Source organism: Manis javanica, chromosome 11 (genome assembly GCF_040802235.1).
Source record: "Manis javanica isolate MJ-LG chromosome 11, MJ_LKY, whole genome shotgun sequence".
Classification (NCBI taxonomy): domain Eukaryota; kingdom Metazoa; phylum Chordata; class Mammalia; order Pholidota; family Manidae; genus Manis; species Manis javanica.
This window is the reverse complement of record NC_133166.1, coordinates 54,639,186-55,104,929: the sequence shown is the minus strand read 5'-3', so window position 1 is coordinate 55,104,929 and position 465,744 is coordinate 54,639,186. Positions and strand designations below refer to the sequence as shown.

The 465,744-nt window shown below is 41.3% G+C and overlaps 4 protein-coding genes, 1 long non-coding RNA gene and 1 other non-coding gene across 30 annotated transcripts; 4 read left to right on the top strand and 2 right to left on the bottom strand.

Annotated features, from left to right (window-relative positions):
• Window positions 1-14,424: 14,424 nt before the first annotated feature.
• SLC1A2 (solute carrier family 1 member 2) lies at window positions 14,425-152,170 on the top strand. Of its 7 annotated transcripts, XM_073216402.1 has the most exons (12): window positions 96,152-96,322; window positions 96,695-96,831; window positions 98,691-98,843; window positions 100,683-100,933; window positions 105,688-105,856; window positions 110,152-110,278; window positions 117,970-118,203; window positions 122,941-123,135; window positions 126,626-126,760; window positions 138,799-139,030; window positions 142,132-142,202; window positions 142,923-152,170. In XM_073216402.1, the coding sequence occupies exons 1-11, from the start codon at window positions 96,240-96,242 to the stop codon at window positions 142,165-142,167; spliced, it is 1,752 nt and encodes a 583-aa protein (XP_073072503.1). In that variant the 5' UTR covers window positions 96,152-96,239; the 3' UTR covers window positions 142,168-142,202; window positions 142,923-152,170. The 7 variants fall into 7 exon arrangements, with proteins under 7 accessions (XP_017527619.2, XP_073072504.1, XP_017527620.2 ...); XM_017672130.3 differs by lacking the exons at window positions 96,152-96,322; window positions 142,132-142,202 and adding an exon at window positions 14,425-14,606; XM_073216403.1 differs by lacking the exons at window positions 96,152-96,322; window positions 142,132-142,202 and adding an exon at window positions 30,102-30,123.
• Window positions 83,982-84,172, top strand: LOC118972770 (U2 spliceosomal RNA). Its single transcript, XR_005061851.2, has one exon. It is a non-coding gene; the product is annotated as a U2 spliceosomal RNA (small nuclear RNA).
• A 22,392-nt stretch (window positions 152,171-174,562) lies between the features above and the next one.
• On the bottom strand, window positions 174,563-256,160 carry CD44 (CD44 molecule (IN blood group)). Of its 14 annotated transcripts, none has more exons than XM_017678456.3 (18): window positions 255,742-256,160; window positions 221,800-221,965; window positions 218,140-218,273; window positions 212,212-212,280; window positions 211,257-211,490; window positions 205,018-205,146; window positions 203,651-203,776; window positions 201,050-201,163; window positions 200,477-200,593; window positions 197,661-197,789; window positions 196,069-196,197; window positions 193,065-193,166; window positions 191,182-191,271; window positions 190,133-190,339; window positions 187,542-187,607; window positions 183,741-183,812; window positions 181,481-181,559; window positions 174,563-175,501 (listed from the first exon to the last, which is right to left on the bottom strand). In XM_017678456.3, exons 1-18 carry the CDS (start codon window positions 255,806-255,808, stop codon window positions 175,297-175,299), a joined length of 2,235 nt encoding a protein of 744 aa, XP_017533945.3. In that variant the 5' UTR covers window positions 255,809-256,160; the 3' UTR covers window positions 174,563-175,296. The 14 variants fall into 14 exon arrangements, with proteins under 14 accessions (XP_017533945.3, XP_017533944.3, XP_017533943.3 ...); XM_017678455.3 differs by having other exon boundaries at window positions 205,018-205,149; window positions 255,742-256,159; XM_017678454.3 differs by having other exon boundaries at window positions 191,173-191,271; window positions 255,742-256,156.
• A 23,189-nt stretch (window positions 256,161-279,349) lies between these two features.
• Window positions 279,350-296,928, top strand: LOC118972582 (uncharacterized). The gene is made up of 3 exons (XR_012122423.1): window positions 279,350-279,474; window positions 293,911-294,035; window positions 296,083-296,928. It is a non-coding gene; the product is annotated as an uncharacterized lncRNA (long non-coding RNA).
• Window positions 296,929-363,204: 66,276 nt separating this feature from the next.
• Window positions 363,205-445,365, bottom strand: PDHX (pyruvate dehydrogenase complex component X). Of its 4 annotated transcripts, XM_073216391.1 has the most exons (12): window positions 445,148-445,281; window positions 436,189-436,334; window positions 432,531-432,611; window positions 413,951-414,051; window positions 407,198-407,397; window positions 404,599-404,697; window positions 397,470-397,641; window positions 395,664-395,811; window positions 381,795-381,853; window positions 376,425-376,583; window positions 372,192-372,256; window positions 365,996-369,592 (listed from the first exon to the last, which is right to left on the bottom strand). In XM_073216391.1, the coding sequence occupies exons 3-12, from the start codon at window positions 432,589-432,591 to the stop codon at window positions 369,334-369,336; spliced, it is 1,323 nt and encodes a 440-aa protein (XP_073072492.1). In that variant the 5' UTR covers window positions 432,592-432,611; window positions 436,189-436,334; window positions 445,148-445,281; the 3' UTR covers window positions 365,996-369,333. The 4 variants fall into 4 exon arrangements, with proteins under 4 accessions (XP_073072491.1, XP_073072492.1, XP_036875781.2 ...); XM_073216390.1 differs by lacking the exons at window positions 365,996-369,592; window positions 436,189-436,334 and adding an exon at window positions 363,205-363,256 and having other exon boundaries at window positions 445,148-445,364; XM_037019886.2 differs by lacking the exon at window positions 436,189-436,334 and having other exon boundaries at window positions 445,148-445,360.
• Window positions 445,366-445,453: 88 nt separating this feature from the next.
• Window positions 445,454-464,249, top strand: APIP (APAF1 interacting protein). Of its 3 annotated transcripts, none has more exons than XM_017657555.3 (7): window positions 445,454-445,670; window positions 453,371-453,471; window positions 457,573-457,621; window positions 458,694-458,811; window positions 460,265-460,337; window positions 463,154-463,321; window positions 463,929-464,249. In XM_017657555.3, exons 1-7 carry the CDS (start codon window positions 445,614-445,616, stop codon window positions 464,026-464,028), a joined length of 666 nt encoding a protein of 221 aa, XP_017513044.1. In that variant the 5' UTR covers window positions 445,454-445,613; the 3' UTR covers window positions 464,029-464,249. The 3 variants fall into 3 exon arrangements, with proteins under 3 accessions (XP_017513044.1, XP_017513043.1, XP_036875787.1); XM_017657554.3 differs by having other exon boundaries at window positions 445,458-445,670; window positions 460,202-460,337; XM_037019892.2 differs by lacking the exon at window positions 445,454-445,670 and adding an exon at window positions 445,688-445,912 and having other exon boundaries at window positions 460,202-460,337.
• Window positions 464,250-465,744: the final 1,495 nt, after the last annotated feature.

Below are 465,744 nucleotides of genomic sequence, written 5' to 3'. Positions count from 1 at the left end.
GGCATTTTGCTGACATTGACAGTGGGTGCTAGGATCTGTGACTACTGTTGTCTCGCTGCTTCCCGGGGGCCACCAGCTCTCCCTGCTGACTTGGCTCCTCCTCAGCTCTGGCACTCCTGGGCTGTGGGGTGGACTCCTCATTGATCCTGGTTTGGGTCGCTCTGTCTCATTCTACTGTGACAGCCTTCTCTGGCAGCCACCCAGCCAAAGTCTCAGCGACCAACGCTTTCTCCCTTAGGGGCTTGTGGGAACTTCTTGGTCTTTTCCATACTTCGTGAGGGCCAAGAGCCAGGGTGGGTACAGGGCACCCTCAGAGACACTCGGCCCTACAGACTGAGACAGAAACTTTACCCTTTCTCAGCCTATCCAAGAGGACTTTGAGCTCAAGGACTTTAGCCCCAAAAGAAGAGGTCAGGACACATTTGTCTCCCAGCCTGCCTCCCCAGCTCCGTCTTTGCATAATTCCCTGAGCCAGAAGAGAGTTCCTGGTACTTTCATTGTTTGTCAGGCTTTCTTGGGGCTTTCCATAAGTCACACCCTCATCCTTCACCCACCTCCTGTGTCCACATGGCCTGACCTAAGAGCAGTGTATTAGTTATCAAGCTCTGAGTAACAGATATCTAATGCTTAGTGGGTTCAAACAAGAAATGTTGATTTTTTTCCCAGTTTCAGAGGGTCGGGAATTGGGGAGTTGAGGTTGCCATGAGGCTGATTACTGGTTAACTGGATTTGACAGGTATTGATCAGGTTGCTTAAAGGCCTTTTTCTTTCTTCTTTAAGACTAGAAGGCTCAGATCTGGAGAGGTGTAATGGAAGTATGATCAAGATCTAAATTCAAATTCTTGTCTTTCAACTTACTTTCTGAGTGGTCCAGACCAAGTCACCTAACCTCTCTTTCATCAACAGTTAGGTTGGCATAATAAAATCTGTCTTTTTTGGTAGCTGTGACAGCTAAGCTAAGTAAGAGATTGTAGCACATGGCATATATTTGGTGTTTATATTTCCTGGCAGGGGCAGGGCTGTCCAGCTGGGCACAGCTTCATAAAGCCTCCACCTCTGTAGGCACATCTCACATGGTGTCCATGCACATTCTTTTCACTCTCTAACTTTATCCTGACCCCTCATCTGGACCACAATGTTCCCTACTGTCTTGACATCCTCTTACTACTTAGTGCCATTTTCCATCCTTGTGTCCTCAGGCTTCATTCACATTTATGCCATCTCAGCTAAGACTTTCATCCCCTCAGAAGCTGATTTGGGCTCCAAATCCTAGTGACAGCACCTCAGGTTGTTAATAGCCCATGGTCATTTGGCAGCCAGCTACCTCCCACCACCCCAGATTTTCCTACCCTGCTCTGCTCTTGTGGGCTGCAAGCACTCAGACACACTAACCTGAAATGCAGGACAGGACAGGAGCCGAGTCAGACCAGAGCTTTTCCCTCGGGCATATCTGATGCTGTAGGAGTATCATTCATCTCCCTTCGTGACATGGCCCTTGCATGCTATGACGTTACTCCAAGGATAGGTGCTCTCCTCTTAGCTGGAAATCTGGAGTGCTTATCAGTCAGGGTTTTTTCAGAGAATCAGAACTTCTAAGAGTCATAAAGAATAAGGGATATGAATGGTCACATACAATTGTGGGCAGTAGTGAAGTCTGTGGAAGGCTGTTGCCTTTGTGTTTGGTGTTGGACCAGAAATCAACTGGGCTAGCAGATGGGAAGGACATTCACTGAAGCTGAAAGAGGATTTCTAGCAGGTTGTTGGAGGAGCTGTGGGCCTAGGTACCGTCTTATCCAAGCGAGGTGAGCTGTTAGATCAGGGACATTGTGTTTGAACTTCCACAGAGCCTGAGGCACTCTACCAATTTTTAGTGCATGAGGAGAGCTGTTGCTTCATTTTCCTTTCCGAGTCTCATGAAAGTTTCTTTTGTGCCCACTTTAACTTGGAACCACAAAAGGAAGGGAATTCTGCAAACATAGTTCCAGCTTCCCCTAAGTTGACATGGTTAAAAACCACCACAACTCATGGAATATTAATGCTGGAAGAGTGTTTGTCAACTGAGGACATATGTGGGGGAGAGTCAGAGAAGGCTCCTGCTTCATCCATAGTAGTTTGTTTCAAATTTCTTTTGTAGTGGTTGTTTTGTTTTTACACACATGTAGCCCCCAACCCTCAGCAAGGCTGTGGAGCCTAGGAGCTGGCCTGACACTCACAGGTAGGCTGTGGCATCCCCCTGTTGAAGATCAATAATTTCACAGAATGCCAATATCATTTGAGGTCATTCTATGACTGTGTGGATCAAGACACAAACAAAACCACTTTATATCTTGCCTATGAACAAACAAAAGCAAGATCCCTATGCAAACCACAAAAATACCAAATATCCCCCTCTCCTGGTTAATAAATGACTGATGCTTTTTTTACCAATTACTGTTTTAGTCTCAATCTGTTCTTCCTTCTGGACAAGACTTATTAAGATAGCCAATTACCCCACTTACTGATAGCATTCAATCCAGAAAATGCGCCACTTCCTTGAAACCTTTTACCAAATCACCTAATGGAAGCCCAAACCCTATAATGAGTTCCTTCCAATACTCTCAATAAGATACTTCACAGTTCCTGATGATATGCACTCTCATTTCCAGGAGCAATAAATCCAACTTGTTCAACTCTATGTGTGTTTCTGGTGGTACATACTTACAGGTATATAGGTAAAAGTCTTGGCTATCATAGAGATTTTACTTAAATTTTGTGTACTCTATGATAACATTTATATGATACATAAAATTTAAAGTGTATAATTTAGGTAAGACTTGTACTTTTTCTTAGGAGTGGCTGGATTTACACAGCAAGAGGACTTTCAAAAATAACTGGGTAGCCATGTCACCCTGTATTCTCTTAGGTAAACTCCAACAGGAATTGAGATGAAAGGGCAATCCAAGCAGGCCAAAATTATCATTGACTGTCACTCACAGGTAATTAGAACTTCACTTGAGTCTTTGGAGTGGTGGATGGTGGGGGAGAAGGATGTTGTAAGTACAGAAAGAACTTGGGAAGTCCATAAGATGAAGCATGGATGGGGCTGGCTTGGAGAAGGGCTAGTCATTTCTCAACATGAACCTTTATTACAATGGCGGATCCAGTTGGCCAGCCAAGGCAAGGCCAAAGTGAGGCCAATTGGTGGTGTGTCTCAAATGCCAGGTTTAATAACTTGGCTTCTTATTGCCATTTACAAATATCAAGCTCACTTTGATATCTCTAGGAAAGTGAAAGGATAGAAATGGAATTCTAGAAAGGCCCATCAGGCTAGCTGTGCTAGACAGAGGCATGGTTCAAAGACCCAGCCTGAGCTTAAATTCTAGCTCTATCATTTACATGCCGTGACCTTAAGTATGACATTCAATGTCTACCCCACAGTTGTCTCTTCTATATGGGCGTGAAAGATATGAAGATTCAGTGAGATAATGCAGACGTAAGTTAAGCACATAGCACAGTGTGTGAGCCAGTTGTACTCTGACTATTGGCCACTGTTATGGTGGTTGTTTTGCTGTTCTTCATCTGGAGATGGAGAAACCAGTTACGACAGACCCCATGCAGGGTAGAGAGAGGAGAACTCTTAGAATGCTGTTCAGGTCTAAGCATATGGAAATATATTTGGCAATCTATGGAGTGGGGTTAATAACAGGAAAGGATGAGCAGAAATAAATGGGGCCATGGGTGAGAAGAACCTGGAAGGATGAGAGTGAGGAACAGTGGGATGGTATGAAGTGGGAGACGTCTAGGTAAATTTCTGAGACAATGGTCCAGGGCTCACAGTGATTTTTTAAAAATGCACTTCCATCTTCATGTGTGTATGTGTGTGTGTGTGTGGCAGTGGGGAGTGGGAGTACAGGCTGGAAGTATTAAAAGGGACCAGCTGGCGAGTAGGAAATTTGCAGCTATTTCATCCCTCCTTTCTAGCATAATCCCAGTTGTTTCCTGGAATTATGCATATGAATCTTATTTGAATATGAATTTTTCAATACTCTTTTGAAATAAGTCTTGACAATACATTGGAATTTAAGAACTTCAATGCTGTCAAATTCATTACCCACTCAAAATTTAATGGACCTCCCACATTACGTATAAGAGAATATTAATTGATATCAGAATATTAGTCAATAAAATCTCTTCCATCCTGAATTCAATCAAGAATTGTGTGTTCATTACTTTTTCTACCTGACTGCCATTCATTCACCAACAAAAATTTATAGAGTGTGTACAATGTGCCAAGGGCTGAAATATGAAAGGTGGACAAAATGAGCTAGATGTTTACCCTCAGTCACATCATCCCAGAAATGAGAAATCATGATAAGTATTAGGAAGGAAAATACAGCATGCTGTAAGATTGCATAACAGGGTAACTGCTTTAATCTGGTGGAGATGGAGTAAAAGGTTTGCCTACCTGAGGAAGTGATGGCTGAGCTGAGTTGACTACTAGATGGAGGGTGGGGGTGGAGCAGAGCACTCCAGACAGAGAGAAGATCATGTGTAAAAGATGAGAAGGGAGGCTCCTGGCATATCTGAGCAACTTCCAGAAACCAGTAAAGCTGTAGAGGACATCACAAGGAGGAGGGTGCCGATGTGAGGCTAGAAACAGAATCCCATGGTGCATGGCCACCTGTGGAGCTGGGAGAACTAAGTGAGAGGATCCTGGCAGGACCACACTGCATAGAGAAAACTCCATGGATCCCAACGTGAGCACTAGGAATTATTAGCGAGGTCATCAGCTCATCAGGCAGAGCCTTGGTCTTTGACTTCGGGTTTTCTGCTCTGCTTTTAACCTGGACATACAGACCTTGAGTCTCACTGCACTGATGCAGCTGCAAATTGTTCTAATAGAGAATTCTCATCAATGGAGATGAGCTGAGTTAAAAGAAAGCTGACAGCCAGTGCAGGGTGCAGAGCCATGAGGCGCTTACATCCTTACTTCTGCCTGCCTTATGTTTGGGCCTTTAGGATCCTGCGAACATTTTGAGTGAAATCGTTTGGATCCCTAGGGCTTGGGGAAGTTTATCTTTTGAAGGCTGTTGGAAAGATGAGAACATTTTGGAGTGGTTTGGTAGCAATTTGTGGTCTCTTTCTGCTTTTCTTGGCAGCAGGACTTGCTTTGCCTGGCAGGGCTCTGCCTGGATACGCTGTTGAGGCCCAGCATTTTAAGAAGACCATTTCAATGGCTGAGATTTTTGGGCTCCCTTCACATTTGTATTCCAATTCACTGAGTGTTCATCCAGAGGTTTGTGGACTAGGTCTGATGGAGAGCTTTGTCAACAAAGAAGTCAGTAGATAAAATCAGGGGATAGCTTTCTCAGGTGATGAATAATGTTAGAAATGGGATTCTCAGAGGGAAAGAACAGTACTGTGTTCCTGAACTTACAGTTTCTAGGAAAAGCTAATTCCAACCAGAAGAGAGAGAATGATAGTAATCCTCATTTAAAAAAGGGGAACAGGGTGTTACACATAAAACAGTATCTAGGTGCTAATAAATGAAGATTCCAAGTGAATTGGAATCCTTCTGATTTACTTTTGTTGTGCAAAGGCATATGTTTTGCCAATGGTTTCAGCCCCAGGCAAATTTGCTATGGATTCAATGTGACCAAAGAAATTGACAGCAAAACATTCTTTGGGGTGGAAGGATTTATTACCCGGCTTGTTCTCCCAGCAGTAGGTCGAGCACTAGCATCTCTGCCTCCACCCAGAGCACTGGGCCGAACTCCCTATATAGCATAATAGCAGCTTATTGCCTAAAGGTGTGGAAGCGGTAGCCTAGCAACAGGCCAGTTACATCATCAGGTGGCTTAAGGTCAGTGAGGATCCTGGCCATAGGAACCCCAACTTCCCCACAGCATAATTCATCCTCTGATATAAAAAAATCTCGGAATCTATAATCTCAATTTAGAACTGAATTACCTGGTTTCTATCTTCCTCATGCTCTTAAAAAGGAAAATAACTTTATAAGAAAATGACTTCTGGGATTTGATACAAAGCCCCTCTTGGGATTACCAAGTAATTTTGTAAAGAAGAGAATAGAGAATATAGAACAAGAATCACATCTTTGGATTTTCTGAGGTCATAAGAACCTGGCTTGGATCCCTGATTCAGTCCTTAGCCAAATCATTTAGTGTTTAACCACAGTGAGCTGGTGTCAAGCAGAGAAATCCCCCTGAAGATAAAAATTTTCTCTCTATCCTTTGGCCCATCATAAAGCTGTCACTACTGAATACTGTAATGTCCCAGCAGAACAAAGGGAAGAGGAAGATGCATAACTGGCATTCTTTGCCATGATTAGAAGAAACTGGGGGTAGAAATTAAAACATTAGCAATCACTCTCAAAAAGTATTCCACTTTATACAGGACCAAGTTACTAAAAAAAGAGACAGTCTAATTCAAATTCTTTATGGTTTTTATAGTAGGCATTAAGAATCTGTGTCAATCCAGACATTTAGCCTCAGGCCATCTCATATTAGAAGATGCTGACATATAGGAATGATACACCCAGAACTTGCAATTTATCTTTTTCCATTGTCTCCTTTCCCTTTTATCCATGCTAAGTAAATGGAATGGAGTCACACTCTTGCCATTAGAATTCATCAGGCAATAAGTGTAGCTAACAAATGTTTCATTCTTCCTGGGCTCTCTACTTAATGAGGCCGTTTCTGCCTGAAGAATGGATTATATTTAGACCAAGTTCTCTGTCTGAATTGAGATTTCTGTGAACTAACATCTCTTTCTCATCAGCGTAAAAAGGGAGGTAAAAATAGAACTCCCTTACTTCTCTCTCACTCATGTGTGTTAACAAGAATGAATGAACTGAATGTGTGTCTCAAGGCTCCACATACTTGTGAGATGGATGATTCCCTTTATTCTCCATTCTGTGACTGCAATCAGCAACACCGAGCTACAGGTAGGTCCAACTGTGGCTGTATTTATTCCTGGACCCAAACAGTGCCACCACCATCACTTTCAAATGGTGAGAGCAGTGGCAGCCAGGGGCCTGACATGATAAAGGTGACAATAGTGATGGCTGTGTGCCAGGAATGGTGCCAAGGGCATAATGCGACACGGCCTCATTTAATTCTCATCCGAGCCCAGTGGATGGGGTCATTGCTACCCCCATTGGTGCCCAGAGGGTTAAGTGACTTACTCAAGGTCATTCAAAGTGGGAAGAGGGAAGATGAACTCTACCTGAAACTCACTGCTCCAAACAGAGCTGAGATGCACAGTTCCCAGGTGAGCCTGTTCTGAGGACCATGTGACATTTCCTACTGTGACCACCTTAGCATTCTTAACACAGTGATGTGGGGTTGCCCCTGTGAAAATTCTACCCCCATTAGCTACCACTCTAACAGCCCTTCTCTTTCTAAAACACTTTCATTTTCAATTTAGTTTCAGGCTTCTCCAGTTTCTCTCTTAGATGGTCTTGGCTTTGGGGCCAACGCTACGGAGAATAGCACCCTTTCTCTAAAACAGGAACATTGTGCAATAATTTTCATTCATATTTTTTATTCATCCTAAAAATAGCTCACATTTCTGAAAAACTAGCATACTCATATTAATGGTATGAATGAAAAGACCTCCCATATTTCTTCTGCTTTATTTATTTTTTAAAAACCCTAAGGTGTCTAGTTTTGTAGTCTTAAAGATTGGGCCAAAGTTTTAAAAGACAGATCTAGACACAGAGCTTGTGATTCCTTGGACATTTAACGTGTTTGCTCTATGTGCCAGATCCTGTGATACCCACTTTACAGATGTAATTTTTGCAGCTACATAATGGTTTCCATTTTACAGATGGGGGAGTTTAGTTTCAAAGGGAGTTAGTGGCCCACTCAATGCCATGTGTTGGAATATGAACCCAGGCCTGCTTGGCTCCAAAGCCCAGACATGCTTTACCAGAGCAGCAGCATGGAAACCCGAAAGGACAAATTTATTCAGTGGATGGTTCTAACTTTGCAAAGCACTGCATGTGTGAATGTCTCACTTAATGAGCTGATGGTGCGTGGTTTTCTCATTCCTAAATCCTGGAGAGCAGTAGTAATCCTTAAGAGGAAGGTAGATGAAATGGTTACTGCATTCAGGGGGAAAATGTTAAACTCATATTTCTCAGACATTACCAAACGGCAGTCCCTCTTGGAGGGGGCAGCCTTTGGGTCACTTGGCTGTTATTTCTCTCTTTAGGTCACTTTCTTCTGATAAACTTTGAACATTGAAACATTTCTCCTCTGTTGTCATCATGAAGGGGAATGAGTTTATTAACAGCCTTTTATGGGAAAACAGTGGAGCACTTTTTTTTTCTCTTTTTTATATTAGGAGTTTCCCCACCCTTCCCTACATGGAGATGTAATAACCAATCTCAAGCGATCTGAAGGAGAACCAGGACAGGGAATGCATTCCTTAGAAAAGCACAAGAAGAGAAGAGGAGGGTCTTTATCCCTTCTTTGGTCTAATAAGCTCCTATAATGATTGGAAAAGAACCTTGCAAGTTGTAGAATTTAGGACTGAAACCTTTGAGGTCATTTGGTAACTTCTTCCATGGTATAAATACACCCTCTTCTAATCTGTAGCAAATGGCTTGACAGAGTCGTCTTCTCCGCTGGAATATCCTCCAGGTGGAGAAGTCCCTACATATCATGAGGGCAATTTGTTCCAATAATGATGACATTATTATTACTAAAAGTTGCATAGATGAGAGGTTAAAAGCAAGGATCTGCAGGAAGACTGTGCTCCAACCCCAGCTTCACCCCTCCTTTATCTGGTGGCCCTGCAGACCCATTCTCCACCTTTCTCCAGACTGCTGTGCTCCCCAGGAAGGCTGAACTGAAGAGACCATATGTAATTGTATCAGTGTGCTCCCTTGTCTTCAGCTTCCAGCTTTGGTGGATAGGTGCCCCAGAGGAGAGAACAGGAGGAAAAGGGTGCAGTTATTTATTCCTAGGTCCCATTCCAGCAAGTGGCTGTGGCAACAAGGTCTCAGTTCCCATCAGGTGGTCCTCTCCACACAGCACACCACTCTAGGTTCCAGTAACTTCCCTTCAGGATTAGGGCTCCTACTGTTCCTGGCCCAGATGTGCACTATCCCTTAGAATTTCAGCACGCCCTTCCCATTTCCTTCTAAATGTTCCCTTTATTAAACTGTGCACAATTTACTTAATTGGAATATGCTCTCTTTTTCTAGCTGGGACCTTCAGTGGTACAACGTATCTAGGTACTTTGGGCAAATTCTTAATCTCTCTTGGCCTCAGTTTTCTCCTCTGTAAAATGGGGGTAGGTCGTGATGTCAAATAAGGTTATACATATTAAGGTACTTTGGACATGCAGTTAGGACTCAGTAAGTAGGGTAATAGTATGACCACCATGAAGTCCCAGTGGAAACACTACCTTAATCCAACTGTGGCAAATCACTTCTCGTAGCTTGGGTTACACTTGAAGTAAATAATCAATGAGGTTAAAGAAAGAAATCCCCTACAGTAAAAATTAACTTTGGCAGTCCCTTAAGTCACCTATCAGTGTATAGTATAGTAAAACTTTTTGTATTCAATCCTACAGAGTAGGTGTTATTCACACTGAGCTTGAGAACCCATGAGCTAGACTTAAGAAAGGTAGAGCTCTATGAAAACATCAGAGTCCCCACCCCTTCTGCTTTTGCCATGACATAGAGTCCCTAGAGGAGACAGAGAGATGCTAGAAAATTTAGGTGTTCCTGCTAGTTTGTAGGATTACTTGTTCTTCCCTCCTCTCAAGGCCTTATCAACTTAGTGCTGGCTAGGAGACTTGCAGTTTGTTGCGAGGATAAAAAGAAGTTAATGAGGTCATATTTCAGGCGGCTTTAGGTAAATTAAATTGTATGCCCACTGCTGTTGCCACATGTCTAGGATGACCCTTTGTTGAGCACTCGTGACATGCCAGGCTCAGCACTAAGCATTCCCCACATTTACCATTTAATCTCACAACAGCTCTGAGGTGGGTATTACTACAATCTGGGGTTTTTAGATGAGGAAGCTGAGAACCTAATGTGCCACAGAGTCTAATACATGCCAGGTCAGTCTGCCTGACACAGAGCTGAATTTTGATCCAGCACGGAGGCAGTGCAGTATAGTGGCTTATCCTCAGCATTCCATGTGGGCACAACCACAGATGAGAGCCCTAGGCTTTTATAGCTGCTCACAGTGGTTGTCCAGAAGAACACTTGTCTGCCTGGATACATTTTTTTAATTTTCTGTCTTTGAAGAGAGGGGGTTAGACTTGTATCATGTCTTCCTTGGTTTTGTTTTTCTAAGGGCTAAACACACAAATGTACTCCAGCTTCTTCTGGGGGTCCTGTTTTGGGACCCTATGCCATCTTGTTGAACCACCTCTAGTCTAGTGATTCCTGATGCTGGCTCTTTGGTAGAATCAATCACCTGGGGAAGTTTAAAAAAATACTGACATTGGGGCCCCACCCTAGACCAAAGAAACCAGTCTATGGCAGGTGACACAAGCATTGTTTTCTAAAAAACTCTCTCAGTATGGCCTATGGGCAGCCAGTGCTGAAAAGCCCTGCCCCAGTTTGCTTAAAAATTGAACTGGTGGGACCATTGGTAGGGGGCCTCCAGTATAAGGAAAGAGAATCAGTTCTTTTCAGCTAATGATTATTATCCGAAATTACCTGTGGCATATTCCATGTGATTTGATAGGCCTCCTCTTTAAGGGAAGCTGAATGCAATGTCTCTCAAGTCTAGGACAGGATGTCAGGGTTCCCAAACATGGTTACTTCTAGAGATAATAGCAAAATGGAACCACTATGCCCACACAATCCGACTGTGCTTGATGATTCACCCGAGTTCTCTCAGGTTCTGAATACTAAAAACATAATTGAGTGGTTTTCCAAAGTTTTTATTTTTATTGAGATATGTGACATTTAACATTGTGTAAGTTTAAGGTGTATAATGTGTTGATGTGATACATTTATATTTATATAAATATATTGATTTTGCAAAATTATATTTATATTGCAAAATGATGGCCACCACAGTGTTAACATCTTTATAATGTCACATAATTATCATATCTTATTTGTGGTAGGAACAATTAATACTATTCTCTGAGCAACTTTGAAATTTATAATACAGTATTATTTATAATCACTATGCTCTTCATTAGACCTCCAGGACTTATTTACCTACTGGCTGCAAGTTTGTACCCTTAAATAACATCATCCCAATTCCTCCATCCCCCCAGCTCCTGGTAACCAGTATTTAACTCTGTTTTGATGAGTTCAGAGTTTTTTAGATTACATATAAAAATGATTACCCTTACTTACTGAGTCCTAACTGCATGTCCAAAGTATCTTAATATGTATAACCTTATTTGACATCACGACCTACCCCCATTTTACAGAGGAGAAAACTGAGGCCAAGAGAGATTAAGAATTTGCCCAAAGTACCTAGATACGTTGTACCACTGAAGGTCCCAGCTAGAAAAAGAGAGCATATTCCAATTAAGTAAATTGTGCACAGTTTAATAAAGGGAACATTTAGAAGGAAATGGGAAGGGCATGCTGAAATTCTAAGGGATAGTGCACATCTGGGCCAGGAATAGTAGGGGCCCTAATCCTGTTTTTATGATTCCATATAAAAATGATATATACAATATGTGTCTCTCTAACTTACTGCATTTCGCACAATGTCGTACCAGTATTTTTTAATTCGATAGTTTTAAAAGTGAAAATAACCCTAACCCTTTTCTTTTCCCTTTTACTTACTCTGTTTCTGTACCACCAAGTACCTTGCCCTTGGCAGTGAATGCTAATGAATGGTGAGGCTCAACCCTCCCTGCCTGTGTGCAGATAGTGAAGGACTATGATGGAGGAGTTCATCCATGCTCATCCTAAAGGGGGCTGGGGTAGTGCTGACAGGATCATTAATATCTAGGCTGGGAGAAATTCCCACGGCTTTGTTCTCCTGCTGCCACCTCAGCAAAAAAAGGGAAGTTAAAACCCCTAAATTGTAAAGAGAAAATGAGACTGTAAAGGTTCCGAATGCACCTGACAACTTCAGATGCAGAGTTACACATCCACTCTTGGTGGGGCTAAAGCGAAGGGAATGGCAAACATGACACTAAGGTGCAAGAGGGTAGTTTTTCATCTATATAATTCTTTTTAAATATGTGTATGAGATTGCTCTAAATACAGATTAATACATTCATTTAATAACTATTTTAAAAACAAAATGCAAAATTAGAGGAGTTGTGAAGGGTCCTGGGATGATAAAGATATAGATCTGGTTAATCTAGTGGGGCAGACAGGAAGGAGAGAGGGGTGAAGGGGCGAGACAGTGAAGGCATGGGTGGGGAAAATGTTTGCACTCAGGTTTGGGAAGGGAAGTTAATGGAGGAGGTGAGCACTTCTGTCTAGAACTTTTGTTTAGTTTTTCTTTCTTTCTTTCTCTTGTTCTTATTAATTCTCTCATCTACCTATTCGTTCTTGGATACTGTGTTCAAGAAACTATCCTTCAAGGATCCTTAGATTAACTGAATAATTTTTTAGGGTTTACTGAGTGCCAGACTCCAGTTTAGGAGCTTTGCATATCTTTTGCATTTCATTTAGTTATCTTAGCACCTCGAGGATGGTGATATTACTCCTATTTTGCTGATGGGATGAAGAAAAGCTGAGGAATTTGTCCCCAGATTACTCCACCGTAAGAACTCAAACTCTCGGATACCAGCGACTGGCATTTAACCAGTGAGCCCCGCTGGGACTGCGGCTTCCCTGGCACGGTCCTGGGATGAGCGCCTCAAGTTTGCACGTGGCCAGCCGCCTTCCGGAGTCAGACCGGGGTCAGCACTGCCGCGGGAACGAAGACTGGGAAGGCAGTGAGGGGCCGATACTGCCAGAGCCGTGGGGGTCCGAGACCCCGTCTGCGGGAGCCGGGCAGTTCCCATGTGGCAAGCTCACATCGTTGACATCTCCAGAGAATGTTTACAATTCGCAAATCTCTCTCCCACGCTCTCAAAACGAACCTGTTAAATTCTCGCAGCTGCCCTGCCAGGGGTTATTTTTGATTCCATTTTCCAGAAGAGGAAAGTGAGTCTTTCCCTCCCCGGCGGTCAAAGCCACCGGCAGGTGGTGGGTGTGTAGGTGTCTGCTGTGTCCCAAAGATAATAAATCTGCACAGATCTGGTCATTATTGTGCAAAGCTGGCGGGGTGCCTCGGACCCTCTCTTGCCCGAGCCCATCTGTCTCTGTGCGCCCCCTCGGGGCTCAGAAACCCAAGGCCAGCGGAGCTGAGAGGGTGGAGACGCGTTCCCAGCCACCAGCCTCGGCGGGCTCTTCTCGCCCTGTCAGCCAGCGCCCAGTGGCCGACTTCCCTCGGCTTAAAAAAAAAAAATCTACGGCCTTTCCAGCACTCCGCCTGCCGCCCCCAGGGAGCTGCATTAATATTAATCCCGATGAATAATTGAAAGCCAGGGATTTATTTGGGCCGCGGCGAGGGAGGGAGGCAGCTGGGCTGTAGTTCGGCCGCGCGTTTCGGCCGCTTGGGTTCAGCTGGGCCGGGTACCCGAGACGTGGGAGGGTGGGGCGACTGTGCAGCCTGTGAGGGAGAGCTTGGGGGTGAGTGTGAGCAGGAGCCAGTGTGCCAAGGGTGAGGAGGAGCGCCCGGGCCGCTCTAGGAAGGCGGGGACAGAGGGGCATCCCAGGTCTCCGCGTCGTGGCCTGCGCATCGCCAGGCGCGGGGTGACTCGGGGCCACGCCGGCCCGAGGGGAAACAAAAGCGACTCTTCAGATCTTGGGCTCCTGCCACTGGCTGCCCAGTCTTTCCCGGGAGACCAGCGGGGCCTCTTTTCTTATTTGGCTAATTTATGGCAGGAGGGTAGGGGGAGGGAGAGCAGAGGAGGGACCGCGTCTGGAGATGGGGGGCGAGGGGGCGGCAGTTAAAGGAGTCTCCCCAGGCGGCGGCGCGGTGATGTCAGCTCTCGACGAAAATAGAGAGGGATCGCCTGCAAATCCCCAGCTCCGGCGGGACTAAATCTTGCAATCCCTCCCCGGCCGGCGCCGAGCCAGGGCGCAGCGGCCTCCACCGCCTCCCCCGGCGCGCACCCACCCGCACACGCGCGCACGCACGCACACACTGCCCTGCACACACACTCACCGTCCTCGCCTGCCACCATCCTCCGTGCCCGAGCACCGCCGCTCGCCGCGCCTGCGGGCCCCGCAGCCAGCACAGGTGGTAACGGAGGCACGTGGTCCCCGCGCGCCCTCCCGCAGCCCCGGGGGCGGCGCTCTCTCCAGGAAGCCACGCTCCGAGCGCCGCGAACGCTTAGCCAAGCGCCACCGAGGCCGGCGGAGGGGGGCGCGGGACTCGAGTGGTGGAGAGCGAGTCGCGGATTAGCGTCCGCCGGAGCCTCCCGCGCGGGTTGAGGCGCTAAAGGGCTTAACCAGGAGGAGGGTAGAAGGGCGTGGAGAGGCTCCCCCATAAATACCGCGCTCGGCCACCCTCTCGCGCTCACCCCGGCGCCTGCTCACTCTCGCACACCGCTGCCGGATTGTGCCGAAGAGGAGGGGGCGTTCCCCAGACCATGGCGTCCACAGAAGGGTGAGGCTTTTCTCGGTACCCTCGGGGGAGCAGGGGCCGCGCGCGGGGTGGTGGCCCCCTAACCGAGATGCGGACAGACGTGGGCGCCAGGCCTCGGAGACGGTGGCTGAGGGAAGGCTTGGCTGGGAGTGGGATGGTGGAGAGGACATTGATTTTCTTTCGCGAAGCTACTTGCTTAACCCTTTGAAGATTCGAGAGACAGATGACTTTTAATTAAAAAGGTACGGTGGAGGTGTGGCAAAGAGCGTGACCAGAAAAACCTCTGGCGGTGACTTTTGGGATTTAAAAACATTACGGGATTGGGCATGGTGTGAGCTGTAGAGCTTCTCCGGGGAAGCAGCGCTTCGCGCCCGGCGCAGGCTGGAAAGTAGGAAACCGCTGGGAATGAATGAGCCCGGGGCGGGGCGAGGACCAGCGCGCGCGGCCTGGAGTGTCACATTTACAAAGTCGCCCGATAGATGCCCAGCCTGCTAGGATACTCCTTGTCCTTGGATGGCGGAATCTCCCTGGCCAGCTCTTATGGAAGAGGGGAAGAGATTTGGGTGCTTCCCGAGAAGAGGGGGGAAAATAAGTGAATTTGGGGAGGGACAGGAATCCCCAGACTCCAGCGGGGGGAAGAGCTGGCTTCTCCATTCTGCCCATGGCCCTGGAGTTCTTTCCTACCTTGCGAGGCAGCAGCTGAATGGAGAATGCTTCCAGTGATAAATGCCAGCTGCCTTTAGCAAGAGGGAGATGGGGCTACAAGGGGCAAAAGGATCCCTTGAATACTCACATCTCCATAGAAGGGTCCAGAACAGTCAAGGACCCTGAAGCGCTATCTCCCAGGAAACTTCTCTGGCTTTGTTAAGCCTGAGTAGGAATAAAAGGACTGGTTGGGGAATTTAGCTCTTTGGTTAATTCACAAGATCACTTTAGCCACTTGCAAGAGATCACTGGATCCATGACATGTGCAAAGCCAGTATCACCAGCTCCTCTGGACATAGGTGGAGAGTCCTTGGTGCTGGCACTTTGCATAGTTTCTCTCTAATAAATTTTATCAATGCTACAGGCGTTCTGAGGGAATGGATCTTCAAGTAAGAGTGAGAGCTGGTTCCAAAGTCAGAGCTCTAGATTTCAGCCTCTAACGAAGGGAAGATATTTCTGTGTCCGGGAGAAGGAACTCATCCCTTTTCTGTCCTTTGGAGTCCTTCCAAAGGGTTCTGGCATCTTATTTAGCATGAGATTTCTTCTTTCTTTTTGTCATAACAGTTAAGCAGTGTGTACCTTTTCGATTATTATTTCTCCATAAAGATGCTCCAGAAAGACAAGAGTGTATAAGGAGTGTGCATTGAAAAAAAAAAACAGAGCTCTAGAGTTAAATATTAAGAGCCCATATGGCTCAACCTCATTGCCTTCCTCTGTTTAATTGAACAGTCTTTCATATTAGAAAAGATATAAAGGCATTTCTGGCTGCCTTCAGGCTCTTCTATAGACTTTCCCCTGCTTGTAAAGGCTGGGTTGGAAAACATCTGGGAGAGAGATGGGTGATGGCCGTCTTTCAAATTCTGCATTCAACTCTCTCCTTATTTTGATAGCCAGATAGTGAAGGGAGAGGTTAAGGCAACAACAAATGTCCCTGAATTAGTGTGTTTATCTCCCCTTTGTCCTAAATGAGAGCTGTCAAATGATTTGACATTAAATACAGAGAAGTGATTTCCAGTGTTTTGAAAGACTCACATTCAGTTAACACCCTACTTGTGCATTGTGCATAGTGAAGAAAAGACTGGCCAAAGGAACTTGTATTTTGGAGATGAAAGAATTGAAAAACATTGAAAGTCTGGGAAACACAGACAAAAAAAATCTATGACCCTTTATCATGTAAGAGCAGTAACTGGTGAGTGGGTGGTATTCTCAGGAACCTGCTTTTCCCTCTCTTCTTTTCTTCCACCTTTTCTAGCAGATGCATTTGCTGAGTACTTGTTGGGTAGACCTCACAAACTAGGCACTATGGGGGGGATACAAAGACACACAGCCTGATAGCTGGCTTTTAAAGGGCCAGCTCCAGTCTGAGACTTTGATTAGTAAATTGTTCCTGTGGCTTGGTGAGATCCTCTTGCCTCTTCTGTTATCTTTAGTTAATGTGCCTTATAAAGGGAAGTTCACTAAGAATCCCCAGGCGGGTCCCCTTTGTTAGCCTTTGCCTTCTAACAATGTTAGAACTGTTTCCTTGAAACATACATTGCTGAGAAAGAAGCAAAAATGGCAATACAGTTATATGCTTCTGATATATGTTTTTTCAATGCAACTCTTATTCAGAATATTTGGAGAATGGCATAGTATGGTAAACAGACCATTCTGGTCACCATGTATTTGGTAATATAGTTACAGTCAACTACATATTTGATTGTGAATTAGAAGCAATAGTGTTGATTTATTAATGTCCATAAGATTAATTACCAATTAATAGCTACTAGAGACATCTTATGTTAGTTCAGCACACCACTTTTGTGTACATCACTACATTTAATTTTTCCAGTAACTGTGAAGTAGGCATTCCAATAAAAATGGACTTTAAGAATAAAATTACATAGAATGTAGTATCTTTCCAGGAAGATTCCAGAACTTGGCAGAATTTTCGGGTTGTCATCTGGAAATGTTAGTTATCACTGAGGGATGTACTAGGCATATCTCGGTGCAGAAGATTACTGACTTTCTCTCAAACCTTTGTAATACACACCTTGCAATATTAGGAATATTCTGTAGGAATATTCTTATTGTCAGCCTCTGCAGTTGGTCTTTGCCTTTGAAAAGCATACTCCAATGCAGTCTGGTTATTTGAGGCTTCTGATTATTTGGAACTGGGATTATTAGCTTTTGGTTTCCATTAGAAGTCAACAGTGGACTGTTTGGTAGTTCCCAGGCCCTTAGAGGTATTTTCTTGCAAAGCAATGTCTAATTTGATAGTTGAACATTGTTTTATCTGGGTCTCCAGATATGGTTAGAATTATGGTTTTAGGTTCCTGACCCAAATTGGAAAGAGATTAGAAGTAGCTGGTGGCGACAAGCTGATGTCCATTATGGACTGAATTATATTGGAGTTCCCAGAAGCTGTAGAGGTGGGCATTTTAAAAATACATTCTGTGGTCAGGAGATGGCTAGGTCACCACGTATGTCCAGGACCCAAGGCAATCAGTTCCTGGGAGCCAAGGGGTCAGGGCAAAGCTGGCCACAAGGGCTTGGGTTAGAGAGTAAGTAAAACAGAAAACTGCTGGCAGCAGAAAAACCCCGGCAAGGAAGACCTCTGGATTCATTACATTGTTCCAAGCAAACAAAAGCAAAACATACTGATTGCCTTTTCCCTCTTCCCCTTGGGAATAAGGTTGAGGACAACTGGGGGAAGAGCCCATGGAGTGGACTTACTGGGAAGTAAGTGGAGGACATAGGGCTTGAGGTCCAGAGAGGTTTGCATATTGCATGCCTCAGGCTTTGCTGCAATTTTCATTTCTCATTTCTCATTTTCAGGAATATAAAATTCAGCCTCCTTGAGTAAAATAGGTGTTAGTGGAACTATGAAAAAGCCATTTCATGTTCACTATGACAGCCTCTCGTGCGTGATTGAAAGCTTAATTTTCAAGAAAAAAATTTTAAATCCAATGAAACTTGTGAAGTGGAAAAGCCAGAATGTTAAAAACCAAAAGACGGTCCATCCATCAGTATCAATGGCCACTTCTTTTCCTCTTTTATGCAACATGATTAGGTGCTGTCTCCTTTAGCTTCAGATTTAAAGAACTGTCAGACAAGGGAAAGTCCTTTGTCTTGTAAGAGATGGTGCTTCAGCTGTAGAAACAAGCAATATATAACAGCTAAGTGTGAAATTTCTGGGTCAGTGTGCCATGAATCCTACAGATTCAGGATTGCAAAGCTTTTCCATAGTTTGAAGCTCAACACCGGTTGATTTCATTGAAAGTCTCCCCTCCTCACACCGCTCCATGGCTGTGTCACACAATGCCCACATGTCTGGTTTTCCCTCTTTAAAGGAAAAGTAAATTGTTTTCCATACTGATTTTCTCCCCCATGGGACTGGCTTGCCTCTTGGAACGAACTGAATCTATTCAATTTCAATCGCCTGCAGTAATAATTTTAATCAAATAAGATAAGACCCTGATAATTTAAAATCTTCCAGCCATAATAGGCAGAAGAGTCATTCTCAAGATCAAATTTCAGTTTTGTTTGCATTTTAAGAACCTGTCCTGGAAGTCTGAAAAATCCAACAAATGCCATACCGCCTTGCTTGCATTCTTCTCTTCCATGCCCTTAACGCTTGTTGGGGGCAAGCAGGATGCTTCATAGCAAGAGTTTTAGAATCCAGATCACAGCAAATCTCTTTATTTACCTTGATTCATGTGCTTGCTCTCTTCTCTCTCTACCCATCTCTCACCCCTCAATGCACCAAACGTCAAGTCCTTGGAATGAATTAATTAAAGGAGTGTTTTAAAATATCTCATGGCTCCATTTCCATGTGCTCTATCATTGATTGGAGGCAGATGGGCTGCATATTTTTCAGTAGAATAGTAAGGACTAGCGTCTTGTTAGAAATCTGTTTGGCTTCCAACGGTGGCAGGAAAGACAATGGGCCATAGCATTAAAGAAGAATGAGAAAAAGGTAGATCTTTAAGCTTTTAAAAGAATAACTCATAGTCTTAGTGCTTTTTTTTTAGATAACATTTTTCAACTGTGTTGATATTTATTTATGTACCTTTCATTGATGTATTTGTTTCATTTCTCACTTAGATGAGCAGATATGATGGCTGTCTGCTGAATTGCCGTCTGGTGTTTCCGGCAGTCTCAGCAGCTGCTCTGGATTATAGATTCATTGAGTGAGGACTGTCCTATAAAAATGGAATGAAGGGAATGAACTCAAATTTGGCTGCTGGACTTAGTCTGTGTCAACCCCGGCTCTCTCTAGGACTGATGATGGTACATGTTAAAGACTTTGAATGAAGTCCCTGTGGACAATGAGGGAGATACTTCCTACTCTACACACATCCCTGTTGCTTCTAACCAGGCTTCATTTAAATCGTGAGAGTACTTTTTTTCTGTTACATATGGTCGGTGTGCCATCTGTTACTCGCCCTTTGTAATGTGGCACAGGACCTTCCATCGTGTACTCCTGTTATCCTGGGTTCCCAGCCACTATGGTCTCAGGATCACAGAGCTGGCAGCACAGTTAAAAGTGGGTCTGAAGCTGGTCTGCCTCCCAAGATCTGCTCTTCCTACAGCACTAGATGTGAGGTTGTTGGGTGCTTGTTGCTAGGATGTAGCCAAAGATGTATATGTTTTGGCTCACACAGGATTTTGAAAACTTTTCAATTATTTGCTTATACTTAAAAATATTTCACTTAAAAAAAAAAGATCCTGATTCTGGCTTCTCTCAAACACTGGAAAATCTGATGACAAAGACCCTGCCTGGTCTTGGTACCATTTATTAAGTGATTATAGCCCTACATAGTTGTAAGCACTATATATGTATTTATTTAATCTCCACAACAATGCACAGGGACTATTATTATCCCCATTTTATGGGTATGGAAACCAAGGCAAAGAAAGACTGAGTAACTTGCCCAAGATTTCACAGCAAGTGAGTGGTAAAGTCAGACTTTAAACCCTGGAGACTTGGCTCCGGAACCCGCGGCCTTAACTGCTGTACACACTGCTTAGTCCCACAGGATGGGGGCAAGCTGAGGCTGACGAGTGACTGTTCCCGGAGAAAAGGCATGTGCCTTCCAGACTGGGCACAGCCTTTTCTGAGACCACTCTCTCATGGTACCTGCTTGACCCCTTGCCTTCCTAAGGCAGCACTGAGCGAATGAGAGCTTGGGTTCCATCCTCTGCCACTGCCTGGTGTGTGCATTGGAAGAATTCTTCAACATCTCATTTCTATGTCATGAAAGGTAATTCCAGCTCCTTTTTATTTTTAACCCCTTAGCCACGACCTTTGCGTTTTTTCTTTTACCTTTGCTCTGAGTTGTTCTTAAGGAAGAGTTCTTTTGTAATTACTGGTTGTCAGGATGCTGATAGCATTGTCTCACCCAGATGTGCTGTGAGAGCCCTGGGCATGGCAGCATGCATCCCATCCTTTGGAATATTAAGCCTCAGGCTTGCACTTTTTAGTGGCAAATGTGGCTGAACATTTAGCAGGCCCTGGAATTTATCCTTCTTATGTGATTTTCAAGTATGGTTGTATAGGGTTGTGACTTAACTTACCTTAAACCAGCCATCTGCCCTGGCCCTTTAATGAGTGGGGCTAATGTTGGTAGTGGTTTTTTCTTTTTGCAACATACACAGACAAGGATGACTAAGGAGATCTTTTAAATTGAGAAAGAAATCCTTCACAGGTCCATATTGCTGTGCATTTTTAAGAGTGGCACAGTTTGTTGACCACTCGATAGGTGGCAGGAAATGTCAGTGCTTTGTCCAGACTGGTGGTTTGACTCCCTTTGGAAGCCCCTGGGTCCTCAGGGAATCCCAATTCCCACAGCATTCCATTCTCTTATGATCAAAAAAAATGTCTCTGCCAAATATATCATTTGGTATTTATATGACAATTGTCATATATCAACTGTGTTCATAAATATCACCATAAGCAAATATAAATAGGATCATTCATTTGAACTTATTCCAAGTCTGCATGACTATACATATATGATTTCATTAAATCCTTGGAAAACTGCTATGGAATATTTTTTTCTTGATTAAGAGGCCAGTTTATTAATTTACAAAACTACAGTAAAATTTTTAATTCTACACATTCTTTCCCTTAGTTATTTCTTTTTTTGTTTTGTTTTGTTTGTTTACATACAGAATTTAAAACATTCTATGAAATATCTCCAACATGCTTGCTGAGAGGGAACCTTCATTTCCCTGGACATATGGTTCCATGGAGAGGGACTTCAGCCTCTCTCCTTGTCACCTGGAATAGTTGTTTTAATTTTTTAAATTTTGGTATCATTAATATACACTTACATGAGCAACATTGTGGTTACTAGATTCCCCCCATTATCAGCTCCCCACCACATACCCCATTACAGTCACTGTCCATCAGCGTAGTAAGATGCTATAGAATCACTACTTGTCTTCTCTGTGCTCTACTGCCTTCCCTGTGCCCCCCTCCAACATTATGTGTGCTAATCGTAATGCCCCTTTTTTCCCTTCTCTCTCCCTTCCCACTCATCCTCCCCAGTCCCTTTCCCTTTGGTAACTGTTAGTCCATTCTTGGGTTCTGTGAATCTGCTGCTGTTTTGTTCCTTCAGTTTTTTCTTTGTTCTTATACTCCACAGATGGGTGAAATCATTTGATACTTGTCTTTCTCCACCTGGCTTATTTCACTGAGCATAATACCCTCTAGCTCCATCCATGTTGTCACAAAAAAAATGGTAGGATTTGTTTTCTTCTTATGGCTGAATAATATTCCATTGTGTATATGTACCACATCTTCTTTATCCATTCATCTACTGATGAATACTTAGGTTGTTTCCATTTCTTGGCTATTGTAAATAGTGCTGTGCTAAACATAGGGTTGCATATGTCTTTTGCCAACTGGGCTGCTGCATTCTTAGGGTAAATTCCTAGAAGTGGAATTCCTGGGTCAAATGGTATTTCTGTTTTTAGTTTTTTGAGGAACCTCCATACTACTTTCCACAATGGTTGAATTAATTTACATTCCCACCAGCAGTGTAGGAGGGTTCCCCTTTCTCCACATCCTTGCCAACATTTCATTTGTTGTTGTTTGTCTTTTGGATGGTGGCCATCCTAACTGGTGTGAGGTATATCTCATTTTGGTTTTAATTTTCATTTCTCTGATAATTAGCAATATGGAGCATCTTTTCATGTGGCTGTTGGCCATCTGAATTTCTTCTTTGGAGAAGTGTCTGTTCAGATCCTCTGCCCATTTTTTAATTGGATTATTTGCTTTTTGTTTGTTGAGGTGCATGAGTTCTTTGTATATTTTGGATGTCAACCTCTTATCGGATCTGTCATTTATGAATATATTCTCCCATACTGTAGGATGCCCTTTTGTTCTACTGATGGTGTCCTTTGCTGTACAGAAGCTTTTTAGTTTGATATAGTCCCACTTGTTCATTTTTGCTTTTGTTTCCCTTACCTGTGGAGATGTATTCATGAAGAAGTTGTTCATGTTTATATATTCAAGAGAGTTTTGCCTATGTTTTCTTCTTAGAGTTTTATGGTTTCATGACTTACATTCAGGCCTTTGATCCATTTAGAGTTTACTTTTGTGTATGGAGTTAGACAGTAATCCAGTTTCATTCTCTTACATGTAGCTGTCCAGTTTTGCCAGCACCAGCTGTTGAAGAGGCTGTCATTTCCCCATTGTATATCCATGGCTCCTTTATTTTATATTAATGACCATATATGCTTGGGGTAATGTCTGGACTCACTATTCTGTTCCACTGGTCTGTGGGCCTGTTCTTGTGCCAGTACCAAATTATCTTGATTACTGTGGCTTTGTAGTAGAGTTTGAAGTTGGGAAGAGAGATCCCCCCTGCTCTATTTTCCTTCTCAGGATTGCTTTGGCTATTTGGGGTCTTTTGTGGCTCCATATGAATTTTAGAACTATCTGTTCCAGTTCATTGAAGAATGCTGTCATATTTTCGCTATGGAATATTATGCTTATTTTACAGATAGAGAAACTGAAGCTTTGAGAAATTTTGATTTTATGCTGTTATTGCATATCTTGTAATTTTTTGTTTTGTAATCTAATTTTACTGTGTTTCACACTATCCACATTTTGCAACTAATTAACATTTTCTTAAAATTTCAGAAGCCTTCCCTTTGTTTTTTTGTTTATTTTTACTCTAGTAGGTATCTCTAATCATTTTGATCAAAGGAAGCAAAGTAGTCAAGTGTCCTTGCAAAAAGAGATGATACAGAACGTAGGAGGCAATGTACAACAAGAAGGAGAAAAAGCATTACAGAAAGAAGTTAAATTATCTGTAAACGGATATGTGACATTCAAAAGAAAATGTCACCATAAAAAAAAATGGGAATAAGTTTAGGCAACTGAGAAAAATGGTCAGACTCCCAGCTTATAGACATTAAAGAGGAGAATCTTAAGTAGAAGCAGCAGTTGCAGTGCATGAAGGGAGATAAAGAAAAAGAAAACAGATTAACTGGGGGAAGCATTCTTCTCTATTAGGTATCAGACAAAGCCAACTGTGCAGACCAAATAGTATTTTGTTTTTATCTCAGTCTTTACTTAAAAGGACAGTTGTGATCTGATAACTAGCTTTGTTAGGAAAGTGGATGGAAGTCAACATGAACAAAGCACAATTAGATAAACTTGTCTAGGAGTGAAATGGATGGATATCAGTGGACAGAGCATTCATCTCAGACATTCTCAAGGGAGTTATGGTCCCAGGTGATGTTCAGCTATTATTTTCTTATATTTAGAAGCACCATATGGTCTAGAAAAAGTGTCAAAAATAATATTGGAGTAATTACTAAAAATATAATAGAGAGTAATGAAATTATAGACTCCCTAGTGTTTTTCTGGGAGTTAATCATCCATCAGCAGACATTAGTTAAAACCATCATAGAACAGAAGTGCAGAAGAGGTTATTGATTTTTTTATCATGCCTAACTGCTGCCATTTTAAATAGAGATCATTTGTAGGAGTTTACCTACTAGTCTGAGAATGTTGAAATTTTGATTCTTTTCAAGGCACTTATACCTTGGGCTGGAGACATTGTTGCTGGTTTGTCCTGAGATGGAGACTTGTGTGCATTGTTTATTAAAGGGGATCCCTCAACAGAAATCCCTGTGGAAGAGAGAGGGAAGCTAGGGTGGGCATAAGGAGACATAGAAAAAGTCACAACAAAGGGCTTAGCCCATCTCACAGGAATTTCTGGTCCTGAATTAGGGAAACAGATCTGGCCTTTCTACTACTGCATCAACCAGTTACTGGATGGAGGGTTAGGGGAGATACGTTAGTAAGTGTTCTCACATATCAACACTCCCAGCAGCTGGGGGAATAAATCCTCAGTCCTTAAGAGAGGCCTGTGGGGGCCTGGCTGGTATACCACAGCACCCATTATTGACTCCAAATTCAAATGTTTGAGAGATAATAACATAATGGATAGAGCAGTCTTCAATCTGAATATCCAGGCCTTCACAAAGCTGTAATCCGTAATACAATGCTATGCCTTAAAAAGAATGTGTGGATGGGGAAGAGCAGTGGGGCAGGGGTGTGGATTCTTGTGGGCAAGGATGGGGAGAATTAGCAGGTATCCCCTCCTTCGTTTTTAGGTCTGACTCACACAGCCCCCAAAGGCAGACAACAGAAGTGCTTCTCTTCATGCCAGTCCTTCCATGGGTATCTGTTTTAATGGGAGGATGATTATCTGAAATTGCTGCCTAAGGAAGGAAAACAGCTCCAGTTAGTGGAAAGGGTCAGAAAGAGCAATAGATACATGTGTTGGGAGCTAGAGTATTGCTATTATTGGTATTTTCCATGTGGTCAGAGCTGTTTGGATACTCCTATTTGTGTTATTTCCCATGGAGCTCTCACCTTGGGAGAGGTGGGCAGTGAACTGGCCAACCCCTCTTCTGCGTTGCTCTGTTGACTCAAGAACTCATGCACTCTGTCAACCTCCAGCCAAAGGGTCTCCTATGTTGACATATCTCTGCTCTATTCCCTCAGTAAATGTTATGTTCAGAGATGAAAGAACACTTTTGTACATAATCCAAGGTCTTGTAGATTATACCTCTGGGGGTACTCCCCGTTTTTTTCTCTGCTTTCTGAGATCAGGATGTTGATTATCTATGTGTTTTTTTATTAGTACAACTTATTTCAGATGGCTTGATTTTAGGGCATAGAAGGTAAACAAGCCAACATTTAAAATTTCCTTTCCTTCCATGATTTTAAGGTTTTCAGATCTATTATTTACTTGACAGATAGAGATTGTGAATGTTTCCAGTGTTTGGGTAAAGACAACACTGATTGTATTCAATCTACATTTAGAAAATACATTTTGTACATAGACTATAACTATCAGCCAAATAAAGGGGCATGCAGGATTCACTATCTGCTGCCAAAGGAATTATTTTAGCAAAAACGTTCAACTTTTTGTCCTCTGGATCACTGGCTTTTTTCCCAAAATGAAAGCAAACAGATGACCCACTCTCCCTCCCCACCCTGCCACAGGTGGATTACTGAAAAATAAAATTAAACAAAACGACCCAAACTTCAAATATTACAGAATGGCATCAAGTAAAGAAGTAAAAGGGTATCCTACCTCAATCCTTTTCTCTAGAAATGCTCATTTTTTTGGTCTGTCCTTTGACACACTTTCCTATGTCCATTAAGCATCCTGTTCTTAATATGCAAATTGTATCATCTTATACAGACTATTCTACAATCTGCTTTTCACTTAATACCTCTAGGTATGTATGCATGTGTTATGTATATATCTGATAATAGTCCACTGTATGGTCATACAATCACTGATTTAACTAGCCTCTGATTGGGAGACATTTAGGTTATCTCCAAGTCCTTGTTATAATAATGTTGGGTGGACTATGAATGGTGTAAGGGTGAAACAGGTCCTAAGACCAGTTATGATTCAGGTGACAGCAATGATTCAGGCGGGAGGTAATGGCCCAGATTAGGACATAGGAATGCATATGTATTACCAGATTCCAGGGATATTTAGAAGGACTCAAGTGACCAAGCACATGTGGCAGGTGAGTAGGAGGGAGGCATCAAGCTATCTCTAGGATTTCTGGCGTGAGCAAATGGAGGTGGGGTAAAGTGCAAAAAAGGAATTCAGAGAAATGGCAGGTTTAAAGGAGAATATAATGAATTTGATTCATCATACTGAGTTAGTTTTTGTTGGGACACCAGGTGAAGGTACTGACTGAGCAGCTGGATGCATAGGCATGGGTTGTGGTGCCACAGGCTATGGAGAGGAGAAGTTGAATAATACGAGTGCTGGAAAGTGGCCACTGGATCTATCAATTTCAAGGCCATCACTGACATGTGCCAGAGCAGGGTCAGCGAAGTGGTAGCTACTGCTGCTCTTTTGGGGTGAGTTGAGAATGGGTGGAGAGTGGTCTGGACAAAGAGGATGGGTCTTAAGGTGGGCACAAACAACCATAGGTGTTGGAGGAACTGAAAATCAGGAGGCTGTGAAGCTTCTAGTAGAGCGGTGACTGTTGTATGGGCCAGTGTGACGGCTGTGGCAAAGGAGAGAAGAGGCCAGACTTAAGGTACATTTTGGAACTAACACTGAAGTGAATGTAATTTTTTTTTCAATAGTGACAATCAAAAGGAAGGTGGGAATAGGAAAGTAGATACAGAGGAGATTGCATTTTGTTTTATTTGTTTTAATTTTAGTGATATGAGCATGGTCATAAAGGGAAGGTTTGACTAGTGATGGGTGGTCTTGGGTACCCTTTGTGGAAGAAGTGATGCTGCAAAGAAGCAGAACCTGAGGGTAACCCATTGCTTGCTTTGGAAGTTCCTCCGGGGAAGGCAGAGCAGCTCTGGGAGTACTTGGCCTAAGCTTCCTGCCATCCTCCCATTGGATCCCTGTGTAGGGAAGGATAATTCAAAACGGATGGGGAGGAAAAGGTGACTGCCTAGACTGCCAAACCTCACAGTCCACCCTGGTGGTGCATAGAGTGATAGACAGAGCAGCCAGCGGGCACTGGATGGATTTTATAGTGATTGTTATTATCATTATTATTATTATTATTCGTAAAATTCACCTTCCAGAAGCCTTTCTAAGTCTCCCTAGCTGGACTTCTCTTTCTCTCTCCAACCCTTCATTTGTGAAACTGCATGGCTTGTAAACCTTCCTTGGACTCATTCTTGATTCCTGTTCTTTCAGCCATTCTTTCTCCTTGTATCAGTCCTTGGATAACTCCCAAAGGTATATTTCTAGCTCAGACCTTTTCTCCAAGCTCCAGATTTATACCTTCAATATTTGGCATATTCCTTTGGGCAGTCATCTCTAGATTACTGTTGTTACAATGAACTCTTGATACAATCCATCTAGATATCCAAAGCCAGAAATTTAGGTATTGCCCCTGATTTTTCCTCCTTCATCAGCCCCAACCTACAAGCTTTCTCAGTTTTAGTTCTAAAATGTACCTTAAGTCTGGCCTCTTCTCTCCTTTGCCATGGCCGTCACACTGGCCCAGACAACAGTTATCGTTCTACTAGAAGCTTCACAGCCTCCTGATTTTTGGTTCCTCCAACACCCTATGGTTGTGCCCACCTTAAGACCCATCCCCTTTGTCCAGAACACTTCCTGTCACCCACCTACCACCATCTTCAGTTGCCTGGCAGCCTCTTATCCTGGAACACCCTTTCATTTTCAGCTTAAATGTCATTTCCCAGAGAGGTCTTCTCATCACTTCACGGAAAACAGATTTCCCTATCATAGTCTTGCCTCATTCCCTGATTTGCTTCTGTCATGGCATCAGTTACAATTTTTAAATATTTTATTGATTTATCCTCCTGTTGGTATTTACCTCCCTCACTGGGATATAAGCACTCTGAGTGCTGGTTCACCCTTGCATCCCCCTAGACTCTGACGCTGGATACTTAGTAAGCATTTATGGATTGAATACTCACACACTTCAGCCTGGAGATGTAGGAAAGGCTTCTCAGAAGAGGTGACAGTTGATCTGGGTCTCTTCCAGCAAGTTTGTCCGCATTACATTTTGTTCAGACCTTCATTATAACAGTGTGCTAAGTAATTTCTTGTCTCTCTGCTCACAATCCTGGTATCTCTGAGGATCAGGACCATACTAGTTTCTCTGTGCCCCAACCTATTATCACAATGCATGGTAATGTAATTGAATTGTCTGCCTTGGGAGCGAGAGAGGCAAAGGCATAGAGAGGACAGAAGCAAATGGTTTTAAGGGGGCAACAGGGCCAAAGTTGAGAAAACATGTCCTTTGGCTCACTGGGACATGTTGTCTTTTTAAGTTCTGGTGGTCAGTTGAACTTCCCTGCCCAGCAGGCAATGACCAGACTTTTGACTGCTAAGGGTTGATAGGGTTCTGGGAGGTTACAAGAATAATTAGTTGGGCAGAAGCTAAAAATGTATTTGTCATAGTCAGTCATGTTCCCATCTTGCTGAGAAAGATCATGGACTCCTGTAACTGCTGTTGTTTTGAAATCCAATGAAGTTTATCAGATGAGACGTTTTGAGCTTCTTCCCTCAACCTGCCCCCATTTTTCCCGAGACAGCCTGCCTGTTCTCAGAATGATGTCTTTTTATTCCTTTTCCTTGTTCCTTGTGAAGAAAAACAAGGAGAAGCGAGCATTATTTGATATTCAAATACAAAGAAGAATTTAAGTTAAAGATGATGTTTAACTTGCATCAGTGAATAAAATCCAGGGCTCAACAATTCAACTGCTTGTAAAACTAATTTAGAAAAAGAAAAGTTACCAGAAGCTAACAACACTGTTGTTTAATTGATACTTTTTAACTTTTACAGAGATTCTGAATGTATTTAATCATTCCCAATAGAATTCTCTTGTTTGGCTTCCTATTGGGTGGGATCAGAAGAAAGAGTCATGGGTCTAGAAATAAAGTCTTGTGTTTGGTACATGTGTTTTCTGGTAACCTAAATAAAAATGTTCAGTATTTGTCTATTTCCTGATATGGAGTGCTTTTCTGGAGTTTTCTGGCGGCAGGGCATGTTGAGGGGTATTTGTTGTATCGTAGTGGGAAAAGAGAATAAAGACTTGGCCCAGTATCTTCTTTCTTGACTCTGGGTGAGAATTCTGTGTTTGGATGAAGGGCCAGTTTGTGGAACCCCCTTCCTGAGCCTTATGAGAAAGTCTTCAACTGAAACTACCCTCATCATCCTTATGACAAATGCTGGATTCTTCCTAGATTCAGAGCCAGTGCATTCCAACTGCTGTTCTGGAGCTGAAAGTAGAATCAAAAGAGAGGTGTGGTGTTTTCTCGTTCCCTCTGACATCGAAGTCGTTGTTAGCTGTGAGAGCTGAGCATGCTCAGATCGTGTTTTCACCTTACTGCTTTCTCTCACCCTCTGAAGACTCAATGGGCTTCCAGAAAAGTAAACTCCAGATCTGCACACGCAAACCACACATAATGTTTCAGCATTAGAAAGACCAAACCAGTTTGTCCAGAAGGGGGCACCGGGTCAGTTTCTTGCTGCTCTGCAGCAAAAGCAAGAAGCCAGATTGCCTCTGTCCCAGGCCAGTCACAGCTGTTGCCTTGGTTTTTAAGAGGGGAAGCCTTACTGCTTTGATTATTTACATTCCAAGTGATCTGCAGTTGTTAAATCAACTAGGGGACCAGAGCGCACTGGAGCCCAGGGAGCACCTGGGACCGCGGCACTGGGATTGAGAGTGAGTTGACAGCAGTCACCATTTACCACTCGGCTCCCGGCTCCCTGTCCTCGTTCTCATCCTCCTGGATTCTTCTTGAGAGGCATCAGCAGAGTTCAAACAAGATTTGCTGGTTCCAGAGCTCGGGTATGTCCCACCTGGTTTTGTCTGGTTATTGACAGACTTTGGAAAGTGAAGGGGCAGCCATGGGGAAGAAGAGAGGCCTTCAAAAAGGGAGAAAAAAGACCCTGGAGGGATTGAAAAGTACACGTTGAAAGGGTTGGAAAGGCTCCAGAATAAGCAACACGAGAGTGGAAAGATGAAAACAGGTATTTCTCTTTTTAAAATGACTAACCAGCCACCCAGAAGTCTATTTAGCTGGTGTTCCAACCCAATTCAGAGCAGACAACAAAATTAAAATTAGATGTGAAAATGCTGTACTTTTGTTACCAGGCACACCTCCTTAGGAGTCAGAGACTTATCCATGTGTCCATGTTTGTCCAAAGAGGACTTCCCTCTTCGCCTCTGAGCTGAGCTTCTGAGGCCAGCCAGCAAGATGAAGATGCTCCCATGTTTTCAAGGAGCCAGAAAATCACACTCCATCCAGCTGTGATTCTAGTGTCTCGTTAGGAGCATTTTATTTATTATTTTTGTTTTAATGATTGTGGCTCTTAATCCCCTTTGCCTATCTCACCCATTCCCCTATCCTCTCCCCTTCTTCATAATAAAGGGCCTTGCGTTTTCCTTTTGTGCTGGGCTCCACAGATTACGTGGCCAGTCCTACAGGGAAACCAGGCATACGCAGGCCGGTATGAAATACTATTAACAGTGATGAAGTGGATAACCTTCAGAATATCTGATCTCTTAAAGTGTACTAGAATATTCCAATAGTGAGATATTTTGCATAAAACAGCTTCTCAGAGCCAGTGTTGCACAGTGGTTAAAGGTGTGTTTTATACTCAGAAAGACCCAAGCAAAATTTCCTAGTCCACCCCTTAACAGCAGTATAACTTCAGGGAAGTTAATTAGCCTCTCTGAGACTCAGTTTATTCATCTGTTAAATAGGGACAAAATCACCCACCTGATAGTGTTTTGGAAGTATGAAGGCAGGACGTGTGTAAGGCAGAGGGCATAGTACCTAAAATATAGAGGACACCCTGTAAAGGTGACTGTCATTCTTCCTGGAATAGCATTACTGTGTTACTTTCAGCCTGCTAACTTAGGTTAAGTTACCCATCAGTCTTCTGATTTTGCAAATTAAGTTGCTAACACTTGGGTACCTACCCACAGGTCTGTTTGCTAACTCTTTCTCATAGAGCCACAAGTGATAAGATTAGAAAGTAGGTCCTGGACTTCTTTGATCTTATGAGTGGTATATTTGTACTAGCAAAGGTTTGTATGGAGATTTTTCTCTTAATGTACTTTTAATTCTTGAGCTATTTTTACTCACAACACCTCTGACTCAAAATGGTGGTTTTTTCCCACCACGTCTCCAACTCACTGATGCCAGCTGGGTATCTGTCTTGCCAGTGGGTTTCAGCCCCAGGCAAGTTTACTATGGATTCAGTGTGACCAAAGACATGACAGTAGAATGTTCTTGGGGTGAAAAGGTTATATCCAACTTTATTTCCACAATGGCAGGTCAATCACTAAAATCCCGTCCACTCAGAGCGAGTGTGTGTGCAGCAGGCCGGTCTCTGCCTCGGGGCCTCTCTACCCCCGCAGCCATCTCAGTCTCTGTCCTCGGTGCTGCCACCACTCCAGTCTCCTCTCTGCTCTCCTGCAGCCCTGCAGCAGTGCTACCGTGTCACCCAGAGCACTGGGTGAAGCTCTTTGTATAGAGTCAATAGCAACGTACTGCCCACACCTGTGTAGTGAGCTAGCCAACCAGAGCCAGGTGAGAATCCTGGCCACAGGAACCTTCACTTTATCCACAGTGTCCTATACAATTCAGTTCAATTCTGACACTGTCTACCTGGAGTTAGTATCAGACTCCGTAAGTTAAGGGCTCAGTCCCATGAGACTGTCCCACTTCAGATACCAGTTGGGAGCCTAGGTTGTACTTCTGACAGGCTGTAAATTCAGAGGATCTCCACAATCCCTCCTCAGGTTTGATAATTCACTAGAATGAAACCGAGAACTCAGGGAAGCAATTTATTGATGTTTCCCAGTTTGTTATAAAAGATGTAATTCAGGAACTGTCAAGTGGAAGAAATGCATAGAACAGGGTATGGGGGAGGCAGCATGGTGTCCTCACTGGGTGCAATGCCATCCTAGCACCTTAATGTGTTCCCTAGCCAGGAGCTTCAGAAGCTCCTGAAGCCATTGTTTAGGGGTTTTTGTGAGGTTTCATTACTTAGGCATGATTGAGGAAATCACTGGCTGTTGGTTATTAACTGAAACTCCAGCTCCTCCCCTTCCCAGAAGTCGAAGGATAGTGTTGAACATTCCAAGCCTCTAATAATAATGCCTAGATCTTTCTGGTGACAGCCCCCATCCTGAAGCTACAAGGGATGGAAACCCCAGCCACCAGCCTCATTAGCCTACAAAAGATACTCTTATCACCCTGCGGAGTCCTATGGTTTTGGGAGCTGGTACCTTCCAAGATCCAGGGACAAAGACCAAATATTTATTTTTTATCATGTCGCTATCTTATAATATCATGGTCTCACCAAGCAAGAAATGTCCTGCTCCCTATCCACCCATCTGTTTTGAAATTGTCTGAAGATAAGGCAGATAGAACAGATTGTTTCAGGAGGTGTTGGCAGAGAGACAGGGGATTGAAGAGGTACTCAGACCTGGGTCAGAAGGCCACCAGGCAGGGGTGTGGTGGAGGGCAGGTTAGCCTTGGAAGGGGGGGGTGGGCAGGTGATGTTGTTTTTCTCTAACATAGAAGGTCTGCGATTTCCTTCCTCTGTGAAGTTACCCTCATCAACTCCATCAATTGGTGGCTCAAGATTTCCAACACCTTCAACCACCTGAAAGCATCTCTGTGGGTGTTGGATTGGTAATCCCACTGTAGGTGGCCAAAAACATGAATCAACATTATAATTTTACCAGGAGCTGTTATATGGGATAAAAGGAACCTGTGTGTGCTATAGAAAAGAATGCTGTACTTCCAAATAAAACCTAAAAAATTATATGCAGTGGGGTACTTAACATTTTCTGTATGATTATTTTGAAGGAAAATTGAGTAGTTCCTTCAGGGTGAAGGGGTCTACATGGGGAGAATGGTGATTAAGGGAGCAGGGGGAAAAGGAGAGGGGAGTACTAAGGATATGGCTAAAGGTCAGCGTGGTTGGGTTTGCTCTTTCCCGGATGGCAGGAAGAGATTGTGGCTGAAATTTTTATTTTGTAAGTAATTTGTTGGCCAATGCAAATAAACTCTCCTGAATGAAGTTCCTCCTCCAGTGAGGTGTGACCCAGCCAAGCACAGGTTCTGCAAGGCTAGTGTGATGCTCTTTGTGCCCTTCAGGAGGCTCTGAATGGGGTCTCTCTAAAATGCAAGGTGCTCTCTCCTCATCTTATGCATTCCACAGCCCCATGGAGCTGTAGGAAGCTAAGCCTTCTGTGGCTTAGGGTAGGACTTGGCCTTTATTAAGCTCTCTTAAGATTTGGTAACTCACATCACCTCTCTGAGAGAGGCAGGCAATGTTTTGTATTACCTGACAAACTGAGGACACCGGATCTACTTGAGCAGGCTTTACTTAATGCAGCGGGAGTTGCTGTAGGCTTCACATCCTTTGAACTACTCACCATGGGTAGCACTTAAAATTCGGGCTGTATTTCCTTGGCCAAACTCAGACCATATTTTTGTTCCATTCCCTTTGAAAGAGAGTGGTTAGTGCATGTGAAATTGCATTGGAAATGAATGCCGAATAGGCTTCTATGTCATGTTAAGGATAATAAGGTGTTTCCAATTGTTGCCATGTACTCAATGTTCCAGAACATTTGGCCCCACCCCCTCATCATCCTGAGGCACATAGTCCCATAGTCAAAACAAGTGGAGAGACCTGGGTTTTGATCCTTGCCCCACCACTGGCTTCTGGACCGGGAATCTAGGCATCACATCATATAATATGCTCTGAGAGTTTTGCAAATTGGGAGAAAGAAGAAAATGAGTTACCTCCTCCTAATGTCAAAGACTGTGGCTCAGGCATGTGCTGAGCTTTCCATCGTCTGGCCCAGTGTGTGAACTTCAGAAAACATGTTCACCTTTAGGCTTTACCTGTGTTCTTCTCTTCACCTTGTGCCTCCACTTCCAGGATTCTGGCTATTCTGGGGTCCCTGATCCTGTTTTTGTCCCGTGACATGATGCTACTTCCTCTGCAGTTGGTGGAGAGAGGTGGGGAAAGCCAAATTTCCCTTAGCTTCCTTGCACCTTAATGCTTTGGTGCCTTTCACATACAAGGGTGTGTGAGTACTGAGACTTTATCAAAGATATGAGAATAACAGGAGGGAAAAATGACTTAAAAGAGACCAGTGTAAAAATGACTATTCTCAGTCCTTAAGAAAAAAATCATGACTTTTGACAGGAAGTCTCCTGAGAGATTTATTCTGGGTGGTGGCTTGAGGTCTGAACTCAGAGGACCTCCCCTTTCAGCCCCCTGGGCACGCTGCATGCCCTTTTGGAACCCCCACTCCTGCCCACAGGGAACTGGGTGCTGCCCTTGGAGCTCCTCTGCCCTCCCTGCTCCAGGATAGCTCAGAAGTATTTACCGGGTGTTCGTGAACTGGGCAGTAATCCCCGTGGGGGAAGGCACTCTCTCTGACCCCTGTGAGAGCTCACCTCCTCCTCGGTCTCTGCAGTCCCCTGAGCAACATAGCCCTGGCCCAGGCTTACCACACCGGGCTCCTGGGCTCCCAGGACGACAGTGGTCCTGGGGGCAGTGTCTGCTCCATACCTGCTGAAGAGAGAATTGTTTTTCTCAAAGGCAAAGTCTCCTGCAGCTGTGTCCTCTGCGCACCACAGAGGGCAGCTTGAGCTTTATTACACATCATCCTCTCCTGTCCTGCAGCTTCTGTATCACGCCCAGAGGCTTACCCATGCAGCAGAAATGGGACGCAGTACTGAGCCTCTCCAAGCCCTGGGGACGTTTGGCTCCCATCACTCCCACCAACTAGATCAGAATCCACAGGTGTGAATTTTCCTGGCATTCCATCCCATTCTTTGCTGGTGGGATGGTGGCCTTCCAGCAGGTAAAGAGGAATTGAAGGTGAGGCAGTGGCATGAACTCTCCAGGGAGGAGAGGGGATCTGACCACTTGGCTCGTTCTGACTTTTTCTGCCCAGTCAGTCATTTTCTATAGACCAAGTTCATGCTCCTTTGACTGAAGTTAAGCAATTTTTATTTTTCATCAGGCGAGTTAAATTAGCTATTTGTACAAAGTGGCCTTTGACTCCAGCAGGCCCAGGCTGCCTGGTCTGCACAGCCGCCAGCCAAGGGCATGCCCACCATGGAGGTGCAGAGCCATGTGGCACTTGAGCAGCAGGTGAGGGTTTGGAGACCCCACTGATGTTCCTCTGGGCCTTCCACACCTGGCTGAGGGCGTATTTGAGGACAAAGTGTGGATCTCAGGCCTTCAGTGTAGTATCATGAATAAACCAGAAGACCTCTGCAGTCCGTAGAATGGAAGGATCATGTTCTAGGGTCCTTCTACAAGACAGACTTTACCTTTCCAAACAATTTAGACCCAGGTGTCATAATAGGTAGATAGTCAGACAGGAGCAGGGAAGCGGGAGGAGGACTTTTGGGCAGTGTGCACCTTCGGCTACGAACGTGCTTACATTCTACAAATTCCGTGTAAGCTGTTCTTGTGGGATGTGGAGAGAGAATATAGATAACACACTAGCCCAAACCAGCTAGTTCCAAAGTGGAGGAGAAATTGACCTAAACTTCACCTCCAAAGGCATTATCATATTAAAAATCACACCTCTCCATTATTAGCATAGCAAAAATCACACCTCCCCAGCCATGACAGTTCCCATGGGAACCAGAGTAAAAAAATCCTTTGGCTCAGAAGTGAGTGTGGAGCAAGCCCAGAACTCCAGGAAGACTCCACCTGTTGTTCCCTGTGAAACCTAATCTCACTCAGTGAATATACATCTCCCTTCATAGAAGAAAGGCTCCCTATTGTTCTAGGCGCAACCCTCTCTCGGTCTGCCTGGGCCCCAATCTCCAGGCACGCACTGTCTCCTTTCTTTTCAACTCTGAATCTCCAAATAAACTCTTAATGGTTCTGTGTCCATTCTCAAATTCTTTCTCACAAGGAGACCACAGACTTGTCTCCCGTAACACTGGGGTCAAGGTTGGGATCTGTTCAGACGCTGGGGCAGGAGTTGGTGATAGAAAGGGAGGAAGCTTGCAAATTGTGATGAGAGGAAGAGCTTGATTGAAAGAAGTCTTCTTTCACGAGTGGACTGGAGAGTGCTCGGCCATGGTTGCAAAAGCGTCTCAAGGGCCGTGGGACCACCTCTAGCTATTCCCAGGGGAATAAAGCCACATGGGAGGAAGAGGAAACTGTGAAAGAAACACAGGATGAAAGGGAGTCTCTATTCTCTCCCATCTTTTAAACCCAGAGCATTTTAGGGAAACAAACCTTTATAATGGCTTTTTAATATCCATTAGCCATTTTAAGATGCATGTTTTATTCATTAAATGTTTTCATTTGGTTAATTTTGGCTCACAAATCACTAAAGGGAATATTCAAAGCTCAGAGGAAACGTGGTTGGTAACTTTTTAAAAAAATGTAAAACATCCTTTACATTTTGTTTAAATGCCTCTTTCTGTGATCAAATCCTAAATTGATTAAAGGCTTAGCAATGAACACCAATTTTTGAATTATTTTTGCCATTTCTGCTCAGAACAGTAAGGCAGCAGAAAAAATGTAAGGGTAGGCTGCAGATACAGTGGGTCACTTGCAGCCATCAGACTTTGAAGTGACCAGGGAAAGGACTCCTGTATTAATTAGCTGTTGGGTAGAGGCAAGATTAGGGGCTGGGCTGGCCTCTGTCTCCAATGGGGCAGCTTTAGAAATCAGGGGTGTCCCATGGAGTTTCATACAGATCCCCAGCTTAAGTTGCAGTAACATGTGGTACAATTCATTGAGTTAACAGATGCCTGTAAAGTGGCTGGCTCCCTGCCAGGTGTTAAAGATGGCTTTCTGCTAGTCACTTGGATATAGCCACCGTCTGGCAGCCCCGTGGGAGCACAGCAGCTCGGGGCCCTGGAGGTAACATGTCTTAGTCTTCTGCTAACTACTGTCCTCAAGTCCTGACAAAAACCTTAGTATGGGACACGTGGCACCAAGAAAGAACTTGAGATGCTTGAATCTAAGACCAACTAGCTACTGGTTCCTTCAGGTTCCTCTTCTAGCCCTACTATAAAGTACAGATAATAGCATCTACCTTGTAGGGCTGTAGTGAAAGTCGTCTGTGGTTTGCATAGTGCTGGAACAAATAGATGCACAAAAATGAATGTGGCTCTTTTAAAATATGTTATCATTCAAGTACAGTTGTGCTTATATCCCTTTGACCACCTAAGACTGAGCCTTTTGAGTTCTAGAAAATCTTCAAGCTGTATTAATGGTACACTTACGCCTCCTCCTCCAAGCACACATGTGCACCTCACTGCTACCAAGTGTTCCAGAAAAGGAGATCCTGAGAATGCCAAGCCTGGCCAGAGGCTGTGAGGGACTCAGGGCATCCCCCTGACAGGCGGCTTTTCCAAGCCCCTCCACCAACTGAGAAAAGTCTGGGAGCCTTTAATGTAGGCTGTTGAGAGTTTGGCCTTGGGAGCTCAAGATCTCTAACATGTCTGGCCTAGCAAGCAGAAACAGTAGGAATAACAAACTCAGTAATCATAAATACTCTTTGGCTCTGGGAATTCCTAACCTTTAGAATGGGATTGCCCAGCCGGAGCCCTGACCCAAAGCAGAGGTGGCAGCTTCCTCCGCCCACTGCTGAGGACTTCACCACCCTGGACGCAGGGAGGCGCTGCAGCCCCACTTTTCCTGAAGCACGGAGGGAGGCCGGCCCCGGGTTTCCTGACTGCTTCTTGAAAGATCCCAGATTTCCTTAGTATTTGCATGACTTCACATTCTCTTTGCCTTCCTATGTGGCGATCAATGCACGGTTGGCAGTGACCTATAACAACAAAACGGAAAATTTGCTTCTGTAACTTCTTAAAGCTTAAAGCATTTACAAGCAATACATTATCATTGTAACAAAAATTTAGAACTATCCATCAGCAGAAAAGGATTCCACACACCCCTTGACAAGTTTTCAGCACACTCATGCACTTATGCGCAAAGAAACAGGACCCTTCTAAGTGATTTTTATTTGTTCACCAAAATAGGGGATCACTCTGTAAACTGTTTTCTTATTTGCTTTCTCACTTAGGCTTCCCAGAAACTTTTTCAGTCTTTCCCTCACAATTTTTTTTTTCAAAGTGACTTTGTTTAGATATCTGGGACCATCAAGTCTGAGGTTTAAAGCCCTAAGACATTAGAATCGAAAATGAAAAACAAGGTGTCTTAATGAAAATTCCTAATTGAAGTGAAGAAAGGCTTAAAATGATGATAACATTTTGCTTATTTCAAGAGTGGGGTCTGAGCAGTATTTATTTGCATTGCGGATCGAAGGCAGGCCACTTTTCCTGAAAGAGCAGTTACAATCATTAAATGCCCTGAGGAGAGACCTTCCCCAAACCTGTCCCCATTTCCTTCGGCACTGGTTGGCAGTCCGACGGTCTGTTTGGTTCTCCCAGCTACAGAGATGGGATTTAACGCCACATCTCCCTAGGAAGGGGTTGTTTGGAGGGGGGCAGTCAATGCACTCTAGGTAGAGAGATAACCCAGGCCTCGTTGTCAGACTGGCATGGGTTCAAATCTCAGCTCTGTTACTTGCTGCCCAGCTGAGTGACCTTGGGCCAATTACTTAATTGTTCAGAGCTTCATTTCTAAAATGTGGCATTAAACTTCTCTTGCAGGGCTGTCATCGGTATAAGGTCAAGTTTGTATATATGAGATATATATTTGTATATATCATATATATAAAAACTGGCACAGTGATTGGTAAGAGTTCTGTTAGAAGTTAGTGAAATTTTTTCTGCAAAGGGCCAGATAGCAAATACTTTAGGCTTCGTGGACTGTACACCTCTGTCAGAACTACTCAGTATGTAAATGAAGGAGTGTGGATGTGTTCCAATAAAAGTTTATTTACAAAAACAGATGGCAGGATGGATTTGACCCATAGCTTATTGACCCTGCTCTAGTTGAGTGCTGTCCAATAGAAATATAATGTGAGCCACATATGTAATATATTTTTGCCTAGCCAGAGGAAAAAGTAAAGAGAAACAGATGAAATCAGTTGTAGTGATACACTTTGTTTACTTCCATTTGTCCAAACTACTATTGCTTCCACATGTAATCAATATGAAAAATAATTAATGAGGTACTTTTATTTTTGGTATTATTTTTAAAAACCTGCTGTGTATTTATTTTAAACTTATGGCGCCTCTCGTTTCATACTAGTCTCAGTTAAGGTGCTCGATAACTGTATTGGACAGCACAGTGCTGCTTCTCAGGTTTCAGGTCTTAACCAGTGGGTCAAGAAATCAATTTATTAGAAAAAGCCAAATTTAAAAAATGAAATAGAAGAGGATGAAAACTATCAGAATATATTGCATACAGAAAGGATTTGAGTTGTTTCCTACAGTTTTGTGTATACATTTGTGTGTTGTGCATGCTTGAGTGAGGGTATTTGCATGTAAGTGTGTGCTGGGTCATGATGAGAAATGTAAGATAGATATATTTCTTCCTGTGGGTTGTTGTCAAACATGTTTGAAATTCAGTATTTCATATATGAAATTCAAGGGTTTTTTGTTTGTTTTTATAAATCAGGTTAACTGTGCTGTTTATCTTCTTCCTGACTCAGGCTGTGTCAGCTATCTGTTGATCAAATGAATGAATGTCGAAAACCAGCCAAACCAGTTACTAAATGTCATGCTGACCATTTAAAAAGTACAGATCAAAATTCCAAGCTTTAAATTTTGAATACTGAGTTTCAAAAAATCCTCACGTTACAGATAGCCATCTGAAACCCAGAGAGGTAAGATGCTTGATCCAGACCCCAGACCTTAGCAGCGGTTTGGGGTGAGAATGAGGAAATCCAGGAAATCGCACTGGAGAACAGCTTCCTCACCTGCTGGGACTCCATCTGTACAGGTGAACAGTAACCTGGGTCAGTTCACCCAATGATTTAAATGTCCTAAGTCATTTTTGCTTGGAACTTCTGAATATATGAAACAAAAGTTAAGGAGATATTGCTTTAAACTTTTCATTCTCTCCTTGCTTCTTCCATTGATTCTTCCACAGAGTTTCCTGAGCACCCAAAAGCAGGTGGGGATTCAGGCTCTGTGCTCAAACAGCTGACAACCCAGAGGGTGGGTTATCTTCCTGTGAAAGTATGTCTAAGCTTATTTGGAGTGAAGTGGAGAAGAGCTTGTTGTTGTGTCTGGCTTGAAATTCCATGAAAGATGAAAATAGGAAATTGATCAAACTCACTTTTTTTCTTTTCTTCTTCTTAGCTATGTGGTGAAAGACACTTTAAATAACTTCTACAGAAAAAAAATATTTAAGGTCCATTTTACTGGAATAAATTCTAGATGAATCTCACTCCCTAATTAGATTCAGTTTTCTTCTTTTCCACCAAGATTAGTGTGTAGAAAGAACATAGGCTTTGCATTCAGGCTGACTTGGGTACAAATCCTGCCTGCACCACTTGTCAACTGTGAGATGTAGCCATGGTCTCCAAGACTCAGCTAGCTTCCTCACTTGTGAAATAGGGGTAATAATTTTGGTCTCATATGGTCATAGTAAAGATTAGTTGGGGGAATATATGTTAAGAGAATGGAAAGTTTAAGTGTGGAAAAATGCTTTCATATATACATTTTTCCTATGACTGAGTTTTCATAATAATATAGTGAATTGAGTATGGAAGAAATGTTTTTTTCACTTCCTCCTCCTTCCAGTAGGGTGCAGTGTGAAGCCGAGAAATGCGTTCTGTTTCCCTTGTCCTGATATTTAATGACTTACTGCATATTTAAGATATCTTTTCTTCACCCCTTCACATCTCACTCTCACATATATGCAATTTATGTCAGGAATTCAACATTCATGAAATAAGGGACACAGTTTTTGGACACTTTTTTAAAAAAACAAATAAGGACTTTGAGTTGTTGTGAAAGCTGAACACTCTTCTATCAGTTATGCAGAAGTGAATTATTAATAAATTTTGTCCAGGAAATTGTCAGTAAACACACCCATTGTCCTCAAGAGAAAGGTAATATGGCTCTGGTAGCAAGAGCGGTCAGAGTACTGGGAAAGCCGGATGTGCTGGTCTGTTCATCCCGTGCATGAGGAAGCCAGCCATTTGCATGGGATCCTCTTCAGTAGCCAAAGACCCTATGTTCCCAGCATTCTGGGTTACCTGGGTGCCTCTCTGAGCCACTTTTCCAGAAGCAGGATATTTAAGCTGGCACTTTTTTTCATTCCCAGAAATATTTGACCCACTACTACTCAGATCATCCTTCCCACAAATTAATATGGCCATCTACAGTGATGGCTTGACTAGGAACAAATTCATGTACCAATTTTACAAGATAAATGGGAAGCCTCTAGAAGATGAGAATATCAGAAAGTGTGTATTTGTGACTCATTGAGGTGTACATGGCTGCCCTCATTTTTATTTAAAAATACGAAGCACTGTATGTTAGCCATGGATAAGCTTCTCAGACAGGGTAATTTTTTTTTTTTTTTTTGGAGAGTATATCTATCTTTTTTTTTTTTTTTTTTGAGAGGGCATCTCTCATATTTATTGATCAAATGGTTGTTAACAACAATAAAATTCAGTATAGGGGGGTCAACGCTCAATGTACAATCATTAATCCATCTCAAGCCTAATTCTCGTCAGTCTCCAATCTTCTGAAGCATAATGAACAAGTTCTTACATGGTGAACAGTACAAGGGCAGTCATCACACAAACTTTCGGTTTTTATCACGCATTATGACCTATAAACAATCAGGTCAAATATGAATATTCGTTTGATTTTTGTACTTGATTTATATGTTGATCCCACATTTCTCCCTTTATTATTATTATTATTTTTATTTTTAATAAAATGCTGAAGTGGTAGGTAGATGCAAGATAAAGGTAGAAAACATAGTTTAGTGCTGTAAGAAGGCAAATGTAGATGATCAGATGATCAGGTGTGTGCCTATGGACTAAGTATTAATCCAGGCTAGACAAGGGCAGCAAGACATCCACGGATGCAGAAGATTTCTCTCAAAGCAGGGGGGATGAGGTTCTGAGCCTCACCTCTGTTGATCCCCAAATTCTCACCTGATGGCCCCCCTGCGACTGTGCCTGTCAGACAGGGTAATTTTAAGGCAATTAATTTAACTTTTCTGAGCCTCAGTTTCCACATATATAAAATGGGTTTAATAATAAAACCAAATCTTTTAGGGGTAGTTGTGCAGATAAATGCATTGAAAGTGTATGGCAAAGCTACTGGCATACAGTAAGCCCTTAATGAATTACTGTTATTAAAATGGTTGATCCCTCGGCTATGTATCAGTATTTTTCTCATCTTCAAATCTCCTAAAATCTGTTATGATATTCAACATACAACTTTTTAAAGCTGATTTTATTTTCATTTTCAACAATAAAAAGTTATTTTTTTCTGCTTTCTTTCAAAAGAAAAGGCTTAAAGTTGCTATCCAAGTAATAACATTCTGATGTCTTTTCTTCAGTGTTGAGTTTTGGTTTACACTAATACCCCTGAATTTCATTGAATGCTATCTGAGGGTATCATGTCTGAAACTATCTAGACGTATTCTTTTCTGATATAGTAGGAGAGTGAGGGATAAGAGAAGATCAGATGGGCCTAAGAATTTAGGTATTCCATGGAAGAGCAAAAACTACTGGTGTGAAAGAAATTGAGCCAAGAGCATGGGTAAGACTAGAGAAAAAGTATTTAAAGACTGGTTTTACTCCTTGCTTCTCTCTACTTTCCAAATTCTCCTAATTCTGATGAGACAAATTGCTATAAGGTCAGGATTTTTAGAAGAGTGTATAAATTTGTTTAGAAATGCTAAGGAAAATCCAGGGAACTAGAGAGAAATGAAAGTAAACTCTATGTCTTTAAAGGAACACACACTGGGGAAAGATCAAGTCAGGAAAGCAGATGAGCTGGCCTGACTTGTTTTGGAATGGGTGTTCTGAGATAACTTCCAGGGCTCAGTGTATCTTTAATGTATTCCAGAAAGATCATTTTACTGCCAATCATGTATCTCTGCATGGTTTTTGGTCTGAGAAGAATGGGAGGTATAGCACTCAGAATCCTGTAGGCTTTCAAATTGAACAGACTAGCTGTGTGACATTGGAGAAATTGCCTAACTTCTCTGAGCCTCAGTTTGCTCATATGAGAAAAGGGACATATTTTCCTTGCAAGGCTGTGAAGAGGATGACATAAGAAACAATCTGGTATGCTTGTCATGTCATAGGCTCTCAACAGCTGATATTCCTTTTCTGTGTATTGAAAAAGCTAACCATTTCCTTAATTCATGAAGAGAAGGGCAAGGATGGTTTGAGCTGAGAAATTTACTGGCTGTTCTAAGTTATAACTTAGGAGCGAGAGGGAAAGCTTTTAATTTTGGATATATCTATTTTACCCTCTTATTAGTTCACTCTGAGGCCCACATATAGTATGATCTTGTCAGTCATTCAGCATGTGGGTAAATTTTCATTATCATATTTCTTTAGTTTATCCTTGTACAAACAACATATTTCTGGGAAATTCAAGCACCTCTCTCAGATTTGTGCCATGCTTAGGCAGGGGTTACCTCCTGGGTACACAGCAGTGTGGGGAAGCCACATTCCTCTGAGACTCTGTAACTGTGGGCTTTCTGGCCTTGGCACATCACCTTCACCTCTCTAGGCCTTTTTTTTTTTCATATGTAAAATATGATGTTGATGACTGGGTTTCCAAAATCCTTTTACATCCCCCAAATTCTGTGGTTCACGTTCTCAGTTCTTTGTGTAATTGTCCAATTGCATAAGCTGCTAAGTAGCCAAACTTATGCAATGGTATTTTCCTCACCCAAAGTTAGTGAATCTTCTCAACATTCAGAAGTGGGGACACTGATAATGTACTAACAAGGCAAGTATGGATAGGTGACTCAGCAAGTGAGTAAGCTTCAGCAGTTAATCCATGCTCTCTGATCCCCTGGGCCTGTAGCTGACACTTCTAAGACTCATTTAGAATTCTTGGATCCAACATGGACTTGTCATTTTGAATTATGGCCATATGCTGTGCAGGTGGTATCTGGGTTGGTCTTGTTTATTCAAGAAGGAAGAAGGTCATGTTCAATTATCTGTACATTACTTTTCTAAAACTCACGGGATTCTAAGGATGAGATCAGAATTCAGAAAAACTAGGAACAAGCCTTATGGATGAGAACAGTCATCTTCCATACTCCATATGGGATCTGAGGTCATCCAGAGTTTGCCAAATGAATGTTTTTATATATTTTCAGTTAAAATATTTATACTATTACAATATCATTTCAAAAAAATGATTCCTGGCTCCAACTGATCAATCATCCATCCACAGGTCCAAATTGCATTTGATAAGAGAGCTTCTATTATCATTTGTTTCTTGCTCTTGGATTCCACAGGTATCTATACCTACCTAACTATATTACATTCTCCCCTTTTGTTTTGTCTAAGGACATTTCTCTTTGAAGCAATCCAAAAAGTCATGACTAGGACAGTGGAAGGAGTTGGCAGGTCATCGCTAAACTTTACTGGGTTGTGCAATACAGTTTCTCAACTGCCCCCTCTATTCTGTTAACTGTCATTGCTCCAAACATGGCACTGGAACAATTGCTGTCCCTTCAGCATGAAGAGGCTCCATGGACTGGGTCTGCAAGGGACGTGTCATATAATACAGGTCATGAGTGAGATGGCATCAGGTGGCGCCTCCTCATAATGTTAGCACTGCCCTCTAGAATTCAGCTGGGAAAACTGTACTGCACCGAGACTGTCACCGTCAAGAGACTCATTAAACAGCCATAAATGAAGCACCCACTGTAGATCCAGCCCTATGGTAGGTCCTGGAAATAGAGATGAATATGGTAGGGTGCTTACTCTTGAGTGGTGTATACTGTAATGATAGCAACCATGTATCCAGAACATCCTCTATGCCAGGCATTGTTTTAAATAGTTTATATATGTTAGCTCATGTGATCTTCCAAACAACTCCAGCAGCTAAGGACTGTTATTATCATCCCTGTTTTCTAGACAGGGAAACTGAGGTGCAGAGAAGTTGGGTGACTCGCTCAGTTACATAGTGAGTGAGTAGCAGAGCCTGAAACCAAACCTAGGCAGTTGACTCCAGAATCTGGGCTCCCTCCCTGACATGTTCTGCTTGTCCTTCCCTGTTCTCTGATAACCACCGTAATATCTTCATCTCCATAATCCTTGCAGCCTTTTGCTTAAGGCTTTTTTTTTTTGTAACAACCTTTAGAAAAATAATGTTGCTCAACACAAAACAAATAGCAAAATATCTTTCAACCAAAAAAAGGCACAAGGCAAATGAAACAAAACAAAAGCTTCAATTACCCAAATCCCAGTACTGTTATCATTTTAGTTTATGCTCTTTAAATCTGTTTGTTATTTTTGTAAAATATACATTTTAAAGTCTGCATTTTTCATTGAAGTTTATGTCAGGCTTTCCCAATCACCATATTCTTCAACATAACTAATGACATAATTTGTTTGCATTTTTAAAAATTATTTTTATCCATACAATTAACTAATCCCTTCTTTTTGGACATTTAGGTTACTTCTAACATTTAACTGCCATGAACCACACTGTCATGCGTGTCTTTGTATATACATTTTTTTTCATATATGTTTAATATTTTCCTTAGGTGGTTGTAGGCTTTTAACTTTTGTGGTGTTTAGGTGAGGAAAGCAGAATCAGACTTCAGAATCAGGTTCAAAAGAACCGTTTTAGGTCTTGTCATTCCTGGAGAGCTGGAAAGAGTGATAACTAAGTGTCTGGAGTCATGGTCTGAATCAGTCACCTACTTTTTAGGAGAAATGTTGAAACTTCTGATTTGTTCCTTTTGGAAATATAGGGGAGCTTCTCCCTGAAAAATGGACTCAAGATTCTACCAAGGGTTAGCTAAACCAAGATCTAGCAGATCTGGCTGCCCCTTCTCACTCCTTAAAGAGTCAGCCAGTGGGACCATGGAGAGGCAAACACAAGAGGATCAGGAAGTCACAAAACAGGTTTAACAGGAATTCTGTGGCAGTGGGAAGGTAGAGGGACTGACAAAGCCAGCAGGGAAAACACCATGTGAGATAGATGACGAGTGACAGTCTGCCAAGCAGTGGGTGATTCTGTAGAAAGGGTGCCATCCATAGTGGTTGAACACAGGCTTTGTAGCTACATGGAGTTGAGTTTGAGTCCCGTCTTCTTACTTGCTGTGTGATCTCACACACATTCTTTCTGAGCCTCAGGATCTTCATCTGTAAAATGGGCATATTACAGTAACTGCTTCAAAAAAGTCGTTGTGAGAATTTAACCAGATTGTGTAAGTGACAGTATAATGGCTGTTTGCCGGCTGCTTTGGGCAGGACAATATATGATTACTGCTTCATCAGCACTAGCCCGGCCCGGCAAGGGAACATGCGGTAAGAGGTCAGGGCTCACACATTGCTGTGGAACACGAAAACCATAGGGGAAGTGCTGCTTTTCTGGGAAGGCATCAAATGAAAGGGTGCAGGGTGACATCTATGAGAAATACATGGTACAGTTTGTTTTGCTAAGTACAAGGTAGGATCAGCTTGGAATTGCTTGTCTGCTTTGTGAGGTAAATGAGGGCAGTTTGTGGGCTTTTGCTGGGGGGCTGTATCCTCTGCAAGAGGGTATCCTGAGTGGGTAGGCTTATGGCTTGTCCTTCTCCATTCCTCTGGTGTTTTGAAAAATTTACATTTAGAGATAGCCCTGCATGTAGGTGCTTTTGGGTGCTCTTGGTAGAACCCCAACTCGAAGGAAAGAAGGGGGGCAGTCTATTGGCTAAGGCCACTGGGATGTCTAGGGATTCAGCCAGAGTAGGCCCAAGGGCCCAGATGCTTTCCCAGAGACCCTGTTTCCCTCTGTTTGGCTGGGCTTTCCCAGCCGTCTTCATTTCAGGCAATGATGGCTTCTGGCAGCTCAAGGCTTACAGCACCCTCACAGTTAGTGATCTGACAATTACAAGTGTTTCTTTTCTGCGGCTTCAGGGAAAGGCCCAGGGAAGGATCTCATCAGCTGGACTTCAGTCACTTCCGAACCCAGTCAGCCCAGCAGGAAAGGGTTCTCTGGCTGGCCAGGTCTGGATCACTGCGTTCACTGCTGTGGAGCAGGTGGAAAGGCGGGCTCCCCAAAGAGATACTGGGAAGACAAAAAGAAAGGAAAAGGAGAGGAGAGGGGAGGGGAGGGGAGGAGAGGAGAGGAGAGGAGAGGAGAGGAGAGGAAGGAAGGAAATATGGCTACTGCAAACCCATAAACATCTCAGAAGCAGGTGACTCAGCCCCGAGTCCGGTAATTAAGTAAGCCACACTTAAAGGATGGTTTTCTTCTCTTTCCACCTCCACCCCATCTATGTGCTATTTTTAAGTCAAGTGTTGCTTTCTATCACCTGAAACTTCAGCAGTTGCTGTGAATCCTGCTTCTTTAAGCTCAGGGTGTCATTAGTAGCATAACAGCCACTCTGTGCAGCTTAACTTCTCCCTAAAGAGTCTAAAAATACCCAGAGGCCCTCAAAACAAGCAGTGAGCTCTACGTGCGCAGGCGCTGGACGACCCGGCTCTCTAAACTGGTGTAGTACTGTCGCGATACAGAGAGCCATTGGCTCACACAGCTCTATTCTGTTTTTTATTTTTATTTTTGGCCCACCTATACCACTGCTTATGCAGAGGAGAAAAAAAAGGGGGGTTTTGATGGAACAGAATTGACTGGAAGAAAGGGAAAGAAACAAACACTCAACTTGCTCACACTGTCATTTTGCAGCCTGCCGTAGACCTGAACTAAGATGTGTCAAGAGATCAAGGCAGTCCAGGGAGCAGCAGAGAGTAGCTGGGATTTAAAATAAAACTCTTTAACAAGGGATCACCTAGAGTAACTCTCACCTATGTATCCATGAAGAGGCCCAAGGACCATATTCGGAGAAGGTTAGTGCTCACAGATGACCAGGGCCACAGCCTGGCTTATTTTTTGAAGGCAAAGCAAAAACCGCTTCCCTTCCTGTGGAATTCTGTGGAGTCAAAACATCCAGGGAACTGAGGTTCTCTAATTTTTAGGAATTCTGTGGAGTCAAAACATCCAGGGAACTGAGGTTCTCTAATTTTTATGGAGGCGTGTGTTCCATTTTATGGCACTGAGTTGCTAAGGGTGTTGGTATCACATGTCCTTAATCGACAGTGTGGGAACCTGCCTGTCTGGTTGTCTTATCAAACCAGTGAGCACTTGGTTTTTTGAAACCTGGCCAACAGATTAAATGATAAGATCAGGTGGGTTATGAAAAGATGTAATTCACTACAGATCTGACCTTTAGAGCTTGCCTGGAAGAATCAAATGTCCCCTTAACAAGATAATGAACCTGAGCACAGTATAAACATGCAAGTAAAGGCTTTTGCTGTTGGTGCTTAATTGCCCTCTCTTAGATGTCACCGGTGATGATCACAGGGAGGAGAGAACAACACACCTCTTACCCAACTCTGTGGATTCCTGGTCTACGTCAAACATTTGTTTTAGCTGTTGGGAATTGCCACGTGATTAATAGATTGCCCAGAAGTTGTTTTCAGAGCAACATTTGAGTTGGTCTCATCCAAACTTTCATCTGGTGTATGGCAGGATTCTGGGATTTAAATTAAAAAGTTAAGACTTGTAGCATAAGCACGAGTAAGTTCTTGGGACAGAATGTTCTTAGCATTGTTTCCATCCATACGTGAGTGGAGGAAGTTTATGTACTCTGGACATATGCTTCTCATTGGAAAATGCGATCAAATGTCTCTCTCTAGGCTGGTTCTCATGGAAAGTCCTTGGCATCTTCTCAAGCCTTAAGTAAAGGCTTTTAAACTCCCAAATTGCTAGGTGGTCTCTCCCTAGTAAGATGTCAGAGGCAGGGGTGCCTTGCTGTTTGTGGGTGGGAGTTTGCTCACCCAGGATGTCAAGTTAGCTTTCTTAAGAAAAAACAACCTGCATTACTTATTTCAATTGAATTGACTAAATGTAGTGAAGGATTTGAATAGCCTCCTGGATCTGGGCAGCCTAATAACAATATTAGTAACAATAATAGCAGCAGCAAAAGCTAACACATCTGTAGCACTACCTGCATGCCAGACACTGTTGTGTGTGTCACAGGTTTTAATGCATATAATCCACAGGCGATGGGATTTCAGATTTATCATTCCATCTTCTTCTTCTCCTTCCAGAGCTAAAATTAACCAAATTACCCTTTCCAAGATGGCCAGATAATTGCCAACTTTTCACTGCATCTGTACAGACTTGACTTTTAATAGTTTAATTGAAGAGAACCAAGGGTTATATGTTTATTTGGACACAATCTTTTCTTTTACATTCTTGTTGGTTTTGTGAGCAGTAAGTTCGAAGCACACCATTTACCAATCCAACTGAAACATTCAGTTACAGGCAAGGAGCTATTTTTGCTCTTCTGGCCCTTCTCAGTTCCAACACATTTTGGAAGAGTTCTTATGCTGAGCAGTTAAATTTCATGAAAAAGAAGGGCATTGGTCTTTATAGAGTTGCTCATAAAGACACAAATTGCTGATGTGAATAGAAAGGGTGAGCTCTTCAGAGATGAAGATTTTAAAAAATCAGCCCAGGTTTGTGACAATTTTAAATTGCTTCAGATCAGCCAGCATTAAGATTCTTTTTAGGCCTTTTCTCTGCCTTTGGTGGAAGATGTATAATATGCAGCTGTTAGCTGCTCTGAGATTGCTCCCTTCCCAGAAGGCAGGGTCCCTGAGTTTATCATTACCCAAACAAGGCTTCAGAATAATCAGTCCCTGAAGCGATGCTATGTGAAGGCATAGGGTAACTTTTACTTGAGCCTGGGTAACTTTAGGATCTGGGGATTCTGTCCTTTCCTACATTTGCATATTGCTTTTCCTTTCAGAATGTGGAATCCTAAACTGTCATTTTGCTTTTGGGCTGGGAGGCAATGGTATTGCTGATTATATTTCCAAGTGTGAAACCAATGGACTGGGTTTGGATTTAGGGGAGCTTTTCTGGTTCAGTGTGGCTCTGTGGTTCTGGTGGAAGTCACTAAAGGAACTTTAAGTGCCATGCTAGTTCCATTTACCATGTGTAAGTAAGTATTCTCTTCTAGAAATGCCTGTTTAGTGAAATGGACTATGAATCTGCATTTCTTAAAGAGAAATCCACATGGAAATGAAGGAGAGGGGTGTTTGAAATTTTCTATTGGTCATGGTATCTAAAATAGTTGATATAAGCCCAAAACAAATGAAAATAGGTAAAACAAACCAACAAAACAAACAAAAACGATTCTAGTTGTTTAGGAGCTGCATTATCTGGATTTGATCAACAGGATGGGCAGCATCAGCTGGGAATGGCAAAGTCTGCGTGAGTGTTCCTACTCAGGCTTGTCTCTGAGGGCTGCATTTCCGGGGTTGTTGAGAGGAGGCTCATTTGTTCCTACTTGCTTGATGGGTTTTTTTCCTTAACGTTGTGAGCCTTCCTTGGAAATAGGATGAAGGGGGAGAGCATGGGCTTTGGCTATTAGGAAGATCTTCAATTCTGGTGCAGCCACTTTGTTGTCTGGTTTCTTAACCTTTCAGAGACTCAGTTGCTTCATTTGAATATGGAGTTGACAGTCACTTGCTTTTTGTAATGATCAGATGGAATGATGGATGTAGAACATCTGGTATGTAGTGTGAGCTCTGTGACGTCCACCTTGTTCACTCTGCATCCTGCTGTCTGAGCTGAGGACCAACCAGAGGATGACTTGATAGCCATAGCCCAATTTTGGTTGAGAAAAGGAAGTCAACAAAGAAAGAAATGTCTATGGCCTCTCAAGACACACAGTTTTCACACTATATTCCAATGCTACTGCTAACTTGCTGTGTACCTTTGGGAAGTTTTTTAACCTCTCTGATTTTCAATTTCTTGATCTATGAAATAGGAATGATAATAATGGTTCCTTCTTCCCAGGGCTGTAGAGAGTTAATTAAAGGAGTTAATGCAAGCAGAACGTTTACCTCAGTGCCCTGCACAGAGTTAGTGGGACCCACGCCCCTGTTTCTCCTTTACCCCTCTGGCTGCTAGCTTCCTAACCCTCATGAAGACACAGTCTCCTGGGCTTGCCCACTTCTCCATGGGTACCACACCTGCTGCATTTCTAGAAGCTCACCCTACCTACAAAGTGGCCCTTCAACCTCCAAGTGATCCAGGCTTTTCTTGGGCAGCAGCCAGCAGTGTGGGGGGGTTGACTAGATCTGTGGAATAGCGGCACTGAGGATGTGAGTCAAAGAGGGACAGATGACAGATTCACATCTTGAGGTGTGTATCAGTAATCTGTTCTTCTGAGAAGATCCAGGTTTCTAAATCTCAGCACTGCCAGCTTTTCTGTTGTTGTTACGCACAATTTAAAACAGATTTAATGTGAAAACAAGATGAGTGCTTATTCATATAGATGGAAGTGATGTAATTTGATTATAATTACAAAAATAAACACATTATTTACCCACTGAGAATGTCGGTGGTTTTGATGCTTTTGTCACTTGCATGTTTCTCAGTTTTTCAGTATTTCAATACTGAGGTAAAGATATTTAGATAATTTTAAAGGAAGAACTGCAAAAATTATACAAGAGTTCCCGTGCACCCATCACTCAGCTTCCTGGAACAGTAGTATCATATGTAACTATGAACCATTGATTGCAACTGTTAACCTTACTCCAGGCTGTTAACACAGATCCATTTGGATTTCCCTCGTGTTTCCACTAAGGTCCTCTTTCAGTTCTGGGGTCTGATCCAATCCAGGATCCCACATGGCACTGAGCTGTCCTGGCTCCTTCCCTCTATGGAAGTTTCTCAATCTTCCCTTGGGTTTCATGACCTTTACTTTTGAAGTAACAATTATTTTGTGGGATGCCTCTCAGTTTGGCATAATCTGATATTTTTTTCTCCATTTCTAGCTTTTTAGTTGGTTCCTCTCCATTCACTTTATTGCCCAGGCCAGGGATCTAGTGACAAACGGATGTTTCAGGGCCTAATAAGTTATCTCTTCATTTCTGAGGCTGGCCTGGCTGAACGTTATAGATCCTCAAGCTTAAGATGCTAAGAGTGTGGTCTCAGGAGGCACAGAGCCTGAGTTTTGTTCCTGGCTCTGTGATTTACCTTCTGTGTGACCTTGTGAACATTACTTGACCTCTCTGTGCTTTAATGTCTTTGTCTACAAAATGGGGATAATATATACAGACTCTTAAGGTTGTGGTGAAGATGAAGTGAGTTAAGCCACAAAGCATCTTGAAGAGTGCCCTGCTCTGGTGATTGCTCAGTATGTTGTAGTGGTTACCATTGCTGCACCCTCTGCAACCCTCCCCCATGAAGCTCAGGCCTAGTGATAGCCTGGTGTCTCGTCTTAGAAATGACATTTGCAAGTTCAGGCTTGGTTTCTGACCTGGCTTTTGGGCCTGGTCCTCTTGTCCCCTTAGAAAACCTATTGCAACCGGAGGATTGAATGTTGGCTGCCAGGACCACATGGAAGTTCAGTCTCCAGGCTCCCCTTCTCTGCTCTGTGTTTCCATTCTTTTTGGTCTGCATTCTTTTGCGCCTCTGACCTTGGCCCCCTTCTTCCTCTGAATTGATGAAAGGCAGCGTGGCATTATGGTTACACACTCAACTCCAGAAATCCTGGCTGGGTTTGATTCCCAGCCCCCATTACTTCAGATTCTTAGATCCCTGTGCCTTCATTTCTTTGTCTCTAAAAGGGGGTAATAATAGTCATAATTATGATAAATTGGTTGAGGCTTTATTCTCTGTAAGATACCACTTTAAATGTTACCTCTATTGTTTTATTTAATCCTCATCACAACTGTGTAACTACTAACATGCTCCCATTTTACAGATAAGGAAACTGGGAAACAGAGAGTTTCAGGAACTTGCTCAAGATCACAGAGCTAACTAAGATACAGAGGAGTCAGAATTCAAACCCTAGTTTTGTAGCCCATGTTCTTATTCATGATGTTCTTTGCCATGGGGTCTCAGAGGGTTTCTGTGAAGGTTAAATCAGATCATCTGTATAAAGCACTTAGCAAAGTGCCTGACTTGGAGTTAATGTTCAGTAAACTTTAGCTGCTATTAATCTCATGATCTGATTTCTGTTTCCTCTGGCTCATGGTGTACTGATTCTGGGATGCAGCTTCTAGGGTTTGTCAATCATTGACCCGGCATTTTGTACCTTGGGCTACGGACACCTTGCCCAGTTCCCAGACTAGTATACCTCTGCCCATGCTGCATTACCCTACAACCCCCAGACAGCAGAGGGGGTCACCCACAGCTCTTCACTTTGATACAGCGCAGCCACAGCCCTCTGTGTCTGAGCTCCTCCATTTCTGGTGTCTTCACTCCTTTTCTCTTTAATGGCACCCTGCACCTCTGACCTTTGGTTCTGCTTCTCTGGCCCTTGCTTTTGGTTTCTTTCCTGCACCTGCAGCCTGGCCTCCTGCCTGCCCAGAACTAGCTGCTCCCTGTCCCCATGCTTGGTCCCTGGGATCTGTTGTGTGGGAGTCTGGGGCAGGTTCTCGTGACCGGCGTCCCTGTTGGGTCTGCCCAACTCATGAAGGGGCTCAACCCTGTTATGGAAACAGCAGCTTGGCCGTGGGCCCTGAGGCCTGAGAGCAGGTGTGCAGGGAGAAGGGAGTGCAAAAGGTCAGCTGAGGAGGGACAAGGAGCAGGAAGCAGCCAGCATTTTGTTCCTTGGTCCCAGAAAGCCCTTTTCCTCCCTCTGTGACTGGAGGTCCCTGGTGTTCCCCCAGGCTTTGTTCCAGTCACCATCTCAGAGACGAGCCTTCTCCATGCCCCAGACACAGCTCAGGAGCTGCTTTGGTGGGTCCTGGGCAGCACTGAGGCCGGAATTTCTAACCGTGCTCTAAGTCTGGGAGGCACTGGGGCCGAGCCGGATGGATGGTGTATGTACTTGGGAGATACTAAAAAAGTAGAGAAGTTTATCATCTAGCTCAGGGGGATTAAACGTGGGCCCCATGCCTGGGCTCAGAACCACTGAGGCAGGGGAGATGGGATTCACACACGTGCTGAGATCATGAGTGGCCAGTAACGGGGCAGGCGGCAGCTGGGGGTGTGAGCTGTTGGTGGGTCCTGTATGAAGCAATGAGATTCTAGGTTCAGCTGGAAGTGGATGAAAGCTTCATCCACTTCTAAGAGAAAAGGCAGAGGGAGCAGGCGTGGCTGCCTAGCAGGATGGATGACCAGGGGACAGCCTTGTCATTACTCTTGACCAGGCACACTTCCTTCTCTTCCCTTTCCATTCCTTCTCCGCTTCCTCTCCAAGCTGCCTCTTTGCTCACCCCTCTCCCCTCCTGCACGATGCCCACCCCTGGGAGCTGCAGACAGTGGTAAAGGCACCAAGGGCTGAGGGATAACCAGATTGTGCCCCAGACCCTCAGACTCCTCCACAAACTTCCAAGAGGATTAGGGGCTTTGTAGCTCTCAGGCTGCTGCTGTTTTGTTTTGTTTTTGTTTTTTCATATTAAGATACATTTTAAACCTGTAGCCCAGTCATGGGAGATTCAAGATCAGATAGAATAGTGCTTCTTAAATTTTGATGTGTTTAAGGATCATGTAAAGGTTCTGTTAGAAATACATTTTCTCATTCCATAGATCAGAGTGGAATCTGAGACTGCCTTTTTGTCTCCCAGATGATGGCTGTGTGAGTACCCTTTCATTAACAAGAAGTCAAGCACATTCATTCAGCTAGTTGCATTTCTGACTGTTCAGTAAAGAATGAAAACTATAAAAGTGATGCCTTGACCATCATTGCAAATGTTGTCTTCTCCTGAAGACATTAAAGGAGGTCATAGAGTTTTCCTTTGCTAAGATTCTGAGGTATCATTGGCATATTCCCTCACCTATGTTACTAAGGAAAATTCCCTCACCTGGTGATACTAAGGTCACAGGGTCAAATTCAGCTTCAGGGGCCCAGTCAGCTTTACTTTGCTCTACAGATGTAGACTCTAGCTCAGCAGCCATTGGCCACCAAAATCATATGAGGACCAGCAAGGAAGTGAGACCAATCCACTGGTAACAGAGAGGTGATATTCTGAGGGCCCCGCTGGACCACAGCAGATACATGTTCAGGTCAACAGGGAGGGAGCAAATATGAATTATGGCCGAGTTAGTGCCATATCCAGGTGGTGAGGGGAGGCCATAAACAGGAGGCAAATGAAAATAAGGAAGCAAGGAAATGGGATGTGTATTGGAAGTGTCCGTGTTAAGCCGGGGGTGGTAAATTGCTCAGGATGATAAAGCAAGGGACTCCCCACTGAGGGTAGCCACCAGGCTTACAGGTGCAGGACCAGAGTCAACTCGTTCCATCACCTCAAAAGAGCTCAAAACTCACCCTGCTGAAGGGAGAGGGCAGTGCCACTGCTTTGGGTTCTCTGCATCCTCACTGATTTATTGAACAGGAAGGGAAGAGTTTCACATATTCCATGTTCCAGCTCATCCTTTTCTTGGCCTGGGAGGTGATGGAAGTTCTAGCTAGTCACCTATTTTCTGGGACTGGAGACTCTGCCCTGGGTACTCTTCCTGCCTGTGCATTTCTCCCCTAAGCCATCTGCTGCTAGTGAGGCAGCCACTGAGCTGGAGCAGAAAGAGATCCCACCTTTCTCTCCATTGCACTAATTCTCCTGCTGAGCATCTCTTTGCTCTTTGCTCTACGTGGGAGAGTCCCTCTACCTCTCCCTAAACCACAGAAATACCTTGTAACACGTTTCATTCTTTGGGCTTCTCTTCCACCCCATAAATCCCATCCATCAGGCTGCTGAGTGTCAGGAATCCAGTGTGCTTCTCTCTTGGCTGGTGGGGCATAGGTATCCCCAAGCCAGCATTATCCTTGTTCACTTGAAAGCTGAAGTAACTCAGGCAGTCATTTCAAAAGAAAGTCTTGACTTGTTTCTTAAGTATAGCCTGGCATGAACTACAGGTGGACCACCGTCACAGGTGAGTAGGAAGAGGCAGTGGGCTGTTCTGTGCCCATCCCTCCCTCATCACCTGCCCTAGCACAGTGTGAAGAGCATGAGCTCTGGAATCATGCAGACTGAGACTCAGGTCTTAGAGCTATTACTTCCTTGACCTTGAGCAAGGTCAAACCTCAATTTTCTCATCTAAAAAACAGGACTAGTACCATAGTATTTCCACATAAGGTATTGTGCAGAGGGAATCAGATGCTCTCTGTTAAGCTCTGTGCCCAGCCCACGGTTTCAGTGCAAGAGTAAGAGTTAGCAGTTACATGGCTGACACTACCTATGGGACAGCCTGCTTGAAGCTACCATGCACCTTCCTCCCCCATGCTTTTGCCCAAGCCTCTTCCCTCTGCCTGAAGTGTCCTCTTTCTGCCCCTGACCCAGGTTTATGTGTAGGTTAAAATCTTACCATTGCTGATTTCCTCAAGCAGATGCGTTCACTACCTTATTTTTGGTGGATTGGTCCTTACTTCACTGGCTAGGGATACTTGCCATATTCTGATCTTCATTAGCATTAATTGTGTGTATGAGTTTCTGCCACACCATCCTACACCAGCCCCTGCCTCACCACACACCTCCCACCATCAACTATGATCATCAGCTCTCAGAAGACGGACGCTAGTCCTGTATGGGCCTGGATGGGTAGCTGATGGGGACAGTGTGGTTCATACTCAGTAAATGTCAAGGGCAGAGGGAAGGGAGACTGCAACCATGTCTCAATCTGTTAATAGGGGAAAAGGAGAGAAATGAGCCATTTGTAAATTGGATGAGACAGTCTTTACCTTGAGATTTGGGACCTGAATTTAGCTGGTTCTGAAGGCTGCTAGATAAAGGAGGGGATGGAGAAGGTGAAGCTTGTTTTTGTCTTCCTTGAACCATGCAAGCTGAGTACCAGGGATGGAACTTAGATTTCAGGGTCAGATTCTGTGTCAGAAATGGGAGGCTCTGGCTGGGGGAAGGGATTTCCCAAGACCACCTAGCTGCAGTGGGACTAATGCTTTTATCCATTTTCAGGCCAAGATCTTCATCTTTGGGCTCTTTTCACCCAACAGGTCTGAAGTGGCCTGTGGTAAACCACAGACAGCTCTGGTTCAGTCTGCCAGCTTAGGTGCTCACTGGTTCCCAGCACTGTGCAAGGCACCCGTGACTTACAGGAAAACTGCGCAGAGGGAGAGAAGTGAACCTCAGCTGCAAGGACCTGACAAGGCTGTGCTCTATGGCTTTGCCCTTCAACAAGTATCGTTTCGGAGGAAGGTAGCCCAGGTCTTCTGTAATAGAGTCAGTAAGAATGGTCCCTGTAGGACTAATAAGCCCTGTATTAGTCAGCTTTCACCAGGTTATGCTTCAGTAACAACAACCCCCAAGTCCCCATGGCTTACAACCATGAAAGCATGTTCTTTGTTTCTGTTACATGTTGGTTGCAGACCAGTTGCAGGTGTCCTCCATGTTTCCTTCATGTGGAACTCAGGCTGGAGGAGCAGCCCTCTTAGGTCACCTTATAGCAGAGGGAAAAACAGCAATGACAGAGCCACGTGCAAGTTCTTGATGCTTCTGCTGGGAAATGACATAAGTTACTTCTACTCTGTGTCAGTTTGGGTCCCTAGAAGCAGATTCCAGAACAAGGATTCCAGCACAAGTTTATTTGGGAGTTTCAGGAAATACCAGTAGGGAGAGGGAAAGTGGAAGAGGCCAAGAGAGAGAAGGTTATTAAGCGCACTACCATTGTAGACAGTTTGTCATGGGGAAATCTCAGAGACCTGACAAATCAGATGCTCAGCATTATCCTTTCAAGGAACAAGGGAGATGGTATATTTACACATATAGTCATTGGCTGAGGGCTACTCCTGGGGGGTTTCAATTGCCCAGCACTTCTGGGGGCAGAGTAGCCTTCCAGCTTTTGAGAAAGCCCTCCGGCAAAGCGATTCAAACTCGGACAGTTGGAAGTTGGCTGGTGTGCGCTAGAGGGAGAAGGTGAATAAGAGCGGTGGTGCAGCAAGAGCATCCACGACAAGCTCTCATTCCACTGGCCAAAGCCAGACGCCAGGCACATCTTGTCTTCAGGGATGGGGCAGTATAATCCTCCCACAGAGGTGCCACAAATAACTGGGGGCCAAAATACAATTTGCTGTAGACCCTGAGCCCTGTATAAAGTGCAGTAAACCCTTAAGTCAGCCATGTGGGTGATGCTTGATTGGAGCTACCAGGTAGGTGTCTGGACCTCGGCATCATTGACATTCAAGGCTGGCTAATTCTTTGCTAAGGGGGTGGCTGTCCCTGTGCACTGCGGGGTGCTTAGCAGCATCTCTGGCCTCTACCCACAAGATGCCAGTAGCATCTCCCCACCTCCAGCTGAGACAACCTGAAATGTCTGTAGATGTTGCCAGCTGTCCCTTAGGGAGCAAACTATTGCCCCTATGGAGAACCACTGATGCATATCATACATGTATTGCTGATTCCCAAAGAACTGAAATAAACTAGGTGCCTGGATGAGTTGCTCATAGCTTTATGGAGGATCCTGTGTTGCAACATTTGAAACATGTCAAGGAAACAGACATAGTTCAGGAGGGAGGAACATCAGTTCTGTTGAGAGGTGGGGATGGTCAGGGAAGGCTGTACAGGAGCAGAGATAATTGAATAATGTTTCAAGGATGAAGAGATGAGGAGGAGTTTTTCAGATGAGGGATCGCCACATGTTGAATATAACCCCTGATGATTGTGGAGACTCAGGAATGCTATAACAGCTGATGTTGGAAATGACCTCAGAGCTTTCTCACACTCAGAAAGGCCAGATTGCAGGACTGAAGTTAGATCAGTTTTACCCTGAGCTCAGTCATGTGTGAGGAATATGGCCAAGGGCTTTGGGGCTCATAGAGGAGGTACAAAAATGGCATGGAGACCGCCCACTCTCACAGGGACTAGAAATGCCTCTGCTTTATTATTCGGTTGAGAGAGAAGGCCAGTTGTTTCTGGGGTCTCCATCAGTATCTCATTTCCTGTCCCAGCCTCTTTGAAATTTATAGCATAGTATTGAGAGAAAAAAAAAAAACTGGATGTGTTTTCATCCCTGAACCTCTCTGCCTCATCTTCCTCACCTGTTAAACAGGGACCCTCAGGTTTTCTTTCCTGCCAGCTTCATAGTCTTGCTCTTGCCAGACCGTAAGGTTGCATAACATTGGCTGTGAGTTTACATGGATGTGGGTTTCAGCCCTGCTCTGCCATCCACGAGGTGTGGACTTCTCTGACTCTCTGTTTTCTTGTCTATGAAACAAGTGTAATAGCCACTTTTATGGGTGGTCTTAAGGACTAAATCATGCTATGCCTATAAGCTCTCAGCCCTGTGGCTGGCACATAGTAAGAGGAATAAATGACAGTTAATCATTACCATAAATATCATAAACTGGATTGAATTTGCATAGTGATAACTAACTTGTATCGAATGCATGTTATGCTCTGGGCACCATCCTAAGGATATGTGCATATTAAGCTATGAGTAAGGTAGGTACTGTGATCAGATCCATTTTACCTATCAAGAAACTAAGGCAGAGTAGTATGTGCACTTAGTGGGTGGAGCTCAAATGCCAGCAGACTGTCCAAGCAGGGCGCCACTTGGGTGGATTGTTTAGCACTTAATGTTACCCTATAAATTTTTGAAAAGAAAATCAAGGGCTTACTTACAGAGTTACTCACACCAAATTATTTACAGCCAGTGTAGCAACTCTTGGGTACATTTTCTCACTATTAGCTGAAGGTCCTTTAATACACTTATAGAATATTAATAAGAAGATGGGTGAGCAGAGATTTATTTTTAACCACAGGACCTGAACTGGCTTCTCAGTGTGAGTCTGCTTGGGTAAATGATGGATCACCCAGAACTGACCCCTTCCAGAAATGTCTGTGGGAACAACACGAAGGGAAACTTTCAGTTGCTTCACTCTTACCAAGCCCCCACCCACGTCCCACCCCAGGCTCCTGAGAAAATGCTGAGCGTGTGTTTGGCAGCCTCTTGGACACCAGTGCCAGGACAGTGGGGACTTTGTCTTCTGTCTTTTTGTGTCAAGGACACATATGGTGTTCTTGGTTTTAGAGCAGAAGCTGTTCCAAGAACTGAACTGCTTTCACTCTGGCCTCCGCTTGTGGGGTGTGGCAAGGAGAAACATGCAGGTGCTCCCATTCCAGCTTCTGAGGGTGCCCTCTTTCCATCTGTGTCCCTGTCATTTGCTAAGCTCTCATCTTTGATGGCTTCTCTTTGCAAGAATAGAAAATATTACTCATTGAGGGTGTGGACATGGCCTGCCACGCGCAGCAATGTGTCCAGGGCCCTTCGTAGCGGCTCCAACAAGGAGGAATCAGTGAATGGTCAGGTGTGGACACTCCTGTCCCAACACCACCTGCCTAGTGCCCAGGCTATGGTGGATGGGAGTTTCTCCCATCTTTGGCTCAGACCCTGGTTCTAGTCCTTGCAAGTCACATGTCCTGGGGCAAACTGCTTTCCTTCTCTATGCCTCATCAGGAAGGTGGAGATAATCAGAATTCCATGCAGAGGGTTCCTGAAAGAGTTCAGCTTCAAGTGCCTGGCTCATGAGCATGCTGTTAGTTCTGTTTGTCATTTTGAGATAGAGCCAGATCTGTTGGAGATGTCCTAGGGGGACCTGGCAGCCTAGAATTCCCTTATCTTGGAGGGATCTTGAGGCACCCTCTGGTTCTCTATCCCAATGGTTTTGAAACCCCCTGATGATTCCCTCTTTTATAAATGACAAAAACCTTTGGCAGCCCAGGAAAGGAGGCTTCTGTAGCAGCTTTGCTCTATTAGCTATGTTCCAGGTTCTGGCTGGGCCCCTTTCCTTGCTGCCAGGCAGTAGTAGCCTGCTGTCTGCCTCCTACTCAGACATCCATGGGTCTGGAGCAGCCAACCCCAGAACATTCTGGGGCAGAATGTGATTACTGCTCAGACTGTGCCTGACTAATTGATTAGCTGGTTGTTTTCTCTACATGACACCCAAAAGATGGTTTTACTCTCCATGCCTCACTTGTGCCCACCCCTGCCTCCTCTACTTCCCATCATTTCAGATATATTCCTGTCTCATGCCACCCCATTTCTAAAGAGACACCAAACCCCTCCAGGGGCAGGGAGGGTAGTGTAGTGGCCATAAGCATGGGCTCAGGAGTCCAAATTGAGGGTTTGAATCCCAGCTCTCCTGTTGAGTTACTGTGTGACCTTGACCCAGGTACCTAACCTCTCTGTGCCTTCTCATGTTCTATAAATGGAACTAGTAGTAGTGCCAACCTCGTAAGGTTTTGAAAGACTTAAACAAGTCAAACACGTGTAAAGCACTTAGAATGGGCCTGGCACATAGTAAGTCCTCAGTACAAGTTAGCTAGCATCACTATTCTAAGTTGGTATATGTTACCAAAGGGGAAGGTAGATGTGGCAACTAGAAGAGCTTGAATGTAGTCAAGCTGCGAAGGAGATCTTGGGTCTGAAAATCCAGTTTGCTGTGGATTTGCCATGGATCCTAGTGGCAACTCTCAGTAGCAAAATTGCTCAAAGTATATGTGGAACAAACAATGATGATAATAATAATAGTTACATGTGTTGCATGCTATGGTCTAGGTACTTAAATATTGATTGATTTAACTTTCACAATAATCCAGTGAGATATTCTTATTATCATCCCTCTTTGTGAATGATGTATTTGAGGTTCAGAGTTGTTAAGTTATCTGTCCAATATCACACAGCTCCTGAGTGGGGAAAGTAGGATTGAAATCTTAGGTGGCACACCAAAATATGTCCACTGCATACTGGGCACTTATCTATGACTGTAATTAGGAACCAAATAAAATACAATCCTTTCCCAGATGCAATAGCTCCTGGGAAAATTTCAGATTGGGGTTGAAATGGCTCACAGTAGGTCCAGCTTGTGAAAAAGCTGCAAATATGGTGAGGGGTGTGTCTAGTGGATCAAGACTTTGGGATGCAGGGATCCTCCAAAGGGCCTATTGGGGTGGGGAAGGGGGAGCGCTACATCAGGTCACCTGCAGAACATCTTGAGTCTTGGGGTGGCTGATGACCCAGACACCTTGCTGGCCCCTTCCCTTCTGCTGCTGAGGTTCATTCTCTGTATTAAACTTTGGTCAGATTAATAATTCAAGGCAGCCTGAATCCTACTCATCTTCTGATCAGAAGCCTTTTATTATTCCTCCCGACCTCAAAAATAAGTCCAACTAGGTAGCATAGGTTTAGGGCCCTCTTGGTCTTTATATGGCAGACCACTGCCTCTCAGAGTGTACTTGGATCACTAAATCTATAATATGTCTGTAGTTCTTATGTAAGAAAAATAAAACCAACTGAAAGTAGAACTTATTCTGTGTTCCAATAACCTTGGGTATGGCTTGGTTGAACACATTTCTTTCCTGCTGAATGTCTCAGAGCCTTTAACACACTGATACACATTGTGAACCTCAAGGGTGAGCAACTCTTCCAATCTTATTTGGCTACTTAACCTTAATATCCAGGAACATTTTGGGTGTGTTTCAAGGGACACATTTTGAGAACTGGTGCTATTATCCCTGGAAGCCATTGAAGGTGACAGTGGGACTAGTGTTCAAATCTGTTTCAAGAAAATAAGCTTACCTTTCATTTTACATTTAATTAAATAAGATTTTACATATAATTAAATTGAGAGACCTCTGTGAAAACACACAGAGGTTCTCTCAACAAAATCCACATATATAGTAAGCTATAGAACATTTAGAATTTAAGCAGAGAGGAAAGGTTGGAAGCCTAGGACATCTCCTGACCTTAAAAGGGGAGGGTCTCTTTCATTTACATTGGGAATTAGAAGTTAAATTGTTAATACTTTGATGACTCTGGGTGAAAAGTCAGAGTTCAGGCTGCCAGGGATGAAACTGGTTAATGATCACGGGTGTGTAAGAATGGTGAGAGAGGAATGAAGGTAAATGCCCGGGGAGGATCGTCTTCTGACAGAGTGGCTCCAGGCACACAGCCGTCTGCTGGCAAAACCTGGTGGAAATCTGCAACACCTGGGAAGGAAACAGCCACGGTTCTTGCTTCAGGAGAGGAATGGGACATCAAATGGCCTAAGATGAGGTCTTTAATTCCCATAATTACACAATGCTCAAACAAACACTTCGGGACCTTGAGTTCTCCAGCCAAATGACAACAGTCAATAGGACAGCTTGTTATGACTTCTCTGACATCAGAACACTGGCTAGGTAAACTTTAAAACACCTGACAGATTTTCCTCCAAGGGACACAGGACCGTAATGGAAGACAAGACTCATCCCAGCCTTCCGTGACCAGCCGCTCCTGCAAACGGAGGAGGGTCAGGTCAGAAATTTAGGGTGGGGTGGGGATGGGCTGTGAGGGGTGCTGAGAAGGAAGAATCACTTTATATTTCCTTTATATTTCTGGAGAAAGAGGAGAAATGAAAAGGTGGAACAATAGGTTATTCTAAAACACTCATTGGAGCCTATTTTGGTATTTGGCAGAAACGAAACAAAACAAAACAAAACAAAACAAAAAACCTTGGATTGCCCAGGGGATGGGGTGATGTGAGCTTCTTCCTGTGAACCAAGTCTTCCCCTAGCAACATGAAGGCTCAGAGAAAGAAGGAGGGAAAATTGGGAAGTATAATCTGTTTACCAGAAAAACAGATGGCACTGAAACATCTCCAGATGGTGAATAAATGTGTGGGGTGGGTTTCTGCACCCCAGTGCTTAACGATGAACCAGGCACGTGGTATGGTTCTCAATGAATATGTGTTGAATGAATCAATGAATGAATAAATGGTATTCCTATCTTTCCATATAGAATTTCCACCCTTGAAATAACTGCTTAAGCCACACATCAGTGAGATTGTTTGATGATGGTTGGAAAAGCCATGCCTTGTAACAAAATCATCATCTGTAATTGCACCTTGAAGAACTTAAGCACCCAGGAAAATGAGCCATCCTCCTTAATGAGTATGTCTTCTGCATTCAACCCAGACTCCTTCGAGAGGTTCTAATGTTAGTGTCTTCAGCAATCACTGCTGAAGACTTTGGTCCAGATAAAAATCCATGAATCCCAGCTCGGTCATTGTGTGATAACTGTATTTCTGCTTGTATATGAATGACTTCATTAAGACTGTATTGTCAGCCAGTAAATTCTGTTGCAAAAGCTCCTGTGTCCAAAGATTCTAAAACTAAAGTGTTGGTGATGGTGTAGTGGCAAAGCTGGCAGGCTTGGTTTTCATGCTGGGAAGATATTTGCTGACATTGCTCAATACATAGATATTGTGTCCAGTGTGCTACTTTGGGACCCTGTCAAGCATTTCTTTTCCTTCTTGTAGCATTTGAGTGTAGGTGTTATAAAGACCACCTGCTCCTCTTGCTATTTATCCCCTTCAAATTACTCCTTTCTCCCCTCCAGAAGTGGAAGGAAAATGGCTGGTGTTCATTCAGTCCTTCCATATGTATTTAATTGAGTGTTCACTGTGTTTTTGGCACAGTTTTAGGGTTTTACCAGAATTGCGACAATATTCAAATATTCTGTCCTTTTTCAGGTTATTTGTTTTCAGAAGCCCAAAGAGATGGTAGAAAAACAATACGTCAAATGAAGCAGAAACTGCTGGTAGCAATAATTCAGGAAATCAGAAAGAATAGACCAACTATGGAACAGCTGGGTTTTGAGTGAGGGCTTTCTGTATGTGGTCAGCACTGTAGATAATGCAAAGTTGTAAAAAATTTAATGATCTTCCTTTTTTTACAATAATATAAACGACACTCTGTTCACATTTTGGCACATTTCTCCTCACTGTTTAAAGGTAATTCCTTAAAGTTTATTTGTTTATAGTTTCATTTTTTAAAAGAGGCTATTAATGTTATGATTATAAAATTTTTATATGCTTATTGCAGAGAATTGTTACAGTATTTTAAAGTGTAAACAAGGGAGAGAAGTCACCTGCAATTCCGTGAGCCAGAGGTAATCACTATGAAATGTATCTCCTTCTGGTCATAAGATATGACAATACATATTTGAGATCATGTTACATATCTTTTGTTCTTTTATCTGCTTTTAAGGCTGCCAACCTCCTGTTTTTAAGAAAAGGAATTTAAGCAATTTTACTATAAATTCTTATTCTAAATTCTCTTCTAATGCCCACTCTTACATTGTACAGGCCACATATAGGACCTTCTTTAAGCCCAGCTTCGTAAACTTGCCATATGGGAATATGGATAAGAAACTGTATCTTTTAATAACTGTTTTATACTATACTATCTCTGGGCATCATTTGCTTAACCTTTTTGCAATCACTGAGCTGGGTTGTTTCCAATTTCCTTGTTTTATACATAGTGCTACATATGACCATCTCTGTCTGAACTGAATTCATTTTTCTTGGAGATTGTTCCATGCCCCATATTCCCAAAATGGGGTTATCCAGGTCCATGAATATAAACAGATTTGTAATACTTGTTGCCTATTTCCAGAATTACTACATCTAATTAATACCACCACTCAAGTCCACCCTTGTTGGTGATGTTTGCTAAGAATTATTGAAAGGAACTTTCATCATCTGAGATGGGAATCAATCATTTGTGTTCTAGCTCTGTGTTAGAGACTCAGATTTGTTCATGAGCAAAAGGTTATTGAAATTCTTATTGTGCTCTTAGCTGGTGATTTAACATGAAGGAAAAAAAGGGCCCAATCCTGCCCTGATAGATATTGTGCAGGATAGTGGGGGACAGTGAACATTAGCCCATCACACAGCCAAGAGGGGAGTTAACTGTGATCTGTTAGGTCAGGGAGGCTTCCTGGAAGAAGCATGTTTGAGCCAAGATGAGCAGGATGAGCAGGAGTATTTTAGGTGAGGGAGAAGTGGGGGCATGGCTTCTGTGCATCTGTGTGCATGGCGGGAGTAGCGGAAACCTTAATGGTAAAGAGACAAGTGAACGAGAGGGTCGGTGCAGCTTCATGTGCTTCTATCAGAAGGTCCTCAACAGCTGCTTTTCCTCAATTCTAAAGCACCCTTGGTGGTAAGCTGCACAAACAAGGCCAAAATAGTTTTCAAGTAAAAAGAGAAACACCATAGAATATGGTTGAATAGAATATGAATCCCAATTTCAGAAAGTCTAAAATTATACAAAAAACAAATCTTAGAACCAAGGAAATAAAGTATCAAATTTTAAGTATCAGTCTGGAAATTTCACACATCTTCCAGCTTGGTATAGGATGGTTTAAATGAAATCAACTGGAAGCCCCATCTCAACATTCAGAGGGCCACTGAGCATCTCCCTCCATTTCCAGGGATTCCTAGAAGGTTGCATTTCTCCAAGGCACCTCCCACTCAGTCATATTCTTGCTCTCTACTCTATCACCTCCCGGGCAGGCTGCTTTCCACCCTGCTTCACCTCCCTGGAAAGAGTTTGACCCCCCCATTCTGCAGAGTTCCATAGTGGCAATGCTGCAAATGCAGAAAACATTACTGAAGGTCTGAGCAGGGAGGGAACAGGGTGGCTTGCCCTGCAGAACAAAATAGCAAATGGATTATGATGCAACTTTTGGCATTTCTGTTCTTAGGGAAAGTAAGTACAGTCAAGTGGTTAAGAGCAAAGTTTCTGAAGTCAGGCTGAGATTTTCAAAACCTACCTCTGCCACTTACTTTGTCACTTTGGGCAGATAACTACTTTTGGTGCCTCAGTTTCTTCACCTGTCAAATGGGAATAAGAGTAGTACCTACTTCATAGGATGTTGAAGGTTTAAAGTACTTGGAAGGATGCCTTATAGTTAAGTGCTTTGTAAATGGTAACTATCATTGCTATCAACATTATTATTATTGTTCTTATAATTTAAGGCCCCTTGGCCACTCCTACCCAAGCTTCATGGGCCATCATTTCATTGTATGGCCTCCCCACTCGGTTAATAGAATCCCTTGGTCCCTGCACAACCTCTTCCTTTTTCCTCCCTGGATCACTCACTCATCCCAATCCCCTGACTTCCCATTTATTTCTCCTGCAGTGCAGTTTAGCCACGGCATTAGCTCACTTCCAACCATCTCACCTAATCTGCTTGGTGAAATGTGCCCATTAAGGTCCTTTAGAATAAAAGAACTGCTCTCTCCACTCAGGCTATGTGGCGCACTCCAAGACATTTTTCATTTCTAGCTGTGCATGATAGTATTAGGAAGAAAGACTGTGCCATTCCTTTAGAAAAGCAAGCTGCCACCTGGCTGGTTCCTCAGGAGGCAGCATTGACGTGGCTTGTAGAAAGACAGGCTTGGCACCAGGACAGGATGAAAATGCCTCCTCTCTGTGACCTCTGAGGCTCAGCCAAGGCAGGAGTGGATAAAGAGCTGACCTGTCCTGCCTGCCAGCCAAAAATAGGCTGACTGCGTCACAGAGCTTTCAGTAACTAAACCTTCCCTCTGCAGAAGGCTCTGGCTTGGACTGGAAAGGGGCCTTGGACGGGTTAAGGTAATTCCCTCCCAACAGACATTCTTCCTTTAGCATCAGTGACAGCCTTGAAAACCAACTAGTGTTAGATGGAAGTGTAAATTCATAACCAGGGCACAATGTGTAAGCGGCAAGGTGAGGGAGCATGTGCCGATGAGGTTACCTACAGATGAAGGAGTTCTTTGTCTTTGCTCTGAATAAGGTACCTTTTCTGGGGCCTAATCAGCTTATTTTTGTACATTTTAATTTTTTATTATAAAAGTTAATTCCTGTTGGTCATAGGAAGTTTGAACATAAAGGGAAGAAATCAATAAGGAAAAAAACCACCCATTATCCTACCGTTACAAACAACCACTGGGAACCTCTTGTACCATCTTTTTTTTTTTTCCATCTTGATGCAATGTACAATTTTTATAAAATTTCTATCATGTGCAGTTTTCTGTTGCATTTTAAAGATAATACACACAAAGTACTCACAAGAATAGTGTATCTCATGAGGTCATTAAATATTACCAGACTGTTTTTAGCTCATTAACCTCCTTGTGGCCAGGGTTGAATGGGGTGGAATGGCTGGCATACATGTCCATGTTGGTAGGACAAGGCACTGGTCTGGAGCATTGTTCAGACAGACTCCACAGTCCTAGAAGGAACTGATCTCCCATCTTGTGAGAACAGGGATGTGCTGGTCACTCAGAGAGGTAGAGAAGGAATGGGAAGCTACCCCAGCTTTCCTGGAGAAAGTGTTACACAGTGAGTAGACCATGAGCTCCTAAGGAGTGTTTCTGACTTGTATTCTGTGTCTCCCTCTAACCAGTTGCCTGACTTTGATTACCTGACTACCTAGCCCTCTAAAGTTCAATTTTCCCATCTAAAAAGTGGAACTAATGATAACATGTCTTTCATTGGGTTGTTGGAGGATGGTACCTGACTCAGAGTAAGTACTCACTAAATGTTAGTGATAATTCGTATGTTATGATGAATCTCTCAAATGAGGCCTGGGTTGACTGATTCCATTGCGTAAGGGGAGTGGGTAGATGGGTTCACTCTAAAGTGAAAATAGACAATCTCTAAAAGGAAATACAAATGTTGGTGGGCTTTAGAGTATGCTCCCAGAGAGGTGCTTGATTCAAGGTTTAGGGTGGTCCAAAGAATGGACTCTTTAGACTCCTTCTATTACATTTCCCAGGCCCTAAGTTGAGGATAATTCCATGCCTGCTGGGAGGTCACACACCCCAAGCTCTGGGTCCAGACCAGAGAGAGACTCCAACCCCAGCCAAGCCTGACAGGGCAGCCGAGAGGATTAGAATAAATCATCAAAAGGTCTGTGGCTTTGGCCAGGCTTTTTTAGAATTCTAAAACACAAACTGGGATAAAATCTTATGTTGGCGTACATTTGTGGAAGGATGTCCAGGCACCTGGGGTTCAGGCCTAGCTCAAGTGAGGAGCTGGCAGGCAGCTGAGGTGGTTTGAGTGCCAGCTCTGTACCAGCTCCAGGACCTTAGGCTGGTCTCATGCCCTCAGTCTCTCTTTACCTCCTCTCTTAATCTGGGGTAGACATTTGTACTGTGCCTAGCACTGTGCTGGGCTCCCTGCCAATGCTCAATGACTGTCGATACTATCTTCCACCCACACCTCCTGTAAGATAAAACAACACAGAAGGAGAGAGTCTCTTGGTTTCTTCATCTGTAAATAAGCACCTAGAATAAGAAGAGGTTATGAGAGCTCAAGGTTTGCTCAGCCTCTAGGGTCTGGGAGATGTCCTTTTATCATTTGATTCAGTCTGTATTTCCTAAAAATTAGTAGTGAGCCTCCAGTATTTCCTGGAACATCTTGGCACTAAAGTGTTGAGTATCTACCAGTGCCAGGTGTTGTACAGAGCCCTTCATATGTTGGATCCCATTCAGGGCTTTCATTTCATAGAGGAGAAAATCTGATGTTCAGAGATATTAAGAAACTCACCCCAAGTTGTGTAGCTGGTAAGTGATAGGACTGGGCCTTGTACCCAGGTCTCTCTGGCTCTAGAGCCCAAGTTTGTAACCATCCCATCTCTAACTATATGGGACTTCCGCTCCCTACTGCAAAAGACTAGATTGGCCTTTTCAGCTACTCTATTGTAAACCCCCCCGAGGCCAAGGACTGTGTGTTACCTCCTCTATCCCCTTCCAGGCATGCAGCAAATAGGAACCTGTGGGTGAATATCCTGGAAATCTAAGCATCTGGGTCAGGCTTCCTTAAAAGTGCAAATGTTTTGGGAGGAGTAAGCACAGTAGATACTTTTCTTCACTACTGCAGAGACTAGGACCCTCTCAGGTCCCTGAGTAGCTGTGTGGAGCAAAGGGCACTAAAAATATAAAAGGGAAAGGCCTTTCTCCCTCTTTATTTTCCCACAAAGGGAAGGGAGGAAGAGGAACTGAGATGAGGGTGATAGCTCACAGATTCCATAAGAAAAAAGCCTTATGAATGTTTGATTTCCAGACCGTTGGCATTTGTGGACAAGGTTTGGTGGTCTGCCAGCCACATAAAGAATCCAAATTTCTAAGTACTCATGGAAAATTGCCACTTAATGTATAATTTTCTTGTATTTCTTGTTCCAGGGAGCCTATTAGCCTTTGATTCCCTTTGCATCTTTGATTCCTTCCTAATTCTTCCTGTTAATGTGGCCTTGGTTTTTAATCTTTATCTTCAACTGCATAGTCCACACCTTGACTCAGGCCCCATACCTGGGATGCTGAGGCTCCTGCAAGACCCTCCAGTCCTTCCTTGCTCCCGCTGCCCCCACACTCACCTCCCATATGTGTTCCAAGCCTTTGCCTTTCCCTTCCTGCCACCAAGCTTTGTTCCCCATTTCCTCTGACTGGTATTTCTTCTCCCCCTCTCTCTCCCTGTAGAAAGCATACCTACTGTTTTTCAAACTCAGCACACACCCTTGTCCTGTGACTCTGTCCCCAGCTCCTCATCGGTCTCTTTGTCTTCATGCCCCTCTGTAGCGCTAGTGTGTGTCTGCGCTGGTTCCTTTGGCCCTTGCCAGGAGCTTCCTCTTCTCCCCTTTTCGGGCGTTCTTTACCTCTTGGCCTACAGCTTCTCGCCTGTGTGCCTTCCTGCCCACCTGCTTGGGAGTTCTCCAGATACAATGTTTCTCTCTTATTTACTGAGTATCCACTACATGAAGACATGCTGCTGAGAGTTGAGGGGCAGCAAAGGGGAAGATCAGGTTTGTTCATCAATAAACACTAGAGGGGAAACCCTAAAAAATGAGTGTCCATTGGTCAAACCCAATTCTAGATGGTTCTTCCACCAACTCCAGGGGAGGCCACACCAGGGATGCCTCTGTTTTTTCAACTGTATCTCTTTTTATAGAGCAGATGCCCCAAAATGACTGGGCAGCCTGGGTTGACAGGTCTGCCCCTGGTAAGACTACTTACCAATTCCAGAATTCATTAGCTGTGTTAGTAACAATGCCTCCTGAAGGGCAAGGCCTGGCGGCTGTCTGTGGGCTGGGTACTTTCTCTGAACAAGAACTGCCTAAGCTCAACCCAGGTGGGCACAGTCCTGGCCTCAGACAAGGTCAGAATGGAAAACTGGCTTCAGATGGAGAGGCCCTTTCTACTGCTCCTGCCTTCCTAAAGCTCACAGTGCCCAACTTCTCTGTCTTCGTTTTCTTAGGAACAAATGAGTTTGATCACTCCCTTAATAAACATTTGCTGAGTATGGTGATTTCTATTTCCCCAGTGTCAACCTGACACATGGCCTGACACAAAGATAAATATGACAACCTTTGCACTAAGTGAGCCCCTTTCTGCAGGAAACAATGAATGAAAATGATTGAAGGCAAAGATGACAAATAGGGACACATGTGTGGTCACCCCTCAATTTTGTGTCCATTGGCAGATATTACTAAATAGTCACAGAACTCATTCACTTTGAGTCTGGATTTAACTTCAGAATCCTTCTCAACTCATTGCTCCATGCAGCTGCCACTACTGGATTGGACTTTGCCCGTGGAATGAAATCAGCTTGTAATCCATTCCTCTCTTTAAGTGGTCTAAAGGCCCCTGAGATGGAGGGAAGGAGGCTCACAAGAGCTAGTGTCTCACATTACAATGTCCGGGGCAAACTAGAAAACCCTTAACAGAATTACTGAAAAGTAACACCGCCATGGGGAGGACCCTTAACTTTGCTCTTTGTGACACCTTCATGCCTCTCCTGCTCTCATGGCTCCTTTCTGCTTGAGTTTCTGAGGATTCCTCTTCCTCCTCTTTTTGCACAGAAGTAGCTATTTTGCAGAATTCTAACTCTCATCCTTCTTAAGGTATTTTTCATGCCTGTTCTCTCAGCTGAAGAGCTAATTGAAGTAGCTGTCTCTCAAATTGTTATCTTCAGATAAGTGCTTTTCCCAAGTCTGAAGTCCTTCCTTTGGCACAGAGCGCCTGTAGGATCTGAGCCCACGTGTCTTCCGCAGTCCTCTGTGGTTCCTACTCCTTGCCTGCAGAGCTTCTCCTGCCAGCCTGTGGTCATCTTCTAGCCTGGGGCCAGGTCCTGCGGAGTGCACCACGGGGAGGCCTGGCCCCTGCCTCAGCACGTCCCCTGCCCCTCGTCTCTGCTTTGTCAGGTCTTACCCAGCCTCTGAGTCTCAGCTGAACTGTTGCTTCACCTGAAAAGTCATTTCTGACTTCTTTATGATTTCAGAAGAGAACACGTGCCATGGGCTGCTTCACTATCTTATGTTTTTAGTCACTGAACAGCTATTAAACACCTCCTGTGAGTCCCCAGTGGATGTGACATAAACCTGCCTTCAGGGAGTCCAGTTCTGTTGTTGCTCATGTTTATATCACATGTCTCTGCCCTTAGACCAAACAAACCCCCATATGGTCAAGGGCTGCGTCCCAGCCACTGTATTCCCACAGTTCGCTGCCTGTAATTGATGCTCCTGAGTGGGCTGGGAAGTGGCTTCTTTCCCTGTCTGGTTAACAGTTGACTGTGGTGAGCATGTGGTCCTCAGGGGAGCTCACAAAGGAGTGGAAAGCTGGCAGAAAGAATATCCACAGAGGCTCAGCAGGGAGGATGGCCCTGCTCTAAGCTAGAACCCAGAGCAGCAGGAGCTGGGTGGAAATGGATGCCTCAAATGGACAGCAGTCATCGTGAAAATGCGTTAACAACATGGGTCTGGGTTTGAAGTCCAGCTCCTCTGCCTAATAACCATGAGACCTGAGTAAGTGACTTAGTTTCCCTGTGCCTTGAATTTCTCATCTGAAAAATGGATCTTAAAATTATGTTACCCCTATTGTGAGGTTGTGAGGTTTAAATGAGTAAAAGAGTTTAAATGAGTGTAAAGCACTTAAAACATTACTTGGTCCAACATCAACTCAGACTTTTCTGGCAACGAGATTCACTGGTGATTTTAACGTTTTAAAAATAGCTCCCTGTAAGCAAAGTGCATGTTATTTATAGAATCTGAAAAGCAAAGCATACAATAAAATTCTTTCTTCTTTTTTTTTTTTTGAGACAAGGAAGGAGTTTGGTGGGTAGGGGGACCATAGTTACCCTCGCATGCCCTGCCCCTGCCTCCTGTGTGTGTTTCTTGGTGCGTTGGTGTGAGATCAACATCATACCCTCCCCTTTGCCTGTCCTGGTTGGTCTCTCAGAGTCCCAACAGTCTCAGAGCGGAGGCTCCAGCCTTCCTGGATGGTGTCATGACTGGTGCCCCAAGAGTCTTGCACAGCGACCAGGGAATGAAATCACCCAGTGGTTCCTCCGTAGAGGAGATGGGATCACCTGGCTGTGCGGTCGCTGGAGAGGCTGGGTTACTGAGGACTGGGCAGAGAGCACCAAGAGCAGGAAGGTGGTCTGCCTCCCGAGGGGAGAAGGGAGAGAGGGCAAGACTGCATCTGCAAATGCAGGAGCAAAGTCCATATGCTTTATGGAGTGTTTTATGGTCCAGCAGTAATTGGACCCCTGGTATTTAACAAGAATCATTAGGTGTGATGGTCTTAACACTGACAGTCCTGTGGGGACCTGAGAGAAACTGGCACGGAAACAGAAGTAAGCGTCATGAATGGGTTGCTTGGTTTTACCACACTACTTTAATTGGCCTATTTATTGCCTTTTAAAATTACTACTATTAATCTTTTACTCTTAGGGCATTCAAAACTCAGTTTAAAGACGAACCAAAAATAATTGTCAGATACCGCTTTCTGTCGGAAACAGCCGCTAAGCCTTAATTGAATTGTTCAATTTTCTTACTATCTGTGGTGGCTGAAAGTGCCTCTAGGTCACTTCCACTCGGGGTGCAGTGGGATCCCATCCGATCAGGGTGCTCAGGTCTCAAGATAGCCTTCCCCAGACAGAGAGGGGCAGGGAGCAGGTCCCAGGACCCTCGGGCTCTTCATTGTCCCAGGGTAATTTCTCCTTCCCTCAAACTCAGGGAGGGTTCCTCATTCCTTTGGAAATTCAGAACCAGCAGATTGTCTGAAAACAGGATGTGGCCTCCTCTTTGTCTCTCCTCTATCCCACGAGTGGTGGCAGGCAGAACTCAGCCTTTTAGAGGCATGGGCTATGTTTGAAGCAATAATCTTCAGTGGAGTAGAACAGAGGTTCTTAACCAGGGGCCATGGATAAAGGGCTTCAGGAGTCTGAAGCTGAAAGGAAAGTGTTTCTGTGTGTGCACTTTCAAGGGGGAGTCCTTTAATCCTGTCAGGCATGTACTCAGACTCTTGCCTCTGTGCCTGTGAGGAGGAGATCCTCCTTGCTATTGCTAGAATTCACCAGCTTGCTCTTGCTTCCCAGTCTTAGCATTTGCTCTTCCATCTCTCAGAATACTTTTCCCCAAGATCTCACAGGGTCACTGTTACTTTCTTCAAGTCACTGATTAAAAGTCATCCTCTTGACTACTTTATATACAATAGAACCCTATCACTCTCTCTCCCACTTGTCATTGCATTGCTTCATACAGTACTTATGACCTTATGATATTAATTACTTATTTTCTCCCTCCTTTAGTATGTAAGCCACTATTGTATCTGTAAGCCATAGCTTTATCTGTAGCATGGAGAACAGTACCATGTCTAGAGTAGATGCTCAGTAACTATCTACTGAATGGATGAATGAATGAAAAAATAACTTTCATTATATTTGGATATCAGATGTAAAAAAATATATTTTAATGATAGGACACAAGGGGTTGAGTTCTCAGTGGAGCCACTTCTCAGCCATGTACCTTTGGTCCCAAACATTTCATCAGCTGTGAAATGATCACATGGGCCCTAAATTAGATGTTTAAACAGAAGCTTTCTAGGGATTTCCTAGTGTTGGTCCATCTATCATTAATTTTATCAATCTTTTGAATGCACCACATCTGTGTGTGTGTGCAAAAATTGAAGGGATCAGATCCTGTTGCTCATATATTATGATTAATTGTTATTATCTTGGTGCACAGATTATGGGGTATCCCCATATGAAGATGGAGTGTGGACACTACTAACATGTCCACAAGGCTTTGGTGACTTATCTGAGGCCTCATGATTGTGTCAGCACAGGGCAGTGATGGAAGTCCCATTTGCAAACTGCACTACCACCCTGAAATCATTATTATTACATTCTAGAGAAGATGTCCTGGGGTTGAATGTAAGTGACCAGGACCAGCTTAGGGCTAGCATTTTCTGATTAATGAACTTCTGTGTGAAAGGGTTGTAACTGCCTCTGTTTCTGATTAAGAAAAAGCAGAATTAAGACTTGGAAAAGAGATCCTTCATTTTCCTATAATTTTAAGGGAGAGAATAAAAACTACCTCACTCTTCTGGAAGGTAGGTTTCTTTGGAGAGAAATTAGCCCTGGACAGGTTATTTGCTTTGTTTCTTGAGCGTAAATCTCAGAACCATTTTGGACAGGTTGTCTTTTGTCACTCCCTGCGTCAGGTGAGCCTTAAAGCAAATTGAGCACACAGACTGCTTTACCTCCCTGGCAACCTCCTTTCCAAATGACATCTTTTGAGCCTTGTCTTTTAAAAAGCTAATGATGTTTTCCTCCATTAAAAAGAATACTGCCCTCTTGCAAATATTTTAGGTGACTGACTCACAGCTTCTCAAAAGAAACATTAATTATACAGCATGATGCATGAACACAGCATTATTTTAAAAGTCAAAACCTAATTTAAAAAAAAAAACGTACACAAACATAAAGAACTCCCTGACACACCGCCTCTAAAACCCTCTTCCATTCCAGGAAGTAACCCCTGCCAACTGTCTTTTGCTCATCCTTCCAGAATTTCTCTCCTTGCATTATAATCATACATGAACATACATAATTTTTAGATATCTATATGTTGGACATTTTTCTGTCTGTTCATATAGAGGTTTACATCATTCTTTTTGACAAGGACATAATCTTTCACTGCATCAAAATGTACCAGAATTTATTCAGCCTTCCCTTTTATTGATGGAATTTAGGTTACATTTCAGTTTTTACTATTACAAACAATTCTGCAAAGACTACACATCTTTGTGTATGCACATGTTTCTGTAGGACAGAGTAAGAAAAATATTTGGAGGGTCAAAGATCATTGCATACTTTGAATTTTGATAGAAACTATCAAATCCACCCTCCCTCCACCCCTGCCTTATCAATCTAGGCTTCCATGTTAAATTTTCCATGTCCTTGCTAATCACAGATGTTATAACCTTTCTAAAAGTTTTGTCAATTTGATGTGCAAAAATTGTCTTAATTTCCTTTGCCCTGATTTCTAAGGTGTTTGAGAATCTTTTTGTATGTTACTTGTGATGTTCCATATGTTGGTGGGTTTTTGACATGGTTTCAAACATTTTCACTAATAAGACTTTCAGAAATGCCTCTCTTCCAGGGCTGATATGCAGCTGGTAGTTAAAATACTGAAATAGTTTCATACTTGTTGGTCAAATGTCCTGTCCTGAGTCTCAATTCCCTAGCTTCCCCCCACCCACCTGGCCCCTTACCCTGACTTCCCTGGGAGGAAATAATTAAACCTTCAAGACCCTGCTGTATTATAGTCCCTGCCTCTGTTCAGATTGCTTGGCCCCATGGTGTACCACTGACAAAATATTGTGGTGGTCCCTTCCCCCTCCCAACTAAATGTACTCAATGTGTGTATGATGACATTTAGCAGTTTCTGGCCTCAGACAACCATGGTAACATACTGCTGGTTTGCTTCTTGAACTGGTCCCTGCTCTGGCTGCCAGTTTCCCAGGATTATGCTTGCATAATTTCCTTTTGACCTTAGCCTGCACATCACAATCCAAGAGGGCATGTTGGGAGAATAAGATGATTCTTATGTAACGTGTTCGTAAGAGTCCAGAGATCTGAGTCTCACTGGAGTGTCTGCAGAGTCTTCAAAGAAGTCTGAGAGTTCATTTTGACAGACGTTGATGTTGTCTTTTTGAAATTGAACTGAATACTTTAAAAAGCATTTCCTTATTTCTGAAATAGCCGAGAGGTAGTGGGGAAGAAGAAGGGACAGTATGGTTATTATGTGGCTGGCACATAGCAGATATTATTGCATCTAATTTAATCTTCTCTGCAACCCTCTTTCCTTGTCTGGATAAGGAAACTGAGGCTTTTAGGGATGAAACTGAGCTGCTGAGGACTGTACAGCTTGAGAGTGATAGCCCTGGGCTCTAAGGCCAGACCCAGGTCCTTCCTCTGGAATGTTCCTGTGTGTGTATGTGTCTGGGGTGGGCAGCATGGAGGGATTCACAGACATGCTGGACAGTTCTGGTTCATGTCCTATTCTCTTGAAGTCTTAAGCTGTGTCCACTGGCTGCAGTAAACTTGATAGGGTGTCCAGACCCTTTCGAGAACTTCGAGGGCCTTGGAGGCCCAGCTGAGGCCAGCTGTTTGATCTCTGTACCAGGGAAACACTGTCCTGGCCCTGGCTCTGCCCCGATGGGCTGGAGGCTTTGTGGCTGGATCTTCAGACTCCTAATGCCACCCTTTCTCCTTTACTGCTGAGCAGACCCAAAAGCAAAGGTCCCATATAATATGTCTGCCTGGCATGAGCTGAGTCCCATTGGTTCTTCTCTGCTCAGGGAGGTGACCTGTGAGCAGTGCCCATGTCAGGGTGAATGCCTGCAATGGCCGATAGAACAAAGCCTCCAAGAAAAACACTTAGCCAGGAAGCCCGAGGAAATGGGGCTCTGGTCATTTAGCTTTTAGGGACATTGGGAAGATAAAACCAAGAGGGGTTTATGTTAAATATATTTTTCTTAATTCCCTCTTATTTTTAATCCTTACATTGAAAAAAGTAAAACACACACATGGCAAAACATTCAAACTGTGCTAAGAGAATGTAATGATCATTGAAGCTCCCTTTTGCCTGAGATGCCCACGTACTCATTCTTCTCCTCAGAGGCCACCGCTGTTAACAGTGTCCTGTGAGCTTCCCCAAAATAATAGTTTTAGTCTTTGTATGTACAATCAAAAGTCTATATGTTTTTGTCTCTGTTTATCTATCTATCTATCTATCTATCTATCTATCTATCTATCTATCTATCTATCTATCATCTATCTATCTATCTATCTATCTATCTATCTATCTATCTATCTATCTATCTATCTATCTATCTATCTGTCTGTCTATCTATCCAATCATCCATCCATCCATCCTTCCCTTCTAACTTATACTTAACTCTTGTGGGTGAAAATCATTTGAAATCCTCTAATTCATTATCTTATCTTAGTTTGGTGTGTTGGGACCAGTACCCCCCACAAGACACAGAGGGGCTCGTGTGTCCCCCAGGCTGCCTGTCTGTGGTCCAGTCCCCATTATGAAGTCCTCCAGCTGCTGAAGGTATAGATTTGAGCCACACACCAATCAAAGCACTCCCAGAGAGATTGCGTTTCCACACACTGCATTTTAGTTCTCCTGGAGTCTGTCCTTCTCTTCAAAGCAGAATATAAGATGCTATAGGAAAGAAAAATAATTTTCCCTCTACCCTTCTAGGTTCTTGGTTAAGATAACCCTATAATAAAAAAGATCAATAGGAGAAAAGCAAATTTAACTACATATGGACATAGAGCCCCTCAAAGCCTGCCAGGCAATTGAGACTTACATCCATCCTGAACTAAGGAAAGGGATAGGGTCTGGGACAGACAAAGGTAACTCACAGGCAGATGCTAAGAGCAAATGTCTGATAGATAAATGTTTACCCTGCCATGCAGATAAGGCTCTCAGATTAAAAAAAGTTATCTCTGGTAAAGCTCTCTTCCTGGTACAGGCTCCCTTTCTAAATTCTTTTAGGCAGGTAAGGGAAGGTAAGAAGCTCTGCTGATTCCTAATTGCCTTCAGCTCATATCAAAGAGGCATATTTTGGGGAGGCACGTGCTGTTTCCCTCCAATGCCATATGGAATGGATAGTTCCAGTTAGATGAGATTTCATGCAAGGGCTGCCCTGTCTCACCCCTCGCTGCAGAAGGGCCCTGACCTGCATTATGCTCCCTGTATCCGGACTGCCTGTTCCACATGTTTGCTGGATAGCTGGGTGCGCCAGCAGAAGGAGGTCAGGGTTCTTCCAGCATTGTTTTTCTCATTTAATTTTGGTAAGAATGAAGGCCTGAGAAATGGCTATGACACCACCTTTTTATTATAACTGCCTCCAAATTACTGAGAAGCCAGTGCTCTGTCGGGCCTTGTCAATGGGGTAGTCACAAGCAGAAAACAGGGGGATCCCCAAACAACCACCCTCCAGAGAACAGAGATGTGGTTTGGAAGGTTCTCTATTCAAAGACAGAAAAATAACCTGTTGGTTCTATCCCTATCTTAACCAGAACTTCTGGGGAGCTTAGACACTGGTTTTCTCGTCTTGTAGATCGCAGTGTAGACCTGGGTCCTGGCCTCTGCCACTCGCTAGCTGTGTAATTTTGGGCAGGTAAATCTTAGTGGGGAAAATAATTATGTCTACTTCAAAGGATTGTTTTGTTTTAGTTGCAAGTGATAGAAGCCTACCTTATTGTGCTTTAAATTAACAAGAGAATGTATTGGCTTGTGGCAACTCTGAAATTGCATTCTAGTAGCTCAGAAAGGTAAGTAAAGAGTTTCTCTGTTACTATTTCCAGCAAAGAGTCTTAGGACTAAATCTCACATTCTTACCCCTGAATCTTTGCGGTCATAGAGATGAAATATCCTGATTTGCCAGGCCTGAGATGGGCAGTGGGTCAGCTCCACCCAAACCACAGGGTCAGAAATGGGGGAGGAGAGGTGCCTTCGGGAAAGTCAAGAGGTTAGAACCAAAGAATAGTAAGTAGATACTAGGTAGGCAAGTGCAGCAGATTGGTAGTGTAGGGGCTAAATGAGAGAGGTCAGCAAGTGTTTTCTATTAAGGGTCAAATAATAAATATTTTAGGGTTTCTGCTGCTACTCAACTCTGCCCTTGTAGTACAAAAGCAAGGATAGATAATACATAAACAATGGGCCTGGCTGTGTTCTAATAAAACTTTATTTACAAAAACAGGCAGTGGGCTGGATTTGGTCCATGCATGTAGTTTGCTGACCCCTGTTCTAAAGACAGAAGCACATGAAGAGTGTAGAATCTTCTCCCACCAACTCCAGAGACCTCATCAAAGTACTTAACAAATGCTAGCTATTATTATTTAGCTGTAAGAAAAGAGTAACAATAATGCCCTGATGAAAATATAATAACACTAATTAGATGATGAGATATAATGAAATATGAGTGATATGTCAACAATGTATTCCAGAATTGCTTTACACTGTTAGTGGAGTTTCCACTCTGTATACTCATAGAGCTAGAAAGCACTGTAGAGGTATCCAGTTCAAATACCTTGTTTTACAGGTGAATCTGAGGCTTAGATAGGAGATGGTACATCACAAGTTTGCATCGCGAACTGTGGCAGTTTGGGAGTTTGAAGCTCTTTCCTCTAGCCCTTCTGCAGCTTTGAAGGGGACTCCACCCAATAGATACGTGTAGTACATTTGAGCATTAGGGGGAGTCAGATCATAAAGATCCACTGATTTTTGGATTCAAACAAGGTAATGTGGTGACTTAGTATTGGTAAAATTCTTGGCATGTTCTTGAGCTAGTGGAAAGATTGGATTCTGGACCAGCATGTGTTGTATGACTCATGAGAAGTCCCTGGTGCTGGGATGACTCAGATGTCTGTTTTACGTGAAGATTACCAAACACCTCTTGCTACGTTTGAAAGCAAAGAATAAAATGAATAGTTATTCATTGCCTTACTTACTACCCTCTTTGTCACTATTTCCATTGGCTTAACTTGCTGGCAGCCATCTAAACAGTGAGTCTTTAATTTGGTTGCATGCTGTTGAAAGATTTCCTCTCAAATCTCCCTTCACCAACAACAGAGAGAGGCTTGTCTAAGTGGAACAGAAACCATTGGCCAAATTCTTTATGACTGGTAACCGCCCCCCGAGTTTGATTAACCAACAACCCTGCAGTGATTCCCTAACTGGATGTTTAGAACCATAGCTCTATAGTATTTTTTTGCCCAAATTTAACCATCATTACTTGCAGTCATTTATAGAAATCAATGATAATAAACATTTTCATCAATCAAAAACAAGCCATAAAACCCTCTGGTCACAACTACAACAGAGATCTCAGTAAGCAGAGTGGAACAGTGGGATTTGGTTTACCATTTTTTAAGCCAAAGGTCAGCAAATTTTCCTGTATAGGGTCAAAGAGTAAATATTTTAGGCTTTGTGGGCCACAAGACAGGCTGTGATTTGCCAACTCCTGCTCTAAACTCTAGTCAGTTCTAAAGAGCAGACCACAGGTTGGAGTATTTGAATTGGCTGCCCAGTTATCCGAATGTAGTCTTCAAAAACTCAGGCTTTGGAGTTGGACAGATGCAGGTTTAGCTCTGTGGTTCTGCTGCTTAGAGGTGATTTTAGGCATGTTAGTTCCCTCAGTTTCCTTGTCTATAAAATAGAGACAATAGTCCCCTTTATAGACTTGTAGAACAAGCAAAAGAAGTCACTTAGCACTTCTTGAACAAGATAGATTATACTACTGTTACTGGTGACCACACCCAGTGGGTAAATGGAACTATTCAACAGAATACAGTTAAAGAATTGACCTCTCTGGTCACCTTCAAAAGGAACTAGGTAGGGAGCGCCAGGAAACCTTTCTTCACCTTCTTCTTCTGGGGAGCAAGTCTGACACTGGACTGGATTAGCTTTGCACTGTTTCTCAGAGCCTAGTGCTAACTCATGACAGACCAACCTCCTTTCTCTGAAGAATGAAGCCTCACATCATTCAGAGGAAAATCTCAAATTAAAAATCCTTTGCTGAACCCTTCAGCCATAGGGCTAAACCAGATGGTCTGCTTCGGGTCAGGACCATCAGAACAAGTGTGAGGAGAGACCACAGGCCACCGGAACCCTGGACCTCTGTGACTTAGTTCCTGGTGACTTAGTTGCCATTTTGCAACTCCTGCTGCTCTGGCCACAGTTGGAAATGATTTGGCCTGAAGCCACCTATGTGGTCAACCTGCTGAGGGAATGCAGCTTTCAAAGACTAAGTGTTACAGGTTTTAATGTTATAGGTTACAAATTTTATAATTCTGAAGAATTATGGGCTACAAGGTTGGGGTGGGGTGGGTTGTTGAGACTAGAGAATGAGAAGTTTATTTCAGAATGACTGAATAAAATAAACAACACAAAATAGCAGCCCTTCTGCACACGCACACACATGCTACCTGGGACGATTCAAGGTCAGATCTATGATGCAGTTACTAAAAGAACATCGAAGGATATTGTTCTCATTGTAAAATTCCCAGGTTCTGGCAGGCACCGTATTGTAGTGAAAAGGGATTGGATTCTCTATAGAGACACACCAGGGTGTGATCCCCACCTCTGCCTTGTCCTAGCTATTTGAGGCAAATAACTTAATTTTGCTTCCTCAGCTGTAAAATGACTAAAAATCACTTCTCACATTGTACGAAACATCTGTCTTAAGAGATGCTTTAAATAATTGCTGTCCAGCCTGACTCTGTGGGCTGGAGTCCAAATTACCAAATCTGCACACCCAGCCCTGACTGTAGACTTTGTAAAACAAAGGCTGATGTCACTCTCAGTTTAGCACATTCTGAGCCATTACTTTAGAGAGTTCTAATCCTGGGGCTGGGGCATTGATAACAAGGAGACCTGCTGAGAAGATCAATGAAAACCCTCTTCCATCCTCTGTACTCTGCAGGCCAGTCATGGATCACTCCTCCTGCACACTCAGCCTGCTCTCAGTGAAGGTGAGATTGCAGGTCCCTTGCTCTTATTCTTTCACACTTGTCCCCTGGGAAACTTGCTCGAAGTTGCAAATTATGACATCTTGAGTAACAACAACGTGATTCACTGTTAAACCACACTGTACTTACATTGCAGCCTGGGAAATAAATATTCGTTTCTTTTGGGAGGGATTTTGTTTAATTACACAGGGAAAACTTGCATCTATACAAGGACAAAACTAAATGGCACAGGGGCTGCTAATCCAGCTGGAGCCAGGCAGGTATATAAGGAAATTAGTAGATTAACACTCAACACCTCTTAACACTTCTTTTAGAAAAACAGCAGTACAAGTGATGCCGGGGTTCTTGTTCATAGAGCCAATAATGAACTTTGCAAACACTTAATGTAGGAGAGCAATATAGACGCTTTTATTTAGAGATAAAGTGAGAAGACAGGGCTCTTGGCTCATGCCAGGAGGGGACAAGAGAGTCTGTAATGATGCGTTGTCTAGGGGTTTTATAGGCAGTTAAGGATTTTTGGGAACGTGAAAAAAGGCTTAGGGGTGTGGACTTGTTAAGTTGTCCCTGAATATTTAGAACTAACTTAACATAAGGAATTTCCTGCTCTGATTTCTCCCTGGGATACCGGCGTCTTGGTCTGGGAGCATGTCAAACTGACTGCCTGCCCAGCCCCCAAGGTGGGCTGAGTTATTGTCTGTTTGCTAAAGAGTAAGTTAAGAATCTTCTTAAACTTCCTGGGTGTTAAAATGCAATCTTATCTTTAAGGTGGAATCCTTTCTGCCTTTTACTATGTTGTTTGCAGCTGGGTCTGCATGCTAAATTAGTTGCCCAGTTTGCAAAATCACCTCATCAGATCTGAAGGAGGAAAGACAGCACATAGGCCTGGGCCTTTTAGCATGCTAAAGTGAATCTTACACAGATTACAGATGATTAGCATAATAAAAACATGTGCTATTGCTGCTTGGCCTTTTGGCTAAGATCAAGTGTAGTATCTTTTCTTATCAGTTCAGTATCTGATACATCCTCTATCTGAGGACAATATATTAAATGGATTTTTGGAGCAGGGAGATGGAATAGGAGCTTGCTCCATCCACTCCATGCATCGACCTGGTATTGCAGTACGCCCGGGAATGGTACACCCCCTCCAGGGGGAAATAAAGAAAAAAAAACAAAACATGTGCTATTCTTTTTCATCTGGGTAATATTAACTGGTATTACTGAAGAATGACTCTAGAGCTACAGTTTTGGTAGGGGGTTTCCTTGCATGTAGTTACATTGCTCTGACTGTAAATATCCTGCCTTGCTTTTTCCGGAGGCCCTCACCCTACTCTGACTACACCCATGGTCCCTGTCTCACAAGCATGATGCTGAGTGGTATTTCACAGTTGGCCTTGGTGTCAGAGAGGCCATAGGGATTGATAGGGACTCTGGCAGACAGGAAGACCCATGTCTGTCTAAAGGACAATCACTTCTCAGTTCTAGCTGATTATTGCCACTCAGGAATCTAGGTGCCAGGATATCTATATTTTCTAGTACTTTAAGAGAAGGGGGAAACCTGGATATTGATGTGAAATATGCCAGCTTTTAAATGTTGTTAATTGATTCAAATTTAAAAACAACAATGACAAGAATCCCATGTTACCCTTGAGTTTATAAAACTAAAAGGGAGAATTATTGGAGAAAAAATTGAAGTTGAGGTGGAAAAATGGTCCTATGGACTAATACTTCAAAAATTGTATATAGCATTTATTGCAACACTCTCCAAGTGGGAAAGCTTGTCTGTTTCATTCGTGCTTTATCATGTTCCTTGGACTCTACTTACCAAGGCAGAAAAGTGGACAAACTCCTTTAGTACTTTTTAGTAACAAGGTAGAAACAAAGGTCATTGATATTTACTTCAGAAAGTTTAAAATGATTAACAACTTACTGGAATTTATCATTGCAAGTTAAAAGAGGCTTTCGAATTAATTTCCTACCCATTTTCATTAACATTGTTAAAGTTATTGCTTAAAAAGAACAGGAATCCTTACCTAAGGGAATAAAACAGATTCTGTGTTTCTCTTCATTATTTTTGGTGTAACAGTAGGAAAAGGTCCTATATTCTTAACAGCAAAGAAAGAGACTTCATGTGAACACTTGATAAGCTGTGCAGCATGGGGAATGGAACCCACTAGAAGGAGAATACTTGAGGAACAAGAGCTGGACTGCTGTTGGACAATCCATCAGGCTGTGTTTTTGCCCAGTGGAGTAAGGAAGCTGAGAGTGAGAAGTGAAGTAAGAGAGAGTGCAAGACACTTTGGGGAGCGTGAAGAGGAGGAACAAAGGTGCTTACGCTGAAATTGTATTATGTGTTTGCTGAGCGGATCACGATATGAAACCTGTTTCCCTTCTCCCCAAACTGTATAATCATGATTTCTCCATAGGGATTGTGGGGTTGGATCTGGTCTCAAGTAAGTAACAAAGGGCTGAGTGTGAGCTGAATGTGGCCTCTGGGTAGGCGGGGAGGGGATGGGTAGAGAAAGGAGGCAAGACCGCCCTTGGCAGAAGAGTCTGTCACTTCTGTGTTGTCGCAAAGCTCTAGGATGGACTGGAGTCCAGGAAACTCATTTCAAGCAACACTGTAGATCTTATCCAACCCCTATTATGACATTTTGTCCTTATGCTTAATTCAATTTACTGATTTTTACTGAACATCTTTAGGTGCCTGGCATCCCACATGCCATTATATAGTGGATTTAAGCAAAGATAGGACATGATCCTTGGTTTGATGTCATGATTTAGGAGCCAACCAGGTAAGTCACTGGCTTAGGAAGAAACCACCCTCAGAAATAAATGAAAGATTTTACAAGTTGAGCAAGATTGAGCCTTTCTTCCCAGGCCCCTGGGATGAAGTGCCTTCATCTCAGTTGCCACAGAGGGAAGTGGTGATGATGGTCCAACGGCCAATGTACTGGACTGCTTCCTTCCTGGGGTGTTGAGAAGTGCTCCTGAATGACTTGCTGGAGGAAGGGAGGAAGGCTGGTGCCGAAGAATTCTGCTTCCGTCCCAGTGAGGGAGGCTAAGCACACTGCCTCTCTGGATGGAGCTATTGCAGACGAGGTGTGGGGTGTGAGGGGAAATGTCTCCTAGCCACTTTGCCTCTCAAGCTTACTATAGACACCAAATAAGATAATGTAGAGAACCCTTAGCCTAGGGTCTGGTACTCATTAATTTTCTATTGTTGCTGTAACCAAACTACCACAAATTGAGTATTTTAAAACAACACAAATTTATCTTCTTGTAATTCTGGAGGTCTCAAATGGGTCTGAAATGGGTCTCAGTAGGCCGAAACCAAAGTGTCAGCAGGGCTGCATTCCTTTCTGGAGGCTCTGATGAAGACTGCCAGCTTCTGGACGCACCCCTACATTCCCGGCTCATGGCCCTTTGTCCTCCAAGCCAGCAATGCTGGGCTGAGTCTCTCCTGTGGCCATCTCTGTAGTTCTCTCTTCTCCTGCTACCCTCTTCCACTTGCAAGGACCTTTGGGGTTGCACTGGGGCTGCCTGGATAATTCAGGATGAATTCTCCTTATCAAGGTTAATTAGTAACCTTAATTGTACTTGCAACTTTAATTCCCATTTGCCAGGTAACTGATATAGTCATGGGTTCTGGGGATTAGGACATGGGCATTTTGGGGGAGGACCAAAGCTGATCAATGGTCCCCACTTTTTACCAGTACCCTCTGGTCACTTCTTTCTCAAGTGTGAAGTTACCCCCAGCTCTGTTCTTCCAGTGCGGGGTGGAAGCCTTGGCTCTGGTAGATGCCAGTGTGCTGGGGGATGAAGCTGGGAAAGCCTGCTGTTGACTGGCTTTGCAGGGCAGGGATGGGGTTGGACCCCACCTGGAGGGTTGTGTGCAGTCTCGGTGGTGTGTTGTATGGGGACATGAGAGGGGCTTGAGGAAAAGAAAGCACTGAGCAAAGAGAGAGCTGCCTACATATGCCTGGAAGGCTGGTGGGTGGAGAGGGAGTTACGTCATGTACTGTAAGCATTATGTTACGGTTAAGAGCATGAGCCTTGCTCAGGTAGACCTGTGTTCCATTCCAGCTCAGCCCTGTACCAGCAACTGGGCCATGACCTCACCTCTGGGACTTTCAGATTTTTCATCTGTAATGAAGGAATAATAATAGCATCTACCTTATGACAGTGCTGCAAGAAGTACATGAGATAATGTATACAAAGCCCCTAGTACATTGCCTGATGGTTACTATTTCTGTAACTATTAAATGGCTGTTAAATTATTCTCATTATTATTAAAGTTCTACAGGATAGGAAATAACCAGTGGGTAGAAGCTATGGGTAAACAGATTTAGGGTGACCATAAAGGAAGAGCTTTATAATAGCTAAAGCTGTCCAGGGCAAGATGGTGAGATGTGTAAGGTAATGAGCCCCCCTCACTGCAGCGGTTCAGGCGTGGACTAGAATCAGTGGGAGTGCTGACTGCAACACAGTCACCTGGGTGCTTTCAAAAATGTCCAGAGGTCTAGGACCCACCCAGTTGTGCTGAATGGAGATATTTGGACTGGAAAATCTGTGTTTTTTTTAAATAGACCTCACTTTTTACAGCAGTCTCAGATTCACAACAAAATTGAAAAGTACGGAGACTTCCTATTATTCCCTGTCACACATGAGCTCTCCCACTATCAACATCCTACACCACAGTGGACATTTTTTTTACAATTGAAGAAACTGTATTGAACATCACAATCACCCAAAGTCACAGTTCACATCAGGGGTCACTCTTGGGGTTGTTCGCTCTGTGGGTTTGGACAGATGAATGACATTCACCACTATTAAAGTATCATACAGAGCATTTTTGGTGCTCTAAAAATGCTCTGTACTTGCCTATGCACCACACCCTCCCCCAAACCCTGCCAACCACTGATCTTTTTACTGCCTCTGTAGTTTTTTGCCTTTTCCAGAATGTCATGTAATTCAAGTCATACAATATGTACCCACCCTTTCCGATTATGTTCTTTCACTTGGTTGTATGCATTTAAGTTTCATCCACATCTTTTCATGACTTGGTAAGTCATTTCTTTTTAGCTGTGAATAATATTCCTTTGTCTAGATGTACCACAGTTAGTTACCCATTCACCTACTGGGAGACATCTTGGTTACTTCTAAGTTTCGGCAATTTCATAATTTTGTATTTACCAAGCTGCTTGGTAAACATCCTTGCACAGGTTTTTGTGTGGATGTATGTTTTGGAGATCTGCATTTTTAACAAGTGATCCAGAGACAGATTTGGGGCCTCTGGACAAGATAATCATTTGTCCTGAGGTTGAGAGGGGGCTAGAAACCTCTTCAGTCATGAAATTTTAGGATTCTGTGAGGACTGTGTATAGTTCTTACTTCAGGCTCTGTGCGGACTAGACGTTAGCCTTGATCTCTCTGCACTTTTCTCCCCTAAGGCAAAAATACTCTTTTGACTAATTGCTCAGTGTCAATACCTATTGCTAGCACAAAATCACCTGATATAAAGAACAATTTTTCTAGTGCTAGAGAGAAAGTGGGCTGACCTATTCTTCCAAGTTTAGGACTACCTAGCTTCAGGACTCTCCTACCAGCTAGCTACCTGTGACCTTGGGAAAATAATTTAACCATTCAATTCCTCAGTTTCCCTTTCAGTATAATAATACCATTTACCTCAAGAAGTTATTGTGAGAATTAAATGAGTTCCTATAAACACTTAGAAAAATGCTGGTACGAACTAAACTTTGCATAAATGTTACCGGCTATAATTACTGTCAGCATCATTGTTATGCTTATTATTACCAATTACCAGACATTTGAGTCCCTTGGAGGTGGGACATCCTTCCTGGTGAAGAAAGGGAGTTGAAGGGAACCCTGGTGGTAATCTCCATCAACATGTAACGGCTGGGTGACCCCTGTGGCTATGGGGGCCTGGGGGGAGGAGTCAGATAAGTGGATGCCGATTCCCCAATGGTACCGCTGAGGCTGGGGACCAGGAGCATGCGCTGCCTAACGCTGGCAACACGGCGATGGCTTCCCAGAGCTCACTTTGCCCTTTCCCTCCCCTGGCAGAACGGTTCTCTGTTTCCCTCCCCCAGGTACTAGGATTGGCTGTCTCATAGGTCACTGGTGCCTTGGTGGAGACGGACGCTTTAATGTGTCTGTCACACTGCAAATGCCCCTAGAAAGCATGTACCCAGAGAGCCCTGGACTCAAAGTCAGAGGACATCTCAGGTTTGATTCTGGCTGCTGTGAGCACTGGGGTCGCCGTTCCTGGGGCAGGGCAGCTGTGTCAAAGCCGCCATCGCCATCACAGAAGGGCCAGCCCTGCGAGATAGAGGCTCATCTGCTCCTTCCTGCCACCTACTGATTTTCCTACTGCAGGTGTTCCCCTCTTTTGCTCTCATTTCTCTTCTCTTCTCCATGTTTCTGAGCTGTCAGAAAACCACTCCCTAGTGTCACACAGAACCTGTGAATAGAACATGGTTCTTACCTTGTCACCCATTCATTCATTCAATATACAAACACTGAGCATCTGCTGTACATTAGGAACCATGCTGGGTGTGGGGGAAACAGAGTCCAGTAAGACAAGGCTTTGCTCTCAAAGAGTTTATATTCTTGTGGGAAAACAGACAAGTAAACAGTGATGATAACTGTCCTGAGAGAGGTCAGCACAGGCAAGCTGCAGGAGGAGCATCTAAAAAGCAAACTTGGAGTCAAGAAAGGCTTCCCAAGCAGAGTCACACTTGAACTGAATTTTGAAGAAGAAATAGAAATTAGTCTCAGAAGGCTGGGGTGGAGAGCAAGGTGGGGAGAACGTTTTAGCCAGCAGACATAGTTCATTTCAAGGCAAACTGAAACTGGGGCCAAGTTCCTTATAGTTCAAAATCCAGAAGGTCTGCTACATGAATCTCCCCCAGTTTATTGGAGTTGTGAGAAGTTTTCGAATGTGTTTTCCTGTTTTTTCCCTAACTAGAGGTGGGAAGTTTTAGTGGTCATTTTGTACCATTTTAGGCATTTAGGTCAAAGAAAGTAAGCTAAAATTGAGTATGAATTATAGGTTAAATACCTTATTGGCACTTTCATAATTGTTATCTCACTGAAGCTCTATAATGACCCAGGGGGTTGGGAGGTTAAATGCCTTGTCTCAGCCTCAGCTGGAAAGGGGAGATTTTAGCCAAGAATCTGATGACCATGTAATTGCGTTTCACCAAGTTGCCTTTGGCGCTGCTAATTAGTGGCTGGGGTTTTAACTTCTGTTTCTAGGCAAAATGAATGCTATTTTTCTTCATCCCTTCAGAATTCCATCTGTATGACTTCTTCCTTGCCTCTGTGGGAGGACACCTCACACCCAAAGGTCCTACCTGGCTCCGTATTTGCCATTCATGCCATTAGCCAGTTTGGGCCTGTTGGCTGGGGAGGTGATATGCGGGCCGCCTCTGCAATCCACAGGAGTTGACTGTGAATGGTCTAGGTCATCTCTCAATGATTTAGCAATGAATTTGGCAGTTGGTTACTCTGCCAGTTCATCTGTTTGACTCAGTTCTCGTGGCATTGACCTGCTCACCTTAAAACCTAGACTGAGAGTTGTCAGTCTAGTTGGGGAGTTAAGAAGATGCCTATATCCAAATTGTGTACCAAATTTGAACCCTAACTTGGCATAGGTAGCACTAGAAAAACATGCTTTTGTAGCAGAGATAGGAAAGATAAAAATGGAGGGAAAGACATAAACGAATGATTACTGTTGTTATTGTTGGTTTGTCTTTGTCTCTAAGTCACCGATCTGCCTTTTCCTGTGGCGGTTGTGACACACAGGTTGGGCTCACCCCTCGTGGTTGTTGACATGATTCACTTCTCGCTAAACGCTAAACTTATTCAGTCCTGGGTACCTAGAATGGAGGCTACTGAGGTCTCTTAATATCCTCCCCTTGGGGAATCAGAGAATCACAGAATTTTAGAATGTTAAATAATTTCTAATCCAACCCTTTTATTTTAAAGATTCAGATCCTTGGCACTGTAAAAAATAAAAATCAGCCAAAATGACACTTAAGCCCCATTGTATTTTACATTAAGAGCATGTTTGGCCATTCCGTAGTACTTCATCTTTCTTTCTGTTGAGTATGGTTAAGTAATTTTATATCCTTTTCATCCCTATAATATTTCTGACACACCCAGTTAGCAGCACCCCTGGAATGAGAACATAGACCTCCTAACCTCCAGTCTCATTTTATCCACGAGGTCCAATCCATCCTGATTTGGGAAAATTGTAAACTGTGCTCTTTAGCCAGGCTCTTGGATGTTCAGGAAGAAACTATAGAAAAGATGAGTCACTTGTGAAGTCTGGAGTAGTTCATGGGCAGAGCCTTTCTAGAAAGTATTTTTGTGATCTAAGAAATGGACACAGTGCCCAAAAATGAACAGAAGAAGGGACTGAAGGAGATATGGAGGTTGTGAACCTCTAGGTTTCGTTCACAGGATCTCTGAAGACACAGAGGCTGTTAGAGAGAAATTCTTGGTCAATGAACATCCTTGACCACACAGCCAAGCCAGTCTTGCAGGATCTAGCAAGGGTGGAAGGACTGGGTGTTGTAAATGCCCAGCTGTCTTAGAGTTCCAGTCCCTTTCAGAGCAAAGGGTGGTGTTCTTAAGTGAGCCGGGGAAATTCCAGATGTGGGCCGTTGCAGCTGTTATCACCACTTCGTGGTGCTCAGCCCTCCGAGCTGCCACCACTGGTATTTTCAGCATTCTTTTCCAAACACACCAACCACCTCAGGAGAAAGTCCCTTCAGCAAACATTATTTTTGTATTTGAGGGTCTGACCTAGTTTCTCCTATTAGGGCAATTTCTGGACCTTGTGTCCCAAGGTCCTTGGACTTGGTCAGCAGAAGGCTGCACGGGTAATGCTTGTTGCAAACCTCACATTCTCTAGGCAGAAACACACCAATTGCTTTTAGGTTCCCTGGAGAATGTTCTATTGCCACCTCATTGAACCCGTGAAAGAGGAAAAAAGAACTGGGTGCCAGGTAAGGTGACACTGAAGTGTGCAGGCAGGAAATCTGAATCCAGCACCAGCCACATCTAATGAGCCTATTATTAGAGGCTCTTGGCAGAGCGAGGAAGATCAAATGCCAATGAAAAGCAGGTTCCGAGAACAGTTTAAAACTTAGCTGCAGCCCCATTACATGTTCCCTTTTGAGTCACAGAGGAGGTTTTGCACAATAAAAAGGATCTTGCCTTTTTAACAAGACTTGTGGATTTGCGTGAAAAAGAACAGGGCAGCAACCTCAAAATTAATAGTGTTTTAAATAGCTCAGTGGAGAAGTTAAAGCTGGAGGAAATGATGGGCTCATTGTTAAACTTTTAAATGATCCAAACAGCTGTCTTGCCATAGGGCCTCACTTTGGTGGGCAATGGAGAGAGATCTGGCAGAGGTGGCTGACAGAAACTTCCAGTTATTAAGGAATTACATTGCTAAATCCTCCATCAAGAAGGCACTCTAGTGGAAGTAGAGGTGGTCAACAGTGTGGAAGGGCACCAGGCTTGATGGATTTGGTATTACCATGCCATGCCTGGGCTTTCAAATTCCTTACTGCTGAGTTCCATCTGCACAGCCACAGGTTGTAGGAAGGGGGTATTAACAAGGGGAGAAGTGTGCACACTTGAAATCACTTACTGTGATTGTCCAGGGGACTTGCCCAGACCAGGTCTTGCCCTTTCTGTTCATTACCAGGGAAGTGAATCTACAAGCTGTTGTGACCTCAGGCCTTCCTCCTGTGTCCGGCTCAACTCTCCCTGGTATCTGTTTCTCTTGCTGGGAACTAGGGCAGTCGTTGAAATGCTGTCATATTCGTGGTGGGAACAGGGCAGAGCATAACTGACTTGACATTCATTCGAATCAGTGCCTGTGCTAAAACCCAACAAGTGGACATCAGGAGTTGCATCTGGTGGGAGCTTCAAGCTCTAGTTTGCACATACAGATTTCCAAACTGTGAAATTGTGTCTCCTCCATTTATTGCTAAGCTCTAGACAAATTGCACAGTTAATTTAGGAGACCCCTTGTTCCCTCCAGATTTCTGTTCAAATGACCCCTTATCACAGAAGCCTTCCCTGCCACCTGAGGCAAAATAGCACACCTCCTTCCCACATGTCACCTTCCTCTTAGCGATATATTCTTCCTCTGTGAGATATATTTGTCTATTTATTTGTTCTCCATGCTATGATGTTCATTCCATGTGAACAAGGGCTTTATCTGTTTTCTTTGCAGTGGCATCTTCAGCACCTAGAATAGTGTGGGGCCTCTAATATGTGCCCAGCAGAAATTTGTAGAATAAAAACAAAGATGATATGAGCCTTGTTGAGGTAGAGTGCTGCCAGTCTGTCCACAGAAGGGCCTCATTCCCAGGAGAAAGCAAGGTGCCCTTTGTAGCTCCTTTCTAGTTCTTAAGTTTTCTTTGAGCAAACATTTACAAAGCATGTGGCACCAGGTATTAAGGATCCCAGTCTGCTCTCCCAGAGTTTATAGATTGATGGAGGATGGAGACATGTAAATTAATTCCATTCTGTAAGATACAACTCTGGAATCAGCCCCATCTGGGAGACTTTTTTGAACACCGTTCTTCCTCAAAGCTAGGCTGGGTGCCACTCTTACCATTTCCCTCCCTCCTGTGCAGAGCTTTCTCATGGCCCATATGGAAAACAGACAGATACTGTGTGACATGCTTCCTGTTTCCCCTAAAGAGCTCCTTAAGAGCAAGAATTACACCTTGATTACCACTGAGTGTAGTGTCTCACATGTGGAGCACTCAGTAAATTCAAGTTATCCTTATTGTTGCCTCTGTTACTATGCACATTCAGTAACCTGCGTTTATATAGCTGTGTATGTGTCTAATCTCATTGAAAAAACCATGTCTGTTCTTCTGAAGATATATAAGGCTTAGAAGCAGCCTCATGTATAATTATATAATATTATAGATGCTGTATTCTATAATATTACCCATTTCAGGCCTTCTCTGTGTTCTGGTGATGCAGAGATCAATCAGACCAGTATAGAATCTTTATGAAGAGTTCTTAGGGGACCCCCTGTGTCCCCAGATACAAGATGTCCCCTCATATACTTTAAAAATTATTTTCTATATGCAGATGTCTGGAACGCCTATGAGCCTGAAACATTTGTTTAATTCTAAGAGGGCTGGAGAAGTCACAGGAATTCTCTCAATAAATACTTGTGGGTTCATGTGTTCTGATGCTGCCTCTTTGATGTGGCTGTTTTGATTCAGGGCTTCAGAGACATTCTGTCATGACCTAAAAAGCAGACCATTAAACATGCAGCAATATTTTTGCAACTAAGAAGCATGTGCAACAGGCCTCCAACCACATTACCAGGTTGGGTGTGTACGTTAACCTAATATTTGTGGGTTTTCACTTTGGCATCACTGTTTTGATGCACAATACTGTCATTACATCAAGGATCTTGCCAGAATGTTTGGTTTAAATACTTGTTAGTCTCACTTAAACACCAATCATGTGTCCAATTCTAACTGCTGTGGTAGGAGGGATTTAAATGAAGCAGAAGGCAGGGGATTACAGTTTCAAGGGGATCACAGAATAAGGCCAAGGGATGGCTAATGAATACATTCACCATTTCAGGATACCTAGACCTCCATTCTTTTTGGCCATTTCCTGCTTTAGAGCTTCAGGTTACTGGAGAAATGTTTAAAATTATAAAAAGGTCCCAATGTGAAAATAAAAATATGGCCTATCTATGTTAAAAAGATTTTTTGGACCATTTCCCCTGCCATGTTGTAAAAAGAATTTTTCTGTCTTCCTCATTTGGTGATGGGAGAAAGTGGCATTTATTGCTCACTGACCTGAAAGGCCCTTGTCTTCTTGCTGTGAAGGGTCATACCCTATGCTCCTTTTCAGACAGTATGAGTGACCATTAGTATGCACAAATGTCAAATAGTTGGTGGTTGCCCCAAAACTAACTAGATGAGTAGAAAATTAGACCATTCAGGTGAGACTAAGAAACTTACATTTTGACAGATTTGACATATTTAATAAAAAAATATTTAAAGTATTTTTAATATTTTCATTTGGGTATTCCACCAGACCATTTAAAATTTGTTACTTGCAATGTTACTTCCAGTTTTAAAACATTTTAGTAACAAGTATGTTAGGCAGCCTGTTGTGAAAAAGTACAGAGCTGTGTTTGGGCCCCTGGTTTTAAATCTGAGACTCTGGAAGTTAAGCTTGGTGTCTGTTGGAATGCTGGAGCTGGTGGTGGGGGTGGGGGGACCCTTGAGATAAATGTTATCCTTGTCTTGAACTTGGCAAGTGTCGTGTGTCTCTGTGTTCTCTGGGGAAAGGAACCAGGTGCCATGTCAAGCCTCTAGTGTACATTACACTGTTTAATTTCTGCAAGGTAGGTATCAAGCCCTTCTTACTACACACCAGGTGGTAAGTGATGGAGTCATGATTTGAATCCCAGGTTCTCTGGGTCCAAAACCAACTCTATTTCTATGATAACCAGTGATTCCAAACCTCTGATCTGCAGAATGGTGTTGGTCCAGAGGAAGGTTTCTCCAGGCTGTGGAGAGACTATCTGGGTAAGGCTAACACCCCCCTATCTTGGAAGGCAATGTCATTTATTTAGAGACTGTGACCTGACTTGCTAGGTTTTAAAAATCAAATACCCAGATTTTTTTTTCAAATCATATAGTGACGATTGTAAATGGCAGCTAACAAAAAGGTGTCCTAAGTTATCAAAGTAAAAAATTGGCTTCCCTATGTAAATCCCCAAGCTTAAACTTGGAATCTTTTTGGCCTGGGAAATAACAAAGCTTTAAAAAGAGGTAATGTTCTCATTACCCCGTCAAGTGTTTCATTGGCACACTCAGCACGGCTTGGGTTCACGTGAGGTTTATCTGGGAAAGGGCTGGGCTGCATCCGTGGAGGGAGGCGATCGCAGGATTGTGAAAGCCGTACTGCTTTGACGCTGAATACATGACCCGGGCAGCTAAAGAGTCCTGATAATGCAAGTGACCTTTAAAAACCACAATGGATTGATGTTTTAAAAACTAGACAAACCATCTTTTCCAAAAGAGAGGTAAAACTTGGACTACGAGCATGTACTGCTTTTCAGTGACCAGGATGAGGAAGACTGGAGCTCACAGACATTTTAATTTAGCATGATGTAGGCCATGACTCTTCTGACCGTAGATTATTCAAAAGTCACCTTTTTGCTGTTGACAGAAGAATACAAGAGCTCGGGTGTTAGAACCAGGCATGTCTGGGTTTGGCTCTCCCTTTCTTTCATCCTTGTGACCCTGGGCAAGTTACCTTCTGTAAAATGGGCAGGGACACTGGCTGAGATAACAGATGGGTAACTTGAAGAACCTCACCACTGCCTGTGGTGCACTGTTCTTTACAGTGGTGATCCAAGATAATGGGGCAAACAGCCCCCGGCCTGCTGGTGGTGCGTGTGTCCTTGTTTCCTGCTTAGCGGTGAGCTGGGCTAAGGGTACCCTGAGGTGCTCTGGTCTTTATTTTCCTTCCTAGGGTCCCAGATTCCCAACTGTGCCTGTTTTGCCTCTGACTACTTGAGCCCCTCAAATTGTACAGCAGGCTCTAACCTCTGCCTTCACTTCTGTTTTAGTGCCAACATGCCCAAGCAGGTGGAAGTGCGGATGCACGACAGCCACCTCAGCTCTGAGGAGCCGAAGCCACGGCATCTGGGGCTGCGCCTGTGTGACAAGCTGGGGAAGAACCTGCTGCTCACGCTGACTGTGTTTGGTAGGTGACCAGCGCCACCCCATCTGGACCCCTTCTCTGGGTCCCTCCTGGCTCTGCGGGGAAGCCAGTTTGGCTGGCCAGCCCTCCCACTGGCAAGGAAGCCCACACTCTGCCCTCAGGCCTCCGCTGCCCAGGCATGCTGCCTCTGTGGTATAGTTTTTGCCCACCCGGCCCTAGCCATGTGTTTTCTCCCTTGGGATTTCACTGGTTCTCAAATTTCCATGTGCCTGTGGATTTCTCATGAGTGTGTGAGCATGCAGATTCCCAGGCCCTACTCGCAGGGACTTAGCTTTGGGCCAGCTGGAATGAGGCTCTGGAATTTGCATCTTACCAACCCTTTCTGGTGATTCCCAAGCAGATGGTCTGTGAACCACATTTAAAGAAATACTTGCACCAAGAGAAAGGCAACAGTTGCTGAAAACCCCACAAGGCTCCCAAGGTCTAACCTTCCCTAAGCACCTCATTAACTCAGGTTGCTTTAGCACATTAGCTGATGAGGTCAGGGTGGCCGAGGCTTGTCCCAAAGCCTTGATCTGCTCCGGCTCCACCCGGAAAGTCTTACTCCCTTGCTCAAGCCACAGCCAGGCGATGGTTGCCCTTTTGTGTGACTGTTAATACAACTTTGGTCTTAGGCTTCCACCCAGGGTTTAATGAAAGTGGGGCAAATTGTAGAACCTTATAATGACAACCACACCATTCCTTTCTTGGTCACTCCCTGTCCTTCAGCTGTCACTTAGGCTACACACAGAATCTACCCACCCTCTGCCCCCAGCCCCACCCACTGCTACGCCCACACCCTCCATTCCATAGCTGCTTCTTCCAGTCAGTCCTCTTGGATGTCAGGGGACCAGGGTCAGAGCGGGGGGCTTACCATAGCTCAGCTCTCTAGCTCGCTTAATGAAAGACAGCACAGGTGTGGTGGGGTTTCCCAAGGGTCACCCTCCATGTAAGCAAACTTCTTTCATCCTAGGTCTTGAAGAGGTATGTTTTCACCTGTTGGAGGAAGTAAAGCAGATCAGGCTTTAGGCCACATTACTCTGCTCGCCTCCCTGGAGCCAACACCACAACCCATATGCCCAAGAGCCCACTCCCCTCTTACAGCCAGTGGTGCTGTGACCTGATTTGTGGTTTCTGCGAGGATTGTTTATGTTGGCCCCTGTTTGGAGAGATCCGGAGTTTGTCTTGCGGAATCCCCGAGCATGCGAAGTGAAAGGCTCCTGCCAGCATCTCTGCTCAAATTGTTTCCTCCCAAAGGGTATATTTTTTAGAGACCTTCCTTGATGTTCTGTAAGATCAGCAAGTCTAAAGCGTATCAAAGAGGACATGGAAATCAAGGACAAAACTTCCAAAGAGTGAGCCATGGGGAAATTATCAGAAGCTAAAGAAGCTAGAAGAAAAACGGAAGCTCATACCAGCTCAATCATCAACTGTTCCCTTTATTTGGTAACCAGTTGAAAAGAGAGTAAATACTGTAAACACCAGGCCAGTTGCTAGGCCTGGGCTGGAAGGAGAAACAATCTGGCTCTTTGGCTTATTTCTATGGATCTTCTCTGACTCTACAAATGGGCGATACCCTCAAATACGCAGGAGTCAAGTTGCCATGTCATACTTGCTGTAAAGCCTGATAAGGCTCCCCTTGATTCTTCCAGTAGTGCCTTTTAGGAGTTGGAAGTACAAAATATTTTCTCACAAGTAATTAAAACCAACTTCACTTATATCTTGGTAATTGTGTTGCATGTTATTCATCTTCTGATAATGGAGAAGTATAAAAAATGGTCAGTATCACTGAAATAAGTCTTTAGAGCTATGTGTTTGACCAGGGCGAAAAATAAATTCAGATTTCTCCCCCTTCCTTATAGGCGTCATCCTGGGGGCAGTATGTGGAGGGCTTCTTCGCTTGGCATCTCCTATCCACCCCGATGTGGTTATGTTAATAGCCTTCCCAGGGGATATACTCATGAGGATGCTAAAAATGCTAATTCTTCCTCTAATCATCTCCAGTTTAATCACAGGTAAGACCACCTCTCTGGTGTCTGGTCGAAGGGAGTCATACTCCTGCTCTGGCTTTTGGATTAACAATAGAATCTCAATTTGGTTGAATGAAAGAATGTGATTGTATCATTTCACTTCAGAGCCTTCCTTTTCCCATCTCTAAAATGAGGATAATCAATCCTAAAATAAGTTTGCCATCTATTGTTCAGTCCATCTGTCTGTCTAGCAACAAAAGATGAAAAGGAAATAGCTGTATGTTAAAAGTGATGCTATCTGTGGTGATGTTCATTTTTGATACATGCTTTTCTCATTTTCTAAATTGTATTTTGTTCAGAAACCGATAAATAAAGGTAATAAATAGAAAAGAAAATGTCCCTCTTTATTATTGGGTGTGGAGGGAAGTGGGTATTGAAAATAAATTGAAAAACTAGATATGAAACCCTTTGAGTTTTTCAGAAAAAAGGTACTCTTCAAAAACATGCACTTGTTTTTGCCTGAAAGAATTGTTTCATTTGAAAGAAATTTTTTTTCCCTTTTATGGGCTTATACCGGTACTTTTTTCCTTAACAAATAATATTGCTTGAACAGCGATGTTTAGTATATTTTAGACTAAGCTCTGAGTTAAGGTGAGAAGCTTGGCTTTGGTTTATATTTGAATGCCAATAAGCAGGGTCACTTTGAGGATGGTGTTCCTCTGGACTGTCCACGTCATGAAGGAGGTGAGGCTCTGGTGACTTCTAGAGATTCAGATGCTAGACCAGATTATTCCACAGTCTCATACCTGGTGGACCACTGAGCCCAGTGAGGAGAGGGGCTGGGACTTGGTGTCAGGAAGGTCTCCTTCAGTCCTAGGTTGAGTGAAACTGTACTTTAACCTTAAAATGCTCCTTTCAAACCAGAGAAAATGTTCTCCTTGCTGGTCTAACATATTGTACATTGGTCAGCTTGGTAAGGAAACTAGCTTCTGCTGACTGGAATCAGACTTTAAGTTGTAAGAAGTAGGTCATATATAGGTCAGCCAAATTCAGAAAAGATAGCATCAGTGACATCCTCCCTACAGCAAAAAGAGACTGATCCCCAGAAAGGAGGGCAATGTCTCTGTTTAGTAAAAGCAGGAAATGAAACCAGGAAGTAGAAAAACTGAAGAAAGAACTGGGAAAAAACCCAGTGAAGGCTGGAGTTTTTGTGACTTGCTTGGAATTTCCTCTAACAATTACAGAACCTCAAGCAGTGTAGACGAAGCACCCACCTTTGCCTTCTCTGATCTCTGTGCTCCCAAAGCCCTCCATGAGGTGGGGACGTGTGCTCCATCGTGCTTCACTTTGGAGGATTGAGAGGACCGTGAGACATCTCTCTGCTAGGCTTTCGATTTTAATGGCCAGGAATGCATTTGAAAAGTGTTTTGAATAAGTAGGACTTTTTTACATACCAAATTTTAATTTTCTCTACTGAGAATATTAAAAAATAATAACAATAATAAGTAAAACCTAGCATGTATCAGCACTGCCATTCCATTAAGAATGGATATCTTAACACCGAATAAATGGGAAGGACACAATTTCAGAATTAAAAATTGAATATATTCCACTTTAATTCACTATATCAGACTAACAAGAGCAGTCACTGGCCAGATTATTAACTCTGAACTAGAGATTGCCAATTTCCCCCAGTTCTCTAGACACTTAGAAACATCCTTTAAAAACAGCATTGTAACTGTAGGATAGACCAGATATTCAGTAGAAGGAGGTTAAATTAACCATTAGTTCTTCTGAGTGATATGAAGCCAAGTTGTAAGTATGCAGAGATGGGTGATTAACAGAAACATAGAGTTAATTCTTCTGGATTTCTTTTCAATCCAGGGTTGTCAGGCCTGGATGCTAAAGCCAGTGGGCGCTTAGGCACCAGGGCCATGGTGTATTACATGTCCACGACCATCATTGCCGCCGTGCTGGGGGTCATCCTGGTCTTGGCTATCCACCCAGGGAACCCCAAACTCAAGAAGCAGCTGGGGCCTGGGAAGAAGAATGATGAAGTGTCCAGCCTGGATGCCTTCCTGGACCTTGTTCGAAATCTCTTCCCTGAAAACCTTGTCCAAGCCTGTTTTCAACAGGTAACTCCAAATTCTGATGTTCTCACCTCTCCAGCTTTGTAAATTATCAAGATAACTGAGAGACTGTTTCAACAAACCAGCTCTGGGAAACAATTTTCTCACTGTTGAATTATCGCCATTCTCAGGTTTTGTGTGAGGTGATTTGGGACAGAATTTTGGGATTGAAGTTGTGTTGTTGTTTATTTGAACCTTCCTTTTATCCAGCCCTTTCAGTATCTCTGCTCTGGGACCCTTCTCCTTTTTTGATGTTAGCTCTTCCTTGCTGTTTGATTCCCATCTCTGCATCACCCAGGGGCACAGTTTTTTCACCCTCACCCATGCCCCTCAAGAGCACCCAGTGGTTCTCAATCTTGGCAGCATAGCAAAACCACATGTTGTATGTTTAAAAAATACATATGCCCTACAGAATCAGAATCTCCAGTGTGGGTCCAGTAATTGGGTATTTTCACATTGTGGAAGTAATGCACAAGGATTACAAAAAGTTTAAATAGTATAGATGCACGTAAAGTAAAAGTCAAGTCCCATTTCTCTTCCCTAGAGCTCCTTGTGTTGAGAATTTTGTTTCCTTCCATATTCATATTAGGTATGCATGCATAATCTTTAAAAATTCAACCCAAGTAGTACTGCATTACACATACTGTGTTTTGTATCTTGCTTTTTCACTTAAAAGTTTTAGGTACCCTCCTCTTTCTCTCTCTCTTTTTTTTTTCATAATTGCAGAATATTTCTAAAGGATAGATTCTTAGAAGTTAAACTGTTCTGCCAAAGGGTTTTATATTTTCAGTTTGCTGGGAGTTAGAAAAATGGCCCTACAAAAGTTTGTAACAATGTGTATTCTTATCAATTGCTTACAGGCATATCTACTTTTTAAAACTTGTGATTTTTAAAAATAGATCATTCTGCTGGTTAGAACCAATCAGATAGCTGCCTAGGCCCCACTTCCCAGCCTGCTGTCTAGCCTGAGGCCAGTTTAGGTTATAATACACCTCAGTTCCCCTTAGTCCAGATACAAATAAATTAGAAGCAAGGAAGCTCCTTCAGCCATTTCCAGGGACTCACAGAAGAATGAACTTAGGTTGCATAGTGGAAAAGTCTGCATTCCCAGCAGCCCCCCAAATGCAGTTGCCAACCACTGCTGAGCCCAGATTACTCTGCGCTGGATGTGTTCTCTGATTTTCAAGGCCACTCCTGGCACGTGTAGCATGGAGCTGCACAAGAGGAAACCATTCCAGCAGGGGAAGTTGGGTGGGGAGTGCACAGAAACAGTCTGGGGAGGGCTTCTTACTGGCGCTCCCTCTGTAGCATGTGCTTGCCCCTCAGCTGCCTGCTTAGAAAGATGAAACTGCTTGCTTTGGGGTGGGGCGATAGACACAGTTGGGTGCCAAGTCTATTCTTAGCATTTTGGAAAGTGCTCTCTGAAACTCCAGCTGCTGGAAGCTGGGCTGGTAGAAGAATGGGGTGGGGGTAGCGTGAGAGGGATGGTGGAGGGACAGAATTGGGTCTCTTACCTGTGCCTGGTCACAATCATGCTCCATGCAAGGAGACCCCTTCATCTCAGTCTGTAAGGCAGGACTGAGAGGCAAGCAGACACTTGGAGCTATTGTGCTGGTCTTGGGCTGAGTTTTGTGGTGTCAGCAATACTCACACTTGGAGACCTGTTTGGTTGATGAGGGCACTCTGTGACACTAGAATAGAGCCCTAAGCCACTGCCTGCCCCACCTTCCTCCCTGGGTCTACCCCTCCACTGGCAAAATTCACTAGAGAATGAGCCCTTAGTCCCCAAGCCAAGCCCAGGGTCACTGTCCCTTTGGGTTAGGACAATCAGAGGAAAAATTAGGTAGAAACTTTTATTTACCTCATGGGGAAAGAGGTGCAGTTTTCTTAAGCCAGACTTCAGGCAGCCCAGAGGAGAGGGATCTTAAACTAGGTGCAATCCCATGGGCTTAGAAGGGCCTTGATGGAGGCTCAAAGAAAGGAACTCCTGCAGGGTGACATCACATTACCAGAGAGGACGGGTGCCGGAGGGGTGCCTTCTGTGCCCTGAGTACAGCTGAAAATGATTTTAAGTAGCCTTTCTCGGGTGGAGGGACCTTCCTGATCAGTTAGAGATGTAAAGAGGGTGGTACGCTGTCCCCAGAGTGAAGGCTGCCTTATGCAAGATGACAGGACAGTGTCTTTGAGAGCAGTGAGGTTACTGCTTATTGCTTAGGGCTGACTCTGAACTAAGGTGAGGTTTCCAAGAGAGCAACAGGCTGCAGGTATGGCCAGTTTAGGTTCAATCAAGCTCAGTGACAGGGACCTCATGGGGTCTTTTCTTCCTCAGGACTTGGTAATCTGTGTTTGCTCATTCATCTGCTACTCGTGAGTAGTTCCTGGGTGCTAGATTCTCTGCCGGGCACAGGATGCCACAAGGAATGAGACAGTGGGGGTCCCTGCCCAGTAGAGCTTATTCACATTCAGTGGGTGGGAGGAAATAGACCAGAACAAACAAAAAGTCAGGTAAACATGCAAGATATTTAAAAATTAAGTAAGTGTCCTCAGATGGCCGGAGGCAGGATGATGGGCTGGGCAGGAACTGGGGGACATGTCTGAGATGAGACAATAAAGGACCAGAATGGGCCAGGCTGAGGAGAACTGGGACAAGAGCCTGCTAAGTAGAGGCACAGGCTTGCAGAGGTTGGAAATTTGCTATGATCAGAGAACACAAGGGAGGCCTATGTGTGGAAAGTAGAGTGAGTGGAGATAGTAAATCTCAGCTCAGGCCCAATCTGATAGGCCAGGGTCAGACTTAAGTTCTTATTCTAAGACAGTTTAAGGCAGGGAGATGACTAGTTTTCCAGTTTTAGAAAATCATCTGGTACCTTTGGATACAGACAAAGCTCTGGGTAGCTACACTTATTTGGGGATTGCACATAGACAAGAAGAGATGTAGCAGGGTCAGTGACAGGTGTTTGCAGGTTTTAAGGTGAGAAACAATGGTGTTTGGACTCAGGTAGACTGGAGCTGGCACACAGATAGGGTTGTCCAACCCAAACAGGCTTGAATGAGGTCTCACATGAGAACCAGGTCTGTATTTCAGTATCCCTATCTCTTCACTTCCAACTTAAGCCACTGGCCTTTGCTATTTAGAAGCTGGATTCTGGAGTCAAACAACTCATTTTCAGTCCTGCTTCAGCACTAACCAGCTATTTTCCCTCAAGTTAGTTACTTAGGCCTGTGAGCCTTGAGACATAATAAATAATAGGTGTCAAACATGGAGCACCTGGCCACTACCGTGATCCTGGAAGCCACCATTTGTTTAGGTCCATGACCATTACTCCTTTGAACTCAAGCCTTGGCTTCTTTAGCATTCCCAGGGCAGGTATGTAGTTGGCTTCTGCCCAACCCTCCTTTTTTCCTGGGAACATGACTCTGTTGCTCACAGAAGCTTCTCTTCTGATCACTCCTACATTCTCTCTTCATGCTAAAATTGCCCAGACCACAGGGCCCATAAGCTCCCTGTTTCTCTCCTCTCTGCCTGGGCTTCCTCCCTCCCTGAAAAAGCATTCATGGCTAGGCTAGAACAGAGAGCACCCTGCATTCCCGTCTCCCCCGTGTCAGATAGCTGGGCAGCTCAGCATTGCTTATGCATGGGCCCAGCTATGGTAGGATTCAATCCATATCATTTATCAAGCGTCTCAGGTGTGCAAAGAGCTCAGTGATGGCCAGGCTATCTGAGCTGAAGTTGCAGCTCTGCCAATAACTCTACAAAGTCTGACAAGTCACTTGACTTTTCCATGCTTCCTCTTCCATATCTATTCAGGCTTCAGCCATCTGTTGCTTACTGTGTACCAGCCTGACATTCTAGGACTTTGCCTGAGTTCTATTTCAGTACCCTTGGAGGTAGTGTTTCTCTGGGCTCTGATGTGAGTTTTCACAGCATTGTGTATGCAGTGCGCCTGGCACCTTTAAAATTAGGATGGCTGCCACAGGTGTTGAGGAATCGAGGAACAGCGTGAGAGGTTCTTGGTAGGACATTTTCACAGAGATGCTTGAGGAACATAGAGCAAGGGTTGGTACCACTGCTCAGGCGGAGTGGGTGTCTTCCCACCTTACATTTGGATCTGAAATGTCAGCCAATCTGCCCTGGCAGCTACTGGCGGCTGGCACATTTGGTGCCCAGATGGAAATTCCCAACAGAACCCGGCTCTAGAAGGAGGCCAAATGATGGTCTGTGAAGACTCTTTCCAATAGGAACCAGGAAGGAAGGAGCAAAAAGCTGAATCATGAGGTGCTGATTTGACCCTGCCAAGACCCTCACTCTCCTATTCTTGACCAGATCCTGGGCCCATCACAAGGGCCAGAAAGGTCATCCGACTGGGTCTCACAATTACGGAGAGCACCTATGTTGGATGTTAGATATTATCTATGAGGTGTAGGGCCACAATCACGGGAATGAAAGAAGTAGGTATCCATCCCCCAACTTGAAGCTTGTGTCCATTACTGGATTGCACTGTTTATGCCACATTACAAATGAATGTTTTAAATCCTGTAATTATTGTGTGATGAAGACAGTGGTTTCCCACTGTGTTTGTGGCAAAAACCATCACTTTGTTAAAGATAAACAAAATATTTCCCTATTTTCATTACCTTGTTTTGGCATTTCTTAATTATTTTTAACATACTTGGAACTTTAAATACATAAGTGGCAAGGATTTTGGTCAATGTCTATATTAAACCTTTTCTTTTTATGTTTTTTCCCCTCACTTCATTAGATTCAAACTGTAACGAAGAAAGTCCTGGTGGAACCTCAGTCAGACGAGGAGGGCAATGCCACCAATGTTGTCATGTCCCTGTTGAACGAGACTGTGACAGAGGCACCTGAGGAAACGAACGTGGTTATCAAGAAAGGCCTGGAGTTCAAAGATGGCATGAATGTCTTAGGTAGGCAACCTGGGAGAGCCGCCTTTGCCTCCTCACAATGGTCAGCCTTTCCTGCATCTCAGCCCCTTGGCATCCCTCACTCCTTTCTCAGGAAAGCAATCACTCTGCTGTCCTCTAGGTGGAGCAGGAGGCTCTCTCTGGGGATTGACTGAGGGCCACTGAGACTCACTAAGGAAGCTGAGGGATTAAGGCAGAGGGAGATGGGCAAGACTGTGAGGGGATATGGCAACTAGAGGTTGATTATGGGAAAAGAGAGGGGACTCACATTCACTGAGCACATTCCCTGACTTTCCGTGCAGTGTTGGCAAGTCATGTTCTCTGACTGTTTTTCATCAAGTACCACATCCAATTCTTTCATTTTTTTAAGCATTTTTCTTTTTGAGCTGCCCTTGTGTGCCAGTGCTGTGTGAGACACGGAGGACGGCCCATCCTGACTCTTAGAGTCTGTAAACAAACGCTGCGCTATCGGGAGTGTAAAGTGTTGGCACTGGGGATTCTCTTGTTTAACTTTCTGGGATTCCAGTGAGACCTTTCCCCTGTCCTGGAGCCTTCTTAACATGCCATCCCAGGGGTTCTTTGGCTCTGCAGTTGGACAGATTGGGTCTGGACCCCATATGGACCATTCACTGGTTATCTGGGCATGGGCAGATTGCTCTGCTTCTCAAGCTTCATTTGTAAAGTGGGGATGGGACTGGCATTTCTCTTGTAGATAATTATGAGGATTAAAGGAGATTATACATGTAGAACACAACAGAGCATGCCATGTGTTTTATTCATGTGAGTTATTCCTGTTATTATTGGTGGGTGGGAATTTGAGGAGCTCAATCAGAAAACTCCCCTCACAGAGGATAGAGACTCCTGTCATGTGAGTGTTTGCTCAGGTGCGTCCCTGTTTACCCCCTGGGTCCACTCCCACTATAATCCCAATCTACTATTAGAATAGTATCCCCTAAAGAGGAGAGAGAAGTCATCACCTGGGAGAAATGGAGGATATGGGAGGAAGAAGTAGGTTGGTCCATGTAGCAAGATTTATGTGAGAGCTGTTCTGCAATGGATGAGCTCAGTGGTCCCCCCCCCACTTTGCCATCTAGGAGATCAAATGCACTTGTCTCTTTAGTAGGGCTGTCAGATAACATACAAGATGTCAGGTAGATGTGGATTTCAGATAAACAACGCCAAATGTTTTAGTGTAAGCATGTCCCAAATATTTCATGGAACATACTTATGCTAAAAATATTTACTCACTGTTTATCTGAAGTTCAAATTTTAACTGCTTGTATGTTTGTTTTAAATGTGATAACCTTACTTCTAACTCATCCTGAACAGCTGAGAGAAAGAGGTAGAGGGGGAGGATGGCCCTGCCACTGAAAGGGGAAGCTTCAGTGAGGGACCTTTTCTGTTTGTCCTGGCAGGAAGCAGGTGGGTAAGTGAGAAGGACGGAGGAGACAAGCTGACTGTGTTGGAAGGCAATGAAAGATCCGCAAACATTGTGGACCGTTAGTGTGAGGTGAGAGGAGGAAGGAGAGAGAAAGGGGAAGGGCTCCTCTGAGGAGGGTTTGCAAACTCGGCATCCACCCCTTCTATTCCACTGCCTAGATACCTGTGACCCTTCCAGGACCTTCCCAACTCTTCTTGGTTCCCCAAACCCTGTGGTCAAAGTGCACCCACAATCTTCTACACACTCTGAAGGAGGGTGAGGCCATGAGTAGTGGGGCCAAAGCTTTGGGGTGAATCGTTCAGATTTTCATGGTCATATCCAGAATCTCAGTGGATTCAGGGAAGTCACATGGCCTTTGGCTGCAAAAGGGAGTTTCAACACAACTCACCACTCTTTCAACTTCAGCAACCAAGTCTAAGAGGGCTTTGTTCAAATGAAACACCCTGTTACAATGAAAGAGTTCCAAGAGGCAGTGTTTACAGCAATTCCAAGTGAGGACTGAAGCTCTGGAAAGATGAGGGAAGTTAGATTGTTGAGAAGCTTCCCATTTACAAATCATGGCTGAAATAAGGTTCTTTCCATGGTCTTCCAGGGGCAGAGATGATGGCTTTTTTTTGTTTTTTAGTTTAGTTTTTCTTTTGGCTTTGGAAAGTCCCAAGAACCAAGCTTTGCAATGAATGAAGATAAAACCTGGATCTGGTCTACATCTTTAGGAGTTCATTTCTCTCCTCAAAAACTCCAGACCACTTCTAGGCTCCACTTAACCCCAACTGCTTAAATAAACTCCTGGGAGAGCTTGCTGCTTTAAATAGGTCTCTCATGGACTCATAAAGATGGCCAGTTTCTGCTGATCCTGTGAAGAGAGCTTTTTCATCCTAGTTCTTGGAGACCTTGAGACCTTGTGTGTTTTCTCCATTTTCTCTTGAAATATCCAAGTGGAATTACCAAGCAAATCTAGTTGTTCTCAGCCAGAATGTTTACAGATTAGTTCTCACCACACACCTAGCAAGCTCCTCTTCATGGGCTTGGGAATAGCCTGAATCTAATCTCATACAATATGGCAAGACTAGATGACTCTCTCTTGGTCACTGTAACTGACCCTAAGCCTTTGTCTTTATGGCCAATAACTCACTTGAAACTCATTTGTCAGTCTTACTGGCCAAGCTGAAATGGGAAAATATTAAATACCAAGGATTAACAATCCCAAATTCAAGTGCTGAATTCTTTTTGCTGAAGAGAGAGAACACAGCCGAGGGTAGTTGAACACTCTGGACTGATATGTGCTTGGCATGGAGAGGTGAGTGATTTTGGCGACTAGGGAAAAGTTAAACCCAGAAGCCAGAGAGAAAGAATTCTGCTTTAAGAGAATAAAATTACAAAGCTATAATTTACCTGCAGGCATAACTGGACACAATAGGAAACTGGATGTCGTAGGGAGGGACTGAAAATTAGGCCTGCCAAACTGGGACAGGGTGTGTGTGGGGAAGAGGAGGGAGGGAGAGAGGATGGGCCATACTATATAGTTCAGAGAAAAAGTAAGATGGGCAAGCAGTGTCCTATTATGAAAGGGTTATCAACATTGATTTATAGTCCATGCAACTGGAGCCTTAAGATTGGTAAGAATGGGACAGGAGTGGGGTCATGTGGTATCTGGCTATCAGAAATCCAGACAGCCCCCAGGGAGTAGTGGTGATGTCTGTTGGCCATGTAGTGACCCCCAGTCCCCGTGTGGGTCTGGGTGAGACTCCAGGCCTGGGAATGACACAGTGAGAGGGAGGGTGGAATGGAGTGGTGGGGGAGAGAATCTTCTAGGGAGAGAATAGCTCTCTAGACCTGGCTTTTCTATGAAGAACTAAAGTATAGGACAGGTTCCCAGGACAGATACTCAGGCACAGGAATGAGGCAAAAGTCAACGCAGAAATAAGACTCAAGGTTGCATGTTGGAGATGGTCCAGGATCTGCAGTTTGGTTCTTACGTTAATAGCTCGGGGCAGAACTCCTCAAATCCTTCTGGCCTGGGGTTAGGGTTGACCCATGAGGCTAGGGTAGGACTGTATTTAGATGTAAGTGAAGCGATGCAAGTGAAGGGAGAAGAGGACTGAGGGACTAGAGAGTAACAGTCTATGCTCCTCTGCCTTTATGATCCTGAAAAAAACAGTAAGAAAGGAAGCAGTCTACCTGTTTTGACTATGAAAAGAATTATAATGAATTAATAAATAACAGGTTAAACCCAAGCAAACTTAGTCAATTGGAGTTTCCCAAGTGTTTTGGATTTCTCATTGCTTTCCATTTGATTCTTTGACATTCTTCCTCCTTCTCACATTAAGCATGCAGGAAGAGAAAAAATAATTTTATGGTTAGGATTTTCCTAGAGTGAAACATACCAGTCATGCACTAATTTGGGATAACACCAAACTAGTACCAACATAACCCCGGCAGAACTTTATTGGCTAATTGGTTTCTGCGCATCTACTGTTGGCTCCAAAGTTTGCTTGATAATCCCCAAGTCCCAGCAAGCCTGCCTTCGTTTATCTCTGTACTAATGGAGTCTGATTACAAAGGATTTCATAAGTGAGGAGGAGAGAGAAGAGAGAACTTTTTAGTTTGGAACAAAAATGAATTCATTTTCTTCAAGGAACTGTCCTACAGTTCAACTTGCTCTTGTGGAACATGTTAAGGAAAGCCATATTTTCTAGGGAAAAGGGATTTTCAGTGTGAAGTACAGTGCTATTATCTTCTAATGCCTAACTCACAGAGTAACATGTGGAGAGAATGTGGCTCCTGTGTTGGGAGTGGTAAAGAACCAGAAGAAACACATACTTGATAACTTGTCCTGTGTGATGTGATTCGCCAACAGGTCTGATAGGGTTTTTCATCGCCTTTGGCATCGCCATGGGGAAGATGGGAGAGCAGGCCAAGCTGATGGTGGAGTTCTTCAACATTTTGAATGAGATCGTAATGAAGTTAGTGATCATGATCATGTGGTAAGTGGGCTTGTTCTTACCTCAGTGTGGTGGGGGTATGAGACGGTTTTGGGGTTCCCAGGGAACAATGGATCCCCAGCAGGAAAGAGTGGGTAGGCATGGACCAAGCCAAAGGGCTCTACAGAAAGACTTTAAGAATAGAATGAAAATTTCTTTTTTGGAGCTTTCTTCCTCTAGAAAATGGGTCAGAAAACTATGGCCTGTGGCCTAATCCTGCCTGCTCTTGTTTTGTAAGGCCTGTGAGTTAAGAATGGGTTTTCTGTTTTCACTTTGTTGAAGAAAAATCAATGGAGTAATAATATTCCACAGCACATGAACATTAGATGCAATTCACATTCTGTGCCCATAAATAAATTTTAATGAAACAGCCACACCCACTTGTTCACACATTATCTAGGGTTGTTTTTGTGCTAAATGGAAGAGCTGAGTAGTTCTGCTCAATACTCTGTAAGCAGCAAAGCCTAAAGCATTTACTATTTTGTCCTTTACATAAAAAGTTGGCCGATCCCTGCCCTGGAAGAAAAAAAAAAACAACAAAAAAGAGAGACCAATGGGAAAAACCAATCAGTAATACTGAAGCTGTGCAGTACCTGGAACCACTGAGATGAGCCTAAGGTACCAGGGATGTCATGGCATGGCGTGACCCAGGGTGTGTGGAAGAGCAGCTACATAAGCAGTGCATCTTAGAGTGGGGTTGCTCGTGCCTCACATGGGAGGAAAACAGGCAGCTCTCAGGCCACGCAAACGAAAGTGAAATCACAAAGGATACACTAGACCTAGAACTGTATGTGCACTTGGAAATCTGATTCGATCCTCCAGTTTTACAGCAGAGAAAACTGGTCCAGAGACACTACATCTTGATACTTAAGTATCGTCATAATCATTATAACAATAAAAGCTACCATGTATTGATTTCATCTGCCAAGAACCACAATGGGCCCTTAATATCTATCATATGTAATCCCAACAACTCTGTAAAGATAGTATTATTATTCCCATTTTACAGAAATGGCAACTTGAGGTGCATTTACATTGAGGTGAATTAACTTACCTAAGATTATATAGCTGGGTAAAGGAAGAGCTTGAGTTTGTACTGATTTCAAAATCTTTCATGTGTAGATGGTGGGGATGGAGCAGGGGAGGTTTGTTTCTTTGAATCATCTAAGTGATATTATCTCCATTTCATGTCATGGGTGTTTATGTCAGTGGCTCTGAAATCTGGGTAGCCCAGCACAGCATGAGTGTCCACTCCTTCATCAAGAGAGTTGTGCCACCATCAGTCACTGGAAACTTGCAGTGCCCTGTATCAATTAGACAGAAAGGTTTTTATATGCATCTGTTTTAAACCCCTATGATGGTCCTGTTTGCCTGCCTAGAAAAAAATAAAACCATTATCAGACTACACCACATCTATTTGCCACAGGAATTCTGGATTTCAAATTCTCTCTGCATGCTCCAGTCCTACCCACCTTCTTCCCCAATCCTCTGATCCTTTTCTACTTCCATATGGTGCCTTCCACTGAAATTCTATCTTCCTTCTCTTCTTCCTTTCCTTGGCCCCTACTTCCACCTTAGAAGAGCAAAACCTGTTTTTGACTTATTTTTTACCTCAAAAGAACCAAACACAGTGATGTAGTAAATTCTTACTAAAAGTTCAGAAATGAGTGGCGTAGCTGAAGACCCCAGGGTCTCAGATCCCAATAATATTCCTCATGACTTCATGAACCATATTTAATAGACTTGGCTTGCTCAGATCATTGATATATTGTGCTTTTAAACATGGAAAGGATGCTGGTAAAATAGTGTTCTTTCTGATTACTGTACTGGTTGTTCAACCTTGTAGGTGATGTTAGATTTCTTCATATTTCTTTTGTGTGAAGATTTAAAGTCACACAATATAATACCATAAAAATATTTTAGAAACTTAGATCTGTTCCAAGCATGCTGAGAATTTAATAAATGATAAAACAACAGCAGAATAGGCCTGTAGCTATTAAACATTAGGATTTGCCCTTGTTTCCTAGAATTTCTAGCAGAGTCATCAACCTTGCTTTAAAAACCAGTTTGTATTTCTGTATTATGATACCAATGATGTGGTCAATTTCTGAGAGTTCCTTCCTTTATCCATACCAGTATTATTTCCACTGAGTCCTTGAAGGAAAGGGAATCTTCAAGGCAATCAGATGAGTCATGGGATAAAGTGTAGCCTCCCTTCTCCCCAGGGATGGAGGGTGGTGTGGTTCAAGAAGTTTCTAATTCATTGAAGCCAAAACCCCTAAAGACTTAGCATCCTATTTCAGGAGATGAGGAGCATTTGTAAGTCAGGAATAAGACGTGTGGAATGATTTCTGACAGCTGTTCAGTTACCTCATCTAGGCAAACAGTCAGGAGGGTGTTATAGGACATGAGATGCCAATTTACACGTTTCTTTCATTCTTGAGCTGCCATGTCAGCATTTGATAACGGTGTGCGTGAGACGGTTCTGGGTAAAACAGTCAACTACTCTGACCCCATTAAAGCTTAAATAATCAGTTTTTTTCCTAGGCTTTTTCATGTGTTAGTAAGCATAGTAATAAAAGGAAAATATAACATAGGGAAGATTACTATTATTCTAATAATTATTAAATTATAACAGTTAAAAAATTCTTGTTATATGCTCAGTACTGTTTCAGTTACTGTACTGTACCTATTTATTCTTGAGGACATTATTATTATTATGATAGTCATTATTAAATCATAACTCAGATTTATCAGATTCCTGCTATACGCTAAATACTATTCCAGTTACTTTATAAGCATTAACTCATTTATTTTTCACAATAATGCCAGCAAAAATAGGTACTTTTGTTAGCCCCATTGTGCAGATAAGAAAACTAAATACGGAGGTTAACTTGCCCAGTGTTGTACAGGAAATGGTACCTAACTCAACTTCTGTCTGACTTTAGACTGGTTTGGAACCAGGATCTTCCTAGAACTAGCTGTGTGAATTTAGACAAGTTAGACACACTCTAAATCCCACAGCCTAATCTGAAAAATCAACTGATCATAGATAGAATCTATATTACGCTATGAGAATTAAGTGAAATTGTGACCAACAGTCATGGAGCATTTCCTATGAGCTGGGACCTGTGTAAACACTTTATGTGAATTAGTATTAGTATTATTGTAATTTTGTTATTAACATTACTATCATAGAGTCAATCCATATCCTTTGCTTCTCTGTGTTTATCAATTCTTTAAGAAGCCTGCAAGGCTCTCTGATTCATCAAAAAAATAGAAAGAAAGAAAAACCCTGTATTTTGGTGTAATTTTCATATCCTTATTTTTCCAAAGTTCTTTAAAATATGTTTTTCATAATTTGAAAACCTTAAACAGAAAGTGAAACTTTTCATAATCTCACCAGCATAAAAACATAAAGTGAGAAGTGAAATCTCTGTCCATTCTTTCAATTCTCCCTCCTCGTTAACACACAACCACCATCTTCCATCCATCCGTCATCCATCCATCCATTCTTTTGCTTCATAAATAGTTTTTGAGCACCTCTTCTATGCCAATAACAGTTTTAGACACTGGTGATATAATGGTGAATAAGACAGAGGAAGATTCCTGCCCTTATGGGGCTTGCATTCTATTGAAAGGAGAGAGGGAAAAAAAGGAAGCAATAAGGATCCAGACAGTAATCAGTGCAACAAAGTCAATAACAGGGTAGTGGGATAGAGAGTGATGGAGGGATGGAAGTAGGGTGTGAACCCCATCAGGAGGGGCCAGAGTGGGCTAGGAAAGTGACTTTTGGTGAACACCTGAAGAATAAGAGGGGGAAAGCTATGTGAAGAACCGAGAGGAGAATTTTCCAGGAAGAGGGGCCAGCAAGTGAAAGGTTTTGAGGGTCAGAATGAAGGTCTGGGAGTGTCTGGAGTGTGGTTGGTTGGTGAGAGACAGGTGGAAGATGGTGAACTTTGAGACGTGGACAGGAGGCAGATTCCACAGGGCTCTGTCAGCCACCATGATGAGTTGGGGTTTTATTTACTTATAAAAGGAAGGATATGGAGGGTTACAAGCCTGGAGAGTCTATGAACTTTTTCCTTCTATCCTGATGAAAAGCCCTAATTCACATACGGTAACTCTCAGCTGTAGTCACTCCTTGGATAGCCAGAGCATCTCTCCCTAAGTGGGTTGAGAAAAAAAGATTTGTGTTACTTCCTGAGCCTTAGTACAGATAGGACCTTTTAGGTAAGTCTTGAATGTATGTTTAACTCTTAATTGACAGACACTTCCAATTATGAGTTCTTGGAATCCATTCCAAAACTGGCAGACTAGTGTTGCTATTGGAAACATATGGGTCAGAACCAAAGTGGCTTTATGGCAAGACTAAGAAATTTCCTCCACTGACCTCCACTCCAAATTTCTGGCCCACCATCTGTACTGTGCCTGAAAGTCCCAAATTAATTACTTCAGTGGATTAAGATCAAAAGCCCTGCATAAATTGGAGCTAAAGTAAATGGTTTTCAAAGGCTAACCAATTAATATCTGCATTTCATCAGTTTCAGATCAGATTTTATTCCTTGAAACACTGGCTCCAAACACACCAGAATTACTTGGGGAACTTGTTTAAAATACAAATGCCCCTAGCTCCAGGAAATTCTAGCTCAGTAGGTATGTGGTGGACCCAGGGAATCCATGTTATTACAGGCAGGTGGTTCTGAAGCAGGTGTCTATCAGTGCACAGAGACACTGACTGAATTCTGGGTATGTTAAGTGCTGTGTACAAGTTTGTGTTTGTAAAGGAGAGAGCAGCCCTAGGAGGTGCCTTCTGTGGGAAACTTAGGGTGACAAGAACTGAGGTACAGCCTGGGCAGAGGCAAGAGCTGATGATGCAACAGTAAGAAAAAGACTTGACAAGCCAGTCCTGGATGAATCAGCAGCTTTGAGAACCATGCCTGGAGCTGAGGCTACAACCAGTCTGTAAGAGCAGCACGGAAGCCATTCCCTCCCCTAGTTCTATAGTCATGTCCTTCTAATTTAGAAACTGGTCCAACAGTAACTGGGCATCATTTGGCTTCACAATGCTTACTGGAGCCCTCAGCCTCTTTATGCTCTTAGGTTTATGGTTTTGATTATTTCTTTCATCTTAGAAATTTCGAATGGTGACCTTGGGCCTTGGGCATCTGCCCTTTATTTTTCATGGAGTGTCATTTTCAGTAAGATAATTCATTAATATGGAAACCAGAAACTCAGAAGCTAGAGGTTACACTATTTGTTTTGAAAACTAGTGCAAAGAAATAATGGCCCTAAAAGACATCATAGAATAAAGGCTCTTTCCTCATTCTGTTAATGTTAACCTAGTTCCAGAGACCAAGGTGTTTGGGTTAACCTGGACCTCTGTCATATTTTTTTTACCCTAATGCTCTACCTTCTGGCCTTTGAATAACACTTTCCGTTTATACTGGGAAGTCAAGTTTCTCCCAGAGAGCTGAGTGCCCCGGAGATAACCTGCTAGCTCTCTCTAACATTTAGCTCTGGCTCAAATGGGTGCTCCGGAGGAACTCCATAGCTGGTCTTGCTTGGCAAAGGTCCTAGAAAACATTTTCTCTCCATTCTACAGATTGCTTGTACCATGAAAATAGGAAATTAAATAGCACCCAAAGCAGCTCATATTTATCTTTTTCTGGACATCTCTAAAGGATGATTGGAGCTTGGGAAAGAATTAATTTCTTGGTTTATGGTGATAAATTCTTGTTAGCTTTATTGGATAGTGCATTTTGCTCAGTTATTTACAATACCAGGGAATAAAAAGCTGGCTCCTGAGACTAGCCAGGTGGTCTATGAGATGTGACTTTGGGCACACTAGGAGAATGTAAAATGGCAGGAAAGCCAACAGTTTAACAACATGACCTCCTAATACCTGCAGAGGAAATCCTCAAACATCACAGCCTTCACCCCAGGAAAGGAGAAGTGGAGATGATAGATGCTCATCATGAAGAGAGCAGCTGTGCTAATGTCTCAATTAATTGCTATCAGTTACAAACCTGCTCTTTCAGGAGGAGGTTCCACTTGAGAAAATATTTTGCTCATGAGAGCATCCACCATGGGGTGGCAGTAGCCTGTGAGATGTCTCAGAAAGTCTCATTAACTCAGGTTTGCCTCATTCAGCAAGGGTGGTGATGGGCCATGCACGTATGTGTAAAAATGGAACATTCACGGGATGACTTACTTTGTCAGGAGTCAGAGAACTAATGGGGCTAACAGGCATGGGGAAGGGATTTTTGACAGTGAGTACATATGCATGTTCTAACCAAGACCACATAGCCAGTAAGTAGCTGGAAAGTTCTATGTCTTAGGTAATTGTGTAAATGACTCTCATGTACTTACTCCTCACTGATTTTCTTTATCCAGGAAAGGGCTTGCTCCTGGCACAATTACAAAAAAGTACCAAATCCATCTGAGGTGTCCTGTTCTCTTTCCTGACTCCCATACCTGGCTGGCTCACATCATTTTCCCCACAGTCTCTCAGATATGTTCATAATTCTCAATAAGGTGTCAACCTTCCCACAGACATTTTCATTTCAGTCAGAAAGTATCACAGGCTGAACAAGTTCATGCTCCAACAACACCAGATCGGGCCATAAAAAGAGGATGTTGCCAAATATGCAAAAAAATACACTGAGAGAGGATATGTGGATCTTGCTCAAAAGTGAAGGCGAGGGCAAGGGTAAATTGTTTCCAAGCTCTCTATAAAACAGTAATACTGTAGAAACAGAAAATAAGTTTATATAGGATAAACTGGTATATGGTACACTGTCTGCTTGTCTACAAAGAGCTACGATTGCTCATTAAAAGGAAGTGGGCTGGCTTGGTAGGGGAAAGAATCCCAGTCATGGAGTCCACAGATCTGAGAGTGTTCTCCTCCTACTTCCTGCTTTAGTGGTCTTGAGCTGGTTATTTAACCATTCCAAACTTCAATTTCCTCATTTGCCAAACAGGAATAATGATACCTTGGTTTTAGGTTGTGGTAAGAATTAAGTGAGGCAATGTGTGTGGGGCTCTCACTGTACTGCTTGAAACATGAGAAATATCCAACATTATTGTTAGAGTAAATATAGGAAGAAATACTTTCTGACTTAGAAGTCATAAAACAACATTTCTCTAAGTGTTCTCTTTGGCTCAGACAGTTTTCTTATTTTGGCAGGACTCCGCTCTCTCATTTTAATGTATTTCCTATCTTCCAATTTACAAACACCAGTTTATAGCTTGGTGAAACTGATGAACTTTCAGAAGTTCAAAATGTATTCCCAATTTTAAAGGAAGGAACTGTGGAACAGAGAAATCAAACAAGGTTCTCAATTTCATAGCCTGTGTGTCTCTCAACCTTTAGCTTGGTGCATCCCTAACGGGTGGTAGAGCTCGTCTGTGCTCTGCCTAACAATCACTTGAGCAATAAAGTTTGCCTTTGGATTTCCCATCAGAGCAGAAGACACCAAATCCATAGAACAGATTTCAGAGAATGCAGTGAGTCTGAAGTAAAACATAGCATCTGTTGAATTTCATGGTCCTCTTTTAGCAAAACTTTTGTGCAGAAATGTAAAGGGTTTTTCCTCAGGGTATGGTACAGAGGAGGGCCCAGCGAGTTTAAGTTCTGAATCCCAAAAAGTCCTCTTCAATGCCTTTTCTTTTTTTTCTTTTATGTTTTGCAGGTACTCTCCCCTGGGTATTGCCTGCCTAATTTGTGGAAAGATCATTGCCATCAAGGACTTAGAAGTGGTTGCTAGGCAACTGGGGATGTACATGATCACGGTGATTGTGGGCCTCATCATCCATGGGGGCATCTTTCTCCCCTTGATTTACTTTCTAGTGACCAGGAAAAACCCTTTCTCCTTTTTTGCTGGCATTTTCCAAGCATGGATCACTGCCCTGGGTACCGCTTCCAGGTAGAGAATACAAGAAAACACCTTCCTTTCTCTCTGCTCACTCCCTTACCCTCTTTGTCACTTCATCTTTTCAAAACCCTCCCATCACAAAGGTCAATGAGAACACTTTTCACATATTAAAATATTTTTGAAAAAGATGCAAACTTCAAATTTTTGGCTTCTTCTAGGAACTTTTGAGCTTTCTGATGAACATTTTTGCTGATTTGCAACTGTGTTGGCAATATGATCTCATATGAAATTACCCAGATGAATGCCATGTATAGCATTAGTTTAGTTTTAAATATTTTCCAAAGAGATTTGACAGGATGTTATTCTGTTTAAGAAATTCCCCCATGTGTGATTTGAAAAATGCTATCACAAAATACCACTCATTGGTATAATTTTTCAAAAGTAGGATGAGCTTTTGAACAGTAAATGGTTTATTAGGTGAGATATTACAAACAAACCAGAAGTCTCTGACCTTTGTGTGAACCTCTGTCCTATTGGTTTTGAGAAAATCAAGCAGGCATTGATTTGACTGGACCTTGACTGAGAGTCAGGTACTTCTTCATTACCCAGCTCCGGTTCCTAGTTGTTCAGAGGCCAGTGAGGACTCCAGAGATATGCAGGGAAAAAAGAAATTTTGGGATATTATCATGGACTGAATTTAGCAAAAACAAACAAATACATAAGCAATGTATGGCAATTTAGAATTTCAATGACTGGAAGAGTTTTCTCCTCTCAGCTGGCAAGTTATTTGCATTTCTGTGCCTATATTCTTGGGTCACCAAAAGACTGAAGTCATAAAGGAGGTGGCAGGGAGGCAAGTGGACTCTGTAACCCACCGCTCAGCATTGTCCCTGGAGCCACAGGTCGTCAGGACCTTGTTGTAGAGTCTCTGCCCTGCAGGGCCAGATCTGAGGCTACTGAACAGACAGTCAGGATTTCCTCATGTGACCTAACAGGCCAATAGTGGCAACCAACCTAAAAGCCAAATTACATGTCCATCCGGCAAGTGATTGGGAACTTGGTACTATAGAATGTGGGGTTTTGAAAATAAACTGAACCTACTGCCAGGTTCCGAAGATGAAGGGAAATGCTTCACAATTTCCTTGTTTCCTTCTTGTTTCTAGAAATTTCCTATGGTTAAGTATCTCTAACCAGGGAGACCATCTGTCTTTGGAGAAAAAAGTAACTTTTTTATACAAACATAAAAACAATTATGTTTAGTTTCATTTTTGTTTTCTGGCTATGAGCTTATTGTGGTATTTGCTTAGTGTGAAAAAGGGACAGTGAATAAAATATTTTGAGGAAGAAAATAAACCAGTTATTCTATCACCCAGGGATAATTGGTAGTGACCTTTTAGTTAATCTGCACAATTATATACCTTTCCAATTCTTACTTTGTATAGTTATTGTAAACTGCTATTTTTTACTGGTCAACATATCATGAAAGTTATATCTATCAATATAGACCTACTATTTTTTAATTGCATAATAATACACTGTATGTACTATAATACAACCCACTTTCACCCCTTGATGTGCATTTAAGGCATGCCTGTTAAACAAGCCTCTGACAAGTATCCTTGTAAATATATCTTTGTAAGGTGGTCTGATCATCTCCTCAGGATGAGTTTCTAGAGTAGCATTTCTGAGTCCAGTAAGCACACTGACAGTTTTAAAACAAATCACCAGATTGCTGTTCAGAAAGCACTTTCATTTATGTCACCCCTAGCTGGGTGTGAGAGTGTGCCTCTCCCCACCTGCTCACCAGCACTGGGTGTTATCACTCCTTTCATGCTTTCTGATCTTTTTGGTGAAAGGTGATCTCATTTAATTTGCATTTCTTTGAGTACTAGCAAAAGGAAACATCTTTGTGTTCTTATTGACCTCCCTTCTCTGCCCGGTCCTATGAATTGTTTGTGATCTTTATTTCCTGTTGGGATATTCATCCTTTCTTAATTTTTTTTCAACTCTCTGCATGTATAAAAATATAAACTATGTGTCACATATTGCCATTAATGTCCCCCCTTACCTGACTGTCTTAAAAATTTGCAGTGCTTTTTGCCAGTAGAAAATTTTAATTTGTATGTTGTTGTTGAAGCTGTCAATATTTTCCTTTAGTATTTAAAATTTCTGCTTTGTTTAGGAACATCTCCACCGAAGATTATAAAATATTACTTTATGTTTTCTTCCAATACCTTTATGAATTTGTTGTTTATGCTAGTTCAAAAGTATTATTATTATCTTTTCTTTGAATTACTGGACAGTTATTCCAGTACTTTTATAAAACAAGGTAAATCTTAAAAGCATATGGATGGCCCAAATTCATACTTACATCAGACAAATGCCTGGGTTATCTGGCCAAAGCCACAAAGATTAGATCCATTTTTCCTTCTTACTTTGTAGTTCATTTGAAAAAAAAAATGTGGTTTTAATCTTCAGTTAAAATGTGGCTTTGCCTGGATGTGGAGTTTCTTTTTTTAAACAAACAAACAAACAAACAAACAAACAAACAAACATAAACTTTAAAAAAGTTAATGTGGCAGGAATCATGTACTAAGAATTAACTTTGCCGTTATGACCAGAGGGGAAAAGGCACAAAGCCCCCGTACCAGCTAAATATCCTTCCCACCTACCTGGACCTTGGACTGAATGGGGATTTGCTGGGGGCTCAGCTCCGTTTTCTCAAACAGCCGAGAGACTGGTGTCCAGGAGGACAGATGGGGTGGGGGAAGAGGCTGGAACACAGCCCTCTGCATCCCTCTGACTTCAGTGCATGTTGTTCGAACTAATCTGGAAAAAAAAGAGAGAGAAGAATCTCAAGTGTCTAATAGTTAGTTACTATCAGCGACATTTGAAGACTGTCATACGGCCATTGAGAGGTCAAAAAACAAAACAGAACAAAAAAACCCAAAACCGATGTCAGAATGTCAGAAGGACAGGAAAGAGTTAAAATTCTGAGGTCCCAGTTTGGGTTGGTTGGGTTTATATGGATTTTTAAGGTACGAAGCCTGTCCAGTAAAGAAACAGAGTATTTTCATGCCTTGCCAATTATTTCCTCCAATTGATTTAATTGTCTAAAGATCCTTGATGGCATTTTGGGAAAATGAATGCAATAATAAAAATTATTGTATTCCAGTCTTCTCAAAAGTGTCCTCAGTTTCATACCTTTAAGAATCTCAGCTGCCAACCATGGTTGAGTAGCCATTCAGACTGGTCATGGTGCCCTGGCAACCCTTCAAAGGTCCTAGGAAAGGGTGGGATGGGGAGGCATGCAGCAGAGATGATTAAAGGGACACTAACTTGTCATTAAAACTGTTGGAGCAGTAAGCTGGTATAATGGTATTCAGATCCTAACTTTTCTCCCTGGGTCTATGAGGTTTTAGTAATGAGAAGTCTCCAAACATTGATTTCTTCTCCCTACCTAAGACCAAGGAGGAGGCATGAGACAGACCCCTGACCTGAAATCACAAAGAATGTTCTGGTAAGATGACTCTGGCTTCTCTAAGGTTATTATTAGGAGCTTGTCAGTCAATGGCTTGATAAGATGCAAATTTAGGTGACCCTAATTTTAGAGATTCTGCTTCATTGGTTCGGAGTAGGTACTAGAATCTGCATTTCGTTTAGTTTCTCTAAAGTTGACAGTGCTCTCCCACCTTGTGAGAAACCAAGACTTCTGCAAGGGTCTGTGTCAAGCTTGACTGGAGCCCTAATTCCAACTAGGAGGAGGCTGTAAAGGCAAGAGAGAAAAATGTGCTGTCTGCAGTTCACTTTGCGAAGGTTTTAATAGAAACAAATGAAACAAAAAATGAACAGAAGAAAGGAAACAACAAAAAATGGATCACAAATCCCTCTCGTGGTATTTTGAGTGCTCTGTATTGCTTCAGGTTCTTAAACTTTGAAGCAAATCCACCTACCTTCCCACACCTCTATCCACATGGAAATAATATTCTGACCTTCAGCAACCCTTATCCTTGCAGGTCTCCTATTTTAGAGGACACATGAATGTGTCAGGCTGAGTCATGTGGTCATGAATTTCTATCCCACGCCTGGGAGGAGTAGAGATGAAGTCACTCTGTGTTGGGTCTTTGATGAGTTACAGGGCCCATGCTTTTCTGCCCTATGTTGTTAGAGAGAGACTGATTGTATAATTGGCCAATGACCATTTATTAGGGAGTTGGACTGTTCGTGAGGGTCCCCAGTGAATTGCTAGAAGCTCAGTTTCAGACTAAATGGTGTTGAACATGTCCAGCCTTCTCAAAATCAACAGACCTACTTCAGACAGTTCCCAGGGGTAGGATGCAATGTATGTAGTCATTTAGTTGGAAACAGTGTGAAGTTATGGTCATTCAGAAATTCCTCATTCCGTTTCACTGTTGACAGTTGATTCTTTTTCTGACACTTTCTCGTTTTCTTGCAGCCCAATTAATTTGGGCAATCAGATGGTCTTAAAATTTAATCCAAGATGGAAACAGTGATCAAAGGAAAAAGAACTTGAAGCTCTGAGTAGATCTCAAAGCTGAGAACCAGTAAAAATATTTTGCTGCCAATTAGCATCTTAATAAGACTGAATCTGAATCTCCAAATTACTTGTGTTCCATTTGGCCCCAGATACTGCTTTTTCCCATGTCACATGGCTTGGCTGGAACAAAAGAATAAAGACTTGGTGGTAGTATTATGGTTTGTGCTCTGACCTGTTTCTCGAACAATGGACATAATTCGTGTCTTTTTCTTTCTCTTTTTATCCCTCAGTGCCGGAACTTTGCCTGTCACCTTTCGTTGCCTGGAAGAAAATCTGGGAATTGATAAGCGTGTGACCAGATTTGTCCTCCCAGTCGGTGCAACCATCAACATGGATGGGACGGCCCTTTACGAAGCGGTGGCCGCCATCTTTATTGCCCAAATGAACGGTGTTGTCCTGGATGGAGGCCAGATTGTGACTGTGAGGTGAGTGACGCGGGCGGGGTGAAGCACAGAAGCAACCTTCACCCTCTCCCCAGCCATGCTAACGCCATTTAACAAGGGCCACTTGAATTTCAGTTCTCCTGGCAGAAGAATGATGAAGGAAATAACAGAGATGAGGAATTATTGGCAGTCTCCAAGGGAAAATATTGTGACAGGAAAGAAGCAGGATCATACTAATGCTTTCAATTTGTATTGCGCATGTGAAATTCCTTCAGAAATTTGATATTATTCTATTTTTAATAATCCTGTGATGTCTGTCACATGGCAGTTATTTCTATGCCCATTTAATAGATGTGGAAGCGCAGGCTTTAAGGGACTTGGTAGTGTGTCAATTCAGAAAGAATACTTTCTCAGGAGTCCATTAAAAACCCATTGCTTCTCCAATAAACTTAAGAGATCACACCTATGTGATTTATCTAACCCTCATAACCACTCTTTGAGGTATGTACATGTTTTAGCCCATTTAGTCTGCTATAACAAAATATCATAGACTGGGTGGCTCAAACAACAGGCATTTATTTCTCACATAGTCCTGGAGGCTGGGAAGTCCAAGATCAAGGTGCCAGCAGATTCAGCTCCTGGTGAATGTCCTCTTCCTGGCTGTATGAGGCCGCCTTCTTGCTGTTTGCTGGCATGGCCTCTTCCTGGGGCATGGGCAGAGCGAGCTATCATAGTCTCCTCTTGTAAGGGCACTAATCCCATCATAAAGGCTCCACTAATTACTTCCTGAAGGGCCCAGCTGACCATCATATTGGAGATCAGGGCTTCAACAAATGGGTTTTGGTGGGGCACAACTCAGCTCATAGCAGTACTATAGCCAAACTTCAGTTTCCTCATCTATATAATGGGGACAATATTCTAGGGGCTTGAGAGCATTGTGCCTGATACATAGTCACCTCTCAATAAATGATAGCTACTAGTATTATTGCTGTTATTGATGTTCAATAAAATATAATACTTTACAGAATATCAAAGGTAAAAATGACAGTAATGTAGTGAGTGCCATGATGTTACTCAGTGGAAAACATGTTTCAGGCGAGAGCATCAAGCCTTCTGATCATGTCCTACAGACTGCATGTGTGGCTGCCAACATCCCTTGTTTAAAGACTCAAAGACAGACAGGGCTCCTTAATGCAGCCTCTTCTTTTGAAGCCAAGCAAAGGTGACTTCTGGTCCCTGAATTCTTGGTCTTGGTGGCAACCACACTTCCCACCCAGTTCACACCATTAGGTGAGAACTTAGAGATGGAAGAATGGACCAGTGACCAAGGGGTTGGGACTCAGTAATTCATAGTTTTCATGGGGCAGGATCAAGGGACATCAGGAGCCACCATGGTATTATAATTGAGCAGACAAGTGTTCAAATCCCAGTGGACCATGTTCAAGCTGTGCCACTCTAAGTTTCTGGATCTTTCCAACCCATGTTTCCCCATGTGAGAAGCAGCTACTACCATATGTACCTTGCAGGGTTGCTGTGAGCTTCTGCTGTGGTAATATGTGTGTAGTACCTTGTACAGCATCTAAGAACCAGCCCTAGAGAAGTGTGCCAGGGAGTGAAAGGACAGGAAGAACAAAAGGACAGGGGTATTGCTGGACTTCTAACTATACAGACCCTTTGTCCAGGGGAGGGTGAGGCTGTTACAGGGATGGAGTAACAGAGGGGGAACTAACTGCCAGAAAGAATTCTTTTTATAGGAGTTGTCTCTCACACAACCAAAAGGTAAACTAGACAATGTGGCCACAGTGCAAAGGGATGTGTAGAAATGACTCAATAGAATCGATTGAGTTTATAAGTAAAACAGCCTAGGCCAAGATCATTGGAACCTGGGAAGTTCCCCTTTCCTGGTGTTCTATTTGTGTCAGGAAATGGCTCTTGGGGCATTAGGGAAGTTTTCATTGCAAAGCAGCCTCACCCTGTCCAGATTTCCTGATAAGACTGACAATTCACACGTATTGGAGGGTTGCAATGTGCCCAGGTTCTTCTTGGTGCCTTTTATTTATTAGCTCCCGATGACCTCATGAGCAAAAAACTATCAATAACTCCTTCTTTATAGATAAAGAAATCAAAGCACAAAGAGGTTAAGTAAGTTTCCCAGAGTCATGTGGTTAATGAGTGGCAGAGCTGGGATTTGGATCCAGGTTGTTCACTCCAGAACCTTCACTGACACGTACTACACATTACTGCCTCCTATGACCCAGGTGGGCCCAAGGGAAATGGAGTTGTCCAAGCCCTCACACCAGTTACACATTGATGGGGCAGGGCAGGAGTACAGCTGGGTTCTGTAGATCCTGCCTAGAGGAGGTGTCTGTCCGGTGACAGGCCCAAATCTGCAAGGATGGTGGTGTGAAAAAGCGCAAAACACAAAGCCTCCTGGGGCCTTTCTTTCCTCAGATGTGAGATTAGGGAACTCCAGGCCCCTCCCTGAAAGACCCAGAAGTCTGCGCTTGGGCACACTGACAGTCTGGGCTTGGTTAGACCAGTTTGGGAGCCTGATTCGTAGTTTGGAGCTGGAGGACCTACTCTAGAAACACTAGGATTGTATAAATGCAAAGAAAGCACCCATCTTTTCTTTTCAGCACCCACAAAAGCAAGTTGGGAATCAGTACTTTCAGAAGCATCCCTGCACTTATAAAGGACAGCTTTTATAAATGATATGGAGAAAAAAAGAGAAAAAGTCACGGCCTTTTGCTGGACCACAGAGACCAGAATGGCTAAGTGCTTGAGAGCATTGTGCCTGATATGAACTGCCCACCAAACCTGGTGTCTAAAACTCCTTCCAGGGACAACTTCACAGTGGTGCTGCGTTTGCCCTGGGTGTTGCTTGAAAGCAAATGATGAGATGCTTCAGAAAGAAAGCTTCCCATCATTTCATTAGTGTTTCTTGGCCCCCTCTTTCTGAATAATCCATTTTCCAGCCCATGGTGAAATGTCCAGGCATCTGAAGCTTAATGCCATTTAGAATCTGTTGATTTGTTCCCTCACTGTCCACTCATTTGGGTCTGGATATTTGCTATTCTGAGTTCTCATGTTAACATTGGCAATGGCCTCCTCAGATTCTTACCACATAGTCCAAAAGCCTCTGGTGCTCACAGAGATGTAAAGGCGTAATCAGAAATGAATGCAGTGGTGTTCCTGTGGGAAGACTCAGGGTGATTTGTTTTTCTTCTTTAATATTTTCTTGCCTGCTTTCAGAGCCATGCTTACCTTATTTGAGCCCTGTGATATATTAGGCTAACTGGATGTCATGATAAGGAGAAGGCTCCAATCCATGAGTTCATAAGCTTACAGCATAGTTGAGTGGAATCAAACAGACCCTAATTCCTGGGTCTAGTACTCCAGATTTCTCTATTCCTTAGGAAGGAGAGGGATTTTATGACTGCTGGGAAGATTAGAGCTTAAAGTTGCCAGCCAGGGATGGTTTTTGCTAAGGCCTCTTTCTCTTCCTGTGACCTGGCCTCCTTTGTTCTCACAGCCTCACGGCCACGCTGGCGAGCGTAGGCGCAGCCAGTATCCCCAGTGCCGGCCTAGTCACCATGCTCCTCATTCTGACGGCTGTGGGCCTGCCAACGGAGGACATCAGTCTGCTGGTGGCTGTGGACTGGCTGCTGTAAGTGCTTGTGGGAGGGGTTCTGCTTGGGATGTGAGGACTGCCTCCTAGGGGTGTACAAGGAGCAAGGTTACACCCAAGATCAAAGCCAGTCACCAGGGCAACTCCCTCCCTTTCTCCCTTCCCTCTTCCCTCTAATAATCACTGAATGCCTTCTTGGGAACCAAACAAGAAAAGGAATTCTTGAGGGCCTCACAGTCTAGTGGCAATCAGATAAACCATAATTTGAAGTTAAGAGCACAGCAATAAGAAACCAACTACTAATGCATGCAAGAGAGCTCAGTACATTATGCTGAGTAAACGAAACACAAATATATGATTCCATTTATATGAAGCGCTAGGAAAGACAATATAATTTCTAGTAATAGAAAGAGATCAGTGGTTGCCTAGCCCAGCAGTAGGGGCCTGAAGATGAACTGGGTAGGGGCACGAGAATCTTTAGGAATGATAGACATGTTCCATATGCACAGGTGTCCACATTTGTCAAACTCATCAAACCATGCCTTTAAAATGGGTATATTTGATCATACATAAATTACACTTCAGTAAAGTAGGTTACAAAATAGCACATACCCCAAAGGACAGTGATGAAAAGAGGCATCCGTTCCCGGTCTAGGACAGAAGGGCAGAGAGGAGGAATCAGGAAACCCTGCAAATGGCACCTAAATCTGAGTGCTCACTAAGGTATCAGCCACTACAGCAAGCAATCTATGTCTTCCTCTTACAACAACCCTGAAAGTTTGGTTATTACTTGCATTTTATAGTTGAAGAAACTGAGGTTTAGGAAGGTAAAGAGACTTGAGGATCAACAGAAATTTGATTCTAGGTCTAGGTTTTGGGGAGCACCACCTTCTTAATCATGGCCATGTTCCACTTCAAAGGCAGTGATTGCTGAGCTGCACTGTCACTCATAGGTGGACATTACCCAGGTATATGTAAGCAAAGGGGGAAATAGAGCATTCCAATCAAGTCTGAGGCCAGCCACAGTGTGGGGCGACAGTGTGGGAACCCACAAGTGGGTTCGTATTTTTGGGGCACAAACCATGAGTCAGGGAGTGGCAAAAGGTTGGGCTAGATGGACACCCTCCAGGCCATGAAGAGGAGCTTGAAATTGACTGTACAAACAGCCCAGTTAGTGCTCCCAGTGAAGGCATTTTCCTAATGTAGGGCACTGTTAGAACACCACCCATTCACAAAGGTGGACAAGTCCTCTTTCGCATGGTTGGAATCTATCCCTGATAAGGGCGCATCTGGCCTCTGATATTCTGTGGGATGTAGGCTGATGTTTCCTGTTAGTCTTGGACCCAGATGACAGGGGCTGGAGGATGCCGTTGGCTTCAGTGTCAGAGATGCAGAGTGACAAATGCTGTTGCAGAGGCCCAAGGCCAACATTTTTCTCATTACATTTTTTATTGAAAAATAGTTGACATACAATATTATATTAGTTTTACTTGTACAAGATGGTGACTTGACAGTTACATACATTATGAAATGCTCACCACAATAACTGTAGTTACCATCTGACACCATGCAAAGTTATTACAATATTACTGACTATGTAGTACTTTTCAACCCTGTGGCTCATTTATTTTGTAACTGGAAATTGCCACAATAACTGTAGTTACCATCTGACACCATGCAAAGTTATTACAATATTACTGACTATATTGCCTATGTAGTACTTTTCAACCCTGTGGCTCATTTATTTTGTAACTGGAAATTGCCATATGGAGGGAGTGGGGGTTGAGTTAAATAGGTGAAGTGGATGAAGAAGCCCATACATTCTTTAAACCATTCTATATACCAGTGGCAATTTCTCTGACATTTATTAGCAGAGCATTGAAGAGCCAGAAGCCCCATGTAATGGACTTGCGTTCCTCCCATGCTGAGGCAGCAGTTCTTCCCCCACATTCACCCTTCCACAGAGCGTGAGTGGCTGAAGGGAAGAGCCTGTGGAGAGGCCTGAAGGAAGCCTGGCCTCTTCCTGAAACTTGCCTATTAAGGTTTACATTAGAAATGAGAGGTGGCTCCCTGACATAATCTGTTTGACTCAGAAGGGCTTCCAGAAAGGTCCTGGATCTTCCTGACTGATTCTTTCATGACCAGGGAAACGCTCTGGAAAAGTCTTTCATGGGAAGGTGAAGAGCAGATGAAATAATCTCTTATCCATCTGCTAATCTCAGCTGGTGGTAGTGGGGTCCTCTGAGCTATCTGGGTTGTTCTCTGTGCCCTATGAGCACACAGTAGGATCTCAATAAATGCATGCTAAAGTTAACCACAGAATTGCTGGGTGATGACCAGGGGATTTTCCATACAAGAAGACAGAGGAATCTGCCCAAAGTCCACCTGCTTCTCCTGTGACTTCTGCTTACTGCGTCCTCTGCCTCTTTGCCCCGTGAGCATCCAGACCTATGTTGCCACTGAGCATCCCTTGCCTGCTGTGACTACCTTGCCTAGCCTCTTCTTGGGCTTCTTTCTAAGGCCTGAAATCCACCATTAGAGATTCACCTAAAAATAATTATTGTAGAATCTGCCTCTCCCCATTACAATGCAAATGCGTTTGACTAGGAAAAAATGCATGAATGTTATCTGGAATGATGAAACAAGCTGACATTTGGTGGGTATCACAGTGTTCTTTACACCTGTTAATAGTGAATCTCTAAAGAGCCCTATAGTGTTTCACAGATGAGGAAACCAGGAATCAGAAGGGTCAAGTCTCTTGCCCAGGGCAGAGCAGAGCTTGTGTGGCCCGATCAGAGCCCTTCCTCTCAGCCTACACACCTTCTTAGTTAGTTCCAAGCCATCTACCAGTGGGGAGGAGGAGCAGGGAGGTCCAGAATCAGACAGGTTAGGGAAGACAGGCCTATTAGGGTTATTGTAGTTCTACATACTAACCAGAGAATTTTTTGTTTGACCTCTTTCCCCCCCCCCTTTCAGGATTAAAACAAAATAAAAGAAAAATGGAGACAAATGGTCTTCCATGAAGGTCTCAGCCACTCTTAGGATTCAAGCCTCCTGCCTCAGGAGGTCAGCCATTACGGGCTTTGGCCTCTTGGCAGTCATTTGCTCTCAGACCTGTGGGATGAGAGTCATTCTATGAAACATCCAAGATCCTGCCTAGTTCTGACCTAAATGCCAGTGAATGGAATAGGAGGGCTGGGTCCTCTCCCGTCACCCCACAGGCGCTCACATGCTCATACTTGCACGGAGAGCAGGGTGTCCTAACTCCGGGGCTGAACTGTGCTGGCAGAAGGGAGTTGGCTGAACAACAACAAAAAACATGATGATACATTTAGATTAACCATATTGATGAAAGTGTGTATGAGAAAACTCAATCCCAGGCTGGCGCTAGAAAAAAAGGAGCAAATGAGGTGCTCTTCTCTAGTTCTGGGGTTGGGTCTCAGATGGGGGAGCTGTGTGACCAAGGGAAGAGAGGCAAAGAGGCAGGAGCCCTGGGTCTGAGCTCTGCACTCACTGTCTGTACGATCTGGGCAAGTCACTTACGCCCTGGACATCAGTGCGTCGTGTTTACAGTGGGGATAATAATTTGTCAGTTTGAAAGCAGAGTTGAGACCCAGTGCCCTTGAGTGCCCTCCTAGTTTTGAGACTTAGACTAGGATTCTGCTGGTGATGGATGTTTGTGTATAAATAAGCATGAACACTCCTTTTAAAAAGAGAAGAAAAGGGTAGGGTAGGGGATCCTGGGAAATGTGCATAGGGGTCTGTAGCTAGGTCAGGTCTGCTTTGAATTACTAATGGTGCCACATTCTTTCTCACCAGCAAGAGGAGTTCTGGAAACTCACTCTTGGTCGTGCGCTCTGTAGCTGTTGGGTGCCCATTAATGTGTGAGTGGGGTGGGAGAGGAGCTGAGGTGTGGTGCAGGGGAAGGCTGGGCGTGCCCTCGTAATGTAGTCTGTGGAGGAAAAGCAGAGAAAAAGAAAAGGGGGGAGATTTTTTCCCTCTCCCAGCCAGGTTTGTAAGCTTTCATAACTCTAGCAATTTTTCAATTTCAAACCAAACAAAGCCTGCAGTGACATTTAATGTGCCCTAGTGCTTGCCAGCCACTGGAGACCAGCCAGCCTCATTACTGTCTGCCAAGCTCTGGATGCTTTTCAACAGGCAGGCTGAGCTGCTCTGCAAATGTCATGGCAAAAACCAAGATTCAGAGCCCTGATGGGCAGGGCTGGTAAGACCAGAACCTTTCCAGGGTCGAAGAAGCCCTTTGTGTCAGGAATCCCTGGCAGACGTTCTGAAGACAACTTGCTGACACCCCTCTCCCTCTGAGGAGGCAGGATGGAGTGAGAACTGGGAGCCAGTATCAGGGAGAGGTGATTAATAGCTGGGTCTGGCCACAGGTGGAAAGAGGAAAGCCAAAATAAAATAAAACCCAAGGGGCTCTTTGACCCATTTATCACAAAAGGTTCCTGGTGAGATAATTTCTGGGAACCTACTTACTAGTTGGGAGATAGATGGCCCTTATAAGGAAGACCTTGGAGTGCCTCTACCCTGCAGGGCGGTCTCTGAAGGTTCCCCCACTTGCACCCCTGTCTGGAGAGAATAGGGCAAGGATTCTCAGACTTGAGTGAACTCCAAAATCTCCTGGAGATTCAGGAGGTCTGGGGTGGGGACTGAGGATTGACTTCTAACCAGGTCCCAGGTGATAACAATGCCACCCAGGGACCTCACTTCCAGATAGAATGGACAGGGATAGGGAAGGGGGAGCAGGAGATGCTGTCTGTGGGCATATGACCACCTCTACTCTTTTTTGAGCACCAGTTGATAGTTTATGCATCCATTCAATGAAAATAGATAGAAAGGACTCAGGATTCTAATTAGTGAGTACTCCTTAATTGCTAGACATTGTCCTAACACTGTGCATGAACTTGTTTAAAAGTTGCAGTCAATTATAACCAGCTAACAGTACTATCCCCGTTTTATAGTTGAGGAAACTCAGGCTCAGAGAGAAGTAACTTGGATCCTAAATTCGTGGATATGAAGTGACTCACCTGGGATTCAAACCGAGACTATTTGGCTCATCTTTGGGGGTTCCATGCCCTACAGTCTGGATTCTCATTCCCTTATTAAGACATATGCATGCATATACACACACAAAAATGATTTAACCCCTACTCAGTGTCTGGTGGAAAAGAAAACCTATTCCTACATCCACTATACTTCTAAAGATTCTAGGGACTTATGTTTAAGTCCTTTGCTTTGACGTCCCACTTCCACTGAATTCTTTTCTACATCTTTCCTTATCTCCAGTCTTTGTCAACCTCAGCAAGGAATGTGACCCTTTTCTACTAAGTCCTTCCCTCTCCTGCCAGAATGTCCAAGTCAAGGCACTGTAATTGCAGCTCAGTGTGGGCGAGGCTATAGTTCTGCAAACCAAAATCATTTTTTAATGTATTGCAAAGGAAATATGTGCTCATGGCAAAACATGGGGTGGGGCAAAGCTCAGGAGAATTGTAAGATGAAAAAGAGAAAACCTCTCTTCTCCTACAAGTTAATCTTGTCTTGTTTCTCTGAAGTAATTACTGTTAATAAGTTCAGGGAGCACAGAAAACAATTTAATATTAGGCATCCAGTTTCTTTAAAAAAAAAAAAAAAGATCCTTTCGTGTTTTCCAGCTCGGGCGTCTCTCCCTGCACTGTTCCTCCTTCAGTCCCTCTGCTTTCCTCCCTGGCCGGGTCTCCTTGCCTTTCATCTCTATATTCCCCCTGCTGTCAGGACTCCTTTCCTGTTTTCATACACAAGGAAATTTGGGCTCTCTGGGTCTCCCTTCTCCTCCTCCTAGATCTTGTCTTGTGTCCTAACTTTTCAACATTATGACATCCAACCAGATGTTTGCTAAACAAAAGACAGTTCTTTCTAGAGTTAATCTGCCTTCTAAAACCAACACTCCATTCACACACATGCTCACCCTCTTCCCTGCCCTGCCTGTGCCATAAGCAAATGAAACAGGGTATCAGCCCTCAAAGAGCTGTTAAAAACAAAATTCAACCAAGTAAATTTGCAGATCTGATTGGGTTTATTAAGGGATTCATGAATCAGGCAGCATCCCTTCTAGAAAGTAGTGAGAAGGTTTTTATAAGCAGGAGTATGGGGCAAGAAGTTATTAACAAGAGAAAGAAAGGATTTGTTTTAGGCCTGGTCACCTACCCTAAAGGTGAATCCCAGGGGGTCTTGTCATACAGATGACCTCATCTTTGTTTTGCAGGGTGGAAAGAGTGCTGACCAGAAAATTCATGGCAGACCTCATTGCTGGGCAAGGTTCAGAGGGCAGTTAGGTTAGCCATTGAGCGAGGTTTGGTGACTTGCTCTAGCACAAGTGACTCTATTTTGGGCTTGTGGCTTTTTTTTCAACAGAATTTGTAGTCTCGTAATTGGGACAGATGTGGTCAAAAAATCCCAACAGAGTGTGCAAGATGCAAAAAGAGGACTGTATTCAGACTTGGTGGAGGAATAGGAGAGGAAGAGATTTTCCTCCTTCTTCTTTGGCTAATGATGAGCAGTTAGCACTAGGCACTGAGTTTGTGTGCAGTTTGCCAAAGGACCTTCAGGGGACGGCCACCCAGTACGGTTGCAGTTACAGTCTTCTCAACACACCTGGAGGAGGGCGCTGCTTTCCACATTTTACATAGAAAGCAGAGCAGGAACAGCTAAGTAACTCACCCTGCTGGAGCCAGTTGCAGTCCAGGCTCTAACCCAAAATTTGCACTCTTAACCATTGCTTTGGTGGGCCCTCCTTCCCTTCCCAACCTAGTGTGGTTTTACCCACTGGATGCCCAGAACAATGCCAGCCTTCTGAGGCCTGAGGCCTCAGGGGACCCCTCTGCCACACTGTGCATCCTGCATTCTGAGAAACACACATGATGGTTTAGTTCTATGAATGTTAAGTTGAATCGTATGAAATTGCTACTATTTGACCTTTCAGAACTTACAGAAATGGCAGTTTCCTGTGGTTCTCCCCAATGCAAGGAATCAGATGAAGTCGGGGTGACCCTGAAGCCTTGGCACTGTTCCACTGTGAGAATTAAGGCTTTCAGACAATCCCACCATCTTCCTGTCAGACACTTTAGACAAGAGAGAGAAAAGAGAGTGAACACCTTGGCAGCTGCTTTCCTTTCAGGGAACCAGACCTGGTGCCTCAGTGTGAACCAGCCCCTCTCTCATTTTTGGTTCCTGGTGGCCCCCACATGTATGCCATCTGTAGAGAATCTCATTCAATTAAAGATTCTGCTTTGTTCCCTATTGTTGCTTTCTCACAGTCCTGACACATGTCCAGTCCCAATGATAGCACGAGGCACTCTGAAATTCTTTTTAACAAGTAGCCTAAAAGTTCTTGAAGTCAGCAGGGTTTCTAGAACGAATGGTCAGGGTTGGTTGTGAGAGAAAATGAAAGTATTTGCTTATGGAGAAATTTTCCATGTGTGAACCACAAACTCCCATATCCTGCTTTTGGCCAGAGTTGGACTTTCCCAGAGTTGGTTAGACATTCCCCTGGTGGCCTCAAAAGCAAACCAAAAAGTCTTCTATCTTTTGTCTCCCTCCATCTACCATTCCCTCTCCTCACCTACTCAGTCAATTTTCTTGAATAAGTTTAAATGTAATGTCTCCACTTCCTCCCTTCTCATTCAGTTTTCTACCTATGTTAAGCTAGCTTCCATCTCTACCTCTGTACTGAAACTATCCTTGCAAGGTCAATAATTGCCTGTGTTGCTAAAACCAAGAGAAACTTCTTTTCCTTACCATATCTTACCTCTAGGTAGTGATTGGCATTGTCCACCATACCCTTATTTTTGAATGCTTCCCCCAAACACTTCTAGTTTCCTTCTACCTTTGCCGACTCTTCTTCCATTGTCCATTATTAAATGTCGGTGGCCCTCAGGGTTCTAGACTGGATGGAGTGCTCTTCGTACTCCACCTTCTCTCCAAGGATGAGCTAGACACACCTGGGGCATCTGCCCATGGCTCTCTAGGTGTTGACTCCTAATTTACTACCTGCAGTTCAGATGTCTTTTCTGATCTTTAGTCCGTATTGCCAACCACTCATGGGACTTCTTCCCTTTGCTGGGTCTTAGCCCTCACACTCAGTATGTTCAAGCTGACACCACAGTTGCTTCTACCCCAACCAGGTGTGTCCCGTCCATATGGTAGCATATGGCCACCCAGAGCAGAAACCTGAGAGGAATCCTCGACTCTTTTCTCTTTTTTTCTCTATAACCAACCAATCCTCAAGTCCTGTAATTCTGTCTCCTAAATCCATCTTTCTCCATATCACCACATCTTCACTAAGTGGACTTTAAGTCTTCCAGCCTTGTCCTTCTTAAGTCTGTTCTTCCTAATGGAAGAGGTGTGATCTTTCTCTTCAGTAGCTCCTCATTACACTTGGAATAAAGTCCTAACTCCCAAATGTGGCTGATGAGGCCATATGGGATTTGGGTAGTTCTTACTTTCTGCCCCCCACTGGACTCATTAGCTATCCTGGATGCTCCTGAGTATTCCTTCCTTCTAGATTTCATACATATTATTTTTCTCTTCTCTTAGCTCATTGACTCACTTATCTTTAGGATCCAACTTGAGACACTTCTATTCAAGCCTTTCCAGGGGCCAAGTGTGGACAAAATGTCCTACCTACAAAGCTCCATAGCACCCCCACTTATTCCTATTTGAACATTTATCTCACTCGACTGGGGGACACAGACCAGTAGACAGAGTGTAGGTCCTTGGGGAGAAGGGAACACAGGAAAGGCCTTTCTTTTTGTTCTTTGCTGCCTGGACACCTGGCATAGTGCCCAACACATACTGGGTGCTCAATACACATCCGTTGATTAAATAAATAGACTAACAAAGAACTCAGCAAGGATTATTAGAGTCTGGGCTCTTCTTGTTTCACTTAGCCATTTTCATGTTCATGTGCTCTGCAATCTTTAATGAGTACTTAAGGCATACTGAATATTTCCCCATTTCATTTACCCTCACATCCTCCTGTGAAGTTGGGGTAACCCCATTCCATATTTCATGCTCAGGTGAGAAGTAATTTGCTTGAAGTATCAGAGTCACAACTCTTGGGTTAGTGTTCTAGCCCTAAGTTGAGGCCCCTTCCTCCTTGATTTTGGTATCAAATATCAGTAGACTTTCATTCTATCCAAGTCTGTCTTCCATTCCGGTCCTGATGGCTACTTCCTTTGGCCAGAGTTCCTTTTTGAATTCAAGGAGATCTGAGAGTATGGAAGAGATATGAGCATGAACAAATCTGGGAAAAGCTCACTCAAAAATCCTATTCCAAAAACTTGGTTCCATGGCTGCTCAGGAGAGTAGAGATTTAGTGTCAAACAAAGAAAGTCAAATGTTGAGGAAACAGAAGTTTATAAATTTGTATCACCCATTTGAGGACTTTTCAAACTGAAAAAGTCATTAACCTTTGAACATAGTATTTTGTGCTTTTGCCCCCATGGTGGATTATGAGAGATGGTAATCCCCAAAAGGGGGAAGAACCAGTATATAATGAGTATCAATTATGGGTCAGGAATTGGTTTTATCTTCTCTAAATCCTAATCGGTATTTTGGCTGCATAAGAAAAATTCTGGTTGAGGAAGTCACCCAGATCACACAGTTAGTAAGTGGCTGAACTCAGTTCAAAATCAGAGCTGATTTTGCATCATGTGTCAAGACAGTGGGTTCTGGAGTCACACTGCCTGTGTTCAGTTTGGATCTGTGACTTCACTAGAATGTTTGACTTTGGGAAGTCACATGATCTCTCTGAGCCTATGGCTTCATCTCTTAAATGTGGATAATAGTACTTACTATAGAGTTGTGGGGAGGATTAAATAAAGGAATATCTACAAAGTATATACCTACACATATTAGCTGTGATATAAATGCTAGCTACCATCATTATCATCATCATCATCACCACCACCACCACCTTTGGCCCCTCTACTTGCCAGTAAGGCAGATTCTTCTGGGCCATGAGGTAAATGGGTGCTCAGAGCATTCCTCTTGAAGACTTTGCCACTCTTTGAAATTTAATAATTGGTCAGGGGTATTGGGTGCATGACTCAGAACACATACCAGGAGGGACCAAAAGTAGTGTTGAGAAGTAACAAAGTAGACCGCAAATGTATGATGGACAAATAACTCAGCTGGCTAGTTGGGAGTGCTGCCGTAGGAACTGTCCTATAAATAGGGTTAAATATTTTCAGGTGGAGGTATTGTAACTAGGCATGTTTGGATGTACTATCTAGGAGCTGCCAAAAATACATGTGAATTGACTTGATATGATTAATACTAATGTTAAAAGTACACATCATGTAATAATTAATGTTTTGTGAGTTCTTACTAAATGTCTGGAACTATGCTAAACACTGTTATCCTATTTAGTCCTCACAATGGCCTTTATATAATAGACATTTTTATTACTTCCATTTTATAGATGATGCAACTAAGGCCTACAAATGTTAAGTATGATCAGGATTCTCTAACAGATAAGGGGAAGAACTGGCATTTGAACCCAAGTTAGGCTACCTCCAAAGTCCATGCTTTTTCTTAACTGTGATTCCTTCTTATACCCTTACTTTGGGGTTTCTTAGCAACCTCTACTTCAAGTGCCTGATTTTGTGGATGACCTTAAGACCCAGTGTTCATTGATGTACAGACTCTATCATCCTGAAGCAGATTCTCCAAAGTAGAAGGGCACAGAAGAACATGCTCAGATGGAGAGATGCCCCTGAGAGTTGAAGTCAGGCTCTGATCTTTATTTTTTCATGGGCAACATCTTCCTGCTTGAAACCAGGGTAGCTGGCTTACAAGCTTCTTGCAAGGGAGCCAAGCCAGACTCTTCCTAGTGCAGCTTCATTATTATTATTCTCTAATGAGAAACAGATTTGATCATAGCAACTAGAATTTATTTTGGGTCTTTGTTCCAAGAGCCAATTAAGGTTTCCATTTTGCCTTGAACTAATTCTAGTATCCTTATATATTTGTAATAGAAGGCTGGAGTGTTCTGGATTAAGCTATCTCAGCAGTATCTTTACCTAAATACCTTCGTGTGTGGGGGTGTGTGTGCGTGTGTGTGTGATTTTCTAGCATCCTTCTCTATAAGACTTTTGGTATCTTGTAAACATGGTCAACTGGACTCTCCACACTGATTGGAACTTATGGATGAGAGATGATAACTTACTCCTAAGAACTTAATTAGTTTTCCTGGTGATGACCTTCTAAGAGGAAGCATGCTCAAGCATCCCATTTTTTCAAATCAGAACTTGAGAAGCAAGATTTGAGGAAAGCTTTTTCTTAACATTTCCTGGTTCAAGAGGCATTCTGGAAAATCTAATTTTTTTAGGTTAACAGAGAGGGCAAGGCAAAGTATTTGGTTTTTCCAGGATACGTAGTCACTACACAAATTGGTCAGGGAGAAAATTGTGTGGGGTTTCCCACCTAACACCTGTGTCTGTGTATTTGTGTGTTTTGGGGGTTGGAGGAGACTGGAGTGCAGGGGAAAAGACAGTGTTAATCTTGAGCCTTATAAAAAGATGAGTTTTCTATTAATGGGAGAATTCACAGGTGGTTACTCTTTCCTGTAGAATTAATCAATAAAATAAGTGGAGGTAAGCTGGGATCTTCAAAGAACAGTTTAAATGAAGAGGAATTGCTGGCTACATTTGGGAGTATCTGGAGCCTGGGTACTAATTCTGAGATCCAGACTCATTATTTCCCCCTAATTCTTCCTTCCCTTCTCTTTTTTCTTTGCTATTGTTTATTGTGTGCTTATCATTCATCAGACGTTATGCTAAGCAATTTACATACATTGCCTCATTTAATTTTCACACAAGCTTATAGAAGTTTGATTGTTATCTCCAATTGACAAATAAGGAAATCAAAGCCCATAAAGATTAAGTAACTTGCCCCAGAGCAGGCAGAGGGAAAGGTTGAGCTAGAACTCAGCCTCATATCTCTCTGGTTCTAGACCTTGACTGCTCAATCACCATGCCATATTGCTTCCTCACTAAATGTTTTCTGTTCTTTGTCCCCAGGGACAGGATGAGAACATCAGTCAATGTTGTGGGTGACTCTTTTGGGGCTGGGATTGTCTATCACCTCTCCAAGTCTGAGCTGGATACCATTGACTCCCAGCACCGAGTGCATGAAGATATTGAAATGACCAAGACTCAGTCCATTTATGATGACATGAAGAACCATAGGGAAAGCAACTCTAACCAGTGTGTCTATGCTGCCCACAACTCTGTCATAGTAGATGAGTGCAAGGTACCTTTCCCGTTAATGGATATTGAGACCTGTATATAACAGTGCATGCTTGATTTCTTAACACAAACACAAAAGCTCTGCATGTATTATCGTCACATTTATTTTTCTAAAGAGTCATGTAACCCAAGCTTCTGTGAGTCCCAGATCATCTAACTCCATGTCTAACATGGTGGGAAATCAACAGGTCTAACCATTAAAGAGCCAATCAGTTGCTTGTTTTGTCCATGTGATGTAAAAGAATCACAAATTTTGTCGGCTTTCTTGAGTATTTTGCCCAAGACTTTGTGGTTTCTAGGACTTTGCCGGCTTTCAGATATTCTATTCTTCAGGTGAAACAGCAAGAGAAATCACCCAGAATCATTTGATTTACATGGTACAAGTATTCCGTACTGCTGTATATCACATATTGGTCAAAATGTGCCCACCTAATTTTGCACAGCTGTCTTTCTCTTAATTATTTTTGTGAGAAGGTGAGTTTTTACCTGCAGTCTCTTTGCTTCAAGAATGGGGAAGCAATTTCAAGTAAAGGATAACTATACTTCAGGACAATTACACATAGAGGTTTTTAAAAAATCACTACATTTCACACACTGCCTGGCAGCACCATCTTTCCTGAAGCATGGATGCTCTGGACTCTTCCAAGCTGCTGGGTGCTAAGCCTTTAAGCGTGATGGGCTCTGTCTAGCCTTCACTGTAACTAATCTGACATTGTCCAAGACAGAGTGAAGCAAACTTGGAGAAACCCTGGCAAGTGAGCAGTCAGTTCCTGAGGTTTGGTTACTAAAATGATTCTAGGCAGCCTTTTTGGTTCCTGTTGACTAGGTCTTATTTAATAGTTCATTTGTTCCTTTATTACTTTTGTGACATTCCAAATACCATGGCTTCTGCCAGGCAACTAAGGATAACACAGGAGCAATTCTCTTCCTGAACTGTAAAATAGGTCTGGAAGTCTAATGGACCAGCCACAGTCTTTGGCTCCTCCCCTCCATGTGAGGTACACACATGGGTGAAACAATCTCTGATACAAATTAAGGACGGACCCCACCCATCAAGAGATAATTACATAAATTAGTTAACTCAGGGAAAACGATCAAATTACTAGAAAATCAGATGTACCTAAAGGGTATACTCCATTCTCCTGGAAAGTTAGTGTTTCCTACATCTACATGAATATGCTAGATTCCCCATCAAAATATTTGTTTTGGTCAAGAAGGGTCAACATTCCTGTGGAAAGACTTTATACTTTATTACATTTAAGAAGTATTTACTGTGTGCCTTGTGGGGTTTAGCTGAGCACCCATCTCCTTCCTATGACCTCCTATACCAAGGGTTTATTGAGTTCCCATTATCTGCAAATCCTGAATAGGCAAAGGACAGCAATGTGAGTGTCCAGTTTTGTAGTGGAGATAAGGCTTGATCCCAAATCACATCCATATAAGGAAAAATAGTAGTATAAAACAAAATGAAATCACCACATATATTTTTAAATTTTCAGTGACATATAGTAGTTACCTGCCTCTGGTGTGGCCCTTTTAGATATTCTCAAGAGGCTTCTTTACAATACTGTTAAATCTTAACATATTTGAAGAAGACACATAGGCATGGAAACATCTTTAGATTTCAAACTTCATGGATTTTTTTTTTCTCTTAAAGGACATCGAGCACATCAGGAGAAATCTGCTACATTTTTTAAACAAAACAGTTCAAGCTCCAAAGGCAAATGTTTGTGAACTGCCTTATCACTTGGATATAAGCCCATGAGGAGAGTAGAGTCACTGTGTCCCCATTTATCACTGCTAGTCCTAGCACCTAAAGCAGTACCCAGCATGCAGTACAAGCTCTAAATATTTGTTATATGTATCTTTTAGCATGTTGACCCGATGCTTTGTTTTGGATAACCTTTTTTGCTGGACAGTTCCAAAGAGATAGTGGCTCAGTCTCTTTCTATAAGCAATGCCTAGCCAACCACCTGCAAACTCATTAGTGGATTAGATGGTGAAATGGCGAAACTGAGCAGGTCATGGAGATGATGAAATGGCCATATTGGTTTAATAACTCTTCTGGCTGTTTGCATTTTTTAGTGAGGTGATTGAGTTTAGTAGGCTGAAGGTTAGTTGGTCCTCACCGTTTGCTAGGTGAGGCAAGTGACTCTTTTCACTCTTGACCAATTAACTAAGTCGACAATGATGTGTACAGGCGGCAGCCAGAACTATGGAGACAAATTTGTGCACTTTCCCTGAATATCTGAGTCATATTTATTCATGACTTTCAACTTCCTTTGAGTCCATTCTCAGTCTCACTGTTTAAAATTAAGATGCGTGACATCAGTGCTTATGGCCAGTCCCTTCCTGTGCATTTCCATTTCCCAGGTGGTTGGAGCAGAGAGGAGTGGAGTGGGTTGGGGAGTAGAGTCCTGGCTTCCTTTAACCCAGACAGAAAAGAAAATGCCAAAAAGTTGCTGGCCCTGCTACTTTTGAAACACAGGCCTGGGTATTTAAACAAGAACAGCAGTAGTAACAAAAACACCACCCCTGATCACTGCCTCATGTTACAAAGGCATTACACCATGGTTTAGGATTTTGCACAGTGATTGATCTGGTTTATCACTGAAATCCAAAGAGGCACATCACAGTCAGAGTGAACAGGCAGCTTTCTTCAGGCACACAGTTTGTTCCTGGCGGTCCTTCCTGACAGATCACTGAAGGGGAAACAAATTTGCTTCAGCTCTGGTCAAAACTTTAATGGCTTCAAGCATTTTTACGTCACATTGGTCTCTTGATTTTCAAATTCTTGCCTTGTAATAGTACTTTGAAGTTATGTAATAGCTTTTAGGTTTTATTTAGAAAAACTGCATGTGGGATGGTCTTTGCCTATTGCATGGTCTTCCTGAAACAATGTGGGAGCCCAGTGGGATTGGAGGAATGAAGAGTTTTTATTTTCACCTGCTTGGTTCTTGAAGGACACTCAATTTTTTGTCCCTAGCATGTTGTGTGTGTTCATAATGCATGCGTTTCACTTCCACTTGGGTAAGAAGGTCAGATTTCTTTCAAACATTGCTGCGTTTGTCATGTCTCCATATCCTAATGCTTCCATAAATCCAGTCTCTCCATTATGTGGAATATCAGTCGTGGGTTTAAGTTTGCACATGACCTTGAGGACAGACAGATGGAAGGTAAGCTAGGAAAACTATGTAGAAGTGGAGGGGGAAGCCTCCCATTCTGTGTAAGGGTTCAGTTCACTTAGCGCCAGGGATAGCCCCAAGCATAATATAGACAGTCTGGTGATTATGTATTTGATTATTAAATGTATGCATTGAAATAACTTAGATAGATATGTCAGTGATCTCAGGCACTTAATCTCCCCTTTTCCTTTTAACTTTTAAAGCCTGGATAGTTTATTTGGCATCCAGAACATCCTGATTTCTGATTTTAAAATTGGACATGAATAAAGTCCACCTGGCCTCACTGCAACTGAACCTTTCACATGCATGAGTAGAACTAGCTGCCTACTTCTGGATTTCCTTTCTGTGTGGTTGTGTGGAGTAGCACAAGGCACTATTTTTTAAGGACTGCATTATTGTGTGATGGGTCTATGGATAGTTAAATGCCCTCACAACTCTAAAAACATAGTAGAGGTTATTCCCCAAATTGCAAAGTATGTCTAAGTAGTCCCTCAATACCTCCCCAAGGCAAATAATGTATTTTTTTAATGTTCACAAATTAGTGTTGAAAACCAAGACTGGCTCAGAATCAATTTGGAAGGAACAACATTTAAAACTAGTATTTAAGTCATATAGTATTCCTGGATCTGGTGCTTACTCCTCCACATAACCCATGGGGTGGTTTTCTGGTTCACGGCCTGTAAGCTGGATGTTGATGATAATTATTTTCAGGTAACTCTGGCAGCCAATGGAAAGTCAGCTGACTGCAGTGTTGAGGACGAACCTTGGAAACGTGAAAAATAAGGATCTGACTCTCAGCAAATTCTTGAATAAAGCCCCCAGCATATCTTATGGTAAAAGAGGATATAAGCAAGCTTTCTTTAAAAAGGAAAAAATAATACATATATTTCTATATTTATCTAATCTGTTAGCTGAGGCTTAGAGGATCTGTTGTAAGCCAGTGATAGGCACAGTGCTCTGTTTTTGCCAAATAATGCTTTGTAACCATTTATTTTCTCACTTGTATTATTGTTTGAATGGATGCTGTTGGAGGAACCAGCTTGAATCGAAGACACCTTCTTGCCAGCTTCCCTTTTCTTTCAAAGTGCAGAACCGTGAATGCTCTTTTCCCAGAGGACAGGAACAATGCAGTGTGGTACACTCCAGGGCCTCGGCATGATGAGCAGACGTGCAGTGTGTTAGGCCTTCAAGTGTTCTCCACGCTTTGCCTTGTTATGCACAAGAGATTCTGTTAGAAGCCTCTAGAAGTAATTATCTTTAGATGTCTTATAGAGTTTGCCCATGTGTTGATTAAAAGCAAGTACCTGTCTTAGGGAACTTAGACAATTTGTGTTCTGTCTACTCCATAAGCTCAGTGTTTCCAAGAGAGTTGCACTGGGAGCCATACTCTTAAAGGTCACTGATTATGGAAGCCACTGAGTGTCTGCTCTACCCAATCTAGATGGAGGAAAAATTATTGAAGTTGCAAAGTGTGTTTCATAATTTGCTCTAAATGTGATAATGGATTAAGATGTAATTTGCGTATACCCACTGTATATACTGACAATAGTCAGGAAGCACAGTCAACATAAATTTTAACCAGATTCAAATACAAAGTCTTTTATGTTTGGTTTGTATCCACCCAACATAGTGAAACCAACAGAGATTATTTGATCTATGCTTCACTTTATTTGTTTCACCCATAAAATTCTTGTTTAGGTTTCTAGTGAAAAAGACAATTTTAATCCCCAAATTATTTCAATCATATTCTCATCAAACTAGAAAACCTAATCATTACATTCTCCTAATATGTGGAGAACAGTTGTGTTGGCTGTGCCTCTTTGAATATCATCTCTTGATATAAACAAAACATTGTCATTTATCTAACATGTAGAAAGCTTTTCGTTATATTATATCAAAGCACATAAAGGCAGCTACAGGACACAGTTGGAAGCAGAGCCAATCTTCCTCCCCAGTCTTCTCTGTGGAACGGAACAGAAAACAAAGTGCAAAACCCTATAAAGGTGGAAAACCCTATAAAGGTAAAATCAGGGCAGCCATGAGCCATGACGCGGGAACAAGGATGGCTCTACACAACATCACAGATGGAGTCTTTTCAAGGCTATGAAAGTCTAAGGGAATAAATACTGGAACCGGCGTAGCACAGTGCCATGTATGTTGCAGGCACCCAACGGATCCTGAATTTTTCAACAAGCTAAATTTTTCATATGTCTCTACTAACATTTTCTCTTGAATAACCCACAGCATTTTCCTAGGATTGCTGGCTTTGGGAATTTGCTGAGGATTTGAACATGAATCATTGAGAAATAAGCATATTTGACCCTAAGGAGTATGCAGAATCTTGGCCCGCGGCGTGGGAGTACAGTGGTCATCTGAGGCCAACTGATGGAGGCTGAGATATTCATGAATAGTCATTGGGTCCAAATTCTCTAGAGAGAGGGTGTTTATGGACATCACATACACTTTATTACCTACTCCTGATGACTTTTTGCTTTCAATCAGATACCTTTGGAACATACAAGAGACATGAGGTTTTGACTGTTTTTCTTTTAAACCCTAGATATTTTGTATAAGGATTACTATTGAGCAGTATTAAGCAAACTTTTGCTTTTTAAAAATGTCATTGGTCTTCATTTTCATCAGATAGATAATTAACAGGATGGCCGAGGATGTGCTGGAATGTAATAGTGGAAAATGCATCCTTTATAGCAGACGTTGTGGGTCAAGGGGCAAGTTTCCAGATTTAGCTGTGAAACTGTTAAGGATTATCTTTAAGTGGTGCTCCCAAGAGCTTTTTTTTCATGAGGAGAAGGATCTAGGCAAGGCGTATAGGAGCTTGTGGGTTTTGCTGTTTAAATCCAGTTTAGCATGTGTGCACACTAACATGTTTCTCCAAGGACTGGTCTCAGAATTGTCTTCCCAAGACTCTGCCTAAATGTCTTCCTGGCTTGCTTTGACTTTGCTTTTTCTTTGTTATCCAGTTAGCCTATAAACATACCAGGGGACAAAGTGTTCGTAAGAAACAAGGTGCACAGCTTAACAAAGCAGGTTTTTCTGGTTTGAGACTGGATGCAAGAAGTTTCAGGAGAATATACTCAGGAAATCACATTTTTCTGAAATTCAACAAGTCATATTAAAAATAAACAATTTCTCAAATTCAGGATTAACCCAAAAATCCAGGATGTATGTAGAGCTGGCATATGATTGTGTCCTCTGTTTCTTTTAGGCCTCATTTATGCTTCTCATGCCATGCCCATTGGGGTTTTTCTCGCCCAGAATATGTGCCATAAACAGAACAAATAGATGCTGAGTATACTTCTAACAACCTTTTTCTAAGTAGGGTATGTATAACCTGTCAGTTATATGCATAGATTTATATTGGTAGATCCAAGACAGATATGAATGCTTATAAAATCTCATTAATATTTGATGATCCATAAATGTCACATTTATATACAGACACAGCAGGCCGGATACACTACTGCATCATGTAAAGTCTGTAAGTCAGGGCTTTGGCAAGACCATTTTGTAGCCTCATTCACTTTTTTTAAGAATCAGAATCATTTCAAGAGAAAACCAACCAAGTAGACTTTAATCCTTCCCTTTCTCATTTCTGTCCTTGGAAACCCTGGAATCATCATTTGATTACCTACTGTAATCCAATTACTCAAATCCTATCAGTGAGAAAAAGGTTCATCTCCCAAAGCAAGGCTTTGCCTTAGATCTTTGAGGACATGCCCCCCATGCAGTGAGCATCAGTGAAGCAAGGCAACCATCTAGATCACACAGATCCTCAATATAGGACTTCTGGTGCTGAGATCTGAAGCAAGTAGATGTCAGATTTAATTCTCTACTTCCTACTGGGTGTGGAAACACAGTCTTATTGCTTACAGAAGTTACCATGTTCCTTAAGAGACAAATACTTCAACTACTGATCAGCCGACAGAGAGTGCCAAAATGCCTACCTCCTGGACTTAGATCTGTGGACGCTGAGAAAGGCTCAGGGGAAATTCAGTTTATGGGGGGATGTACTCCTGGTAGATAATCTCAGGAATCCCAATGACATGTTGAACAGAGGGTCTCAGGTCATTTCCACTTGTGCATTGAGATGTGTGTCATTTGCAAGTATGTCTAGTCAAGAAGCCCTGTGGAGTTGGGTAACTCATCTACTGCACCCCTAAAAGGAAACCCAATCCTGCCGTGGTTTTGCAAATACCACTGCTTGCAATAGCAAAAGTTATGGTATCATATTTCACTTTTGTTAGAATCAAGGTTTTTTTTTCTGTACTATGTTTTCCCATGAAATACAGCAGTAAATAGGTATGCATGCGCTCAGTGAGAATTCTCCATAGTTTGGACTGTTGATGAACAAGTCTCAGCAGCCCTTGCCTGGTCTGATGACTAAAAGTGCTCAGCAGTCACACCCAGTGGCTTTCCCACTCTGCTGCTCTTTCCCTCTTGGGGCCATAAAGTTGTCTGGGTTGCTGGTTTTGTTTTGCTTATTCTTAACTGAATTCATTCCAAAACAAGGAAAAGGACCAAATGGGATTTTTCAGTTATTATAACACTTGCTCTTTGGATAAGAATATTAGAGATTGGGAACCTCAAAAGATTAAGTTTAAGCAAAGGGCCTGAAGGAATTCTGAAGAGAGAGTCAGACATCTGGTTGTTGGAGAAGATTAACGGCCTCAGTATCCGTGGTGATTCTGGCTACAATCTAGAAGGGCCGCTGAGGGCCAACCCAGACAGGTTGCGCTCTAGGCAGATTGTTCTCCTTGGGTGAAGTGAAGTCAGAACTGCTCATGCAACAGTTGCTTCTGATTTTCCCCAAAGGAAAACCCAGCTTCATATTCTTCCCCTCCTTTCTTCTTATGCCACTTATCATTGTTGCTGCTTAAAAGAAAATTTAGTAACCATATGAGTTAGGACAAGGGTTGGTCTTAGAATAGATGGCAGGGAATTGTAATTGAATAGTATTTCATTTCATAGTGTAACAGAGCTAATTCAGGTAATGACGTATAAATGATGAGAACTAACACAATTGGATAAAGGAAACATTTGACTTAGACCCTGCCAATTTTTACCTGAATAACTTATTCAAGTCATTTTATGCCAAGCCTTATTCCTTTCCATATGCAAAATGAGGGGATTGGATTAAAAATCCCCTTCCAGCCCCAAGAATCCATTATATGATCTCTGCTTAATTTCTTCTTTGATAAGATGCTTACTAATACAAATTATTATCTTACCTATATCTTCAGTCAGAGGGGCCCACAGTAATCAATAATCAATTTGCATTTTTCTCATCCCCTTTGGGGAAAGTCAAATGCAAGCCTCTCTCCACTTGGTATTTTACAACAGGCTTGGAAGATAGCCATGTTAATCCACAGTTTGGTGTTTTGGAATAAAAACAGACATCCTATTATAAAACTGCCCTTTCCCTAACTCACTGTCCTAGTAGAAGTAGCGATTCAACTCAAGAGAAAAATGCTACCAGAGTCACCAGGAGGGTCTGGATAAGTCCCCAACCCCCCTCAAGGTTTTGCATCACCCCTGCTATAGCAACAGAGCTCACTCTGAATACCCACAACACGGTGTTACCCACACAGTCCTTACTGCCGACCCAGTGTGGGGATTTGGGAGCTTTTGGCAAATAAACTTGAACATTCTTATGAAATATACAGCAAGACTTACACAATAGCAGCAACTGTCTGTAAATACCTTCCCTCTCTGCCTGTAAACAGACATCCATGCATGCATGAACCTGGGCCAAGTCCTTTCTCTGGAGAGAGATGCAGGGATACTTGATTACATTCATTTACACACATTGTTCTAGGTTTGCATCACACCACAGGTAGAGAAGCTCTGTCTTATAAGAATGGAGTTGTGCTGGCTATCACTGCCCTCTTCAATGCCTGAGGAGTATTTAGGATGGGTAAAACGCATGGTCCATCTGCAGTGGGCACCCTACCAACCCATGGCCTTTGAGCAACTTCTTGCACTTTCTGGTATGGCTGCAATGGGCCACCACTTACATCCTTGTCCTTTGCCTCTGCTAAATATGGAGTAGGCTGGTATTTTTTGCATAGTGACAACTTTATTGCCAGAGAAGACTTCAGGTCTAGATTTGGGAGAGCAAGATAGAAACCCAGGACTAATAGGATTGCGTTAGTTTTTTTTTTTTTTTTAATTTTTAGTGCAGAAGAACTGATGCAAGAGCAGCAGGAAAAAGACTAATTCTCAAATGACCCATATAAGAACCTACAGAAAAGTAAGAGAAGCCTCCAAGTTCTTATTTTGTTCATTCTAAATAATATCCTGAATAACTACTGATGAGATTTTTCTATGTCCAGCCTTACTTCACCTCCCTACCTTCAGACCAAGTATTCATTTTTGTATTTAAAAAAGTCCTTCAGATTTAAAAAAGCCCTTTCTTGCTGAAAATACACCCTGCTACAGGAGCAGACCCCGCTGCTTTGCAGAGTCAGCATTGGACCTAGAGCATGCATAGCGACAGGGCTCCGGTAGCTGTGGAGACATCCTCAGTCCCTGGGTACCTGTTAGAACATAAGAGCCAACTGTTAGTCTTGTCATCACCCCCCCGTGGAGATGGGGATGATGCAGTCAGAATCTTGCTCCTTCTGGGGCTCTGTTTCTTTTCATGGCAACCATTAGCATTCCTGGAAACGGTCTACTACCTTTGGTAGGAGAGAAATGCACACACTAGCCAAGGAAGTTGGTGTAGCACATCTCTGAGGTTTCTCCCCTGTAAAGCGAATTCTTGGAGATGTATGATTAGAAAGCTGGCACTCAGGTTGCATAATACTTCAGGAGAGTAATTTTCCTTACTAGGAAGTCAACCTTTGGCATACAGATCTTTCCATAAATCACCTTAACTCTCCCTCTCCCTCTCTCCCCTGGGAAACCTCAGCATTACATCTCCACATTGCACAAAACAGATCAGATTATCTGGTCACTATAGAGATTTGTATATAGAAAACTACTTTTGTGAGGATTTTTGTATATTGTTTTTCTATTTGTTTTCTATGGCTTGAGGGAAGAGCTGGCAAACTGTGAATCTAATCTGATATTGCTGCCAGCAGATATATTTTGTTTTCCTGGTAAGAATCTGTGTTACCAGGGACAAATATTGCCCTCTGATCAGTATTGCACCCCAAATTCATAAATTCCTCCAGTCTAATCTTACATTCTCTTTAAAACAAATCTCTAGGCTTCTTTGCTATTATTTATAAACATGAGAAAATGTATTTATAGTCCTGAATATTACATGTTTAATGTTGATTTAAACTTTAATAATGTTATAGGTTTGTATCTATTCTTCATAAATCTTTAAGAACTCAGTGCAGACTGAATCAATCTATTTAGTATCTGTAATTTTGCAGACAGATATTTTCTTATGGTATTTTCTATATAACCACATATGTAGAATTGTAACTGATTAGAGCACAAGAAGTTTCTACAGCAGTTTAGAGCTATCAATTATTTCCTGAACATAAAGCCACATTTGAAAAATTTAAGAATCCTGTCCTCCATGATGCAATGAAAAAAAGACCATAAAGAATAAGGAATCACTTAAATCCCTTAGCTTGTTAGGATGTGCATTTAAACAATTAGTCTTTTTAACTTGAGGAACGGTGCTGATTCTCTATTTTTGACACTAGGCCTTGTTTTTCCAGTTAAGCATTCTCAATTTGCATTTAGCAAAAAGAAGGAAAATATAGTGATAGTAGTGGTATCACTTCTCTATCAGAACCTCCCATGCCTTCCTAATGATTTTTGTGAAAATTGGCTTAGGAGAACTTTGAATAGCAGAGATTGAGGGTGAGTGCTAGGAAACAAATCAGAATGGATTTGTTCCAGCTCCTTCTTGCCAATTGGTAGTAGATTATCACATTGTTATGTGAATTGAGCACATATTTTTAAGAAAAAGTAGTACTACTACCAGCTATGAAGCAATACTCTGTCACTGGGACTGGCAGTGGGGACTTAAAGTCACACTGAAATTGTTTAGACCCAGCCCAGGTAGATTCTGTCCTCAGGTGAATAACAATCTATGTAGTTTCCCCAGAAGGCAAACCAATAGCCACAGCAAAGACAAGAGGGTCTTCCTTCCACCAAACCTTTCTGATATGGTTGTACGGCTAGTATTTTTGCCATGTTTTTTTAAAAAATAATTGCATAGAAAATATACTGGTATGTATTTGAACCTGCTTCTCATTAAGCAAACATTAGATATGCGCTCAACTGGCAATGACTGTATTTGTGATTTTCAAGTACAGATAGCTGTCAAAGCATGAAGTTCTTGTGTGTACACAGTAACACTTGGTTCACGCATGAAGAACAGTGCCTATGCACTTTGTGTAGCTATAATGTAGGTATCTATGTGTAATTTCAGTGAAATGTTGTATAGATGTGTTGTAATTTAATTTAAGTGTTATTTTTGGCTATTCATCTAAATGCAGTAGACATGTTGATTGGTGTTTTGGAAACCCTTCTTTTCCATCTTAGATACCTGGTAGTGAATCATTTATCCTCTTTCTTAATGTGATTTGGGAATGTATATCAGTGGAAAACCTACATTGTACTGATGATTGTTTAAAAGTCTGTGTGTGCCCAACATCTTTGTAAATATGCAATTCAGAGCAAGAGAGGGTTGGATGTATGTCATCATGAAAGGCCATCTGACATCTGTGTAATTCATGGTGAATGCAACTGTGGAACTTTCAATTATTTAGGCTTAGGTATGTTTAGAATGAGGACATTTTTCTGCAATCTTCCTTTGTTTTGGTGGATTGGACTCAGAGAAACAAAAGGTTAGTCTGCTTCTGTGCATGTCAGCATCATGACCTTTTTGCCAAGTACATGATACTCAAGACTTAAAGGTTCTAAAGAGCCTTGTCTTCTTTCATTTCTAGAGTCAAGGTACAGGAAAGATATTCATTGACTAACTTCCATGCAGGCAAAACCTCACAGAAGCACAGTTTTGATAGTAAATTGCACATTTGTCTGTACAGATAGAGTATTAGAAGCACAGGAAGGATCAGTGTACAGCTTTGGGGTTACAGAAAGGCAACTGATGAAGCATATCTCATATATGTGAAGGGAATGTGGCCTCTACCTAATAAGCTCTGTGTGCATGTTTTGAGTGATTGAAGATGAGATTAACTAATGCAATTATACACTTGCCTCCTTAAACACACATTCTGTCTAATTATCACTAAGTGGGACACTGTGGGGTCTATAGTTCCTATAACCCCTTTCTCCTCTGCAAGGACAGAGAAGAATGGCCATGTGCATTTGGGAAAGCTGAGTAGCTACTCTCTTTTCACATGAGAAGTGAAACCTAAGAGATCCTGTGAGAGCACAAAGCCATTCATTTTCAGTGGCTTCTCCAATTGTTGGAGTGAGGGGATATATATGGTGGGCAGGCACATTTTCCCTTGAAGATGTGCCTTCTTCAATGCCTGTCAAATTCAGGGTGGAACTTCCTGAAAAAAACCTAGCCTTTGGGTAGGATTCTCTTTGAAGATTCTTGTGTGTCCAGAATGAAAGATAAGCATAATTGCTTCCCTCACATTCACAATCCCCACTGGTCTAAAGTCATGTAGCATAGAGCATCTATAGCACATAGTGTTTAAAGACAAATGAAATGAAAGAAAGATAAAAACTTCAATGAATTTTGTGGTTGTTTCTTATATATGGTACTAGGAAATGCCTTTTTGGCAAAGCATATTTTGAGTAGTTGAGGTCTTCCCCCCCTCCCTCCACCATTAGCTTTATAAGCTTTCTTATATTGTGAACTAATTACTGTAACATTTCATGCATAAAATAACTGGATATTCTTTATATACTGGAAATAATCTGTGAATCCAATATTTCACTAAGTGTTTTAACATTTTTGTATATATCTCTCATCAATAAATGTGGATTCCAATTTCTCTTGGTTGTTGCTTCTCCTTCAATTCCCATTTTAGAGTAGTGTTGTTTACATAGTTAAAATCTTTAGTGTTCCTTTTGGAAAAATTTGTGAATTGAAAACTACTGTGTCCAAATGAATATTTTCTAGGAAGCTTAGATATATGGTAGAGTCACATCTTAGGATCTAAAGTTAGTGAGTTGGACAAAAATAGTATATGATCAAAATTATACTTTTGATTTATACTAGTATGGGCTATCCCCCAAATCTTGGGGGCTTAAAACAACCAAGGGCATCTCTTACTTCTGTGACATGTCCATCACAAGTCGACTGGAGGGGCTCTGCTCCCTGTCTTCCTCATAAAGGGAGTCGGAGAGAGAGTTCATCTTCACACTTTTGCAGTTGCCAAGTGCAGAAAAATGGGACACAGCAAATCTTACACTAACTCTTAAAGCTTCCTCCAAATTGTTACGTATCTCACTTCTGCACATATTTCAATGGCCAGAGCAAGCCACATGGCTCTACCTACTTCAAGGGGGCAAGACGTGCAGCTTTACCAGATGCCCAGAAAGAAAATGGGAAATAGTTGGTCAATAGCTCTAATGACTATCAGGCCATAAAAATTCTTTAAATCATTCATAAAGGATAATGTACATAGTCCTTCAATAAATTTTTCTCTAGCATTGGAAAAATCATTGCTATGGAAGTAAGTGGAAATCATTTAACAGTCATGTGATAGAAATAAAGTTCATATCTTCAAAAGTAGAATCACACAGAAAAACAAGATTCCCCCACATATATATTAAGGTACATATACAGGAATGGAGACCCACTCAGAGAAGAGCAGGTTCTCTTTTCAGACCCCAGGGTGTATACATATTGAGTAGAATGGCTTGGGTTTGTTGAATTTTTCTCTCTTTCTTTTTTATGGGGGGAAAGAAGGCAAATATTTTATTTTAATTAAGTAAAATACATGGATGTAGCATATCACAGTTTTCACCAAAGTCATCAATTTATTTAAATTGTTGGTGAAAAATGGGCACTTCATTTGAAAAAACAGTTTGACTTCTTGGAGTCAAGTCTACATCCCATCTATATTCAAAATGTTACTAAAATGTTATTTACAGAAAATAGGCTCAGCAGTAAATTTTTGAGCCATCATTTTAAGATGGTGAAAAGGATTTCCATAGATCAAAGATAGCAAAGAGCCACAAACCACTATTCTCAATTAACATTTTAATATGGATACAGTTTGGTCAATATCAATCACTCCTTCAAGAGGACACAGCCAGAGAGAAACTTGACTTTGCTTGCTCAGGGTTTGATTCCCATACTCTGATTTCTTACTCTTTCCTCTGGAACAGAGGTGTTTAATCCATCCATCACCACCATGAAGGTCAGTTAAATGTTGCTTTTACTTATCACTGCCGAGAAGGAGGAGGAGGAGGATGAGAGAGGGGAGGAGGGAGGAGGAGGGGGAACAATAATAATTTGGGGGATGAAAATGGAAAGAGGAATTGTCGACTAGGAGTTATGAGACGGGAATTCTGATTTCCCTACTGTCACCAAACAGTTGTTTAAACGTGGCCAAGTCCCTTTGCAATTGGGAAGTCATTTCAGCATATGTGAAATTAAGGGTTTGGTTTAGATAATTTCTAAACTTTTGAACTCTGAAATTTGAGTTCTATCAGCCAAGTCAGTCATCATGACTACAGATGGTTTTATTTTTTTAGTCTTAGTATTTTATACACATGAAAGAATATATGTAACCTGTATCTAAGCTATAAAGCCAAGTGATACAGAAGTGCACAACCCATTCCCCAGTGCAAGAATGAGAGCATCACCAATGATTTCCCTTGACCTTCTTGCTCCTTCCTTATCCCATTCACCTGTTTTACTGCCTAGAGAAAACCATTACAAGGGAACGTTTTTGTTTATCATCCCCTTTCTTTTAAAAAATAGTTTTACCTGACATGTATGCCTGCTGAAACAAGCTTTGCTAATTTTGAGCTTTAGGAAAAGGGCATCACACTGCATGTTGTCTTTTTGAACATGTCTCTTTTCTACTTCACATTGTCTCAGTTCGTTCATATTGTTACAGTAGTTGTGGTTTTATTCATTTTCACTGCTGTGTAATAATATATAGAATGTGAGCTATGCCACACTTGGACCATTCATTTTCCTGGCAATGGACATTTGCCTCATTTTCAGTTGTTTTTCTGTACCAAACGGTATAATCCATAGACTGCTGACTAGTGTCCATCTCTCTAGTGGGATTAATGAGACAGGCATAAAATAAAAAAATGAAAACAGAGCATTTTTAGGAGGGGAATTTAAGGTTAAAGCTGAAGCTCTTTCCTCAGGCTTCCATGGTACGGCCTTTGAGCCCAGCTCTGATGGTAGCTAGTCAGGCCCACTGAGACTTTGATCTCTTTTTTGGGCAGTAATGTGCTAGGCCCAGCAAGCTCCACCCGGCTTCAGCTGGCTGTTGCTGTGATGCCAACAGCTGCTTGACAGACAAGTTACAGAAAGTCACAATTCTCTCCAAGGACCACTAGTGGCCCATTTAGCAACCCACCCCTTGCCCCACAAGGGAGGATTGTAGAACCGCAAAGTGCAGTGTCTTTGAAAAGGATGAGCTGTGTGGCTGCCTCCTGAGGTGCTGAACCATCTGGCCACTCCTTCCAGGCAGTGACAGAAACAGGAAGCCTGGATCTGTTCTTTAAAGAACTTTGGGTGACAGAAAGTTCAGTCACCTCCCAGGAAGCTTTCATGAGGGGCACTCCCCACTTGTCGCCTCTCAGCCCAGACAGGAAGGCATGGGTGCAGATTCCCACACGTCTGACATGGTCCGTGCAAGGAGAGGAGATTGTGGAGTCCCTGGCAAACATGCACATGTTTTTAGCCTAAAACATTTTTTCCTGGTGGTTTCATAATTCAGTGAATTCATCCTTCCACTGAAGCAGTGAGAGACCATATTTAACCTGAGGTTATTGTAAGAAAAAGCGAGCCTCAGAGTCAAGCTTAAATTCAGAAGTGTTAGTTGGGTCCAGGCTGTTTATTCAAAAAGAGAATATAGCCATATATTCTGACACGTATGCCTGCTGACCTCGTATAAAGAGAATAAAGCCATCCAATGTAAATACTGTTCTTACTTTCAAATATTTAAAAGCAATACCTTTAAATCTATGAATTCCATAAGGCAAACAAATAAAACATTATTTTGTACTCCCCTCTCTTTACCAGAACAGAATGAATATGCAAAAGCCTAAGATCTATTTTTGTCCCTGATTTTAGGTAATCAGATTCCAGCCTTCCAAGTATTGTCTGGAAAAATCTAGTGACCTCCAGTTAGGGGAAAAAAAAGACAAATATAGAGCTGCAGTCATCTGTAGTACACTCCTTTCGTTGCATGACCTGGCTGGCCTGGAATTCTCCAACGGCTTCTGTGACTTCTCAGATATTTTCCAGGTTCTGGATAGCATACTGCTCATGAGGGGTGGTGGGTGGGGGGGGATGGAAATTCCAAATTGCCTTCATCTGAGTGAAAAGTTCAACTGAAACACAAGGTCTCTTCTCTAGTTGTTTGCCCTCCCAATCCCCAACTTTCCTCTCTTGATGAAGAGGAAAGAGATTGTTCCAGATTGTACAGCCAGAGAGGACCTCAGAGGGCGAATATCTGAAGTTTAGCCATGCCTTTTTGCAGATAAGGAAATGGATACCCCAATTTCAATAAATTAGAGGTAAAACAGTGACAAACCAAGGTTAAATCCTGGTTCTGTGCTTTTCCTGCTATGGGCTGTTGGGTTATTTATGTAGCTTCACTTCCCTCATCCAGGGGGATAATCATGCCTGTGCTGTAGGGGATCTGATGAGAGAACATCCATAAAATAGCATAGTACTTGGCAGACAGTAAGGGTTAAACCAGTGGTAGCTGTCATCATTATCACTGTCATCGTCATCACCACTATTATGATGCTGAGCGTTATTGATCACAACATCTTAGTGACTAACCTGGAAGAGGTCATGCTTCCTCTTTTCCAGTTTGGCACCTTTTCCAACAATATCACATGGACACCATCTTATAACCCAGAGCTCAGCTGGCCTTCCACACATCTGAGCTTTGTTGACAGACCATTGCCTCTCCTGACCCAGCCTGGGGTAATCCTTCCTTCCCTCCTAGAGACAGTCCATGGACATCATGAACCTGTGCTCTCTGATGTTCCAAATGCCCCTCTATATTTTCTTCCATTACTCGCCAAGGCTCTGGTTCCTGACAGTGAAGGAAAGCACTGGATTTCTCCAGAGAGAAGAAGTGAGTCTCAACCTGGCCAAAGTGGCCTCTCAGCAGGATGGGAGCCTGAGCTGGCTCTTCCAGTGGGAACCAGGGCATTCAGAAATGAAGCAATTCCTTTGTCTGCTGGAGAAGACCCACAGGGAGTCCCCAGCCCTCAGTGTTGCATGAAACAATAAAGATGAATGTCATAGGAGAGGCCATTGCCGTGGAACGTGCCGAACCCACAGGACCCTCCAGCAGTCCCCTGGTGGAGTCTGTTCTGGGTGACTTCCCTTCCCAACATCTCTTTCTCCTTTGTAACGTCTTCTTTCAAAAATAACATTTGCTTCCTCCCTCAACAGTTTCACGAACCCAATTTGTGAAAGACTTTTTGAAGCTTTTTGTTTTGGGGTGTCATCCATTGCCGTGCCAGAATCATCTCAAAATGGTGGGGCTCTACAGTTTTCAGCAGCTTCAGGGCATGGCCAAAGTCTTAGAAGCCTGCTATTTATGATTAATAGTAGCTGTTGACCCAGGTGGGATCCCACAAGCAGAACCTAAGGCAGGATTCCAGTTCACACGAGTTTTTTGAGGGAATACTTTTCAGAAAACCCTATAAGGACACGAGGAAAGCAGGATAGGGAAGAGGAGGAGCTAAGCATGAAGAGAGTCTCAGGGAAAGTCTAACTCTGAGTTGTTCCCTTGAGGAAAGGCGATTCGTTTTTGAGCATGGGTACCAGCCAGTCACTGGCTGTGGGCTGCTTACAAGAGGGATGGCACAGCCTCCCAGGTGAGGTAGCGCCCATTTTCCAAGAGCCATTCTCTAGAGAAAGGGGCAGCTCTGAGTTGTTAGTGGTTGACACGGCCGTGAGGGGATGGGTACGCCAACCTGAGGAGGACATCTGGGCGAAATAGCAGCAGCAGCTACTAAAGCCTTCATCCCACATGGGCCTACCGCAGGGCAGGCTTTTGTGTGCATTGAGTTGTTTAGTTCTCATAATTCTGTGAGGTAGGTGCTATCACCCTCCTTGTTTCACAGATCTTGAAATTGAGATTCAAGAACATACACAGTTGAGACAAAGCACACCTGGAGGTCCTTCTAGTTTCAATGCCTCTGACTATCCTGGCCCTGTTTTCCCAAACAACCCAGCAGAGATTATTGTCATGTTAACAATTTTTTTTATGGTGTGTGAACCTCTGTGCTGAGTATAGTGCTCTTTGGAGTCTCATCTTGAAGCCCACTTATGCATGAGACTTCAGGGTGTTCAAAGAGGATCGGTTATGCTTCTCATCCCGTAAGGTTCTCATCCCCTATGCAGCTGCCCCCTGGAGTCATGAAACCCATGTTTGGTAAAGAGGGGATCTTGAAGGATACCTGGAGGCCCAGGTACACCTGTAATAGCTGGCCCAGCTCATCAGACCAGATAATTCTCTTCCCTAAAGCACTGGCTAAGTCAACAGGACAATGAGAGTCATCTTGAGTGTCAACTCAGATCAATTGTGAGGGAGATTCTCTGGCACTATTTGTACTCACTAGGAAAGACAACTGATTGTCAATGACCAGAAAGAAAGAGGGAAGGGGGAATGATTCAAATTTGTCTCCTATCTTCCATCCTTAATTGTATCAGTGAGGATGAGTTGTACTGCAGTGGCCTCAACAAGAAAAGTTTATTATTGACTCACGACATGGTTCTACCACAGGTCATTCTGCTCATTGTAGCTACTTAGAAACAACTAGATAAGATAATAACTAGATGAGAAACCAGCTAATTATCTTGAACAGGTCTGTTGCCATGCCAGAGGGAAAAAGAGGTCTAGAAAGGTCCTCATTCCCGCTTCCCTCTTCCTCTCTGGTCATTGACAATCAGTGGTCTTTCCTAGTGAGTACAAATAGTGCCTAAGAATCTTACTCACAATTGATCAGAGTTGGCACTCAAGATGACCCTCATTGTCCTGTTGACTTAGCCAGTGCTTTAGGGAAGAGAATTATCTGAGGAGCAGCCAAATGTCACCTCAGCTCACAACTCATGGGCCAGAACTGCACAATGCATGGCCCACCCAGCTTCAAGTAAGAATGAAATGCAACCCAGCCATGTTCTCAGAATGGAGGAGATCCAGAAATGTTTGTTAAACAGTGTTAATAAAGTATCCCAGTCCAACACTGATGGACAGTGACTACAATGGGGTATGGAGGGGAACTCGATAATATGGGTGCATGTAGTAACCAAATTGTGTTTTCATGTAAAACCTTCATAAGAGTGTATATCAATAACACCTAATAAAAAAAAAAGATCCCAGTCCACTTCTCTGATCATCTAGTATTTGGTACATTCTGTTTCCCAAATGCAAAATGTACTTACCTCTTCCCCAAGGGAGACCACTTGAGGGTCTCATCCAGTCATGGCATCAAACTCAAAGTTCAGGATCTCAAGATGATGCATGGAAATTCCTACATATGGCTAAGTGTGGTTTTTGTTGATCCAGAAATCAACAAATAGGAAATACAGGTTTTCTGTGGCTTCTTCCCTCCTCTCCAGCCTTCCACCCATGCCCACATGAACATGCTCCAATGGCGGAATAAGGACAGTTTAGTCACCATAAATACTCCCATCTGGAAAGGGGACAAATGGAAAGACTTACAAGTCACGGAGCCATAACATGTTAGAAATCCTGGTAGACTGTAATTATAGGTCCCCTCTGCTATGGATAAAGGAAATCTCTTGATCAGATCCTGGTCTGGCTACCTGGGAGGACTTCCTTGGCCCCCATAGCCCTTAATTCCACCTCCTAGGAAGCCTTTTCCATTATACTCCCTTGCAGCATATAAAAAGAGCATTTGGTAATAATCTCTTCTGTAACAATATCCTCTGCTTTCTGTTCCTAGAAAGAGTTCAGGGCTCCCTTTAAGTTTTGATTAGTTGCAGTTTTCTAGTTGAGGCCCTTGGTTTCTTTGGCATCATAACTCTGAGCATCTGTTTAGCTTTTATCTGTGTGACTTTAATCAGTTTCATATGACAGTTGCCACACCCACAGTACCTTGAGCCCCTCAGACCTAAAGCAGAGAACCAAGTCCTCAGATTTATTTTTCCCTGTGCCATTTTCTTTTTAATGAAAGAATATGCTGGATGCCACATTAGTTTCTGCAGAGATTTAACAGTAGATTGATGACCATGTAATTAATTGCTTTTGCTTCTGAGGCTAAGTTGACTTTTAGTGTATAAAACAGCTCTCTATTTTACCTGTTATTGTTTGGGGTTGAGAAGTGGTTGCCTCTTTCAGTCTGCAAGTGTTCACATTTCTAGAATCTCTCTTTCCCTCTGGCAGGTAATGAAAATATTTGAGATGATGACTACATTAGTCAAGGTCTCTGAATAACTCTGATGACAGAGCCTGTCTGGGTCTTGTGATGGGCGTATAATATGAGTGAGCAATAAACATTTGTTATTTTGGGTTATAGGGAATTTGCAGTTGTTTGTACTGCAAACCACCACCTGATATGTTAGGCAAATTTATCTCTTGCACTGGGGTTTCAGCTTAGACAGTTCCTCTCTGTTGTAACCTCATTTGAAAGCAAAATTAAACACTCCTTAGGAGCCAGTAACTATCCAGTGACACCTGTGGAAATGATACATGTTTAACTGTCCTGAAGAAAGTGGAACTCAATCACCACAGAAGGCTTCCAAAGGCAGAGTAGAGAAAAATCCAGCACAGATCAGGGTAGCCTTGGCTGATATGTGAGTTGTTTTGCTAAGACTGATGCTAGAGGGTTTTGGAATCACAAAAAAATTATTTTGTTCTGCACCAATTTCTAAATTAGAAGTGAGATTTTTTTTTCAAACAGCTGCATTATTGGAAGATAAGGTAATGAATTGGTTGATAAAAAATGACCAAAACCTAATATCATACCTTCATTTCTGTGGGCCTCTCAGGGTGTGGGTCTCTAGCTATCCTCTAAAGAGATGGAATTCAGGAAGATGGACTTTGTTCTTTCTCCAGCTGGATTCTCCAGATGAAGAATAGGTCCTGTTGCCTGGTGAGCACATAGAGAGAGCTATTGCTCCACATTTACTGATCATATATCAGGTGCCAGACAGTGGTCTATGTATATCTTTATCTATACCCTCACAACAACTCTATGGAGTAGGTACCTTTATTAACCCCATCTCACAGATGAAGAAACTGAGGCCCAAATATGTTAAGTACGATGTGCTCAGGCAGAGTGTCTACTCCGTAAGTAATAATCAGGAAGGACAACAGACTTTCCTCTAATTTTCTCTTGGATATTTGCAGGCTGGGTGGCAGATAAATGTTGCAAGGATGCACCACAGCTTCTGTACACCTGGTGTCACAGCTACCACATTCCTATAACTGCATCTCTGTTCATGTCTCACTTGCCTGTATGTCACTTGCTCAAGATTCAAAGTCTCGGGCAGGAGGGTCCTTTTGGCCAAGATTGTCTAGCTCAAGCTTAAGTCATGCTTTTGTGTTCCCGGCTGACACTTTCTGTCCACTTGGTGCCTCAAGACATAGGCATCTCCAGGGTTCTGCTGGACCTCTTAGAGATACTTGCTCTGCCCCACTTTGAGTTCTAACTTGCTACCAGCTAAACCACTAACCCCACTACTGTTTAGTTTCTGTCTTTTAAAATCTCTTTTTCTGCTAAAATGTCTTCTTCCCTTCTTTTTGTATTTGAGGGTCTATATTCTTCTAATACATTTATTATCATTTGAGGAATTTTTATGAAGGAAAATACACAAATGAGTATATTGGTTGACTTTAACCAGAGGCCTAAGATGGAATACCCATTCTCAAATGGGAGTAATAGTGCATGGTGTACCCCTTCCCAGCTGGTTGTGCCAGGCCAATATTTAGCGCCTGCCATACATCCCTTGCCTATGCACACCACTGCATAAGAAACTCTTATATAGACCATTGCTCTGCTAGCTAGTTAGGTCCACTTTGCTGTCTTGGTGACATTCGGTTAACTGTTTAGCAGCTGGCCCGGGTAATATATTCTCAGCTTAATTTCAGTTATGACTTGGATTAGAAGCAACCAGGCATCATAGTCCCCATTCAAATACCCTGGAAAAACCTCCAAAATGGAACCAGTGAATTAGGTTCCTTTTTTTCCTGCCACATAAGATGTGTCTTTTGTTATGTATTACCTGTGTATTCATTCAACATAAATGATTGAACACTTACTATGTGCCAGGCAATATTCTAGGTACAGAGGACATTGAAGGGAACATGAAGTTTACTATGAAGGTTATACATCCAGCTATAGAGTATTTGAAAGCCTTACACAATTGTAAGAATGGAGTGGGAGAGGCAGGCCAGGCACTGTGGACCTGATCAAACATCCTTATCCCGAAACCCCACAAGCTGGTGAGTGAGTACATACATGTGTGTATTTGTGTGTGTGTGTGTGTGTGTGTGTGTGTCTTCCTGGAGGGGACAATGTGAGATGCACCTTTATAAGATTTACCCTTCATCTTTTAATTTCCGTCCTTCATCCCTCCTCCATTAGCCCCATCTATCTCTGCTGTCCCCTTAGCCCTCCTTTTCTCCTGGTACCCACCTGCCCTTCCCACAGAAATACTCAAACCTCTGCCCATTGCAGCTCTTTCTACATCCCTCAGCTTTTCCAGATTTCCATGCTGGATATCAATTACTTCTCCATTCCTTCAAGTTACCATGGCTCCCAGAGAATGGCTGGCTCTCTCTCTCTGTGTCCTCAGGATTCCCCACTGGTGAGTTCTTTTCTCTGGGAAATGAAGGCTAGAAAGAAAACTTGGCGAGAGAGTGCCGCACCGGGTGATAGCTGGGTTTCCCCTGGATTACCTAAAATCAAACATATCTTTTCCCCTTTGGATTGATTTCTTCCAGAAACCCCCTGTCCTGGCCTAAATAACAAATATGATTTTCTTTTCACTCATCTTGACACTCCTAGCAGAATCAATACCCTGGACTTAATGTGCTAAGAGAGCATTCACACATACCTTACCTCTGAGGTAATTTATCAGACACCTTATCATTATTGGTCAATAAAGAATATTTTATCCAAATCATGATTCCCTAAAACCTGGAGGTAGGAGGAAATCTCAGTTCAACCAGTCTCACGAATGTTATTTGAAATTTAATTCATTTGTGTAACTTGCTAATAAACTTAGAGGATACCTTTTGGAACAGAAAACATTTCCAGCATAAAACTTACAGGAATAAAGAATTTTCCAGAAAAAAGATGTTAATATTTGTCTATTTACCTTTGTCAAGAAATGCAGTGGACCATTAATTTTGTATTTTTAATGTTAAATTCTTTTTAAGGAAAAATAAAAGACAGTAAATAAGCCAGTCTTTTCTGTGAGTAGCCCTAGATTATTTTATCACACCCATTTGGCCAAAAGAACAATTCTAAACCAAAACTGAGAGCCAACATTTGGTACCGAAGTGAATTTTTCCCCGAACACCAGAAGACAAGTAATGTGTGTTTTGTTTAGAACCAACTACTAGGCATAAACTGTTTTAGAGTTCCAGATGATTGTGAAACTCCCTTAATCGCTAGTCAATGCTGACGCCAGCCCTCATTAGGAGCTGTAATGAAAACCATTCCTGTTAAAAGGATCAGTATGTTCAGACAGAAGCAATATGGTGCAGGGGTTAAGAGAGAAGGTCCTGGCTCTAGGCTGTTCACGTTGGCATCCTGACTCTGCCACTTATTAGCTGAGTGACTATCCTCCCTGTGCCTTAGTTTCCCCATCTGTAAAATGAAGACAATAATGTATGTTATCTCACATGGTTGTTTGGAAACTTACTTCAATTTTCTAACTTCAGCACACACGTATGTAGTGCTCTGTGCCAGGCACTGTTCTAAGGCCTCTAAGATACTAATTTGTTTACTTCCGATAGGTCTCTAAACTATGCTTGATGATCCATTTAACTACAGAGAGGATAAATAACTTAACTGAGTTATTATATACAGCATGTTTGAAACTGGCACACCCAGTCAGTTTCAGTCATCATCGACAGAGACCTTTTATCACATGCGTCATAGATACATCCCTCTCAGGGTAGGTGCTCTGCTGCGATTGTCTGTGTCCCTCAGAGATGTGCAGCTCCATCCACAGCACGTGTCCAGAATATAGGAGGCATTCAGAATTATGATTAAGTGGCAACTAATTAAGATTTCCTCCTCCTCATCTTTGAATCCTTTTCAAAACACAAGATACTGATTAAAAAGAAAATGTGGACCATCAGTTGTACCCTGACCCTTTGTCTCACTGTAGGGCAACCTAGTTCCATTCCCACGCCACACAAACCCTTCAGTGCCACGACACCCACCTTCACCTTCTCTCTGGTTTTGAGGGTTTTAGTTCTGAAATCGAGCACAGGACTCAATTTCCACATGAACCAGGGGGATGTGCTGAAGCTTCCACCAGGGGTCGCACTAAACAGGCCAACAAAATGGTTGAAATTACAGGGAAGATATCCTGAAAGGACACGGACCTAGATGGGAAAAATTCCCATTGATCTCATCCTTGGCTTGCCAGGGAAACGAACACATAGGACTTTCCTCAGTTAGTTTTTGCATAAGGCTCTCAATTTTTCCAGAGGAGAAAGTGATCTAAAATGGGGGATGAGGGAGTCTGCCTGCTGAGGAGGTCTCTCAGCCCAGGACGCCCAGCGCTACTGGCGACCCTGCACCGCAGCCCAGACCTTGTGCTTCTGGAGGTGCTGTGTGTCCGGACCCAGTGGGAGTGGCTTCAGAGGGCGGAAGAGAAGAGATGCCCAGCGTGGACGGTCCAATCTGCCCTGGAAGGACAGCCAGCACACTTCACTGGGAACCAGCGGGGAAGATACTACCCCTAATGAGGCTCTTTGGGGATTATTTTATACCTATCATGATTTCTGTATCTGCTATATGCATCAAAGGTCCTTAACACATAAGTACTAACTTTATTTCTTTCATAACAGGTTGTCAAGTCTTGCTCTTCTTTACATTCCTCCAACTCTACTTTTATCTTTCTGACAGCTTTTCCAGGCATTTCTTTCTTCATTTCTTAATGAGATTCAAATAATCCCAGAAAGGGTATCCTGCCCTCCTGTAACCTTTCCTGGAGTTTGAACTGCCCTAAGCCCTGAGTGCTGAAAACCTGTCTCTCCCCTGCTGCATGGATGGGTTCCCACGGTGTGTGGCTGGGATCTCCGGAGCCAGGCCCCGGGAATTCCAGCCCCACCTCCTCTCCCTCCCCATCTAGGAGCTCTCCTGAAGCTTGGCTCTGGCAGGGTCTTTGTGTAGTAAGATGTTTGTAATAATAAGCCTGCATGTCCCACCCTTCCTCACAAGAGAGGAGGGGGAACCTCTTTTCCTTTCTGATGGCTAATAGTGAAATCTCAGGCTGGGAAGATTTTTTAGGACCCCAAGTCTTGAAAAGTTTAGGAGGGGCTCAGAAATTCTTGGAATACCTCTGACTTCCCCTGCATCATGGTTCATATTCTGTCTAGGTTCCTCTGTGTATTCTCACAAGATAAACATTGAAGGTGGATGGATGGAAGGAAGAAGCCTATGTGTATCTACTATATTCCAGGCAGTTTACATATATTACCTCATTTAATCCCCCAGCAGTCTTTCTGGTAGTGATTACTAGTCCTGTTCTACAGATGAGGAAACTGAGGCACAGAGCTGTCCAATAACTTCTGTAAGGTCATCTAGGGAGTAAGTGGTAAGGTTGGATTTGAACTAAGTCTTCTTATAAGGACCACCGTTTTCTAACTAAACTTCAGCTGCCTTCCCTGAGATTTTGTCACTCCTCTTTCAGGAGTGAAGAAAGAGGAAGTGGTTTGGACAAGACTTCTGGAAAGCAGTAGTCATCACATGATGAGGCAAGCAGTCTGGAAGCCTGTGGGAGTGATATTGGGGAGGCGGGTTATGGGGAGCCCTAACGGAAAAACTACTGGTGTTGAGCACCAGATGTCAACACAGGGAAGGAGTGGGGCTGGAGGCCAGGTGGTGGTTATTGGGAAAGAAGGATGGCTCAGCCTGACTTCCTGCTCCCCTGACCCCTTTACCTGGGCATCATGACAAAAATCGTATTTTATACACGGCCTGCTCCTTCCCTTTCCAGTAAACACAGAATCTGAGGTTGTTTACGGTGTCCTAAATTAATTCTGTCACCAATGTGGCCTAAATGGTGAGAGTATCTTCACTTACTCATCTCCAAACTCTTCCTGCGGTTTCTGGAATCCTCCTTTGACCCCAGCAGCACAGAGAGAGTGAGGACATGCTGACCTGGTTTGCAGCATTTGGAGATGATTCCTTGACTTTGACAAATTCAGATTCACCAGACTTCTACCGACAGGCCACAAAGCATGTTAAGTCAGACTTTGGACAGAGCTAAGCTCCATTGCAGGTTCCACCACTTTCTACTTGTGTGACTTGGAGACCAGAAGTAACTTCTCTGTGCTGTAAGTGCCTCCCCTGTTAAAAACAAGACTGCTCCTTCATGGCTTGCAGGTAAGACTGAGTGATAAAACCATGTAACCACACATGCTCAGTCAGTGGTGACTTTTGAAGCTCCTGTGGGTCTTGGCTTCTGTCATGTGTGGGAAATCCAAATCCTGCCCTCCAGAGGTTCACAGTCTCCTGGAAGAAGCAGGCCCATGGGCCAGTTAATGAAAAGCAGAAGAAAGTCTGCCTCAGTGACATGCAGACAAGGTAAAGAGGTGGCTCTGAGAGGAGAAATGCGCTCAGCCTGGGAAGGAGTGAAGTGAGACAACCTCCTGTAGGTCATGGTCAAAGCCATGGGTGGAGCCCAAACTGGTTACTCAGCAGCCACAGCTTGAATAGCCCAGATAGCATCAAGGGATGCCAGCTAATCTGCTTTCTGGGCTCCTTGCTCTTTAAAAAGCAAAAAACCTTTCTGTTAAAAATCAAAGGGCTTCCCTCACAAGGAGCCTTGGATTCTGAAATATACTGGTTCCAGATACCCTAATAGCTTAAAAGCTGGTTAGAGTTCTGGAAACTGGAGGAGATGGTGAAGGGAGGAATTAAGTACATACTGTCATGTGAGAGAGAAATGAATATTCTGGTAGGCTTTAACATTTTTAATGACTTGATATATTCCAGACACTTATTACCTCATTTAATCCTCACATGACCCTATGAAGTTTTTATTGTCCTTCTTTTACAGATGAGAAAACTAAGATTCAGAGTACTGGAGATGTTTTGTGAGCAGGATTGCACAATAAAATGGTAGAGTCAGCATTAAAACCCAGGTTTGTCTCATTCCAAAGCTCATACCTTTTCTATTGTACCAGGTAATCTCAGGAACATATCTTTAAACACAGGATCCTGTGCCTTCCTTTCCAATAAATATGACATTCATGACATTGTTTATGGTTTCCTAAATTATTGTTATTGCCAACATGGCCAAAATGGTGTGTATATCTTAAGCATAAATATGAGAGGTGCCCTTGAACACAGCAATCTTTCAAGACATCTGTCAGAGGTTGATTGCACAAACGGCCCTGATCATTGGCTTCCTTGTAGCCACACTTTGCAATGAGACTTTGCCGCTCCTCCCATTAAGAAGTAGGACTGATTCCCATCCCTTAATTGGAGTTGTTCTTATGACTAGTTTGGCCAATAGTATATGGTGGAGGGATATAGTGCAGTTCTGGGCCTGGGCCTCAAGAAGATTTGTGGGCATCCACTGTTACTTGGATCCTAGTCAGGCCTGAATTAGGCAGCTGGGGGCCTGTGAAGGACACAAAGAAAGAGACTCCAGTCTCCCTAACCATCCCAGATGAAGATATTGTAGATCTAGCTGCCCTGTTTGTCAGCAACAGACACATGCGTGAGTCCAGTCATGCTCCTATGAGCCCTGTGCAGATCTGCAGAAACACCCAGTCAAATGGGTGAAGTCATGCAAATTAATGTTTATTGTTTTTAGCTACTAATTTTGAAGTAGTTTTTAATACATCAATAGTTAACCGATATGATCAAAAAGTAATTTTCTTTTTAGTTAGAGGTCAGTGAAGCCAAGACATTTATTATTTCATGTATTAGTCAGTAATCCAGTTTGGAGTGATGGTCCCCTGCATCTGCCATACAGCTGTCCTGGGGTCTGCCTTTACCATCATCTTAGGAATTCCCTTTACTTTGCTTTCTTAATCTCATGCCTTGCTCTTTCTTAGTAACTCCTTTGTTTTGATGGAGTACATCCTTTGGGAGTTGTGTGAGAATGGATGAATAGTTTTGGAGGCACTGAGCATTTGAAACATCTTCATTCTACCTTTCATTTCTAGAATTTCCCTAATAGTTTGTTTTTTGTGTTTTATTTTTAAGAGGGCATCTCTCATATTTATTGATCAAATGGTTGTTAACAACAATAAAATTCTTTATAGGGGAGTCAATGCTCAATGCACAATCACTAATCCACCCCAAGCCTAATTCTCATCAGTCTCCAATCTTCTGAAGCATAACGAACAAGTTCTTACATGGTGAACAAATTCTTACATAGTGAATAAGTTCTTACATGGTGAACAGTACAAGGGCAGTCATCACAGAAACTTTTGGTTTTGATCACACATTATGAACTATAAACAATCAGGTCAAATATGAATATTCATTTGATTTTTATACTTGATTTATATGTGGATCCCACATTTCTCCCTTTATTATCATTATTATTTTTATTTTTAATTAAATGCTGAAGTGGTAGGTAGATGCAAGATAAAGGTAGAAAACATAGTTTAGTGTTGTAAGAGAGCAAATGTAGATGATCAGGTGTGTGCCTGTAGACTATGTCTTAATCCAAGATAGACAAGGGCAATAAAACATCCACGGATGCAGAAGATTTCTCTCAAAACAGGGGGGTGAGGTTCTAAGCCTCACCACTGTTGATCCCCAATTTCTCACCTGATGGCCCCCCTGCGACTGTGCCTGTCTTAGATCGTTCCTCCCTTGAGGAATCTTACCTGTCTCTGGCTAACCAGTCATCTTCCGGGGCCATACAGGAAGATGTAAAGTTGGTAAGTGAGAGAGAAGCCATATTGTTTGAAAAGGTTAGCTTTTTATTTCTTTGCAGATTTATGTCCTGTGGCTTCTTTGCCCAGCATTTGTCTTGAGGTATCTTTACCACTTGGAGGAATTATGATACTCGGTAAATTCGATATGAGGCACGAATTCTATTTAAGGGTTGTAATTAGGAAGGAAGAAGAAAAGCTATAGAGGTAGCAGACAGCAGAAAACATGGGAGGATTGATTATTTCTTTGACATATCTTCTTGTAGAGTAACTTAAGCATGTCTAGGTTTCAAACTACTAATTAAATTGCGCACACACATTAACATAATAGGAATACAGTTACATAACCAAAGCAGATCTATAATTACCAGCCATCTCCAGTGAAGCCAAGAAAACCAGTTAGGCACCCTAGGCATTTGTGAAAATTTGTCTATGATATGATGGATATTGTCCAACTCTACTTGAACAGTCTGAGAGAAATCAGACAAATTAAAACAACCCATTCCTGGGAACTGTTCACATCCCATATGTTTTTTTAACAGTAGATAGTCTGTAGTTGTAAGATTTTGGAGCGCTACAACTTGCACTTCTCCTAATTCTTGGCTGAGTTCCAACAGTATAGATCCAGTCAAATTTGTTGTTTTACTGAAAGCACAGGCCAGCTTAGATATCTCCTTCTTCATTCCAATGACAAGTTCAGGAACTGGTGGGATGGATGCAGCTACAACTGCAGCATCGCCTGGATCTTTGTTGAGGTTTTTTGATGATCATATTCTGGTATGAGTCTTCCAGAGAGTGCTGATGTTGGAAGTTCTTCTTCATATCGTATCTTAGTTCATTTCTTGGGTAGCCAAATTAGGCTTTGATCCTCTGTAAAAACACAACCAGACCCTTTGCCCACACTTTGATATGCCCTTTATACCATTGTGTAGAACTCATTGGAGGTCACCACACAGGAACTGCTTTTTTTTTTAAGAGAAAGGAATATTATCAGAAAAGTGTACCTCCATAGCCGATCATCTGACACCCTTTAAGTGATCAAAATTAAGGATATTTAAAGCATGCATTAATCACAGTTATGCAAAATTACAGTTAATTTTATCCTATCAAGGAGTAATCCCCCTTTTCTTTCTTTCTTTTTCTTTTTATCTTTAATCTACACTTACATGAAGAATATTATGTTTACTAGGCTCTCCCCTATACCAGGTCCCCCCTATAAACCACTTTACAGTCACTGTCCATCAGCATAGCAAAATGTTGTAGAATCCCTACTTGTCTTCTCTGTGTTGTACAGCCCTCTCCTTTCGCCCTCCCCCCTATGCATGCTAATCTTAATACCCCCTTTCTTCTCCCCCCCCTTATCCCTCCCTACCCACCCATCCTCCCCAGTCCCTTTCCTTTTGGTACCTGTTAGTCCATTTTTGGGTTCTGTAATTCTGCTGCTGTTTTGTTCCTTCAGTTTTTCCTTTGTTCTTATACTCCACAGATGAGTGAAATCATTTGGTATTTCTCTTTCTCCACTAGGCTTATTTCACTGAGCATAATACCCTCCAGCTCCATGCTGCAAATGGTAGGATTTGCCCTCCTCTTATGGCTGAGTAGTATTCCATTGTGTATATGTACCACATCTTCTTTATCCATTCATCTACTGATGGACATTCAGGTTGCTTCCAATTCTTGGCTATTGTAAATAGTACTGCAATAAACATAGGGGTGCATCTGTCTTTTCTCAAACTTGATTGCTGCGTTCTTAGGGTAAATTCCTAGGAGTGGAATTCCTGGGTCAAATGGTAAATCTGTTTTGAGCATTTTGATGAACCTCCATACTGCTTTCCACAATGGTTGAACTAATTTACATTCCCACCAGCAGTGTAGGAGGGTTCCCTTTTCTCCACAGCCTCGCCAACATTTGTTGTTGTTTGTCTTTTGGATGGCAGCCAACCTTACTGGTGTGAGATGATATATCATTGCAGTTTTAATTTGCATTTCTCTGATGATTAGCGATGTGGAGCAGCATCTTTTCATGTGTCTGTTGGCCATCTGTATTTCTTTTTAAGAGAACTGTCTGTTCAGTTCCTCTGCCCATTTTTTAATTGGATTATTTGTTTTTTGTTTGTTGAGGCATGTGAGCTCTTTATATATTTTGGACGTCAAGCCTTTGTCGGATCTGTCATTTACAAATATACTCTCCCATACTGTAGGGTTCCTTTTTGTTCTATTGATGGTGTCTTTTGCTGTACAGAAGCTTTTCAGCTTAATATAGTTCCACTTGTTCATTTTTGCTGTTGTTTTCCTTGCCCAGGGAGATATGTTCAAGAAGAGGTCACTCATGTTTATGTCTAAAAGGTTTTTGCCTATGTTTTTTTCTAAGAGTTTAATGGTTTCATGACTTACATTCAGGTCTTTGATCCATTTTGAATTTACTTTTGTGTATGGGGTTAGACAATGGTCCAGTTTCATTCTCCTACATGTAGCTGTCCAGTTTTGCCAGCACCATCTGTTGAAGAGACTGTCATTTCACCATTGTATGTCCATGGCTCCTTTATCAAATATTAATTGACCATATATGTTTGGGTTAATGTCTGGAGTCTCTAATCTGTTCCACTGGTCTGTGGCTCTGTTCTTGTGCCAGTACCAAATTGTCTTGATTACTATGGCTTTGTAGTAGAGCTTGAAGTTGGGGAGTCCCTAATAGTTTTTAAGACACTGTTTCATGGTCCTCCATGTGGCTGTTGAGAAGTCTGTTTCTATTTTGTTCTTAATCCTCTATATAATCAATTTTTCCTCTTTAGATGCCTATAGAATAATCTTTTTGCTCCAATTTTTATGAATGTTTAAGATGATGTGCTTTAGTGTGGTTCTGTTTTCATTTATTGTGCTAAACACATGGTCACTCTCTAGAATATTAAGTCTAGATATTCATGTACTTCAATTCTGGAAATTTTCTTAACATTTCTTGGATAAAGTTTTTCATCTTCATTTTCTCTTTTTTCTTTTTCAACTTTTATTATTGGCATCTAAGATCTTCTAGAATGGTGCTCTACTTTCCTTCTCTGTTTCCATTGCTTTGTCTTTGCTCTATTTCTAGGATATTTGTTCAACTTTATTTTCCAAACCTTCTTTTGTGTTTAAATTTTACAGAGCTCCTTTTTTTCTTTTAGGTGTTCTCTTAGTGTTCCTTTTTACCCTATCACTGTATTCTTGTTTCATAGACACACTATTTCCTCTTATCTTACTGAGGTTATTACTGATCTTGTTCTTTTTTTTGTTAGGTTTTCTTCTCTGATATCATCTCTTGCTTCACATGTGTGTCAGTGAGCCACAGAAAACTGACTAAGAGCCCAGTGTGACTGGCGGGGTTGGAGATGTGATCTTCATTGTAGATTGCTTTGCTGGGCCATTTCCTCATGGGATTAATATGTCAGTATGTTTTGGATTTTCTCTCAGGCTTATCAGATTTCCCAGAAAAACTCATCTTCTACCTGGAGAATACATGATGGTGGCTGGCACTCTGGAAGCCAAGTTAAAGGAGAGAGCTAAGGAGTCTCAACATTTCTAATGTATATGGCTTCACTTTCCAGTACAGTATTTCTAATGTCAACTCTGCATGCCTTCTTGCCCCTCAGATAGATACTATCTATTCAGGCCTCATTAGAAAATAAACTTCTAGCCACTTTCTGGGATTGGGAAAGAACAGTCACTCGGCCACTGGAGCTGGAAAGGAGGTCTGGGGTTCCGATTGCCTCTTAGATAGGCTGTGATCCTATCCTTTTGGTTTGAGCCTTGCTCTCTCCACCACATCCAGATGTAGCTAATGCTGCCAATTCCTGAAACTTTGTGGGGGGGTTTTGCTACACAAATCTAGTGGCTTCTTATTGCTTTTCCCACTGATGGCTTAGGATTCAACTTTCCCAAATTTGCTTAGTTGGTTACCAATGAACCATCACTTTTCAGCTTCAAATTTTTGTTGCTCTTGTCTTTTCTACCATTCTCTTTGACTCATTGGTTTTTTACCTTTTTGGAATATTTCTTATATTTTTTAGAGGTTTCATGAGGGAATGGAAGTAATTATGTCCAGTCTTCTCTCTTTACCTGGAAGTCCAAGAGTAGTTACTGGCTTTTAAGAACTAATATTTTATGGTATCTCATTGACTTTGAAACATGTGGACCACACGCTTGCTATAGAATATTCAACTTTCTCCAATAGAAGAATCCCAAGGAATAGAAATCTATGTACTTTTTCCTTTTAGAAAAAAATAAGTGTAAAGCTTCAGCAACCTCATGTACTTTTAAGTTTGTGCCTCTCAATTGCACAGATGACCAGATAATCCCAGCTCTGCCCCTCCCAAACCCCCACAACCCCACCCATAAACAAAAGACTCCTGAGTCCATTTCCTTTAGCCTTTTAATAGTAGTCTTTTAATATTTTCCAGTAAATGCTTTCAACTGTGCAATATACATTTCATGCTTTCCTCTTTATTAGTGGTCCATCAATAAATATACAAAAAATCAGAGGAAGGGTGTGCTGTGAAAAACTGAACTATCAATGCTCATAGTACATGCATGAACAAGGAGCTATTCTTTGAAAACTCAAGGCAGCTGATTGACAGTCATTCCTATGACATAAAGATGAATGGGCCACATTAAGCTTATTCTTAAGTATCTTAAGTATATTTTACTTTTCTAAAGAAGTGAAAGGTTTCCTTCCTCCTACTCCCCTATCTCAGTCTATCTGTTGGGAATTTCTAAAAGGAGTAGAAAACCACCCGGTGCTTTGAGACTTGTATTTCTATCCTTGGCCCCAAAGAGAATCTGAAGGACAGGTAGAGCCTGGTGTAGCTCTCCTGAACCTGACCCCAGCATGGCTTGTCGCATTCAGAAAGAGACTGAGCGAGCCTGTGTGAGTCTGCAGCAGACCCCGGAAAGCTCTTGGAACACAGGGAGCATTTGGACACTAGTGGCAGTAACCACAGAGTGGCCAGATGTCCATTTCCTTTCAGTAAAAAGAAAGCCAGATGCCTGAATATGGAACTAGCCAATGATGTTCACAGAAGAGAAAGGAAGCTTTCAAAAGCTATGATGGAGAGGGGGTTTTAAAGGTGGATAGGGGAGAGCAGAGGTAGGGAATGCATACAGAAAGCAGGCATCTCTCCTTCAAATATATCCTTGCAAACCACCTCGTTGTATAAGCCCAACCCTGCTTTACAACATGGGAGATTTTTTTTCCTTCTTTTTTCTTGATGGGGACGGGGGATCTGAGAAACACTGCCAGTTAAGCATATTAGCTTAGGCAACCGATGACTTTTTATAGGTGTCTAAGGAAGGAAGTCCCATTTTATAGGAGCCATTATTTTATAGATTCAATTTCTTCATTACAAGTGGCCTTTGGAAGTTCCAGGACCAAAGGGACCAATAAGAACTACAAAGGACTTGCCAGGGCAGAGATAAAGCCACTAATTCTCTTGTCTGACCATAAACCTGCTTATCTAATGATAAGATTCCAATGGTGGGAAGTCCTGTAGCCTTCTAGGGGCTTTCCCAGGTACTTAACTTACCTGTGTAGCAGCTGCACTAGAGACAGACAACCAGCTTGTTAAAGTATCAACAAATACAGCCATAAAAATATTCAAGCAAGATCTCCATTGCTCCCTCCCCACCATTTCCCCAACCTGTGGCAATCATTTGGCTACTGCCTAAGCTTTCTTTCATTTCCACTGGCTTCTCCCTTTATTACAAGAAGTCAAAAGGCACTTCTGTACTGTTTTGGGGCATCACTAATAGAGTCAGCATCTATGAAAGGGGAGGCCACAAATAGTAGGTCATGCAAATACTATGTGACTTTTCATAGCCTCTCAGAGATGAGAACAGGTGACTGTAAGAACTAAAGGCAGCTGAGGCTCCTCCTCCTCTCCTCCCCAACTCTGGTTCTAGGACAGGACAGAAAGCCTTTGGAGACTTGGAAATAAAATACATTATCTTCCCTTGATCTCTGAGAGTTGAATGCCCTGATTGGGGGTTTAGTGGCTCTGAGATGAAGACTTTCAAGGAGGACCTTCTCACATCTTCCTGATGAGCTGTTGGGACTCAGAAACTGAAGGAACACAGCACCAAGAGTTAAGGTGGAAGAAGTACAGGTATTTATTATGAACCAGCTTAAACCCTCTTATGCCTCTGACAAAGTAACCAAAAAAAAAAAAATCATACTGATCAAAGGACCTCCAGGGTTTAATATTTCAAAAAAAAACACAGATAAATAGCTTACTACAGATAAATAGCTTCACCCTTTGGGTATTTCCCAGAAGCATGTGAAAAATTTCCATGGGGTCTGTAGAAGGCGATGTGTAACCAGTATGCCCTGATTCCCTAACCCACTGGAAAGAAATGCCCAGGGATTAGGCTGGGCTGGAAGAGGAGGGGCAATATGGACCCATTCAGATTTCTTGGCTGGGACCAATCCCTCCCAGCCCAGGGGATGTCCTCAGCAGATGGCTATTAGCTGGGAGGTGGAGTGGAGGAAAGGCTGGGGATCAGGAAGATGTATTTGTGGCTTTTGTTAGAAGTTATCCATAGCACACCTCAGCAGGTGAGAGGCTCCTAGGTGGGAACTGGAACAGCCAAATTCTTGCCAAGTATGAATTGGGCCCTCATTTCAGAAAGCAATTCTGTTTTTATAAATTGGAACTGACTTTAAAAAACAAAACACAAAAAACAAAAAGGAGTAGAAAATTTTATGCTAAAAAAGATCCCCAATGAAACAATCAGTAGCACATTGCATCTGCGAAGTGTCCCAGCTCCCTGTAAGGTTGTGTCTCCGATTGTTGTTTCTTTCCAAGGCCGTGGTGCAGGTGTTACACCCCAATCTTCATGTCTACATTCTGCAGGTTCCGTGTCTCATCAGCTGTCATAAACTGGTCTGGGGTCTCTGACGATTCCTTGTTCACCAAATGCACCATCTCCTGAGACTTGCTGGCATCTCCATTGAGTCCGCTTGGCTTTCTCTCTTCCACGGCTCCATTGCCATTGTTGATCACCAGCTTTTTCTTCTGCCCACACCTAATAATTTAGAAGATCATATGAGAAAGGGGTGCAATGACTCCAACTTCATTATTGTAGTCACCACCATCAGTACCACTACGCTTTTGGATGGTCTTAGTATGTTTCATCTTGCTGACTCTTAACAACTGGCACGTCTCAGAGTGAGGCCCCTTGAACCAGCAGGGAAAGCCTCAGTCAGCAAAATGTAGATTCTCATCCCCATGCCAGCCATACTGAGGCAGAACACTATAGAAGGCGGGCCAGGATCTGTGGTTTAAGATGCCCTCAGGGGTTTCTGATGCACGATTGAGGTGGAGAATTAATGGTCAGAACTTTGGGAAGTCAGCGCTGTATCATCCCCCCATTACAGGTAACCCTGGGACTCAGAAAATTCAGTATCTTGCCCCACGTTACTTGACAAGTAATAAAAGAGTCAGGATTCAAACCCTGGTGTGTCTGACTCCCAAGTTCTGGTTCTCCTCCCACCGCACTACACAGTGGAAGTATCTGCCTCTTTTAAGCACTTCAGCAGTTTCTGCAGACTTAGATGAGTTGCAGACATGGTGACGCAAACCATTCTGATTTGTGTATTCAAGATAGACTCATTACTTCCTCTTCCACTCAACACCCATTGGCCTCATCAGGGTTCTTACTGCATGTACCGAGAATAATAAAATATTTTTACAGAAACATAAGGCCCTATTGACTTTTCCCTAACACGGGCTAACTTCCATATAACCCTGGATATAGGAGGTTTAACCATATGAGGCAAATTGTTCACTGTTAGTCTAAGGTTTCTTAGAAAATTATTTAAGATTCCAATGCAGAAGGTCTTCTGTGGAAGGGTGTGACCTTGATCTTGTCCCTGGGTCACAGCACTGCCTCACCCCCCAGCCTGATGTAATGCTCTCTCTTTCCTATAACATGGCCACTGCTACACACTGGAAGTCAGATTATGCTTGATGTGAGCAAAGTCTCAGAGCCTTACAGCTACAAGTGGGGTGAAAAGAGGGGAAATGGGCTACCATTTACTGGCTACCTCCTGAAGGCCAGGCACTTTACATATGATTTTATGTTGTCCTCACAATAACCCCACAAAGCAGCTATTATTCCCATTAGCAGTGGAAACTGAGGTTGAGGAAGGCTTAATAACTAGCTTGAGGTCACATAGCTAGTAAAATGGACAGAGTCAATGCTCACATCTAGGCCCTATGATCTAGGCTGGGCTCTGCCCAGCTCTATTCATGCTGCCAACCATCTGAAGATTTGGAAACAGTATGAACTCGGAATTGTTCACTTTGCCGCTGGATATTTGGAGTGGTAGAGACAAAGCCTCTATTATTCATGATTCTGGGCCCTTCCTTCTAGTACTGCCAAAGCCATAAACTTTAATCTCTTATTTGGTGAAATGGAAAGCATACCTCCTCAACAGGAGGTAGATCCTGTCTCTTCTGGCAGCATGCTTGATGAGGGGTGGAGGGAAAGGTGCTTGAACCATCCAAGGGGCTAGCAATCCAAGTGGCTAGCAATATGGGTGCAGCTCACAGAGACAAGAGCAGGGGCTTAGAAGGCCTGGTTTTGAGACCTTACTGCTGTGTGACCCTGGGCAACTCACTTAATCTCTCTGAGCCTCAGTTTTCTTGCTATAACACCAAGTTGTTAAGAGGACCAATCTCATAGGATTGTGGCAAGGCCTTGAAATAGAGCCTGGCACTGGATACATGACCCTATCTTGGCTATTATCTGTCGTTCCCCCTATGCAGGGTGAGGAAGCCAAGGCTTTGGATAAGCCCAGAATAGATTCTGGAATGCAGCAAATGTTCAAAACGTGCTGGTTGTAATTGCTAATATAACAAGAGCCACATGAAATGGGTTTTGCTTGCTGCTTCTGGCTGCCTCCACCTACTTGTTATGTTTATTATGAAGATGACTGAACAGGCTGAAGATGGAATGCTGCTCATATTCTTTCAAATTCTCAGCTGTTGGCTCAGGCATTCTTTGGAGGAAAAGTGTCTTATTAAGTAATTCCCATCGGCCTACCTAATGAGTGACTGAGGAACTGAATGAAATATTGTGGAAAGTGATCTATAGTCATAAAAAATGTTTGTGCATGTGATCTATAATCATAAAAAATGTTTGTGCATTGGGGGAGGAGAGGACTCATGTTTTTAGCCTAAATGAAGCTGGCTTTACCAGTGAGTAACATTCCACCTGTACGGTTTAGGAATATTGCGCTTGTGTTTTACCCTGCACCCATTTCCCTTTGGGTTTTATATGTCTTTGTAACCTGTCTGAGTTCTTTCAAGAAGGCAGGATGATTCTCATAAATAACTCAGTCCAATATTTGGTGCTTCAGGCATTTTCTAAGCACTTTTAAAAGACACGTTCTAAGTTTTTCATTCTTCTTAGTTATTGGAATTTCAAAAGGAATATTAGAGCTGAAGGGACTTCAGAGGTCATCCAGCCCAACCTCTTCCTTTTCTAAACTGGAGACAGGGTCCAAGAAGTCAAGGATATTGTCTGAAACTACACCACGAGTCATGGTAGTAACTACATAGAACCTGCAACTTGTATTTCTGGCTCTGAAGGTCAGAGATCTGTCTCCAACTGCATCTGGCCTGTATCTCTTTCCCCCTTAAATATCAACACTAGCTAAGTGTACAGTGACAACAATGTGGAAAAAACTAGACTGGAGCTTCACCAGGAGAGGGTGAGCAGGCTGGCTAGGGTTTAGAAGTGAGGTAATGTAACATTTAGGTGTGGAGGAATTTATGTTGAAAGACTTAGAGGGGCAACTTAACAGCTGATCTTATATTTTTTCTACCTGACGATCTTTATGGATACTTACAGATTTACTCAGTAATGTGTTAAGCTGTGCCATTCAATATGGTAGGCACATGTGGCTATTTAAATTTAAACCGATCAAGTGAAGTTAAAATTTCACTCCTTAAATCAAACTAGCCTTGTTTCGGGTGCTCAGTAGCTATAAGTGGTTAGCGGTTGTATTGTAGCCAGTACAGATGTGGACATTTCCATCATTGCCAAAAGTTTGGTTGGACAACTTTGTTCTAGAGAGAGGGCAGAACAAGGTGGCGTGAGCACAGATTACAGTGAGCTAGGCTGCAGCTTAAGGGAAGCAAGACATTTCTAAGCCATGGAGCTTTGGGGAGGTGGGCCTACCAAGCAGAGTGGATGACTACTGCCCACTGGGGTTTACAGGAAACATGATTATTTCCGAGAGAGTAAAAGCTGGTGGTGGCCTTTTCCACATGATGGGTGTAGAAACATGTTTTAATCATTCTTGTTTTGTGAAACCTTCTCTGGTAAGGTCCTCACATTTTTTTTTCTTTTTCATACAAATCAGATCAATTATTTAAAGGAAAGGCATCTAACTTCTCTGGGGCCTCATCCAGTATCTACCAACTCAACTGACTCCTAAAATAATCATTTGCTCTTAAAGATAGTGAATAAGCTGCAATTTCCATCAGAAAACTGCAATTCAGCCTGAGATGAAGAACAGCAAGGAAAGATGTTGTGGGTTGATAAGAGGGAGGGGAAAGCTAAAGTAATAATAGGACCCCTACACCAGGGTCTGTGACATGATGCAACTCATTGATCCCTTTGTCATGGAAGCCTGTGGTCAACTTTTGAACATCGACTTCAGTGACTGTTTTTCCACTTGTATCTTTTAACTGTAATTCATATAATAGTGCCTGGCACAGAGAATGTTCTCAATAAATATTAGCAGACTCAAATCCAATGAGCCAATGTTGCCAATAAACCTCAAGGGTCTTTTAGGGTTGGAATGGTCTCCTCTTCATTTCCAATCCTCTCTTCCTTTTCTCCGCTGCTGACAGTCACGGGAGCTGCTCCAAAGAGTTTTGCTGAATAAAGGAATGCCCATTGTAGGTCCCTGTTTTCAACCAAACTTTGTTTGATGAAAACAGGATTCTGGATCTTTCCAAAATGTAATGCTCAAAGCAGAAAGGCACCAGCCTCTGGAGAGGATTAGAAATGGGCTGGCAACTTTAGAAATGCAGCATCCATGAAAGGGCCTGTGCAGCCATTAACCATCCTTTAGCTGTGTGGCAAATCTGTTTTTGATTATTGAATCAGGAGGTAGTAATTTACGGCATCCAAACAGCTACTTTCTCAGTGAGATCCTCACTGTGCCAGATCCCACGTGTCCCTGTTTGCCTGTTGCTAGGGTGACTGCTGGTCTTGAGATGAGGGAGAAGGCAGCAAGGGGCCCGCTCTGCTGCTGACATGATGGGGCGTGACGTGCGAGTTAACTGTACAGATTCCAGCTGCTCTCAGGGACAGCTGAGATGCTTCTCGGAGGTCTCCCCGACGCTGGCAGTGTCTGGGGCCAACGTTTCCATGGGGACATATGCAAGGCTTATGACTGTGCATGTGAGCAGAAGTGGTACATTCTAGGGCTTGGAACAAAAGGACTGATTTCCCAATAGGAAACACATATTTAATTGAGCAAAAGTAAACTAAGCGAAAACGAGGAGGCTGAGGGGAAGCATAAAGGCTCTTTGTAGGGGCTCCCTGACATGGTTTTATTTACATTCAACTAAACAAAATGTCTTTCCATTTGGTCATAGGAGCCTTCTGGGAGGTCTTTCAGATTTCTTTTCCTAGTCTATCTTCCTTATACAATTAGCTATCATGAAATTATCAGTAATTTTTTTAAAAATTATGCCCTCAAAGGTACAGATAGCAACATGGCTCTTTGACCTTAATGTAACACTTTCATTAACTTGCACCAGTGTAAAACAGCATTATTTGATTCCCTCAGATAATTAGAGAGACTGCATGGGTTGCACATGGCAATGGAATGAGCTATTTGTTGCTTTCCAAAAGCCAATAAGAAGTTTCTCCAGGTCTTCTCATAAAGGGATGGGTACTTTCTGGCCTGTTAGGTGATCTAGAGATACAATAAAAGTGGTCCTATTCGGAAATAAGATTCTTTTACTTTGCAAGAAGAGATCTCAAGGGACATTTACAAAGGGTTTAATGTTCCTCTGCATATGCTCAGAGAAAAATAAGGCATCTTTAAAGTGTCTTGAACAGGAAATTTAGACTTAAACTTCTAGCATACCCCTATCAAATTTCATTTCCTGCATTGCTAAGAATTACTATTTTCCTTCACTTCACTTTAGTAGCTGTTTCTAGAGCCTACCTGATTACAGATCAATTAGGTATATGTATTCTTAAATAACTTCTAAAATGATAGCCTTTGGTTGTGGTAGGGAGAGAGAGAAATCTATGAAGATATGGAAACAGCCCACATGCTAGTTCTAGGGAAGTTAACTATCTTTATTGAGACTTTCCTAAGGAAAGTTGTTCATCATTTCATAGACCTCACTGTCAGGGAGCTGAATCCTTAAAACTGCAGTTTCCAGAGTATAGAAAATAGTGTCATTATAAGAAACAAACAACAAACAAAGGCACAAGCACAATGCCTACTTTAGGTAAGGGTTCTAGAAGATTCCATAGGCCTAGGCTAAATGGGATGACCAATCTCTTGAGTCTTTATATAATGTTTATGTGCATTGTGAATGCATTTAATAAATATTTGTTTAATGAATCTATGAATGAGTATATACTTTTATGCTTTCCTGTTGAGATATTTATAACTTTCACCAGATAGAGTCCTCACGGGTTTAACACCAAAAAAAATTAAGAACCACAATAGAGTCAACCACTATTTAAAAGTGATAGTCCAAATAATCAGTGGTTCCTTTCTCTAAGGAATGTGCCTGAACAGGGCTGTTTAAACTATACCATGCACAGGAATCCCTGTTCTTGTCAAAACACAGACTCTGATATAAGGTGGTCTGGGTAGGGCTTGAGACTCTGTGTTTCTAATAAGCTGCCAGGATGCTGAGGCTGCTGGTTCCAGGGACCATCCTCTGAGTAGTAAGGACTTGGAGCGCAAGCTTAAATGATGCCCTTTCAAATTTGAAGGCCCAAGGCACATCTCCTTACCTTCTTCGACTATTGACAGCGATGCAAACTGCAAGAATCAAAGCCAGAGCCAGGAGGGAGGCCAAGATGATCAGCCATTCTGGTGTGAGTAAACCAAAAGACACCCATGAGCTTGGGAAATGCACTTTATAAAGACAAAACACACTTTATAAGTTGACATGGCCGAAAGAACCACAGTCAGCACTACTGGTGAGTCTGACAGAATGGCCCCACCAGTACGCAGGTAAGACTGGAAGATGATTTTGCTCCAGGTGTTTGTCCTACAGGCCTCTTATCATCAGCCAGGATTTTCAAGTCCCTCCAAGAGAAACAAATTTTTAAAAAAGCATAGAATGACATGTTGAAACTTGTAGGTGCCTTTGGTACAATATTATTAAAGAGACTAAAGGAAATGTATATGTCTTTTGAAAAAAACATTCCTTTCCTAAATAAGAGCATCTTCTATTTGGTTAAGAAACAAAACTGGAGACCACAGACTAGTGAGTGGGGAAAAGGACACTATTGTAGAGGGCTATACTTAAGCACATTCACTGGGAGGGTCATTTGGCAAAACCTTCAAAATGTTCATGCTTTTAGTCCAGCAATTATACTTACAAGATGTCAAAAAGCCTTCAAAATGTTCATGCTTTTGGTCCAGCAATTATACTTATAAGAATTTATAGGACCTCAGAATTAGCTATGAAGATGTTCGTTACTGTGCTATTTATAATAGTAAAAGTTAGAAACAACCTAATGTTCAACAGTAAGGGATTGGTTAAATAAATAAAAGTATATCCATTGTATTATATACTATGATACAGAGGAAGAATGTTTAATGACATTGGAAAGCTGTAGCCAAGCAGTTGGGCATAGTAGTTTGGTAAACAGCATGTATGCTATAAATTACATTGAAAAATGATGGGAAGGACATATACGAAAATGATAACCATGGCATTCCAAATGGTGAGGGAGATAATAACTGGTTTACATGTTTGTCCTTTCATTGAACTGTATTTTCTGAAATGTCTTAAATAATTGTATATCACTTGTGGTGTCATGTACTAAAATGTTATATACATGTTTTAAAGTCAAGATTTAATGGGATAAAAATATGGCTTGACAACTTGAATAAATTCTATTCCCAAATGGATTGTGTATCTGTGCAATAAACTCAAGCTTGAAAAATAAGAAACACGGGGAGTCATTCACTGTCCATTTCTCTTGGGGTGTCTTGGTTTTCCTCTGATTTCCTGCTCAGTATTACCTTTGCCTGACCTCCACCTGGTTAGGTGAGTTTGGAGAGGGTGGTGGAGTTCCAAGGCCAGGAGGCCAACAGAAAGGTGCCATTGCTGTTCTTTCCCTTGGTCTTTAGCCTTGAGATACCTCATGTTCCCTCTCATAAGAGCTGGGAAGAATCTTGCTGCCTGATTGCAGAAAATGGCCCCTTCCAGGCCCTCCTCCCTGTAGCCCACTCCCTCTCTCCACATGCTATGCCTTCAGCTGTGCTCTCAAGGGGGTAGGTGCACCCTCCGTTCTTCCCTTTCCCCAAGGTGGGGATCAGTTTGGAGACCTCTGAAAAGGGGAGACTTAAAAGGATAATTTACAATCCTAGGAAAAGCCTTCCTTTTGTGTAATCCCCTTGTACAAATGCTCAGTTGTGAGCCCATGTCAAATAAAGAATTGGCCTCAAATGCCTGAAACTTGATGCTCAGGAGAGCCAAGTGGCCCAGCCCTCTCACTGCACTTGTAACACATTCTGAAACTTTCTTCTGTCTGGATCAGTGAAGATCATTGCTTAAGAAAACAGTGTGGGGACCAAAAGAATGTTTTCACTGTACCCAACACACACATGGCCTTTCTATCTGCTCACTGTCCGCAATGTGAGAGGCAAGTTATATGCTCCACCCTGACCCCAGTAATAAAGGGAAGACTAGACGGGGATAGGAAGGACCTGGCTATGATGTGGAGTCCCCTGGTGATCATTCCCTTGGGAAGGAAGCTTTAGTAACTATCATGGCACTTCTCTGGGACAGGCCAGGGTTGGTCTGAATATGAGCTCATTCAGTGTATGGGACCCAGGAAACAAAGCATATTGCATCCTTTCCTACTACCACTGAGAGTTTGCTGTGCTCTCATTCATCTTTTAACTTGCAAAGAGGAGCCGTCAGGTTCAACCATGAGACATTTAGGAGAATGGGCTTCAAACCAGTCTCTCCCTTTCTGAGACATTCAGAGAGACCTGCTTTTAGCAACGTTTTTGGCTCCACAGCTCCAAACTTACCTGGAATTTGAGGTTTCCTTATAGGACCTGAGGTTGTGTTTGCCCCACCATCTTGACTTCCACTTGAGTGTCCTAAGGAGAAAACAATACCTCTTAATCAAAGTTCGGAACACATAAGCACAAGTGCCTTACAGAACAGCACACAGGGCCAACCTCCATGCTCTACATCACTGTGAAGCCACTTATAGATTCAAGCCACAGGTATTACATGAAAGATATCTCCCCAGAAAGGCTCAGTTTGATTAAGACTAAGATTTGGCAGTATTATTTTTCATCAAGAACATGAGAATTCTCTCCAGCAATCCTGTGCAGTGGTTAAGACCTTGGGCACTAGGGCAGGACACCCCTGGATTCAAGTATTCTTGCTAGCAACATCTGCTGGGTCAAGTTACCCTCTCCAAGTGTCAGTTTTCTTATTTGTAAAATGGGAATAATAATAAAATCCATTTCATCATAAGTTTGCCAACGTCTAAACAAGTACCCAGGAATGGTAACTGTAGTCATTGTATTTTATTTTTCATTTAGGACCTTGTTAATCCAAGTGTGGCCCCTGGACCAGCAGCACAGGCATCACATCATGAGAGTTTGCTAGGAATACAGAATCTCAGGCCTCACCCCAAACCTACTGAGTCAGAATCTTCATTTCTAACAAGATCCCTAGGTGACTGATATGCTCCAGAAAAAGCAAATCTAACATATCCAGGGTCTTCATAGACACAAACATAAATATTCAAAAACAAAGGTTTGGTGGGGGTGGGGGCAATGGACGTTTCTATGAAAAATCACCATACTTGAGTCCCTGCTAACATAGTCCTGAAACACCTCTTTAGAAGAATTAACATGTTTTTAGGAGAATGAACATTTTCTCCTGCTATAAAACAAACCAGGGGAAAAAACAAAAAACCTCAAACAGGAAGGAAGCAATGCAAGACAAAGGGTCCGCAGCCAGAATAGGAGCCCATCAGAAGGAGGGAGGCACTTGTATCAAAAGAGACTTCTAACGCGTCTTGTGAAGAGACTTATTCAAATGATAGCTTTGTTTGCTTTTTTTTTGTTTTTTACTCTTCCTTCACTGCTTCAAAACAAAATTTGAAAACAGCCCCCTAAAATGAGCTTCTTTTCTCTACCAACTGGGAACCCACTGCCGAATCCTAAAGGCCTCCAAGAAAAGAAAAAACAAGAAAACAAAACTCAGGACAGTCTGTTTGGCTCACCAATGGATGAAGATGCCTGGGCTTCCAATGAAAAGCTTTCCTCAGAATGCAAGACTTTCGACTGTGCACAGAGGATACTGAAATCTTGATCATGGTGGTTTATTTTGCATAGGATGGCTCCTGTTTATGCACCTTGATGTTTTTATTTAACTCAAAATGGAACAAAACAAATTCTAACCAGACGTCTGGCCATTTCAGGATACTTTGTGCCATTTTGACAGTGGCCTTTTACTTCACAAACTTCAGAAGATGTCCAAGGTGCTTTTTCTAACTGCCTCCCAAGAGTCCTTGGTCACTGGCAGGTTTTCATCGGCACAAGTCATGGGATATTGGCCATCTAACTGGAGCTCTTTGGTCTTGAAAACCATCTAATTAGCGGTACAGCGACTCTTGCTGGTCTTTCTCTGACTCACAGTAGCCTTTGATATTTGAAAGGGAGACCATTAATGGAACATAATCTCTTTATTTTGATTTTCAAAAAAAGCTGCCCCAGTGAGGAAAGATCTGGGTGTGTGTAGGAGATGAAACCTCTTGTTTGAACAATAGACACCTGCACAGGTGTCAAACAAAAGAGACCACTCCCGCCCACTTGATTCTCACTTCAAGCAAAAGCCGAGGATGGACTAGCCACAGCAAGCCTCGCCCTGAGCCCTAGAGGTCTGCAAAAGCAGCCAGGGCAGAGCTGGTGGGGAATGCAAGTTCTGCAAAGAGAGACACCTGACGCTGCACCTGGGAAATCAGATCCAATCTGAGATGTGTACTCAGAGGTAATTCAACTGGCTTCAACTGAGAGAAAAACAGTCTAGGACAGTGCTTTTCAGATTTTAATGCACAGCAAACCACCAATGAGGGAAGATGGTGGGGTTGGGGGTGGCATGGGGAAGTTGGTGTGGTTAAAATGCAAATCTTGATTCAGCAGGCCTGGGATGGCTGGATTTCTGCATTTCCGACCAGTTCCTAGGTAATATTTCTGCAGCTGGTGCAAGGAGTAGGGAGGGTCTCTTGATTTTAGAGAGCATGGAAAGATTCTGTGTGTGTGTGTACAATAAGACAGAGAGTTAGTAATATGTTCCTCTCATTTCCAAAATACTTTCATGTTCCTGATACTTCTTCACAAGAACTCTAGGAAGTAACCAAGGCAGGTGTTCCAATCACCTTTCTACTAATAATTGAGGTTGGGAAAGGCTAAATACCACACCCAAGATCCCTGGAGAACTTGGGATCTCTGTCTTTATTTTAGAAGCATTTCTAATGAGCCTCAATATCCCTGTACTCTCATAGAAAAGGCTGTCACTGAAACCATTATGTAAATGTCCATTTTCATGTTTGTTTTAAGTGTGTGAGCCTTTAAGCCTGTAGCTTAAGCCTAGCCCCAACTTCAGCATGGATGGGAGGACCACAGTTCATAGGGACTACCTGGTTTGCATGGGGTCACCTGGACTGACGATGCTCAGGAGACCATGGGAAGACAGCACTGGCAGAACCTTTCAGCAGCCCCAGTGTTAGAGGTCACAGGTAAACCTGACCCATGTCAAACTTTTGCTGCCTGGAGTAATACTTCCAGGAGTGTGATCTGAGTCACGACAAACAGGAATCCATTTAGTAATGCATGCTCGGCAGTAACTGTGGTCGTTACGGAATGCCTCCTCCAGACTGTGCTTATGAGAGGCAATATGAGGCCCCTGGACTTGCAACCTGGTTCTACCACTCAACTCACTAGTCATGTCAACTCAGCCAAGTGACTTACTCTCTCTGAGCCTTCATTTCCTCATCTGCAATATGGGGACAATAATAGTAATTATATAGGTCTCTGGGCTTATAAGACAATTAAGTAAACATTATATGAACCATCTGAAATCACTGATATTTGACTGTTGACCTACAGAAATGGCAGTTTCATACAGTTCAACCTAATGTAAGGTGCTTAGAACAATGCCACTAGCACACAGTAGGTAAGCAGTAGCTGTTAAACCATGTACTGAGGTTTATGCTAAATGCTTTTCATTTATTCTCTTATTTAGTCTTTAAAACAATGCCCTGCCACAATTATTATTATCCTAATTTTACTGGTTAAGAAACTGAGTCTCAGATTCTTTAAGCAACATCCCCAGTTAGTATGTGGAGGAGCTGAGATCAAACCCAAGCCATTCTTATTCCAAAACCCATGTTCTTAAGCACTCAGGTGTAGTGCAATGTTAAATGGAAACCCTGCTTTAGTTCTTCCTGCTCCTTTCAGATGGAAGACATTTCTCCAAAGCAGTGGTTCCCAAAGGGTAGCCTCTGTCCCTTAACCATCAAATTGAACAGTCAAATATCAATGATTTCAGATGGTTCAGCTGTCCCTGAGCAGTATCAGCATCACCAGGGAACTGAGTAGAGAGACACATGCTCGGGCTCCACCCCAGACCTACTAAGTCAGAAACTAAGGACGGCATCCAGCAACGTGATTTAATAAGCCATCGCTGTGATGATGATGTACGCTAATAACATTTGAGAACCACTTTTCTAGAGGCACTGACACATACTGCATCAATAAACAGCAGGTTCAACGATGATAACAGTAAATGACAAAGCAGCTCAAACTCACCAGCTGATTCCGATCCATGAGTGGTGTGGGACCTCCCACTGTGGTCTGGGGATGAGTCTTGGTCTTCTGTAAGAAGCAACCAGGAAAGGTTCAGTACTGTGTGTTCCAGTTACAGCGCCATCTGCATTTCCTCATGTTTGTACTTTCATTCAACCTATCACAAAGTTTAGTCTTTTAAAGGTAACCTTGAGTGGGTCCATGGTATTAATTACTGTCCATTGCTAATCCACTGGGTAAGTGGCCTAGAGCTTTAATCAAAATTAAGGAAACTGGGACAGTACAGACCCTCAAAGATTACCATGTGAAGTGTGGTTTTGGTAGAAATCCAATAACCATAACACTCTACAAAAATACTGTGAGGTCCCTGAAGGTCTGAGGTTGGGACTTGATACTGTATTTTGGAATAAAAAGTGTCTACTTTGGATTATGACAGATGTGGGAATTTTGACACATTGGGAATTATGACAAATTAGGAATGGGTCTATTCTGTGGCTTAGGGCAGGCCATTTAAAGAGATTCCTCTGAGGCAGGAAATAGGAAAAGGTTTTGGTGTGCAATAAAAGATCTTGTGGGTTAAATTATATAAATATTCAAAGAGAAAAGTCAACTGCCTACTTAGAAAGTCTGTAAAGTTGTGAAAAAGAAATGGGGAGATGATAACTAACATGAATAATGTGTTTCTGATTATTAGGATACATTTCAAAAAATATTTTTCAGACATTAAATCTGTATTTTCAACCAAGAGTTAATACAATCCCATCTTCTCAAACATCCATCATCAGAAGGCTTTAGATAGAGATAAATTCATGAATTGCTAAATTCTGGATCCACAAGTCAGATCTTGGATTAGAATGTAGAAACTCCTCTTCTCCCTCCTCCCCACACATTTTCCAGCACTATGCTAGAATCTTAAAAGACAAACAACAGCAACAAAAAAAACAGGACAACAGTTTCATAAAATGGTTAGAGTCACCCATTAGGCAGGTACCTGTAAGGAATATACAGTAGTCTGAGCATCGCCATTTCTTTGATTAGAGAAGGTGGAGGTGTGTGACCTGTAATCCCTTATGTAATTGTACAGAGATGACAGACGGCTTTGTTCCTTGGCTGACGGTTAGAGTAACTGAAAACAGCATCTGCTGAAATGCTAGAACCAATATCCCCAGTACCACCACCATCACCACCACCACTGGCATCACCACCACCACCACCACCACCATTCCAAAGGTTTCAATTCTTAACATTAAGCATAAAGACAGAGAAAAATACAAGGAAGAAGGGAGGCTTATCTCAGTGTTTTGGAAGAAAACCAAGGATGACAGTCGGATCACTAACAAATCATTTAATCCACGGAGAACCATGGAAAATCTCTCTATCACTGAGGAATGTAGAAGAAAGCAAGCATATGTGAATATCAGTTTTGTAGAAGGCATTTTATTTACTAATGAATGGTCTTTAGTAAGATATTGTAACTTAAAATTGCCATTTAAAATGTAAATTCATTAGACTGCATCGCAGGTCCTATTTTGCCAAGAGAAACTAGGCAGTGCTCCAAGATTAATTTCTCCAGGAGAACATTGACAATGCTACTTAGAGCACAGACCACGCTGAATGAAGAGCCAAAGGGTGTAAGTAGCTTTGTCTTGAAAACACTGTTTTCCGCCATGAGGTGGGCAACCCAGAGGAAAGAGGCCAAGCATGAGGCATTCCGTGTTCTGTAGCCCACCGTCAGTCAAAGCATCATAGCTGTCATTGGTTTTATATATATGTACAATCACTAATCTTTAATCTGCCTTAGTGACTGAGTGGTAAAAAGCATTTGAATAACTGGCACCAGGAGAAGAGAATTCGATTTAGTTTCTTAGCCAGAGTGGGTATTTACCAGTTCCCTTTTCTTTAATGCTAGTTTCTTAATGCAAATTGAGAAGCAAAGAAAAACAGAAGTAGGGAGGACTGTTTGAGAAAATAAGTTTCATTCTCATCCGAGGTCCATGTCCAGTGTAACTGAATATCTCCAGTCATCCTTTGCCATTACAAGGGAAATTCATTACAAGTGGATTATTCATTAACAATAGATTAAATCATAAAGTTTTAAGTGTGCCTAAGTAGAAGAGGTATATCCAGGAGCCCTTCACCAGAAGTAAAATTCACCAGTCCACCACCAATAAAAGATAATGATTTCAGATCATCAGAACAAAGATATTAAGATATGGAAATTAGTCACATGTTAGGGAAAACCTTACTAAACAGATAATATAAATTAGTGGAATGAAATGAAATTGTTATTATTTATTTGACCTGTAATAATATCAATTTCATATGGTTCAACTGAATATATCACAAAATCAGGAAGAAGACAAAGAAATTCTACCGTAACAACCAAGTCACAAAAATAAATGGTAACCGCACTGGCAAATGAAAGCATAATTTGTCTAGCCCAAATCTAAGTTGACTTGCACTAGAATGATGACTCTGATGAAAGCCATTCCCATATCACAAGTCAGTCTAATCACAGGAAATGTTCCCTGTAATATGAAAATATGTATTGTTTCCACAGAGAAAGCAAACCAGATAACAAGTGGCTAGGTTACCTGAGAAGGAACGGTCAAGATTAACATTGGAATCCCCAACAACAGTAACTTCAGTAACTCGGGGGGACCCAGTCAAAGATGGGTTCACTAGGATGAGGGTGCTGAGCTCCTTTGTGTCTGGGGATTGAGAAGTATAACCTTCCACTGAAGCAGTTGAATCTTCAGGAAGATTTCCACCTCTTCTTCCACCTCTGCCATGATTCCTATCTGTGTGGAGGTGGGATCAAGGGTAAACCCACATTTATAAGACCACTACCCATCATGTGCTTACCTTCAGAGCATGCAATTGCTGCAAAAGCTTCCCACTTGTTATTCATGAACATGGAGCAAAAGAATGCAGTTACACTATTGAACAGAATCAATATTTTGCAATTGACACCCCTGGACATCACTCAACAGAATGGATTTTCGTGATACTAATACCCAAAAGACGCATTTGGGCTATTAAAGTTAGGTGTATGCTATGACAACTGTGACCTTGAAGTGAACTCAGGTACTAGATAATCTTGAGTTTTCACTCAATTGGACCCATCTTTAATGAAGTGGAGGAAACACAGCATTGAATTGAAAGGCAAAATTATGCTGCCTGCAATTGCAAGAGCAAATGCAAGTTTTCAGAGACCTGGGGTTTGGATTATTCTTTCCTTTGCCAGAAGGAAAGTCATAGCACCATGGATTTATGGTCCAGAGGATCAATGGAAAAATATTATTAATATAAGGAAAAGAGAGTGATATAATTTAAACCTGTGTGCCAATTATAAGTCATGTGTAAGTGATCTGTTATCTTTAAACCAAGCACTAACACTAGAGTTTAAGAAACCCAGCCTTTAAGATTAAGAAATTGAGTTTGCACTTAATGTACAACAGCTTCTAAGAGGACTACAAAGCAGAAAAATCAGAGAACCATCACCAACTGCACCTTCAGATCAGAAGTAATTGGATAATGACAGCCGACTGATGTACTTCCACCAAAGACACTTCAAAAACACCCAAAATTTATTGATTTTTTTAATCAATAGCTGAAGCCAACTAGGCTTTACCATCCTCACGGCTAGATGCTGAAGTGGAAGTCACTGCATAGTCTTTATCTTCTGCCAAGCCGCCATGTGATGTAGAGAAGATCTGAGTATCACTCTGCTCTGTTTCAATGAGGGATGAATCCAGCATTAATTTGGAGCTTCCTTTGAAACAAATGAAAGAATCCTCTTTTCTGCAGATAGGGAAGATCTAGCGATAGCAGCACCAGATGGGTAGACTGAGGAATACTGAGGTTGATTCATGTCATTCTCCTCTGGTGGAAATGTACAACAGAATTCTGTTTCATCACCAATCAGCCTCTACGACAACCCATCTTCAGTACAATTAACAAAAGTAAAGCCCCAAGGTGAAGCCTGAGCCAAACTTTGTTCAGCTAGGAGCACCCTGGCCCTATATACACCCCAATTGTAACAGTGCTACCAGTCACTCAGGAACACCAGAGAACATAGAGACAGCAAACAAGGAATCCCAGTGTTCCTAGCAATAATCAAGAACATTTAGCTGTGGGGCAAAAAGTATAACTGTAGGGAAGTAGATACCATGATAGCAGGCAGCATACTTGTAACCATAAAAGAAAGAGAAGCTCATACAGAATAAGCTGCTCAAGTAACTCAGATCAAATTTATACAAGGATAACTAAGTCCCTTCTAAAGCATATTCAATTAAAGTTACTGACTTAATCTTTTAGTAGGTTTTTGATCCCATCTGTGGATGAGGATTCTCATCACTGCACTGAAATGTCAGGAAATGCTTGCCTGGGCAAACACAGGGCCCTCACTGACGTGTATCAATTTGAGGCTGAACCATTGCCTATATTTGAAATCACTTTGACTGTTTTGAGTTGATTTCTCTGGTGTTCTTCTAAGAGAGGTACTGACCTCTGAGTTACAGGTGCAAGCACTTCATAAGCACATCCATAAGCCATGTCCACCACCAAGTAAACATTAGAACCGGGAGAGAGATATGCACTATATCCCAACCCAACATCGAACAAAAGTCAACAGGGACATGAAGTGGAAATACAAGACCCTCCATTTGCCAGAGACACATTCTTAGGCTTATCTGCATCTCCTTTGATGTTTAACACTATGCTATTTACATTCTTGATGGTCAACCCATGTTTGCGGATACTTTCCTTTGCCTAAAAGTGATCACCCTAAAAGGACTCTGCCCATTATGTGTAGTGAGCAATGAAATGAGGCCCTCTCAGCTCTGGATTTCTTTCATATTCTGTCAAGAAATTATGAATGACTTTAAGCTGATCTCTAAGACAGCCCTATACATAGAGTGGAAATCAAGGCTGCTAGAAAGTTAGCATTACTTCTACCAAATGTTCAGTGACAGGAAGAGATATTAGCAAATGTTCCTCTTTTGTTCCTGGGCCTTTCCACCTCTGTCAGCTGTCAGCAACATGCCTTGTCCCTCTTCTGTGGGCTGATGTGGGGTGTTCTCTATGATACTTTTGTCCCAAAATATCTTTTCACAACCATTAAAGCAGCCCTATCTCTCCTTTATCTTGGCTGGAGGAAAGATGGGAATCAAAGGAGACAGTTAGTTAAAACAGAAAAACCACTGTTGTAGTGTGGCCTTGGGTTTCACTAACATGACCACTTAGGGAAGGAAAATCAAGTTGAGTGGAGTTCCATATCCCTTTTTTTTTACTTACTTAACATAAAGTCATTGAATCTGGAAAACACCAAGAATGAACACAAAATCAGATGTAAAGAGCCCCACCAAGAAAATATTAGACAATAAAGACAGCTCCTGCACCCTGGGCTGAGCTGAGCCACACCGACTGTGCCATTCCACCACCAAGCTGTGCCTTGGGGCCAGCGTGAGCAAGAGCTGAAGCAGGAATACAGGCCAACAAAGGGACCGAGAGTCGTATCCTTACGAGTTGTCATCGAAAGAGGTCCTGTCCTGTCCAAGTCTTCTACCAAATCTGTGTTTGGATCTGCAGAAGACTGAGGTGTTGTACTATGACTGGGGTCTATATCTGAAGAAATTAAACCAGTGTTATTGCTCAATTTCTTAAACCACGACCAAGGGTGGTTTAAGGTCTATACCCAAACTATTTTTTATATTCAAACCCGGATAAGAGGAAAGAAAACACATATTGATACATGTCTCCAGAACTGGTATAGATTATTGTTTCTTCAAAAGAGTATCACGAGAAATAACTGGCTTTCATTCAAGGGCTCAGTTGTATGAAAGGCACTTTTTTTTTTTTGCTTAGAATGGAGGGATTCAAAATGAGCACATATATGATAGGCCTCCTAAGCATTGCAGAGAGACAGAAACACAATCCAAGTGTCACTTGTCCCATCCATGCACATTTCCTTTTTTACAGACACATAAGATCTGGTGCATAGAGAATAGACAAGGTGCACTGGTTTGGGCACCATTTGGCCACAGCCTCTTACTTGGCAAAAGAACTTATTTTATAGATCTCTTCCCTCATTTGGCTCTCTTTGGCTTTACTAAGTCAACATGCAAATAAAACATAAAATCATCGTTTAAAACTACCTAAACAGAAGGTATGGGGAATATTTAGGGGCAAGATACAAGAAGCAGTGGTGTCAGGGAATCATTATTCCTGTAAACTTAGCTAAGTATGTGGTGTCTTTGGGATTTAACATGTACCGTGTTGAGTGGTACAGACATTTCACTGAAATGTTCATAAATGTAATTTCTAATAATTACCACAAATCAATGCTGTGGAAATAAGTTCTGAGTGAAAAAAAGTCAAACAATCTATAACCACCATCACTATTGCTGGTTTTCCCATTCAAAGTCCACCCACACTGCTGCCTCTGGAGAGATTTAAGCAGTTCCAGATAACTCCAGCAGGAAACGCTGGAATACTGGGCACAGCTACACTGCAGACCTTACATACAAAAAGAAAAGAGAATCAAGATCTTTGTAAGGTAACAAATGGCCGACCCTATTGTCCCAGGTTTCAAAAAAGAGGAAAGGCAGGCTAACCCAAATCAAAACCCCAACTGGGTATTCCCCTAGAAAAAGTCCTGTTTATGGTCTCTAGGAATTCTTGCTCATTTTCCATTTTAGAAGTAGCATCGTTCAAGAGCCACCATGCCATACTACACTTGAAACCAACAGTTTTGTCTTTGATGTGTTTATCAATTTAATGGAATCTCTTTCTGTTCATTATTAAGAAGAGTTAATATTGATTCTGAAGTTCTTTTACTGGCTTGGTTTTTCACCATGTATATCATCAGAGCTGCCAGCAGCCATGTTTGTAAACATGTGTGCTGGGTCTACATGCTACACATTAGCCACTCAACATAATGGCAACCACCTAGCCATTCAGACTCATCTTCCTGTGTGGCAGATGGATTCACACTGTCTGGCAAATCCATTCCTTGGCTCTCCTCCCTTTATGCCTCTCCTTACATGAGTCTCCTTCCTAAGAAAAACTTTCCCTGACTTCCCTTTTCTGACTACCCAGGTTTTTTAACCCAATTTTCAAAAACTAAATCCAATCCACCTTTCTCTGCTGCTCTCTGGAAGGTCCTGTGAATTTCTTCTGTGTTTCTTATTGGCAGCATTCATTTGGCATCTATTACTTACTGTTTTGTATTGTTAGGTATATTTTGACGCCAGATGTTTTATTCTCATAGCTAACTTTTAAGTTATTTAACATCACAGATCATGAATTGTACATTGTGACTCCATAATGCATTGCACATTAGCAGGTATTTCATACGATTGTAGTTTAAGGGATTTCTGATCATTAACATTTGGGGGTGATAATCGTTCAGGTGTTCTAAGGAAATGAAATTCATTTTGGAGATAACATTGTTCAATTTGATACCAAGAGACATCGTCATTGTGCTCTTGGAACTCATTTCAGTGAGTTTTGTGTTGCGCATACCCTTGGCAATTTAGATCTAACTAATACATTCAATGCTATGACTGAAAATTCACATCTGTCTGTTGGCTCATTTGGCTTGTCTTTCTTTTTGGAATGTTACATTTCTGTGATCAGCACATCTTGTCAACAAACAAACAAACTTGAGTAACTCTATTCATGGGCATAGTAAGGAACATAGATTCTTCAACTTAGTAAAGAGTGAGAAAACGGGGCACCACCTGCTGCCAACTCATGCAGACTCTCTCAGGAAAGCTGTCATCTGTTCTGATAAAGAAACAATTTCTTTTAAATATAAAAATTGGTCAGATAAAATCATAATCTTCCATTCTTATAGAACTAGTATCTTCTTCACTCTCTCATTTAATTGTGTTTTTTTAAAATTGCTTATAGGTGAATAAGAATGGTATTTAAGAAAACAGGGATTCCATCCTATGTAAAAGTTGTCTTTCCCTAAATTTTTAATATTTATTAAGGGCTAAGAGTGGTCTAAACCTTAAGCACAGGGTTTTATCTCTAAATGTAGTAAGAGTAAATAATAAAGTTTTCTGAGCTTCTTAGTTACTTCTTTGGAATGAGAACTCATGTTTTTGGCCTCTAAGATTTGGCTACCATAGACAAGTTATATCCTCTGGAATGTTACATTTCTGTGATCTACAATGGTCTACAATGGAAATGGAGTTAATCAGTTCATTCTTTTAAAAACCCTGAACTTAGAAATAAAAAGAAAATAAATCACTGTTCCTTCTTCAGAGAAAACAACTTCCATTCCCACCATTTTAGAACTAATTCTTTAACACTCCTGCCAAATTCTTCCCTCTCATCCCACAGGGTTTCATATTCAGATGAATGTGCTTATCATTCCTACCAGGAAAATTAATTTTTGCAAAAATTTCAAATTCTTTAGGAAAGTAGACTGATCTAAAACTAAGGGCATATTTCTAAGAAAATAGTTATTTGATGGCTTTCAAAATCATAATATATAAAAGAGTTCAGGGGTTATTACCCATCCATCTTTCTGTTTGATGACCGTGTCCCATTGGATGTGAGATTGGGTCGAAGAAGTAAGTCCAGGAACTGTCGTCTTGATGCTGTGTTGTCATTCTTTGATTTGGATGGCTGTCATGGGCTGAGGCTGTTGTGAGCATGCAGTTCAAGCAATTGTCAAAGTGTTAGTTGACACTTGGCAAGGGATACAGTGATATTTTTAAAAAGAGTTGACTCTCTAGACAAGACAATGAAACCGTCTTAAACCGTCTTCCTTGTATAGAGGGCCAGGAAGTCGCATAGATACAGAATGTTTTAGCAGGTATGGGTTCATTAATGCTCATTGTCTCAGCAATCAGGACACAAAAGCATTAATGCCTCCTTCAGTAGATAGAGGATGAGTTATAGACATCAAGGGAAGATGAAGAAGTAGTTCTTGACCCGTGCCATGTTGCCACCAACCCCTGAAGGAGGAACTGTCCACACACACATCATTCTGAGACAACCACAACCCAGTGAAATGCACATTAGGTTGGTAGTGATTTAAAGAAGGAACCAGATAACAACTTCCCATGAGATAAATGTGAAAGTAAATGCCATTCATGTCAAAAGCATGAATGGAATCCATTAGAAGCATTACCTTCTAACAATGGGATTTATGGCATAACTGACATATAAGAATGTAGCACATGCTTTTGCTTCATTCTGAGCCAATGGAAAAGTATAGATAGAAAAGGTTAATAGTAGACCCTTAGCAATAACCGCACCACATAGCCAGTCACTGAATTCATCGCTTTGCCAGGTATGCATTCAGAAGTTGCCACACACTGGAAGGACATTATGCATTATAGTCTATATTGCAAAGGGAGACATGGAATATTCCTCACTGATACCCAAGTGAGAATATGGAATTCACATTCTCTTATAAGGCAGGATGCCTTATATATATATCTGTCACACAGACATAAGAATCATGCATAGGAGCTTGCAGAGCCAAGTTATCAGGCATCACAGAGATGATGTCGAGTCTAATTTCCACAACTGCACAATTTAAGAATAGAGAAGGTGTGTTTTTTGTATTCCTAAGAAAACATTGTACATTCAAGGACAAATCTGCAAACAGACCTGACAAAAAGGGCTAAATGACATTAGACAGGTATTTTTCTCAAAATGGCAGGATCCATTTCTTCAAACATTGGGGTTCTGACCAAATGCTTTCTAACGAACCCACTGTTTCATAGAACCATGTTGTAAAGCTTGGATTCACATCACAGAGTGCTGCATTCCCATGTCATTCTGAACATGTGAAGTATTTTAAGATCAGAGTCTAGGCTACAGTCTCACTAGGGTCTGCCCAAAACTAGTTCTGAAGGTGACCAACGCAAGGGCGTATTCTCTGTGTGTCCTTCATGTGCTCATATGCATTCCTGTTTGGGTGATTTGTTATAAGCATTTAAGGGTTGGGTCTGTGTTGAACACATCATCATTTATTAAGGAACTTTGACATCTCGGGACAATTCCTTCAAGGTCTTTTTGTTCAGTGTCCTCAGTGCTCAATATTTAACCCAAAAGAAGTTTCCACCCACTTTTGCCTGTTAAACCATCCATTACCAGCTGTCCCTGCTGTTGAATGAGAGTCGTCTTCTGGCATTTGGGGATATTCCCCAGGCCATCCATTCTCAAACCACTGCTCTTTCTCGGTGGCTGTTTCTTCTGTTGCACTACTAGGGGTTGCCTGAGCTGTGAGAAGAAATGTCAGTTGTGAGCCATTATTGTTTGATTTCTTTACCAACACACATCTTCTACTTTAAGGGCTATACACTTGAAAGGGAATATAAGAAAGAAAGGCACCAAGGAGAGAGGTCATTGATATTCTGAAAGGGATGTAAGAAAACAAAGAGCCCAGTCTTTTTTGGATGGGAAAACTGGGACCGAAAGAGGTTTTGATGTGTTCAAAATCCCATAGCCAGATTAATACAGTTAGGACTAGACCACAGTCTAAGAATTCCCAGTATTATTCTTATACTGAGACTATGGATTCATATATCCTGTCTGAGAGATCTGTTTGTTCAAAGAATGGACTTGCTCCAGTGATTTTAGGGAGAGAAATATGTGACAATTGAAGCCAATTAGGAGGTCTTCTCTGATTGTAGTCATGTAGCCCGTAATCACACACACTGGAAATGAAGCACCCATGGATTTGCCTACTATGAAAGATGTTGGGAATGACTTTGATGCTGTTCCACTGACACATTATGAGTTTATGTCAATGTGGCACCTAAAGTTGCCAAAATAACTTTTTCACAAAACTAACTCAGTAGAAGAAAACTATTCCTGCCAGTGTTTGGCATTATATAAATAATAGGAATGTGTGACAGGCTTAGCAGTTCAACCACTCAGTGTTGTAATTGTCCAGTTGTAAAAGAAACAAATGAGTGGGATAAAATTGTATCAGGTGCCTTTGGGAAAAATCAGAAAGCCACTGAAATTTTCATCTCTAGCAACTAAGAGTAAATTCTTAACTCATCAAGCAAATGAGAGCTTGCAAACTTGCCAAGCCAAAGGGTATTTTGCAACTTGTAAAACTGATTGTATGTCATTATTTTAGAAAATGATACCTGTAGTTTAGTAATAGCAAAGACATTTAAAAACTAAAACTTATTGTCCTTGCTTTACCCTGGCAGTGGCCAAAATGTTCCTGGGGTTAACTGGTTATCCAGAGGGAGGAAACCCTCAAATCTCAAGTTTTACCTCCCACTGACTAAAACACTACCACCTGACACATAATGAAGCTAGAAAAACCACCTAGTGTAATTACAAAATAAGAAAAATTAATGCAGACAGAGGCTGCCTATTCAGAAATTTTTTAAAAGATAAATAAAAATAGAAATGCATGTATACCATACACTACTCTGTACTCTTTCTATATCTGTTTATAAGCACAATAATCCTTTAAACACCCAGAAACTCCCTGTTATTTTCAACAGATGAGCTAACAGAGTATATGATTTCCATTGTAAAATATGAAGATTGACTCTTTTCTAGCAGTTTTCATGCTCTTTTGGTTAAGCCCAGAGTTCACTAACCAGAATCTCTATGCTTTGCAAGTACTGATAAGAGACTGGCTGCGGCAGCTCCTGCTTTCCCTGTTAGGGGCTGTTACATCAGTTTCCAACTGTCCACCAGTGATGATCCCATCTTTCATATTAGGCAAATTCATGGGTGCTTCATTTTCAGTGTGTGTGATAATGGGCTATGTGACTCCCCTCAGTAATGATGCTTATTAATTCTGAGCTTCTTGGATAGTTTTCTGACTTTTAAGTACAAACTGTCTTCAGTAATTCTAAGATACACTGTGAGAATCACACTCTGAAGAGACTTTTGCTTTTTTATTTCCTTCTTCTATGAGAAGACTCTTTTGTTAGCTCATAATAGTCATGCATATATCAAATTTAGGACAATGCCCAGGACTTGACCTGGCTGATGTCCAAAATATTTCTTTTCTTGTCTGCAGACATCTCTCAAAACATGGCTTCCCAAGCCCCTTTAGATTCTTTCTTTGTCTCCTAAGTGGCTGTTTCTTACACTACTTTTGCTTTAGGAGTGCCCAAAGTTCTGCAAATGATGGTTGAACCATAGTTTTAAAAATGCTACAAGATGTTATCCTAAACTAAAGCTTCTTTTATTCCAAATATGATAGTCATCTCCCTGAGAGACAGATGAATGAAGAGGAGTATATACTTCTTACTTTTTTGATCCTGTCTTCATAATCCAGTCGTGAGACTTGAGATCATTTTAGAAAACCTGAGATGTTTGCATGTAAGTAGAAATAGCAGCAACAAAACCTTCCTAAATTTACGCTGGGCTTAAAAACAGGAAGAACAGCCACAGAATTCAAATGCATGTCATCTGGACTATTGGCATTCCTCCAGAGTACAAAGGATGCTTATCTACAATGCGGTGTGGAACAGAATGTGAAAAAGAAAATGGCTGCATCAAGGATCTTCATAGCAAGTAAGGATTCCAAAGATCATTGAACTTGTCAAGCTTTCCTTCCAGACCCCACTGCCAAGCACCAAAAGAACACACTTTTCATAATATGTTAATACATCATATACCATGAACATACAAATCACCCAAATGGAACCTCTAGGAATCTTTGATTAAAAAACCATACTTCAGATCTTTTTAAAACATTTTAACTTTTTAAAAACATTTTGGCCTCTTGTGCACCCTAACAAGTTAGCCTTTTTCTTCCAATTTCTCAAGATTGTGTGCAGATATGGCAATTTTTCATGCTCTGGGGATAAAGAAATTACAATGCGGAAATAGAAGATGTGCCAATGTCTAAAATAAGCCCTCCGTATTCTTTAGAATGACCTCACTAACCCATCTAAGCCAGAACTGCTGACTGCCATCCTTCTTACTTGTGCTTGCAGAAGGCTGGGTCTCCTCTTCCTCATGATGCTCATGGTGAATGAGAGGAGAGTGTGGGTCCTGGGTCCAGTTTTCTCCATAATCACTGGTGCCACTTCTGTCCACATCTGCCGTGATGATGGTTATATATACTGTGACTTTTTAGCAACCAACCTTTGATGGTTCTGTTCTTCCATTAAAGTACATGCTATTTAATGTTTCAATGCCTAAGCAGTACCTTTGAGCATCTTCTCTCGCTACTTTTGAGTGACTTCACTAACCTCTCCCAAGAGAAAACCAACAGGCATGGAACTGCTTAATAAGTACCTGTTATTCCACTATAACCACTTTGTCAAGGAAAGCACCATACATATTCATTTTTATAATGAAGTAACAGAAAATATCTTGTGCCCAAATGGTATGATTGATAAATGACTCCTAAATCGAACTAAAGATCCTCATGGAAGTTCCCTAGGAATTTGTAATGAGACATTACCTAAACTTCCCACTGTGTCCCAATGATTGAACTTTGCAACATCATAGACTTTGAAGACAAAAATCTTTAAGTATGCATAACCCATTACCAGTCATCCTTGTGGTTGTCTGAGGTAATACTTCTGGACTCGAATGGCCTGTGCTCCACTGCATCCAATCCTGGTTCTGTTTTGGGTGGTTAAAAACCCGTGATGTAGTTGAAACTGTGATAATGATGATTGAAGTAATTAGGAAAAAGTTATTTCTTGAGCCTTCACCACTTGTTTGCAAATTTCTCCCTTCTTTAGTCTATACAGTGAATCATCTATACCCGGTTCTATAGATGGTTCAGTGGAAATGGAGGGAAAGCAGAGAGGGCCTTCAGCTTGATTCAGCCACACTGTGAAGCACCTCAGTGTTCTTGGCATTCTGTCATAGGAAATGCTGGGGTCAGAACATGAGATCTTCTGGACAAAGGAGCCAAAGAAGATGCAGCAGAAGGAAGAACAGCTTTGAAAACACCAGCCCTCCACCAAGGAGAACCACAGATGTCAGAGCTTTGCGCATCCATGCAGTCTGTGACGGCCCTCTGCACCTGACAACCCCAATCATTTGCATCCCCGCCAAGTGTGCTACATGTAGATCCTCAGCCTAAGAGGATACCTGAAAGTTATATCATGATGACCACTTTATTTCGTTAGTCGTTTTGGTAGGAAAAGAAACACCATGAACAGTCAGAGTTTTCCAATGGATGATCGATTCTAAGAAAGAGAGTATCTACCTTTAACAGCCATATGATTTAGCTATACATTTCCAAGTGTTTATCAAGCACCTATGGCATTCTCTTCAGATAAAAAGCATTTCATGAGCAAGCCATTCATAGCCAATGAAAGAGAAACAAGATGCATACATTTTGTAGAGAAACACCACAGGTAACCAACCACCATCACAGCAGCTCCCCGAAAAATAAAAAAGAGGCATCTATCCCCAGCCCTGATACAGTCACCCCAAATGATAGGGCTAGGATAGGAGATGCACCCAACAGAAGGATCATGACAACATCAAGATCAGTAACTTTTGAGAAAAGATTATTTGCAAATCCATCCCAATGCTTTCAAACTTTATTTTGGTACCCAAGTAATGCAAAACTCCTTTCAGAACTGTAATACTATCAGCTCTATTTCACAAGAAAATCAGCTTTAGAATCCTTAAGTACATTCTCAATAAGCATGAAAAAATGTCAGTTATCATATACCTACAGAAGAAAGGAGGCATCCTGCTGAAATTGGAAAATATGCCACGGAGATGAAAAATACCACAGAAGTGTTCCCCTGGAGCTTGATCACGCATTTTATTTTCAGGTTGATCTGTTTGTATTGCCACCCAGGACAGTTTAGCTTCATAAGTGTTAAGACCATATTTGTACTGTTCATCACACATCAAGGATCAGGTCTACATCCTGAACCCAGGAGACAGTGTTAATAGTAAAGCTCCAGTGTTTGGGGTTCTCTGGTTTTCTTCTGAAATTACTAAAAAGAGTTTCCTTGTTCCACAGACTAAGCTCTGCAGAGGGGTCCAGGCTAAGGAATACAGCACTTCAAAGCTTCAGTATAAAGCATCTAGTTCATCTTGAGTATTTGTTGTATCAGTGCCATATACTCAGATGTCTTTAAGGCCTAAGTGATTTTTGGACCCTACTATTTGGGAATGCTACTCTCAGGTGTCAGTAGGACAGACAGAACTTCAGTGACCTGAGAGAGCTCGTGTAGCACCCCAAAGGAACACCTTCTCTGAGCAAAAGCAGAGCTGTGATAGATCCAGGTTCAGGACTGTCCTCTCTATGCAGCAGTATCTTAGATTATTACAGGTACATAGAGGAACCTCAGTCATTCTGGCAGAATATTTTTGCATGCCTTTTTAAAAAGGATATTTTTAACTCAATTTCCATTTATAATTGTCATAAATTTGGAAACCATTATACAGTGGTTTCACTATTTATTTTTCATAATTAGCATTGTTTTGTTAAAACTCAGCTAACATTTGCCCTTCTTTTCCATAGACATTTCTATTATATTGGTGCCCAGTTCATTTGTTAGGGCTCTGGATTAGTGCTCTTGACCTCAACCAGATTTTGATTAAAACAACTCCTGAGTTCTGGTTCCCATCTTTTAAACCTTTCTAGCACCTTGTAAGTCTCCAATTTAAGATCATCTGTACCTTTTAATACCCTCGCATTCACATTCTCCCAGTCCATTGCTTCAATAGACCATGAGCTCCTCGAAGGCAAGAGCTCTGGCTTTTCTCATCTTTCTGTTCCTAGCACCTGGCCCAGCATGTACACAATGAGTATTTGTTGTAATATTTTACTAAGCCATTCTCTGAGAAAGCTCAGTAAGTCAAAGAGAATCTGTAGCACAGAATGCATAAATAAACATAACAAAAAGAATATGAGGCATTAGGAATTTTATAAAAAATATTTTTCCCCTTTAACTCCTTTCAGAACTATAATACTATCCAAATATGTTCTGGCTTCCATTTATAAAAAATCTATTTTTTCCTTCATAATCTCATCAAGGTATAATGAAAGTGTGATCATAGGCTTATGCTCATTTTTCATATTAACTATTTCCCAAGACAGATATTTTCAGGCATCACTCAGATTAATTGGTAAGCCTTGCATAAATGGTTCTACCGTAATTGATTATTCTTACTGGTGCTGGAGATAAAATCTTCATCATCATCAATGCCTGATCCAGAATAACTGGGGTGTTTGTCTCTTTCATCTTCATTTTCTTCAGTTGGCTCCCAGCCTGCTGAGATGATATTTGAATCCGTACCTGTTGTGGTGACTTGTGTTAGTGGCTGAGCTGGATGCCAAATAACCCATTTGACAAAGGAAGAAAATAAGGCACAGAATATATAACAGAATTCCCAAGACTGTAAGAAGGAACTGAGACATTTGACTTGTATACCCCGAATTCTTATAGCCTGGTCTCTGACGCTAATATATACATCTAAAAACAACTGGCTCTGGTCTTTACAACTGAATATTCTCTTTAAGGAAGTTAAAAGAATAAATACAGACATAACCCCACCAAAAAAGAAAAAGAAAAAGAAAAAACAGGCCAATAAACACTCCCCTATGCTTTCAGATGCATTTATTATTAACTTATTAAGCATATGCCACTAAAACTAGGATGTGAAGCTAGGATGGAAAGGTTTCATCTGTGCCTATTTGCTTTGTCAAGCCACTATCAGAAAACCCTAGTTCTTCTCTTTCTAAATCACTTCTAAAATCCTATAGCTGTATTCACAATTTGCTAATTTGCTTTTGATCTTCTCTAGTATCAGATCACTGTAGCTCTGATGTGAATGAAATCTACATTGCAGTTCCCAACAGTACTTTAGCATACAGCAAAAAAAAAAGTCAGTTAACAAAGAAATCATGTCTGACATTTACTGGTTTATCAAAAGGGTTGGCTAAAGTGGACTGTAGCCAAGATTTTGAGAAATTCTTACTCTTGGATGCAATCATAGGAAAGGAGATGGATACCCTCCACCTCTTTTTCAGTGGTTATTGGAGAAGATGTCTCTCTGATGAAAAGGGTTTCCTACATTTTGAGATTCATGTTATCTTTTGGAATGGCCATTCTTTGCATACTATTAGTGCCCACCCCACGAATAATTCCACTGATGGAGATTTTCTATAATTTGTTGGCTTTAGCTATGCTATTTTATTTTCTCATGAAAAATGAAGAACTTTTTATGATATAGGGTTATTTTAGGATATCTTTCAGAGTTAAAATTTTGTTCAGTCATCAAGAAAGACCTGGCCCTTTTCACAGTTCCCTAATTAGCCTCTTACTGGGTTATATTAATTCCAAAGTACAAGGAAGAAATCTGCTTATTAGAACTATAAATCAAATATATATTTCTGAGCTCATGAGCCTTCTAAAGTCATCAAAAAGATTTGTGAAGCCAGAATGGACTTTTAGACTTTGACACTATCTCTGAGGTCAATGAGAATTATTGAAGATTGCCAAGAAAGCATACAAATGAGATAATAAGAACTCATTACCAGCCATTACTGTTGTTGTGTGAGGATGATTCTTGGGCTCTGATGGTTGAAACCACCATGAAAACCAGTCCTGGGCTCCTTGCCTCTTGGTTGTTGTTTTGGGACTTGTACCGCTAGTGCTCAGCAGAGCTGCTGCAACCATAATCGGATTGATTGTTGAAAGGTTAATTATCAGGTCCTAACAAATAGCACTGTATATGCTCTTACTCTTTTACTACCCAAGAAAGTCATCTATACTTGATATAGATGGCAGAGAGAAAGGGAAAAAGCACAGAAGTTCCAATTCTTTCAGAGGCCCAAACTGGAATTCATAGAATGTCAGAGATGGAAGGAACTTAAATATCATCCGGTTCATGCTGCTTATCTTAAAGATGAAAAACTGTGCTGGGTAGACCTTGACTTTACTGAAGTCAAAAAGGCTAAACAATAGAGAGATCTCAAGGAGGACCTGAGAAGCTGTCTTTGAATTTTGAAAGGCTATAATGTATAAGAGGCATTCAATTTTTGTCCATGCTCCCAAAAGCCAATCAGGACCTGTGATGAGAATTTCAGGGAGATGAATATTTTCCCAAATGTTGGATTTGAAAAGATAATAATCTGAGCTATCCAACAATGAGCTTGTTCATACAGTATTATGTTCTCCACCATCAGAAAGATCACTTAGCAGGAAAATTGCATAGAGATTAAATGATTAGAAGTGTTCATTGAACTAAGCCATTTAAGATGCTCTCCAAATCTGGGAGTCTACGATTCTAAAAACCAGCTCTTCAGAGCCATAGCCTTTCATCTTCTACACATTCTATCTTGGCTAATCAATATCATTCTCCAAGAATTTAGGGTATGATATTTCTGCCAGCAATCCCAGACATACAACCCCAGCATCCCAGACACATGGAAGAACAACATATGAGGCAGAAGATTGAAGGAGATGCCTTTCCACTTTTCTTCACTCAGTGTCCAGATTCTCTGGCAACTTTGCCCATGGTCACATTTTATATCAACACCATATTTTGGGAAGCAGACAGCATGTGCTGAGTCCCAGTATTTGAAAATAGGATGATCAATAATGAAAGACAGAGATGAAGTGACCCAGTGACCTCATTCCTAAGACCAGAAGTGGAAGTCCTGATTCAAAAACTTCCAAAGACTGCCATTTCTGTAACCATAATGTGCATCAGAAAAATATTAGATAACTGTAGATGAAAAACAGCAAAATTTCCAGCTGAGGCAGAAACCATCATTAAATTCCCAAATACAAAAGGAAGGTGAGTTTGATTTCTTTTTTTTTCAGCTCTCAAGAAAACCCAGAAATGACCCAACATGCAGCACTGATGAGAAGAGATTTTCTTCACAATGTTTGTCCTACGAAGATAAACATTGTCATTTAAAAATAGAATATTCTTTATTCTTTAATCTTTCTCCCCCCTTTCTCTCCAGCATTATCTTAATCACTAGGATCTGCAATCATAGCATAATGTTATAAGTATATATACACTTAACAAATGTTGATGACCATTTTTATTACTTTATTTTTGCAGAAAGAATACCTAATTATTTTGAAATATGGCCATATCCTCCACCAACTTAAGTTAATAAGTGAAGATACACTCATAATATCCCATTGTTATAGACTTGGAATCTTTTCTCACAAAAGCTTTCAAGTCAAAAACTTTATAGAGATTTAGATTTAATAGTCAAACATCCAGGGAGCTTGTTAGAGGCTTAGAGGCTGATATAAAGCAACAGGGCACTTCTTGCACTTTACAGTTAAAGTTTTAGATGTCCAACAAATGTCCAGGGCCTAAACTTGCCATCCATAAATCATATTTCCCTCTATTATTATTGATTATGATAATTATATCAGTATAAAATAGGAGCATTCATTGTCTAATAGACTTCTTCCAAGAGGACATTTTCTGAAGGAATCTCCTAATCAAAGCCTTTGAAAGAAAAATAATTCTAATGCTATATGCACACTGCCAAAGGAAAAACAAGTAGGATGTTTAGGGGTATCCAGTAATATCCCAGGCCGCTCTGATAAATGAAACGGTACCAGACCCTATTCTCAGTAAGGATGGTGACGGAGCATCAGTAGGAAACTCTGGCATAGTAATGGATGTCCTTCTGCTTAATACTGAAAGGCTGGGCATCAGGACAATGGAGAAGCAAAAGTCAGAACAGTTTACCTGTTGTCGCTGTTGTCTGATCCTGAGTCTTAGGCTGTGAATTACCAAACCAGGACCATATCCAGTTATTTTTCTCCTGAGCTGCTGCATGGCTGTTTGAGTGCACAGTTGAAGTGACTGGATCAATTATGAAAATATCATTTAGTAAGATCTTTCTACAAAGCCTTTACTCTCAGCTCTGTATCTAATGTCTGTATCTATTATAGAGCGAAGATAAGAAAAGAAAGCTTGAGGCCTAGTTTTATCTTCCAGGTTCCTGAAATCTCTTAAAATCTTAGGGCAACATCAGAGATGCAAATTCTTTATGGGTATCAATTCAGTGGTACCCATTCTTCAAATTGTAACCCTTGAATACAGGCTCGAAGATTGATCAAGTAGGAACTTAATAACCTGTGATGGAAAAGAGATTTTATGACTGAGTGACCCAGCCATGAACTGAAGGTCTTTGATGCACATTTCATAAAGTTGTTTTCATTCATGTATTTTTAGAGTAGCTTTAGAGGTGCTTGCTTGTATCTTTTGGGTCTGCCATCATTTTACCAAGGTAGTTTGTGATGACAACTGGCATTTCAAAGCTCCACCCATACTCATTAACTTTAAGTCAAGTCTTATATTTGAGTAGGAACTTTGCAAAGGGCGTGTGTTCAAACTGTTGAAATTAGATAAAGTTTTCTCAAGTATCCGTCTATCACTCTCTATCATTCTTAATTCTAATTCAGAATATATTTCTAGGAAAGAAACAAAAGTATCCAAATCAGAGAAATTCTGGATGTTATTCAAATTAAAGAAAAGGTAATCAGTAATAATTTTGCAATTTGCAATTTCCCATTTGACTCTCAAGTTCCAATGTTCCCTTGTAGAAGAAGAATGGCAAAGATCATTAGGATAAACATCTAAAGAAGTTGAGATTTTTAAAAACCATTTTGAGTCATATACCCCCTTGAATGTCTGATATAAATTATGGCTTTGTCCTCAAAAAGATGATCCTACACATACACATTCTCAAAATTCTGCAGGTTATTCCAAGTTTCTCTTGAATACATTATAGAAAATCACTGAACCTACTAGAAGTCCATGAACTCCAGATGAAAATTTTTGACTCTATATACACCAAAAGTCAACAACCTGCACAATATGTTCCATACAAAAAAGGACATATTTGCACATAACAGAGAGTAGAGAGTAGAGAAATGGGAGCCAATTTCACTAGTGACACCTTCAGATAAACCTGAGCATCTGCCTGAAAATCTGCAGATGCCCCATTTTTACTTCACAAACTTTAAAGATGCCAAACTGCTGCCACTCTCACCCTATAGTCCACAAGGAAGAGACCCAACAGAAAGCACACATACAAGAGCAAGTTAGGAACAGGCATTAGTTCTGCCTTCCTGAAAGGAGTTGTACGAGATTTGGGAAAAACCGAAAAAGTTACTGCTTAGCCAGCCAGCAGTTTCCAATTTTTCCCCACTCAAGAAAGCCATGCCAGACTGTATGTGTGTACGTATACATACATATACATACATACATATATATATATATATGTTTCTTTGACACCCAGAAGATAAAGAAATAGAGAATTCTAAGGCAGCAATCTACTTCCTGGATTAGTTTAGGTTGCTGGATTCCAAAGAATTCTGGATTACCAATAGAAAAGAGGCAGATAACATGCCTCTGTAAAGGTTCTTCCAAAAATAACATTTATAACAAAAAGCCTGCTGGGAGTCAAAACCTACCCAGATGGTTGTTCTTACTGGCTTTCCCTATTGCCACCCACTGAGGACCTCGAGGAAGGAATGAGCCAGCCAAACCAAAGACAGCGCTTCTTTATACTCAGCTGGGCCTCCTCTTGACCTCCGCCCTCCTGTATGCATTAGGGAGGATTTGCAATCACTCCCTCTCACTATGTCCCAGGTCTCAGTCCAACAGTTATGAGGTTTGGAGAATCTCCTCACAGGGGCTTAGGAAATGTGGGCCATTTAGGAATTTATCATTGCTAATTTTCTCTAGTATGCCATATGCTATGTTCAAGCTTCCACCTGATTGTTTTCTTCAACACCTTTCTTTGCATGGACTGATTTACACAGAGTTGCCTTTGGCCTCAATGGATCCTAGAGCTCTTCATTCACTCTCAAGTTAGCTCTGGACTCGAGTCTTTCCCTTCCTAATTTACTAAAAGAAACTTAGCTAAGTGCTCTGAAAGGAGGAAAGCACAATTCCTTTCTCAGCCCAAATCGTGAGCTATGTTTTCATTAAGACTTAAAGCAAAAATATTCTTGATTTCTGAACAGTGTATAGGCTCCATGAAGGTAATTAGAGCAACATCAACTTCAAATATTGGTTAAATGAATGACTAGTTTCCTAATCCTTACCTCTCTTCAGTATTACTTTCTAATGGTGCTTACCCCTGGGTCCCAAACCTTAGAATACACTTGGTACATAGTAGGTCCTCCTAATGCACTTGCTGACTAACTCACTCAGGCAGGAAAGATTCAGTCCTTAAAAGATGTGCCATGAATATTCACAAAATGTCTTCTTGACTGTTTTAAAGCACATGTGAAATATTATTTTATATAGGCTATTACTGGCTTGAATGTTAACTTTACCTAGTTCCCACAAGATAGCTTTGGTCATGGTTTTGTTCTTTGGTGGAAAATTTTGGTACTCTATGGAAGACCTGATCTGTTTCTTGCTGAGACCACTAATACTTGTTTGTCAACATTTAACAAAATTGCACACCCTGATGGCAAGCCCCTTCTATGGGGCTACTTCACAAAGGCAGGAACTCGAAAAGCAGCAAACAGCTGGGAGCACTGCCTGCCTGGTTTACAGAAGCTTCTCTCAAGGGCTGTCCACAGGGTCATAGACCATGAAGTGACAGTCTCCAGAGAGCCACTCATCTGGGAAAGCATATCTGCCTTTTGAAAAGCTTCTAAGAATCTGCAGAGACTGACGAGAACCCCAGTCTATGGGTACCACCCCCTCAGAAAGCAAACAGAAATTTAAAATACTATTGAGCAAGTAACCTCCCATTAAATCGTAGTGTTCTGGAGGTTACCCTGGCTCCTGAGTGACGAGGGTAGACAAGGGCTCTGTCTTGAGCATTCACAAGACAGTAAATTCTGGCCACACTCCTTGGAGATCAGAGTCCCATCCCTCAAGAGCCACAGCCAGGAAAAGAGAAAATCCACACCATACTAGGAAAGTTACTTAGGAGGCAGATGCCCTATTTGAGTTTGAATAATCCTCTGCAGCAGGAATGCGGTGGATCTGGAAACCTGTTTTAAAACAAACCATAGGGAAAAAAGCAAAGAGGGAAGTGAAGGGGAAGACAAGAGGGAGATGTAAACACTCCAATGTCAGCAAGGCACAAGAAATTTAAACGATGTTTACATACTTCCCTCCTGCAGGCCGAAAGTAGTGAATTACCCACATGTCCATGCAAGAATTAAGAGCCTTCCCCTACAGGCTGAGGTATAAAACTCTTAAGCAGATTTAATTTGATAAGATAACCCCTTCCAATATGCTTCCTCAGACCAAACACAAAGGAATTGTTTAGGAAATATTGGGTGATGAATAAGACTGAATATTATACAATCAATAATATGAGTGTAAATCAGGTTACAACATAAAAATATAAAGTTCAGCTGAAAAAAGCAGCTGGATGAAATAGTCTGCATACCTGATGATCCGAACTTGATGAAAACATAAGAACAAGAGGGAAACGTGCAAAAATGAAAAGAGCTTCTCTAGCAGGCTGCAATTGTCATCATGGCCCCAGGACAAAGAGGACACAGGAAGTTCTAAAAAACTTCCAGTATGGCACTTCTTATCACAAAGTAAGAAAAACAGGTGTAGGTGGGGGGAAAAAAACTGTAGGCAGTAGCTGTCAGTGCACACAGGACACTAACAACTACAACAGCCACCTCCCCAGAGGATGTCACCAAATCCCAGAGACAATGGACAACCGACACATGAGTGCCTACCGCTCGGAAGATCAGAGGTGTGTTTGCAAAAGAAGGGCTACTGGGCAGCACAGTGACCCATTCTCCTTACTGGTCGTGTAGGTGTTCTCTGGGTGGCTGGACACGGAGGGGCTGTCTTGGTCGCGGGTCGGGTGTGCAGTTGGAAGGAGGGTGTGGAAGATGCTGTAACCTCCTGATGTGCTTCTCTCGCCAGGGGACCCACTGCTCACGTCATCATCAGTAGGGTTGCTAGGGTTGATGTCCTCAGGGTTTGTTCTGTATTCACCCTTCTTGGTGTAGCGGGTGCCATCCCGGTTAACGATAGCTGGGAGAGAGAGAAGGCATGTTCAGAACGTGACAGCTGAGTAAGGTCCTGAGCATAGGAAATACACATTTTCTGAGTATGGGAAAGATTGTGGTTTATCATTTAAGGGTGACTTCAAAGCTATTTTTCCTTTTTATTGAGCAAAACAACCCCTAATTAAACACATATAGGAAGTTTATACCCTTTGTAATTACCTTTCAATATTCCAGCTATATCAAACAGAAAATCTGGGGGGCTGCAATGTCTCTAATCCTAATGCTTATTAATTCTCCTTTATGGGAGAGAACCTAGCTCAGACTCAGGCTTTAGAAGCTAGAGTTTAAGAACATCATTTAATTTTTCCTACGTTTAACTTATTTTTAAGGTTACTTTCTACTTATGACTAGGGATGTTTGTTTTCCATTTGTAGTTATTTTTTTCCCAAATAAATGTATTCTAAAGAGAAACAAATGGGTTAATAAAATGGAAAATGTAAAGTGATACTGCTGTGTACATAGAGATGAAAAAAAAAATGTGAAAGTAGTTTTCGAATGACTGAAGTTTGAGGAACAGTGTATTAGGGTAAACCAGAGAGCAGTTTCAAGCCATCACAGGAAAAGGGGACGAGACAGTGAATCGTAGCCAGTGTCCCCAGCCTTAGGGAAATGACTGTGATTCTATTCAAACATAAAACAAAGTTCAAGAATGAGGAAACTCAACCAAGTTTAGAAGAGGCACCTACTTATGGTAACTGGTCCTTCCCAGGCATTGGGCAGGTCTGTGACTGATGTGCAATCTTCTTCAGGTGGAGCTATAGGGTAGAAAAGAAAAAAAGGCATGAGAACTCTACAAAATATGAGCAAAACTGATGTTCATTTCATTAGTTAAGATGGAGTTTTATTATAATTTACCCTGAATAATTTTCTTTTCCTCAAACTTGTTTAAGTCTCCTCAGAATGTCTCTGACCTTCGTGATGCATTTTTTTTATTTGTGTTTAGCTTCATACATTATTTGGAAGCTTAAGTGTTTCCCTTCCCACCCCAATGAATTCATTCATTAACAAAGATACATGTTCTATATCAATCATTGTGGAACGCTGGGGTACATGGCAAATGACATAGTCCTTCTCTGAGGAAGCATGCATTAGAATTTATTTTTGTAGTTTGTTACTATAAAAGCAACATGGGAACATTTAAAAAAATTTTAAACAATTTTAACTTAAATTTAAAAATTTAAGTTTTTGTTTATTTAAAAACTATAAAGAAATGTATGAACTATAATGAGAAAAATCATGTGTAATCCCAATAAACCACAGAAATGATGGAAAACTGGGGCAGACAAATACAATCAAGTGTTTATCAACATGAACAGCATGAACATCTGAAGATTATAACAATCAAAGAATTTACTTGATAGAAACATTTAGGAACAAACTAATCTCTAGTCTTTTTATTAATGCATTAATATCTTTATTAATTTAACTAATCTCCTTAAGCACCTACTGTATAGACTGCCTCTCCACATGTTGTTTCTGAGGTTGTCTACCTTTGGGCTAGATGCCCAGAATATTTCCTGAGGCAGTGTTTGGTGTGTCTCACCATGGGCCCCTCTAGCTTCTTTTCATTTCTCCTCCATTTATCTTCTACTTTTCCTCTTTCTTTGGGAATAAAGATTTCTGACTGCAGTGTGGGCCGCCCACCAACATTACTAGTAGCCCTTGGCAAATAGGTACTTAAAGTTCCACCCTGCATGCCACCCACTGTGTCCTAAAAAGAGGCTGCACAATGCTTTAATCAACTGTTGCATTCATGCCTAAATGCTGTGTTCAGTAGCTAGACTTTGTGCTGAGCTCTAAAACCCCAGAAAGCTTTAAATCAGCTTTGTTGTTACAGTAAGGCTCGATCCATTTGTTCATTATAGCTTTTATACTGTGTGTGTGTGTGTGTGTGTGTGTGTGTGTGTGTGCACGTGTGTGCATGCTTTAATATACAACGACAACCTCTTTGATAGGTTGGTTTCTCCCAGAGTTGCTTCTTGACAAAAAGGAAGGAAGAAAGGGATAGATGGATGGGTGGTTGGGTGGATGGTTAAAGGGAGGCAGACAAGCAAGCTGCTATCACTAGGAAGGCTGTTATCACAAGTATTTTAAGTGTCCTGCCATAAATCACTGAGTACTCACAACATCAAAAAAAATGGGGTTTGGTTGCTTCCCAGTTCCTAGGAGCATCTTTTTCTACAAAGGGAATGCCTTTTACCTGCCTATTTCTTTGGCCTCAGAATGAAACTAACTGGCAGCTTTATACATTCCACTGGAAAAAAGATTTTAGGAAAAGTCATTCTTGCAAGGTCTGATTTAAAAAAGTTTTCAGAAGAGGAACTCTTCAGATTGTCAGGGCCCTGGTAAGGCCATTCCTCACCATCTGATCGAAACCAGCCCCTCACCACCCCCAACACCCATCATCAGAACATGTCATCTGCTTTCATTTCTTCTTCAGGCTTACTGCTATCTAAAATTATCTGGTTCATTTTACTTGAGGGCTGCTCACAGTACATCTCCCAATTCCTTTCCATGGCTGTTCACTCACCTCCATAGAAATATGTAAGCTCTACAAGATGAGTAGTAACCTTATCTGTCTGGGCCAGAACATTTATGTGTGATGGGGACAGAAAGGCACTCAATAAGTATTTGTCGAATGCATGAAAAAGGGGGGAAAAAGTACCAATATAATTTCCCTAGGTTCCATTCTTCTAGTAAACATAGTTACGATGTTAACCCCCAAAGAAGTCTGCAGATATAAACAGATGAGGAAACATTTAGGCAACCCTGAAAGGCAACACCATAGGAATAATTAAAGAAAGTTTCAGATACATCAGTCCATTTATTCATTTTAAGCATTTACCCAACATACATGACAGATCACATAATAAAAAAGGAGCAAAAAGATGAACATGTTCCTGTCCCCACTTTAAGGAATTCATAAAGTCATGGGGGGCAATAATAATTAATATTTCTCTAGATTTTTATAGTTTTCAAAAAATTTTCCCAATGATTCCCTAACTGGAAAATCAGGGCAAATATAGCCAACCTGGGAAATCCTGAAGAGTGTCCCCTGTTTTGGGAACACCACTGAAAACTGGCCTAACCTGTGAAATGCCTCTGAATTGTTATGTTGCACAGACCCAGAAATGGGCCTTGGATTATGAGCTCTTAATGGCAGGGATGGAACAACCTTCTGAAATTCAAACACAACTGCAGGTAACAGTAATGCACTGGGGACTTCCAGGAGTTAAGTTGTTACAGAATGGGGCATGATGTTAAAGACACTAAGACAGTTTTGTAAATGATTAGGGCATTTGTTTGAATGGAGTTCCCCCCCACCCTGCCTCCCACTTCATGCTCCAGTTCATTTCACCATTTATAAAGAACATGAAATCTGGCAAGCATACTAAGATGGATGGTGACCCAAATGTGCAATTAATATGATCAAGCTCCCATGCCAGGTAGCGGGACCTCATTAGGCAGCCTTTCATATTGCTTATCAGCACTGAATTGCTGGGAGAATCAGCCCTGGGAGGTTTTCCTGAACCCAAGGGCTTGTTGGAAAGACTGAGGTGGGCTTCCTGGTGGGCTGCTCCTCAGAAATCTTGCCTCTGCCACATCACAACAGCCAAGAGAAATGTTATTTATTGAAGCCAGCCAACCACTCAGTGACAAAAAGACACCTTCCTCAATGCCTGATACAATCTAGGTATCCAATGTATTTGTTGAATAGGTGAGTGAATGAATAAACAAATGAATGTAGACTCTTCCCCTCAGCTCTTCCTTCAAAAGAGCATAGGGCATTTTACTGAAAGCAAACTTAAAAAATGAACTAATTCAAGTCATTTCTCTGCGTTGGTGACACAGAAGTCACCAGGCTCAAGCTGAGCCTTACCACTGAGAGAGGAGGCAATAAAAATCACAAAGCTTTTTCAGGGTCTGCCTTATTTTCCTTTTGCAAACCATAGGCCATGTTTTACAAAAGTGCTATTGAAATTACAAGCACCCAGAAGCTATCTGCTGAGATGGAGCTGGCTTCAGTCCTTGTAGCCCCTTGTGAGGGGTCATATCACGGGGTCCTGACCACCTCCTTGCATGTCTTGGGCTGTCGGATTCAAGGATCTTTCCAATGAGCTCTTGCACAGAGCAGAAGGTTATCAAGATCTGTATCTCACTTAACACCCCCATCTTCTAAACCAAGACAGTCAGAATTTATTTATCCTTAGATAAACATTCTCCAGCTCCTTTATTTTTTCTTGTTGCTTCAACAAGATTAACTCCCAAGACAAAAATTACAGCCTCTATACTTTCTCACCAAACTCTGCCCAGCACTGTACTGAATGTATATAGTTAATCAATAAATAATCTTTTTTTAAACTTAAAGAAAAACTTATAAAAGTAGCCTATCCACATTGTGCCAATTTGGATAAGAGAAAAGGAAACATACCCCTTTCAAGCTTTACTACTTTAATACAGCTGTTTTGGTATGTAATACACTCCCAGGACTTCTCCAACTTTTCAACTGAACTAACCTCCCCTGCTCCTCCAAAAAAAGTCAGTCAGTACTGTTCACGCCCTTCTTTCAGGATAGGCCCAACATTATAGGCAAAAATGAGGGCAGGGGAAAGTTTCAGTAGTAACTTGCTAAATGGCTTCAATTCTAGGCAATAAAAGTTTTTCAAGTTAAGGTTCTTTCCAAAAAGTGATACCAACTTGTGAAACAGTGAGACAGTGTGAATACACAACAACATAATTTATTGCATACACTCACCTGACAAGACTCAGTGGGAGAAGCAAAATGCAATACCCAGAGACTGGCGAGAGGAAGCCTTTCCCACAGACCCAACCTGTCCATCTAATGCTCAAAGTCTTCCCAAAGTCTTCTGACCTGCGGCACTAAGATAAACTAGCTGGACTACATGGTACTCTGTGTCCATTTCCTACTTATTTGCATGTGGTCCTTCTCATTATCATGCTATCAGAATGGACAGTCTGGGTACGGGTATGGACCATGTCCTGTTTAGCCTTGTTGGACTCTCCTCCTTTAGGTCATACTCCATTTGTCTTCTTTGTTCATACAACAGGGAAGAAAAAAACACTCTACAGTTTTCTCCTCCTTCTTTGAAGTGTCCCTCCAGAGGTTTAGTGAGCTTTATATATTTGACACTGTGACTTCACATGCTCCATTTCAACTAATCAGCCTTTCTCTTTCTCCTATGCTTTCTCCTATTTTCTCTTTCTCCTAAACTCTCGATTTCCTTTCTTGAATGTCCACTCTGTTCCCTACTCCTAAAACAACAAGCGGGCAGAGTAGCCTAGCACCACTGATGTAACCTCCCAATTTCTTTGGTGCTCCTACATTAGTTTAAAAATCCATGCAAATTTTATATTCTAATATCATATACGATATCTGTTTGTTTCATAAAAACAATGCCTGAAGTCATCATCTAATAATACCTGTGTTTTTCTCATACAGATAATGTTAAGTCACTTTCTAACTAACAACTCCTTCTCATCTTTAAGGAAAACTGACATTCCAGGAAAACTTGTCAAGATTACCTTGTGGCTTCAATCTTCCCTTCACACAATCTCAAACCTTTAGAGGGAACAGAAGGCCCAGTTTGAAAAGTAAATAATCAATCAACATTTGCTTGCTGGGATTCAAAGATTTGATATTTATAATTTTGACCATTTTCAAAAGACCAAATGATGCATAGGATTCTTGAATTTTTCTGGGGTCTGAATTAGACTTGTAAGCATGAGTTTTTAGGCTAAGCGGTTGGGCACAACTCCCTTAGGCAGAGAGGGGACCTGGCCAGCAGGTCAGTAGGCACATCTTAACTTGGCTTTCTTATTTTCTACCTCTGGAGCTCTAAATTGTTGAGAAAAGACACTCAAGGTCAAAGGCCTACTATGTATCCTCCCAGCCTTCTCTCCAGTCTACCCCAATATATAATAAACACCTCTAAGTTAAACCATTTGGTTGAGCCCCAGTACTATCATGTCTCTCCCCTATTCAAAACCCTGCAATGACTTCCCATCATACTGTGAATAAAATGCAAACTCTGCCACAGCCTACAAGGTCCTGCGTGATCTGGCCCCTACTGACCTCTCTAACTTCACTCCTTGGCATTTGCCCCTCTATTCACTGGGCTTTATCACCCTGGCATTGCTGCTGTCCTTAGAATGGGCCACGAGGCTCCGGCAGGCCTGGCTTTGCTCTGGCTGTCCCCTCTACCCGTGACTTTTCTGCCTCACTGCAATCATGGCTCTCCTGAATGGCCTCTCCAGAGGAGGCACTTTCCCTGACCACCTTCTCAGACAAAGGCATCCCTAGTATTCTTAAGCCTCTTGCTTTACTCTCTTTTTTATAGGTCTTGTCACCCTCTGACTTCTTAGATGCTATTTAATATTTGTTTGTTTATTGTTGGCCTCCCCAACTTAGCAGGTAAGCACCCTCATTGCAGGAATCTTGTCTCTGCTGAACAGCTATTCAGTGAGTATCAGTTATGTGAATGGGAGCTGCATGAATGCCCACTTAAGCCAAGAATGAATTACTATCAGCCTCGCTGCCAAAGTTTGCGTCACCAAGCAACCCGAAACACAAAGACAATCCACTTGGAACCAACCTGAAGCATTGAAGCAATAGGTGTCATAGTGGGAGGTGTTGGATGTGAGGATGTACACCCCTGTGTTGTTTGCTGCACAGATGGAGTTGGGGTGGATCCGGGGGATCACCACATGTCCTTCTATGAAGCCATACCTGCAAAAGAAAAATCAGAGGTTATACACATATGAGGGATTTCACATCAAATGACACCTCATACAGTGAATGCTTCATTCAATCCACCCCTAGGTATGCTAGAGTTTTCAATAACTGAGCTTGTGAAATCCAATAACAACAGCAGAGGGAGAGTGAAAAGGATCAGCAAAACTGATAGAGACAAAGCAATTTTATTTAGAGCTCTTGAAGGGCAAGTTTTAAAAAATAGACCCATGAAAGAGAGAGAATTAGTTTCAAATAAAACACGTGGGCAGCAGTGTCAAGTCAGTTTGAACAAGCAAAGGAAAGCCTGAGCCACGGAAGAGAAGAGAATGCCCACTTTACGATGTGAAATCCACTCTCCATTAACTTCGTATTTTCCAGAAAATACAATGAATGACCAGCTCCTACAAGATAGGACTAGAGAGCTCTTCATTTCCATCCACAAATGTCAAACCTGCCTTACTTCCCATCCCCTACTCTTCTATCCTGGCCTGTCTTTTTCCTGCAAACTTTCTTACTCCAGACTCCATTACTTTAAACATGAAGCCTTGCTCATATGCCAGATGCACAGCACATTTTGCCTCATGACCATCCTAGGCATCATTTCATTGCCAGTGGAAGTAAATTGACTGTCATTGAAATGGGGGAACAGTGATTAAGTCATTAGATAGATAGCAATGCCTCGTGTGGGTCAGGCATGTCCCAGAGGCAGCAGCCAGAGAAGTCCTTAAGCCCCTCTGCCCCACCAGGGTGTTTCTGGATGCATGTTGGAGCCTCGGAAGCCCTTTCAAATACAACATACAGCACCCAGCCCCTTCTATCTGCACCATGGTAACTAAAGCACTCACTCACTGCACAATTTCTCCTAATATAAAATCCCTCCAAAAATGAGAGGGGGGCTGAGAAAATAACATTTGCAAGGAAAGGTGGTGACAGGGATAAGGCAGAGCGGGAAAGCCAAATCTAGCAAGTTTTTGAAACTGCATCGTTAGCTAAACGCACAGCATAGATCCTTCTCATCTTTCCTGCCAAAGGGAAACTCTACACAGTGCATCGCCCTGCAAAGCCCACGGAAAAGGCTGTGAGCTTGACATTTCTAAGCACATAGAACTCATTAGGCTTATGTTGCAATTGTAGACCACATGACTAATTCCTCTTCTGAAAAGACAGACTGGTTTTTCCAAAAACTTCTTAGCTTGGTGGGGGGAGGGGACACAATTAAATGTTAATAAGTTTCCATCTATCCCAGAATTGCTACTAATCAGGGTGGGGCAGACAAAAGAGAGGAGCTGTAAGGTTTTCTCGCAGTCTTCTTGCAGTCTGTGAGACTGTCATCCGTCCCATTGCCGGTACCTGATTCATAGCTACCTGAGTGAAATTATGGAAATGAGTTTTGCAACACTTATTCCCAGCCATGGGTGGAACGATAGATTTCTCTGGCACAGTTTCCTTTTCTTTCTCCCTTCCTTTTTAAAATAAGTATACGTTTTGGTGAGCCTGTTCCCCACCCCACCCCATCACATTTGGCAAGTCTATGTAACATGGATGTTCTCAAATCTACATTCCGTTTTAAAGTTATTCCTGAGTTTTTGCCACGTCATGCCGACTGCCAGTTTTATGTGTCGCACTGGTGAGTTGCGATAATGAAATTTACATGTGTGTATACTGTGGGGGCAGGTTGCTGTTCACAGGGAAGTAAGAATACTCAGCCAACGGTGTGGTGTGGCATACCTCCATCTCCCTTTGCTCTCAGTCCTTCAGGAGGGTTTGGTCATTAAAATCTTGCCAGGGGCTCAGACCAGAATCCTGACTCCCCTCCTTTTCAAGGGCTGTGTGGCCCCTGTAAAGCCACGGAACTTCTCTAAACCTCAGTCGGTTTATCCATAAAGTGGAGCAATAATGACCAACCATGGTGTAGTCTGAGGATCAGGTGAGTGGACATGGGCAAGTGGGCAGGAGGGCGCCCAGCACCCACGTGCTCGAAGGCAGGCCAGTGGGAATAGTAAGAACATTTCTTGCTTTCTGCATATAGGAACATTTCTCTATTTTGTAAATATGCCTTGTCCGTATTTTACAATCAAAATTCATTTTACTAAATCCATTTTCTTAGGCTACTGGCCTAGTCAGGGCCGTATTTAAATAATTAGTCTTGGGAGTAGAATAAATGGATCTACTAATTGGTCCTCCTTCATGGCAGCCTCCTGCTCAGGTTCAGTAGCTGTCTCCCTTTCTCCGCCCCCTTTGCGTTCCCCCAGACCTAGCTCTGACCACACGCATGTCTCTGTACATCTATCTGCTCTTTGTCTTGGAGCTAGTGCTGCTCCAAGCGTACTCTCTGCAACAGTGGAATATCCTGTAATCTATGTTGTCCAATACAGCAGTCACTAGCCATTTGTGGTCAACTGAGCACTTGAATCAGCTAGTGCCTCTGGAGAACCAAAGTTTTAATTTGATTTAAGAGTTAACTGCCACTTTATTAAGGGTAACCTGTGGCTAGTGTCTACCATACTAGACAGTGCAATTTCAGAATAAAGATTTCCCTGTCCTTTTCAGCAAGACTCTCAGCTACCACTCATAATGGGACTGCATTACTCTGTAACCAAAGACAGGGGATAAATATTTTCAACTTAAATTTAACGGTTTCCATAAGCAGTTCTGCAGCTTGACTTTTAAAAAGCAGTGTGTGTACACTGAAGAGAAAAGGGAACAAGGCCGCTTAATGACATTGCACTGCAAAAACAGACGGGGTAGCTGTAGGCGAGCGTGGAGACCACAGAGCAGTTGCTCAGACTGCCCAGAGCTCTTCTAGTGAAAACGAACCCAACCAAAACACCGCACCATGGTCATCCGCACTGCTCACTCTTAATATGCACCATTGACCACAGGGCCGTCAGAATTCAGAAAAACAAGGCCTCCGTTTGCTGTGATTGTCTGGAGCAGAATGGCGTGCAGGGGACTCAGGCAGCATTGTGATGGGTCCTTCCGCAGTCTCTCCAACTGCATCCTAATCACTGTAATAACATATCTGCATAAGTTTCAGGGCCTTTTGTTTTTTATTTATCCTCTCAAACCAGAGCAACACAGAAGAGAAACAAGAAGAGAAAGCTGTTTGCAAAACCTGCTTTGAGCCAAGTGTGCAGGGCCAAGACTCCACCAGGTACACATTTATTTTAAACACTTGTACTTGGTTTCTGCTTCCTTGTTATTCTGACAATGATCTTGCATGCTTCTTCAAAGCTGGGAGAGTAGCTGTTGCAGCACTTTAGGCAAGAGGATTCCAACTATTGACCCTTAATGGCCTCCTCTGGGCAATCCCACTATGATTCACAAAGGTGTCTCTAGTGGGCCTTCAATTCCAGCCATCACGCAGGTTCCAGATTGACTTGGCAAATTAATAGGTGGGGCCAACCCTTCAGGCCATCATTCGATGTTCAGCTGTCAGGGAGGAGCCCACCCAGTTGGAAGCCCCGCCCCCTGGCCCCAGGCCTCCAGCTTTTGCAACAGGCAGGTGCTGGTCTCCTACCTGCAGGTTTCAAACCCGATGCTCAGAGCCTTCTCCATTTGGGCCATGGTGGGCAGGGTGCTGTTGAAAGCTTTGCAGAGGTCAGCAGCCTCTGTGCGTGAGATGCTGTACCGATCATTTTTCTCCACGTGGTATATACCTGCGTATCGGCAGGTTATATTCAAGTCTGTGGGATGAAACAGAGGCGTTAGATTCTTTGGCATAAATAATTTGGGAAGTGTAAGAAGTTCACTTTAGGATAGATTCATTAAAAATTCATATTAAAAAATAAAACCCTCTCTACTGGCCAGAGCCTTCGACATTCACTCCAGCGTCCCAAAGCACCATTACATTAGGCTGGAAGGCTGACGTAAGACAGTAAAGTTGCAGCACGCTTAGATTCTCTCCATTGATTTCTCCACAACAAAGTTTTAAAACATCATGTGATTTATTCTGATTATTAAAGCAATACAAACTTGGGGAAAAGGGACAAAATTCAGGTAAGTAACAAAGGAAAAGCAGGCCCACCGCTAAAAAAGCTACTGAACATTTTAGACATTTTGTTATCTCTTCTTCAGTGTTTCTGAATATGTGTGTGAATGTGAAAATACATGTATGCTTGCATAGTTATATATATGATACATAGACACATAGAACATGTATATATATATATATATATATACTTGCATTGTAAAAATAGTACTAAATATACAGTTTTAGATTTGGGAGTCTTTTTTCCCCACTTGATCTGATATTATGAGCATTTTCCCACAATCGTCTGGTGTCGGTCCCTCCAATGGCTTCAGACTGCACTCAGAATAAATTTCCTTATCATGACTGATAAGACCTACAGGATCTGGCTCCTATCTCCCTGTTTAACCTTTAAGTAGCTCACTCTGCTCTAGCATAAAGCTCTCCTTCAGTTCCTTTGGACATTCTGGGCCCTTACCCACCTTAGAACATTTATATCTGTTTGGAATGTTCTGTCTTCAGACCATCATATTTTTGTTTATCAACTCCAGATCACCTTGTGCTAGAGTCCTTCCTGGGATACTCTTACCCAAATACAGTGTCCCCCTCACCCCACTCTACTCTTGGGTCTTCACAGCAACTTGTTCATTTATCTCTGCATTTAGTTATTGTCCATCTGCCCTTTTTGTGATGAAATCTCCAAAATGCAAACGTCTCTAACTTGTTTACAGCTGTTTCTCTAATACTCACAAGAATGGCTGATAAAGAGTAGATGCTCAACAAATATTTGTGAAATGAATGAATGTCTCATTGCAATTTCCTCAAAAACATACTTTTAACATATTGACAGATCCAAGACCTTTTGTCTGCTCCCAAGGATTAGTGGCATTCAAAATGAAGCTAACTATCAAGTGGATCAAGAAGGATTTAACCCAAGGACTTCTGTGAGTTTTGCCATCATTAATCTGAAAATTAGGAGCTGAAAAACCATTTGGTTCTCTCGGATCCTGTGTAACAATCTCAAAAGACTTTAATTGGAAACTCATTATTTTTCCAGAACTCTATTTTCCCCATTTGCACGTGAGTAGATGTCAATACCAAAAAGTTAGGTAAAATCTCCTGAAGTGTGTGATTCCTCCTGAGCACCCTCTGAGCCCCCAAAGCAGTCCTTCTCTAAGGAAGCTTACTGGCCTGTCCTCTGGGCTGACCACACTGCAGCCCACGTGCCAGGCTGGTCACCACTGTGTTAGTTATGAGGCAGGTCTATATTCAGACAGAACGGGCTTTAACTCAGACTTTCTCACTTGAGCAGGTCTGGAGGTAGTCAGGCAGATTTTGCTTATCAACAAGAAAACTCGGGCTCGGAGTCATGAGCAGCTCAAGGAAGTGAGAATCTCTGTCCAGAGCCTGTAGTTGCCTTCCTGAATCCCAGTTGTGGTTCTACATTTCTCAGCTGACAGCTGGGGGAGGGGAGGCCTGTACTGCAGTGTTCCTGCACCTTTGGGGTTCTGTATTGTATCACCTTCCAAGAACTCTGAGAGGTGAGATTTATGTATGTATGTGCATATTATTTACAGACAAGGAAACTGAATCTCTGAAAAATGAAATGACTTTTCAAAGTCACCCAGCTATTAAATGACAAAGCTGGAAATCCATCTCAGGTCTGTTTAATGCCAAAACCTATGCTCCAAACCACTTTGCCCTGTGCCTTACTATCCTTTCACGTCATTAAAACAAGTCTTTGCTCTATCGGGGAGAGGTGCACCTAAACAATTGTTCCCTAATGGCAAGGACAGGGTCAGTAATACTGAGATATACAGGCAGCAACTGCTTTCTTCTTCCTGAGGAGGCAGCAGCTTCCAACTACTAGCAAACACTGTCTGACAAATGCAAAATGAAATAAGAGGAGTGTTGAACTTATGTATTATCTTTCTTGACTTTGAAATTAATAAAAAAAGAAACAGAAGTAGAACTTTGAAAATACATAAGCCAATTATCAATTGGGCTTCTTTTCTTTGTTTTGCTAGCATGTAGCTGCTTTTAGAAAGCATCAGAGCTAGGTGAGATGGAGAAAATGTGCTTTTGTGCAATTAAACTCCCGTTGGGTTTAATGGAGTCCTTCTCAGGCCACTCACACAACACTTGGCTGATGAGACAAGGGAGCACAGAGAGGGAAGCACACAGGGTCCTTTTGAAATACTGTTTGTTTTTGCTGACATTTTCAGCTTCGGCCTCGGTTGGCCAATCTTAGCAGAGGGAAAACTGTCACACTGGGTGACAGCCCTTCCGGGAGCTCCCCTTGTCTCACATGCAAAGGGAAACAGAGCCTCCCAATCAGCTTCTGGGAGGTGAGGCTGAGAGGGGACTTGAGCAGATGCCAGAGAGGCGAGCTGCCTGTCACCGCTGGGCCAGGTGGCTGCTGTCACTCCTAGATTAAAAATAAAGTCTGAATGAAGCATGGACAGTAGTTGGGAGCTGAATGGCAGTTTCTGTCTTATTAAAATTAGTTCCACTTTGCCACCTGGCACAGAATATGCAAATGCAAAAGGAACTGATTCAGACTGAGACTTTTGAGTAAAATCCCTTAAGTCCATACTGCAGCAGCCACATCATTTTATAGACAATTCACACATGCGTTGTGTGAGTTTGTGTATACGTGTGCATGCAGGTAGTAAATGCGTGACTGTGTGTGCTGTGGTTTGCCAAAACAGGAAGAAACAGATAAACTGAACATCCGCCTTATTAGATTTCATGGCTTAAACAGAGCCTGACATATGGTAGTATCAGCAAAGTGCTGTTGAATGAATGAACATATTTTATGCAAAGTGAGAATTTCATTTATCTTAATCTCATGACTAAGGTCCAACTCCCAACCCTGATAGAATTCACCACCTAAAGATTGCAAAGATGGTGCGAAAATCTTCATTTCAGGCCAACTATCTGCATGAGTGTTCACAGTTCTTGAAAGGGAATAAAACTTCAGAGCTGTGTATCCGTTAAGTCTTGATAATTTATCAAGACTTTTCAACAGGCTTCCTTAACACTTACGCAAACTCAGAGTATGACTCCAAGGGATACAAATAATACCAACAGCAATAGCAACAGCTAATACATACTGTGTACTTATTATGTATATGCTGGTCACCATTCTAAGCAAGTACTAATTCATTTTATCCTTAAAGCGACTGTATGAGATAGGATATATTACTATTGCCAGTTTTCAGATAGGGAAACTGAGGTACACAGAGAGGAAGAAACATGCTTGGTTCACAGAGCTAGTAATAATGGGGCCAGGATTCAAATCCAGCCAGGCTGACACCATAAGTCCACAGGCTTAACCACTAGGTTACTACTACTAACCCCAATTTCAGTGACTTCTTAACACATCTCATCTTCCCCAAAGGATAGATGAACATTCCCAAGGCTTAGGGAAAGTTTAGAGAAAGGTTGAGGCATGAGAAGCCATGGGCCACAGATCTCTGGAAGGGAGGGCACCAGGGTCTGTGGCCATGGCATTTGCCACACTGCAGTCCCTTGCTGAGAAGATATCCAGATGTCAGTATGTCTCTCCTGAGAAACAGAGACCTCCACGATTCAGGATCTGCTGTGAATCAAAAGGCTAATATTAGATAGCCAATTGAATCTCTCAAGCAAACCTTTTCAACTGAAAATAAATCAAGAGTGTTTTCCATTGAGCCCTCTAGTCTCCAATAAATCTCCTGTATCATGTAATAAATGAACTGTCTCACGTCCCTCTCTCTCAGAGACCCAATGGGCAACATTAACTGAAGCCACTTGCATTCAGGGAGGAGTCTCTCAGGGAGAAATGCCAGCTGGGCCCTTAGGGTGCTCCCTACTGTAGGGCTGTCAGGAGGACAATGGGGTCATGGGGCCCTGCACCAAAGGATCTCTTTGCCCACACAGGAAGAGGCCTTCCATGACCTGTCAGGAAGACTAGAGAAAGGAGCTCTCCAAGAGAGTATCCTTAGTGTCCACCCACTCTCTGGCACCAGGTTCAAATGAGGGTTGGTAGTTCAGCTTGATTTGGACCCTCCCAAAGCTGAGTTCAAATCCTGACATTGTCACTTGCTCCAGGTTATACAGCTAGTGAGTTCCTCAGCCTCTCTGCCAGTCTTCTCCTTGGAGGGTGACAATACCAACCTGTCAGGGTTTGTGGGAATATTAAATGAGCTGAGGTACATAAAAAACTTGATACAGAGTTTGGCACTGAAGTAGAGCCAATAGGTGTTGCATACTTGTTTGGTGGCTTATATACTTCAGCTAATGTAATTCTCACAAAAATGCTATGAAGTAGGCATTATTACCAAACCCATTTTAGAGACAAGGAAACTGAGGCACAAGGTAACTTGGCCAAAATCATCCAAGTGGGAGACTCGGGGCTCCAACCACTGTGCTATGCTTCCAGTTATGCTGAGTTCTGGGTACATTCATTCTTATGTGGATAAACCATAGCTGACTCATAACACTATTAACCTTACCTGTATTTTCCACTAAGCCTCAGATCAAGGAAAATAGAGCTCTTTAATAAAATCAGCCCAGAACGTTTCAAAACCTTCTCTAGGTTGTAGGGCCTGAGAAGAATAGCTTCTTGGTTTGCCTCAGTCATTTCCCAAGTGGTAGAAATCACAACATCCTGCTGAGAGTAGAGCACTGTGTAATTTTTACCCAATGCGCCATTATCTACATGTTTCCAGACTTTCCTGAGAGGTCAATTTGGGGGTGGGGGGTTGGGGATGGTCACACAACTTGACTAGAGATGGAGCTGAGTGACAGGTGGTTTTCAACTTGGAATCCACAAGTCTTCAGGGGACTCTGTAAACCTGTGACATTGTATGCAAAACTATGTGTGTGCATGCATGCTTGTGTGTGTGTGTAGGTGTCTAGGTGTTTTGATGGGGACAAGCAACCCCTGGTTTCACTAGTTTCTCAAAGAAGTATGACATGAACAGGAAAAGAATTATAAGAAATTACTATTTCCAAGGTCTCTCCAGTAATTAGGAATTCCAGGATTCTGGAATTTTGGAACTTCCCTGTGGGCCTCATGACAGCAGCCACTGTATCTCAGGACAGTACTGCACAGAGGAGGCACATGCTGAACAAATGAATGAGGAAATGAAGGTGTGAATGAATGAGCAAATATTCTCTTTCTCTCCCCCAGAAGCAAACTTGTGGGTGCAAAAATTTTACCTCTCAAGTCTATTCCCCCCATCAGGTCTAAAGATCTACCAGCTGAGCCTATTGAGAATTCCCTATTGGACACTTCAAATGTCTTTAACATGAAGCATTTGCTTCTGAGAACTTCTGCCATTTTCCCTGAAAGCATAGGTTTCAGAGACCAGCTTTCCATTTTCTAACTGGCTTTGTCTGTCTGAACTTGGGAGCTGCCATCTCAGCAGTGGGCATGGCCTTTTCACATCCCAAAACTGAGCCATTTCTGAAGTCAGATGTCCTGAGAGAGGATGCCAGACATAGTGTGACCCACGTGAAGACCATCAGAAGACAATCTACAATCACATGGAGTCCACAGACTCTAAGTTCTCCCAACCAGACCTATCCAGATGGTCCAAAATGAATTAATTTAATTTCTACCATGAGACACCCAGATATGCCTGGTCCCTATATGTCATCTCCTCAGGAGGCATAAGGCAGAATTAGATTTTCTCTACTGATTTGGTTCCAGAATTGGCTATGTGTCTGGGGAAGTTGCTTTTTCTTGAAGATGGGACTCAGGTCAGTTCCTATGACTCAATAGCTTGTGTAGTTCCCACAGCCAAGGTAACAACAACTGTGAGCTCATGGTCACCCAGAGCCTACTCTGGGCCATATGAGGGTTTCAACACTTTCCACCTAAGAATTCATTTAACTCTCACAACAATCCTATGGGATAGGCATTATTATGATCCCCATTTTTCTGCAGGAGGTAACTGATTTGTTGAGTAATCTGACCTGTGACTAGGGAATAGGTTTCAGGCTGGGAAGTCCGACTGATCATGTTTCACTATTAAATTGCACCTTGTGTTTGGGACAGATGCTAAAAACCACAAGAAACCCACTTATTCTCCCTGTGGCGTTTCAAGTGCGAAGAGGTGAGCGTTAGAAAAAGCTCTGGGGGGATAAAAAAAAGCTCTGGAGAGAGGAATTTGAGCTTACTGAATATTATTTTAAGATCAGAGGCCCCTTGATTCTGAATCGTAAAGCTTGAAAGGGCAAGACCCTTTGCTCAAGAACATGGTGAGACCTCAGTGGAAAACCCTCACTAGTGGAACTTCCACCTCCTGAAGGTTCTGAGGTTCACTGGCTTTCCCCAGCAGAAGACTATTCCCTCTCTCTGATTCTACCAGTGCTCGTCCCAAGGTCCCCTTGGAAATTTAAAATCCAACCCCAGGGGAGCCTAAGGCCTCCTCTGCCCTTGATAGTTTGAGGGCTCTGGCGGAGGCCAGGCAGGGCAAAAAAAGAGAGAACCTACCTCAGGACTCAGGGGCTGAGGACAGCAGACCACAAGCTGTCCTTGTGACATTTTGAGATGTCTACTGCCCAACCAGAAAGTCTCAACAAACCACACTAAGACAGCAGGCCAGTGGAGCATGGCACTGCAGGATGAGCACATCTGACTCCATGAAGCACCTGCAAGTCAATCACACACAAGCTTCTAGGGCAGTAGCAGCCAAGAGTACTGGTGAGCTTGCCACAGTTTTTATTTTTATAGTGTTCATCATGAAATAGCCAGGATTCTGTTTTTATCTTCTGATTTGCTGAGCTCATGTCTGAAGAAGATTGTGCAACTCACAAGCCTAACTGAATTGATTGTGATCAGAGGTAGGGAGAGAAAAAGCCAATTTTTTTTAAGCATTATTGCTAATTGGATCATCTGTTTTTAAAGCCAGAAGGACAACAGAAAGCTTCTAACCAAATTCTCTTGAGATACAACAGAAGACAAACAAGAAATCCAGAATGTTCCCCCAGGCAGTTATGAGAAGAGCAAGACCTCAGGGGTCCATAATTGTTAAGATTCCTGACTCCTAGTCCAGGGCTTTCAGTACTGAACTGCTTTTGTAAGAGGCCTGAGCAAGCTGTTCCCAATAAAGCCACAATCCACTGTTTAATGGGACATGAAGAAGTTAGGCTATTCTTCATTTCTTTGATTGTTTGATGTCTTCGAAGCCCACAAGTTTCCATCTGGGAGTCCTCCTAGCTAATACAGCCCCTGCTGCCATCCAGGCCTGCCAGTTCCGAGGGCTGGCAGCCTTTCTGCTGCCCCACATCACTTGCCCCCACCCCCTGACGCCCATGTGATGGGTGCCTGGTGAAAGGGCCCATTGTTCAGCATCTACTTCTGAATGAGGCCAGAATCACACTCAGTGGCCAAATCGCCTTTGGCTGCCCAGTGCAGACCATGAATCTTGAGTGACTCAGTCTCTCCCGGAATTGCCCAGAGGCGGTGAGGATTTAGTGAGCAGAGGAAACAGTCATATACCATCATACCCAGAGAAGTTCCTCCAGAGTGGGTGCTGGCTGCCTTCAACTGAGCTATTTGTTTCTTGCAACTTAGAAAGGAAATGTGCCCCAAGTCTTGGTGCCTGGCTATACCCACTGACCTCTCGGCCTCTTGTCTGTGGAGCATGGAACCTATCACGAAACCTGAACCAACAGAAGCCCATCACAGCCACACTGTCAGAGTCCGAAGGGTCCTCTCAGCCACAGCCCTGACCTTTCAGTCAAAGCCTCCAAAAGGCCAACCCAAAGAAGCTCTTGGGTTTTTTTCACAGAGTCTCAGGGAAGACCCCACCCCCAACTCCCAGTGGGGCGATGGGAACTAGCAGAGGGGAGACGATGAGGAGAGCCTGTTCAGGCCCCACTCCTGACCCTGGATCCAACAGGATCTTTCTGGCCAGGAGAGTGTGTCCCAGAGCTGTCACCTCAGTACACAATTCTTTAATGTCAAGTGGTCTTTAGTGAGTGAGTCTCTGGGAAGCTGGCTAAGGGAGAGAGACCATAGTGTAAACACCTGCATGCTGCCATGGCGACCAGAAAATGCCCAGCTCTGTCCTTGCTACCTTTGTTTGCTTCTTTTTTGGAGCTTCTTGGTTTAGCAGATTGACTAGCACAAACCCAGGATGTGGTAAACAAAATGAAACAGCATCTCAGAGGGCCCACAAGGGGTTTTTCCTACTGCAAGTAGGAAAAAAAAAAAGGTGTCCTACTTTGTTTTGCAACTAGATATTTTTTCTAGGGTACTTAAAATTACAGCTACCTCACCTCATCTGTGTATAGCTTTCGCTCAGCTGTGCCACCACACTTGGAGGAGAACTGGCTGACTTTAGTTTGAGGGAAATATTTCATGACAGAGGCTGAGACTGTCACTCCTAAGTAGTAGCTTAGCTGCACTTTGGAATGGTTAGTGGGCCACTGACATGCCCCTTCCAGGAGGAAGGTCAACTGGCTCCAGCCTAAATCCTGTTTCTTATAAGCTATGTGACCTTGAATAACTCACTCCACCTCCCAGTTTGTACCTAGCCTATGAAATAAGGGATGAAATAACAAGTTAGAAAAGGCTTGGAGCTTGTGGGACAGAAGGAGGAGGAGGATCTACACACCTGGGGTAGTATTAAAATCTCAGAAAGCTATGCAAAAATCCATCAGTTAAGATGAATTTGGACTCCAAGTCCTGCAGAACAGATGGATCAAAGTCCAAGCAAACTGCAGTCATCTTGCAGCAGAGGAAGTGTCCTTCTATAGTTACGAAGCACTTCCACATTCAAAAGCAGCACTGGGAGGCCCATCAGGTGGACACCACAGACCCATTTTACAGATAAGGAATGAGAGATGCGGAGACTTAAAGTCCGAGAGAGTTTGAACAAAACCCAGACCTCAGTTCAGATTTTCAAGGTCTTCTGACTGTCCCCATTACCTGTGGTGCTGTCCACTCTGTCGTGGGTTGTAATCAGGCAAAGGGGGGAAGCGGCAGCACTCAGAGAGAAGAGTGATGGTTTTCAAAGGTTTCCAGGCTTTCCTCCCCCACCCCCGCCCCCTGGTGGCTTAGGCAGAACCACAATATTTAGGATGGATAAAAACCAAAGCTGCCGCAGCAGGCGCTGGAGTGAAAGTAGAGCAGCAAACCCCAAGCCCTAAATCCGCCAGCTACTCATTCTTGCCCAGCCCCCACCCCACCTCACCAAAGGTCATTTCACCTTCCACAATGCTCTAGGCAGCTCAGGGGAACCCTCTGGAGACCACTGGCATACAGGCCAAGCATCGCAATGATAATCACCTCTTAGCAAGGCCTCAGATGTGCCAGGAGCTCCACAGCATTTGGAGCCCTAAGAGGGTTAGTCACTCCACGTGATAGCTATGGAAACAGAGGGTCAGAGCATTAAGTAATTAGCACAGGCACAGGGCTCTGCAGCTCAAAGGCTGCAGCCCAAATGAAATGCAATTGTGTAAAAATGCTTTACAACTGACAGAAGCCTAGGATAATTATTTTTGAATTTTGTACCCTCAGTGTCAAGAATAAAAACACACCATAATGCAAAGTTCTCTAAAAGATTGCCCCTCGTTCACCCAGTAGAGAGGAGGTAGCAAAGTCTGAACTTCCAATCCTATTCTTAGGGACTGAGATTGGGGAACAGTGGACTTGGCAGGAAGTACAGAATCAGAAACTCAGGGGAGATGTCCTACAAGATGGAATCATCCAGATGGAGGGAAGCAAAGTTCACCACCAATTTCCTCAGGGCCAGCATGACCAGAGTCCAGGACATCTCCATCTTTGATTCCATTTCCTCTTGCCTTTCTCTTTCAGCATCTTCTGAAGTAATAAGGAAAAGATTTTAGAATTTATGGAGCTGCCATTCTGTGTTGGACATTAGTCTAGGTGCTATAACAGATGTTACACTATGTGATCCACAGAATAGTATTAAGAGGTCAAATTATCATCCCCATTTTGCAGAGCAAAGAAGCAAGGTTCAGAGTACATCTGACTTGACATTCCACTGTAAGACTGGCAGAGCCAGGAGTCAAACCCTGGGATGATACCTGGTCTCTGCCATGAGTTAGCCAGACGGTTTCCCAAAGCCACAGCTCTCTGCTTGCGGCATGAGGATTCTCACCCTGGGAGCTGAATACAAGTGCACTGAGCCATGCACAGCTCCTACAGATCCCACTGCAGAGCCTCCACCTAGTTCCCCAGCAAAGAGAACACTAACACAGCACCTGATGTAGACAGGGGTCAGCGCTAGCTGTCTAACACTAATTATCTCATTGAAGCCCCACAATAAGCACCTGAGACGTGTTATTAATGGCATCAAACCTTATTACAAGTAAAGAATTTGAGGTTTAGAAAGCTTAAGAAAACTGTCTAAAATGTACCTTTAGAAAGTCAGCTTGACCCCTTCTCTCTTAGCTGCTACACACAAATGCCTTACTCCTTGCTTAACTTGAAAAAGATTCCAAGTGAACTGTAGATATGCCTCTTAGTTTGAGCATCACTGGGTTCATGTTTGCTAGTGCCATGCAAATAGAGCTGGTAGATGGGAGCTGGTCACTACTGTCTCCTCCAAGGAGTAACTAACAGGCCAAATGAGATGGGGAAAATTTCACAGAAAAATCACTCCTGCACTGGGACTTAGGAAGCCTGTGTTCTAAACAGGGCTTACCATTTCAGAACCACAGTCAGAGGAAAAGCTTGATGAGTGGATTGGTTTTCTGCCTCACTGTGACAGTAGGTCACTACCTCTGCTCTTCCCATGATGGATGGCATCTGGATCAGACACGCCTTATGCTGATAGCTTTTAACCTCTTTCCTCCTCAGCACTTCAATTCATAGGAGGTACTATGCTAGTCATACTTGGATGGGCACCAGGTGCCTTGCAATACTCAGTAGACTCTTCCTCTATCACTCAAAAAAATCATATCCAGGGATAGTGGATTAAAGGTAGTGGTGTGAGAGAGTGTATATCAATGATACCTTAATAAAAAAAGTCATATCCAAATGCAAGTGAGTGAGCATGTAAGTTTTTCTAGGAACTGAGTTTGCTGTAGTTTATAAGAAAAGAAAGTCATTCATTGGCTTTTAGTTGCCAGTAGCCCTGTACTTAAATGCACATACAATCAATCCTGATCTACAAGTGGGTTGAGACAGAAAAAGAATCATGTGTTTAGGTTACCCCTTTCCTCTTCAGGTATATCAGCAATGAAATGATGGAGCTGTAAAAGTATTTATTTGCAAGTATTGCCAAGTGACTAAGGAGAGTTACAGATTTCCACTGAATCTGAATTCAGAGGGCTCAGAAATCATTGGGACACATTTTAATAACTCAATTTCTCTTTTCTCATTCTCTGTGTGTATGTAAAGTGCTAAGGTAAAGAGGGGTGTGTGTGTGTGTGTGTGTGTACACATGCACATGCAAAAGGCAGGGTCTCCTTCCCAGTCCAAGACTATTCATTCTTTGGATGCTCTTAAGAGTAACACAGACATTTCAAAGCAGAAGCCCTACAAAGAGAGAGGTTGGATTGTGGGGATATTTTTAAATATCTGGGCCAAAAGATTCCAGAATCAGTAACGTTCCAATTGCCCCGTGAGCTAAGAGCTTATAATTCACACCTCTTCCTGAGCTTTCAGTCCGTGAAATCTCAGCTGTAACAACAGATGCCAGTCTCAGATGCCAGGCTCCAGAGAACTCATTTCTGACAAGCTTTCAAATCCGACTCGAGCCACAGGGTTTGGACCCAAATCTTTACCATTTCATATTCAGCTGGAGTGGGCCAAACACAACTCTTCCCCTTCATAAGGGACACAGCCCAAGCAAAGATCCAGGAGGCTGGGAAATGGAGGCAGTTACAAATGACCCTTCTGTGAGTTTGCCAAAGACAATAAGGCCTTGATTTTCTTTAAAGTAAATGGTCATTGAACATGGCAAGAGGTTACACCTGGTGAAGGCCTAAACTCCTCTCACAGCAGACACTGGAGAGGTGCTCTAGAACAGGGTGAGGACAACCGAGCCTCTTCTGATGAAGTCTGTGCCCCCACATCACCATTAGTCCCCCAGAGCCCAGTGCAAGGAGTCAATTCAAACCTCTAGACGACACAAGTGTTGTGTACCAGATATGACCCTGGGTGCTGGGGAGGCATATAAGGTGCCTGCTATCAGAGAGCTTACCTTCTAGTGTGGGATGACAGATAGTATATAGGTAAATAATTAAAGCATTAAATAAAGCAGTTTCAAGGACTGACAGTGCTACACAGAAAATAAGAGGGAATTCGGCAATACAGAAGGACAGAGGGCTGCTCTGTCGGGCTATCTATGTGGTCTGACACTCACTCTTCTATAAAATTATAGATGTATTTCACATATTTATTATGGGGCTTCTGATAGATCAGATAACCAGCAAAAGGAAATGCCCTCCCCATCATACACAGATCCAATCAGATTTGGAATTCATCTTTGCCATCTAAGGTCCATATAGAGGTGTCTCCCAAATTGTTATTAGCCCCACTAGGGCATGGCATAAGGTATCTATTCAAAGTACTTTCTAAAAGATACAAGTGTTATGCACCAGATATGATATATCTCCCCTGGGTGCTGGGGACACATACAAGGTCCCTGCCTCCTTTCAGAGGGCAAAAGCTGTGACCACTGAATGACCTGGTTCATGGGATAAGAGTTCCATTTGGGTTCCATTTGGGTCATGAGCTGGGTACCAAGTTGGTGAAAGCGGGGTACATCTGCCCCTTCTGGGTCTTAGTCTGAACTTCAAGGGGGCAAACTGAGCAGTATAACAGAGGATCCCATCAGGGTGCAGCCATGAGATGTCCACTCACAGGCCCTCTTCAGGCTTATAAGAATCTCCTGGCTCCCTGGCATCTTCAGCATCCCTTATTTTACAGTTACTGGTAACTAGTGACTGGTGTGATTTATCCTGTGGTATTGTAAGATGGCACAGTGGCCATGCACACAGACTTTCATATCAGGCTCGTATGGAATGTTAAGCACCCAGGTTTTCTTAACCTTGAAGACTCAGTTTCTTCATTAGTAAAGTCAAGGCGATTTCTGCCTCATGGAGTGTTTTAAAGGATTAAATGAGGCAGTGTAGCCAAAACACTTATCAAAATACATGACGCCTAGTAAAGTGCCTTGTATTCAATAAACATTAACCAGTCATCTCAAAGACCAAAGTGTATTTAAGGCAGCTTAAATATAAAGTGCCTCTAACTCTGACTCAATTCTTGATTAACTGGTCAGCCAGTCACTGTATCCTTGGTAACAGCTACTTAAGACCTCCAGTTAATTAGGAGCTGGAAGCCTAATTATCCAGATAAATAAATAGATAGACAGATAGAAATACAGATAGATAGATAGAGTCCATCTATAAAACACCCATCCTAGGAAGGAGCCCGCCTCGAGTGGTACTAGTCCACACACAGTGGGTTCTGCTGGGACCATGCCTAACTCATCTCTATACCCCCAGTGTGTGATATATATAGTATGGTGCCCAAGATAAGTTTATTTGGTTTAGTAGGAGCAACTTCAGGTTAAGAGTCGAGCAACCTGGGGTTTAGTGATGGACTTCTTACTGAGAAGCTCTCAGTCCTTGGAGAAGTCACTTTACCTCCCTAGGCCTCAATCTGTTGCCAGAAAGAAGCTGGATTTGATGATCTCTAGGTCCCCGGCCAGCCCAACCCTCTGCCTCCAGAAGTTCAGATTTCTCTCTTGCTCTCCAAACACTGCACGAGCCTGAAGGGCTCCCTCTTGCCTGCAGGATTGTGGTGCTTCACTCCGGAATCAAAGCTGCAGTGGCGTGATGAATGTGTCAGCCAGGGGGACTGGCCAGCAAAAAGGAACAACAGACAAAACAAGAGAGTGTTACCAGCATCCTGCTCTCAGATTACACCAAATAAGCACCTTCCAACACACAGAGACTAGCAAGTGCCCCCTCAAAGATGGAGGGAAAGAATGGTTTCAATTAAGAGAAACACGGCAGAATTAACTGATTTCCTTAGAGAGACTCCTCCTAAGTTATTACAAACAGCCCTAGTGCTCCCTGCAGTGGATTTTGGCATCACAGGCCAAATCAAACCATTCTTCAGTTATGAGACAATCTTCAGGCGAGGTGCTGCCCAGCAGCCCCCACCTGCACAATTGTGAATCAGGCGGCCGCTGTGACAAGTGGGAAGAGGGAAGCTCCCCCCACCTCCTTTCCTGAAGATAACTCTCAGCAGTTCTAACTTGTTTCAAGGTCTTTGATTTTCCAGGAGCCAGCAGAATCCAGATTCATAGGAAAAGAAGATGTCTTGAATTTTCAAAGCCTCTAGTTCTGGAGATGGAGGGATGACATGAACCCCAGAAAGCTGAATGGGAGCTCCTGGTGCACTAGTAAAGGGAGAAGAGAGCTCTGAAGTGAATTCCAGCCCCAGCGTGTAAGAGCTGAGCCATCTTAGGCAAGTTACTTCACTGCAGTTTCTCAGCCTGTACAATGAATGGCTCTGCTGAAATTCAGTCATTCACTTATTCAGTGGATGTTTGCTGTGTGCATACCTCAAAAAGAAGTTTATGAGAGTTGGATAATAAATATATGTTAAGCAGCAACACCAAGTTTGGGTCATAAGAGGTGCTTAGTAAATCTCAGTCTTTTCCCTCTTCCCACTGGACAATAACACCTTGGACATCTGGCTGCAGCTCTCCCTGATGCCATGCAAACCCTGGGCTCTAATTTACAATCATTTCACACCATGAAGAACCGTTTGTGCTTTTCTAATCTTCCATTTCAGCTCAAACAACTCCGCAGCCACACACACTCTCATGAAATTAAAAGCAAAGTGAGAACCCAACACAAGTGTAAACACTCTTATTAAAAGGTGCAACAGCCTTAGTCACCCCTGAGGTGTGGCCGGGAGTGGCCAGGTCTTCCTTTCTTTAGAGAAGAGCAGAACTAAGCAGTTAAAGGCAATTAAAGGTATTTTTGGAGATGAGAGAATTGAACACCCCCATCATTGATGAGTGGGCACTTCATGCCCTTAGAAGCTGGTCCCCCATCCACAAGCAGGGAGTTCCAAGCTTGGGCTTCTGAGGAGCAAGTGGGCACCAGGAAACTCCCAAACTTCCAGACTGAGAAGGAAGCTACTGCATTAAACTGCCCCTAAGGGCCCTTGCCTACTCCGAGGCCTGGGAACAGCACAGTAAAGAAACACTTTTCCCCTGAGAAGGAGGAAAACACCATGTCCTCCTCCGGCCTAACCATGACTGCCAGGATGGAAGGCAAGAAGAGGCTGATCCTGCTGAGACAAGCAGCCTAGGAGACTGACTGTCATTGTGCAAGTAATGACAGGACCTGGAGTGCTCTTCCCCATTCACTTTCCCCAGCCGCTGCAGTACCGAGGCTCCCAGAACATCCCATCCTGCTTGAGCAGCTCGGCCGCGCTCGTTCCAGTAAGCAACACGTGGGTGTCAGCCCTCTGCTGTGCCCTCCTCACCAAGTTAAGTGAGATTTCATTGGCTAATGTTTTACCTAGAAATGAACTGAAAATCTTTCAAAAGCAGCTGGAAGCATTTCTCAAGGACAGCAGGAGTGAAGTTAGGGCTGAATGGGGAAGGTCCCAGGTCTCATAAACACAGTGCTCTCAATGATTCCTGATGAATGCCAACCAGGGGTATAGTCCTTACACATCCCTGCAAGTAGGTTTTACTACTTTTTAAGGATGAGAAAATTGAGGCTAAGAGATGTTTTAGTAAGTTGCGTAAAGCCACATAACTGATGAGAGGTACTTGAACCCAGGTCTAACTCTAGGACCCACACTGCTTCCTGAGAGCCAGACTACCAGACTCAAGGCCCTTTGTGCAGCCCTTACAGCCTGTGCTTGGCCCAGAGACTGAACCACGTGGACTGGAGTAAACATTCTCAAATCTAGCCTTTAGAAGCAGTTAGGAAACCTGGCTCTGAGAGAGACAATTTTCTACTGGCCTATTTGAAATGAGGCCTCTTTCTGAATGTCTTCCAGGGGGCCTGGGAAGCTCATTTGGAAAAGAAATCAAATGATTTCTTCCAAAGTTTTTAACAAATGCAGAATTCAAAAATGGCTGTTGACTTTAGTTTCCCTACTAATATAACGAACAGGAAGCTCAGATGGATGATAGGGTACCTTCCCTGTACCTGGGAAACAGTCCCTGAGCAAGCCTGGCAATTAGCTGCTGATGTGTATTTGAAGGAAGGAGTGCAGCCCCAAACATGTCCCAGAAGGGAGCCGCCCAGAGCCCCTCCCTCTGTCCCCAGCAAGAAGAGTCCCGACTCTCCAAAGCTTGCTCTCCAAACCTTGCCCCATCTTTCCTACCCCTAAACAGAAGATATTTCCTGCTTGTCTTTCACATCCATCCTGAGTAGCCAGACATCGCACAGATGCAGCTTCTCTTCAAGTGCCCTTTCCGGAAACCATGGAAGAAACCGTTTCTTAAATGATGCCAGCCAAGGAAGGGGGTGGGAATTGGGGTGGTGCACAGCCCTAAAAAGGAAGAAGAATGAAAGAAGATGTGGCCTGCAGGTGACTGTCCTTTGCTTTTTGAACACTTGTCTCTTATTCCAATAGGAAGATGACAGATAGATGACAGACAGATACATACATACACACAAATATCCATCCAACCATATGCAGACAGATAGCTAGAAAAGTTCGTTGTTAGAATTGAATTTGGAGATCACAAGCTGAATCCACTATGATAAGCCACAATCCCACCAAACAATCCCAACACTGAAGCAATCACAAGCCAAGCCTTCAGAAAAGAGGACCCCAATCCCAACTTCATTCATTCAGTGAGGTTTCATTCAGTGGCCCCCATGTGCTGGGCACCATGATGGACAGTGGGACCGGGACACTGAACAATGTAAACAAGGTCACTATAACAGTGGAGGTTATGATCCAGGGGAGAAGACAGACATTAAACAAGTCAACAACACAGCACAGTAAATGGCGTAACAGAAGTATGAGGTGCTGAGTGCTTAGTCTAAAGAGAAGCCCTTCCTCCCCTAGGCCTCTGCTATCCCCCAGGGATGCCTTCCTGAGGAAATACCATTTCAGCTGAGAACTGAAGGACTGACTGGGAATTAGCAGGCCAGCCTAATGCTGCAAGCCTCGTGGTCAGGAAATTTACCCTCAAAATAAACCATAAATCATTTTGGTTTAATAGACTCCATTTCCTCTAGCTTGCTTACCATTAGATAGCAAAAGGAACAGCCCCTCCCTGTGTAAGAAATCATCGTATCCTTGAGTCTACATTAACTACCCCCTGGGCTTCTTTCCCTGGATGCAGTCATCATAAATCCTTTAAAGATATTTAGGTGAAAAAAGGAGTGGAAAGCAAATAAACAACATCAAAAAAATCCTGACAATTTCCCCCATGCTGTTATACTCATGAGCCAACTGCATGGAGGCAGGGGACTGGCCCAGAAAACCCTCCTGTTCATCTTTGTGCTTATTAAAATGTTAGCTGTTGGACCCTTGAACTTCAGACTCAAAGCAACTCGAACTCAAAGCAGGAAGGAGTTTTCCTGCTTATGAAAAAGCAATTATTAATATAAAATTCAATGGTCAATTCCAGAATCCTTGAACATAAGTCAGATCTAATAGTTCCAACACTGTGATGACATGGACATCAGCTCTTGGGGCTGGAAAACTAGGGTTCAAATCCTGATCTGCACTAATTATCTCTATGACCTTGGGAATGTCGTTAAACTTCTCTCCTATAGAGGGGGATAATAATGCCAACCATGAAGTTAATGTGAGTGGTGGATTAGATACTGGAGCTAAAAACAACTCACACACATATACATTGGGAGTACAGCTACAGAAAAAGGAAGCCAGCTGCCTCCCTGGGGGGTCATCATCTCATAATTTACAGGATGAGATGCTCATCCAAGGTCATACTAACTCTTTTTAGATGGATCACTGCAGATTAGTGGTCCTCATGCATGACGCAGCTCCAGCAGTGCTGAGATGGGTTGCAGTAATGAGTTTCTAATAATGAAGGGCTCAAGTGTGAAAAGATTGACTATTTCTTATAAATTATAACAGATTTAAGGTCATTTCCTGATATGCTTTTCCTGGGGAGAGAAAAGGATAAAGTTATACCTACTATGATTGAGTATAAGCCACAGACCATCTAAGCCTCCAACCGTAGTGTGTCTCCCACATGAACTCTATCCATTAGGTGTATTTTCTCAGGACAAGGCTGAGGGTGTGGCCTAGGAACACAAGAGCTTAGTTTTGGCCTTTTTTCTTTAGCCTATATATATATATAGTCACCAACCACAGTTCTACCAGAAGAGCAGATGCCCTTTGGGACCTTACTTATTGTAACAGGCACTGTTACCCATGCAACAAAGTTCTCTAGTTGAACCCTGAATTCATTCACAATCCCTAACTTGTGCTTCAGGGGTGATGAGACCCCAGGTTGCAGCTCTAGTGGGTGAGTCATGACTGTTCAAGTCAAGCACAAGGGTCAGAGTTCCTCCTAGCCAGTGACTCATTTGGTGTGGGCATTCTCCGGGATGTGGTCCTATTCTTCCAATGAGAAGTAAAGGCGATCCAATGAAGAACTGCTAGAAAAGACATTCCTCTATTTTTTAGAAGAGATGCTGGTGAATAAGCATTCTCTTTTTTGCTTCCCAATACACATTTTTTTTTCAAAGGCTGCCTAGAACTGTGGGAGTCAGTTTGGGACCATGAAAGCATGAAAGGGCCTAAACTGTAGGAAGAGGCTGGGAGTGGCAGAGTGGGAGGTAAAGGAAAACTGGGTCTTTGGTAACATCACTGAGCTCCTAGAATCATCCTAGCTCCATACTTCTTGTCATTTTATGACAGCTGATTGTTCTGTTACTTACAGAGATACTCAGCAGGCATTCACTGATATGGGCATACCAAGAAATGTGGGATGGGTAACAATTACACAGGGGACATGTTACAGTTTGATGCACAGCTTGGTTTAGCTTATGTTCAGTCATGAGAGCTGTAACTCCATCCCTGTCTCTTCTACCCAGGAAAGCACACCTGAGTAAAAGGAAAAGGATATGATCCTCACTGGGGGGAAAACCTTGAATCTCTTCTTGTTTACAAGACCCAGCTGTTTATAACTGACTATTTGGATTAGCTGGTACCTATATTCTACCAACTGCTAAATAGTATTATTACCTGTGCTTTCATCTGAAAGCCTCTAAAGTGACGTTTTCTTTTATTGCCACATCTGTCTCACTCTCCTGATAGTTCACTCTGATTATCTCCAAGCAGCTATGAGCAAGGAACAAATGAGAGATAGAGGAGATAGGCCCTTGTAGCCAAATGATTAGACATCAATATCCTAGGGTTCCTGCCTGTTCCTCCTGCCTGGACCCAGTACATGCACCTGCATGACCACTGGAAGTCATCCTGCAAAACACCCCTGCACACCCCCCAGTCAGACCCTGGGCCCAGCTCCAGCCACCAAAGTGCTCAAAACAAGACCAAGAAACTTCCAGTGAAATGGATGTGACTGGATCCAGAACAAAGGCTTAATGCTCGAAATTCTTAAGTAAACTATGAATTCTTGCCCATGCCTTAAAATAACTCCTATTTCATCTGACACATTTTATTTTCCAGAGTTTGGGTTTCTTTGTTCCCCCAACATGTACTTACAAAAGTCTGAGTCAGCTTGGAGGTTTCCATGGTTCTCTTCCCATCACTGTCTATCACAGGCAGACATGATAAGCCCAGATGCTTTAAGAATTTTGAGGAGTAGAGCTTTATTTTTTTGCTCTCTTCTTCAGATGACCCAAGGGTTAAAACAGGGGCTGCCTTATCTAGAGTTGTTATGAGGAGCATTGACCCCACCACCACCGGGCTGTTCCTTGGTCCTGAGAGCCAAGAAGTTCAACAAGTAGGGCTTCTAAGGAGCTACGGGCATCCTGCAAGCATAGTTACTGCTATGCATCCTGTGGGTCTTAAGAGGCCTTTCTATGATGCTCTAGATCAGATGAGGTCTCCCTGCTACATGTTCTCAAAGACCCAGTGCTTCTCCTTTATAACATTTACCACAAGTATAATTCAATAAGGGCACAATTATTTGTTTACTCTCTCTCTTATTAAATAGACTATCAGTTCCATGAGGATAGAACTAAGCCTCTCTTGTTTAAAGTTGTATCCCTAGTGCAGGCAGAGCACTGGGCACATATTGGTGTTCAATGAATATGTACCAAGTGCACAAATGAATCATTTGAAAGTTACTGATTGTTGACTCAGCTCACAGAATTGCTCTGAGAGGCTTGGAAAAGCCAGGCCAGGTTGTGCTGGGCCTTCTGGTTCCCAAATGCTCATTAAGTCAAAAGCATCAAGAGATGAATACCAAATATGGATGTATAAGGTACTGCACAGGAAATCAGGTCCAAGTACAGTGAAGGCTCCAGTGGAGTGTAAACACCTACACTATATCCCATTGTGCCACAAAGACCCAGGACCCTTTTACCTTCTTTTTGTCACTCTAAGACTTCTTTCCTTGGTTAGCCATTGTCTTCTTGTTTAGTGCCCTTTCCTCTATCATCTCAAAGGATGAAATGGCAAGGGCACTGGACTGAGGCAGAAGACCAGGGTTTTGACTCTAACAAGTTGCATGACCTTGGGCACATCACTTGGCAATCTTTGAGATGTCCTTCTCTTATCTCTCCAATGAAATAAGTAGGCTACCTAATTTCTAGCACACCTTCCCATTCCAACATGCCATCATCTTTGGATTTTTGTCACCAGCCCATGATAATATCTCACTTAGGGTCCTTTCTCCCTTTCTCCTCTTCTCCCTCTTTGGATACATACTTTGGTGTTTCTGTAAGGGCCCAGCTCAGCCGGCACCTTCTAAGCCCTAACAAAGCATCTGAAAACCTTCCCACCCCTGCCTCCAGCACTTCTACTGATGTACTCCAGCAAGGGCCTTTTGACTTAACTTGGCAGGGCACTCCAGTCCCTTGCCAGCTTGACTGCATCTGTATGCCTCAGGAAACGGCACAACCAAGAAGTCTGAGGACATACCAGGTCTTCCTAGATAAGCACTGCCCAGGAGGGGATGGCAGCTCAGAGGAGATGGGTGAGCATTCCAAAGAATACAATTTCAATGATCAGTGTCAACCAGCAACAGGAGACAGAGATAAAGGTGAAAATTACTTCAGGTAATAATAGAACCTTGTAATTCTACATCATGTGCTTCTTCCTACCAGCAAAAAACACTTTCACACCAGCAGGCAAAGGTGGAGAGGTCTAGGAGAGGCAGAGAGATAACTATCCCCAGGTAGTTTACACAGTGTATTGAAGCATTAGTCAGATAAAGCCAGTAGCCCAAGGTCACACAATTAGGCTTTGACTTGGTGGGAATTAGAGCAGAGTGTCCTAATCTCACCCAGGGGCTATTGCTAGTAGACTCTCCATGGAGCCTGTTGTTTATACCTTGGTTCCACCTTATCTTACCTGCCCAGGTAGTGAGCTTTCTTTTTCTGTTGGGGATGAGTAGTGGGAAACTTGAGTGTCCCAGAGTGTGGGCTGACCACCTGAGTTCAGAATGCAGCCTTCTTGACTTGGATGCTACAAGCAGAACTCAGCCAGGGCTACACTATAGAATGCTACTCTTGTTTGCATTTGGGAGGCACAGAAGACTCCCCCAAAGGCAGCTGAGAATGCAGAGGCTCCAGGGCTGATAAAAGTTTTAATTAATGTGTGCATACAACCCTTTCATCTTCAGAGGCTTTACTCACATTAGCTAGTTATTCCTCCTATCACCACCATGGGTGAGGCATCACTTTTGTCTTCTCAGTTTGCCAATGGAGAAGCTGATGTGGAGAAGGGGCCCTTTGCCAGGAAGTCTGGCCCTGGTTAAAAACAGAGCAGATTCCTGGCTCCCAGCATCTAACTTCACTTGGGGTGATGAGAAAACAGAGTATGAATGAATCATAAGAGATGGCTCAAGAGAATAAACTCCTCTGGGTAAAAGACTACATTTATACTATTCTGGAAGGAAGTGGAGTCTATGGTATAGTTAACTGGCTAGACTCAAGTGGCTAAACTCCCAGAATTACACACAACTGTCAGAAACAAACTCGAAAAGCCAGCTGCTCTATTGTGGTGAGACATTGTCATCAAATCCTCCATTCTGTGCTGTGGCAGACATCACTAATGGATCACCTCACTAATGGATCTAGCTAAATGAGGGTTTGACTTCTTAGCACAGTCCTCCAGGCAGTCTTCAGTAATCACTGGGAAATGGTACATGGACTGGGATCTATTTGCTAGTGTTGTTGTAGGGCTTGTTTGCGATTCTCTTAAATTCCACTCTCCAACTCAGGCAAAGTTGCCAAAATTTTATCTCAACCTATATTGGAACTAGCCTGTGCCTGAACTCTGTCTAGCACTGTCTGAGGAGGGTGTCATAAAAACTTCTCTAGGGCAAAAATTGGATCTTGTAATCAGTGTGCTGCTACTTGATTGCCTGGAATTTGTCCAACCTCATCCCTCACCATTCATCAGCATAGCCTCTCTTATTCAGGGAGCCTGAGCCCTCTCCTGACCCCAATCAAGCCATACTTATTTCCTCCACTTGAAGTTTTCAACTCAAGTTTTACTTCTCTCTTTATTCTCAAGCTTTACTTACTTGCTCTCTTCTTTCCTCTCTTTTTCCATCTTATTCCCCACACTCATATCATACTCTAATTCTACTCCTTCTGTGAAGCCTTCCTGGTTTTTTTTTACACAATTGCCACTCCTGGAGATACATGCTTTTCCCAATCTTCTGGCACCTGATGATATATAATCTTGGATAATTCTTTCACCTGTTTAACTTTTATCCCACCAAACTGCAAGCTTTCTGAGAACAGAAACTAGATCTTCTACTTCCCTTGCTTCTTTCCACAGTAGTAACCACACAATACTTTTTTAGTGAATTGAATTGGTGAGTTTATCAACATTTTACACCTGGTGCAACAGGGGCAACCAGTAAGAAAAGAATCTTGCCCACAGTCATCCTGTGATGGAGGAAGAGAAATGCTAAACCTCTGCTGGCTATATGTGGTTTCCACTTCTAGGATGCTCTATCTATAGGACTGGTTGGAGATACAGTTGACAGACTATATTCAGTAAAAATCGAGGGCATTGCATATGACAGAACTGCCATCTGGTATTTTATATCAACTTTTGGTCATCATATTCCCGAAGGATATGAAATGGCACACCCAGGATGGGCTGTGATCTGAGTAAGGGCTTTTGGTGCCTGATAGAAGGTCAGAACCCTGACAGGGCATTTGCTCCCTGACCCACTTGGGCAAACTCCTAAGTAGTGCAATCTTTATGACTTCCTTTCTTTTTATTTTTTGAGAAAGAAGACCTTCTCTGGTTTCATGAAAAAGATGGAAATATCTTAGGAGAGTCTTGAAGGTTCTTAGTGGAAGCAGCAACTCACCATCTCAAAGGTCTGCCTTGCCCAGTGCCTTGGTAAATAAATAAATACAGATACACATACATATATGTGTGTATTATATATATTCATTTATTTTGCATTATTTTCTTTAGCCTAGTTGCTTTCCACAGGGTACTAGACCTCACCCTCTAAGCACTGCTTTGGCTGAATATTTTGGTCCATTTTGCACCAACATGTTGCAGTGTATCCTGAGGAAAGCTGAGAATTCCAAGATGCCCAACAGAGCTTTGGGAGCGAAGGACACACTCTTTTGTCTTCAGTGACTGGCTTTTCTGGCCACTTGAAGCAATATTTCCTAAAGTACAGTTCACAGTAGAGGGCACTGCATTCAGATCCTGCAGGTAATTCCAGGACCAGCTTCCTGTAGTTTTAATTGTGTGGCTGAGACATGTTGCTAACTTCTCTGGCCCAAGCTTCTTTATCTGCCCACACCCAAGTGGTTGAGAATATCAAGAGGAGTCCTCTGAGCAAATCACCTTGTCCCTAGGAGTCATTTTTGCCCATCAGAGTTTACAGTGTAACTGAATCCATATGTTTGTTGTGGGTGTGGATTAATAATTAACTTCTGACATTTAATACAAACCAGGCATCCCTTGCTCTTTCATTTTTTTTCTTTTGGCATTAGATTATTGTTGTGTTATTCTTTCCATTAAGTTTCATGAGGCTTTGGTGTTTGTGGGCCCACAGAATGTTGGATTTGTGGGCTTGGAACTTGAGGTCTGGAAAGGTTCTACAGACCAAATAGAATCCAACCCTCTTATTTTAGACATGGAAAACTGCTGAAATGTTTTGTTCAGCATCATGAAGTGAATCAATAATAAAGGGGAACTAAAATATAATAGTCATGTCTGTTCTTGAGGCACTTTCTATGTGCTAGACACTCAGCTCTAGACACCATGTGCCAAACATTGTTCTAGACACTTGCCACATGCAAGGGCCCAAGCTCACACTGCCTTTAGTGGCAGAGAAGAGAATCAACCTGAGATCTGTCTTGTTTCACAGCCCTAACTCCTTCCACACAGCCCTTCTCCAAAGCCAAACCTCCTCATTCCCATTACACCACATTAAACACATGGTTTGGCACAGGTGGCCTTTGGTATAAAAGGTTTTAAACCACTAAAAGAAACAACTCCCCCTTTTTTACTTTTTACATAGTGACCGGAAGCCAACACCTTTTCTCTGGATGTCATGAGAACATGGTTTTGAGACTTAGGGTTTCAGGGGTTTCATACATGAATCGGATTTGGAAGGAAATGTCTGAGGCATAGAGGCACACGGACCTATAAGAAATCAAGATTCTTTTTCTATTGGACAAAACCTGATGAGCTCTAATCTTTCCCTGGGTTGGCTGGCACATAAAACTTCAGGAAAAAGGCACTTCAATTAGAAAGAATGCAGAGAAAAGCAATTTAAAGGTTTCTAATGACCAGAAAGAAAATAAAAAGATGAAGAAGAATTAGCCAGAACCTATAAAAATCACCAAAGGTAAATCATAAAGATGTCTTTGCTAGCTAAATCTAGAACTTCCATTCATTCAGTCAACCATCCACTATTTATTGAGCATCTACTATATTGGTGACTTACAGCAGGGAGCTATAGAGATACAAAAATACACATATTGTATATAATGTATTTATGAGTACATAGAGCATGAGCTTTTCCCCTTGGGCAAGAAAGTACAAAGGGTTGCTGCCCGGACCCATGGCTGGCATGTGAGTTCTTCCAGAAGGCCCTGCAGAACAGCTCAAGTGCAAAGACAAGCACTGAAACTGAAATAGATGCAGATTCTATTATGAATCTCTGCCCCAGACCAAAGGCTTAGGTCCCTTCCTACAGACTGAGTCAGATGTCCCCAAGGGGCTTTGCCTCCTCCCTTCCTGGGTGGCTTGTTTCTCGGTCAGGGCACCCAGAGGAAATGCTCCCACCTCCTCCATCTCCCCATGCAAAGGTCACCTGCTGAGCCAAACAGAAACTGGGCCATCTGGTTTGCACCAGAGCTGGGAAGAAGGGCTGCAACCCACTTCTGGCCCGTTGCTCAATTTCTTACTCCCAGGGTGATTCCTGACAGTCTCCCAGAGTTTCCCTCCTTCCCTCACCAGTTCTAACTGGTAGGGAGAAGGCCCAGGTACCAAGCTCCGTTAAGCCGAGGGCAAACATTCTGCTGCTGTGTGATTGGCTCCTTCTCCAGCATTGTCCAATCATGAGCTAAAGTCCTAGATGGCCAAGAAATACCAATCAGCAAGCTCCATCTTTCAACGATGACAATTAACGAAGAGATAAAGAACAAACATCTCAATTCACCATCCCTTTCAATCCTACCCCTTCTCCAACTTCACCCCAGATAGAAGAAAACAGAACTTCTATCAAGGAATTGCAGTAAATGAACCACTTTAAATATGAAGGGAGAGAAGTTTCTGTTATAACTTCTTTCTCCTTTTGATTTGTGATTCCAGGCCCTTCACTGGCATCATTATAAAAAGGGAAGGCAAACTAGTCCTGTTGATGTTCTGACCCTACACAAACCTCATTTTCAAAGGGAGTTTATGGAAACACTAGAGTACTACCAGGTACCTTCATTCAAGTTTCTGGGGTACCCTGACATCTTGATATCTAAGAGAAGAACAGTAATTCAGTGACTGAGAGCAGGAACCTAGCAGCCAGACCACCTGGGTTTGAAACCCAGCTCCATCATTTAACAGGTCTGTGGCCTCAGGCAAGCTACTTAAATTCTCTATGCCTCAATTTTCTCATGTGTTAAAGATGGCTAAGAATAGCACTTCTTCATATGGTTGGTATATGGATTAAAAAGTTAGTGTCTATGAAACAATTAGAATGGTGCTGGCAGGTGGTTGGCCCTTTATAAATAGGTCAGCTATTCTAACAGTGGTGATGGTATCTCAAACACTGCAGCTAGCTACAAAGAAACAAGTGCAGAAGGTATGAGGGCTCTAACTCTCAAGAAAGGTGGTGGGAAAGAGAGATGTGTTTTTAGGTGCTACCAAAGGAGACTTGCAACACCATAGCAAATGCTCAGTTACTGGTCTGTGGGGATGACCTCTCTCCCCACTCCTAGGAATTTTGCAATTAACCTTTACTGTGTTCTTGGGCTGAGAAGGGAGTGAGACCTAGGGTTTGGGGGGTTTTATACATGAATCAGATTTGGAAGGAAATGTCTGAGGCATAGAGGCACACAGACCTATAAGAAACCAAGATTCTTTCTCTACTGGAAAAAACCTGATGAGCTCTAATCTTTCCCTGGGTTGGCTGGTGCATAAAACTTCAGGACAAGGACAAGATTTTGGGGGCTGAGATTTGCAAATCATCTCCTTAGGAACTCAGCCCCTCCCACCCTCCTGGATCCGTCTGCCCACACTTGCACTTGGGAGGACATTTGCCTCAGGAGGTCACACCCAGGTAGGCAGTGGACCCCAAACTCGGAGACATCTGGCTTCATGAGGTTATTCCCCACAACACCTGTCCCCTCATTCTGTGTTTGATGCCCTGTCTCCAAGTCTCACTGAGCAGATGGCCCGTGGGTAGGCAGGACCTGCACCAGTTTGTGGGCAACTTTAAACTTGGCAAGCTCTTTGGAGAGGAGGCACAGTTTGCTGTGGCCAGTGTGGCTTCCCATCAGATGTCAGGCTTCCTGGAGACTTGCCCCTGAAGTAGCTGCAGGAGACCCATGGGGAAGGCAAGAATCTTCTACAGAGCACTTCTGCTTCTCTCCCAGCTGCCACCACCTTCCGGAAGCAGGCATGAGGGCGTTCAAAGGTGTCCCAGAGTCCAGCCTTGGATCAGCATCTCCCGAAACAACCAGACCTCCAGCAGGCTGTGCTGGGGGTATTTTATTTTGAGGCTTAAATATGGAGGCTGGTGTCCTCATCCTGCCTAGGTCTCACTCCCTTCTCGGCCCAAGAATACAGTAAGCCTGTCCTTAAGCAGACGTCCCCAGCCACAGCAAGCAGCCACCAAAGCCACAACAGAAGAGTGGCCTTGCTGCTTGGGAAGACCAAATATGAGCCCTGTGGTGGGCAGCTGGCCAGCCAAGGGTCCCTCTCAGCCCCATACTGATCAAGATAGCCATCACCACTGTTATCACATACACAGAAACGTATTGGCCCCTTAGGCGCATTGTCCAGCATGCTTCCATATATATATATGGATTAGCCATTTCTATACTCTAGACATTCATTTCAGTTTGCAGTTACTGGTAACAACTATGGGCTAGGACTGGGATCTGGGAACACAAAAATGAATGCAGTAAGATCTGATGTCCGAGGACTGCCACAGCATTGCAGAAGACAGATAAGAGAAGATATGTCAGGTTTGGGGTTTTCCCCCTTTGAGGAGTGTGAGCGTCATTAGCACCACTTGGCCTCAAAAGATAAAAAGGCCCCCATGCATGATTTTACTGCACAGCTTTTAGGCTAATTGGGGATTATGGGGACCACATACCACACTGTCAGAGATGAGGGTCCCTGGAATGACAACCATCCTATTATGCCAGAGATTCTCAACTGGTGGTGATGTGACCCCCACCTGCACTACCAATTCAGCAATGTCTGGAGGCATTTTGGGTTGTCAGAACTGGGAGGGGGAGTGCACTACCACAATCTAGTATGTGGAAGCCGGAGATGCACAGTCAGCCATTATCTAGGAAACCCTGTGCTATATATACTGTGAGCCACACAGGGGCAAGGACTGTGCCTTCTGACAATGAGCTCTTCAGTACCTAACTACCTGGGGCACTGAGTAGATGGTGCTTAAGTGTTTGTTAAATATATTGCCTAGTTAATTAACTTATCCCAAAGTGGGTAAATTCATAGCAGAGTAACAGAAATAGGCACAACCCTTACTCACTCATTCCTTCTTCTTCATATATTCAAATTCTATCCTGTCCACATTACCACCTGCTATGCCTCACTGATTCCTCCAGCTCTCCTTGTTGTGCCTAAGCTTGGCAATGCTGTTAGCCTCATAGTTTAAAATGGCCAGGCTGTCCATCAGTTGCATTGTATTATGCATGTAGAACCAGGAGATTCTTTGATGTAAGTCCTAAATCTACACATTTAATTTCCCTGTAGTACCCAGCACTGCGTGTATGGGGCCACAGAAGATAACCAGCCAGCAATACCCACATTATGTGTAGATACATGTGTTCAGATGCATATAATATGCTTACAAGCTCATCTGCAATGTGTATATGTCCACATTTAGCAAGCAAAAATAAAATATAAAGCTGGAGCTTTCCTTGGTACTTCATATACTGGGGCACCCAAGAAATGGAGAGCAAAGGCATATTAAATATTTCTCTCCAAAGCATACATTTTCTGAACCAAGTATCAAGTTGATCAGGTCCTCTTCTGATCTAGGAGTTGGTTGTAAAGATGTGAATTCATTTATGCAAAAAGCCTTGCAAAGTTTTGGACTTCTAATCACACAAAGCCATCCACTTATTTGTAGAAAAATATATAAATATTTAGTCAAAATATATAGTACATGTCAACTGGTAGAATATTTGAATATTTGAAATCCGGACTCTCCTGGAAAATCTGGAATGCTCATCACTGTCTTCCTGCCAAGCCAAACCCCATAACCACAAACTTTAGAAAACACTCCTTCCTGACACTGGCAATTGAGGCTGGCTTCCCACACCCTAGTTAGACAGTTTGGAGGAGTACACTCTTCAGGAAAAATTTCAACTTGCTAAGTGAGTGAAAAGCAGCATTTAAATTTAAGGTAAGAGGCACAGCTTACCCTGATAATTCTAAAGGACACTTGTGTGCTTCCCATTCAAGCACACAAAAGACACAAAGGAAATTGAGTCATCAGCTTCTCACTGTGCAAACCCCCAGAATTTCTCTCTGAGGCAGAAAAGATCCCCTTTGAGAACTGCGCTTGCATGGTAGAGTGAGCCACCTGCTTCAGCTCATTCTTTCACAAGAGCCACTTCCTTTCAGGCTCTGGGTGGAGTTGGCTGAAATGGAGGTACTGGGGAGACATAACTGCCCGTATCTCATGCCCAGCTCCAGCCCCAGTCAGCACAGACCGCTGGAGGCTCAGCCTACCTCTCACCACCACCACTTTCTGCCAGCGGACCCCAGTCCAGAAACATGTGACACCGCAGGCTGATCTGAAATCTCACTCGAGTGGCCACGTATCACCAGGAGCTCCACATTAGCTTTCAGTTCAAGATCCTTGGCTTGTGTAGGGCACCACGTCAGCCCACTGCCCCAGTCCTCAGGACTTACCCTCAGTGTGGCACACACAACCTGCTAAAGGCTGAAGCTTTCTGATGAGCGTGGAACAAGGGGGCTCTCTGGGCCAGTGCATCTCAAATGCTTGCAGGGTCAGCGTGAGAGCCCCTGCAGGGCCTCTTTCTTAACTTTCAGGCATAGGGCATTGCCTTAACTTGTCTCAGACAAGGAACAGCCTCTCCCTTTTTTCCAAATCTGCAAATGCAAGTATGTCTAGAAGGGCGGCTGGACTCTGATAAGGGAATTGACTTATTTTAGTAACAACTAGTTTGGCATCTCTTGACAGCTGTGACCAAGCCTGGGTAGAGTCGGGCCGGGTTAGGGCAAAGAAGGGCAGCCAAGAGCCCACAGCCTGCCAGAGGGAGAGAGAGAGCCATTCATACCAGGCTTTACATTAGCTGGCCAGATGGGCCGAGAGGGCAGGAGGGCAGGAGAACCACACACAATCTCCAAGGTCCTCCAGAAGCAAAGTAATGAATCAAAAGAGCATAGGCACTGAAGTCTAACCTTGTGTGTTGGGTTGGGGGGCAGGTGCTGGGCAAATGAGGGCTCTAACTCCACCACTTACTAACTCTATGTTCTTGGGCAAGTCAGGTCATCTCCCTGAGTCTCCATTTCTTTGTCTAGAAAATGGAGTGAAGAGAATGCTAAACATACCAGGCTATTGTGAAGCTCATGTAACAGCCTATCCTAACCCCCTGGCTGAATGTCTAGCATGGAGTTGCTGCTCAGTAAATGGTATTTCCTGGGGAGCTGGACCTCCACTTTGCACAGGAGCACACGGTGCAGTAGCAGAGTATCAGGCTTGTATAACCTGGATGCTCCTGCCTGAGGGATCCAGCGACACTCCAGGCCCTGGAAGGTCCACCCAGAACAGAAACTCTTCCTGAAGCAGGAACTTTGCTTTGTGGCAAGAAATATATGTCATCATTCTTATATTAAACTCAAACTGGGTGTATTGCAGAATAAAAAAGACAAATTCTGATGTGTTGAAGATAGCGTTTAAGCAGTGAGACAACTGTCCTTTCACCAGTGGGCACACCCTCCCCGCCCACTGCAGGGGTAGAGGAGGGGCTTGTTACAGTCCCTGATGGGAGAAGTACTTCGGAGACCCAGTGTATGGAAAGGGTCCAGCTGAACACACTGTCCGAGGGAAGGAAAGTTATTTCTCCCCCTTTTGCAGGTCTCTTTCCTCCTTGGGAAAATGAAGGGCTTTTTCTAAGTCATCTGTGGATTCCCCATGTCTGAGTCTATAACGGTGAGTCAAGAAATATTTCTTGAATGAATGGAAGGGGATCTGTCATGAACTAAGAATTTCATGCTGCCCAGCATCCCCTCCTGTGCGGGGGTAATTTGGAAGAAAGTGAACCCCTTCCTTTCTGGCTGTCAGCCTCAAACACACCTACTTGGCACCATGTCTGTAGGAAGTAAGATGTCCAATGGGTATCTGGGAAATAACTGAATTAATTGATACTAACCTCAGCAGTGATGGAGTTTTGCTTCCTTGTTTTTCAGCCAGAGAAACACAGCCAAAGCTCTAACTCCCAGCAAGAGGGGTCTCTAATGCTCAGAGGGAGCAGAACGGTGCATGTCACCTCCAAGACCCAGAGCTCTAAGACACACCCCTCTTGCTCAACACTAGGGGCACAATGCCCTAGCAATGTCCTCTCTTCCACAGAGGAAAGGAGGAGGAGATGGGTGCACAGGGGGACCCATCCCACCCAACCCCTTACCAGGGCTGCCTTCTTCCATTCATGACATCTAGTCCAAGGTGTCTGTTCTCCCATTTAGAGTTTTGGGGGCCAATGTTGCTTAACTACATTTAGCTATTTCCCTACTTTTTTGCTCTCCCATATGAAAACTGGGCCCTTTCTTGCTCTCTAAACCCTTGCCCCTTTCCAGAGCTTCCTCACTGTCTTCCCGAGCCCGGGCTGAAGAAACAACAGCAGCTTTCTTCCCCCATATTCTTTCATCTTGCCTGCTCTGCCTGCCCAGCCCAAGCCTACAGTTAAGTCCTATCTCTTTTCCAAGTCTCAGTTCCTTCCAAACAACTTTACAAGCACAGGAAAGCCAGGGCCCAGCAGTCATTGCTACTGGCACTTTTTGTGTTTCCTCCAAATGACGCTATTCAAAGGGACCACGGAAATGCAAAGCAGGCTGAGCCTGCTGGTCCAGAGAGAACCTCAAGGGTCTAGACAGTGATAAATGTTTGGGAATGGGGCCCTTTAGAAGAATCAGGCAGGCAGGCTTAAAGGAGTCAGGAGTCAGAATCCTCAGAAAAAGAGCAGAAGATATCACCGGAAGGAAGGTAACAATACAAATAAACAGAGAAGCTGGCTCTGCCCCTCTTCTCCCAGGCAGGCCCAGGGCTCTCCCTGCACTCAAGCTTCCTGCATCTCTCCCATCCCAAGTATTTCTGCCTTTCAAGGGCTCGCTGGGGCCCTGGTTCCCTTTGGAAGCCTTCTCTAGGTCTTCTGCTCCACCATAGCCCTCCTTCCCTGAAATCCTTTCCAAGTTTGTCCATGCTTTATATACAGCCTAGCATAAGCACAGGCTAATGGGCCTGGTTTCACATGAGCCCCAGTCTTTCTGGCTGTGTCAATATTGGCAAGTCACTTAACCTCTCTGAGCTATAGTTTGTTTCTCCTGTAAAGCAGGGCTAGTAACAGGATACTTCTCACTGGGCAATCAAGAAGGTAAAATGGAATAACACATGAAAGAATTAAGCACAGTGCCTGGCACAGCCAAAATGTGCACAAAATGGTGACTGGTACTATCATTCCTATTATTATCATTATTTCCATTTCAGGAATCGAAATCCTAGATCCTCATTTATCCTCAGTAAAAAGCACCCTGGTGGGACAGTGTCTTTTACTTTCTCACCAGATACCTCGCGAGGAGCCACCTGCTCCACAGCCACCAAGAAGCACAGACCCTATTTGGGTGGGATGTTGGCAGCCCCAGCTTCCAAGGTCCCTAATGTGACCAAGGTACCCAGACTCCCCTCCCTGCTCTGAGGTCGCCAGGCAGGGAATACGAGCCACATTACTGTCTGGATTTCCCCTAACTGATTGGCAGAAACAGGAGGTTGCAAGGATTGAGCAGCTGGCCCAGTCATTGCCTCTCCTACTCACACTCCCTGCCCTAGGCTGGTACCTCCAGGAGACCCACAGCCTCACCACCGAGCCGGTTCAAGTTCCTACAAGTGCTGACATAGACAGTGACTGGAGCCAACTGTAAGAGCTTTGGAACCCAGGCGCCGTGGGGAGCCACGGAAACCCGGGACCCCTTTCTGGAAAGGTCCTTGTCACCAAACCCTCACACACGTAACCGTGCCCACCTCTCTGGCCACCTCCCGAACAGCCCTGCCCCTGCTTAGCTCTGCCCTCCCCTTCCCAGCCACAGCCCAGCGGCGCTTCCAGCAGCCTTGGGCACAGGAGCCTGTTCGGCCAGACACCGGCCGCGCGCATCCAGGTAGTACCATACCTTTCTGCCTAGTGCTCCCTGGCTCTAGCGACCTCACCCAAAACTGCGCGTCGGTAGCCTGCCCAGCAAACTTTCTTCTCTTTTCTTTTCAACAAAACCCACCAGCCCCCTCTCCCAACAGCTTAGCGCAAATCCTAGCCCTGCTCTCCCTAACCAACTCCCAGCCGCTGGCTGCCCACTTGACTTCGGTGCCCAGGGCCAACTCAGCCTGCGCGGCTGCTGGGTCTCCCCTGGGTACTCCTGCCACTCCCTCCCGCGGCACTCACCGATCTGCGCCAGGCTCAGCTGCACGAGGCAGAGTCCCCAGGCTGCGCGCCACCAAGACTTGTCCATGGTGTCGGAGCGAACCGAGAGAACAAGCGAGTGGAGCTGGAGGGTCCCGGCGCTGGGGGCCGGCAGAGGACGGGGCAAGGAGGCTGGCCTGAACCTGCCAGCGGCTGGGGTCCGGCTGGGCAATGAGGGCGCCTCGGAAGTTGGGTGCAGTTTTTATTCGAGGGCTGAAAGAGTGACCTAAGAGGGAGGGAGGGAGCGAGCAAAGGACACACCCAAGCGAGGGGGCTGTGACTAAGCTGCCGGCAGAGGTTTAAAGACATACCAGCCCGCCTTTGTGCCGGCCCTTCCACCCCCGCCGCGCTCTTTATCGATATGGCAACTCCTGGCCACCTGCGCGGGCGTAGGCACCGGGACCCGCCGGCTTTCTTCTCCGGCCCCTCATCCCGCCGGCCCGGAGTGCGGCTAAGGGCGGAAGGGAGATGGCAGTCCTGATTCCTTGCCCCACTGGGTTCAGCCTCTGGCCACTCCTCTCTGCTGTTGCTCTTTGAATCTGTCTGGGGAATGATTCCAGACTCACAGGCAGCTGGATATTCCGGGAGAGGAGCTAGAATAGTGGGAGGTCTTGCCCTGGGAAGGGGTGGGGGCGGGCGGGGGAGCTTCTAATCCCCCCCCAAAAGAGGAAGCGCTCATTGTTCTTCCCTTGAACTAGAAGCGAAGTCCACTTGCTCAGGTGGCGTTTCACTCACCAGGACTGCTCAGAGGAAGCTTAGGATGGCCAGTTATGAGGCTGGTATTTGGTTCCACTAACCAATGTGTCATCCTCCTGTCCCAGCCTGGCACCTGGATCCATCCACCCATTCATCCATCAACACACCCACACTCACTCATCCTTCCATCGACCCATTCATTTATCCACATCTTTCTTTAGCTCCAGGGCTCACACATCTATCCACCATCCTGCCCATCCGTTTTGCGCTCACATCCATCCTTCCGTCCATCCATTTTTCCAACTACACATCCTTTACATCCTTTCATCTATCCATCCATCCAAACACACATTCTTTCAACCACTCTCCCAAACAACTTCTCATCCATTTTTCCATACATCCTTTTTTACATAAAAAGTTCTTCATAAACCCATATCCATCTGTACATTATTCTCTTCTCCATCCATCCACCCGCATCTATCTGTTCATAATGTATTTATCCACGGCCCACCCCTCCATCATCGACATATTCATTCATCACTTCATCTTCTCATCCACCTATACATCCATCCATTCTTTCTTACTCCCAATTTATACTGCTATCTATATAAATATTAATCTATTTCCTGCATCTAACCTACTTAGTATATCCCTAAAGGGGAAGAGAGTGTCATATGATCCAGGGAAGGCATTTTGAGTTTGAAAAACAACACTTGCATTATCATTTCATCTCTACCTATAATACACAGTGATTTAATATTTGAAAATCAATCGCAGTATTTATTATTAGTGTGGATTCCTGCAAGTAAATCTGAATGGACTTCTTGCCTGGTAAGATACACAGAGAATGATAGTGGCTACCAGTGTCTGTGGCAGAACCCTGATGGAGCGATGCCAGAATTTCTGAGGGAGAGTAATTCCTTTTTTAGTTTATTATTTATTGAAAGAAGTTGAAAAATTGAGAGGAAGTGCCCCTGCCTATCATTCAGTGAACATGTACAAGTAAGTGCTCAAGGGGTTCAAGATAAAGAGGACCTGCGCCATCTTCAGGGTCTCTCACTTTGGCAGGGAATCAAACTCACAAGCAGGCTGCTACCACACAATATGAAGCATGCTGCAAAATATGTGTGTGCAGAGTGCTATTGATCCTAGAGAAGAGAATTGCACCCTTGCCTGGGGAACAACAGGGGGCTTCACAGTGGAGATGATATTTTAGCCAGGTTTTGAAGGGAGAGGAGGAATTCTTCAGAAGAAAGTACAGAGACAAGAGACTCACAGGCAGTGCTTACAGTGATCAATAGCAAGGATTCTGGAGCCAGAAAGCCCTGGGTCACACTTTGCCCTGGCTCTTACTACTGTGTGACCTTACTGGTTAGCCTTTCTGTGCCTGAATTTCCTCAAGCCTAAAATGGGGTCAAAACAATATCTATCTCATAGAACCGGTGAGGATTAAACGACAAAAGTCCTGCACACAGTAAGCACTATCTAAGTGTTCGCTATTGTTACTAAAAGCAAAACTGTGAGTGAGCATGGAAATGTAAAAGCGCACGGCTGGTTCAGGCAATGGAGAGCAGTTTGGGATGACTTGAACATTTGATCAGATGAAAAAGTCAGGAGGGAGACAGCAAGCCATGAGGCTAAAGAGGTAGTCAGAAGCCATGTCTAAACTACACCAGGAAGTTTGAACTTGATCCCTAGGAAACAGGGAGGCAATGTAAGTTTTAATATTGTTGTTGTCATTGTTACTATTATTATTGTGCTAAAATACACACGACACGAAATTTACCATTTTAACCATTTGGTATTGTTTAGTACATTTGCAAAATTATACAGCCATCACCACTGTCTTAATCAATTGGGACTGCTATAACAGAATCTCATAGACTGGGTGTCTTAAACAACAGAAATGTATTTCTCACAGATCAGAAGGCTGGGAAGTCTGAGATCAGGGTGCCAACATGGTCTGGGTCTGGTAATCCCACTCTTTCTGGTTTGCAGATGGCTGTCTTTTCCTATCCTCACATGAAGGAGAGACAGAGAGAGATTAAGAGTGTGATGGGGTGTGGGAGACAAGCTCTCTTGTGTGTCTCTTCTTGAAAAGGCACTAATCCCATTCATAAGGGCTCCACCCTCATGACCTAATTACTTCCCAAAGCCCCACCACCTAATATTCTCACACTGAGGGTTAGGATGTCCACGTAACAAATATTTTTGGAGAGGTATGGTGGGGGAAAACAAATATTCAGCCAATAGCAACCACTGTCTAGTTCAAGTAAGTTTTTGAGTTGGGAAGAGCCCGTTTGACTATAGGCTGCTCCTCCTGTACCCTCAGGGAGATTACTGGGGCCTGAAAAAATCACTGGACCTGTTCCCCAAACATTCAGCAACTGGCATTACATGACTCAAGGTCTGGCCTCCTGAAATGGAGACTGTCTCTGAGCTGCACCTGAAGAGCAGGCACCTTGAAAAATGCTTCCAGTAGGAACAGAGTTATCCCTGTTGCAGTCTGTGACCAAGAGGGCACTTCCCTGGAACAACAGGGGTGGGGACAAACTGGCTCCTGGGGAGATCTTCAGGTTTTAGCCAGCTGGGAAACCAGCCCTGGTGATTTCCATGGAAAGAGCATGGGACAAGAAGCAGTCCTGGTGTCTCAAGTTACCTCCAGGGCTTTCAATTTCCTTTCTCTGGAGAAGGGGAATGAAGTGGGATGGGTTTGTCTTAGTGTGTTTCATGGAACTTGGAGATTCCTTGGAGACCCTTCAGAAATAGACACAGAGGTCAAAGCAAAAGCCAAAGCTTGGGCTGTGCCTCCCCCACCCGCTCCCCATCCCAACCACAGCAGTTCCATGCCCATCAAATTTAAACACTGGACTATTTGTGAGATTTCATTTTGACAAAGGACTTTACTTTTAAAAAACATACAAAAACCACTAGACTATGTCATCTTGAACCCTGTTCCCTTCTGCATTTGTGCAGTAAACAATCAGCAAGTGAAGAAATGGGTGGGAAAGTGCTTTGCAAACTGTAGAGGGGCATGCAAATTCTCAGGGTTGTAATTAGGATTATTCTCCCAGGAGGAAATATTTTGCCTGCCTGCTTCCCGATAGTTTGGTGAGGGACTGAGATTGTTTGCCCCTACGCCACGAGTGACTCATTTCAAGCTGACCTGGTGACTTACTGAGTCAGGGCCAACCTTTGGGAATTCCTGGATCACCTTTCTGAGCTAACCCTCTCATCTTCTTTCTACTCCAGATACCCCCACTCACAGACTGGTATCATGAAGACCTTCCTATGCTCTTCTTTGAGCCTTTATAAAGATTAAATTCTTAACGTTATTAATTTTGAATATCGTGTCTTGCACCAGATACCTTTCTAAGCAAAACCAGGATGTGGGAAACTGGAAAAAAGAACATTTGAATTGATCTGGGATAACATGAGATCAGACTGTTTGGAAAGAATCCAGGATGCACTCAGCAGCCTTCAACAGAGAAAGCCCATGTCTGAGCAATGGCTCTCCCCCTTATCAGCTGGGTGACTTTACTCAGGCCACTTAACCTCTGGGAGTTTCGGTTATCCTGTCCCCAAAATGAAGTTAATAGTTTACTATGAATATTAAGGGAAAGAAGGCATCAAGACTCTTCACTGGGGTGCCTGCCTCATGGTGGAACCCTCTGACCCACCACCTCTAAGCTACTTAAGGACAGGGACATGTATGTACTATGTTCAGTAAATAAGCATTACATAAATGCATGAATGACCACTGTTCTTTTTCTTCCTGACACTTTATAGGGAGACTTCAGATAAGTCATATGAGCCAATAGGTGGAAGCACTTAGACAATCTGACACTTTTTAAACAAATGCAAGCAGCAGTGTCATATCTGGATGGCCATAGAAGACCCAGTGGAGTCAGAACATGGTTCACTCTGGCAAATATTTCTAAAATATTGGGGCCTTCTGGCTTCTAACGAGGGGTAAATCTTGTTTTTCTTAAGCAAAGGGAAGTCAAATCTAAACCAAATGTGAGCAGGAGTGTCTGGAGCAGGGCAGGTGACTTGGGACTGAATCATGGGGTTTGAGGATTATAAACAAGCAGGCCACCAGGCTCTTTTAAAGGGATAACATTCGATTCCTTCAATGGGCTGCTTTCCAGAGAAGGAGAAATCTGGCAAGATAAAGAAAAAGTGCCATCCAGTTCAACTTTAACTAAAAAAAAAAATCCATTCTTAGTTCATCCTTACAGTGACAATTCTACACATGCAAATGAGGAAGGGTAAAAATGCTCTCATGAAATAATTATTAGTAAAGTCTCAATTAACTGGTAATTTGGGAAGCAATCTTCATGGTAAATGAATGATGTTGAATGACTGATTTGTCTCGAGCTAACCAAGTGTGGTTACTGAGTTGAGCCTTTAGGATTACTGAAGCTTTCAAATTATGACAAATACAGTAGTTAGTATGGCTACTGTACCCTGGAAAAGTCTATGGTACAGGGTATCTCTAGAGTCTAGATATGTCCATGTCAGCTGCAAAATGCTTTTACACAGACCTTTAGAAGTTAAAATAATATGCCATTAGGACCAAATCCCACCATTGGGTGGTAATTCATTTAGAAATGTGAATTTCTGAAGATGAAATTAGAATGGTGTGTCATTTTATCTAGCATACTAATTGTGAGGAAGACACAAGTTGATATTGTGTGCACTCTTATTTAAAAGAAATGTAATTGTATTCCTTTAAAGTACATGTAGTAACAAAAATATTTACTCCTCTCCACTTCGTGCAAATTGTTAGACAAACATCTATTGGAAAGCTTATGGGATCTGCATGTTTAAGCATGATTTGTGTTGGTCACATCCATGGTTGAAGTATAAATGGTAATTTATTCCTTTGACTTGTCTGAAAATTGTTCTCTTCATTCATTCATTATACAACTACTATGTGCTGAGCAAAATTTAAATATTCTTGGTTCCGGCATAACTAATCATCAACACTCCATCACTGCTGCTATCACCACCAGTACCACCACCATCACCACCATCACCACCACCACCATCATCACCGCTACCACCATCAAACCACCATCACCACCTTTACCACCACCACCACCATCACCACCACCATCACCACCACCACCATCACCACTACCATCACCACTACCATCATTATCACCACCACCACCATCACAGCCACCACCACCACTACCATCACCACCACCACCATCACAACCACCAGCACCATCAGCACCACCATCACCAACACCACCACTACCACCACCATCACCACCACCACCATCACTACCATCATCATCACCACCACCATCACCATCACCACCACCACTTCCATCACTGCAACCACCATTACTGTCAACTTTGCAGCTAACCACCAGAACTTAGCACATGCCACACCTAATTATCCCAACAACTCTGTGAGCAATCCTTATGCTATTTTACAGATAAAGACACCAAGGCTTAGGAAGGTTAGGTGATTTTTCCAAAGTTCATATTCGTTTTATTTAAAGGAAATCTTTCTTGCCATTAAGATATGTAGGGATAAAACATTTTGATGCCTTCCTGATTCCTGATCTAGCAAAGGTGCTAAGTCAATGGAGTCTGAATTAATTAGCTTTCATTGAGTTTTATTCCAGCCAGTTTCTTTTAAGAAGGAAGATCTCCTTTGGAAGCTTTTGCCAGAGTTGGGGAGGTGGAGAAGAGGTTGCTAAGGTACAGAATGGAGAATATTGATTCTTACAGGTCCCTGAAAAGTTAGACTCATAGAATAAGAGGATAAGGATAAAACAACTTTAAATGCATGGACTCAGATCTTAGTTACTTATGAGAAAATTTTAGATTTGCATGACTTTCCTTTCTTATAGTAAAATTGTAAGATAGTTGTATGTCCTACATAGAAATGAACACCATTTTTTGTTTATGGCACTTAAGAGTTTACTTAGTGTCAGTACTCTTCATAAGAGACTTTCTGGTTTGCTGGCCCAACCCACAAGTTATAGTTCCTTCTCTGAATATTGCATCCAGATGCTCAAAGGCATACCCCAGCAGCCATAATTTTACTACCTCCCATGTCCATGGCTGATTGGACCCAGTGCTAGATACCTGATGCAAGTTGTTATTCCAGAATTTTGGGATTATAGTGAGGCTGAACTCATAAGCACAAAATTGGAAGCTGTGGGGGAGCCATATACTTCCATGTCAATAGAGAAGCAGAAGAAAGGAGAATGCTCAGAGAGAAGTAGAAAAACCTCAAGTTCTGACACTTTGCAGTTTCCTTGCTCTATTTCATTCTTGACACCTGATTGCATCCTTGCTTATGACTTCTGTGAGGTACCCTAGTGTCCTTATTATAAACCCTTTCATTTTCCTGTGTTAGCTTAAACTAGTTTCTGTTACAACCAAAAAGACTAGATGAATATAAGAGGGCATATAAAGAGACTCAAATGACAGGGATGTGCCTACTACTGGGTCTTGAACTCAGGAGTCTGACTATAAATCCCAGGTCTTCTGATTTCTAAGTTCCATTTTCTTCTTATTATCTGACCTCACCTATGACCTCTCCCTCTTATCATCCAATTATACGCCAAGAATGCAATTGTTTCTCCTTCATTGTTATAGAAACTAGACGTCTCTGATGACTTGCCTACAGTTACATGACAATCCAAATGAGCAGCAGGTCTTCTGAGCCTTGTCTTCTCAAACCTTCTCCAGAAAGCCCTTTCTTCCTAAACATGCCTCACAGACTATTTCAAAGGCAAAGTCTTTCAGCTGGCAAGTGGTAACAGCTGCTTCTCTTCAAAACACCCAAAGGATAAAAAACTTCTGGGCTTCAATGTACAAGAACAAGGCTCCAGCCAAGTCTGGATAGGATTTAGTGTTAACTCCTGCAGAAAAAGGTAAAGCTACTGAACTTGGATGTGAGGCCAGGCCAAAGCCCATTTTGTTGCTGGATACTGTTTCTCAGGCACAGCTGACTGCTGCTTTAGGAGGCATTGCAGGATGAGAAAGAGACTTGAACTTAATTGGGAGAGGATATAGTGACGGAGAGACATCATAGAGTGTATAAGAGGTGGAGGAAGGACCAAGGGCAAGTATGTGAATCTACCATGATGGGAAGGGAAATAAAACTCTTTTAACCATCAATCAGAATTTAATGGACACCTACTGTATATATTACATGGACTAAGCACTGAGAAAAAGCCAAAGATGAACTGGACCTGCCTCAAAAGATCATGATCTAGATCAGGGCTGGCAGATCAGTTGCCTTCATTAGTTCTGGAAATATTTAGTAAGCATCTCAATGCACAAGGTACTATTCTAAGGTACTTCAAAAAAACAAAGGAAATAGATAAACTAAAGTTTAACTGTCATTGAGGAGGTGGGTAGAGGGTGCACAATAACTTTGAGAAGGTGAGTCTGTGTGAAGAGTTAACAGTTAAGCCAAACTTGCAAAAATATGAGAGAAATGCTTTCAAAAAAGAAGTCACAGCAAATGTAAAGGCTTGAGATGAGAATATTCTTAATGTGTTTGAAGAACATAAAAGGCCAGTGTGGCTGGAGCAGAGTGAATGAGAAAGGAAGTGGTAGGAATTGGGATTGTAGAGGAGGGTCAGTTCTGGCTCTTGTATGGAGTTTCAGACTACAGTAAACAGTTCTGGATTTTATGATGATTACAGTGGAATGATTTTGGTGGGTTTCCTTTATTTTCCAGTTCTAATCAACTGGTAGGGGCTGCTTAGATCTCTTTGATAACAAAGATTCTGAGGCCTTACAGCTCAATGAATAAGAGTTCAGTGATGGGTTAATAGTATATATCACAGATACAGGATGGGACAATGGTAACACTAATGATCAATATTGGCCATCACTGATCAGGATGGAATATGAATTTGGATTGATCAGGATAGTCCAGATTATGCTGTAGTAATAACATCACTAAAATCTCAATGGCTTAACACAATCATCTGAGTGACCTCTTGCCATGCAAAGCCTGCTGGGTCCAGGCAATTCTTCAAGGCAGCTGCCTTCCATGCAATAGCTGAGTGACTGTGGGCTTTTGAGTTTATGGCAAAAACTCAAAAACCATTTTAACACAGTTTCTGTATCAGAGAAAGAGAACAGTACAGGACCTCATACCAGTGATTAAGTGCTTTGGCTCAGAAATAATACATGTCATTTCTGCTCACAACCCATTGGCTAAAACCAGTTGGATGACTCCATCTAACTGCAAGGGGGCTAAGAGAGGGTAATTCTCCCATGTGCCTAAAGGTAGAGGGGAATCTAATATAAGTAAGCAGTAAAAATCTAGCACATATGTCAAGTTTAAAGGAAGTCCAAGTAACTCTCCCAAGGTAGTTTTCAGTGAGCTGAATGAGGAGTAGGGCATAATAAAGGAGTTCCAAAAGTAGTGAGAGCTACTGGTGTAGTTCAGAATAGCTCTACAGAGAAGGGATGCCTGAGCAAGATCTTGAGGGATAGTTCTGTTATAAGGCCACCCTCTAGCTCAGTCCTCTCTACCCCATGCCCATTAAACCCTTCCCTTTCTCTGGTCCAAGCCCATCCACTAGTCTTCTTATTTGGCTCTTTAAACTTACAAATTTTGATGTACTATCACATGATGCTGAAGAGCATTATTTATTTGCTGTGTAACCTTGGGCAATTTACTCAGCTTCTCAGAGCTTAAGTTCCTTGTTTAATGCTTTATGTAATTACTGTGAAAATTAAAATACCCAATGTAATAATGTACCTATTTAGCTTAGGGTTGGCAATAGAGCAGAGTCTAAAAAATTGTTGTTACTTTTTTTTTAAAGAAAGTCTTTATTGTTTTATTAACAAAAAGTACCGAGAAAAGTAGTTTCCGCGTTGGTTCACTAAATCAATGACACTGTCATACATATGAAATCTGTTCATTCTTATGTACTATTCTTAGCATGCCAGATTCCATTCTCATGCTGTTTGCCTCATGTCACCAAATCATGGCTGCAGATCTAGGCATTAAGTCCTCACATGACAATGTGCAAAGCTGAAGCAAGGAGGTAGGCGGGGAGAAAAGGTTATTTATCATACGGTTCTCCCCTTTACCCAGAAAGTTATTCTCAGAAGCTCATCATCTGCCAGCCAACCTCCTCATGGCTCAAGTTCCAAGTATTCATCCAGACGTAGTGCTGTTATTGGCATTTACCCTTCCTTTAATTTCCTCCTCTGTTGGCCTTATAGCCACCCAGCCCATCTTTCATCTTGCCTTTCAGATGAATGTCTCTTCCTGTATTTTGTGGTCTAATATGAGCTACTAACAAATTAATTCAACAATATATAATGGCTCAAACACACTTTGGGTCATCTAGCACTCATAAGTGCTTCTGTGTAGATAAGATGATGGCGAAGGATGATTCAAGCTGACAGACGCCCTGCAATTCTCAACACGAGATTTCCAAATTCGCTGGGTCACTCCCATTCAGTTGGAAGGAGAAAGAGTACGGAGGAGCACTGTTTGTGAGGTTTTTGTGAGCCAGGCCTGGTATGGGATCATCATTTCCATTTCCATCTCATTGGCTAGAAACCCAGCCCTAGCCACACCTAACTACCAAGAAATGTAGTCAGGCTCTGAGTCCAGGGGAAAGAGGAGAAAGTGAAGTTTAATAAGCTGTTGTCTGTACCACACTTTTCTCCACACCTGCTTCCTGCTCTGTGTCCTTTTCCCACATTCCTTCTCCTGATGTAGAGTTCCTCAAGTAGATGTCCTAGTCTAGAACTGTTTCTTCACTTTTCCTCCAGGGTTATTCTACCTACGATGCCACAGTGATGAAAAGGGAGACACTCAGCTAACCCTCACTCACTGAGCATGCTTTCACCTTCCAAGAGTCCCTGTTCACTTTCCTTCTTTGTCCTCCACTTGAATACTGGTTAAGTCCAATTGCAGACATCCAGAGAAGGTTTTGGGCAAAAAGAAAGAGAACAGAGTGCCAGCATGGGTTTGATTCCAAGATCAGCCATCTGGGACCTTGGACACAGTTTACAGGAAAGGAAATCGTCCTTGTAGTCCCAGACTATAAACCTGTGCCTTTCTTGGCCAACTCACTGGGACCTTGTGGGACTAGTTTGAATCCTATTTATAAATGCTTGAGACTATTTCCTGAAATACTAATTTCCAGGGATATTAATAGAAGAGTGCTCCTCCATGAAATTCTTGCATAGACAAATATGTTTGGAAAATATTAGATTAAATAGAGGTTAACGGGTGTCTTTATGGCAGAGCTTTGCCTTATTTTTTCACACACCAACTGTTTGTTGTCTGCTAGTGCCAGGCACCGCTCAGCACAGTGGGTCAGGGGCAAGCACACTCATGTAGTCCCTACTCTTCAGTGGCATATACTTCAGTGATAATCTATGCTGAAGGTTTCCAAGGGAAATACAGTATGCAGCTTTTCCCAAAATCATTCAACCAGAGACATTCCCCCCTCACTTATTTAGAAATTTCTCAAAAAGTTAGTACTAAACAAAATGTTTAAATTCCTGTAATAGAGTATGAAAAATATTAATACTGAGCAAATAAACAGGGTATTACTTTCAACACATTGTTACAAATCTCAATAGACTACAGTTTCTGTGTATAGAAAAAGACTGAAAAATATGGTGTGGGATTACTGGTGATTTTTTTCCAAATAAGTAAATGAAGATTTAATGGAAGGTTACATATGGCATAAAAAGAAGATGGAAACCTTTTTGAAAGAAACTTTTAATTATGGAAAATTTCAGTCATAAATATGTAGAGAGATAGTGAGGAAAGGTAATAAATTCCCATATACCTATCACCCAGCTTCAACAATTACCAACTCATGACCTATTTTACCTAATTGTACCTCTTCCTTCCTCTCTATTAGATTATTTTTAAACAAATCCCAGACACTCTATCTTTTTACCTATAAATATTACAATATGTATCTCTAAAAGATAAGGGCTCTTTAAAATAGCATAATCACAATACTATTACATTACTGGCGATTCAAATTTTCTCCACTAGAGGTTTGTATATATATTGTAAAATATATCTATTACTTTTAAATCAAACAATAATCTTATTTTAAAAACATACTAAGATGCAGTAAGCATACTTGGTGTATCCAGGTGTGTGGGCGCTCACAGAGACACACCCTCCCTGAGTGGCTCTGACGTCATCTCTAGGGTAACGGCCTGGTCCTGAGGGCAATCTCCACCACTGGCTCAGTGGACCCGTTCAGCCTGTGGTAGAACTGGAAGGGAGGTCCCACCCACCCTTTTTCACCCCATTCCTGTGGGAAGTGGGGCCGAGCGGGATCTGGCACAGTCTTACAGGTTCTGTGAGTGGCCTGGTCAGGTGGCCATTGAAAAGTGATGTGAGACATGGTGACAGAACCTGGGCAGCAGGAGGCAGGGCCACCATGTGACATCCTTTAGAGATGGTCCTATCGGCCCCTCTTCTGCCAGCCAGCGGGTGCCCCAAGATCTACCCTCTGAACTTTTAAAGCCTCACCAGCCACTTTAGCCTCTGGGTCAGTGAGGTTAGAAGATCATTCCTTACCAGCAGCAAGTTTGCCTGGGGAGTGGTGGGTAGGGAAGAGGGCCTGGGGATCCAATCACTTGGGAAGGGGCAGAGGGAAAGCCCAGGAGAGGGTGCACCTAACGTATTGGCTTTGCCCTGGTGGTAGCTAACTGGGCCTCAGAAGCGAGCACTGTTCCCTTTCCCAGTCCAGGTGGGACTGTGCCAACGACTGACTGGGGGGCACTGTTCCAGGCATGGCTGGCCCTAGTCCACGGATGGAAAATCTTCTTTATTCTGTCCCAGCCTTGTGGGGCAGAGGGAACCCCAGGACAGGGGCATCATGTACCACCACAGACAAACCAACCAACAACGGCCCTCCCCTTGCTTCACCTTGTGGAGAAACAGCCCCGTGCCCCGCAAGCAGCGCCTTAGCACTGTACCGTGATGCCCCGACACTGCTGGGTGGATGTCTGCTGACTGCAGAGCAATGATGGAAATTCTATCAGCTTCTCACCCCCATTCTTTCTATCTTCTTTTAACTTCTGTTTCCTCTTGACTTGTCTCCCTTTCACTTTTCTCCTGCCCTCCTCACATCCTTGTTGCCTACCTCTCCCCACTTTCCCTTCATTCCCATCTTTTGGCTCACTTCTCCTCCCATCAGCCACATAGATGCTCTTTCTTAGAACCTCACTCTCACCCCTGGACCTTGGTCTGCCCGTCTGCCACCTTCTCAGGCAGGGTTTGCCCCTTTCCCTTTCCCCACCCACAGTGTCAGCCCCTAGCAGCCTGATTCAGCTCTTCACAGGTTTCATTTTCATCACATGCAATCTGGAACTCAGCCTCTGAGCAGAAGGACGGGCCTGGGGTACAGCCCTCAGGACATCCCCACTCCACACCTTTCCCTCCCCTCAGGAAGCAGTGACAGGCTACCCTGGTCCTTTGCCGGAAGGGAAGGCAGAATGATGGGGAGTTAGCCCACTGGATGGGCGGGGAGGGCACAGGAAATGCTTTGCTGTCTTGGTAGTTACAGAGACCCATGTCTATGCAGACAGAAATGAGGGACAGCCGAAGGATCATTGATATTATTGGGCAGGCACCGAGAGAAGGGCTTCTTCAGGTCATCTCACTGGATTAAGTGGAGGAAAATGCCTATTGACACTTAAAAATAAAGGATCTGAGGATCAGAGGTTACATAGCAATGAAATCAGCAATGGAAACTGGTCTCAAATCAAATCCCTTGTTCATTCCCCTGCAATGAGGGTCACTACGGATGGAAGAAACAGGCTAACCAGAATGCATTTCTCTGTCTTAACCATCCGAGAAAGTCTCTTAACCTCTGACAACTCAGTGTTTGTTTCTCTCTTTCCTGCCCTTTACTCTTTTGCATTTAGTTTCCTCTAGAAAAGTTTATGATATATATCCATCTTCCTCTCCTCCCCTGCCCGGCCCCATGTGCTTCTCTGCCCACATCTTGTGATGTCACCAGCACCATGAGCAAGTTCCATAAATTGACCCCGTTACATGGAGCTTCAGGAGTCAAGCTGTCAGAGTCAGGGCCAAAGCTTCTCTCCTCTGGGGGATGCTTATAGGAACCTGCACTCCCAACATCAGTCTACTTCAAGTTAAAAGGAGACCTGGGATAGGGAGAGGAGGAGAACTGGCTTCAGCCTTCTCAAGGTCAGGCTTATATGTGCAGACAGGACAGAGGCAGAGCTGCATCAAGCTTCCCCAGAAATGCCCAGTGACCCTTCTCCCCACCAATGAACTAACTGGTGCTTACTCCCATGATTCTGCCTACAGCATCCCATGCAGTTCTGCTCTGTTTCTATCGACAAGGCAGTGCCTCTGCAATGTTGGAAACACTTTGAATAACCATGAAAAAAATTCACCTAGGTCCCACATGTTGACAAATTATTTGTGGTTTTGCATAGTTCCTTTCAGTTTTTGATCACATGTGAGGAGGGTTTTTTTAACTATTGTCATCATGGTGTACATACCATTTTCTCCTCTGCTTTGTTTCCCTAGCATTTATTCTATAGTGTTCATTTTTCAACATAAATTCCAGAATTATTATTTTAAAACTATGCCTAGTGTTCCATTAGTTGGATGCAGCATAATGTATTAACGTATTTTCCTGCTGATATACATTTAAGTTGTTTCCCCCTGGTCACAATTCTATAAAACATTCTAACAGAAATTTTTATGCATGCAGTTTTTTGCTTCTATTGAATGATTTCCACAGAAAATTTATCAGGAATGAGAAGGGTCATGAACAGTTGCATTGTAATATGGAGTTAATGTGAAGAGTAGCATCCCTGTGACCAGGTTAAAAACTCAGGTTTGGCATGACCTTGGGCACACTACACATACCTAATCTTCTGATGCCTCAATTTCCTCAAATATTTACAAGGCTACCATAATACTCAACCCATAGGGTTGTGGTGAGGATGGATAAAATAACATATAACATAGATTCCATATATCTTAACGATTACTAGATCTAGTACATCTATTAATACTATGCTGCTAGGATGACTAGTGATACTATTTTTCTGTTCCTTTACACTACTAAGCTGACTCAACACCATGAGGCTGAAACCCCAAGTGTTTTCTCAAGGCAAACTTAACCCAGTTTGCAATAATCCAACCAGTCAAATGATTTCAGATCTCACTTCACTCATACCCCTCAGCTGTGCCACGTGCCCCCTTCCTAAACCAACTACCTGGTCCTGAGTCTGAACTGTCAGTCAAATCTCAGTCTTGATTTGATTTCTTTTAGAGCCTCTGTGGGACCCTGGCCCTATTGGTTTTGGAAACCATACTCCAGACCACATCAGCATAGGAAAACACCCTCTCCCCCATTCTGCAGGTACTATAAGTAAATAGGAGGAGCAGCCTATACAGGAACATTAGATTAGTAGATGTAACATGACGGTTTGTCTTAAATATTTAGTGATTTTGATTTTGGGTTTCGGGTTAAGGTGTAGGAGTCAAATGAATAATGTCTTTTACCTTCCTTCCTGAGTTCAGCATCAAATAGGAAATATATTCAGGAGTTAGATAGCTAGAGGTCAAGATATTGGCTGTATTACTAGGAAAAGCCTAAGAAAAGAATATGGCTTAAATATGTAACCACAGGGAACTTTCTAATGGTTCCCCTTGAAATGAACTTACAGCAGTGAAAAAAGCCCTCAGACTTTCCCCACTTACCACAGAATGGATGGTAACCCCAAATGGACCCTTGCTGCATGCAGGCATATTTGGAAGAGAGAGAAAGGGGAAGAGCCGACTAGAGAATGTTCAGTTTTTCTCCAAACTCAACGGTCAGTCAAAAGGAAACAAAGGATGATCAGAGAAGCCAGAATTATTAGCTGCCTTTCCTTAACATGAAAATATCAGGAACTACAGGTTTCTTTTTGGATCCATTATTTGAGTCCATGCTGACCCGCTGGACATGACAACAGTTCAGTCTCACCACTTGGACCTTTACTGCTGCCTCATAGCTATGGTGAGACCTACTCTCTCCTTCCTTCTTTCCTGTTCTCTCTCATCCCCAAGCCCCCTGGAACAGTGCTGGCCTACAGCTGGAATCCCCAGGATGGGGATGCAGGCTCTGACTTTTACAGCTATGGAGTCATATTATCATGCTGTGTTCCTGTCAGTTTATAATTCCATCCATCATATACCAGGACTATGTCAGCAGCAAAAACAAACAAGCAAGCAAACAAAAATAAAAACAAAAAAACCCTAGACAAAAATCTCAATGCAGACTGGCCCGAGCAATAAGAAAATATATTATTTCACGTCACAACAACGGAAAATCCTAATGTGGTACAATGACTCAGTAGCACTGAGCCCAGATTCTTTCTATCTTTCTACTCTGTCAACTGCTCCTTGGCTTCATCCTAAGACTCTTCCTGCTTGTGGTACTAAAATAGTTTGCAATTCCAGGCATCTCATCCAGGAACCAACTCATTCAGAAAAGCAAAGAGATGATATTTCTGTTTTACCTTTTTTTAAATGAGGAAATCTTTCCTAAGTTACCTTTCCTCACACTGTATTGGGCACCAATAAACCAATCTCTAAGCAAGAGTGTGGAACCACCTTTATTGTTTTAAAGCTATTCATAGAGCTATGACTAGAGAGGGTGGATACCCTAACAAAACCAGGGCTCTGATAAAAGGAAAAGGGAAGAGCGGATGTTGGGTAGGCAGCCAGTTAAGTCTGTTGTGCATTACTAGGCATTTGCTTTAGTGGTTACTGTTTTAAAGAACTGTCTCCTTCATTTCTGTGTTCTCATTTCTGAATCTCAGTTTCCTCATCTGCCTTCTGTACTTTGCAAGGCTGCTCTGATGATAAGTGAGATAATGTGGGGGAACTACAAAATACTATGTAAGCCTTGCATCTGATGAGCATGGTGATCAGAACCTGAGCTTTCCCTGCAACTGTGGAGGTTAACTCATTCCAGACTTGAGCAACTGTTTGCGAAGTCAGGGTCATCCTTGTAAGACTGGAAAGTGGAAACATCTCATCATTGAGATAAGAGTTCCTCTTTGACCTCCAAATACAATGAAAAAAAAATTAAAAAAAATAAAAGCAGATTACAGCAAAACACATGAAATGACGCTCAATGTCACTAATGTCATGAAGGAAATGCAAATCAAAATCACAGTGAGGTATCACCTCACACCCATCAGAATGGCTACTATATAACAAGGGCTGGCAAGGATTTGGACACATTGCAACCCTAGTTCACTGTTGGTGGGAAGGTAAAATGATGCAGCTATTCTAGAAACAATATAGTGGTTCCTCAAAAAATTAAAAATAAAATTACCATATGACCTAGTAATTCCATTTCTGGGTATATAAATAAAAGAATTTAAAACAGGATCTTGAAGAGATATTTGCACAATTATGTTCAATGTTCAAAGCAGCATTATTCATAACAGCCAAAATGTGGAAGCAACCCGCATGTCTATTGATGGATGAACGGATAAGCAAAATGTAAATATGTTCAATGGTACATTATTCTGCCTTGAAAAGAAAGGAAAGCTGACACCTGCTACAACATGGATGAACCTTGAGGACATTATTTATTCTCAGTGAATTAGCCAGTCACAAAATGACAAGTACTGGATGAATCCACTTATGTGAGGTACTGAGACTAGTCAAATTTATAGAAACAAAATAAATAGCAATTGTCAGGGGCTGGAGGGAGGGAAAAATGGAGAATTGTTGCTTAGTGGGTAAAGAATTCAAGTTTTGCAAGATGGAAAAGTTCTGGAGATTGGTTGCACAATGTGCATATACGTAATGCCATTGACCTGTACACTTAGAACTGTTCAAGATTGTGAAATTTGTGTTATGTGCTTTTTACCACAATGAAAATTTTTTTAAAAATTAAAGATTGATAATATGCAGTGTGGTACAGTACATACAGTCTTCTCCCCACATCAACGGTGGCTCCCAGGAAAAGAGCTGCTATAGTTATTCCTATCAGGTATAAATGATTGTTAAGGGATGACGCCAGTGAGATGGGAAAGGAGAGTGTCAGTGGAAGAAACATTCCCAAAAGGACTGACAGAATGACTGTGGATGGGGAAAGAAAACTTAAAAATACTTCTGAAGTTGTAAATTTGGATGACTTGAACATGTAATGCTTAAACTTAAACATAAATAGAAATGTGGTCATTTAGGAGAGTCAGTGAGGTGACTTTGAATCCATAAGTCAGATGCATTACTAATAATATTGATACTGATAATAAACTGATGTCAATAAAGAAATAATAATAGTTAATAAAAAATTAGCATAGATTGAGCAGTTAATATATGTCAGGTACATAGTAGATACTTAGTAAATATTTGTTGCTCTGATATAAGTGTGTAATCATTTCCTCCTATAATTATCCCCATTTTGCAAAGGAGGAAACGGGCACAGAATGGCAAAAGTAAACAATGCAGTCAAATAACTGGTAAGTGGATAAGGAGGAATCAAACCCAGTAATCATTGTAACAATAGCTAACATTTACTTACACCTACTATGTGACAGGACTTTATATATATTCTCTTTAATCCTAAGAGTCAAAGCATAGAATGGATAATATTATCCCTGTTTTCTAGATGAGGAACCTCAGATGCAGAAAAATAAGAAACTTGTTACAGCTAGTAAATGGCAGAGGTGGTATTCAAATTACAGTAGGCATAGCTCTAAAACATGCAGTTTTTACATAATACCATGAAAAGATAAATGCATCCCAGGGCCACAGGATTTGTATCCCTGTCTCATTGATGAAATTTTAAACTTCTAGCTTGGGACTAAACCTTACGTACTTGAGGTACGTACTTGGTGAGTAACAGGACTTGGCACATAGACGGCTGGGATCACTAGAACTGTGAACACTGTGGGACTCTCAGCATATAAGAAAAAGCTGAAACTATGGAGGGAGGGTCCTGACCTATGGAGGCATGAAATTCGAGGAGGTAGAAGAGTGGGGTGCTAAAGAGAACAAGCTCTCCAGGTCAGACCATCCTGAATCCAACTGTAGTCCTGAAACTCATTAACTGGGAGCTTTGGGCAAATCGCTTAACCTCTGAGCTCCAATGCCCTCATCTGTAAAATGGGAGTAATAATAGCTGCACCTGACTCTGAGGAGTTGTCTAATGAGGATTAAATAAGATGAAGCAAGTGAAACATCTGGTGCATTGCCTAGCACATAGCAAACACTTACTACATGGTAGCATTGTTGCTACAGTGGCAGTGGTTATTATTATTTCTGCAAGAGAATGTGGAAGGCAAACAGTTCAAGCCCCCAAGAGAGGGATTCTGTGCTTATATTTCAAAACGTTCCTGACCCTTTGAAGCCTGCACACAGTAAATGCCTTGGCTACTAAGTTTCATGGCAGTATCTCATCAAACCAGATGACAAAAGCCAGCTGCTCCTCCAGAAGCAAAGGGGGAAGGGACAAGGGGTGAGGGTGGGGGTGATAGGAGAAAGCCTGCCCGGCCAAGTGGGCTTCCCACAGGCCCTTCCCAGATTCTGTCAGCTGCACAGTGTGGCCCCAGTGCTGGCCCAGACCAAGCTTTCTGCCCAGTCACGTGGGTTGCGTTGTAGAATGTAATCGGCAGCTGTTGGCCTCTGGTTCCTGCTATTAATACCATGACCAAGAAGCAGTGTGGCTGTGAGGTCAGTGCTGGCGCTGAAGCAGCTGCTTCCCTCTCCACAGGGTGAGGAACAGGAGGATGGAGAGAACCCAGCAGCTGGGAAGCCCTGGGAGGTCCTGGGAACCATAGCATAGGGCACTGACACTCCCCAGGGGGGTTTCCAGAGACCCCCCCAGCTTAGCTACCCTGGAGCCAGTGGAGAAGCAACTTCCTCTGAGCAGCAAACATTTACCAGAGGCTTCTGGAATCCCGCGAGTCTGCAAATGTTTAGTCATGGAACATTAGATTTGGCACAGCCCTTAATCCAGCCATCCCGTTTTATAGGTAAAGAAACTGAGGCCCAGAGGGATGAAGAGACTAGTCTAAGATGGCCCCATGAGTCAGAGTGGGGCTGGCTGGGGCAGGAACTCTTGCTGCAAACAGCAAGCCTGGGGCTTTTTCATTACTCAAAACCACAGAGCCCGCCCCGGCGCTCTCACCTAAAAAGGACTGGATCCTGTGATCCCGTCGGCATAGCAACCCCTACCCAGGGCTGCACACCTTTGAAAGAGGACTTGCCAATAACAAGTGATGGGCAACAATCCTGGCAAGGAAAATAGATGTTGACAAGGAAACATGTTCATCCTATAGTGTGAAATGAAGAAGAAACAGATTCCCCAAGCAGAATGTATCCTATGATCCCATTTGGGTAAGGAGTGAGTGCACACGTGCGCACACAGACACACACAAGCAGAAGAAAGACTGGAAGGCAAAGTACAACAAACTTACTTCTGGGAGGCAGGATTATAGGGGGTTTTCATTTGTTTCTTCTTTTGTTTTACTCATATTTAAAAATTTTTCTACTTCAAGAGTTTATTTCTGAAACAACAATTTTTCAAGGGTACAAACTAAATGGACAGGTGTCAGAGTCCCCAGTCCCGCTCTCTCCGGCTTGGTTGCTGAAGCTCCCAGAACAGACTGCACCCATTGCACAAGGCAGGGCGTTCTCCTTTCCGGTGAAGCCCAAGCAAGCTCAGACCTGAGGGCGGGCAGCGGCAGCTGCGGTTTTCTGCACTCTGGAAACAGCAAGTTGGGCTCCCTGCCCTCCCGGGTCTCCGGTGCGCACCAGGGAGCAAGGGCCAGACGCCAGACCCCAGCCTCACAGCCGGCTCAGCGCGTGTGTCTGGAGGTCTGAGGCAGACGCCAGCCTCAGGTCTGGCGTGTGGCGAGGCTGAAGGAGCAAGATCAGGGCCAGTTGACCCTCTTGGGAACTCTCCCAGTCCCGGGCCACACCCTCCAGGAAACCTCCTGGCCTGGTTTTATCTTTCAGACACGCACACCTCACTCACATTTTGCCACCACTTGCCCGCTAGGACACCAAGGTCCTTGAGAGCAAGCCACCTTTCCGTAATCCCGTGGGGGCCGCCTGCCGTGCAGACCTGCCAGCCTTGCTGAGCACACTTCAGGGAGTGGTGGGTCTCACCACCAGTGCCACGGAACTCAGAGAGAGTGTATTTCAATGGAACTGTTGTCCTGTGCCACATGCTTAACCAGGACTAGGGCACCTGCTCAGTGCCCTCGCTGGACCTTGCCACCTTCTGGGGCAACCTCTCAAAGTTCCGCTGATTGACGCTGCTTCCCCAGAGGGCCTGTGTACAGCACGTGCCATCATTTGGCATTGAAACCATACCTCTGTTAGGATGGCTTCTCCGGACAGGAGCTGGTCTTCGAATGTCTTCACGTGGTGGTGACAAATGTAGAGGGAACCTGAGAAACTAGATTGGAGGGCATCATGGAGCAGATGGGCAGAGCAAAATACTGAATCCCAGCTCTGTTCTCCACTACCCTGTGTCCTGGGCTGGTTATGGAGCCGCCACCCCAAGCTTCAGCTTCTCTGCGTGTAAAATGAATCTCAGCGATGCTAGCAGGATGAATTGACTCTAAGCCTCTACATCTGGGGTCAGCAAACTATTGCCCTTGGGTATCTGGCATGCAGCTTGTTTTTGTATGGCCCTTGAACTAAGAAGGGTTTTGGGGTTTTTTAAAAATACTTTTAAATGGCTGTAAAAAATTAAAAGGGCAGTATTCCACAATACATGAAAATTAGATGAAAGTCAAATTTCAGTCCTTAAATAAAGTTTTATTGGAACACAGCCATATTACCCTCTTATTTATGTATTCCCTATGGCTGCCTTTGGGCTATAGCAGCAGAGTTGAGTAGCTGCAACAGAGGCCAGATGGCTCACAAAGACTAAAATATTTACTATCTGGCTCTTCACAGAAAAAGTTTGCTGAGCTCTGATCTGAATGGTCTGGTATGAGGCAGAATGTGAACAAGCCTTGCTCTCCCTTTCCATCATCCTCTTTTTAATCCTCTCCACCAGGCACCTTTCTGTTCTATCCTGAAGACAGGAAGTATCCCTACTTTGGGAGGATGGAGAAGGAGGGGGATCCCTCCTCACTGGGGGGTCATCAGGCCCCTCGAAGTTGGAAGACTAGGCTACAGAGATCTCCATTATGCCACCAACTGTTGTGTGACTTGGGAAAGGCCATTCCACCTCTCTCAGCTTTGTGTTACTTCACCTAAAAAATGGGATAATGGGTGACAGTGACTGTTTACATACCACTTGCTATGTGCCAAACATTGTCCCAACCCCATCGGTCACTGCTTTAGCCAGAACACTCTATGAGGTAGGTGCTTTCATCAACCCGCTTATAGGCAAAGAAAGCTGAGGCCAGGGTAGGGTAAGTGAATTGCTCAGGGTTCCATAACTAATCAAAAGTGCCATTGGAACAGTCTGTGTGGTGTTCAAACAGCCTTGTCACTTGGGTGCTTAAATTAAACAGCCCCATTCATAGACCTGGGAGTTTCAACTGAGATGAGGCCTCTGAAGGCTCTCAGTGACTTGTCAAGTTCTGTGGCCACACCAACTCTTTTATCTTGAGAGAATAGGAAGGGATAATGTTTCCAAATTTCTCACTAATGGTGTCATTTCAGAGGGTGTGGCAGTGCCTGCATAGAGAGGAGACGTGTGTAGGTGACAGCAAGCCCTGCCCTGATGCTTTCTATGTCCCAGCTCACTTGGAATAGGAGAGCTTCCAAACACCATCCCCTCTTCCAAACACAGAAGCAGTATCTTATTAAGCCCTTTCTCCTTCAACCCTTGGTTGATAAGCAAGAGGCGCTTTTCTCCTCAGGTAGTTGGGAAGCTGGTAGCAACTCCCCGGACATGGCTCTGGGTCTCTGCCCAGCCACTCCTTGCCCCTTTCTGGCAGGATCACTGAGAAGCAGCCCACATTCCTCAGCCCCGAGTGTTGGGCCTGCTCCTCGGTGCCCTCCCAGGCTGGGTTAGGATGTGTCTTTTTTACAGCAGGCTCTCCAAGCCCCCCTCTAGCCAGTGCTCAGAGCTTCTGTCCCGCCTCTCACTCCCACATCAGCCTCTGGACTAGGATTGCGTGTTAAGGGCTAGGGCAGGCTCTGTCTTGTCTTTCTGTCTAATTGATCCCCAAGAGGATGTCTTACTCATACTGTTTGGGCTTCTGTGTGGCTGGGAGGGTGGGGAGCTAGCAGAGAAGGTGCAGCAGGCCTGGTAAAGGGCTAATAGCTTGAGTTCCACGGTTGAAATTCCTCTACCACTTCCTGGCTGTGGGACCCTGAGCAAGTTATTCAACCTTTCTGTACCTCTGTTATCTAACAAGCAAAACTGGAGAGAGCACAGATCTCATACGGTTAATGTGAGGATTCAAGGAGACAGTGTGTGCAAAGGGCCTGTGATAGTACTGGGCATATAAATAGTGCTCAGCACACAGTATTAATGGACTGTTATTTCTCTCCCTTTCAGCAACATGGCTTAAAGTGCCTCCAGAATGTGACAGAAGCTTTTTCCACATGCTTCTGTAATGTTCTGTACCACAATGAGTCCTTGATTTACCCAGTATGTACAGACTGCCTACTAAGTGCTGGGCACTGTTTTAGACCTGGAGAATGCAAGGATCTCATCATCAAGGGGAGGCAGGAGAGAAACATATGAATAGATTATACACTGCAGCCAGAGCCTGAGTGCTTTGAGACCTGCGAGTAGTGGGGAGGGATCGTCCCCAGTCCTGGTCAGAGTGTGTATAGGGGGAAGGCAGGGGGCAGGGAAGACCTGCTGAGGGAGGTAACCTTGAACTGGATCCCAAGTCACACACAGGACTCAGCAGGAGTAGGAAGAGCACCCCAGGCAGCAGGAGCAGTGCTGAAGGCTCAGCCCCATGGACCCCATCCGCATGGCCACCTCCCCGAGCTTCCATAAACACCCAGCACAGGGCCAGGCTTGGTGCCCCGGTGCTGGTCCAAGCGGGAAGCGGGTAAGTTCCTTTTAGAATGTAACACTGCAGCGGCTGCCAGGACTGCGCAGGACAGGAGAGACTGCTAATGCCCCAGCTGGGAGGGAGTGAAGGGAAAGTGAAAGTGCTGGGTCAGGGCCAGGACCTCTCCTTCCCAAGGGTGTTTCAGAGCAACTCCACCCTGAACCAAGCGAACTTGCTGCTGACCGCCAAGGTGGCCCCATAGGAGAGCAAGAAGGGACAATATTAAGGCCAAACTACCCAAGCCCCACGTGGAGGGGAAGGAACCAGCCAGGCCTGACAGGGAGAAGAAAGAGAATTCGTCTGGGGAGGTACTATCCTCACAGGTCTTGGCCCGGGAACTCCTTCCTGAAGCCTCTTATTGTGGGAAAACCTCCCTTGCTTCCCCTGCAAGAACTAGAGAGTGTGGCAGGGGGACTAATTAGACTCCCATTGGACACCAGCACTGACTAACGCCTGTGGCCCCAGCACGCCCTCCTTCTCCAATCTTCTCTCTCAGTGGAGCCAGGCTCTCAGCCTCCTCCTGCTCGGCGCAGGCAGTGCTCACGGATCCACACCAGCAGCAGGATGTGGCTCTGGCGAGGAGGGAGCTCTGGCCTGGGCAGCAGAGGCCCTGGTTCCTAGTCATCTTTGCCCTGAGCCAGCACTGTGGCCTTGGGCAAACTACCCTCCCTGGCCTACTGCTTTCTTATCCACATAGTGAGACCACACACTTCCTTTCCCCTAGAGTTTGCTGGTAGGAATTAATATGATGTGACAAAACATGAAATGCTTTCAGGTTGTGTTTTTTTTTAACTTCTTTGCTAAGTAGGAAATCTCTGGAGGTGGGGAATTTGTTCACTGCTGCATGCAGACATTGAGCACACCTAGCGGGACAGGAGATGGTCCTGCCTGAGATGGCAGGAATGGTAAAGAGATTTCAGATTTCCCCTTGACCGGCTCCAGCATTAGGATCAGCTGCAGTGGCTAGAGCAGCCAGAGCTATGAAAGAGCACAATGCTGAGCAACGTGGCCCTCACTTCCTCCGTCTGCCCTGCCCCCTGGACAAGTTGTTGTAATGGCTCCCCAGGAGCCACTTTGCCTTCATCCTGTGAACAGAACTTCATTTCAGTCTGAGTTGGCAAAGTTTAGAGGCAAAAGATACATTTCTCACCACCTTTGCATCTAGAGTAGCCATGGGACACAGTTGTGGCCAAAAAGATAAGAAAGCAATGGATTGAGATTCTGGAAAACCTCCAACAGGTTCACTTGACATTTTGCCATCTGCTCTTCCTCTTCTTACTGTGTGAAATGTAGAACTGATGCCTGTGACTCTAAGAGCCTTTTTGCAATCATGAGGACAAGATCTATGCGCTAAGAATGACTGGGCAAAGACCCTGATGGCATCTTTGAGCTCCCATAGAACCACCTACTTCTGGAAATAAATTCTTAGTTGTTAAAGCCACTGTTCTTTGTCCAGGGAGAGGTTAAGGTGGAAAATGGAGTCCACTATTCATAGACAAGTACAGTTATAACCAGTACACATTTTCCTCCATAGACTAGATCAGTGCCACCCTGGGCATCCTCTAGGACCCCCCAGAGGATGGATCACACTGCACTCTACGAACCAATTATTCATATACAACCTCTACCAGGCTGCAAGCTCAGGGGGGATGGGCCAATGCATTCTGGGCTGGTCACTAGGGCATCCCCAGAGTATGAGTTTCTAGAAAACATCAGCTTCTCTGTATATTTTTTTCTGGAATCAAGGAATGAAAGGACATTTTAGATTCTGATTCCAGGAGCTGTAGCTGACTGGCCTTACATCTAGGAGCCATCATCTCTGGCCAGTTTTGAAACCTCTGTTGACACATCTTTGAAAAAATCAGCTTTTAAGATGGTTTGCCTAAAATACCCAAAGCCTTGTAAATAACTATCCTGACCTCCCACAGAACCTCTGCCTTTCCTAACCACCCCCAGCCCATCATTGCTGCCCTCAACTTGCCACTACAGAACCCAGAAGGCAGCTCCCACGAACCCTGGGGCAGATTTCTGATGCCAGCACAGCCGAGAAATGGCACATCCCACAGCATATGGAGAGTTTGGTTGAACAGACCTAAACGTGTTTATGAAAACATTCACAGACATTTGTCAGGTTGTTTTCCCATCTTGAATATCTCAGTTATTTCTAGGCTTGCAAAGTCACTTTCTTCATGCCTCTGGGGGGTTCTAACAGTCTTCTCCTCATTTTCCATTTAGTGTAACTTTCTCCTCAAGACCTGCTATTTTCACTATGGCCCCAAACATTCACATTTTCTGTACTCAAGTTACTCAACTTGGATAACTAACTATATAACTACCCATACAACTTCATTCACCTTCTTTCTGAAACACATGGTAAGTCCATGTATTACTAATGAGAATGCAAAGTCCATATATTTCTAAGAAGCTTGGAGTTCACTTGCTCAAGATGTTTGTTGACAGTCAATTGAAGAAAATCACAGGAGAAATGGCAGGGCTGCCTACTAAAGCCCCCTGTTTCTTCTTTCTGGGTTCACACCCTCTCATGAAGCTTGGTGGGGGCCACACAAGCTAAGATCCTTATTCTCCTGCTGCATCCCACCAGCTGGAGAGGGAGAACCCAGAGGACATCCAGGAGGATGGAGCCACAGTTTGGAAGGAGCTTGGGCCACCTGAGTGGCTGCCTGAAGCAGAGATCTGCAGATCTGCACCAGGCTGTTACAGGAGCAAGAAATACATTTTATGGTAAAAACCAGTGGAACAAGGAAGCTTATCTGTTCTAGCAGCTAGCATTATTTACAGGTTACCTTTTACTATGCAAAGAACTTTTTTAGTGTCTCCATTCTAAAATGCTGTCACGGTTTGCTTTGTATTAGACCTATTTACAGTCCACGGCTATACTGACTGTGAATGTTTAGATCAATCACTCTCAACCTTGGCCTCTCAACAGAAGTAACTGGAGAGCTTTTAAAATCTCCCAGCGCCTGGGTCTTACCCCCAGAGGTTGTGATTCAATTGGTCAGTGGTGGGACTCAGCTGTTGCTATTCTGAAAGAGTGTCCCAGGTGATTCTAAAGAGCAGCCAAAATGAAGAGCCACTGTCCTAGAGCAAGTGTTCTCAAACTTGAGTGCACCAGAACACATGAGACACTTGTTCAAACAGGGGTTTCTGGGTTCCACTCCAAGAGTTTCTGATTCAGTAGATCTGGGTGCAGCCTGAGAATTTTCATTTCTAGTATATTCCCCAATGAGGCTGTTGCTGCTGGTTGGGGTGGGGTCATACTCTGAGAACTGCTGGTTCAGACTTTTAAAACCCCTGTAGTGATAGCAACAGTCACTGGTGTCATACTTAGAAGACAAGAGTCATTCAATATTTGAGTGTATGTGTGAATTGAAAATGGAGACACACAGGCCTTTATACTTGATAAGGTGACTCTTTACTTTGTTTAGATCCAGCTGAATTTGTTTCAGTGTGCAATCCAATCAGCACACTCTATATCGAACAGGAAGAGGAGAGAATGTTTGGGCAAGTTGGGTTCGAGCTGGCATGTGGTCACAGACATTTATTGAGTGCCTTGCACGGACATGAAATTGTAGATTTCTCCCTGTTTTTATAATTTATTGAGGTGATATTTCTAGGAGATGGAGGGACTTCCAGAGATCTGTGACTGAGCAATGGAACTCAGTGAGATAGAGGCAGGTGGGTAATGGTAGGAGGAATGACCTAAAATATCAACACACACACACACACACACACATTGGAACTATAGGGAAAGTGGGAGAATTGGATTTGGTATCTTAAGGCTGCACAATATAAATGGTGGGCAAGTAAGAAGATCTGAGGGCCCTACTGCTATCACCTTTGTCACTTCTGGACCTTCTGGAGCTCCTCTGTTCCCACAGAAGGAGGACAGGCCTGCATTTGGGGCTCTAAGGGGGGTGCCTTCCATAGCCTACCATCTTCTTCCACACAGGCAGGCCTCATTAACCCATAATTTTATATTTGTGATATGTAGAAATATATACACACACACACATATACCTGTAGGCACACAAATATATAAATGATTCACAAGGCACTTTGCACTGAGCATTGCTGCCACTGTTTATTTTACTCTTATTAACTCCACTATTAATTCTACTAATAATTTTATAAAGTACTTATTTAACTGCAAAGGGCTATTCATGAAAACCTCCCTCTCACTTGAGGATGCTTATTACAAACTATAGAAACTGAACCCAACTATTATAGCAATCAGTGAATCGATCTATAAGGAGGGGACAGGGGATTTAAAAAGCATTGACTGGATCACAGAACTCAGACCAACAAACCAGGGTTAGAATCTACATAGTCAAGCCCATCCAAAATCATGCCCAGACTGGTCCCAAGCAGACCTCTCTACTGCCAGTGCTGGGCACATGCTTCTACTTCTGCTAGGCATGGATGGTTGTGCTACAACAGGGACACTGCCATCTGAGGACATGGATGAAGCTGCCCTTTGTGGCTGCCATCATTGCTACAAGGATGCCTGTTTCATTGCCCCTTTAGTCCTCTCTTTGGTAGGTGGCTGGCATAAGCGTGTCTGCTCAGTGCTGCGTAAGTCACATGCAAATGCTCTTGCTGCAAGGGAGCCTGGAAAATTGTTTCTCCCTGCCACCAAGAGTCGTAAGGTGGGAAATTCTCCAAATATAGCAAAGAATGCTGGGAAGTCAAACAGGATGATAAGTGTCCATTTTGCTTGTTTCAGGAAATTAAACATTATACAATTTTCATTGTTTAAAAATTCTACTTTTCAGGTTGAATTCAGTCATACAGATAATTTTTAAATAATGAATTTGTTTGCTAGCTTTGAAAGAAAGCACATGTTTCCTTGGCATAAAAAGTGCTTTCTCAAAGTCTCTGGCTCTTGAGCAGCCAGAAAATTGATTCCATGGCTCTGAGCAGTTCAATAAGAAGCTGACATGTGCATGGTGGGTGGCTATAGAAACACGAGACCTTTTCTAAAGTAACTGAATTTTAGCTCATTTTATGTGTACTTCTGTAGACTCACTCTCTCCATTTGTTAGGGTTTTGGCACAAAAGAGATGTCCACTCAAGAGAATGATTGAAGAGAGAGAGCTTAAGGAAGGACTAATAATAATCTTCTTAGGGAAAGGAAGACAGCGAAGCACCCTGGGCTCCTAAGGGCAGGACACTGTTGTGATGATTAGGTCTGAAAGGGCAAACGAAAGCAGCAGACATGGGACTCCAGAGCTGTGAAAGAGTGAGAAGATGCTGGTAACACACTGCACCATAGACCTTCAGTCCACCTGACTTTAGCACCATGTGGTGGACAGTTCTATGCACTTGATCAGGGTCCCAGTTCAAGAGCACAGGGAGACCATACGAATTTCTGTGCTGTGCTGCTTGGCACTTACTCCAAGGCTGCAGAAGACCACTCAGCTAACACAGAAATGCATGGAATTGGTGTTTCCAGGAGCAACTTCAATCAGTAGTGAACAGGAGTCAATGGATAAATGGCCAAACTCCTCAGCCTCCGTGGAAATTTGTGAGGTACATGCTCCTCTGAGAGTAGCCCAAATGTCTGAGCCCCAGTTGTCCATGGCAATAACCAGATTATTAATAAACACTCTATTGGCTTTTCTCCCTTCCTTCTGCTTCTTGTTATCAACTCCCAGGCAAACCACCAACACTCAACACTCTTTTCTCAGGTGCTGCTTTCAGAGGAACTCAAACGAAGACACAGAAAACCAATGTTTGACAGAGACACAATCACTGCCAACCTGCAACTTGACATAAAGGGAAGTAGGAGAATAAATAACCTATTTACCTATTTCCACTTTATGATGTCCTGCCAGGCCTCTGGGAAGCCAGCAGTGAGAAAACCCAGTTGATGTGGTCTGTAAGGATCAGTCTTACAGGGCACAGAAAAAGAAAGACAGAGAAGGGCTGAGTGTGGATTGGGAGAGGCAAATAAAAAGTATTCATCTCAATCCAACCCTTTATCCACCCGCATCTTCAAAGTCCTTCAACTATTACATTGTTTCAGAGTGATAATTCTGTTGTACAGAATATGCAAAATGTAAAACTTTAGTCACCACCAGAATTCTTATAAGGTATTGGAGGGAAGCAGAGGCAAAGAAACAATTGATATAAAATAAAACTTCTAAAGACCCCATTCTATACTTTACCTTGTTATCCTAAGGTGGTAACTCTAGTTCCATCTACCCCTCTCTGAGGCTTTCCATATCCTCTGCCAGCATCATGGTTGGATGAGGTCCTTTACCTGTTGTGACCCAAACCTTCATTATCACCCACAAGATATCAGAGTACTGGGTGGCACTTTCTCCATTTGGATGCTATAGTTTTCTAATGATCAAGACTAAAAGACAGAATATGTTAGATATCCCTGGGCTTCTATATTTGGAATCTCCCAAGTTCCAAACAGTCCTTCCAGTCCCCAAGTCAAGCAGGACTCCAGTTTCCCCTTAGTAACACAGTGACTCCTCTCTACTGGTTCAGGTAAAGAAGGCTCCCATAACAGCCAACAGCAAGCTCAGCTTATAATTTATTGGAACCATGGCTGCGATTCCATGGGGGAAGCATTCTACCCTCAGGCACTAGGACCTCCCAACCCATTAAGATCAAGAACAGAGAGAAGGAAGGCAAATTTTTTCTAAGCAGGTTATTTCTTGTAATGGGGAAGACACTTCTACATTCACCCCTGGTTTTCCAGACCTGTGCATTCTTCAGGTGGAGGAGATGGTACCGTATGGCTGTTAGTCACATACTGCAGACCGTAGGATAGCACCCTAACCTCACAGGGTGTTGTCTGCCAGGTAGAACCATAAATGAGGCATCAGCAGGGCCTCTTACTGTTATTTCCAGTATGATAAGCAACCTCTAAAATGGCTGTCAATGATCCCTGCTTCCAGGTATTCATGCCTTTGTGTATTCCCCTTTCCTTGAATACGAGCTGGACCTACTGCCTTGCTTTTAATGAATAGAATACAGCAAAAGTGATGGGCTGTCACTTTAAAGATTAGTTACAAAAAGACTCTAGCTTCTGTCTTGCATGCTCTCTCCTTCTCTCCTGTTTGCTTGCTCTATTGTGAGCTGCTCTCTGGGGAGGTCCACATGGTAAGAAACTGTTATCTACATGGTAAGAAATTGTTATCTCCAGCCAATAGCCAGCCAGGACCTGCAGTCAGCCAGCAACCCTGTGGGTGAGTGAATCCTCCCCTGGTCAAGTCTTGACATGATTACAGCCTTGGCCAATATCTTGCTTATAGCTTTGTGAGAGACCCTAAGAGCTCAGCTAAGCCATGCCCATATTCCTGGCCTATGGAAATTGGGAGATAATATTTGTTTTAAGATGCTATATTTGGGGTAATTTGTTATGCAATAGTAGATAGAAAATATGTCTGTCCAGCTCCTTCTGGATAATAGGGTAAGTGGAAACACTAGTGAATTCTGTAATCATGAACTGCGTGCTATACTTTTGTTGTTGCATATATACTTTTGTTTTGTTTCCTTGTTTGGAGCCAATGTTGCATGGAACACCACTGTAATGAATTAAGCTCTGTATATGTTCCCAAAAGATAGGGTTGGCAAAAACAGTGAGCATAAAGAAAGCAAATTCTGTAAATGAAATGAGTATTTTTCCCTATGAGGACACCCTACCTTCTCCATAATAATAGGGATCCAATACAATCATCCTTCCATCCAGGGCCTGGCTGGTCCCTGGAGGCAGGGTGTCATATTAGAGGCTTATATTGGCTTCTTTTTTTGGGGCAGTGCAGTCTTGGCAATGGTGAGGGTCAGATCAAAGCAGACACGGCAAGGGGACATCTTTGTTGTTGGGTCCATGCCTGCCATCCGCCCTGCTGCCATAAGCACTCTCCATAAACACATGGAGCAGACACAGGGCCATCTGGAAGAAAGACTGACATCCCTCAGATAGATCTTGTCCATTTGATTATTTGGAGCCTCATCTGCAGTAAATGACCTCAGTGATAGGACACAGATTTGGTCACACTTTGTGCCTATTCCCAGAGATCTACCCACATACCTCTCCTCAACCTCCTTGGCACTAATCTTCCAGTCTTGCTCTTTCCAAGTCCTTAGCCTGCCAAAATTTCTACCCACTTGGAGGATTTCCCATCACCACTCTTTTAGGGCCACCCTGGAGTAAGCCTGTAATAGTGGCCATCCACTTCTGGTTGGTGCCTGGATACCACGTAGATCCACCCATACACCTGATCTGTCATTGTCTTCTTTAACCAGCCATGAGACACTTCCATGAAGCCATAGGTGTATTGCAAAGAGAAGAAGGAAGTGCTGTGGGGGTCTGGGCCATTTGTTTATTCAGGGTACTTATTTTATGCATTTCTGACCACAGAGTCTTGCTGCCTTTCTATCTGCATTCTCAGTTGGGTATTCAAAGCTTTTAATGCACACAATCTTTATAATCACCATTGTCACCAGACTGACTAAGAACCACAGGCATTGATCTCAAAACAGTACCCTCCACGTGCATGCTAGCCCATCTCCTGCCACAGCTGGTGATGATATAAGTAATCATGAGGCCACTACAAACCACAGTAACCAATGGCCCACCTCCCACAAGATAGTTAAATGTGTGCTTAAAAAAATGTGTCTGCAACCCTACCAAAAAATCCCATTTTGAAGGTCTGTTTCTGTGGGCTGCTTCTGGTAGCATTTCCTGTCAGTCTCCTGGAAGGAAACAAAATGCACTCTGATGAAGGGGTTTGAAGAGAAGCTAAAGAGGCCACTAGTTACAAATGTGTGCTTGGGTTAGTGAAGCACTCTGGAGTTGACAAAGGAGGAAGCCACCACCACTAGTGATCTAAGGAGAACTGGGTAGCCCTCAGAACCTAGTGGGGCCCCAGGCTCTAAGGGAGATGCGGCTTTTGTAGAGGAGCACAACCATTGTCAACCTGAGGCCTGGCAGTGGACAGCTGGGGAAATAAACACCCTCTCATCTCACTCTCCATTCCCTGCCCTTACCTGCTATTGGCCTTTGACCATAATCAGAGCATAGAAGAGAATGGCGATGTGGTGCATAGATATCAGCCTGCCGGACATTTGGGAAAAGGTGGCAGGTGGATCTGGAGGGGCAGACAGAGACCATTCGGCATGCACCTAATCCCACAGCATGTACCTCATCCTTCCAAGAAGGTAGGAATGGAGTTGGCCTGAAGGCCAGGAGCTCCATGTCGATTGCCATCTCTGTTGAGTCTTCAGTTTCCTCATCTGCTAAAGGAGACATCGGATATGTTTCCATGCTTGCCAAGCTGTCTTAGTACCAGGGGGGAGGTGGGCACAGGCAGGAGAGTGCAGGGAATGGATAAAACTGTGGTGTGATATCAATCTTGATTTTTGCTTGGAGATTTGAAAAAATTGTCATTATTTTCTTTAAAAATCTACTATGAAATAGAATTCGAACACAAATATTCTAATGAATTTTTGAAATAAAATGGATTTAAGGAAGTGAAATTTAAGTATCATCCCCATTCCCTGCTGGGGAAATATATTGCTTTCCCTTGCCCCTAGGTGGGCTTCAACACAGAAGTTTGAGAAGCACTAAATGATTATGAAGAGTGTCTCTGTCATTCAGAGCTTCTTAGATTCAAATTTCTGGCCCCTGAGTGCCATCCCCTGAGAGCTTGGGTTATTTTTCAAACAGCAAAGCTCAACTTGGGAAGTTATGAAATTCTTCCAAAAATGTGTTTGAGCTAGTGAGTCCATCACACCTCACAGCCCCACCCAGAAATATCTGAGAGGAGTGCAATGTTGCCCTTTGGGGAACCTCCCAGGGGTGAGCTTCTCCCTGGAGGGCTGCTGGCTTCACTGGGTGTGAGAGCTGGCTAAAAAGTGTAGGAAAGGTGAAAGGCAAGAAGACACTGGAAGCTGTGGGTGTCGGAGCCGAATAAGGAAGGGGGAAACGGGGAAGACATGGGAGCAAGGAGAGCTTGACAATTGGTGTTGGGGTGTGTGACTGCAGAGGTGGTGAGACTTTTCATAGAATCTGTAGGATTTTGTTTTTGCTGCAATAGAGCAAAAGGAAATAGTCGTGAATCCATTCAGGCTACCGTAATGTATTAGCTCTGTTTCGGGCTCTGTATTAAGAACTAAGGAAAGCACCCAGATGAAGACAGATGAGACCTTTGCCTTCATTGGCACTTATATTCGAGTTGGGGGAGAAACAGAAAACCAGGAAGCAGATTGATTCCTCAATCCAGATCCTGGTAGGTGCTGTGAATAAAATACTAGGAGACAGGCTGGGTCAAGCAAACTGATCCTGGCAAGGGCCAGATGGTGCATAGTTTCCTTTTGTGGCCTGTATGGTCTCTGCTGCTACTACTCAGACACAGTGCCCAACTCTGCTGTTGTAGCACAAAGGCAGTCATAGGCAGTATGCAAATAAATGGCCGAACCGAAACTTGATCCTGGATCCACGATTTGCCAAGTCCTGGGATAAGACAAGCCGGAGGGAGTGTGGAGGTTGTCAAGCAAGGTAACCTGGGGGCCTGAAAGGGTGGACCATGTGAGGGCTGGAAGAAGAGCACCCCAGAAAGGACAAGGAGCACTCGTGAAAGCACTGGGATGAAGGGACACAGCACGTTCCAGGGATGGGGTGAAGGCTGGTGCATCTGGAGTGTATTAAACAGAGTGAAAGAGGCATGAGGTGATGTCACCAAGGTAGGATGCCTCTGAGTCTGGAGTATTTCTAAGTATGACAGGAAACCACTGGAGGATTTCAAGCAGAATGATGATCAGAGAGGCCTGTTTCTTGTCAGAGAAAGGAAAGAAAATAGCAATTTCTTGTTAACAGAGCACCTGGCCAGTGCTTAGCACAAGGAAGTAACTAGTATCTCTGTATGTATTGGTTCATAGGCACTGTGCCTCCAAAGGGTCGTCAAATTGAGGGATAGAAGGGACCATAGAAACCAGCTAGCACATCACCCATATTTTACAGACAAGTAAATTGAAACCCAGAGAGGGTAAATGTTTTGCCCAAGATCACTCAGCAAGTCAGCAGCAGAGCTGGTACTGGAACCCAGAGGAGAGAATGTCAGCAGAGAAACTCAGCCTGATCACAAGGAAGGGCAGGATTATTCTGGATCCAGCATGGTGATGTCTGTTGGCTGTGTCAGTGAGGCCAGAGAGTTCTGGAGAGACACAAGCTGTGAGACAATCTGGAGCAGCAAAGAATTCTAGGTGCTCAGGAGCTGAGCAGTGGCCTGAGAGCTGCAGGGGGTGTTGGGCAGGAGCGTGCTCCCAGTGGCTGTCGGCTAACGAACCAGGGAGGGACACGGGACTCCATTGGGAGAGGCCAGAGGTCGGCAGAAGACAATGGCAAGCACCGAAAGAAAGCAACAAAGAATTGTTTATGAGAGCATTTGATAAGACCTCAAGAAAGCCCAGAAATACTTGAGTGACACTTTGAGAAGAGCCGAAGTATGTAACAGCAAGTGAAACCACTGAAACACGATGTATTGCTGTCAACTGCATCCCATTTTTGCTGCTCTGTCTGGTGTACTCTCAGGAAACATAAATCATGTTGCAGATTCATGTGAGAATATGCAGACCCATATCACTGCCCATTCAGCAAACACGCTGGAACCACCTTAAGTACCTATCTACTGCCTCTTCCAAAACATGGACTTTCCTTGGAGCTGGCATACATACATAGTATTAATGACTCCAGACTGTGCCCAAAGCAAGCACTGGCAAACGAGCCCACTGATCTGGGCAGGATGTGAGAGCCAGAAGGGTCACACCTTTTTTTGGAGCAGAGTAACGCTCGGCAGCAGAAGGGTCATGCTCAGGGTCTTGAGGTCAAGTCTCAGGAGATGGGGCTCCTCCACAAGGAGAGAAGCAAGGTTTCGCCGGATTTAGACCTGCTGGCCTGCAGCCAGAGCAGTCTTCCCCTCATTCTTGTGCTAGGGCACCAAGGCCTGGCTCTTGCATAGCAAAGCTACCTTTCTATTTTAAGGGGGGAAACTGCTCTGAAATGTACTTTCTCATTTTAGGGCTCTTGCCTGAGCTCTATTTCTAGTGCCTGACTGGATAACTCTCTCTCATTCCACATGTACATATTTGAAATCTGGCCAGCGGTTGCATAGACCACTCCCTGGAGAGGGTTTGCAAAAGAGAACTGGTTCCAAACAATGACAGGGTCATGCTTTCAGGAGAATGTCAGCATGCATTTTGTAGAGGAGATGTGCACTTCCACAGTGCCAACTCTACTACCTTCTGCCACAGGGAAATTGGAATAATGTTTGTTTCTCTCAAAGAGTAACTGCGGCCTTAGGGCTTTCTGCTAATAAAGATGATGAAACTTCAGGATGTATAAGTAAGAGAATTCAGAGTTCCAAGAAAAGAGTGCTAGCCTTTTCATGACTTTCTCTCATTGGGTTCCATTCCCAACAGAACTGTGGGCCGTGATAGACGAGGGGCTCAACTTTACTGTAAACAGAACTGAATGTGAGCCATGCTGAGTGGCCTGAATTCCTTTCACTACCTAGGATCTAAGCCTGCATGGGAAAGGGCTGGAGGGAAGCCATGGAAACCAACATCAGTTGAAACATTAGGAGATGATCTTCCACAGTGTGGCTGGTGACTAATGCAGTTAAGGGTGGGGGTCAGCTCCGTTGGCCCAATATGACAGTTATGTAGCTGCCATTGTTCAAAATGTTTCGAATGTGCTTTTGCTGCTCAGAGACAGAAACTGCTCTCTTTCTGGAAATAATGACTCACCTCCTCATCCTCTGGCCCATGCCTCTGGAGTGCGGAGAGCCTGGTTTTTCAAACTGGGATCAAATGGACTGAGACAGGTACACAGGGTTTAGGAAGATGGAGTGTATGTTTCTGGAACATTCATTTCACTAGTAGATTAATGAATAAAAAATAGTGTTAAGGTATTGAATGCACAGAGGATGCCTATTTGTGACCACTCAGATCTTCTCAGTGACTTTTCTTTCTTGGGAAAATGTCCTACATTGTGAGTGCTGCAAGAATTTGCTCAATCTTCCCTCATAGCTAGGCTGTGGGCTGTGTCCTGGGCCACGCCATGCAGGCCCACTCGCACAAGGCTGCACATTGGCAGAAAGACATGTGAGGTGGAGACCTGGAGAAATCCTGGTCTGGGCAGCACTGTGACAGAGGCACCGTCTCCCACATGCAACAGTGGCTGGGTCTCTGTGTCCAGTCCCCGTGGTATCAAAGTGGGGACAGGGCAGCTCTGCTTGGGGCCAGCTGCCATGTTTGTGCTCAAGGCCAGTACCACTGGGGATTCACTGGGACAGCCCCTGAGGGGTGGTTCAGGCATGTTTCCTGTATGTGGAGAGCATGACGCTCTGGTTCACCTACAAAATCTGCAGTTGCCCTTCAATTCTTATTCTGCCTGAGCTCCTGAGGATGTGCTCTGTTGTTGTCAACCAAGAGTTGTAACTACTACACGTGGATACTTTATGGAGCCGAATGCAACATTCATAGGAGTAGCAGAAATAAACAAGAGATGCCAGTGAAATTTCACATTCACATTTGTGTTGGGCACTTTAGGTTGAATCTTTTTTTTTTTTTGGTTGTTAGGGGCATTTTGGTGGAAATCCCTGGTGTAAGGTATAAGTCTAGAAAAAAAGAAATGAATGAGATAGAGGAGGAGGCAGGACAAAGGAAAATGAAGGCACAGAGAGACAAATATGCCAAAGAAATATGTGAGTACATAACTGCCTGCCTTAAATAGGCTGAGACACACATCGTCCCATGGGATCCTTGTGTCGGCATGGTGGCGGCGTCCGTTTTACAGATATGGAAGTTGAGGCTGCAGAGAGAGACCGTGGGACTTGTCCAAGAAGATAAAGGAGGAAGACAGCAGAGGCAAAAGTTGAGGCCAAGCTGTCTCTATCAAATCCAATGCTTTTCACACTCTGTCTCACAATGGGGCGTTGCTCTATTTCCTTATCTTGTTTTCCTGGAGAGTAAAGGAAACTGAAGCCAAAGAAACTGAGAAGAACCAGAGGGCATCTTTCTTATCCCTCCTTATCCAATGGCTTTGTTCACTACGACTTGTCCCCACCACCCAACCCACGCCAGGGACCAGGTTATTGCAGCCCAGTGGGACAGCCTGGCAGGTGACTCTGCCTGGGCCCTGAGGCCTCAGACGCTGAACCCTCTGTGCAGCCGGTGAGTGTAAACAGTCCTTGGCCAGAAGCGCTTTGGCTTCCAGGGTGCTGTCTTTGCTTTGGCTCCAGCAGCCGCTCTACTTCCTCCTCCCCTGCCCATCTCTCTCCTGCTGTCACATTGCTCTGGGCCTCACATACACGTGGGGCTTTGTCTGGAGTGACACATATTAAAAGGGGCCTGGAAGTGGGAACTGGGCTCTGAGAGAACATCTCCTTTTGGCAGCATGCACCATCACACGGCCTGTGTTCGCTTGAGGCAGGTCTGAGGGAAAGAAGAGGGACACCAGGCCCACTGCAGGTCTGTACCCAGAGCTTCTGGCCACGGGGACTTAGAGCCCAGCACTGCTGGTGAGTATAAAGGAGAAGCCGGAAAGGAAATGGGGGGAGTGGAACCCTCCAAAAGACTCCAGAACTGACTTGCTAATAATTATGGCTGTCATTTATTACCATAGGCCAGGCATTCTGTTGAGCATTTTACATACTTAATCTATCTTCACAAACCTGCAACACGTACAATTATTATTCCTATTTTTCAGGTGAAGACCCTGAAGGGTAAGGTATTTGCCCGAAGTCACGCCAGTGGAGAATGGTAGAGGAGGGATGTGAGAACAGGTCTTGCAGATTACAAAAGCCCTATTTGATTAAACAATTATTAACTTCTCAGGCTTTCGAGTTCTAGATGGCTCACAAACCAAGCAGACCTTCATAAACAGGTAGTACAGTGAATTTAAAATCTTTATCTCCCAGCAGTTGTCTGAGGATTGTGCATCTAAATCCAGGCTGAGCTCCCCAGTGGGTCTACCAAAGAGTCACCCATAGTGTTCATTGAATGCCCACTGGGAGCTCTGCCCCAGTCGCCAGTTCCTGCAGGCTTACCAATCCTGTCAATGGATTCACTGCATCCATACTGGATAAATACAAGAAACCTGACTGGCTGGATTTTCTTTATTTTGTTGGCCATACAATGCCAAGGACATATGGGCTGATACCATTTCAGCTTATTTTTCAAGCCAGGGTTAGAGTCTCCCACACCTCCAAACCCTGTATTGCTTTGCTAGAGAAGGTGAAGTCTCTTTTGGCAGTGTACTTGAGTTTCCTTCCTTCCACACCCCTCTTGACTCCATCCTTGTTCTGAGGATTATGTTTCCAACTTGTAGGGGAAGAGTAGAAATAGATACAGAGAAAATATGATTCTTTGTTTGTCAGAAAAGAAGAATGCCCACTCAGAATCACCTTCCTTAGCATCAGTTCAGCCCTTTGTCACTCAGGCAAGACAGAAAGAGGCAGTTGGAGGTGGATTCTCCATATAACACATGCAAGAGGCCTAGTTTATGGGTCTGTGACTAAATGCTACTATGGAGCCAGGGCATAAAACTTGACCACCAGGATTGCAAATATGTGGCCAAAACAGATTTAATCACAGCACTCCTCTGAGTCAGGATGCGGCCTCTCAAATGCTCGTCCAGAGAGTGCTCTCGGCAGCCATTACCAATCAGAGCTCGCAAGATAAAACCTATTTTTAAATGTGAACCAGTCTGTGGGTTCCTTAAGGGCAATGACCCTACCCGATGCATTTGTCTCCCCTCAACGTAACCTAATACAGTATAATCTGGATAGCCCTTAATGTTTGTTGAATAAATGAATGAATGAATGTAACTGTTTAGGCAGATGTGACTTTGCCCTCTTATTCTGGATACCCAGCTTGTGCTTTGTTCACATAGATCCCCTCATGCTGCTTTAGCTTTACAAGTTTCTACACTGATCTGAAAGCTGGGGAACTTGTACCCAGGTGTCCTACAGAGTTGTTAGTGAAATAATCCTTTCTACCTATACATTCCTTGCACTTTTATACGTAAAAGTCAGACAAGATCCACTGAGCCTAAGTCAGAAGCCCTATTAGAATGACAGACACTGTGGTGGATTTTCTCAGCCTCTGATCACTAAGTCTTTGTTCCCAGGCCAAGCTTCTCTGCTTGACTTATTCTTCCCTTGGGATGAGTTCTCTCCTCGGAGGCACCTTATGCAAACAGCCTTCTAACAGACCTGTGTCTTCACTTCCTCAGAGTTTCCTTGTCTTGACTGAATTCCAGCAGCGGATACAGATTATGCCTAATCTCCCTACCCCCATGTGTGGGAGCCCATATGTAGTGGTTAATTATTACTACATAACAAACCACCCAAAAATTTAGTGGCTTTAGGTAACAACCATGCTTTAATTCTTACAAGTCTACAGGTCAGCCGGGTGGTTCTGCTGGTGTGGGTTGGGGTTAGCTGATGTCAGCTATACTCACTCATGTGCCTGTGGTCAGCTTGTTAGGTGACTGGGGGTGGCTGGTCTAGGATGGCTTGCATGGGTGACTTGGCTCTCTTTCATGTGTCTCTGGCTTACTTCCAGCAGACTAACTTGGACATGTTCTCACCATGAAGGCCAGGGTCAAAGAGGGCAAGCAGAAATGGACAAGTGCTTTTCAAGCCTCTGTTGGGGTCAAAGCTGATTATATGAACCAATGAAGAATCAGTGTGGAAGACCACCACTGATGGGCTAGATACAAGGATGTGAAAACTGGAGCCAACAAAGAGAATGTAACCTTCACCGGTGGGAAACATTTGAAACAGTGCCTGGGCATGACTCTGATCCCCTGTATGATGGGAAAAGTTTCATATCAATGACAATAATACTTCAGAGTCTTGAGATCAAAGTCCTCAATTAAAATATTCTCTGGTGTTGAGTGGGTATTGGACAGTCTGCCAGATTTTCCTCAAGGATCCCAACAGATGAAACAAGAAGGAAGGACTTCCATAGATGGTCCAAATTGCTTTTAAGGTACCCAGTTCCTTCCTCTCTGTGCTGGGAGGTAATTTCTTTGTATCTACAGTGGTAGACAACTGACTTCCTGTCACTCCCTGTGTTTTGGCTCTTGTACCAAGCATGGCATCCCATTACTTGCTTCGATATCCAGATCAGCTGTCATCTGGTGGTTTTGATGCTGTAAGTGTCAAGAGTGGGCCTGAGAATTCATTTTTTATGATTCCAGAAGCTTATTTCCTATTTGGTTCTAGCTGCAACTCTTAAGCCAAAGCAAGTTCTCAACTTCAACAGGGAAAACATTCAAAAGCCCGCACTGATTATGACTTTCTAAAAGTTTAAGTCCCTTCACTCCCACCATGGACTAGTTGAGTCCTGTCAGAGATTTGATCATTCTCATGGGCTGGACTGAAAGGCCTCATAAGGATTATTGAATGTAGCAGATTATAAATTGACAATCACCTATAGGGAATAATCTCAACTGTACCAATCTGAAAAAAGCAGGGTTTTTTTTTTTTTTGCAATTTTTTCACTTTCTGGTGAGGTCTCTGCATTGGGGATAAGGAACAGGGTTTAAAATTCTTCAGTTCCTTGGGTGAACAGACACATGACAGACCCCCATTTTTTATATGTTGTACCCAAGAAAAAAGTCTGAATCAATTCTAGTCACTTTTCTGGTTAAATATGGATATCAATTCACAACCCTCCTCTACACAACAGTCCACGTAATCGCTCTAATTGATCAGAGCTGGCAACTGAAATGAAAAAGATTTACTACCATGGATAAGGATGAACCAAGGATTCCAAGGTAGAAATGAGTAAAGCAGGCAAATTATGGGTTGAATTGTGTGCCCCCCAAATTTATACATTGAAGTCCTACCCCTCAGAATGTGGCCTTATTTGGAAATAGGGTTATTGTAAATACAATTAATGAAAGTGAGGTTATAGAGTTAAGGTTATATTGAAATATATGACCTAATCCAATAAGACAAGAGTCTTTATGAAAAAGAGTAATTTGGACATAGATGCACCCAGGAATACATCACACAAGCATGTAGATAGAATTGTATAAGCCAAGGGACATCAAAGATTGCCAGCAAACCACCAGACACCAGGGAAGAGGCACAAAACTAGTTTGTGGTACTTCGTCATGCCAGTCTTAGAAAATTAACATGTATGTCAAAGAGAATCTTACTTATGGAGCACAGATTATTTCTAGGAGGTTCACAGAGACAGGCAATTTTAAAATAGAAAGCTGCTTGGAAACCAGATAGGCAACTTCTCTCCCCTCAGCCACAAACCCATTTTACAAGTAAGAAGCCAAAGCTCAGAGAAGTTATAGGGCTTGACCAAAGTCACTGAGCCAGCTGGTCAGAGCTGAAATTTAAGCTCTTTTAAACTTTTGGCTGTCAACTTCCCCACACCCAATTTCCATGTACAGTTTGTCATTTGCTTATGTATATATCTCCTCAAATTTATCATGACAACTTGAAAGCAGGGACTATATGCCTGGAATCGGGTATGGTGCCTCACATATAGCAAACCCTCAATAATATTTGCTAATAGTTGTTAATATTCCCAGGGTGTTCTAAGAGGTCACCTTCATGTAGACCCAAGAAGTGATGCTTTTCCAAAAGCAATTCCTATGCTAGAGAGAAAACAGGAAGCAAGCCTTTCTATGTGTCAGGCTGTGGACAGCAACTCCCAATGGCCTGTAAATGATCAAGCCCTGCCCACAGTCAGTCAGCCTGGGTCAAGCAACCTTCTGCTGACAATATGGTGCTCAGGGTGGAGTAATCCTCTAAGAAAGGCCTGCCACTGCCCAAGAGATCTCAGCCAGCCCCCTTCAGCAGTGACAAAGTTCTCTCTGTTCCCCAGCTGAAGGCCTTTATGCTGCTAAGAGGTAGAGATGTTCTTATTGATCTCTACATCCTCCATGCTGCCCAGGGCCCAGAGTTCAACTCATATCATGGCAGATGCCCAATGAATGTGTGTTGGCTTGGACCAACCTCCTATGCAGTTGCCTAGCTGTTGAGTACAAAGAGGAAAATTTACAAGGTGATATCTTGCAAAAAATTGACCTCTGAAGGAATCTCATGTCTCCTTATTTGTAACTCTTCCTTCCCAAAGCTGGAAGAGTAATGAAAGAATCATCAGAATGACACTTTTCAACAACTTAAAATGTATGCCCAAGTTTAGAGAACAAAGCTTTGGTCAGTCCAACATCTGCAGGAAAATCTCCAAGAAGGTACATTTATGATATAAAATGTACATTGTCCTTGATTTCCATACAAACACTTATAAAAGCATTTTTAAAATGGGAAATGCTTATAAAAAATGTGGAACACATTTTATGCAGATGGTAAGTTCTAAATATCATGATTATAGTAAGTATATTAAGTATATCAAGTATATTATACACAATTATGATGTGACATCATAATACGTCTCACTTTCATAATCAGTTTTGGCATTTTTATGGTTGAAATGGGTTTTGAGGAACAAAAACAATCTGTTTTTAATTGAACGGGTAGGAAACCAGGGTAGACTTACACAGGCTTTATTCATGACAGTTGTTCAAGACCTCCTTGGGTGGAAAAGAGGGAATCACAGAATACATCTAGTCTGGCTACATGTCTGTGGGACACAAGTACAAAATGAAAATGCCACAGGAAAGTTGAGAATTTCTCCTCTTCCAATTGCCTGCCACCACAATCCATGAGGCACCTCAGTGAATTACAACCTCCAGCACCCACTGGATATACGGTGAGAGGCCCCCACTGGTCAAACGTACCAGGGCACTGCCAGCCTCCTCCCCAGGACCTCACTGGGAGCATGCCCAACCATGACCTTCCCTGCACCTGCTCCCAGGTCTTCTACAGGGAGCAGAAGGTAGAGTGGGGTCTCCTTGCCTGCTGACAAGACCTGGGCAAATGGTGGCAGCAGTCAGGGAATGGGGGTAGGGAAGAGGAGGCCTCATGAGGTCTGGGACACTAGAGGCTGGAGGTGGTGGGAGGCAGGACCACCAGTGAACTGACCTCTATTGTCCCATCAGACTTCACCTACAAATTAGAAAATCAAAGATAAATTAAGAAATGCAAGCCAGTGATGGCAGTAAGTGAAACCCCAAGCAAGGCCTTCTGAGCACAAGCCTTAGGCAACCACACCAGTTGCATACCCATGAATCCAACCCTGTCTGGAACATTTGCATATGGTTTAGTTTTTCATATAGGCTTTAATAGATGTGTTGGTCACATGTTGAGTGTGTAATACTTTGTTCAATGCTCTATAAGAGCTTAGCTAAATTGGATTGTGAGATCTTTGGGGGTTAGGAATTCTTTTATTCTTATTTTCCCAAAGCACTTGGAATGATGGTTTTGAAACACAATGCATGAACACCATATAAATCACATATTTTGCCACAAAAGGAGATGCTGAGAGATAAAATATTCCTTTGCACCTATGTGGAGTTGAATTACAGTTTTACTTGTAGCAACATAGGCTCATTCCCAACCAAGGAGTCCCATGCAGTGTTTGAGATAGAAACAGTAGAAGGGGCAATTTCAAGGTACACTGTGAGGAGGGAGGTTTCTGATAAAGATGCTGTTTACTGGCCCAGAGCCTCAGTGCACATCATGGATACATTTGCATCATAAAGCAATTTCCACTCTTCAGAGAGAATTAGGTAATGATGTGCACTTGGAAACTATAAGAAAAATGGAGACATGTCTTAAATGTTGTGGTTAAAAGCTAGAAACCACAACCTCCCAGGGCCTTACTATTGAGGCCTCTTAGTAACAAAATCTCTTCCTGACTCCATGCATAATTGCCTGGAAGAGGGTGTAGGAGATGAGACCCTTCCATCCTGTAAGTTTCAGACACTCATTGGGTTGATTCATTGGCTCCCTGCTGTTTGAAACCTCCAGGCCAAATGGCTGCTGGGAGCAGTCACGAAGCCAGCAGATGGAAATAGTCCTGCCCTCTGGGAGAAAGAGGATCTCGAGATTTCTCTTCTCATCCTATTACAAATACCATGGAAGCATTTTTGCACCTCTGCCAGTTGCTATAGAGACCGTGTGGTGAACACATGTAAATATTCGGCTTGTGTGCAGTGCAGTTCCTCTCCTACTTGACTTTTCTTTCTGGCCAAGAGCGGCAGTTTGCAGCCACATCAGTAAGCCATGTGGTTTCAGGCATCAGACTCCTGCAGCTCATTTTTAAGGAACTCATCTACCCAAAGGGATTGGAAGCACCCCACATTTAGGATCATGAGACCTGGGTTTGAAATGCTTTCCTGTTACTTTTTGGTAGTGGAGAGTTACTCCACCTCCATCTCTCTTCTCATCTACAAAATGGGGAAAAGAAAGCCCCTCTTCAGGTGGGGAGGCTCATGAGGAGGGCCCCAGTGAGCTGTGCGAAGATGAAAGCACCAGGGAGTCAGCAGCATGGTGTGTCGTCAGCGCGTGCTCCCACAGGCCCGTCAGATCAAACTGTAGTCTTATTTAGGCATTGGCCTGAAGAAACAGCGCTGGCTTATCCCCGGAGTGAGCAGGTAGGCGACATCGTTCCTTCTGGAAGCTTTGTGTGGACGTCTCCATGCTCTGCACTTGGTTCTGCTAAAGGCAAGTGAGCTCAGAGGAGCAACCCCAGGCCAGAGGCCTTGCATTTGGCACCTCTCCTTCCAATTTAGCAGGGCCTCCATGGTTATCAAAGACCCCATCTCACAACCTAACATGCATATGAGAACAGAATCACAGCTGCCCATCTCCTCTGACCTTGAAAAAACCCAGGTATTTTCTTACGACACAAATATACACCCAAGGCTTAGAGAAGCCTGCGGGTACAGCAGCAAGAACCTCCTCCTCAAAGAGGCACCGAGGACAGAGAGTATGTGTGCACAAGCTCTGGTTTGAATCCCAAAGTCAGCCCCTCAAATTCCAGCTCCTTGTGGGGCTTCTTTTGGGGGAATGGGAGGAGAGGCTGAGCCATGAGGGTGTTGTTCTCAATGACCGACTGTCTGCTGCCACCCACGCTCTGGAGAGTGTCTCACAGAATGTTCCTTTGTATCTCCTTGGTAACCCGACACAGTGCTGTAGTGACAAGAGGAAATAGTGCAAAAGGAATCAGTCAGCCCTGGGGAGCTGGGCCTACATGTGCCTCCCACCACATATCTGCTCTCCCTTCTAAGGTTCTAGATTTGTTTGTGATTTATCACTCAGTCCCACTTAGGAGCAACTCCAGTTTCTGGCCCTCCCAAGCAGCAGCCTAGTGCACATGTTTCTTGCACTACACACCCAGTGAAGGAGGGGATGCTGGAAATGCTAAGCCTGCGGCTCAATCATCCCAGCCCAAATGCAACAATCCGCGGAAGAGCAGTGCTCACCGCCCAGGAATGTGAGAACAGTGTGAGCCGCAAGGGACTGGAGGCATGAATGGGGAGCTGGGAGGAAGGCAGAGCAAACAGGTCAAGAATTCCCTAAATTCTCCTCCCTTGATAGACCACACCCCAAATCTCCTGTTCCCCAGACTTAGAATGGTTCAGCTTATGACTTTCCAGCCTTCCAATGGTGCAAAAGTGATCCCCATTCAATAGATACCATTCTTCGAACTTTGAATCGTGAGCTTTTCCTGGGCTACCGATATGGGTGTGAGCTTCTCTCATGCTGCTGGGCAGGGGCAGGGAGCTGCAGCTCCCAGTCTGCCACACGATCCCAAGGGTGAACAAACAGAAGACGCACAAGCATTCTGCTTTCCACTTTCAGTACAGAATTCAATAAATTACATGAGGTGTTCAACACTTTCTTACCAAATAGACTTTGTGTTAGATGGTTTTGCCCAACAGTAAGCTAATGTAAGTGTTCTGAGCCCTCTAAGGTTGCCTCTGCTAAGCTATGATATTCAGTAGATTAGGTATATCAAGTGTATTTTCGACTTATGATATTTTCAACTTTTGATGGGTTTATCAGGAGGTAACCCCTTCAGAAGTCTAGGCAGATCTGTAATTACATATATATAGTTCCTATGATCCTGAGAAGAGGGGATAATAGCGTTTTGTGGGGTTTTTTTGTTGTTAATGTTTGTGTTTGCTTTGCCAGGAAAGGATGGAGAATTAAACGAGCATCTTGAGAGAGGGGAGACATGATATTGCCAATAACAAATAGCTGAGAATTCATTTATTCAATTAGTAAATACTGTGTGAGCATCCACTACACACCAGGCAGGCCCTATTTTAGGTGGTGAGGATACAGCAGTAAATGGGCAGAAATCCCGACCTCATGGAATTCACATTCAAGTGAAAAAGTCAGCAAATAAAAATTACAAATTAATAAAAAATGACCAAGTTACAACAAAAATTATGAGTAAAATACACTGTGCACACACATATAAAAAGCAGAATGGAGGACTGGAACTGTAGAAGGGATCTGCACTCTGGGGTAGAATAACCAGGGGAGCCCTCACTGCAAAAGGGGCATCTGAGTCAAGTCCTTACAGATGAGCTGAGCTGGTATTTGGAGGGAGAACATTCAGACACCAGTCAAGAGGCCACTGTGGCTGAAGCAGAGCAAGTGAGGGGAGAGGGGACAGGAGGGGCATGGGGTGGGAAGCGTCACATCAAGTGGTCTTGAGGGCCACTGAAAGGAATTAGGTTTTGCCTGAGTCAAGTGAGGAGATATTGGAAGGTCTTAAGTAGAGAAGCAGTGTGATTTGACTTCTGTTTAAGGACACTGTGGCTGCTTCACAGAGAAGAGATTGGGATGGAGGGCTGCCGACACTTCGAGTGTGAAGTTTGCACTCACTTTGTTTAAAAGGGGAATTGGAAGGTGGTCAAGGGGTAAAACTCGAGAAGACCACTAAAACTTGCTTTTATGTGACCAGAAGGGCTGAGAGAAACCGGAAATGGGATATTTTGGGTGTGATTCAGTGTTACTTAATGGTGTTCCCACACAACCTAAAATCATCTTGGCTCTCAACAGCAGTTTATCTCCCATCCCTTGGAAAATGTGGTCTAGAGAGAAGGCAAACACTCACATACATGAATCTATAATTTATCCAGCTTGTAGAGGTTCTTTTGCAGTCTCTGTTCAGATATAACTAGGAGTCACTAAGTCTGACCCTCCTTAATGCCATATCTTGGGCAAAATTTCAAAATGTTAAATGTTTTATTCAAGTGCAAAGGGGTCATCAACTGATGACCACACCCAGTTAGACATGCAAAAATATGTAGCTCCTTGGTTTTCTGTAACATCATATCTTCCTTATGCCCCCAACCCTAAGGAGTATGGAAGAAAAGGAGGCTGCATGACACAGTCAGCTGGCATATCTTGGCCTCTTCCAGGATCCCCTGGTCTCCTGACCTTAGCACCTGGGTCTCTGCTTTGCAGAAGGGTCATTACCATGTGGCTCTGCATGTGGGAATCAGTGTGCTGACCTTGGTCTTGGTGGCTCTCGCTGCATCTGGCATGTCTAGCCTGTGCTAGTGTCCCCAAAGGGCTCCTTGTCTAGTCTGTCCAGTGGCCTGCAATGGCATTTGGAGCCATGGGACAGTGAGACCATTATTGCCTCCAGAAATCAGACTACTTGATCTCACTGGCCTCCAACTCCCAACTTCAGGCTTCTGCAATTCCATAATGCCCCCTGACCCTCGCTGACCTTCCCCAGGGTCCATGAGAATACAAAGATGTATCACATCTCTATCTACCAAGGCCCCTCCATCTGCTAATGCTGCACTGCCCCAGCCAAGCCATGTTAGACGTGGCCCCATAGGCAAATGTGGGACTTCTCCTAGTTGCTTACAGTCTCCTCCAGACTATGTGGGGCAAAGTAGGTCACTTGCCCCAGTGTTCTTAGCCTCCCTGCACCTTTCTGAATGCTTTCAGTTCCCTCACCCAACAAGGCTTGGCCCCAAGGAATAGGTGAGGCAAAATCCTGACATGTGAGGCCGTACCCTACCCCCACCTCTCCTCACTCCTGTACTCTCCTGGGTAAGAAGGAGTATGCCCCTCCCCACCTTCCTTTCTGGTAAGAAGGTTCCCCTCAAAAGGTCTTTTTTCCCTTGCCAGAATGGCACCTGGCCCACCCACTTCCTTGAGGCCATGGTGGTTGTGTCAAGCGTGCCCTCAGAGGAGCAGACATTGAGGCAGAAGTTGGAATGTAAGAGGTTTATCGGGGAGGAACACTTGTGAAGATAAAAGAGAGAGACAGAGCAGGATTGAACAGGGAGAGCCTCAGACCACAGTGCAGATCTAAGTTTTGGCCAACCCAATGGGGAATTCCAGAACAGACATTGCTTATTAGAGCAGTCCCCTGTTAAAAACAATGGCCAGGCCTCCCACCTGCTCTTGCCCAGCCACTGGCTGGGGGTTGCCCCAGGAAGAGCATGGCCCCTGCTCAGAAGATGAGGCAGAATCCTAAGGCACTAATGCCAGAGGCTGTAAGCTAATTGCACTCCTTCCAGCTGAGCAGCAAGTTCTTTCTGGAGGGAGACCCAAACACCACCACAACAGGGCAAAAGTTGCTGGAGAATGATTGATGGGGGGAGCAATGTAATCCTATCAGTTTATTATTTTCTACGTATTTTGCATATTACCCAAGCTCTTAAAGTCATCACTGAGCATAAGCTTAACCCACATCCTCTCCACTACAGGTGAGGTTTATCCACTATGACCACAGCCCAGAGCAAGTCACACAGATTTGACTTCTCTTGAATCTTTCTTAAGAACATCCTCACGGAGCACAGTGCTGGCATAATGCTTTCAAACCACAAGCATGGCCCTCACAGAGCCTTCTGCTTTTTATCTGAGGTTTCTGTAAATTCCAAAAATGTCCACTTTAATTCAAAGTTTGTAACCAGCAAGTGCCCAGCAGTTAATCTAAACCCAAGTCTTTTACCAAGACAACACTCTCTATGCTTCCAGGAAAACTTCAGTGGTTTGTTAATAGCAAACTAACAGTGCTAGATGGCTACAAATTTCTAGCAAAGAAACCTCCCATGAGTCAGAAGCCAGTCATCCAACTGTCTGCTCACCAGGCTTCCTTCCTGTGAGTCACTTTAAGAAGCTTGACTTCTTCTTTCTCAGTTTTCAACTCTTTTCTGGTTTAATCAATGGCAGTTGAAGCCATATTATAATTCTTGGAAGAGTTAAGAGATGCAGTATGTCCTCTCTCCTGGACAGATCCTTGGAAAGGAAGTAGTAGAGAGAAGGAAGGAAATGAGAAACTAATCTGTATGTAGAGGGAGGGAGAAGCAAAAAAAACTAGAGAAGAAACCAAAAGACTAGAAACTTCTGCAGCCCCAGGAGTCAAAACATTGCTTAGCTTAATTATGATTTACCACAAAGGTAACCAGTTTCCTGAAAATGATGTTGCCAGGCAAAATGCAGGACTCACAGTTAAATATGAATTTCAAATAACAAGTCATTTTTTAGTATAAATATATCCAATGCAATATTCCAGACATACTTACCTTAAATATTTTCCTTTGTTTATCTGAAATCCAGACTGAACTCAGTGCCCTGTACATTCATTTGCTAAATCTGGCAACCTTATCCAGGGAATATTTCAATCTCATCACCTTGGGTTAATGAGGGTGATAAGGTGCCATATTGAGGGAATGGAGAAGATAGCACCATCCTACTTTCTAGCAGAAGATCCAGGTTGTTTTTGACTTGCCAGTTCCTTCTCAGCTCTGGTGCAGCCTCTGCCTTCTCAGCTCACTGAGCACTGAGCTCTTCACACTGATCGTTGGTTCAAGCCCATCAGCAGGTCACTGAGATTGGACTCACTGCTCTAGACTTGGTATCTTCCATGACTAAGGGAATCTTGTATCCCACAAGCCTACTGAGCCTCATTCTTACCTTAATCCCTACCACGTTTGTCCTGTCAATAGAACTGAGCATTTGCTGTTTTCTGCCTGTACCTGAGGTCCTGAACTTTAGTACCATTCAACTACGGCTTGACATCCTACCTAGACCTAACAATTTCTCTCTTTCCAGAGGTTCCCCATAGCCCATGCCTAGAGTGTATCTTCAAACCAAACACATTACCTGGGACCACAATGCTGACTCCATGCCTAAACATCTTGTATAACAGAGGAAGTCAAATATTTTCTGTAAAAGGACAAGATAGAAAATATTCTTGGCTTTGTAAACCCTACAATCTCTGTCAAAAGTACTCAATTCTGCTATTGTTACATTTCAGACATGTGTTCCAATAAAACTTTATTTACAAAAACGTGTATGTTGAATTTGGCCCATGGGCCATATTTGGCTGCCACCTATTCTAGAAAATCCCATAATCTTGCTTTTCCTGCCCTGAAGTTCCACTTAAATATAGATGTTGGCCTATTAACTCTTGGGGACCACATGTTTTCTACTTGCTGTGATATTAATGACTCTTCTGTGTCCTCTCTAGGAACCAGTCCTATTTCACAGTCTTGGTGCCCTCATCTTGGGTCTGGCAGTTCCAAGCTTTTCCTTTCCCTCTACCAGTCTCTAAGGTTCTAGTATGTCTAGAAGATGGGCAGTCTCAAGTGACCCAATTTCTCTTTTTGTTTCACACTACAACCAGGATCCACCCCATTTCCTTCCATAAACACTACCTTAGTTTAAGACTTAGTTGCCAGGGCTTCAGACCGGCTCCGTCTCTAATGTGACCACCCACCAATGCTAGGCATGCTTCCTCTTATAACAAGTTACCCATCTAGAGCAAATCCTCTCTTCAATGGTTAAACAACCCTGGAAGAATTGCTTAAAGGTAGCCACTGCCTGGCTTCAGGGCTCCAAATGCAATGCTTCAGCACGAAGGAAAATCAACATGATAAATTGTATTGATGCTGATATTAAAAGTACCATATGATTTTAGAAAGATCTTACTATGGTATGAAAATGCAAAGGAGATTTCACAAGCAATTTCATACATGTATCAACATATCCACTTATTAACAAAAGGGTAGGACTTCAGAACATAATGAATGAATTTCAAAAATAAAGTTTTAAATTAGGAAAAGAGCTATTTTGAGAGAGCTCTGTACCAGTGTTTTCAATAATGTTGATGTCTCTGGATGTTGCTTTGGGCCAAATTGACCACCTTGCTTGACATATCCTTTTAGGGCAATTGAAGTTTTGTAAGCCAAATCCTATTTTAAATAGAGAGTGTTCACTCTTAAAGTTTGGAGACTTCCTTCTCACATTTGAAAAAATTTGTTTTCCGTTATTTTCTTTCATTTAACAAATTTCCAGTAAGCATTATATTACCAAATTGAAACTCTCTACACTTGCTTAAAAAGGATAATTTTTAAGTTATCTGAACTCCTTTAAACCACTAAACTGTTATCATTAATATGATGACTTGGTAAGAAATCTAAAACTACCAGATCTTTACATTGTTGCTACTTTGACGTTTGATTATGGCTGATTGCATTAGGCAGATGCTCAACAAGTACTGCTTGAGGTAAGTGGTTCTGTAACAATTGTGATCAATGGTTGAAATGTTATTAACATAAACTTTTTAACAGGTGTATGTTTATACAGCTGTTATACAATAAACTGCACCTATTTAAAGCACACAATTTGATAGATTTTGACATATGCATAAACCCAGAAACCATCACTACCATTAAGAAAATGAACATATTCATCACCCACCAAAATTCCCTCATGCTGTTTTATAATCTCACCTCCCCATTTCTCCCCATCTGTTTCTCAACCCCTGTCACCAAGCAACCACTAATCTGCTTTCTGCATTTTCTAGAATTTTATATAAATAGAACCATGCACTATGTATTCTTGCTTACCTGGCCTCTTTCATTTAGCAAAATAATTTTGATACCCCTCCATCAATAATTCAGTCTTTTTTGTTGCTAAGTAATAGATGTTTGTTTGGTAACAGTTTCTTTACCCACTCACTTGTTGATGTACATATGGATTATTTCTAGTTTGGGACCTTTAAAAATAAAGCTGCTATGGGCATTTATAAGTAGGTCTTTATATGATCATATGCCTTCATTTATCTTGGGTAAATACATGGAAACAGAATGACTGGATCACCTGGTAGGTGTGTGTTTAACTTTTTACGAAATGGCTCAATTGTTTTCCAAAGTGTTTGTACTATTTCACAGTCTCACTAGTCATGTATGAGAGTTCTAGCTCTCCTACATCCTCACCAACATTTGGTACGGTCAATCATTTTCAATTTTAGACATTCTAATATGTGTGTAGTGATATATCAATATGATTTAGTTCGCATTTCCCTAATGACTAATGTTATAAGACTCTAGATCTTATTGACGCCTTCTGTTTTAGCTGGCTTCCTCTGCCATCACACTGGCAGGAGAGGCAGGAGAATGCACTGCTTCATTACTGCTGTTTCCCTCTTGAATTCTGTTGATACCTAAGGGGAGCTCCCATAACTGCTGGCCAGGGGTGGGTCTTCCAGCTCCCCAGTAGGCCTCAGTGATATCTCCTTGGTTGGGAAGAGTAGAAGTGCCTCATTACTGCTTCTCCATGGCTGTTGTGATGAAGTCCTGATTCTTCACTGGGTCTCAGACACAGGCACACCATGCCTGTTTGGGGTGGGGAGGGTGGCACCTCATGACTACTGAGTGGGTGTGGAAACCAAGACTGCCCACAGGTTTCTGTGGGAGGACCATGAAAGTCCTGGTTCCCTGCTTAGCTTTTTCTAACACCACCCTAGGGAAGGTTGGTTGTAAAGGGGTCTTGTACAGTCTGGTGAGGGTGGAAGTCTGAGCTGCCCATTAAGTCTTTGCTGGCAGGAGTGGGAATGGGGCCACAGGTTTTCTGTGGTATTTGTTAGAAGAGAAGAGTCACTATCTAGAAGTTATCTCTCTTGCTAGGCTGCTCATTTCCTATGACATTGGCTAGAGAGAGCTTTTGTTGTGGCTTTTTTTTATCTGTGCCTGTTGGCGTTTCCAGGTTTCCAGCCTCTTGAGCTCCACGTCTGGGATATATGAGGCAAAAAAAAACCCAGAAAGCTCACCAATGTTTTGTTCCATGGGTCCCAATGTCCTGGCTGATCTGCCATCTTCTCCCCTATTTTAGAGCCTTCTTATACTTGTTTTCTGCATAATGTCCAGGGTGTTCAGGTTACTTAGTTGTACCCCAGGGAGGAATAGGGAAAGGCACACAGACTCTACCTTCCTGTACATAGAACCATATGGTTTTCTTGTAGTTGTTCACAAATTTTACTGTGAAAAACAACACGTTCCAGCAAGTAATATTTTTGTTCCTGGTTTAAAAGAATCCCATGGGTACTCCTGTTTTAAAAGCAGACGTTCACTTTCTAGCTTACTAATCTTTCCTTCTTCCTCTTAAAATTTTTCATTTGGGGTTTTAAGTGTTACATGTCTGTGCCCAGAAAAAAGTTCCCTTGATGGCAATATATTCTAGGAGGTCACTGAAAGGTTGCATGTTCCCTCCCCAGGAAGATTCCTCACATGACAGCTGTTGTTCAGATGTGGGCTCATCCCTGGAAGTGTGGTGGCTCAGCAGCAGCTCTAGATGAGATTATAGTTGACCGGGAAATACGAGGAGATGCCTCCGTCAAGACACAGAGTCACCCCACTGGAGAACCAGCCGGTCTCCTGAGTGGACTGGCCCCCGGGGTGCTCTGTTACCTAACGTGCCCACTTGGCTCTTCCCTCATTTCTCTCAACTACACAGCTTATCAGCCCTGTCGTGTTCTAGTTACCTCTACCCAGTTTTCACCAATAGAGGCAGGATTGTGCACTGGTTCAACTTTAGAGTCAGAATCAAATCTGAATTGTATGACTGTCCTCACTCCCACTCTTACGCCCGGATGTAGACACAACCCTGTGACTTAGCACCGGCAGGAAGAGAGAGAAAGGGAGAAAAAAGAGAAGAGAGGAGTGGTTTCTCTCTAGAGAGGAGTGGTTTCTCTCTAACCAAGGAGGCTGAGTGGCTAAGCCTATTGCACTAGTTCATGAGGGACAGTGTTAGTCTGCGTCTGAGATGCAGAGCAGGCAGGCTGAGGGCCAAGTTGGCTGACAGGGAGTTTCCCAGGACAGGACTAGTAGGAAGCAAAGACGGTATGGGGACGGGAGAAGCAGAAGACCGGAAACCAGTTCAGGAATGAACTTCATAACATGATCCAGCCACTCTGGCAACCCTCTTACCCTCAGCTTGGTGTGCATTGTTAAGGGAAACGTTACCCGTTTGAGTCCACATTTATCAGTGCTGATGTAGAAGAAACGCAAAGAGCTGGAGTGGGTCAGCAAGTCCCACGCTCTTGGGATTTGTGTCGAGCTGGGTCAAGTATAGAGGTTTCCCTGGGAATAAATCAGGGAGCTAAAATAAGGGCAAGCAGAGTCATGGAAGAATAAAAGATCTGGTGGGGTGGGGGGGAGACTAGAGAAGAGCGAGAGACCGAGGCTGTAGAACCAGGTGAGGAGGGGATTCAAATGGGAGCTGGCTAAGAACAGTAAGGTAGGGTCAGGGCCAAACTGTTCAGACAGCAAGGTGTGGAGCTTGTTTGGATGTATGGACAAGTAGGAGATGGTTTGGTTTGACCAGTGCAATGGTTTTAAAGATGAGGAAGAAGGCAGGAAAAAAGTACACTTAGAGGCCACCTCCCTATTCTAATGGAAGAAAACTTTGGTTTGGCTTTTTTACCCTGATATACCTTGGAATGAGCTCCATGGTTCCATGGGAGAGATATATACACTTACTGGGGACCTAAAATCAAGTCAGGTTGAGATGAGGTCTTTGAAGAGCCCTTTGTCACATTTAGGACTCTGACTACATGAGGTTAGCTGTGGGAAGACTTGAGAAAGGCAAATGGGGTTTGTGGGTCTCTGTAAAATATGATTACTCACCCTCCATCCACCAGGTGGAACCTTAGTTGTAAGTTACTGAAGAGCAGGAGAATGGCCACGTGTCCAGGTTGCCACGTAAGAGGATTTGTGGCTCCGGGTCCTAGTAAGAGGAAGAAATCAGAGGGCAGATTCTCTAAGCCCAGCAGAGCAATGTAAGAAGAGAAAGTGTCAACCTGCATTGTTTCCTGTGGTCTCTATGGCATCATCTCTCTTAAGAGACAGCATGATCCACTTTTCCCCTAAACACGTTTCCAATAGTGAGTTTTAGGCTATTCTCTCAGGGACAGCGTCACAAAGACCTCCTCAGACATTACACAGAATCATGGAAAAGGGCATGGGCAAGACAAGAATAGCTGTTAGGTAGACAACCAGGTAGTGTCTATTGCTGGGGCAATTGGGCTGTTCCTTTGGTTTATTTCCCTCGTAGAGGCAAAGCCACATCATTTGAAAGGCATTTTAGGAGACGTGACCAGCCTTCATGATATCATGGATATTACTGATGTTCAAGTTGAGGGGAAAGCAATTCCATTTTAAAGTCCTGCTGTGACTCTCTGAAGAACATTTCCTAAGTTACATGTAAAAGTAAGTCATTAGAAAATGCAACTTGCCTTTATTTCTATGTTTAGCCTGCAGTTCATCAAACCTCACCCTCTGGGCTAGCAGCCCACAGATATCTCATAGCACTTAAAACATATGTAATGACTTGGATGTATTTGTTTATTTCTTTGTCTCTCCTATCACTTTTACTGTAAAACTCATCTGCTTGTCCTTCGTTCTTTCTCAGGCACACAGCACCAAACCTGGGACATAGTAATCAGTCAATGAAAGTGTGTTGGGTGAATAAATGAGTGAATGAAAATCTTGGATGGGTAAACTATGAGGCAGATCTTTGGAGCAGAGAAGGCATCTAGCACTATCAATGCCTTCAAATTTTTGTTGAGCACGAAGGATTGTTTTTAATGCTTGCCTTTGTGGGTCCTGCTGAGGAGTCCCCTGACACCCAAAGGGGAATCCTATGGGGAGGTGAGCAAGAAGTGCACCTTTCCCATCGACTTCCATCAGTACTTGCACACGGAGTTCAGATGCAGCAAAAATATTTGCTTTCTTGCCAGGTATGAGAAGCAGGTAACATAATTCATTTTTGTGCCCTGGGATGCTGGTTGAAAGCAAGAAAAAAGAGTCCCCTCTTTCCAACTCTCCAGGGATCTCAAACTCCCCAGTTTTTGTTGCTGCGTGCTGAGTCCCCAGAGCTGAATCAGTGGGAGCCACAGCCTGAAACATGTGGGCACTAGTTGCATAAACACAGCCCCTTCAGGGAGTGGGTTCCTGGGGCCACTTCCCCTCTCCGAAGGGAAAGCAAACAGCAGAGTCTCTAGTAAATGTGAGAGGAGGGGAGAATGGGAGGTTTTCAGACTTGGAAGACCATGGAGTAGATATGTCTGTCCACTGCTCCTTAACCACAAAAAGGAAGAGAAGGAAAAAAGGAATAAAGAGGAGAGTGTGAGGGAGTGGAAGGGGAAACTAAGTTTGTGTTAGAATCACTCAAAAGAATGACAATTAAGTTGAGAAAATGATGGGGCCTCTGAAAAGTGAGATGAAGTGCTGGAAACTTTATACCAATAAACACCATCTCTGCTGCTGCTGTTTCTCCAACTTCCGTCCTCTCTGTGGGTGTTTTTCTTAGCTGGACTCCTCAGACAAGTCCTGGAGAGACTGAGCAGTGACAGTGAAGCTGAGGAAGGGAGGCAACTGGGAGGCATTGCAGGAGCTTCTTCCTCAGCACTGCTCTTCATTTCCCTTGTAACCTAAGCTTTAGAAATAAAGAGCAATCATGGAAAGAGACTGATTGCAACCTTCCAAGACCCCAGTCAGCTGTTTCTTCTCTTTACTCAAACCATAAAATCCTGTGAAGCTTTTATAAATTTCTAGCAGGGGCCCTGCTCATCTGGTGATTCATTATAAGGGGAATGGGAAACATTAGGAGAGGATTTCCACCTCATGGACGAAATGCATGGACAGCTCCTACCCAAGCCCCTGTTGCCTTGGAGGCCACCTTCCCCAGACCTTAGTCTCTGGCTCATTGTGGGAGGATACACGGCCTGCCCAGGGACTACACTCTTCTAGGAGAACAGAACGCCTGGGGCTGGACTAGCAGACAGGTAAGGAGATCACCACGGGAGAAGGCCCGGGGCGCATGGCAAACCAATGCTAGGTGGGAGAAGCTAGTGACCTCCAGGTCACAAGTTCCAACCCCACAGAGCTGGGCGCTGTGAAGATGGAATGGTAACTGAGGATGTTTGGCTCTTTCCCTCACAGAATGGCTGGTCTCCACTGAGGTCCCATTTCTAGGACATGGTGTTGGCCCATCTATCCTCACACATGAAACGAATCAGCCACCTGATACACTGGGAATCGGGGCCAATTCCTCCCTCATGAGGATACCCCGTTCCTGCAGTGGAAGCAGGATCAGGGCAGGACTGACCTCACAGGGCCATTCCTTGGATGACTTCTCTTTTCTGCTGTCCTCTCCCTAGGTGATCTCATCCAGCCTCATGGCTTTAAACACCAACACCCAAATTTACATCTTCCATCCCAGCTTCTCCGTGATCTCGTCTCCTTATCTCCAACTGTCTCTCTCTAATCTCCACTTGAATGTCTGATCTCAAGGCAAACATGTGTGAACGTCGTTTCGGAACCTTCCACCCACACCCATTCCACCCACTTCAGCTGACAAGAACAACGGTTCTTCCAGTTACTTAAGATAAAAACCCTTGACTCCTCCCTGTCTCACAGTCCACTTCCAAATGGTAAGCCCTGTTTGTCTATCATAAAATACACCCAGGTCTCACCACTGCTTCAATGCACCATCGCCTCCCACCTGCATCACTGTAATGGCTTCCTACCCAATTTCTTGTTTCGGTCCTTCCCCCTCTTCTGTCCCGTTCTCACCCAGCACCCTGAATGGCTCTTAAAATTGAAGCCTGATCACGTCACTGTTTCCACTCAAACCCAGCTAGTGGCTTCGATCTTACTCAGAGGAGAAGCTGACACCCTTACAATGGCTTGGGAGTTCCTACTGATCTCTGACTGATATCTGCTCCGGGCTTTGCTCATTCCCAGCCTGCCACACTGGCCTCCGGCTATGCCTCCAACACAGAGACTGCTCCCATCTCAGCCTCCCTTGGCCTAGAGCACTCTTCTCCCAGACGCCCCCGTGGCCTCCTCTTCTCCTTCCAGTCTCTCACCTTTGGGTGAGACCACACTCCACACAACAGCACGACCTCCTCTTGGCACCTGCTAGTCCACGCGCCCACCTTTTTAAATTTCCAGGGCATTTTCTCAGGATTCTTTTTGTGTGTGTATATTCTATCTCAACTAGAAAATAAGTTCCATGAGAACAGGAACGAAAAGACAGAAAATAATGGGCAAAATTTTTCCACTTTTGTCCACTGAGATAGCTGCAGCACCTGGACTATTATATATCAAGTAGGCACTTACTATATATTTGTCAGGTGAATGAATGTGTGAATTTCTAATCCACTTTCACCCTCTGATCTGAGGATGACTAATGTTCCTGGACCCAGCATTTCCATTTTCTTAACCATAAAGGGAGAGAGAGTGAGGGTTGATGGCTTTATTTAAAAATAGTTTTTAATGACCTTATAAGGAAACATCACACTTAAAAAAAAATCTTTGAAAATCTATTAAATTTTTTCCATTGTGGCTGACTCATTTGGTAAGAACTGCAAGTTCATGTGCAGTGGGGAACGCGGATGGGTAGTTGTGTTGGAAACAAGGAGGGGAGAAACACTATCGTTTACTAAAATGAGGGTCATTGGCATTCTCATTTCATTTTTTTAGATAAACCTTTTTTTTAAAGTAGAGCATATATACAGAAAAGTACACAAACTTTAAGTAAATTTTTGATGAATGATTACAAAGAAAATACTCTTGTACCCACCTCCCAGGTCAGGAAATAGAATATTACCAGCACCCAGAACCTATCTCATGCCCCTTCCCACTATCTTTTTCTTTCTCCTACAATGGACCACTATCCAGAGATGGATTTTGCTTGGTTTTGAACTTCATGTAAATGGAATAATATATATATATATATATATTCTTTTGTAACTAGCTTCCCTCATTCCACATTGAATTTGTGAGATTCCTCAATGTCGTGTGTAGCAGTAGTTAATTTATTTTCATTGTATACCATATTCTATGAACATACCACCATTTGTAAACAGAATTTATCTGTTCTACTCTTCATGGATATGTGGGTTGTTTCTATCCTGAGCCTGTTATGAATAATGCTACAAAGGACATATTTGTGCATGTCTTTGATGAACGCAGACACTTATTTCTGTCAGATATATACCCAGGAATAGATGTGATGGGTTTTGTACACATTATATTTAGGTTTAGTAGATGTATCAAACTTCTCCTCAAGTGGCTGTACCATCTTAAATTCCCATCAGTAATGGATGTGTTCTTGCTGCTCCACATTCGGTTTTGTTTTGCTTCACATTTTGTTCATCACTTTAATTATTTTCATTCCTGTGGGTGTTTAGTGATATCTAATGTGATTTTCATTTGTATTTCCCTGATGACTAATTGAGCACCATTTCTGGTGTTCATTGGCCATTCTATTTCTGTGAGGTGCCTCTGCAGGTCTTTTGCCCATAAATGTTCTGAATTTGAGCCCTTTATCAGTTATATGGGCTGTGAATATCTTTCTCACTCCTTAAGTTGAAATTTTTCTTACCGTCTTAATGGTATCTTTTGATGAACTAATATGTTTAACAAAATTCATATAAGGATATTCTTTATTCTTAAGACTTTCTGTGTCCAATTTAAGACTATTAACCTACCAAGATCAAAGAGCTATTCGCCATGTTACCTTCTAGAAGTTTTCATCCTCAATTTATAGACCACATACGATTGTTGTTTTTTTTCCTAGGGTCTGAAGCAGGGGGTGAGTTTTATTTTTATTTTTTCATTTGTATATCCATTTGGCCCAGCACCACTTATTAATTAGCTTGTCCTCTCCCTACTGCTTTGAGGGGACATCTTTTCATAAATCAAGTGCCTATATATTCATGGATCTGTTTCTAAACTCTCTGTTCCACTTGCTTATCAATTGTGGCAATGCCTTAATTATTGTCACTTTATAAAAAAAATCTTGATATCTGGTTAAGTCAGTCCTCCAACTTTCCTTTTCTTTGAGGTGGATTTGGCTCCTTGTATTGCTACCCTACTTTTACATGGAATAAAAAGAATCTTTAAAAGTAAAATGTCTTCCCATTTAGGTGGAGCTGTACATCATTCAAGGCACCAGGTCTGAGCTGCCATCAAGTCCACAACCACCCTTGATTCCACAAGTTGACTGTAGTGTGGTCCTCGCTGCCACCCCAGGCACCACCTGATCCATCCCTCCTCTTTCTCCCCTTTTTATCTCCAAATGGCACTTTCTTGCATGTGCTATAGAGCAGTTCATCACAATAGCCTGCAAGTTTCTGCTACTAATACTACCTCTATTATTTCCAGTAATAAAGCATGTCGTGTTCTTACTGTTATGTCAGGCACTGTGCTAAGTGCTTTGCATTCACCACCTTATTTAACCCTTCCTACATCCCTAGGAGGTAGGCGCCCTTTGACTGCCCCTTAAGGACCTACATCATCCTCTCAAGAACCCTAATTTCCTTCGTCATCACGGTTTCTTCGTTGTCAGCTTCAGCTTCTCCAGAGAATGTAGCTTTTCTGGGCTAGAAGGGATCCGAGAGATATTTGATTTGGTGAATGAGGAAATTAATGCCTATAAAGGGAACTTATTTACCTAGGGCCTCCTCGGCTGGTTAATGGCAATAAGAGGATTAGATCTTGGGTCCCTTAATTTCCAGACAGTACCATTCTCCCACACACATAACCGGGCCAACTTCCTGCTGTCACCCAATTTATTTCCTCCCCATTGTCATTTAAATTTCTTCAAAGACTTGTCTAGGATGTTAGTTATTTCCACTTCCTCATCTCCTTTCTCTCCTTGACCCACTGCAGTTCAACTTCCTTCCTGAAGTTGCTCCCATCAAGGTCACCTACAGCTTCCATGCTGTCCAAGCCTGTGGTCTCTCTCCCTTACATTACCACATCTCTCAGCTAATGTCGGCTCGCCTGATGATTTCCATCTTCCTTGCGACCCTCTCCCCCTCTTTTGCCTATGTCATTACACTTCTCACATTTTATTCTACCTCTTTAACCCTTCTTTCTCAACTCTCTGCAGCTGGATATATCCTCCTATACCTAAATATTAGATTTTAGAGAGAGACTGGTTTGCTTCTTGTCCCATATTTCTATCCACACACTAAGTGACTGCATGAGTTCTATGGCCCTAAATACTATACACCTTCTGATTTGCCCAAGTTAGTAATTCCACTCCTGACTTCTCCTCTGAATTCTAGACTTTTAACTTCTTACTTGACATCATTTGGATATTGTCTTAATTGGATTCTCTGTACAACAGAGCCTGAGGCAAGGATTAAGATTCTGACTAGTTTAGTTGGGAGGTGTAAGTCTAAGGTATTGGATGTAGGAGAAAAAGTGAAAGGAGGCAAGGGAAGGTGTAATATAATGTGATGAGATGCATCACCACACTAGCTTTCACCTCAGAGAGCTGCCGGCAGGTCATGCAGAGCTGTGCTCACTCAGCACATGGAACTTCTGAACTGGGGAAGTTGCTGGAAGAGAGCGTACCTTAGAGCAGTGCATAGTGAGGGAAAAATGAAGACTTTATCTGTCTGGCTCCCTTTTAGTCCCACTTGGCCTTGTTCACAGTTCCCCTTCAAACTGCTACGGCTCTCCTTCTGGTAGGCATGATCTCATCCCTTGTTGGTGGTGCAGGGAGATATCACCTTGCAGTGTAATAGTTCATTTACCTCTGAACATGGAAGAGGGACACAGACCTGGTGGAACTCTGGAGAGGGCTGGGCATCAGGAGGGAGTTAGAGAATGAGGCTGTACAATGTTTGTGGCCCAGTGCAGAGGTCTATTTGACACCAAAATGAACATAACTAAACAGAACTCTTGATTTATTTCTCCCAACCAGACTGATTCTCTCCTCCCCCACAGTCCCTCTCATCTCAGAAACTGTCACAACTGTCTCCAGTGTGAAACCTTAGGGAAACCAACTCAGGTATAGGCCACTGAAATGGCACCCAAACTGGCTCCCCCACTCCCAGTCTTGCTTCCTTTCAATATATTCTTTACTCCACAAGGGTGACCTTCTTACAGGTAAGGCAGCAGTGCTCCTCTCCCCAGCTCTGGGAGTCTGTCCCATCACTCGGCTCCCAGGTCAGATCACCCATGAGGCAAGGCTTTCCCTGACTGCTCTGTCCGAAGAGGCTCTCCTCCCCTGACAGTGTCTGCAGTGCTCTGTTGCATAGTTTCCTTAGTATTTACCATTCTATGAAAGTATCTTCTTGTGTATGTGTTATATACTGTCTGTCTCCCAATTATAATGTAAGCTCCATTCAGGTACAGACAGCCTGTTATATGTCTCCCTAGTATATGTCTCCACCAGCAACTAGTACAGTCCTAGGTGCATGGTGGTGGGGTCTGGGGAAACACCATAAATATTTGTTGATTGAATGAATGAATGAATGAACAGTTGGTGAATTGAAGACCTGTGTGGCAAGAAACATATCTGCTTGCCTGACTTTTCATGTGGTTAGATCTTCCTATAACTACAAATTCTCTTAGAGCAGCGAATATGAGAAAAGTGAAGAGCATTATTTAGGTCCTGTTAGAGTTCAAAGTGAATTTGGGGATCAGTTAATACTCTTTTCCTTGACTCCATTCTTCAAAAATTAAACTTCAATTTTGAGATAATTGTAGATTCACATTCAGTTTTAAGAAATGATTCAGAGAGTTCTCCTACACTCTTATCCAAAAACTATGGCATAATATCACAACCAGGATACTGACACTAAGGCAGTCAAGAAACAGAAGATTTCTGCCTCCATAAGGATTGCTCGTGTTACCTTTTTATGGCCTCAACTGCTTCTTTCCTGCCCCCACCCCTTCCTTGACCACTAGCAACTCCTAACCTATTCTCCATTTACACTGTTTTGTTATTTCAATAATATTATATAAATGCAATAATATGGCATACAATCTTTTGGGACTGGCTTTTTTTTACTCAGCGTAATTTTCTGGAGATATACCCAGGTTGTTGTTCATATCAATAGTTCATTGCTATTTTTATTGCTGAGCAGTATGCCATGGTATGTGTATACCATAGTTTGTTTAACCGTTCACCCACTGAAGGACATCTGGGTTCCCCAGTTTGGGGCTATTACCAACACAACAGCTCTAAAGATTTGAGTCCAGGTTTTTGTGTGAACATTAAGTTTTCATTTTGTGGGGTATAAATGGCCAAGGGTGCAATTGCTGGGTGATATGGTAATGGCATATTTATTTTTTTAAGAAACCACCAAACTGTTTTCCAGAGTGGCTGCACCATTTTACATTCCCACCAGCAGGGTATGAGTGATCTAGTTTCTCTGCATCCTTACCACACTTGGAAAATCAAGGGACATTCTTTAGATTCTGCTAGAGTTCCAGGTGAACCTGGGGAGTTACTATAGACTTTCTCCTGACCCATTTTTTAGAAAAGGCTGATATTCTGCCCGTTTGGCTCAGATGGGGATTAATGATAAAAGCTTATTACCATCTAGGTAGAACAGCCTATCAAGCATTTTCTTTTAGGAAAGAGGACAAGAAAACACACTCACACATTCCTCACCTCCCCAGTCCATTTTAAATAATGTAAGAAACAATAACCATGGCTTGAGGCTTTGAAGGGGTCATCTGTGACTGGATTTTAATTGAGACCTTGATAAACCACAGGAAATCAACACTCAAACCAAATCAGGTGGGTAGAGGTTATATTGACATGCCCTATAAACTCCAGGTAGAGAGATTCTGCAGATGGACGCAGCAACAGCAGAAATGCACGTTTTAATGCATGTTACCTTGCCTGACCCAACCTGGATTAAAGGTTGCTTCTAAGAGGGGGAAACCGAGCTCTAATGTTTGGGACTGGGGCTGTCCTGGGATTTTCCCTTTGAGGGCTTGGGAACAAAACCGAGCAGCAGAAGAGTCTGTGGCCAGCTCCTCTCCTGATTGCCTGCAGAGTCCTGCCTTTGTTCCCACTTCCTCCAGAGGCTCAGCCCCTCTTAGCCCACCCTTGTCTCTCAGCCTGGCCTTTCTCTCATCTTCCAAAAATCGTCTGTCTTCTAATACCTTAATTAACTATATTTTATTTAACATATACTCACACAGTAGTTACTATTTTCCAGGTTGTTTTAGGGTTTTATATATATTAGCTCCATTAAAACTCCTAACAACCCTGTGAGGTAGGCATCATTAATGTCCCAGCCATGCAGAGGAGGGAACTTAGGTACAGAGGAGTCAGGTGACTGGCCTGCAAAAAAAAAATTGAATCCAGGCAACCTGGCTCCAGAATCCATACTCTTCATCCTTTACAATATGGTGACTTCCTATTCTTGACAAATGTGTTTTAAATGAGTCTCTTTCTCAAGGCCATTGGTATTCCAGTAAGGGAAAAAGCTTTTAGCTGAAGGAATGAAGGAAGCATTTAAATGTGGGACTTCAGATAGCAAGTAACAGGAATATGTGGGCCTCCACTGCCTTCCAGCTGCTCTTTACCCCTATCAGATCCTACCGCCCAGGCTAGGAGATGGACAGCACCCCCACAAAGAAGACTTTCTTGCATATAACAGCTTTATCTTGTGCAAGTTATTTCAAAAACTGCAACAAACATTGAGGGATTTTAGGAAATTGAGTTACCATGTGCCAGAGACTGACTGGGCTAGGAACTGTACATACATTTTTTCAACAGCAGCGTGGGGCAGGCTTCCTTTTAGAGATTGGGAAATTGAAATATCAAGAGGGTAAGTAATTTGATATAAGTCACACAGTTTGAAAATGGCAGTCCAACATCTGTCTGGTCTCTTGTTACTACACAAAAAATAATTTAAGAGTAAAAACTTCTAATTCTGTGCTGTTTATTTTTGGCCAGAGTGTCAGTTTTGGCAAATGACAAGGTAAGAATAGAATCTTCCATTTCCCTACCCATGAGTCAGTTACTCCCCCCGATTTTCACATGGTAGAATATGGCACCACTGCCTAGGTACTCAAATAAAACACCCAGTACTTGGCCTTTATTTCTCCCTATCCTACCTCCTTTTTACAGTTTACTAGCAAGTTCCATCAATGCTATACCCTAAATGCACCCTGCATCCATCTTATCTGTCCATCCCCACCAGCAGCCCCGAGTCCAGGCTGCCACCCCCTCATTGCTGTGGCTACATCATCAGTGCTTTCCTGAGCACACCCACCTTTACCTGCAATCATCTCCAAACAGAAGAAATGTATGATCTTTTTAAGACGTGAATTTTGTCTTGTCCTTTTCTTATTGAATATTCTTCTAGCTGGATTTGATGCCACTTCCCTGCTCTTTCATTAACCCCCAGCCATTGCAAAATAGGTCATGCTCTTCCACAATTGTGACCCTTCACCCAATGCAGAATCATCTTCCCCCACTCCTCCTGTGTCTGTCACCTCCTCAAAAAGGTCACTGAATCTGCGCTAGACATCCTTCCTCTGTTCAGATTAAATGTCTCAATCCACCCACTCCAGGCCTTAGGTCAGCACCTGGCATACAGCAAGCACTCAGTCAATATTAGTGTTTGTTACTGTTTGTTATTCTTGTAGATCCTCTAAAAATGTTTGCCTAGGTGATTAGGTAAATGGAATAGAAAAGAGGAATAGTATCAATATTTGGGCCCCTAGGAGCTTCTAAGAGAGGAATATTAGATATTTTTAGAGGAAAGAGAACATGGGTTTGTAAATCTGCTTCTCTGTCTTAAAAAAAGTTAATTTTTATTAGTCATATACACAATTATTTTGTGCCTAACAATACAACTTCACAATAGCAGTGTAAAATATATTTTGAAAAAAGTCTTAGAGTACGTGATGTAGTTTTAAAGGTAGTATCTACACCTGTCTGATTGATTTAACATAATACATGTCACCCTGCCTCTTACAGTCCCCCATCATGTTTTTCATATAACTTAGCAAAAAGCACCTAAAACAAAATTCATCCTCTTTTTCATTGCCTAGTATCCTTGCTAAACATCTAGAAAATGACTTCCAGAGACATGAAAAGAGGAAAAAGAGTGAAGAAAATTGGGTCAGAATAAGCTACAAACTGGACAATTAGACTTTGTCCAATTAAAAGCTGCCTTGTAGCAGATACAAAGGTGATGATACAGTACCTCACACCCACTAAGTTGTGAGCTGGACTCTGACAAATGGTGCCCTGGCTTGTGCACAAGGACATTCATCCCAGCAAAATGGTGACAGCTCATGTCCAGGGCCAGGGTCCTGTTCACTAAGCTAGGGAGCAGGCATTTGACAGAATATTGCAAAGCTGTTAAAATAATACTAGCAAAGAAATTCTCAAACATGGGGAAGTCTTATAATGCTAAGTACATAAACAGGGCCTATGAACGGCATGTATTAAAACCTGTCATTGCTATATTTATTAAGCTTTGACTTTATTTCAGATATTTTTCCCAAGTGAGCCAACAGCACAGGATTGGAAGGGAGCCAGGGAGGCACAGCGCCGTCAGCCCCTGAGTTCTCCCTCCTCATCTGAAAGCCATGGTTAGAGACACACCAAAATATTAACACTGTATATCATCTCCGACTTTTCTTCTTTGTTCCTCTGTGGTTTGCAAATGTCCTAGCACTTTATAAAAACACTTCTGTTCTCTTTTAACGTTGCCCTGGAAACCTCCAAAAGGGCAGCCGCCTTGGTCTCACTTCACCCCCCTCAAATGTGTAAATAAAGAAAGACCTCTGTCTTCAATTTCTAACATGCTAAACTTTCCCCGGAAGTCAATAACTCTGACGAGAAGTCTGTGGGTGGGAGTAGTTGTGCTTTTTGGTATCGCTTCTTTTGGCCGATAAACTACCACTTAAGTGTTTCCCTTTTCCAAATCCTCAAATGACAAGTGTCTTTGTGGTAAGGTGGCAGCCCAACCGTCACTGCCAACAGGAACAGTCCTGGGGACACTTATTTTTAGTTTGCTGTCTAAGCAAGAGCTAGGCTGAGTAACCAGGGGCCTTGGGGCCCAAACGTCTAGAATCCAGAGCACGGAGCTACTAAAGAGAAAGCAAGGTGAAGCAAGCAGGCCTCCCCAGGAAGGCCCAAGCACATTTTCTGGCCACCCTAGGCTGACCAGAGAGCCAAGGCAGACTGTAATCCACTTGCACATGGTTTAATTTTATCAAGGATGCTATAAAAAAGATTGACTCTATTTGGGTGACTAAATCCAGGCAGCTTCAGGGAACTAATTATAGCAACGAGGCCAATGATAAAAAGCAGAGACGGTGGTAGACATCTGCCTAGCATCCTCTTCTTCCTTTTAACACAGCCTGAAGCAAGTTCTTACCTTCTGCTGGTCAGGTAGTTGGCATGTCACTAGGTAAGGCCAATTAACTTTCTCCAGGGAAGAGAAATACTGAGTGAAGTGACAAAAGGGCTCTCTAGCTAATGGAGAGTCCATTATTTCTCCTGCTAGGACTCCCAGCTTCCTATCCTGTGCAAAACCAGGCTCCTTAGCTTTTCATTTCATTCTGTGAGCTACTGTGGCCTCCTGACATGTATGCATGCATGGTATGATGTGTGTGTGTGTGTGTGTGTGTGTGTGTTAATTTATCCTTTTGCTTCAATTAGCTAAAGTTGGTTTCTTTCACTTGGAACCCCTCAGTGATAACCCCAGATTTGACTATCTGTACAAATCTCTGCCTGGCTCTGCACAGAAGGGTAATTTCTCCTCCCACACCCACCACCTCTCCACCGTGGCCCAAATATTTCCAACTTAGTGAGAAATGTGTCTTCGAAGCCCTTTAGACAGGAACTGTGACATGCTGGGTTTTATGAAAGCACTGTTGATTTTTTTTCTTTCCTTTTTCCACAAATGCAAGCTCCTTCCTATTTCCTAACAAGGGGCAGTCAAGCAACTGCCATCTCAAAACCCAGAACCCTTCAGACAGGAGAGGGAGTGAGGGTCCGCCCTCCACCCGTGTCTTGTGTACTGCTGCTGTAGGGCCCAGCTTTGCTCATCCTGTGATTGTTGAGCTGGAGAGCAGGCCAGGCATTGGCCCCTCGGAGACTGAGAGCCCGTAACAGAAGCCCCTCGGGCTCCATGATAGAGGTACTGGATGTCAAAAAGCAAGGCTCTCCACAGCACAAGGTTCTGTCAAAGGCCGTGCAGTGAGAAGCGGTCTCGCCCACCCCAGCAGAGTGACTCTTCAGTTACAGTCATGTGCAGAGGCAGCATTGGCAGAGGGACACCGGGATGGTCAGTGACACTCTACCACCACCCCTGCTATTGCTGCTATTACTTTGCACAGCATAGACAACATCTCCAGTCTCCACAGTATATATTTATTTCCCTCTTACTTCATTTGATGCATCCATAACCCAGTAAGGTAGGAAGGGCCTGCAACAATTAGGAGTGCATTTTACAGAGAGGGAAAACTGAAGTACATGCTAGTATGTTTTGTTAGATCTTGTGAATTATTACCAATGATAATAGAATGGTAGTCATAGATGTCAAATTACCAGATTTCTCTCCCTAAGTCTCCTTAGAGTACAACAACAACAATAATAGTTCATTTTTATTGAGTGGCTCCCTATGGGTTTCAAATTTATTGAAGTAGATGCAGTTGTGCCTCTTTTAAAGTAAAGAAACTGGGGCTCAGGAAGAGTAACCAATCTGCCAGCAGCCATGTAATTAGTAAGTGGTTGAGTCAGCATATCGGCTTGAGCAGTTTGAATCCTAAGTCACGCTCTGACTAGAAAGCCACAGGTCTGTCTGCCATTTTTAAAGGAAAATTCCATTAGAGTAAATTGGCCAGGCCCTTCAACTTTGTTCTGTTCTAATCTGACCCCATTTGTAACACTTCTTAGTCTGAGAGTAAACATTACATGTCCACAATGAGCAGAAGTGGCTCTTCACTAATATTTCCAACTCAGAGTGAAAAAAGTGGAAGCACTCAAAAGAAGGTGTCCAAATCCATTCCATAACCCCAGATGGCTTCAAGGACTTAGGTAAACACTCAGCTCAAAAATGCTAACAAAGTTCCCAGACTCGCTGGTCACCTCAGCCCACGAGTGCCAGACCAGCAGAAGTAGTAGCCTGGAAAATGTCAAGGATCTAATAAGACAACTCACGCTGAAACCAAGCCTGATGTCCTTCCACAGTGCGTATCTGCCACGTCCGTCTCCACAGCACTGCAAACACCAAACTGTGGCAGGAAGCCTAATAGTCTAGGTTAGCAACATATTACTTCCAGAGCAGTGGGTAGGGTCTGGAGAGAGAATTGGATAAGATCTTATGGGTAACATAAGATCAAAAGTTCAGTAAGACTTGATATTATTCAAACAGCACTCACAGACATTTGGAAGGTGCTTCACTCACATGGGCAGCCTGGACACACTGGTGAATTCAAAGAAGCTGGTCACGGGCAACCTCTACTCTTTCAGCGTTTCTTCCTCCCTTAGAAAGTCTTCTTCAGACTCTTTGCCCTCAGCTACCATCCATCAATCACCAGAGCTGGGTCTTCCCAAAATGTTGCCTGCACAACTCTGTCCTGCCTGGCCAAGCTCCTGGCTACTTTATATTAAGAAGGGATCTTAAAGTGTGCTGCCTGCAGAGCTGTTCATTCCTTCAAAGTATTAGTGACTAAACCCAAACTGAAAAGTTAGTTTATGACTTACATGCTCTTGGGTCATAACAACCTTAGTAATACTCTCAGAAAACTTTTGAAACTTACCCTAACAATAATCAATGGAATTTTCTGGCACTCTGTGAGGCTGGTGTGATCAGAATGTTTAGTGCTTGCTTTAATCCAGTTCTCTCCTTTTAGACAGGGTCATATGACTATGGCATGTGTGTCACATAGGGACTGGGGTGTTTAACTGCCAGTGAGAGGTCTTCCATCATGCTGTTCCTCTGTTGTGGCAACTGTGGAGTAATTTGTTGAAATGGAGGTGTCATAAAATTAAAGAATCCTGGATCCCTGAGGCACCATGTGGAGGAAAGGTGTCCTAGAGAATCATTCAGACCTACAGTGGACTTTGGGTGAAACAGTAATAAACTTCCTTTATGTTAACTCCCTAACACTTTTGTGTTATATGTTATAGCAGCACAATCTAACATATTCTGACTGTTACAGCTAGTAACTTTTGATCACCTGAAATCATAGTCCATAGTTTGGTTCCTGTCTACTTTTCAGAGATATGTGTGCTGCTTATTAGCTGTGTAGCTTTGGACTAGTTTTTGTACTTCCCCCGAATGAGTCTGTGTTCTTCTCTGTAGGATAGGATGGTGGGTCTCTTTCAGATGTAAGATTCTACCTAGATGTCAATCCCGAATTGTATGGTACCTGCTCTTTAAAGATAATTATTGTATGCTAAGACAAGGCAATTTGTCCCCAAATAAATACAGATGTCTTTAACCAAAGCCAAACACTTTTTACCTAGTCATCTCTGAACAAGGAGGGTCAAGATCCCAGGTTGCCAGCACATGTTTTGGGAGGTTGAGACTACCAAGAGGTCATATAATATCTCATCATCCTTTAACATTGGCCATTCTAGCACACCTCAGCCACCAATATTTGTCAGATTAGTTGTTCAGTTGAGAATCGGACAGCCTTTCTCAAAGCTTGCCTAGAAATTAAATAGGAAATTCCAAGTTAATGTCTGCAGAGAAGAGGGCCGCATTATCCGAAACAGTGGTGCTCAGCCCTTTTAACATAAGGATCCCTCTTCAATGCAAAAAAATTCCCCTAGATGTGCATGTGTATGTGTGTGTATGTAGCTATTCATGCCCACTGATCTAAAAATGCACTATTTAAAAGACTATTTCAGTGAATTTTTATTTATATATTTGAAAAATAGCACATATTCAAAATCTTTAGACATACTACATATTCAGGTTATAGGCAATGTTGGGCATGTGTATTTTTGTAAGCCCCTTGCAATAACTCTGAGATTCCCCAAGGGCTATTCACACCCACAGACTAGGAACAGTAAACTTCAGGAACCGAGGAGAATATTGCAACCTGTACTTGGTTCTTATTTCCCCTCAAACCCAACTTCTAATTCTCTGGGAAGCAGATGCCAAATCAAAATTAGGAGTGCATAATGTCTTTTTTTTTTTTTGGCGGGGGGTGTAACACCTGTGAAAGGAAACATGAAGAAGCAGAAAGTCATGAGGAGGCCACCTGGCTCATGATACAGACTCTGTTAGCACAAAAGGTTGCTCCAGAGCAAGGCCGCCCATTGGAGCCAAGTCCCGTCACATGAAATGTCCAGGTCTTTATTCCGTGGCCCAGCTCAGTTTTTGGCTAAGGCCATTCTGAGCAGAGTGTCACTTTGGCTCAAAAGTTGCTAACAGAGGAGGCCATCAGCTAGCTACCTTTCTAGGAGCAGGGCAATGAGTCCTTTATTGAAGGGGAATATGAGTAGCTTATCTGTCTTTCATATTTCATATTTCTCCCTAACTCTATGAGACAATTTTGTCCCTCAAGGTTATTCATAAAGCAACATAACTCTATAAATAATTGCCAGTGTGAATCGCCCTCGGGGAAGAGGCCATCTCTTAACCAGCAAACTCAGAAATAAAATTATAAACATATGTAAGCATAATTGCATTAGCTAGAAAATAAGGTGCTCCTTGGATATGGAATTGCATTTAGTTTAAGCAGAATCTCTTCCTGTGGAGGGAACTGCTTGCAAATCTGAAATCCGGTCAGAGAAATGCTTGCTGCAGAGGTCTTGTCACCCTCTGCAGTGAACACAGACACTGATGAGTCCTTGTGAATTGACTGCTGACTGCGGGAAGGTCACTGTGCTGACAAAAGTCAAGTGGTGATGGGAAGGCAGGAAATGGCCCAGGGAAAGCCACCTTCTCTTAAGAGAGGGAAGGAATCTATTGCAAGTAGTGTCATTCCTTCTCTTAGCTTGGGCTGTAAGGGGGTGTCTAGCATGCGGCATGAAGAATACACTGGGATGGATCTGGCTAGTGAGAAATACCTATAAGATTGAACCCGGGAATGGAGGCCATATCCTGATAGTCCAGTTTCAAACACTGAACCAGTTAATCTTCAAAGATGTATCTTTGAGAAGCTACCATGCACATTTCCAAGGGGGAGTTTGAAGAGACCAAGGAAGGCAGAGGGGAGACAAATGACAGGGAGCCTCTAGGGGCCGGACCATTCCCTACACTTGCCTCCAGCCCTCCTTCAAAAGGGCAGCCCCATCTTTATGTGTTTTACATGTTAGGTTACATTTTAGAAAAGGTTCCTTAATGAAAATAAATGGGTGAGATAACTGCTGTTTCCTAGGTCTCACCTGAAATCTACTGAAATAGAATATCATAGGAATTTGTATTTCCAAGAACGCTACTCAGTGTATCTCCTGATAGGATGGAAAGATAGATGACAGATGAGATAGATAGATAGACAGATGATAGATATAGATAGAAAAGTAAACAGACAAATAATATGTAGATATAGATGCTAGATAATATCCTAATTTACAACACATATTATAATACATACAAAATAGGAAATTTAAACTGAATGTAATAGAGGCTCTAAAGTTTTCTTCCTGTACCCAAGGGAATCATCTTGATTTCCCTAATGTGATCACACCTTACATTGGAGCATTCTCATAGTCTTGTCTGTCACAGAAAGAATGAGTAGGAAATAGGGGATGGCTTATTATTGCTTGCAAATATTAATCCATCCCGCTCTTTTTTTTAATGTCCTTGGAGCCACTGAGACAGCGGTACCTTCTTCCTTCCTCTGTACCAGGGCTGGGGCCTGCAGGTAGAGTGGACAGTGGCTGCTGATAATTACTACAAGGCAAGAAAAGGTTACATGACTTTTTCCAAACCAGATGAATTCCTTCACCCCATTCCCTTCAAGCACAGATGAACAATTTAAGCAAAGTTGAGATTTCAAAACTGAGCTCTATTCAATCACTAGTGCTTAGAACAATGAGTGGAACTGTTGACACAGTAGTTGATGAAATGTCCTATAGCTCTGAAAGTCAACAGTAAATATACATAAATGCATAGTCACTGTTATCTGGGAAAATAGAGGAGGACTATTTTGAGGGGCATCATCCCTGAGCAAGGTGAGTGGATATCAACAGAGAGGAGATTGCAAGGCCCGAACAAGCAATGGCAAAGCTCACCAGCACCCGGGGAAGGAGGAGGTATGAGACAGGCACCAGATGTGTTTGTGTCACTTTTGTGACTCAGATTCTATTTCAGCTACTGATAAATAAAGGATCATTTCCAGGTATGCTATGTTTGGTTAAACCCTAAACTTGGACATTAAGTATAGCCTTAAGGTCACCAAGACTACATTGCTCTAAACCACAATTATTCCACACACGTTGGATTGAAAAGAAATTAAAATTAGAAGCATGAAAAAAGCGAAATAAATGTCTGTGGGTTTCCCACACAATTTGCAGATCTCCCTTCACTATCAGCACAACTCAGGAGTTCTGCTTCTGTTTTGACAGCTCTTTCCACCTTGGAGACCCATTTCAGTACTGTTTCCCCAGTGTGCTTTCCCACCTTTTGTTCATTCACAGTCTTTCCCACCCACACACACACCCACGCCCTTCCCTCCAAATTCCCATGTGTCAATCTGCCTTTCCAGCTCCACCACCAGATACATGTACAGGCGTTGCCCCACATGACAGGTATCATTCTCTGGGGATAGTAAGCACTGACTCATTGCCTCCTTCTTAGCACAGTTTTCAAAACACAGTCTTATTTCACCCTTGTCTTTACCCAGATCTCCATAGGTCTGAGCCACCATATGCATAGACAGACTCTTAATGGGGGATTTTTGCCTCACCTACCTAACACCTGCTCATTCTCTACCCCTCTTCTAATGCCCATCCTCCAAAAATTCTGAAGAAAGCAGAGCTCAAGGAACTAGGACTCTTTAGGATCCATTATTTTCTGTATCTCAGACTTGTGGTCAACCAAGGAAAACACACTTCTGCTCTTAAAATAAGCCTGGAACATGCTTAGAGAATAGGACTCTAAAAACAGACAGTACTAAGTCAATTCCATCTTAGCTTCACCATCCAGGCTAGAACAATAACACCTAAAGATGAATGAAGATTTTCTCTGAGTTCTGTAACTAAGTGTGTTTTACCCTGTTCTCCCAGCCCCAGTGAGAAAAATAAGAGATTTAAATTTGAAGATGAAAGATCTCAAAATTTTTTGTTAAATGTAAGCATGTTTATTCCTTTATCAGATACATGCAAGGGAGCTCCTTTAAGATACTAATTTGAGGGTGGCATGTTACAAATAAGAAAGATACTATTCAGCAAATCAAACAGATTGCCCTCTTAACTATTCCCAAGTTCTTACGTCTTGAACCAGCTTGAACTGGGTGTTCCTACCTCCTGACACTCTCTTTTCTCTTGATCAATTCCTAAGATCCTTCTTCAGTTGGAAAAGCAGTCTCCTGGTGACTTAGACTTCATTTAGGATTCTTCCCACAACCCTACTTCTCTGATCAAGATCAAGGCCTGTTCCATATTGATTTCCCTATTGATCACAGCCACCCTGAGATTTCCCCTGTACCAAAATGTGTGTGGCTTTTTGATTCGGGAAGCATTCCTAGCAGCCTGTGATTTCAAAACTCCTCAAAGCCAATGAGTAGGGTGGCCCCAGCCTTTGTGGAAGAATTTATTGAGAAATTCTTTATTCTACCACACCTTCATTCTCCAGAAGAGAAAAATGCCTTCTTGTTTTATGGAACTTCTTCATGCCTGGCTTAAATTTTAGAGAAAATGCTATTTAGAACATTTAGGGAGGGATTCCCATGCATGTGCATTGCAATACCACTGACATAAAACCAACCAAACAAAAAAGGGTGTGTATGCAGCAATCCCCTGAGAATAAAATGGAGATGTTTCACCCGAAATGACGCTGATGGGATGATTGGAAGACAGGGCCCCTGGAGGTAGTCACCAGGTCTCAAAGAAGAATGTGCATTACATGGGCTTCTAGATGGTGCATTGCAGGTCATCTAATGTCCTTTTTGCAGCAGGTTCAATCATATTTGGGAATTAGCTTCCAAGTCAGGAGAGTTTCCCAATAGTACAGAAGCCGGTTTCAGGGTTGGCCCAAGAGTATGACATAAGCTCAGTGCTAGATAATTACGACGATTCAAGTAACCATAAGCAAATTGATCCCTCTTCTGATGTCTTCCTCCCAGCATGTATGAAGGAAGCAGAGCATAAGGAATCAGGACTTCCAGGATTTAATTCTCCTCTGCATTTCAAGACAGTTACCAGATACAAAGTTATTTTTGCTATTAAGTAAGACTCATAGGCTTTTGGTTAAATGGTTCCATAAAGGTACAGAGTAGCAGGTATAGTCATTTCCAACCTAAGTTTCTCACCTGGATAGAAAACTCAAAGATGAGCCAAATTTTCTCAGAAGAAATATTTCATTCATTCACTCATTCATTCATTCAATGAATGTTATTTTTGTAGCCCTGCAGATCTGAGGAGGAAGAGTCATGGATTCCCACAACTCCTTTTATCTCCTTGAAGAGCATAGATTATACAAACACGTCTCTAGCCTTTTTCCCACCTAAAACCAGTGACTTAACTATGCCATGGAGAATTTCTAGTATCCCACATAGAAGAGTTCTGGGGAGGGTTAATTCACCTCACCTAAGCACAAGCAACAGAAATGAACTCTCTGGACTGAAGCAGAGAATAAGTTTATTGGAAGAGTTTAGGGAAGTTCCAGACTAGGCAGGAAGGCAGAAGAGTGAGGCTTGGAAAAATGTGAAGAGCACAGCAGCTCCAAGGATTCAGGGCACAGCGAGCAGGGGAGCATCACCAAGCCCGCATCTTAGGAAGACCTCTTTAACACAAGCTGTAGATACAGCTGATGGCAGTGATCGCCTCCTGCTGCTGTGTGGATAAAATGAGTTCCTGTGGTCAGGATTCTCACCTGGCCCTGGTTGACTAGCTCACTGCACACCTGTGGGCAATATATGGCTGTCTATAAAAAGAGCTCTGCCCAGTGCTCTGGGCACAACACGGTGGCACAGCTGCAAGGCTGCAGGACAGCAGAGCAGAGGCTGGAGTGGTGGCAGCACCGAGGACAGAGGCCCAGAGGACACTCTGCGGGACGACTGTGCAGAGAGGCCTGGAGGACAGCTGTGCAGGACAGCTGTGTGGACAGAGGAGCCCAGAGGATGGCTGTGCAGACAGAGGGACCCAGAGGCAGAGACCAGCTTGCTGCATGCAGACTCGCTCTGAGTGAACAGAATTCTAGTGACTGACCTGCCACCTGGAAATAAAGTTGGGTATAACCCTTTCACCCCAAGAACGTTTTGCTGTTATTTTCTTTGGTCACACTGAATCCATAGCAAACTTGCCCGGGGCTGAAACCCCTTGGCAAGACATGCTGTCATCACCATTTCTGCCATAATGAACTGATTTCAGTGTGTCCTTCCAGCCCTGTGTTACATTCAGAAGACTGCATGTCCTACAGAGGAGCATTTAATTGGGTACACGTAGGTTACAAGCCCATGAGGCCAGAACTCAGAAGTTCCCTCTTTTACCTTCATTAGGAGGATGTAAGACACTGGGCTAACAAACAGAAATACTTAGGGTGGGGACGTCACCCCAAACAAGGGGAGTCGGAAGGTGGACAACCAAAATGAGAAGCAAAAAAAGGGCAAGTGTCCACCACACATTTCAATGTTCTCCAAAAAAGCTAACTCTATAGTTCATGCCTTATACAACTCTCTCTCCAATTAGATCTTTTAAAGATTTGACATTGCACACAAGAAAAACCCTTAGCTCAGCAGACCTGGTTTTGGGCTGTAGAATACAGCCTTTATCTCTCACATTATTTGGTCTCTTTTGGCAAATTCTGGCACAGTAAACACATTGTTTGTGAAGACAGCTATTGTATTCCCTTGGGTACTTCCAAGAAGGATTTGAGGTGGCTCACAAAAATTAACACATTGTATAACTGTCCAATGAAAAATGAAAACAAACCAATGTGCACGTATATGAAATGCACCTGTACTGTGTGTGGGGGCCACTCTTAGTACTTCCAGGGCAGGGGGCAGGGACAGGTTAGCATGAAGGTGGGGTCAATCTGGCCTCTTGTATTCTCTTGGGCCAAGGGGGTGCTCTGGGCTGATAGGCAAGTTTTAAGGAAAAGGACTAATGGCTTGGTTGGGCCTACAGGTATTGAATATAGCTAACATGTGTTCAGAACGAGCAAGAACTAGGTCAGTTAAGGGAGGCACCTGGCTGGGTGGCTGAGGCAGGACCACAGATAAGTGGCTAGAGGAGGATCCCCAGCAGGCCTGCTGGTAGTTGAGAAGTCACAGCTGAAACAAAAGAAATTAACAGGGCAGGGATACAAGGCCAGAGGTCAGAGGATAAGGCTGGGATTTCACCTAGAGATGGGCTCTTGCTGACCATGACCTCTGACAAGTGCTGCCTCTTGGAAGAGAAGCTGGACGTGGTCTTTCCAACAGTTAGCCAAACCCAGCACACCCAGAATGGCAGTTCTGAATCTTCATCTGCATATTATTCTTTAATCATTAAAAAAATAAAATGTCATGTTTTGAAATTCATCTTCCAGACAGTGAGATATGGTAGAAGGAGGTCTGACTTTTGTTTGAATCCAGGTTTTTCATTGACTAGCTGTGTGACATTAAGTCAGTCAGATTTCTCAGGGCCTCAGTTTCCTTCTGTCAGACAAGTAGAATGGCAAAAGTATTGCATAAAGACTCTTCCAGCTTAAGATAGGGCCAGACCCCTTCAAGTGCCCAAATGCATGGGCATGCATGTGCATGCATGCACACGCACGCGCACACACACGGGTGGCACTGCAAATGTGCTCCAGGAAGTAAGTTGCAGAATGCTCTCCTTTCTCTGCATCTCCTCTCCCCTGAAGCTGGCTTTGGGAGAGGTAAACTTCCTCAAAAACCACAGCTGTTGAAACGGCTCCAAGGGAGTTATACTTAATTCCTGTTTCCTAACATCCTGAATGTGAGGCCCAGCAGAACTGATAATGGGGTACTTCCCCCAAGTTAGTAACCACAAACTGAAAGGGGGAAAACCATGGTACCCAAGGACTTAGCCAGGAGTGGATAACTAGGGCCAGAAATAACAAACCTGACCTGGGACAGACCAGTTCATGGCTCAAGAATGCACAGCGGTAGCCCATCCTTTTTCCTATCGGCTCTAATTCAACTCCTGGTTATGGCTGAATTCCCCTCATTTACTCATATCATTATTCCCCAGATTGCACTGTGCTCTATCATCAGGGGTTTTGGGAGAAGTCTCTGAAATTTTTCAACCATGTTAAGTGACACGCATTTATCATTCCCTCTGCTGAGTGATTTATTAAGTGTCTTTATGCATCAGGCCCTGTGCCAGGTGTTAGGAACACCACAGTACTGAAGACTGACATGACCTGTGCCTTACGGGACTTACCCCATAAAGGGGGGGATCTCATGTGGGAGGCAGATAACACACAAATCGATAACTACAATGAGTGACATTAAGAAAAGCAGCAGAGTACAGTGCAGTGATGGAGAATAATGGGAGGGGCAAATGGGAGCATATTTGCAGAGCCTAAGTAGAGGTCTTTCTGTGAGGATGACATTAAAGCAGAGACCTGAATGATCACAGTGAGGCAATTTTATGAAATACAGGACAGGGTAGGAGTAGTGTGTAGAGGTTTGTGGGGAGTGTGTGATGTGTGTGTATATGTGGTATGTGGTATATGTGCTGTGTATATGAATGTTGTGTGGTGTATGTGTGTGTGTGTGTGTGGTGTATGTATGTGTGTGTGGTGTGTGGTGCATGTGTGCACATGGAAGAGTGGAGAATGCCATAGCTTTCGAGACCTAGGAGGGAAAGGAGATGGCATCAAGGGAAGGTTACACATCAAGGTTCCTGGGAGGATGAGAGGTGGCAGGAGACAGTGGTGATCTTTGGTTGTGAGATCCTTCATGCTCTGAAACAGGAAGCTAGTGAAGATGGACGCATGTGGACAGGTTTGCAGTTTTTAATGTAAAGGAAATGAAAGTAGTGCAGGTCTGGTCACTTATTTTCTTAGTGAAGTATAGGGGGAGGATAAGTGGAGGAAGAGAGTGTGTTTTGAGTAACAAAATAATCACCTTGGAAACTGGGAAAGCTTCTAGAGAAAACTGGTAGGATGGCTAGACATATTTTGAGATTTGTGATCATGAATTTTAGGTGAAACCAGTGAATTTCATTCTTTGATTTTTCTCCTGCAGCATCCAATTGTTCAGATACAGAAGGTAGAAGGGAGAACACTGGATTCATGGAGGAGCTGGAGTTTTGCCAGATGAACGAGACACAAGATGAGGTGAGGGAGTAGAGGGTATTTGCAAGAGGGAGGCCATGCAATCAATCTAAGCTGGGATATGAACAAAGGGAAGAGCTGATGTGCAGGGAGAGAGTGGTGGGGAGTCGCAGTAGAATGGCAGACCAGGTGAGATGGAAGGTCCAGATTTCAAAGGTGGTGTGCTGTCTGGGGTATGAACAGATGATGGGGGGGCTAGATAGAGTTGGGGGTGATCACTGGACATGAGGGAGTCAAGGAACTATGGGAGTAAGGAGATGGATGATTGTTCACCTGGAAGCTGAGTCAATTGAGAATGACAACAGGATTTGACTTAAAGAAGGAGGCGAGGGGTTTAAGTCCTCAGAGAATGAGGTGTAACCTCTAGGTTGGGCACTGAGGGGACAAACGGGGTGGGGTGGGGGGAGAGAATGGTTAGCAGGAGAGCATATCTTTTAAAGGGGCAGGAGGGAAGGACAGGACACAGGACACTTTCTCCCCTGGTGCATTGTTAGTACATGAGGTGTGAGCAAATGCAGAAATGCTGGATGAGACATTAGGGGGTAAGTGCTGGTCTCATGGGCTGACAGTTTCTATTGGGGCAGTGAGGTAGAGCTCAGAGAAGAAGTCACACCCCTTTCAATGCCCACCACACACAGCAAAGTCTGTTACTCAGTATGAGGCCCAAGCCTGCCTGGTCCATGCCTCTCTGCTCCTGTCCCCCATTCCCCACGTTCAGTGCAGGAGAAGAATTTTCAAAGGTTTGCAAACAAAAAATAACCACAGTGCAGGCTAATCAAGTGGCATGAGTGGTTTAAACAAAAGTCCACACCTAGTGCCAATGTGGATTAGGTGAAGGCTATTGTTATAAGACCCCCATTGTTTGGAAAGTACCCCCACCCCATCATTCAGGTTCAAAACATGCTTTTAGGCTTTATTTTAAATGCTCTAGACTCAAGCACCTTACAGGTATGGTCAGAAAAAGGGAGACCCTCCAATTAACCGCATGCTTGCAGTGGCCTTTTAAATCCAGTCCTTGTCCTTACATATGGCAGGTACTCCAGAGCTATTCATGGCAATAGTGCAAGAGCAGGGACAGCATTGTAATAACAGCTAGCACTTACTTAGCGTTGTGTCCCAGGCATTGTTCTAGGCAATGTTCCTCCATTATTGCATTTAACGCTCACAAAATCTTTATGGGCTTTTACCCATTTTGCAAATTAGGAAAATGACACATTGAAGCGGTCTTGTCCAAGGTCAGCAAGAGCAAGGGGTAGAGCATGAGGAGGTCTGCAGGGCCTGCATTCTTAACCATTTGTTGGGCTACCATATATTTCTGATAAACAGTGCGTTTACTCTTCTTTCATCAACCAGAAAGGACACCACTGGTCACAGAATAATCTCACCAAGCTTGATTCCTGATCAGTTGCCCCGGGATACCTGACAGTTGGTGGATGCTGGCTAGAAAGGAAATCTCTCTTATTGCTGCCCTAGACCTTGCTGGTTCCTATCCTCCCTCAAACCTTGTCTTTGCCCTGCTCCCAAGTTTGGTTCTACTTTAACCTTCTACACTTGGCATATATGGCCTTGTTCGCTTTCAAGTCTGACTCAGGCTGAGACTTGCCCCCAGGTCCCTCTGCCCTTTTGCTGGTTCCTCCCCCATCATGAGCTGTCTCAGTGATTCAGCTGCTGTTGATGAGCCATCTCAGATGCAGGGTAAAGTCGGGGCGACAGGGAGGATGGTAAAGGAAAGTTCTCAGTGCAGATTCATTCAAGGATTCTTGAGCTCTGAGCCCTCTATAAAAATTTCTGTGTGGACAGTATAAATATAGAGCCTTAAATGTGGTGTCATGTTCTGCAGATCCTACAGTTGGAAATATACCACTGAATTATGCTGTCCATGCCTTTTTAAGTGACAAAAAAAATCCTCCTCAATTTTAGTCAACTGAATCATAAACATGAGGCCATCTTTTAGTTTTGGAGGACAAACTGAGATATTTGTTGTGCATCAAAGATGGTAATTAGGGAAAGTAGGGACTTCTAACTAGCTGTGCAATGCCGGACAGTCGCTTAACCTCTCTGAGCTGTGGTTGGTCTGGGTCTGGGGGGTCAATTAAATGTAGGACCTCTCAGGGCCCTTTTGGTCCCAGTTGTCTGTGTCGATGTAACCTGTGTTTTGGAGGCTCTTGTGACCTGCTTTGCAGACACTAACCCCTGGCCGTGTCCCTGCAATCACTCCCGAGAGTCACCAGCACGTGCCCTGCATGTACTTGCAGGAGTTCTGTCAGTTTCCTCCAGTCACATGGCATCTTATCTTTTTCCTGTTCTGGCTGTGCCTTTATTTCACTCACTGCTATTGCCCACGGGGTCCCCAGGGTTGCTGGATCTGTGGGGCTTAAAGTCTATCACTTGTGACTGCCATCACGGCCATGAGGTATTAGCGTCCCTGTGGTGCCAAAGCTCTTCTAGGGTTGGCACACTTAGGTGTTGCAATCTGAAGCAGGACTACAAACTCTCCCACTGACATCTGAATCCCGGAAACACTTGCTAAGAGGTGTTGTCAAGTCACTGCAAAATCTTGAGGCACCCCTCCAATTCTTAACTGCATGTCAGTCTCTATTTCCACAAAGAACAACACGAGATGGCTGAACACCCGAGACCCACAAAATATAGGACTGATCTAGAAACCCCTGAGATAAACCCTTTATATGAGAAGCCAGGACAAGTTATATTGAGAAGCCCAGTGAGTCACAGCTCATGGGACTTAGCTCAGAAGCTCTCACTCATAAAATGACATGCAGGTTTGACATCTGCTAAGGCTCACCCTGAGCATCAGAATTTAGCTTTGTATAAGGACTGAGGGAATATATTAGAGACCAGTGAGCTTTGTGGAGCACAAGGATATTCATGCTGGGCCCAGCCTCACCAAGAGACGGAGCATCAGACACAGGAAGTGCTGACAGAGTGCTAAAATTTTTTACTAGAAAAAAATTCCCTTTACCACATACAATTTCTCTTTAATTTTTTTAAGGTGGTGCAGCTGCTAATTTAAGCCCTTCACATACTTTCCCAGCAGTGAATTGAATTTATGAGTGTACTGTACATCCTTCTAGGCCTAGTTAATTCAGAAAGAATATGAGCTTTAAAATCTCAGCTCCATTACTTACTTACTGGCTGTGTGACCATGAACAAGCCAACTTTTTAAAACATACTCCCCTTATTTATAAAATGGGTACTTTTATGAGGATTTAATAAAAGGAACAGTAATGTATGCAAAGCACCTGGCTCAGGATCCACACTCGGGGGTTCAGGGTCTGTTTCCTTCCTGCAGAGTAGAGGCCGTCAGATGATACCAACTCCAAGGCTTCCGTCTGACACAGAGCACACCCTTCAAAGTGCTAATGGCAGTTCAGCTCAGCAGACACCTAGTCTCAGGAAAGCCATTAGAAACCCCCAAAGTACTATATTTTTCTCTTGGTAAGTAGCTCACTTCCCACAACTTCCCACCACTTTATATTAAGTGAGCCCAACAAATGAGTCACACTACTTACAGAAGCAAATTTAGGAGCCACACCCAAAACAGAGGCATCTTGACTTTCACAAGAAACTGTCAGTATCACCAAAAAGAGGGTTTGGGGGACCCACAGTCAGAAAATCCCAAACTCCCAAGCTACTGCTGAATTCATATGCAAACCCAAGACCTCAGCTCATTTTTTTAGTAAATGTCTATCCATGGTATTTAATGACAGCTGAGTCATGAGACAACATCCAAACTTTTGCCAAATTTGCCTCTTTGTGAGGGGGGGAGGTGAGGGGAGTGTGTGAGTTCGTTCAGGTGGCATATAGCAAGATGGCCCACTCACTTTCCCTCTTAGGTAAATGGGCAATGCCTAGTTAAACTTACAATAACACCCTACTTGTTGGGTCACTTAGAAGATGATTATTTCTTGAAGACATCTACTAGCATTTAAAATTTATACAACTTTGATTTTCATGAAAATTTTTAAGAATTTATCATTGTATAAAAATACAATTATTTGCTTAAAAATATAAAAAAGATAAAGAAAGCCTGCCATTTTCCAAGGTCTGAGGTGACAAAAGAGTTGCAGTTGAGATATAAACACTCCAACCCAGGAGAAAACACAGGTGTGGTGATTGAATTGATACTACCTGTGTTGTGTGGAAATCTTATTCAAGGAATTAACACAAAACAGGTATAGAACCACTGAAAGCCTAGAAGCAGAAACTCAACAATATATTTCTTTACAGATTCTTCCAAAATCCAAAGTATATGAGTCCTCTCCTGAAAATAAGTCCATAACATCTAAAGCAGTAAAATGATAAACTATGTGAATGAATAAACTGCCATGGAAGAGGTTTATCACGCACTATAAACAAAAGAGCATCCTAGGAGCTGGACCTACTAAAACAATCTAAAAAGGACAACAAAATATAAGTATGTTCCAAATAATAAATTCTTACACTTCCTTATCTTCAAACTTATTATAAACTGTAGTAACCAAAACAATGTGGTACAAGCACAAAGACAGACATAGAGACCGGTGGAACAGAATAGAGAGCCCAGAACTTACATATATGGCCAAATGATTTTTGACAAGGGGGCCCAAGCCATCTAAAGGGGAAAGGACAATTTTTTCAATGAATGGTAGTGGGAAAATTGGATGCCCTCTCAGAGCGAGTCTGTATGAAGCAAGCCAGTCTCTACCTCTGGGCTCCTCTGTCCGCACAGCCGTCCTCTGGGTCCCTCTGTCCACACATTCATTCTCTGGGCTTCTCTGCACAGCTGTCCTGCACAGCCATCCTCTGGGCCCCTCCGTCTGTACAGCTCTCCTGCACAGGCATCCCACACAGTGTCCCTCACAGCTGTCCTCTGGGCCTCTGTCCTCGGTGCTGCCACCACTACAGCCTCTGCTCTGCTCTCCTGCAGCCTTGCATCCCTGCCACTGTGTCGTGCATAGAGCATGGGGCAGAGCTCTTCATATAGAGTCAACAGTAATGTATTGCCCACAAGTGTGCAGTGAGCTGGTCAACCATGGGCAGGTGAGAATCCTGGCCACAGGAACTCTCATTTTATCCACATCCACATACAGAAGAATTAAGTGGGACCCTTACCTTATGCCAACTATGAAAAAATAACCCAAAATGGATCAAAGACCTAAATAGAAGGGCAAAAACTATAAAACTCTTAGAACAAAACAGGAGAAAAGCTTCATGACATTGGATGTGGCAAGGATTTCTGGGATATGACATTAACAGTTCAGACAACAAAAGAAAAAAATAAACTGAACCGTATCAAAATTTAAAACTTCTGTGTATCAAAGTGCAAAATCAATGGAGTGAGAAGGTAGTCTACAGAAAGGGAGAAAATATTTGCAAGTTAGATGTCTGATAAGGGGCTAAGATACAGAATATATTTAAAAAAACACCTACAACCTAACAATACAGAAACAACTCAGGGGTGAGTCAAGATGGAGGTGTGAGTAGGGCAGTGGAAGTCTCCTCCCAAAACCATATATATTTTTGAAAAGAAAACAAATACAACTATTCCTAAAAGAGAGACCAGAGGATACAGTACAACAGCCAGGCTACATCTACATCTGCAAGAACTCAGCACCTTGCGAAGGGGGTAAGATACGAGCCATGGCCTGGCGGGACCTGAGCGCTCCCCTGACCCCAGCCCACTGGCAGGAGGAGAGGAGTTGGAGCAGGGAGGGAGAGGGAGCCCAGGACTGCTAAATATCCAGCCCTAGATATCCACACCGAGAGCACAGACACACATTGCATGGTGTGCTGGATATTAGGGAAATGGAAAAGTAAAATCTGTGAGTGGGTCCCCTCAGCCAGCACCCCTGGGACAAAAGAAAAGTGAGCACTTTTTGAAAGTCTTAAAGGGACAGGGGCCTCACAGCTTTAGGAAGCGTCCCAGCACACTCAGCCCAGCAGCTGGGAATCCCGGGGAAATTCAGGTGCTACAGCACTCTGGGAGGTAGTGAAGCTCTGAAGACCCTCATGGTGATAAACAGCCTCCTGTCCATTCCCCCTCCAGCACAGCCCCACCATAGCAGGGGAGCAGACTGAGAGCGGCTGCACCCACAGCAGGCACCCAGAGCCTCCTCTGCAGCCACTTGGGCTAGACTCAGAGGCCCTGCCAGTGCACACAGACAGAGAAAGCTGGGACAGGGCACCAAGGGTCGCTGTTCTCACAGGAGAGCACACCCAGTGCACCTGCCCTTCCCCGCAGGGCTCTGGGCTGCCCAGATGGCTGCCCCGCCCACGATGTCTCAGGAAAAAAAAACAGAAGCTGATTCGAGGAGGGCAAAGTGATCAGCAAGGAGGAAGGGACTTTGTTCTCCTAGCTAACACACGCGCCAACTTCCCATGACTACCTTTATAGCCATGAAAAGGCAAAAGAATCTGATCCAGTTGAGAATCACCCAGACAACCACTGAGAGGGAGTCTGGGGAGATAGATTTAACCAATCTTCCTGAAAAAGAATTCAAGATAAAGGTCATAACCACGCTGATGGACCTTCAGAGAAATATGCAAGAGCTAAAGGATCAAGTCAGGAGGGAGAATACAGAAATAAGACAATCTCTGGAAGGACTTAAGAGCAGACTGGAGGAGGTGCAAGAGGCCGTTAACAGAATAGAAATCAGAGAACAGGAACACAGAGAAGCTGAGGCAGAGAGAGATGAAAGGATCTCCAGGAATGAAAGAATATTAAGAGAACAGTGTAACCAATCCAAAAGGAACAATATTTGCATTATAGAGGTACCAGAAGAAGAAGAGAGAGAAAAAGAGATAGAAAGTGTCTTTGAAGAAATAATTGCTGAAAACTTCCCCAAACTGGGGGAGGATATAGTCTCTCGGACCATGGAAGCCCACAGAACTCCCAACAGAAGGGACCCAAGGAGGACAACACCAAGACACATAATAATTAAAATGGCAAATATCAAGGACAAGGACAGAGTATTAAAGGCAGCCAGAGAGAGAAAAAAGGTCACCTACAAAGGAAAACCCATCAGTCTATCATCAGACTTCTCAAAAGAAACCTTACAGGCCAGAAGAGAAAGGCATGATATATTTAATACAATGAAACAGAAGAGCCTTGAACCAAGAATACTGTATCCAGCATGATTATCATTTAAATATGAAGGAAGGATTAAACAATTCCCAGACAAGCAAAAGTTGAGGGAATTTGCCTCGCACAAACCAGCTCTACAGGATATTTTAAAGGGACTGCTCTAGATGGAAGCACTCCTAAGGCAAAATAGATGTCACCAGAGAAAATAAAATCACAACAAGAAAGAAGACCAACCAAATACTAAAGGCAAAAAATAAAATCAACTACTCACAATAGCAGTCAAAGGAAACGCAAAAGAGCACAGAATAAAAAAACACCTAACATATAAAGAATGGAGGAGGAAGAATAAGAAGGGAGAGAAATAAAGAATCATCAGACTGTGTTTATAATAGCTTAATTAGCAAGTTAAGTTAGACAGTTAGAAAGAAGCTCCCCTTGAACCTTTGGTAACCATGAATCTAAAGCCTGCAATGGCAATAAGTACATATCTTTCAATAATCACCCTAAATGTAAATGGACTGAATGCACCAATCAAAAAACACAGAGTAATAGAATAGATAAAAAAGCAAGACCCATCTATATGCTGCTTAGAAGAGACTCACCTCAAACCCAAAGACATATACAGATTAAAAGTCAAGGGATGGAAAAAGATGTTTCATGCAAACAATAGGGAGAAAAAAGCACATGTAGCAGTACTAGCATCAGACAAAATAGACTTCAAAACAAAGAAAGTAACAGGAGATAAAGAAGGACATCACATAATGATAAAGGGGTGAGTCCAACATAGGATATAACCATTATAAATATATATGCACCCAATACAGGAGCACCAACATATGCTAAACAAATACTAACAGAATTAAAGGAGGAAATAGAATGCAATGCATTCATTTTAGGAAACTTCAACACACCACTCACTCCAAAGGACAGATCCACCAGAAAGAAAATAGGTAAAGACACAGAGGTACTGAACAACACACTAGAACAGATGGGCCTAATAGACATCTACAGAACTCTACATCCAAAAGGAGCAGGATACACATTCTTCTCAAGTGCACATGGATCATTTTCCAGACTAGACTATATACTTGGCCACAAAAAGAGCCTCAGTAAATTCAAAAAGATTGAAATTCTACCAACCAACTTCTTAGACCACAAAGGAATAAAACTAGGAATAAATTGTACAAAGAAAGCAAAAAGGCCCACAAACACATGGAGGCTTAACAACATGTTCCTCAATAATCAATGGATCAATGACCAAATTAAAATAGAGATTAAGCAATATATGGAGACAAATGACAACAACAGTACAAAGTCCCAACTTCTGTGGGACGCAGCGAAGGCAGTTTTAAGAGGAAAGTATATAGCAATCCAGGCCTATTTAAAGAAGGAAGAACAATCCCAAATGAATAGTCTAAAATCACAATTATTGAAATTGGAAAAAGAAGAACAAATGAGGCCCAAAGGCAGCAGAAAGAGGGAAATAATGAGATCAGAGAAGAAATAAATAAAATTGAGAAGAATAAAACAATAGAAAAAATCAATGAAACCAAGAGCTGGTTCTTTGAGAAAATAAAGAAAATAGATAAGGCTCTAGCCAAACTTATAAAGAGAAAAAGAGAATCAACACACATCAACAGAATCAGAAACAAGAAAGAACAAATCATGACAGACACCACAGAAATACAAAGAATCATTAGAGAACACTATGAGAATCTATATGCTAACAAGCTGGAAAACGTAGAAGAAATGGACAACTTCCTAGAAAAATACAACCTTCCAAGACTGACCAAGGAAGAAACAGAAAATCTAAACAGACCAATTACCAGCAACGAAATTGAAGCAGTAATCAAAAAACTACCCAAGAGCAAAACCCCCGGGTCAGATGGATTTACCTTGGAATTTTATCAGACATACAAAGAAGATATAATACACATTCTCCTTAAAGTTTTCCAAAATATAGAACAGGAGGGAATACTTTCAGACTCATTCTATGAAGCCAGCATCACCCTAATGCCAAAACCAGGCAAAGACCCCACCATAAAAGAAAATTACAGACCAATATCCCTGATGAACATACATGCAAAAATACTCAACAGAATATTAGCAAACCGAATTCAAAAATACATCAAGAGGATCATACACCATGACCAAGTGGGATTCATCTCAGGGATGCAAGGATGGTACAACATTAAAAAATCCATCAACATCATCCACCACATCAACAAAAAGAAGGACAAAAACCGCATGATCATCTCCACAGACGCTGAAAAAGCATTTGACAAAATTCAACATCCATTCATGATAAAAACTTTCAACAAAATGGGTATAGAGGGCAAGTACCTCAACATAATAAAGGCCATATATGATAAACCCACAGCCAACATCATACTTAACAGTGAGAAGCTGAAAGCTTTTCCTCTAAGATCGGGAACAAGACAGGGATGCCCACTCTCCCCACTGTTACTCATAGTACTGGAGTTCCTAGCCACGGAATCACACAAAAGAAAGAAATATAAGGAATCCAGATTGGTAAAGAAGAAGTCAAACTGTCACTATTTGCAGATGACATGATATTGTACATAAAAAACCCTAAAGACTCCACTCCAAAACTACTAGAACTAATATTGGAATTCAGCCAAGTTTCAGGATACAAAATTAATACACAGAAATCTGTTGCTTTCCTATATACTAAGAATGAACTAGCAGAAAGAGAAATCAGGAAAACAATTCCATTCACAATTGCATCAGAAAGAATAAAATACCTAGGAATAAACCTAACCAAAGAAGTAAAACACCTATACCCTGAAAACTACAAGACACTTTTAAGAGAAATTAAAGAGGACACTAACAAATGGAAACTCATCCTGTGCTCTTGGCTAGGAAGAATTAATATTGTCAAAATGGCCATCCTGCCTAAAGCAATCTACAGATTCAATGCAATCCCTATCAAAATACCAACAGCATTTTTCAACGAACTGTAACAAATAGTCCTAAAATTCATATCGAGCCACCAAAGACCCTGAATAGCCAAAGCAATCCTGAGAAGGAAGAATAAAGTGGGGGGGATCTTGCTCCCCAACTTCAAGCTCTACTACAAAGCCACAGTATTCAAGACAATTTGATACTGGCACAAGAACAGAGCCACAGACCAGTGGAACAGAATAGAGACTCCAGACATTAACCCAAACATACATGGTCAATTAATATACGAGCCATGGACATACAATGGGGAAATAACACCCTCTTCAACAGCTGGTGTTGGCATAACTGGACAGCTACATGTAAGAGAATGAAATTGTCTAACCCCATACACAAAAGCAAATTCGAAATGGATCAAAGACCTGAATGTAAGTCATGAAACCATTAAACTCTTAGAAGAAAACATAGGCAAAAATCTCTTGGACGTAAACATGAGTGACTTCTTCATGAACATATTTCCCCAGGCAAGGGAAACAAAAGCAAGAATGAACAAGTGGGACTATATCAAGCTGAAAAGCTTCTGTACGGCAAAGGACACCATCAGTAGAACAGAAAGGCATCCTACAGTGTGGGAGAATATATTCATAAATGACAGATCCAATAAAGAGTTGACATCTAAAATATATAAAGAGCTCACACACCTCAACAAACAAAAAGCAAATAATCCAATTAAAAAATGGGCAGAGGAGCTGAACATATAGTTCTCCAAAGAAGAAATTCAGATGGCCAACAGGCACATGAAAAGATGCTCCACATCACTAATCATCAGAGAAATGCAAATTAAAACCACAATGAGATATCACCTCATACCAGTAAGGATCACCACCATCCCAAAGACAACAACAGATGTTGGTAAGGATGTGGAGAAAGGGGAACCCTCCTACACTACTGGTGGTAATGTAAATTAGTTCAACCATTGTGGAAAGCAATATGGAGGTTCCTCAAAAAGCTCAAAGTAGACATACCATTTGACCCAGGAATTCCACTTCTAGGAATTTACCCTAAGAATGCAGCAGCCCAGTTTGAAAAAGACAGATGCACCCCTATGTTTATTGCAGCGCTACTTACAATAGCCAAGAAATGGAAGCAACCTAAGTGTCCATCAGTAGATGAATGGATAAAGAAGATGAGGTACATATACGCTATGGAATATTATTCAGCCATAAGAAGAAAACAAATCCTATCATTTGCAACAACATGGATGGAGCTAGAGGGTATTATGCTCAGTGAAATAAGCCAGGCGGAGAGAGACAAGTACCATATGATTTCACTCATTTGTAGAGTATAAGAAGAAAAACCAAAGGAACAAAACAGCAGCACAATCACAGAACCCAAGAATTGACTAACAGTTACCAAAGGGAAAGGGACTGAGGAGGATGGGTGGGAAGGGATGGATAAGGGCAGGGAAAAGAAAGGGGGCATTACAATTAGCATGTATAATGCAGGGGGGGTCATGGGGAGGGCTGTACAACACAGAGAAGACAAGTAGTGATTCTATAGCATCTTACTATGCTGATGGACAGTGACTGTAATGGGGTTTGTTGGGGGACTTGGTGATGTGGGGAGTCTAGTAAATATAATGTTCCTCATATAATTGTAGATAAACCAAAAAAAAAAAAAAGAAGAAACAACCCAATTAAAAATAAGCAGACATTTCTTTAAAGATATACAAATGGCCCGTAGGCACATGAAAAGATGATCAATATAAATAATTATTAGGAAAATGCAAATCAAAACCACAATGAAATACCATCTCACATCCATTAGGGTGCTATTATAGAAAACAAAACAAAACAGAAAATGACAAGTATTGACCAGGATGTGGAGACATTGCAATCTTGTGTTCTGTCGGAGGGACTGTAAAATGGTGCAGCTGCTATAGAAAATGGTTCAAAAAGTTCAAAATAGAATTATGATATGACCTAGCAATTTCACCCCTGCATATATATCTGAAAGAATTAAAAGCAGAGACTAAAGGAAATATTTGTACACACATGTTTACAGCAACATTATTCATAATACTAAAAGATAAAGCAAGGTATCCATGGTAAATTGGTAAACAAATGTGGCATATACGTATATACACAGCGTATTGAGCCTTAAGAAGAAGGGAATTCTGATCCGTGCTACCAGATGGATGGACCTTGAGGACATTATGCTTAGTGAAATAAACTAGTCATAAAAGCACAAATACCAGATGATTCCACTTACATGAAGCACTTAGAGTAATCAAATTTGTGGAGCTAGAAGGTAGAATGGTGGTTGCAGAGGACTGGGAGGAGGGAAAATGGGGAGATCCTATTTAGTGGGTACAGAAATCCAATTTTGTACAATGCAAAGAGTTCTGGAGATGGATGGTGGTAACGGCTGAACAAGAGAATGAATTTAATACCACTGACGTGAACACTTAAAAATGGTTAAAATGGTAAATTTGATGTTATGTGTATTTTAACACAATTCAAGAAATCACCCAAGTATGCTCCACAGAAAAGTAATTCAAAAGGTGGATATTAAGTCAAAAGGTCATTTCCAACCAAATGGAAAAGTGTTTACTTTAATTAAGAAAACATTTAACAAAGAATACTTTTGAGATCTTACCATCTGATATAAGAAATGTGTGTTCATTGTAGAAAATTCAAAGAATATAGGCAAACAAAAATAATATGTAAAAAGTCACCTGTGTGCCATCCCAAGATTACTAACTTTTTGGTATGTATTCTTTAAATGTTTTTTTATATATGTGTGTATATACATATTTGTTTATACACATAAACATATCATCTACATATGTATATATATATATTTATCTGTTACACATACATATATGTGCATATAGATAACAAAAAGCTGATTTGCCAGAAAAGAAATTCGTTAGGAAAATGAAAAGATGCCAACCATTCTTACCTGCCTGCACTAGTCCTGGCACTCTATTTGTAGTCACAGTATTAGGATATTTACCTACATTGACACTGAGGTCTACACATATTCAAAGACAATTTTGCCAAGTGAGCATTGTTATCTTGTGGGTTCGGAAAGGTCTGAACAGCCATGGGCAGTCCTTTCTACCTCTGCCCCACTGTACGTATAAAAGGCATTTTGTCCCCCAACATTTTATTATGAACATTTTTAAACAAATAGTAAAGCTGAAATAATGTCAGAAGGAACACTGCATATCTACCACCTAGATTCTACCATTAACATTTTATTACGCTTGTTTTATCACATGTATCTAATCTTCTCTCCACCCATCAATCCACCTTATTTTATAAATTGCTGATGTTAATATATATTTTAAATTCTTAATCATGCATACTATTAACTTGTTTTATGATAAAATTTATAGACAACGAAATGCATAAATCTTAAGTGTACATTCACTGAGATCTGACAAATGCATACAGCTATTTAATCCTAACCTATTGAGCTATAGCACATTGCTATCACCTCCAGCAAGGTCCCTCAATACCCCTTCCAATCACCCCTGCCCTCACTCTCAGAGGCAACAACTGCTCTGGTATTTTTCTACCATAGGTTAGTTTTCCCTTTTGTGGAATTTCATGCAAGTGGAATCATGCTTCCACTCAGCGTAACTAACACTTCTTACGAGCTCACACAGAAGAGTTCAAGGACAATGTCATTCCCTCTGGTCTCCAGTAATGGTGGGACGCCCATTTGACACAGCTGTCACCCCTGCTGGCCACATGATGTAGCAGCTAGTTGTGTGGAGCTGGCTTTAGTCTGTGCAACTGATGAAAATGCCAGGCCACCATTCACTGGGGGCAGAGGAAAATGGAAAGAAAGCAGAGGTTAGGCATTTATGAAATATCTGCAGGAAACAGGGGCTGTGCAATCCTACTGGAGAGTGCACATATATATAACGTATATATGACTGAGTCTGACATATCTGTATATATGTGTGTGTACACTCTTCAGTAGGAGACACATATACATGCACAGAGTGTAAGGGCGGTTGGAATAGTCTTGTGCAGTGATTTGTCATTAATCATATAGCATAAATCTACATATTTATTTTACTGTTTGATAGTGCTTTCACTTTGCAATAAATCCTTCAGGCAACAATAAGCCAAGTTTTTAAAAAATTAACCTTAAGTGTACACTTTGTAAACAATTAAATACTAAGCTTTGTGTTTCAAGATGACGGATGACAAAAGTGTCATGTATACAAAGGTGTTTGGCATTTACTATCCACTAAGAGTGCTGTCGTGTTGTTACCAGGCACTTGAAAACCAGAAGATACAAATCTGCTGCTGAAGAAGCATCAGCATCTACTTAATCGTAACTGTATATTTAAAAAAAAGTGTTAAGAGATAAGCACATTTAAAGATAAATGGCTTCTTCTTCCTTATATATTACATGCACAAAAAACACTGGCTGAGATGTGCCAGCTGCTCTGAAGCACAAAATGAGAAAATTAAACTTTATTTATAATTTCCATGAGCCAAGAGTTAAAATCAAAACACAACCTTCTATGTCACATTGAAGTTGGAAGAAAATACAAATTTTGCCTTGCTTTGAACCAAAGTCCCTGGAATCTGGAAGAAGCTTCTCCTAGGTGAGGACTGTCTTAGAGGCTCATCACTCCAAACATGGAGAGACCCCTAGGACAGCTGGTCATATAATTTTGAGTATTTGAAGTGCAGCAATTCCCATTCATGACCACTAATATAATCTGTGAAACAATACAGCCACAAACCGGCATCATACTCAAAACCTAGCAAGATCTCTTTCTAGGGAAGTGTATTGTTGGTTCACTGCTCTCAGGCATCACGCCAGAAGAAACACACTGGGAGAATGTTCTGGAGGAATGCATAGCAGCAGAACACAGAGAACTAGGCGCTTTAATTATTTCTCACCTTTCTTTCCATAGCAGTTAATTAGCAAACATTCCTGTCTCTACCTTACCTCTTTGTTGAGGTCGTATCAGTAATTATCTGCCCTCCAGTTTATGCAAAACTAACTGAATAATTCATAATAATGAAGAAGAGCTTATCAGTTTGTTTCCTTTGCTAAAGAATGACTAGCAATGAAATATTTCAAATACTCAGAAAAATAGAGGTAAATAAAACCCCAGATTTAACAGAGGTTAACACTGCAGTGTACATGCTTAATTTATTTTTAATAAAGATCTTCAGTCATCACTGCCACATTTACAGGAATGTTTATTTGGCCTTCTATAATGTCTAAAGCAGGTATCCTTGTCTGTAAGTCTCTTACATATTTGTCCGAAGAGGCTGCGCAGCTGCTGGTGCCCATGGCCTGTTGTGCTCCAGTAGGCCCACCACACACGGGAGGGGAGGAGACCAGGTGGCGTAGGGTTGCAACATAGCTTTGGGGTCATTCAGACCTGAGTTCCAGTTTCTGTGAGCTGAGTGAATGTGGGCAAGTGTATCTAGTTTCTCATCTATAAAGTGGGAATAATAAAACCTGCCTTACAGAGGTGTGAGGAGATGAAAGTAAAGCATGAGGACAGTACCCAGCACACAGTAAGTGGTTATTATCAGCTTGTGTATCTGCTTAGGTGCTGAACAACCCTCGTAAAGACAACTGAAGCTGAATTACCAGGTACGAATTAATCCCTCCTTATTTGTAGATAAATACATGTCATCTTGGATATGAGGCCAGATTTAGCCCAGTGAAATGGCAGTCTTTTTTTTTTATGGGCAAAAGTGACTTTTCCATGTGCTTCTGATTTCAAAAACATAATGAAATTTTGAAATTTTAGAGAGTTTTCTAATATTTATCTTTATGTAAATGAAAGTTAGCCCATGAGATAAGAGAGGAGTTTGTTATAACAATGAAGAAAGGCCCCTTATGACCACAGGCAATTTTTAGCTATTTCTCTGAGCATCTCCTTCTCTTCATATCCTTAGGCTTTCTATTATTTGTCATGAAAGTGAATTGTCTTTAAAAGACTACATTGTTTAACTTGGTGGTTCTCAACCAAGGCTGAGCCTCAAACTCACTTGTGTCCAACACCACCACCAAAATAAAATATCTATCTACCTAACCATCCATTTGTCTGCCCGTCCCAATGCCCCCAACCAAGACATATTAGGAATCTCTGAGACTGGGACTGATGGGGGTGAACAGGATGAGGATGGGAGGGGTTATGTTCTATCCAGGTGAGGCTGTTATGGCCCAAGGTTGAGAATCACACTGGGTTAACTATTTGAAATGGGACCTAGTCTGAAGGACAGTTGAAGATAATAGAATTAATCAGGAAGTCTTTTTTTTTTCTTAATAACTTTTGCAAGCAGGATGCTGCTATTCCAAGTCTCCCACCATAGGAATGAAGCGTCCACTTGGTCCATGCACAGTGTACATCAAAACTCATATCCACAGCTGGAGCAAAAGCCGTAAGACCATCTAAGTGGATCCCACTGGAATGAGTCTGTGTGACACCATGTCAAAGTAATTGTAAACACTTTCCTAAAGAAGTTGCATGAAGGAGAGCCAAAACACAAAAGACACTGGATTTAATTCAGTTTTCTAAAGAAAAAAAATAAGTATAAGTATAATGCATACACTATAGCCTTTTGCAAATGAAGCCACACCATGTGTCGGAAACTGGCATAAGGGTACATGGTTTTCCAGAGATGAAACCCATACCTGTATTGGCTAGTGCTTTCCTGTCCCTCTTCTACTTTATTCCCAACAAATGTATTCAGGCCACTGGGCAGAGGAGTGCATCTGAAAATGGAGACCGTTAAGAAATCATGCTTCTCTTTATTTATTCATTTTCATGGCAAGACCAAAATACAAGATAACAAACAGTTTCAAAGCAACAGCAATAAAAGAAGCAACGTCTCTCTCAAGCAGGCAAACCTGAGCAGTAAACTGAAAGTCATACTGGCCACTATGAGATGATGCTACCATGCCTACCCCAAAACAAGAGGCATGATTCTGAATGGGGCTAGCTACCTGTTGACACAAAGTCCAGAGACCAAGAAGCTACTCCTGGAAGGTGCTAACTTTTATATTATCTTTGGGGATCCTGTTGCTAAGTTTCTCTTTCGATTGGCTCACAGAAATCGGACAACAAATCTCTGGGGCTTTCTGGGCCACCTGATGCCAGTCATCAGGAACCGGAGCAGGGTCAGAATGCTGGCTGACCGCTTTCAGCAAACAGGGACCTAGAATTTGGACTCCTGAGGCATTTGACCAGTTCTATCCATCAGGATAGAAGAGTCAGCATGGACAGTAAAATGTCCAAGGTGGCTGAGTTTTCTAGCGCTTGCGGCAGGCAACTCTCAAGCTAGCTCCGTCTGGTCTGAGAAATCAAGGCGTATAGTAAGATCACACACTTGGTGGTACCGGAGATACTCCCCTCGCCGCAGCAGAACCTCATCCTTACTCACCTTTGCCCTGCATTCAACTGCAGCCACCTGCTTTCTCTTTCAACAAAGGCTCCAAGTATCAAAGCATCAGTTTGCTCGACCACTCAGCCCAAGGACAGTATCCATCCTCCTTATTAGCCTCCCAGAGCACCCACCCCGCCCCCCTGCCCCGGGGGCCCCAGGATAGTGGAAATTAGGCATAGAGAGAACAGTGAAGGCACTCGTTCTTAATCATCCATTTTCTTTCTTTTCTTCTTTCCCGCTCCTTCGGCCTCCCCTCCCCTCACCCCTTCTTTTCTTTTCAAGGTAGGAAATTCCCGCGATTGATTTACTTAGTGCAAAAATGGCATCTCCGCACTGGCCTTGGCCTGCCGTTCATTCACACTGGGACTTTTTTATTTTTACAGTAGGTAGGTTCCCTTCTGCCTAAAAACCCAAGGGAAAAAACCCAATTCTTTAATTTACTCACATCCTGCTAGGCTTTCTCAGGCTATTCATTCTCATACCAAGGCTCAATTTCAGCAGCAACAGCCTGGTTTGAAGGAAAAGAGGTGTGAGGTCAACCCAAGGATGTCGGGACCTCCGAGGGAGGAACTCCCAGGTGTCTCTTCCCGGTATCAATACCAGGGCTGCCCTAGGCTCAAAACGTCAACAGGTTCAAGTCTAGAAGAAAATGCCACTTATTTCCCAACATGCCAGGACTCAGTGAGGCATAAACAATTAATTAACTCACAAAATCTGGTAACGGCCAGTTCCTGAGAACCCAAGAGATAAAGAGTAAGAGGTAGCCCCAGCCTTCAAGGACATGAAGAAACGGTCTCGGTGCAACAGAAATAAAGGAATGATGGGCCCTGCGGACTGGGAAAGGAAGTCTCCCCTGTCCTGGGGGCTGTGTGTCGCTGGCTCCAGGACACCACACCAGCAAGGCTGCCGGTGGCCTCCAAGCAAGCGTAACTCTTCCTCCACTTACAACTTGGGCCCGTGGACTGGTTTTATTCTAAGTGTTGTTTTTAATTCTTTCCTTTCCATCATGGCAGTTCACACTGCGCCCTACCCCAATCTTTGTACTGAGGATTAATCATATTGAAATGAATTTTGAGGGTCCACAAATGGGGGAAGGAGGAAGAGGTAGTAAAAAGGGCCATAATGCCTGCTGTGGCTGGCACAGTCAGTCATGATCTTGGGGGATGGATGGTGGGGATTTGTGTAGATAATATGTGAGGCACAACTATAATATAAAGGCACCCACTTTCCTGCCTGGCCGACGAAGCCAATTTCATTACCATGCTGCCATACCGAATATGTACATGAACCATAGGTCTTTTTTTTCCTCAGCTCCAGATGGCAAAACCACTTCCACCCCCTCCTGCGCAGCCTCCTTCAGTCAGTGTTCACCCAGCACTTAGCACCAAGGTCTGGCGGCCCTGGAAGGATGGGCACTCCTGCCGCTGGCTATTTGTAATTTTGCCCTCTGAAACCAGTGTACTTCTGAGTTCACACAACTCAGACTCCGGCATTATGGTTTTAAACTACAAAATCCTCGACCTTATGCCCATTTAGAAAGCCTAAGCAAGCAAGACTAGCTAATCTAGAAAATGGCCAATTTACTCTATAGAATGATCTCATTGCCCAATAACAACGGCCCGCTTAAAAGTTGACTCAGAGGGCAGGGAGCTCAAATGCTGGTACTTGCTCTATTCGTGATCACCATTTGACTTTGGGGGAAGGCCTGTCTTGTCTCTGGATTTTAGTTTTCTTTTCTTTACAAATGAGAAGTGCACTAGACAATTAGCCAAATATTCTGTGCTTTGTAACTGCAAGGTTGACGATCTGAGAATCTGTGCATGCCAAGGGGCTTAAAAATAGTACCTAACACACACTGCACATGTTAATTCTCTCTAGAACCCTATGAACTAAGTATTATCATGACCCTATTTTTTAGGTGAGGAGACACAGCAGTTGAGCAGCTTGACTTACGTCATACGGTAGTGGCAGAGCAGGGCGTGAACTCAGGCAATCTGGCTTTCAGGAAGGCATGTACTCATAACAAGCAGATACAGGATAATAGGCAGATCTGAGGACTGACCTTTCTTGATGTTTGTATCCTTAGAAGGTGAGAGGAGTATGACAGTCACAGTTTACTTGTCAGTCCACATCATCTACAAAGAACCAAGGCTGGAGCTGGCAGTGCCCTCTCTACCACCTGCTGGATTCTCCTGCATTGTTTGGTGCACACATTACCATGGACAAGCCCAAACACTTAGTGGCAGTGGTGTAAATTAGGTTGATTCTGGTAGCAAAAGCCTAGAAGCACTCAAAGATAAATGCTTGGGATCTCTTTGTCACCTATGGACCTGTCAGTGTATTGATGTGGTTTGGGATGGGAAATACTCAAGAGATATTGGTTGAGGTACCACAAGAGACAAGGCAAAGAGAGCCACTCTCCAGGCAAGAGGAATAAGCTGTGCCTCCAAAGGTCCCAGCCACTCAGAGGTCCTGACTGCCCTATTCTGGTCTCCCAGCTCTAGCCTCCTTACAACCCTAGCCCAGTGAGATCTTTGCAGAGGAGAACACAACATGCTCATTCACTTTTTAGGTCCATTAAGAAGCCATAATTTTCCTAGTAAAGAGTCTTGTGTGGTAACCCAACAAGACTCTTACCAGGAAAATTCTGGTTAGTTCATAACAGAAAGGTAGTGATGAGAACTTACAATGCTGTCTTAACTCCAAGCTCAATGCCTAGGGCCCATGACTGGGCCTCTTTTCCATGTTATTCACTCTAGGAAAGTTTTATTATCGAGTGTTGTTGAGTTCTGTGCCCTTCAGGCTTTTTCCATCCTTAATCCTCTTGGAGCAGGGTGGAGCCGAGCTGGGAGCTGCACAGTCTAACTCTGGTTGCAGCTGTCCTTATGTCCACAGGTTAGCACCACCTCTGGGGAGAAACCAACACAATTTGATTCACCTTTAGGCTGCTGGTGGAAGGCTAACCTGGAGAGTTCTATATACTGATACTTTCTTTGACCTTATTAACCAATGGCTATGTGGCATACATGCTATTATACTGAATGAAATATCTTTCTTTTCTTTGAGCTGAAAGCACACCATAATAAGAAACTAGAGTCTTTGCTACCATATCATTGATTTACCTACTGTGCTTTGTAACCCAGGAGAGTTATGAAATCATCCTTCCCAATTTTTCAGCTAACAAAAGTTTCCTGTTGATATAGTCTCTTTACACAGATTTATTTGTTCTGAATCCTGATGCATTCTTAGGGCATATTTCTTACTGAACACAACCCTCCCCCAGTGTTTGCTTAATGATAATTTTTATTTCAAGGTCTTCCCGAGTAGTATGCTTGCCCTTTCTCAAAGCTTTCTATTCCCAGGAATACCTGAGTCACATGTCAAGATTACCAGCATTCATCTACTGGCAGGGGAGTGTATTTTCTTGTCTCTCTTCCATGGGTCATTGAGAAGTATTAAAATTCTGATTTCTTTAGGAGTTGAACCCAGAGACAATCTTTTTTTTATTTTCTCTTCTCTTCTATTTCATTAATTTTAATTTTCAGGTAGTGCAACAGATCATTGATTCATTAAACACTAGGTGAAGAATTACCACTTGTCAGACACTTTGCTGGGGACACAGAGATGAAGAAACATGGTCTGTCCTCAGGAAGCTCACATACGGCAAATGAAGTAAGGTCATGATTAGACAAGGCCGTAAGTGCTCCAGGGAAGACAAGGCATTTACAGGTGTGCAGAGTGCTTGACCCAACCTGACAGTCTCAGAAAAATCCATCCAAGAGCCAAGGAGTGAAGCTTTACTTGGACTTTAAAGGACAAGTAGCAGCCATTCTGGGGAAATCCAAACAATGAGTGGGTTGATGTAGATGCAGCAGGGGGACATAATTTCAAGGCCAGATCATGAAGGGCTTTGTCCCTTGGGTTATGAAATTTGAACATATCCTTAAGAGAGGAGCCACCAAAGGAGGGAGACAACAGGATTGTGATATAGAATGGTACCATGTAGGAAAGGCCCAAATCTCTGCTAAGTTCATAGAAGTACAATTCCGTACCTCCATTTGCTTCATCTGACATTGCCTTTTGGCCCCAGGGGCAGCACAGAGCATGTGGAGACTAGTCAGGGCTTGGAGCGAGTTAACGGTGCCAGCCTACCTCTCCAGATGTTCAGCAGTGACCTTCTTCAAGATCACACAGAGGGCTGGGCTTGTTCTGCTCTCTGGTCTGCAGAGTTAAAGGAAGTGACCATCCTGGAAACCTTTCTGTAACAGGGTACTTTGCAGAGTCATGAAATGAGGGATCCAGAGGGCCGAGGGTAGGTAATGGCCCTTGTAGATTGGAAGAGAGTGTGCAGAGGCAAAGGAAATTCGGCAAGCCCTACCTATGCCATGTCAGATACGGGGAGGTAGGGGAAGAGGTGGCAAAGAGGTGAAAGAGATCATAAGATCCGCTGGTTCTCTCTTCTTCTTGAGCACAGTGCTGCACAGAACGTTACACATTTCCAAGTTGGAGAAGCTAAGGTGCAGAGGTAAACTGTCTCAGCACAGATGTGAGGCACTAGCAAATTAATAAAACAAATCACACGGGTTTGCCTGCTTCTGTTTCTATTCTCCATGCCCAAAAGCCTGCCTGTCATATGCAGTTATTCTCCCTCTGAAATCATGTACTTAGAAGCTTTCAAATGGAAATGTCTTTAAATATTTTTTTAAAAGGGCCCAAATAATCATCTCCTATTGTCACTGGTGTCTGCGGCATTGCCCATGTGCACTGATGTCCTTGAGGCTCATTGGAGGACTTGGAAAATGCTCAGAAAAACAATCTGACACATAATTATCCCCCCACCCAAAATTTTTTTTTCCTCTGGACACTGGCTTTTTAAATTTTCCATGAGAAATTTTGCGTACAGCTAATTAATAAATAACAGAATTTTAGGAGTACATGGAACATTATGCCTTTCTGATTTCATGCATGCTCCCTGATCCACAGCCTATTTTTTGCCTCAAGTATGTTTTATATTGGATTCTTTCAGGAATTTAAAATAAAAGTTTAAGGCTTCCACTTAAGGTTCCTCAATTTTCATTACTGATTTCATAGGCCAGGACTTCATTAGTGATTTCATGTGAAAGAGGGACAAAAGCAGTTTCAAAATTGCTGGCTCAGTCATGTTCCAAGTGACTCTCAGCTCAGCAAAGAAAATACTGTTATGTTGTTCCAGCCTTCAGACATACCCTTATGCTAGTACAGATATTTCCTTTTTCACAGCTATAATGAAACAGATTCTGGATACTGAACAATGAATATAGGCTGAGTATGTTTAATGCAATAGGCATGTATCTCTACAAACATACAAAAATGAGGATTTTGCAAGCACCAATTAAAACCATCTGAAGGGCATTTCAAAAGGTAGTTTCAGAAAGGTAACCTCTGTGAACCTTTTCGTAAGACAAAAAGCCTATTTGAAAAAATTATACCATTTCCTAATTCATGTGTTATAATTTCAGGTTTTCATGATTTCAAAAAATGATGGAGGCCACCATTCCAAGCTCCACACCAACACAAGAGCCAATCATGCTTTGCTGTTAAATTTTACTGAATAATGACATTTGAAAATGTGGGCTACTGAGACAGAAAACTTCCCCATGAGTCAGCAGCCGACCCCAGGAGAAGAGCTTATGGTTCCAACTAACTAGCCCACAGCCTTTCGTATCCAGTTCTGCTTTTTCAGTGCTAACTTCTGATTAGGAACTGAGAAATTGGGTTGGTTTCCACTTCCGTAGGATAGTAGTGGTGCTAACCAAAGATACCCCATGAAAACGTGGCCAAGTCCCAGGATCTCAAACACGTGAACTCTTTCCCACCTAAAACCCCATTCTAACCTCTATCCCATGAGGTTCCAAAGGGATACAATATATGAGCAGAGAACAAGGCAAAGAGTGGTTGTCAATGGGATTCTTGCCTCAAACCTTGATACACTGGGTCCTGACGACCTGACTATATGCCAGAGGAATAGTTCCTGAATCTGGTTGTACACAACTACCTGGGCAGGTTTTGTTTTGTTTTGAACTGTAGTTTGAGGTCTCACCTCTGCCCCTCCCCAACCCCCACCGGCATTAGGGAATCACTGGTGTGAGTTGGAAGGTACAGGGCCAGTAGTGTGTTGAAACTGGCTTGTACAAGCTTATGGGACCTGACTCTTACATTTTCAGAAATTCTGCAAGCCCTTATTAAAAGTTAAACTATGTAAGTTTACTATTAAATAAATTTTATCAAAACAAATATCCCAAACTCACTATTTCCTAAAGATTTACTACATTTTACCATTATCTATGTTCTGGACCTTAGAGATGTTCTTGAGGTTTTAAATATCCACTGTATCTGTGATGGTGGGAAAGGCTATATAATGTGCACAGCTGTGCATCTCCTCCCAACTCTGCATCCAGTCACACTGGTAGCTTGAGATCACAGCATCTAGACTGTGGAAATCAGCAAATGTTAAAATCAGGGCTTGATTTATTGTTGCTATCTCTAGATTTAAGAAATTGATAGAAAAATGTAAATAATGCAGGTTAAACTTAAAAACATATCTTGCTTATAGCTGGTATACACAAATAGCACAAAATTTGAGAAAATAGCCTAGTATTCAAAAACTGTCTTTCAATAAAGATGGTACTCTCTTTCTTGACAAACAGTGAAATTTCCAACATGATTTTATTGTTTTAATTTTCGTCTTACTCTTTCATGTAAAGTATCACCCAACATTCATGTTGGGAATCATATTTATTCATCAACTGCAATCAGTCTGGCTACAGGTGAAGAATTCTGTAAAATCAATGCAAACAAGCATTCTGTGAGAATCTATAACATATAAAATTAACAATAGAGTATTATTAATGTTCTATTGTTATTTGTGAATTATAATTTTATTGCATTAATGTATTTACATATTACTGTATTAAATAACACTGAATATTCTAAATTTGTTAATCATATATTATTTTTGTATCAGTAAAACTTATTATAAACTTACATTTGATTATATGTACACACACATTTTTCCCCCAGAGAGCCAGTTAAACATTTACCAGTACACCACTGCCTAAGCCAAAACCAAAAACAGGTTGAACAACCTCCCTGGGTTCTATCCTATAAGTCCACACCTTTATCTCAACCCTTTAGTTTCCTATTCTCCCGTCAAAAAAAAAAATGACTAAGAATTGTGCAAGAACACAAATCAAAAGGAAAATAAATTTTTTTTCCTGAAGACCCAAAGCAGAAAATCTAATCTGCCTCATCTAGCCCTTCCTATATATAAAAAGGCGGCCTTTCAAGTAGGCACAGTTTTAGAATGATCGGACCACACCTGCCATATGGAAAAAATAAGAACGAATCCTAAAAGACAGCAGTCTTGGCACCATAGCCTAATAAATATCCTCCCTCTTGAATCCTTATCATCGGGGTAGAGGCGTCAAAGTAGGGAACAAAAGGAATTTGAATCTTGTCAACTGTGGTACATTTGGGATATGTAAGAAAAGGAGCAGTGAGCATTCCCACCCTTCAGGCACATGCACCTCATGGCTAGTTACACACTTATTTTTGAATTGTCATTGCTTGTGACTTACAAATGTCTTTCTACAGGTGAACTAGAACACAGCTGCCAAATGAAGATGTACAGAAAATTTTAAAATTCTGTCACTTGGTAGTCTTGATGTCTGGTAATTGTAGGTAGGTACCAACAGCCAGCACTACTGCTAAGGAGTTGCTTCTGTGCTTGAAAAAAAGACTGCAATGAAAGTTTGAATCAGTTTTCTTTTAAAAAAAGAAAAAGGCTGGTCTTGTTGCTAATCAAATCAGATTATTAGCTATCCATGTTACTCTCGAGTCCCTGCCCAAATGTCTATTTAATACCGTGGATATTTTTCCATTTGTCAGTCTTATTTCCCCCTTAACTTCTCCTTAAAAAGGAAAGAATCAAAAGCCCACTGAATATCTGTTGATATTATCTGAGTACCATGACGTAGAAAACTAATCAAGAATCATCCTCCAATTAGAGGGAGAGTCATTTTTCATTTATGGAAAAACAGTCGATGTAGGTAAGAATAGGAGTCTTCAGGTAAGCTGCTTTTCAAAATCTTATTTATGGTATTGCAAACATATTTAAAAAAACCTTTTCAAGAGATAACTCTGCTAACAACATAGTATGTTCACACACACAGCATAGAAGGGAAACTGGTCTCTGAATGTCTTACAGAAATACAATGTTAGGGGCTAGTCTTGACAAATGGTAACCCTGTTAATCAGTATGTTCTTGAAACAGACACAGAACCTCTCTAACAAGACTCCTCAGACTCTTAAAAATCCAAAGGGTTTGGAAAGGTCAGACTGACACATTAGGGGACTGGGAGGGGGCAAGATGGGAGACATGCAATCAGTCCGGCATTCTACAAGGTATGAGCCTTGTGTTATATTTGATGAATTAATAGTTGTATTGTGATAGTAAGGATGAAACAAAAATACATCCAAGAAACTTGCAAAACCATCTGGGAAAAACTAAGGAGGTATTTCTACTTACCAAGTTCTAGTATCTGCAGGGAGAGAACATGTACTTTCGACCTCAAAGACATTTATTAAGTTTTAAAAAGATTTTATTAGACATTTCTGTCCCTGTAACTTATCTCAGACCAAAACTAAAGATCTCTTTGGTTACCATCCAGTAACTTGTCCTCTAAATAAGAACATCAAGGTGTTTTCCTGTTTGACCATTAATTATTAATCCACGTAGCTAACCCCTTCATGAACAGAAAGTTAAAATACAACACTTGCTAATATTAAAATCTAGAGGTCACTAAATAACAGATTAACATGGCTTTAAGCAGACTTATTTCTATGCTAAGTCTGTAGGAGATGCTACCAAGAAGTTTAATAAGCTTCTTTTACTGTACAACAGACAGGCATTTCCCTAACTCATAAGCCTTTTTAATGTGCTAAACTCCAAAATTTCCTAATAACACTGAAATATCTATCTGGAAAATAAAAGTCCTGTAGAGGACTTTCCAAACAAATCATACTTCTGTTTTTATTAACTTATGTTTATTTATTTTACCATTTTTCCCATTTTAAAACATTTTTTGGAAGCTATTCCTTCTAGTATTGGCCAAAGTTGTGATGACTTTTTCAGAAAATGAGGAACCAAACATACAAAAACCCTACCACCTCACTGAACACTGAGTTCCCATTCTGCCCAATTCATGGGCTCATACATGCTTAGCTTAAAGGAATAATGGCTATAAGCATTATCTGAAAAATGGCTAACACTGAAAAATTTTTGAAGGAAGGTTAGAGTCTGCTTAAAGATACAGCTATAAAAATCAGCATTCACATTAATTCTTCTAAAGTATCAAAGTATTAAAAATATAAATACAATACTTGTTAAGTTATGATACTCTGATTAGTATTAACAGGTTGAAACACCACTCTTATTTAACGTATCTATATTTAATAGATGACTTGGTGTCAAAATGAAATGCACACAAATAGAATAATTTACTTAGTAAGTAATGAAATCAAGTTAACTGTGGGGGCTGGATAACATGTGAAGAGCTCTATGCCAGTGGGCGAATAAAGTTGGCTTCCCACACCTCCAATGTTTTCTCTGAACCAATAGATTTAAAGAAGAAATTAACTTAGTATTTAACATTAAAGATAATGAATGGTAAATATAAAATCTGATTTTCACTTGCTCCAATAGTTTTTGTTCAGTTAGTTGGAGAGCTGGAAGATCATGATTCTTTGAAATAAATTTAACAGATGGCCCATTGAGAAGCAAAACAATGGGTGATACCTGAAGGGGTGGCTGTCCTGGCAGATATCTTACTCCAGTAACAATGCATTTGCACACACAAGGCACCTTCAAAAAAGTAGAGGGTGGAGAAGAGGTCAGAGTAGGGGTATTAAAATACATGTTAAACAATGTGTAAGTGCTTATTCCTAAACTAACCTTTCTTTAGGCATGATGACCTGTCAAGAACATTTTCTTGGCAAGTACTAGGCTGTAAAGCCTTCTCTGCCTATGCAACTCCTCACTGAGTAGCTTTCCTTCCAATCGAGTTTCTATGCTTTGGTGAAATTAAAAATTATTAGAGTGATATATACAGGCACTGAGTTAGTCATGGAAAACATATTGTTGATATTTGTGTATTAGGTGTATTAATAGGTGGCAAATATTTAGCTACTGAAATTAAAGACACCAGAAACAAAAGGGAGCTGGTTATACAACCAGTAATGTAAAAATCTGGTGCAAATCTTCTACAAAGCCTTCCACTCACCCCAGGCCCTAAGCACATACTGATTAGAGAATTTATAGAATTGAGGATAAGGACCCTTAAGTGATGAATCCTCAGAGAGGAGGCACAGAAGGCACTCACCATTGTTGAATGAATGATGTCTTTAAGCATTTTAGTTTTATTTCATATTTTAATAAATGTCTCACCTTGCAAACAGGAACTTATTTGAAATAAAGTGATATTTTCAGTTCTACCCTGCAGTCTAGATTTCTACCCAAAAAATCTAGGGGCATATTTAGGGAAGCATGTCTAACGAAACACACCTAACATAGACTACTTTGCCTGTCCTATTGCTCTGCGTTACTACAAATTATAAGATCACATTTTATTTTCCGGCCTCACTGGTTGGACTGTTGTGCCCAACCAGTTACAGTCTCTCAGCTTCAGACTTACCCTTCAATGTCTACTCTACAATAGTGAATGCAAATATTTTAAGCATTTCTTTTTTACAGCAAATGTGATACTAGGTTTTCTCAGTAGAAGGTGCCTGAGGGACCAAGCGGTATAGGACATCCAGTCTTGCTTTGCCCGGCTACATGGCCAGAACAGCGGCTCCGGCTTGGCCTGGTGATCATCCTCCCAATACAGATGCTACACCTCCCACCCACAATGGTGCCTTGACCCCTTCAGTGTACCAGACCAGCAGCTGAGGCCCACCTGTGCTCTGTGCAGTTGCTTCCTAGTTCCCTAGCGAATGTGGACAGATCTGGCCTGGGCAACTCAAAGACTGTCTCTGTTCTCCAGTGGGGTGCAACCACTGGGCCCTGACTGATAAGGTCAATAACAAGATTGGACCCTGACTGATAGAGCTGTCAATATAGAAACCAGGAGCTTCCAAAAGAAAACCTGTGGTAACTACTTTTGCCTCTGAACTTCGGCCTGATTCAAAGATATTTATTAAAAGTAAAACATTTTTATTGTTAAGAGGAACTAAACCCCTAATTTTTTAAGCTCATATTTTTCTAAGTCTTCCATTCAAGAGGTAGAAGTTACAATACTTAAATTCAACATTTTGGGTTAATATTAGTTGTCCATAGTGAAAATTAAAATCCTTTTCTGTATACAATTACCAGAAAGACACAAAGAGAACTACAACAGAGTAAATATGATTTAAGAGTGATCATATAGTAAAACATTATTGTTACTGTTGAAGAATAGGGCCTTCAGTTGTTGCAAATGGAAAATACTGTTAATAGAGAATTACATCGGCAGCAGTAACCCAGCCAGCAGGCTGTGTACTGAAGTGTGGCTGGTGGGCTTGAACACTGGTGCAGTACAGACCTAGGCTTAAATCCCAGTTGTGGCACATGAGCTGTGTGCCTCCGGCCAAATTACATAATCTGAGTTTATTTCATTATCTTGCCTTGTAATAAGGATTGTAAAGTAGGATCTACCCACATGAGAACTGAGATTAAACAGATAAGCAATATGGTTAATTATCTCTCACTTTTTCATTTTATAGATAAGAATATTGAGGCACAAAAATAAGGTTTTTACCACCAGCACAGCAGTTTATAGGTAAAGCTAAAGCTAGGCTTAAAATACTTTTGACTTAAGTATGCAAAAGTGGGAACCAAAGTCAGCACCAGAGACCAGTAGTTCTGTGAAGGACAGTCATTTATCCAGTACTATCCCATAGCTTCCGAATGAACACCATTTCACCTCAAACAGGCTGCTGATGAACCACTAATAAGAAGTGCAGAATAAGTGCAATTTATGTAATTAAAAATTTAACATCTTACAATTAATACCTTATGCTTTATAAAATGCCATAACTAATATTTCATTTGATCACAAGCTTTATCTTAAAAAGACATTCTACTTTTTAGTATAATAAAGAATTTCACAAACTAAGAGATTTCAGAAAAAAAATAAATTATATTAGGTGTGAATAAAGGCAAATCATGACTCTTTAAATCATTTTGCTAATAATTTCTCTATTTTTAATAAAAGCCCAAGTTTCCCTTCATGTGTACATCACATATAGTGAAGGATAAATTAGAGGTTCAAAACATATCCCAATTTCCCAGGAAGAAAAAAGGCTGCTTGGACTTGCTGCAAAATATACAGGTAGGTGATACAATGTGAAAGTGTACTTTATTTGATCAAAGGAATAAGAAACTGCTACTAACAGATGTTAATAATCATTTTTCAAAACACATCTTTTTACCTTATTATTTTCAATTAATGATGTCTTAAATACCACAAGCCTAGACAAATCATACTTTTCCTCCAACCCTGCACCTGTCCTGTCTGTTGAAACCAATGGAGACACTAGAAATTACATTTTAGAAATCCACAAAACTATTTAAAATTTTTATTGGAAGACTATTTTTTTTACATTTATTAAAAGGTTATACAACCAGTATAGAATAAAGGACAGTTCTCACTTGTCTTCTGAAATATACCATTTGCTGTACATAATTTATCAGACACTTTGCCTTTTGGACACTGCTGTGGGCCATGGGGGATTGTGTTTTTGACTGGTGTTACATCATTATTGTTGCATTACCTACAAGCACACACCCAGTGAATAGATTCATAATATGCCTCAGCAAACTAACAGGTACAATAGTCTTCATTTCCTCCCTTCGTTAAAGCTGCTTGACTTAGTGCAGATACAATTACTCATGTTTTCACTACTGCAGAAGCTTCCAGATGGTTCCTGCTAACTGCTCTCTTCTTGTTTTGACCCACCTTGCATCCTCTGGCCAAACTAATTCTGCATCGTTACTTCCTTCTTCAAATATTAACAAAGTTTCCCATTAACAAGCAAGGTTATATTTAAAATTAATGGTTAATTCTTACTTGCAACACACTTGGTTCTTTCACTTTGAGACACAGTTCATCACGATGCAATGTGTAATGAGGACAAATTTTCGGTGAAAACTAAGATTTAAATGTCATTTAATTTTTCTCCCACACTATAACTACAATATATTAACTTATAGCACCACCTATCTTTCAATAACAGGTTAGGATACCAGGTTTACTTTTAGCATAATGCCCAAATAGCTGGCCTATACAATTCAGTGTGAAGTTAAATACAAAATGCAAAAAAGAAAAAAATAATCTAAAAAGTTCCATTTCATACTGTACATAAAACACTTGTATATATGTGTATATCTTTATATACACACCCAGCAAATAGATTCATAATATGCCACAGCAAACTAACAGGTACAATAGTCTTCATTTCCTCCCTTCGTTAAAGCCACCTGACTTAGTGCAGATACAATCAACTCATGTTTTCACTACGGCAAAAGCTTTTCCTTTTTCCTTCCTATATATATATATATATATATATATATATGCATATATTAATAATTTTTCAAACAAAGGAGTACGGCCAAAGGCATGCTGATGCCATTAAAAAAGTTAACAAACTGTGTCTGTAAATGTCAACTAGAAATTGCAACCAGGGAGAAACAGGATCAGTTGACTTATAAATTTTAATATTCACTGATACTTTTCATACTCAAGTGTTAATTGAAATGCATGTTACCTTTTCCTTATAAGTCTTCTCAATATTTTAGTCATTTTCCCTGTTTAAGTGAGAAAAAGATGACCCATTTTTACATAATTCCATTTTTACATCATCTCTGTGTGATACCTATCAATTCTACAAATAACTAAATATAATGTGGAAGAAAGCCTGCTCATGCAACACAGTTAGTACTCTGTAAGGACCCAAACCAAGTTTACCATACTCCCTTCTCAAATTAGTGTTACTCTTTGACCTCACATGGCAATGGAATTTTTACAAATGACCGTTTTCTTACATAAACCTGATCAGTATAGAAATAGCAGAGAAGATACTTTTAGTTAGAATGAACAAGCATTTTTAACAACAGCTGAGAGAGAAGTCAATTTCATGAGAAGTCAAACCATGAGAAGCAACTGATTAAATGAAAAGCCTGGTTGTGATGTCCATGAAGAATTAAAATGTCTTACATTTATATAGCGTTTCTCCTGTGTAGTTCATAACTCCGTAAGGCAAGCTAGGTGGGTTATGAACGCCCATCTCACCTACAGGGAAACAGAGGCACTATGGTTTATGTACATCAGTCCATGGAAAACGGAACTCCAAGCTAAGGCTTATTTACAGCTGTCTTATGCTCTCTATTTCTCACACATAAAATTAGGGGAAAAAAAATTTTAGTTAAAACCTACTGAAAATAATGTAGCATAAAAGTCATTTTGGAAATAACATTACAATATTCACCATAAAAGTTTTGAAGACTATCTTTAAATACTGACTTGTTAACACTAAGTAATTGGATTAAGCATCTTCTTAACAACTGATATGCTGGGGCTTTAATTATTTTAGAAAGCTCTTTTGTTAGAGTATAAGCAGTTTGTCACGTCATACTGTACAACTTGTATCACAGGGTCTTTCTTCAGGTGATTTATGTCAGCAGATGTGAACATGAGTCTTGCTGTCAGGTTAATTAAAATTACCACCCAATTTCAGTACTGTTGCCTTGCCAGTTGTACGAAAGTTGTTAGAAGAGGGAAATAAGCTCTTACAATCATTACAATAGTGAAAATTTTATACTATCAATAGAATAAAGGACAGTTCTCACTTGCTTCATTCATAAGCCTTGTCTTCTAATCTCTTCCCAAAGTTTTATATTCCACATGTTATTTTTCTAATTTCATATTAATTTTAAATTCCGTCTTTCCACCTGCAAAGTCCCTCTTAAGCTGTTCAAGGAAAATTAATAATTTACTTCAAGGTTTTAGTAAACTTCTGTGCGCTAACTAAAATGCAACAGGTAAGTTTCTATTTTCTCACATTTTATTGCACGATACAAACTTGATTTTAAAGTGCACTAAGAAACACTGTGTGTTTAAATTAACACTAACTTCAAATGTTTAGTAGGAAATAGCATAATTTATTTTAATATATTCCAACTCAGTATGAAGGTGAGTTTATCTCTGAAGGCTGAGATATTTTAACTATAGTTTATTATTGAAATAAACAAATATTTTGGTCTCTCTCTCTCATTTTTGATTATTTTATTCTTTAGAAGTTCACAGTGTCAGAGAGGTGAAAGATAAGACTAATAGAAACCATTCTAAAACATATGGCTTTATATACATAAAAAATTCAATAATGTTGCCACAACCCCTAATACAATGAGATCCTTATTTATTTACCATTATCCAGAATAAACATCTGTACATATTAAATATTCAAGTTTATGTAGAGCAGTGCTTGTAAAAGTGAGGTCCCACTGCTAAATTAATGGGCTTACCTTTGAAGATCATTTCTAATTTCAATACAAAGAAGAGCTCTACCAATTTTTGATCTTACAATTTATCATACATTCTGAAGTATTCTAAAATGCTCAAATAAGACAAACATAATTTAATTTACAGCTAATTTAACACTCCTTTGACACAGCACCAGAGGTTAAAACTGAGTGTAACCAAATATTCTTTTTCATTAGTTACAGCTTGTTATTATTTATCTCCGTAACATTAAACCCAAATTGAAAATGATGACAACTAGGGTCAAACTCTTTGACCTTAAATAAATAAACACTTGCATACCGAATTGTTTTCCTATAATATACATTTCTGGTAACAACTCTACAGTTAACTAAGCCAAAGACCAACTTCTTAATTCTGAGGATTAGGCAAGTCGGATGGGATTCTCCAGGTTTGCTTTAAAACTTTCAAGAAACCTGGTAGCTAGTGCATCATCTACCACTCGGCTGTCACTTGACATGGTGACTGTTAAGAGCTGGCACTGCTGCAGTCTGGCATTCCCCTCTTCATCCTGAGTGAGCTTTAGCACAGGCCGGGATCTCCCAACAGCCAAAATGCAGGCCTGAGGAGGGTTGATCACTGCAGTAAATTCATTGATGCCAAACATCCCCAAGTTGGAAATACTAGGAGAAAACAAAAAGCTCTAAAGATGGCATGTCCTCAGTCAAAGAACCCTTTCCCTGGAGCACACGCTCTTACTTTACTAAAAAAAAACTGTGCTACAGAAACTTACACCACGTTATTCAAAGACCTAAGACATTTACAATAGTACCAAAAAATACTGACACACATACAAATATTATATCTAATATAAACATCTATTCAGAGTTGACCTGGAAGTCCTAGGCAGTGTGATAAAGCAAGAAAAAGAAATACAAGGTATAAGGATTGGAAAAAAGAAATAAAACTGTCATTATTCCCAGGTGAATTGATTGCATACACAGAAAATCTAAGACTACAGATAAACTGGCAAGATTAAGTGAATTTAGCTAAGTCACTAGATAAAAAAAGGTCAATATAAAAATTCACTTATATCTATATACAAGTTGCTACAATTAGAAAATAACGTTTTAAAACAATACCACTTATAATAATACCCTCAAAAAATCAAGGAACAAATCTAATGAAAAATATATGACTTCCACAGAAAATTATAAACATAACTGAAAGCAATCAAAGAATTAAATAAACAATGGTTTATACCATGTTCAATGAGTGGAAGGCTCAATGCTATAAAGATGTCAACTCTCCTCAAATTGATCAAAATCCCAGCAAGGTTTGTATGTATGTTTGTGCACATGAAATATGACCAACTTGATTCTAAAATTTATTTGGAAATACTAAGAGCCAAGAAAGACAATCTTGAGGGTCAACTTGAGGCAAGGCACAGATGGGGAAAAATGTATCTGAAATATCGCATATCCTATAAAGGTCTGTGTATCAAGAAATAAGAACTCCTACAAATCACTTTTAATAATGGACACAAGACTTCAACAGGTACTTTACCATTTGGCAAAATTAGAAGACTTCTGATAAGATATAAAAAGTTACAGGTTGGTGGTACTGGGCAAAGGATGGTCAAACAGGTCAACTGAAAAGAGGGAGCACAGACACAGAGCAAACACACACACATGGTCACTTTCTCAATGCTCTGGAGGAGGAGTAAGCTTTTCACCAAGTGGTGCTATGTCAATTTAAAGCCCAAAAGGGAAAAACAGAGAATCTTGACCTTCATGTTCATACCATACATAAAATCCAATTTCAGAAATACTGTCATCTGTATGTAAAAAGTAATAAATCTTGAAGAAAATAACACAGAAAGGTAACTTCATGACTTTGGGATATACAATCATTCTTAACACAAAATAAACATGCCAATTCTAAAGAAAAATACTGATAAATAATGCCAACACTAAAGAAAAAATACTGAACTTCATTAAAATTCAGAACTTATATTCATTAAAAAATGCCATCAAGAAACTTCTAAAGGCAAGGCACAGATGGGGAAGTAAATCTGAAATAATATATATCCTATAAAGTTCTGTGTATCAGGAAATAAGAACTCCTACAAGTCACATTTAATAATGGATACATGACTTCAACAGGTACTTTATCAGTGAGTTACCAGATACCCAAATGGCTGATAGACAAATGAAAACAGTATTCAACATCACTGATTCACATTTTCATTTACATTATCACTACACACCCCGAGAATGTTAAAATTTAAGACTCAATACTACTAAGCATTAGAATATGGAGCAATCGGAATTCTCATACACTGTTACTAGAAGTATAAATTTATGAAACTGTTTTGGAAAATTGTTTGGCAGTATCTATTGCAGGTCTTAATCTAGCAACTCTACTTTCAGGTCTATACAACAAAAATGTATGTACATATATTCACCATAAGATACTAGTAAGAATGTTCATAGTACCATTACTTATAATAGCACCAAACTGTAAATAACACAAATGCCCAGGAACAGAAAATGGATACTGGCATATTTATATATTATACGATAGAACTTCATATACTGCAATAACCACAAATAAATGACTCCACATAGTAACATGGTTAATCTCAAAGACACTAATGTTGAGTGAAAAAAGTCAGACACTAAAGAATATGTATTTATATAAAGAACAAAGCTAGCAAAATAAATCTATGGGGGTAATTTTCATAACAGTGGTTACTTTTAAGGGAGGAGTTGATTAGGAAGGGTAAAGGGACGTTTCTGGGATGCTAGTAATATTCTGTATCTTGCTGTGGTTGATTACACAGGTTTCTTCACTTCATAAAACATTCAAGCTACACTCTTTACTGTATGAAAGCTAAGCTTAAAAATAGAGCTGATAGTAACTGAAAAGTCTAAGTGTTAATATATTTCCTCAAAGTACCTTAAAATAAAAGGGATCCCAAGTAGAAAAAAAAAGAGGTTTATAATCTATTGCATTTATAAATTTCTCAACAAAGTTTCAGACTCTGAATGTCACTCTGAATATCTGAATGGGTTAACAGCTAACCTTAATGAATTATTTCTAGTTTTGATATGAAAGACTGACTAGTCTGAACAATTATTTCCTGTTGTTGAAATAAAGTATGTGATACTTAGCTTAAATTAAAAAATGTTTCTGGAAATAAATGAAACAGGTTAAAATGCACTTCTAAGTCTTACATCTGTTTGACACTACTGATTATTAAAAAGAGTTAAAATTTACCTAAAAGATCCTCCTTGGTATTCTTCAGGTAACAATTTTCCATCTCTTGCTTTCTTTGATAGAGTCTGAGAAGAATACAAGTAGAATATGACAACCAGTGATATACAGTTAATACAGTTACACAGTTGATTTTATCACTTAAAATATTTGTATAGGGTACACTCTTACCTCACATACACACACACACACACATACATATATATATATATAATTTTCTAATACAATTTTTAAAATGAATAAGTTATAGCACAGACAATCCAAGAAACTAAAGATGTGACTCAAACCTGTAGAAAAATCACTTCCCTTTAAAAATCCTTCAAATATTGGAATTACCCAGTGCACCATTACTACGCAGAATGTTTCAGTGTTTTCTATATATACAATGCAATTTTCTATTTTGCCTATAAAATTTCTTCTTGTAAGACAAAATAATAGAAGAAGCCATTCTCATCAATTTAGTAGCTTTTAAATAAATCATCTAATGGTAACAATCCCACAAGCAACATTATCATTTTTCACTGATTGCTTTTTTTACCCATCACATACACACACACACACATACATAAAACTTAAGTTATTAAAAAAGAATTTTATATCTCACTTTTCAGTATTACAAGCACTATGTTGTAGTCTCTATAAATGAGTTTTAAATGTCTGCTTAACATTCTAAAGACTGTATCTGCCACAATTCAGTCATTTCCCCAGTGTTCTAACTTGGTTCATTGGTTTCTTTTGAATTTATTTAATATAAATTGTCAGAAGTGGAATTGCATAGCCCTATAACATGCATGTATTTTTGGCTCTTGGTCTACAGTTGAAGCATTTCCTGAATGAGCTAGTCTAATTCATGTTGTAACAAGGAATCTAAGAATATAGTAATTTCCTATCACTATTGATAAAAATGATTTCTAAGAACTTATAGAAGGAAAGAGATAACAGTCTGAAAGTGACATTAATAACTGTAATTGAATTTTCCTTTACTTGCACTTACAATTAACCACATTTACACTGATTTTTATTTTTCAAAATGCTTCAAAAATAAACAGGTTGAGTCACTACATACAAAAAATTAATAATTAACTTATGAGGTAAGGAGAAGAGCAAAATGAAGCTGTTTTCATTTGGGTAGATGAAATAAATCTAGGGCTTACTATTTTTCTGTATATAATAGAGCTAACAGGTACAATTATAATCGTCATTGATAACTATTTAATCTTAAACCATAAATAACTTAACTTCTGAAAAATAAAACATTCTTTAAAAATCTGAAGACCTCAGTATATCACAGTGACTGACTGCCAACTGAAGCAATTACATATTTACACTAGTTAGATTCAGTTTCTTATAAAACTCTTTGGCTCCAAAACATAAAATGAAAAAGATGAACTTAAGACCTGCATAGCCCTTGGACTATCAGAAGTAGAGGGAACAATCTACAAAAGTATTTTTCCTGCCTTAAGCAATGTAACTGTTCACATGATTTGAACAGGCACATACCATATGAACTTTGAAAGGCATGTTTTTTTAAAGGTACATGATCTCAACATAGCCTGATGAGTTACCAGGCTAAAGTGAATAAAAAGTATTTTCACTTAAAAAATAAATTGCAAGTACATATAAAACACTTGAAAAAAAAACTCTGTAGACCCTAAACATATCAGCAGTATATTTCTATCAATGAACTCTGAAAGTGTGGCATAAGAACAATTTTAAGGATTACTGGTTCTGAAAATCCTAATTCTCACTGGGATTTCCTCACAATGGGAACTTAAAATCAAAGCACCCAGCTGTAAGGATATATAAGACAAGATACCTAGCAAATATTTCTAAAATATAAAACATTCTTAATAATTCATTCAAAAAATTTACTGGGTAAATCAAAGTAAACTGCCTCTGCCTTTTAAAAGTGTTACAATTAGGATGGAAAAAGGCTCGTTACTGTATTACTTCAATTAGGGAAAGCAAACATGAACACAGCTGAGACATGCCTTTAGCAGCACATATTAACATTCCTGAGATCGCTGGAAGTTCAAAAAGTAAACACTTAAGTGCAGGTGTTCTTAACCTGGGGTCCACAGATGGACTTCCAGGAACCCACAAACTCTCTGAAAAATTAATTTCCATTTAAGAGTTTTTATTGAAAACTACAAAAAAATAAATTCCCTGAACATCTTCTATCTTCCAAGCACCCCTGTAGAACAGGATGTGTAACAATGAACGTGACAGTCAACATCAGACAGCAGGGAACATAGAAAGACAAAAAATTAATTTCAAAGCCTGATAAACAACATGAAAACAATGAAACAGGGTAATGTCAGGAAGTTACTTTAGCTATGGAAGCCAAGCTAAGAAAGTGGCATTTGAACTGAGAAGTGCCTGGGTTTAAATAAAATGATCACTTCCACTGCTCTCTAGATGAAACTTCTTCAAGTAGTAACACACTGGTTCCTTCAATTTCAAAATGGGGAAGCTAAGGTTCCAACTATAATACTAAGCTAATAGGATTAAATGAAGTGCTTAGGCTAGGGCCTGGAATATCCTAAGTACGAGAGAGAATGGGGTGTTGATCACAGACAGCAGGGTGGGTGAGAGAAGTAAACAGAATGAGAGGCACACAGGAGTAGTCGGAGCACAGCTTCAAGCTTATGGACAATGCTCAAGGATGACCAGAGGCCTCAGAATATGCCAAGGGCTAGGCCTGCCCTCCCCGTCGCTGAAAGGCTGCTGACACATGTCTGCTTCCTTACCACCTCAACTGAGCTTTCTTCAGGATGCAAGGAATAGAGAACGCTAATCTAGCCACTTGAAGAACTATGTATTATATAGTAATATTAATGGTAAATTGGTCAGAATCAAAAAAACCTTCCTATTATAGTTAATTTAAAAAATTTAATACATATAAAGAGAAGGAAATTCTAACTCTACAGTTCAGTTCAATCTCATCTAAATTTCACAGAAACACTAAAATACAAGTATTCCCATTGCTGCTGAAAACCGCTGATTAAGCCAACATATATTACTTTGACTTTTGAATTGGCCAGATTAATACAACTGCTCAATTAAGACAAACAGCTGCATTTTCTTAAATTTTTTTTATTTTGATATCATTAAGTACAATTACTTGAACATTATGGTTACTAGACTCCCCCCATTATCAAGTCCCACCCACATACCCCATTACAATCACTGTCCATCAGCATAGTAAGATGCTATAGAATCATTACTTGTCTTCTCTGTATATACTGCCTTTCCCATGAAACAGCTGCATTTTTATAAGAACACCTCTGTAGATCATTTCAGTGAGAAGTGAAGAATGATCTAAAAATGTCAATTCCACTAAGGTCATCTTGAATTATATCTAACTTTAAGACTCCAAAGGTATGCTTTTTAAACTATTAACTTGCTTCATTTACTTATTTTGGGCAAGTAGGTCTACACATTTATATATTGTCAACTCCCCAAAGAATTCTTACCTTCTACTTTTTTATCCCCTTTATAACTTGTTCTACCACTACACATACAACTGTTCCTTGGTAAATTAATAAGAAATCACTTATATAAATGAATCTGAAATTTTCAATGCTAACACTTCAAGACCTATGATACTTCTGCCAAAAAATACCCTCGGAACTTACTGAGCCTGTCAAAGCTGACCCATCACCCATGTTTCTACCCATTCAATGTGTTATTTGGGGGGAAATCAGATTCCTTTATATTCAAGTTACAAACACTTAAAGAAGCCCAGGGAAAATTAGGTACTTTTACTTCTGAAATATTAAGTAGTTTTAATAGTCTCAATTCTAGAAAGTAAATGAATAAACTTTTAAGAATAAAATGCTGTGAACAGTGAGGTCAATATCCATCACCACTTTCATAGAAATACACTTTCAGCTTTAAAATCTCTAGAACATCATCTTTCAAGCTGAATTCTAGACTTTGGAAAATAATACAGAAATAATCTATAATTTGAACACAGTCGGCCCTAATTTATCTGTATATTACTTTTGAATTTTGGAAAGTTAAATGTTTTTAAAATAGATTATACCTGAATAAAAACCTAAAATCCTACATATACAATTGACAATCACTTAGAAATACAAAACAGAAACAAAAACAAAAACAAAGTGTTTGTACATGTGTGTATATTACATACCACAGTGTGACCAGATCATGTCAAGACTTTTCCAGGAAGTAAATTCTTGTTTTGAAAGCACAGTATTTCTTAAGACATACCTTTACAGAGTTAGCAATTTCCTGTATACCCTTAGCAGCAGCATCTTTTATGACTGGTGTAATTAAACCTTTATCTGTTGCCACAGCCACTGAAATATCAATAAATGGCAGTTGTTTGGGGCCATCTCCATCCCAGCTTACATTAACATCTGGCATTTGCTAGAAAAGAGAAATAGAAACAACATGTTACTAAAGAAGCAGTTTCAGACCAAAGTGGTTAAAGAAAAATAACTAACATTATTATGTGTTTTTGAAAGTGAATATAGCTAGAAATAAATAAATAAATAAAAATTGGATTTGAAATAACAGTTTGGATCTCTATGTTAAATATCTTGTATGCTTGGCGGAGAAAGAGAAATACCAAATGATTTCACTCATCTGAGGAGTATAGGAACAAAGGAAAAACTGAAGGAACAAAACAGCAGCGGAATTACAGAACCCAAAAATGGACTAACAGGTACCAAAGGGAAAGGAACTGGGGAGGATGGGTGGGCAGGGAGGGATAAGGGGGGGGAGAAGAAGGGGGGGAGAGAAGAAGGGGGGTATTAAGATTAGCATGCATGGGGGGGAGGGAGAAAGGGGAGGGTGGGATGCACAACACAGAGAGGACAAGTAGTGACTCTACAACATTTTGCTAAGCTGATGGACAGTAACCGTAATGTGGTTGTTAGGGGGGACCTGATATAGGGGAGAGCATAGTAAACATAGTATTCTTCATGTAAGTATAGATTAAAAATTAAAAAAAAAAAAGAAAGAAAGAAAGAAAGAAAGAAAAGGGGGATTACTCCTTGATAGGATAAAACTATTGGTAAATCAAAGATCAACGCATGCTTTAAATATCCTTAATGTTGATCACTTAAAGGGTGTCAGATGATCAGCTATGGAGGTACTCTTTTCTGATAATATTCCTTTCTCTTAATAAAAAAAAAAAAAAAAAAAAAAAGCAGTTACTGTGTGCTGACCTCCAATGAGTTCTGCACAGTGGTATAGAGGGCATGTCAAAGTGTGGGCAAAGGGTCTGTTTGTTTCTATGCAGAAGATCAAGGCCTAGCTTGGATACCCAGAAAATGAACTAAGATACGATATGAGGAGGAGCTTCCGGCATCAGCACTCTCTGGAGGACTTGTGCCGGGGGATGATCATCAAAAAGCCTCCACAGGGATCCGGACGATGCTGCGGTTGTGGCTGCATCCAGCCCACCGTCTCCTGGACTTGCCATAGGAATGAGGAGGGAGATGTCTAGGCTGGCATGTGCATACAGTGAGACAACGAATTTGACTGGATCTGTACTGTTGGAACTCAACCAGGAGTTGGGAGGGATGCAAGTTGTAGCACCCCAAAATCTTATGACTATAGACTATCTACGGTTAAAAGAACATATGGGATGTGAACAGATCCCAGAAATGGGCTGCTTTAATTTGTCTGATTTCTCAGACTGTTCAAGTACAGTTGGACAATATCCATCATATCATAGACAAATTTTCACAAATGCCTAGGGTGCCTAAATGGTTTTCTTGGCTTCACTGGAGATGGATGGTAATTATAGATTTGCTTTGTTTATGTCACCGTATTCCTATTATATTAATATGTGTGTGCAAATTAGTAGTTTAAAACCTATACATACTTAAGGTACTCTACAAGAAGATATGTCAAAGAAATAATCAATCCTCCCATGTTTCCTTCCATATGCTACATCTGTAGCTTTTCTTCTTTCTTCCTAATTACAACCCTTAAATAGAATTCGTGCCTCATATCGAATTTACCGAGTATCATAATTCCTCCAGATGGTAAAGATACCTCGAGACAAGTGCTGGGCATAGAAGCCAGAGGGCATAAATCTGCAAAGAAGTAAAAAGCTAACCTTTTCAAACAATATGGCTTCTCTCTCACTTACCAACTTTACATTTCCCTGTATGGCCCCGGAAGATGACTGGTTAGCCAGAGACGGGTAAGATTCCTCAAGGGAGGAACAACCTAAGACAGGCACAGTCACAGGGGGGCCATCAGGTGAGAATTTGGGGATCAACAGAGGTGAGGCTCAGAACCTCATCCCCCCTGCTTTGAGAGAAATCTTCTGCATCCGTGGATGTCTTGCTGCCCTTGTCTAGCCTGGATTAATACTTAGTCCATAGGCACACACCTGATCATCTGATCATCTACATTTGCCCTCTTACAGCACAAAACTATGTTTTCTACCTTTATCTTGCATCTACCTACCACTTCAGCATTTTATTAAAAATAATAATAATAATAATAATAGAGGGAGAAATGTGGGATCAACATATAAATCAAGTACAAAAATCAAATGAATATTCATATTTGACCTGATTGTTTATAGGTCATAATGCGTGATCAAAACTGAAAGTTTCTGTGATGAATGCCCTTGTACTGTTCACCATGTAAGAATTTATTCACAATGTAAGAATTCGTTCACCATGTAAGAACTTGTTCGTTATGCTTCAGAAGATTGGAGACTGACGAGAATTAGGCTTGAGATGGATTAATGATTGTACATTGAGCATTGACCCCCCTATACTGAATTTTATTGTTGTTAACAACCATTTGACCAATAAATATGAGAGATGCCCTCTCAAAAAAAAAAAAAATATCTTGTATGCTTGGGAAAAATAAACCTAACATCCTTTCTGAAGCAAGCCTGAGGAAATCCTGATGATGCACATGCTTTGATCTCTTTATATTATGGTTTAAAAAAGGGCTCCCTTTGTTAAATATTATTGCTAGAAAGTATTTAATGTTTGTTATACCTCCTGCCTCATATGATGACCAACATGACTTTTGAGAAGGGGGAAGGGGTAATGACACTTAACCACATTATTCCTGAGGCATGAACAAAGCCTGACTTTTTGGTGCAGCCCTGGGAGATGTTGTCAGGCCCTCAATAAATGATTTCCCTATTTAAGAGTGACTTCCTAGGCTTCATAAACATGATATATACTACATCTGAGCATGTACATGTTTAATATACAAACAATGACACCATGGATGGAAAAACAAGATGAAATGACTAAATCCTGGAAACAATGTGTATTGATGATATTGCCAAATATGTCAAAGGATAAAAAATGCTACTGAAAGTAGAAATAAACAATTTGTCTTCTTAAAATTCCTTTGTTTTCTGTGGAGTCAGATCCAAGCCTCCCAGCATGTTATTCCAGTGCGGCAGTCCACACTCTGACCCCACCGTCCTATCTGATCTGCCTCTGACCACTCCACTAAGGTGAATTTTCCACTTTACTCAGGCCTCTCACCGTCAGCTACGCCTATTTCCACTTCATCACTTTCCAATTGCTCTTCACTTCTCCTGTCTTTCAAGGCTCAGCTCACTCATACAAGAAAAACATTCATTCAACAATTCAAAGTCCCAACTCCCAAGAAGATTTTAAATTCTTCACAGACAACACTAAACATAAGAGGGGGAAAAAATCCTCACCTATAAAGAATATCTGGCAAATGAATGTAATTAGAAAGCAATGCAACCAAAAGCCTATGGGATATAGCCTAGGCTGTATTCAAAGGAAAAGTCATCATCTTAAACCTTCTTATTAATAAAATATAATTATAATGAATTACACATTCAAGTTTCCTAACAGAGTAGTCCTAACCAAAACAAACCAACGGAAATGAAGGAAGTGATACATAATGAAACAGTGTAAAAGGAATAAGAATGCAAATATGCAAAAATAAAAGTGAGAATGCTTAGAATAACTCCAGGTATTGAGAACATCTAAAAAATTATAAAAAGCAAATTTAAGTGACTCCAGGCTAGTAAATTTGGGGATCCAGAGGGAATAAATGATTCTCTGGGAATATATGTTTCTAAAATTAATTCAAGAACAAGCTAAAAATTGAACAGCTCAGTAATTATGAGGGAAAATGAGAAAGTTGCCAGTGCTCCCTCTTCAAAACTGAACTAGGTTCAGGTATTTTTACTGGTGAATTCAATAAAATGCCAAGACACAAATTATTTGGTGAAAAAATAAAAGTTACACAAACATTCAGATACAAATAGCTAAAAAGGCATGCCTTTAAAACTCTCTATTGTTGTATTATTCAAGAGATAAAAATAAATTACTTATTAATGTACTTTAAATATAGTACTAATAAGCAGTGATCCAGAGAAACAGCCTAGTTATAGAAAGAAAGCATGACAGAAAATGGTGATGAGCAGGAAGTCAGGAGGCCTGAGTTTTAGATTTACATCTCTAGCCAGACATCTCTTACTATTCACCTGCCTTCCTGCCATATCCACTGGGTCACCATTAAGCTTCTCAAACTTAGTATTTCCAAAAGCCAAACTCTAGATTCTCCACCTCAAATCTGCTCCTTTTCCATTTTCTCAATCTTTGTACAAGGAAAACTCTATTCCTACCATTGCTTGGGCTAAAATCCTCGCCCTTCTTTCTCTCACATACCATACATATCTGATTCATTAGCAAATCTTATTGGTTCTACTTTGGAAATGTAACCAAAAATCTACACATCACCCCTGCTTCACTGCTGCTACCTCAGCCCACACCACTGTCATCTTCTACAGCCTCCAGGAGAGTTCATGTTTCACCCTTGCCCCTCTCCTGGCTGCATTCCACACAACCACCAGAGCAGTCTCTCCCTTTTCTTCTTACAGTTTAAGTCAAATCATGTTAGTCCTTTGTTCAAAACCTCCAAAAATTACTTTCTCATTCATAATAAAATCCCTAGCCTTACCATGGCCACCAAGGCCTCATGTACTTCTGGGACCCTTCAACTCCTCCCTCTTCTTTTCTTTTTAATCTCACCTCCCACCCTCTCCACTCTAGGCAAACTTGTCCTCAGTGCCAGGTTTTAGAACAATACCATCCCCTCCGCAGTCGTTGTGACTGCTGCTTCCTCTAGGTGGAGCACCCTTCTCCCAGGTGTCTACTTGGCTCACACCCTCTTCTTTCAGGCCTTGGCTCAATTATCACCTTGCCAGAGAGCCTGTCCTTGTCTAACTTAAGAAAGTAGGACCCCTAGTTATTTCGTCCCCTTACCTGGCTTTCTTTCTCTCCTCAGCAGTTCCACTACCTGGACATACATTCGCTTGTCTCTCCCAACTAGAATACAAGCCCCACAACAAATGGAAACCTAGAATGTATTTAGCCCAAAACAGAGGATAAATTAATATTTGTTGAATAAATATTAGGTCTTAGTTCTAAGACCTTTTGATTCTCAATTTCTTTGTAAAACAGGGAGTGAGATTAAATGACAGAATATTTTTAGAAATAAAATCATAAAATTTCTGTGACTTAAAAATAAAACTTCTATTTATCATATAAAAATCCTAAGATGTGAGACTATAGAAACCAAAATTATTTAGGGTTTGCTACTTACTTTAAGGGTAACAGCTGCTGCCTTGATGATAAAATCATTTACAGACACTTTAATTTTATCTGAAAAACAAGTATATTAAAATTAATGTTCATAAAAAAACTTTAACATTGACCATTATGATTTCAAACAGGTAAACTGTGGACTGCACTAACAAACAATGATTAAAGAATACTACACGTTTCTGTTTGTTTGCTTAGTCAGTATGGTTCCCCTGATGAGGAAAATTCACATTATATGAGATGCTGTATATATAATATTAACCATAAATATAAAAGTTTACTTCATGGGCCTTGAATATAATTCTTTTGAACTCCTTTTAAAGGAGAATTTAAGGATATATTATAACCATAATCAAGAAGAAAAGAACTAACTCCACGTCTCTAAAAAGACAAATGGGTTCTCTGTGGTGTGTATAGCCAGGAAGTTTACTAGATGAGTCATTTTTTTTTCCATCCTTCTCCTGACCTTATTCTGTGTAGGCTTTATAATATATTGAATATATTAAAACAGTAGTACATATAGTCAGTTAAGAAACATGAATAGAGATGCAGCGTATTCAAAAATTTCATTTTATTAATGGGGTGTATAACAAAAAATTAAGATCACTGCATTAAATAAGAACTGCTTTCTAACTTAACAAAACAGGATATAGCAAATGCCAGAGATGAAGCAATGCTGGCATAGATCCTAGTGCAATGAATAAAACGAGGTTCTCTGTCTGGTTTTATGGTGATTCCACCAAATCAATTTTTTTCCAGTATACAAAATGATTTTAAGATAAAGCTGAGATCTCCTCCCTTGCCACAGAGCTGATTATTCATAAAGCATTTAATTTATACTTTTGCTCTCCCAGTGGGTATGAAAGTGTTGGAAAATGTAAACTACACTTGATTCTTTATTCAAAAGCTTCTAGAAAAAGACTTAAGATCAAGATCTAGTCAAGGTATGTGGCAGGATACACAAATCCTGTTATTATAGTATCATGGAATTTCAACAAATAATAAATAGCTCATTCCAAAGGCATGCTGAAGATTTCAGAAAGAGATTAGATGAATAATTACAAACCTAAATACTGCCAAACTGTCATGGTAACGGTCAGCTGCTTGTCTAATTCATAGCTCTTCTAATTCAAAATCCAGAAACACATAAACATTTTTGTTTGTTAAAAAATCCCTTAAAGGAATAGGAATATAAATGGATTCCCAGCGCTGAAAGAGACTTTTAATGATAACCACATACAAAAGACTTGTTCTACATACATTTATGTGGACACATTTTATGAACTCATTTTCTTACCTCTCATGGCTCCCTTAGTCTCCCTCTCACTTTATCTAATATCCACAGTATCCACATGGAAGACTTCTTAAACCACCTACCACTTAAATCTACCACTCAAGTCCACAGTCCTCCCCTAAAACTCTCTGCCCTCATCATACTCCAACATTTAGTATTCTTGAGTTGATAGACTTTCATCATCTTGAAAGACCTTCTCTTACTTGCTTCTAAGTTGCTACACTGTCCTGATGTTTCATTCTTTGCCCATTCATCTTCTATCGTGGACAGCTCCCCAGGCCAAGAACTTTTTGTTCCATAGTTTTGATGTAATTTTTATGAGGATTTCTCCAAATTCTACCTCCAATCCAGATATATCAGGAACTTCTGACTTAGATATCCAATTTCCCACTTGACATTTCTAATAGGCATCTCTAATATGTACAGAGACTTTTTCCAAGTTCTTTTATTTTTAACTCTTTATTATGGAAATTTTCAAAAAATATTGTTGGTGACATTTAATGTGAAGAGAGTACGAAATAAAACTGTTGAACAATGCTGGTGATAACAAGTTATCAACCTGATACACAGTGAAAATTTGTCTGTAACTTCTGCCTACCCAAAAACTTAACCACTAATAGCCTACAGTTGACTGGAACCCTTACAGATAACATAAATAGTTGATTAACACAGATTTTGTGTGTTATATGTATTATATACAGTACTCTTACAATAAATACACTAGAGAGAAGAAAATGTTTTTCCAAAGTGTTGTAAAATCTCCAAATTATCCTCCAATATAATTATTGAAAAAAATGCATGTGTAACTGGACCCATGCAGTCAAAGCCCATGTTATTCAGTGGTCAACTGTAGTTTGTGAGGGAATGTCAAATATTCTCACATGCATACTGTTAAAAAACAGGGTAGGACATGTTCACAGAATATCATATACTACATAGTATTATATAAAAAAGAAGAGTGGGAATACACAGATAATGTAGGCTCTTTGAAGACTCACCAGAAAACTCCTAATTATAAAGACATACCAAACCAGGACCATGAAAAGATACTAATCTGTCTCTCCACTGAAACAGTACTGTTTCTTGCTTCATGAAAGGAGGGAACCAGGAAAACCATTCCCATAATAATCTCTGTATCATGACTAAGCAAGTGCAATCTGAGAACTAGAGGGGAGCTTCTAGTCAACATTTTGAATATTGATACTGTCTCTAAAATAGGTTTCCATTTGGTTCCCTAAAATTTAAAGCTGTCAGGTTGTCTTTATATAAAATATACAAAGTCCATATCTAAATTGATTTTTCAGTCCTGCTGTCAGTTAGGATGTAGAAAGCAACAAAAGGAAGTTTTACCACCCTATGAGAGCAAGAGAAAAAGCAAAATAATGTATAAAATCATAACTTTTTTTTAGCCTATTAGGTAGCTGAGGTTACAAGGCAAAAAGGTGGACTGAATGTCAAAGGGTGATGATCTATCTGTTCTGAGGAAAGAGAAACTCATGAAGTGATTAACCACTGTCAGAGGATGGAAAAGTACAGAACAGAGTATGGGACAATGTGTATGAACCTACAGGACTACCAGCAGGGATATGGAAACTACAAAAACATTCAATGGAAATCAAGGGGAAACAAACATGCTTTCAAAGATGAATTTTTTTTGGTCAAGCTTCCCAGACTAAACATAACAGAGAAAAGAATCAGTGAGATTGGAGCTGGGTCAACATAAATTATCCAAACAGAAACACAAAGAGAGAAACTTGTACTGGTGAACAAAAAAGAACAGAAGATCTGAAGATTTGGGATCATTCAAACAGTCTAACATTTACAGAGTTCCAAGGAGAAAGTCATCAAGCAGAAAACATACTTAAAAATAATAGCAGGTTTTTTCCAAAACTAATGAAGGATAGCAAATTACAAATCCAAGAAGCTCAGAGAAACCGAAAGAGGATAAATAGAAAAAAACCTAAGGCATATAGTAGCAGATTGCTAATGGAGAAAATCCTGAACGCAAACAGAGGAGGAAAAAGATACAAAGGAGCAAATATTAAGAATGTCAGCAGATATTCTGTATGTCAGAAGGTAATGGAATGGTATCTTTAAAGTACTAAAACTAGAAGCCTATTTACTCAAAATCTTATACCCAGCAGAAATCTCAAAAATGAAGGAGATAACACCCATTAGGATGGCAACTGTCAGGAACAGTTGTTGGTGAGTGTGTTGAGAAAATGGAATCTTGTGCACTGCTGATGGGAATGCAAAATAGTGTAGTCATAATGGAAAACAGTGCGACAGTGTCTCAAAATATTAAGAATTTAATTACCAGATGATCCAACAATATTTCTGGGGATATACCCAAAGATTTGAAAGCAGAGACAGAAAGAGGTATCTGTACATTGTTTTCTACAGCAGCATTACTCACAGCAGTCAAAAGGTGGAAGCAATCCAAGTGTCTACTGACAGATAAATGGATAATCAAAATGTGGTGAAATACACACAATGGATTATTCAGTCTTAAAAAGTAAAGAAATCTTGACATATGTTATGACATGGATGAACTTTGAGGAGGATATGCTAAGTGAAATTAGACAGCCCAAAAGGACAAGTAATATATGGTTCCACTTACATGAGCTACTTAGAGTAGTCAAATTCACAGGGACAGTGGAATGGTGGTTGCTAGGGGTTGGGGGGAGGTGGAATACGGTGTTACTGTTTAATGGGTACAGAATTTCAGTTTTGTACAATGAGGAGTTTTATGGATGGATGGTGGTAATGGCTAAACAGAGATGTGAATGTACTTAATATCACTGAAGTGTACACTTAAAAATGGTTAATATGGTAAAGTTTATGTTGTGTATATTTTGCCACAATTAATAATTAAAGGAAGGGAAAAACTGAAAGAGAAATAGAATTTGTCAGACAAAAGCTGAGAGAATTTATTGCCAGCCAACCTGTTCTACAAGAAATATTAAGGGAAACTCTTCAGATAGAAAAAGCATCATACCAGATAGCACTATGGATCTATAGAAAGAAATGAAGAATGCTAAAAATATTAAAAATATGGGCAAATATAAGAAGACTTAAAATCTCATTTTAAAAGCTCTTTATAGTTGATTTGCTAAATTGAAAAGCATAAAACATACATTCTGGTGTTATCATATGTAGAAATAAAACATAACAGCACAAAAGATGAGAGGAAATGAAGGTATTATTGCTTTAAGATTCTCTTATTATGAAGTGATATAATAAAAATTTGAAGGGAGACTGTGATAAATTAAAGAATTAAAGTGTAAACCTTAAGAGAACCACCACAAAAGACAGGTGAGATAAAATAGAAATAAAATGGAATCAGAAGTTAAAACATAACTAATTCAACAGGAGGCAAGAAAACAGGGAAAAAACAAAGAGATGGGACAAATAAAAACAAAGGATAGACAGAAAGCCAAGATGGCAGCGTGAGTAGGTCAGTGGAAATCTCCTCCCAAAACCATATATATTTTTGAAAATACAACAAATACAACTAATCCTAAAAGAGAGACCAGAAGATACAGTACAACAGCCAGGCTACATCTACATCTGCGAGAACTCAGCATCTCAAGAAGGGGGTAAGATACAAGCCATGGCCTGGAGGGACACAAGCGCACCCCCCAACCCAGCTCGCTGGCAGGAGAAGAGGAGTCGGAGCAGGGAGGGAGTGGGAGCCCAGGACTACTAAATACCCAGCCCTAGTCATCCGCACCAGGAGCACAGACACACATTGTGTACTGTGCTGGATATTAGGGAAACATAACAGTAAAATCTGCAAGTGGGTCCCCACAGTTGGCACCCTGGGACAAAAGAAAAGCGAGTGCTTTTTGAAAGTCTTAAAGGGACAGGGGACTTAGAGCTGGATGGAAGCGTCCTGGCACACTCAATCCAGCAGCTGAGAATTCCAGGGAACTCCAGGCACCCTAACACCCTGGGCGGCAGCACAGCTCTGAAGCCCCTCATGGCAATAAACAGCCTCCCATCCATTCCCCCCCTGGCGCGGCCCTGCCATAGCAGGGGAGTGGTTGCAGGAGCGGCCACACCCACAGCAACCTCCTAGAGCTTCCGCTGCAGCCACCCAGGCCAGAATCAGAGGACGAGCCGGCGTGCGGCAGCCTAACACAGGCAGAGGAAGCCGGAACAGGGTGCAAAAGGTTGCCGTTCTCGAAGGAGAGCACACCTGGCACGCCTGCCTCTCCTGTGGGGCTCTAGGCTGCCCTGATGGCTGCCCCACTGGTGGTACCTCAGGAAATAAAACGGGAAGCTGCTTTTCATGTGTGGAACGTTGTTCTCCCAGCTGACACACATGCCAAATGCCAATGACTACATCTATTGCAATGAAAAGCCAGAAGAATTTGATTCAGTGCAGAATTACCCAGAAAACCCCTGAGAAGGAACCTGGGGAGATAGATTTAACCAATTCTCCTGAAAAAGAATTCAAAATAAAGGTCATAACCATGCTGATGGAGCTGCAGAGAAAAATGCAAAAGCTAACGGATAAAGTTGGGAGGGAGAATACAGAAATAACACAATCTCTGGAAGTACTTAAAAGCAGAATGGATGAGGTGCACGATGCTGTTAATCGAATAGATATCAGAGAAGAGAAACACAGAGAGGCTGACGCAGAGAGAGATAAAAGGATCTCCAGGAATGAAAGAATATTAAGAGAACTATGTGACCAATCCAAACAGAACAATATCTGTATTATAGGGGTACCAGAAGAAGAAGAGAGAGAAAAAGGGATAGAAAGTGTATTTGAAGAAATAATTGATGAAAACTTCCCCAAACTGGGGGAGGAAATGGTCACTCAGACCACGGAAGCCCACAGAACTCCCAACATAAGGGACCCAAGGAGAACACCAAGACACAAGACACGTAATAATTAAAATGGAAAAGATCAAGGACAAGGACAGAGTATTAAAGGCAGCCAGAGAGAGAAAAAAGGTGACCTACAAAGGAAAACCCATCAAGCTATCATGAGATTTCTCAACAGAAACCTTACAGGCCAGAAGAGAAAGGCATGATATATTTAATGCAATGAAACAGAAGGGCCTTGAACCAAGAATACTGTATCCAGCACGATTATCATTTAAATATGAAGGAGAGATTAAACAATTCCCAGATAAGCAAAAGTTGAGGGAATTTGCCTCCCACAAACCAACTCTACAGGATATTTTAAAGGGATTGCTCTAGACGGAAGCACTCCTAAGGCAAAATAGACGTCACCAGAAAAAATAAAATCACAACAAAGAAAGCAGACCAACCAAATACTAATTAAAGGCAAAAAATAAAATCAACTACTCACAAAAGCAGTCAAAGGAAACACAATAGAGCACAGAATAAAACACCTAACATATAAAGAATGGAGGAGGAAGAATAAGGAGAGAGAGAAATAAAGAATCATCAGACTGCGTTTATTATAGCTTAATAAGCAAGTTAAGTTAGACAGTTAGATAGTAAAGAAGCTACCATTGAACTTTTGGTAACCACGAATCTAAAGCCTGCAATGGCAATAAGTACATATCTTTCAATAATCACCCTAAATGTAAATGGACTGAATGCACCACTCAAAAAACACAGAGTAATAGAATGGATAAAAAAGCAAGACCCATCTATATGCTGCTTACAAGAGACTCACCTCAAACCCAAAGACATACACAGACTAAAAGTCAAGGGATGGAAGAAGATATTTCATGCAAAAAATAGGGAGAAAAAAGCAAGTGTTGCAGTATTAGTATCAGACAAAATAGACTTCAGAACAAAGAAAGTAACAAGAGATAAAGAAGGACATTACATCATGATAAAGGGGTGACTCCAACAGAGGATATAACCATTATAAACATATATGCACCCAATACATGAAACAAATACGAACAGAATTAAAGGAGGAAATAGAATGCAATGCATTCATTTTAGGAGACTTCAACATACCACTCACTCCAAAGGACAGATCCACCAGACAGAAAATAAGTAAGGACACAGAGGCATGGAACAACACACTAGAACAGATGGACCTAACAGACATCTGCAGAATTCTACACCAAAAAGCATCAAGATACACATTCTTCTCAAGTGCACATGGAATATTCTCCAGAATAGACCACATACTAGGCCACAAAAAGAGCCTCAGTAAATTCCAAAGGACTGAAATTCTACTAACGACTTCTCAGACCACAAAGGTATAAAACTAGAACTAAATTGTACAAAGAAAACAAAAAGTCTCACAAACACATGGAGGCTTAACAACATGCTTCTAAATAATCAATGGATCAATGACTAAATTAAAAAAGAGATCAAGCAATATATGAAAACAAATGACAACAACAGCATAAAGCCCCAACTTCTGTGGGACGCAGAGAAGGCAGTTCTAAGGGGAAAGGATATAGCAATCCAGGCCTCTTGAAAGAAGGAAGAACTATCCCAAATGAATAGTCTAAAGTCGCAATTATTGAAATTGGAAAAAGAAGAACAAATGAGGCCCAAAGACAGCAGAAAGAGGGACATAATACAGATCAGAGAAGAATAAATAAAACTGAGAAGAGTAAAACAATAGAAAAAAATCAATGAAACTAAGAGCTGGTTCTTTGAGAAAATAAAGAAAATAGATAAGCCCCTAGCCAGACTTATTAAGAGAAAAAAAGAATCTACACACATCAACAGAATCAGAAACGAGAAAGGAAAAATCACGATGGACTCCACAGAAATACAAAGAATTACTAGAGAATACTATGAGAATCTATATTCTAACAAGCTGGAAAACCTAGAAGAAATGGACAACTTCCTAGAAAAATACAACCTTCCAAGACTGACCAAGGAAGAAACAGAAAATCTAAACAGACCAATTACCAGCAACAAAATTGAAGCGGAAATCAAAAAACTATCCAAGAACAAAACCCCTGGGCCAGATGGATTTACCGCGGAATTTTATCAGACATACAGAGAAGACATAATACCCATTCTCCTTAACATTTTCCAAAAAATAGAAGAGGAGGGAATACTTCTAAACTCATTCTATGAAGCCAGCATCACTCTAATACCAAAACCAGGCAAAGACCCCACCAAAAAAGAAAATTACAAACCAATATCCCTGATGAACATAGATGCAAAAATATTCAACAAAATATTAGCAAACCGAATTCAAAAATACATTAAGAGGATCATACACCATGACCAAGTGGGATTCATCTCAGGGATGCAAGGATGGTACAACATTTGAAAATCCATCAACATCATCCACCACATCAACAAAAAGAAAGACAAAAACCACATGATCATCTCCACAGACGCTGAAAAAGCATTTGACAAAATTCAACATCCATTCATGATAAAAACTCTCAACAAAATGGGTATAGAGGGCAAGTACCTCAACATAATAAAGGCCATATATGATAAACCCACAGCCAACATCATACTTAACAGCGAGAAGCTGAAAGCTTTTCCTCTGAGATCGGGAACTAGACAGGGATGCCCACTCTCCCCACTGTTATTTAACATAGTACTGGAGGTCCTAGCCACAGCAATCAGACAAAACAAAGAAATACAAGGAATCCAGATTGGTAAAGAAGAAGTTAAACTGTCACTATTTGCAGATGACACGATACTGTACATAAAAAACCCTAAAGACTCCACTCCAAAACTACTAGAACTAATATCGGAATTCAGCAAAGTTTCAGGATACAAAATTAATACACAGAAATCTGTTGCTTTCCTATACACTAACAATGAACTAGCAGAAAGAGAAATCAGGAAAAGAATTCCATTCACAATAGCATCAAAAAGAATAAAATACCTAGGAATAAACCTAACCAAGGAAGTGAAAGACCTATACCCTGAAAACTGCAAGAAACTCTTAACAGAAATTAAAGAGGACACTAACAAATGGAAACTCATCCCATGCTCCTGGCTAGGAAGAAATAATATTGTCAAAATGGCCATCCTGCCTAAAGCAGTCTACAGATTCAATGCAATCCCTATCAAAATACCAATAGTATTCTTCAACTAACTGGAACAAATAGTTCTAAAATTCATATGGAACCACTAAAGACCTCAAATAGCCAAAGCAATCCTGAGAAGGAAGAATAAAGTGGGGAGGATCTCACTCCCCAACTTCAAGCTCTACTACAAAGCCACAGTACTCAAGACAATTTGGTATTGGCACAAGAACAGAGCCACGGACCAGTGAAACAGAATAGAGACTCCAGACATTAGCCCAAACATACATGGTCAATTAATATACGATGAAGGTGCCATGGACATACAATGGGGAAATGACAGTCTCTTGAACAGATGGTGCTGGCAAAACTGGACAGCTACATGTAAGTGAATGAAACTGGATTACTGTCTAACCCCATACACAAAAGTAAATTCAAAGTGTATCAAAGACCTGAATGTAAGTCATGAAACCATAAAACTCTTAGGAAAAAACATAGGCAAAAATCTCTTGGACATAAACATGAGTGACTTCTTCATGAACATATTTCTCCAGGCAAGGGAAACAAAAGCAAAAATGAACAAGTGGGACTATATCAAGCTGAAAAGCTTCTGTACAGCAAAGGATACCATCAATAGAACAAAAAGGCATCCTACAGTATGGGAGAATATATTCATAAATGACAGATCCGATAAAGGATTGACATCCAAAATATATAAAGAGCTTGCACACTTCAACAAACAAAAAGCAAATAATCCAATTAAAAAATGTGCAGAGAAGCTGAACAGACACTTCTCCAAAGAAATTCAGATGGCCAACAGACACATGAAAAGACGCTCCACATCGCTAGTCATCAGAGAAATGCAAATTAAAACCACAATGAGGTATCACCTCACACCAGTAAGGATCACCACCATCCAAAAGACAAACAACAACAAATGTTGTCGAGGTTGTGGAGAAAGGGGAACCCTCCTACACTGCTGGTGGGAATGTAAATTAGTTCAACTATTGTGGAAAGATGTATGGAGGTTCCTCAGAAAGCTCAAAATGGAAATACCATTTGACCCAGGAATTCCACTTCTAGGAATTTATCCTAAGAAGGCAGTAGCCCAATTTGAAAAAGACAGATGCACCCCTATTTTTACTGCAGCGCTATTTACAATAGCTAAGAAATGGAAGCAACCTAAGTGTCCATCAGTAGATGAATGGATAAAGAAGATGTGGTATATATACAAATGGAATATTATTCATTCATAAGAAGAAAACAAATCCTACCATTTGCAACATGGATGGAGCTAGAGGGTATTATGCTCAGTGAAATAAGCCAGGTGGAGAAAGACAAGTACCGAATGATTTCACTCGTATGTGGAGTATAAGAACAAAGAAAAAACTGAGGGAACAAAACAGCAGCAGAATCACAGAACCCAAGAATGGTCTAACAGTTACAAAAGGGAAAGGGACTGGGGAGGATGGGTGAGAAGGGTGGGATAAGCAGGGGGGGAAAAGAAAGGGGGCATTATGATTATCATGTGTAATGGGGGGGCACAGGGAAGGCTGTGCAACACAGAGAAGACAAGTAGTGATTCTACAGCATCTTACTATGCTGATGGACAGTGAGTGTAATGCGGTTTGTAGGGGGGGACTTGGGGATGGGGGGAGTCTAGTAAACATAATGTCCCTCATGTAATTGTAGATTAATGATACAAAAAGAAAAAAAAACAAGGAAAAAAAAAACAAAACAAAGGATAAAACAGTAGAAAGGAAAAGGAAAGGACAAAATCTTTATATGTGAATAACACCTTAATTAAGAGAAAAGAGACTGCAGGATTGGATAAAAAAGTAAGAAACAACTATGCTGCCTGCAAGAAACCAGTTTAAGTATAAAGACCCACTTATTAGAAGTGAAAAGATATGAAAAGATATAAAAACACTGATCAATGAAAGTTGGAGTATTATATCAATATCAGATTAGGAATTCTTGAGAATAAGAAATATTACAACAGGAATTGACAGGAACATTACATGACAGATCTATTCATCAAGACCACCTAAAAATCCTAAAACTGTTATGTACCCAGTAACATATCTTTGAAATACATGATGCAAAAACTGATAGAACTAACACTGGAAACAGACAAACTCACAACTATAGTTGGGGAGTTCAACACTTCTCTTTCAAAATTGATAGAACAAATAGATAGGAAATCAGGGCATAAAAAGACATGTGAACAATAATACTACCAACCAACTTTACCCAACTGGTATTGACAGAACACTCGTCAAAACAGAAGCAGAACATATATTCTTTTTTTTAAGTACATGTGAAAAAAGAACCAAGAGAGACCATATAATGACTATAACATCTCAAAAAATTTAAGATTTAAGTCATACAAAATGTCTCTAAACACAATGGAGTTAAGCTAGAAATTATAAAAGAAAAGCTGAAAAGTACCCAAATATTTGGAAATGAAACTCATACTTTCTATCTATATATATAGATATATCTATCTATCTATATATATCTATATATATCTATATAGATAGATATATATTAAGTCATACTTAATAACTCACAGATTGAAAATCACAAAGGAAATTAGAAAACATCTTAAATTGAATGAAAGGGAAAATAAAACATCAAAATTTGTGGGATACATCTAAAGCACTGTACAAAAAGAATATAAAAGCATTATATGCTTATGTGATGTTTATTAAATCTATCTCAGTTTAAGAAACTAGAAAAAAAGGAGTAAATTAAACCCAAAGCAAATAGAAAAAAGGAAACAATAAAGGTGAGAGCGGAAATCAATGAAAACAAGATTATAGAAACAATAGTTAATGAAATCAAATACTTATTCTTTTGACAAGAATAAAATTGGTAAACCTCTAGCCAACCTGATCAAGTTAGAAGACAGAAATTACTAATATCAAAACTGCACACATCAGTTCAAATCATTGAGATGTTGGAAATTTAATAAAATAATATTATGAACAACTTTATGCCAATACAGCGGCCTTTATCCTCAGTTTTGCTTTTCCATGGTTACCTGTGGTCAACCACAGTCCAGAAGCAAATAATCCTCCTTCTGATGTATTGTCAGAAGGTCAGTACTAGCCTAACCCTACATCACACTGCCTACGTCATTCATCTCACTTCATTTCATCAGATAGGCATTTTATATGTTACATCATCACAAGAAAGGAGAGTATCATATGAGATATTTTGAGAGACATTTGGGTGCATAACTTTCTTTTATAGCATGTGGTTACAACTGATTTTACTATTAGTCATTATTGTTAATCTCTTACTGTGCCTAATATATAAATTAAACTTTATTATAGGTGTGTATGGATATGAAAAAGCATAGTATAAATAGAGTTCGGTACTACTTACAGTTTCAGGCTTCCATTAGAGATTTTGGAACATAACCCTCATGTATAAGGGGAGACTACTGTATATTTGATAACTTAAATAACAAATACAAATTCCTTGAAAGACAAACTACCAAAGTTCATTCAAGAAGAAATAGATAGCATATCTATTTTAAAATACTGATGACCTAGTTAAAAATCTCCCCACAAAGAAAATCACAGGCCTAGAAAACTTCACTGGTGAATTCTACCAAACATTTAGAAAGGAAGTAAAACCAGTTCTACTCTAACTCTTCCAGAAAACAAAGAAGAAGGAAATATAGCCCAATTCATTCTACAAACTCTGAAGACAAACCCAGAAAAAAATACCTCAAGGAAACTATAAGACAGTACTTCTCATGTACATAAATATAAGGACTCTGAGCAAAATTTTAGAAAATGAAATCAAGTAATAGATGAGAAAATTAACAATTAAATGAGTTTTATAAAGAAATACAAAGTTAATTCAACATCTGGAAATCAGCCAATATAATTTACCATAACAGACTGGAAAACATTACCACAAAAGATACATAAAAGCATCTGACAAAATTCAATATCCATTCAGGCTTAAACTCTCAACAAATTAGGAATGTCAATTTCCTCAACGTGAAAAAAGGAATCTAAAAACCTACAGCTAATATTATAGATTGAATGCTTTCTCCCAAGAACAAGGCAAGAATGCCTGGTTTCACTATTTACCTTCATCACTGGACCAGAGGTCTTAGCAAGTGGAACAAAGCAAGAAAATGAAATAAAAGCCATATATACTGGAAAAAGAAATAAAACATCAAACATCAATTTGGGCCATAATTCATATGGCTCTCAGCAATCTTAGTCTTGTTTACTAGAAAATTATAAATTTAATAACCTAAAAACTCATTTTGAAGAATAAAAAATTAAAGCTTGTGTATAAAGAAGAGTGGTATCCAAGATACATTTATAATCTAAAATATTCTTAAATCAGTTTGGATTTTATAATTTCTAAAATGTTAACTGCTTTGTTGAGATATCATACTCTAAAAAAAAATGATTTATTCAATACTATGGAACCAGTTTGTTTCTTAGAGGAAAAGAGAACCAATTCTTTTCTCTAGAACTAAAATATACCCAGATGATGAAATTACAATAAAAAGCTACATGATGTGCATTTTATAAAGGATTTTATGATAATTAGCATGTGCATTGAATGAAATAAATTTAACTTTACTTACCTCTGACCAGATTTTGTCTAACTTTTAAAACAGCTCCAAGGTCACAGTCAGCAGTAGCATATGCATGAGGTACAGTACTTTTAGACTCAGTCAACCTCTTGGCAATAACTCTTCGAATATTGCTAGGAGGAATTTCTGTGAATGTGCCCTGCAAAGAAATTGCAATCTGTCCATTAAACCTTAAATGGAAGTGGAAAAAACAAACAAGCTTTATAACTGAAACCTAGTCTCAGTGTATTAACCTTTGCTATATAATTAAAGATTAATATAGGAAAAGTACTATTAAAATTTCTTAGTATAAGACAGAAAACATAAGGGATCTGAGGATTTTAACTTTATAATAAAGTATGATTATACAAAGAAGAAGCAAAATTCATGTTTCAGTTGTGAATGTGACATCTTAAGTTACTATGTTAAAGATGATTACAAAGAATTCTTCCAAATCATGAATAATTCCCCCACAGGTGTGCCTGTGTATGAGACAGAAACAGACACACACACAGACACAAACCCTTCCTCCAATACACAAACCCCACCTGTAAGCAACTTTTGTTACAAATATCACTTCTTAATAAAACTCAAAGCATCAAATAAATCAAGAAACAAACCACAAGCAATTCTAACTTATAAAAATGGGAGTAGAAAAAGATAATTCCATATACTGGATCATCTGCCAAATTATTTCTATTTGGTTTGTAATTTAAAAAATGAAAATCGTATCAGTACCTAACTTCCTAGAAATGCATAATATAAAGTATGAATGAGATTAATAAAATCTTCCTGTAACTTTACTGTAGCTTTTCCATTCCGTTCTTTGAACCTTTAATAAAAGTATGATGGACCTTAAACTATGTCTAATTCCTTCCTTGTCCTTCACTCCATTCTGGGACCAGATTACAACCACTCCAGAGTTAATGCAAAGCAGCTGAAAGCACAGCTGATTTCTTAGGGCACTAAATATATTACAAATATTTGATTAAGTTAGCAAAGTACTTGATCAAACAGAATTAAATGCTTTCTATATACTACAAGAATTTGAAAGTAAGGTTTATATACCTAATTTGAATAACTTACTTTTTAAATATATGATTTGATTACACATAAAAAAATTTTTTGTCTATCTAGTCATGAGTGTGCATTAAAAAATGTTTCCCATGAAATCTGTAGTTTTCTATTTTAAAATGGTATATTGGAATAAATTTCTCCATTAGAAAAGAGCAGGATAGGCTTATTTATTTATTTACATGTTTTCTCAGTCCCCATTCAATTTTACATAACCTTGATTATCTTGCACATCTCTTGATGGGAAGCAAATGACATGAAAGGTACAAATAAAGGAAGACAAGAGACAAAATGAAGTAAGGGTTACTACACTGAATGTACCTCAGAAGGAAAGAACAATCAGTTACACAGTTATGGTTTTTCATAGTGTGACCAACAATTGCCTTAGTCAAAAATAAAACACATCTACAAAAGGAGGGTAGTGTTAACTACCAATTACTAGCACCACACTGGAGAAAAAAGACATGAAAAATATCATGATTATAGACTATATAATTGAAACTGAAGTTGTAGAACTTGTGGTACATTTCAGCTGAATCACACTTCTAATGTTCTCTTTGGAAGACAGCACTATATACAAACTGGGTTTGTGTTGCTAGTCTGCAAAACAATGCATTCTGAGTATTTTATCATCATTTTAGCTGCTACTAAAATGGACTGGTAAAAGTACTTGTAAAACATACAGTAATGATTATTTTCTCACACTTAAATATGAAAAATAAAAATCTACTCAGATGACATTACCACATTAGGTTGTCCAGGAGTTGACAGTGGCGGGAACATCGGCCTTGGGTAAGATGGCTTGGTTATGGCCGGAGGAGGCAAAGGCTCTATGGGAATGGCTGGAGGCGCTGGGGCAGGTATGGATTCAGGGATCTTGCCCATCTGTTTCAACTGGAGCAGTTTGAGAGCATCCCTGGAGATAAGAAGGAATTAAGATAACCCTGGTTAGCAACAAGGAATGTAAGAGAACTTTTAGAAAATGGAAACAAAATGTGGGGGAAGATACAAAAATATATAGATGTTGAGCTTATAAATGCAAAATAATTTTTTTGAGCTAGACAAATTGATCTTACCATATTATTAGCATATTATTTGTCCAATGGCTACAATATTTGTATGTTTCAAAAAACTGAACAATTAAAATTGTACCAAAGGATTAGGTTTAGTTATTTTTAAAAAGGAAATTAGTCTTTTTCTCCAGGAATAGGGAGGGAATCATTTGGTAGATGAATAATTCATCTGTTAGTTATTATTGCTGCAAAACAATACTCTCATTCTGTATCTTGGAAATAATTTTTATATGGCATTCAGAAAGTGTCAAGTTTATTGTACTTATAACTTTTATTAGGATTATTTACTAAATCATTGTTAATTCTGGTGTAAATTAGCTTGTTTATGGCCAGGAAATCATACCATTTAAAACTGTGCTATGTTATCAGCACAATCTCATGTAATAAACCTGACCCACATCATCATTTAGAATGAGAAATAAATAAGTAGCAGACTTGCCTTTGCATTATGCTGTACATGAAGTTATCTTTGCTTTTTAACAGGATATAATTAGAGTACTAAAGATGTCTAGCTTTCAATCTATTCTGTTACAGTGTATTTAATGAAGAATTTTCTTAATAGTTTTTTCAAAAATTTTAATAACTGATAACTTAGATTTTTTCAAAAATAAAATTTTACATTTTGAAAATGTTTTAAATAGAAAAAAAATTTAAGTTTTTACATAATCTAAAAACAACTTAAGTGTGACACAAATCTAAAGGCAAATTATTTTTTTCAAATTTATGTTAAAAATTTGGTATTGTTTATCAAAAGAATTTCTGAAGAGAAAAACCTAGGCATCTATCGGGCATATTTGAGATGACAATCATCCTCCTCTCAAAGAAAACCTTTTACTTAATATCTATGGCAACATTGTAGGCAGAATTCTTCTGGCCCCAATATTCTTGTTACTTGTGTACACACTCCATCCACATAAGCCCTTTTGAGTGTGGGTGGGCCTGTGAATACGGTGCATGATTAATTTACATTACATGTCAAAGGTGATGGATTTTGTAGACATAATTAAGGTCCTAAATCCATTCACACCAAGTTAATCAAAAGGCAAATTATCCTAGAGAGGTCAGACATAAGAGACATGCCCTTCAAAAGGAACTGGAAATTCCTGTAAGAGATTTGAATGGAAAGAGATCCTCCTGTCGGCAAACGGGCATTTGTCAACATCTTATGGAGATGACCAAGTGGCAAGGACTTGAGAGGAGGCTTCTAGGAGCTGAGACCAGTTCTTGGTTGACAGCTAGCAAAGAAACAGTGGCCAGAGTCCTATAACCACAAGGAACTGAACTCTGCCAACAACCATGTGAGATTCCAACCTTCAGGTAAGAGTCTACCCTGGCCAACATCTGGATTTCAGCCTTGTGGACCATAGCTGAGAGCCCAGCCATGCTGGGCCTGGACCCTGACTCACAGAACTGTTAGATAATAAGTAAATGCTGTTTTAAGCTACTAACTTTGCTGTAATTTGTTATGCAGCAATAGCCAACTGACATGGGCAGGAATGCTCTAACCTGGGGCACATGGTTAGAGGGATCCCTCAAGGCACAATGGTACATTTTTTAGGAAGGAGGGTCAACACTTTTGTATCATGTCCAGAAAGGGATGCATGAAGTTCAATTAACTGCAACTAACCTACTCATTTAAAAATTAAGGAGCTGAGGTTTAATAAGAGGTCAGACTGACAAAAAAAAACTAAAATGTTTTATCATCTTGGATACCTAAGTACTGAAAAATGGAATAGAAGTGGAAAACAGAGGCTTTACGTATGTATTGTGCTTAATTATGTAATCTTACACCAGCCAAGTGATGGAGGGTATTATTAGTCCCCATTTATAGATGAGTAAGTAGGTTCAAAGAGGTTAAATTCCTTGTCTAAGTTAACATTTCTCAAGCACCTATTCTATCCCAGATGTTTTTGATACAATTTTAAACAAGCCACTTCCCATCAAGGAGTTTTATTCTATAGGGCAGCCATACATTAATCAAGTAAACAAATGAAAAGACATTGAGGCACCATAAAGAAAATACAACAGAGTAATGGGAGAGTTGGAATAGAGAAGCGTTATTTAAGACAGGAGGCTCAAGGCAGGCCTGAGGAGGTAGTATTTATGTGCAATGATGTGAAAGAGCAAACCTCCGAAAGAACTAGGAAAAGCACATTTCTAGAGAAAGAGAACAGCAAGTGTAAAGGCAGGGAAAATAGGGCTTTCTCTAGAGCAGATGGAAGACCACTGTCACAGGAGTGCAGTGAACGAGGTGGAGAGGGTTAAAAAATGAAGTTGGGAGGTAGACAGCTCAGTGCTGACAGAGCTAGGGTCAAACCCTGGGTATGGCCAACTCCAAAGCCTGTGCATTTTCTACTCCTTTTCAAATATATGCAAATTATTGGTATGCAAATTAACTATAAACAAAGACAGAGTCAAAATAACTTTTTCTCTTAAAAAAAGAGTAGAACAGAATTAAATGAGTATCTCAGATTAACATAACTCTGGAATTGAAGGAAGAACTATAATCTACCTAATTTAAAGCTACAGGTAGGACCTGCTGACAAAGGCCATTAGCCCATCACACAAGTAGCATGGGCATAACTGGAGGCAATGCTGGTTCTCGAGGCAAGAGTCACAACATGGTGGTGCTGACAGAGGACTGAGGAGCAGAGGCGGCAGGTGTCCTAGGGAATGACCTTACCTACTGTGGAAGCTTTGACAACAAGCTTACTACTGTTTGGAAATTACCTTTTAATTTACGTATGATATTTATAACCAAAAGCACCATTTTCCAGTTAATTATGATAACATTTACATGTGAAATAAATGACTGTCAATACAATTCTTCCAGATTTGTCCTGAGCCAGAATCACAGCCAGATAAGCAAAAATGTTAGCAGTGATACAAAAGAAGGCCTTCTGTTGATTCAGAAAAATGCTTTCAGTGAAAGACACTTAGCTCTTAAGAGCTCTTACAAGTCACCACCTAATATTACTAGTCCCTTTTCATTATATAAAGTAATTAAATACACCCCTCTATAAAAAACCTATTATTCATCTGGGTTTTAAATAAAATTAAAGTTTAGTATTAGAGTGGCATATCCAAAACACGTTAATGTCCTTATATCAGGATCACTGGTTTACTCTCAGTCATCAGTTGAAAATAAACAAAAAGAACCCCCAATAAACATAAAACAAAATGAGGAGACTAAAGAATCTAAAATATTAACATTTGAATACATCTATTTAAAATAAAATTTTTCACACTAAATGACATATTTTTTTCACTCACAGCATAATGATTACTTCTATTTTGTCAAGCTAAAGGCAGTTCAGGTTCACCCCTGTAGTAATTAAGATTCTTGGGCCAAACTGCACTTGGTAAAGAATAAAATTAAGGAGAAGTCATTAATCATAAACATCTAAATCAAAAATCAATGCTCATCACTGGTTCCCAGTAAACTTTCATTGTTGATTTTATACTTAAATGTACCTCATAATGTACAAATGTTAGTTATTGTTTAATAAAAACCAACAATTCAATTTCTATAATGCAGAGAATGATTTTAATAATTTATGTCCATTAATAGACTCAATTTGAAGAATTATGTGGGCATAAAAGCTACAAAAATTAAGAGAAAAACAAATACAAGATACACTTCTGCAGAAAGGCAGAGGATGCTCTGGTAGTTCACTCAGTGTAGAACCTTCTCTACCAGGATCCCTTTAATCTCAGATTCCTTAGTCTCCTCAACTCAGGTTCAATTTGGGATCCCTCAGAGTTATTTATTTGGGTGGGCTGCTGTGAATTAGTTTTAAAAAGAAGTATCACTGGAAACAGATTTTTGATCCTGTGATATGCATACAAACATGAAATACAACTATGATTTAAGATGTAGGTATACCAACGATGTTAGGCTGAAGGCAAAGAACCTACAACTGTTCTACCTCTGTGACCCTGACATTTGTTTTTCTGAAATAGTTACATGTATAGACCATATAAAGTCTACATGCTTTTGTACAGTATACATTCTGATCAATATGTTTGCTGTAATAAAATACTAAAATAGCAATGATAACACTTATAATTTTCTTCATAAATACAACAGATCAGAGGCACTTCCTCAGCAGTTAGAGCTGATTTTTCTATTCAACTTGCATTTTTAATTGACAATGTGAAGAGGAAGAACATCCCTTAGTATTTCAAGAATGTAAGTTAAGGTATTTTGGAGCAGCTTGTGTCAAAGTCTGTAACTTTTTCAACCTTATCAGAAGATGACATTTCTGTAGATGACACCAGGCCAAAGTTTTTTTCCAAAGCTCACCTTAATGTTAAATCTTTAGTAGTGTACAAAGCAAGAATCCTCAATGACACATGCTTTTAGGATCCCTTTTTGTCATGACATCTTTCATAATGTATCCAATTATGAAGAGAAAAGTTGACTCTCTTACAGTGGGGAGTTAAAAAATAAGGACAGGGAAGAGAGCTGGGTAACAGGAGGAGAAAGATGGCAAAAAGATTAAAAGTAAAAGTTCTTTGATAGTACTCCCTTAGGGTATCCATCAAGATAATACCATTGTGTTCTCCATAGGAAATGTTACATTACCATTATAGTTTTCAACTCAGGTTTAAAATTAAATTGTTCATCATATATGAATTAAGCACATATGCAAAGAGAAGGGAAAAAAGAAGAAATCTTACTTCTTTATTTCACTGCTGTCACACTAATGAATTGCCTTTTAAAACATCACCCAATAAGCAACTTCAAAAGCGTTTTCTCAGATCTCATCTCAACTTCTTATCCATCTCCTAGCTATTTTTCAACACTGGAATTTTAGCCTTCTAAGAAGTTTACCTGTCATTACCTCAATAATAACTATTGCTTTATTATCCACCAAACATAGCTCTCTAGTCCCAAACTATCTCCTGAGAATAATTTTCACATCACTGATCCTAACACCTAAACAGCTTGTCAGCTGACAATAATTTGAAGAATTATGTGGGCATAAAAGCTACAAAAATTAAGAGAAAAACAAATACAAGATACACTTCTGCAGAAAGGCAGAGGATGCTCTGGTAGTTCACTCAGCGTAGAACCTTCTCTACCAGAACCCCTTTAGTCTCAGGGACTCCTGACATATCACTCACTCCAAGACAAATGTTTCCCCAAATCCCTTATTTGTATTTATGGAGCCAATATTTCATCACCAAGACCAGAATCCCAAATTCATTCCTTGATGCTATCTGGTCTATGCGTCACATTCAATCCTTTACAAAGGCTTCTAGATTTTCTATCCTTATAATATTGTCTCTATCAGTAACCTCCCTTTTACTTATTCTGTTCACATTCAAGTATTCATCATCTCATACCTGGATTACTTTATAAGCCTATTAATGCATCTCCTTACCTCAAATCTTTTTCTGCTCCACTTTATCTTATACAAATTTGCATAATTAATCCTTCTAAGATATAGATATGATTATTTTACATTTCACAAAATCTTCAATGATTAGTGAATTAATACACTTTATCTGATCCCTCTTAAGTAAGTCTACCTCATTAGAAAGTAAGTTGCTTTATCCCATTTTTACAGTTTACTAAGACAGAGACTGGCAGATTTACTAAATTAAAATAGAACTAGTAGGTACTAGGTAAGGATTGATGTGGGGGATAAAAAGGCTTAACTGGCTGTCTGGATTCCTAGTTTTAATTTTTTAGTGGCTAGGTGAAACTTTTAAGTCTTTTCACTAAAAATCCACAGTCTAGGATGTTGCCCATCAGTCAGAAGTCAGAACAACTGATTTTTAACTCATGAAGAATGATAGGAACTTCATAGTATGTATTTACAAGAACCACACATGTTTGATTAACAAGTAAGGCTGAAATATGGCTAAATGAGGATATCTAAGAATTAACGCTGTTACTGCTTTCAATTAAAAAAAAATACCCAATAAAAAAATAATGCTTTAATGAGAGTAAAACAACCCAATGGAAAGAAGTGTTGGTTAGTCTCTCGCACTGCCACTTAATAATTTCATAACCTTTGCGCTATCTCAACCTATAAAAATTTATCCAATATATTTGATCACTTCTCATCAATATTAGATAAAGAGGGAATAAGCATACTGCTTTAAAACATTAACTCAATTTAAAAATTTTAATATTACTGCAAAAAGATTTTTGCATGTAGCGCTACAGCAATTTTATGTTGGTTCATATTGATTAATTTTTGTCTTCTACACTAGAGTAAGTTTGAATAGAGTAGGGTTCGTCTGTTTTAATACAGTCTCAAAAGATGCAAAAGTTAAACAAATGAAAAGATGTATCAGTGTTCTTCGATATCCTAAAGATGTTAGTTCTCCCTAAGTTAACTTAAAATGTGACACAATCCCAATAAAAATACCAGACATAGTTCCTTGCCTAACTGCCAGTGGAGCTAGACAAACTCATTTGGAAGAATAACAAAATAAGGATAAACCAAGAAAACTGATTTACTGAAAAAGAACAAGGAGAGCTTGCATAATTACTTCATGCAAACTTAAACAATACAAAGTTTCACACTATAATTTTCTGCATTTATCACCATTTCTAAGGATCTATATTAGTTATCAAATTGGAACTCCTTTTCAGTAATGCTATAATTATTCAGAAAAAAACCCTTGCATAGAATAAAATTTAATACTGACAAAAGCAATTAAAGGTACAAAAGAACAGTGTACTTCCTTTCTTAACACTGAATAAGCTTTTCTCAACATTTTCAGCAAAAGATGATCATGATAAATAATGAAATTGGTTATTACAAAAAGCACAAACATACTCCTTAGTGAATATCCCCCGAGGGCCAGTGGCTGTGCCCTGGCTAGCATCCAGTGTGTGTTTTTCCAGAATATTACGGGCAGCTGGACTTAAACGGAACCTAAGAAGTAAACATGAAGATTAATGGAACCAATTAACACTTACATTTGAATCAAATATATCTGTCAAAAGTTTTGCTGATAATTAGAAAAATAAAAGCATGCAATAAAACTAAAATGACTCTCTTGCAAATAAATTAATCTATACTAACCTGGCTCATATTACTATCAAATCATTTTCATACAAATGTAACTAGTTATTATTTCAAAATAATTCTTCTTTGTTAAGAATATTCAAAAGGAGAGAGCTTTTTTGACTAATAACTTCATATGGCTCCTCATCATATATTTCAATAAGGTATTAACTGTATTGTTCATTTGTATTCTTTCTATGGAAAATATACATAAAACTTACCATTTCAAGCATTTTTACATGTACAACTGAATAGCATTAAGCATAATCACACTGTTATGCAACCATCACTACGGGCCATCTCCAGAACTCTGTCATTCTCCCAAACTGAAAATCTGTACCCATTAAACAGTTACTCCCCATTCCTCCCTCCCCTTCTGGCAACCATCATTCTACTCTGTCTTTACCAATTTGACTACTCTAAGAACTCACAGAAGTGGAACCATACACTATTTCTTCTTTTGTAACTGGCTTATTTTGACTGACTTAGCTTGTCTTCAGGGCTCACCCATGTCATGGTGTGTGTCAGCATTTCTTTCCTTTTTAAGGCTGAGTAACATTCCATTGTATGTATACAGTACTTTTGGACACATGGGTTGTTTCTACCTTTCAGCTATTGTGCATAATGCAGCTACAAACATGGGTATACAGTATCTCTTTTGAGTCCCTGCTTTCAACTTTGAGTATATATTCCCAGAAGACAAATTGCTGGATCACATGGTAGTTCTATTTTTAATTCCTTGAGGAACTGCCATCCTGTTTTCTCCAGAGACTGTACTATTTTACACTACCCCCAACAGTGCACGAGAGTTCTGATTTCTCTGTATCCTCCTCAACCATTGCTATTTTGTTTGTTTTTTTAAAATATAATAGCTATTCTAATGAGTTCAAAGTGGTATCTCATTGTGGTTTTCATTTGCATTCCCTAATTATTTGTGATGTTGAGCATCTTGTCAAGCACTTATTAGCCACCTGCAAATCTTCTTTGGAAGAAATGTATATTTAAATCCTTTGCCTATTTTATTTTACTTCATTTGTTTCGCTGTTCAACTGTATCCTTCATATAATTTTGAAAGTCCTTAGTATTTACATAAAACATTTTTACTTTACATATACATATACTCCAGAAGAGTAAGAGAGGCAAAAACATTTATGTTGATTTTTAGACAAACACACTGGGGCACACCAAAAGGTCAAAACAATTAGGAGTATCTACTCTTCAATTAAGACTTTTAAGCAAAGCAGCAAACACAAATAACTACAGTCAGATGAAAATGTGAAACAGGCTGGGTTCAGAAGTTTATAACTCAGAAATGGGGAGGAAATGTGGCACTTGCTGCACTTTAGGGACACAGCTCTAGGTGACACTGGTTCAGCGTGTGGGCCAGTGCCTCACAGGTCAGCTGGTTTTTAGCCTCCACCATTGGGCCCCAGACCCATTAAGTCTCTAGTGATGGATCTTAACAGAATGGTAGGGTACATACTATTATCTTTGCAAGAGGAGAAGAGCATTAAGTACAAAGCATCCAGGAGCCAACCATCCAATCTTTGCGATAAATGAAAGAGAAAACGAAGGGGAGTTAGGACAATGTAGCCAGAAATATCGTGTGTGGTAACAGGAATTTAAAACTCAATACTTCAAAAACACTGAATTTTTTATGACAAGAATTAACACTGGTAAACTAAAGGAAGAAAATTTTAAATGAATTTTTTGGTTCTTAATAGAACTTTTTCTCTATGAATACCCTCTCCTGATAAAGAAAAAATAATTTTGTATAATTGTAGAGATTAAAATAAACAAATGAAACTTGCTAAAATTTTCAGAATCCATCAATTAAAGTTATGTGAAGCTAAACTAGAACGATGTTTACTAAGTATGTGTTGTTATAGAAAAATTAGACAAAATTGTACTGTGTCAAAAACTCAAATGCAAAACAGATGGAAAACGAACGCATGTTAAAATGTTAATTCCATTTTATACCAGTTGCATATTTGAAACTGAAATTCACATTCATTAGAATTCCATAAACAGAAGCACAACATGAAATCTGGCATATTGAATTCCATTCTGGTATCCCAAAATCAAATCCAAGCTCAACATGGACAAGGATGTTTGCTTGTTGTCCACTGGTGAGCAGGGCTTTCACAGTACCTGGAACACAGCAGGTATTCAGTAACTTATTTGTTTGCTGAATGAACAATGATAGTAAAATAATCATTCCTAGGCCTCAGTTTCCTATAAGAAAAATGGGAAGATGAGCAACTTCCTACTTAGTGTACAAAGTTGTTTTAAATATGATGATTAAAATACCCTAAAAATTGTCATAACATTTTTTTTTTAATATCACCCTTCAAATACACATACTCACTGTGGTTTCCCTGGTATGTGTTCCTTTTTCACAGGGGCAGAAATCTGTAGTTCTGGTGAGGGTGAAGGCACTGGTGGTTTTGAAGCTGGTAATGAAGGACCTATGTCTTTGGGAATTTCAACATGTTTCCAATCTTCTCCTTCTTCAACTAGCAAACCAATTAGGGAACCCAGCCGTATATTTTTAGATCCTTCTTCAACCTACATTTTAAAAAGAAAGTAATTGCTGAGATGGGAAGGCTCATGACCTCCAGCAGTTTATTCCTTTGTTGCGTAATTCTGTTCTGGTTAGAAAGATCTCTTAATTTCAGCTAAAATCTGCTTCCAAGCCAACCTGCCTCCTTCTTCCATCCACCATCTTCCTTTCCTACCTTCCCCCATGTGTACCTTCCTTCACCACTCTTCCCCCTCCTAGTTACAAATCCTACCTCCTGAAATAAAGGAAAAATCTAGAATCTCTCCTCTTTCTGACAGCCTTCAAATATATTAAAAGCTACCATTACCATCTTCCTTTGATGTCAATCAGTACAAATCCAAAACAGAAGACTATTGTTACATAATTCAATTATTTGTCTTCCAAAACAGTTTCTACACAACGGATTAGAAATTCCAAGAGTGCATAAGGGATTAACTTCCCCAAATTAGTCCTATTTACTAAACTAACTTAAAATAAAATCATCTCAGTAAACTTAGTCTCTGGGAAAAAAGAACATTCCATTATATAAATATCTACTCTATATCTACATTATATATGATTATCTACTCTGGTCAACATTTAGTTTCCATCTTTATATTTATTCTCTCCCTATGTATCCATTTATAAAACTTGAGAAATAAATTAAAACCTCACGAATTTTTATAAATATACCAGAAACACGGCAATGTCAGCTAACTAGACACTTTTCATAGGTAATGCCTATTAAAAAGACATGATCGAAGATTGTTTTTTAAACTTAAAGATATTTAAATGTTTTGGCAGCATTAATTTAGAAAGAGTTGATCCTTATTTACTTATTAAAAAAAGTCCCTAGGGAATCTTCAGATGACAATATTTTATAATTCAATACTGGAAGAAAATATCATTCTTTTGAAGTTTTCTATTATTCTCTTTCAATTACTTTAAATAAGGTTCATTACAGATGTAATTTAATGAGTAATAGAATGATAGGCTATAGGATGTTCATTAATACAGTAGTTATAAATATAAACCTATCTCCTAGAATGGGTTTGACATTTCTGAGTAACATTAATTTTTATGCTTATGAGTTTGTGCACTACTCTAAAAATAATAAGACATAAGTTCAGGAGTTAGGAAGCTTTCTAAGTTTACCAGTTTTGATGGAGAAGAACAGGAATAATGCTGTGATGAAGCAAAATATATGTAAGAAATGGGTATATAAAATAAGGACGTTTAGTATTTTTCCACAACTTGAAATTCATTAAATAACCCAGGAACAATTTTTGTCATATATGAACAAGTTCTACTTCTGTGGACCACTCATTTTTTTTTACTATTACGTCAAAAATATAAATTAAGATTATTATTAGGTCAACATTTTTTCTCCTTCTAAAAATGTCTGCCCATTTATTAACTGCTACTCAAAAATCACAAAGTAAAATGACTAATATTCTAAAAAAATTGATAGAAAAAAGCTTTAAGTAAGATGAAGTCCACCTGATGTTAATTCCTATCAAAACTGAATCAGAAATATCTAACGATAGATATCTAACGACAAAAAACAGCACCCAAATATAAAGCATTCTTCTTTAAAAAAAAAAAAAGAACTTTAAAATCAATAGATTTCTGAAATCTGCATCAGACACTATACTGAATATGAACTGGTACCTCACCTTCTGTTTCACTTACTACAATAAATCTGATGAATGATTCCATATATAACCACTGACACCTCCACAAGTAGGCAATAATGAACAATCAGGATTATTTCTATTTTTTACCATGTTTAAATATCAAATAAAAATTTTAACTCACACACATTTTTACCATTAAAAAATGGTACCATGAAGCATGATTCCCAAATATAATGGAAGACAGGTGATATACTACTACACAACCTGAATGAATAAAAAAAGTTACAATAACGTCTATTATAGGTCCCTTTAAAGTCATTAAAATCACTACATTAGTTTAAAGTAACTTCTCTGACTTTTTTCTGTTCCTCACTGCAGTAAGAAATCTTTCAGATGTGTCAGTTTCCTGCAGACATTTGCTTATGTTGTGGTCACCAAATACTCAAAACGGTGTAGATTTAGTAACAGAAGAGTAAATAATGCTCTTTTCAAAACTGTGTTCAGAAACAAAACAACAGGTCTTGCTTCTGCTCCCTCTGTGCTATCACTTAGTGAAGACTTAGTTTAAACCATTATGCAGTTTTAAACTTTTTATTTTTAATGTATACTGTTTAACTTATAAGCACAATGAACTTTGGTTTTAAAGGAAGATTTAAAAGAAAACTGAAGCTGAGCACAAATCAGTGTGACAAGCTAAAATGCAAAGGGTGAGAAGCAGCATTTATTAAGTCCTTAAATAACTGTCTGGTATTCAAGCGCCAGGCACTATTCTAGCACAGTATTAACTCATTCATTTAATTCTCCTAACAACCTTACAAGGCAAGTGCCATTCCTGTTCTCATTTATAGATGAGAAAACTGAGACACAGAAAGGTTAAATAACTTGCTGAAGGCTAGCAAAAAAAAAAAAAAAAGTATCAAGCCAGGATTCAAAGGCAGCCTGAAATTTGAGAGAGCATTCAACATGACATGTACCAAATCTGTAAACTGCATTTACATGATCAACATGATCATATTGCAGCTCAAGATCATGCTACGATTTAAAAAAAAGATTAAAAGAGTGGATTATAACTGATTTAGCTTTTAATTCATAGGGAACATAGACTCGTTTAACACATTGACATGTCACTTACCCATTTTAATATGAGAAAACTAGAACTGAGAGTATCTTCTATTTACTAGAATCTGCGAATCTGCTCTGAGCTTGGGAAGGGTATTTTCTCAATTGAAAATATTATAGTGTACAGAGAAGAATCAACTGAAAGTCTCACAACTTCAAATTTCAACCATAACTTTCAAATAATAATATGCAACTTTGAAGATTTGAAGCAATTTAATGAAAAGGGAGAGAGGGGAGTTGTGTCTCAAAATAAATTAAAACCATATTTTAAAAAGGCATGCTTATTAGAGTGAGATACAGCAAAGTGAAGGATGTCAAATACCAAAAAATTATTGTTTTTTAATATTCCTTTGATCAGCAAAGGAAGTATTTTTAAAAATTCTACTTGGATGTTAGTTTTTGGAAAGAATTACATTTTCAAAATTATTTTCAATAATAATAGTCTACCAATATCATAAAAAGCTATCAATAAATGTTATTACCAGTTAATAAATTAAAATTTCAAAAACCTTTTTAACCTCAACATCCTATAGCCTTTTCACCCTCAAATGTATCCTGCTTTGTATGACACACTATAGAACCCTAATTAGAAGCCAAACTAGACAATCTCTAATAAACTCTCCAAATATCAGCCTACTATTCTATTAACTTATCATTTAAAACACCTATTGTCTAATTTGCTAATAAATTTAAAACTAAGCTTGTGAACTGATGTGTGTAATAATTTAACATTTCCTGCATGACAATTTATTAGTGAGTAAATGAGAACTTAACAACTCTCCTATTGAGTGCACTAAATTGAGAGTAAATTATAAAATTATCTACACTGACAGCAATTATTCTTTATTAGCATTATTAAGAGCAGCTAGGCTTTTTTCTGGTTCTAAGTAAAATATTATTTTATATTTAAAAAGGAATTCTGATACAAAATTATAAGAGTGAGTATAAAGAAAAGAATGAAATTGTGGGGGAGAAATAAAATACTAAAATCTCTCAAAGATCATGCAAATAAATCTTTGTAAAGAGCAAAATAGGTTGTAATTTCTAATCCTTTCAAAGATGTGAGCAGACTAAAAACTAGAGTTTCATATAATCACATGCCTTTTAATAAGCTCAATTTTCAAATTCTTGACCCTGAAAGATCTCTTATATACATTCCTATAAAAATCACTTTATTATGTGTGCTAATATAAGAATTATTCCACGATGAGAAAAGGTGTACCCTGCCAAGGGGAGACTGGGAATGACGTGGAGTGAAAGACTTAAAAAAAACAGAAAAAAACCAGTATTACTACCTTAATTTTTTTCTCTTTGAAACTGCAGACATGAATATATTACCATTTCTATTATCCAAAAAGCATGTGGAATAATAATAAAGCCATAAAGCCATAAAATATAAATACAATCTTTTCTCTGTCAAGGGAGTAGCTATTAGTGCTGCTACAGCCCTTATCAATCATATCTCCTGCTCCATCTCCGACCTTTTCAGAGCATTAGGAGCCAGATGAATAGGCACTATTGACCTATGACATTGTTAGCAATCTGAAATGCATTACTAAGCAGCTAAATGGAAAAAGTTATCAATTCTGGAAGACTTTCATCATCAAACAATCCAGAGTCAGGGCCAAGAACACAGCTTGCCAAAGCACACACAATAAAATGTAGCTGGTTTTATTTATTACATATGGTCATTCAAACAACCTTTTTCTTTTTCAAAATGCTACATCTTTTTCTTTTTCAAAATGCTGCATAAGTTAGTCAAGTAAACTATTTTTAGTACAACTATTTATATTTTCCTAGTTATAAAGGTACAGAAATTTTAGCCTTTCATTGCTATTTCCTCCAAGGAAGTACTTTGAGCAATGTATCATAGATGACAAGTAGAGTAAGTCTGGCAAATAAGAATGTAAAAAATAAAACATACGTGACTAGAAAAAAGGGAAAAGGGATTTTTTAGAAAGAAACAGGGATGGAAAAGTGTGTATAGATCTACACCTAATTAAAGCATAACATCCCAAAGTGTGGTCTTTGGATAGAATATATGAAAGCAGCTGTCATAACCATGCTCAAAACAGAGGTGAGCTGGTGTCTCAGAATTAAAAATACATTAACAAAGTACTACTAACAGCAGCTTATCTGTACAAATTAAACTACAGAGGCATGAATGATACCATCCAGTCACAACCAACCAATACAAATTATTAGGCAAACATACAGACTAGCGTGGTAGCCAAGGGTCACCAAGAAAATGGTTACCAAACTGAGTGAATAACTGTAATAATAACGGGAACAGCAATATTTATTGACCCTTGGTCGATGACAGGTCTTGTGATGAGTGTGTACGCATTATCTCAATCTCCACTACTACCCCATGACATAAGTATTATTATCTCCACTTTATTATGAAGAAAAAGGCACAGAGATGGTTACTTAACTAACAACTGGCAGAATTTATTAGCTTTGTGAATCAGGTAGCAGTGTGACTCTGGAGCCTATATTAGCTGCTACACCATACTACGTATAAATATGTTCTAGAAGTTAAGAAACAAACATACTTCATCAGTGAATATATACTATGTAACCCTAAATACACAGGCTTTAAGCATTTTATTTTACTTAGTTTGCACATAAATTCCAATATTCCATTATAAAAATAACATACCTATTATAGAAAATTTAGAAAATACAAAAAAATGGAACAAGAGGATCACATAGTTTGTCTTGTCCTGAAGACAACATTTTTATAACATCTTATTCTATTCTATACTTAGGTTTTCCATTAAAGTCCTAGAAGACTAATCACTGTCCACACACAATTTTAAAAGCATTTTTCAAAAAATTTTTGCATTTTTATTAACATATAACATACATAAAGAAACCATTTTTCTAGAAACAATTTTTAATAGCTACATGATGTTCCATATTTTCTTCTGTTGTTTAACCTCTCTTGTATTGCTAGACATTTTGGTCAAAGGGTTGTGCTAACTTCAGCTTCTAGTAATACCACTACAGCATCCAAGTGGTAGCTCCATATTTTAAATTAGTTATAAAAAGACTGCCCAGAGTATTCAAAATTATGCATATATTTAAATTTAAATCTAAAAGGAAATGAGTTTGGTCTTGCCAGACCCACAGCATATTTTCCATAAAAATGCTCAGAAACAGAAAATATACTATCAACAGACAAGACTGTCAACTCATTATATTCAAGTATATGAAACAGTCCATGCACACATATTTTTATATATTTTTAAGTGATTATAAAAATGTCCAAACAACTAAGGATGACGAAGAACTGGACCAGGCTACTGAATGTGGCAGTGAAACCAACAGACAAGAATCTGATGGGACAGTAGCTGAGGACAAAGTCATTTTACCCACTTCCAGTCCTGGAAATCCTGGAGACAGATGAAGATAGGATTTCTTGTTTTCATTTGATCCGAGTAAAACATTTCTTTTTGATTTTACCAATTATAAACTTCAAAACTGCTAGCTCTGAACTTTAACCTACTGCTTTCTTTGTCTTCAAATTCCACCTCCAATAGCTTTCTCTCATCCCTGAGAACAAAATGCAACATTGACTGCCACTGTCATGGCTGAAATAGTTCCAAGTTGTCTGATCATCACTGGGTATTATTAGACCTTAACACTAAACTATTTTAAATATCTGAATTAGAAATGTATAGGTAGATACAGATAATACAACACTATAAATAAAGTAGTAAAAGTAAGAAGTAACTATTTCAAGAAATTTTACTCTTTCAAGAAACTTCACTATTAAGAAATCTTCAACCTGTAGAAGGCAATCAAAATAAGAACTTACCACTATTTTGGCCAAGATGCCATCATCACTTGCATCTAAGGTAACCACAGCTTTGTCAGTCTCTATTTCACATAAGGCATCTCCAGCACTCACAGCTTCACCTACAAAACAAGACTAAGTTTGCTTTGTGTTTTTTAAAATATGAATATTAGTATATGGGTCAGCATGTGCATATGTGTATCAAATATGCATAACAAATAACACGATATTTAGTAACTATTTCTGGGTTGTGGAATTATAAGCAATTCTCCTTGTGTTGTATGTGTGTTTGCATGTATGTAAATACGTATGCTTTGTAATATTTTCCAAAAGCTCTACAATGGGAATAAAATATATTATGATAAAAAGCAATTACAAAGATTACTAAGCAAATATTAAAATGGAATAACCTTTTAGAAACAATAATAATTGCATATCCTTAAGTAACCGCATAGTGCAATAAATGCACATCCTCCTCCACACAAATCAACTCCAGATCCCACATTCCTTCCTTTTTAAGACAGTCTGACTATTATTCCAAGAGAAAATTCTTACAATGAATTACACTTCTGGGTTAACATTGTAGGGTGAGTCCAGAAACCCTACTGGCACCAAAGAGCATAAATAAATAAAGCATATTAGGCAAAAAGAGAGAAAATCAAAGATAGAGGTCAAATAAGAAACATTTCTGTGCAACAGAAACCATACGGAAACTCAAAAATGTTGAGCAGGACCTGATTTGCTGGTTTCTGGATTTAGAGCAGGTTGGAGGGGAAGAAAGGGAAAGAAGTGCAGAGGTTTCCTTTGCAGTAAAGGGGAACTAAAAGTGGTCTTCTGAACACAGGGACTCTAATCAGAATCTCTACTTAAAGCTAGGGTTGAGTTAGGGTTCCTCTTCATAACAGGAGGCTGACAAAATAGGCAATCAAAACCTGTTGACTAGGATTATGGTTGTAGCCTGAACTGTGGGTCTAGGAAAATGGGGAACAAAACCACTGCCCCAATACCAGGATCTGAGCCAAGCCACTCTCTGGCTTCATTACTTCATCTGTTGATATCTCCACTATCAAAAGCAAAATCCCTGGAATGGCGAGTGGGGAAAGCAAGAGTGGGGAATGGGTGGGAAGATATTAAAATACAAACAAAAACCTTCCACTCAAAAGTAAATTATAAAACAAAGTTTCAAAATTTTTGAAGAACTCTAATTATAAGAAAGAAAACCAGAAAATCAAACACTGGAACAGAAACTTATTTCAGATGCAATTCATTTAATAGATCTTGCCAAAGATTTTTAAGTAAGCATCTTGAGGATGTTCAAAAATATAAATAGATGTAAAAAAAATCTATCACATGAACAAGAGAGAGTAAAAAACTATAATGTCCAGAAATAAAACAAGATCATGTAAAAAGGAAAGAGCTAATTAGAAATCTTGGAAATGAAAAATACAGTCATTAAAATAAAAAGAAACAACCAAAGTAATGCATTTCAGACATAGTGAATTAGTAAATTACAGGTAACACTAAGGAACTACCTGGAACTTAATGCAGGCAGGTAGGTAGAAAGACAAAAAATAGAAAAGAGCAGTTAAGAGAGAGAGACTGAAACTGCAATATTTGTCTAATGGGAGTTCCAAGGGAAGACACTAGGGGGAATGGTGGAGAACAACTTAGGAAGAGCTAATTGCTGAGAATTTCCCAGAACTAAAAAGAGCTAGGTACCCTCAAACTTGAGAGATCTGAATGACTTTAGAATAGTGGTTACCTATGTTTTGACTAGAGGGAGCACTGAGAGTCTTGTAGTTTGCGTGTAATATTCTGTATCTTCACTAGGCAGTAGTAACCTAGACATATATGTACATAAATATTGAACTTACACTTTATGGAATGTGTGCCTCAATAAAAAAACTGAACAGAAAAAAAGACTATTAAGATTGTATAAACATGAATCCACATTAGACATACCGTAGAGAAATTGTATACTATCAACAATAAAAACACTCTTAAAAACTTTCAGAAGAGATACAGAGAACCAAGATGGCGGAGTGAGTAGAGCAGTGGAAATCTCCTCCCAAAACCATATATATTTTTGAAAATACAACAAATACAACTAATCCTAAAAGAGAGACCAGAAGATACAGGACAACAGCCAGACCATATCCACACCTGCAAGAACACAGCGCCTCGCGAAGGGGGTAAGATACAAGCTGCAGCCTGGCGGGACCCAAGTGCCCCTCACCCCAGCTCCCAGCAGGAGGAGAGGAGTCGGAGCGGGGAGGGAGAGGGAGCCCAGGACTGCTGAACACCCAGCCCTAGCCATCCACACCAGAGCGCACACACAGTGTATGCATGGGGTCCTGGATACTAGGGAAACAGGACAGTAAGACCTGTGAGAGGGTCCCCACAGCCAGCGCACCCGGGACAAACAAAAGCAAGTGCTTTTTGAAGTCTTAAAGGGACAGGGACCCCACAGCTGGACGTAAGTGCCCTGGGACACTTAGCCCAGCAGCTGCGAATCCCGGGGAACTCTGGGTGCCCGAACCCCCGCAGCGCAGCTCGGAGGCCCCTCACCATGATAAACAGCCTCCTGCCTGTTCCCCCTCCAACGCAGCTCCGCCACATTGGAGCAGCAGCCTGAGGCAGGCCACGCCCACAGGAACTGCAGAGCTAAATAAACTCCATAGTTACTGGGCAAGATCAGAAGCCCCATCTGCGCACAGCTGCCCAGCACAAGCTGCTAGAGGCTGCTGTTCTCCCAGGAGAGGAAGGCCATAAACAGGCAAGAAGGGACTTTCTCTTACCCAACACACGTGCCAGCTCCCCACAAATACATCTATCACCATAAAACGCAGAAGAAACTGATACAGACCAAGATCACAGAGACAAACCCTGAGAGGGAGATAGACCTAACCAGTCTTCCTGAAAAAGAATTAAAAATAAAGCTCATAATCATGCTGATGGAGCTGCAGAGAAATATGCAAGAGCTAAGGGATGAAGTCCGGAGGGAGATTACAGACGTCCAGTGGGAGATTACAGAAATAAAACAATCTCTGGAGGATTTATAAGCAGAATGGATAAGATGCAAGAGGCCATTGATGGAATAGAAACCAGAGAACAGGAATACATAGAAGCTGACACAGAGAGAGATAAAAGGATTTCCAGGAATGAAACAATATTAAGAGAACTGTGTGACCGATCCAAAAGGAACAATATCCGCATTATAGGGGTACCAGAAGAAGAGAAAAAGGGATAGAAAGAGTATTTGAAGAAATAATTGCTGAAAACTTCCCCAAACTGGGGGAGGAAATGGTCGCTCAGACCACGGAAGCCCACAGAACTCCCAACATAAGGGACCCAAGGAGAACAACACCAAGACACATAATAATTAAAATGGCAAAGATCAAGGACAAGGACAGAGTTTTAAAGGCAGCTAGAGAGAGGAAAAAGGTCACCTACAAAGGAAAACCCATCAGGCTATCATCAGACTTCTCAACAGAAGGGCCTTGAACCAAGAATACTGTATCCAGCACGACTATCATTTAAATATGAAGGAGGGATTAAACAATTCCCAGACAAGCAAAAGTTGAGGGAATTTGCCTCCCACAAACCACCTCTACAGGGTATTTTAGAGGGACTGTTCTAGACGGGAGCACTCCTAAGACTAAACAGATGTCACCAGAGAATATAAATTTACAACAAAGAAAGCAGATCAACCAAATACTAACTAAAGGCAAAAAATAAAATCAACTACCCACAAAAGCAGTTAAAGGAAGCACAAAGGAGCACAGAATAAAACAACCAACATATAAAGAACGGAGGAGGAGGAATAAGAAGGGAGAAAAATAAAGAATGACCAGACAGTGTTTAAAATAGCTCAATAAGTGAGTTAAGCTAGACAGTAAGATACTAAAGAAGCTAACCTTGAACCTTTGGCAACCACAAATCTAAAGCCTGCAATGGCAAGAAGTACATATCTTTCAATAATCACCCTAAATGTAAATGGACTGAATGCACCAATCAAAAGACACAAAATACTAGAATGGATAAAAAAAGCAAGACCCATCTCTATGCTGCTTACAAGAGACTCACCTCAAACCCAAAGACTATAGGAACAAAGAAAGACTGAAGGAACAAAACAGCAGCAGAATCGTAGAATGTAAGAATGGACTAACAGTTACCAAAGGGAAAGGGACTGGGGAGAAAGGGAGGGAAGGGAGGGATAGGGGTAGGGGAAAAGAAAGGGGACATTAGGATTAGCATGTATAATGTGGGGGCGGTGCATGGGGAGGGCGGTGCAACACAGAGAAGACAAGTAGTGATTCTATAGCATCTTACTACGCTGATGGACAGTGACTGTGAAGGGGTATGTGGGGGGGACTTGGTGAAGGGGGGACCCTAGTAAACATAGTATTCTTCATGTAATTGTAGATTAATGACAACAAAATAAATAAATTAATTAATTTAAAAAAAGAAAGAAAGAAAGAAAGAAAATGGAATACATTCCTCTGCCCTAAATACCATTTCCCAAATTCCTTTTTTAAGTTTGGTTAATATTAATACATAATTATATTAAACTAAAAAAAAAAACTATCAGAAGAAAAAAAACAGATTACCTCAATGGAATGACAGACTGAGAGCACACTTCTCAGCAGTTGCAACAGAGGCCAGAAGACAATGGAGTAATATCTTCAAAGTGCCAAGGAAAAATAACTGTCTAGAATTTTATATGCAGCCAAGCCATCATTCAAAAATGAAGGAAAAGTATTCTTTAGACCTAGAAAGACTAAGAAAATTTACCGCCTGTTGATCAGTTATTATAAAATGCAGTTCATCAAGAAGAAAAGTGGACACAGAGAGGACCCTTGGGCTACATGAAACAAGTTATCACAGAAAATGACAAAAAGGTAACTATTAATCATTTAAAAGGTAATTGCTGAGGGTTTAAAAAAAGTGTAAAACTCTAAAGAATAATAAGCAGAATAAGGGAATGCTTAGTTCATAGTTAAAACATGCTAAGACCTTTGATATAGATAGGTAGGAAATACACTGAATAACTCTAGACTTCACTGGCAAAATTTAATTAAGTACCTAAAAAACTTAATGGTATACACCAAAAAAATTTTTTAATATAAAATAACTTATAGCAGTCAAAAAGCAGAGGAAAATTAAATAACAAAAAGTATCAAACTGAAGGCAGACACATGAAAAAAAACCGACAAAAATTGTAATCCAAATATATTAGTAATTACAATATAAATGTTTAAAACCACCTACTAAAAGCAGAAGTTATTAAAATGAATACAAAAAAATGAAATAAAATCTCAATAAATGTGGCTTATAAGACCAGACCTAAAACAAAAATGAATAAAAAATACAAGGATATAAGTGTCCATTAGTAGATGAATGGATAAAGATGTGGTACATATACACAATGGAATATTACTCAGCCATAAGAAGAAAACAAATCCTACCATTTGCAACAACATGGATGGAGCTAGAGGGTATTATGCTCAGTGAAATAAGCCAAGCAGAGAAAGAGAAATACCAAAAGATTTCACTCATCTGTGGAGTATAAGAACAAAGGAAAAACTGAAGGAACAAAACAGCAGCAGAATCACAGAACCCAACAATGGACTAACAGGTACCAAAGGGAAAGGGACTGGGGAGGATGGGTGGGTAGGGAGGGATAAGGGGGGGAAGAAGAAAGGGGGTATTATGATTAGCATGCATAATGGGGGGGGAGAAAGGGGAGGGCTGTACAACACAGAGAAGACACGTAGTGATTCTACAACATTTTGCGATGCTGATGGACAGTGACTGTAAAGGGGTTTGTGGGGGGGACCTGTATAGGGGAGAGCCTAGTAAACATAATATTCTTCATGTAATTGTAGATTAATGATAACAAAAAAAAAAGAAAGAAAAGGGGGATTACTCCCTGATAGGATAACACTAACTGTAAATCAACAATTAATGCATGCTTTAAATATCCTTAATTTTGATCATTTAAAGGGTGTCACATGATCAGCTATGGAAATACATTTTTCTGATAATATGCCTTTCTCTTAAAAAAAAAAAAGCAGTTCCTGTGTGGTGATCTCCAATAAGTTCTTCACAATGGTATAAAGGGTATATCAAAGTGTGGGCAAAGGGTTTATTTGTGTTTATACAGAGGATCAAGGCCTAATTTGGCTACCCAGAAAAAGAATTAAGATACGATATGAAGAAGAACTTCCAACATCAACATTCTCTGGAAGAGTCATTTCAGAAGATGATCATCAAAAAACTTCAACAAAGATACTGGCGCTGTTGCAGTTGTAGCTGCATTCATCCCACTGGTTCCTGGACTTGCCATTGGAATGAAGAAGGAGATATCTAAGTTGGGGCCTGTGCATACAGTAAAACAACAAATTTGACTGGATCTATACTGTTGGAACTCAACCAAGAATTAGGAGAAGTGCAAGCTGCAGCGCTCCAAAATCTTGCGACTATAGACCATCTATTGTTAAAAGAACATATGGGATGTGAACAGTTCCCAGGAATGTGTTGTTTTAATTTGTCTGATTTCTCTCACTGTTCAAGTACAGCTGGACAATATCCATCATATCATAGACAAATTTTCACAAATGCCTAGGGTGCCTAACTGGTTTTCTTGGCTTCACTGGAGATGGCTGGTAATTACAGATCTGCTTTGTTTATGTAACTGCATTCCTATTATGTTAATATGTGTGCGCAATTTAGTTAGTAGTTTAAAACCTATACATGCTTAAGTTACTCTACAAGAAGATATGTCAAACAAATAATCAATCTTCCCATGTTTTCTTCCATCTGCTACCTCTATAGCTTTTCTTCTTCCTTCCTAATTACAACCCTTAAATAGAATTCGTGCCTCATATCGAATTTACCGAGTATCATAATTCCTCCAAGTGGTAAAGATACCTCAAGACAAATGCTGGGCATAGAAGCCACAGGGCATAAATCTGCAAAGAAGTAATAAGCTAACCTTTTCAAACAATATGGCTTCTCTCTCACTTACCAACTTTACATCTCTCTGTATGGCCCTGGAAGATGACTGGTTAGCCAGAGATGGGTAAGATTCCTCAAGGGAGGAACAACCTAAGACAGGCACAGTCACAGGGGGGCCATCAGGTGAGAAATTGGGGATCAACAGAGGTGAGGCTTAGAACCTAATCCCCCCCCCATTTTGAGAGAAATCTTCTGCATCCGTGGATGTTTTGTTGCCCTTGTCTAGCTTGGATTAATACTTAGTCTATAGGCACACACCTGATCATCTACATTTGCCCTCTTACAACACTAAACTATGTTTTCTACCTTTATCTTGCATCTACCTACCACTTCAGCATTTTATTAAAAATAATAATAATAATAATAAGGGAGAAATGTGGGATTCACATATAAATCAAATATAAAAATCAAATGAATATTCATATTTGACCTGATTGTTTATAGTTCTTAATGCGTGATCAAAACTGAAAGTTTCTGTGATGACTGCCCTTGCACTGTTCACCATGTAAGAACTTATTCACTACGTAAGAATTTGTTCACCATGTAAGAACTTGTTCGTTATGCTTCAGAAGACTGGAGACTGTTGAGAATTAGGCTTGGGGTTAATGATTGTGCATTGAGTCCCCTACACAGAATTTTATTGTTGTTAACAACCATTTGATCAATAAATATGAGAGATGTCCTCTCAAAAAAAAAAAATACAAGGATAGAAAAATATGCAACATACAAATAAACTCCTTCACATGCACACTAAAAATAGCTGGTATAGCAGTATTAATACACACTCATAAAAGAACATGAAGGGAAATCTGAAACACCTAGGTAATATGCTCTGAAAGTCCTCTGTATAGAAACTACTTCATTGTATACAAATATGTTCCCATAGATGGTTAGTTATATTTTCAGTTGAAGTAGTTCAGAACCACCAATATAAATTCTTTGAAAGAAATAAGCTTATCTGTTAGATACTTGTTGAATAACTAGAAGATGCTTGGTCTAATCCCAAAGCTCTATAGATATGTACTGAAAATGCATTAGGGCACTGAGGATATGGTGGGGGGTGGAAGTAGGGCCTTAAGACTACTGACCTCAAGAAGCTTGGATATTGGAAATTACAGTGTGGGATGAGGGTAAATCAGGATGCTATGGAAACATTCAACAGAGGTTATCTAATTCAGCTTTTGGAATGTGAAAGAAGGCTTCCTAAAAAAAAAAACTATACCTGATCTGAATCTGAAAAGATGAGACAATCAAGTTAAGGGGCAATGATCCAAGCAGAAGGCACAACATATCAAAAACCCAGGACGCAAAAGAGCACAGGAAACTTCGGAGAAACTGGCTAACAGTACTTGAGAGAAGCGCTGAGAGGTTAGGCTGGTGGGGTAAGTGGAGATCAAACCAAAAAGAAACCTTGTATGTCATACAGAGAAAGCTACAGTGCCAGATTATATAATCTTACATACTTCTTTATGACAGATGAATAAGCAATTAAAACAGATTGTTTTTCAAAAAGAAAAAATAAATCACACCCTTGTATGTTCTGCTGTAACCATGGAAAAAGCAATTGAACTAAGCAACCTGGCAATTAAATACTTCTAGACATCTAGAAAAGAAATTCTGCCTGTAGGAAAAAAGCAAAATGTTTTATCACTTGAGCTTGCCTATTTCAAATTCCAAACACTAAAGAACCATCCACAATTTCTACTTCAGCCATAGATCAACCAAGATGGTTTTGCTCCTATTCCTGAATTCTTACAGTTGTAATTAATTTGAAATGAATCACAAATTGCATTATGTTATGTTGCTGTACTAGTAATTACTTTTAATTGTGTGTTCCTCTATTTACCGTCTATGAGCTTCTTCACAGTAAGAACAGGACAGGCCCTACCTCATTCCCAGGACACCGGGTAGTGCCTCATGCATAATGAGTTTGAGATTAAAATAACACTTCAGAAAAAAAACTGCAATAATTTCACCAATCCTTATTTTCTCAAGATATACATCAAAATGTCCTTGATATTTCTTTTGATTCTACCATTTGATTTCTGGCATGACTTTAACATCTAAAAACTTAGGGAGCCTGTTTCCTTTTTATTAAAATTATATACACATCTATTTACATAACACAGATACAATATTAGCTCTATAAGAATGCTGAGAGAATGAAATAAATGGAAAGAAACACAGAGAAGGAACTATCTATTGTGTAGTGAACTTCCCCAGGAACCACAGCAAAGTTTAAAACATTGCATTATTATAGAAGGGCAAAATACCCCTAATATCACAAAACTAAGGTTCTATCAATAATCAAACATAATTTAAATGCCAAGAGAAAAATTTGAGACTAAATAATGGGCTATGAAGATTCCAAACATCAGTGTCAGCCTTGATCAACAATTTAGTGATATAATTCAGAAAAGGTACAAGGCAGAGTTAGAAGGAACTCTTCAATTCAGACACCGGTTTGAGTCCAAGTTCTGACATGTACTAGTAATATTCACCAAGTTACTTAATGTCTCTGACTCTTAGGAAAGTTTGAAAATGTAGCTTTAAAAAAATAATCATGGAACAGGAAAACTTAGGTTACCTCTTCAAATACATCTTCAAACAGTACTTCACAATATATTTAGATACAAACATTAGGCATATCATAAACTATTTAGAACCAAGACTCATTCTAGCTCCCTAATCCATACTATCATTTCAACAAGATCATACAACATGTCAATATATAAAGCATTATACTGAACACCGGGAATAAATACAACAGTAAGATAATGCTTCTCTCCATAATAACTTCATAGTCAGAAGAGAAGACTGAGAAGCTAGGAGAGAACACCATGGATGGTGTCATGTTGACAGGCGGCTCCTCAGCTGCCACGTTGATGGCTGGCTGGTTGTAGGAGGAGATTCCAGCCTCGCAGTGTCCCTGCACTATCTCCTTGTGGTGCGTGTCAGAGGCCGAGGTGGAGCGGACCCGGAGCGAGAGTGCGGGCCCCAGGAGGGGCCAGAGCAGAGGCCTGCCCGGGGGCCGCTCCCCAGCACTGAAGCCAGCATTGTCATCCTGTTCCTTATCCAGATGTGCAGCTGCAAGAGCTGAGGAACTGCAGCATAGAGAGACTTTCCTTTCTCTTTTTAAATTGTGGGTATGACATATAGTCTTGATCAAACACAGTTAATGGTGATGTTTATTAACTGAACACATCCTGTGACTCTCATGAAATAATTTTGTTCTGCCAAAAATGAAAAATAAAAGTCTTCATTTAAAAGATGTGTGTGGTGGGGGAGAGCTAGTTTTTATCTGTAAAACCAAGTAAACCACACCTATGTGAACATTAAAGAAAAAACCTCTTCTTAGTGCTAAGTTGAATGATGACAACAATGATTTGAGATTAAATTAATTCAACTATTTATTCAACAAATAGTCACCGGCTGCCCCTAGTGAATGACACTGCGCAAGACACTATAACCAAAAATAACCAGATAGACCTGCTTCAAGAAGTTCTTAGTCTGACGGAAGAAGAGTACAAACAGGCAGGCAATGCCAGCTCCATCCAATCAGTGCCTACAGAAGTGTGGGGACATAGACGAGGGGCCCTCTGGTCAGAGTTTGCCCACCCTTTTCACTTGCTCATACACACAAAGGTATCATTTGCACATCACAAGACCCTAGGCAACCCAACTCCTAGAGGGTCTGAAGTCCCACCCAGATGGATGAAACCATGAGAAGTAGTTTGAGAAAGAAACTGCTAGGCAAAGTTAACCCCCATTACATCCTTCGGGCCTCTCACATTTTTTGTGTGGTTCATGTCAAGAGCTCAACACACACGTAGCTAGTGGTTATTGTGTTAGACAATGCACAGAACACTTCCATTACCATAGAAAGTTTTATTTTATTATAAAGTGTATATATTATATTTTATTACAGTGTATATTTTATTATAAAGTATATATTATAAAGATTATAAAGTGTAATCTATAACTCCATTCACCAATTCTAAAATTCTGGCATAATAGAAATACTAAGAATAAATGTGAAAATGAATAATAATGGTACGCTACTCAGCCTTTAAAAAAAAATGAATTTCTGACACATGCTACAAAATGGATGAACCTGTTAAATAGAAGGAGCCAGTCACCAACAACTACATACTGTATGATTCTATTTACATGAAACGCCCAGAAAAGGCAAAATTTTAGATACAGAAATAGATCAGGTTAGGGATGGAACAGGAAGTGACTGCAGGGATCTTTTTGGTTGATGGAAAAGTTCTGAAACTAGCTTTTGGTCATAGCTGCACAACTCTACGTATTTACTAATAATCACTGAATTGTACACTTAAAAGCAGTTGGATGTTATGGTATGTAAGTACCTCAGTAACAGCTGTTAAAATTGTAGTATACTGAAAAAACGAAGCTATTTGTGAAATGCATGTTTAAAAAATTTTCCATTTTAGCACCATGAACACATATACAAATGCCCAGAAGTAACAGAAACTACAACAACTTGTACAGTAGAAGCAGGAGACCCATGTACCTCTCCAGTGGCACCTAGTGATAATACTGCAGTAATGAATTCCTTTAAAAGTGTTTACTTCTGAATATTCTACATTAGTTACAGTCTAAGATTTACACAAAAACTATTTGAAATATTCAAAATTCCCAGTCACATGAAAGCCCAAATGCCCACATAAAATGACAGTTCACATAAAATGCCCACATAAAAAGCACTCCGAGCTGCAGCAGCAAACACCAGTGAACATGTGCTGTGCGTGTTTCAAACACTGGGTGCCCAGCTGCTTCCCATAACTTATCCCAGTCCAGCTTTGCTCCAGTGTTTCAGAATATGCTCTTAATATCTCAAGGAAAAAAAGTATTTTTCATACCCTCGAATATTCTCACACAAAAGGGGAGGACAAGAATATTTTCTTTCTTCCTTTTTGTTACTTTAACAGACTTGACATTCAATTGGAAAGGTAAACTATAAAATATCTGAAGTTAAACTGAAAATATCTGAAGCATAATTCCCCACCCCACAAATAACAAACTTGTAATAAAAATGTTTAATTATAGCTCAATTCACCTTTCAAGAGATTTTGAAATTGCATATTACCTAGCACTTTTGAAGTATTTTCTCTGCTGATTTTATGATATTCTTTACTTGATCCTCAGACTGAAATTAGGTATTCTGATACTCATTATAAAACTACTTTTCCAACATTCATTAAATCAACCAAGATAGGAATAATTTATATGCCATGGCATTTCACATTTCTATGACTTCAAATAAGAAAATGAAATTGAGTTATCAGAATTCTAAAGCCAGGGATGTACCTTAGATCTCAACTACTTCAACTCACTCCCAGGTACTTCACGACAGAGAGGGAACCGAATCAACAATGATTCCTAGTCCAGAGTTTTTTTCATTGCACCCTTATGACCTTGGGTTACCACACACACACACACAAGAACAGTAATAGTAGTTGTGAATTACAGTATCTCAGATTTTCAAAAAACCTTAAATGTTTGTAAGACCAAACTGCTACCCACTATTAGCCTTTGCTAAAAATACACTAGATTTATAATTAGATACATCACTATTAATTTATGTGAAAAAAAATTATCTTAATATTTGAAGGTCTCAATTCATTGTTTTAAGTAATGGTGATCATACACTAATAAAGATCTGAAGATAAAATATTTAAAAAACATAGCTAATAAGAGAAAAAGGTATATATAAAGAAGTTCTCTGCTGGAATATAAATGTTTTTATAATACAGAATAAGACCAATTGATTAAATAGTGTCGAGCACCAGACATATTTAGACATGTACAGTCATACCCATATGTATTAACATACATGTTAAGGAAGTAAATTATGCTGAAAAGATCACAATTAAATCATAAAAGTGACAAATTTAAAAAAGAAGGCAGTGAATTACTGAGAATAAGTGATTAGGATTGCTTTCAAATTATTTATAGTGTATTGGTAGACAAATATTTCTCAGTTGGCAGAACCCAGAATTTCCTTCAGGGAAACACACTCCAGGAGCTTAAAGTATATCCTGGCTTGTCCTATGTGAAAACAGCACATTGTAATCAAAAGAGAAAAAGAACACAATGATGTGACCCTATGTCTCCTGGCTCTTCAGCACAGTCTCCATATTCTAATGGGTGTGAATAACTTATGAGATTGCCAGAAGTCTGAGAGATAAATGTAGTCCAAAGAATCCTCTTCTCAACTTGCCTATCATTTCACAAAGTATGAAGAAATTTCATCTTTTTATAATAACCCTAAAAGGCTGATTCTGTGTCTGATTCATTATTTAATGACACAAATACTCTATCATATTGAATATGGAAATAGTCAAAGCTTTATAATCCATCAGGAAAAAGAAACCTAAAAATAGATTCCAATTGATTACATTATTTATAAAGGTGAAACTTTCTTAGACACTGATAATTATTTTAAAAGATGGCAGCAGCCATGCAGAGCCTTCCTAATGAAATACTAGCTCTTCCATACACGACATTTATCTTTCTGAAATTCTAGAAAATTCTCCATTTTTTTTGAACATTAGCTCTTGCTCATTCTCTTTTTCATAGTGAAATTCCTATTGGATTAATGAATGGTTCTTATTTTATTCTTCATGCCTGAACTTCTCTTCCATATTTTTTCTACTGCTTTATCCCTCTGTGCATGTAAGCTAATTTTTTCAGGTTGGACTTCATCATGAACTCTTCCTTCAGTCATGTGTAATTACACTTTAACCTAACCTTGAGTTTTTCATTTTCTAATTTTAAGACAATACTTTTTGTTCCTAGTTCTATTTGTCCTTTCCAAATCTGCCTGGACTTTCTGGATACTGTTGTCTTCTTTCATATTTTCAATTTCTCCTCTTACATGTTTAGTCATTTCGAGTACACATTTTTATGTATCTAGTAATTTCAGTTCACTGAAGTTCTTGGCCATCTAGTCTTGCTGTTGGTTATGCCTAATGACTTCTGCTCCTAAAAGATTACTTTTATGTGCATTATTAAATTTGGGACTGTTAACTCTTGCTAAGTGGGACTTCATCTGGGAATCTTGTGTAACTTGGATGAGAAGCTGTGTCCTTCCAAAATAATGGCTTCTGCTAGGTGACCCAGGAAGATTATCAGCCCAGGACTACTTTATCTCTTCCTGTGGGCTCCCAGAAAATGCAAGTACTAAAACTTTAACCCAAAAGCCTCACAAAGACAGGCCCATGAGAGCAAATTTCCAAGAGACAAGGCATTCTTATTGCATATAGATCCCAAGTCAAACAATTAAATTTACCTGTTATCGTATGGCATTTTAATTCCATCCATATGCTGATTGGTGACTCAAATTTCTACCCTCAAATCAGACTTCACTGAGGAACTTCAATTCCTATAACCAATTCTATTAAACACCTCCCCTTGAATGTCTAATAAGCACCTCAAACTTGACCACATACAAATATGAACCAATTCTTGATTTCCCTTCCACCCTCCTTATCCCCAAAAAACACCTGTTTCCAATCTGTTATTTTACTCTTCCAGCTTAAGCTCTATGGTACATGTGGCTTCAATTCCCACTCACCACTCTGGTTGTTGCTCCTATTTGGTGATTCCCCTTTCTTGCGTTTTAAGCTCAACTTATATTTAAAAGATTTGTTTTAAAATTTTCTATCCGGGAAAGAGTAGAAGCCTTACACCATCTGCTTAGATGGTCATACTGACTAGAAGTCCTCAGGGTTGGTTTTTCAAATGTGAGCAGGTAAAGGAGGTTACTTAAATTGCCTATAGTTAGCTCTTGATACAAGCGCTCTTACAGCCTGTTCCATTCAGTGCAATGTTGGTAACAGGGCTCAAGAAAGCACATAGGAACACTTGCTAAAAATAGTCATGAGTGTGGATGCACCTTGGCTTTAGGATAAGGACACTTATACACTGACAGACTTGAGTTATCCAAGATCCTTCCTATAAACCTATCTTACCTCCTTCCCATTACGCTTTTAATGCAGCTCAAACTACCTGCTGTTGCCAAAATACATGTCATGACATCTCACTACCAACATATTACCTGGAATGTCCTTTTTCTCAAAATTTTTTTAAGCCCATGTATTCTACAAGGACTAGCCCAAATAACACCTCATCTTTGAAGCCTTTTCAAATCCCTTTCCCATACCCATATCCCGGCTTTTGGCTTATGCCCCCTCTGTCAATACATTTACTGATCACCTACTTACAATGCTGCAGGTCTGGGGTTTTTTTTTATCACTATGTTAGTTGTAACAGGGAAAGCAGTCACACCAAAACTTACTAGCGTTCCCCACTAAGGAGAGTTAAGTAATGCTCCCAATCAGACATGGTGCCTAGCACATCAAGGACTAGGATGGTCATCTGGACAGTTTCATTGTGGACTCCATACTGGCCCAATCCATTGTCCTAAACTCCTGACAGGAGGCCTGTCTTGTGATTTATCCTGCTGCCTTCCTAACCCACTAAACTCCCTAAAAAAACTGGGGCCTTCTTCCAAATCCCCAAGCTCATTTGGCTGGGGTACTGAAGTAAATACTTGCAGTGTTCGTCCTGATCCCTACAATGGCAAAAGTACTCCTGGAACCACAGAATAATTCTGTCAGACTGTTAAGTTCTTGCCCACTGCTTGAACTCTCTTGATGCTATTTTATAAGCATAGACTGGACCTCTCAATGCCAGCACTTGCCTGGTTGACATCTAACCTGCTGAATCACATACCGGCACTCTAGAAATCCCTGCCAGGGCTAGTCTCTGGAATCAGACAAGTCCTTCCAGGCCATGTCCCTCATTCTCGATTCACTCTTCCCTCCTCTCTTTCTGTTTTTAACACTCAATTCACCATTTCTCAAGAGGAGGCATAATAATGGCTATAAGGTATTTATCTGATTAATTTCTTTGTATATCTAACAATCCCAATAGGCACTGGAGATTCAGTTTCTTTTCTACACAAAGTTTAACATGCTGCAGAATGAGAAAAACACAGAGGAAGATGGCTACATAAAGTGCCAAAAGAAGATGTCATATCAAAACTTACTAGACATTTGAATATAGGCCTCTGTATATAGTTATGTGAGCAAATCAATATTAACTAGATTTATCTGTTTCATTTTGTTTCAATTTTTAGGGATCTTTTAAATTGTTTTAAGATTATGCTGGGCCAGGTTACACTATCACAGGGAGAAAAAAAGGAAAAGAAAGCAGCTAGAAAAATTAAAAGTCTCCTCCAAATTCCTGACATTAATTGTTCCTTTGTCCTTCTGTGCCAAGAGCATTGTAGCACATTTACCCCTCTGGCACTCATCAACTTAGTCTTACGTTCTAAACACCATACTAAGTAACTAAGATCTGGCAAAATGGTTGCTATAAACAATAGATTAATACAGCTTTAGAGATAATATTGTAGCAAATATTCTCTTAGTAACAGCAAGATTCAAATTTACCTGGAGCTTATAAAAAGCGGAGGAAATAGTAGCTTTTCATTCTAAGTCATATCCCAAAGGTTGCTGACTTTACAATGTGGTTGCTAGGGGTGCTCTTTGTTACTGGGTTAGTCCTTTTTCCAGGCCCTGCCAAGGGCAAGAGCTAGAAAATTCACCATCACAGGATCCTTCTTTAGCCTTTTTTATCTTTTATCTGTTTCTCCTTTAAACCATACCACAAGTCTGGGTTCCCAATGATATCACCTCACTCATTTGCTTTTTCCCAACAAAAATGCCTATACAAGTCTTAGGATAACTATACCAACATAACTACTGCAATAGGATTAAATTGTTTAGGATTTTTTTTCCCCTTTGGAGATATTATCCTTCAGTTATAATCTATTAGATTTATTGACATTTGAATATAGGCCTCTCTACATGGTCATGTCAGGAACTCAATATTAACTAGACTTACCTGTTTCATTTTGTTTCAATTTTTAGGGATCTTTTAAATTTTGTTTTAAAATTATGTACAATATGTAAATGGTCCGAGATTAAAGAAGCAAAACAAGATATATTCTGAGAACTCTAGCCTCTAACCCTTTCTCTACTATATTTTCCCTCCATCACTCAATAGGCAACCACTTTTTGTTCTTAAATTTTTTTTTATCCTTTCCTTTTAATTTTTCAAATACTAGTACTGCCATTCCTTTCTTCAATGAATGATACATACCATACCCAAATATCTCCACCCTGCTTTTTCCCCCTGAAGACCACTCTACAGTGGTATATATCTTTTCTTTTTTTTTTTTTTTATAGTTCTGGGCATAGTGTAAGTTATCAAACCAACATTTGGATTGTTTCCACCTTTTACCATTACAAACACTGCTGCAATAAATAGCCTTACGCATTTATCTTATTTTTGCAGGTGTAAAATTGAGATAGAATACACAGAAGCAGAATTGCCTTGTCAAAGGGTAAATATAAAACAATTTTTCTTTAGCTTACACCATCTTTGCATTTCCTCCAGGAATGTATAGGAATGCCTCCTTCCCTCCTATTCTTCCCAAGTCTTGTCAAGAAAAGAGCTTGTCAAATTTTTTAATTTCTAACAAAAAGATTGGTTAAGAAATGACATCTCGGTGTAGTATTATTTGCTTTTTTTACTAGTTAAAAGATTCAGTGACTTCCCATATGTTTAAAATCAATTTGCCATTCTTAACTTCATATATCTTGCCTATTTTCCTATTCGTTGATTTTTTTGGAATATTAACCCTTTATGATAAATACTGCAAAGATTCTTCTCCAATTTGTCTCTTTTTTTCACTTATATTTTCAGCTACACAAGTTCTTTTTATCATTAAATTTATCAGTATTTCCCTTATTACCTCTAGGATTTTGAGTTGTGCTATTCAGAGTGTTTATTTCACTTCCAGGTTCAGAGGAATTCACTAATTTTTTCCCTAGTACTTGTATGGTTTCATTTTTGTACATTATATGTCCCAATCACTTGTGATTTATTCTTGGCATATTACAAGAAATGAATCCAATACTGTCTTCCTTCATTATACATTAAATACCCATGTGGAACTGCACCTATTTCCTCATTTTCTATTCCCTTCTATTAAGTCTGTCTTTTTAAGCATCAATAACACAGTTTTAATTACAGAGGCTTAAAATATGTTTTAATTTCTAGTAGGGCTACAACCCTTCTCTACTGCTCTTCTTTCGACAGTTTTCCTTATTATTCTTATTTAAATATTTGTTGTTTCCAACAAAATTTATAATCAACTTGCTTAGCTCTAGGAAAAAAATACACACAAAAATCATCAAAAAGTTTTAAATTAACGTAAGGAGCTCTTTGAAACTGAAAGTATAACAACTAAAACTTAGAAAAAAACCTTAAAATATTTTACCATTCTCTGCTTCTGGAGAAAAGTTACAGGCTGAACCCAGAAAGCCTTTGCTATATTATCACAGGAATATTTTATTTAAACAAACTTAGATTAACTAGCAGAGGAATATAATTTATTTCATTTATATCATGTATTATATAATATAACTTACTAGAAAAAAATGATCAAATAACACAAGGCATTGGTAATATACCTGCTCACCTTCTTTTTTCAGCCATTTCACAATGTTCCCTTCTTCCATTGTAGGAGATAGTGATGGCATAAGTATTTTAATAGGATCAGCTGAAATTGAAAAAAAGGAAAGATGAGCCATAAAAAAATAATATACCTCATGAGGCATCAATAAAAAATTCAAGTAAATTAATATCAAACTCAATTTGAGAAAGAAAATACCCTAAAATCTAAAATACTCCCAAGTGGTCAAGCTAAGTGTCAAGTAAATAGTATGGAAACATAAAATTCTCAATTAAAAAAAACAAAACTAGTCCTTGTAGACTAAAATAGGCACATGAAGATGCCCAATAGGTCAAAAATGATGCAAATGGCTATGCACAACTTCAGTGCATTACTATCTATAAAACACCAGAGCACTAAATTCTTGAGTGAATTGGAATTTGGGGAAGTGTCTTTAGCGAAAACACAAAACACACAGGCAAACTTAACAACTTAACATCAGTAATGCATCTCCAAATGCAAACTGTAACAGTCCTACCCTTAATTGCAAGAATTCTTAAAAAGTCCTCAAAGCTTGATACACAAAACACATTGGAAACAATTAAATGGGCTTTCTAATCCCCTACATTGCATGTTGTCTGCATGTTTTCCATTTTTTACACGGGTTGATGAAGAAAACAAAAACATTTGCCTTAAAAATGTACAGCTAGCCCAAGTCTCAGCATTTTAAGCTCAGTGACAAATGGGGTTAATAAAAGAAAACAAACAAAAAATTACCTTCTAATAGCACCATGATAAGAAGCCAGTCTCTTCTTGAAAAACATAGCTTTAAAAAAAAGGCCCAAAATGCTGCTTCCAATAAAAAGTTCAAGGTTGGCATTAAGAGACTGAATAGTTCATAATCATATACATATTAAATTTATATTAATAGAGCTCCACTTCAAAAAAAATAAAGACTCCAATGATTGTACATGCAGATTCCAACTTATGACAAACACCTATACTGAATCTCTTAAAAAATCTCTCTTCAATATTTTTATAACTGGTTCTAGTTGCCATGATACAATTCATATTTATTTTATTATTCTCTCTCCTTTTATAATTTCTCACCTATGAGACCTTCACTTTTCCATTATGCCTGACATTAAGGACAACATTATGAAGCTTCTGTACTTTTTAAGTATTCAAGAACCTCAAAAATTTTCATATTTTAAAAATAAAAAGAACATAATCATTCCTTATATAGTCACCCTTCATGGATGACTTGAAATTGCTTATCTGAATAATGATAATAAAATATAAAAATTCTGTAACAGATTAATATCCTTACTCTGAAATGAAGGTGATAAAACCAAAGACATTTTGGACATCTCCATCATTCAGTACTAGCTCTTGACTGATTATACTGGCTTACTACTGAGTAAAATGTGTGATGTATTTCCTGATTAACCAATCTATCCTCAGGCTTTCATGCTAGAAAATCATTTCAAGACATAAGCATTAATTTATTAACACTAGTATATATGTCATTCTAGTATATCCTCTTTAGACTGAACCACTATACACATCTTTTCAAAATGTATTTTTCCAGTGGGAAAGTTAATCACACAATCACAGCATCAGCTTTGAGCGAGAAGGCAGCAAATAATTAATATCAATTCCTTATGACTGTTATCAATTCTATTGAGATAGTGAGGGCTTTTCTAGATTTTCTGGAATTTTGACCTATACCTAATACTGTTTAATTTCACTAGAAATTAAATATAGCTTCCTTTTTCATTTCAGTAAGCATACATTCTACCCTTCTTCTGTCAAACTGAGAAAGCCTTGAAATATACACAAACAGTATTTCCTATTAATAACTGGGCACAACCATAAGTAAGAATAAAAAACTGTGGTTTCTCCTCACCTGGTGTTACAGGTTATTTCAACTAGTACTAAAAAATACCCAAAATTGAGTGTTTAACCCTTTTGTAGTAATTTTAGTGTTCTATTCCTTACTTACTATCAAGCTAGCAAATTATGGTTTATGAAGTCTGTCCTTCTGTTACAGTTAAAAAACATATTCAAATTTTTTAATGACTATGGTAATGCACATTTCCAGTCTATATTTAAACATACTGATTTTTATGGTCTCACAAATCACTAGAGCTCAATCATTTTTTTTTTTTGCCTCAACACAGTAACACAAAAGTTTTGCTTACAATACTGCTGCTTTACCTGCGATATCAGGCACATAGAAATCTATCACTGAATTTTTTTTTATCAGTTTCTCTAAGAAATTCCTATATTTCTCCAAATCTTCTCTTCTAATCTTTCTGTGGAATACTTCTGTATTCAACTTCAAATATAGCCCACTCATCTAATTTCTTGTTCCCTGAAGTATTTCTTTTATCCTAAGAGCAGTCATACTTCAGTAAAATCAATTATATCAAGGCTTTAAATTGATGACCTATCATTGTCAATTTTAAAGGGTCTCCAGATTAAAAAAAGAGATTAGGATAAGCACACTCTTAAAATACAAAAGCAGAACAAATTGCTTTGTGGCTAATATGAAGCAGATCTAAGCTCCATTACTGTGACTAAAATAATTAAGGAAATTCAGCAATTTACATATTGTAGTGCTTGAGCATCATGCTCTAGTCCATTTATACGACTATAATCCAAACAGAACAGACAAAAATCATAAAATCAAGATAGACCAAATTACCCAGTGCTTTCTTAGTGTAGCTCTCTGTTACAACATTAACGTGCTGTTTCTTTAGTAGAGATGCTGCTCATTTCATCACCTCTCCTTTCAAGGCAAACACTCATAAAATAAAACTGAACCTTTAAAATTTCTGTTCAAATATAACAATTCTGCCATCTGCAGGCTGGATTAAATAAAGCAGAATCAAGTACAGGCAATTTAAAAATGAACACCAGGGCATACAATAATACTAACGCTGCAGCTGTGAAAAAAAGGCAGCTAAAGCAAATTTTTTAAAAAATGAGTGCTTGTCATATAAGTCTTCTATGTTCAAATAGTTATTCTGGTGCGGTAGTGGTGTAAGAGTAGACTGGAATTGTCAATGCACAACAGAAAATGTATGCAGAATAGTTTATTTGAAGATAGCATTTACAGGTAATGGCATGATAAAAGACATAAAACATGCTCAACAAACAGTATATAGGGCATGATCCAATTTCTACCTGGTGAGCTTGTACATACTCAGAGACTGAAAGGATATACTCCAAAATGGCAATAGTAGTTAAGACACAGACCTATATACAATCAAAATCTTGACCTCCTAAAAGGATTACAGTTTAAATAGCCAGTCAAGATAAATACAGAAGTACTAGAGGGTAGTAGATAAAAGTACCACCATGAGAATACCAAAAAGCTATGAGAGCTGAGATTCTAGCTGATCAAGAAAGGAAAAAAAAATATCTGTTCTAGTATCACTTCATTATCATTAGAATGTGGCTATTATCAAAAAAACAAAACTACATGAGTATTGACAAGATGTGGAGAAACTGGAATCCTTATGCACTGCTGGTGGGAAAGTAAAGTGGTGCAGCCACTACACAAAACATTTGACAGTTACCTAAAAAATTAAACACAAAATTACCACTACCTGCAGCAATCCCACCTCTGGGTATACACCCCAAAGAATTGAAAGCAGGGACTTGAATAGATACTTACACACTCACATTCATAGCAGCATTATTCACAACAGCCAAACGATGGAAACAATCCAAATGTCTGTCTACAGATGGATGGATAAGCAAATGGTATGTATGTATATACAATGAAATATGACTCAGCCTCAGGGAAGGAAATTCAGATACCTGCAATGAAATGGATGACACCTGAAGATATTATGCTAAGAGAAATAAGCCAGGGACAAAAAGGTGAATGTTGTATGATTCCTCCTGTATGAAGTACTTAGAACAGGCAAATTTCATAAAGACAGAAAATAGAACAGTGGTTCCAGGGGCTGAGGAGAGAAGGGAATGAGGAGTTACTCTGAGAATGGAGTTTCAGTATGGGTAAAAGGAAAAAGTTTTGGAGATGGATGGTGGTGATGGTTGCACAACAATGTGAATGTACTTAAAGCCATGGAACTGTACACTTAAAAATAGTTACAAAGGGAGAAGATTGATTCAAGATGGCAGTATGAGAGCTGAAACAGAGAACTCCTCCCAAAACCACACACAGTACAAAAATACAGTTAATACAACTAATCCTAAAGCAGCCAACAGGAAAGAAGGCTGCACCAGACTGCATACACCTGGAGAACAGAGCAGACCTCACAAAACAGGGTAGTGTACCAAAGCCTTGATCCAGCAGGACCCAAGCCCTTCCCCCACCCCAGCTCACTGGTGGGAGGAAGAGAAATGGAGTGGGGAGGGGGTGGAAGCCTAAGACTGCTGAACACACAGCCCTGGAGATTCATATGGAACCACAAAAGACCCCTAATAGCAAAAGCAATCCTGAGAAGGAAGAATAAAGTGGGGGAATTACACTCCCTGACTTCAAGCTCTACTACAAAGCCACAGTAATCAAGACAATTTGGTTTTGGCACAAAACAGACGCATAGACCAGTGGAACAGATTAGAGAGCCCAGATATAAACCGAAGCATATATGGTCAATTAATACACGATATAAAGGAGCCACAGATATACACTGGAGAAATGACTGCCTCTTCAACAACTGGTGCTGGCAAAACTGGACAGCCATATGTAAGAGAATGAACCTGGACTATTGTCTAACCCCATATACAAAAGTAAACTCAAAATGGATCAAAGATCTGAATGTAAATCATAAAACCATAAAACTCTTAGAAGAAAACATAGGCAAAAATCTCTTCAATATAAACATGAGCAGCTTTCTCCTGAATGCATCTCCTCAGGCAAGGAAAACAAAATCAAAAATGAACAAATGGGACTACATTAACCTAAAAAGCTTCTGTGCAGCAAAGGACACCATCAGCAGAACAAAAAGGCATCTTACAGTATGGGAGAATATATTTGTAAATGACATATTTGACAAGGGGTTAACATCCAAAATATATAAAGAACTCACATGCCTCAACACCCAAAAAGCAAATAACCCTATCAAAAAATAGCAGAGGATATGCACAGACAATTCTCCAAAGAAGAAATTCAGATGGCCAACAGGCACATGAAAAGATGCTCCACATCACAAATTATCAGGGAAATGGAAATTAAAACCACAATGAGATGTCACCTTGCACCAGTTAGGATGGCCAACATAGAAAAGAATAGGAACAACAAATGCTGGTGAGGATGCAGAGAAAGGGGAACCCTCCTACACTGCCGTTGGGAATGTAAACTAGTTCAACCATTGTGAAAAGCAGTATGGAGGTTCCTCAAAAAACTAAAAATAGAAATACCATTTGACCCAGGAATTCCACTCCTAGAAATTTACCCCAAGAATTCAATTTCCCAGTCTCAAAAAGACATATGCACCCCTATGTTTATCACAGCACTATTTACAATAGCCAAGAAATGGAAGCAACCTAAGTGTCCATCAGTAGATGAATGGATAAAGAAGATGTGGTACATATACACAATGGAGTACTATTCAGCCATAAGAAGAAAACAAATCCTACCATTTGCAACAACATGGATGGAGCTAGAGGGTATTATGCTCAGTGAAATATGCCAGGTGGAGAAAGATAAGTACCAAATGATTTCAGTCATCTGTGGAGCATAAGAACAAAGCAAAACTGAAGGAACAAAACCCAAGCATACTGACAGACCCAAGAATGGACTAACAGTTGCCAAAGGGAAAGGGACTGTGAGGGCGGGGAGTGGGAGAAATGACTGCCTCTTCAACAACTGGTGCTGGCAAAACTGGACAGCCATATGTAAGAGAATGAAACTGGACTATTGTCTAACCCCATATACAAAAGTAAACTCAAAATGGATCAAAGATCTGAATGTAAATCATAAAACCATAAAACTCTTAGAAGAAAACATAGGCAAAAATCTCTTCAATATAAACATGAGCAGCTTTCTCCTGAATGCATCTCCTCAGGCAAGGAAAACAAAATCAAAAATGAACAAATGGGACTACATTAACCTAAAAAGCTTCTGTGGGAAGGGAGGGAGAAGGGGAATAAGGGGCATTACCATTAGCACACATAAGGTAGTGTGGGGGTACACGGGGGAGGCAGTATAGCGCAGAGAAGACAAGTAGTGATTCTATAGCATCTTACTATGCTAATGGACAGTGACTGTAATGGGGTATGTGGTTGGGACTTGATAATGCGGAGAATTCAGTAACTACAATGTTGCTCATGTAATTGTATATTAATGATACCAAATTAAAAAAAAATAGTTACAAAGGTAAATTTTATGTATATTTTATACAATAATTTTTTAATTAAAAACTCTATGCTAGGCAAATAAAAACAAGGGGAAGAGATGAGCAGATATATTCTAGATGAGGGGAACATATGCAAAGGAGGTGGGAATTATAGATAGGAAACAGAAGGGTGACACATAAGTAGTAAGAAAAATTTCACACAGTTAGTATCCAGTAACACATTTGTGAGGAGGCTGGCTGGAATTATTAGGTAGTCTGTAGCTATAGAATTATTTCATCTGAGTGAAATAATAAACCAAACACTTTAGAAAAGGTTTTAGCTTGCAATACTGGTGTTTTTGGTACAAAACTTGTAAAATTAAAATTCTACAGGAATTCCAGTTTATTTTGACATCCTGGAACAAGGGCAAAGAAAAATCATCATACCACCAAAGAGTCTAGCAAAAAAATAAACACATGCAAAATAGTTTGGAAATTTACATATTTTCTTGTAAGAGGCAAATGAAGCTCCAGGCAAATTTAAGGATGTATCATCTTAGAAACTTACAGATAGAATACTAACATACTCTCTCTTAAGAGTCCTGCTGTCCTTTATATAGCCTAGGGTTTTAGTATCTTAAATTGTTCAAAAATGGTATCATGACTGTCACCAAAATATCACTTCACAATGTAGATATTGCTAAAATATTCTCACTTCATTATGAAAGCAAAAAGGAGAGGTGTTCACACATAACATACACATAGTGAACAAAACTTCAGCATGCTGACACTGTTCTGGTATCTACAGCCAAGCTGTATTTGACATCAAGGTAGAATGTGATTAAGGAAACACACTCTGGCGTCAGTCAGATCTGTGGAGAAAAGGGAATTTTATCACCAGAGCACAACATTAGCTGTTTTGAGCGCTAAATGAGGTAGGTCATATAAAGTGCTTAGAAGGGTACATGATACACAGTAAGCTCTCAATGCTACTATACCCAAACCCCCTCCCTCAATTTATTCCCAGCAGACACCCAATTTTGTTTAGCTGTATACTTTTCTTATGAACATGTGCTCTGAGTTAGTGACCCCATTTCCCACTGTCTTAGTCTGCTCAGACTGCCGTAACAAAATACCCAAGACTGATGGCTTATAAACAATTATTCTCATGGTGTTGGAGGCTGGGAAGTCCAACATAATGATAACAGCAGATCTGGTGTGGTGCCTAACAAGGATCCACATCCTGGTTCAGACATTGCCTTCTCACTGCATCCTCACATGGCAGAAAGGCCAGGAAACTAATGTGGGTTCTCTCGCGTAAGAGTTCTAATCCCATTCATGAAGGCTCCCCTTGTAAACTAAGCACCTCCCAAAGGACCCCACCAACTACTACTACCACACTGGGTATTAGGTTTCAAAGCATGAATTTTGTGGGGGAGGTGAGGACACAGATGAGTAGTCAAGTCTATTATACCCAGACCCCTGATCGGTTAAAGTAAGTCCATTCCAAGATTCCAACAAGAAAGGACCCCTTCTCCTCCTCTAGGTATTATGAGCATAGCTCCAATGTTGTCATCCACTTACTCACCAACCTTAGGCAAAGAGCTAAACCTCACTAAGTCTCTATTTTTTCACCTGTAAAACACAACTAAGCCTTGCAGGGCTCTTACGATGATCAGGAGTAAGGCAAATAATCTAAAATGAAGCACGGTAAACAGTGAATGGTCAATATGTGATGGTTACTTGGAATGTCCCACTTTCACACACAGAATGAAATGCAATTATGTACTAAATGCTCCTGACAATCCAAATATTAGCTTCTCATGCTGCTGCTTCGACAAAGACCTCATTTATCCTCTTCCTATTTTCCTTGGATGGCTACATATCTCAGCTACTGAGTAGCCTAGATCTCTGCTTTGCTGATCATACCATTCTGCTTAATCATTATGTACCCTAGAAACGAAGAAGCCCTTCACTATTGTCCTACTTTAATCATATTGTCACAGTAACGGACATGCCAATCGTTGATTCCCAACTCATACGTCCTTTTCAAAGAAAATGTACAAACTGCAGCCTTTGAAACAATTAGCCCTGTGTATCCTACACCTCAGCTGACCTACCTCAGGTCATCAGCTTCCTTATTCAGGGATTCTGGAATGGGACCAAGAGAAAGGATGGTGCACACCTGAACTAAACTGAAAAAGCATGGAGCTTAAACTGATTCAGCATGCCTGAATCAGCATTAAAGCAAGGCAAAACCAACATTATAGAGAAAGAAAATCCATGAGTAAGCAGACTGGCAAGCCTGTGAAGAAAAAGTAGAACAGAGAAAGAGGGAAGACAATGGGAAACCTAGAGGAAATGGATGGAACCTCACCGTTCCCCAGGGCACAGCAGCACTTCATATACTGGTGTTGTATCCTTCTGATCAATACTATTTTTACTTAAGCTAATGTGTTCCTGTTTCCACAGTTAAAGGAGAATTCAAAGAATGCTATCAGTCTCATCAGTATCAGTATAGAAGATTTAATAAGGACCAGGCCTAAAACAGTATCCATGTTTTGGCAAAATATCATACTATCAATTCCTATTAAAAATGGGAAAGGCAGTACAGCACAGCAAAGACAAGTAGTGACTCTATAGCATCTTACTATGCTGATGGACAATGACTGTAATGGGGTTTGTGGTGGGGACTTGATAATAGGGTGAATCTAGTAATCACAATGTTGCTCATGTGACTGTATATTAATGATACCAAAATTTTAAAAAGTTCCTATTAAAGAAGTTGCCTCCTTGTTAGAGAACTGCTATCAAAACCTCAGGTGCTTACAGGGACTAGACAGTGGGCTAGCAGCATCTTAAAAGTCTTTAGATCCAGACATGCTTTATTTCCATATTAAATCTATAAGAAGTTTCTTCCTTTACATACACACACACAATCTGGTCTCCCCCATTTTTCCTAGTCTATCTCATTTTCTGCTTCCCATAGAAATAAGGGCATAAAAGGAGAACAAAAAGAGGTGTGAACAAATTCCAAGAGAAGAGAGGAGAGTGATAAACTAGAAAGCAATTACCTAAACAGAACAATCTACTCAGTTCCAATCAACTGTCACCATATAGATCCTAATGTTAAATTTTCAAGAGAAAACAAAAATCTAGAATTATGTGAAGTTCCTAGTTTTCAAATGTTGTTAATAATTTTAAAATGATGTATGTCAGTTCTCTAGCTGCCAACTTGCCATCCTACCAAAGACCTCTCTGTCCTTCCATAACTTCCTAGATTTTTAGCTCCTCTGGATATGTGAATTTAACATCTATATGGACAAGGCCTGTAGGCAAATAATTTCAAAGGTTGAAAATCATTTATTTTCTACTCACATCTTATTTTAAATTCAACATGCTATTCCTCAAGAGACCATTTAAACCCCATATTTTAAGATTTTATTAATTAGTAAATAATCAAATTCCAAAACATGCCATTTTCTCTTCAAGGGCAGCAATGGAAACTCTTCAAAGCTAACTGCCTAGAGTAGGTTGAAAAACTGTTTACAAATGCTATGTCACTTGTATAAATATCATAACGACCTCTGGGCCTTTACATCAGCTATTCTTTCAGCCTGGAAGGGCTGTTACCTCTAGGAAGCCTTCCTACATACTCCCTCATCATCCTGAACTTACCCCTCAGAGCCTACTGCACACACAGTGGAAACCAAGACCTTACTGCTTATCTCCCCAAGCAGACTATAAAAACCTCAAGGAGAAGGTCTATATAGAATTTAGCATGGCATCTCCTGAAGCTAAATATGACTGACTGGGCCATGTGCCAGAATACAGAGAATCTGTTCCTTCAGTAGGTCAGCTACTTTCTAAGCAAGCTACCATGTACCCAATACCTATGGACCTGACATCTAACACTCACTTCTTCACTAAGTACTAGTAGAATAGTGAATAGTCTCTGCCTTCTCAATGTTTCAGTTGAAAGAATGAAACAAGTTAGAGATTTGTTAAACACAGATAAAAATTATTTATATATATATATAGAATTATAAATATACATAAAAATTGTTATATGCATGATTCCCTTCTTAAATATATATGTATTATAAAACATATTACATAGTGTGTATATGTGTATATACATATATTTTTTTCTTTTTTACATATATCCCTTTCAGTTCATTCACATATTTATAGCTGTGTGGCTTTGGGAGACCCTTTAATTTCTCTGAGTCTTACTATTTTTGTCCAGTAAGATGGAGATGCCAACTTTGCTAGGTTATTGTGAGAAGTAAGTTCTATGCAGTGCTAGACACATGGCATATGTAACAGCTCATCAACACCTTTTAAAGAAACCCAAATTCCCAACTGTACTTGCAACTGAAAGATTTTTAAATCCTGGATAGATGTGTGTGAAAAAGGAAGTAATTCAATAGTTGTACATGATTCAGTGCCTACAGACTGCCAGATAGTTGCTTAATTTTAGGAAACTACAATTCCTACCAAGCTAAGAGAAAAACAAACAATGCATAATTCACATTTGGAAAACAAACAGTTAAAGGATTGCCCCTGTATTTAACATGCCAAAACAAAAACCTGTACATAAAGAGTTAAGACAAATTTTGGCTCAGTATTAGGGAAAAATCCAAGATTTCTAATTAACTTAGAGCTCCCCAACAGCTTTTGAAGTAGGCAGAATAATGATGTCTCCCAAGATGTTTCACATCCTAACACCCAGAAGCTGTAAATATGTTACACTGCAAGGGGCGATTAAGATTGCTAAACAGCTGATCTTTAGAAGGGGAAAGAATCCTGATTTATGTAGGTGGGTCCAATGTAATCACCAGGGTCCTGAAGAGGGAGGCACTAGGAAACTAACTCTGCTTCCTTACAATGCAGTGTCTTACATCTTACAGATGATACATGATGTTCACTATTAGTTAGAAAGTTGTTTGTTGAGGGGAGGAGGTAAATAAAATGTTATGATGCATCACATAAGGATGGCCTAAGTGAGTTTCCAAAGGCTTAATTTAAATCTAAGGAAATCATGTAAAACTGCATGCATATTTCTATGTGTAATGACATAAGCCGCCTTCTCTGCAGAGTCTGAAGCATTTGAAAATTCTCAAAATGATCTGTTTTACAAACAAATTAAGAACACTCTTCCTCAATTATTTCCTACATTGAACTGTTACTCACTATTCCATGATTTTCTAAGACAGCTGAAACTTAAAGGGGAGCCCATCAAACACCAACATTAAAATGTCAAAACTCACCAAAGGTTGTTTGTAAAATGCAGACTGCTGAGCTCCACCCCAGACATAATCTCTGGGAGCTGTAGGAAAGTTCAATACTTAACATACTGGGGGAAGGTTGGTCAGGGAATTTAATACACAGTTAAAGAACCACTGCTTCAAGGGGTATTTTATTAAACACTACGCTGAGGAAATGGGAATAAACTGTTCCCATCAGCAAATCTTAAAATCTCAAGAGCACTCATTTTATCGTGTGACTCTAAGGTATTCTTTTCTGAGCCTCAGGTAGCTTACAGTATACAGGCAATGCGTACTGCACCAATTTTTTTTACATTAAAATTCATTCTGTGGAGTGCTACAATGATTTGCAGGCGATGCATCACACTCGAAAAATGTTAGTCGTATCGCCCTCGACCCACCCCCATGTAAAGAGATACACCTGGCATACTATGTTATATACAATTAAATACTGAGAATTGTGCTAATTGTGTCAACATCATTACTTAATGCCAATTTTCTATAATTAACTTCTTGGTGTGATTCCCCTCCTAAACTTTCACTCTTTCAAGACCCTGCTTTGCTTAAAATATTCTTCCAGACCTATGTCTGTGATGCCATAGGCATGTACAAATTAATCCCTTTACTAGTCGTCACGTGGGGCAACCCCAGTGGCCTCGTAGAAAAGATGTCCCAATAGGAAAAGGCCATGAGAGTGAATAAGAACGGCTAACAGTGGCTTCTGAAACTCGGCAGCTCGGCAATTCTAAAGGAACCTGAGATGTGATCGGAAGAGCGTTTAGAATCTCTTTCCGCCCCTCACCAATAACCCAGTTCCAAGCAAGGTCACAGACAAGCCGCATCAACCAGACTGCCAGGAATAGAGTCAGGTTCTCCCAGCTCCCAAGACTTTCGCGGCCTGCACTAGGCCAAATCGGCGGACCCCTCACCGAGAAAAGGCCAAGGGAGCAGGGTGCCCCTGGGCACCTCCACACCCAGACGGGCCCTCAAGCAAAAGGCCCCTGAGCCAGGCCCGTTGCTCATCTACAGAGAAGCCGAACGAGCCCCGGCCACTCACCCTGCAGCCACTGTGTGCTATGAAACCATCTTCGACTAGCTCCGAGGCCGACAGACCACCCAGCAGCCCCCCTAGTCAGCCCCCGGCTGCGGCAGCCACCAAAGCCTGGAAGGTAGCGCAGCAGCCGAGGGTCACAGCCTAGCCTCCAGGAGGCGGCCATCTTCCCGGCCTTCTCACAGGCTGTCCACAGCATAGCCTGATCGCTCAGACACCGAGGCCTTCCCAGGCCCCGCCTCCTACGCGGGAGGCCACGCCCCCAACCTCGTTGGCCCAGCCTTCCGGTCAGGGGCAGCCTCTGAATCTCCATGCTGCGAGGTCCTTCCAGACTCCTCCTTGTCCGCCCCGCCCCCGAGTTGCCCTCAGCAGCGCCTGATTGCAGCTGTAGCCTCGCTGCGTTAACCGGGACGGAGCGCTGGGAGCAAAGCCGTGCGAAGGTTGGAAGTTGCGGGTTTCCTTGTTCCGCGCCATGTCTGGCTATCACGCTCCGGACGGAGACTGTTGCTCCTCGCGACGCCGCGCGCAGGTAGGGGCGGGGCCGCGGCTGCCCTTCTTGCCGCGGAGGCGGTGCGGGAGCGGTACCCGGCCGGGCGGGATCGGGCTGGTGTGGGCGCGACCCCGGTACCCCTACGTCTCCGCTCTGCGAGCCGCCGTGAGCCCGTCCGACCCGCGGCGGTCTCCGCTCCCGAAGCTGGGCTCTCTGACGGCGGGAGCTGGGCACCTGACCGAGAAAGGAAAAATAACGGAGGAGAGCGTCTGGCGTCTCGAGTGTGCGTTTTAAAACAACCTATTAATATAGAAAATATTATAAAAATGATAGATTATTTGGTAATCTAGACTATGTGAAAACAGGCGCAACGGAACCGTGAAGCACCGGAGTGGAACTGGAGCTCCCTGTTCTCGAGCTTCGTTCCAGCGGCCCGGCGACTGGCACGCAGCGGGCACCGGGAGCGTTCGCCAGGCGGAGCAGTGCCTTTCCGCTAGGCGTTCTCTGTCGGCTTCGGTTTAGGTGGACTATGGGATGGTCATAGGAACGATTCTTCCTTAAGCAGAAGTCGAAGGAAAATCCGCCCCCGGGCGGCACATACTTGCCGTTCATTTCTGCGCACCAACGGTTTTATGAACAGCTACGTGCTAGTAGATAAAATGGTGATGAAGATGGCCTGGGGTCTAGAAAGGTAGACGAATGTATGATTACAATACAATGTGTGAAGCCCTGCCTAACACGCAGGGAAAGCCCCCTAAAACCGCCCCTTTATTCCTCCGCCTTTTTCTTAGGGCTGAAGGTCCCAGTTAAAAAGTAATAACATGGAAGTTTTGTTGCAAAATACTTGTTAACCACTATCTTGTGTGAATAAGTGACTTTCCCCGTGTTAGCATAGTCAAATCTGTGGGGACAGAAGGCTGGACAGGGAAGATTAGATGAGACCGGAGAAGATACTCAATACCGGTAGTACTACACAACTCCAGCCTTTTTGCTGGATGAGAGTATACGTCCATTGTCTTAAGTTCTGCTTTTTTTTTTAAGGGAAGCTAGAAATTCAGATTTTGTGTGAAATACAATTTTTAAATGTTGGCTCAGATTCTATTTAAGCACTGTAAAGGCCAAATAAACCACTTCTTGTGAGCCCGATTCAGTCCGTAAAACAACAGCTTCTAATTTCTGATGTAAGACTTATTTTCTTAATGTAAGAGATGTGATCTTAATTCAACCAGTGTTGCGCAATTCTCTCCCTCTCCCTATCTTTCTTACCGTGAATCAATTCCTTTGGGGTAGGAAGTTCTCACCAGCATGGCTTTGAAGCCCCTAACGTGATTTGGGCCGCACAAACTACCTACCACTCACTCGCAGCACTTCTTTTTCATCACTATGCTCTAGCCAGCTGGTCTTTCTATTCCTTAAACTTGTCAAGTGCTTTTTCCTTTAGGGCCTTCACACCTGCTGTTTCTTCTGCCTGCAGTGCTTTCCTGTCCCCAACACAGAACATCACTCATTCATCACACACTGTTTTTCACACTTTAGGCTTTAGATTGTCACCTGTCCAAAGAGGCCGTCCTTAATGACCTTAATCAAAGTGATCTCTATTTTTCTGTCGGTCTGTTGTTTCCTTCTTCCCACTTACTACAATTTATTTATTTTTCTGTTTACATTGTTAAAAGTACCCCCTAGAGTGTAAACTCCATTATGGCAGGGACATTCCTCTTGTTCCTAGCTGAATTCCCAGAAAATCTTTGGTGCATAGTAAACAATAAATATTAATGACGGACATTCCAGTAAATGGCCTCACTAACCATTTAGCTACTTAATCAACCAAAAACTTGGAAGTCTTTAAAGCCTTCCTTTTCTTCATTTTTTCCCCCAAAGTCTGTCCTTTCTTTCTTTTTTTTTGAAGTTTATTTTTTTAATAAGGTGTCATTGATATACAATTACATGAGCAACCTTGTGATTACTAGATTCCCCCCATTATCAAGTCCCTACCACATACCCCATTACAGTCACTGTCCATCAGCATAGTAAGATGCTAGAGTCACTACTTGTCTTCTCTACGCTATACTTCCTTCCCCATACCCCCACCTACATTATGTGTGCTAATCATAATGACTCTTAATTCCCTTCTTCCTCCCTTCCCACCCACTCTCCCCAGTCCCTTTCCCTTTAGTAACTGTTAGTCCATTCTTGGGTTCTGTGAGTCTGCTGCTGTTTTGTTCTTTCAGTTTTTGCTTTGTTATAGTACTCCACAGATGAGGGAAATCATTTGATACTTGTCTTTCTCTGCCTGGCTTATTTCACTGAGCATAATACCCTCTAGCTCCATCCATGTTGTTGCAAATGGTGGAATTTGTTTTCTTCTTATGGCTGAATAATATTCCATTGTGCATATGTACCACATCTTCTTTATCCATTCATCTACTGATGGACACTTAGGTTGCTTCCATTTCTTGGATATTGTAAATATTGCTGTGATAAACATAGGGATGCATATGTCTTTTTCAAACTGGGCTGCTGCATTCTTAAGGTAAATTCCTAGAAGTGGAATTCCTGGGTCAAATGGTATTTTTAGTTTTTTGAGGAACGTCCATACTGCTTTCCACAATGGTTGAACTAATTTGCATTCCCACCAGCAGTGTAGGAGGGTTCCCCTTTCTCCACATCCTAGCCAGCATTTGTTGTTGTCTATCTTTTGGATATTGGCCATCCTATCTGGTGTGAGATGATATCTCATTGTGGTTTTAATTTGCATTTCCGTGATGATTAGCGATGTGGAGCATCTTTTCATGTGCCTGTTGGCCATCCATCCTTTCAACCTCTTAAATATCTTCCAAAACTATCTTTACCATCACTTCCTTATAATTTCCTTTTGAAACTACTTCAGCAGCCTCCTTTTTTGGTCCAATTTTTTGCTTTTTTGGTCAACACCCCTCCAGCCTCATCTCTCCACTGCCACTGTAGCAATGTTTCAAAACCAAAAGCTGTTCATGTTGTCATCTATTTAAAACTGCTCAGTGGTTTTCAGCCATCTATAATATAAAGTGCAAATTCCCACGCATGGTATGGAAGATCCTTTATTCATTCCCTTCCTTCCCACTCCTTCCCCTCGCACCTAATTTGTAATCAGTTCCAGCTACTGAGAGTTTTCTGTGACTGGAATGCCCTTCTCATCACCTACTCGGTACACTCCCACTGTCCTTCATTAGCTCAGCTATGCCCTCTATGAAGATTTGCTCAACTCCCCTCCCTCCCACCAATAGCTGTTGCTCTGAGAATGCCCTGGACCGGCATGTATTTATATTGCCTTGTCATTTCATAACTGTTAACTTCTTTACTAGAGTGTGAGGGTAAACGTAAAGATTTTATCTTACTTGTATTCATTTCCTCAGGGCATTCAGTAAAAGTTTGCTAAATGGTGAATGAGAGGGTTTTATAGTAAACACCAATGGAAAGGCACAGAGCAAATGTAATGACACAGAGTTAGAGGAAGGAGCGATCACTTCCTGCTGGGATGCCACAAGGAGGAATTAACAGATGCAGTGGGAACCTGGTGTAAAGGCTGCCAAGAAGGAGGTAAAGTTGGGATAACTAGAGACTCAGTATGAGCAGTAACAGTGCAAAGAAAACAAGGTGTATTGGCTGGCAAGAAAATATGTCTTATCTATTGCTGTATAACAAATACCCGAAAACTTAGGCTTAAAACACAAACACTGTACCACAGTTTCTGAGAATTAGGAATCCATGAAAATTTAGCTCAAGGCTCTGGCTCAGGGTCTCTCATAAGGTGGCAGTCAGGCTGTCAGCTGGGATTACAGTCATCCTAAAATTGAATGTTGGCAGTCCTCCAACCCTCCCTGATGACTGACCATACACCACAGTTGTTCACCCCGTGGCCTTCTACGTAGACTGTCTCAGTAGATATGGCAGATGGCTTCCCCCAGACCTAGTGATCAAAAAGAGAGCAATGAAGGCATAAACTACGGTCTTTGAGAGCCTTATCTCATAAGTGGCAGATCTGCCATAGTCTTGGTCTCACAGACCAGCCCTGGTACAATCTAGGGAGGGACTGTGCCTCAAGATGTGCTTGCTAGGAGGCAGAGATCATTAAGAGCCACGCTGAAGACTGCCTACCACAAGAGGTTGAATAGAACTGAGAGATTTATATGAAAAAGTGGAAGAAAATATTTGAGAAGTTAAATTGTAGCAAGAAAGCAGAAAGACATAACAGACCAAGGAGGTAGTATTTGAGCATTAAATGGTTTGAGGATTAGAGTTCAATAATCAAAGTGCTATATTATTTTAGTACTGATAATAGAGTGAAGAGTAAGCTTAAAAAGGAAAAATTGGAGGCAAGGAGACCAAAAAGGAAAAGATAACCTCATCCTCCCCAGATATCCCTGTACAGTTTCTACTCTACTGTTGCAAAATAAAGAAAGTAAGGAAAATGAAAAAGTGAATTTCACAAAATTAATTGCATTCGATTTGAAGGACTACCTTTTATTCTGAGATTATCCTTCCTATTCTTTTTATGTTAAAAATACACTTTATTTTTTTAAGAAGGTGATAGTAAATAGTTAAATATAATTAATGTTACAACTTGACAACCTTATGTCAGTCCCTAAAATTTAGAAAACAAGAAAAATTACTGGTCTTGAAATTCAGAAGCCTGGGAATCACTGATCCAGATTGTTAATGTAAAAAATATGATAACCAGCAAGGGCCACTGACTTGCTGTCAGGCAATTCAACTAGTGGAGGTCAATGCTGAAGCCAGGCTACACGTCTTCTGATCTCTTCTAGTCAGTGCTTAACTGATGCCAATAGGAGTTTTTATGTGTGGTGAAGGTGGAAGGGAGAAACGGCTTTGAGTGGAGGTCAAGTTGCAGAGACAACCAATAGGCACAGAGAGGAGAATGAAGCAGATGTGCAGAAAGAAAGACCAAAGGCAGAAAATGCTGACTTGTCTGGGCCTGCACTCAGTGCCTTCCTTAGGCCAGTGTCAGGAAAAGCTTGGAAAGACTGAAAGAAGCAAAGATTACTAGGTGTCTTGGGGTTTGCTTTAAGCTATTTTACAACTCTATAAATTGCAGACTACTGACAGTAATGCAGATCATTATTGTACATGGAAGTACAAGTTACAGAGATTCAATTTATTGCTGCCCAGTGGATATTGTCCAGTTTGTCTTCATTTGCAAATCCAGGATTCCTGATATACGTGCATGTGTGTTTTGAATTCTCTTCGGGCATAATTGTATCATCTTTCTTTTTTCCCTAATTAATGAGTTAAGTAATATCTTTGATACATGTTTATTTTATACTCACAGGGGAGTCTCCCAGGAAAACCTCTACCTGGGCAATACATGCCTCTATTAAGCTTAAATGGAAAGAAAAGGTGGGGAAAGGGTTTAGAGCCCATGTTGGCTGGGAGCCAGGTATCTCAGTGACCATTGAGGTTGATTTCTTTAAAATAATTCAGTTGAGTAATTGGAAAAATTAAGTATTGATTCAAAAACTTTTCAGACTTTAATGGTTTTAATATATATAAAATACCATTAAATGTTTTTCCCTCACTGAATAGAACCTCTACTGTAAGAAGCTGATTATAATCCATCTTTAGGAATGTCTTTCAAAATTCTTAATCTGATTGAAAACCAGACAGTAACAGACAGGTAATATTATTGACATTCAGGGGAGAACTAAACATTAACTAAACATTTTCCTTCATGTCAAGTCTTACTGAAATATATGTATTCTGATTTCTACTTTACCATTCTGGACAATTTAAATGACTGAATTTGTACCAAATATATCTCTGTTGTAATGTTTGCAGCTTGCTGTGGAAATTAATGGTTTTAAGGATTGAAAAACTGCAGGAGTTCTTCTCATTAGCTGTACTTTAATATATAATTAAAATATCATTTATATCCCCAGAAAAGGAAATAGCAAATTATACAGGGCATGGATAATTTTAACTAGATTTCTTAAGAACAAACATAAGAAATGTTTCTTCTTCATTTTAATTCAAGAATTTTTTAACTCATTAAAATGGGAAGGAAACCAACATTGGCACCGTCACATATTGTGTCACACATTTTGTTGGATGCTTGATATCCATTATACATCTTTATATTCTTCATAATGTCCTCATTTTATATGAGGATGAATAAACTGAGACCCAAAGTGATATAAGCAGTAAATGGTGTAATATGGGTTTGACTTTGTGTCCATTAATTCCTAAGCCTGTATTGAAGCAGAATTTGAAACATCTCAATGTTCCATGTTTTTAATTTTATATTTTGAAGTCTACTCCATCACATTGTCATTCATAATACTTACCTAAAACCCAATGTATATGTAAAATATTAGCAGTGAATTTGGAAAAACACTGTAATTTCAGGAATCCAGTTAAGTAGCTGAAAATTCAGTCCGTTCAATAATAATCTCTCTTAGAATCAAAATTTTTTTTCCACTTCGCCCAATGCTAAAATTCATACAGGTAAACTGCCTTGCTGTGCTGTTCTGTGCAGTGGGTCTATTTCTCATTCGCCCTTGCTGGAGGGTATGGCCTCTTGTCTCAAGGGCATGTAGAGATCTTTTATTAGATGCCCCATTTTGATCATGCCCTAGGTTTTATCTTGTTTTCTAGTGCTTTGCATAGCTATCAAAATTGTAGCTCAGGGTCACCCACAACTTTGCATATACCTTCAGGGAAATTATGGCTTTGGTGCTCTCTTCCCTCCCAAGTAGACTCCATCTCATTTCTTTTATGGCTCCCTTGAAACCTAACTTTCTTGCTAGCTCAGCAATTTATATTGAAATATTTCTTGAAATAATTTATTCAGCATTTTTAGTTGTTTTCAGCATTTTCAGTTGTATATCATACTGCCGAAATTAAATTCATTGCCTTTTTAAATTAATTTTAAATTAAGAAAAGAAGGAAACATTGACAGGCTTTTTTCCCCTAAAAAAGTAATCATTAGACATATAAAAATAATGCTTTTATTTTAACTAAACTTATTGTGCTAACCATTTCACAATATATACAAATATCTAATCATTTTGCATACCTGAAACTAATATAAGTCAATAATAGTTAATAAAAATAAATAAGGCTTGATATTTATCCCAACACATATATATATATGTTCCTATACACATATCTTCATAGACATGGGCCAGCAAGAAAGTATTGTGATTGTTTCTGAGTGCTTTGTATGTTATTTTCTTGACTTTATATTACATAATGACTATATATTGCTCTTATGATAAAATAATATAATCACTACAGAAAAAATACATTTTTTAAATAAAAATAAAACTGAACCAACATACTGAATATACATATAGCTATCATAATACGTATATTGTGCCTTAATTGAATAAGATGTTTTGTGTAAAGAAAATCTCAGACTGAAGTATGTTCTTTTAGGCACTAGATTCTATTTAGCATTTCAATAGGCACTTTGTAATATATACTGGGCATTTCCCTACCTGTTCTTACAGCTTGTTCCGTAATGTTAGACTGTATTTCCCTGTAGTGAATAATTCTAAGTTGTCAAATAATGCAGTAGATTTTCTAAACATGAAGAACAATGTGTTTTGTAATAATTTTTCCCTTATAGTACTTTATGGTAGAAATCTTAAACTTCCTAAAATTGGTTTCTTAATAAAGATGCCAGTTAGAATAGTCACTTGATAAAATACATCTACTTGAAAAATAATTATCTTCTTTTTAAGGACAAAGAACATCCAAGATACCTGATCCCAGAGCTTTGCAAACAGTTTTACCATTTGGGCTGGGTCACTGGGACTGGAGGAGGAATTAGCCTGAAGCATGGGTAAGTTGCTAGCTGATTTCACTTCTGGGAGTTCTCCATGTAAGTAGACCACCAAGAGCCTAACATGTCTTATGTTCAGATGACAACTGATGCTCAATTTTACGTGACACTGAAGGTATTTAGTTTCTAAATAGAGAAACAGATATTTGCATAAGTGAATGGAACACGTGTATAGAAGTTGCAAATACAATACCTAAGGTTTTAAGAACCACAATTCTAATTAGAATGATTCGGTCCTCAGTCTTTGGTGTACCAGAATTAAATAACTTGCTGCCAAGTATATTCATTATGTCTGAAATTATATAGTATCCCCTCTATATAGATAGGATTTATTTCAAAGGTTCAGATACATATTTAAATCACTTAAATACAGATTACTAATCATCAAAAATCCTGATACTTTTTTATTGAGTCAAAAGAAAGGTAATAAGCCTTTCTAAATGCCTGTATCTTTATTAATGGACACAGTGCCTGCTGGTCCATGTTGCTCAGAGTATAAAACAAGAGGGACTGGACTTGAAACAGAAAAATGGATAGTATTTAATTATTCATTAGATTTATTCAGTGTCTTTCCTCCAATTGGATGAAGGAGTAAGTAATCTAATGATGAAAATAAAGGTGGTAAAATCTCATTCCCTCAAGTGTTTCTGGAAGAGAATTAGTGTTTTTCTCCTGAAATGTCTTAGGAATATTATTGTCTGATGGCTGAATGTTAAACTGAGTAATGTGATTTATTTCTTTATCCTAACTCATTTTCTTTAAAAAAATTGGATTACTACAATATTTATATAATATTGAATATATATATAGTAATGCCCCCAAGGATTTGCATTGTGTAGAAAGGAATGGAATATAAAATATAGTCAGAGATTTTTAAACAAATGGATTTTATAGTGCCATTGAAATTTCATCTGCTTCAAATTACTAAGTCACTCATGAAATTTTAATAGAACTATGGGAAATGACAGGGGGGGCCTTAGTCAGCAACTGTCAAAGAGTTACAGGTATGGGGATGCACTCAGTCTGGAAATCTTCTGTTCTACAAAGCACATTGTACAAGCATCCCTGACTCTTCTTTTACTATCAGCCCAGTTATAATGTATCAATTCAGCATTTTGCAGGCTCTCAGATTATTTTGTCAAAATGAAATTTCAGGTTGGCCTGTTAACAGCAAAGTCCTATGATAACATCTGTTGTCGTGTTTTTAATTTATCCATTTAGTAGTTGAGTCCCAGTAATTTGGTTTCTCAGCTGTATTATTTATAATAAGTCATATTCTAAACATTGCCTTTAGGTAACTGGTTTTTTAAATTTGCATATGCAGAAATTGTATATGTACAAAATAGAGCTTTCTACCAATTGAGTTAAAATAACCATTTCTAACTGGCTCTTTAAAAAACAGCACAGTTAAAAACAGAATGCAGATAGGGGCCATTGCAAAGCTTACGAGGGAATTTTTTTTATCATAACAACATAAAAGATGTGTTCTTTCTAGAAGACTTATTAATCCATGCACTGAAATTGTGTGTGGTCTCCCTAAAATACTCACCAGCACCTTTTAAAATTAAATGGGTTTTACAGCATTACAATCAATTTATAGGAAAGTTACGTCATATGTGAAAACTGGTTTTTTAAAATTCTTAATGGGTGAGGAGTGCCTCCTGGCGGTCACAGGTGGAAACAGCCACAATTTTACGGCACTATTGTAATCTATTAAATGTGTGTTTACAGAGTTAAATGACTAGTTTGTAGTAAAATGTTTTCCCCTATATTTAAATGACTTAATAAACCCACATTAATAACTTTATCAGCAATATTACTCTCATGCTGTTAGTTTGGTTTTCTTTGTCTGATATTTAGAATTGGAATGAAGTAAAAATCCAATAGATGACGTTTCCAAGATCTGTCAATAAGCTCTTTACACATATAAGATTATTTACTGATTCCAAGGTTTGGCTGGTACCATTCCAACTTATGGTACTGCTATATGATGCCAAAAGAGGTACATAAAAGACAGCGTAAGACACACATAAGAGTTAAATAAGAAGGAGGAAATGGCAGACAAAGAATGTACCAGTAATCAAGGCAGTTCCAGTATACTCAGCAGCTATTGTGTTTAGGTTGGGTCCCTACTATTCACACTTGGCATTTCCTGTTTTCACAGTATAATGTTGTGTCAGAGACACTAACCCTGTTGCATGCTATTAAAGTTAGTAAACCCATTTTATAGACAAGATAATTGAGGAATAGTAAGATTTAAATGATGTTTTTAAATGACTAGTCAGTGAATAAAAATAGAAGCAACTGAACATAGATAGATGTATTATAAACTCTTGGGTTTTATCCCCTTGCTTACCACATAGCAAAAGAACAGGGAATATAGAGAAACATATTCCAAAACTTAGTACCTTGAAATTCAAAATGCTTTTTGTTCGTGGCTTATAGTACCAAGTAAATGTTCACTTTTAGTCTTTGGCATGTTTCCCTCCTAAAATAAAGGCTCTGTCATCTTTATATTTTTATCCAGATAGCTCCTTCCTTACAGTTGTAAATGTATTTATACTAAAACCTAATTAACTAATCCTTTAATTACCCAAACTTGATCAAACTCTAAACTGATTTCCATTTTATGAAGACAGTAATAAAAACAGACTTAGCATACCGAATTGCTTGAATAAACAGAATAAATACCCTGGAATTTCTTACTTTATAGATTAATTTTATTTACCAGCAGACTGTTTTGAACTTTTATTTGGGTCTGTTCCCAGGACTGCATAAATTTCTCCCCATAATAAGACCTGTGAGTCCACATACCAATGGAGGTGATTGGACTGCGTACCACCCATGATTCTAGAGTTTCTTCCATGTTACACATGGGCAAAAGATTTGGATTCCTGGTACTTAGAAAAGGCCCTCTGGTTCCAGAGGAGTGCCTTTCTATGGTTTTCTTATGCAACCAAGCTCTGAAGCAATAGCCACTTGGTGAAAACAAATGCTTGAATGTAGTTTGCTATGCTTTGGATTTCACTCCCATTATCAGGCATATATTTTCTAGACCTTAATTTACAAGTGGACCCTTAAAGGAATTCTCATTCCACCTTACACTTTGTCAGTTCCAAAGTCTATAGGTTTATTAGTAACCCCAACTTTGACAGCTTAATTTAATAAAAGCCAGCATCCTCACTTTCACTATGAAACAGTTAGTATTTATTATGTCCTTATGTCCATGCCTCAATGACAGAAGCTGGAGTGTGTACGAGCTGTGGTAGCTCTTTAGTACCCTCTGGCAACACCTGAAACTGATAAATAAGCCGAAGGACCTTTGTTGAGGGTGGAGAGAACTTAGAGAAGATTTTGAAATTTCCAAATCAAATTTGAGACTACTTAGTGGTAAATAGTACGGTGTACCATTTCCCTCAGCACAACATTCTGTAACAAAGCACTCTCCAGATGTAGCCTTTTATATTTTTAACTTTTTTCAATTGTTTTAGCTTTATGGCCAAATACTTTCACAAGATACATGTGCTTTTCAAATGGAAAGCATACTATTCCACCCAAAAAGTAGACCAAAGTTAATGCTGTAATTTAATAAACTGTCCAGCAGAGGTCTCTGAAATTCATGTTTTGTAATACGAGCATTTCATACAATAAAATTAAACCCAATTCCTTGCAAAATAGAGATCTACTCCTAGATGGCATATTCTCCCTAAATTAGATTGTAGAATAATTGTATTATAGATATAATAGGATAAACTCTATTCATGTTTAAAGATGCTAAAGACTTGTATTTTCAGATTTTCATTTCCCCTAACCAGATGAAAGCTTGGTTACCATTGATTTTGCATTGTACAAAGAAATTTAAAAGTACATATGAAAACGTAGAAAACAGAAGAAACTATCAACATTTTACTGTGTCACCAGCATTACAAAGGCATTAAAGTAATTTGGTTTTCTTCTATACAGGCATTAAATCAAGCAGCTATTTGTATAACTTCATTTGTAAAAACATCATTGATTAGATTGCAAGGATACAATTTTCTTTGTGCAAAGGCAGAACATTAAAGTTAAATAAATACCAATTTCTATATTTTGTGTCACCAGCAATGAAATCTACATCGCTCCTTCAGGAGTGCAAAAGGAGCGGATTCAGGTATGATAAAGGGATCCTTCTTAAACCGAAACACCTTTTCTCTATTTGACTATTGTTTTGTGAAATGGAATTACTTTTAAAAGAAATATTAGTTTTGAAAGGTGGTTATACTGTGATAATTTAAGTAAACAACAGTTGTTATGGAACTGTTGTTAAACATTTGTTAAGAAACTATTAAATTGTTTTTAAGTCCACCGCTAAGTGCCCTCCAAGCAACCAGTTTGTTTTGCCTTTTCATCCAACCTCTAGAGGGCAAAAGTGAGTAACAAGACAATCTTAAATCGTTACAAAGTGATTACAACTTTGCAGCATTATAACACCATCTTTATCAGGCTAGTAATCAGATTAATGGTCTTGAATGGACCAAACTGATTTATATTTAATAATAGAAAAGTAATTCCAATTATGCAAAATCTGGTTAAAATAGACACCAAATACTTCTACCTAAGGCATAATGCTTCTTTAATAAAACATTCATATTGTAGTTTGTAATGAACCCTAGCAAATGAAAGTCGCAAGTCAGAAATATGCATGCATTACTAGGAAAACAAATCTGTGAATCTATATATAATTCCTTAGCATTTTAAGAATGAAAATAAGAATTAAGATTAACATTTCTGAGCACCAGTTAAGTTTCTCAGGGGATAAGAGAATTTTACTTACTGCGTATTATTCCTCTTATATTGTGAAATGTGAAAAAAAACTGTAATAACCGTCTTAGAATAATGATTTCTTTATGTAGTCTTTCTGAAATCTAGTTATGAAATTACAGAGCAAAGTTGAGAGGCTAAATTGATGAAATGACAGCAAATCATTATGTACCTATTAGTTTTCCATATCACTTTTTTTCTTCAAATTCTAAAGGAAGATTATTTTAACTCTTGAGAATATTTTGATTAGTAGAAAACATTTTTTATTTCTCAAAATGGCTAAAAATTTTTAAGAAATCACATATGGATATTTAAAATATGAGTTAAAATGTATACATATGTTAGCACTCACACATAAGAAATGGGACATTTCTAATTGATACAACATAAGCCTTTTTATCTTTTTTCCCCTTTATAAATAGCCTGAAGACATGTTTGTTTGTGACATCCATGAACAGGACATAAGTGGACCTCCGCCTTTTAAGAATCTAAAAAAAAGCCAGTGTACTCCTCTTTTTATGAATGCTTATACAATGAGAGGTAGGCAGAAAATGTATTTGACATAATGAATATTTGCAGAGGAGCCTCCCCTAAATAATGGTAATTGTTGTAGTTAACATTTTTGAATGCCTACTATGTTCAAGAACTTTAAATATGTTAACTCATTCAGTCCTCACATCAGCCTATGTGGAAGATACACTGTTACTCCATGTTATATGAAGTATATATAGAGAGAGTCTCTTTATTTTCCCTAAATAAATAGCTAGTAAGTATTAGGGCCCAAATTCCAACCTAGTATGACTCCTCTAGATTTTCAAATTGACTGACTACATATAAATATTTACAATCAGATTCTCATTCTTAGTTTAGCATTATACCTCTGGAACTTTATTTAGAAATAAATTACATTAATAGGGAGAATTCTGGCCTTTTCTTTACTGCAGTGGGAATGGTCCTCTCTATTTTGAGAAATTTACTGTAAGATAAAAAAGGAGGCTTATTTTAATTCCCAGAAATTGTGGTAGAAAACCAGCCTGGAAAGGTTGAACCTAGAAAATTATAACTGAAGTCCTGGCTCAACCATAGCAATAAAGTCATTAAACTTTCAGATAGCCACTGAATAAAATCAATATTGAGTAAGTAATCATGCTATGTTCGGTTCCTGGACATTATCAGCTGCTATTGAAAGGATAAAACTTCAGAAACAGATTCTAAAAGCATGAAAAAATTTTCATGGCACAAAGCTAAATAAACTTCCAGTTGCAAAAAATAGCCTTGTCTGGATTTTATAGCATACAAATCCATTACATCTAAACTTTAAAATCCCTACCATCCTGTTTGCTACCAAGAAATGGCCTGTCCTATGAAGCCTAACTTGGTAATTAAGGGTCAGGCTGAGTTAGGTTCAAATCCAAGTTCTACCGCTGGTATCTGAACCATAGACAAACAGTTTAACATCTCTGAGCCCCCATTTCCTTGACCATTAAATGGGGAGATAGAATTTACCTCTATGGTGGTTGTGATGGTTCAGAGATAACATACATGAAGGGGATTTGCCCAGTGCCTGGCACCTAGGAATCTCTAAGTGGTAGTAGTATCACAATTATGATCTCTGTGATGATTATAGCTGTACTTGAGACCATCTGAAAGATATTGCCTGAGCATGTGAGCAGTGTTGTACACTGTCCTCATGCTGGATAAACTTTACATTGTTTTGCTTTCCAGCTCCTCTATTAGTATTTTTCTCTTCCCTCCTTCCTCTCTACTCTCCTACCTACCATCAAGTCATTATTCCATGCCAAGAAAAACAAGTCAATAATCATAAATAAGTAATATATGTGTTTGTGTATATATATGTATATATTTTTACCTTTCAAAGGTATATAATTCCATTGTCACTGGAGCATGTGATATTTTTCTTCCCCTCTAGGAGCAGGCGCAGTGATTCATACCCACTCTAAAGCTGCTGTCATGGCCACCCTTCTCTTTCCAGGACGGGAGTTCAAAATTACACATCAAGAGATGATAAAAGGAATAAGGAAATGTACCTCGGGAGGGTACTACAGGTATTTTTTTCTGTTGTTGCTTAAACAATTTAAAAAGTATTTTCCTTCCTTTGATAAACAGGCTAGTGTTCTTTTATACATTTAATGAGATGTTGTGGGATCCATGCTAAATAATACCTCCACTTAACATTATACAAGCAGATTTGTCCTCAGTGACACTAATCAGATGCCTCCCTTCTTTCTCCTCACCCCCACCCCAGGCTTGGTAAATTATTGGCAACACAAATAATGAAATGTTTGTCAGAATTAAATGAGAAGACTGTCTGAGATTTCTGTAGAGATGGAAAGATTATGTCCCCATATCATGAACATGAACAAAAAGGAAAACAAATATTCTGATTTCATCCTATGTCTAGTGGAAGCAAAAGAACTTCTAATGCCACAGATTTGAGAATGTTCTGGAAATAGTATCATACCCTTCATAGCATCCAAGGAGAGCTCCTCACCTTCACTTTGTCTTCAGAAAGTTCCATCGCTGACTAAAGTTTATACTTGGCTTTGATTTAATTTAGTATTTCTTTAATATTACCATATTTATAAAAGATGTATTATTCTAAGTAAGTAGCTGTCTATATAGTTATTAGTTTTTCAGTGTGGAAAGAGGCTTAGATAGTATACAACAGAGGCCTTCTAGACAAAATCAAATAAATCCACCAGCCCACAATAATGTCATAATTATTCATCAATGTGGAATAGAGTGACATGAAGAAACTTGTTTTTGGTGTTCTGGTACAAGCTAAACATTTCATTTGAATGTACTGGCTTTCTCATCCTGGAACCTTCACCCTTCTTAATTTCCTAAAGGGTCTGATTCTACTTTGCTTTGTTTAGGGGAAAAGGGTGCCAGTTTTTCTGAAGTGTTCTTACAGCAATAACCTATTGTTACTGCATGTAATAGAATATACATGTTTAAACTAGTGTGCTGAGAAATTAATTTTATTTGATTTTAGCTAATATTTATTGTGTGCCTAAAGCATTCCTCGGGACTGTGAAATACCTATTTGCAAAAGTTAAATATTTAAACTATGAAAGTGTACATACAAGAAAGTATAGTCCCATATTACCTTTTCCGTATCTGGGTCTTGAAGGAGAGGCATTATGTGTGCTATCAATTTCATAAGCATTTGGGGAAGAAATAAAAATAGGTCAGGGGAACATGTAAAAGCATGGGTAGAGGAACAGAGCACATAGAGAGCCTTTGGAATTTTGTAGAAAAAAAAATGACATGAATGAGAAGATGGCATTTCTTTCGCATGGTAACATACACATTTTGTATATTATTTTGAATGTTTGAGAATTCAAAAAATTTTTTGAGATCCTTTGCAATGCTGTTTGAGCCTAAATAGGTTATCAGTAACTGTCATTACCACAGCTCAGGAGGCAGCGATACTTTATCAGAATTCGGAGAGATTGCTGAGTCCAGTTTTCGAAACAAGGAGCAGTAAAGGCAGGGTGATGTAAGAAAGGAACGCTTTGATGTTCTCTACTCTTTTCAGTCCATCTTGAAAAAAATAAAAAACCTTTCAAATACATATCTAATTCTTATCAGGGGAGGTTAGCATATTAAAATGTAATCGTCCTCCCTTCTGGAAGCAACACGCCTATGGTAGAGTAAAAAGAGCACTGTCTGGTGGTCAGAGGGCTGTCTGGCTCTGTTCCTCATCCACTTACAGGGATTAGTGTTCTGCCTATACAGTGGGTGGCTTGGATTGAATTAGCTTCCAAGTCTCATTTTGCTGTGAAACTATTTTTCCCCTGAAAATATGTCTGACTATTCAGTATATGCTAGAGGAAAATATGTTTGTGGTTCTCCTGGCCGATATTAGGGAAGATTTAAGACTAGCAATTTATTCCATCTATATTTAAGAATATTTTATAATTATTTTATTTTGCTTAAGTGAAATAATGATAATGGTTGGCCAAGTTACTTATTATATGACAGCTGCTTAGCCTATACCTGCCCTAAAGTAGCAATTTCTGATAATACTTAAACAAGAAATTTTTTTTTTTTTTGTAAAGTTTAACCATTACAGAGGTGTAGTGTAAAAGCAGATGTTTCATTAACGAGGCGAGAGAAATTAGTGTAAAAAGGATAACATGTCTAAGTTTTGCCTGGTTATAAATGACTTCAGGGATAGACTTAATTTTACCAGTCACTAAGTATTTGCTTTTATGTTATTACATGTACAAAATGGAAAATAGGTATTCTGGGTTTCATCATTCACTGAAAACAAGGTGGAAGTAAAAGTAGTTCTAATGTGACAATTTTGAGAGTGTTCTGAAAATATTATCACACCTTGAATAGTTATCTCCAGAAGGTTCTTGCTATCCCAACACCATAAACCACACCTTTATTCATTTATTTGCCTGTCTGGGACACTTTCGGGTCCTGCAGAGATAAAGTAAGAAGATGTTGTATCATTGGAAAATTCCTACTTAACAAGTATTTTAACTGTTAATCCTTCCTGTGCTTCTGATTCTGAGAACTATCATTTCTTATCCCCTGTTGAAAATATTATGATTTCTTCAAGGAAATATTTGTATGATCTTGATTATTTCTTTGTTAGGTTTGGTATTCTGTACTAATTTCTGCCACTTATATTTAGGATTACAACAATGCCTGCCAAATTTCCAAGGTGTCTTTTGATAGAGATGTTTATGCAAGATACACAGAACAACATGCAATGTCATGTTCGTAATTTGGAGTGGCTTTCCAGATACAAATAGAATGTCTAACTGGTTACCTGAAAAAATTATAAATTTACATTTGAATATCTTTATTTTTTTTTAATGGGAAAAAATGGCTTGTTTTGTAGGTATGACGATATGTTAGTGGTACCCATTATTGAGAATACACCTGAGGAGAAAGACCTCAAAGAACGAATGGCCAGTGCCATGAATGAATATCCAGACTCCTGTGCAGTACTAGTCAGACGTCATGGAGTATATGTCTGGGGGAAAACGTGGGAGAACGCTAAAACCATGTAAGTAAATTCAAAGAACATTTGAGATTAGTTGATGAGTCACCACACTCTAACTGTGAAAGAGAATGAAATATGTTCTACGATTTAAAGTATGATTTCTTGTGTGTGTTATTGGTCAAATTGGTTTAAATTTAAGTAGTTTATTGTTATTTTTAGAAATTTGTATTAGTTACTCGTTTATCAAGAAATATTTACTTGAAGAGCTATTATTTGGCGTGGCTGTATGCACTTTGATACAAAGAAAGAGACACAGATCTTATTCTGAAAGTTTAAGGCCAGAAGGGAGAATAAAAGCTAATCCAAGTTATATAATGATTTGCTACATGTATTTCAAAAAGTGACACAAAGTAAAAACTTGAAATTTATGGAAGTGATATATTTTAAACTCCTTTTTATTTCCTGAGATGTATATAATATGGTTTCATAGGTCAATATGATTCCTTTCCATGTTTTAATAATGTTGGCAAAATAAAAAAATTTGACCTGAAATTGAGAAAAAAATGTACTAGGAACAGGATTAACTTGATGAAGAGAAGAAATGTGATCACCAGGATTGGAGAACTTTCACTAAAGACCTTCAGTTTACCTTTTGTTTTTTCTTTTATAGGTGTGAGTGTTATGACTATTTATTCGATATTGCTGCATCAATGAAGAGAGTAGGACTGGATCCTACACAGTTTCCAGTGGAAGAAAATGGGATTGTATAAGCCAAAAGAAAGTTTAATTATATACAGAGACACAGCTCAATTATTACCTAAGTGAAACTTTGAATATTTTTTTTAATGAGTTGAAAATTTCCACAATGCTATTGATTTGTCACTAAATACTGCAGATGATCATCCTGAATCTCTTCTGACATTGGATGATACTTGCTTGTATTCTTGTAATTTTAAGTGACAATGCACTTAAATAAAAATTTTATAATGAATCCTTTTTATGTTTATTTGTATATCCTTATCAGCAAAATGTTTTCCTTTAATTCCTTTTTTTAATATATGCTCCCAGAGAATTATTATTATTCTTAAAAATTGCTAGTGATAATAGAATTCACTGGAAAATTTCCCCTTAATTATGGAATGAGCATTTTCTTGTTTTAATATTGGCATCATAAAATTTATGTGAAAAGGTGAGGCCAGATGTATCTGTCAATGTTGATGTCAAAACCATTTTATACATTTCCCCTATTTGTTGTAGTGCTGCCCTATAATAAACATAAGGCACTTATGTTAATTGGGATCAACTGTGAGATTCAAATCAGGTGGTATTAACGCAAAACTCTCCTAGCCAAGTATACCCTGGCCAAACCAGTGACATATTGAACATAGAGGCTTTATTTAGTTAATGCTATTTTTCATTTGAGGGAGAAAATTAATAATGCACCATCTCCAAAATCTTAATCTTATATAGCCCTCCTCAGTTTATCATCTCCCCTTTGAGTTCATTTACTCCTGTTCTTTTGCTCCCACAATTCTCTACCCTCACCCAAACTTTCAGTCCCTTGATCACCATTTGTCATTATCCTTACTCCTTTAATATCCTCGCCTCCATCCTTAAGAAGCACAGATTATGGCCTGTATTTGTACCAATGCCCTGACCCACTTGAACCTTGCTCCCTCCATCATACTCTCTTGGCATAGCCCTCGGTCTTTGTTAAGCCACTTACTTAGCACCTGTACCCAAGCAGCAAGGTCTGATGGGTGAAAGTTACATAATTGTGTTGAATGACCTCATTTCAGATTTATGGCCACAAATCTCAGGTGGGCACTTGATAATGCCAAATAAACCTATAATTCCCTAGTAAATTCATTTTCCTAACTCCAAGACTATTTCTCCTTACCCTTAACTTTCATCAAATTTCCAAATTTTCTTCCCCACCAGATGATAACCTCCTCTCATACTTGAAAAGATAAAATAGATTCATTCCAAAGAGAACTAATCTACCTTCTACATTTCTACGCACCTCCCTGCCCACAGCCTTCTTTACCACTTTCCTTCTACAGAGTTGGTTCTCGGGCCAGTTCTGCCACTTAGGCCTTGGATCCGATGTCCTCTGACCTTCTCAAGGACTTCGCTTCTACATGATCCCCACGTCTATCCCATTTTTCTCTTGGCAAATTTTTACCCTCTTAGCTGGATTTTTTTTCATTGGTATAAAAACATGCTATAATAATTTCTGTCTTAAATACACATACACACCACTGCCTTCTATGAGCTAATCCAGCACCTTTAGAACAAAAATTTTTTAAGAGTTCTCCACTTCTGTGTCCTGTTCTCTCACTTGTTCTTTGGCCTGCTGCAGTCGTGCAGCACCACTCTGATGGCCCGCTTAACCAAAAGAAACAGAATCCCCAGCGTCCCCTGCCTCTTTGAAGGCTGCCTTTCCCCTGAAGACAGTTTCCCTGAAGCTCTCAAGGGGGTGGTGG

Bases quoted from the DNA above. Each gene is read 5' to 3' on its own strand.
- SLC1A2 (XM_037019980.2), top strand. From the start codon at position 96,240: ATGACTCTTCTGACCGTAGATTATTCAAAAGTCACCTTTTTGCTGTTG. The intron at 118,204-122,940 runs GTAGAGAATACA...TTTATCCCTCAG, and splicing joins GCCCTGGGTACCGCTTCCAG to TGCCGGAACTTTGCCTGTCA. The intron at 139,031-142,922 runs GTACCTTTCCCG...AATTATTTTCAG, and splicing joins TCATAGTAGATGAGTGCAAG to GTAACTCTGGCAGCCAATGG.
- CD44 (XM_017678453.3), bottom strand. From the start codon at position 255,808: ATGGACAAGTCTTGGTGGCGCGCAGCCTGGGGACTCTGCCTCGTGCAG. The intron at 218,274-221,799 runs GTAGGAGACCAG...TTTCTTTTGCAG, and splicing joins ATCGGGTTTGAAACCTGCAG to GTATGGCTTCATAGAAGGAC. The intron at 187,608-190,132 runs GTAACCTAGCCA...TGCTTCTTACAG, and splicing joins TCTTGACCGTTCCTTCTCAG to AAGACCAAGACTCATCCCCA.
- PDHX (XM_037019886.2), bottom strand. From the start codon at position 445,340: ATGCTGTGGACAGCCTGTGAGAAGGCCGGGAAGATGGCCGCCTCCTGG. The intron at 432,612-445,147 runs GTGAGTGGCCGG...TTTCAATTTCAG, and splicing joins TAGCACACAGTGGCTGCAGG to CTGATCCTATTAAAATACTT. The intron at 414,052-432,530 runs GTGAGCAGGTAT...CTTGTTTTGTAG, and splicing joins GAAATGGCTGAAAAAAGAAG to GTGAAGCTGTGAGTGCTGGA.
- APIP (XM_017657554.3), top strand. From the start codon at position 445,614: ATGTCTGGCTATCACGCTCCGGACGGAGACTGTTGCTCCTCGCGACGC. The intron at 457,622-458,693 runs GTATGATAAAGG...CTTTATAAATAG, and splicing joins TGCAAAAGGAGCGGATTCAG to CCTGAAGACATGTTTGTTTG. The intron at 458,812-460,201 runs GTAGGCAGAAAA...CTTCCCCTCTAG, and splicing joins GAATGCTTATACAATGAGAG to GAGCAGGCGCAGTGATTCAT.